This window comes from Miniopterus schreibersii (genome assembly GCF_964146895.1).
Source record: "Miniopterus schreibersii genome assembly, chromosome: 19".
Classification (NCBI taxonomy): Eukaryota; Metazoa; Chordata; class Mammalia; order Chiroptera; family Miniopteridae; genus Miniopterus; species Miniopterus schreibersii.
Window position 1 is genome coordinate 23,217,591 of NC_138119.1, and position 487,510 is coordinate 23,705,100.

Below are 487,510 nucleotides of genomic sequence, written 5' to 3' on the forward strand. Positions count from 1 at the left end.
TAAACCCACAGCAACTGTGTAGGCCCTAAAATGCCTCTAAACAGTAAGAAACGAAGAACCCAATGGAAACATGGGCGGAAGACCTGAATTGACAGCACCAAACAAGATATGCAGACGGCAAATAAGCATATAAAAAGATGTCTCGTGTCCTGTGTCATCAGGGAAACGCGAGTTAATGCAACAATGAGAAACCACTACATACCGATTAGAATGCCCAGCTTCTGGAACGCTGGTAACACCCAGTGCCAAGAAGGTCGTGGAACAACAGGAATTCTCATTCGTTGCTGGTGGGACCGCAAGATGGTGCGGCCACTTTGAAAGACGGCCTAAGAGTTTCTCACAGAATTAAACCTACTCTTACCCCTGCTCCAGCTATCGCACTCCTTTGTATTTACCCAAAGGCTCTGGGGACTGTGTCCACACAAAAACCTGCATGTGGGTGTTTATAGCAGCTTTGTTTGTAATTGCCAAGTGACTAAGATGTCCTTCAGTACGTGAACGAATAAACTGAGGTTCATCACACAGTGGACTATTGTTCGGCGCTAAAAAGAAAGAGCAATGAAGCCATGGCATGGAAGAAACTTAAATGCATGTGACTAACTGAAAAAAGCCGGTCTGAAAAGGCGACGTACATTTGATTCCAACTATATGACATTCTAGAATAGGCAAAACTAGTGACAGTAAAAAGATCAGTGGTTGCCAGGGGAAGGGAAGAATAGGAGAAGCCTAGAGGATTTTTAGGGCAGTGAAATTACTCTATATGATACTATAATAATGGATCCATGTCATTATACATTTGCCTAAACCAGTGATTTTCAGCCTTTTGCATCTCACGGCACACTAAACTAATTACTAAACTTCTGTGTCACTCCAAAAAATATATTTTTTGACCATATGACCAAAAAAGGTGTAATTTTAATTCATTTACACCAGACAGCTATTGTGTTGGCTGTTGTCATTTTTTAGTTTGACAATCCAGGGGAAAAGAGGTCAGTGCCTCTGACTAAATCGTCAGGTACTGCATGTTTTAAAAAATTGTTCCGGCACACGGGTTGAAAATCGCTGGTCTAAACTCATGGCAACCTCCAGAGGCACTGAACAGGTTTTCCCTCAGAACCTCCAGAAGGAGCCAACCCTGCTCACACCTTGATTTCAGACTTCTAGTCTCCAGGACTGTGAGACAATACATTTCTGTTGTTTTATGCCACCCATGTTGTGGTTATTTGTTATGGCAACTCTGGGAAACTTACAGACCTGGCGAATTTTGGCATTATTGATCCGGACCTGTGTTTAAAGTTTTGTGTTCAGTCATCCCTTCCTTGTGCTCTGTGATAGGACATGTCTTTTTAGCAGGCATGAGAACCGGGACTGTGGGGCTACTTCTCCTGGCCTCTCCCCACAGGAAGACTGCAGTCTTTCTTAGGCACTTGCTTTTTGGTTTCCCTGGCACATGATTCCCCTGGCACATGATTCCCATGGATTCTCTTGAGCAGTTCCTACTGTGGTGCCTCTGTGGGAGTGACCTCAAGCATAGACCGGAACTGAGAAGAGATTTTAGAAAACAATTCTTGGCTTCTTTAGCTGAGCTAATTTTAATTTATAATTTTCATGTCAGGGGGATCACTAGGAAATTTTTTTTAAGGCATTTCAAACAATCTCTTGACAGTGTCATTTTATGTTGATGGAGTAATTTGTTCCTTTAGAAAGAGCTATTTCTTGAGTAATTATTTTGGGTACTATGTGACAGGCTCAGACTATTTTAAGACTCTATGGCCGTGTCTCATGCTAGCATTTACCTTGAAGACAATGCCTATGGCAGGTGTTGCCGTGACTCAACCTATCCCAGCAGTTTCTGCGTTGTTCATGTCTTCAGCAGAGAACAGCATATGACAAGGATGGCTTGGAAGATTGGCTGCCAGTGTGATTCTTATGTAACACAGGCATGAAAAATTGGCCTTGTCCTTAGGAAGCATATTTTCACTCAGACTAGATGTTTTAGTGACAGTCCAGGAAATTCACTAGAGGTGAGGAACTGTGTGATAGCCAAGCATTACGTTTGATAGTTTTATATACATCTTCCAATTTGAAGCTGCCTCACTTAAGCTAACATGGGTTTATATAAAGTTACCTTTCTTTATGATTTCTAAAATGCAGAATTAACAATCTATATATTAATTTGCATGAAAAGAAGTAAAGAGACATGAGATATTTAAATTTATTTTAAAACATTTAGGAAAACCCTTCCAAAATTTACAAAACACAGTGCAATTTCAGGGTGATGACAAATGAATTAAAATAACATTTAAATCTTCCAACTTCCATCTTTTCCCCACCTCCACCTAAAGTGACGAACATTAAGAGTCTGTTGTGTATCCCATGTTACTTTTTGGTGACTTGGTTATAATTTCATATTTTCCACAGAGTCTTAGTTTCAAGCCCATAGCTAATATCTGTGTGCCAAAGTTTTTCAATGCTTAAGAGATGGAAGTGCTGTTTTAGTAATATTGCCTTTTGAATATCCAAAGCTCTACAAAGACAAGAGTGAAGTATCTGTTGCCTATTGTGGGCAACAAGGGTGTGAATGTTCAGATATAAAGATAATTATCTCCATTTTATGTATGAAGAATTGGGATTCAGGTAGGCTCAACTACTTGCTCCCAAATATATAAAAACAGCAGCAAAACAGGAAGATTGCTCTGTTCCAAAGGCCCATTGGTTTCACATCAAGAGTTTGAGAAACTGCTTTCAGAAATATTTGGACAAAATCATAGAGTGTAATGCAATCTTATTAATTAATGCATCTTATTTATTTTGGCCTGTATACAATTTAATTACCTTGCTAACTATTAGCTACAAACTTTTTAGCTCCTTAGTGGTTTTTAAAATGTGACAAAAACCTTAAGCCAAAGATCCCAGAGCAAAACACACTGTTTTCTCCTGATAATGACGTTTTCCAGATGTGTTCCCCCCCCCCCCCCCCCCCCCCGCTGTCAGCGTGTGATAAAACGCTCATGTTTATAACTTGACCTAAGCCTTATCTGGGTCTTGTGTGGCAGAAATATGTGTTTCACTAAATTAACCACAGATCCCAAAGCAAAAAGAGAAGCCAAGCTGATCACTAGAGTTTGTATTTTGTCATAACTTGCAGGTGGACAAAGACAACAGAAATCAGCTTCACAGAATTTTTCCATTTTCCCCTGTTCAGCTTCTGAGATGGCAGCTGCTGGTTTCAGTTTGTGTGGGGAGTTCGTCTTTCAGGACCATCAAGAATTTTAGTGGCTATGAAAAGAGAACCCTGAAGGCAAAATTTATTGATTCATGACTGCACTCGTATGAAACACTAGTGGAATTTTGAATGGCAGGAAACATAGGAATAAAGTTTCTTACACTCGAAAAATGAGAATTGGTGTCTAATGAGAATAATAATATCCAATACGAGTATGGTACTTTGCAGTTCAGAAAGTACTTTCATTTAATTTCTCCACTAATCCCAGAAGGTGGCTGAGCTGTTGATTTACAGTGGCTCTCAGCCTGTACACATAGCTTTGTTTCCCCTGGGCTCTCCCCGTTCTCACTCCTGACAGTGTTGTTTTTCCTCCCCTTTACCTACCACTGCTCACAGCCCTCCTTCCCCCTCCCCCCCTTCACTCTTTCCCATTGATTCTCTCCTCTTGGCTATAAGTGTGAACTCTGTTTTTACACCATGGCACAAATGACAGATGTTGTTCACATGCCAGTACCTCTTATGGGACTGTCTACATCACTGGCCTTAATTCCCTCTTTGCTCTCTTAGTAACACGTATTAGAAAGCAGGCGAATGAGAGTGATTATTAAAGAGATCACCTTGAATCACTTATAATTTCTGGGAAAAAGCAATTTGTGAACTTGAGAACTTGAACTTTTATTAGTGACAGATGACTGGTGACACACCTCCCAATTGATTGGCACACATTAGTGCGTCAGGACAACATGACTAGGAAATGATTGTTGAATTAATTTCAATGTAACATGAGTAATATTATAGTTACTGTACTTCCTGGATAATTTTGAACAAAAACATTTTTTTATCACCCCAAAGACTCACTGATTTATTCACCTATTTATATTCTAAATAGGTAAAATTCTTATTCTGCAACCACACTGGATTGGAAGATTCCTGTTCTTAAATTCTTAGAATTGAGCAATGAGAAAAATCACTTGCTGGGTCTTAAAGTACAGCTTCTAAGGGAACTGAGATATCATTCAGGTACAGTCGGCGGGAAGGCGTGTTCCTGGAGCTGGAAAGAATGAGCGAAGTGGAATGCCACCCGTATTTTTGAATTGCTCTGGGAAGTTCCTCTGTCTTGAAGCTTGAGAGATACCTGTGAATTAGAGCAGCTTAAGTCCTGACGTATTACATTCTTTTGTCACAGTGGCTTTTAAGTAACTTTAAATTTCACAACCTCAGTAAGTATAAGATCTGAATGGAAAGAAAATACAATGTTCTCTAGAGATTTACAGCAAGTACATTCTTTTGGTTTATTTTTATCATAACTTGAAGTAAAACTTTAGTCATGATGAACTATTAAATCCACTTTTTCTTTCATATTTAAGACTCGGGGACCAAAATTTAACCTGAAAATTTACATTGACCAGCTCATATTTACTAATACGACCTTTTCACCTCCAGCTGTCTCTACTTCTATTTTTAACTTATGTCAGTAAAAGTATGGAACAGCCTTCCCTTAGCAAACACACCACTTACCTTATCAACACTAGATTAGAAGAGTAGTAAAAGGCAGGAACCAAGTCTTCTTCCGTTCCTCAAGTTCTTTGTGTACAATTCATGTGTAATAAATAATTTGTAAGTTTTTGCGCTTCAGTTAGTAACACACTGATAGGAAATACAGATTTTTTAAAGAAAAGTAATTCATTATCCTGTTAACCAGAGATCATTACTATCCACATAGGTTAGCATAAACCAGAGAGGTTGGCCAACTTTTCTGCCAACAGAGCAACAGTAAATTTTGGAGGCTGCTCCGGCCTTGTGTTCTATGTAGCAGCCACTCAGCTCTGCTGTTGTGGTATGTAGGCAATAGACTAGACAATCCATAAATGATGTGTGTGGTTGTGTTCCAATAAAACTTTATTTACAAAATCAGGTTGGATTGGGCCTGCAGGCTATAGTGTGCTGACCCCCGTATAAACTATCCTTTAAGCCCCTATATATGTAATGTACATAATAATGTCCATGTATAGTATATAAAGTATGTAGTTTAATATGTATAGTGGTTTTAAAAAGTGACATTATAAAGAGACTATTAGATAGCCTTTCAATGGGATATTGGAGCCTCTGGGGGTTATCTGTACTATAGGCCATGGATCCTCAGTCACTCAACAGGGGACAAAAGTTGGTTCTTTAAGAGTGGGGAAAAAAATGTTAAGCTGTTACAGTGGTTTGTGGCTCTCCAAAGTTCAACAAGATTTTTTTTTTTTTTAATATATCTTTATTGATTTCAGAGAGAGGAAAGGAGAGGGAGAGAGAGAGATAGAAACATCAATGATGAGAGTCATTGATCAGCAGCCTCCTGCACGTCCCCGACTGGGGATCGAGCCTGCAACCCGGGCATGTGGCCTGACCGGGAATCGAACCCCGATCTCCCGGATCCTAGGTCAACGTTCAACCGCTGAGCCATGCCCGGCTGGGCAACAAGATTTGATTCATTAATATTTAATTTGGGATAGGGAGAGGATTAGGTAAAAATGTCTAAAAACTCTTCTTTGGAAGGTAAGAATGAAAAAAATTGATAAAACACTGCTATAGGGATATGAACCTTTGCTTTGATTTGGCGATTTTTGAACTCTGTAGTTTGTAGATAACTAAAAAATCATTGCAAATGCAAATTCTTATTTACTTGTAAAATACCTCTGTGGAGAGCTAGCTCCCAGGCTCCATACCGCCCCTCCCCCAGTACCAGGAAAAAGCCAGTTTTGTTTCCATTTGTAAATTTATTTGATTCATGTAAATTTGTGGTCTTTAATTTCTCCTTTGAATAGGTTGAAACACTTGCCTGGTTCCCTCATTTAATAATTAATAATGAGTTAAATAAAAATATTTGACAAGTGTTTATTTTATATCTGTATGAAAATCATGGTTTTACCATTTCAAAAAATATAATGAAACATTTTTCCATTGGTTTGTAACAGCCCCTTTTTAATATCAAAAATATTGCCATATCATCATATTTTAAAGGTTATAAATATCCTATTAAATAAATATATCATTTAAAAATTTATCTTTTATTGTTGGAAAACAATGAATAATTTTTATGAATAAGCATAGATTTCTCTCTTAAAAACAGAACATGGAAAGTCCTAAATTATGTCAAAAGCTTGTTACGTAATTTTTTTGGCATAGTGCTTGTTTGCTTTCAGTTCCATGTTGACTTTTTTGAGGACATGGGTCAGTGGACATAAAGGCCGGTGGTATTTTCACTGGCCTGCTTGTTGACAGAAGGCTGCAAGTGTTGCTGTTCTGAATCTGAGATCGTTCGGGGGAAGCACTGTGCCCTGGCCTTGTCAGAGGTACACACGAGGTGTAGGACACCCAGGAGGCTGTGGCACTTAGCTTGGCTCAAAGCACCTGGTCAGGATTCTGGTTTGGCTTGCAGTTTATTTCAGGAACATGGAACGGCCACTGTTTGTCGAGCTTTACATTGCTTGCCACTGCCTCCCACGCTTCTCTCTACCCTCTTAGAGCACTGACTCTGCTTCTAGCCCCTATATACATGTTGTATATTCTTTAAAAAGTTTCTTCTTTAGATTTGCTTCCAGAAGCCACAAAAAGGATTCCAACAATGACAATGTCCTTGGGAGGTGTGGGTAACACATAATCGGACATTTACATTTGTGTGTTTTCTTATGGTGACTTTGCCTCACACATTTGTTGTATCAAATATCTCCTGATAGGAGAACCGGGGGGGAAAAAAAAAGATTTGACCTCATAAAACAGAATCCAAACATTTGTGGATCTCAGTAACCACACTACCTAACATATTAAAAAGTAAAAATAGATATATTCAGTAAATATTAAATGTACTCGAACTGGTAAGACTAGAACTCAGTCATTACATGAGAAAAGGCATGAGTTTATTTATTCAACAGAAGGTATGGCATTCCTTATACATAATGTGTGGGGGGAAAACTAATATTTATTAGGTTCCTGGAATATGCCAGTTATTTTACATTGAATCCCCATGAAGTAGTTTTAAACCTAAAACTATTAAAAATAGTTGGATGGATTGGGATTTTTTTAAATTAAATTTATTGGGGTGACATTGGGTAATTTGATCATGTAGGTTTCAGGTGTGGGTTCCTGTTACAAGATCTGTATATCACACTGTGTGCCCACCATCCAAAGTCACATCTTCTCCCGTCACCATATATTTTTAGAGAGCTTGCTATTGAGATGAAAATTCTCTTTGGCTCTCACAAGGCTTTTGGGACTTCCTTACGTATTTTTTTATTTTAATTTTTCAATTGAAGTTTACATTCAATATTATTTTATATTACTGTCAGTTGTACAGCATAGTGGTTAGACAACCACATACTTTACAAAGTGTTCCCCCTGGTATTTCCAGTACCCACCTGGCAGCATACATAGTTATTATAATATTATTTACTATATTCCCTATGCTGTACTTTACATCCCATGACTGTTTTGTAACTGCCAATCTGGACTTCTCAATCCCTTCCCCTCTTTCACCCAGTCCCCCATTCTCCCTCCCCACTGGCAACCATTAGTTTGTTCCCTGTATCTATGAGTCTGTTTCAATTTTATTTTGTTCTTTAGATTCCACATGTAAGTGAAATCATATGGTATTTGTCTTGCTCTGTCTGACTTCCTTCACTTAGCATCATGCCCTCTAGGTCCATCCATGCCATTGCAAATAGTAAGATCTCATTTTTTTTTTATGGCAGGTGTGACCCATTACACTTTTCTTGGGCTTTTGCTCTAAGTTCTCTCTGCCACTGAGCAGTGATTGAGCTTCAGAGTCACATGCTGAGTCTTGACAAAAATGCTCTCCTTGACCAAACTCTGATTAGGTTCCTTTAAGCCCTCTAGGCCTTGCCCTTGGTGTTGGTCCTCGTTGGGCCTGCATCACCCAGTCGTAGCAAGAATCTTGCTAAGTCAGTTTAGAGAGAACCCTTACCTAGATATCTGATCATCCTCGAAATCTGAGAAAATTCCTCATCCCCCAGCATCCCCAAGGGGATATCTGATTACCCTGGCCTGCCTTCAGCAAGAATTCTGTGAAGTTTGTTTTTGAGAAAAACCTGCCCTTATCCCTTTAAATTATGTAAGTAATCTTAGTAATTTTCTTTCCACTGACCCCAACCCTTGACTATAAATCGCCACTTGTCCATGTTCTTTTTATTTAGAATTGAGCCCATTCTAAACTGAAATTTCTTTGCCTCTATTGCAATTGTTTCTGAATAAAATCTTGTCTTACCACTTTACTACTTATTTAGCTCTGGTTTCCCTTCAACAGTCTTAGGTTTAAAACTTTCTGCCACAGTTGTCTCCCCTAAACCATCTGACTTATACTTCGTTGGTGCAGAATTCTGTAAATTAAGATGGTGTGGACATTAGTGACAGAATCACATAGACCTGTTCTGAACCCTGGTTCTGCTGTCTGCTAGGTGAGTGACATTTTGCAGAATACTTTACCCCACTGTTCCTCAATTTTCTCATTCAAAAAATGGGCATAACAGTACTACCTAAGGAGATTATGAGGAATCAATGAAATAACACTTGTAAAACTGCTTAGGACATAATAAATATTGTTATCATTTTGGAGGGGATGCCCAATGAAAAGAAATGTTGGACTGTTTTACAGCAAGATGAACTGCTATTTACTTTTTTTTTTATACTCACCCAAGGATATTTTTTCCATTGCTTTTTCAGAGAGAGTAGAAGAGAGAGAGAGAAACATTGAAATGAGAGAGACACATTGATTGGTTGCCTCCTGCATGCACCTTGATCGGGGCCGAGAATCGACCCTGCAACTGAGGTATGTGTCCTTGGTTGGAATCGAACCTGGGACCCTTCAGTTCTTGGGCCGACACTCTAACCACTGAACCAAACTGGCTAGGCTGAACTGCTATTTAAAAGTGTTTCTGGTGTTGGACATATCAGGTCTGCTTGGACCAGACCTTTTCCTGGGGGAAAAAACACTTACTGGTTCTTCTCAGAAATGTAAATGCACAATTAGCAACCATACCTGTTTATGGAGTAATATGAAAATGCTTACATTGTAATCAATAAAAAAAATATTCAATTGAATATAAAATAAAATTAAATACTTATGATTTATGCTCTAAGAAAGATATAAAGATGAAAAAAACACATGAAATACAGAGTCATTCTAGTGGTGAAATAGAATTTTTTTTGACCAATGACCACCCCCTCTGTGCTCTGTGTATATGGTGGTTGCTGGTTAGTGTACGTGTAGGGTGGGAAGAATGAAAGCATATTTCCATGAAGTGCCAAGAGACCTTTAGGAATAAAAAGGACTGAGTCTGGCCCAAGTGGCTTAGTTGGTTTAGAGTCATCCTATTGTATGTTCGATTGCCGGTCACATGCCTGGTTGCAGGTTGGATCCCCAGACAACCAATTGATGTTTCTTTCTTTCTCTCTCTCTCTCCCCCCCCTTCCCTCTCTCTAAGCATGTCCTCGAGTGAGGATTAAAAAAAAGATTGAGATCTTCAACTCTTCCCATTTGAGGCTCACTATTGTAAGAGCATAGTTGGCCTCATGGATTGTGGGGTTGCCAGCTGAAGTCATTGATCAGGAAAGGAGACCAGATTTCTCCCACCCAGGAAGGAAGTCACTGTGAAAAAGGGGAGACTCCAGCCTTGCGACACATGTCAAAAATAAGGGCCAAGTGGTGAACAGGGAAGGCTGGTTCAGAGTTGCTCATCTAATGCTCACAGAAACTCTGCAAGGTAGGGCCTAGTGTTTATCCCTGTTTTCCTGCTACAAAATTTAGGCTTAGAGAGGTTAAGAAATGCGCCCAAAGTAGGAGTGCTAGGAGGTGACTAAGAGCTAGGACTTGAACCCCACCTGTCTCTAGGATCCTTGCATCTCACCACTACACTCTACCTACTATCTGAGATCTTTTTATGACTTTTTCTCCTCCTTAGGACAAAATAAAGAAATGCAAGTCAGGCTGAAGGATTAGAAGAAATACTTCAGTGGGAAAGGTACTGGTAATTAGACGAAGAGAACCTAAAAGGGCTATGAGGTTTCCTGCCCTCTCCCCGGAGGCTGATGATTATGTGATGTAATCCACATTCTTGCATTACTTCTGGAAATAATGAAAAGCAAGAATTTTCAAGATAATTGCCTAAGATTAAAGGCCATTCTCTTGTCATGTATAGCTGTGCCTTTTTCTTCTTGCAAACTTGATCTTTCCAGCTTAATGATCTCATCTGTAAAATAAGAGGGTTGTGCTAAGCCATTGTTAGGGTTCTTTTCATGCTCTAATGTTTGTGAGTCCAGGAATTTATAAGCTTTTTTCTGGCATTTAACCTTTGGCCTTGGACTCTTTCTCACTGTGATCAAAACTAATCAACCCAACTTAAAGTTTATGTGACCAGTGAGGACAAAGGACTTAAGGAAGGTTATGAAGCAGGGATTATGGCAGCAGAAGGTTTTATATAATAAACTCGTATATTAAATGGAGTTTAAAGGAAAGAATTCAGGATCTCAGAAACCCTTGGGTAAAGCAAAAAATGGCTGAAACTCAGGCAAGACTTTTAGACAAATACCATATGATTTTACTTATGTGTGAAATCTAAAGAGCAAAATAAACCAACAAACAAAATATAAACTAGACTCATAGATACAGAGATCAAACTGATGATTGTCAGAGGGGAGGGGAGTTGGGGAGCTAAGTGAAAAAGGTGAGGGGATTAGAAGTACAAATTGGTAGTTACAAAATAGCCCTGGGCATGTAAACTACAGCATAGGGAATATAGTCAATAATATTGTAATAACCAGGTACAGTGCCAGGTGGGTACTTGAAATATTGGGGGGGGGGGCACTTTATAAAGTACATGATTGTCTAACCACTATACTGTACACTTGAAACTAATACAAATAATATTGAATGTAAACTGTAATTGAAAAATATTTTTAAAAAATACACAGTGAGGTTCTGGATGTATATAATGAAAGAGTGGAGCTAAATGCTTGCCTGATTAAAGAAATGAAAAATTAGACGTATTCATGATGGTTGAATTGTGAAATGACAATCAGACTCAAAAAAATAAAAATAAAAACCAAAAAGAAAAGACTTTCAGAGGATTACACAGAGACATGGGTAAGATCTGGTGTTGTCCGGATGCTAGCAGGCTGTAATTAGATTGTCCAGTATGAGTTAGAGGAAAGGACTGGCCATCACGGGGTATGTGTAATGGGATGGCTGTCTGGCTCCCCCATCACAGGGCCTCAGCCTCACTGTCTCTGAGCTGATGTAGCTGCTGACACCATCACCAATAGCTCTTCTGTCAAGTACACAAGCTTTCTTAGTCTTAGTTCAGGTGAACCAAAGAACAGACACTAGTAAGAGAAAATGAAAAAGAAAAAGAAAATCACAAAAATGGAGATGTGAGCCAGCTTTACAGAATGTCAGCTTCCGATTCTCGCCTGAGGCTGACCCCTCCCTTCCCTTCCTTGCGTCTTCCTTCTCATGGTCCTTCTTTTGCTCATCCCTTCACTTCTTTCTTCTGCCTTTCTCTCCAGTTCCTTTTCCTCACCTCTTTGTTCTTTCTTCCCACTCCTCTGGCACTTCCTGAACACCATGTTTAAGAGTCTGGCCCTGGCCGGTGTGGCTCAGTTGGTGGGGCTTGGTCCTGTGCACCAGAGGGTTGCCGGTCCCGAGACACGCCTGGACTGAGGGCTCGGTCCCCAGTAGGGGTTGTGCAGGAGGCGGCTGATCCATGTTTCACTCTCACGCTGATGTTTCTCTTTCTCCTTCTCGCTTCCTCTCTAAAAATCAATTTAAAAATCTTAAAAAAACCCAAAGATCCGTGCTGGGCCCCGTGGCCAACGTGAGATAAAGAAGGCACGGTTCCAGCTTCAAAGAAGACACGGTTCCAGCTTCTTAGGTTGCTCTCAGGCAGCCAGGGAGACAGATGCAGGTAAGAATGTGGAGACCAAACCTGAAAGACAATCCTCTGGGGCTCCTTTTTCTCACCCGCACCCTGTCTGTGCAGCCCCACCCCCAAATCTGCTGATGTTCTGTGATCCTACTTCTCCCTTCTAAGTTCCCCCTAAGGATCAGAGGCCTAATGGCAATGATTTTCCCTAAACTGGGGGGAAATTTTTTTTTTTAAGGTTCTATGTCGTAAGCAAATTCTAGATATATGCTCACTCTCTAGTTGGGGCTTTTTTCTCTTATTATTAAGGCAGATTCACAGAGGGTTAAAAAAAATGAGTTTTAATATTTGCTCTTTTTATTGAGTAATGGTATTTCCAGGATTTTATTGAGTGCTTACCATGTGCTAGGTACTTATATGTTATCGCCAATCGTCTGTTATCACTCCCCTACCATAATTCATCCATGAGATCACAGAGAGGTTAAGTGACTAGTCACAGTTAAAACAGCTAGAGGTAGACTTAAACATAAGCCTGTCTGACTCAAAAACCCAAGCTCCTCTCACTACCTCTGTGCTTTAATGACAAAGGGCAGCTTCCATAGAGTCTTTTTACTTTTCTCCAGAGAAGTTCTACTTCCAAGTGGCCTTTGTTTTAGTTTTATTTCTGAAACTTCCTTGTAAGGTAAAGCAGGTGTTTAAGCTAGGCTACTCCCTTTGAGACATTTGGACCCCTCCTAGATTATATAATGAGTGTCTTATTGGCTTTTGTTATCAGTTATAAACTCTACTATGAAATTCAGTTTAAAAATTTCAGAATTAGAAAAGTCCAAGTGGCATACTTTTTAAAAGTTAAGGCTTTTTCCTCTTAAAAACTGATTAATGGTTATTTATAAAAACACATGTAGTTTTATATGTATTAATGTTCACTGTACAAAACACGTATGGGCTTACAAGCATTAACAAAAGCTAGACAATTTGTAAGTGCTCTTACTGGATGGTATTGTAGAGAAATTTATTGTATGTTCACTAGACTTATAGAAGCTCCCAGGAAAAAAAAAATCTCACAATACCGTAAAGTTTAAAAATAATATTGTGAATTTGACAGCCAATTTAGTTCAAAAGACTGTAAGAGACGCCTAATGTATTGTTAATTTGTTATATCTCAGCATTGATTATATCGTTCTTGCTGCAGTACTGTTAACTTGCCATGAGACTATTATGCCAATGTGCTTCTGTTGTTATAATCACTGATAGGGGAAATTTTAGCATTGAATTGAGATGAATTTTATAGATTGTGAGATTAACTTGTGCTCATTCTATCATAATGGAATTTGTATTGAATTTTTGAACTGATGTGGGTCATGTCCATATTACAATAGTATTTCATCCATGTCTATAGGGTACACAGATTGGTGGTGATGTTTAAACAGTTTTTCCTTTGCTCTCCCTGGGTGTCAGCTCTTTCATCTGTAGATTATAGTACATCAGAAGAGTTCCTGGCAGGTAGCTAACATTTAATGTGGGTTACTGTTATAAATTATGGACCCTATTTTAAGCTTGGGTAAATTATTAGTAATGTTGCCCCTAGCAACTGTGCGTAAAGCTAAGCCCACCAGTGGTCAGAGATATTAAACCTGAGTAAATGTGGACCTCTAGTCCCTTACCTGATCCAGTTTACAATCCACAAGGGAGGACTTTAGTTTACCTAATCTGGAAAAATTGAGGAGAGGACACAAGATAGAACTTCTAATTCCGTGGTGTTTATAATAAGTAGTTAGCTCTTAAGAATTAAATGAATCAAAGTGATTTACAATAAAGTATTTTAAAGGTCTAGACCTTAAAATTTTTCTTCAATTCCAAAGCATCATTCTGTTACACTGTTTACCCCAGAGCATGTAAGAATCTCTACAAATAAACAAAAAAAGCAAATACAAGTTCCAAGCAGAATTTGCACTAATTCCACTACTTTCCAGGAGTTCCTAGCCTGTAGGTTGGTCTTTTTGCCCTTTCTCTCAGTTCCTGAGATGAAGGACAAAGGCCGAATGAGAAAGAAATGATGAGAAATACTGAATAACTTAGGTATTAAAACCCTCCCTTTCTTTGGGGTTCAACCTCTATTAAACTGCTTCTGAATTCTTAGGATACCTTGAATTTGAGACACTTTCCCAGGTCGGGGAGTTCATATTTCGCATAGAAAGCTTCTTTCCTTCATCCAAGCACCTTGAAGACATCTCTCTGGAGGTGTAGAGAGATGCTTTTGGTTATCACTGTTGACTAGGAGCTGTTCTTGGCTTTTACTGGTAATGTTCAGGATGCTCTCATACCACAGATCATTGTCTGGCCTCAAATGCCAATAGTGCCTCCAGTTAAGAAACGTTTCCACTTCCTGTCTCCGGTCCTGCCTGCAGTTAAAGTTGTAAACTCTGGGAGAGAAGGGATGTGGCGGACTTTGTTCATTGCTAACCTCATGTAGTGAGTCCTAAGTAAATGTTTATTGAATGACATGTCACTTAGAAAGGTTTGTGGACAGTAAAATAGATACAATAAACACCTGTGAGCAAAGTTCAATTTCCTTAGGCCTTAAATGTCATTCCCTGGTGTTGGGATCCTGAATATACTTGTTTTTTAAGTGAAGTCTCGGTTACATCTTTGTGGATGTCAGCTTTGAGTCTGTTCTTTTTGAGGTTACTTGCCCTGTGTGCCACAGTTTACTGTGAATATGGGTGTGAACATAGCCTCACAGGGCTGTGGGTTTGATATTATTTTGTGTATTTGTATTTAGGGGAAGTTAAAATATAATATCTACTCTTTTGGTAACAGTTTAACACCAAATTTATAAAGATATGAATTTGAAAATATGGTTTCCTAGATTTCCTGGAAAAGAGGAAATCTTATAATTAAGCTCCTTTCCTTCTGTTTTCAGCCTGTAAAGTGTGATATTCAGGGTTAAAAAGGGGGTAAAAACAGTTTGTGAGGCTTCGGGTGGATGTAATTCTTCCTTTCAGTGAGATTTTCTTTTATTTTTTTCTGAAAAGCATATTGGCTATACATAGGTGTCTATGTTTCCTAAATATACACAAAAACTTATCAATTATCAGTAATACTGTTTTTAAATGTAAGTTGTTTTTTATCAAAACTACATTAAAAGACTCTCTTCGATATTTCAAAGAAAAATTTCATGTTTACTTTGTCTTTTCTTTTTTCTCAATGTTAATTTTCATACCTTATGAAAATTACTCTCTTGATTAGCATTTAAAGTCTGTTCTCTGCAGATGTCTTAGTTTTACATTCCTATTTACTCATACCATCAAGGAACAACTTTTTTTTTAATCATTAGCTTTGTCACAGAACAAATATTTACAAATTATTTTTCTGATAACAGCCATTATTCATCTCACATCCTTCTGTGTTTATAGTATATTCACTCTTTGAGTATTTAACCTTCCTTCATGATTCCACAGAACAACTTCTTTTTCCCCCCAGACACCTAATCAGTATTTTCTGCCACAACAGCCTATATTTTTGTGGCATAAAATCAGACACTTTTTTTTTATACTAGAAGGAGATTTTAACAGAGGGAACTGATGGGCTCTGTGGACCTATCTTCAAGGCTGGGTTCAGAGTAGCTGTATTTGTCATGGTCCCTCATCAATTCTAGCTTCCAATGTCATCTTTAAATGTAATACCAAGTCTCTTGGAAATTACTGGTGGCCAAATAAAGAAAGCCACTCCTCCTACAGAAGCACCACCTTCCTGAGAGAGACTCTTATTATTTTTAGACTGGTGTTTGTCTGGTTAAGGCGCTTTCGCCAGGGCACACAGAAACTAATGTCAGAATCTGTCCTAAGCATTTCTTGATAGGTAGAATCATTTCCTTTTAGTAAATATTTGGATGTTCTGGAGTGAGCGCATTCGTCTATGCTTTATTTTTGAGTTGGGGACAGGTGAGGAGTGTTGGATATCTGGGTGGTTGGGTTGTTCTGTTCTTCCCTATCCTTTGAAACCACCTTTTGGAAATAAAGCTCAATTAGGGAGAGGATTTGGAGAATGAAGGTATATTCAGAGTGTGATTTCTGTTTTAACCAGAAAAACCGTTTTCAAGGCAGAACTTGTGGTGGGAAAACAGAGGATGATTCTGAGAAATGGCCATGGGAGAGCCTTGAGTTGGAAGATGTTCTCGCCAAGATGGCCATTGGCATACCTGGGCAACTCTTGATGAAGGATTTTTGTGATTTAACAAAAATCAGCTCCTTTTGCTTTTCTGCCTGGGTACACAGCTCAAGCACATTTGCCAGCCTTTTTTGTAGCCTTTTGTCTGAGACCTTGCCAGTGACATGTGAGCAGAACCAATTCACACCATTTCTTGGCTTCTGGCAGCAACGATTTCAATCTCTGCCTCTGCCTTTGTGGCCTTCTTTCTCCTTTCTGTCTTGTGTCAAATCTCCCTCTGCCTTTCTCTCATAAGGACACTTGTGGTTTAGGACCAACTTGTATCCACTAAAATGCTCTTGTCTTGAAACCCTTGATTTAATTACAACTGCAAAGCCCCTTTTCCAAATGAGATCATACTTTGGGGGATTTCTGTTCAAACCACTGCACGTGGCTTAGAACAATTCCTAATCTGCATCAAGCACTCGGGAAATACTAGTTCTTCTTCTACCTAAAAGAGGGCCTGCTCTTTTGTAACTGCCTCCTCGTTAGTGCCTTTATGCACATAAGCTTGAAACCTCCTGTCTTCCTGACTCCTGTCAAATGCTTGTCTGGGAAGTTTATTGAGTCTACTCTCTTTCTCTGTGCCTACTCTCAGTTCTTTAGCTCAAGTCCTCATCAGGACTGGAGCTATTCTTTCCTCTAGTTGTTTGTATTTCCAATTTGTACTCTGCATTACCCCTTGATAGGTTTTTCCAATGTACACTCCCTGTTTAAAAATTCTAATGAATTTCTGTTGCACCTAATGGTAGTAGTGACAGTCAAAACTAATGTTTATATCATTCCCATTTCATTGATGGGGAGACCAAGGTTCAGAAAAGATTAAACAGTGTATCAAAGACCATAGAGCTTTGTAGTTAGCAGGGACTGATATCAAGCCCTGGTCTTCTGAATCCATGCTCTGAAGTCCAGAGAGTAACTTGTCATTTGGAGCCTTCCTTTTTCATGTATATTCCTGATGTTCCTTGACATTCAGCCATCATTCCACCATAACTCACCAAGCTCTGCAGAGATTCTATACCCTTACATTTTAATTGTTTCTACAAGGAAAGGTTATCCCTTTATTTCTCTTGACCCTCCCATTTTATGTATTTTTGATGACTCCAAAACAATCACTCTGCTAAGAGTCCATAGATCCCATGAAGAATTAGATGTTCACTTCGCAAGTTCTCATGGCACTTTACATAGATTTCCATTACTGCACTTACCACATCATCTTGTTACTGTTTACACATCTTTCTGGGCCAACCATCTTATTAATTTGAATATCCCTTAGGCTCAGTGCCTAGCTCAGCAGAGATGATCAATACATATTTGTTGAAATAGTTCAACTAAGGTTACAGAACTCAAAGAAATTGGTCTTTTAGCTTGTTAAAAAATCAGCTATTTAAAAAAATTAAGAAATGTATTTTTAAGCTGGAAGAGGGGGCTCTGAGTGGGATAATGGGAATCTTGAAATCCTCTCTGTAATAACTCCTTTTTGTAGTCAGATTAGCTTGTCCCCATTTCTTCAGTTACTGTGCCTATTTCTAACTCTGTGCCTTTACTTAAGCTTTCTCCTCCCACATATGTTCTCCTCACTACCCTGCATTTTCCCAAATCCTACCCATCATCAAGGCTAAGTCCTATCTCCTCCATGAAGGGACCTTCTCAACCCACCATACCCACCTCTAACTCTACTGTCCCAAGCGTCACCTGGACAGTTTACAGACTTTAGTGATATTGTCTGTAGACCTTGCCTATGAAGGAATTAAATGTTTACCTGGTAATAAGTAAGTTTACATACATTATTCTTTTTTTAATCTTTAAAAAATTAAAGTGTGAGCCCGACTGGGCATGGCTCAGCAGTTGAGCATTGACCTAGGATCCAGAAGATTGCGGTTTGATTCCCGGTCAGGGCACATTCCCCAGTTGCGGGCTCGATTCCCAGCAGGGGACGTGCAGGAGGCAGACTCTCTTTCATCATCGATGTTTCAACTCTCTTCCTCCTTCTCCCTTCCTCTCTCGTAAATCAATAAAGATATATTTAAAATATAAAAATTAAAAAATTAAAAGATAAAATGTGATGATAAGGGAAATTTGTTTCAGAGAAGTACACTGACGTTTACAAAAATGAAGCTTTTGACAGGCAAATATTAGAGCCCAGGAGTTGTTCTGCAATATTAAGTTCTTCCTACTTTTATGGTAATAGAACTGTTAGGTGAGCAAACTCCTGCTTGGAATGAAGACTACATTTTTCATGCTCCCTTGCAGCTATTTGGCCTTGTGACTAAGTTCTGGACCATGAGATGCAGGTGGAATTGTTGTGTGATAGCTTCAGGGAGCCTTTATTTTAAGAGACAGCATTTAGGCACACTGTGCTTTCTTCTTCATCTTTGCGTTCTGGGGCATGAATGCTACCATCTTGGAAGGTGAAGTAAAACACTGATAGAAGATGCCTAGAGCTTCTGCTGGAAATTGACAGTTGCCAGATTTAGCAAGTAAAAATACAGGATGCCCAATATACAATGAATGGGATGTACTTTTACTGAAATACTGTTGGATGTTTATCTGAAATTTGAATTCAATTTGGGGTCCTGTATTTTACCTGGTAACCCTGCCTGGTTGCCTATCACCATGGGATGCTATACCAGCTATAGGACGTCTGCCAGGGCTTTTCTGTGTGAGGAAACTAAAGCACCAAAGCAGAAAGAGAAGGCTAACTTTCATCTTCTCAAATCTCATGCTTTAAAATTCTCATTACAACCTGGCCTGGCGTGGCTCAGCGGTTGAGCGTCGACCTAGGATCCAGGCGATCGGGGTTCGATTCCCGGTCAGGGCACATGCCCGGGTTGCGGGCTCGATCAATGACTCTCTAATCATTGATGTTTCTATCTCTCTCTCCCTCTCCTTTTCTCTCTCTGAAATCAATAAAGATATATTTTTAAAAAAAAATTTAAAAAAAAATTCTCATTACAATGTCCTCTTGGTAAGATGATTGATTATACATCTTCTAAGTTCTTGAGGATCACCAATAACTACAATATTTTACATTTTGTAAACTTCTTTGCATTTCCTAAATAACTTTCATGTTTGGTCTTATTTAATACTCACAATGACCTAATTTTTTAATTTTGTAGATGAGGTTTAGTGATTTGCCTAAGTTCATGTAGCTGGTAATAAGTGAGTGTGGCATGTTTATTGCAGCATTAGTCAGGATAGCCAAGACATGAAGGCAATCTAAATGTCTATTGATGGATGAATGGTTGAAGAAAATGTAGTTTATACATACTATAGTGGGATATTATTCAGCCTTAAAAAGAAGGAAATCCTGCCATTTGCAAAAACATAGGTGAACCTGGAAGACAGTATATTAAATGAAGTAAGCCGATCACAGATGGACTACATGGGTAAAAGTAGGTTTACAGTTGTGAGTAGTAGAAACACAGAGGTTTTTTTTATATTATTACTTATTAATTAGTGTATTATTTTCCATGTGAACAACTGTAAACCTACTTTTACCCCACCCTGCATGAAAAATCTAAAATAGTCAAACTCTTAGAAGCAGAGAGTGAAATGGGGGTTTCCAGGAGCTGCGAAGACAGGGAAACAGGTATTAGCCACAGGGTACAAAGTTTTGGTTATAAAAGATGAGGAAGTCCTAGAGACAGACTGTACAGCATGATGACTACAGTTAATATTACCAGATTATATAGTTAAAATTTTACTAAAAGGATAGATAATAAATAGGTGTTCTTATCACATACCCACAAAACCAATAAATAAGAGGACAGGAGGAAACTTTGAGAGGTGATGGATAGGTTTATGCATAGCTGGTGATGGCTTCATTGATTTTATCTCTAAACTCATCAAGTTGTATATGTTAAATATACATAGCTTTTTATATGTCAGTCATACCTCAATAAAGTATTGTTGTTTTTTACCTCACACTAAGGTAATGATTGGCAAAGACATTGATACTCGACTTTTTAAAAAATTTATTTTTATTTCAGAGAAGGGAAGGGAGAGGGAGAGGAAAAAACATCAATGACGAGAGAGAGTCATTGAGAAAGAGGAGCTGATTTTTGTTAAGAACACAGCTAGCTGTCTTTATCACAATCACCAAAAAACTCTTTCTTTGGAGACCACAATTTCTTGATATGTTGATATGCAGGAGGCAGCTGATCAATGACTCGCTCATCATTGATGTTTCTATCTCTCTCTCCCTCTCCCTTCTTCTCTCTGAAATCAATAAAGACATATTTTTTTAAAATGTAAACTTACAAAACAAATTTATATCAATAAAATATTTCTTTCATCTGTTCTAGATATATTGGGGTTGCATAGAAAATGTATCTTTTTAAGGGTTCCATTGCTTAACAAATTAGAAACAGTGATATCTAGAGCCTTCCAGCTCTAACGTGTATAATGTTTTCTATTTTTATATGCCATTGAAAGGAAGACTAGCTCTTGAATGCATGTAAGTGGCGCAATGCAAATTACTTAAGTTGTTTTCCTTAGTAGAAGAGTGAAGTCGCACTAGAGAAACTGTTGCACAATGTGCTTTCCCAACTTGTCTTAAATCGTTTATTTTAGAAAATCCTAGACTCTTGAACTCCCCAGAGGTGCCTACCGGCTGATAATCTATGCTAATCATTTCCACAGTCTATTTGAGGTTTTGCAATTAAAACCTACTTTTGCTTGTTCATAACCAAGCTCATCCCTCTTGCATTAACTATAACGTCAAGTCAGGGGTCTGTTTAATTAAAGAGCCACAGGCCTGCCTAAGAGAAGCACTGATTCTTTTCTCCCTGGGATTTCTTCTTGATTAGCTTTGGACATCTGCTTTGGTACTTATAGGCTCCCCTGCTGCCCCTTTAATGGAGAAGCCCCCTGCCTACCTCACTCAGGGGCTGCCTTGGGCCTGATATATGTAGCCAGGCAATTCAGCCATAAATTAGATGTTGCTGAGAGTGGAGGTGCTGTGGCTTTTGTTTTCAGGGTTGCAGTTTAAGGCGAAGATCATAGTTCCGGTTCCCATGACTGCTGGCAGCAGCCACAGGGTTACTAAGGCAACAGCCACAGACCAGAGTGTGATGGGAGAACTCAGGTGACCACACCCACCTTGAACCTGTGAAGCCATCTTGAGCTGTGCCTCCACTCGGGAATCCCTGCGTAGGGCCTGGCTTCTAGATCTGTCACTGCCCTCTACTGGATCAGCACAGGTGTCCTAGATGCAGAGTGGGGACTTCTGATGAACAGCTAGCCTTACTTACAGAACTGAGCTCTGAGGAAGTGGAGACCACAAAACTTAATCGTCATCCCATCTGCATGCAATTCACCAGTGACCCTGGTTTGCTTGGCTTGACACTTGCTTGTACTGGAACTAGTCGCATCTGAAAGATCTGCTTGATGTGGGCTCTACTTCACTTGGTGTACTTGCAAAAATGACCATTTTTGGTTGGAAAGCAGATGCATTTAGATCAGAGACAGAGAAGGCAAAATGGTTTCAGGATGGTATAATGGGCCTTGGTGATTCCGCAGTGGTGTTTTTGTTCAGGGCTGATGTGTACGTCAAAGCAGGCCCAGGAAAGTCCCTTGAAAATTTCCCTTCGAAATGACCATTATTTCTATCACTGTTCGTCTTTAATGTGCAGAACATTGAGGAGCTGGAACAGTGACACGCACTCAGAAGCCTGTTTGCTTTAACCACCAAGTGTGTCCTTTATATCCCCTGGTCACTCCTCATGTTAGTCTTTTCATAATTTCTTATATTTCATCCTGTTTTCAATCTTTTTTTTTTTTTACCCACATCCCTATTTTATTTTTCATCCAACCCACTGCAAAAGAATGATAAACATTGAATGACACGGGAAAAAATTAAAAAAAAAAATCTTTATTGATGTCAGAGAGAGGAAGGGAGAGAGAGAAACATCAATGATGAGAGAGTCATTGATCGACTGCCTCCTGAACACTCCCTACCGGGGATGGAGCCCGCAACCCAGGCATGTGCCCTGACTGGGAATTGAACCACGATCTCCTGGATCCTAGGTTGATGCTCAACCGCTGAGCCATGCTGGCTGGGCAGGAAAAAAAAAATTAAAGCTATGACATACATGCTCTAAATACTAATTGGGGAAAACAGAAAATTCAGTTTTTTAAAAAAAAAAGAAAAGAAAATTAAACTATCCTCTGTGTGCCTCTAGATCCATCCTTCCCCACCCTGCTGAGTGCCTGGGGGGCTGACCTGCACCCAAAGGCCCCCTGCCTTCTGACTTCCCCTGGAGTTTTGCTGGTGTGAGTGAGGTTGGGCTATTTATTTCCCTGCGCGGTTGCTGCCATCTGGCTGTGTTCCTTGACCGAAGGGCACAGTCCTGTCAAGCAGCCCTCTCAACATAGTTCTCTCCCTACAGGTTCAGGAAATCATTCCCTATCCCAACTCCTACTGGCCTAGGCTGGGAAAGGGGTCTATCCTGGGCACCTATATCTTCACCTATACCTTCACCTATATCTTGCTCATAGTCCCTTAATGTACTCTCCTCAAATTAGTTAGTTGAAGAGTTTCACCTCTTTTCTGCTGAAACCCTGGGTAGTGCAATTCTAATTATTACCCAGAGATAAGCATTTTGGTGTATTTTCTTAGCTACCTTTATTTATGATCCTATGTGTGGGCAACAGATTTAGCCTAATTCTGTGTATGCACGTTTATATCTTATTTTTCCCACTTATAATTACTTATGAGAGTGATCCCCTCTTAGTAAAATCTTTCATACCCCAAAGATGATTTTTATTGGCTACATTTTACTCCACTGTATGGGTATAACTTGTATTTATTTTAGGATTCAAGAACAGCTTTGTGATCTCTCGCCTTTTCATCCCTTCAAACTTAGCTGCTCCCTATTTCTTATGTGTTTATTTCACAGCTTCACTTTGCAAGATAGAAGATTTGACTGGGTCCGTCTGTCACCACCCCTTTAGGGGCACAGCTATTGGGGACAATCTTAAGCCAAGTCTCCTCATGGACAATTAAGCCCCTTTATGTTCAGCCTTCACTCACCTCAGTTGGGCAAGTGATTTCTCTAAGATTTCAGCCTAGTGAACTGTAGGGCTGAACTTAAACCCATGGCTGCTGTCCCTAAACCCAGGGCTTCTCCACTCTAATACTTTGTGTTTACTGATTTGTAAAATTCAAACTCTACCTCGCACCATGGAAACCACAGCTCTAAGTTAAGGAGGAATGTGCATTTAAAAAATGTGTGGTTCTAAAGAAACGAGCTATCGAGCCATGAAGAGGTATGGAGGAAAACTTTATTGCATATTTCAAAGTGAAAGAAGGAAATCTTCCTGATTGGAAGACCGAAGAGTCTACATATTGTATGATTTCAGCTATGTGACGTTCTGGGAAAAGGCAAAACTGTACAGACAGAAAAAAGATCAATGGTTGCTAGGGGTGAGAGGGACAAACAGAGCACAGGAGAAGCTCAGGGCAGTGAAACTATCCTGTATGATACTACAGCGGTGGATGCATTTCATTATCCATTTGCCCAAATCCATAGAATGCGCAACAAGAATAAACTATAATATAAACTGAGGGTTTTTCATGACAGTGATGTGCCAGTGCAGGTTCATCAATGGTAGCAAATGCAATGGTAGCAATGTTGTGAGTAGTGGGGGAGATTGTCCATGGGGGCAGTGTGTGTGTGTGTGGGGGGGGTGAGTAGGAGATATCTGGAAACTCTCTTTATTTTCTCTAAAAACCTAAAACTACTCTAAAAAGTCAACTCTATTTTTTAAAAAAGTGTGGTTCCTTTTTAATGGGAATAGTATTAATTTTTAGTAGCAACAGATTTGTCCCGTCTGACTCTGGTTTTCCTTGAAGAAAAATGATCAGCTTCTCTCTTTTATCACAAATGTCTGCAATAAATTGACAGTCCCTTCTCTGGGGCTTTCTCACTGGAAGCCCATTTTCCTATTGTTTTGTTAAAGCAGCATCCGCATTGGTCTCCTACATTTGGGTGGCGTGGACACATAATCAGTGATAAACTATATAGCTCTGAGGATGTTTTGCTGCCAAAGAGTGCCGCACCCGAGCCTTGAAGCGAAGATATAAGAGATCATTTTCCTTTAAAGCCCTGGAGATTTAGAGGAATAAACTCAAAGCTTAGCTTGAGACGTTCAAAATCCTAAAATCAATCCAGGCATCCATCATGCATGACAGAATGATTACATTACCTCCAGAAATAGACACACAGTTGTATGTGTGCTGCATCCACTTACTCTGGCTCTCAGTTCCAGTGCACACTATGTAGATCTTTTCTTCATTATATCAAACAAGTACAGAAACTAAGGGTCAGAGCTTTGAAATCCCTATGTGTTCCTTTATTTTTGTTTAAGAAGTATAAAGAAATAGTCTCCCCTAGAAACGCTCTTAGTGAATATATGTGGTTAGGGTTGCCCTGCTGGTTGTTCAAAAACTGACAACTGAGACCGGAAGGTGAGCGAGAGTCTTTATGTTCGCACATTGTCTGAGTTTGGGTGATGTGAGAGATGCATAGATGACCAGTGACTAAGTTGTGATGTGTGAGTCCTGTTGTGTAGACTGACCTTTCATACCTCCAGAGTCTCTTTCTTGGTCACCCGGAGTTAAGGCAAGGATGTTTTAGAACTTGGGTCACCTCCTGGTTTGTCACCTCAGAGTTTCATTTCCTCCTTTGTTTTCTGAGATAGACCCATAGGCAGCTCTTGTTATTTACACACAAGGGTGAGGGGAGAGATGTAGAGGAGATAACATTGGGTCACCCCAAAATCATTCATTTGGGGTCTAGAATTCATTGTTTATATTGAGATAGCAAATACACTTTCTTAATCTCATTTCCTTTGAGTCAATTTAAAAAAATTATATTACTTGAACATAACTGGTAAAAGGCAGCAGGGGCATTTCTGAGACAGGCAGGGTGACGGAAAGAGAGTGAGACTTACATTTTCTTTGAATTTTGCCACATTACTCATATGCGAAGGCAACTTAGTTCTGTGATATTTGCTCACAATGCTGTCTTTTAAAAAGATATACACTAGATAAGGAACAAAATAAATAAGATTCTGGTTCTGCCATCAGTTTACTAAGGTACAGTGTGGGCTGGGAGTAGAGTGACCAGTTGTCCCCATTCACCTGGGACTGAGAGTTTTAGTTTTAAAGCCAGGATGAGCCTGGCCGGCGTGGCTCAGCAGTTGAGCATCGAGCTGTGATCCAGCAGATCAAGGTTCGATGCCTGGGTTGTGGGCTCCATCCCCAGCGGGGGGCATGTAAAGGCAGACAATCAGTGACTTTCTCTCATCATTGATGTTTCTCTCTCTTTCTTCCTCACTCTGAAATCAATAAAGACGTATTTTTAAAAAATAAATAAATAAAGCCAGGATGAGTTGTTCACTTTAGCTCAGGGAAGTAGCTGAGGACGGGGGAGGGTGGGTTCTCCTGGTGGCCTGGGCCAGGTATGTATTACGAAATGTAGAACCTGGGGGACAGTGAGCAGAATTTGTGGGTCAGGGAAAGGGCCAGAGCAGAGTGAAGCAGAGAAGCTAAAGTTAACGGCCAGCTCAGAGTGTTAAGGGAGTAAGGCTGTGTCCTTGTGTAGAGCCGAATGAAATCAGAACAAGCTAGGCCTGTCCTAGGTGGATAGTGAGCAGTGGTTTCCCAGAAATTCCAGAAGAGCTTGGCTGCTATAGGTTCTGTCTGCGGCAGGGGTAGGCCCGGGCATTTACAGGAAGCCAGCACTTTGCTTCAGGGGAGTCGGCCGTTTCCATCCTGTGCAGAAGAGAAAGTAAACATTTCATCTTAATAATGAGCTCTAACTTCTTATTTTCATTTTTTTAAAAAGTACTGAATGTTTTATTTTATGACTGTACAGAATTGGGTGGTACTGCATGACACTCCAAAATGCATTCCCTAAATGTTGCCCTCCCGTGGATGAGGTGGTCTGACTGCTCGTAGAGGCTCAGATTCCCGTCTGGACCTGAATGGGTGGGATTCTTGTCCAACCCCAGTGTGATTGGTATGCTTGCCTCTCTCCATCGGTGGGCAGGAGGGGTGGTGCCCTGAGCTCATGGTACTTTTACTCAGTGTACAACATTAACTTATTTTAAAAAACATAAAAAACTGGGAATAGTGGGAATATTTGAATACAGAGAAAATAGAGGCAAAGAAAAAATCATGGATCCAGGAGTGACTCCAGAAAATGCATACTGAGAGGTTCTATATGATGGCTGGAAAAGGGGCCACAAGTTGGTTCTGTGCCTGGAGAGAGACATGGTCTATTACACGAGTCACTGTCATAGATAAGAGCAGGCCATTGACAGGAGAGAAGCACAGTGCTGCTCTGTACAAGGCAAGAGGGCAGTTTTTTCAGTGGGTCTTCTTTAGGTGGATGCTTTGAAATATAACGATTAACATCAATAGTATCTTGAGAGGCATTTCATAGAAGTGTTCCTCAGAATGTTCCTCAAATAAAGGCTAATGTAGCTCCACAGCTCAATTAAAAAAAACACCCTATCTTAAATTTTTTTACAGAACAAAGTGAAATATAGTTGTTTACATTTCCAAGCAAAAGTATATAAAAGTAATCAAAAGGTAGAAAGAACTCAGTGAAACAGCCTAAATGTGAAGATCTCTACTGGCCTTGGTCAATTCAAGGGTAGATTTTAGAGGATTCCGAGAATGTCTGGATTTGCTATCCTTCAGACAGTTCTCCATAATGATGTTTCCCAAGCAGGCATTTGAAGTATTGAAAGCAATGAATTTGATGAGATTCTGCCTGACAAATACTTCCTGGAATCCATCTCCTATGCGACCAGTTATGTTCTAGAGCCCTTCAGGCAGAATTCCTCAGGCAGAGGTTGGGAATTCAAACATGGGCGAGTGGATGAGTGCATGAGTGTGGCTTTTTACTGGGCGTGGGCCAGAGCTTTAAAGTAAAGCTCCGTCTTCTCCACCTGCCATTGAAACTGTCAGGTAACCCAGACCTCCAATCCAACTTCTCTTTTCTTAATTAAACTTCCAAGCCCATATTTTTGTACAGTTATAAAGCTTAATGAACACATGTGAACACAAATATGATTGTTTATATAATTTATTTAATCCAATTACTCTGATTCCAGCCAGTCTGAAGACAATCTGAAATTAATAAAGGTTTGCGGAGGAGTAAACTGTGTTTTTTATTACATCCTGTCCCTTACAGATTTCAGAAGGAGAAGTGGACAGTATAAGAGTTAGATGCTCTTGTTAGTAATTTTATTTTGGGATGCTTAGCACATTGTATACAGTCTCCTATTGATTTTAATGGCTTTATAATCCATACAAGCTGTATATTTCCATGTTATTGGTGAAAAATTGATATTTTGGAAGATATTTTTATTTGAGGTAGAGATCCTTTGAATCTTATAAGTTATGAGATATCTTCTTTACATTCCAACTTTTCAGTAATTGTTTTATTGATATTCCATATTTCCTGTCTAATATTGTCAGCAGACATACTCTCAGGAGTCCTTTTGACCCAATTTCTGTTGTTCTGTTGATAGCCTTAAAACTCGCCTCTTTCCTTTTACAGAATTAGCATCTGGCACCCATTTATGAATTAATAACACCTAAATGCCACTTTCCATGTTGAGCAATATTTTTGACTTCTTTGGCATTTCTAGCTAATCTTTTTTTTAATTGTGTCATTGGGGTAGTCACTTATTTTGGATCTTAAATATCAAGCTTTCAGCATTTGTCACAAGGCTGAACTCCAACCCTTGAAAATGATTATTAGTGTTTAACACTTTACAACTATTTGGAGAGTTTATCACCTGTTCTGCTTCCCGCTGGTTCTATAAATTCAGATATTTGGTTCCTGACTGCATCAAAGTATGTTGAAGTATTGTAGCAACTAAACAAACCATGCAACGAGGAAGAGGTTCTAGCAGTTTGCTTGTGGTTATAGTTGTCAAGGAAACCATTTCCTTATAGAATGTTTAACAATAGCCCTGTTTTGTTTCTCTCTTCTTCTTTTTTAATGCCATAAAAACAAAGCTTGTCTAGTAGCATGGAGAAGAAAGTGCACAATGAAATGAGCCATTGGCCAACTAGAAGTTACGAGAACGCACTAGATGCAAAATGCTAGATATCAACTGATGTGTTATTTTCTAATACAGAAATGAAACTCTGAGCACGATAGTATGCTAAGAATGTGGCAGGATGGGGAGGGAGTAAAATTTCCTTGTTGAAGCAAGTTCAAGTTCCCACTAAGTGTACATTTGTAGGGCAATTGTTGCACTAAACAAACAGCCAGCCTCATCTTTCCATACACAGACGCCTGGGATGGAATTTTAAACGGATCTGATAACACAATCAGTGGGAGGTTTGCATGTATTGCCCCACGATAGACTCGACTTCCGAAGGCTCTCGGGGCTGCAGGAAATGGAAGGTCTGTTTGGGGGGTTTGTCTAGTTTATTCTAGGTTTCGCTTTAAGAGAGAAAGTGTGAGTTCTGGTGCACAGAGAGAAAGGATCCTAAAACGCTGATCATGGATAAAATCCGTTTTCTTTTAGCTCTTTCTCAAGGTCTATACATGTAGAACAATACCCCAAGAAAGGAAAGATGATGTTGGTTTGGACACTGTAACTTAAAAAAAAAAATTATCTTTATTGTTGACCCCCCCACTCTGCTCCCACCCCCTCCCCAGGCCTTCCCCACAGTATTGTCTGTCCAAGGGCTATGCATATATGCATATAAATTAATTGGTAAGTCTTCCCCCCTCCCCCTTCCCTCTGAAATGCATCAATCTGTTGCATGCTTCAGTGTCTCTGGATCTTTCTTGTCCGTCCTTTTATTTTGTTCTTTAGGTTCCACATGTAAGTGAGATCATGTGACACTTGTCCTTCTCTGCCTGGCTTATTTCACTTATCATAATGCTCTCCAGGTCCCTCCATGCTGTCCCAAAGGGTACAAGATCCTTCTTTTTTTACAAGTGCATGATGTGACTTTTGATTTTGGAAATTTGGGTTTCCACTTCTAAGTGTGACTATAAAATGTGAGACGAGGAAGAGCAAGTGACACTCAAGCCCGTGTCAGCAGCCTGGACGCACCTGAGCCATGTGATGCTATTGCCTCACGGGCAAGGGAGGAACAGATGAAGTCCAAAGCATGGGAGTGGAGTCACGAGGGACACCCTCAGGTGACTTTCCAAAAGCATTTAACTATTTTATTTTAATTTAATTTTTCTTTTCTTTTCTTTGAAGAGAGATCATTTTTCTTGGGACTTGGTAAGGTTGTCCTCTGTGCATCGTTTTCCCACTAAGGGCAAGTGGAGATACAACAGACAGCACCCAGGGCAGAGAACAGTCTTCCAAGCTTTGGAAACAGCCTACATGAAGGAATGAAGCGAATTTACACCGCATCCTGGGTAAACTGTAAAGAGTGGGCTAAAGATGGGACACAGCATGACACCTTCCAAAGTAAACACGTTCAAATGCTGTTCCTTCAGCTTAGGATTGTTTGTGACAGATTGTGCCAGGGCTTCTAGCTGAGGGCAGTAACTGGCATGTGACTACAGTACATGATGGGGTATTATAAATATTCACGTTAGGAGGTTATATAAAATGAGAGGTGTAAGCATGATTATACGAAGGTAATTCTTTTTGCTCACTTCAGTGTTTTGAATTAGCCTTAATCCTCAGCAAGATGAACCACTTTACCCACCGACAACTGATTTGGAAACATAGCACATCTAGCTTCCTAATCTGTGGGAGAGAGCAAATAACACTAACGGAAATATGTGAACGTTACTTCTGAGTGCCAGGCACCTAAGTGGCATACAATTCACCAGTTATATTATTAGTCACCTGGTAATTTTAGGAAAGTCACTTAACTCCTCTGGGACTAAGTTTCCTATATTTGCGAAAGCATTTGACTTTTAAAAATGGCCTGTATTCTGATTGTATTTTCTAGCTAGTTACCGGTTCACCAAAAGTGTGTTCTGTGTCCGTGATACAAAGTGTGCTTACTTTCTCAATTATTCCATTGCTGCCGTGTAACGACTGGGGTGGAGTGGGGTGGGGAGGCATGAGAAAACCAAAAACAACATGTGTTCAACTCTTTCCAACTCATTTAAAATTTCCAATTAGTCTAACAGGCATTTGCTTTGGTTACCACTCTCCAGCTCTTGAAATTCTCTGTCCTGGTGCCTGTCCTATTTGGTGTCCCTCTTCCACCTTTCTCTTTTCAATCAGAATTGAATCCTGCTCTTATTTCTTGCTCTTCCTCAAACTCAGCATCTCTAGTGGTTTCTGAATTCACAGGCACAGGAGTGCTCTGGAGAAAAAAATTACCTTCAAAGTCTGTGTTCATGGAGGGCTTAAATACAAAACTTACTTAGACCTTTTGGGCTCAAGATCAAATAGAGTTTTTTCCTTAGTAGTTCATCCCAGAGTTGGATAATAAAGAATTGCATGTTTTAGACAATGTAATAAGGCCAACTCCAGGTTATTAAAAAATATATATTTGGGCATGGTAATCTCAAACTTAAAATATGTCAAGTATATAATGAAAATGAGGCAGAACATCCAAGTCAGGCATGAATAATCAGCTCTCTAAACTTATTCAATGCTCTCTGCCAACTCTGATTATGTGGGAGTTGCTATTCTTCTGTTTTTTAGATTCTCTGGGGGTCTCCTAAGGTCACGTTCGGTCGTAGGATTCAGGTTTCTATGCTTAAACCAGAGGCCAAATTGCAGGCTGCTACTTCTAAAGATAGGGAAGAAACACCCCCAGGCCCCTGTATCATGAGACCCTGGTATATATGCCAGCTCTACCTTGGGTCAGATTAAGTGGCAGCTAAACTGCCTGGCTTTGGAAATCTTCCGGAAAGCACCACTTGACCTTGGTCTGAAAATCTCCTCTAGAGTATTCCATGCAGAGACTGTTGTCTCCAGAAGACCATTGTTAAAACAGTCCAGGCAGGGCCAGGACTGGTCACCGTTACGTAACATATATTGAGCACCTGGCTCAGGGCCTGTATGCGTTTGCCAATGAAGGGATATTTCTTGTGCGAGAAGAGAGGTCATGATTTAGTTTATCCACATAGCTAAATTAATGCAAATAGACCATGGTTGTGACCAAGAATATGGCTTAAAGAAGACCTGGAGAATATTGTACTAAGGGAAATAAGCCAGGCAGAGAGAGACAAACATCACATGATCTCACTTATATGTGGAATCTACTGAACAAAACAAACTGAGGAACAACATAGATCCAGAGACATAGAAGCACGGAACAGACTGAGGGATCTCAGAGGGAAGGCAGGGGTGGGCGGGTGGGGAAAGAGATTAACCAAAGGACTTATATGCCTAAATGTATAACCCATGGACACAGACAGTGGTGTGGTGAAGGCCTGGGGGGGGGGGTGCGGGGTAGAAGGTGTTAATGGGGGAAAAAGGGGACACTTGTACTTCTTTCAACAATTAAGATAAATTTTTTTTTTAAAAAAAGAAAGACATTCATGAAAGGCGATTGGTAATGAAAGGAGGGAACCGTGCCTCGCATCTGGGTAAAGATGCTGAGAATTCCACTAGAAATACCAAATAGGTTCTTTGGAGTGATGGGCATAGGCATATGCGTTCCCCCCCACCCCCCAAATTCCACAGGAAATTTAGACACAGCCACAGTTGGGAATTATTCCAACAAAAGAAAGTTTTCTAGAATGGGCTTGAATTTAATGCTTTCGGGATACGTGGAGAGACAGTAGATGCTTATGAAATGCTGATTGATTGAATGAATAAGTAAGTTAGGGACTAAGTGGAAGCTGAGTCCTTCATTACAGTTACAGCCTTGCTGTCCCCATCGCATCCAAGCCCAGACCTCAGCTGGAAACTGCAGGATAAGAAGGCGGGTTGATTAGCAATGAGGAGATGAGCAAAAGATGATGACTGAGAGAGCTACTTGGGATGCTTTGGGTTCTATCTGGCCTCCCCCTGTTCCCAAAAAAAGAGACAGATTGACATCCCGTCTCCTCCAGCTGGCTTACAGCCATGTGCACGATTGAAGGTAATTTATGGCTCCTTCCCAGGCTCAGCCTCAGAGCAGGAAAGCTGACATTAAAATGGCTCATGTGACAGAAATGTGGCCTTGCAGAACCCCCAGAGGAGCTCCAGATCAGATCAGCTGTCATTCATTCTTCAAAAGTTGGCTATAGCTCCCTCCTCTACTTGGAACAGTCTAGCCCTCCGTCGTTAGGGCAGACTGAGGGTTCATGAATAAAGTTTTAGCATCAAACTTGGTACACACCTGTTACTGTAATTTCAGCCTGTAAGAGGCAGTGTCTCGAGGGCCGAATCCACCTCCTCGTCTGCAGTACCCCCTTTAGAATGTGCGTCCTCTGTCGTTCGTGGGCTGCGCCCCTCCTTCAGTGCAGACCTGTGGCTGGTGCTCAGTGGGTGCGCCCTTGTGCATTCAGCAGGAAACTCCGACTATAAGTCTGCACTGGGGTCAGTCTCCAAGGAAGGACTGGCAACCCTGAAGCTTGGGTCAGAGGTTGAGCATCAACCCCTGAACCAGGAGATCTCAATTCCATACCCAGTCAGGGCACATGCCAGGGTTGCTGGCTCGATCTCTCCAGTAGGGGGCGTGCAGGAGGCAGCTGATCAATGACTCTCATCATTGATGTTTCTCTCTCTCTCTCCCTCTCCCTTCCTCTTTCTGAAATCAATAGAAAAATATATATATATATATTTTTTTTTTTTTTAAAAAAAGAAACACTCACAGAAGGGAAAACATGAGATCTATGCCATTCAGCTAAGCATGGCAGTAAGCGCTTTTCCGCACAAATTCCTCGCGACATGATAGTATTATCCCCACTTTACACATGAGAAAACTGAGGTTTTAAGATGTTGAAAAATTTGCTTAAATTTACATACAGTAATGTAGGGGAGTGGTCAGGAATAGAGGCTGGAGGTAGAGAAGTGATAGGAAAGGCCCCCAAAAAGAGGACTTGAATCTTAGTTATAAAGCAAGAGGAACAGAGATGTGGAAAGGAAAGAGAGAGAGGTTCAGTGAGTATACTGTTGTTTTTTGGCCAACCCCTGTTCACCTGGAGGCTGATAATCATTTGAAATTTTGATCAGTTACCTGTACACTCGTTGCTGGTGTAGTCTTTTCTCTACATAGCATCGCCCCAGGAGCCCAACAGGGGAAATTCCTTGGGCAGAGCTGGCTAAGGTCTAGTAGCCAGATCAAGCACATTTAAAATTGGATCTGACCAGGGGACAAGACATTCTCTACTGCTGGTGCCAAGTAAACGTGGCCCAGTCTGGATAGAGCTGTTTCCTGCCCCAGCCCTTCCCTCTTACGTGCTCACCAGGCAAGGGTCATGCATGTTCCAGGAACCATATGTTGGTGTCATCCCCAGCCTGTCATTGCCCTGTGCCTCCTGCTTCTCGCTGACAGCAAGCTGTACCCTGAGTCACATCATATCACGTGATACAGTCAGAAAAATATTCTGCTTGACAAATGTTCCTGCAACACTCACTCAGCAGGCTCAGCTATAGATAAAATAAATGTGGCAGGCCCGGCCGGGTGTGGCTCAGTGGTTAAAGCATCGACCTAGGATCTAGGCGATCAGGGTTCGATCCCGGTCAGGGCACATGCCCGGGTTGCAGGCTGCAGCCGATCAGTGACTCTCTCATCATTGATGTTTCTCTCTCTCTCTCTCCCTTCCTCTCTCTGAAATCAATAAAGATATATTTTAAAAAGGAAGTCTATTGGATTTAGCAAAGTGGAGGTCAGCGGAGTAATAATGTTGGATTACATATTGGAATAGGTTGACGAATCAGTATTGAATGAGGAAATGGGTTCAGCAAGTTCTGAGTCATTAGTTAATAAGGTTCACTGTGATTAGAGAGCAGAGGAATGAGGCAGAATTTCTTATGTAGGCGGGAATGATCCAGTAGAAACTGAGATATTTATCAACATTAAATTTTTAAAAAAATAGATGGTAAATGATGAAGAACTGTATTTGTTATTATAGAGAAAGGTCGAAACATACTGCTGAGTGAAAAAGGGGGATATAAAAAGCAACATATAGTGTATAATTCCAATTTTGTAAAACCATATACATATATCAGTATTTATTTCATTCAATTCATTTATATATATATCAATATCTGGGAGTGTTTTTAACAGAATATCAAAACAGAACTGTTTACTGGAAATGTAACAATATGAAACAGTGAAACTAAAGATAATAAAGAAAACAAAACCATACAAGAATAAGTAATATTTTCTTTTCCAAGGTAGGAAAATTTCCTCATTTGCAAAGGAATAACTATCAAAATCAAGGTGGCTTACAAGGAGAGAAATCCAGCTCAGGTTATTTGGTTGTGAGCCCATAAAAGACCATGATAATCTTGAACTTTCTACTATTTCTAAGTGAAGTGAAAAAAAAAAAAAAAATCAGCCTGAATCCAAGCGTCTTTTGACCCTTTCTTACACTTTCCTGTTTTTCATAAGCCCTCCAATGATACCTGCCCCCATCTATGCTTTGTTATTAGTACCAGCTCCATTCACTGACCCATTTTTGTAAGTGACTTCTTTTGGCCCTGGCTTTGAACATTTTGTCGGTTGAATCCTGCATCCTTCCCTTTATTCTGGGCTTTATCCAGAGAATGCTGAGTTCCAGCTCAGAGTCAGTTCTGGAACATAGATTTCCTGCCTGGCTCTGCAGGACAGAGGCTACTCTGCCAGGTTTTTGTGGCTCTGTTCCACTCTGTTTGCAGTGGCCCGTGGTAGGCATCGTGTACCGATGCTCTCCGATGCAGTCTGCCTCTTGCCCCAGTTCACCTTGGCTTACATCCCTATGTTCCAGCATCCTTTGTGATTGTCTGTTTTGGATCAGAAGTGCTTTATAAGAAATTGGTAACTGCTTATTTTGGGCTGCTCGGAAAAGAGTCTTAAAAGTATCAATCCTAAAAAAAAAATTACATCTTATAATTTTTCCAATAGTTTTCTCTGTTTTGAAAGTCATGTGAAAGTGAAGGAGTTGAAGGACATTTCCTTGGGCTGTTTGCTCTGCCTGAGGGGCCCCCCTCTCCCCTCTCCTTATCTACTTGCAGCCCTGCCTTCAAGGTCCAGCTGAAATCCCAGGCCTTCTGTGAAGCCCGCCTTAGGGATCTGCCCTTCTGTCTGGTCACACGGAATGTCTTCACTAGTTCTTTCCAACTTAACCTGTGCTGCCTGTCTGTTAAGTCTAAGCTTTGCCTTCCCAATGAGACTATCAGCTTTGTCCCTTCCCTCACACATTTATTCCAAGTATAGGCCCTGGAGCCAGTGCCTGGAATCCTGGCTCCGTCATTGGCTGTATGATCTTGTTCGAGACACTTACCATCTCTATGCTCCTCCTCTATTCAATGGTATAATAGTATCTATATGTTAAGGTCGTTAGGAGGGTTAAAGGAAGTAATACACGTAACATGTTTAATGCAGTGCCTGGTACTAAGCTAGTCAACACTTGTTATCGTTTGCATGCATATTGTCATTTAACTCCACTGCAGTGGAAAGAACTGGCGAAACAGTTACAGAGCACGCAGTATTTTACAGAAATGGTTTCTGCCACTTATGTTCTAGCCCTTAATTGCGAACCGCTTGGTTATTTATTTTACTACTGCTCTTTTAAGAAGTGCAGGGTGCTATGGGTATGTCTGACTTCCCCTGGAGGCTCTGGGAAGATTCCTCTGAGGATGTGGTCCCTGAATTTAGATCTGGAAAAGAAATAGGTGTGAACCAGATGAATGTCAGGAAGAAGGGTGTCCTGTCCACTGTCAGTTCCTGCCTTGCCCCCCGCCCCCCAGCTGCCAGGACAGGCTCCAGCCACCGAAGACCCTGAACTGGGATTAGCAGGGTGGAAAACCATAATCTTACTTGTTTTTATTAGGGCCTTTCTTAAATGTATGTATAGCTCACATTTATTTCAATGTTTAGAAGTGTCCAATGTTTAGAAGGGTCCTTATTGAGAAGCTGTTGATGTTTTTTTCTGACTAGAAATATACCCTAGGAACTTAACCCCTGTCTGCATCAATTAGCCTATGCTAAAACTGGTTTCATCATATGCTATTTTGCTTAAAGTCGTAGTTTCCAAGAACCTAGCCATGATGTTAAGTGAGGACTTACTGTACTACGTAGCTCTCTCGCTATCAAAATTCTCTTAGAAAAGAAAGCACCAGGCCCAAAATGGAGTCACTTGTGCCAAGCACCATACCAGCAAACTAAGACTTAATGCCTAACCCAGTTGCAGTTTTAACCTACCCCCAGGAATGGGATCCTAACTGGTCAGTCTAGAATTTCCTGGTCAGCACTAGTGAGGTGATCCTAGAAGATCCCTTCTGTCTCCCAAAGACAGAGACCTTGCCTGAGACAATATATTCTGTTAGAAAACTTCCTTGTGCCACCTCCTTTCTGCCTTTAAAAGCCTCTCCTTTCTACAGCTCTTGGGAGTTCCTTTCTATTTGCTAAACGGGATGCTGCCCAATTCATGAATCTTTGAAAAAAGCCAATTTGATCTTCAAATTTAATCACTTGAAATTTTTTTTAAAAGTTATTTTATGTGCCCAGTGTCTTACTTTCTCCTAAACGGGGAAATCATCCTTTTGATTCACAAGGGTGCTGTTGATGAAGAGAAAAGAGATGTGTTCCTTCCAGGCAGCTGTACACCTAACTTGACTATCACATTTCCCCCCTCAACTATACAAAGACTTTCTAGCTTGACCCAGCTTACAGGAAACTACTCTGAGCTTCTTTTTTTCTTTTCATGACAAATTGCTTAGTTGAGTGCCTGTAAAATGAAATCAATTCCATAACCACCCTCATACCTAAGATCTAATGTTTTATTTCTGGTCTTACTGAGACCATATGCTTTATGTTAACAATCTAAGTAATATAAGAATGGAACCTTTAAAACCACAATGAGATTCTTTCAGAGAGCCAGCAAAACATACAAAGTAGTCTTGAAACAAGCTCAAATATTGGTGAAAATAATACCTACAGTGTAATAGTACTTTTTGTGACTAGATTAGGCAGTCCCTCCCAATAGCCCTTGGTAGGCAGAGTTAATCTTCAAAGTTAAATCTTAGGAGGCAGGAAAATCTGCATAGGAGCCAGGGAAATTCCTGGGACTGAAAGAATCTAGAACCTGCCCTATCCCTTTTGAGTTTCAATGTTATTCGAACAGCTTTGGTTGACAGAGTTGAGGCTAACTGAAGTCTGCTGGCAGAAAGGACTACCAGCTTTCCTAAGAAATGTGCAAAAAATTGTGGTGTCCCAATTTTAATATGTGCTGGTTTTCCTAAGAAATGTGCAAAAAATTGTGGTGTCCCAATTTTAATATGTGCTGGTGGCACATAGCCATAAAATGTGGATATGGTAGAGGCTATCTTGGTCAAGTCAGAAACATGCTTGGGGTCATGTTTTAGACACAGTGACTGAATATTTTAACATAAACTAAAAGAACTACTGCGAGGACCAGCAAAGAAATCAGTACAAGTGGACAAGCATCCATTGGACACGCAGAGCTCAGCGCCTAAGTGAGGTGGCTGCTTCTGAGCACACGAGTGGTTTTGTGAGACGTCCTATTTCTGTCCACTTGACATTTGGCAGTAGGACTGATCACTTAGGGCTGAGTAGGTAAACTTAAGTAGGTAAACTGAACAAGTAAACTTGTATCATTCAGAGCAAGTAGTGGTCCCTAAAGGTAAATACTGGACTCCCTGCTAATGAAGTAATTAGTTGGTATTATAAAGGAGACATACTCATCTTTACATTCATTCCAAGCTTAATAAAGAGATCAGATATATTGTGAGGGGTAAGTGAAAAAATATATAATGACTCCCTGTTTGTGGCTTGAGAAACCACTGTGAGATGGTCTGATTCCTAAAATGACAGAAGAGGTAAACAAGAGTCTAATTTAGGAGGAAGATGAATTTATCTTGGGATATGCTCGGTGTGAGAGCCCCTGAGCCATCTGGATGGATATGCCTGGTAGGCATCTGAGAATACAAATCAGCAGGTCAAGACAGATACATGGCTGGCAGAAGTGGAAGTGGAAATCGCCAGCGGTGGAAGCCAAGGAAACAAACAAGATCACTGAGGCAGAACACGGGCTGAGAAGAGACGAGCTCTTGATCGAGGATCGAATCACAGAGAACACCAAAGCATGAGGTAACAGGAGAGAATCCTGGGGGAAAAAGTGAGAAAGAATGGTAAAGACGGATGGAAGAATTGTGGTGGAAAAAGAGTGAACCATGTTATAATCTGTTATTTCAGGAAAATAGCTTAAGCAGCTGTGGTGGACACAATGCGGTGCTCAGCAATCCTTTTTTCATATTTCACCCCTCCTGGATACCAGGAAGACAGCATTTTCCAGTCCCCCCACTGCATCTAGGTGGGACTATGGGACTGATCACTGGCCAATGGGACTGAACACTGGCCAGTGGAAAGGAGGTGGAGGGGTAAGTAGTGCACGTTCAAGCCAGCCCCCTAAGGCATTGCAGATGATCTGTGTGCACCCTCCCTTTCCCATTCATGTGACTCCATGGAGAGTCACACAGGAGAGCCTCCCGATCAGAAATAACTATGTTGGACTTTGCTTGAGTGAGAGACATTTATCATGCTAACCTACTGAGATGTTGAGGTTATTTATTATCGCAGTTAACATATTTTGATTGATACAATGATTTAAAAACACTTTTAAATGGGGATATGTCCTTTGAAGTTATACTTTTGGTGTGGCTGACACACTTTACAAGCACAGCCATCCCAGCAATATGCATCTTTCTTATGTGCCATCTTCTGAAGCAAAGATGTAAGTTTCAGGGTCATTGGAATGGCATCAAATCTTAAATTTATGTTTAAAATAGACTAATAATAGATGGAGGAATAAAAGGTTAGTACACGCATACACTCAATTGGTGGTGTCCTGATTATATCATAGCCTGCCAAGGACACCCACAAGCTTTCCTCAACCACCCCCCCTTGGGGCCATCTGAACCCTTATAGGGCCTAACAACTAAAACCCCTCGTGTCAAGGGCTCATGACATTTGCATGTGATTTCTTCAAATGGAATGTCCAAGCAGTGGTTTACTAGCATAATGGAAGTTTCCTGATCCCAGGATCATGAACCAAATACAATATAATATGTACCTGAGTGGAGAAAGTAACAGACATACAAGGAGCTTCTTCCAAGTCAGTCTTCTGGGCTAATAGAAAAGGCCTCAATGGCGGCCTGAGGATTTATGGGCTCTTCAGGATATCATATCAAAGAAAATAAATTCAACCACAAAAAGAATTTAGGCCACAAGAGTAATAACTTTGGGGTTGCAACCCAAAGTATAAAACGGGTCCATACTAATATATCCTCAGAATTTGACACCAAATACTGTCCTTTTGGCTTTCATTCCCTCTGTCCCAGATACAATTGGGAAAACAGGAGAATCAGAATGAAACAAACTTGTGTTTCGGACAAATAGTCAATCGATAACCTTTCTGGAAGAAAACTTTGAAGGCTGTTGATTATAAGGAAGAGCAAACAGGGGAACAGTGATGTGCAATTCTTTCGACAGATGTCTTAAGGTGGCTCCTGAGCCCAGATTCTCCGTCCAGACAAGGCCACCATTTGAGCTTCATTGCACAGTGTTTAATCTCTGTCCTTGAAGTTCACAAATTAACTTGCTCTGTGATTTCCTCCCTGTGACAGCCCCTGGCTGTGTTTTTACTGCTTTAACAGCTACTGGCAGGCAGCTTGTCTCCCACGTTCACTACAAAGTAAACAGGAATTTGGTCCCAGGGTAACTGGCTGCTCTCCAGCCTAAGAATGCAAGTTATTCATGAGCACTGTGGGCTTGCTTCTGTTTAGCAGACAGTTTTCACTAGGGAGCCGGAGGACAAATAGAACTGTGAAGGCTTTAACTCATGAGGATTACTCCTTTCAAATGTGTGATAGCCTATGGTTTCTTCTTCTCAGCTATTTGCTAACCTTCTCCCACCTCTTCCACCGTCTTTCATTTCATGGCGATTAGCGGAAATTTACCAAGGAAGCGGCCATAAAATTAATTACACCTTCCCTTCAGAGGTGTAACTGGCTCAGTAAACACACATGGGGGTGCTGTTATTTTGGAGGAAGAATATGTTTACAAACTTTAAATATTAAATCTTCAGGAGAACGTGGGGGTAAATGCCAAATGAATCTGTGAGGCGCTGGATTAATGATAATTCAGAGCAAACATTAAGAAAACAATGGAGAAAAAGATGGTTTTAAGGATAGAAGAGTATGTACTTCAAAACTAGAGAACTAGAATCTTAGCTTTAAAGGCTATATTTAAACTTTACCAAAAATTAAGAGATCTAAATAAAATTTAAAAAGGCAAAAATAGTCAACTATTTGTTATGGTTGGGAGAAAGTCAAGGTAAGGATTCTAGGCTCTTCTAAGACAGGGCACCTGAAAGACTTTATTATCTTACCTGAAAGGTTCATGTGTTAACACTGGACACCATGCTTTCTAAATTCTACCATGAATGACACCACCACAAGACTCTATGATATTATAGTCTTGAAGTGTATTTAGCAGAGACACGAACGATTGTTTGAGATTTGAGAAAATGAAAAAAATTATTAATTCCATCGGTTCACTCATATCCTTACAATGACTGGTCAAAATACATTATGTGCCCTGATTTATTTAAATATTCATGAATGAAAACTTGAAGGGAAAGATGTTGCCTTTTTGGAATATGATGTATAATTCCTTCACATTTCAGTTTCCAGTGAGTGGTACAATTTCTCTCTCTTTCTTGAGTTAACCTTTGGCTTGACACTTGCCATTTGCGAGGAACCTTCTGAGATAGACACATGGAGATTTGCAAAGGTCTGTATTTAATAGATGTCTGAGGTATAATATTAGTTAACTTCGGCATCCCACCTGCAGCTTTTAAACTCAGTGCATTTCATAGATCAAACACATGCATTGCACTCTAAAGTTAAATGATGCCCGATTTTTGCCCTCGACGACTCTTCATTCCAGTGAAGAATCTGGACACACATGAACATTGGTGATAAAGTCCAGATAAGTGCAATAAAGAGACGTGGGAAACTGCCATGGAAATACGGATGAAAAAGCGATTCATCCTTTCAGGAGATTGGTGAAGACAAACTTTGGAGAGAAGGTGATATCTGAGCAGGGTCTTAAAGCATGTGCTGGAGAAGGTAGATGGGGGGAGTGGGAAAGCCCTTGGGCAGAGGGCCTTGTGGACAGAGGGGTGTGGTGTGAAGACACGTGCTACTTCTGGGCAGTGGTGAGAGGAGAATGGCTGGAGCAAGAGGTCCTCTGTGACAAGGACATCTGTGTACAAGTGATGCAGCTTTGGCTTCCTTCTGTAAGTAGGAGTCCTCAGAGAAAATAGCACAGCCAGATCCAGGTGTCATTTGGCATTTTATATGTGAGAAATTCAAGCATTTGCTAAATGCTTGTAAACCAATCCAAACATAGGAATGAATGCATATACCCATTTGTACAATTGGATAACAGATTATCACAAGCCAATTATTCCTTAGAGATTGAGGACATTCTTAGTAACTGAAACTCTCTGCCTCAGGACTTGCGAAGAGCAGGATAAAACTAAACAGGTTCAGAATGTGTTTCACCAGTACCAGCTTGAGCAAGATTAAACATTTCAATGGTCAGATTGTCTCTCTTCAGAGAAGCTGCAGTGGCCTCAGAAAACCCAGGTGGGAGTTTTAGGGTCTTGTTGCAGCTACCAAGCCAGATGAACACTCTTGGGCAAGCCACTGATTTCTTGGAGTCTCCTCTGCTTTATCTATAAAATGAGGAGCATAATTATACCCACTTATCTCAGAGGCTTATGAAATTAATTAAATGAGCTAATATAAGCAAGAAATTTTGGAAACCATGAAGTATCATAAAAAGTATGGGGTTATGCTGATAGTCTCAAGAGTCAAAGTCCAACTGGTTATAATACCAATAATGATAATTATTTACTGAGTTTTTTTTTGTGTGCCAGCACTATTCTCATTTCTTTACATAAGTTATCTCATTTAATCCTCGCAGCAATCCTCTAAAAAAGGTTTTTATAGAGAAGGAAACTGAGTGTGGCAAGGTTAAGAATTCATGACCGATAGACCCATGCTTTCCCGACTGCAAGTCGAGGCTCTTACCCACTATGTCTCCATCTTTGCGAAATTCTTGCTTCTTGCTTTAAAGTTTAGAAAACCAACAAGTGGTCGGCAGCACGTGAGAATTACAAAGTTACTAGACTAAAGTTTATTAGTGTTCCTTCTCTCTGTCAGAGCTAGGGACCTAGACACAGAATGTGATTCCTTGCCTTCATGCCATATGAGAACAAGATCTATTATTGTCAACTACAAATATAATATGCTGTGAGTTTTTGTTGGCAAAATATGACTCAAGGCAGAATTTTATGTGGAAGTCATGTTCTCTGGGAGGCAAAAACCGTACAGTCTTTCAAATTATGTTCTCTACGATTTGTCTTTTAAAAACAACGTTGTTCAAGAGTAATGGATACAGTGGGATAAATGGTGATGGAAGGAAACTTGACTTGGGGTGGTGAACACAATACAACATACACTTGATGCATTATAGAATTTTATGCCTGAAACCCATATAATTTTATTAACAAATGTCACCCCAATATGTTCAATATAAAAAGAAGAATGGAGCACAGAAAACCTGAGTGCTGGTTCCTAGTCCCCTCTTTCCATGTCTAAGGATCCATCTTCCCTTGAAGAATAAAAGAGGACAGTGTGTCACTTCCAGGCCCATGAGATACTGAGGAAACTAGAAAAGGTGCAGCTGTTTTTCCACAATGTTGCTGAGCATTCAAAGGGGTTATATAGATTTTTTTTTTTTTACTCCAGGAGTTTTAAAAAGGGGGTGGAATATAATTAACTGTATATTAGATATATTAGAGACCCTGGCTTGGTGTAATTATTCGCGGGGTTAAATCGAACCCAACATCTGTTATTTGTTGATGCCAGCCTTGGCGCATCTCTTGGGCATAATCTCAGTGGCTTGTATTCCATCTTTCTCTAAATGGGCTTGATGTTCTAGCAGTGACCCTGGGGACTGGAGCAGATTCAGGTCCCAACCAGCCATGGTTCCTGCTGCTAGGCAGCAGATGGCAGAATTGAGCTTGGCCTTTGCGACTCTTCTCACCTGTCTTTATTGGTCAAGTTGAAGTACTCTCAAGCTACTCCTTAAAAAAAGCTATATTTTTTTCATCAAAAGTAATTTTCCTTGACTCTCTTACTTTGTTGGAATCTCACATATTGCATACCGTTTAATGCTTTAAAAAAAAATGCCTATTGTAATTCTAGCACATTTCTCTCTCACGCTTGGAGGTTATATACTCAAGAAGGACACCACCCTCATTTCTATATTTTTTTCTTCTGTCCAACTTCACTAAAATTGTCTATTAACCTAACTCCCTTCTCTTAGTAAATCTAAACATCAACACTAGATTATTTTCTCCATGTCCTTCAAATCACTCAGACAACTCTACCAGTCTTAGGACTATAACAAAAACTCCTGCCTCCACAGTGCGTGCGAATAAAGTGTGCTCTATCAAAGGAGGAAGGAGCTATTTTGACATAAATGTGGGTTTTGAGGAAGCTGGTGTTTTAAAGAACCTACAACTTGAAGCCAAGGAGAGACCCTCAGCACAAACTATAGGAACTGAGTGAGGAAGAACAAATGGAACTTTGTGAAGACAAGTGTCTGGAAGCAGGATATTGTGGTCCAGGGTGAGAGTTCAAAAGAAAATGGCTGGGAGCTATATACCTCCCTGCACCCCCGCAAAACAAGAAGTAGCTGAAAGAATGCCTCACCGAGAACTTCTTGAGATCACAAGTTCTGCTGGGCTTAATAATCAATGTACGTTCTAGGGAGACTGTATAACTGGACACTTACGACTGCAGCAATTAGTAGGACAGAAGACTCTTAAATTGGTTTAGGGGTAAAATAATGGGTAGAAATAAATTGCAAAAGATGGACCCTGAGTCAAACTAAAATAGTCAATCGGTTTACTTACCTGTAGTCATATCTTGTATTTCTTCACCCCAGTACAAAATAGGAGCTTTGCAATTTATCTGCTTGATGAAACATTTAATGGGAGAATCCATGTAGGAAGGGTCTTTGAGAAAACCAAAAGGTGGGAGGCACAACTATCGAGGTGGGAATAGCTGAAGAACTAGAGAACCTTAGTTATGGGACTGCTCAGGACCTATTTCTTCATAAAACTTCATATGATTGTTGTGTGTTGGTTTGATATGATTTCAGATCCACTCCTTTATGACAGAAATGAAGTTGCTTTTCAGAGTAAAGTTGTTTTGCTGGAGGAGTGGGGTGAGCTGTGTCAGGATGTCATCATCTCATTTGTTGCTGATAAACACTCAGTAGCTCAGCTGCCGAGGGGCACCAGTGGGGCTTTTGGATAAGAACACCTGAGGAAGCAGCTCTGGCAAGGGGATATTTAGACTGTAAATACCCAGAGTTTGTGAGGACAATTTGAGAGTGTTCAGTTTGGACAAGGCTACCATTTTCTGATCTAAATAGTTCTCTGAAGATCTTCCAATTTTTAAAAAATATGTTTTTATTGATTTCAGAGAGAGAGGAAGAGGGAGGGATAGAGAGATAGAAGCATCAATGAGAGAGAAACATCAATCGGCTGCCTCTCGCACGTCCCCTACTGGGGATCAAGCCACAACCCCACACATGTGCCCTGGCCAGGGCTTGAACCAATGACCTCTTGGTTCCTGGGTCAACACTCAACCACTGAGCCACACCAGCTGGGCACTTTTTTGCCTTCCTTTATTCTTTCCACTTTCTCTCCCTCCCCCCTCTCTCTTTCCTTTTTTTCTGTCTCTTTCTAACTCAAAGAAAGGAAAAAAGAGAAGAAAGGTTGTGAGGAAGAGAATGCTGGGTTCACGAACACTGTTTTAAATGCCATGTCTTGGTATCAGTTTCCGTGTTAATTGACTCATTTGGCAAGGGAATAACAGTCATTTTCCTAAACCTAAATTTAACAGACACCTGATAACTCTGTACTTGCTGACAGGAACCAAAGTAAACAAGAGTTGCTCACAGCTCTGTTGTTATTTCTACCCTACTGGGTCCATTTGGATACAGAGACAGAAAGAATGTGACTTGACTGGAAAAGAATCTGTTCCTGAAAGAGAAGTTAATCTATGTTCTGTGACTTTTAATCCTCTGGACAAAGCCTTTAAAATGATTTGGGAAAAATACTATAAAAGGAAAAAAAATTACCCGAAGTTAAGTTGTCAACCATTATTTATCTTAGAGACAGAAGAATCGGGACAGCCATGCTTTCTTGGAGCCCCACAATGGAGCTCCAACAGTCAGTCCAGAGGTTCTCAGTCTTCACTACACATGGGAATTACCTGGAGAGCTTTAAAAAGATACGGAATCAGTTCAAGGGAAGGCCCAGGGAGTAAATTTTTCAGAGCTTTGCAGGTGATTCCAAATTGGGAATCACTTGCGGTTGGAGTAAAGGTAATTTATTAAGAAATGTTACAAAATGAGATTTGAGAGGAACTTTGCATATTAAGTTAAGAAATCTGTATTTATCCTTCAGAAAATGGGCAGCCATTGAGGGTACTTTAGGCAGCAAAGAGGCTTAATTTTGTTAGTTTTTGGTGAGCCTTAATTTTGTCACCCTTTTTGTCCTATGGATAATAGATTGGCATTGGGAGCATTGGGGAGCAGGCTTCCGGGGTTGCCCTCATTTTCCATGACCCTGGGATTTGAATTTTTGCTCTCATTTCTTCAATCACTTTTAAATTTTTTATTTTGTCTTCTCCATTCTCTTTTAAACCCAGAATCAAAGCCCCTCATTCTGACTTCAGGGACTTTTCCCTGATGCTGCACAGCCGCTCTGGGGAACCCTCCACATTTTTACTATTTCTTCTCCAGTTTCACTTTTACAAATGTCATTTTTATTACCCAAGTAAAACATGATGAAGGCTTTTGTTATTAATATTTTCAAGTGTTGCCTTAAAGGTTTGAAAATGACTGTGCCCTGAGGGTGAAGGGAATTTGAGGCTCTCGTTCTTAGGCGCTAAACCCTAGTCCTCACTGGACATTTCCATTCTCCATGTCACCCTGTTAGCTCATTCTATTTTCTTCCTTTACTGGCTCAATCAAGTCTAAAATTTTCAACTACCTGCCAGTAGGCCTTTCCACCAGCATCCACATAACTAGATGCTCTTCTTTTTAGTTACTTTTAATCTAGGCTGCAGGGAGCCATCTTTTCCTCTACTGCACATTGCATTACAAAATACAGATCTGTAAGTGATGCCGAGAGTAGCTCCCCATAGAGAGGAGGCCCTTGGTAATGGTCAGGGCTACCATTTAATGAGGAGAGGCTGTGTCACAAACATGATGCCTGCACCATCTCTAACCCTCACGACAGCCTTGCAAGGGAGGTGTTATTATTTCCATTTGCATTAGTTATCTATTGCTGTGTAACAAAAGCCCCCAAAACTTAATAGCTTAAAACAACATATGCTTATTTAAACCAGAGTTTCTGTGGGTCAGAAGTGCAGGCATGGCGTAGCTGGCTCCTCTGCTTCAGGGTCTCTCACAAGACTGTACTCAAGGGATTCGCTGATGCTGCAGTAATGTCAAGAATCACGTAGAGGAGGGTGCACTTCTAAGCTTCCAATTAAATGTGCTCCCACCTCATTGGCGGTTGGTAGGCCTCAGATTTTCACTGGCTATTGGTCAGAGACAGAGAGACAGAGAAAGAGAATATGGGAATTGTATCTTTAACCTAACCTTGCAAGTGATTATCTTTTGCCATAGTCTATATTCTATTCATTAAAAGCAATCCACTAGCTCTAACCAACCCATAAGGGAAGGAGACTACACAAGGGCATGAATGCCAGTAGGCCATCACTGGGGGCTATCTTAGAGGCTACTTGCCACACTGTTGTACAGAAGAAATGAAAAGAGACACAGATAAGTTAATGAATGGTGAGGCTGGGATTCAAGCCCAAGTCTATCTGATCCAGAACCCACATTCTTTCCACTGCATTTTGAAGCCTCATGATGTTCAACAAATGACTCTTGCTGAAGATGATTCCAACATTGCAAACTGATGCTATAAAATAAAACCAGGTATTTTTCATACTCATAGACTAAACTATTTATCTTAGACATTCATTTAACAATGGCTTATGTTGAAGAAATGTCTAGTTAGATCATCAATATATAGAAAATTCTGAGCAACAAGGCAGAGAGTGCAACCTAAGAGCAGTGGGCTATGCCATGTACGAAAGACATATCTAATTGTTGCTGCAGAATTATAGAAAGGTTGGTGTGGCTGCTATCCAGATAAATGGTAAATATAGTCAAAGAGTTATTGACCCAAGTATTCAAGTATCTAATATTTCCACAGATTCCTGCTTGGTTGAGAAACAAGACTCCAAGGCCTAAAATTATTTTATTTCTATTTTCTTCTGTTCCATTTTTAAGTACTATTCATTGTGCATTTCCTGTACCCCAAGTGTTGAGACAACTAATAAAAGTCACTCTTGCATGATTCTTCTTTCCTTTTTGTCTTTGTTAGATTCACTCAGGTAGACAAAAGGTCAATTTAAAAAGCTTTTGTGTACTGGCCACCAGAGGGAATAGGAATGGCAGGCAGCCTAATCACCACGCCTCCTCTGCCCCTATTTTCTGTCCCTGTGCCCTCCTGCCACTCCACTCCCAGAGACTCTGGAGGGGCTGAGCTACAGCAGCTGCCATGCTCTTCTTCCTAGAAATATTTATGGCTTGAACTCCAGAAGTTCAAAGACCTTAAATCCTAACTCTAAAGGTTATTCCTCACGTCATAAAGCTAGTCCATGGCTGCAGATTTATAAGGACCGGCTATAAGGACTTGTTGAAATAAAGTGGACATGGCATTATTTGATGTCAACTAGAGGGTCATTGTCATGTCAATCTGGGCATTTTGTTGTGCCTTAGATTCTGGGGATGAGAATCGTAATAGATCAGTGTGCTGTATTTCACATACTTTCTTTGAACTCTCTTTTTGAACACAAAGGAAAAAAAGGGGGAGGGGTTACAGTTTTAAAATGAACAATATCTTTCTCTATAAGCAAAAATGCTTGGGAAAATATGGTATTTAGAATGTGTGGATTCTGCCTTCTTGAAGCTTCTTTGGGTTCATTACAGGTCACAGAATATAATTCACTCCTCATGAAACCCGGAGAACAGCTCGGTCCTCATAGTAACCCCTCAAAGATATCTTCTCACTGGCAAAGCAAAGCAACTGCTCTTCTCATTTCCACGGAATGGTTTCTAGATTATAGAAATTGAAGAAAGGGCAATGATTTCATGCTAATCTATTTGAATCTCATCTGGAAGAGACATGCTTATGTGTAAGTGAAGAGATAAATTAGTGTCTTTTTCCAGTCAGTGCCCAAGTACACGAGCCCTTTGTTAGCAATAAAAACCAGGGAAACAAGATCACCACAGTCAGCTTGACGGCAGGTAACCAGCCCTGAGGAATTTGGCCTTCTCTGAATTTTCCTTTCACATAACTGCTTTTAAAAGCACCCCAGCAACTGTGCAAATGAATTGCCAGTGCCTTTCTTTCTTGGGCAAGAATGACTGCTGATTCACGTGGCAGTCATGAATAGGAAGGGATCAGTAAGCATACTTACCTCCCATGAGGGCACTTTACCAAAGAGCTCTACAGATCTTGATGAAGTTGGGTCCAAAGAAGATATTTTCTTTCTCTGCTCAGTGACACAGTCATTGGTATATGAGAACACAGTCAGCTGATGGGCAATAGAGCTTGAACAATTCTCAGTGTTGGCCCTAATATAATTTATGTCACCAGAAGTCCAGAATGCCTCTACTGACCAGAGTTCTTAGAATTCATAAGCCACGCTGTCTGATCTGTCCATCTAGAAGGCACACATACATGTCTGCTGATGAGCGAAATAGACTAGATTAGTAGTCTATTTGATCAGTAGTGAAACCCAACTGGACTCAGCAGGGTTCTTAGTTATGGGTACAGAAGTGAACCTTGGATGATTTAGGCAGAAAAGAGATCTGAAAGATACTGGGCAGCTCAACATCTCCAGGAAGGCTGGAGATCCAGGATTCGAAAGGGGTTGGGAGCAGGGGTTGCTGGCCAGCAGACAACATCACATTTCCTAAACTGTCTTGTGAGGTTGCTGCTGCAACTATTGCTGGCCTCTGGGCCCTCTGGGGTATATGATGCTGGTGGCCCCACTCCCCTTGGACACTGGATTTTATTTGGGGCTTCCTCTGCTGCCAACCGGGTGGAACTTCTACTTATCAATGTCATGATATACCAATTTGAAATGCAATTGGGGGTTGGGATTGCCAGGGCCTTGAGGAAGTGAGTATCTAGCTTTATACTGAGAGACAGTCTTTAGATGATTGGAGACAAAACACTGATAAATATCTGTCCACTGTATCAGGTGTCTTTTGTTAGAGTTCGCCAGAGAATATTAAGGTCCACTCCATAGTTTTATAATAGTTCATTCAGCAACACTTATTGAGGAACTAGAGGGTCCTGAGCATAAAACCTTGAATTAGGTAATGTCTATCCTTTAGGATTTCAAAGGTAGTCAGACCTGTACAGAGGTAAGTTATAATAAAATAGAAAGAATGTGATAACAGTGTTGTAGTCCATTTGAGCTGCTATAATAGAATACCATAGGCTGGGTGGCTTATATAACAGACGTTTATTTCTCACAGTTCTGAAGGCTGGGAAGTCCAAGGTGCCTACAGTTTCAGTGCCTGGGGAGGGCCCACTTCCAGGTTCATAGACTTAATCTTTTCATCTTGTGTCCTCAGCTGGCAAGAGCATAGAGAGAAGCGAGTTTACCTGTCTCTTCTTATAAGGGCACTAATCCCATTCTTGAGGGCTCCACCCTCATGACCTAATCATTGCCCCCAAATTACCTCCTAATATCATCACATTGAGGGTTAGGATTTAATATATAAATTTGGGGGTTTACATTCAGTCTATAGCACACTGATACAAGCAAATGCCTCAAGAAAAGAAATTTATCCTTAATCTAGTAAATAGACTATATCCTTCCTATTACCCAGGAAATTAAACAATTCTAGAATAATTTTTCAAGTTAAAGTATAGTTATTTGTCTGCTTGGAGGTAGTTTAGAAATTCTCCTGACAGAGAAAACAAAACTAGAGGAACAAATTGTGTTGTCTCCTTATTGAAAATAAACTGCCTGTCTCCAGTAGAATAAACTTCACTACTTTCCTTTCTCTTCTTGTCCAATGACCATTTAAAAGAAACACAAGCTACTGGCTTGTGACTGAATTTTACTTGGCTTAAAAACATTTCAAAATTGGACTTAATGAGAATATCATTATGAAGTTCAATAATAAATAAAGGTTGAAAGCAACTTTAATTTTTTTTTTCTGTCCAAAAATATATCCATAATAAAGTTTTCATCAGTTGTGGTCTTTGCTCAGACATACTTATGAGGAACGATTTAGAAATAAGATCAGACATGTTTCTAATACACTGAAATAAAAACCATTTTATTTACTCAGGACTGACCCACAGGAAGATTGTGAAGGGAAGCTTGTTTTCAGCGCCACTGCCACCCACCCACCTGCCTCCCCCTGAAAACGCCCTTTTCTCCCACCAGGTGCCACTCCCAAGTGCCCTGTGTCCCGGGCCGACCACAACGACCCCCGACAGCTCCAGGGGTCCCTCCCCTGTGCCGTGTTTGCGGCTGTTGCTACCATTGCTTTTATTTAACCAATTCCATACTTTCTCTCTTGAGTTGGGGTTAAGGCGACATTTAGCCGAACTGGTAAATATATTGATTTTGTACTGAATGGAAGGGGGGGCAAGAAAAGAGCTTCCTAAAGAAATTATGCTGAATGCTTTTACTTTTGCCTTCTGATAATAATAGTGACTATGCGCTGAACATTTTTGACAGGCTGTGGGGCCCTGACCTCTTACACTGACCTCGAGGGAAAAGTGTCCTCATTGGTGCTCCCACCGTACAGATTCATGAACATTATATGACTTCCTTAAAATCGCACAGATGTTGCTGAGTTTTAAATCTAGATCAGCATGATCCCAAAGCAATGTATTTCCTTTAAGGGGTCATTTCATTTCTGATAACTTCTGTGCTTTTCCTCGAATTCAAGATCATTCATCATAAAAAACTCTCTACGTGTCTGTATAGCCTTTTTTTCTCTCCTTTTCCAGTCTTCCCCTTTCCTTCACTCTTCTGTCAGTAGGTCTCTTTCCATTCACTTGCTTCTCTCACTTTCTAATTCCTTCCCTTGCTGTTTGTAACGGTAAGTGATGAGCCAAACTTGAAGCAGCCATTCGCAGATCAGTTTAGTTTTTGTAAACAGACAGCGGCCCACATGTCCTGGACGCAAACGAAACGAAACAAAACAACAAAAATGTTGGCCTATGCCATAAATCCTAAGGAGACAGGCTGTGTCTCAGTTGACTAGGTAACCACAGTGAATTGTCACAAACTGGGTGGCTTCAAACAGCAGAGATTCATTCTCTCACGGTTCCGGAGGCCCGGGGTTTGAAATCAAGGTGTCATCGCTGCTTGGCCTTTTGGCTCAGACGCAGTGAACTCAGGGTGTCAGCGAGGCCGTGCTCCCCCTGAGGGCTCCGGGGAAGACTCCTTCCTTGTTTCCAGCTTCTGGTGGCTGCCAGCAATGCTTGGCATTCCTTGGCTTATACACGCATCATGTCAGCCTCTGCCTCCCTGGTCACGCGGCCCTGTGTGCCTGTCTCTGTGTCTCTTCTCTTCTTATAAGGACATAGGTCATATTGGATTAAGGACCACCCTCCTCCAGTAGGACCTCATTTTAACTATTTATATCTGCAATTACACCTGTTTTCAAGGAAGTCCTGAGGTTCTGTAGGTTAGGACTTCACTGTGCCTTTTTGGGGGACACACAATTTAACCTGTAACAGGCTGCTAACATTAAAGTTAACAATTTTTTTATTATCCTGAGGCGTTTGAATTTGTGCTGCCCTTTGAAAAAATACACGTGAAAAATAGCCATAGATGCAATTATATTCATATTGGAAAAAAGTAAGACAGCCCTTGAAAAATTATTTCATTAGCATCTACTTGTGCCTGCAGGTAGGTACTGTGGAGAAAGATACAAGAGAAATAAAGACCCATCAACATCACCTGGGAACTGGTACGAAATGCAGGTGATCAGAATTCACCCAAACCGAAAGAATCAGAATCTGCACTTTAGCACCCCCACCTCCCACCCCTAGCTGCACAAAGATTAGAAGCACAGAGGCACTGACTCCTGGAAAGTGCTTCTCCAACTCTGTTGCACCTCAGAATCCCCTCAGGTCTCCAGAAAAATCCTGACACCCAGGATGCACCCCATACCAATTTAATAGGAATTTCTGGGACTGGGATCTAGACAACAGCGTTAAAAACAGAAGCAAACCCATGTGATTCCAATGTAGAGCCATAACATTGCTTCTTGACCCTCCACCCTCCTACAGATCACCTGGAGCTCTTGCTAAAAATGCAGATTCTGATTTATTGGGTCCGGGGCAGAGCCTGAAAATCTGCATTCCTGGCCAGTTCCCAGGTGATGTTCATGTCTCTGGCATCCTCTGCAATGTTTAGCTCCAGGCACACGTAGATGCTAATTAAATAAATAATTCTTTTTGGGAAAGGCAAAATTGTCCAATTATAGAATCAGTAAATATTTCAGATATGGAGGAAGAAATAGTGTTCAGCAATGTTTAATTTGTCAGTACTTCAAAGGGATGTTTCTTTCCTCAAACTTGAAGACGGCAGAAACACTTCAAACAAGATGTCTTTTGTTTTCTCAGGATTCTCTACAAGAAAATAGACTCAATAAAAGATAACAGCTTGGGTTGTTTTCCTGTTCCTCTTACAAAGGTGCTTCAAGTTTCATGATTAGGTTCCCTGGGTACAACACTCGGGGCCGGTTCCCAGAGTGTATTAAGTTCCTGTGGACTGATTATTTCATTACAACCCATGTGCACAGACCAATGGTTTGCTAAACAATAGCTCACCCAACACTGTTTATTAGGTTCATGCCAATAACGCATGGTTTTCTGTTTCATAGGAAATACATCCCAGACTTGTCCGAGAGATGCTATTTGGGTAAGAACTACATGCTTTCTCAGTCCCAGATCAATGTTCAAAGTATCTGACTTGATTAAAAACAATACTTCTTTAAAGCAGAATCCATTGCTAATGGTCTCAGGCACTGGCATGAGATCTTTGTTCTGAGACCTTCTAGAAGTAAGAGTAGGAAACTATAAAGCTCCCTGTAGATGTGACTCATTCTTCCCTAGCTCTCACTGCTCCAGACCTTCATGTCTCTTCTTGTTTGTTGCTAGCTTCTTTATTTTTAAAGGTGCTTCTTACTGCTACCTAAATCAGGGATTGGATGATTCATATAGTTTTATGAGAGATTCAAGCTAGAGACAAAAATCGCCTACTCAGCCCTGTGTGTTCAAATTCAGTTCATGCTTAGCCCTCTGTTAGATGCTCCCCCCGCCCAGCCCTCCCTGCAGCCCTCAGGCATTCCTCCAAATTATTCCGTTGGCTGGGCATTGGCATCTGGTATTCTGTCTGTTCTAGGTACTGAGCCCTGTGATGAGTAAAACACACCATTCCCTGAAACCTTCTCAGTTTTCCCTTTTGCTGAGCTCCCCATGTACTTTCAGTGAGTGCAAAGCCGTATAGGATTAAGTTGCTGTCTAATTTTTTTCTTGTGAGTTATTTTTGACTTGCTAAGTAGATCAAAGGCTTGTTGAAGATTTTACCTTGATACTATTCACAGAGAAAATGCATAGTTGGATTGCTGAAGAGGCTCCAGAAAATGAGAGGGGGCACTTGTCCTAACTTTTAGGGTCGTTGGAGGGCTCATCAGAGGAGACCATGGGTGAGGAGGGCAAGTAGGAGGCCGCCCGGTGGAGAGTAGATGTGAGGAAAAGGGTGGTGGAGTGCAGGACCCTCTGCCCTATGCAAGAGGTGGTATCTGCAAAGAGAAGAGAAAGCCTGGCATGTCCAAAAAGCTGCACAGTTAGTTGACTTACCAAGCATACAGAAATCAGGTCGAACTGAAAAAGGAAATATACCACGGAGAATATTGAAGACCCAATACAAAGGAGCATGAATAAGTGTCTAATTTTGTGCTGTAGACACAAAGTTCTATAAAGTAAAATTCTACCCATTTCCTACATCACAAAATTATTTATGATGCCCAAATGTCAATTTTCTTGTCTCCGAATACATTTTCTTTCTTTTTTTTAAATATGTCTTTATAGATTTCAGAGAGAGGAAGGGAGAAGTAGAGAGAGAGATAGAAACGTCAATGATGAGAGTCATTGATCGGCTGCCTCCTGCACGCCCCTCACTGGGGATTGAGCCCACGACCCGGGCATGTGCACTGACTAGGAATTGAATCGTGATCTCCTGGCTCCTAGGTCGGTGCTCAGCCACTGAGCCATGCCAGGCAGTGATGTATTGAAATAACAATAATCTTATCTTCATCTACATCATCTTCAATTTGGGTCTCAGAAATATTTTTTTATTTTAAAAATATCTTTTTTTTTTTTTTACTTAAAAACTCCTGTTCTTAACCACCAATATCTCCAAGGATGTGTGTGCTGGTGAAATACAGTAATGTGAGTACATTTAAAATAGAATCTCTCCACATGCCTCCAAGCTTTGCGAGCTTCTCTTTTAGGAACATTTTGCACGAAGAATGCATTTAGTGCTGCAGCTTAGCAAAGTGTTAGCTTGTCCATGAGAGAGCGAATAGCGCTTATTTCCTTGTGGACAAAACCTATAAGAACAGGACAGCGGTGGGGGTGTTGAGCTGTTTCCGAGTCTCCTGCGCCCCTTCCTGCCAGAATTCTCCCAGTCCTCACAGTGGCAATCAAGGATTTGAGGCATGCCCTCAATCCAAGCCCCAGCCAGCAACAGGTCCTGGCTCTTCTCATTTGAAACTGATAAGCAATCCCTTTTCACCACTAGTTGACAAGCCTGCTGGTACCAAAAATGGTTTTGCTTAACTATAGTCAGCCTTGAAATTGATGAAATGGCCCCCTCCGGTGGTTAGGGCAGCTGCTATATTCTTCTTTCCCAAGAAGCTTCCTTAAAGGTAGGAGACCTAGAATGAACTTTAGTGGGCTCCTTTGGAGGAGAGTCCGCTGTCCCCTAATATTTACTGGGTTGGTAAAAACTGTTCAAACTAGACCACAGTGACAATAGCACAACCACATGGTATTGTTCGAGAAATCCCCGGTTTGAATGACTTGGCTGGAGTTCCTTATATCCCTTACAAGGGGCAGCTCATGAAATAAGTTTTTCAGGGGTATACATTAAACAAAACCACCCTAAAATATTAGACTAATTTAATTCTGTTTAGTCTCTGTCCTGTAGAAGGGCGAGATGAAAATGGAGGCGTGCGCTCTATCAGAAGATAAAAAAATGCAGGCTCCTTGAAGCCTCTGCACATTTGGCCTAAATGCTCCTGGCTTGTTTTTAAATCAGCTGATGTGAATGACAAGTTATAAATAATCAGGCAACCTGAGTGTCCTGCACGAGAGAGAGAGATGACCTTTATATCCACTGAACATCTGTTCCAGTGTTCTCTAGGGCAAGCCACCTGAAATTAAAAAGAAAAGAGCTTATTATGGATGTTAAGAATAATTCATCTTTTAAAGTCCCTTAAATTTCCTAGGACTTCAAAGTGTTTCTACAGTTATTAAAATGATTCTTTTAAATAGGGATTCAATTTAATATAGTAAAAATAAACTTACTATATTTCCCCCCAAAACCTAGTTCTAACTCATTTCACAGCATCAAACGTGATACCTGGGAAACACACTACAACCTTTATCTTCTTCTCTTTCCCCAACCAACCAGTTACCATATTATCCACCCCTTTGACACCTCTGGTACTTATCTTTTCCATGCTATTCTCACTCTTTGTTCAGGCATTCACCATCTCTTACCTAAACTATTACAAAAGGTTCCATTTTCAACTCAACCTAAATTTGCAGCCAGAGTTACTTTTCCAAAAGGCAAGTCAAATAACGTCCGTCTCCTTTTAACGCCCTCAAGGGTTTCTATTTCATAAGCATAAATTTAAATTCCTTAGTGTATCGTACAAAATCCTTCACATCTGTCTAATGACCACCTCTTTATCAGTTATCTATTTCCACAATAATGCTGTGTGACAAACATCCCCAAAATCTCAGAGACATACTTAGGAAACATTCATTGCTCTCTTATCTGGAGTGGTCCCCCAGGTGGCTCTCTTGAACCTGGCTGGAGTTGCTCTTGTGTCTAGGAGTTGGCTGGCCTTGCCTGGTCTAGGGTGGACTTAGCTGGAATAACTGGGACAGCTTGGCTCAGACCATGTCTCCCTTGTCCTCCAGCAGACCAGCCTGGGCATGGTTTAGGGGATGACAGAGGTGCAAGAGAAAACATAAGCAAGAAACATACAAGGTTCCTTGAGGCCTAGGTTCAGAATAGGCTATCATGTCTGCTGAACTTTACTGGCCAAAGGAAATCATAAGGCTGGCCCTGATTCAGGCCTTAGGAAACAGATTCTGCTGATTTAGTGAGAACTTTAAAGTCATTGGCTTGAATTTGGAGGTTGAAGGAAAGTGGGGTGGTAGAACTGGAGCCTTCATGGCACCCCCCAGCTTTAGCTTCACTGGTGTACACTTCTCTACTCCAGCTGTTCCATAAGAATGGATGGCAGTCTCCTAAGTATGTCCAGCTCTTTGCACTTCTGTTTGGTTTAGCTCCTCGCTACACCATCTGCTCAGGTTTCCCCCCTCCTGCCCCCAGGACTGGCCACAAAGCACACCAGCTTGTCTTTCATGATCCGGCTCTTTCCTGACCTCTTCACCCTGCCTCCTCCGTGAACTCTGTCTAGCCTTAATTTAGGCCTACATAAGACCTTAACTGTTCTTTGTCCTCAATTTTTTATATGCTTGTTTCCCCCTGGAGACTATAAACCTATTCAAAGCAGAGACCCTTCTTAATTACTTTTTTACCCTTAGAGACTAGCATAGCCCTTGTCAAATACTAAGTACTTTATAACTCTTGGCTGAATAGATGTTTAGGAATGAAGCAAGTGTTAGAAGTGTGATTTACAAAATCTATTCCCTTGTCTTCAGCTCCACTGAATTGCTAAAAAGAAGTAGCTCATGAAGGTGATTGGTTTGGGAAATAATTTTTTGGTAAACATTTAAAAGACAACTTTTTTTGAAATAGTACATTTTTTAAAAAGAGGGGAGAGATGGGAGGGAAAAGACATTTCCAGCCCCTCTTCTCTTAAAAGTCACCCCAAGCAAGGAAAATAAAGAAGAGCATACATAACATTTTGAAGGAATGAGGTGACATTTCTGACCCCAGAGACAGATAGAGGTCCGAGCAATGACAGATAACCCATCACAGAGGAGAGAGGTGAACCCAGTTGTCTGGGGTAGGGGTGTGTGTGTATGTGTGTGTGTACACAAAAGTTATTATAGACGGTCTCCAGGAACCATGGAAGGTAAGGGCAGGCTGGGTGCAGGGCGTTGTTGGAAAGTGTGGATAAGGAACTTGAAGGACTCCCTGCTCCCTGTCTTCACCCATCACAGTCAGATACGTCCCTTTCCCTCAAGGGGGCTGTTGTTCCCTGAAGGAGAAACTGAGCCAGGGAGGCTCAGGACCTGAGGCTGCAGAAGACAAATAAGAGTGCAGTGCTAAGCCAAACACAGGGGAGTGGTGAAAGTTTGCACGCTGGATGGCAGCCCTCTCCCCCTCATCCAACTCCAGAAGGGCAGCCAGGCTCATTTTTCTTTAGACAAGCTGACAATCCTCCACCGGAGAACCTACCCTTCCCCAGAGCAAACATCTTCACGTACAAACACTTGGGCCCCCTGGCAAACAGTTGGATTGATTCTCTTACAACACTCCTGCCCTCTAGCCTAGAGCTCTGCAAGGCCCTGGCTTGTGCGCACAGCAGGGGAGGCGCCCAGAGGGAGACCCTTAGGGAAGCCCTTACTCAGAGTGTGCCCACAACCCTCATTGCACTTGCACAGCTCTGAATGTATGGGTGCCCCTTAAATCTGGTGTCCCAGGCATTCTGCTTGCCCTACCGACTCCTGGCCCTGGCGCCCAGGCAACTCTATTATGCTCCTGTGTTAAGAGTGGACAGATATTTAAAGAAAGCTTCCATTATCCAAGGGAGACCCCGTGACAAAGAAGAAAGAAACTCAGGGAGTGGAGATAATGCAAAGTGAAGGAGAAAACTTCAAGGGAATGATAATTTTGACATCCTTGGAGAAAAAAGAAACGTTACATCTGTTAGAAAACAAAAAAGAAAGAAAGAAAACACCAAACAAGGCATGATGAAAAGAGAAAAATTAAGAGAACATAAAAGCGATCTTGGAAATTAAAATGGGATGACAAAAATTAAAAATTCAGTAGAAAGCTTGGAAGATAATATTGAGGCATATCTTGGAAACAAGACAAAAAGAAAAAAAGACAGAAGAACTTTAAGGAGACAATAGGAAACAAATAAGATCTGAATCAATCCAGAATATCCAATATCTGATCAATAAGGATTCCGAATGGGAAAAGGAAATTATTAAAAGTATAAAAGAGTGCAGATGCCCAGGGTTTATCGCTTCAGAACTCCGATTCAGAGAGGTCAGTGGGTTGAATGAATGCCTGAGTTTCACACCTTTCCTCCAGCTTCTCTGAAGCACCAAGTATGGACCACAGACAAAGCGAAATTCCCTAACTGATGAACCTTTATGAGCAGTGGTTTGATTTGAAAATGTGAGGCTGACTGTGGGAAGGAGCTGTAAGGATGGGGATCGCTGTGCTGAAAACCTATTTTGAGAGTGGAAACAGCTCGGCGCTGGTGCTCAGTGATCGCAGGAAGTGGAGACAATGCAGCTGCTAAGCGAGTCCCTTAAATATTGACACGGCGGATCCTAGTGTGGCTTGTTTAGGAGGAAGCGGGAGAGGAAGTGAAAATAGACCAAAGCAAACATTTGCTCAAGATAAATGAAGAGAAATACATCCTTTCTGGGCTCCTCCACCCCTGTGGAAACAAGGCCATAGGCTTCTGACAAGTGTTTTCTCACGTTCCTATTGTTACGGTCTTGACTTAGGACATTCTCATGACTTTTACGGGTGCTTGCCTGTCTGACCAAATGCTAGATAAGTATTTTGTGTTTACCCTGTCACAACTCTTCAGGAATAGCAGGTTATTGCTCTCCTTCATCAGAGACTGGAAAGTGCCCGGCTGGTGTGGCTCAGCAGTTGAGCAATGACCTTGTGACCCAGGAGATCTTGGTTCGATTCCCAGTCAGGGCACATGCCCGGGTTGTGGGCTCGATCCTTAGTAGGGGGTGGTGGTGCGGGAGGCAGCTAATAATGACTCTCATCATTGATGTTTCTATCTCTCTCCCCCTCTCTCTGACATCAATAAAGATATATTTAATTTTTAAAAAAGAAAAGAAACTGTAAAGTATTCGGCAGTGGACTCTTTCCTAAGATTATGTTTAAAATACAATTTCAGCGGGTCCCATGTTAAAGATTATGGGACTATGTATAGACGAATACAAAGTTAATGGGAGAAATTGCAACAACCCCTTAGGTAATTCAGAACAGATACCATATTTCTGAAGTTCTAGATAACTGAGGCAAAAGTCAGCATATTCTGATGTAGTTGGATGCTCGCTTTAGTTCTCGACTGTGCCTTCCTTCTATGTGTAGTGTGGGCAGCTGTGGAGTTAAAAATCCCTGCAAAGAAATCTCAAAATAAAACAATGAAGAGAGTACAGAAAAGAAGGGTTTTTTGGTCTCTCTTTTAATGAGAAAAATATGCTATAACAATCAGCTCACTCAAGCTATATGCAATGTTAAGCAAAGATATAGAGCCTTTTAGTAATGTTTTATGGTTTGAGGATTGTTACTTGTTACAGCTGAACGTCTCTATCTGAATATGGCTTCTTAAATCAAACCTGAATTACTATTATGTTTTTTAAAATAATGGGAGTTATTTGAGATGGACAGATAGACTCATGATTTCATCGCCTCATCTTTTATGTCCACTCAGCTTGCTGACAAACAAATTGAATGAAACTTTAAACAGTGGAAGAATTAGAAAATGCCTCGTGCTCAGTGGCTAACTGGAATAACTTTATAAAGCAGCAATTGTATTTCACCACTGTGTTCACTGTTGACTCAGGTTGTCACGGTCTCGGGGAGGGATTAATGTTATTTTCACAAAGCCAGGCCTGCATGTCAGGCAGTCAGCTTTTGTTATGAGATGAGCTGTAGGGGATTCAGCAGCTTTATGGGCCTAATAGCCATAAAGTGAGTTGGCTGACAAAGGTGGAAAGTAAAAAGGCCTAGAGGGCATTGCTAGCCTTTGAATAATAGGCATGCCTATCACTGGGTTTTTAGAAGCAGTAGGTGGTCAGGAGTCACTGCCTTAAACTTGCTCACTTTTAAGTACATAGGGAGGTATTTTGGTAAAATACATGACTGTATTGCAAAATAATTATTCATCCATTATAGCGATTCCAACAATACTGCTTTGGACGTAAGATATATCAATATTGCTTATAGCCAAAATTAATACTACAGCCATTATTTTTCCACTACACGGCTTTGGTTTTTCCCTTCCTTTTAATTTACACTCTCTGTAAAATCAAAGTCTCTTCCTAAGATGGCATGATTACACAGAGCATGAGGCCTCTCTCTCTCTCTTTTTAACAGGAAGTACTTTGAACTTGTTGGATGATGACATGTCAGCAGTTATTTTTGATGAACTTCCCAAGAATACAAAATAGCTTTGAATTAAAATTCTTTCATAATTTTTATTTAATATTCATTCTTTGGAACTGTAGTCAGCCTGGAGAAAGAAAATCTTCACTCTAATAATCTTTCATCTTTCTAACTTAATTGGTATACATTTGCTATTTGCATATCTCCAAGGGGATGACCATACTTGACCTTGGAAAAAGGACACGGGGATTAGATACCTTGATGGAGGGTTTAGAGAAGGTGCTGGTTATTATTTCATGCTAATAGCTGAATAGCTTACAATCAGAGAATTCCTGTTCCCTCTGATTTTCTAGAAGAACTGCTCAATTTAGCAAAACTGGCATAGTCTTCCAGTTGTACCTCTTCTCTTGTTAGCTGTTAAGTTGTATTTGGATTTTCATGGCTAAACAAGAGAAGGATTTCCAGTGGCAAGAAGGTAAGTGATGAACACACTTTCTTAGTTCAATGAAAATAAAGGAGTTTTAAAAAACGAAAATCAAACTAGCTAAGAGGACATAGGATCTGAGGAAACTAAGGTCTCAGACACAAAGAAAATTTCCATCTTTTAAAAAATTCCACAGACTTCCTTTTATGCTAAGCTCTTGAGTTAAGAAAAAAGGCAAAATGCAATGCGGTCACCTGAAAAAAGAAACCTGTTTGGAAATGTTTGAGGAGATATGTGGAGATCTATCCTTCAATCTATGTACTAGTTTGGAATTTTAATACAAAGTATATATTCCTCGGTGTGCAGTTTGGAAGGGAGGGTGTGCAGTGGACTGGAATTTTCTTAGCACAGCCTTGGGCTTCGAGGATTAGACCTGTACTTTTGTCCCAGCTCTCCCCCAATGAGTTTGTCACCATGTACAAATCATGTCACCATGTACAAATCATGTCAACTGAGTGGCCTTGGCTTCCTCATCTGCAAAGTGATAGGACTGTATTGACTATTTCACTAATCTTTAAGGCCATTTTCACCTTATTATTTAAAAATTCTATGATTTTTATGGCTAGTTTTTCCTCAATACTATTTTTCTGATCACACCTCCTTTGAGATCAAGTATTTTTGCACTTAAAATAGTACATGGTATCCTTTCAACAGATAAGGCTTTATTGCATCTTCATTTTTAATAATCCTGGAAATTTGAGGAATTGAGTATTACAAGACCCTCACTAAAACTTGAACTGAGGCTTCCTAACATTTGCTCTTGGGAAAGTTTTATCATGAAAGTGTTTTTGTGATGAAGTTTCAGGCAACAAGGTTAAAGTCCCTAGAGAATCACAGAACTGAGAAGGAGCGAAATAACTTCAACCCACCGCCGTCAATCCTGGTAAACACCTTATACTTCCAGAAATTCTCACAAGCTGTGTCACAGACACAGACCTTGATCTCATTATCATTCCAGGAAAAAACAAACGAAACGTGCACGAAATAACTCGGGGACTTAATGGGGACTCCTGAGATAGCGCTTGCGTTAGGGAAGCTCAAGTGTGAAAAGACAATGAGGATTTCCTTCCGTTTGGCAGGACAAACCAGTTTATAGGTGAAAACCATTGACTGGGAAGAGAAAACAAGCCTCCTTGACCTTGGTCGAACTTCCTCGCCGCCAGGAGAATCTAGCTGACAGATTCCCAGCGACACAGGCGAGGACCCAGGGGCCCAGCGCACACAGCTCAGCGCGGGCCTCGTGCACACGGCCGCGTTGCAAGGCCCGGGTGGGAAGATGATACGTGCTTCAAAGCATCGAGTGGCCCCGCTGTCCCTTGGGCTTCTTCCTCTATTACATAACGTCCTACCAAGGCTTCAGCAAGAGCCCAGCTAGTATTTATGTAGCTGTGAATAGTACTCGCTCCGCTGGCGAAATGAAATGATGGTTAGTCAGTTTTTACTATGCCTGCGGTGCGGATCGAAGGCTTACACGGCCAAATGAAAGTCACAGTCGATTGTTTCCACATCAGCTTTCGCTCTGATTTTCCCCAAAAGGATCCAGCTTGATTCTCAGTTTCAGTCCCATTCTCTTCCTTGGTTTTTATAGGATTTGAAAACTTCTTTATATTCTAGGAGAGTCAAGAGGAAGTAGAGGGGAAATATGGTGGTAGGAAAAGATAATCTATAAACTGGACAACCAGGAGAGAAGTTTATAAGAATAATTGGTTTTAAAAAGTACTCCTGCCCAGCTGGTATGGCTCAGTGGTCAGGCCATGAGCCAAGAGGTTCCTGGTTTGATTCCCGGTCAGGGCTCATGCCCGGGTTGCGGGATCGATCCCCAGTAGGGGGCGTGCAGAAGGCAGCTGATCGATGTTTCCCTCTCATTGATGTTCCTCTCTATCCTTCTCCCTTCCTTTCTCTCTAAAATCAATAAAAACATATTTTTTAAAAAAGTTCTCCCCACGGATCAGACTAATTAAATCAATATTAAAAGCAGGACAGTCAAATTCATTAAGTTACTCAACAAATGTTTATTGACTGCTGAGTGCTTGCTACAGCCCGGAGGGGAACTCGTGTCTAAGACTTTCTCCCTCCTTTCTGAACAGGTTCAACCCCTCCCCTGCCTGCCCTTTGGGCCCAACACCCAGAAGAGAACTCTGTCACCCTCACTCTAGGTGCTGCCACCTCTCCACATCTTCCTAGGCTGGTGTCCTGAGTCCCCTGGCTCTTCCTATCAGTTCACCAACTGTGCTCCTGGCCCTGCTTTGGGTTCCATTCTTGTCATCCACCATTTCCTTAAATTTGATGACTAGGTTAGGAAGCCCTAAAATGTATTCTCCTTAAAACCCTGTTTTTCCCTTCTGTAACATTCTCTCACTTGCAAAGGATCTCCCCTACCATGAATTCCATGGCACCCTGGCTGCTGTGGACTGAATTATTTCCCAAAATTCATATGCTGAAGCTCTAACCCCTGCAAGATGGTATTTGAGGTGAGGCCTTTGGGAGGTAAATAGGTTTAGATGCGGTCATGAGGGTAGGGCCCTCATGATGGGACTAGTACTTAAAAAAAAAAAAAAAAAAAGACTCTCTCTCTCTCTGTCCCTCCACCTGTGCACACTGAGGAAAGGCCATGGGAGGGCACAGCGAGAAGTGGCATCTATAGCTCAGGAGAAGGCTCTCACCAGATACCAGCCCTGCTAGCTCCTTGATCTTGGACTTCCAGGCTCTGAGACTGTGAGAAATAAATTCCTGTTGTTTAAGCCACCCAGTCTATGGCAGCCCGAGCTAAGACACTGGCACTGTGCTTGGCACACTTTAAGCTCTTGAGGTCTATTTATTGGATACATTAATGAGTACTTTAGAGCCTCCTTGAACCCTTCCACCATTTTCTTGGGTCCTGAGCCTTAGACTTGGTTACCTTTTACTCTCACCCACAGACTCATTCACATCCTCCCAGCTCTGGAATCCCAGCTGAAACAAGGCCCTTACCTGGGAGAGGTGATCAGGCCTCTACTGTCCCAATAGTTTACCATTCACTTGGCACGTGAACAGAACACCTCGGACCGAGTGCCCTCCCTTGGCTCTGTGAACAGCTTCAGGTTCCCTGTGTACCATAACTCTTCAGGTGAGGGTGAGCCTCTGGGCCACCAATGTTCATGGCAATGGTTCTGGACCCTCTTCCTTTGGCTGACCTGCCCTCCTCTCTGTCCCTCCCTCCATTTCCCACGTCTCAGCAGAGTCTTCCAGGTACCATTTTCATCTGGCCCCCTGATTCTAGGCCCTGTTTCTCATCTCTGATTCCTGCTATATGGCTCCCCCTTGTGGATGTTGGCTCCGGTTTGCCCCATCACAGTTGGCTCTGATTCTGAACAGAATGGGCTCTGATACAGAGGAGGGGATCAGATAATGATAATATAACATAATAATACACTATAATAGAATTATGACTGAGGTACATGAGATGGTAGGAAGGCCTAAGTCTATCTGGGAGAGTCAGGTTGGGCTATACAGAATCGTGAATTGTGAAGGAAAATGCAAGTTTTTCAGGCAGAGGAAAAGATAGAGCATAGGCCCAACGCCTATGGGTAATCAGGTGGACAGAGCTAGGAGAAAGGCAGAGTCCACAACAGAGTTCAGGCCAGGTTTCTGGTATCAGCCACTGGGTGTCATCCCCCATATTAAAGAACATTGAAAGTCAGGAATAAGCAGGGATTTTTCTTGGTTTAATAAAATATTTCTTCATAGATAATGAAAATTACTGTGAATTAATAGACTTAAATATTTTATACACATATTTGAATATTCATAAATATTATTGACATTCAGATAATTGGTCAAAATAATATTTTGGATGACATTAAAGGAGTTTCTCTAAAATCTTTTATCAGGATATAACTTTTGGCTTTAGTACATTCTTAGAATAACAATCATATTTAGGGTTAATAATAACCATATAACAATAACCCTATTCTTCTATAACATAGGTTTTTGTATTTGACATTCAATAAGAACATGTTCAGCTTCTATGGGGTGCTCCTACGATGGTGACGATCATAAGTTGGCCTTATTTAGTACAGGTGTCCCAGAGAATTTGCAATAGTGACCCTGGGTTCTGTCTTGTTATACACTGTGGGTTGTTGGTAGCTCTTGCAAAGTATATTTTATCTTAGAATTAGATTGAACTGAATGTGTTGAAAGGTATCTGTAGCTGCCAGTCTGTGCCGTCATTGAGCAACATCTTCACAGGCTCCGCAATATGGACACACCTCAAGCACTCAAAGTTAAGTTTTTACAACAGAACATTTTGGGTGATGGTAGCTGATGTGATTGAACCAAAGTAGGGGCTATATCATGCATTGCTAAGCAGGGAGATGAAAACTTTTGAAAAACCTTTGGGAGAACTCACATACTACCCATTTCTTAATGTCATTGTGAAAGATCCCAAAATATCCTCTGATGAATGGCTACAAGGAGAATTTCCTTAGATTTAGAATTAGCACAAACTTGAATTATTTCAATGTGATCTGGTCTCAAAACAACCTTTTTGTAACTCAGCTGACATTTAAAAGATCTTTTTCAAACCAATGTTCAAAGAAACAGATGGGGAAAGTACTGAATTCAGAGTTTAAAAAGCTTGCACGTTGCAATAAAATAAAAAACAGCATGACTTTCTCTGCTTGCCTTCCACTGCCCCCGAAGTCCTTTTAAACCTTGAAAAGATATCAATTTCAAACTATTATTGGTTGCCTATTAGATTCGTGTTACTTCGAGACACAGTTCATAAAGAAAGGGTAAGTTCTGAAATAGACCAATCAGAAGCCTTGTCCACGTGCTTAGCAATGCTGACAATTAAGTAGATATTCAAGTGAATTTATAAGATTTTAACACGACCACTGATTTCAGCTCTCATGGAGTTTCGCAGTTTCACAGACACAGATGACAGAAAGTCACTTGTACAAGGTTAGTGGCCACGTGGACCCTGGAACCTCACTCTTCCATCTCTCAGGGCAATGCTTTCTTTCTCTTTTCTATGTTATGCCTCCACATGCTTTTCTTTGTTTTTGAAATGAGTACTCAAAATATGTACCGATTTGTTAGTTTTCAGAGGGTCATATGATGGAGGCACTTGCAAGATTTGAAAAGGAACCTGGATTTTATCCTAGAGGTGATGGGGAGTTACCAGTGGTCATATTTATATTGTGGGAAGCTTTTGTGGCAAACCTCGCTGTTTTTTGCTTATATAATTTATGTCATCTCTCAAGCTCTTCATCTCCTCATTTTTACATTATCTAGTTATATAAATGATAGATTTGCTCACTATGTCATGTGGAAGTCGGTTCGGAGGTTTACATTTAGGTTTTAGACATATTGCAGCATATGTTTATACTTACGGCTTTGAAGTCCTTTCTTCCACTAGAAAGGAAATAAATTGCAGAATGGTCTATAGCTTCTGGCAAGTATACTATTTCAACTGCTTTTTTTTTTTTTTTTGGAGCAAAGATCTTTTTTCTTGAGTCTGGTGCAAATTATGAATCCTAACACTGGATTTATTTTTATAGAAAGCCCAATTTATCTTAGAAACTACTGTGAACAGCAGTGAAAGCTAAGGTCAGAAAATGATGTGTAGTGTGTCATGGGCAAGCACTCCATCTTCCCAATTTCCAGTGAGATTTTGTATCATCTGTTGAATACTTTAATGTTGTTACTGAGGATAATGAAGAGTTGTGGTCAAGCGTTTACCAGACTATCCTGAGGCAACCAAGAGGTTTCACAAAGACCCTGTAAGTTAACAATAGGGTATATCAACCTTCCTCCATCTTTTCACTCTGGGTTGTGTTCAAATTGGCAAGCTCTAGGGAAAGATAATCTTATTAATTAATCCTCAACAGCTCATTTCCCTTGATCAAATTCATGTAAATCTGAAACTCCTAGAGCTACCTAGAATGAAGCAGGCACTGGGCTGAGTATTGCATGTACACTCTCTTCATAGACATACATATACTATTCAAGGTATAGGACAAAGAGAATTCTGTAGCAAATATCAACCATCTGCATTCAGGTTCATGATTGGGGCATCACAGCGGAAGGAGTCTCCACCTGGCACTGTTGGCATTTGGACAGCTCAATCCTTTGTTGTGCGGGAGGCCCCCAAAAGTCAAGATGTGTAGCCTGCTGACCACCAAGTACCCAACAGCACCCACCAGTCAACGATGTGCCTGCCCCTTCTAGATTTTCAAATGCCCCCTAGAGGGCTGGTTCCATCCCATGTGGAGATGAGATGATAACCATCTTCCCTCTGCTCAAACCTCACTCTACAAAAAATTCCAGGGGAAAGATCTCAACGTTTTTGTCCAAGGCAAAATTCCTAACCAACCTACCTGACTGACCTGATGAATGGAGCTCTGCAGACTGCTGCCGGGGTGAGGAAGGCTGAGGGTTAGGTGGAATCCACCCCCTTTCCTCCCGTGAACCTGAGGCACAGCAATGCACCCATCTCAGCTGTAACATAGCTGCCGTAGAGCAGTGCGTCCTAAACATGAGTGTGCTACAAACCACTGGAAGTGTTTCTTACAGTGGAGATTTTGATCCACTAGGTTTGAGTCAGGGCCCAGAACCCGCCTTTACAGAATGACTCCAGACAAATGTGATTCGAGTGGCCACCTGTCCACTTTTTCTGTATAGGCTCCCATAGAAGATTTCAACTCCAGGAAAACTCTTACAGACTGACTGGCAATAAACTCCCTTTAACAACAGCATGTAGGAGATGGAAATATACATTGAGGGCAATATTAGAGGAAGAGAAAGCAGCAGTCTTGTCTTAGGTGTGTCTGTTGACAGTGGGTCAGGCCTGAGACTTAACCTAAAGAGAGAGGAAATAAACAGCCTGGTCCCTGGGAGGGGCCACAGTTTATGAGATCTCTGTACCTTGAGCAGAGAAAAACCATGTAGAAAAACATGGGAATGGCCTCAGCACACAAATGGTGTCAACAGCAGGGTAGAGAAATGCAGCAGTAAGAGACAGAATAAAGAACGTTAGAATGAGCTTTCAGATGGCAAATAAAGAAATGGGAATTAAGGGTAGGTTTCAAGAAAGAATCAGGGATCTTATGAGGAATTTTTATTTTGAAGGAGAAAGATTGTTCTCTGAACTATATCAATCTCTTTTTATTTAATAAAAATCCAAAAGAAACCCAAACCATATGTATCTCTACTAAAGTTTCTCCTTCGCTTAAACCTCAGAGATTATTGCCTGCATAGGAACTGTATTTTTTCCTAGTAGTGTGTGTAATTTTAAAAATAATAACAACCATGTATAGAGCACCATGTACCAGACACTTTACATATGACGTCCTATCTTGTTTTCAGAGATAGCCAAGATTACTCTCCTCCACTTCCCAGGTAAGGAAAACACAGTTCAGGGAGGTTAAGGAATTTGCCCAAACTCATGGCTCTGGACAGATCCAGATTCAGATCCCAAGTATGGCTCATTCTGAATCCTGTGCTCCTAATTTTTTTAAATTAGGAGCTCCCTTTCTCTTTAAAATGATACTTTAATATTTGCTAAGGCTTAACATGTGCCCACATTTTCACAGGTAAAAACGGAGCAGTGCTTCTCCAAGTGTGATCTTCAGATCAGCAGAAGCAGCATTACTTGGTAAGCTGCTAGAAATTCAACTTCTCTGTCCCTACCCCAGACTTACTGAATCAGAAACTGGGGTGGGAGTGGGCTGGGCCCAGCTATTGCATTTAACAAACCCTCCTAGTGATTCAGAGGCACACAGTTTGAGAACCGCTGCCTGGAGCAGCCCTTCTTGCTCGCTAAGCTCCTAATGCTCTTCCTTCCAGAGGCCAGTCCTGCAGTGTCCCCACCCTCTCAGGTTCCCCAGCGACCCACCAGTGCCTGGTGACCTGAAAGTCTTCTGCAGATCTTGTTTTGGTTTAAAATGCTGGCACCTCAGTTTACCCTGGTTAAGGAAACAGGCAGCATTTGAACGAAATGTAACCCTGTTTAACCTGGGCACAAAGGTCACTGTGCTTTTCGGTGAACATTTTCATGTCTCTCCCCTTCTGCTTTCGTCCAGAACAGGAAGCGGAAGTTCTCAACTACCAGGAAGCCCGCTCCTGGTATTTCCGGACGTGCTGAGCCCAGAAAGGAGCGGAAGAGACAAATCCTTCTTGTTAGAGCCCCAATCAGAGCTCCAATCAAGGTGCACAGGATCAAAGATCTCCTGCGTCCAGCTCGGTGTCCCCAACTTTGATGCTTGTACAAATAAACAGCTGGACTCTGCTCTACCAGCTGGAACACACACGCAGGTGACTGAGACAAAGAGATAAGTTGGGCCTGGGAACGAGGGAAATTTCCGCCTCACAGCTGGAGGCGACAATACTTGAGCTTATCACTGCCTTCCTTTTTAATTTTCTAAGGTATAGATAAAAACCTTTAATAAATTGGAGGTTGATGGTCTTAGAAACTGAGTAAACTGGGAGGAAAACAATTTCCACAAATCAATTCTTTGCAGAAGAGCTTGAAGGAGTTACCCTGCCAAGAATTTTAGTTATGGTTCAATCTAGTTATTTTAATCAATGTCGGTTCTCTGCTCCCTAAAATAAGTGAAGGCATATGGAAGTAGGAGAAAAACACATAAAAGACCATGTCATATTTTCTATTTACTATTTAGCTTAGATTTTTCTCTTTCAATTGCTTTTTGTTTGTTTCTAGAAGGAAGGATTCACACTATAGGAAACCAAAGAAAATCTAGATTATTTTTAAAATAGAGAAACTTTAGATGAGTAAGCCTGGAGGGTAATTTGTGAATCAAACAAGTCCATTTGGTGTATAATTGGGGAAACTAATAAAGCCCACTCATGTAAAAAGGAGGTGAGGGTTTTGTGCTTCACTAGGCCCCCCCTTGGCAGGTCAGTCCCACTACCATATACAAGTGGAATTAAATGTTCAGGGGTATTTTAGTCCTACTCATGGCTTAGAGTCCTCAGAACCACTTGCCTGGCACTACTCTCTGTCAGGTTAAAGGGAATTAGTTATTTAATGTGAGCCATAAAAAATCTGGACTAAAATAATTACAGTTAGTCTCTGTTAAATGTACTCAGGATTGCCCGGCCGAGCATAGCTCAGCAGTTGAGCATCAACCTAGGATCTAGGAGGTCACGGTTTGATTCTCAGTCAGGGCACATGCCCAGGTTGTGGGCTGGATCCCCAGTCGGGGGCGTGCAGGAGGCAGCCGATCAATGACTCTCTCATCATTGATGTTTCTGTCTCTCTCTCCCTCTCCCTTCCTCTCTCTGAAATCAATAAAGATATATTTTTTTAAATGTACTCATGATCAAGTAATATAACAATAATCTTCTACTTTAGACCTAAAGCTTGTAATTTCTAATATAATCGATGCCTCTATTATATTAGCAATTTCTAATATAATTGCTGCCTGGCAATGTGCTGCTTAGAGCTTCCATACATACTTGCAGCCATGCCTATTTCTAGCTTATCTAAAAGGCCACTGATACACAAGCCCTGCGTTTTCCTCTATCTTAAAATAAGTCCATTTCCGACACAACCTGAGAACACGTACAACTCCAACCTTAAGTCAGAAGTTCTGGATTCTGAGTTGAGTTCAGCTGTGAAACTAATCTTTGCTTTAGATCTCCACCTTGTGGTTAGATGTTTAAAAGGTAAATTCCTCTGGATTTTATTATCCTGGATTATAGGTTGTTTTTAAAAGGAAGTCAGGATGGACATTGTCTGAAAATACCTTAGTAGAGATGACATTGTCTAAAAACAACTGACGGTTGGATGTTTAGACATTTATAATTCAGATTTAGCTTTCTCCCGCATGAGTTTTCTCTCCAGGCACTCATTGGCCACTTTTTGTTCATCTACCTTGAGAAATTAGTTTTGGGTTCCTGAAGGATTGAAGAGACTTTCAGAGACCCTCTTTGAGTTAGCGCTGGTGTAGAAGGAGCCAGTAAGGGGAATCTCATTAGTAGCATCTGCCCACGCCTTGGGGAAACTCCAATGGGTGACACAAAAGTGTTGGAGAGCTTACAATCTCAACACTGGGGAGAAATGTGAGAGAGTTCACCATGTGGTTTAACGTTGTCTAAGAAAGCAGACAGGCGACAGCTAGAACATTCTGTGATTTCGTTTTCTGAGTTCCCTCAGGACCATATAGAAAAGCTGTACGGCACCTGTGGGTGTACAGGGGCCCCCTGTGCAGCTTCAAAGACCAGCACGTAGTTCCAGCTCAAAGTCCCTGAGGGTGGGCCTGATGCGCTGGGATCAAGACCAGAGCTCTTTGAATTTACAAGAGACTGGATTTATGTATTTGGTTAACAAAACCACAATATTTTATTATACTCACTTGTTTACATAGCATCCTGCGCTTGTCTTTTTTTCTTCTTTTTTTCACACTCCAGCAGCAAATGGCGACTTCACCTTAAAACCATACTCCAAATCTGACAACTTCTTGTCACTTCCATTGTTCAAGGTGGGTCCTCTCAGAATGTAAGTCAGGTTCCCATCACGCCTCTGCTTAAAAACCTTCCAGGACTCTCCTCTTACTCAGAGAAAAAGCCCAAGTTCTAACAGTGGCCTTCAAGGCTCACTCTACCTGGCCCATGTTATCCCTCCAGCCTCCTGTCCCCTGACTGTCACTCACCCTCCGTCTGCCGCAGCCAGACAGCCTTCTTGGTGGGCTTGGTGCAGAAAAGCCTTTGAGTTACTGCTCTCCTTCCAGACACCCCCACGGCGAGCTTCCTCGCCTTTCAGGGGTACTCAAAATTTATGTCTTTTCTAGCCACCCTATTTAAAACTGCAATACACCCATTCTTGCTCCACTGATTTATTTCCTTTTCTTAGCCCTATTCCACACCTTATACGTTTTACTTATTTATCTCATGTACAGTACTCCCCCCCCCATCTGTGGTTTCAGTTTCCGAGGTTTCAGTTACCTGCGGTCAATCCCAGTCTGAAAATATTAAATAGAAAATCCCTGGACTAAACAATTCATAAGATTTTTATTGTGCTCTGAGTATCGTGGTGAAACCTTGTGCGGTTCTGCTCCGTCACACCTGCGACTGGAATCACCCTTCGTCCAGGGTATCCATGCGTGAGCTGCTTGCCCGTTGGACACCTAGTAGCCGTCTCAGTGATCAGATTGGTCATCGGGGAGAGAGAGAGTGACCACGTTTGCATAACTTTTAGTACAGTATACTGTTATAATTGTTCTATTTTATTATTAGTTATTGTAGTTCATCTCTTACTGTGCCTAATTAATGAAACTTTATCCTAGGTATGTATATGAGGGGAAGAGCACAGAGCATAGTGGGTTTGGTACACTCCGAGGTTTCAGGCACCCACGGGGGGTCTTGGGATGTATCTCCTGCAGATAAGGAGGGGGTTCGACTGTATTATCCATCTCCTCTACTAGACCGTAAGCCCCGTGAGTAGGGGTTTTGCTTGTTTTGTCCACTCTTGCGTTCCTCGTGCTCATGACAGTGCCTGGATCAAGTTTAAGTGACTTGCCCAAAGTCACACAGCTTGCGAGCATCAGAGCCAGGACTCGTGCCCTCAGAGCCCATTTGCAGGGCCAATAAATGGAAAATATAGGCTTGATCTGGCTACCCTGGCAGTAGGTGGATAATGGGAACTCATGCTGGAGGAGAGATCTGGTCTGAGTCCTCATTTTATAGAGGCCAAGTGACATGTCCCAGTGTCCCAAACCAGGCACTAGTGATTGGCCAGAGCTCTGATTGGAACCAACCCCGGACACTCGCTCCTTTGGTGTCTTCTCCACTCTGCTTCCTTGGACTAAACGTGTTGGCCGCAGGAGGTGGTCCTTTCTCCTTACATCAATTAAACTGAGGCTATGGACATTCTCTGGCAATTCCTTTCCTCATGTTACTTTAGGAATATCTTATCCCCCCTCCCCCCCCCGCACCCCAGTGTTTTTATTGATTTCAGAGAGAGGAAGGGAGAGGGAAAGAGAGAGAGAAACATCAATGATGAAAATCATGGATCAGCTGCCTCCTGCACGCCCCCTACTGGGGGTCGAGCCCAAAGTGGAGGCGTGTGCCCTGACCGGGAACTGGATCTTCACCTCCTGGTCCGTGGGTCAATGCTCAACCCCTGAGCCACAGCAGTCAGGCAGGAATATCTTATTTTATGTAATGTGTTATCTTGAAAGTTGCCTGTAAGTCATGGAATGGGACTGGATGGAACCTCAGGACTCAGTTGGCCAACTCTATCATTGTTGGGTAAGGAAATCCTATCCAAGAGGGATGAATGGGTTTCTAAGGTCACCCACCACCTGTGGTACCAAAGCCGTGTTCATTCTGCCACTCTGCTCTAAGTATTTGTCTTGAAAAAGAGATAGAAGGATAAGGGAAGGAAGACAAGGGAAAGTTTCAAGCCCTAGGGGGTTTTGCTCCTAAGAGGTCTTATTATGAATTGTTTTGTTCAGTGGAAAATCCTTGAATGAAGGGAGTAATTTTCTCATTTATATCTTTTCTGGTTTTCCTATTTTCAATTTACTGGATTCATCATATACCTCAGCTTTTCGTCCATGGAAGCATGGATCATTAGACTGGGAATTAGCCACAGAATTTAAAATTCAGGTCTGAAATTGTCCACACCTCCCCCCACCTCCCAAACCTTGGGTATGTGAACCGACGATCATTCACATGGCTCAAAGTAGTCACGAATTCAGCGGAAATGTGGCTCCGAGTTTTGCCAAATGGTCTCTGTGACGATGAGGATTACATATTAACAAGGTGCAAAACAGCTTAACCCAACAAGCCCGCTCCTTCAGAGCTCAGCCTTGCTTTGTCTCCCGTTGGCAGCAACACTGGAATGAAACTGTATTTCACATGTGTGATGCTAGCCAGACATTGTTAGCATGTGGTAACATGAGCCTTATCTCTCAGATCATTAATAAAGATTGGAATAAGCAAAGAAAGGGAAGCCAATAGCAATTGTTACGGCGATTCCGAACTCATTGCGAATACGCTTGTAGAAGAGGCCTTAGAACTTCTGCCAGCTGATCGTGCAGCAGCGAGGAGCAGCTGCGCTTCATTATGCCAATGGCCCGGGTGCAAGAATGCCCCCTCGGAGGAAACCCGCAGAGAAACCCCGAATTGCTTCAGCAGATGCCTCGGGAAGTGATAATTCACATTGCCAAATAATTTTTCATTTTGTAAAAAAATCGTGATAATTATTTTCCTCGGAGCTTTCTCAGGGATCCTCGCATAGAATGTTTAGAAAAATGAAAACCATGACTCACATGCAAATATAAAATGAACACATGTCAAAAATTGTATTCACTCCTGTCTTAATGAGGGAGTTGGGAGATGTTAAGACTGGTTCAAAGAACATTTGAAGACTTAGGTACTTAGAGGCAATTGAATAATAATTTTAAAAGTTAGGATAAGATTGCTGGGCCAGATACCCCAAACTGGTTAATGTCCTACGGGGAAATAACCATAACCTTTGGGATTATCTGTTCCACAAATTAGACATTATTTGAATCTCCACTGGACAAAATCTGTAAGTTTCACGGTAACATCACTAAGTCTGGAACCTTTAATCAGCAGTAAATAGTACATGAAACAGTGACATTCCCTAGATAGTCCTTGGGTCGGCCTTCAGCCCATATGATTCTGACAGGGCTTGCCATGTAATTCCCCCCCCCCCCTTTTTCCAATTTTGAGTACTTTGCCTTAACAAGACATTTAAGCCAAATCCTCAATTGTTGACTCCAAAGCTTGTGCTTTATATAGGTAACTCTATACTCTGCCGCTTCTCACCGTAGCGCAATAGGGGTAAGAATCTTAACATTTTGCACCTTTAATTTTAGACACAAATATTGACTCTCAATACTTATCTCAGTATAAAACCTGGAGCTGATATTCAGTGGAGATCTACTGGTTGATAGTCACTGAGCAAGTGCCTCGCCCTTGCTATCTTATCGGATCATTCTAATAACTCCATGAGGGGGTGCAAAAAAGCACCCTGAGCCCTGGCCAGGTGGCTCGGTTGGTTGGAGCATTGTCCTGTAGTTTGATTCTGGGGCAGGGTGTTTATGGGAGGCAACCCATCGATGTCTCTCTCTCTCTCTCTCCCCCCCCCTCTACCTTCCTCTCTCTCTCTCTAGGATCAATAAAAACATATTCTCAAGTGAGGATTTAAAAAAGCACCCTCAGTTTACAGTTTAAGTCCAAACACAATGATATTTAACAAAATCACTATTTGTTCTCATTTAAGAATCTCCAAGCGTCTTGTTGCATAGTATCTATAGAATAATCTCTTTCCCTCTCAGGGTTTATAATTCAAGAGCGACTGTGTAAATGTGAGAGCATATTGACATTTATAAAACTTTGCAAATATTGAACAGGAACATAGATTAGACAGAGATGTAAGTCATGTACTGTTAGCAGCTTTCCTGGTACATTTCATAGAGAAAATGTATCATCGGTACCTTCTAACTTTTGGAAAATCATGAGCTCTGTTAACGTGGTGCAGAGACGAGTTCAGTAATTTAGACTTTCTGACTCTTGGTCCACAATTTAGAAAGTGGAATTTTATTCTCTGATATTCTTTTTAAATCTTTCTTTCTTTTTTTCTTTCTTCTTTTTAAAATCTCTTCGTACAAGATTTCTTGGCAGGACACAAGACTTGAGAAGCACAAATTTGTCATAATAGCCACATTTTATTTTCTATTAAGGCAGTTACAATGGTTCTCCTGGTTTCAAGAGGAGGGTACACAGGCTTCATCACTGAATTATTAGAGTGTCAATAGCACTATCTTCGTAGCCATCTGCCAGGGATATCCTTGTGGCCTCTGCCAGAGGTGGAAATAAGTAGTAGTAAGTTAAGTTAAGGTTCTTATTGGTACTTATTGGAAGTTAAGCTTATTTTCTTTTGGGTGGTGGGTTCATGGGATCTTGCTACATTATTAAAAATACACAACTAAACAATCAAACATGAAAGGTAAGAACATTAAGAATTTTTGTGGTTCAGTGAGGAGAATGTATCTTAAACCAAGTTTTATGATTCTTATACTTGGGTACCCTTGAGGCCCAATAAATAAAAACAAACCTGAAGGTTACTACTTATTTTCTTCAACTTGGATGCCCCAACTTTCTTCAACGTTCCTCCTCTGATGAGCCTTTAAAGCCTCTTAACATGCTCTTCTCAACGGTCTCCAGTTAGTAAGCATTTCTCTTAAAGTGTCACCCCAGAGGGCAAAGATGGATTCTGTCTAATGCAGGATACGGTGGACTGTTTGCTCTTATGGTGGGTGTAGAATATTTCTATTAAAACTAAAATTTCCATTGACTTATTAGTACCCATCTCACATCATTGGCTCATACTGAGTGTTGGACAATTGAAACCTTTATTTTTTCATTTCATACCATACCGTATTTTTCAGACCATTGAGTCCAGATTCTGTCATATTAAATTTTAGATTTGTTTTCATGAATCTAATGATAGTAATTTTCATTTGTCTTTGTTAAAATTTTAAATAGATGTCTTTCAGCCCATCTTTAAGATATTTGCGATAAGGTAGAATCTCAGTTCGTTTATATAGTGTATTAACTGTCCTCACCAATTTTTTTAACAGTTGCAAATCTGATTAGAATGCTGATTATGTCTTTATCCAAGTTGATCAAAACAGGGCAAAGAATAGGATCCTGGCAAGTTTGGCCTGGTGTGATTTGTTTTTAGTGAATCAAGGCTCTCTTTCTTTCTAAGGGGGTCACAATCCATCTACACACAGTCAGTCTTCACTTAACATTGTAGATATGTTCTGCGACTTAAAGCAAAACGACATATACCAAAACCAACTTACCATAGGTTAATTGACATAAACAAGAGAGTTGAGTTCCTACAGCATCTCAATGATGTTATAAGAAAACAACGGTGAACGAAACGACCTTGTTTGAAAACCTGCTGTATTTCTCATTTCAAGAAAAGGTAGATGTTATATTTGCCAGTCTATGGTTTTCAGAATCTATCTGAATTGATTATATTCATTCATTCATTCATTCATTCATTCATTCATTCATTCATGTTACAGACCCTGCTCTAGGTGCTGGCAACAGAAAAATAAATAGGATTTAGCCTTTTACTTCAACAATGTTATACTTTTGTGTCTCCTGCTCCCCACGCCCGTGAAGGTCAGGCTTTGCTTATCTTTGGCCTTCTGGCGCACCTCCATCGTTTCCCTAGAAGCGCTGACAGTGGGATCCGATTTATGAATGTGATATTGAGAAGGTAAGGACAGGGTGAGCGGACAGGAAATTGCCACCTTCCTCAGGCAAGTGTTTGTGGAGGGGATGGAATTTCAGGAAGCCTTCAACACTTGAGGGATCTTGTTTAAATCTTGGCTGGATCTTGTTAGATTTGAATGTTGTTAGATTTGTCAGATTTTGATATATAGGAATATAGTAGAACTCAGAACTAATTATTAACTTATCCTGAGCCACAAAGCAAACGTGAAATTTTTTACTGCTGTTGGTATAAACCTTAGGACGTGAGAACTAGCATGCCTCTCACACTCAAACTCGTTTTCTTTTTGAAAAGTGAACCCTATTAAATTTCTCCCTTGAAGTTTTATTTTGATAATCTGGTGCTCTACAGGTTCAGAGAAACCTCTTAGTAATAAAATATAGAAATGACCCCTGAAAGTATAGTCTTTATTTTGATATTCTGTATGTGCACATATCCTAGGCTAAAACAAAGCTTCTGGGAACAGTGCCTCAGGCATTGAAGAAACAGTGTTTACAAATTTTATTGTAGAACCAACTTTTCTTCTTCAAAGCACCAACTTCTAACGGCCTAGCTGTACTCCGTTACAGTGCTAATAAATAAATCTATAGGGGTAAGAAAGTGAGATTTTACCAGAAGTGAGCCAAGAGTACCTCCCCCCAAAGCAAGTCCTAGAACTGTCATTTCGTGGCTGACATGGACCTCATGTTACCATTCCGTTAATCTTTTCAACCAAAATTTGCCCGTTATGGGGGTGTGTGTGTGTGTGTGTGTGTGTGTGTGTGCGCATTTTGCCGCTGTTTTCTTGTTTCCCCCTTTCCTTTTACCCCCCGATTTCTGTCTTCTTTCAGAGGGAGAAAATGATAAAGATTTTCTCGGGTCCTTTCTTTAGTCTTGTTGGTTCTCTGGCCAAATTGAAGGTGGCGAGAAACACTGGGTGTGGGATGACTTTAGTGACGGAGTTTTTCTTGGGGCTTCTTAAAGCCAATCCAGTCGTTGAGGGGTTTTTAAGCGAAAAGAAACAGAAGTAACAGAAAGAAGGTGGAAATGGTGGGGCCGGAGACATCGCTGCCATGCGTTCAAGGACATTTCTGCAGCTACTATGTGAGTTAGTCCTGGACTGACCCCCCCCCCCGACTTTGTGAAGGGGCAGGGGAATCGGGGGTGGAGGCCCAGGCCTGGAGGGATGTTGGAGAAAGAGCAGGGAAGGATCGAGGGGGCTCAGGATGCCCTGTGTAATTAGGAGCCCAGGGGTAGGAACTTAATGAGGTTCCTTATTAAATTCTGAGCATGAAGGCAATTTCGAGGGTACCGTTGATGATCTTGGCCAGGGCCAGGTCACACTCGGGTGCTGGGCATAGTAAGGAAAACTCAGAACTTCTGCGATTCTTTCTATGACATGACCGAGAAGAAAGATGAGCTTTGTCCTGGCTGCTTCGCTTGTCCAATGAGCAGATAGGAAAAGCAGTGAATATTGGCAAACTCCAATCCATTGATTTGTAAATTATTATTTTTTAAAGTTAGGTCTGTACTTCCTTTTCTTGGACACAGCATAAACTTATAAACTTGAAAGACGACCTTTGCCCCCCAGAAAGCCTCTTCCAGAAGTTGTTACAAACATACTTATTGTTAGTATGTTAATGAAGGTAGAAGGTGGCAGTAAAGTTTCTATTTTATAACCTACTCTTTTCAAGTGATTCATTATTTATTTCCTGTTAACAAAGATGCTATTTGTATTTAACTTTCCTTTCCCATGTTTTATTCCAATTCTATTTAATCTTCAGCTTACCCCCTGAAGTTTCCCATTGTTGATTGAACTTTTTAAGACAAGCAACAGTTATTACTTTATTTCCACTGAAAATGAACATACAGAAGGGTTTGTATTTACAGCTAATCTTCTTTACACATTTTGCTGCTGTTTCCTTGTTTCTGAATAATGGATCCATTTGAGAATATGTTGAAAGAATAAGCCTTGTCTGCATAAAAATGCACATGCCCAATGTCGCACACAATTTCAAAGGGATAAAATTCCCTTAAAGGTACCAGGATCCACCCCAGCTTAGTACATTTATCTGGGATGCGGAGCAGCGGCAGGGTGAGAATGAATCATGTTGTTAAGATCTAGACTCGGAGACAGATCCGGCACAGGAACAGAGGCGAGCAGGTGTCGCACATCTCGGTACAGCATCTTCCTGGATGGCGCGGGAGCTCCTCTCCTTAAAATACGATGGGAACAGCTGGCCACCAGCTCACACTGGCAGCACAGCAAGAACGTGGATACATGCATCACAGAAGAAGGCTCCCAGGCGCGGCTGTTTCTAATGGAGACTCCGAGTATGTAGCCCTCACGGACGAGGGCTTCAGCTTTTCCATTCTACTTACACTTTCTCTAGCATCTTTAATGTTCAAAATAGACGGAGAGCTCCCCCGAATTGTTTAAAAAATACCACCGAGGGCATCTAGGCTTTGTAACATGCCAAACAGCTCACCACATGTCTCCTGGTGGGTCCCTGAGGAAGCAAGAAAAGCATGAGCTCCACCACGATGACTTGGTTACCTCCTGGAACGAGCGGACAGCCGTCCCCTTGGCAGGGGAGAGGCTTGGTGCCGGGGTGCATGCCCAGAGTGGACGACAGGGAGCACCGGCGAGCACAGAACGGCCGCCCCTGAGCAGGCTCAGCCGCAGGGCCTCCCAGGTGGCTCAGGAGTGGTCTCGGCCCGAGTCAGAACGTAGGGCTTCTGGTTTCAGTCCCCCTCTTTGGCAGCCCCCCTTTTTTTCTCCCCTGAGTTTCCTTATATTTAAAATGGGGGCTAATGTGAAACGGAAGGGAGAGAGTACGGATTAAAGTGTTTTGAAATCTGCGGATCAAATCCTTAATCTCATGGAAGGTGTAATAATGTCTCTACTTCTACTTGACCTGGAAACGACAGTAAGTAAAGTAAATTTTCCCAGTGCTTTTTCTACCGTAGGTAACCTCTTTTGAAGTCAGTAGAAGCGGGAAAGCAGGCAAAACATGGGAGCTTATATGTACATATTCTCATTCCTGGCGAGGGAAAGAAAGGTTTGGCGATTTAAGCAGATAGCATAAGTACGGCACATTCTCTCTCTTGTCGTCTCCAAGTGGATCCGAGCTGAATTTGTTGCCTAATACTGATGAACAAGAAAGAGGTTAAGTCATTTACCTGAAAGGAAAGGGGAGAGAGTGAAATTTTTGAGTGTTTATTATATGCCCGATACTTCACCTATCTTCCCTCCTCTAGTCCCTCCAGCGCCGTCCGAAGGGAGTGTGATGTTCCTGAGACTGAGGCGGCTTTCCTGCTGCACAGCTGGGTGTCCAAGCTGGGACGCAGGGTCCAGCCCGTCCAGCTCCGGACATGGGAGCTTCCTACATCCCACATCCCACCCCACTGGAAGCCTTTCAGCTGAGAAATAGGCCTAATTTGCTTAAACACGGTAAGTGGAAGAGACTGATTCACTTATCTATTCAATGAAGCTCTCCTTAAATGCGTGTTCTAAAGGAGGCGCTGTGCTAAGTACCAGAAATACAAAGATGAAATAAAAGTGTTAGTTTGCAGCCAAAGCTTCTACATTTACAAAAAAAAGAAGAAAAACCCGGAGTGCTGTCCTGTACACCAAAAAGGTCGGGGGTTCGATCTCAGTCAGGGCATGTACAGGAGGCAAACGATCGATGTTTCTCTCTCACATTGATGTCCCTCTCTCTCTCTCTCTCTCTAAAATAAGTAAACATATCCTCGGGTAAGGATACAAAAAAGAGAAAGGGAAACCCATTAATGAATGTTGGAAGCAACTCCCAAGCACGATTCAAATATTTTTAACTAACAAGGAGTTTTCATTTTATAAGGCCTCTCAATCTATTAACGTGGGATTGTCTAAAACTGAGAATTTGCACAACTGTGATGAGACCGTCACATGCCCAGATCTCATGCCACATCTGAAGTTTTAACTAGAGCGAGTTCATTCACCTCAGTGGAGGAAAGAGAGGCATAATTCTCCGTTATTTGGGGTGACATAGGCTGGCGCTCTGCTCTGACACAGTGTCTTCCTTCACACAATGTAGATAGAGCTACTTTTTAAAGTATTTATTTTGGTTGGTGCTGACTGTGCTTATCATCATTGTCTAGACATTTTGGACTTTGTGGCAAAAGGAATTCCAGGTATTACTTGTAAGAAGCAAGCTCCAGTCTCTTAATGTCAAAATGTATCTCCAAAGACTAAAGAATATGGTAAAATGGCAAAACACACACAATGATGTGTACTTAAGGAACCTGCCAGCAGGGGGCAATATTAGTTTTCACACTTTCTAATACCTCAACTGATCCTAAACCATTAAGTATAAAATAGCCATTTAGTAAAAATCTTAGGCTTTTTTTTTTCTTTCTTCTTCTTCTTCTTCTAGGCAAATAAGACTAGTAACATATTAGGAGCAAAGATCAGGCATAATGCTGATTAGTTAAATTTCAACATCTCTGATAAGAAATAAGATTATTTATTAAATTGCCATGAGAACTCTTGATATTTGCTGGTTGTAACGCAGCTGGAGAGTTACCATCTCTTTATGGTTTCCCCCTAGGTTCTAGCATATAGAAGGTTGTCAATGACTGTTCATTGAATGACTTAAGAGTAAATAAATGCTGATCAAATGTACACATGCTTGGGCTGGGGTGGAGGCTGAGGGTAACCTGCAATCTTCTCACACTTTCCTTTATTGAAAATGGAATCATTTTCTCATGGTTTGTCCGATTGCTTTGAATAGCACCTTGGAAAGTTGTTTCTGTTATTCTGGAAATTTCAGGGCAACTTTAAATCAATGTGCTTAATCATCATAGTGTTACATTAGGAGAAAACAAATACTATTGCTGAATTTTCCAAAGGAGGGTTCTGAGGTTTACTTAATATTAGTAAAGACATTTGGCTAGACTGTATTTATGAAGAGAAAGATTAGGGAAATTAAAATATCGTTCATCAGCACTGGGCTAGCTGGTGGCTTGATTGGTTGGAGCGTGGTCCTGTACACCAAAAGGGTTGTGGGTTCAATTCCAGGTTGGGGCACATGCCTGAGCTGCAGGTTTGAACCCCAGTCAGGGTGCATCCAGGAGGCAACCGATCAATGTTTCTCTCTCTCCCTTCCTCTCTAAAATCAATTATGTGTGTGTATATATATAAATATATACATATATACATATATATATATATACACATATATATATATAAAACATACATACACATTTGATCAATTGCTGGTAAGATTAAATGAACCACTTGACAGAACTAAAGTCAGAAAGACAAACTAATTTTTTTTAGGCTGAATTCAGTTGAGAGATTTAATACAAATTGTGAGTCAAGCATGTCTGCTGGATATCTGTGCATCTTATTTTGTCCATTTTGGTGTACAGGTATTTTATTATTATTATTTTGTTTCATACATAGGATGGTAGCAGCAGTGTTGGTATTTGAATTAGCTGACATAATGCCCAATTGTTTTTTAACATCTGCTAAATACGGTTCTAATTTCGTACTCTCAGTTTCAGCATAGAGCTAAATATTTAGTATTAAGGAATGCCCTTTGGGGATGACTGAATGAGTTTTCTTGCTTCCAACAGTTCATGCGCATTTGTGTTTAGAAAATCAACTTTAAGGCACAAACTAAGGGCCCAGTGGGAAAAAAGCCTTTTTCTGTGCACTCCTGACATTTCATTCTTTGGCCAATCTATAAGTCACAGCAGAAGAAATTTGTGGAGATGCTTTAAATGTAGTACAGGAAATCCTCTGTGGACAGACCTGGGTTTAGCTGCAATGTGAGTGTGAGGCTTTTGCTGAAATTTGTGCATCAAATCTCAGCAAAGTTCTCCCACCAGAGTCACTTATAGTAGAACTTGCTTTGCCTCCGCTCATGTTCTTTTCCTGGGTCAATACAGGTCAAGTTTCATAAGAAAACCCCACACCTGATCTATCATCAATAAGACGTCCTGTTTTAGCAATTTTTCCAAGGAAGGGTTCGGGTTTTTGCTGACTAGGCACACTCTTGCCCCAAACTGACGAATGGCTGCAAGGCAATAAGCTGGTATTGGGCTGGAGTTTGTCCCGAATATAGTCAAACAGAGTGATAACCGTGCTAATGAGTCTGGTTCTATTAGCAAGCTGTTCTGATTGAGTACAGCCCTTGTAATTTTTTATAGATGGGTGTTGTTTTTTTAACAAATAATCATGAATCTCTTCCATCCTTAGTGTTTCAGTGACTAACACTGTACTTTATAAGCCTTGCTTGAGTGGCAGTGATTTGCCACATGGCAATGAGCAACAGCAGTCTTATTGCTTCAGGGGACATCTCAGTGTTTATTTATGCAATATATGCCTTTTGTCTGACTTCCAATAGGCCCAACAGAATTCCTTTCAGATGTTCTGTCTTTTAAGGGTAAGACATTATTCTGTTGGTAAAGTGCAGTCATGCATCACCAGGAATTATGTAATCCCTTTATTGTATGAATGACAAATGACTAATAAATATTATTTGTATTTCTTGATGCTATCATAGTCATCCCTCATTAAAAATGGTTTGGGGGCTACTTTTGCTATATGTTTATCTTATTTTATAAATAACCTCTTTATTTTACAATGTAGATCTCTAAGAAAGATGTAAAGATGGAACAGAAAGTTCCCATTATAGCCCATACCCGTTTCTCCTGTTGTTAACGTCTTTCATTGGTATGGCGCATTTGTTACAACTAGTGGACCAATGTTAACTAAATATTAACTAACCTTCACCATTCTTTCTTCATATTTGCTCAGTTTTTACCTAATGCTCCTCCCTGTTCCAGAATCCCATCCGGGATACCACATTGCACTTTAGGCCATTAGAAAGGAAGCCTGAGCGCTAAGTGTGCTCATTGCTATTGGAGTGTCATTGCCTCTAGGCTCGCTCAGCTGACAGAGCAGTGAAATACGGGGGTGTCTGTTAACCGCATATATACACATCTCAGTAAGTATTTTTATATGTATCCATCTGTATCTGAAGTAACTCAAACTTGAATTCATTCTTTTTGGCATGTGCTTGTTCTTTATTTCTCAGCGGAGGTCAGATGGATGTTGAGTTCCATGGGTTAAGGGAAAGGCGTGTGCTCTGTTGTGAGCCTCACCCAGCTTGGCTCCTATTACCTCCTGGTGGCGAAACCCAGTCATGATGTCCTTTTTATTTTCTTTTTTAAAATATGATTTTATTGATTTTAGAGAGAGAGGATTTTAGAGGGATCGAGAGATAGAAACATTGATGAGAGAGAAACATCAATCTGCTGCCTCCTGCACGCCCCCTACTGGGGATCGAGCCGGAATCCTGGGCTTGTGCTCTGCTCCAGAATGTAATCGGTGACTTCTTTGTTCAAGGCTCAGTCCTCAACCACTGCACCACACTGGCCGGGCATCATGTCCTTTTATGCATTCAAACACTTCTCATTTGTCTAGTATTTCTGGAGGCTGGGAAGTCCAAGATCAAGGTGCTGGCTGGCCAACTGGGTGCCTGGGGAGGGGTCACTCCCTGGTTCTCATGTCCTGAGATGGTGAAGAGCTAGAAACTTCATTCTGACATTTCCAAATCTAATCTATCTGTGGTGACAGTTTCAAGCTAGTCTTCTTTCTGCTTAAAATTTTTCAAAATCATCTTGATTTTTAACTGAATATTAAAAAAAAATATTTAGTGTAGGCTGGAAATAAAAAGAAAAGATTGATGTTCATGATATATTCCCTTATTTCTTCAAAGGAACCTGGAATTATTTATTGTATTTTTCATTGATGTGATTTAAATAGGACTAAGGTATTAAAAAGTAGAGGCAGAAAGCATAAATCCAGTTTATTATCATTGAGGCCAACACTTTTCCCCTTTTATTAACTAATACAGAAAAAAAAAAAATGTGGAAAGTTGTGACCAGCTGTAGTTCTTCGGAAAACAGGAAAAAAAAAGAAGAAAGGAGATTAAATTATATTAGAAGAAATATTAAGGGAAAATATTCTAATAAAGGGAGTTACTGAATGTTGGAATGTAAGATAAGAAATTAGAAAGTTTTCCTCTTCTTTGAAATTAGGACAGATTCCCAGCTGTCTAGAATGTAGGTGTTTTCTGATTTTCAAAGCGCTTTCCTTCCATGAAATCTGGGACTTTTTACCCAAAATCAATGCCTTGGCCTAGGAAAATCCCTATTTTAAGACAGGGGTGGGAGGTCTGCAAAAAAAGAAGAAACATTTCACCCTCAAAAAAACCCCACACACACCACAAAATTAACCTTAGAATAAAGGTGAAAACAGAAAACAGGTTATATCTACCACCAGAACTGTACTCTCAAACCTTTGCATACTCTCCACGATCAAGTAAATCCATCTGAGGACGTTGGTCTTTCCCTTTCCCATCGCCCTTCATGACGAACAGAAACTGGTCACAGGCTCTGATGGGTGCTTCCTTCCAATAAACAGATGAGCGGCTAGGTAGTCATAGCCTCATACTATTCCCCTTTTTTAGAACCACTTTTTTTTTAAAGCTACTTTTTGCTAAAATGTACTTACTTCTACAACCCTTTGATTATCTGGAGGTGAGTAAAGATAAGTTTCGCATAAACAAGATGGTCTAAGCAAGTATTTTGGCCTTAACTTTCTCTACAGACTATATATTATCCTAGAAATGGCATATTCAGGAGATTAAAGAAATTATTTTGCATGGTGGCAATAAAGTGTATTGGAAAGAGTCCTGAAAGACCCGCGTTTTACCCCTAGGTGTACCACGTACTACCAGTCTTGGGCAAATTGCTTGATATTCTGAATTTACTTTGCTTGTCTCTGACGTGGTTATAGAAGCACTTATCTTCAAGCTTACTATGAATATTAAATATAGTGAACATGAGTTCACTTATGTGCAAAGGCCGTGGTTAAAGTACTCATTAGATGGCAGTTGTTATTACTGCTATCATTATTATTAATAATCATGAATTCAGCAATTCATTAAAGAAATGTTATTGAATTCCTACTGGGTGTTGGGTACCAGGTGTTTATAGAAATGACTCAGGCTTAGCCCTTATTTGCAAGGAATTCATGGCATCATGGGGAAAATATAAAATGGGCTTGAATTGGTAAGGGAGGGAGAAAGCTCAGAAATAGGCTTAGGGGCGGGAAAAGCTCATTCAAGGCCAGAGAATGCTTCGTCGGTAATTCACAAAGCAAAAGAACCAAGACTGTAATATTATTTGTTTTTCCGGAAAAGGTCAACATAGTATGTGTATCATATTAATGATGAAGTTTGAAATATACTGTCAAGGAGTTATGTATGTCAACATTTCATTATGACAATTTTAAATTTAATGTAAAATAATAGGGGAAATATGGACTAGAAGTGAAATGAGGAGAATCTAAAGGATGAGCTATGAGGCCCAGGACAGATGGCCTGACCTGCTGGTGTGAATTTCATCTTCAGTTTCCTTTTCTGTAAACTGCAGATCACTACGTTAACTGCCTCATAGCTTTGGAATAAGGTTTAATGGTGATTAAAGGTGTTATTGTATGTAAAACACTTAAAATGGTCCTGCGACGTAGTAAATACTCAATAAATATTAGGCTAATACATCTGATAAGATGGAAGAGTGGCAATTATAGGGCCAAAATACACTTCCAGCCCTACTTGAAAATGTCACGAGTTCTTGGACAAGTCACTCCCTGGGCTCAGTTTTCTCTCTGTAAAACGAAGGCCCTGGAGTAGAAAAAAAAGATACCTCAAATCCTTTCTGGCTTTCGAATTGGGATAAAGGAGCGGAAAAGACTGGGTGTGTGAATGTTGTCTGGGCCCTGACATTACGGGGACAGCTGCTACTGTGAGAGAGGCTGGAGGTTTGAGAGGCCATCTCGAGAGGGGTCATTGAGGATAAAGTTTAATTTCTTCAACATATTTTTAGAAGGTGAAGCTGAGACATTCTTAGTTCAAATTCCTCTTGTCCATTAAGTGTTCAGTTAACCTTTTTTTAAAAAATCTTTTTTGTTGAAAGTATTATAGATGTCCCCTTTTTTCTCCATTGACCCTCTCTTCCCCACTCCCCTCCCCAGGCCTTCACCTCACTGTTGTCTGTGTCCATGGGTTATGAGTATATGCATATAAGTTCTTTGGTTGATCTCTTCCCTCCCTCCCTCCCTCTGAAAAATGTCAGTCTGTTGCATGCTTCCATGTCTCTGGATCTATTTTGTTTGTCAGTTTTTTTTGTTCATTAGATTCCATATATAAGTGAAATTATGTGATACTTGTCTTTCTCTGACTGGCTTATTCCACTTAGCATAACACCCTCCAGGTCCCTCCATGCTGTCCCAAAGGGTAAGAGATCAATAAATCACCAAACAAGTGCTGGCAAAGATGTGGAGAAAAAGAAAACCTTGTGTACTGTTGGTGGGAATGCAGGCTGGTACGACCACTACGGAAAACAGTGTGGGGCTTCCTAAAAAAATTAGAAATGGAACTGTCATTTGACCCAGTGATCCCACTTCTAGGTATATATCCTAAGAAGCCTGAGACACCAATCAGAAAGAATATATGCTCCCCTGTGTTCATAGTGGCACTATTTACAACGGCTAAGATCTGGAAACAGCCCAAGTGCCCATCAGTAGATGAGTGGATGAAAAAGCTGTGGGACATTTACACAGCTAAGCTTTGAAAACTTTCCCTCAAGTAGTGGGGACAGCTTATAGGTCTTTGGGTCTTTATTTTGGGGAGTGAGTGGATAGCGGAGGTCCTTCTACAGAAGATCACAGTTGAAACACACACCAGAATCATGAGTCCTAGAAAACTAGGACAGCAGCTGAGCCAGAAGGGAGACTCCCTTTGGACAAGGTACCAGACACATGTGGCCTGCGTCCTCCCTGTGGTGCAGTGAGCTGCTCCCTTCCCACAGCAGCAGGCTTCTTGTTCCATTAGACACAGGGAGTTTTGCCTGTATAAGGAGTAGAAAACTAGGCCCCCCCATGCTTTCCCCCTTTTTGGCTGTCCCCCTTGCTGACCACAGGCTCCATGGCTTCATTAAAAAATGTAAAAGCAGAGTGTTACATTCCCCAAAGTATGCCATGGCATAGTTATTCTGTGCTTTCTTCTCTTGACATTAGTACCAAAGAGAGTAAGAATGTAAACATCTGTTTTATATAAGCCAATTCCAGACTTATAACCTGATTAGTCTAAGAGAATATTTGATGTGATTAATTTTCCAGTTACAACATGATGGTTTTCCATCCTTTTATTGCCTTCTTCAGGGAGACAAGAGAAAAAAAAAGGATAACTATTTTTTTTTTTTTTTTTTAGTTTCATAGCAGTGCCAAGTATAACCATTATGGTTGGTGCAAAAGTACTCTACATTTAATTCAGTTGTAATAGCAAGTTCCTTACCCTGTAGAAATGTGCTAAAGAAAACATAAAATAATCCCGGGCCTCACTGCATAGAGAACCAGACATTTGGGGAGGGGTCCTTGGGGATAACATCAAACCATCTAGTGGTTTGCAGGAGGCAGTTACAACAAGGCAGCGACTGTACACACTACCTGACAGCAGTCGCCTTCAGAAGCCTGGTTAAGTCAGTGTGCTTCTGGCCCAGGCTTTGTCAGGCCTACTCTGATGAATGCGTCCAATGAGGCGATCCCTTGAAACACAACCCGTGAGCAGTTTTATCTTCTCCAGGGCAGGTAGACAACTTTCAAGGGAGAAAACTGGGTTGGAGAGAGGATTTTAATATTAATTTTGCTATAAATGCGCCGGAGTATTTTTAAAAAAAATATTACCTTTTAGTCCTGACAGGTAGCTCAGTTGGTTGGAACGTGGTCCTGATGCACCAAGGTTGCGGGTTCCATCCGGGGTCAGGGCACGTGCAAGAATCAACCGAGTGCGTAGACAGGTGGACCAACAAATTGCTCTCTCTCTTTCTCTCTCTCTCTCTCTCAAATCAATCTATAGAATATATATATTTAAAAATACTACCTTTTCATATACCGCCCCCCAAATATGACATGAATGCCGAGAATGTACGTACAGAGATAGCTGGGAGCTAATTTGGCGACGGCATGACACCGCAAAGGTCCACAGCCCACTGCATGCCACTGCAGCGTCTGCCTCTGTGTGTGAATCTCCAGGAGGAGCTAATCCCTTCTCCACTCTAAACCCCTCACCTCCTAGGAGCTCCTAGAACTTCGGGGGAGGGCGGGTTAGGGTAGCTCAAGGATAGGTGTCAGGTTCCATTAAATTACAAAGTTCTTTTACCTTTTTCTCTTGCTCCCGACTCTGTCCCCAGAGCCTTTGCAGGGTGTTTTACGCTAGTGCTTATTTGAGCTACCTATGTAGATCTTTTCATAAAAAGCAACTGGAAATTACCACCTAATTTTGATATTACACTCACAGGCTCTCCTTGTATTATCCATGGCTGTGTCTTCATAACTTAGAGCCGAGGGAAGCACTGCAAAGCAGCGAAGAGCCTGCATTTGGGAGTCACCCTGCCCAGGTTCAAGTCCCGGTTCAACTGCTCAGTAATACTGATTTTAGGCAAATTGTTTGAACTAAGTTTCAGTTTCCTTAAATGAAGGATGTCCTTAATATTATTACTGCAGCCTACTTTTATTCAGTCCCTTTTCCCAAATTGTTTCCCTTATTCCATTTCCCCTCGTTGTCGGAGTGATTTTGTTGAAGTATAACTCTAATATTTTTGCCCTTCAGCTTAAATTCCTTCAGTGTCTTTAGGATATGATCCAAGCTCCAGCCAGCTTCATGCCGGTGCAGCCTGACAGTGTCTTGCCTTACACGTCTCCTGTGTATCTCCTGTCTCTGTCATGGGCTTTTCTGTGGATGCCTCAGAGCAGGATGCCAAGGCATCCAGATTAGCACCCATGAATGTGGGACCCAAAGGTGTGAGGTTGTTTAAGCTCCACAGGGTAAGCCTTTGACCAATGAAGATAGGAGCTGATGGGTAGGTACTTTTCCCTTTCACCCTACCTACTCCCCTTTCTCCTTCCCAGTTTTGAGACACCCAAAATAAGGGTTTCAGTCAGTTCTGTGGGACCCAGTAACTTGTGGTTTATAGGAGGGGTCAACTTGAAAATGGACCCTTGTACTGGCTCTCCATTCTTCCAGTTTCATTTCCTCTATCCCTGGTGCCTACAGCTGGGACTCGTACCCCAGACTTTCATCTCAGGCTTCCTGGGGAACTTTGGCTAAGACCATCGGAGAATGTTACAGCTGAAATGAATTCTAGAAATTGTTCAGTATAATCTTCTTGTGAGTGACAGAACTGAAACAATTAGTGGATAAAGCAAGATTAGATTTGCAGATGAGCGCTCCTTCCAGCCTCGTGGAGACTGTTTTTAATAACAAAAGCAGGAAAAAGGTTAGGATATACTGTTATTTCTGGGCAATACTCTGGTTTAAGCATCACTGTCTTCTTTGCCCAACCCTTCCTGCCCCCATCCTGGGCGTGCCCTCTTCCTAACCCAATCAGCTTCTCCCAATTTACATCCTTGGTGTCCCTGGCTGGCTGCCTGCCAAAATGTACTTTCACAGACTCATTTATATTAAAGTGTAAATAAGATTTTTATCCAAGGGGCTATCTTGTTCCCAGAGATCTGCACTTCAACAGAGATCAGAGATCAAATTTTACTGAAAAGGCGTAGAAGAGCCCATATATATGTTTCTTCCATCCTCCAGTCATGCAGTCTTCAGTTAGCTACACGAGACTAAAGGGGAGAAACACACTGAGGTTACAGAAAACAAACACGCATCTCTACATGAATGCCTTTGAGACATTAAATAAGCCTTTTCTTTGTCACCCATCTTTCCTTAACACAGTGCCCTGTGGACCTTAAACATGTTCTTAAGTGCTACCACCCACTTAAATTTCAGGATGTTAGTGAAGCTACAAAAGACCTTCTATAAACCAAGAAATAAAACAGCCTGTCTATTCATCTGTCTCTTCCAAAGCACTGTGTCCCCTGTGCATATGCACATAGGCTCAAACTTTCAAAGCTGTATTCTAAAATAAATACAATGGTATTGAAAATACTTAACTTTTATTAAGTACTTGCCGCATTGCCAGGCACTGGGCCAAATGAGTTAAAAACATTCTTTCTTTTTTTAAAAATATATCTTTATTGACTTCAGAGAGAGGAAGGGAGAGGGAGAGAGATAGAAACATCAGTGATGAGAGAGTTGTCATTGATCGGCTGCCTCCTGCATGACTCCAACTGGGGATCCAGCCCAAAACCCGGGCATGTGCCCTGACAGGGAATCGAACCATGATCTCCTGAATCCCAGGCAGACGTTCAACCGCTGAGCCACACACAGCTGGGCAAAAGCGTTCTTTCATTTTATTCTTGAGACCATGGTTGCAGAGAGATGGATAACAAATGAAGTGAGCCCTATGAGTCCTATAATTGCCTCAGTTTACTACCTCCAGAGACTTCTTAGGTCAAGGTGTATGGTTATGCAAATGAGGAGGAGCCTAGAGGCCGGCTGAGCTGAGGAGATGGAGCTGAAAGTACAGGGAGACCCAGACAGCTGGAGTTTGCAGGAGAGAATACCTGAAGATGCTATGTAGACAGAAAACTCCAGAGTATATTCAGCTGAAGACTGACCCACATATGCAAGTGAGGAAACTACCCAAAGCCCAAGAAAAAAATACTTGAAAGGATTAAAGGTGACGGTAGTTCTATACTCACACGAGGGTGGGGATAGGTCTGTCCCCACCAACCAGACTAAAAAACCTCATGATTCACAGAGTATTGGGTAGAGAACACAGAAGGCTTTTTTCTCAGCAGTGGGGAATACTTTGTCCTAGACGGAATACTTCTTTGGTCTAATCTAACAAGTCTTAAAAGTAAGTCCCCAAAAGATCAAATTGTTTCCAAATACTTAACTTTGTCCCAGAACGAAACTCAAGAATATTTATAGGAATACAAAAATACCTGTATCTAGTACTGCGCAAGGTAAAATTCACAATGTCTGGTATCCAATTAAAGATGACGAGGCCTGGAAGGAAGCAGAAAAATAGAACCCATAAGAAGGTTCAATTGAAAGTGACACAGAACTGACAGAGATGTTAGGATTACCAATCAATGGCATTAAATCAGTTGTTATATTCTTACACTTAAAATGAGACCTGGGAGATATAAAAGATTCAAATCCAACTTCTAGAGAAAAGTATATTGTTTGAGATGAAGACTACAGTGAATAAGAGAACTGACATGATAGACAGTGGAGAAGAAAAGATTAGTGAACTTGAAATAGTTACGGAAACTATCAAAATGAAATACAACGAGAAAAGAAAATAACAATTAAAAAAAATTAACAGAGCATCAGTGAGTCAGAATCATTTCAAGTGGACTCTTATATGTGAACCGCGGTCCCCAAAGGAAAGAAGGTAAAAATATTTGAGGAAATAAAGGCCAAAAATTTCCAGATTTGATGAAAAACATACACTCAACTACAAGAAGCTTGACAATCTCTAAGTACAAAAAATATGAAGGAAACCACACCAAGGCACATATAATCAGATTGCTCAAAAACAGTGACAATAAGAAAATTCTTAAGCACATATAGAAGAAAAATATCTGGCTCATCTAGAGGAACCCATACAAATACATAGCGATTTCTCACTGGAGACAATGCAAGCAAGAAGACAGTGGAGTAGCATCTTTAAAGCACAGAAAGAAAAATAAAAACTTGTTTACCTAGAATCCTCCACCCAACAAAAAAAGTATCTTTCAAAAGCAAAGGTGAAATAAAGACTTTTTTAAACACACAAAAGTGAAAGAATTTATCACCAGCAGAACTGCACTACAGGAAATACTAGAGAAAGTCCTTCAGGGGGAAGGAACATGATACCAGCTGGAATCTAGAGCTACATGAAAGAATGAACAAACAGCACCAGGAGTGGTAAGTACATGGGTAAATATAGTAATTTTTTCTTATTAAATATATCTCTTTAAAAGCTAATTGACTATTTAAACAAAAAGTAACATCAATGTAGTGTGGGGTTTAAAATGCAGTAATATAAAATAGATGACAATAGCAAAAAAGATCAGGAGAGGAGTAATGAAAGTGTACAGTTCTGAGGTTTTTATAGTATACATGAAATGGTGTACTATTACTTGAAGGAAGAGTGTGATAAATCAAAGATGTTTACTGTAAACCCTAAAGCAACCACTAAAATAACAGTTATAGCTAATAAGCTAGCAATGGAAATAAATGGAATCACAAAAAATATTCAATAAATCTAAACAAAGGCAGAAAAATGGAAAAAAGAATAAAGAACAGATGGGACACATAGAAAACAAACAAAGATGATAGATTTAATCATATGCATAATCACATTGAATATAAATGGTCTAAACAGCCCAATTAAAAGGCAGGGATTGTTTGATTGCATATAAAAAGCAAGGAAGGCCCAATTGTATGATGACTACAAGAAACACATTTTAAATATAAAACACAAATCTGTTTAAAGTGACAGGACGGAAAATGATAGGAGAGCTGGAATGGCTATATTGTTATCAGACAGTGTATTTCAAAGCAAATAGTACTATCAGTGATAAAGATGGTAACTTTATAATGATAAAGGGGTCAATTAATCAAGAGGACATGATAATCCTAAATGTTCAGGGCTTCACAATGCCTGAAGCAAAAACTCACCGCAAGGAAAAACAGATAAATGCACACTTATAGTCAGAAATTTCAGTACTGTTTTCAATTACCTATAGGACAAGTAGGAAGAAACCAGAAACCAGTAAACATGTAGATTTCAATAACACCATCGAACAACCTGACCTAATTGACATTTACAGAACATTCCACCCAATACCAAACATTCTTTTTAATGCATATGGAACGTTTTCTAAGGTGGATCATTTAATTCTTATTAGATAGGTACTATCACTGTTCCCATTTACACCTGAATCAATGAAGGTGGAAGGTACTGTTATTAAGTGTTACATCTGGGCTTGGAACCCAGGCTCTCTGACCCAGAACTCTGCACCACCAGGCTCTGCCACCTCCCTTGAACACCTGGAATGGCTCAGGTCTCAGCGAAAACTCGAGGACTTAGAAGGCAATCCCTTTTCAATAAACAAAGGAGCAGGCTACTCAGATAGCACTCTCTAAATACTACTTGGAAAAAGAAGGCCATCCCCCTCTCCTCTCATATTCCCGCTCAGCCCAAAGGGCCCGACTGCTTCCTTTAGGTGACATGACTTATAGGTATCATAAACTCAGGTCTGAAAGAGAAGACAGTTGCTGACTATAAAAGGCTCTGGGGAGGCTCTTCCCCAGGCTGCCTCGGTGGGATGGGTGGTCTCACACACACTGCAGCCGGATCAGGACGCCCTCTGCCACGCATTCAATGCCAGGATCCAGACAATTCCTTCCCCTGGAAGGAAATACATTTTTACTAAAAAGCAGCAAAGAATCCTTAGCTGATGGTTGACTTTTCTTTGCCCACCTTATCTCTGTTATTAGTATTATCATGTATATAATAATTACAAAACGGAAAAACTTGGTCATGTTTTCCAGGGCGAGGTTTCCTTCCTTATCAGCAGCAAGAAAATGCTGCGGACGGGAACAGCCCCTTGAATGGGTTTTTGGCTGAGACTTGGCACCCGGCAGCTCTAGGGGAGGAAATGTGAAATGGGGATATTATTCTGTCTGCCTCGCCATGCTAAGGGGAGGGGGGCGATTAAAACTGCGCAGCAAACGCGAATCTTGATACTGAAATTTAAAAATCAGTTTTCTCTTTAATAACCTCCCACCTTCCCCCCCCCCCCCCCCCCCCAGCGCCGCATCCTTTCCACCTGGGCTTCCATCCTGTCTCCGGCCCAGCTTCCTCCCCCTCTCCCGTCTTTCCCAGCCACAGGCAGCGACACCCCAGCTCCTGCGCTCCCGCGTTTCCTTCCACGGCTCTTTCCCCGCTCCCCTCGCCTTCCTTCCGCCCCGCGCTCGCCTTCCCGCTCCGCGTCTCCAAAGTCCCCGCGGAGATCAAAGAGCGGCGGTGGCTGCAGCCCCGCCGGAGACGTTTCCAGCTCCCCCTTCTGGCCGGGCGGAGGGGGCGGGAGGCTGGGCTGGGGCGCCCGGGCTCCTGGGGGGGGTGGCGGGTGGAAATGATGGAAGAGGGGTCTGAAGCGGCGTCGTACGCGGCAGAAGCAGACGCAGCCCCTTTGTGCTCGTTAGCGCGGGCGACCTTGGGCCCGGGTCCGTGCCGCCCGCCCCCGACCGGCCATTGTTCCCCCCGGGGGCAGGCAGGTCGGGAGCAGCGCCGGTGGGACGGCGCGCACGCCGGGCGCGCTTCCCTGGAACTGGATTGACCCCCGGATCGGCGCGGAGGCAGGGGGCGGGGGGGGGGGCTCCAGAGCCGCGGCGGGGGGGCTGCACCGGCCAATCAGGAGGCGAGGCCGAGCCAGGCTCCCCTCGCGGCTGCCGAGCGAGCGGCCGGCAGTGGAAAGTTGGGCGGCGCGGCGGGCGGCGCGGCGCGGAGCGGCGGCGAGGGCAGCGGGACTCGCGGGCGGGGGGCGCGCGCCGCAGGGCTCAGCGCGGCCCCGGGGTCGGGTCGGGTCGGGCCGGGCGCGCCGCCCGCACTCGGCCACACGCCGCCCGGGCCGCGGGCAGAGAGCGCCCGGGAGGAAGCGGCGTCCGGACAAAAGCTGCCGCCTCTCCGCCGCTCAGCCCCTGCGGCGGGGCTTCGGGTCGGTGCCCGTCCCCGCCGAGTCTCCGCTGCAAACTTTCGGCCGGTTCCAAGAGACTTCCAGAGTCTAATGAGTTGCTCGGGGAGGCGACCCTCTGCGTGCTGTTGAGGAGGGCTGAGCCCCGCGCCTGGACGCTCAGAAAGGGGAGGGGGGAGAGAAAAGAAAAGAAAATGAGCTCCCGGGACACGGTGCGCGCCGCGTTCCTGCTCGCCCTGCTGCGCGCCTGCCTAGCCCAGGCTGCGAGCCCGCAGCCCGAGGTCCGCGCCGAGGACACCCCCGAGGGCGCCTCCACCTTGGCTTTTGTGTTCGACGTGACGGGGTCCATGTACGATGACTTAGTGCAGGTGATCGAAGGGGCTTCCAAAATTTTGGAGACGTCTTTGAAAAGACCGAAGAGACCTCTTTACAACTTCGCGCTGGTGCCCTTCCACGACCCAGGTAAGGGGGGTGTTTGTTCTTTGTTGTTCCCCGTGACCCCGTCGCGTCTCGGGCTGTGGACTGGTTTCAGGGCTGGGGAGCCGCGAAGCCTTGTTTTAGATACATGTGTAGCCGAAAATAGTTGTAAACAAAGAGTCGCTGGTGGGCTTCTGGGGTGACTGAGACCTGCCAGGGTCTCAGCCCTGGAGCGGAGGGATGATGGCTTGTTGTTCTGGGGGGGCTCGTTCGCTGGTCCCCGCACCTGGAGGTGTGGACTTAGGAAAACCAGAATCCAAGGTCATGAGCAACGACGTCCCAGTGAGCGTTCATTGACTTGAATTTTAGAGCCAAAGGGTGTTTAATCATAAAGGCAGATTGGGACGGAGGCTCTCAGCAGGAGCCCTCAGGAGCTAGCATCCAGGTCGAGAGCACGCGCGGGACAGCTCATGTGGGACGCGGGGGGGAGGCCTGGGTGCGACAGGGAATCTTGTCGGAATCACTGCCAGTGGCACGGAAGAGGTCAGAATGCGAGAAACCATTCATTGCTTCGCAGAATCTGGTCCCCTTTGCACCAGGGCATCATTAGCGAGGCTCACAGATGGGTGTAAACAGCCTGTCCGTGGCTCACGCAGTAGAAAGGCATGTAATTTGGTATGTCAGGGCTCTTTAGAGGTAGTCGAAGCAAAAGGACTTTTTATTATTTATTTATTTATTTATTTATTTATTTATTTATTTTGCCCTAAAGCTATGAATGTTTCAGCTGCTCCACTGTAATATGACCCCATTTCCTTTTTTTTTTCTTCCCTTTTTTCTCCAGTGTCTCTTTAAAGTGGCACCTTTCTGTGAGGCCCCTAGGAGCCTTCATGGTCGTTGGTGAGGGGTGGCCTTGCCCAGGGGAGCCCCGGGGCTTGCTCTCTAACATCCACCTAAGTTTCATTAGCACAAGTTGCTGCCCAGTTGAAGAAGTAAAGCAGTGGTTTCTTACAAGTCCCCCACATTGTTCCGGCTTTGAAATGCTCTCTTTTTGCTAGAAGACCTTGATACAACCTGTTCACGGTGAGAGCTTGATACTGAGAATTTCAGATTCTTTCTTTTGTGCATTTGACAAACATGTCAGTTCAAAGTATTGCGAGGTATTAAATGTGGTAGGTGTCAGCTATTTTAAAAAAAAGTTGGCTAGGGAGAAATTTGGAGGAGAGGGAGAACTTTCTAGGATTTGTTTTTCATACTCTTCTGGGACATGTATATAGATATATGAAATACACATTGGTGAAATATTCTTTATATTTGAATGAAGAAATGAAATAGTCATTTACTGTGTTGACGCTCTTAGTAAGATGCCTCATATCTTATAATGTTTCAGTTTATTAAATGTGAAGATGTCAGTGTTGATGCAGTTCAAGACTTGTTATTTTGGAATAGCCTAAATGTGTTTCTTCTGTAAGAGTAAATCTGAAGTTGGCTAAAAGATAAAGTAAAAATTGTTTTCTCTAATTAACACCACAATTTGCTCTTCTCAAAAAGACTCTTATGAAATGATGTTGCTGCAGACAGAACACAGAAGTTGCCTCAAGTCATAAATGGAAACTGGATCATCATGATATTTTGATGTGATATGAAAATTATTGGAATGAATTGCATTGTGGTATGCCGCATTCCAATTGTTACCAAATGGGAAAGTTTGCTGTGGTTGACTTTCTTATAGTTTAGCAATCATGTTTCAAAGTGGGGGAAACTTGGCATGCTAATAAGAGATGACTAATAAATTAGAACTTTTAGCATTAATACACAAAAATGATTAAATTGGCCCCATAAAATTAATTGTAAGTATAATTCAGCAAAACTATTAATTCTGTCTCCACTGTGATTAAAGTAGAGAGAGGTGGCCAAGTGTTTCTGATATCTAAGAGTATTTAAAGTATTTTTGAAGATAGAGGGAGATAGAAGTTAGAACATACTAATAAGCTTTAGTTTACTAATTCATTTTGGTGGATCATAATAATATCTTGGTGTGCCATTTTCTCTCTCACACTCTCTGAGTGTGTGTGTGTAATCATTAAATGTTTTTGATTTCCTATTACTTCTGATTGGTGATCAGCTTGGAATGACAGAAAGAGCCTTGCGTGGGGATTGGCTGTTTCCCTGAGTGATACTGGAAAAGTCGGTGTATCTTTTTGAATGTTTCCTCAACTATAAAATGAGGGAATTGGACTTGAACATCTCTAAGGTCGCTTCTAACTGTGACATTTTATGACTGATTATTTTACATGTGGTTGCTTTTCATCGTTTCTAACATATTCCTACGGTGGAGTGATACAACTGACATGGAAAGAAGTAACGTGTTATTTAATATAATAATTACATTAATTATAATCATAATTACTAATTCTATTAATGACCTTGACTACAGCTTTTCAAAGCCCTTTAATATCTGCTACTTCATTTAGCTGGATGAAATGATGGAGAAGATCTGGGATAGAGTCTCAGGCATTTGACAGAGACCTTTAGGCATTTTCAGGTGACTGCTTTGGACCTCTGCATTACAGTTTGGGGTGTGTTTGCAGATGGGGGTAAAAATTAAAACACATGGAAAACATAGCCGTACAAGAGGAAGAAGCCTAACAACTTGATAAGAAAGTGATGAAATCATTCATAAAATGTGCACATAGGAAGCCAGTCTTGGAGGACCAACAAATAACACACCTGTGGTGGGAAGAAGCATCAGAGAGGACCAGGGACATGGAGCGTCCATGCCAGCTTTTTGATGCTATTATGCTTAAAATGGTTTTTTTACTTCTATAATCACATTTAATGCATTAATTTTTAACGGCTTTATTGAGATATAATTTCCATACCTTATAAACATTCATATTCACAGATATATACAACCATCACCACAATTTTGGAACTTTTTTTTAAAAAAATATATCTTTATTGACTTCAGAGAGAGGAAGGTAGGGGGAGAGAGAGAGATAGAAACATCAATGATGAGAGAGTCATTGATCGGCTGCCTCCTGCACATCCCCCACTGGGGATCGAGCCTGCAACCCGGGCATGTGCTCTGACTGGGAATCAAACCACAATCTCCTGGATCATAGGGTGATGCTCAGCTGCTGAGCCACGCCCGGCCGGGCTGCAACATTTTTATGAGCTCAAAGAGAAACCTCATGCCTTTTATTATTTATTTATTTATTTTAATTTTTCTTTATTGTTGAAAGTATTACAGATGTTCCCTTTCCCCCCCTTTGATCCCCTCCACCCCACATTCACCCCACCCCCAGGCCTTCCCCATACCAATGTCTGTGTCCATAGGTTATGCCTATAAGCATATAAGTTCTTTGATTAATCTCCCCCCACCCACTCCTCCACCCCCCACCTTCCCTCTGAGATCCCTCAGTCTGTTCCATGCTAAAGAGGACATACAGATGGCCAAGAGACATGAAAAAATGCTCAAAGTCACTAATCATCAGAGAGATGCAAATTAAAACCACAGTGAGGTATCAGTTCACATCTGCCAAAACGGCTCCATCAACAAATTAACAAACAGCAGGTGCTGGCGAGGGTGTGGAGAAGAGGGAACCCTGGTGCACTGCTGGTGGGGATGCAGACTGGTGCAGCCACCATGGAAAACAGTATGGAGTTTCCTCAAAAAATTAAAAATGGAACTGCCATTTGACCTAGTAATCTCACTTCTAGGAATATATCCTAAGAATCCTGAAACACTAATCAGAAAGAACTTATGCTCCCCTATGTTCATAGCAGCGCAACTTACAGTAGCTAAGATCTGGAAACAGCCCAAGTGCCCATCAGGAGATGAGTGGATGAAAAAGCTGTGGGACACTCACACCATGGAATACTATGCAGCTGTAAAAAAGAAGGATCTCTTATCCTTTGGCACAGCATAGAGGGAACTGGAGAGTATTATGCAAGTGAAATAAGCCAGGCACTAATTTACTTTCTGTCTCTATAGATTTTCCCGTTCTGGACTTTTATATGAATGGAGTCACATAACATATGTTCTTTTATGACTGGCTTCTTTTACTTTATATAATGTTTTCAAGGGTCACTCATGGTGTTGCACGAGGATAGCTGACAGGTGCCAGGAGACTCAACTTTGAGATTAGAGGGTTGAAACTCTCTCCCACTCCTGACCTCTGGGGAGGAGAGAGGAGCTAGAGGTCAAATCAGTTGCCTGTTGCCAGTGATTTAATCAGTCATGGCTATGTGATGAAGCCTTCATAAAAACCCGAAAGGACAGTCTTCAGAGAGCTTCGGGTTGGGGAACACATGGAGCTGCGGGGAGAGTGGTGAGCACTGAGAGCATGGGAGCTCCGTGTCCTGTTCCCCATACCTCACTCTGTGTATCTCTTCCATCTGGCTATTCCTGATGTTGAAGCAGAAACATCCAAACCTGTAGAGAATTAGTTTACTTGAGCCAAACTGATGACAATTGGCAGGAAGCAAAATCTCAATGAATTGAGACAATGCTCCAGAGAATGGCAGTTTTGCAGCTTTATTTATACATTAGATTCAGAGGGAATCTGTAAGGAGGGTGACATGAAATCCATTGGTGGTAGATTAAGGGGGTGGGAGAAAGCAAACAGGGGAACCTCTGGGATTGGAAAAAATGTAAATCAGAAACACGTGTTTCTCTTACTTTGGTGGGTGTAGGGTAGTTAATAATTAACATTTACAGCCACAAAGAGATGGTTTGCTGGAAACAAGATAACAGTGAGGGGTTCTGCTGAAGGTTGTGCCCTGAGGGATCTGGAAAAGATTACTCTGACATTTCAAAGGTGTGTTATCGTAGATCCAAAAAGACGGTAGGCAGGCTCACTTAAGTTAAAGATTCACCTTTGTCAGGGAACTTACAGGCCTAGGACAGAACTACCCACTATGACCCACTTCTAGTTAGGAACATCTATGTTCGGAACATCCTATGTAGTTACTTTCTGTCTCTGAATTCGTAGGGCCTTTCATGCAGGCCTCCCCTGAACTTGTCAGGTTTCGTATGTGGCCCCTTTTTCATGCAGACTGAGTTATGTCTTTTTATAATGAAACTGGTAATCTAATGAGTAAATAGGTTTTCTGAGTTTTTTGAGCTGCTCTAGCAAATTAATTGAACCCAAGGAGGGGGTTGTGGGAACCTCTGATTTATTGGTGGTTGGTCAGGAGCACAAGAAACAACTTGGGCTTGTGATTGAAGTCTCAAGTTGGGGAGAGGGTGCAGTCTTGTAGAACTAAACCCTTTAACCTGCAGAATCTGATGCTCTTTCTGGGTAGACAAACATCAGAATCCAGTTGAACTGAGTTTAATTCTCAGACCTTGAAAACCTATAGAAATTGAAGTTTATATGAACTAAATTTGAAGTTTATATGAACTAAACTTCAAATTGAAATGTCAGTTTCAGTATGTGTAGGAAAAAGATCCAAGAAGATGAGCCTCCCTTTGCCTCTGGCCCATCCTGTGTGAAGAGTGCTTTTCATGAGGAAAAGGGTTGCCTTTTTAAATCCAAGAGAAACTAAACTAAAGTAGAATTTAAGAGTGAGAGATTTTGGTTGGCAATGATTACTTCGTTTCCTAGCATGAGAAAGTATTTTAACTTGAGAGTGGATCCCACATCACTGGATGTTTTCTGAGGACATGGAGAAGCGTTTTGCTATCCACAGTGAAAACTTTCTCCCGAAGTATGAGGACCACATTTTGATAAGTCAAGTATGTTACATGTGCTAGAAATGTTACTAGTTAACAGAATCCTCTCTGACTCCCACTGTTTTGTTTGTTAAGTTGAGGAACAGTGTTCAATTGAGTGCTGGTAAATCAGAATTTGCTTTGGCTTATGGCGTGTCTCTGGTCAGACATACAATAACCATTCTCTGTGGGCTTGATAACTCTGCTTCCCTGCTTTTCTCTGTGATGAGACATTAAGCAATTTGGACAGGACTCATTTATGTTACAGGCCTGGCACATAGTACATACTCCAGACACGTTTCATGACTAAATGCTGGAAACAAGAACTGAGGATTTCTCTGGGTATTTTAATCTTGCCTTGCATGTCTGTGATTTTACTTTTTAAATCATAACAGGAGAATAAAACTAAACAACATAATAATTTGCTAAGTAGACCTTTTTGGTGATGTATGTCTCCCATCCAAGCTTGAAGTGAGATGAAATGATCATTGTGACCCAGGTGATGACAGAGTCTTGGGTAGTCACTGAATGTTTGTATAGCAGGTAAATTGGGGGGGAATTTCTATGCAGTCGGGAGCGTCTCAGTTGTATGCTGTAAGACAGTCTGCCTACTTTCCAGTTTTAATTGGGCTGGTGGAAGGAGTGGCACTACAGTGGTACCTGGATTTTCGAATGTGATCCATCCTGGAAGCCCGTTTGAGTTCTGAAACGTTCGAATACCGAGGGGTCCACCGCCGACAGCGAGGCCTCAGGATCTTGCCCTCAGGAGGCCATGTGGCATGTTCGATTTCCGGGGCGTGTTCGAAAACCGAAGCGTTTCCTTTTGGTTTACGGCATTCAGAAACTGAAATGTCCACCCACAGAGATGTTTGAAAACCCAGGTGCCACTGTATGAAGAAACTGATTTCTAAAGAGCGCCGTGCAAACAAAGATCCACAGCATAGGTGGATCTCACGAGCCTACAGGTATTCTCAGCCTTGGTTTGGTTTTGTTTTTCTGATAAACCCCGTGAGGATCCCCATCTCTATGGAGAATGGGAAAAATTTTAAACTGATGTTGAGCGCGTTGAGCATGTTATACAATTTTTTTTCTCGTGATGAGAACTTTGAAGGCCTACTCTCTTAGCAACTTTCAAATATGCACTTCAGTACTGAGTATAGTCACCATGCTGCACATCGCATCACCATGACTTATTTATTTTATAATTGGAAGTTTGTCCCTCTTGACCTCCTTCATTTCACCCACCCCCTACTCTCTACCTCTTGCAACCACAGAGGTATATGTTCTCTGTATCTGTGAGCTCAGTTTTTTTCTTAGATTCCACATACAGTATTTGTATTTCTCTGTCTGGCTTATTTAATGCCCAAGGTCCATTCATATTGTCACAAATGGCAAGATTTCTTTCTCTTTTATGGCTGAATAATATTCCAGTGTGTGTGTGTGTGCAGGTGTGTATATATATATTCATCCATTGATGGACACTTAGGTTGTTTCCGCATTTTTTGGGGTACATATAAATTTTCATGGTAGTGTTTTTGTTTTCTTCAGGTAAATACTCAGAAGTGGAATTGATGGATTATATGGTACTTCTATTTTTAACTTTTTGAGGAACCTCCACAGTTTCCCATAGTGGCTACACCAATTTACATCTCCACTAATAGTACACAAGGGTTCCCTTTCTTCCACATTCTCTCCAACACTTGTTATTTCTTGTCTTTTTGATAATAGCCATTCTAACAGGTGTGAGGTGTCTCCTTGTGATTTCGATTTACCTTTCCCTGATGATTAGTGATGTTGAGCACGTTTTCATGTACCCGTTGGCCAACTGTATTCTTCTTTGGAAAGATATTTCTTCAGATCCTCTGCCCATTTTTTTTTAATTGAATGATTTGGGTGTTGTTGTTTTTTTTGTGTGCCAACTTTGATCAGAGTATTAGTTCATTCTGCACTTAAATAACCAGTCCACCCATAAGCAGCATTCCAACTGTAGCGATAGACTGTTTATCTTTATAAATATGTAATGATGTCATTACATATTTGGATCATACTATTAACTCTCCTAGTTTTGGTTGCATGCTCACCAAAGAGACGCTTGATAATTTAACCTCAAACACTTTCCTTATAGGGAGAGAACGCTCTTGTCAGACTGGCACATACATCAGACTTATCAGACAGTTATATTCCTGATTGGTAACTCATATTTTGGCACACCAGTTTTATACATCAGTCTCTATTGTTTAAAATACTCTGACAGTGTCAAGTTAAAGTTTCTGAGTCTGTAAGTCTGAGAGCCAGACCTTAGTTGATGGTGAATTTATCAAAGTCAATGTCTTTCTGAGTGGATCTGTTTGGGTGGCCTGTCTCTCTCCAGGTATCATCCCCTCAGCATTTCCGACTGTCAGTGTTAGTGCGAATAGTGCCAAGTAGCTGTTCTGTCCACTTGAAACTTATATTGATGACAGCTGAAGCCATCAGAATAAGTGAGATTATCCAAGGACAGTATGTAGACTGAGAGAAGAAGGAAGATAGAAGTATGGAGAACATAAGCACTTAAAAGACAGTGAGAAGGGCCGTTCATAAAGGATTCTGGGAAGGAAAGTCCAGGTTAGTAGGAAGAGAAACAGGCATAAGCAGTGTGTGGAAATCTAAAAAGTTGTTAGAGTTAAGCAGGGGATGTTATCAACTCTATCCATGTGTAAGATTACTGAAAATAAAAGCTAAACTAAAAAGCTAAAATGCAGTTTTATCGGGATTGTGAGGCCTGAGTGCTGAAGTGATGGATAAGAAAATTGTGGTTAAAAGCATAGGCTCTAAAGTCTGATGCCTGGGTTGGAAGCCTGGCTGCACCAGTTACTTGTCCCACGATCTTAACTTCTTTGTGCTTCAGTTTCAGTAACTGGGGATAATATCTACTCAACAAAGTTGATGTGAGGATTGAAACGATAGATGTCCAAAATTTAGCACATTCCCCTGAACACAGTAAATTCTCAATAAATATTAGTTTTTGGGACTTAGAGTTGAGAAAGAACATTTGAAGATGGGAGAGAGGAGAGAATGTTTAATTCCGGAAGAGTCAATGAATAGAAGAGATAGAAGATGCCAAGGAGAGAAGAGGTAATTTATGAAGCCAGGGCTTTGAGGAAGCAAGAGGAGATGGGATGCAAAGTAGAGGGATTGGTCGTTGGCAGGAGAAGACCTTTGGTTGATTTGTGATAGGAGAGAAGCAGACCATAGACAGCATGCATGGTCATGGATAAGGGGTAGGTTGGGATGCAGGATGATGGGGGACTTCCTGTCTGATGGACTCTTTTTTTCTGAAAGACACAGAAAGGAGAGTCATTTGATGAGAGGAGGGAGGAGTAGAAGGGCAAGTAAAGAGTTTTGAAGGTAGAAGGCGACTATGGACACAGATGGTTTCCCAGGATGAGCTGGGGTTCAGAAGATGGATTTGTAATGCTCGAACACTGCCTTGCTATGCGATTTTCTCCATCATCTCTCAGCAGCCTGGGCATAACTGTTGAGGTTGACCACTGATTTGATCTGGGACTGGGATTTGGTAGAGCAAGTGTGACTAAAGCAATAGGATATGGTTGAGAGGATACTTACGAGAGAGAGAATGAAGTGGCGCATCATAGAGTCCAATGTGGATGTATTGGACTGACACGAGCTGAGCATTTTCATGTGAAGGATGCTCTGACAGGAAGTTTAGATTATTGGTAAGAATAGCCAGAGTGATTGATCACAGAATTTAGCTTGAGTAGAAAAGAAGGTTAAACCGGAATGACGATTGTGGGGTTGAGATCAGGGCACTTGAGTCTGCAGGGTTGAATGTGGATGTTAAAGTAACCCAGAGCTTAGAATGGTGAGAAAGACAGTGAGCCAGGCATCAAATTTTTATTTCATAAGAATTGTTGAGAAGTCTCCAGGTGGCAGTTAACTGTGATGGGGAGAGTTACAGGGTGTCGTAGGTGGCATGCACCTCAAGATGGCAGGTGTTTTGTCTGAAGGTAGAGAAATGATGGAGGGGATAAAATGCTGACCCATCTCCTGACCCTGGTGTATCTGGGTGTTGGAGAGTGAGCAGATCTCACGGGGGAGCACTGTAGGATGAGGGGCGGTGCCGTCAGTGGGGAGCCCTGTGTCAGCTCAAGGGGGCGGTAGATCTCCTGTGGAAAGATGGTTTGGCAGGTCACAGCATTTGCGAGGGCATTGGATGGAGAAAAGAATGGTCAGCAGGGAGGAAAGAGAGAGGATGAAAGAGAAAAGGGAGTGGTTTGCATTTGGGGGAGTGACCACAGATGGTGGTGGGTGGGAGATGCTGGTACAGAGTCTAACTGAGGCTTGGGTATTAAGTGGAAGACACCAGATCAAGCCCTGGGAGAGTTGGAGTCTGATGACGTTAGCTGTTGGCAACCGTGAGGGCAGAGGCTCTTGAGAAAATCTCATCTCACATGTTGTCTTGACACAGGCTTAGTAGCATAAGTTTTATTTCTAGTAATAACAGCTACCACTTTATTTTGTGAGTCACTACTATGGACCAGACACTAAACTTGATGCATGTTGTGCGTTATGCCATTTAAGGCTCACGAAAGTCTTAAGTGGTGGGTGTTATCTTTATTTTACATAGGAAGCAACTAAGACTTATATGAATTCTCACAAAATGTGCACAATTTTCTGAAAAAGAATAGCTTTCTGCACATAATTTTTTGCCCCTTCCTGGGTTTTGAGACGTGTGAGGATGGAGGAGCTGTGCCCAAGAAGGCATGGCAAAGGGACCTCTGTGTGTGTCGCTAGGTCTGCCATAACCAAGCACCCCAAATGGGGTGGCTCAAACAACAGAAATTTATTGTCTCAGTTCTGGAAGTTAGAAGCCTGAAACCAAGATGTTGGCAGATTCCTTCTGCAGGCGTGAGGGAGAATCTGTCCCATGCCTCTCTCCTGGCTTCTGGTGGTTTGCGGGCAATCTTTGGTGTTCCTTGGCCTGCAGATGCTCCGTTCGCTGCCTTCCCGTGCCCAGGGCGGTCTCTCTGTACACTGTGTCAAATTTCCCTTTTTTATAAGGACACCAGTCATATTGGATTATCGGCCCGCCCTACTCAAGTATGACCTCATCTTAACTAACTACATCTGCGACAATCTTATTTCCAAATAAGTTCACATTTTGAGGTGCTGGGAGATAAGGACTTTAATGTATGAATTTTGGGCAGACACACTTCAACCCATACCGAGAGCACTCAGTAATTAACATTTAAAAACCAAAACTCTATTACTCTTTTACCAGAGAGACTCGGTTTATTCTATAAATTTCTGATAAAAATGTTTACATTCGAGAGATGATGAACTCTAAGCTCTAATCTCCTTGTGGATAGGAACGGGATCCTTGGTGGTAATGATGGAGAGAGGCATTAATAGGTTTGGGATGCTATTTCAGTCTTCGAAATAATTTGCACTTAAAAAAAAAATCTGTGAATTTTACTTTTAAAGCATTTAATTCTTTAGAGTGTTTACTCTCAGAACATTTAATAAAGCTTTATTGGATTTTTTTGGAGATGTTGAGATATTTATTTAATTTTGAAATGGGGAAAATCCTATAGGAGCTAGGAATTCTGGGAATTAGGTGTGGGTTCCAAAATATTTTGAGTTTGTATACCTCTAGGTTTTGTTTGTTTTTTTTCTTGGAAACTTCAAACATACTAATTGGAGCAGTTTTTCTGTGAAAGCTAATCTCTGAAAGCTAACCTTTAAGCACTGTTTTATAGTGGGGTGGGGGTGGGCGGGGGGTGTGTGGATTGGGGGGACGGGGGAGGGAGGAATTCCTTGAAGTTCCCAGACTGGAAGGCACTCTTATGGCCTCCGGAAATGCTTCAGGGCCACTCTGAGTTGCTCTTGTCAAGATCTGGCTGTGGGAGGCTGGGTAAATGAGACTGATGGGTGATGCGAAAGAGAGAAATACTTGAGATGGGTCTTGCTCTTGGATGTTATTTGCACCAAGTAGAAAGGTGAGAAAATACATCATTTCATTAAGCTGTAGAGAACACAACTCCAAAAGGATATACTTATCTGGAATGTCAGTTTTTGAGATTCAAAGTGAAATCTGTTTTGCTTTTTGGTTAGTTCATTATTCCCACTTCAAAGCCCTTTGCCAGAGCACACAAAAAAACCTCACTTTTATTGTTTCATGCTCCCCAGAGGGTCTTCCCTGCTCTTCTTAGGTGGACGTGTTCACCACCCCTTGGATCAGATGGTTACACTTCTGCCTGGAAGTTTTCTCTGGAGCCACACCCCGTGTTGGAATGTCTCCCTGTGTGCCAGACATTTTCTCTTCTATAATTAAAAAGATTTGTTAAAATTTCACCTCTTCCAAGGAATTTTCCTGGAGTATTGGAAAAGTGTCACTTAATATTGAGATTCCCCTTTTATAATTATCGTACCTTTTATGGACTTAACCAGTGCCTTTATAACTTCACTCCTCTTTTTTTCCTTCTGTATTGTAACAGAAATGAACAGTTGTTTGATTTATCTTGACAAAGTAAGATTTAATAGAGTCAGGATGACATAGGTTTTGAGTGAATTGACTCTAATAACAAAAGGACCAACATTTGATTATTATTAGTCAGCTGCTAAGTTCCCAAAGCTTTAGTTCCCTTAACATTAAAGTGAAAAGAACGGTCATACTTCTTTTGTAGAGTTGTGAGCATTAGAGGAGAAAAAGCATGCAAAACATTTGGTACAAAGCCTGACACAAAGGAAGGACCCGAGAGGATTTTATAAGGAAAATAGCACTTGACATAGAGTCAGAACACCTGGGTGCTGGCTCTATAACTGGGCAGGTCACTTGATTTAGAGCCTCAGTTTCTTTCTGTCTGAAATAAAGATATAATCACTGGTGTGCTGATCAGTGTTCAACCACTGCCCTGGGGGTGGGGGTGGGGTGAGGTCCTTACTTGTAGCATTTGGCCCATTTCCATGGTGTAAATACTCCCCCACTGCCAATTTCAAACTACCAAAATGTTATCACTGGATGTGGAGCTAAGAATAGATGTGTGTAACTGTCCATTCCTGATTCCACAAAGGGGGGTATTTATGCTTAAGTGAGATGATATTTGTGAAAGGACTTAGTGTAATAGGCATTCACTAGTGTTAGTTTAATTTTGCTTGGAAAAGTCCTTTAGATGGGAAAATTAGTTAGGGCAGAATTAGTTTTATGATGGAAAAAGCAGATTGAGCATTTTCTTCTCCATGACAGTTTGAGAAATTTCAACAGTAAATACCCAGAGAGGCTGGGCAGGTACCACTAATGCAGAAGTGGAACAGGAGGACCCCACTGCTGCTTTACATATCTGCTGGGGCATGCAAGAGATAGCTCACATTTACCAGCACCCCTCCCCGCCTCACATGCATTTTCCCCAGTGTTCCCCATCTCAGCGAAGGTGCTACATTTTCCTTTGGCTTAAAGCAATAAAAATTTATCATCACATATTTCTGGAGGTACAAGTCAGAAATGGGTCTCACTGAACTAAAACAAGATGTGCATTCCTTTTGGAAACTCTAGGAAAGAACCCATGTCTGGGCCTTTTCTGATTTTAGAGGCTGCCTGCATTCCATGACCTCCTGTCTCCCTCTTCAAAGCCTGCAGCGGGCCAGCCAAGTCTTTGTCCCGCTGCATGACTGACAGTGACATTTCAGTCTCAACGTGGCTTCTTCTTCATATCGTTAGTTATAAGGCTTCTGTTCAGCTAGTCTTCACATGGTTCTCCAGGCTGATTGTTCTATAATTTAGTTGTAATTTTGATGTGGTCCTGGGAGGAGGCGAGCACAGCGTTTAACTCAGGGTGCTACCATTTTCTCACAGTTGTTCCAGACAACACCCTTGGAGTCATCTCTTTCACACCCCACATCTAATCTCTCTGTAAATTCTTTTGGTCCTACCTTTAAGATTTTTAATTTGACCAGTACTCTCCCCTTCTACCCCTGATCTTGTAGCCCGAGAGTCACTTTAACTGGTCTTCCTGCTACTCTCCCCAGAGCTCCCAGAGGATTCTTTTAAAATGAATTGCAGGTCACATGATTCCCAGCTCCCCTTTCTGACCTCCTTTTAGCATATTGGGCTCTTTATTGATTCTTACAAGCCAGTCACACACCCTCTCTAGAGCCATTGCTCTTGCTGTCCTTTCCCAGATCCTTGCATGGCTTATATCATGACTGATGTGGCTGTTGGCTCAAAATCACCTATTCACAGAGGACTTCCTTGGCCAAAGTCTGAGATAGCTCCTCCCATGACTGTCCTATTATCCTGCTTTATTTCTATTTTTATCGGCTTAGCACTGCTTGACATTCGACACGATGTGAGCCCATTCATTGAAGCTCTATCCCCTCCACTCAGTATAAACTCCAAGAGGGCAGAGACTTAATTCTCATGACTGTTTCCCAGAGCCTCACATAGAAGGGTCCCTGGCATGTAGGAGGCACTCAACAAATAGATATTTAATGAAAGAACAAATTTTTATAAATGTTCTGTAAGTACTTGAAAAATTCTCTAATGGTTGAGTGCTGAGTTCTACATATGTTCATAATGACAAGCTTGTTAATTATGTTATTCAGATACTCTTTTTATCATTTATTGCCCAATTGATCCAGCAGTTTTTGAATAAATTATGTTAACATTTTCTACTGTGTTTGTGCTTTTGTTCATTTCTTCTTGTAACTCCAGTCAGTTTTTGCTTTAAGGACATGTTGGGTACATACTGGCTCAGGATTGTTTTATGTTCATAGTGATTTATCTTTAGCTTAAATAAAGATAGAATGATTCAGTAGGAAGTAATTTTTAAAAAATTATGTATAGCACTGTCATTCTTGATTAGTGGTTTAGTTAAGTGTAGAATTATGTACCTAACTTAGCCCATTGAGGATCTTATTTTTTTGTTTCTTGACTTCTTTTGTGTTGATAAGTCTTCTGTCAGTTTAATTGTCATTCCGTTTTAGGTAAGCCATCTTTTCTTTTCTGGTTATTTTAAGATGATCTCTTTTGCTTTTCTGTTTCTGAAGTTTCTTATTTAGTGCCTAAGCATGGACTTGAATTTGTTTTTCCTATTTGCCTCCCCAGCCTGAGGACCTAAGTTTGTATTCCATTCTGGATAATTCACATCTTTCAAATATTTTCTCTCTTCTTTCTGTAATGTCCCCTTCAAAAAATCCTATTGAGTGTAATTTGAATCTCCTTCTGTCCTCCAAGGCTCTTTATCTTCCCTATTTCCCATTTCTTCTCTTTGCTGCTCTTTGGGTGATTTCCTCAAATCTTTCATGCCATTGTTGGCAAGTCTAATCTACTCTTATGTCATCCATTGAGCTTTCAAGTTCAATAACCATAGTTTTCTATTTTCAGAAGTTTCATATGGTTCTATTTCAAATCTGCCTATTTTGTATCGTATGTTCTTAAATATTATAGCCTCTTTAATATTATTGTATTATTTTTACCTCATAGAGTGGTGCAAATTCTCCCAACTGTTTGGTCTGCCGAATCTCTCATTGTGCTTTGTTTTTTTGTGTGGCTGCTTAATGTTCACTGTGAATGCATCTTCAGCAGGGAGTCTGGGGTACCCACACTGTGTACTACTGGTATGTCTATAGACGGGTGTTGCATTTGCTTTTGTTGGGGCCTTAAAATTCGCTTGTGGGCTAATTTTTTGGCTTTAAATTCCTGCACCATACATTTAATACAACTCCCACTAACCCTTATATGTTTCTGGCTTAGTGTTTCAACTTCTCTTAGAAGATTTATTTCCCACAGTAGAGACCTGGATAGATGGCAGGTCTCTTGCCAGTTTTCTGGCTTAGTGTGAGGAATTTTTCCTGATCCCCATTTCACTGATAGGGCTTGGCTTTAAACAGGGTACTCTATTGTACTTCTCTGATCCAAAAAGGCTGATACCACGAAAACTGTACTCACATGGACATTAGCATCTTAGCAGCCAAACTCTGTATCAGGATCTGACGCCCTCTTCTGCTGCCGTGGTGACAACTGGTTTACTTCTGGTTTCAGTTCCCTTTTTATTTTAGGTAGATGGGAGGTTTCCCTTTATTTGTTATCATCAGAGCTTGGCTATTTTTTAAAAAGGAAATTTAATTTTTATCCAGCATTTCTGTTTTGTAGAGGGAGTATCTTCCATGTCAACTTAGTCTGCCATGTTTCTGAAAGGTCACCTCTCATATCTTTACACTTTTCCTTGCCTCAATGTTTTTTCCCCACGTCTAAATTTCTACCATTTTAAAAGAAGGTTTTCTTCATATTAATATATTGCCTTCAAAGAAAACCTTCTGTTATTTAAGAGTATAGTTCTTTAGTTTCCAATATGTGTTTTTTCCTATTAAAAATTATTGAGACATTTTTGTGAACTAGTTTGCCAATTATTATTTTCTAAATACTTTGAGGGTGTTTAGAAAACATGAGTTTTCTCTGCTTATTGGATATATGACTCTTTACATATACTTTAGCTAAACCTATTAACTATACTGTTTAGAGAGGCACTGTAACATAGAGGTTAAGAGCACAAGCCATCCTGGCTCTGCTGCTTACTAGCTCTGTGAACTTGGGCATAACCTCTCTATCCTCAGTTTCTTCATCTGTAAAATGTAGATGATAATAATAGTACCTTCTCATGGAGTTGTTTTCAGGATTAAATTATTTAATATTTAAGTTTTTAGATGAACAAGATGGCGGCGTAGGTAACAGCTGCACCTGCCCCGCTGCCTTCCACAGCCACATCAAAATTACAACTAAAATATAGAACCACCGTCACTCAGAGCCTCCTGAGATCTGGCTGAACAGAAGCCCCACAACCAGGGAACTGAAGGAGCATCGAGACCGGTAGGAGGGGCTGGGACGCCGGCAGGTTGGGGCTGAATCGGAGACTTGGCCGCGGGCCCACACCCGGCGCCTCATGTTAAACCTGGGAGGGAATCTCGGCGGTGGAGGTTTCCCCGATGAGCGAGGGGTCCCAGCCCACATTAGGCCCCCAGCCCAGGGCTCCAGGGCCGGGAAGAGAAGTCCCCACAACTCCAGGCTGTGAAACCAGCGGGGACTGTGGCTGAGGGTCATGGAGGCTGCGGGAGCCCCAGCAGCTCCTCTTAAGGGGCCCGCGCACGGACTCACTCGGACGCGCCCTCTGAGCCCAGCGCCGGGCAGCAGCCTGAAAGGACCTGGGACACTTGGGGAGGAATTAACTTGCCTGGAATCAGGGCGAGAGGTGGAGGGGCGGCTTCCTCCCAGGCAGAAGGGCTGGCGGAGGCCATGGCTCCTGTGGCGAGTCCTCCCCGCACACAGCCGGCAGGCAGGCGCCATATCTGAATCGCCAGCACCTGACTCACACCTTTGGCCCCGCCCCATGACTCCAGGAGGCCCCGCCCCTCGCCACCTGCAGGCTCATCCAGGCCATTTCCAGGGGCTTTTTTATGCAAGTGGCCTCTTGAGCCTCATGCTTAGGACTCTCCTAAAATCTCTCAAACAATCAGCAGCCGGCCTCAGCATGCCCCATACGTCTTGATAAGTGGCCCCAGGCCTGGCGCTAGTGGCAGCCTGCTCTGGTTCATAGCTTGGCCTCTGCTGGACACCTCCAAGCCCAGCACAAGTAGCAGCCAACTATGGTTTGCTGTGTAGCTCATGCTGGGTGGCCCTGGGCAAGGCACAGGCAGAGGCTGACTTTGCACCTCCTGGGATGCCCCAGAGACAGTGCATCTTGTGGTCAGACTCCACCACACTGGATTACAACCCTACCACATCCACGAGTGACACACTCAAGGGGCGCACTTGGTGACACCAAAGCTCCACTGAAGTAAATCCTGATCCATAGTAATGTCTCCAGCACAGAAGCTCTCTGGCTGTAGTTGCAGCTGGTCCTCACAGCTGATTGGTCTGGGGGTCAGTTCCTCCCAGGGATGCCAACAGCAACCAAGGCTCAACTACAACAGGACAGTGCACACAGCCCACACAGGGGAGCACCCAGAAGGCCCAGCTCAGGTGACTGGGGAGGCTGAGCCACTGGACCCTACAGGACACCTACTATACAAAGCCACTCTACAAATTCCAGGAGACATAGCAGCTCTACCTAATACATAGAAACAAATACCTGGAAGCAGCCAAAATGCGGAGGCAAAGAAACATGTCACAAAGGAAAGAACAGAAAAAATCTCTAGAAGAGGAACTAAATGAAATAGATCCAAGCAAGCTAACAGATAGAGAGTTCAGAATTTTGTTTATAAGGATGTTTAAGCAGACTACTAGGGAAATAACTGAGAAAATCGATAACATAATAAAGTACCAATTTGAAATGAAGGCTACCAGGAACTGAAATGAAGAATAATTTACAGGGAATCAACAGTGGAGTGGAGGACACTGAGAATCCAATCAGCAATTTGGAACATGAGGAAGCAAAAAACACCCAACCAGAAGAGCCAAAAGAAAAAAGAATCCAGAAATATGAAGATAGTATAAGGAGCCTTTGGGACAACTTCAGGTGGTCCAACATTTGAATTATTGGGGTGCCAGAAGGGGAAGAAAGAGCAAGAAATTGAAAACCTATTTGAAAAAAAAAATGACAGAAAACTTCCCCTACCTTGGAAAAGAAATAGACTTATAAGTCCAGGAAGCACAGAGAGTCCCAAATAAGCGGGACCCAAAGAGGCCCACAGCAAGACACATCATAATTAAAATGCCAAAGGTTAAAGACAAAGAGAAAATCTTAAAAGCAGCAAGAGAAAAGCAGTTAGTTACCCAGAAGGGAGCACCCATATGACTATCAGCTGATTTCTCAACTGAAACCTTGCGGGCCAGAAGGGAGTGGCAAGAAATATTCAAAGTGATGAAAAGGAAGAACCTACAACCAAGATTATTCTACCCAGCAAAGCTATCATTTAGAACTGAAGGTCAGATAAAGAGCTTCTCAGACAAGGAAAACCTAAAGGAGTTCATCACCACCAGAACAGTATTACATGAAATGTTGAAGGGTCTTCTTTAAGAAGAGGCTAATGAACAAAAGAATCTGACAAACTAAATAGATCCAGGGACATTGACACATGACACAGACTATCATATTTCAGTGGGAAGAGGGAAGGGGGGTGGAGGGTGGGAAGAGATTAACCAAAGAAGTTATATACATATATACATAATCCATGGACACAGATAATAACAGGGTGAAGGCCTGGGGAGGGGGCGGAAGCGAGGTGGAGGTGGTCAATGGGGAAAAAAATGGGACACATGTAATGCTTTCAACAATAAAGATAAATTAAAAAATAAAGTTTTTAGAGTAGTGTCTCGCACATATTAAGTGCCACGGAATACGTCTAAAATGCTGTTGTTCAAATCTATCTCTAATATTTTTATTTCCTTGCTTTATCCATTTGTGATGGAGGTATATTGAAGTTATTCACTCTGTGTTTTTCTCCCTGTACTTTCATCAGTCAGTCTTTACTCTTTGTGGTAAAGCTATAATGTTGTGAGCATATAGAATTATTGTAATATTTACTTGGTGGATTTATCCATTTTGTTATTACACTGTGGTAGCTTTTTAAATCCAGGGCCTCTCCTTGGTCTAGGTGCCTTGGTGGAGATTAGAAAAAGCCATATCCTGTGGGTCAAGCAGCTTGGCCTATGGCCAGCTGAGGTGGTTGTCCCTGGTGGCTTAGAGATGTGTAGGCCAAACAGCATCACAACTGGCCAAAGCTTGTCTGGAAGGCTGCCTTTCACTGGATTTCCACTGGAGGGTGATGCTGAGCCTCAGGGCACAGTGGCAGGGAAGGCTGCAGAACTCATCCTTAGCCACTGTGAGATCATGTGCTGCTTGGACATACTTGCATGAGGCTGGGAAACCTAGAACAAAAAGCCTCAGTATTGCCTCATCAGCTGGCTGAGGGGATCCCAGCTGCTTTAACAGCCACCCCTGGAGTTCAGGAATGGGCTGAGGAGTGTAGCAGGCCAGGGTGGCCATGCCTGATGACAATCAGAGGAGACTGGAGCCCCATTGTTGGGGCTGACGGTGTTCCAGGGAGAGAGGAATGGGAGTGAAGGGGCTACTCATGAACAGAGTAAAGGAGAACCAAAGTTCTTAACACGTTGCAGCTACCTCAGAAAGCACGGTTTCTTTTAGAATATCAAATCCATGGGCTGGACAGAAAACACTCACCAATGAAGGTTTGGCAGTGGGTGTCAGTAGGACAGCGGGTTTGGGTGGGGGAGCCTGGAGAGAGATGTGAAGCCAAGATTTTTACGGGGCATCCATGGTAAAAATCTTGGGCTAATGGTGGGATTCTGGGAGAAGAGACAGTTGTTAAAGGCTGTAGCTAAGTCAGCTTTTTATTAGTCAAACTGTGAGACTTCAGGTTTCCCGTGCAGACCTTTTCTGCCCTTGTGTCTTTACTCTCACCTTTAGCTCCAAGCAGATACTAGGTCAAAAAAGCACTCAGGTTTTGATTCAGATGGACCTGGATTTGAAGCTATTCTCTCCTAGTCATGGGACCTTGGGCAATTTAGTTAACATATTTCCTCCTTAATTTACCTCAGTATAAAACAAGGGAAGGGGTGATGGTAATATTTACCTGTGCAATTACTGTGAGGATTCAATGAAATAATCTATATAAAGTAGCTATGCATAGCAAATGACCAATAACTATGAATTCTTTTTCGCTTTCCTCACTTTCAGTTGCCCGTTTTCTACCAGCATTCTAAATGGTCAAGCCAAACAATTTTACACACACACACACACACACACACACACACGCACACACGTCTGGATCTGCCCCTTTCTCTCGGTTGCCAGCATTATCAACCAATCAACCACTTACCATCATCTCTCTTAACTTCTGCAATAAGTTTTTACCTGGTCGTCATGCTTCAGAATACAGTAGCCGTGGGAATCTTTTCAAAATGGAAATAAATCCCTTTAGAAACCTTTCAACAGCTTCCCGTAGATTCTGAACTAAATGGTAAATTCCTTCAAGTCATGTATGAGTTCCTATGTATTCTGGACCCTGAGCACCTCTCTCCTCTTCTCCTACCCTTCCCTTTTCCAACTTATTCCAGCTTTTCGACCAATGCTCTCTTACACTCAGCTCATTCTCATTTCAAGGCCTTTGCACGTCTCTCTGCCAAAAATGTTTTCAGTTATCAACTCAAATGTCTCAAAAACTTCAGAGAGATCTTTCTTGGCCGCTTTATCTGAAGTTGCCTCCTTCTGTCCCAAATTGTTTGCTGTCAGATTACCCTATTTTAATGTCTTCAGAAAAAAATTTCATTGTCTAAAGTGATTGTTCCTGGATCCTTAAATAGTATCTGGTATATGGGAAAAATGCCAAAATATATTTGCTTCATTCAAGAATGAATGGGTGAATATTATTTTCTTCATAAAGCCTTTCAGAATCCATCCAATGATGGAAATTTTTTCCTCCTTGGAGCCCCTGTTGTATTTTTTTTTGCATTTCTTATTATACTGAACACATTGTTCCTTGCATTTTTGTTATGAATATTATCATGTGTACTCTGCTAGACTATAGAGTGCTGCAGACACATTTGGAGGGCAAGCATTCAATAAAATTACCCTTATTTAAAGTCGTGATAGAAGTGGCAGTGCTGAAAATGGCCTTAGCCTGGCTCATGACCACTTCTCAACTCTCCTTGACAGTTGTGGCATTTGGACAGTAACGAGGCTCGTTGGAAGATGTACGTCTTCTCCAGGACTGCTCTCCACATGCCCATGCCCCTGTCTGAGCCTTGTTAGGTTTGTAAAATCAATTCATTCCTCATTCGTTTATACACAGCATCTCAAGCAGACCACCAGCTTGTGGCTTTATTTCTTTTTATTCTTTTGATCTTATAGCCATTACAATTCCCATGTTTGATGACATTGGTGATGTAACAAACCTTTCCATTGTCTTTCTTCTCCCCCTCCACTTATTTTTTCTTTTCTTTTTTTTTTTTTAAATATCTTTATTGATTACAGAGAGAAGAAGGGGGAGAGAGAGAGAGAGAGAAACATCAATGATGAGAGAGCCATTGATCAGCTGCCTCCTACACGCCCCCAACTGGGGATCGAGCCCGCAACCCGGGCATGTGCCCTGACGGGGAATCGAACCTCGATCTCCTGGATCCTAGGTCGATGCTCAACCACTGAGCCACACCCGGCCAGGCCACTTATATATTTCTTCTTCCTTTCCTCCTCTTCCTACTTCTTTTTTAAAAATTAATTTTTGACTCAGTAGCTAGGTAGCCAGAGTTTGTTAGTCATCTCATGCATTTTTTAAAAATCCATATAACAGACCTGTGAAGTAGCTGTTATTTTACAGCCGCTTTGTAGATGAACATCAGAGAAATTAAATACCTGCCAAGACCGACCTCTACAGGTGGTACAGGTGAGATTCCAACCCGGGGATTCCTGCTTCCAAAGTCTTAACTCCAGACTAACTCCACACCGTTGCTCGGATCTGTATTAATGACAAAGCAGAACAGAAACTTTACCGAAGGCCATGGTTGGAGATTTAGGAGCACAAATTACATCTATTCCTGACAGCCTGCGGCTATACTAGAAGAAGTATGCGGACATGTAAACAACTTCACTGGAACCTGTTTTTTGTGTTGTCTATGATTGTAAACACTTGAGAATGTTGTCCTTTCCCCTCATTTCCTTTTTGCCACATGAACATATTTTCACTCTTTTCACCCCAGCAGTAATGTGATGCACTGTACAGTTGAGGAGGATTGTGGAAGGATCAGCTCTATGGCTGTTGAACTTTGCTTCCCTCCTTGCCTTTTCTGGAATGTTTCCTGGTATGTCAAGACCAGGGCATTATAATGAATTGGGCATTACCTTTCCATTTGACTATATCCTGACCTAAAAATAAGGATCATAAGGAGAGAAAGTCCTTTTGGATATGTTCTATTTATATTTAGGGGAGATTTAATAGAATAATACATGTCTTCCAAAAGGGATGATTTCAGCAGCTATTCTCCAAGGTCACGATGGCACCATTTCTGTTGTTGAGCAAAATTGGATAACTGTGCTTTTACTTCAAATGCTAAGTATTATTTTAACCTAAATTTAAATCCACTAACTTGTGACCTTTTAAAGGCACAGAATATGATGTATTTGTCTTCATGCAGGACTTCAGTGCATGTTTTTGAATGGACAGATAAAATAAGGTTGTTTTAGTATCCTTGAAGTGGACTTGTATATAACCTACCAGTATCATCCCATAATTTTGTTAGTATAAAACACTTCCTCTTAGATGTCATGGACAATGGGATGGAGTTATAAATATGGAAGATGTTTAGACATTACAATTAATAATTCACAGAAGAGTAAAGTGATACTGAATGTATTGAATCAAGTCATTAACGGGACCACTTGTAATTGTACCATAATAATGAGAGGGTAACAAACAGTAGAATTCCAGTTGATGTTAAGAACAGATAATCCTTCTCTTTTCTAGAGCTGCCTAGTTGGGGAACAAAGTCATATTTTGGGGTGTTTTGTCATCCATTTCCTTGATTACTGGTGGCGATAGGATATAGACTAAATGTGAGAAAATGCTTGTCTAGAGGGTAACCCAGAGCAGGGTATTTCTTTTGTACAGTTAGGGTACAAAGATCTATAAACAGTCTAGGAAACAAACGAAGTCCAAACACCCAGCAAGTCTAAGAATCTAGTACTTTAGTTCAGGAGTCAAATCATCACATTATATACAGTATTCGAAGAGCTGACTCAAGTCTGAAAGACTCAGTGCTCAGTGGAACTCAGTGTGAGAGGTATCAAGGAATAATTCTGGAGCAGTTGAACCCCTGTAGTTGTGAGTGGAGGACATGGACTTGTAGGGGTACAATTCCCTAAATCGGACAGTTGGATTCCTGGCTTGGAGGCAGACTCATTGTCTGACAATAATTCACTTATACAGTGACTCATGAAAAGTTTATTGAGTGCCTTTTCTATGCCTTATATAGTATTTGGTGCTCAGAATGCAGCAGTTAATGAGCCAGGTAAGATCCTTTCCCTTACAGAGCTATAATGTTTGGAGGGTCATGGTAAGAAAATAAGAATTATAGCCCAGCCGGTGTTGCTCAGTGGTCGAGCGTTGTCCCATGCACTGAGTTCTCTGGTTCGATTCCCGGTTAGAGCTCACGCCCAGGTTTCCGGCTCTATCCCCAGTAGGGGATGTGCAGGAGGCAGCCAGTTAGTGTTTCTATCTCTTCCTCTCCCTTTCTCTCTTTCTCTCAAATTATAAAAACATATTTTTAAAAAAGAAAATAAGAATTATAATAATTATAACTAAAAATCATTATAATATAAAATAATCATAGGATGTGGGAAATCTAAATTTTGCAGAAATAATAGTAATAGCTAGTGCTTATTGAATAGTCACTATGCATCAGGCTCTGTACTTGTGTTTTACATGCATTAGTGTATTTAATCCTCACAACTTGATAAAGTAAGTGTTACTATTATTTATATTTCATGTATGAGGAAGTGGAGGCCCAGAAAGGTGAACTTTTCCTACTCAGGGCCTTACAACTAGTAAATGATAGCTCTAAGATTTGAAATTCAAGATTTATGTCTAGATTCCAAGCTTTTAGTCATTACACTTCCACTTCCCTGCTGCCTGTTAATTTCTCTGGTCTTCAGTGGGAGGTGGGTGTGGGGCTGCGACAGGGAGCCCAGAAACCTTTCCCCAAGCAGGGGCATTGCAACAAGACCTGGTTGAAGGGATGGGAGGTGTAGGTGGAGAGAACGGTGGGTTGTGTCCAGCAGTGGGGAAGGGAGAGAGGCAAAGCATGTTCAAGGGCGCAAGGCAAGAAGGAGATGGTGAAGTTGGGGAGCAGTGGGACAATCAGGATGGGGTGGTGGAGGTGTTTTATTGGCAGGTGGGTGTACTTCGACATGAAGTTAGTAGGTTCATGGGGAGAGGCTTTTGACTGTAGACGCATAGAAACTAAATAAGAACGTGACCAGGAGGATGAGATGCTCGGGTGAATGGAGTCTTAGGAGTGAGATGCTTGATTATTAGTAAGATCGTAAGTCCCATATAATTAATCTCTAAAAATACTAAATTTAAGTATTTTAGCCCTAGAGAAGGAATAGTGATAAATAAAAAGTCATGTCTTAAAACGGAATCCATCATTGAAGTTGGCCATGTACGGGGATAATTTCCTGGCCTGTTACCCCGTTTGGACAGGCTTGCCGCAGGCTCCAGCCTTTCCAGTTGTAGGCGACCAGAAAGAATTTCCCACGTAGAACGCTCTTGAGTGATTTGTCATTTAGGGAAAAAAGAGGGAAGAGTATCTTACTTAGAACAGTGATCTCCTATGTTTTTAAGGGAAGACTTAAACTCTATTCTGCATTTTCATTCTGTCTGAAAAGGAATAACTGACATTATTATTTTTTTTAAAGGGGGTTCCCTTGACTTTAGATGTCTCTGTACTTTTTAAAACTGCAACAGTGTGTTTTAATGAAGTTCTGGTTTCATCAGGAGATGATGTGCAGATGACTCACATTTACAGATGCCTGAGTATACATGGCATTTCTGAGTGCATGTCTAATGCGTACTTGAACTTGAGTGAAGTTGCTCATGTTTTGCTTCAACGCTGATGTAATTAAAGCGAATGAAATTTGTGCTTATGTCTTTTTAGGTTAGTCCCGAAACTTTAGTTTTCATAGTCATGGCTCCTCATAAATAAGAAAAGTGGGAAAACTAGAAGTTGCCGTGTTATCAGTCTATCAGTGATGAGCCGGAGAAGGAAATTTCACCCCTCCTAGGGGTAAAGTCAGGCAGAGAGGCTAACAAGACAGGACAGATAGATTGCGGCAGTATTGGCCATCAGCATAACATACGTAATTAAGTGAATCCATTTTAACACGGGCCCTGGTGATAAAAGTGTCAACGATATCCTAAAAGAAAATCACCCCAGGAGCCTGAATAGAAAGCTTTTAGTGTAGAAGGGAGTTAGAGGTTGGTTGAGACCACAAGATTCGAGATGTTTTACTACCGAGGCTGTTTATGCAAAACTTTTTAGACTTTTAAAGCAGTTTCTGTTCTTTCCTCTAACGTTATTGTCCACCTCTTTGTTGTCCTCAAATGACAGAAGTTTCTCCCTTGGTTCACTTATTTATCACGTTTATTTACACTCACAGTTGTCGTGCCCCTAGGGTTAAGGAACAGGGCTGGGGGCATGAGAAGAACAGGGATCTGTCCTCTGGGTGAGGTTGCCTGGAAAAGGGCAGCATTGAGTCTGGGAGTCCCTAGGCCCCCAAACCCAGGGACACTGGTAAATTGATCATGCCTGGAGAGAGTCCATTTTCTGCAACAAAATGTGAAGGAGAGCTGATACCAGATATAGTATCAGACACCCGAGAACTAGCACTGGGGCAGCTAGAGACAGGCTGACAATCACAGAGATGCATTTAGGCCTAAGGGAAAATTCCAAGGGTGAAGTATGGGGTCAAGAGCTGGCCGGAACTACTGAGAAACAAAGGCAGATTCCAAAACTGAGGATTCAGTTGCTGAAAGGATCCGCTTGAAGGAGGATCAGAATAATTAAGCTAAAGGTAGAGGCACAAAAAAGATTTTGTCTACAATGATATCCTTTATGGGTGCTCCCTCCTCCCGTTGCTGAAATCTGGCCCTTTATATTAATTAACTTTTGGAGTAAGCTCATGGTATCTGTTCCAGGAACTTTACAGTGTCTCCTCCTAAATGTCTAGTAAAAATAAAGAGCTATAGCACATTTTAATGAAGATTCTGTTGTCTATTTTATATTGTAGAAGAAAAGGAAAGAAACTTATGCTTCTTAAAAATGGATACTCTTTTGAGTGCTCACATGCGTTATCTCACTTAACTCTCACAATTTTGGCTTGAGGTAGGTTCTCTGTATCCTTATATTACGGATGAGAAAGGTAAGGCTCCAAGAGAGATTATGTAATTTATCTTAAGTCGCTCACACGCATGTTCTAAGTTTTATGAGCTATAGTATTTGTAACATTTTTATTGTATAATTTAAAGTTCAAGTGATATGACAGTGTCCCATAATTGAGGAATACCTGTATAAAAGTGATTGTGCAAGCTGTTTAATCAGGACAGGAAGAGAAAATATATTCTAGGACCTGGGAGATGGATGTTAACCCTGTGATGGGGCCCATGAGAATAAAGGTCTGTCCAGTTTCCTGAATGGGGGACAGATGTATACAGTTAAGAATAGTTCACAACTCTCTTGCCTCTTGAATCAGCTGATGGACTCCCATAAAATGAATTCAGGAAAGATTAAGTATGTACCAACATGTAGTGTTAATGGACATGTTGAGAGGAGAAACCTACATTATATTCGACTTCCTTGCATGGTGAAGTGGAGGGTTGGTCAGGGAGGCAAAAAAAGATGTGTGTGTAATGTTTCAACATTACAAATAGGTTCAGTAAAGATTTTGGTAAACTCCTAGATGATGGAGCCATAACCAGTATTTCTGTACGAAGTTAGGGCTGTAGTGGTTGGTATTTCAAGATGGTGTTTTTCAAGCAAGTACCACTTTGAATATAGAATTATTATCTGGTGTGATTTTTAGAAAGAGCTGGGTCCAGCCCTTCCCGTCTCCATGAGGCCCCTCCTCTCTTCTCGTGGTTTGGATTGTTCAGTTACTCCTGGGGTCCTGCTCACCCGTATCTTTATAACTACCCTCACTTATTTGCGGTAGCTTGAAGTACATTTATTACTTGTAATTAAAAGATATAATTAAAAGAAACACTTCAAACACCTGGAATATGTTTGCTTTAATGAGGCTTGTTAAACTCAGGGAAGGTTCTATTCCTGGAAGCATCAGGGCCTAGGATACTCAGACCCTGAATCCTGCCACTGAAAACAGCGAAAAAAGCTGGGATGAACACATATGTAATCTTAAGAGCACCAGAAAGCCAAAAAAAATAGTAAGGAATCAACTGGTCAAAATCTCAGAAGAAGATGAGAACCCTGAAAGGTCAGTGGAGTACGGAAGCCGCTTCTGCTTGAGGACACTGGCCAGGTGTTATGATGGGCTGCAGAACCCCATCACGGAGCCCAGGGCTCACCCATGGTAGGGAGTCTAAGAGGAGACGTTTTCCCTGTGGAAAGCTGTTTTTCCAAGGGCTACACTCTCAGGATAAGGGTGAACCAGAAGCCAGTACTCCCTGCCCACCCACTCCAGGAACCTGTTAGTGCTGAGTAGAAGAGGGCACGAAACCCAGACCAAAATGAAATAAATCATTGAGAAGGTGTGGCCAAATACTGATGTTCTCAAGGATACGCAGCTTAGGTCCACCTCACCTTAGGCTGTTCAAAGAATGGTTGGTGTGAATTTGGTTTCAGGTGGCCCTGAACCTGTAGTGCCCGGGTGTGTGCCTAGTAGAAGCAATGAAAACCCTAGGCCTCCAGGAATTCCCACAAATAGTTCCATGAGTAAAATGGGAAAATCAACTGAAAAATTTAACCAAGCACACAAAGGAGCCAGGCACCAAGGACAAGAACCAGCAGAAACAACCAACTGCCAAAACAGACCTGCAGAAATGTAAGGGTTTAGAATTGTCAGATTATAAAACACAGTTTTTTGGTTAAAAGAAATTAGATGAGCTTGAAAATATTTTAAGGGAATAGGAAATGAAAATCCTAGCAGATTTGAGAAAAATGGAATTTAGAGGAATAAAAAAATAGTAAAAGAAATTAAACCAAGGGACTGATAACAAAAGATACACTATTTTCTCTTTGAATAACTTTCTATATTTTTTGATAAGAGTAGATGTTTTGAGCTATGTTTTATGTAGTTAACTTTTGGTTTAAATTTATTTAATAAATAAAGGACATGCTTGGATTAATATTTAAATTGTAAGTTGTCGATATATAAAGATATTTAAAATGCATTGAACTTATATTAATCTGTATTTCAGTTTCCACATCCAACTGAAATATAGATATAGATATTGACATAGATGTATGAGGGAGCTCTCCAGTCAATTAATCAGTGACCTAATTCTGGTCTCAATTGTCTGAATGTATCATGAACACCTGTGGATTTTGAGACTAAATATATCAGTTCAATGGCATCAGTTCTCCATTTTATTTATCAACTTTAATTAAAGTGTTAAAAGAGTTTAAGTAACATTGGAAGAAATGCAAAAATATGATAATAGTGTCAATTTTCTGAGAGTGCAAGTGGAAAGTTTCTGGGTTCCACTATCATGCAACTGATTCATCAGTAACACAATCTGTGTTCTCCAGAGAATAATTTCAATTTTCAGGACTGGGAAAACTCATAACTGAGGCTTAGTGTGTGGAAAGGATAGAACCACTGTTTTCTAACTGTGACTAAATGTAGCTGCAAATGATGGATATGTAATATCCAATTCTTCCCTCGAGATGCTAATTATTCTTTAAAAATGTAGTAATGAGGCAAAACATACTGTGTGCCAGCAGGCATAACAGATCATATTTCATATCATTCATTTAAATCAGAGCATTAATTTTCATTACAAGATAGAGTCAGTGATAGAAACGGAGGCAAACTCTGGGGAAAGTAACGTTTAGCAAGTACAGACAATGAGCCACACAATAGTTGGCTCTTGAAATGCTGATCTCATTTACTTGCAGCCAGACTTGTTGAAAGATGGCTATCAGAAGAAAAACAAAAATCCCCTCCATGGCGCAATATTTATGTTAATATCCTTTAGCAAGGAAAAAACATGAAGTTCAAGTTAAATGCCGTAAGAGATAATTCTTTTGAATGCACATGAAGCCAGGGGGGAGGGGACATAGTTTCTACTCCTGTATTATTAGTCCTCAACATCCATTTACCGAACACCCATTATGTGAAAATATAAAGGGAGAAGTAAACTTTGTCCAGAAAGCTTACAGTATGTGTAACCAAGAGCCAGGGATGAAGCTCATAGGTGAGAGTAGGTTGGCATCTTACCTTTAAAGAGTATTTTCATGTTTTGATTTGCCTTCTTGCTCTGTCCTCTATCTGCTTCTGTTGTAGAATAGAAGGCCAGCTGGAAAAGGTAAGAAATTTTAGATGAAGGGCTGATTTGTTCGACAGAAAAGCACATGTACAAATGAGTAGGTAGGTTAAAGTGGCTTAGTCCATTGTCACAACCTCTGAGACAAGAAAAATCAGGAAAGTAGGTAGGTCAACCCTGAGAATCAGTGCTCGAGGGAATGGTGGAATCAAAAGAGTTCACATTCTTTTTTTTAAATAAAATATATCTTTATTGATTTCAGAGAGAGAAAGGGAGAGGGGTAGAGAAAGTTGAAACATCAATGATGAGAGAGTCATTGATCGGCTGCCTCCTGCAGGACCCCGCCTGGGGATTGAGCCCACAACCCAGGCATGTGCCCTGATGGAGAATCGAATCGCAGTCTCCTGGATCCTAGGTTGATGCTCAACTGTTGAGCCACGCCTGGCCAGGCAAGAGTTCACATTCTTATGCCACATCTGCCTTTTGAATGTCAAATGAACGAACAACCCAACTTAAGGATTTTGGTCTTAGTTCTACAAGTTGACACAAAATTTAGTATATCTAAGTCTTTAAGAAATTGGAGCATTGGTCACATCCTCTCAGAGTGAGGGTAGCCAACATGGTTTAGTGGGAAAAGCATAAGCTCTGGAAGCAGAAAGACATGAAGACATAAATTAACCTAATTTCTCATAGAAAAGATGAAAGGAGATATGGTTTGCAAAATACCTGGCATGTAGCCGATTATAATCCTAAAAGGAATAGAGAAAGATTTGTTCTTATATTCTATGACAACCATATGAATTAGTATAATCTTAAAAATTTGATCTTTGAGGGGAAGTCTACGCACTTCCTTTGTTATTATGTGGTTAAGAACATCCTTTCCAAATACTTTGGGAATGAGGAGGATATTTTCATTGCACTATAAGAATTTTTATTATATTCTTAAGTGAAAATATAGTCTAGTTGATGAGAAATATTTAGCCTATCATGTAAGAGGAAAAGTAGCAAGGTAGAGAAGAAGAGGACTGTTGTTAAGAAATGTGTATGGTCAGCTGTATTAGGTAGCTTTTGCTGCGTAACAAATTATCCCAAAGCTTAGTGGTTTAAAAAAAACAAACATTTAATAAAGTTCACAGTTCTCTGGGCCAAAAATTTTGGCTGAGCTCAGGGTATTTCTTCTGGTGTTGGCTGGCCTTATTGATGCTTCCGTGATAAGCTGCTTAGTCAGTTTTTGCAAACTGCTACAGCAGGGAAGTAAGTTCTAGTTGATTTTGTGATGAGAACAAAAGAACTTGAGAAGGAACTGCAAGTGGATGGTTTTCACCAAGTCCAACAATTTTCTCAACAGAAGGGCTTAGAAAGGCCTAGAAGGGTGATGTAGAACTTTATGGGCACCCTGTTTAGAGAGAATACTGAAGAGAGGAGCACATAGGGATTTAATTTTTTCAGAGAGAATATATATTTGTTATTCTGCAGAAAAAAGAAATTAGCATTAGAGAAAAAAAGAAATTACTTTGCTTGAATCTTTAAATTAGATAAGATGTTGGAGATAGTTGGGTAATTGTGATATAGAGAAATCTGGTGGACTGATTAAAAGTTAAAAAAGAAGAGTAAGGGAACACATAAAGAAAAAGAAATGCAGATTCTATCCAAAAATATACATATGACGTATAGCTAGCTATGTTTTTTTTTTTTGTTTTTTTTTACTATAGACATGCAGTGCTTTTGTTTTATAAGGCAGTGAGCTCTCTTTTAGACGACCTAAATGCAAACAGGAATTTCTGAGAGATCTGATCTTTTTGCACTTTTAAACAGGATGGGGTGGGGAAGAAAAAGTCTTTTCTCGTCAGCCCTGTGAACTGCCTCTAGTTCTGCAGTGTGGGAATGTGCTTTGCCCTCTTCATAATTTATACTCTTTATATGCCTGTCACTAATATTTAGTGGCAACCACTACAGAGCAATCACTTAGCAATTCTCATTCTAGTCCAACTGATCAACCAGGAAGTGAAAATAAAAATGACATTTCAGTGCAGGACCTTAATAAACTAGATTGCTAGTTAAAGGCAGTAGGATCACGCTACAGCCAGCTGAGCTTAGGACATCTTACTAATTTTGCCTCTTTTTTGGTGCCTGTAGTAGTTTTATGTTGTTACAGAATGGAATTGTTCCTGGCAAATGGGGTTACATAGGAATCTAAGAGACAGAGGGGACAGGGCCACATTAGAACATTGTTATGCAAATCTCACTTTGGATAGAAGATTTAGCAATGTGTTATTGGAACACTAATTATAGCCTTTTAAATAGAGTTACAAGATTGGTTTTATGTTTACACAAAAAGAGGAAGCCTGTGGAACTACAGGTTCAGAGTCCTGACTCACTTGAGCCATGGCCAACAGGCTAACACAGGTAAAGTCCCCTACAAAGAATGGGAGGGGTTAGCAGGGTTTGGCAGCCAATCACAGGTGTTCTTCCCCATGACAGACAGTGAGGTGTCCAGACTGGGACTTCCATGAGGATGCCAGAAGCTGCTAATTTTAATTTTTTTTTTTTAGTGAAACCTCATAAACAACTGTCAGCTAATCTGTAGTCTTTGGAACAATGCTGATGAAGCGTATGACTGCAGTTCTGAGTTGAATTCTAAGCTTCCCGGACTTTCCAAGAAGTGAGGTGGAACCGGACCAGTTCCTCCATCAGGCTAGCAGACCTTCCTCGGTGGCAGTCCACCCAGACACTGGCCTTTCCAGGGGGCGGCTGTGCTCAGAGGCACATGTCCATGGATGAAATATAAAGTTTAGAAATTGCTTACGCTTCCGCATAGCCATTCTCTTTTTGGGGTATATTTAGGTAGAGTCTTTCCACATACGATTTTTAAAACTAATACAATTATCAGGCGTCATAAACATCTCTGCATGTTTTCACATAGATGTCATACAGTCTTTAGAGCTAATTGCATTGAGTGGAAAATTTGTAATTAATTGGTCTTCTACACTGGGTTTGTAGGTCACTTGAAAAATATTGTTTATAAAGAAAGCTGTAGAAACATCTTTGTGCTTACATGTTCCCTCTTCTGGGTTTTTTATTCTTTGCCTGGCAAAGATTCCCAAAATGGAATGTCTGCGACAGAGGGAGCACACATCTTTGGGACTCAGCACATCTTGTCACATTGCTTCCCCAATATATAGGCCCTTATTGGTTCTGTTCTTGGCATTTATCCTCTAGTCAGGCATCCTGTGACCAAGGGACGTGACATCAGACTCAAAGTGATTATGCCTCTGTTGGTGTCTCTCCCAGAATGTCTCCTTTACCCTGGTCCTTTGTTTGTTCAGTTTCTACTTTGGTTTGGCTTAAGAAACCAAAACAACCACCCAACTTCCTTCTTCTTCTAGAAATTCCTCAGACCTAGTCGCTTTGCTATTTGGCCTTTTTTGGGGTACAAGGACACTCTTACTCTAGCCCCTGTTCTCAGAGACCCACCCATTCGCTGTTCATCATTGGGGTGATGTGTGAGGAGGGATTTGGGTAATCTCCAGGAATTCATATGTAGCAGCCTCTTTGCATCATACAGAGAATTGGAAATGATCATCCCTCTTAACATTTTAATGATTTCACTGTATTTTTATTTGTCACACCAGTTTTCACTTTTTTGACTTGTTATTTGACTATTAAACAAGTATTTATTAACATTTTATGTGGGATGTACATTTTTCAGAATATTTGGCTTATTGTTAGAGGTAAATACGTTTAGCTAACCAATTGGACCTTAATCCTTGAGACTTCTTATAATTTTTGGCAAATACATTGAAATCAGTTTAATTCATTTCCTTCATTTCATTAGCCCTTTATTTAGAGCTCTCTTGTTATGCTCTGAGCACTGTGCCTGAAACTACTGATATAGATAGAGATACTACCTCACTTTTAGTGGCCTATGAGCTAGCTGGGCAGACTGCATAAAACTATAATATGATGTTTTAAGTGCTTCAATTAGAACTATCTTTCTTATAAGTACTATGGGGATACAGATGCTAGAGTAATTAATTTTCTCATGGGGAAAATAGAAGTCCCCCAAAAAGAAATAAAGAAATAATGCATGAGAAGTGTCAAGGACTTGAAGGATGAGGAATTGAGTGGAGAGGTCATCCCAGGCAGAAGGACTAACACACACAAGTCACTTATGTATCACATGGCATGTCTGGCTTTAGAAACAATAAATAATCTGAAGTGGTAAAGATTAAGATAAGCAGAGGGGCTAGAGGTGAACTTGTAGCAGTGGGCAAAGAATACATCATTAAGGAGCCTGTCTGATAGGCTGAAGATTTCAGTTCACTTTTGTGTGTAATGAGAAGTCATCAAATTATTTTAAGTTGGGGGGGGGGGGCGTGATTTGACTTGTTTTGGTCTTTAAAAGATAACTCTCAAAACTTTAGGAAAGCCCAGGAGGCAGGAAACATAGTAAGGAGGCAACCACTGAGATACTCAGGTGAGAATGGAAATGGAGAGAACACAATATGCTTTATCATCACTATTGATAGGAACTGTTGACAGTTGGACCTGGGTAATAAAGGAGGTATCGAGATGACTCCAGGGTTCTTAGTTTGGGCCATTGGGTATCTACACAGTGACATGTTAATGAACATTGGGAATTCAGGGGGAAGATATATTTTGGAGGAGAGAAGTAGAAAACAAGTTTATTTTTGGACATTGTAGTGGTGACTATTGGCTGCCTGGTCAACATTCATTTTCTGTCTTCTTTCTTAAGAGTAGATAACCCTTATTTTTGTTCCTAAGGCTATTTTATGGTTATTCTAAGCCAGCAGTTCTCAATCAAGGGTGATTTAGCCTCCCAGGGGGTTTTTGGAGACATTTTTGGTTGTCACAGTGGAGAATGCTACTGGCATGTAGTGGATAGAGGCCAAGCATGCTGCTAAACACTATAGTGCATAGCATAGCACTGTACAGAATTATCCAGTCCTGTCAATAGTTCCAAGGTTGAGAAACCCTGGTCTAAGCTAAGTATGGTGAACTCATTCTGTTTGCCAGTTATTGGTATAGGAAATAAGTGCAGACCTCATTCAGTGGGACTTCTATAAAGTTTTTCTCTTAAGGAAGTGAAACACTTCCTTTAAGGGTAATGTTATGTTTGAAAATGACACCTAGAATTGTTACATCCATCTTGCCATTAGCTTGAGGATGAAGCCAACGTGCAGTGGAGGGCAGAGCCAAGAAAAATGCAAAGAAAAGGATCCAGAGCCTTGAGATACATTTCAACAGTGCCCATAGCCTGCTCTACCTCTTGTTACATGGGGCTGTAAATTGACTTATGGCCTAAGATAGGTAAGTAGAAGTTCCTGTTACTTATTACCAAAAGCATCCTGATTCTGCTATGTTGAGTTGCTTGTGGATGATTCATAATGGTAGTGTTAAGTAAAGTGTTGAAAGTGTGATATTGGAGCTTAGCAGAAAGGTTAAGACTGGAGTTACAGCTGTGAAAGATTTCGTACAGAGGTGATAGGCGCAGTCATGGAACTGATAATCTAAACCAAGCAGGGCTTGGAGAGAAAGAAGAAAAGGCAATGAAAGTAACATCTTCGAGTACAGCTCTTAAATTGTAAAAGACTTGCTGAAAGGAGATGGAAAAGCTAAGCGCTGAATCTAGCGAGAGAGATGGTGGGATAGAGACAACTTGCCGTCTGTTGAAAAGTTGTGCTTTTTGTTCCATGCTAGGGAACAATCACTGGTATGCAGATGCTCAACCAGAGCTCCTTTCCCACACTCCTTTAACCTCAAGAAAGTCTAATGGAAGAGAACTTGTTTGTTATGAAAAGTTTGGGAGAGTTTTGAGCATATATCCCAAACAGGAGGGAAAAGAAAAGCTCTGGAGTAGAAGAGAAAAATTGATTAAAAAAGTGGAAACTGTGATTGGTAGCTTTGGAAGCTATGTGAAGAGCTGCATTTGAATTCACTGAAGGAGGTATAGCTTTGGAAAAGAAACCATGCAGATAGTAGTTTGTCTACTAACAGGAGGGAAAGTGGGACGAATGGATACAGTCTCCATGAAGAGGGCAGATGAGGGAGTTCTTGGCTTAAGTCTTCTATTTTTTTCTGATAGTTGTCTGCTAAGAATGATGCTGGCAGGAATGTTGCTGAAATAATTGAACATCACATTGTCAGTAGAAACACATTTAGATAAATTCTGAAACTTAGAGTGTTGGAGAATACATTAGGAGCTATGAATGGTTAGAATGGATTATTAGCCATCAATTAATATTTCAGGGATGAAGCTTGTGGGGTAGGGGTGGGGCTGGAATGCTTATTTAAAACGAGAACGGGAGAAAGTGTAATTGAAGGCAGTAGATCACTTCTTGGATGTCCTCTGTTTCATAATCACATTCCGAAATAGAGATGGAATGACCAAATTTCTTTACCTTGTAGGTAAAGAATCTGACCTTCAGAGAGGCCAAGGGTAGATACTCAGGGTCAGGTAGCTTTCAGTGACTGAACTGAGGTTATAACTTGGATATTTTTGTTCTCAGCTGAATGTGCTCTTTCCGGAGCCGTTCTGCAGTAGACAAAAGAAAGATACTTGACAAAGACTTCATGAAAAGTACAAGAAAGGGAACGAGTGAGTTTCTTCAATTAAACAAATACGACAAATGCCTCAGTTGCCCTGGGGAATTATCTGGAAAACATTTTTCTACCTACCATATTCTTGAAGTTCTAGAAAGCTAGTCCCATCTACAGAGGCTGGCTCCCAGGGCCTGGGAGGCGCATGCTTTGCAGGAAATCTGGATGAAAGCCAGGTGAGGCATTGTTTAGGAGTCAAGTAACAGGGTGGCAGAAAGTCACTGGAGGGAAACAAAAGGGGATTTGATGTAACTAATTGTTTGTGAATGTAGCCTGAAGCATGCGAATTGGGGGAGACCTCCACAGTCCACTGGCTGAGTATGTGCTTTCTAATCAAGAGGTTAGTGTTCATGTGAGTCCTGTTTCTCTTTTGAAAAGGGCTTATTCATTGGGGGAGTTATTGGGAACATGTGTTTATTAGGCAGGGATGCTGAAAGCTTTAACGTTGAAAGAGGTCAGCCGTGTTCCCCAACCTCTGCTGTACACTGGGGTGATCCCCACAATGCCGCTAATAGGAGCTCCGTGTATGGACAAGCTGTGTTTCACCCTCAGGTTTTATTGACTGTTTTCTATGTTGCAGTGTAGTGCTGCGAAGTCTGGGTTTGTTTTTTAAGTGACCCAGTTTATGGCTCAGAGCATATGGTTTACTAGGTGATAAGCCATTGGTATTTTCTGCTAATATTTGTTATTGGGTCTAGTTTATTGTTTTCATATTTAAATGCTTTGTAAACTCACTCGAGTTTTCTTCTTCAAGTTGTTTATGAACCATTAAATTGTCTCTGTTGTGTATTTAATAATTGGGGAGCGGAGCTGTCTTTCTGCATTTTAATGAGATAGTTTGTTTTTAGGGCCACGTGTTTTCTTCACTCTGCGTGGAATGTCAGTTGTCATTGAATTTTCCCACAAGTGAGCAGCTGAACAACATTCCCTTCAGGTGGTCATCACCATTCCGTATCAACAGTAATTGTATAGGTTTGTCTGTCTGTCTTTCTTCTTTTTCCCCCCTTTCTTTGCTTTCTTTCTCACTCAGTGAAAATAGCCATACTGTAATGTAGAATATATTAATGTGAGTAAATAGAAATCTCTGTTTTGATCAGTTACATTGCCATGACTTTACTTTTTCTGTAATTAAAAAAATCGCCCCAAGGATGAAGCTCACTTCCTTAGGTCTCTGCTGGGGGTAATTTGTTTAGAAAGCTTTGTAAAATAAATAGGATTATTATGAGCGTGGGGAAAATATATAAGGTTTTAGCACACACAGATGCTTCACTTAATCTGGGACATAGAAAGCGAGATGACATAAAAATTCATAATACAAATGGCACGTATTCTGGCTGCCTATTTAGGATGCTTGCTTTCCTTTGATCTCGCTTTTTGTAAGACTGTACAGATTTTATTTCAATAGTTGCAGCTTTCATTTGGTGAACTCCACTTTGTTGTATTATTGTTCATTGTTAAAAATAGGGTCAGCATTGCCTTTCAAAGTATGGTTCGCTCATAGCCAATTAAAAAATAGGCAAGGGAGAGGGCAGTCATGCTGCATGTCTTACTCTCCCACTTCACTGTGCAGGGGTGAAAGTGGAGTCAGTAGATTAATACAGGAAAATACTTATTATTACAGCCTTATTTTGCATAATTTTCAGTACTTTGGGGCTGCTATAAGTTCCAGTGCCTTTTCCCATCCTTTATTTCTGCTCTTTCTGGTTAGTTGTCTGGTAGATAAAGACATAGAGGGTGGGAAGGAAGAGTACAGATGTAGGTCTCTGGCTGTCTCTTTCCTTCTGCCTCTGTTCAAAGGCATCGTCAGTACAGAGCCCGTCATCTGCTGACATCTCTATCAGGTGTTTACTGGTTGCATGCAATGACTCACTCTCCGTAATCTTACACTTGTGTTATGAAACATTTTGCGATTTCAGATGTTTGACCACGTTAAAGTACGACTATCAGAATCCCAGTCTAAACAATTCTGGTGCACCATGCTGTTTCTTTACATTTTATTCATGTTAGATGCAGGCAGCTCCATCACCCTCTAATTGTGATGTGGTCTTGATGAATTCTCCTTGCCTTGACCCTACTTGAGGCCTGTTTGTTGTGTCCCTAACTGCTCTTCAAGCACTGGGTATATTGGGTCTTCAGTAGGCTTTTCTTTGACCTGACAGCATGGGGTAGGGAAGAGTGGCTGCCAAGGTGATTTCTGTATTTGCCTAAAGACCATTGAAAACACCTGAGCTAAGGTTTCCTCTGCCTATTTGGGGGGACTTTCTTATTCCTGTGGGTTTCAGAACTTTTCCCGGATTTAAAGTGACTCCCAGAAAGTTCACCGCTTTCCAAGATAGTTGGCCGTAGGTGTTCACTTGCCCTGATTTCTTCCAGGAGCCCTTACTCCTTTCAGTGTGTGAGGGGACAACTCTAGGCTTTGGCCATAGCCTATGGGTTCACAGAGGTGTGGGGGCTTCCATAGGGACCCTCTGTGTTTTTCTCTCTGAAGTGTATCCCATTTCCTCAGAAAATCATTTTCCTTTTTTCCTTTTGCCAAATCCTTCTTTATGGCTGGAGAGTCAGTGGGTTGGTTTTGATAGTTCTGTTTTCTCACCTCAGATTTCTTTGTAGGCAGGAAAAATGAGTTGGACATTCAATGAAACTTTCTGAACCTGTGACACACTGTAGTGGTAGGGAGGCCTTATCTTTGTGTGTGTTTGAGGTAGGCGGACTTCCAAGTTTTTTTACTGGGGTATCCACTTATCCTACCCCTTCAGCTGCATCTTTTATTCACTTATTTTGTATTTTTAAAAATTAATCATAGTATAATTTATACACAGTAAAATATGCAATTCTTCAGTGTATGGTTTGATGGGTCTGACCATGTAAACCATAGAGCAATCAAGATAGAGAACACTTCCATGTCCTTCTCTGCCATTGCTCCCGCTATGTAGCAACCATTTTTCTAATTGCCGTCATCATGGATTAGCTTTGCGTGTAAATGGAATCATGGAGTATGTACTCATTTATGTTTCACTTCTTTTACCAATTCAATATTTTGCATATATAATTCATTTTTCATTATTAAATATTCAGTTATATCTGAATATCTGTTTATCTATCCCTCTGTTGATAGGCTTTTTGGGTTGCTTCTGGTTTTTGGCTATTAAGATTATTCTTGTACAAGTCCTTTTGTGGGCACATATTTTCATGTCTCTCGAATAAAAAGCTGAAATACAGTTGCTGGGTCATAGATTGATATACGTTGCTCAGGCTGCTTAAAAAACGAATTGGGGATATTAGTGGAAAACATGGGGATGTGGTCCATTCATCTCTCCTCCTTACTGCTCTGGTGTATGTAACGTGGTTTGGGATGGCTGAGCCACTTTCTAGAATCTTCGCCTTCTCTCTCCTTTGGCCACGTTTCTTAAAAACAAAGTGCCATTAGGATTGTGCCTCTTAGTTTATCTTATTGCTATGCTATATTTCCTGGTCAGTTTTAATGTTTTTTTGTTTGTTTTTTTTTTTCATTTGTTAGGTTTGTGGGAAGGACGACTCTGTGATCTGGCTTCAAACTGCTAATTTTCCTTGGAAGTACCAATTTATAGCAGGAAAAAATTGAAAATCATTCAACTAATTTAGAGTCCCTTTCCATATTTCTCAAAGCAGATATAACTTTAAAAACTAAATTTGGCTTTATTCTGCCATCTTGCCTCAGAAGTCCAATATTTCTGTTTTGAAGGCCAGATAGGGAGAATTTTCCTGCAGCCTGGTAATCGCAACACTATCATGCTGTGGCTGATGGGAGACTCCCTGTCCTTCAAAATCAAACATGTCATTGACATGAACAAATCCTAGGGTGATTCTGAGAAAGATTCATCTTCTTTAGTTGGATGTTTTAAAAGTACATGAGTCATTCTCCTCACTTATGGGATTTTAAGTGGTGATGTTATGAATATACTTGACTTTAAAACAGCACCGCCTACTGGATAGAGATCTGTTATATAAACTGGGTGATGACTTGGTTCCTAATCTTGTCTTCATTTATCAGCTATTTTTGGCAAGTCATTTTTTTCTGTGATCGAAGCCCTCAATCAGTAAAAAGCTGAATGTGTATCTCGGAAAATTCCATGCAGATTAACACAAAGATACTTGTAAGACGTTTTGAGATATTTTAGAAAAGAGCGCATTGTGATTTTATAGCATCACAGAGATGTTGTTATTTATCTGGCTCCAAGGAGGCCTCTTTTAGTTTCCAAATTGAAGGCCCAGAAGTCAGTTTCCCTAACATGAGGTTTTCCATGGAAATGCAGAAAACAGTGTTTGGAACTTGCATTTATGCAGTACATGTTCTTCATGTTCTCTCTACATGCCCATTACTTTGTATTTAGCCTGTTGTTTTTCCCCATTACTGTCGTGTATTTCTTTGTAGGGTGCTCACTATTTGGCCACTAGGAAATGATCCCAATTTTGTTGTAGGATGAAAATGCGCATAGGCAAAAGGAGGCTGGGCTTTGTATTAAAAATGGCATCTTGGCTCTCTTTGCCTCATCTGAGGTTCTTTTGCATCTTGGCTTTCTTTGACTTCCTTGGATATCTGTTCTATGGCGCAGTCTGGTTCCAGCAGTCACAGTGTATCACTGTGCAAACCTTTGCTAGCTGCAAATACCCTCTTCAAAATGTATTTAACCGCAGATTTCAATCTGCAAATTATTAATGTTAAAACTATTTCAAGAAGGACACATTTCCAGATACCAAGCCAATATGAAGCTTTTACGTAAATCAAATATGGCAGAACCAAATTAAAACGATTGCATTTTCCCCAGTCTCCAGGTTTGGGCTATAGCGATTGCCTAATTTCCCATCGCGGTTAGCATCATCATATCCCACACTATATGTCACGCCTGTTGCATTTGCCAACATCCCTTCAAGCTTGTTAAAAGTTCAATATGGGATGAAGGGACATGCTTTTTTGACTTGCCTCTGGCAACATGAGATGACTCTGCTTTTCAATGTCTTCTCTTTTTCTTCTATTTTAATGTAATTTTACAGTTAAAATATGTTCTTTTTTTGAATTTGAACCTATGAGGTGAATGTGTGCACGTGTGTGTGTGGTAGAGTGGGAGAGCGAAAAGGGCAATGAACATTATGTTATACATAAGTTTTCTTGATGAAAAATTAGCCTAAAAGGCAGATACCTTCAGGGGTATCCCTTTGATCTGAGATGAGAAGAATTAGATGAAGAGGGGGCCCGAAGGTGGGAGAGAATGTCCTTCTCAGAAGCTGCTTTCAGCTCTATCCTGGTCTCCCACTAGGGGCTGGGAGAGTGGGAATCCGCCGGCCTGTGCCACACAGGATCAGAGTCCAGAGAGACTGGCAGGAGCACACCCAGTGGCCAGGGATGCCCTGTAGCTAAAGTGTATGGTATGCTACCATCACAGATTCAATTGTCATGTGGTCTGAGAGCTCCCAGGAGAGTGTGCAGGGGAGGGTGTCACCCCTGTGGGACCAAGGAAGACAGAAAAGCATAAAAATCCTGAGCGCTTCCATTGACATTTTCCAGCTCTCCTTGGCAAGGCCTTGTTCGCTGTTACTGAAATCCTCAATCACCAAAACGCTGGGATATAGTTTATCTCTGTATCTCAGGGTAGAAGGAAAAATGCTGGAGAAGAGAAGGAAACGGATCCATTGTGCTTACATGTATTTTCTACGAAGTGGTGTTTATTTGTTTGTTTATTATTTGTGGTGTTTATTAATCCTACGAAGTGGTGTTTGTTTGTTAGTTTATTAATACCATATTAGAGGTAATAAGGTAAAGCTCTAAGAGGTCAGGTAACTTATCAAAGGCCAAGCAACAGGTAGGTGGTAACTAGAACTCAGGCCTAAGTGTTTGGATTCAGAGCGTACGTTCGGATTGATTTATACTAAACCTTTCACTCCCACTCACCCCCAAATACTGATATCCAAAGTAGTAGGTCTGTGTATGGTAAAAATCGCCTTAGCTTGCTCTCTCCTACAGGCCATGACCCAGTGAATTAAATTAATTTTAGGCCAGTGGTTTGATGGGTTTGGAATGTGCGATATTGCCTTCTATTTTGATTTTTGCTTTTGAAAGACTTCAAGGATTATTGGCAGTTTTGACATTTCTCTAATGCCAGCTCCACAGACAGAAAGTGAACACAGCTTCATCTATGCATTCATTAAAGTGCTGTTATAAATACTTAATTCAACACATCTGTACATACATGTGTAAGGCATTGTGCTCAGCCTTTGCCTCCCCTCGCTCTTTCTCAAAAAAAAAAAAAAAAATCCAAAAAAGCAAACCACCTCAAAAACAACCCACTCCAATGAGAGATAGTGCGCATTAATCAGAAAACATGATGGTTTCTTTTTATTTTTGTGGACCATGTAAAACCCAAGGAAACTGAGATAGAAAAGATTCACTGTTGACAGAGAAATGCCCACTTCAGCTTTTAAATAACAGACTTTTACCCTACGCTAGAGGTTTGCTTGGAGTCTTGCCATATTGTTTCAATTAGCCCCGTAGCCTAGAGGGAGCTTTTGCAGGAAACCATTGTAATTTTCATCCCTAGACACTGGTATTTTCATGAGCTGAAGTTAAGCGTCCCAAGGGATAATGGAATATCACTCAGACATTTCCTGAGCGCTCTGGAGCTGGACGTGGGCATGCCCACGCCTCCCCTCTGAAGAACAGAGCTTTTGTTTCACTTTGTGACCAAATGGTGTTGCCCCAAATGCACTGTTTTTAATAGAGATTAAAAAGAATTATATTCAGAAACGTTCAGGTAATTTATTCAGTAAAAATGCTCCATACTTAGTTTGAAGGAATTGTAGGAACTCAATTATTTTTATTTGCCTTTTAATACCTGTGTAATAAAGCAACAAATTCGAAATCTTTGGTGAACCCAAGGCTTTCTGATAAATTATGAACTAAAGCTTCATAGCCATTTCGAGATAGAGAAGTAAAAACACTTTGACTACACTTGCTTTTTATTAGAAATTCCCAAAGACTTTTAAGTTATTTTTATAGAATTAAAATTCACATACGGTATTTGTCACGACCTTTTCACCACTGATACCTATCAAGCAATAAAAGGCAGTCGTAAACCGTGGTACCTTATTGGATATTAATGGGACCTGACGGACATTTATTTTATGTCCTAGCTTTGGTGGCTGGGTGAATGGGTTTTCTGCTGGTCAAGAAAAGAAAACAAGGGCATGTGAGAAAATCGTAAACTGGTTGAGTCTTGTTAAAATTGGCTTGTGGGCCACTCACTAGTCATCACAGAGACACTGGCAAATGACTCCAGGGAGGCTTAGCAGGACCTGGTCTGCAGACCTCAGCATAGCTCAGGGAACATCTTACTACGCTATAATCAGAATGCCTGATTGTGTTCATTACAAAGCATGGCATGTACCTTGGTTACTTTGTGATTTTGTGCAACAGAAATATCAGTGTAAATTTTACCTAAATGATGCCACAGATTATGGTAACCATCTGAAGAATGACATATGACACGGCTATTTTCTCTGCCACGTTTCTGGGTGGAGATCACTTCCGTGGTTGTGGCCCTGTGATTACACTGGAAGTTCCTTATGATCTGTAATTTCAGTGACTCGGCCCCTGGCTATTGTGCGAGGCAACTTTATTTACTATCTCTTAGCTCCTGTGGGCTCAGGCAGGGGCCCTCTGCCCCAGGGTCACAGATAATCTCTGAGTTAACTGCTCACTGGTGTCGTCATTAACTGCTCCCCCACCCCATCTCTATAGACTCTACCTGCATTTTTCTGTTGAAAAGATTTTCAGTACTTGAGTATTTGTCAGATCCTTTCTTCCTAGAAGAATAACTTGTGGTTCCATTCCTCCAAGGCTGTCGTCTGCAGTCAGTTGTAATTGGCGCTTATAGTTTCTCCTATCATTTGTGAAACACACACACAGTCCCCATACCCCAGATAGTCTCCTGATCAAAACGAAAACAGTAAGAGCAAATCTTGCTGCTACAACCTCACAACTCCTTCAGACTGCTGCTTTGCTATCATGAGATTTTAATATGCGTTGCCCAATTTATTGAAAGCACATTTTAAACCTACTCGGAATTTCCACATCCTAATCACCCCTTCCTGTATTCCTTGTAATGGACCCACTACTGTTCTCCAGCGGTTGCCAGCAACATGCCTGTTGCCAGAGCAAACAGCGACAGGCGAGTGTCATTCCCCTTCCCTTTTCTGTGGACTGTGATGCTACTCGCCACCCAGCCCTTGCCAAAGCCGCGTCCTTCTGCTCGGTTTTCGTACCACGGCTTTATCCTGACTTGCGGAAAGAACAAAGCTTTGCCATCAGATGGACTTGGTGGGAACCTTGGGCGTGGTGTGATTCTTGCTGTCTGCGTGTGGGCACCTTTTCTAACCACTGGACCTCCAGATCAGGAGGCACAGAAGGAAGAGGGAGAGAGGAAGATCCTTTGATGCCACCCAGCCTGGAGCAGTGCCTTTTAACTTGGCACTGGGGGTGGGACAATTCTTCCTTGTGAGGAACTCGTCCACACATTGCAGGATGTTGGCATTCCTGACCTCCATGCACTAATCGCTGGTTGCAATCCCCCTCCCATTGTGCCAACCCCAAAATGCCCCCTTCCCCCCACATGTCCTCCAGAGGTGGCACTGCGCTGGGTTGAGGGGAAATGGGAGATTGTGGTTAACATTTCCTGTGAGTGTCCTTAGCATCTCCTACTGGCCCTTATTTTTTTTCTTTCATGACACTAGTGTGGTATGTAAGTGCCAGCATCATTGATTTATTTCTATTACCCCTGTTGCAAAATGTGCACCTCCCATAGTATCAATATTCTGTTTCCAAACTTACTTCTTCTTTACTTCCATGCCTCTTTCTTTGTTGTGGAAGTGTCATGCCTGAGAAGCTCCTACTCATCTGTGGATTCCACCAAGACCTAAGCTCCTTGACCCCTCAATAGGAGCTGCCTCCTGTGAGCTTCCTTCCCACCTGCAGAGCGTTTATTACATAGAAATCAGTGTTTCTATGTCTCCCTCTTGCAGTAACTCAAGGACAGAGACCCTGTCTTGTTTAGCTTATTATAGTGTCTGGCACATAGTAGGCCTTCCATAAATATTTGTTCTTATGCAAATTGATGGTTGCCAGAAGGGAGGGGCGTGGGGCAGGTATGAGTCAAAAAGGCGAAGGGAATAAGTGGTAGAAAAAATATACTTGCTGCTATGCGAATAAATCCCAAAAGAAGGAAAGTGTAGTGAGATTCAGAAGCATTTTTAGGTAGAAAGGAAGTACCAAGAGCTTATGTTAACTGGTCATGAACGTTGTAAAGTGAGGTGGGTTATGTTAAAAACGTGAGGTGCGGAGGGAAATTTCATTGTCTTTATCCTGACAGTGAGAGTGAGTCCACAGAGAATCAGTGGACTATGAGCTTAGAAAGAATGTCTTTGTTGTAAGGGTAATTTTTTGTTCAAGTCATTTTCTAAAACCCGGAGCAAGATTGAAAAAAATGTCAAGTCGAAATCTGAAACATGAGGAATTGCGATTATTCAGAAAGGCTTCTAAAGATTACAAATGGGCAAGAAGGAAGGGTTGGGATCCCTCAAAACAAAAGCAAATTAGTAAAAAAAAGCAGTGAGCTGTGCCTCTTTAATGCAGAGACGAAATGAATTTTGACAAATTTCATCATTTCTGAAACCCTTTTCTTGATCATTGAGGATATTTAAAAGATGAACCTTTATTTTGAAATTTAGCTCTTTCTGGTTGCCAGACTATATTCTCAAAATTCTATTCCATTTACTCTTATAAGCATGTCTTCAATTCTTCGTACATTTACTTTACTCAAGCTAGTAAAAGTTGGCACAGCCAGTTTGTATAGAAGCCTTTTTTTCCTTAGCTTATAGAAAAATATTTGGTGCTATTCATTGGGCATAAGCCCATCTGCTGGTATTTTTCTGGCCTTCAATCGTCTCTTTATTAGTGCTTTATAAGCATTTTATGTGGTTCAAGAGACAGGATACTGGTTTGGTTTCCTACTAGTGTTCTAATTTGGTTCATAAACACTGTTCTGTAGCTAATAAACCAAACCATTGGCCAAGGGTCTTTGTAGTTTTCTTGTTCTGTAGTCAAGAAGTCAGAAAAGAGATCTTTGCCTTAGGGTTTTATAGTTCACTGTTAATATAACCTCTTGTTGGGAGATGAAAATTTAGTTAATGCTTAAAACCAGATGAATTCCTTTTTTTTAATGCCGGTTTTGTTTTTGTTTTTTACTGATTTTATTCAGTAGTATTTGAACTGTTAACTGCCTGAGAGTATATTTATGTCTTTGTAGAAGAAAAAAACTGGAGTACTCAGGACTAAGTTACTCAGCCTTGGTTTAAATATTCAAATTGAATGATGTAATTTTTAACACATCATGAGTGAGCAGGAGAGTTCTAAGTAGCTTAGGCAAACCCATGTAAATCCTGAGCTTGCAACAGGTAAATTTGCTGTGTTTTGCTCTGGAATCTGTTTCACTTGGGTGTAGGCCAAGGTAAGAGTGAAGGGTATTGATAGGTAGGTGGATTAATTTAATAAACATTTAACTGAATAAATGTTTGTTGAATAAACATTAAAATGCTTACTGTGTTCTAGGAGATGAGGAAATAGACATAAAAAAATAGCTATGATTAAAAACTCAAATGCCATGTAATGGAAGGGTAGAAGTCATTCTAGAAGGACAACTCTGAAGGTGGTATGGCTTGTTGCCCCTTGCATCGTTCTGACACTTCTTCCACTGTTGTATCTCCTTCTCGGACTCTGACCCTCTTGCCTCCCTCTTGTAAGAGCTCCTATGATAACCTTGGGCCTACCTGAATAATCCAGGATGATCTCCCCATGTCTAGGTCCTTAATCACACTTGCAGATTCCCTTAGTAACATATTTTCAGGTTCGGGGGGTTAAGATGTGGACATGTTTGGTGGGGGCATTTTTTTGGTCTATCACAGGTATCAAAAATAAAAGAGTCTAGATTGTTAAGAATTATTTTAACTAACATTTTAAATGCTGATTAATGTCAGAAAAGATTGACATCAAATATTGAAATTTTTTAAACGGGATGGGAAAATATTTTAAGAAATCACCTAGGTTTTAGAAGGTTATTTTTCAAATAATATGGGCCTCTAAGAAGATTCTTAAATAATCCACCCGGAGGGTTAAAGGTTGCATTCCCCTTCCCTCCCCTTGGTTGAGAATCACTGCCTGTAATGAGAGAGACTACTAATTGGCGTGTCTTGTGCAGATGAACCATCTGCAGACCTAAAAAGATGGTTCAGAACCAGTGAGTTCAATTTTTGTCAAGACTATCAGAAGGTTGAGCCATTAACTGTGTTTAGATAAGGAAATCCCAATGCATTCCAAATGCTAATAATTTCTCACTTTAATGGCATTAACGTTCCACCACCAATGCTGTTATTTGATATCTGTAGAACTTCTTGATAAGTAGACAGTTCTGGGAAATGTTGTGATTCGCCTCAATTATCCAGGATTTTGTATTATTTGATACGTCCTCTTGCCATTTCTAGTTTCTTCCTTTAAAAGGAGCAAACTTTTTTTAAACCTTGTTGAAAACAGCAGGGGTGTTCTAATAACCCTGTAATGTGGCCACATTCTCAGGGCCAGATTATCTCTTTAGCTATGTCTTACTGAATGTATGTAGAACATTAATTTTTTTAAAAAAATGTCATAATAACATTTCCCCAACATGACTTTTGTAAGGAAAATGAAAGCAATGCCACTATATTTAGAGCAGGAATTCTTAGATCAGAACCTTAACTTTTAGGATATTAATATCAGTCCTGAAATTGTTTCCATTCCCGATGAAGATCCACTGTCTATTTCTGGAAACAGCTAGAAGTATTGGCTTTTTATTGAATGTGTGTGTATATTGTATCAGAAAGAAAAAAGTCCACCTTAATGAGTGTTCTCCATTAGACTTTACCAAAAGGTCCCACAAGTGAGTGTCGGATAGTAATAGGATTTTAAAGGTAGGAGAGGTCGTAGTTGAGCTTGTGAAGTATCTTTCCCATAGTAATTGGCCACTAGCTGACAGAAGCTATAGTGCCTTTGACTTACTTATAACTTTCTGTTGCCAATGCAAATATTTCGGTTTCCTTGCTGTCCAAGAAATGCACATATTTATCTTATTACTTCATATAGTCACTGAATCCTAAAAAAATAGTCATTTTAACATCTTTTCCCAAGAGAAACCTTTCCCCTCCCCAAGGATCTGCATGTTGAGTTGGTTGTGTTACAAATCATCAGTTTCTGACTGTTGAAATGACCGTGTGGTAACATAATAAATTTGTTGCCCTCATACCAGAGACACAACTCAAGAAATCATGGTGAGCGTTTGGGTGCCAGATTCTACTTTGTAGTTCCTCACAGGGTTGTCTTGAGTGCAGAGATGTCTCCTCATTGCTTATAGTTCTCAGAAAATGATGTGATTTCTGTTTACATCGATAGGTCATAAAGAGGAGCATGTCTAGCATATGAAAAATAAGAATTTTCTCACCCTTTTAATTCTAGAAAACAGCTATTTAAAGAACCAGGGTCTTGGAGTTTCCCTTTTAAACCGTAACACTGACTTCTTCTGCTTATAGGTTTTAAAAGCTACACTGTGTAGCTTCAGTGAGGATCAAGGACTGTGTCTGTCTTTGTTTCTGTTGCACCCCAAGTCTAGCACATAGTAGGTACTCCCTAAATATCTGTTGACTGATAAAATGAATAATGTTAGTGGTACGTGCTATAGTTTTATCACCTTATTTTTAACTACGTGTTGAAAATCACCTAGTTACCTGTTTAGTCTTTAACTTTTACAAGCTTCTGTAAGTATGATTAATTACGTATTATATTATATTTATCATATCATATCATATCATATCATATATCATATCATCATATTATTATCAGGTTGTTTTAAAGATTTGTAATAAACACCTAATACATAGTAGATACTTATTACATAGTAGGAAATTTTGTTATAAATGGAATAATTACAACTTTAATTATATCATGTTTATATTGTTTTGCAAATGAATTAGATCTTTCAGTAAAACTTTCCATGCCTCAAAGTATTTGAATTAACCACATCCAATCTATGAATTGTCTTACTATTTATGAATTGTTTATCTTAAAGAGAAAATAAGTGCCTGCTATTGAAGATGTTAGGCCAAATGTGAGACACTGATACCTGATAACATCTCTTATGTTTTACTTTTGTGGAAAATAAAGCTTTTAAAAATATATAGATTTATATGACAGCTGAGAAAAGCTATATTGCACAAAGCAAAAGATGAGCTGCTTTGGGCACATTTAAAAATAAAACAAAACAACTACACCAAAACAAATAAGCACATTAGCGTAGCACATGTTATAGTACCAAGTACACAGGAGACACTTTGTTTTCAGTTGAATTGAGTAGAAAAGCAGCCCCTCCTGAATGAAAATCATATACTGCAGACCTTTCCTGGTTAGTTTGGTGAGTACTCGTCCCCCCTTATGAATGGGGGATATGTTCCAAGACCCCCAGCAGATGCCTGAAGCCACATATTGTACTGAACCCTGTATATACTATGTTTTTTTCTATACATACATATCTATGATAAAGTTTAATTTATAAATCAGCCAATTTCATAGGCAGAAGATTTGTTCTTATATAGATCTTAGCAACCTCAGCGTACAAAAGTTTTTCCTTATTAATTGGAGAACTTTTCCCTTTTCCCTTAAAGGAACCACTTTAGGGCTTCTCTTGGGCATATCTGAATTGCCAACATCACTACTATTATGCTTTGGGTCCATTCTTAAGTAAAATAAGGATTACATGAGCACAGGCACTGTGATACCGAGAAAGTTGATCTGGTAACCTAGACACTACCTGCTGACTAACAGGAGGGTAGGTAGTGTATGGGGCCTGGCTCTGCTGGATGAGCCACATCCCCACGAGGGACAGAGTGGGATGGCGTGAGATTTCATTACCCGACTCAGAATGGCGTGCAATTGAAACCTCACGAACTGTTTATTTGTGGAATTTCCCATTTAATATTTTCGGACAGTGGTTGACTATGGGTAACTGAAACCATGGAAAGCAAAACTGCGGATAAGCAGGTGGGGGGGCTACTGTAATTCAGAATGATTCATATGAGTGCTGAGCGCTAAAACAGAAAAAAGTCATTCTAAGATACTATCTTTTGCGTGCTGAGAAAAATAAGTGTTCTGGGAAAACAACCACCCAAATGGCTGGATACAGTTTTCTTCCGTTCTTGCTTGAGATCTCTAATAACCGCAGGTTATTCTGGTGGTTCAGTGCTCTGAAGGCCTAGCTTGGTCATTTACTCTTTCATTCAACAAATATTACTTCCACAACGTGTGAGGCGCTCGTTTGGCGCTGGGATGGTTGAAAACCAATAACAGATGCAGTCCCTTCCCCCTCTGGCTAACAATCTTCTGGAATGACAGAAATTGATTAAATAGATTAAACAGTTGAAAATGTAAAATGCAACTTAGAGAGTATGACATAGCTGAGGGAGTCAGGCAAGGCAAAAATCCACGCCAAGGAGGAATAGGCGTTAACCAGAGAAAAGGGTGGAGGGAGGGACCCTCTGCGGTAAGGACACAAAGGAAAGCCCTATGGGATGAGAGTGGCCAAGGTGAGTAAGAGAAACTAAAGGGTAGGGAGACAGTTAGGGCTCGCTGGAGGAAAAGGTAGAAGCCAGGCCATGCAAACAGGAGCGTCATTAGTCCCAGTTTAGTTTCTATTTTATCCTAAGAGCAGTAAGTCCCACTGGAAAGGTTGTTAGATCATATAACCAGATTTATGTCTCAGAAAAATCACTTTGGCTCCCTGGGGAGAATGGGTTAGAAAGGAGTTCACAGTGAATGATGGAAGAACTGTTGGGGAGCTCTATCCATACATGTCTAGGTCCCCTAAGAGAGAAAAGTAGTAGAACGAGGACTGAGGCTGTGGTTGAGGAGACAGGGAACAGTGGAAAGATTCAAGAGCTATTTAGTGGGTAAAATGGTTAGGGCTTGGTGATGGTTTAGGTCATGGAGGAGTGAGTCTGGGGGGACTGAGTAATGATAACTCCTGAGTGTTTGTATTGTGCAAAGAGGTGGGAGACGGTGGAAGAAAACCAGATTGGCGGGGAGAGAGAAAATGATAAGTTTTTCTTTCATATATTGAACTAAATGTAACTTAGAGTCATTTTAGTAAAAATGTAGACTGGAGATGTACATTGGTGAGTCACCCATCACATAGGTGTTAACTGGAGTTATTGGCATGAATGAGGTCCGCTAGGGAAAGGGTAGGTAAGATGGTCTAGAAATGAGCCTGTAGGAATGGCAGACTCTTTCTTGGGCAGGGAAGGAAGAATGAATGAGTTTGCAATGGAGAGACCTAGAATCAGTGATAAAAGAAGGCGGGGAAGGGAGAAGATCAGGAGTGTTCTGTCAAGGTCACCAAGGAAAGAAGGTGTTTCAAGAGAGAAGAAATAGCTCCAAATGCTGCCGAGAGATCTGGCAAGATGCGGGCGAGAAGTGCTTGATTGAGTGTGACACAGGTGACTTCACCCAGAGTTGTTTTTTTAGTGAAGTGCTGGAGGGCGAAGCCCCATTGCACTCAGGTTGAGGCCTCAGAGGGAGGTGAGGAAATGCTGAGCGCAGGCAAGTATTTTGACAAGTTTGTCTGTGGAGAGGGAGACAGAGAGAGACTGTGGCAGTGGGGTCACAATAAGAACAGGGAGGTGGTTCTTTTGTTTTTGTTGAAATTGGAGAAATTGGAAAGGTTTAAAAGCTAATGGGAAAGAGCAAGGGCTGAGATAGATGCAGTAGAGAGATCCAGTAGTCCAGGTAATGTTTGGAATTAGGTTTCTGCTTTTTGGTTTTAGAATCTGGTTGCTTATTTGCAACGACCTGTAAGAAGAGGAATGTCAGGATTCTCTGTGAACTTGCTGGACCCCCTCAAAAGTACCTTGACACAGGAAAGATTGTCGTCTTTATTAAATTGCCTCCAGGAAACTTAGCAGGACCAAGAGAACACAAAGGAAATTACTTTGGGGAGTAAAAATGGTAAGATAAGAAAGAAAAGGAAAGATAACTTCCTCTAAAGTTACTCTAACCTTCATAAACACCTTCAAATACATATATTCTTTGACATTTTTATAACTATGAAATAGTCTCCTTACAAACACTCACCATGGTAACTTAAGTCTATAGAAACAAAGATGAATCTGTGGAATTCAGGCAACATCTGGTCATTTAAGCTGAAAGATCCATTATTTTTGTCAATAGCCCCTTTTCCCCCAGTCAGTTTTACCTTCCAAAAGGATTTGTTGTTGGGGGGAAAAAAGGAGTTGAAAAGCAAATTTCTAATATCACATGTTCTCCCAACATTTAAAGAATGAGACACAGAAAGGGTGAGGTAGGAAAAGTACCTTTGAATAGTTGGTACCTGCTTAGGAAAAAGAGGGAAGTAGAATTAAGTAGAATTCTAGTTGTTTGAAAGTTTTCGTATACTTCAGACACTGCTTTTTATGGCATTTCCCCCCCATTTATGTTAAAACTTTCCTGTCCTCTCCTATAATGCCTACTAACTAGATGTGTAAACAGGAGAGCCCACACTCCTGTTTTGTCATCTGTATAACAAAGGGGTAGGAAGAGATGACATCCAAGTTCCCTTCATGATTCATGAGTCCAGGACTCAGCAAACTAGCCTTTGCTCCTTGGGTATCATATAATTGTCCTCACATTGAGTCTCCTTGCATCCTTCAGTTATCTGTTAAAAAAATTAAGTTCTTTGTCTTTATTTCTGAAATAGCCCTCTTGCTTCCCCAGATGTGTGAATTGGTACAGAAAAGAGAGAAAGTGTGTATCCGTTTCTGCCCCACACCTCCTAAATCAGCTGGGTCATAAAGAGTTTGCAAATCAGTGGTGCTTTTTTACATTTATTTGAAAATTTAGAGAAATGGCTAATGAGTGCACACCATATACTCTCTGCTTTCAAAGTAAATTTGTAGTGATCAAAGTATGATTGTGTTCACTCCAAAAATAACACTAATCACTACACGCAGAGTACTACAAAAATAGCGCCAACAGATCCTTATTTGGTATAAGTTTTGCTCCCTGAAGTATTGAGTGCTTTGGAAATGGTAACCGCGGTCATCATGATTTTGTGTTTATTGAGTTGTTGTCTGTCTGCTTGACGGTCTTCAGCAGTACTCATTCCCTGAACTCATATGTCTAGATCTTTTTCTGCTGAATATCTTGAGTGCCTCACTGACTCACTCAAAAGAAAGCCTGATTTCCCTCAAACTTACGGTACAACTTCACCTCCTGCAGGATCTCAGGAGTGTCCGGGGTCCCCGCAACTCAAAATCCTTATGAAATTTTTGTTGGACTTGTGGGAGGTTACAAACACTTTTATGACTCTCAACTCAGAGCTTTCGTGTGCGGGGAGATGGGTTCTTTTAGCACCAGGTGGAGCCCCCCCCCCACTTCAGCTCGTGGTCATTCTTCATCTGTTGTTGCTCACCTTTAGGACACTGCTGAAATGTGTCCTTGACTTGACCCGATTCTGTGGAAATTCTTATTTGTGCCTTGTTTCCTGTCCTGACCGCAGCGGTTTCTTTCATGGTCTTCCTAAGTCCTTGCGCTTTCAGCTTCAGGGGGCACTAGGCCCTAGAATACTGCGGGGGCCTGCTCTTGGAAAGGACGCGCGGTGTGTTGAAGTAATGTCTGCTGACCTAGTGTTTTGTTTTTTAAACTATACTATTTCCCTGTTGAGTTGTTATGATTGTTTGGTTAGGAAATGGATGAGAGTAGCATTTGGAAGGAGTGGTACAGCTGACAGATCTTGTTGGAAACTGCATTCGGAATCATTTCAGTTAGATTTTCAGTACAGAAAAATGATCATGATGGCAGAGTTTCCTGAAATTTATGGTAGACTTTTATTTAAGGTTCACTTACCTAGCCTTAGACTGGGAGGGTGAGACAAGGTTGTGGCCCGGCCGGGTGTGGTTCAGCGGTTGAGCATGAACCTAGGATCCAGGAGATTGAGGTTTGATTCCTGGTCAGGGCACATGCCTGGGATGTGGGTTCAACCCCCAGTAGGGGGCGTGCAGGAGGCAGCCGATCAATGACTCTCATCATTGATGTTTCTCTCTCTCTTTCCCTCTCCCTTCCTCTCTCTGAAATCAATAAAAAAAAAATATATTTTAAAGAAGGTTGTAAAATATTATCATCTTTCTCTTATTCTAAAGACATTAAAATGCCTTTCACAGTTATAATTATAGTAGGACTTGTAGTGTTTTGTATGATATTTCCAAATTAATTTTAAAGTAATAATCCAACCCCCAGATATGCATATGAAGTGTACAATGGACAGTTTTGCCCTTCCCCATTCACAGTTCTCAAGTGGAGGGACTGAATTCAGACATCTTACTTCTGGAAGTAGGAAATATTTCATTGTTACCTAATAACACTTAGGGAGAAAGGTCAATTTTTGTGTGTGTGAAATGAAAGTACTTGACTGTCAAAATGTGACACTTCTTAACTTTAATAAGAATTATGGTTGACTTTGTCACAACTCATTTTTTATTTTTTTGATTTATCTTTATTGTTGAAAGTATTACAGATATCTCCTTAAAAAGGAGCATGTGTATTTTATCTCCCTCAAAAAATATCTTTAGGGAATCTTCTTATTTTTGTGAAAATATTGTTTTAACCATCTGATCTTTTTGTGAATTTATTCTGGGAAAACGAATTTGCTATAGCATATGTGCTTCTGGTTCTCTCTCTCTCTCTCTCTCTCTCTCTCTCTCGTGTCTGTCTGTCTGTCTCTGTCTCTCCTCAATCTCTGTCTCTGTCTCTTCAGCACATATGTCTAGTAATCATCCGCAGGGTACAAAGGTACTTCTGAAGACTGTGTTGGCAGCACAGCACGTGAGCTCTACATGCCTTCTGAAATGCTCCAGTGTCTGTAGAGCCAATGCTTGAGTTGATCCTGGTGCAGACAAAACACGTGCTCTAATCATTACCATTTGGTGCCACATTCATGATTGTGGCATGGCTCCTGGAAAAGGAAAATTTTAAAAATAAAAAAAGTGCAGCTAACAAAAGAGGACTCAGATGTTTTTATTCCTGGGGAAGACATTCTCCATTGCAGAAGAATCTTTCTAGCTGAAGAAATGAAAGCTGGCTGGAGTGAATCTCAGCATGCACAAACTTGACACAGTGATAATCATAGGTAACTTTTATTGAGAGCTGGCCACATACTAATTGTCACTGTTCTAAGTGCTTTTCATTTATTAACTCACTTAAATGTGTAATAATGCTACAAAGTAATTCTGTTATTTGGTAGATGAGGAAACTGGCACTAAAAGAACAGCTAAAAAGAGATAGAAATGGGATTTGAACACTGTCTGACTCGAGGGCCCACATTCTTATACCAGTTGGCTTTACTGCCTCTGATACCTTGGGGGGCTTTACCCAGATTTACCTTGTACATGTTGTTGAGGTCCAACAGGATTTTCATCCAGCAATATTTACCAAGTATCTCTCATGCATGTTAGCATTGCTTCTGGCTTCATTTACCTTCACCAACGGTCTTGCTTCTGAGAAAGCCTTTTTATTTTTCATTTAAATGTAACCCGCTATAAAGGTTTGTATTGGTGTAATGTTATGAATACCTACGTAAAATGCCCACTGTGTTTTGGGTATGTTTAACTTTATTTGAGGTGGCTTAATGTAGGCAATATATTGAGAGGGTTGAATTAAGTCTTACGATGGGAGGCCTCCCATTCTCATTTCCTCTCTTGCAAATTTTTTTAACATTTCTTCAGTGAAACAGTTGGAGTTTTTCCTCACCGACTGAAAAAAAATTATGCATTTGACTTTGAAATAACTTTAACTTCACTAGATTTTATGATTACAATAGTAATTAGTAAAAGGATGGATGTTTAAGGTTTGAGATTCTTGTATGTTGAAGATTGTAAAATAAGTGAAAAACAGATTTTCTGTTAAATAAAGTCCCTGTCGCAACAAAGAATATTCACAGACCAGAATGTGATAAATTTTAAGACTTCAGGGTGATTGTTTCCTGAAAAGATTGCATAGTCCTTGCGAAATAAAGTTATGTTTTGGTAACAACGAGTCAATATTCAGACTTTTTTCTTTTAAATCCGGCCACTCCTTTACCCAAGATTTGCATGTAATTTTTTGGCTCTATTTAGTTGTTATACATTCTACATAGTTCACAAACAAGAAAAAATATTGCCTTGCAGAAGATGGATAAATATGATAAAGGCAAGCAAACCAGCACGTTAACACATGCATTCACATGCAAACACGCACAAACACATCTATACACAGGCACACAAGCTCACGTACATTCACATACTTATGCACACTCACACAAACTTACACACATGCTTATGCACACTCATGTACGTACACGCACTAACCTGCAAATAAAAACATACATGTGCACACACTCATACATACACACTCAACAGATACACTCATCATATGAACAAATGCTAATACACACATGTATTTGAAAATAGGCTTACTTTGGGCCAAAGGCTGTTTTTGCATAACTGTTTTTGTTTTGTTTTGTTTTGGTGGGTTGTTTTTTTTGGTGTTGGGATTCAAGAACTCCTTTAAAATAAGCTTTCCAACATTATTTATAATTTCTGAGACTGAGCCTTGCATTCCTATCTTTAGTATCACTTCCTTCATGTTTATGAATTTTATATCTTTACGTTGGATTCTTTCTGCAAAAATTCTTTTATGACAGGAAGACTTCTTTCCCCCCCTTGTAGTCTCAAAGACTACATTAAGTGGTATAACTTTACTAGTTTTCTAAAAAGTAAATATCTTGGAAACACTATTATGTTCAGCAAAACAAGTGACAGAAACTTTCTCCTTTGGAAACATTTAAGGCATGGAACTTTCTGATTTAATTTTTGGATGTAGATAGACAATTCTGGTTTGTATTGACATTTCCAAATAATTATAAAAATAATTCATTGAAAAATCCCTTAAAACCCAGCCCATTATCTCTGGTTTGTCTTTGTTATTGTGTATGTAAGGGCTACTTACTAACTTTTTGAATGGGGTGTGATACTTCCCACAAGATATTTTTTGGGGGAATAAACTGCATTTCATATTACATTTCAATCTTTGCAACTTGATAATCCACACAAAATAAGGTAACCCTTCAGAGTGCATCTATTCCTCAGGCACCCGAGTGATGCAAGAGGTTAACGGTTCCATTGTTCTGGGAAGATCAGTGTTTCTTCCTTTGGATGTTAATGATGTGATGGCATCCAACATGGATCCTTGGGCAACTCTTACAAGAGTCAAAAGTATTCAGAAGGGAAATAGCACTAGGCAGTACGTCATGGATTTGCTCTTTGGAATGGATAGCTATTAATTTATACCAGATCACTTCTTCAAGGTTACTTTACCCACCCTCTTCTGTGATCCAGAGCCAAAGGATTCAAGTGGGTAATTACCTTTTGTCAAATTATATTTTGACCTACCTTATGATAGCATTTGGTATAGAATTTTCCTCCCAAAGGACATATAAGCACTTTATTAACATCTCTTTCATTCCTAACATATGTCGAAGATTAAAATAGAGGCCAAGTCTTTTCCTTCACCATAGTAAAAACCCCATTTTACAGACAGGGCTGGAGACGAAGGCCATTTTCTGGAAACAGACTTTGGCTGTTTTCCCCAAGAATTTTAATTTTGAAATGCTCTCTTTTAACAATCTCAGAAAGATTATTAGTAAGAATCTTTGAGCTACTCATGATTAACAAAATATGTTCTGTATTCTGTTAGCAATTATACGTAATTATATATACATATACACACGTGATTGTATATAAATATGTACTAGGCATTCCTAGGCACTGTATATAAAATAGTTTCAAGCATTCCTGAAATGCCAACTATGCATGTTGTGTTCGGTCCTGGGATGAAGTTGGGAAGTTAATGTTGATCAAAAGGTGATCCTTGCCCTTAATACAGTCAAGTAGGATCTTAACATACTTTCTGATATATGGATGTTGGATCTGCCAGGTATGAAGTGTTCCAAAAGTATTTAGATTTCATCTACGCTTACCAGATTTAGTAAATTACATTTAGTCATTAATCACCACTTTACAAGGCTTAAGATAGGTTCTGAAGCAATTTAAACTCCTAGCACTACCCACTAGAAGCTTCAGAATGTTCGTTGTAGAATGTAGGCTACTTTCTTCTCTTTGTTATCAGTTTTTATTTTGTATTCTGGAATCCCTTTGGCCCGACTTATTTACGTCTTATCTAGTGAGGAGATTGAAGGTGAGGAAATAAACTCTTCAAGAGGCAAGCTCATCACTGAAGCTCTTTTCAGGGGTTACTGGTTGATTGCAAAGCAGTCTTTTGACACTTTGGTTCTATCACTACAAAGTACACGAGAGTCAGACTCATGTGAGCCTCCATCACATTATTAAGTGGAATGAGGGGGAAAACGTATTCTGCAGTTAAATTATTCAACCTGGTCCTCTTTCATGTATTAATTTTTTTCAATGATCAATAAGCTTATAGTATTTCAGTAGGGCAACTGCATTATAATTGAATTTAGGAAGTTATCCTTAATGGTTGGGAGAATTCTGCATTTGCACACAGAGTTAGGGAGGAGATGGAAGTGAAACTTTTCAAATATACACAGTGAACATTTTCAGTCTAAAAGGAAAGAAGATTATTTGGCCTAATAAAAAGATTCAGAGGCATCACAGTAATTACTGAAATATAAGAACACCTGCGCCAGTGTTTTGTTTTTTTACATTTAAAAAAATTATTTCTTTCAATTACAGCTTACATTCAATATTATTTTGTATTAGTTTCAGGTGTATAGCACAGTGGTTGGACAACCATATTATTGTTGAATATTTTTTCCTATTGACACTGAGTACTTAAATATAGGTAGTTTTGCATATTATGTAAAAATGGACCAAATGCTGTATGTAGTAAAATGAAATATTTTATCCCATTATCTGTTTATGGACAACTTTAAATATGTTCCTAAAGAGCGACAGTTGAATAAATACTAACTCTGTGTGTGTGTACGTGCACACATGACATGGGAAGACCCTGAATTCGTCCCATAATTATTAAAATTTATAAAGTACGTGGAAAAAAGAAAAGTTGTACAAAGAAATATTGATCAGAAAACATCGACTGTATAAGCTCATTCACACTCAATTTGGTAAAGTCCATTTTTCAAAGTTCAGTTGGGTGGTGGTTTAAGAAAAAAATTATTCAGACATTTCAACATTGTTTGCTTATGGAAAACATTTGTAATTCTGCTAGCAAAGAACAGTGTCAAAAATCTAAACGTTTTCCCTCAACATCTGCATTTGCTTATTAAAAAACACCCCACACCCCCAATCTCTCAAACAAGTTAAGTTTGTCACGGAATGTTTTTCAAGTGTCATGAAGTACAATCTCAACTATTTCATGAATCTATGAGTTTTAGTCTTATTTGTTTATTTCATTTCCACATGACCTTACGTTTAAGGCTTAAGATAGCCCGGCCGGTGGGACTCAGTTGAGCGTCATCTCATGCACCAGGAGGTCGCTGGTTCGATTCCCGGCCAGGGCACATGCCCGGGTTTTGGGCTCAGTCCCCAGTAGGGGGATGCAGGAGGCGGCCCATCAGTGTTTCTACCTTTCTTTCTTTCTCTCTCTGTAATCAATTAAAACACTTTTTTTTTTTTTTTTTTAAAAAAAAGACTTAAGATAGGTGTGATATAATAAGATTTTGAAAAAATGCTTGAAGAAAAAGTCATTTTAGGGTCTGAATCCAAGGGACATAGTAGATTAGATTCTCCTAACATGCTTCACAAAGAAGTGTGTCCCCCCCCACACAAATGCTTCATCAACTGAATTTCATATATTTGGGGGGGGGGGCATTAGGCTACTTGAAACAGGGAAATAGGATTTTGATACAAGTGTGTGAAGGTCTGTTGGTATAACTGCTTTTCTCGTAAGTCTGATTTTTAACCTTAGGAGACTAAAAAGAAAGAAAAGGCAACATGATCTCTCTCTTTCTCTGAAAGAAATAAATGTGTATAAAGTACAGATGCATAGACCTTCACTGGAGTATTTTAACTAAAACATTGAAAGAAAATGCCAAACGTACTGAACTATGAGATATTCCTCCTTGACATTGTTTTTTGCATAGTTTTCTTTTTAATACTTGTTGATTGCTTCAGCTAGGGAGATGAACTAGTTTCTAGGGCATTTCCTTAAGAATTTTAATGTAGAAAACGAGACAGATTTGATCATGTTTTCAAAGGTCATTTATTTTCAATTTAAGGCAGATCCTGTGAATCTGAGCCCTAGAAGTCTCAGCTTTTAGTAACCCCATCAGCTACTCTCTAGATGGTATATAGTTTTTCAGATGGTCAACTTAAAAAATTTACAGCTGCTTAATAGTGTATTGTTATTTTTAATGCACGATTTAAGCATTGATAACAAGGAAAGAAAGGGCATGAATGATTGGTGGGTGGGGTGATTGCTGTCATGCCCTGTCTCCATTATTTCCCTGATTTCCTCTCAATCAGTATTTTTCTACTGAAATAATAATTTTAGTATTATATTTGAAATGTCTGACAAAAACATAATACACACACACACATGCTCAAATCAGTGGAAATCACATATAGAAGAGACTGGATCATATTATAAGAACTAATTGACATGGAAAAATGAGTATAATTTTGGCTTACTGGTACTATTTCTTTTTTTTCTTTTTTTTTTAAAGGTGTGTTGCCATATGCAGCTCCAAGAGAAATTAAAGTGATTTCTTACCTGAAATACCTTTCAGTTTTTCACATTCTCTGATTATTTATTGGTTGCACAACATACAATATTTGAGATCTAAGGAGTGAAGATTATAATTATGATTTGCTTCCCATTACAAAACACACTTCATGAATATTTAAAGGTAAATATTTTGTGCAGATATTAGGCTTTGGATGCAGTTTATATGTTTGTATATAAAGTAAGAATAATTTAATAATTGAAGGAAAGTGTTGAACAACCCCCCCCCCCACATACATATTTCTTCATTGATAAGCACCATACTGACTGAGATGGGAATGAATCCTAACTCCTTTTTAATGTAAGAGAGAAAATATATAGCATAAAGTTTCCCAATTTTCAGTACTATACTTTTACAGAAATTAATGAGTTTTCTCTACACAGTGCACATGGGCATACTTTTCACATGCTTTCCTCATGAAAGTATTTCCCGATTTCCTCACTGCATCTGATTAATGTGATAGTGACAACCTGAGTAAGGACTTGTTTAATTTTTCTCCCTCCATACACGGTAAAGTCCATATCTGCTTTGCTCTATTCTACTTCCAAGAGCTTAACATAGGACTTGGCTTATAATATGTAGGTGCTCAATTAATGTTTGTGAATGAATGAATCAACAGATGTATACTTAATTGTATAAAGTTTGTTCATTTATTAAAAGTGAAACATGGGTTCATGGGAACAGGGCAAATTAAATTTAATTACTAAAGTTTTATTTTACTGCCTAGTTAAAATGTGAAAATATAATCCAGAATAGAAACTTAGTACAATATCAATAATTTCTATTTAATTTTACTTTTGGACACACTTTAAGCAAAATCATATCCTAATTACTCTGGTAAGATATACTCTTATAGGAGGCTTTAGGTCAAGTTTTTTGTTTGTTTGTTTGTTTTAGACTTTATTTTTAATTTGAAGTCAGTTTTGGATAAATAAATTTAGCAAGACCAGCCAACAAAAGGTTTTTAACATAGATCTAGATGCCAGTAGGTGGCGCTGTATTCCAGTGCTGAATAACAAATGGACTCTTCCAGAGGGTTGACTCCATGTGGTAGAACCAAAATTCTGGTCAATCATTTTATAGTGAATTTTCTATACCCTGGTATATATTACACATCTTAAATTCTGCATACATGTAAAATAACCATAATTTAGAATTTAATAGGGAACTTTTTTTACCCTTTTACATTACTTTTGGATTTGAATTATGAATTTGCTGTCATGTAAGTAGTTATAATTTTGCTATATTACATTTAATTTATCTTTAATGTATATGAACAAAACACACACACATCAGGGACTGAAATGGGAGTCACTGCAAAATCAAGTTTAGATTCACCATGAAGAAAGATGAAGAAATGACAAGTGGCTGAACAGGAGACGGAGTTTACTCCAAAGTGGCAGAAACTAGTGGAATTTTGTGTATTTAGTTCCCGGAAGCATGTTTGCTGCGTATCACGTCCCTGCAGATGGCATTTTGCTAGTCACTGCTGAAGATGCTGCATATTTTGTTCTGAGTAATGAAGTAGAATCCGAAAAAGTGAAACTGCAGTTTTAGATGTGAACAGTTGTTTAATCCCCAATCTGCACATGGGCGAGGCCTTCCCATGCGAGTCTTTTCTTCCCTTAACCAGTAATCGTGTAAGCTGCTCTTTTCAATTGTTGGTAGGTCTCTGACTTAAATGTTTTATTCTCTTGCCTTTTAAATAGATGATATTTTTTCTGGAACATCTATGTACTATAAAATGGAAAATTAGTGCTAGACACGGGCATGGGGAAATAGTTATAGTTCCCAATATATACGGATTTTCATAGTACAATAAATTTTAATAGACAATTGAAGTAGAGTTCTTCTGAGAAATTACCGCCAGTCCTACCTGGGTGCAGTTGATGATGAACATCTTTCATGCTGCCTTTCTCACCGAAACAATCATTTAATCAAACTATGTTCTGTGTTTCTTGATCAATCACGGTAGAAGCCATGCATTTTAAATAAAGGAATTGCTGCTCGTTTAATATATTTTCGTGTTTGTTCACATACAACCACATCTTTTTCTAAATACTCACAACCATTTTGGATATTTTCTTGAATTTACAATTAGGTTTACCTGTCCATATATGCTTTCCAGTATTTGCCACTCTTGCCCTCTTCTTTGAAAATAACATTTTTTCTCTTTGTCACTTTCTGTTACATTTTCTCTTTCAGGAACTAAAACATAATTTAGTCCAGCATTGGAGAAAATATCTCAGTCAAACTGATTTGTTTTCCTCCTCTTGTCTTTTCAGTCATTTTGTACCTGTATCTCTGACTGCAGTAGCTTTTTCTGTAAATCCCTATGATCTTTCTTCTTACATATTTTCCTTTAAAAAAAATGCTCTTCTTTTGTTGTTGGCAAAGAATTGGAGAAAGAAGCAATCTTCTCAGAAATTGCCCCAAATATTTAAAAAAATACAAGAGAAATCTAAAACAAGTCAAGGCATTACATTGAAGCAATGAGGCGGTCACAGTGGAGTAGTCACTGAAACAGTTGAATGTGATAAACCCCAACCGAGATGCTGAAGTATAGTTTTTATCCCCCGTTTACTAACACTGCATTGTGCCATGAAACCTGTGCATCGTGACCTCTTAAAGGTCCAGTGAGGCACAGGAGAGAGAAAAACCCAGAGAAGGGGCAGAAAGATAAAGGAAGTAGCAGGAAGGAATGAAAGCACAGTGAAGTATGGTAAGGGGGCCAGTGGGGTGCGGGGGCTGCTGCCAGGGGGCTTGCAAATATGCGTATGCTCTTTGCCTTTGGGGACTGTCAGCAGGGGAAGGAGTTGCTATAATGTCTGAGGCTGCTTAGGTCTTACTCTCCAAGACACACGGTTGGTTTGGGGCATGGATCCCAAACGAGAGCAGCCGCCTCTCATCTCACCCAGACCGCCTCCCAGGAGCATTGTTTTTGTTGCACACGGATGACTCAAGCCGGGCCGTGCCGGTTGGCAGTGCATTTTGCCGAATTCATTTCACAGCCCAAGGCGTTCTTCATCTGTGTCCTTTAAACTGGGATTTAAAATGATGGAGCCGAGACAGCCCCAAATAATGGATAATTCTTGGTTTGTAGAACAGACTGACCATCGGCAGGTCCAGATCAAACTAGTTAGAAGAGAAAGGTTTGGTTTCCAGGGGCTTCAGTGTTGGAGGGAATCCCTCTCTTTCTCTGAAATGGACATTGTTGCCTTTGGTTCAAAGAAGGCTATAAGTAGTAAATTCTAAAATATGGTCTGAGAAATATATTTAAGCATGTCGGTGGTGTTCTTTGCAGTTTTAGGATTTAGGGGATTAATAGGATTAAAATCAAGCTGAAGGCCATTAGTCACATGCATTTGAGTCATCAAAGAACACTGTGTGGGAAACAGGATTGATGAAATATGGAACATTTTAATGCTGTGCAGCATATTTTCTGGTTGTGAAGCACTTGTAATAAACTGCCAGTGAAGTGGACCTTCTGCTGCCTTGATCTGTGTGAAGATACTGCTCAGGTGGATATTAGCACACTGATTTTTATGTATAAACTTTTTTTACATAGACATTTCCTTTGCCAGTTCTGATCATCAAATTTTTAACCTTTAAAATCAAACACCCTGCCCAGCTGGGTGTGGCTCAGCGGTTGAGCGTTGACCTAGGATCCAGGAGATCGAGGTTCGATTCCTGGTCATGCCCGGATTGTGGGCTCGGTCCCCAGTCGGGGGCCTGCAGGAGGCAGCCAATCAGTGACTCGCTCATCATTGATGTTTCTACCTCTCGCTCCCTCTCCCTTCCTCTCTCTGAAATCAATAAAGATATACTTAAAAAAAATCAAACACCCTTATTGATAAAAATAGAGAGTATGTAACTATAATGATATGTGTATTACCTCATAAATCACGTGCATGTACTGTTGTTCTAACAAATTATGTTAACTTAAAGCCAGAAAATTATAAGGGGCTGAGATAAATAAATATGAGCAGATATTTCCTGCATACAAATGTCCATATGCACCCTTTTGAGATGTGTGTGCCTCACTGTAGAGACCACCGATGTGAAGGATTTGCTTTTTCTGGCAGAATTTAACTAAAGACATCTACAGTGAGGGGAATTCTGAAGTTAGCTCCAAGTTTTTTCTCCCTTTCTAAATTTATAGAAGCTGTATGTCATTAGGTTTTGACATATGTTTGACCTAAGGGAAATGGATTTTCTTATGGGTAGAAGGGTTCAGGAGACTTGTTCAGTCAGTATTCATAAAAACTAATGGATAACCAAGTTTAAGGGTAGTTCACTGTAACCCCTACTGAGTTGCAGACAACACTGGACAATTTGTTTCCTCAGTATTGATGCATATAACTCTCGCAACCCAACCAACTCTCTAGAATATAATTGACTTACCAGCTGTGTGAGAGCCTGATGACAGTTATACTCTGTGTATGTGTGTGTGTGACAACTACATTTCAGCCCTGCCTGGCTCAGCTTTATTGGCTTTGCTGAGCGCTAAGGGGCCAATCTGACCATATCTTAACATTTTGAGCTCAAGAATAGTCTTAGCGGCAGGGTCTGAGCATGGTCCCCTTGTGCTTGGCCAACTTGGGGGCCTCAGGAAAGCCAGGAAGGCTAGGCATTGGGGAAGTAGCTGGGCAGGCAGAGTAGGTTCTGGAAGGATGAGAGATAGTGGGCCTGCTCTGGGATGTGAAACTATTACCTGCTGATCACTTTGCTGTAAATTAAGCTTTCTATTCTGCATGCAGCCGGGAAACCAGGAGCCCCAAACATGTCAAAGCTGGGTGTTCTAGCTCTTGTCTGCCTGGTCAACATTCTCTTATTAACCTGCAGGACTCAACAGTGTCCACTGTAAATGAAATCAAACCCTTCCTCACACATTTACATTAATGTAGTTGACCGAGTCCATTAGAATATCCAGGAGTGCTTTCTTGCAGCCAATAAGTGTTTTTAGTTAACGGATCGGGGTTTTTTTTTGCTTGTTTTTTTAAATGTTTGGCTAGAATCAGAAATTAGTCTGTTGTTGAATCGGTTTCAGTGAGATTCAGTGGCATATTGGTTGCCCAACAGGAGTTAATGCATCCAAAATAAATAACATTTTAGCTAAAGATATGGACTTCTTCATTGAGGATTTCATAATTTTAAAAATGGGTAATGTTTTTCTTTACAGAAAACATCCATGTAGTGGACAGGAAATACCCTGTTTGACAGCGAGTACTTCAGATGCAGGATTTTTTTGTTTGTTTGCTTGTGAGAGCAACTTATGTTCCTTGTTGAAAACTTGGAAACCATATACAAGTATAAAGAAAAAAATCAGCAAAATTCTAACAGTCTCACTATTAAAATTTAGTGTATTTCTTTTGTCTCCTTTATTTCCCTCCCCTTCATTTACTGGTCTTTCTTCTCTTTTTGTTTCAAATGGAGGTTGTATGGGATATTTGGTTTTATATTTCATTTTTTTCACCCTACCCATACATCCTGAATATTTCCACCAGCAAATTAACCTTATTCCAAAACAGCATTTAAAATATTACATATGGACCATTGTTTATTTCATTATCTTCTATTGGACATTAAAGGAATTTTTCCCCTTGAAAGAGAATATTTGATTAGGTATTATAATTTCTTAGGAACAATGTATTCTTGACATGAGACATGTCATTTTATGGAAAAAGGCAGTTCCCTTCTTTCCCTCGATCCACAGCATATCTAAGATATGATAGAGTAGGCGGCATATTAAAAAATGCTCTTAGAAATTTAAGGAAAATTGTCAATGATGTTTAATGGTAATTTCATAGCTCTACACATTCGTAGGTATTTTTTGTTGTTCTTTGGCCTTAATTGACCACAAGTTTGATGTTGCCTCAATTTACTACAGATTTCTGGCAAAGGTGCTTATGTTTGATTGAAGTTAGTCATGAACTTCCCAGGCGCCATCTCTTGGTTTTGTGGTTTTAGCGGAATCCAAGTCAGGTCCATTGAGTAGTTCATGACTGGAAGCCAGAAGATAGAACGGAGGTAAAATATCCTGTTCTGGAAAAACAAACCACCCGAAGGACCTGCGTGTCTTTCCTGATTTCTTTTTATTTCTAAATTAAGGACTAAAATGTAAACAAGAAGCAGCATTTTCAATCTAATTAAAACAATCCAGACTTCTACAAAGAAGTAATTGAATTACCAAGGTTCATAGTGCAGCCAAGTGTGTTATTATATTTTTATTGCTTTACTACTATGCTACTATTTTTATTTTTTTCTTCCAAACATATCTGAACACTTTGGAACTGACAGCAAGTAGGTCTTTTTGGTTTGGTTGCTTGTTTTAATCACCATCAGCAACATTTTATGGGGGAAATGCCAGCATATCTTTGATAGAAATGGGATTAGATGTACAAATATTCTGTCCTCACTGTGAGATTTTAAAGATGACAATATCATCAATTTGCGTGTCCTGCATGCTGGGCTTTATGCTTCAGTTGGCTTAATTCACTCAACAACTCTGGGAAGGTTTGTTAAATAACTCGTTATAGCTAGTAAGCAGCAAAGCCAGAACTGGCATTCATGTTTGTTTCCTTCCATAGCCGACGTTTTTCTGACTTTTTATTCCATCAGAGCAATAGATATGTTTTCTTAAAAGACAAACAAGCCTAAAATGGTACAGAAAACTGTCTGAGTCTGTTCTGAATTTAACTCTTACTTCGTTATGTGGCCAAAGATAGAGGAAGAAATAAGGGGAGGGTTGATAGAACTGTAGGCTGATGTATCCTTGAGAAAATCTGTGAGTAGAGTTTTATTACTGTTGTTCTGTGATATCTTAACGCAACAGAAGGGAGAACAGGAATTGTTCCTAACGTTACTCAGCTTCCATAGATACTTACTGAGCACCTACTATGTCTTAGAAAATATGCTGACTGTTTACACAGGTATTAGTCGCACAGACACACTTAGGAGGGGTATTTCCAAATTTATTTTATATACAAAGGCACTGACCCTTAGAACGTTAAGCAACTTGTCCCTAAGAATATAGAACTGGCATAAAAACACAGGCCTTGCCTTGAAATGCGGTGTTCTTCTATTGTGTCTTTCTTTAGTGCCATTGTTAGAGGATATCCATTAAAATTTTTTCATAAAACTTTATTTTAAAATAGGCAGGATTTGTGTCGTGCTTACTTTGTTTTGAATGGCAAGAGAAGCGTGGTAGCAATTGCTGATTTCTATCTGTAACTGCGTTTGAGATATTGGATGTCTGGAGTTTTGCTACATGTAGCAAGTTTAAAATGTTCATGAAATTATTCTATCGATTCTGCCCCAAAATGAAGCATTTTAATCTTACTCTTAAATGGTCTGTCGCTTGAATTCTCGCCTGTTTATTATTTATGGTATATTTATTCAGCGTTTGCATTTTAGGTAGGGGGTGTGTCAACATTCTTAATCTTTGTCAAATCTACTGGCAGGCACATTTATCCTAGTGTTTGGTCAGTTGCTTAGGGGACAAAACCAAACAGCATATTGGTTGTGTTATGTTGGGCTTTGTGGTTTTACAGTTTAGGAAGTCCAGTCCTTGTTCAATATCATGCAACCATTTCTGTTCTAAAATTTTTTCTACTATATGTAACCAGTGGTTTAAAAAAGTATTTGGAGGAGACTAAAGAAATTTAGATTCCAAAACGAGGCAAGGATGCCAGAATCTAATCAATCAGGAATTCCTTTGTTTCTACAACAATTAAACATTTAAAAATTACCTCTGGTGAATGGGAACTGATTTGAATGTGGTTTGGAGGAAGGAATGTGGGCTTTAGAGTCAGATAGATCCAGGTTGAAGTCTGGGCTCTGCTATTAATTTGTCAAATGGAGATAATAATACCTAACTTGCGGGGCTGCTCTGAGGAGTGCACAATAAAATCAATGCACGGTGCCAGACGAAAAGCAGACGGCTATTATTATTTCCTAGTACTTCCAACTGAACTCCTAAACATATAAAACATGTGGATTTTGAGAACGTTCAACTGTTAAGACTAAAAATTAAAGAATTTAGGAGATGACCTTGAGTTGAATGCGATAGCTTCAAGCCACATTATCCCATACTCTTCCTATAAATTATCCAAAACAACAAGGTAATGAGAAACCAAAATGTAAACAACCATTTCTGGTGAAAGTGAGAGAGTGCTAAAACCCCAGATACCCCTCTCCCCCCAGAAAGGAATTTCTGCCCACAGCTGTGGCAATGGACAGGAGTGGAGACAGAATGCAGCCGCTGAGCTAAGGGAGGGCTGCTTTTGAAGGTGGAGAGACTCACTGAGGGGCGGCATCTGAACTCCATTTTTATAACAGGACAAATTGGTTGCACCGGTAGAGGGCAGACTTTCTCAGACCCAGTGTGGTTCTCAGCAGTGAAGAGAGGGGCTAACCACCCAAAACACAGCCCAGGTCTTACCAGCATGGTGGTTAGACAATCATATACTTTACAAAGTGGCCCTCCTGATACTTCCAGTACCCACATGGCACTGCACACAGTTACCACAATAGTATGGACTGTATTCCCTATGTTGTACTTTATATTAATTTGCACTTCTTAATCTCTTCACCTTTTTCACCCAGTCCCCTAACCTCCCTCCCCTCTGGCAATTGTCAGTCTTTTCTCTGTGTCTATGAGTCTGTTTCTATTTTGTTTGTTCATTAATTTTGCTCTTTAGATTCCACATATAAGTGAAATCATATGGTATTTGTCTTTTTATATCTGACTTATTTCACTTTGCATAATACCCTCTAGGTTCATCCATGCCATTGCAAATGGTAAGATTTCATTCTTTTTTATGGCTGAATAATATTCCATTGTATATATGTGCCACAACTTCTTTATCCACTTGTCTATTGATGGCCACTTGGGTTGCTTCCCTATCTTGGCTATTATAAATAACACTGCAGTAGTATTGAATCTGAACTGTAGTTGAAAAAAGATTTAAACTATAAAGAGCCACATTTATTCTTTATAAGTATAAACAAAAAATGTAGGCTTTAATTTTTATAATTGAAAAGAAAAACCTTGGCTTCAAAATAATGTATTAATAAATGTATCATCAAGCTATTTATATGATTATATTATGTTAAACTTGGGGTTATATTTGCCGAACCTGTGATCCCCATTTTTCCCCAAATATTAAAGGAGCAAAACAGAAACAAACACACAAAACCCCCACAAACCATACTTTCAGCAAATGGCCATTCTCTGTTGCAGTGGAGGAGAAAACAGTGAGTTAAGAAAACCATAGCAGTTGCTGTGTCCATTGGCTGTATCCTTTGTTTGTTAATGTACAAACAAAGTCATTTATCATGAGAAAAAGTGCTGTTATCCTGGAACATGTCCTTGGATGCTTCCCCACATGGACCTCCAGCAAACAGCTGGTACAGAAGAAAAGTACCAGTTTCAATACTGTGATACAAAAAAACAACAACTCAAGACCTTTAAAAAAAAAAAGAATCATAAGGAAAAAATGAGGACATGAAGGGGAAAAACCAAAAGTTAGGCAAAGAAAACTTATGAGAAAAAAGGAAACAATGTGATCACAAAAGAGACAGAAACGGTTATTGAACATTGTGCCATAAATTTAAGAACAAAGCAAAATAGAACCTTAAAGAAATAAATGTCTCTATGAAGAATTAGTATGAATAAAAAATACAAGAACTCAGAAAAGAGTTGGTAGGTGAACAGCGGAGAGGCTCACAAAAGAAATAGAAGAGAAAAATGAAACCACAGAAATAAAAGTGAAATTGGCAGGAAAACAAGAAAGATTAAACACTGCTGAAAACATAGCGAAGATCTAAAGGATGGATGTGAGGAAAGTGAACAAAATGAAACAAATTTTAAGAGTTCTAAAGGATTAGAGAGAGAGTAGTGGCTATTGAAAGCAGGCAAAGGAAATCAAGCATGCACATCACTGCAGTCACTAATAGGGGACATGGGAATCGTGACAGAACAAATATTTAAAGATATAAATTAAGTGAAGTTCCATAAATTAAAGGGCTTGAGTTGACATGTTGAAAAAGTATACCAGATCCAGTGGAAATTGCCCCAGAGTCATCAGTTAGAAATTGCCCCAGAGCCCCAAGTTAGATTGCTTAACACCTGAGATACTGAAAGAATCCTTTGAATGGCCAAGAAAGAAGTCACTTGTAGAAGAAAAAGATTAATGTGACCTCATTGAACTCTCAGGACAACTCTGAGGTGTAGGTTATGATAATTATCCCTATGTTATAGATGAGGAAACTGTGTCTTTGAGATTAAGGAACTTGACAAAAATGAAAAAACATAACACTAATACATGGCAGTGCCGTGATTCTAACCCAGGTAGTTTTGATTACCATGCCTGAGCTCTTAACTGAAACCGTAGATTTGCCTCTTAGGTCAAACATTTAGTGAATGTAGGCCATGTGAGTGAACAATTCCACAGCAAATGCTGCTCTTGATCTCTGCTCGGCAGCTCTGCCGGTGGAGTCTGGAGCAGCACCGATCTGAGAACTATTAGGCAGTGTGCTTGGGAACTTCACTTGGACATAACTCCCTTTCAGTGTCTCTGCTAATTGTTATTAATGGATGCCTGTAAAACACATGTTAATTATTGCGTTTTGGTCTGAGTACAGATCGTACAACAGAGAAACAGCCCCTGCCTTTGGGAGTGCAGGTTTGAAAGGGAAGGCTCGATATGATCAGTTAACTGGAATGTTCTTCAGAGTGAAGCAGAGAAGCCTGGGAACTTGGAGCAGAGATATTGAAACCCAGTGGTGATAAGAGAGAACTGATCACTGTGATACCAGAGAAATGCAGAATGTCTCTTGTTGCTTGTCTATAGTTTGGGGAAAGTGTTGGATATGTGCCACAGCTTCTTGGTATCTGTGGGACACACATGCCTCTCCTTGAAGTGCAGCTGTGCTTTGAGGAGAGAGGGAGTGGGATGGCTCCTATGTGCAGGCTTTTCCATGACCAGGTATGGGTATAACGTGGTCTTGGGTTAAAAATACCTTTGGAGAAGGTTGACACCGGAACAAAGTAATTAACTTCATTGACCTTGAATAGACTATGGTAACTTCCAAATCTGGGATACTTTTCATCACTAACTAGAGAAAATAGACATCAATAATAACCAGAAGGGAACCCAAATGTGACTGTGGTTGAATTTCAGTGTTATGAGTCTGGAGTGTTTTATTTCATTCAATCCAAAGGAATTCTTTGTATGTTCAGTAAAGACTAACTGTAGGAAGATGACATTGCCAAAGTTGTGCACTTAAAAGGAAATGAAAGCTTGAAGTGAGAGGGTTGAAAAAGAATAGCATATCCAGATAATGACTGTTTTGATTAGCTTCTAAATACTTAAAATATTTCACCTCACAGCATTAACAGATGATTCCTCAAGTCAGTGATTTCCTTGTTGTCTTGCCTAATGTGCAGAAATACTTTTGTGCCTTTTCCTAGTGGCCGTTGTAAAGCAATTAAGAACCACACGCAGCCAAAATTCAGCCAAAATTCATGAGCACAATCTCAAGCTTGTGTGTGATCAAGTGAAATTCCTCTCTTCTTAAAGTATAAGTACAGTGATTTCAAAAATTTGAAGAAGGAAGTACTCTCTCTAGTCTGCCTATTCTAAATATTAATTTTTAATCTGGCGTGACCTTTAAGAATTTGTTCTTACGCATATTTGTCTTTGTAGATAGTTACAACAAAGTGTATACTCAATTCTGCTTTGCCTTTTTATTTAATATTGTTTGATAAACTTTTATTTCTGTTTCTTTGCTGCCCAATGTTATTTAGAGAATCATATGTTTTTAATCATATCTTTATTTTGACATTATTTATATACTAGTAATGTCAATGTCTCTTTATTCTCTGTGAATTATCACAAAGAAGGAAATGACTTGATCGCAACATAATTTTAGGACTCACACTTGTAATACACATAACTGGTAAATTCACAAAAGTGGTAGCCACTTACAGTCTTGCCAACAGTACAAATATTCCAGGTTTATTATGATCCTGATTTGAGTGATAATCTTTAAGATTTTGTGTTCTTTCTTATAAGGTACTTCAGATTTGCTGTATTCTGCATCTCTTTCATTCTAACTAAAGATGGACATTTGCTCCTGGCCTCGTTTCTTTGCTGTTGCTCTTTCAATGAGTTTTCCTTTCGCCTAGTAATCGGTAATTTTTTTTTTTTTTTGTATAAATGGAATGATCTCTTTAGGTAGTGTAGATTTTCATCTGTTTTAATTGATGACATAAATATTGTCCAACCTGGCTTTATTTTTTTTATATTTTAATTTTCATTTGATTTTTTCTATCTTAAGATCCGTCAGTATTTTCCCGTATACTTTCTCTATTACATTGAAAAGGAGAGTGTTATTTTTTTATATATCTGATACATACTCTAATTTAGGTTCAGTTAAAATAACTGTAATGATTATATTGAACCATTTAATCCTTTTGGAGCTTATTTGATTAAATACTGTAAAAGATGAAGTTAAATGTCTTTTTAAATAAATAATCCTGTTTCATATACCTTGCCTTCAGATACTAGTCTTTCTATAGATTATTCATTCTTTTCTAGTTATTACGTATTTATTTGCATGCCAGCTCTTCTATCCTCTTAGTTACGGGTGCTTGTAATGTCCTTCTCTGTCTTGTCAGTTTTCATTGATAAAATTGCCTGTGTGCTGTTCAAAATAAATTTAAGAATATTGTTACTAAATATTCTGAAACACACACAAGCAAAAAAGAATTCTTTTTGAGATTTGTAATATATGATATCCATAAATTAACTTGCCTGAGTACACATACTTTAATATTTAGCTTCCTTTATATAACCATGCTTTGTTTATTAAAAATATTTTATGTTTTTCAATAAGCAGTACTATGTAATTCAGTGTCATGGTAAACCTGGGCCTTCACACCATTGCTGGGGTTATAGTGAATGGTTCCTTTTCAACCTTCCTAAACCTGGTAGGCGCATGTATGTCTTTGGACAGCTGGAGGCTCCGTGTGGCATCACACATGAAATATGAACTGTGTAATTTGGGTGAATCCCTATGAGTTAAATGCTCTGATATTTGCATTTAGAATTGGCATCACACAAAATAAAGATGGATGCTAAAATTCACGCTGATCGTTTAAGCCACAGGGTTGCAAGGGGGACAAGGTCCCCTGGGCATGCTGCCTGCGAGGGAGCGCCCGTGGGCACCAGGATGCCTGTGGGCAAGTGCAGAGCCAGGGTGGCCCCGAGGTCCCGCTCGGGTGCAGCTGAGCTCAGCTTCTGGCCAGGTGAGCCGCCTGCCACCCCTACTGCCAAGCGTGGGACCAAAGCCCTGTGCGCCGCTGGAAGGGAACCTGGGGGAGCTGAGCCAGACATTTCCTCTTCCCATGGCCCCGCTGCCTTAACCTTGGCAGACAGGCTCCCCCAGGGATCTTTAAACATCAGTGCTGGGGTGTGCTTGGTGTCTGGACTGGGAGATGCGGAAAGGCTTGCTCCGGCTGGGGCCTGAGACTTGGCCTCTGGCCTTGGCCAGTCACCTCAGCCAGCCCCACCCTCCCATCCAGGTCCCTGCCAGGGCCAGGGCGGATGGGGGATGGTGACAGCCAGCAGAAGCAGCCAAGGGGCAGCTGGGTAGGACCTGGGTTATCTGAGGGTAGGAGAACAGGTGGCTGAGAACCTGTCCCCAGAAAGTGCTGAGAGGCAGGACCACACGTGAGCCACGGCTCCAAGCTCAGAGTCTAGTGCCTGTTCCATCGTCCCGTGGACCTTCACTTGCAGAACACAAATATAAGATAAAATTATTTCAGGACAGTGACTGAGAAGCATTAAACCCCAGGGTGAGGGCCCTTTTGGGGGGGGCCCTGTACTACTGCAGTGGTCATAAGTCTGTGCAGCCCGCCCCTTGATTTGTAAGACACACCCAGATATGTCTGACTGTTTCAGTGCACTTGCTGGCTTGTGCTTCTCCTGCCAGCTTGAACCAGCCTTAACGATATACTGCCTGGGTGTTGAATGAATGGATGCAAGTGTTTAGGGAAAACCATACACATATTATCACATATATATAGACACATAAAAGCATCTATTATAGTTTTAGCAATATTTCTAATTCTCATATTTTTGCAAATAAAGTGTTTATTTCCTAAATACGGTTTTGGATCATGGAATTATATTTTCCGTGAAAGCATGATCAAAGGACTGCATACATTTGTTTAGCTGTGGAAACAATCAGGGCTGAAGTTAAGTCTATTCTCCTAACATGTGGAAATTTCAACAATATTAAGGATTCTTTCCTAAGGACTTGCAAACATATTTTTTCTTCTTCGACATTTTACGTCTCCTTTCCTAATTTTTCTTTTCTTTATCCCTCACTGATATCTAGATATATTATTTGGAAGACCATTAAAGAATTGTCTAAGAGAACAAATAAAACTTTGAAATGAATTCTGATATGTCTTCTTAAAATTTAAAACACCTGTTTCTATAAAAATATCATTATTTAAATTTAAAAATGTTCTTGTACACAGTATTAATTTTCCTCTTGTTTGTTCTCAAGGTACCTTGATCACATTGGAAAGATTGTTAATTAAATTTTATTAAATAGCATGACTTAAAATACTATGTTTTCTTACCTCTCTGAGTATACCTTATCAATGCACAGATATATTTTGATGTTAAAAATGCCATTTTGTTTTTAAGATTACAGGTAAAACTGAAAGTCTGAACTTCTTTGGCCATTAAAAATCCCACGGCTGTTTTTGCAAGAGTGCTGGCTGCAGCCCTGGCCAAAGTCCAGTCTAAGCAATAACATCCTACTCAGTGTACCTCAAAGTCCTGTGTCAATTATTAAGGCATTCTCCTTTGCTTCCTGTTCTAAACAACTGTGTAACATTGCTGAATTCGTGTTCATGATTTTTCTATATCCTGTTCAGCAGTCCAAGTGAAATGACTTGCATTCATTATACATATATCATCTGCAATCTTGTTAAGTGCATATGTTTCAGGTTATCATACAACTCATTGTTAAATGAATAATCTCTTTGGATGGTGGAGCAGAATGCTATTTAATCACTATTAGCCAACAGGCTATGCATGAATTCATCATTGACCTGGATTTTATAAAACACACCAAATTCATCACTTCACGTCAAAACAATCATTAAGAGCCTTTAAGTGGTCTTGAAAATTACCTGTTTAATGTGAGTAGGAATGCACTCAATTAAACGAGTCCTGAAATATAGTTGGCGTCAGCCCAGCTCCAAGTCAGGAAACAGTTCTGTTTTTGTGGATTAGATGCAGATCATTTAAAAATGGTGCTGGACAGCAGCGTTATAATTGAATGAAGATAGAGAAATCTGGAAGAGTATATTGCAGATTAAATTGAAACCAGTAAAAGTAAATATAGTTATTTATCTGATTTTCTGTAGCACCTCAAAGCAGGAAATAGGATTTTTCCATTTTCATTTAGAGAACGTTAATGATTTGAATATGTATCTTTATACTAACAACTTTGCGAATAGAAAACATCATAATTGACTTGTGTTAAATTAATTGACTGGGAGTAGAAGTTTTAGGGAGTGGAACTTGCTGAGATTTAGCTCATTGAAGGGATTTTTGAGCAGGCCATGTCCCAATGTCTGGAACTGTTTTGCTCTGATGTCACCCTCTGTTAACCTGGTGTTTCTTCAAATCCCAACTCAAACCTCATCTCTTCCTTGATGCCTTTACGATGTGCTTCCTGAGAGCTCAGGGGGGTCTCTATCCGCTCGGGACACTGAGAAATCTTGCTGCCCCTCCACCTCTGTATCACCTGGCTGTTCCCAGAGGCTAGATTAGATTTTTAAACTTTTCATTGCTTGGTATTTTTTTAAGATTTCAAACTATATTTAAATTTCCATCATGGCAGGCCTGGTGATTTATATATTTCTTTGCTTCTATGTTTTATAAATATTGATTATAAACTAATCAATAATGCAGCTTAGAGAGTTCTCATTTTAACTTCTCACATATTTATGTGTAACTATAAATACACGGTGTCCCAGCAACATGTATACACGCTTTGAATAATAATTAATTTCAGTGGGTTAAATCTGAAAAGAAAGAAACATCAATTGAACTATCAATTGTTAAGTGTGTACACATGTTTTTGGGATACCCTGTGTAAGGTTAAGAACTATATATACACGTATGTTTTAAAAAACAAAGACAGTTTGAACACTGTTATCAAATCATTCACATGCTGTGTTTAGACCCCAAGAAGCAGCAATCAATCTTCCTCATATTATCAAGGAACCACTCTGAGTGAAGAAGAAACACTGTAAGGAGCAGAAGCCTGTTCGTGGAAAGGAAAAAGGAAATGAGCAACTGGATATCGATCTTGCCAAGTGAAGCAGTGAAAGAAAATACGACCTTGTGAATTTCTTTCCATTATTTTCTCAAATACAATCCAGCAGCAACTCAGATTACAAGAACAATGGCTGAGATGCTGGAAAAAAAATCCAAGCATCTGATAAATCGCTAGGAAACGGGCAATAACAAAATTAATGAAAAGAGGAAAGACTTCCTTAGAGTTTCATTAATAACAAAATTAATGAAAAGAGGAAAGACTTCCTTAGTTTCAGATGTTTTTTAAAAATCAAACGTGGTCTTCCGAAGAGAGACACATTTCTCCTATTTGTAATAATACACGTTACCTTAAGGATTCTTTTGTTTTTAAAGATTCACTGTATGTGGAAAATTGTCTGTTGATTACCTACATCAATTCCTTGATTCAAGTCAAGAACAAAACGTTTTGGTTAGCAGAGGAAACGGAAAAGCTTTGGTTGGCTGATCAGTGTAACGCTGACCATGTAGCATGATCTTCCGTAGTAGCCCATGGAGGCTCCATGGTGTAATGAAAGAAAGAAAGGGTCTGGGTTTAACCTTCATTCTTTCTTTTTCTTGCCTCCCTACTTTCCATCTTGAAACATTTATTGAGAATCTACTGTAGGTACATTGAGACCATTCATCTCCTTTTACTGACAGTCAGGTGAGGGAGACACAAAAGCAGTGGCAGTCATTGTCACAGTGTCATGTGGTAGATGCTGCTGTGTCCCAGGCACAGGGCACTGGGTGGCCTTGGCTTATCACCTGACCTCCAATTGTTCATGTAATTGTATCTGTTCTGCCTTTTTCATGAGGTTGTTGTGAGGCTCAGAGGGAGTCACTCTATGTCACCAAGCATTGTGAATTGTAAAAATACTTGTAAAGATAGATACTTACAGGGAATAACAGTAATTTGATAGAATATGGGATTACCTAGTAAACTTGGTATATAGCATTTAAAAAGAAATTAGCCTTATAAAGGATTTGTTTTCTTTCATTTGAAATCCTGCATTTTCATCTCCTTCTGGAAATCTCCCTTGGTTGTTTCTAAAAGCACAAATAAAACACGTTCTCTATATGAATTTGTGCTCCCACACTTCCTTTTCCATACTTATGTTTCTGCACTTGCTGCATTGTACTGTGATTGCATATTTGCAGTTTTATCTTCTCCACCAGACCGTCAGGACTTGAGGGCAAGGTTCATGTTTGTTTAGCCTTGTTACCAGGGACAACCACATCAACCACATATACTAGATGCTCAATATGTGTTTGTTAAATGGATTGTAGAAGGAATTTTCCAGTGAGGTTTCTCTGTGTGTTTAATTATAGTATCTACTAGGCAAGGGGGAGAGATATATTGGTCTATTAAAGATGATGCCTAGGCATGTGACAGTAAAGAATTCTGGATGTTGTGTGCATCAAATTAGGTGTCTGGACCATGGCCTGTCCTGCCCGTGGTCCAGAGGAAAGGAGAAAGTTAGTGGTGATGTGATCGGTGACAGAATGGAGATCTTGGGAGACAGGAAATGTTAGAGAGCCGCGCAGTTTACTCCGTGTAGAAATGTTTTCAGATATCTTAACCTCTTTCCTTACTGCCAAAGGTTTTCAGTTCCATCTTCTCTGGGCCTCTTATTTTCTTGAAGGTAGAAAAGGGGATTGAACCAAATGATCTTTAATGCCTCTTCTAGCTTGATGATTCTCTTTGGAGATGGACAGTTGTTTTATTATTTTTTTGGTGGCTTTTCTTTGGAAACAGTTGGGTACCATTAATTGAACGAGGTGGAGAGGATCTCTGCATTCCGTTAAATGTTAACGCACCTTCATTCTTCCCGTGTATTTATTATACAAATACTATCAAAACAACATTAAAGCAAATTAGAGAAAAGGCAAAACATTCAAGGGGATAGGGCTTAACTGGGGCTTTACAGAACAAGAGGTGGATGGGCAGATGAAAGGCGGTGGGGGTGGCCCCGGGGGTGGCGAGGAAGCACAGTAGCTCCATGCCAGGTCAAGGGTGCTGGTGAATTTGGAGGGTTGGATTGATAGAAGAGAGGGCCTGGAACGCCTCGGAGACTTCTCACTTAACTCTGAGCAACGGAGGACCATGTTCAGGCAGGAAGAGAAGACAAAGTTGTACCTGCTGAATGTCATCAAAGGCTTGGCAGGGGATGAAACCAGCATGAGCAGAAAGGAAGAGAGAAGGAAACTGCTCATGACGGGACTGGCACAGGCTCCACCAAGAGAAGGGAAAGCCTGGGATGGAGGCGAGTCCTGAAGGGAGGAGGGCCGGTTCTGCCAAATAGTCGTATCATTCAGTTCCAGAAGAGTTGGAAAGGATGCTTACAGCTGGAAGGATATGGCAGTTCCACAAGTCTTTACCTCTCCTGAGTATTTCTCATAACTGATAAAAGATTTATCTCAGCTGTCCATGTGGCTTGCAAAAATGTTTATTAATGAGCTGCAGCAGAGATTTCCTATCTTTTTTGAACACAGGTGGATATTGGAGTCTCTGGAAAACTAAATGAAGGCTAATCGGTTCTCTTATTTTAATAGCATTTCTTGGTCTCCACCCTTGAAGAACAGGCATATATCCAGGGCTCTTTTTAAAAATCGTTATTAAAGGGAATGTTGTTGCATGTATGCACTTTTCATTGATCCGTGATGGCTTTTCTCTAGCATTTTTTTGCATACCTTCCTGCTGCTTGAGTTTTGAGCTCTAGAATTATTTCAGTATTAAGCCATGTAGGAACATAGAAGCTTGGCCTGACAATCCTGCTGACAATTTATATGTCAGTGTGACTGCCTGGCATGTTCTGCGCTGTTTGGCATTCCTTTGCAAAGTATGCCTTTGTTTAGTCTTCAGGGAGTAGGCTTCGCCGATTTTCCATATACTTGGGACGTGACTTTTACACAGCTCATGACTGCTCCGCTCTGTATGGAATGTAGATGTTTGCATTTTCACAGTTTCTCCCATTGCCTCTCCATTCCTTTTGCATACTGCGAGGTGTCTAATCTGTGGTGAAGAATGGAGATCATTTTTTCATGTAGTTTCTAAAAACAATTACGTGGGTTATGGTGGACAAATTGTGCTTCTTTTCCAATTTGCTTCTTTTGTTTCTAAAATCCTAGTCTGTTTTTGTATCACATTGAGCTCATTATAGAAGGCCTGGCTAATTAATGCTTCTCCTTTGAAGTCACAAAACCCTTTTCTAGCAGTGTTCCTTTGAAGCTAAAAAATGTCTTGTAAAAACTAAATGTTAAGTATTTTTTATGATTTTGTGCTGTAGTTGCATATTACAATTTTGAATGCTGCCTATATATTCATTAGATGTAATAGGAACTTTTTTTTATCTACCCCGGGAATTTAAGATGGTATTGTCTGCACATATGATACTCAGATGAATTTTAATATTATTATTTTGATATATAGGTGTTTTCTGGGGAAAGTCTTTAACACCTGTAAGGGCCACTTTCCCCTTGTCTATTTTAAAGGTTGATTTTTCGTCTTTAAAAGAGGTGAAAGTGTTTCCAATAGACATGCTATATCCTAAAAACAAATATTGAAAACTCACCCCACATTGGTATCTGGGATCATTCTCTTCACCTGACTTTGCTCCTGGTTTTCCAGTGAGTGCCATGGCTCCCACCCGTTTCTCTTGGAAGCAGCGATGTTTGCAATACATCAGGGCAGTTATGAGAGGGGCAGCGACCCCAGAAATAACCATGGTGGTCAAAGCCAGCTCAGGAGAATGGTGGTAACAATGGACATCAACCCCAGCCATGGGAAAGAAAGTGACAGGGACAATATCCTGAACTTTTAATGTTCTCATATCTTTACTTCTGCAAGATCTTAAAAACCCTGTGGAATAGGTATTGAAGGCCATTTGTTCTTTTTGTCTGTTTGTTTAGTGTTCACCTGTTCATTTGAAGTGAATTCGGACTTCCAGAAAAGCTGCAGCCACATTTACAATTTATAGTTGAAAAAACAGAATCATAAGATGAATAAGTGATTCATTTAGAGTCCAATAACATAGTAGGTGTTCAATAAATACTGACCTGTGAAAGTAAAAAGGGACTGAAACTGGAATCCCCTCTTTGTCTTGTGACATTTTTGACTACTCAGTTGTATTTTGCAAGGCTAAAAACCTACTCTTTTAGGTATGCATAATTTACAGCAAATTATAAGTTATTCTTTGGTAAGTATAAATTAAGAAATAGTCTGTCTTTTTGCAGATTATTTTGTAGTAAAAAATAACCATGTAGTGCACAGTGAGAAGACATTTGCAAACACAGAGCATTAAATCTTTTATGCTGTTGATTGCTATTTATTTATCTATGTCATTTTTATCTTCACAGAAATTGGCCCAGTGACAATTACCACAGATCCCAAGAAATTTCAGTATGAACTGAGAGAACTATATGTTCAGGTGAGTGCTTACTTTCATTTTTATTTCTTTTTTAGGGAAAGGAAAATAATGAACTTCTAGCTGGTTTTCCTTATTTTTATATCTGAAAGAAGTTATTATCAATGTTTCTATTCCAAAACAACTTCTTTTTCTCACTTGAGTCTTGAATGAATTGAACAATGGATCAGGGAGATTGGGTTCAAAGTATCACCATTCATTCATGCATTGTCAGTGGCTGCTTTCATGCAGCAAAGGCTGAATTGAGTAGTTGTGACAGAATGTTTGGCCCACATAGTCTTATGTGACCTTGTACAGAAGTAGTTTACTGACCCCTGCGCTTGATGAATCTCTTCACTGAGAATCATAAGGAACAGTTAATTATTTTTCTTATTTTATTGAGAGAGAGACAGACAGACATCGATTTGTTGTTCCTTTTATTTATGCATTCATTGGTTGCTTTTTGTATGTGCAAATTCAGAGTCCAAATTAGACTTTGAAGTTTAATACCTTGGTTTCACTGTTGGGTGAATGACTTAAGAACTGTTATGGTATGAGCATAATTAGGGCATATACGGAAAAGCCCAAAGTTTGGTATTCCAAATAAATATTCAGTCATGATCCTTGTCTTGTGCATATCTCTAGTTTAAAATTATATACTAAGTTGAGCCCAGCCGGGCATGGCTCAGCGGTTGAGCGTTGACCTGGGATCCAGGCAATCAGGGTTCGATTCCCGGTCAGGGCACATGCCCGGGTCGTGGGCTCGATCAATGACTCTCTCATCATTGATGTTTCTCTCTCTCTCTCTCCCCCTCTCCTTTCCTCTCTCTGAAATCAATAAAGATATATTTAAAAAAATAAAAATAAAATTATATACTAAATTGAATTATATTTCATAAGTATCTAAATAGATTTTATATAGTCATCCCTTGACTATTTTTCTCTTTTACTAAATTTATTCTGATAATTATCTTCACTAATATACTTCCATTTCTTTTCTCTTATACAATGTTATTCTTTCTCAGTCATTATCTTGATAATTACAGTTTACTTTACTGTCCCTCAATACAGCCAGTTCTTTGCCACTTTGGATGTCTAGATTCTCTGGAAAAAAATAAAATCTTTACATAAAAATGTCTATCCTATACATGGATCGTGGGAATTAGAAATTGTGCTGTGCCCTGGCCTGTGTGGCTCAGTTGGTTAGGCATCATCCAGTGAACCAAAAGGCCACCGGTTCAATTCCCGGTCAGGACACATGCCCAGGTTGCAGGCTCAATCCCCACCCAGTAAGGGGAGAGCAGGAGCCAGCCAGTCAATGTTTCTATCTCTCCCTTCCTCTCTCTCTAAAAAAAAATCAATAAAAACCATATATAAAAAAAGAAATTATATTGCCCTGTTGTGTACATTTTTATGGCGCCCTGTTCTGCCACGTGCTCCTGAGGCACTCGCCATGTAGCTCTTATTGAGCATCTGATCCACCCAGGGGATGAATTAGTGCCTGCAGCAGAGTGGACTTCATTGGCTGTGGAATAAATGAATGCCATAGGGAGGTGGCTTTACTTGATGGTATAAAAAAACGCCTTAAAAACCTAATCATCAGGACCTGGAGAATATTATGCTAAGCAAAATAAGCCAGTCTGACAAGGGCAAATATCACATGATCTCATTTATATGTGGAATCTAAGGAACAAAGCAAATTGACAAACAAGGTAGGACCACAGACGTGGAAGCATGAAACAGGCTGACAGATCTCTGAGGGAAGGTGGGAAGGAGGGCGGGAAGAGATTAACCACAGAACTTAAAAGCATATATGCACAGCCCATGGACACAGACAGCAGACAGGGGAAGAACTGGGGAGAAAATGGGGGACATCTGTAATACTTTCAACAATAAAATAAAATTTTAAAAAATCCCCCCAAACCTAATCATCCCTTTTTATTTTATTTATTTATTTTTTAAATCCTCACCCGAGGATATGTTTTTGTTGATTTTAGAGAGAGGAAGGGAGAGAGAAACATCGATGTGAGAGAGAAACATCGATCAGTTGCCCCCTGTACACGCCCCGATGGGGGATCGAACCGCAACCTGGGTATGTGCCCTGATCTGGAACCGAACCCACAACTTTTTGGTGTACGGGACGACACTCCAACCAACTGAGCCACCCGGCCAGGGCAGGTCGCCACTTTTTATTACAGAGAGATTCAGAAGGGCCAAGTATGCAGATTTCTAGCTGACAGAATATTAGGAAGGGATTTACTGTATTCTTTTTTTTGCCTCTGCAAGAATACAGCTGGGCTACATTCTTGGATGTCTGGCCAGAATAAAAATACCTATATTCTTATTGAAACCTGGCACGGATATATCCTGACTTCCTGCCTCTCCCCTTCTTTTGTTCAGAAGGATTTTCAGGGAGTACCCATATCCTTCTTGTTTCATTGGTCTCGTGAAGGACCCCGATTCCTGACTCATGCTCCATTGATTCCTTCCCCAGTGCACCACCCGCTTGTGAAACTGAACCTGATACACTCTACGGGGTCATATAATGACTCTGTTCAAGAAAATAATCTTTCTGTGTTTTTCCCTTGGAATGAAAGCCGGTGTCCATTTCTCTGGAGGTTTCCTCTGGACTGGCTGCATCTTAGGGATTCATTTTGCACTGTCTTGGGAGCCAGAAGAATGCCTGATTAGAGCAGCCAGCCAGGGAAGACATCAGTATTTACTTTTAACCTTTATTCAACATTGGGCACTGTTCTAGGCAGTGAGGATACCACGGAAGTGTTTTTCCTTTCAAAGTTTCCAGTGAATTATTCTGTTTTAAATCAATGGCAAACATTTCATTAAGTAGGGGTCGAATATGGAAAGACTCTAGGCTACATCATCACTTACCACCTAACCTAAAGAGTATATTTTGTTTTCTGTGTTTGCTTAGAGAATATGTTATTTCATAATTCAGTCTGAGAAACGAAATTTTACAATACTAAATTTTGTTTTGTGTGTAATTTCCAGACCATTTTTCATTTCCCCTTCTCCCATTGTTAATAAATCCCCCTAAATCACTGATATCGAGAGCAAAAAGGATTGCCTTCCTATTAAAGCTAACTTGGATTTTTTAAAAAAAGGGAGCCTTTGAAAATATTTTTTCACATTTGTAATAGTTTCGAAAACCAGAAAAGTAAATTCAGTTTGAAGTAAATTTAAATAACCGCTCATTAATATTTCACTAGACTTGGCTATTTTTTTATAGAGATATGGAATCGAGGAAAAGCAATTTAAAATTTTCCAAGAAACACTCAGCAAAAAAAAAAAAAATCACTAAATTTAAATCATTAAATTTATAACATTAATTTTATTTGGCTTTATCCCTTCTAGAATACAGATAAGTTGCTTGAAAAGCAACTGAGCTTTCTCTCCGGGGGAAAGAGGGGAAGAAAAATGACAGCAAATGGTATTCAGATCGCACAGAGCTTTGGGAATTAATATCCTTGTGGATATGCAGTGTGAGGCCCTGCCCTGGGCCACATTCTTTATAAGACACTCTAAAGCTAGTTGGTTTTTAGAAAATGGTGCTGGCAGTGACATGCTTTCAAGCCTTTTATTCAAATGTTTAACAAGAGGCATATTAGTCAAACATTTGAAGTGTAAAAAAGGGTATTACTATAATAAATGGAATTACAGTTCTTTTCTATAGATAGCTGATCCCCCAAACTGAGAAGCTTCCCATGTAATTTAGTTTTCCTTTGGGAAGGATTTTAATAAAACTGACCTTTAAAAGGGCAGGAATAGGAGCGAAAATACATAGAAGAGCATCGTCACAGAGCAACAAGAGAGAGTCAGAAGATGGTAAAGGCATGGTCCAGTTATTGTCTGTTTAACAGCGGCAGGGGACTAAATAAGCAGACTGAGGTTGGCAGTTAGTTTTGCGGTACTGTACGAACACTAGATGTCAGAATTAAGTGTCCCAGGAGCATATGAAAAACCGTGGCCAGGTAGATAAAGGCTGTTCAAAGGAGATGGTCAGAGAATGGTGATTTTAGAAAAACGATTCCTGATGCCAGCTTGGCATACACACTTTATCTACTTTTCAGTATATGCTACTAGGGAAAAGTGTGCTTTTATTTCTAGATTTATAGAGAAGTCTTCTATATGAATTAAAAAAAAATTAAATTGAGGTATAAACCCCCCAAAAATAAGGAAGCAAAAAGAAAAAAAAATTGACTATAAAAATAAAGGGAAAGAGAGTATATGTCAGTAGAGATACATATAAAATATAGAGCAATAAAATATTGATCATTTTTGTCAAGGCCTAAAATAACATAAGCAGTAAAAATATATTTTATTGAATAAAAAGAATCACAACATTACAATCTCCTTCAACTACCCAATAACAGATGTGCCTCAGAGCCTGTGAAATCCGTCTGTGAGCCATGGAGCAGAAAGGAAGGGAGATTTTAGTGGGCAGGTTAAGTAGCACCGAGAAAAGGTAAAGGCCACAGCAGGGGGGAGATGGGGAGACAGAAAGCCTGTCCAGAGGCAGGACGAGCGGCATGAATGCCTCGTTCTTGAATAAGCAAATGGTGGTTGGCTACAAGGGCCTCTTTAGATCCTGCCTTGCCCCTCTCCTGGCTGGTTCTCCCTGAGCTCTTTAGGAGGGACCAGGAATCCGTCCCAACCAGGGACCAGGGCAATGTCTTAATTTGATGGGAAAAAAGAAGCGCACAATAAAAAGGTACAGAAGCCTTGAAGGAGAGAGGAAGGAATTCTCTAAGAAGTAGGGAAGGGGAGAAGTACTGAGGGGGAGGCTGAGGCTACCAAAATATCATTTTTGCCCTGAGTTAACCCTGCTTACTGACACCTGCCTTCTGGTCATTAGACCCTGTACGCGGTGATCTTGTTATACTTGGCTGCTTCCATGCCCCTTTCCTCTTCAAAGGGCCATGGTCCATTATAATTCATGTGACCTTATGAAGCTTTTGAAATGTTTCAAAGTATGAAGGCACATCACTTTCTGATTTATTTATCAAGAAATTAAGTGCCAGGAACATAGTGTATCTTTGTGATTATTTGAATGGAAGTGAACTGAGTCTCCTCTTGAGACCACACATGAAAAAAGTTCCAACAGATTGGAAGATCAGTTGTTGAAGAGTTAGACCCTTGCCACTGACAGGTGGTCACCCGAAAGCCTGGATATGGCTGTAATTGTTGACCTTTGATGTGTCTGGAATCGAGGTCAGCGGTTCTTTGATCGGGACTCCGCCTTCTTCAAACTGGTGAAGGACCGCATGGTGGGCCACCTGGGATGAGACATCTCCTTTCATTGTGATTACGGAGATTTAAAGTTTGGGCTCGGATTGTCTCTCGGCGCATCCCTGCCCTGTTTTCTACAAGTGATGCAGCCCAGCACATGTCACCGACTGTAGAATTCTGCAGTTCTGATTTATTTTATACTTGCTTGGACCCAACTTTAAATCAGAGTCAGTGTAATCAGATGGTCTCCACATGTCTTCTTGGTCATAGACTCGCACAGCTGTATTTCAAGAACAAGGCCTGAGGGTTGTAAACTTTTTGTTGCTTGCAACTGGGTGTCATTCCTAAATTTTACAGGTAAAGGGCAAATTATGCACATAAGACATTTCAAGCAGTGGGTATTCCATGTGAAAGGAATACAGTGTGACTTTGAGACTAGGCTCTGCTCAGTAGGTTGTACTCATGTTGGAATGAGGGTAAGTATTGCAATGGTGGTAAGAATTCTTTTGGGCAGAGGCATGAACCTACCAATGACTCTCATCATTGATGTTTCTCTCTCTCTCCCTCTCCCTTCCTCTCTCTGAAATCAATAAAGATAAATTTAAAGGAAAAAAAAGAGATAAAACTTTATCTCTTCCATTTGAGTATTTAAGCAGATAGTATTATTAACAAAAATGGGAAAGACATGATTGGAGGAAATACATAATGATTTCCATTTTAGATGTATTGAATTGTAGAGACCCATAAAACATCTAAGAGCAGATGTGTAACAAGTAATGGAAAATAGAAAATTGGAATGTGGGTGATAACTACAGTCTGAGGATATGAGTGCACAAAATTTCGAAAGCAGTATTATCTGTTAAACTAAATACCATGGAAATTCATATACGTAATTGAGGATAGAAGATAAGTCCTGCAAAAATAGAAGGGGCTGCTAACTCAGTAAGATTCCTGGGAGTCTGTAGTGATATCTTCGCAAAAATGAAGATAGGTCACTACAGCATCCAGCACCCTACTACCATTAAGAAAGTGACATGATACTTAATGGGTTTCCCAAATTTAGAAGCATTTTATAACAGTCGGTGCTCTTGTCCAGCTCACTTGCAAATGGCAATGAAAGGCTGCAAGTTTTGAGTGGGATCCAATGCAAGAAAAGATTCTCCAGCTCCTCCAGGCTGCAGTATAAACAATTCCAATGCTTGGTTCTTATGACACTGACTAGATCTATGATGCTCAAGATATCTGTGTCAGAGTCTGAGACTGTTTGGAGCCTGGGGAGCACCCCAAATAGAATCTCCAGAGTTTGAAGATAAAACCATATCCCTTCCATCAAGTATTATTTATTGTTAATCCTTACCCGAGGATATTTTTTTCCATTGATTTTTAGAGAAAGTGGAAGGGGGCGGTGGGGAGAGAGAAAGAGAAACATCAAAAGAGAGACACATTCATTGGCTGCCTCCTTCACGTGCCTTGACCAGGCTGGGGATCAAACCTGCGACCCAGGAATGTGCCTTTGACCAGGAATTGAACCAGTGACCCTCCGTGCTCAGGCTGATACTCTAACTGCTGAGCCACACTGGCCAGGGCTCATGGAGTATTTATTTTATTTTAGAGAAAGAGCTCTTATTGGATTCTGGCGGGCTGGGGAAGCCCAAAGCTCCCCATTATCCCAAGCTGCCTTGCTTTTTATTGGATTGTCTGTTCTAGACTATGAGTTCCTGTAGAACAGTACTTTAGCTTATTCATTTTTGTGTGTCTAAACCCTAGCAAGGGCAGTTATTAATTGCTCAAAACAGATTGGTAGAAAGTCCATTCCCTGGGCCCTGTAGTTATTGACATTTATGCTAAGGAAATTATCAGATGCGACAAGAAGTCCTCTTAGAGTGAGGATTGTTTTTTGTTTAGAAAGATTTATAGAGCCTGTTCAAGTAGAAAATAAAACTCAGAGATCATGTGTTAGTGGGAAAAATGAAGCAGAGTGAAAGGAATGACACAGAGGGTGTATTTTATATACGGTGGTCTTGGAAGGCTTCTCTGATAGGTAGCATTTGAGCAAAAACTTGGGGTATGGGAGATATACCAGTATGTTTGTTTGCTGGTAGGAATGATGCAGTAAAGAGGGATTGTTTGGTGATGAAGTAGAGAGAGGAGACAGCCACAGGGGCCATGTCCTTTCTTAGACACAGGTGAGTAGTCAGCCTTACCAGTGAGCACAAATGTTTCCTTCACAGGAAGGCAGAGCATGTGGCTACTATTGCAGGCAGGTTCGTAGGTATCGTAGCAGGAGTTTATGAAAGTTCTCTTCTGATTGCTTTCATTTCCCCAGTAAAATAGAAGCAAGGCCATCAAATAAGAGTGAGAAGATAGCCCCGCCGGGCGTGGCTCAGTGGTTGAGCATTGACCTAGGATCCAGGAGATCACGGTTCAATCCTCAGTCGGGGGCATACAGGAGGCAGCCGATCAGTGACAACTCTCTCATCATTGATGTTTCTCTCTCTCCCTCTCCCTTCATCTCTCTGAAATCAATAAAGATATATTTTTTAAAAAAAGTGAGAAGATGTAAGAAAAGAAGAGATATATGAAATAGTCATGAAAGAGAATGGGAGCGTGAATCAACATTTAATTAAAAACATAACAGATGAGATTGGGTGTGTTCAGGGTGGTGTGGCTTTAGACGTGCTAAGCAAAATAAGTCAGACAGAAAAAGTCAAGAACCACATGGTTTTACTAATAGGTGGGATATAAAGCTGAAAGCAACAAAGGAACAAACAAGACAAACAAGCAAAAACTCATAGACACAGACAGCAGTATGGTGGTTACCCAAAGGGAGAGGGTGGGGGCATGAAGGGCGTCAGATACATATATGGTGACGGAAGAATGTTTGACTTTGGGTGGTAAACGCACAATGCAATATGTAGGTGATGTATCATAGAATTGTACATTTAAACTTACAGTTTTATTAACCAATGTCACCTCAACAAGTTCAAGAAAAAAATAAAACTATGTAACAATTTCTATTATTTTGTATATTTTGGGTGAATTTTTAATTTATTCATAGGTACAGTTTTTTATCACCTTCACATCGCTGTATATCTTTTCCATTTTCTCGTAACCAAAGTGGTTAATCCCGTGGCTAACTCTCAGAAAATCAAAGTGAAGAGAGCTCGTTCAATTCTAGAGCTCCTAAAGCCACCTGTCATAATCAGACCATCCCTTTCTTTTCTGTTTCTGAAATAATTGCATTTTTTTCCTCTCGACTTCTCAACAGGGTGGTGGTGATTGCCCGGAAATGAGTATTGGAGCTATAAAAATTGCCTTGGAAATTTCTCTTCCTGGTTCTTTCATCTATGTTTTCACTGATGCACGGTCCAAGGATTATCGGCTCACTCATGAGGTGCTGCAGCTTATCCAACAGAAACAGTCACAGGTGAGTGGGAAGCAACCCCTGAACGATCCATCTGAACACAGTTGAAAGGAGTACAGCATGTGAGAGCTCGCATCTCCTCTTTGACTATGCTATGTGTGGCCAATGTCAATAATTATGACTATTAATCCATATATGTGTATTCCAATATGTATGTGTCATTTAATGTAAACATGTAAGTGGGTATGTGACATTTGTACATTGCATATGAATGCCTTGTCGTTTTTATACAGAGAAGAAATGATTTGGGTATTAATTAAGGTGCTTGTTATCATTGTGTCCTTATAACTGAGAAAACCATAAGCCTTGCAAAATAAGGCCTATATTTAAATTGTCATCCCCTATGTGGAATCTTGTCAGAGCAGAGTTACTCATTGTATCAGTTAGCTATTGCTGTGTAACAAGCATTTCTGACTCTCAGTAGCTTAAAACTAAAGCATTTATTTCTCACATGTTAAGAGGACTTAGATGAGCTTGGCTAGGTTTACTCACTTGTATGTCTGGGGATAGTTTGAGTTTCGCTTATGTAGGCCTATCTCTGTGGTAACTTGACTCTGCCTCACAGGCTTCTCAGTTTCTTATCTATGACCAGTAAGCAAGCTGATATCAGGATGTTCTTCTCATGGTCAAAGCAGAAACACTAGAGATCAAGTGGAAATACTCAAGGCTTCTTGAGTGTAGGCTCAGAACTGATAGAATGTTCCTTTTGCCTGATAGTATGGGCCAAAGCAAGTCACATGCCTAAGTTTTGATTCAGAGATGACAATATAAGCTTCATCTGCTTAGTAAGAAGAACTTTAAAACCTTTTGCCAAGTGCATGGATATAGGGAGGAATATATAAATATATATTATACATATTCCACTTGCCTAGTTGTATGTGAACACATAATAGGTGCTCAATAAATGTATATTGATTTCTGAAAACCCTTTAAATTGTTTTCTTTTTAAAAAAATCAAAGGTGGTATTTGTGCTCACTGGAGATTGTGATGACAGGAGCCATATTGGATACAAAGTCTATGAAGAAATTGCCTCCACCAGTTCTGGTCAAGTCTTCCACCTGGACAAAAAGCAAGTCAACGAGGTGAGTTTCGTAATGCGGGTCTATTTTTATTACAAGCTACTTTACCAACATCAGCTAGGCCAACCTAATCATGACAGCTTTGATTTCAAAAACAACTTAAACAAAAAGGTTTTATTTTCCTAGGCCACAGGTCAATAAAGGCATTAAACCAATGCAGAGAAGTATAGATTTATCTAGTGTTAATTTCTAGATTGTCTTACGCTGTACTGACAACTTATTTAGACTTAAGCATAAATGTATTTAGAATTTATTTGGTGGGATTCGAACACTTTTGTAGTTCTTGTTGCTTCGTAAGGTCAATTCATATTTCTGATGCACAGTTTTTGGATAACTGGCCAAACGAGGCTTGTTTGTATACTGAAGTAGAAAGTTATTGAGCAAAATTCTAAAGAACTTTGATCTCTAAAATGAAAAGTAAAAACTGTAAGTACTATATAGTTTTCTAAAAACTTTTTGGTAATAAAATCTATAACTTACCTACTATGAAAATCTTGGTATTTTCTAAAAAAAGTGTTTGAGATATGTCTAATTGTCCCAATTCTTTTTTTCCCTCTTTTGTCACCTTTCCTTGGCTTCACTGTGATAAAAAAAAAAAAAAAGTGTTTATTTGTCTCCCACTTAAGTTTCTAGGAACATGCCACTGTAAAGATAAGGTTTTACGTAGGCATAATTCACATTTGGTTGATATGGTCACTGTATCTACACACGTTCTGTTAATTTCATGATAGACTCCTTTGTGTCTGGAATGAAATGGCTCAGTAATACTCTTATAACTAAAGAGTTTTCTTATCACATTATGATGGAACTAACAGGACATTGAAGATTTCCAGAATAAACAATCTAGCAAAAATATTTTTTACCAACAGACAATATACAAACCTGGAAGGTTACTTGAGTCTAAAAATTTTTTTTTCTCGGGAAAAACAGCCTCAGAGAGGGTTATGGGCTTGAGTCCATAATGCGTCCACTGTAGGGATCAGAAATGCCTGGGCAGGATCTGGTCACTACAGCGGGGAGCCCTGGGCCGTTATTTGTATGAACATTTGCATGAGTATTTGGGAGCCTGGGAAGAAAGAGTTGGGGAAGAGCACAGGACTCTCTCAGGAACTGGGTTTCCTGTCCCATCCCACAGACTGTGATTGACCCTCATGAGGGAAAAGCCACTGGATGTAGTTGTTTTTCATCTGAAATTGTGCGAGACCCTGCGGCACAATTTATGAGCACAAAGTAGGGCGTTAGTGAGAAAGGGCATTATTCTTTCCTGCATCAGTGAGGACCCCACCCGCTCAGGGTGTTGTTAGGCTCTTAGTTGGAGGTGGCAGTGGAGTTCAGCACAGACAGATGGGATGTTGGTGCCAGCGGAGGATGCCACACCCAGTGGACGTGGTGGCTCTCAGCAGAGGTACTGGGGAAGAGAAGCAGTGTAAAGAGACATGGCCAGCACCCAGGGCATTTGGAAGAATAGTTGTTTGAATCTGTTTGTGAGCAGTCAAGCGCAGTTGGGTGATTCCCAGTACCAGTTGGGTGCAACTTTAAGGGGATAACCATAGGCTTCATTAGGGCCCCATAGCTAGAAAATAACATGGCACGCCCTGTGAATATAACTCCACTTATATCCATATACCCAGGGAGATTGGCTTACACAAAATTGAAAATATTGTTGTTGCCTTAAACAGAGAAAATAAGCCCTACAGAGGTACTTTATTAAATAAGTGGCCCGGTGCATAATTTTTGTAGTCCTAATCATTTTTAACAACCTCCAAATAGTTTACAAGAATAACAGTTTATAAAAATGTGTATATTGCATAACATTTTATAGATATAGGTATATATAAGAGAAATTTAACCCACTGGTTTGTTAATAGTCTCTCTCCCAGATCATTAACTGGTATTCTGATCTTTAAATTTAGGTTAGGCAGAACAGGACTTGAGAGAAGCATTGCTAAAATTGCCCATTTTTATAAAATGGAGTTTGATGCCGATAGGGATGGGCCTTTAATTTATCTGTCAGTCATGGCCATTTCAACCCTCTCACCGACTGGTTCAGGAAAGATTATCTCCTCTACTTCGGCCCACTGAGACTCAAGGGGAATTTAGCTGAGGGTGTCTTGGACAAGTTCTCTTCTTCCAGATATTGTCCTACATAAATGTGAATCTCAGATCTGTTGCTGTGTCTTCATCTATGTCAGACGTGAAACAAATACAAGGGGGCATAGAGAGCTAAGAAAATCCAAAACCTTTGGATAACTCAGCATTTTAACCCATCCTACTGCTAAGTCTCCAGAATGGAGGAAATGATCTTTTTGCTTAAGTCAGTTAGAGTATTCAGTTGCCTGAAGGTAAATGCATCCTTAACTGATAAAAATTCTGTATTTTTGTGTGACATGATCTCTCTAGGCCCCAGTTTCCTTGTTTGTAAAATGGGAGTAATAGAATTATCCATTTCAGAGAGTTCTTCTAAGATTAAGTGAGATAACACATGTAAATATTCCACCCGAGGACTGGTGCAGGGCAGGTGCCTAATGTTTTTTAACTAGAATTATTACAATCTTTGTAATGTTGTTATTTTGCTTTCAAATGGAGAAACTGGGCCAATGTGTTTGTTAGAAACCAGATGGCTAGCTGGTACTGGGAAATAAATTTGAGTGGGAGCGTGTGGGAAGAGGCTGGAGAGATGGTTTCTTTTTTCTTGTGTGCGAGGAAAAGATACTGCAGAGGGGTTCCTGGAACTGTATATAAGTCAGTCTGTTTCTTGCAGAAAGCCACTGTGGTGGAAGATTTTGCTAACGAAAAGCAGAGTGACAGTGTTAAAATTGGATTTACAAAACCTTTCGTGTATAATGTAGCCATTTGTCTTTCCTCATTGTTCCAAACATTCCTATTATATAAACATTATAAACTCTAGGGAAACTAGATGCTATAGAGATACCTGTACATTTAATAGACACAGAATTTAAGGGAAGCTATACACATCCTTAAGTTCTTTCATTGTACTCCAGAGCAATTTTTCATAATGCTGGAGAGTATTATGCTTTTCCTTAACCTAGTTCATCAACTTTCTGACCTAGTGAGGTCTATTTTTGTATCAACTCTCTTGAGCTAGCTTAAAGTTTTTTTCCATGAGTTTTTTTTCTCTCTTCTACATGATTAAGTAGAGGATCTAGGTATCTTTCATCTCTGTTTAACATAAAGGGGAAACCAAAGTAAAGAAATTGGTTGGCCAAGCGTGAGTAGCCTGTAAATCTTTGTAGAGTATTACGTTTTAGAAACACAAGTTAAGACACACCCCAAGGATGCACTGAAACAATTCGCCTCTGAAGATGAAAACGGAACTAGACAGTCTTACTCCCCCATCTCTTCGTAAACTGGGCGATTGTCAGTGGATCCGACTGATGCTTCCTTTGGTATAAGAGAGGTCCAAGTTTGGAATCTCAGAGTTGCTCACAGATGTTATATTCTTGGGAATGGAAGCAAAGATCCGCTGCAGGCTGCTTCTTCATCTCTTCTCATTTCCTGGTGCCTTCCATTTCCCCCAGTCTAACGGAAAGGGGGAAGGCCAGGGAGCCTTGTCGAGGGATTCCGTAAAGGTCAGCACAGAGCCAGGGCATAGAGCCGACGGAGGGTAGAAAACACACCTGGAGAGACAAAATGAAGATATCCAACACAAGCAGTATTGTGTTGAAGTGAAGACCCCAGCCTCCGGGGCTCGGGCTCACATTCCAGCCACATGGCCTTAGACAGGTGGTTACTTGTCTTTCTGCTTCAGTTTCCTCATCTGTAAAATGGGGACAGTGATAGCACCTACTTCATATGGCTGTTGTGTTTAGCACATATCAATAACTATGAACCGCTGTTATTTTTATTTAGTGATAGGTGCTAGTCAGAATATTCCAGCCACATCTTTAGAATTTTCCCTGAAAACAAAGAAATATATATTAGTTTCCCTCTGTGATGAGATGCCCAAAGGCAGCATGCTGTCGGGGGAGACGCTGGGGCTTTAGCATCAGGGAGACCTGGGTTTGAATGACCTCTTTGTCATTTGCTGGCTGAACAGCTTTACTCCACTTTATTTAACTTCTCTGAGGCTATTTATTTATGTGAACAAAGGCGTATGAATTAACTCATAGGACTGTTGTGAATATTGACTAGAATAAAGAATATGTGTAGTAAGCCCTGTAGAGTCCCAGGAGAATGGAAATCACCCAGCCTGGAGCCTCTTAGGACAGGATGTCTCATCTCCCAGAGAGGACACAGATAGTTCTGCTTCGATTGCAGGTCCTATGAAAGGCTCAGAAGGAGACGGGTATTTTGATGAGCCCCCCACCCCTCTAGAAATAAATACCGAAGGGAGAATGGACTCAGAACTACTAAAGACTTTGTAAGAGTCTCAAACTTTTACAGTTTCCCATTTTCACATCACAATAAAACCACTAAGAAGGTAAAGAGTTTTAACTGCTTATTCTGAGATGGTAATAACATCAATAATAATCATAGTTGTATAGGTCACCCTTACAGAATGCTTATTATATTTCAGGCACCAGGCTGAGTGTAGTCCTTTAATTCTCACAGGCCTGTGGGCAATAGATACATTTTCAAACAATAAACTAAGTATATATATTTTTCTAAACAATTGAAACATAATGTACACGTGGCTTCATTTAACCATATTACTGACCTATAAAGCACTAATAATAATGACAACATAGTAAGATAATATGCACTCTCTGGAAAATAAGCCCCACTCCCCTGCGAGTCCTGGAGTGTGCATGTGTAGGTGCAGCGAAGGAGAGGAGAGGAAAGGAGGCAGAGTCCCTGGGGGCCCTGGGTCAAGGAGGAGGGAGGTGACCGGGCCTGAGAAGCATCCTGGAGCTGAGCAAAGACAGGTGGTGCATGGAGCTCTTCTGGAGGAAGACAGAGCAGACAAGCCTCTCTTCCGTTTGCAACAGGAGCGGAGGCTATAAGATAAAGAAAACATCTTTCTTTTCTTCCACTAGGGAATGCCAGTGGGAAAGGGAGAGGTGAATTCGCTAGATATTTCAGAGGAAGTAGCTAAAACCCAGGGATTGCAGCCAATCCGTGAAAAATACTGACAGCCTAGCAGCAGAAGGCCTCATGCATTAGGTTACTGGATGTATTTCTCTTGCTCGCTTTAGACTCATTTTCACTGGGGTCAGTACTGATATGAGAAAAACGATAAACTTTGCTGGAGCATGAATTCGGCACAGTCCCCTCCTGCTGCTTTGGCTGACAGCCACTTGGGACTAGAACTCGGACCGAGAGTGTTCTGCCCACGGGCCTCACGTCGAGCCTCTGAAGCCCGGGGTTTGAACAGCGAATGCTCTGAAACGGGCGACCTGCCGTTTTGTTTTCACTCCATTCTGAGTTGCGCTCCAGACGTTATTTCGAAAACATAACCTTAGCCCTGACCTTGAAAGTTAGTAGAAACCGGTGTTTCCTCTGAAATGTGAAAACGTACCCGAGACAGTTCTGACATCGGGGAACGCTGCAGGAAGTGTGTGAGAACCGTGTGTAAATGTTTCCACTCACCCTCCTTTGAAGTCACCTAATGAAATGCTGCAAGTGAAGCCCAGAGCTCAGAGCTCGGACTTTAAAACATTCGGGGATGCCTGTACATCCCCAAACACACCCATAAAGGAGCACTTCCCCTAGATCCAGGGGACCGCTTGCTTCCTGTGCTGCTGGGCCGAGAGCGACATGCTGTCCTCCTGGGTCCACCGTGGGAACTCGGGCTCCAGCCGCAGGTTCCTTATCACGCCCAGGCACCTGGAAGCGCTTTATAGGTCACCCATGTGGTTAAACGAAGCCACGTGTACTTCAGGTTTCCATTTGCTGAGAAAAAGCAAAACAGAACGTAATTGACTGTTCAGAAAATTATTTGCTGCTCCTAGGTCTCTGAGTATGGGGACAGTTTTTCAAAATGACATTTATAGTGTACAGAGTACGTAATATTCCATGCAAGAGTAGAAAAAGATGTTTCTTCTCAATAGAACCCCGATACTAAGAGTCAGGCAGAGCCCTGTGTTCTGTGAAATGTGGATGAGTGGGGAATGCGTCGTTTAAAAAGAGAAACTTCGAAAGCATGAGCATGTCCACCTTCCATTTCGTGGTGTCCTGTGTTGGCTCCAGGGACTGTTGGAAGCCGAAGTCACCAACTGTGGCAGAACATTCTGGGAGGGCAGTAGGAGTCATACCTACAAAACTCACTGCTTGTGACAATATAAGTTTCCATATGAAAGTTGCTGTCCCACAGTCCCTCATAAGACTATCGTAATATGTGACCCCTGGTATCACTTATCTATAAATTTCAGAAAACAGATGGACACTACTCACTAAAGCATCTTCCTAAGATAGGAAGAATGCAGAGGGGAAGGAGAAAGAAGCTTATCGAAATGACTGAAAGAGTATTTCTCAAAAGAAGAGAAAAATGTTATTTAAGAGCATATGTTAGCCAATAGGTTACATGCATTCAACAGGATGAAAACAAATAGTAAAAGAAATAAACCTGTTTACTTAGCTGACTCTATTTTGATTAGAAGCTGATTTTGAGTATGAGATATCTGCTTTAACCGAGCCAATCAGTTCCTTGCAAAGTTAACTCTGGGTTTGCAAGGTTCTTACCTCTAAAAAAGTTATAGTGTCAACCTCAAAGTCTTTGAAAAATTCAATCAAACTGGCAGTGGCTTGAAAGAGATGATCTGTGCCCCCCATTGAGAGAGCTGGTCTTTATTTTTACTGGAATGTGATGGAAACTAAAGATTTGAATTGAGAGAAAGATGCCCCAGTGCTTGATTGTTAAAACTGAAACAGCTGGTTTACCACTGAAGTCACTGCCCATGATCTCTTGAAGAGTAACCCACCTTGGGAACCACAAAGGAACACAAGAAAACATGAAGACCATCTTCAGTGTTGAAACAAATAAAATCCTACTGAGCCATTTTCACAGAGCATTGCCTATTTGGATACTCCCTTTCATATTTTATATCTTCAAATTTTAAAGATTCTTTTTAAGGTATTTTTTGTTTGTTTAGAGAAAGCATATATCTGTGGTCAGTTAATAAGCATCTCTCGCTCTCCACACACACACACAGACACACACACACCAGAGAGTATTTGATCTCATAAGAATTCAGAAAGAACAAGAGAACTAACCCATTTAAAAGGTTAGGTTATATACTTAGTTTCAAAAAATATTGTATTGGTATTTTGCAAAGATTTTAAATCATTGTTAAGAAAGCAATCACATTTTAATAATCTAATCTAGGAATTATTAGGGACACATACAGTAAGAATTACTTTGTGAAATCGAAGTGAGATCATGTGTTCAAAGTATTTTGAAAAGGTCTAATTTTGAATTGTGGGAGGAAATAATTTTTCAGTCTTAGTTTCTTCTTTCCCAAAAGGTTCTTGAATATCTAGGCTAGTTGGTCAATCTGCCCAAAAGATTTGTGTACCCAAGATACCAAAGGCCAGTCTTTTGTCTATAACAAAAGGGGGCAAGCAGAAAAGGTCTGGTCACTCCCTCTTTTCTCCAGATAAAGAGGTGCCTACTGCTAGTATTTTCTTTTAATAATGATAATTTACTAATTTAACCCAAAGTAATTGGCTGTTGTTAATCCCTAGACATATAAGAGTTTATGTAATTTTCTAATTTTCTTTCTTAATTACCTACCCAGGAGTCCTATTATATAATTACTATTCATGTGGAAGAAAAAGTCGTAACTGTTGTACTACACACAGTCGATAAATATTATTTTGAAGTTGGAAGAAAAGATTTGGCTAGTACCTTTGCCAGAAATAATTGTGTCAGTTAAAAGTAGCTTAATACCTTTGGAGAAAACATGTAAATTTGCTTTTTGAAAAAAAGTTTAAAGGATTTCATACATAAAGAATGAGGAAAAGTCAAGGCCTTATTTTCAGTGTTTCTGTGTGATAGGAGCCAGCAGTCAACTTCAAACATAGTAGGCTTGTCTAATGAAGTGGTAAGCAGTTTCATGAAGATATGAGTGGCAAATCCTGTGCAAAAGCCAGATATCTATCATGATTTATCTCTATTTGCACTTGGTTCAATGTAAATAAAAACATTCCTCAAGGACAGTGTAACTTTTGCTTATCCTGCCATAGCAAAGAGGAGATGAAAGAGTTAAGAGTCAAAGTAGGGTAAGTTTTATTTAAGAAATTTCCTTATGACCAAAGATAAATAAATGGAAACGGAATCCATGCTTCATATATTTTCCAGGTTCCCTTAAACATTCCTAGAATGAACCAACAGTAATAGTTATAAAAGCAAAACCTTATGCGAGATGGTATGAGCTACTTTTGAGAGCTCCCTTGTAACATTTTGGTTATGATTTGGCTTTGTGACAAAGATTACAAATGGCTTTTCTCTTTCTTGCTACAGGCCCCAGAAGAAACATGTACTTTAAGGTCATTTATTACGTAATTTAAACAGTTTTGGTGTGAGTGAATAGATATAGAGAAAGTAAAAAAACACACCCAACTTTCAAAACTCTTAATTATAATTTTAAATAGGCACAAATAATTTATTTATTTTAAGAATATCATTGTTGGGTTGTTTTATCACCTTCTTAAATGATAAACTTAAAAAAAAAGATATGATATGGTTAAACCATTTAAAATTTGAATATTAAAATCATCTGTAAGTAGGAAGAAAATCATCAGGAATTAGTGAGCTTTATTTGTGAAAATTTGTCCACTGTTCATTCAAATAATATTTATTAGATTAACAAGTTAACTCAATAATATAATAGTGAATAAAATAAATATAAACAAATTAATAAAAACAAGTAATATCATTACTTCAAATAATGTTTATTAAAATTATATGTCTGGTAAGGTTGAAGTTTTAAAAATAGATTACTTTATTTACATATATATGTGTAGTTCTAGAAAGAAAATGGAAAAGTCATACCAAATATGTTGATGGTAATCTCTAAATAATGCAATTATAGGTTGTTTGACATTTTTTTGTTCTTTGTGTTTTCTTGATTTATAAAATAAGTATTATTTTTAAAATAAATAAAAACAATGAAGGTGTTTTCTAAAAAAAGAAAATTCCAAGCACATCCCACATACTTACGGAATGAGTTTATAAGCAAGGCTTTATGCTGTGAGCTCTGGGGATGCAGGGATGAATCAATCACACATAGACCCAATATCTGAGGATGTCAGATTTTGGAATCTAGGTAGAGAGAGATCCAACCTCTCCTATCCATAATCAAAATAAAACCCCAAACTTTACCTTCTAAATTTTGCTTCATCCTCAAGTATTGGGCTTCCAAGTTCTCAGCTGGGAACTCTGTAACAAAAGATAGATTAACAAGAGAAACAAACAAAAGTTTGTTAACATGTATGCCTCATGTGTACATGGGAGATACCCAGGAAAAATTAGTAACTCTCGGAGATGGCTTGGAACTCAGGCTTCAGTAATCCCATCTTCAGCTAAAGATGAATGAAAGGTGTGGAGAGGCCAGTTTTGGGGAAGACGACCAGGAAAAGGGTAGGATTTCTTATGTGGATTTAAGTCAGAGCCTAATCCTGTCGGCTGTTCCTTAATCAGCTCAAATTAAGCCTTATGCCAGAAAGGCATATTTTATGGTAATATATTCTGTCATCCTTCAGAAGCTCTTTCAGATACTTGCTTAATTTCTTTGAATCGGCCTGTCCTTTCAAAGGACATTGTCTTCTTTCTGCAGTCACACATTCAGCTTTCAGATTGTTCTTGCCGCTAAATATACTTTCCCCTCCGCTTTGGGATTTTTGGTTTTCTTGATAGGATAACCAAGACTAAAGGTGGTGGTTTTAGAAAAATACATATCTAGAGGTATCAGAGCTATTAGAAATTTGTCACACAGATTTACTTTTAAGAGGCAATTGATACATGAAAGCAGGACTTTTTTGTAGTGATATCTAAGTTGGCATAGTCTGTTGGAGTGGAGAAAGGTAGTGGATCAGCTAGGAATGTGTAACACTTTACTCCTTTTTAATGAAATATACTGTGTTATGCAATGAATTTAAGTAATAAAATCATGAATAGGGAAAGATCACACAAAAGGACCAATTTGATATGCTAATAAATTAAGTTTCTTATTTTCTCTAAATAAATAATTTGTCTTGAATTTCAGTGATTTTCTAGTAATAGGAATGTCAGAAGAATAGGTAGCCTTATCCAAGATTCCTGGGTTTTTGGTTGTTGTTGTGTTTGTTTGTTTTTAAGCGTCTTCAATTTTTATTAGAAATATAGATAAGACGCAGTGTTGAATACATAATTTTAGAATTTTAGATAAATATCATTTATTCAGCCTGCAGTATCAAACAGAATAAAGTTTATTTTCAGATGAGTTTCCTAAGCAAACATAATAAGAATAGCCAATTTTAAAAAAATAAAAACCAATTTGTACTTTTCCCCCCAAATTTGCCCTGAATATTTTTTGCAGCTTCAAAAATATTTGGATAAGCCTTTTAGTATTTTTTTATTTCACTCACTCCTTATACTTTCTCTTTTAGATGGGTTCTGGAAGTCGAAGTTCAGACTTTCACAAGAGAACTGTTCTTTCAGAAATTTCTAGCTTAAACAGATGTGGAAAAGACTGGGGCCCTAATGGAAAACCATTCATTAAATATATGAATGCCTGTCAGACCCAATAATTTTTTTTTTTTTTTTGAGAAGTTTAAACTTATTTTTTGTTTTGGACTAGTACTTAAGTGTTATTTTAAAGGGCACATAAACTTACTTGGCTAGCTGTATGAACCATGAGGACTTTCCATATATGCATTGATTTATGCAACTATGGAAGGAAGCAAAGCTTACTCCCGCCTGGAGGGACCCTATGAGCTGATCGTCACTGCATAAACTCTAACGGAGCGCTCCCAGTTTATTATTATTCTCTGAGCAAATTAATATACTTTCCTTGTGCCATTATTACAGAAATGAATCAGTTTTTTTTAAATTATGAAATTTTTATTTCATAATAAATATAAAAAATTAATCAATAAATACAAAATAATTTCAATAAATTTTGTGCTATTTTAATTAATCTGAATCAGTTTTTTTTAGTTATAATGTTATGCTTTGATTACTCAGCTAAATGGTTTTAAACTGTGCTTCAGGAAACAACCTGAGTGTCCATCAGTGGGTGAATGGATAAAGAAAATATGGCATCATACATACGTACATACATTCAGTGGAATATTATTCAGCCATAAAAGAATGGAATCTTGCCTGGCCAGCATGGCTCAGTGGTTGAGCATTGACCTATGATTCAGGTGATCGAGGTTCAATTCCTGCTCAGGGCACATGGGACCCACTGAGAATGTATTTAAAAAATAATCTTAGGAAAGACTCCACTGCTGAATACTTCTTTCCAGTTTCTTTTTTCTAAATCTTAGTTATAGAGCAGTAGGAGCTAAGCCTATACCACAAGAGACCTAATTTAGAGGACTGAATATAAGAATGTAGTCGAATCATGCCGGTGAGTTAGAAAAAGCAAGTATTTGGGGAAACTGGGCACAACTTAAAAATAAAAAGGTGGCTTTTAACATAGCTCACAATAAAAGACTTACTATTCACGTATGGGGCATAATTTCAGAAACTGATGGAATCAGATTATCCAGTTCTCTATTTCAACCGTGTCTAAAACTCCGAAGAGAGATGGCGATAAAGGTGGTTTAATGATTTTAAAAGCGATGTAATCATGATATTTATGTCTATATGCCTTTATGTAAGCGAACTACAGTTATTCCTGTTCTTTCCGATATTTTTTTCTTTGCATATTATCTTCACATTTATGAAGTCATTCAATAATGTATCTTCATTCATAAGAAGGACTAACCTTTTCTAATATACTGAATCCATAAAACCATCAGTAACTTTGCTTCCTCTGGAATTCAAGTTTTTCAGGTGGTTGTGAATGAATAGATAATTTTATTTCCCAATGCCAGACGCACTGTCCCCTTAATTATATCTACTTGGAGGAAAGGAGGGACAATAGCCAGTCTTCTATCCTGCAATCGATAAAACTTCCAAGAAAAAAATTGATTCCAATTTTCTCTTTGCAGGTAATACTGTGTTTTCATAGCACTACAGCTTAAGGGAATGATTCCCTATCGTGCATGTGATGCCAAGTCTAATTTAAAAGTCGTCTCCTTATAGCTTTGTAGGCATTCTAGAAGGATTTACCAACTGGAAATCTACCTTTTGAAGTTAAGGAGGTGTGTAAATGCTTATTACGTACCTGAGATTCTGTCTAAAGATAGATGACGATCATTTGCATAACTCAGTGATGAAGACCACAAAGACTTTGCCCCATTTCATTAAACAAAGCATTTTACTAAACATTCTAGGCCTTGATGTTGGTATAGAGATTATAAGCCCTGGAGGCTCTGTGTTCTGCCTATTCTATTGGAAGAAAACTAGCTAGAGGGTAAAAAGGAATAGAGATAGGTGGAGGTGAGAGAAACCCAATTACTTACATGTTCAATGGCTTATAGTCATTCATGACCTAAATGAAGTAAACATCCAACGTACATAGGTTAGTAGGTAAATACACAAGATATTCTTTAGGTGTTTTAGAAACTTGAGGATAAAGCTTGAATGATTCTTTTTGGAAAAGAAGATTCGTATTTCTCATTATAACTTTTTATTCATCTCTTATTTATTTCTCATAACTGTTTTATTCATTATATCTGTTTTATTCATCTCTTTTACTTGCACAAAATATATTTATAGATCAAGCGCATGTTCAAATTTCCAATCTTAAGTCAAATGTTTCATAAAAAAGAAAAGCATGTACATAGTTTCTTTTTAGGAAGTTGTACTCACCATAACATCAAGTTTAGTTTTACATATGGAATGCATCATGAAGATAAATTGTGGAAATTTTTATTTAATGCACTTTCAGATGTCAGCACTCCAGCCCAGGTCTTCATCACCTCACACCTGTGTCACTGCAATAATGTCTTCTTTCCCTACTTCTAGTTTTTCCAACCCAGCCCAGTAAGATAAATTTCCTCAAACATCACTTCAATCATGTCTGGTCCCTGTTCTAAAATCGACCCTTACTGCCAATTGAATGGTATCCAAATTGTTTTTGTTGGAATTCCAACCCCTCCGTAATCTGGCCTCACCTTGCCATCCAGATATCTCCGGTTATTTCCCAATACTCCATTCCCCTCTCTAATTAGTCTGTCTCCTCTCTGTCTCCACAGTGCTGAGCACTTTGCTGCCTCTGCACTTCTGCTTCTGAAGCTTCCTTAACCTGGAATAACCTCACCTCCCAGCTTTTAACTTCTTTACTCTCCACCTTTCAAGGACCATCGTTTGTCCCACCAATACAGGAATCCTTCATGGGGTACGCCTGCCCTGTGGACCCTTTCCTAGCCTGACCACCCACAGGACTTACTGTCTATTACGCACGTGTCTCACCCATTCTAAGAGGCATTTAAAAAAATAAAAACAATATATTTTAAATGGAATTTATTTTACAATCAGTGGCATGAAGGGTTTTTTCATTTCTAACTGGCATATAAAATAAGAGTTCATCTTAGGATTTGTGGTAGCCTAAGAGTTGGACAATCAGTGTATTATATTATTGCTGATTATTTCCCATTGTTTTCCCGTGTGTCTGGCAGGTTGCCCAGCATTATTAAAATTTTTACAACCATGGACATCTTTATTTTTTTTCCTGTCTTTTGAATACCCTATAGTTCTAAGTATATAGTTGGGCTTCTTAAATTTAATTAGTGAAATTTTATTGTAATTAAATGTAATAAATATCATGAGTATGCTTGGTTACAAAGTGCTTTTATGAATTACTGTTAATTTTTTCTTTTATCTTAAACTTTTCATTAAAGTACATACGTACAGAAAGTGCACATAAAAATGCAGCTTAATACTTTTTTCATAAACTCAGTACACCCAGGGTAACCAACACCAAGATCAAGAAACAATACACTACCAGGATCCCAGAAACCCTTCTTCAGGCCATCTTCCAGTCGTGAGGGTAACCGTTATACTGGCCTTGAAAAGTATATATTAGTTTGGCAAGTTAGGTTCTTTATTCTAGGACATGTCATTTGTTGTACATATGTATTAATTTATCCTGATTAAATATCTAGGGGCAAGAATGCTGGGTCACAGAGTAGGGTAAAGTCACCTTCAGGAGATGCCACCTAACTGTCTCCCAAATTCAATTCAGTTATGCTTTCAGCAGCATTATGTAAGAATCTTGACTGTTCATATCTTCAGCAACGCTTGGTGTTCTCTGTCTTTTCCATTTTAACCCTTATGGTGGATGCGTACGGTATTGTTACTATTTTTTTTGTGTGCAGATAAAAAAATGCTTTCAGCGTATTTTTTGGATTTTTCCCTCAGCAATGTGACAGTTATTGAATATGAGCATGATAGGTTGAACTATAGGGATTCTCATAAAAATAGTTACTGAAGCTGTTACAGTACTCATTTTGGATATCTGCCTGACTGTAGTTCAATGCCTGCATGACTAATAAACACCGTATTTTGGGCCATTTCTGGTGATGGGAGATGGAGACTATATAACTCACATTTTGTTCATTACCTCTTCGGATTAATATTATTTGTTATTTTTTTGTTTGCTAGTGCCTCTGATTAAAGCAGCATTATTTAGTGGGCAGATAAAGTTAAAATTAAACATTTGAGCCCCACTGCTGGTACAACTGTTATCTGTTGTGAATATATGTTGCACATGAAAGCCGTGGTTTGAAATCTGTGTACTTAATCTATTTCTCATTGATTTTTCATATGTTCTAAGATATTTTATGTGCTTGAAGTATTATATAATTAGCCTATAATTCTATTTCTCTACCCTACGATTGCTGAGAGAAACAGTGTGGTCACTTTTCTTGCCAATATTCTTTCCTACTCATGTTCAGGCCAAGACATTTGGTTTCTTACTGAGTCATAGAGCTATATTTTTTAAATTGCTCTAAAATCAAAGATGCTGACTTCAGTGTATTTAAATGCAGAATTCTGCTGTACAGAATTGTGTGGCTAATTACCGTAAAAATTAATTATGGCTCAGAAATGAGAGAGGTGTACTCCCTCCATCACAGCGATCCATTTATAGAACTAGGCCTTAGGAAGCAGCCAAGGGAACAGTGCAATAGTTTTGTGAAACCATGATGAATTTCCACCTTTTTCTTTTGTGGTCTGGAAACTTGAAGTGCTGAGTTCCATCAGCCTGTGATGGATTGGATATTAAGAGCCTCTTACTGAATGAGCATGGATAGGGCTTTTTTTACATAGTCACTGGGTAAAGAGTATCTAATTTTGGGATCTGCCTCTTCCTCTGGTATGCTGGACACTGATTAGTTCATTACCTATAAATTGCTGCATTTGATTTGTCTCCTAACTCCAACCTAAAGCACCTTATAACAATCTTATTAAATAATCTAAAATTCTGCTTCAAGACAGGAAGTCTGTCTGATTTCTTTAATATGTGGAAATGTCTGCTAGATGGATGAAAACATAGTAAGTGTTCATATATATGTACTTAAATAAAAAGGTAGAAAACTATATGTGAAATATAATCCTAATTATGTAAATAAGTCTATGTGTATCACACACACACACACACACACACACACACAAATGCACAAATACGGAAAGAAATACCAAAACATTGAAGAGCGATTATTTGCAGGTAGTGCAATAGTGGGTGTTATTTATTTTCTTCTTATGTGATTGTCCCTTTTCCACTTTTTTTTTTTAGATAGCATCTGTTACTGTTATGAGAAAATGTTTTAATGTAAAATTTGAAAATAAAGATGTAATATGAAGTTGTTTATCTAATTTATATTAGATACAGAAACAGCAGGACCCTTAGAACTGATCCCTCCAAACCTCTCGGTCAAACATCTTCTCAGTGTTACACTGATACAGAAACTAGCATTCTTCTCGTTGGTCCAATACATAAACGAGCGTGATACTCATGAACAGAGCAGACCTGTGGTCATTCTGTTGTAGTGTAGGAATCCAAAACTGAGGAGTTTACTTACTATTTGAACTTACAGGGACACTATAACTTGAGCTTTTTCTTATAGAGTCATTTGTAACTGGTATACCATTTTGTCTTAGTAGCAAATTTCAATTATACTTCCGTTTTGTTTTAGTTTTCCGTATTTTTCTTAGTAGTTGAAGTATTGGTTTTCCAACGTGCTGCCTCTTGAACTTGGTTTCCCCCTGTATTTCTGGTCATAATTAAAACAGCACCAGCATTCTTGTTTCTCAAGCTGGAGATCTGAGAGTCATTCCAGACTCCCCCCCCCCCCCCCATGTCTCACATTCAGTCGCTCCCTGGGTAATGCTGAATCTAAGGACACCTCTGGCACCTGCCCCCTCCTCTTCCTTCCCACTCTCCCTGGTTCTTGGTTAATTTTTTGCCTAGTCTGTTTGAACTGCCCCACTGCTGATGCTTCCCCGACCCCCCCCCCACACTCTCCCTGGTGACCCATCCAAATGTAAAGCCATTGGGCTGCTGTGTTTCTGACCCCTGTCTGTGGCCCCTCATCTCCAGCTGAGGTTGGACACCGAGCGTGGCGAGTGAGGACATGAGAGCCCATGAGGTGTCCCCGGCCCTCGCCCTGCGCCCCGCCAGGAAGCGGGCGTGTGGCTGGCAGATCCCCCACCGTGTGGCCCACCTCCGTGCCCGGGGACCTGCCACTCTTTCCTTCCCAAGGGCTCCCCCTCCTCTTGTCTGCTGACTCCCGAGTTTCCCCTGAATCCCGCCTCAGGCCTGGAGGCCGCCTTTCCAGATGGGCCCGCAGTTGGCCTGTCTCTGCGCCCTCGCGCCCGAAGCACCCTTTTATTCTGCTCCTCCATGAGCCCTGCTCTTGTTCACTTACATGTTGGTTTTCTCCACGAGACCACGAAGCCCCCCCATTTTGATATTGCACCGCTTCCCCCCCCCCCACAGAGTGCGTGCATTCGCTTTCCCCTGTGTGGGTGCTGGATGTTACAGAGCACCCCTTCACCCACCCTGCCTGCCCTTCCAGTTGGTGCCTCATAGTGGGAAAAGCGGGCAGAAGTTGTTCAGTGGCATCACAGCAATACCTTAGACGGCAAAACCGAAGGGAGATCTGGAGAAGAGCCTCCTGCCTCTCACCTTATTTCATATTCACCGCCCACCCAGGCATTGGCAGTGAGGCCGGAGGGTGGTGGCCCTCCGGCCACATAGGGGACTTCCAGCGATGGGTGTGATACAGAGAACAGAGCATGCAGGAGACTGGGGTGTGAAAAACTAGTCAGACAAAGGCAAAACCACTAGAGGAACCTGGGGCAAAAGTAAGATACTTAAACTGTGATTGGTTAAGATTGCAGTCTTCTTCAACTCTGACTTCCTTTCTGACCTATGTGTCTTTGTGTCCAGTGACACCAGGGTGATTTAGGCTATTTTTTTTTTTTTTTAGATCCATAGCTATAGCTATACTACAAACACTGAGTATGTCAGTGTATGAAGTTGAAAGTTTTAAAGCCTACCAGATAGGAATAAATTTTTTTTGGATAGAAGATATTAGAGAAAAGACTGAATTATCTTTCTCGTCTCTAGATAGAAAATATTACACTTTTGTGTGTGTGTCATGGGAGTAGTTATTCAAAGAGTATGCAGCCAAAAACACAGGGGAAAGAGCGTCGTGGACCCTTGTCAGTCAACAATAACACAGTTGTTACTCATTTCTAGATTTTGTGGGGTTTGCAGTATTTGTCAGCTTTTAATGATTTGAAATGTATGTGAACAATTATGTTTCGTGTAGATAACTATTTTTGTATCTACTTTTATAGTGTAAGCTTGCTCTCTTTTCCTAAAGGGGGCCCCCAAATTGTATGAGCCTTCGGCCCACGGAACCCAGGTCTGTCCCTGAATAGAAGATCTATCTGGGGGAACATTGATGTTTTATTACCTTTTGCTGAGGCATCTCCCCATTGCTCTTCAGGCAGACACCCTGCTTAAAAAAAGCATGAATTTACTAGGGGGCGAGTCAGAGACGATCTGTTATCCTAGATTACGACAGCAAATGCCAAGCGCACGTGTGCTGTAGTTTTTCGAAACTGGCCTTGTAAACAGTTATAGGCAGGAAACATACCTTTCGTCCATGTGTCTGTCATACCCAACCCAGGCTTTTGGTAAAACGACTGTACTTAAATGTTTATGGACTTAATACCACGTCCCTTTTCTGGCCATAAATCACTTCCATTCTCTCTTCAGTTGTTAATAAACTGTGAACGTTAGCTCTGAAATAAATATAAACAGACCTTAATAGGCTATGAGTTGGATGTTTTTTCTTTTTCTGCCTCCTTGCCCCCCGCCCCCCGTTGGAAATGTCTCCTTCCTGCCTCCCTACCACCTTTACTTTGCAATCTTGTCTTTTTTCAGTCGATTACCTGTTGGAACACTGATGGGCCTGTTTTTCTCTGACGTATTCCAGTGCTTCCATTTATTTCCCAAATGTGGATCCTTGCTTTACTTTTTCTCTTTTCCCCTTAGGACCTCCTAAGATTGTACAGTTGTTTCCAACTACCATCTCTGCAGTGCTGATTTAGTTGTGGGAGCTAATAAAACTTTACTGCCATTTAAAAGGGTGACTGAAGATGTCTGGCAAGTGCTGAATATTCACCTATGTTATTGCTCACGTTACCAGTAAAACCCAGCCCGTTACACATCGAAGGGTCCTTTCTAAAGATGAGAGGGAATCTGGAAAGAGTTAGTGTGACTAAGGTTTTTGTGCACGGTGCCAGATTTTAAAAGCTGTATAATGTTGAAGTTTTACCACCTCTATAAAGCGTTTCCCAGTAATGTTAGTCCACATGGATGGCTCCCCTCTTGACGGCCTGAAGCACACATGGTTACTAGCATTTATGCCTTGTGGAGCCTCTGAAACAACTGGACCTTTACAACCCTCTAGTTTATCTCCTCATTGAATGCACTTAAAGCTCTATTATGTGACATTCGAATGCACGCTTCCCAAAGCTTCTTGTTGTTGAATATATTAGTTCTTAGGAGGCTATGTGGAAATATGGAAAATATGATGAGATCTTGAAAGCTTCACTGTAAAATCAACACATAATCACAGCAGAGATATACAAAAGGCTCCTTTTAGTGACTGAAGGGCCTGGGGGTAGGCAAAACTTGCCTGTAACTTGACTACATGTTAAAATATTTAAACAAGCGTCAATCAGAGTGGGTGCAAATCAACATGGAAGCCTAGAGACAGTTAAGTCATTAAGGGGAGTGTTTGTAGTGCCTACCCAGGCACTGTCTAAAAGTGGGGGAGCCTCACCAGCTGAGTTAGGAGTCCGTTTGGTGCTATATGAGTCTGATTAGTGAAGAAAAGAATTGTAGATTCTTTTCCATGAGATTTTCCATCTCATCGATAAGAAAACTTCTGTTGTGAGATTAATCAACCAAATGCTATGAAGTGTTTAACGCATGGAAATCACTTCCTCTGTCTTGTTTCCAAACTCAACAAGCACTGGACAGTACGGTGGATTTGCATTTAAAGTGTAGGGGGACCATCTTAAACCAGGACATAGTTTGAACATTGTATATAGTCAAGGTTATGCTTAAAATCTGTTGAATCACTTTAAATTACCAAGACCTAGGTAGGCCCTTAGAATAGCTCAGAATCTAATATATTTATTTTCCTTTCCTTTCCTCCTTTCCTTCCCCCTCCCCTTCTCTTTTTCTCTCTCTTTTTTCCTTTCCCTGGGCCAGTTGGAGTCTAAGATTTCTTTCAAAGCTAGGCGTGAAGGGTAATGGGTACCTAAAGAACTTCACCCTATATTATAATCTCACAGTGTTTGAGAGCAAGAGATCTGGAGTCCTGTGCCTTTTTTTGAATCTTATACTTACTCACAATGTCTTAGTTACTTGCTTTAAAAAGTAAGTACTTACAGCTTATGGAAAAAATTAAATGAGGTCAGACCTCAGAGGGGAGGGGCGTGGGGGGAAGGAAACAGATTAATCAAAGGACACATATACATATATGCATAGCCCATGGACGCGGACTAGTGTGGTGAAGGGCTGGGGAGGGGTGGGGGCGGGGAGGAGGGGAGCAAAAGGGGACGGGGATGGGGGACATCTGTAATACTGTCAACAATAAATTTTTAAAAATTAAATGAGGTAAAGTTTGTAAAGTTCTTTGCCTGGGTGCTATTTATGTAGTAGCTATCAAACCACCACCCAGTTATGTTTTGGGTTCCAGAATAAGTCTACCTCTAGAAGCCGGTGGAGAAGCCATGTGGTCATAAATGTGACCCTCCTCCTTGTGAATGTGCGACTTGACATTGTCAGTTTGGGGGTTCAATGTAAGTGTGTTTGCCCCAAAGAAATAACTTCCTTACCCCAAATTCATTTAATCTCTGTTGAAATGAGGTTCCTGAATTTAAGAGCCAGATTTTAGACCCTAGGAAATTCTTCTTGGGAATTAAATCTATATTTTGAGGTATTTTGGAGAGATCTTGCTAATTTTAGTTAGGTGTATGCTGCAGGAGACTAATAGGATTTTTGCATGTCAAGCATAAACCATATCCTCTTGTATATTAGCTCACTTCCAGTAAAATGGGCGTTGTTGGGGGCAGATCAGGACACATAAATACTTCTCTTAGTTATTATAAATTAAAACTTGTTTTAGTACTGGGGAATACTTTGGTTTCATAGTTTCTTATCTTAATTACATATTTAATGACTATAAACAAATACTTGGAAAGAGCCTGAAATGCAGAATTCCTTTCCAGTGTGAATTATTTCATGCTTTAATTTATCTATTTTAAGATGTTCAAATACTTTTAGAAATTAGCAGTATGAAAGACTTTTCTAGAGAAGAGATGGTAGCTCTGTAAAGTTGTTTTTAAAATGCCCTTTTTATATAGTTTTGAGACTCTGGCCAAATCCTGTGTACTGTACATTTATATCAAGATCTTCATAGTATACAGTTGGCCCTCCATATCCGCAGGTTCCATATCTGCAGATTTGAGCAAAAAGGGTTACGTGGTTGCTAACAATGTAGTTAGGCCTACTTTGGTTATTTCTGTACTAAACATGTACAGACTTTTTCCCCCCTTGTCATTATTCTTTAAACAATAATGTATAACAACTACTTACATAGCATTTACATTGTATTAGGTATTACAAGTAACCTAGAGATGATTTAAAATATACAGGAGGATATGCATAGGTTATAAGCAAATACTATGTCATTTTATTTTATTTTAAACTTTATTTTTATTGATTTCAGAGAGCGGAAGAGAGCAAGAGAGAGAAATATCTGTGTGAGAGAGAAATATTGATCAGTTGCCTCCCATATGTGCCCCAACCGGGGATCAAACCCGCAACCTGGGTATGCGCCCTGACCAGGAATCAAACCCACAGGCTTTCTGTGTATGGGATGACGCTGCAGCCAACTGAGCCATACCCACCAGGTCATACTATGCCATTTTATACAAGGGACTTGAGTGTGGAGACTTGGATTTTGGTAGCTGGGAGACAGTCCTGGAACCAATGTCCTGTTGATACCAAGGGACATTGTATATTCAAATAAAAAAGCTCACTTGGATAGTGCTCAAGTACCTCCTTAATTAGGTGTTGTTTTCTTTGTTACTCATAAAGAGCCTTGAGTGCAGATTGGACTTTTTCCTGTTTTCATTGTAGCCAGGAGTGAGAGCAGGTAGTTTATGTATGTAGGCATAAATGCGTGTATACGTGTTTGTACAGATGTATGTGAATGTATGTATTTATGCACTAATTTCATAATTCCTTTTTCTAGTGTAACCAGGAAGAGGTTTTTTTCCTTTTAAAATTGTTATTATTTTTATTGTTGACACTATGACAGATATCCCCCAGTTGCCTCCTGCACTTTGCCCACCTCCACCCAGCTCCCACCAACTAGGAAGAGTTTTAATGGGACAATTGGATTCCCTGAGATTTTTTAAATTCTAAAATAGGTATTTAGTAGAGGGGAAAAAAGCATTAAATAAACAAACTGAAAAATACCCCAAGGAAACAAAACAGGATTCAATTAAATACATAAATGAAAAAGTTAACCTTTATTTTTATTTTTTTTTATGTTTTTCCAGCTTTATTGGGGTATAATGGACAAAGAATTGTAAGATATTTAAAGTTTACATTGTGATGATTTGATATATGTACGTATTAAGAAAGGATTCCCTTCATCTAGTTAGTGATTACATCATCACCTCACATGTTTATCTTTTAAAAAATTATTATTATTTTAGGTGAGAACATGTCAGTTCTACTCTCAGCAAATTTCAGTCATACAATACAGTGTTATCAGCATGGTATCACTTATACATGGAATCTAATAGTATTATTTTTGGTGATAACATTTATGTTCTACTCTCTTAGCAAATTTGTACAATGTGTACAAATTTGTACTATACTGTGTTGTCAGCATGGTATCACTTATACATGGAACTTAAAAAAAAAAGTCAAACTCATAGAAATAGAGTAAAATGGTGGTTGCCAAGGGCTAGGAGGTGAGGGAAATAGGGAGAGGTTGATAAAAGAGTATTAACTTTCAGCTATAAGATGAATGAGGTCTGAGGATCTAATGTACAAAAGACAATCTTTTATATTTTTATTTTTTAAAATAATAATTATTTTTTAGCAAGCTGAATTTCCTCAATCATTTGTAACACATTGACATGGTGACACGTAAGAAATTTTTGGAGATAAGTTAATGAAATACACTTTGACACTTTAAAATAGCTAGCAGGAGTGATTTCACCCTTCAGAAATGTCTGAAGATTGCTTTTATTTTCTCAGCTGCTGCACACTGGGGAACTTTCATCACGTGGAAGGTGTGGTAGTTTATACAAGTTTTAGGTGTTCATAGAGTTGAAGTTGAGGGTCACTTTTGCTGTCAGTCCTCTGGAGTGTCTGCATTGAACCCAAGTTTCCTAATGCTTTTCCAATTTCTAAGCCTTCCTGCAACCCATTTTCTCCATATGAACTGGGTAAAATTGTAGTTCCACCTAAAAACACACCTCATGACATAACTTTCTTATTTCATGGTCTATACAATGAATGACCAACCACACTTGTTTATGAGCACTTACTGTTAGAATAGCTCATTCTGCAATTTTCCAAATTAAGTAGGCATAAGGTTCACAAAGAGTAATACAAATGGAAATTATCAGTGGATGATCTCAGGAGACCTCAAAGTGTGACCGTCTTTGGTGGATTTGCTATGATTTGCAGGCTATGAAACTGGTTTTGTCAGCGCTCTTAAGAATGGACCCATCCTCGGGAATAGACTCTTATAAAAACCGGAGTCATAGCAGTGCTGTCTAAAATCAGAATAAGTGAGACAGAGAAAGACACATTCTGTGTGATCTCACTTATATGTGAATCTAAAACAAAAATAAAAACTGAACTCAGATACAGAGAATAGATAAGTGGTTGCCGGAGACTTGGGGTGGATGAAATGGGTGAAGGGGCTCAAAACGTACCAATTTCTAGCTATAAAACAAATAAGTCCTGGGGATGTAATGTATAGCGTGGTGACTAGAGTCAATACTACTGTACGGTATGTTTGAAAGCTGCTGAGAGAAGAAATCAAGTTCTCATCAGAAGAAAAAAGTTGTGATTATGTGTGGTGATGGATGTTAACTAGACTTACTGTGGTTATCACTTTGCAATATGAACAAATATTGAATCATTATGTTATATACCTGATACTAATACAATGTTATATGTCAATTACATCTTAATAAAAAAAAGGAAAAATATTCTTCTAAGCAAAGTTTCTTTCAAATTCTGTTCTTGAAGATGTATACAAAGATTGACTTCACTTTCATTTCTACTTAATACTATTCTATTTCATGATACATAATAATGTATGCTGCTTTTTTGGTTTAAAACAGTATTTGCATCTCAGTCCAGAGTGGAATGTACATAGCAGCTTATTTTTAAGTATTGATTACGATTGACAATGTGAAATATATTTAAACTAAGAGAGAGTCTCAGGAACACAGGAGTTTATGTAAAAAATAACCATTGAGCCACAAGTGTCCTGGTTAGATGTTTAAAAAATACAAGAACTCTTTCAGCTATCAGTTTCCTCATCTATAAAATAAAGAAGCTGGATTAGGTGGTCTCAAAGGCCCTTTGAAATATAGACTGCTACAAATCAATAGAGAACCATTTTTATATTAAAACTCTTAATGTACAATTAATGGTTCCTTAGTGATTTGAAACAGCTTTTGTGTTAGTACAAATGCACCAGTGCAAAGCCTCTTACACTATTCTTCCTTTATTCCATTTGTCATTATAATCGACGACCGTTTCCAATCTCCTGAGAACGTTTCTCATGGTTAGATAATTTAAGGTGTTTTTTTTTTTCTTCTTATATGTGGCAACAGGAGAGGCCAGGAACCTCACTTAATGGTGATTCTCTAGTTTACAGTGATCTAGTTTTATTCAGATGTTGGCAAGATCTGTATTTTCTAATAAAATGGGTTGCAACTGTTTCCAATTTGATTTTTTCTTAAGTGGATGAAAAAGTGATTTGAGACTCCCGACAGAAGTCTGTTCTGTATCTTTCCCAACTAGTAATAGTATGGTACATGATAATCCCGTTGTGAAAGCCTCATAAATGTTGATGAATTGGAAACCGTATTAAGAGCAAATCAAAGCCTGCTTATAGTCCGTACCATTTGAACATACTTGCCTTGTGAAAATGCAACTAAATTAGAAAGTCTTCCATTTTCATAAGAATGCCTAGACTTAGTGATTTCCATGCATAGAGAGTAGACAGTAGGATAGACTTCTGGTGATGATATTTGATAACTTCTCTCCCTTGGGTTTGAAAGAAAGATATATTTGAGATGCATTGTACTTAAAAAAAAATGTTTTTATTGATTTCAGAGAGAGGAAGGGAGAGGGAGAGGGAGAGAGAAACATCAATGATGAGAGAGTCATTGATCGGCTGCCTCGTGCAGGCCCCCACTGGGGATCGAGCCCGCAACCCGGGCATGTGCCCTGACCGGGAATCGAACCCTGACCTCCTGGTTCATAGGTCAGCACTCAACCTCGGAGCCACACTGGCCTGGCGAGATGTATTATGCTTTTAAAGAAGGGTGCATAGACATTGATTTTACTTCCATTTCTACTTAATGCGATTGCATTTCATTGTTAAAGTTGAGATACTCTACAATTCTTGTTTTCTGATTTTTTTCCTCCTTTTCAATTGAGAATTATTTATGGCCACATTATGTGTCTTGCCCTTGAAACAAATATTCTGTCCATGTATTCAGTTTCGCTTTCCTTTGCTCTCTTAAGTCTCTACATCGGACATTATCCTCAAAGTTATTTATTATCAATCAAATTTATCAAATGCTTTCTCAGACAAGTCAGTCGTTGCCATTTCCTTGAGTTAAGAAGCCACCTTCTATGTTTAAGACATAAAAATGTCAGCGGTCTGATTATTGAAATATGTGTCCTATTTATGGTCAAATTTTAGTTACAGTCTGATTTCTGTAGCTAGTGTATGTATTTGATGAGCAGAATGAGCCATACAGCTTAGTTCAAGCATGATATATCACTCAGAATTCCGTTTTTCAAAATATGGCATCTGCTTCTTTAGACCATTATGTTGATATATGCTTTATTTCATATGTAAAATTCCAGGAGCTGTATAAGGTTAAAACTTGAGGAAATATATCATTTGATTTATGGGATAATTACTATAATGCATAGATTTGTTTTTTTCTGTTCAGTTCATCTCTGATACCTCTACAAGTTTTCTTTGTAAAATACCACTTTCATTGTTTCTGCTTAAGCCCTTCCATAATTTTTCACAGGGTCTTTGGAATAAAATCTACACGTCACACAGCTTGACTTTGTGACCGTAAATAGTCTGTCCCTGACACAAGCTTCCAAGCTCATCTTCTGCTTCCCCCTTTTCTGAGCACTTAACTGTAGCCAGTTGGGGTCAGTCGTGTTCCCAACAGTGTTTGGAGTACTTTTGTTTCCCTGTCTTTTCCCAGGTCCTCAGTTCAACCTAGAATGACTTGACCTCTCTTTTTCATTTACAGAAATCTAATCGGACTTTCATGGATGAATATTTTCACTTTGCCTGTCAAGCTGTTGTTGAGATATTTAATTAGGGGACAGGAGGGAATTTAATTGGAAAGGGAAGAAAACGTGACTGTCTACTATGTGACAAGTACTGTGCTGGGCACTGTACATATGTTATTTCAACAAGGGGTCCCTGTGTCATGAATTCCCATACCATTCTTTTAGTTATGAGAACATCATTATTATCAGCATTGCGACCACCTTCATGGACATTAGTGTATCTCCCACCTTTATCATGGGTAAAGCATGCCACTTGGTGATGAGTATTCACAGATGAAGGAGACGTGGTTCTTGATCCTGGAGGAAAGGCAGGAAGATTCATTAAAAATAATGTGTAACGTGCAAAGAATTCAGTAAATACTACTAGTTCAGAAAAGTAGAGTTGTTAGCAAACACTAAAATTTTGCTCATGAATACTTAGTACCGAAAGAGCGCCTTGAGCAATGAACATTTGTTTTATGAGTGAACAGAACTGTCTCACATTATCACTTATATGATAATATGTCTTAGTCACTTTCCTGATCCTTGAGGACAGATAAAAAGGGGATACTTTTTATAGAGAGTGAAGTTATTGCACAGTATTTGCTGTTTGATTAATTGATTTGTGACTACCGCTATTGAAATTTTAAAGAAGTTTTTGTTTATTTTGAATAGCTTGACTGTAGCTTAATATCCAGCTCTGTTCAGTGTTTTATGCGTAATTCTAATAAAAATTGTTCACAATAATATATTGTCTTGAAGGATATATGGACCAGACAAAGATCTGAGGTAGACTAAAGATTGTCATGATTTAGAATTAATTGTGGTAAGTTCGGCTAAGCAGCCACCTGCCTGCTCAGATATACACTCTTTGTTAAATGGGGAATTGTATTTGCTGCAGACATGTCTATGAACTGAAAGTTTTCCCTTGTTCACAGTGAGGCATTAACTCCCTTTTAGAACCCAATTTCTTAACATATTCCAAAAGACTACTTTTCAAGAGTACACTGCTTAAATTGGCTCTAACCTGAAGTATTTTTCTGTTTTTTAAAAATACATTGGTTACTTTTTCTATTACCTTTGGTATTTATTTCATCATAAAAATGCATAGTTTGCTGGCATTGCCATTGTTTTTGAGTAATATACTATAATATGTTACAATATATAATATATAATTACAATATATTATGTTATAATAATTTATATACCTAATAGGTTGAAATTGGATTTGATAATTTGCTAATTATTCTTTATAAATTGGATTTTGAAAGAAATCTAGAAAGAAAAGGTGGAGAGAAAAGAGACCTCTTGGGGAATATAAAACAGACTGTAATATCTCTGCATGTTTCACTGAACCGGTTTTGGACACTATAATCTCATTTTGAATATATTATTCCAAGACCAAGAACTTGAAATTTGACTAGTGTTCAACTAGTAATTATTCTGAATCTACTACAATAACTGGATGTAGGAAAAGCTTTGTCTTCGCTCTCATGGAAATAAACCTCACACCAGTGTAGGAAGTGCCTGAGTGACTAACCAAAGCCAACCTCTGCACCTGGAAGCCACAGTGGTATAAAATGGTAATGTTTCTGATATCACTCACACTTCTCTTTTTCTCTGATAGGTGTTAAAATGGGTAGAGGAAGCAGTGCAGGCCTCCAAAGTTCACCTCTTATCTACAGATCATTTGGAACAGGCTGTAAACACATGGAAAATTCCTTTTGATCCCAGCCTGAAAGAGGTTACTGTGTCCCTGAGTGGCCCTTCTCCAGTGATTGAAATTCGCAATCCCTTAGGTGAGATATACCAACATCATATAATAAAATACAAAAGCTGTGAAATGTTTTGCACACTTACATATGTTAACGCTAGCTTTATGAATAAATTCAAAAATGACTAGAGAAGATGTATAAAAATAAAACCAATGTTTTTTAGTCATAAGTATTGAATTAACATGAGATTTTAAAAATTAAAACTCCTAATAATTTAAACAGATGGGAGTTAGTAACTTAGTTGTACTAAATTACCCAAAAGGAAAAATATGTAAGTTGAACCTGAAATTATATTTTCCTAATTTATGAAGAAATAGTTCAGTATTTTGCTATTTTTAAATGAATCACATGAAGAAAACTTTTAAAGCAACTATCTAATTTTTAAAAAGTATATCTTTATTGATTTCAGAGAGAGGAAGGGAGAGAGAGAGTTGAAACGTCAATGATGAGACCAGTTGCCTCCTATACGTCCCTGACTGGGGATTGAGCCTGCAACCCAGGCATGTGCCCTGACCAGGAATCGAACCGTGATCTTCGGTCGATGATCAGCTGCTGAGCCATGCCCGACAGGGCTGTCTAATTTTTTATTTTTACTGATTACCTTCTTGATAAAGTTTAAATTTTCAGATGACAGTTGTTAAAAAATAAATTTATAATTTTATTAGAATAATGTGCTAATTTACTTTGCTTCTATATGTTAAAACCCCAAGATTTGGCCTGATTCCATTTCTGGTCAAATATTACAATAAGACTTACATTGACAAGTAATCTAGTGAAAACAGAAACCTTATTTTTTCTAATATTTGCACTTAGAAATATTCTTTACCTCTTGGTGTTTGCAGAACATTTTTATTTCCATTATGGCTTTAGTATATGATACATCCTTTTTTATCTGTGAGTATTTATAAATGTGGAAGGAGTAACCAGCTTTCTTACTTTATTTAATTTGAGTCTTAGAAAATAACTAATACTTAGAAAATAACTAATAACTAAGAAAGCAGCATATGAAATTGTCCTCAAAGGCCTTGTTCACACTAGCAACCAAATTTGAAATTTACAAAACAAGCAAAATCTCTTTTTTCAAGACTTCTACAGGTTTGGCCTTATAAATAGATTTGTCTGGCGATGTAGCATCCCACCTGTAATAGCATCCATGCTGCCCCGGAAAGACTTGTGTTTTCCACTACCTGAATACTTAAAAGTGCCTCTACTCAATGCATTATGTTTCTACTACTTTTAAAAGTCATTGATGTTGTCATTGATATTTGAAAAGTCATTTTTAATTATTATAAAGCTTTTGATACAAATACAGAATTCATATACTTGACTTGTTCATATAACTGCAGGAGGAGTCCATAGGAGAGCCAAAAGTAAAGTGAGTAACTAAACGATGGCTTAATTCCAAATTTGCTTTTTTCTCTCTAAATTCCAGCTATAAGATACTTCAGATAAATCTCAAGTCAGTAGGGGATGGTATTATGCTACTTCATTACCCTGCCTCCTTTAATTATTCCTCTGACAATAGAAGCCTTCTCCTGTGCTTTGTGGAACCAGTTAAAGTTTTCCACTTTGTGCGAAGATATGCCCAGCCTCTCATGTTGTAATACCTTGAGTGATCTCCAAAAAGACATTTATTCTGTTTCCTATTTTGTCATCTATTCCACCTAAATGTCTCTAGCGCCTGCACATAACTTTTCAGTAGCCATAATAATTGTTATCTAAGATGGCTTTGGAAATACGGTCATAGACTGCCGGTTGTTATTCTCATCTTAAGATCAAATCAGCATAGCACATGGGAATCAGTTACTTCAGTCTCAATGCCCAGAAACCCTAAAATTAAGTGCTTTTTAGATATAACTGAAACAGTGTTTTGAACTATAGAAACGCATGTCCATTAGGCAATTTATACTGGAAATGTATACAGCTAATATACACAGCTGAAAGAAAGGTTATGCTTGTTACCTTTATGTCTGTCTTTCAGGAAAGCTGATCAAAAAGGGATTTGGCCTGAATGAGCTATTGAATATCCATAACTCTGCCAAGGTGGTGAACGTGAAAGAGCCAGAGGCTGGAATGTGGACAGTGAAGGTACTGTTATTTGACAGAGTCTGTTTATTGTTTTTTCTTAATGTTGGCATGTTCTCTAAAGTGTGTACAATAGTTGACTTATATCTTCTCTTGCAGTCATGGAGAGTGCTTTTACTAAGAAGCAATATACACACTGCACTCACAGGCCTCTTGGTCACATGAATTTGATGGTGTTCAGTCTGATGACCATAAAAGGCATCAGTGCCCCACAGATACACTTAAAATTCTCCGATGATTTTCCGGTCATTAAATCTGTAGATTGATTGTATCATCTACCTCCTGCCTCTAAAGCAATCAGAGATGGAGGTAGCAGAGGGGTGTAGGCTCTGGCATGGAAGGCCTGGGTTTGAATCTCAACACCACTTAAAAGCTGTATTGCCTGGCATTCCTCCTGTGTGACATAGCGATGTCAAGAATAGCCTTTTATTTTATTAAATTGTGCTGAGAATTACGTTAAGATGATGCAAATAAAATGCTTAGCATAGTTCCTGTTATAAAGGTAGCACTCAAGTGCTGTTGGCTATGGTTACTTGGTGGGCCTCCATCCATTGTTTAACGCAGAGTGGTATTTATTTCCTAGGATTACATTAAGTAGTATATATTCACTGTAAGAAAGCATTGTATTTTGGCAATATGGAGGAAAGAACATACACCCGAAATTCAGGATACCATAAATCTGGGATCCAGTTCTACTGCAAATTGTGTGTGTGTGTGACGCTCTGTGGTAGACGTTCTGAGTGCCTTGCCCGTATTTCTCAGACTTTTCCGTGTGCTCTGGTCTACTTCCAACTGCAGTGTCTGCATGTCTGTGTCTGAGAGGTGTTTTTCCAGAACAAGAAAAGGCTGTTCTGCTGGAGAATTAACTCCCCCAGGAACAGCTTTGAGCCCGCTGGGATAAGCCCCGGTTGTGCAAGGGGAAGCAGGATTAACAGCACCCTTAGTCGTCTGCGTCTCTCTCCCTGGGTCACTTCACTTCTTCTATCAGCATCCTTTGCACCTCCCAAATAAACGACTTGACCTAGAGTCCTTCTGGGACAGCTCAAATGAAGATACCCCATGCAGCATTTCTTCTTTTGCGGCCTTGGCTACCCTACATAAAACATGGGATTCAGGGGTTCATGATTCAAATTATAGTGTTGCTGCGAAAGTGTGTGCAGGTGTGTTATACCATACACATTGGAAGGGCCCGTTCTGCATTCCAGTTTCTTTTTTTTTTTTTTTTTTTTAAAGAATACTTGAAATTTCCATTGTAACTCCATTCAAGTCCTAGAATATCAGTTCTTTATCCTCAGAATGCTGAGCCTTTGTAAGGAAAGTAGAAACTGTAATACTGATTTTTTTATTTTTATTTTTTGAGGCGGATAATATGGAAGGAGGGTATAGGTAAGGCGGCAATGTGAAATAATAAAATCTGGGAATTTCTTACTGAATGGACCAGAAATGGTCCCATATTCCTGTTTTATTCACCCGGTTCTTTGCACATAGTAGTTGCTCAGTATTTATTGAGTCCATTAGGTTGGCAACGGTGAAGAGTTTTGCTGCTGTATTTAAAATAAATGTGGCCAAATTTGATGTGACAGTCATTTTGACCAACTTGCCCCAAATATGACTAGTGTTGAGTGTGACTTTCTGAGACCACAGTAGGAAAGAGAACAAGAAGTTCTGAATCTGGTTTTTAAGTCCAACCTAAGCCAGCAATGTCCTGAGCTGGCTTGTCTACCAAAGTAATTCACTGTCGCTTTCTGAATTAAACATTAAGGTGTTGATTACTAGCAGCTTATTGTGAGGCATTTGAACACATTTAGGTGATTTGGATCGCGACCTATGGTATTTCCTCTGGTATAATTCTTGCCTAGAAGAGGGCTATGGCATGTCTGTCTTATCTTGTGACTGCCACACCTACTCATAGTCATCCATTCAATAAACATTTGCTGAGCGTCGGCTCTTGGCGGTGTTCCTGATACTTCATGGGGGCTAAGCACATTTTAATTGATAATTAGAACAGAGAAGCACTGCGGATTAGTCTGTGAGTGAGAAGGGAAGACGGTAAGGTGATGAGATGATGGGAACTCTGTTTAGACAGGTCTCTAAGCTCAGGCTCCTGTAATTAAGGAAACAATAAGAGGACAGTATGTATTATCATATTATCTTAAATTTATATCTAGTCTTCACCAAAAAGAGCCTGTGGTTCTGGTGTTACACCGTTTCTAGAGTACAATTAGTGGTAGCTAAACAAAGGATAAGTGTTTCAGTGCAACTTAATAAACGTCATTTGCTCCTGTGTGAAATACCAAAATGATGTACCAGTTTAATGCAAAGGAAATTGAGTTGAACCTACTGACATAAATATTGGTGCTGACTTTGGATCTCCCTTTTGGATGGTGAATGAGTGGTAATGTTTTACATGTGTGCTTCCTCAAGAAGAGAAATGCCTGAGTTTAGATAGTGCTGCATATCTCCAGTGCTGTCTCCTGTCTGGAAGATGTCTGCTCTATCGGTAGAATTAATCATGGCTTTTTGAATGCTTCACATAACAGCTTTTATCCCAAATACTGAGAACAATCTGCCTAGTATTTGACCTTAGCATGGTAGTCAAGGACCAGCCGATGGAGCCTCGCTCAGTCTTTCTGGTTCTCAATTGCTTGCGTTGACACTCTAGCAAATAAAGTGCTGTTCTTTTACCCTCTCTTCTACCACATTACTGTTCCATTCCTGGAATCCCCCGTCCTTTCAGTCTGACTTACAGCCAATCCCCTAAAGCTCGAATGGCAGTACTATCATCAAGCCTTGTCCGATTTCTTCTGCCTAAAATGCTCTCTTACCCTCTGCTTTCTGCAGTTTTTCTGCACCTCCCTTTTGGATTATTCTCACCCTCATTTCATACTTATTTCTGTACGGATTTCCTATTCCTATTTTACTATAGACCAGATTTTGTCACTAATGGACTAGCATGTGTCAGCACCTGGGAAAGAACTATACCAATATTCATGAATAAAAATTAATACATGATATCCAAGGAGGCAGTCCAAAGGGTTGACTTAGCCTGTAGTTGATGTACTGGCACAAAACGCTTCCTTTTTTCCTTGGTTTGAAATGCGATGAGAGTGGCGTTCTTTGTTCTGTGGTTTCCCTCTGAAATGACTTTTCTGCAACTTATGGGGACACTTTTACTAGAGACAGTGAGTCAACTTATCTGTATAGTTTGTATAAATGACTCAAGTGTTTTTGGGTTGTCTCTGATCTAGGTTATAAAAAGCATGTTAAAAAAAGAGGTAACTGAAAAGAATGTGCAGTTTTACTACAAATAAAAGAGAAGGTTGTTTTATGTCCTTAAATTCTCATTTGTGGAGAAGCTGCAAATCCTGGATCTTATTGCTGAGAAGCAATATACATTTTCCATTCAGGGAGTTATATCTATATATAGAGTATTTGAACATAACCACAGAGCTCTCAGGCCAAATTTTGTCTTTTGGTCGTAAAGGGAAACTCCCAGCAAAGATATTAAGTAGTTGTCAGCACACTTTGGATTTAGGTGGTACAAACTGTTTCTATTAGTCTAGGATTATCAGTGTGATCAAATAACTTAACACATCCCCTGGGGGATCTTTCCATTAAGTAAATTTGGATAAACTGTCCTTAGATAATCTCCCAAGGAGAGAAGGGAGTGTACCCAACCACACGATTATATTGAGATTTGGAGACTAGTAGAAATATTTTGGTTTTAGATAGCTGTGTTGGTTGCCAGAGCCTACCAATGCATTTTCTAAGGATAAAGATATTTTAGAAACCATACTGAAGTGGCATAAGCTTGTTTAGGAATCATAATTAAATAAGCCTCTAGGCTACAAAGGACCACACAAGAAGAATATTGTGCTGGCCTCCAGTTATTCTCACCTGGTGACTCTTTTGAATAAGCCTGAAGACTACCCCAGGTGTGGCATTTAAATGGATTAGGTGCCGCATTAATTCAGTGTTTTGGGTCAATGGAATGTTTTATAGATTTTTTTCCTGGAAAATTTCCCAGTTGTTTTGGTCTGCCAACATCAGAGTGTCAACCAAATGGAATGTTTCCTTTTTTAATAAAAGGATATCTGCACACTTGTGTGTATATAAATTGTGTATGTGTGTGTACATATATTGAAATAGTTTATTCTGTGCTTTGGGTATATTTATCTCCTTCTATCACATTTCTCTGAACATACAGTGACTAATAAAATGATAGTATTTAAATCTAGCTGGCAGTATTGTATCTTTGTGTCTGGGACAGTGCCTAGCCCCAGTAAATTCTCATTAAATATTTTATTGAAACCATCATATTCTTTAATTTGTAAAGAATGGTATGTCATTTAAGAATAAATGCTTTGAAAAGAGCTTTAATTCAAGATTCACTACTTAATATATAAAGTTGATTTTTAGAGAGAGAGGAAAGGAGAGGAAGAGAGAGATAGAAACATCGATGAGAGAGAAACATCATCAATCAATTGCTTCCTGTATGCCCCCTACTGGGGATGGAGCCTGCAACCCGAGCATGTGACCTGGCCTGGAATCGAACAGGTGACCTCTTATTTCATGGGTCAATGCTCAACCACTGAGCCGCATCAGCTGGGCTCTAGTAATCACATTTTAATTCAATTATAAAAGGGCAGACTTCACATTTAGTACTAGGAAGAATTATCACTATATCAATATAAGAAAGTTAATTCTCTCCAGTGGTCTAGGTCCTGTGGGGGTTGACATGACATTTTACTTCACACAGTCACTCTGGAACCCAAAGTGATGGAGGAACCACCATTATTTAGAAAAGGCAGTTTCTTCAGTTACTGTAATGGGGGAAAAGACTGGAGAATGTTTCTTTGAGTTAAAACAAAAAAAAGAGAGAAGGAATTTGTGTTATTTCTGGGATGAGACAGACATCTCTGTGAGTGACAGACTCACTTCATGCCATTTATATCACATTGGCCAGAAATATTATCATGGCCTAATATGCTGAAGCTCTGAAGCTGGCTCATTGTGGCTCATGGAGAGTCAATCATGCACTTTCCCTTCCCATCTCTGTGCTCAATGACATCATGTTGAGAGCTTGAAATCAGCCATGGTGGTAGCGTTTACACCACAGAAACTGGAAAACGCCCAAAATTAGGGTTTTCTTTTTTCAAAGAGCATTTTAGCAACACTCCACTAACCTGACCCCTCCTAAATGAAAGTGTGTTTAGAAATGTGGAATGACAAATGAATAGTTGGGGCTATTATTGTCTTCTCTGCCATAGGGTCCAAATCAACCCAGAGATTATGCTATCTTAAAATGTGGTGCATAGACTTAGATACTATAGAAAGAGAGTATTGAATTTGGAATAATTGCAATTTAACATGCTGTATAAACCTAACAAGTAATCACTTCTTTGAGCCTCAGTTTCTTTATGGTGCTCTAAAATACTCTTTGGGTATAATAGGATTTTAGGAGATAATGTGTGAACATGCTTAACATAATGCTTCTAGAAAAAAATTCAAAGAATTTTGATGAATCTGACATTAGCTGCTCCCAGGAGAGAATCTAAGGAAAAGCAACATTAGGCATTTGGATGACTTTTAATATTTATTAAACCCGCATCTATTAAGTGCCTATTGAGTAATATTTTGTAGGTGGTGACTATGACATAGCTATTGCCACAAGGGACTTTCAATATAGAGAGGCATTTAATAGCCCTTCATCCTGAAACTCAGAAGTAGACCCGTCTACAACAGAGCTGACCAAGAGGATATCCGAGGAGAAACTAATGTTTCCTGGAGCTCTCCATGGTGCTTGCTCCATGGGGCTTCAGCCTCTCCTGATCCTTCCTTCACTCCAATTCAGAAACCTAGACTCCGGTCCACTCTGCTGCTTTTCTCGTACTTCTTTGTGAATCAAGGTTCCCTATTTACAGTTTTAATTGCCCGTCGGTATCTACTACAACCTCATATTTACCTCTGTTTTGCTTACATTGCGGCAGCCTGTGTAATTCTCACTCAGGCCCTTCACCTTTCCACGCTTGACCGTGACATTCTGTCTCAGAGTAGTAATGTGGCTCATTGTGAACTTTTAAAAATCATGTGAATAAATATATTGTTTGAAATACAACTCTCAGAATTTATAACCCATACAAGCCCTGTCCAGTGTCTAGTTTCTAGAAAATTTCCTGTTATGCTTGGAGCCATGAGGCTGCTCTTAGATTTCCCTCTTCTTAAAAAAACACTAGAGAAGCCATGAGGTTAGGCTGGCTCTGTGCAGGAGTGATACCTCAAGAAATTCTGTGGAAGAGAGATGCTTTGTGGAGCCAAATTCTAATTTTAGAATAGCCTGCAGGTTAAATCTACATGATATAAAAACCAAATAGAAAAAAACCCAAACATTAAATCAGTACTTTTGGTTTTACTAAATTTATTGCATATACAGAAAAATGCTACTAAGATGGCTAAAATCATTTGGGAGAGAAGAGAGGGGGAAGAAGTACGCAGTCGACTCAATTAGAGAATCAGCCAAATGCCCCTTGCCCCCCAGGGCCTTCTTGCCATCCAGCCCTGCCCCAGCCCTGCCGTGTCCCTAACAGGTTAGGTTCCGAGGCCTTTCCCCGACGCTCCTGGAGTCTCCTGAACGCCGGTTTCCTTACGGTGTCCTTGCCTCCTAGTCATCTGTGTGTTGATTCTAACCTTTTGTCCTTGGCAAAGCTCAGCCCCTCCAAAAATGTCACAGGAAACCCACCAACAGCCATCCTTTTGTGAGTGTAGGAGATTCTCCTGCAGATCTGGGGACACGCCTTGAAGTGCCTTTTTCCTTTCTGCTCTCTCCCTGTCCCTCATCGCTGTCCCCCCATTTTGGCTCTGCTTCTCCCCCGGATTGCTCAGAGTTTTGTGTTTCTTCTGTTATGTGGAGCACATCAGCACATTTCAGCCTCAACGGACACCAGTGCAGCCGAATCCACGGAGATAACCGCGAGCCGTGCGTGCGTTGCTGCACTGCGGAGGTCGGCTTCTGGAGCCCCCTGAATTCATGCCCCGCTCTGCCCCTGCTGTATCTGTGACTCTGAGCAAGTCACCTAACCTGTCTCATCTATGACATGAGGGAAATAATGGTACTGTCTCACAGGGGCTTCTTTGAAGATTAAAAGCGATGATTTATGTAAAAGAACGCATTTTGTGTATGTGAAAACTTCTCTTTCCTGTTTTCATTTACTGGTTTGTCTTACCATCGTTAAACCTAAAACTTGTATGTTCCTATTACAGTAAAATTTGAAAAAGGGAGCTGAGCTAAGAAACAGAGTAAAATAATACTTTGCTTAAAAAGGAAAGACTAAAATAATAAGGTATTGGTGGTTTTCACCAAGAAATTTAATGTGATGTTTTGTCTTCCTAGAATATTGTCCTAATGTTGTTGCAATATTTTAAGAGAATGGGCGAAGAATGACAGTTGTGTGCGTGAATATCAGCGGTCATTTTAAACTAAATTAGTGGGTTTTTCTTTTTAATATGTTTTTAAAACATCATTTTGGTTTATTTGTGATGTCCTTTGCTCCCATTATCCTGACTAATACAGAGCTGGATAGAGTTGTGCATAAAAATGGGCTTGCTTGGAAATATCTTTTATTTACCAACCCTTCAAATTCTTTGCAGACATTCCCACTGTTTACAATATAATACAGAAACATGAAGTTAACAAAAATTTTGAACTTATTACTCTTCATGTTTTTAGCATTGCTCAGAGAATAGTCATCATATGTTCTTATTTCCACATATGTTGTTGGTGTGCTATTTTTCAGGATCAAAATTAATTTATTTTACAATAATTTTATAAAGATTTTGAGGGGCTCCCTCTTCGTCAGCTCAGTTTTATTTTAAGGTGTTATTTAGCAACAGAGGATGGCTTATTTTCAAACACTTGGGTAATCTCTAATTTTCTCACTTAGATATTAAGCACCACTTCTTTTCCATGTGAACTCTTGTCAGTTGGTGTGTGCACAGAACGCTCAGCGGACAATTAGCACTTAAGAGGCGTCGCTCGACAAATTGTGGCTTATTTTTCATAGCCTCAACAGCTGTTTTATCACAGGGGACTTTCTGAGTATCAAGGCAACTAACAGTGATATATGATGCCGGTGAATAAATGGGAATCAGCTCATCATAATACGGAACATTTGTCTGTCCTCACATGAAATCAGTAACCAATAGTGTCTTCAATGAAGCTGTACATTATCTAAAGCCGCTGAAATTAGTAGAAAGGTGTTTTTTTAATAATCCTAAAGGAAATCCTCGATTTAAAATGGGATCATGATTCTTAGGTTCCTTTTTTGTGTCTATTATATAGAACTCATAACACTTCTTCCTTGAAAAGTAATGGACTAAGTGGCACTGTTGAGACCCCTACATTGACACACACAGTCCTTTGGAGCCCTTCTGAAACTGAGCCACGGTCATTAATTAGCAGCATCGTTCATGCTAAGAGTACCACAGCACTTTTCATGAAGATGTGTTTTTCTTTCTCCTGACTTTCATTTGCCTTTCCTTCGAGCTCTGGTAGGTCTGCTCAGTGAGGAATAAATCTGGTAGCAACAGGGCTATGTCTCTCCCCCTTTCCCCTCCTCATGGCCAAATAAGAAGCCCCAGTGACTCAGGGACTACTGTGTAGCTAGCATTCTGTCCTTGCTGATACCCGAATATGTGTTGAAACTCTGGTAATTGTTTGGTGCCCTGTGTTGCCCTGGGGAGGCTTTTCTCTCACCCCCATATTCTGCTCTTGCTGAAATGCAGCTATCATGTAGTTACCCATATGGGGGTGATAATGGTGATACCCCTCTGGTAGAACTGCAAATAAGCCGATATATTTAAAGCATCTGGGCAGAGAGTGTGACCAGTAAATGGTAGTGTTGTTATTTTACCCCATGGCCCTAATCCAAATTATTTAGTACTTACCCACCCGTGAGTCACTTTAGTATTTAGTATCATTCACCAGTTACTCCAGGCACCATCCCCATTAGGAAGTTTTAGCTGAACTGTCCGCTTCTATGCTCCTTTTATGTATTTCTGTGTACATGGCATGTATTTCTATCACTACATCGTATTAAAGATTTCTGTTTATCCATCTGTCCCCCTCCCTGGCCATGAGCTCTCCTTCCCTGGCCACGTACTCGCCTGTGTGTGTGAAGCAGCGGGTGCTTGGCTGGGACGCTGCTGAGCTGAGTGTGAGGTCAGCTTGTTGTGAATGTATCTTTCAGAGGCACCGAGAGAGGAAATATCTTTCTTAATCGAACCTGAATGGTGTTTAGGGGAGAAGATATAGCCCTTCATTCATTTCCTCGGTATTTGCTGAGCATCTACCATGGTTCGCACACTGAACAAAACTAAGATCCGTGTCCTCATAGAGCTTTTACAGATTTACTTCAGGTTCACTCACTGGTGACTGTAAACACCTGAATCTTTCACCATTGGGCATGCAGTGCATTACTGAATTGTATTTCAGCACAGTCCCCTGGCATATGTATCAGAAAACATGCATTTAAGATGGAGAATCATAGTTCTGAATACTCAGATCAGAGCCACGGCTGATGGACATCGATCTTAATAAGCACCCTGCAGTTTCCAATACTGGTGTTCAGTGTGACCAGCACCCTGGATCGGCTGCTCATGGGGTTTGTCATTGATTGTTTTCAGACTTCCAGCAGCGGACGACACTCTGTTCGCATCACCGGCCTCAGTACTATTGATTTCCGAGCTGGCTTTTCCCGAAAGCCCACCCTGGACTTCAAAAAAACAGTCAGCAGACCAGTGCAAGGTTTGTATGTGTGTGTTGCTTAAACTGGAATAATAGAAATCCAAGTGAAAGTATTTCTCAGAATGTCTGTGATTTTATGATTCTGCATGAGTCGATAAAATTGGGAAACATCACATCTTTAAACATGATTGCGCTCTCGGCCTGGTCACTTTTTCGGCATATAGTCCCAAGACCAGTGGTACTGAAATCTCTCAGGGAGATGGTAAGAGATTAAGATTCCTGGGCCCTGCCCCAGCTCTCCTGCATCAGACCACAGGAGGCAGGGCCTAGGAATATGTACCTCCAGGAGTACCCCAGTTGATGGCTATACTTACTAAACTTTGAAAACTGCTGACCTAGAACTAGAGTCTTTCTCTTATTAATATCTATAAATTATCTTGTCAAGGTGAAAAGGTAGATTGCGTGTTTATAAATATGGCTAAAAAATGAAAGATATTATATATCAGTATATGTTCAAAGGTGAAATTGATGATTTTTAAAGTTTGTTCTTCCTCTTATTTTACTCATGCATGATTTTTATAGTTTTAGAGCTATAAAAAAAGGCTCAATCCTACTGCGACTCTTCAGATTTCTTTTTGTGGTTGTTCATTTATTTTTATTGCTGCAGTTACTGGAAAGACACAAATAGTGAACTTTAAAAATGTAAATGTAATCAAATATCATATAACAATATTCACAATTCTAATTTTTCTGTGTATAAACATAACTAATAGACTACAAAATAACCGCTTAGGATTTCCTAAGTATCTCTGGTCATTAATAAACTGTCTTTTATGTAGAAAAGATTCTACAACTGGGCCACAGACTGTAGGGCAGTTCATAGTATTTATACTTACGGTGCTTGCAACCTGTTAGTATATGCAAAAACTTGATATCAAACCTCAGTTGCATGTTACTTGTAAACAATAACAAAGTCTTTCTCTTGTAGGAATACCAACCTATGTGCTTCTGAACACTTCTGGAATTTCCGTCCCAGCTAGAGTAGATCGTCTTGAACTTCTGAGTATCTCAGGCAATTCTCTTAAGACTATTCCTGTTAAATATTACCCAGATCGGAAACCTTATGGCATATGGAATATTTCTGACTTTATACCACCAAAGGAAGCTTTCTTTCTCAGAGTAGCTGGTTATGATAAGGACGATTATCTCTTCCAGAGAGTGTCAAGTGTTTCCTTCTCTAGCATCATCCCAGGTGAGACATTGTTTCATTCAACACTGGAGTATTGATAGCTTAAGGTGTGTGTGTGTTGGGGGGGGGAATGTGGTCCTGTAGGTAAAGAATAGACTAGAAAGTTAAAAATAATATCCTCACATTGTTACTGGGTTAGCGAATTGATGAGCATTTACACACAGTTTAGATAACTTTTAACTTTTCTTCACTGTGAAATCCAGAGTTTCATGTTGAGTCTCACTGATGGTGGTTCTGAAAATTTTGATTATGTCAATCAATGTAAGAAGTCAAACTGGGAAACTCAGGTGCTCTTATTGTCCCTACAAAACCTGGCACATGTGTTTAATGTTTGAATAATCCATCTAAATGGGCTAAATGTTTATGTACAATTGTCGGAAACCTTCTACTATGTTAGCCCTAGTTCACTCTAAACAACTGGTGATGATTCTGCCTTCATTTGGTAAGTTGGTTGGTTAGTTAATTAGTAAACTACTTATATGTTTGCTATTATCTAGAGGTGAGATCACAGCTTAAAGACTATTTGGAGACAACAGGTAGCTTTAAAGTTGGTCTGTACTTGAGCTGTTTCTTAAGGCTGATGGCTGAACTCTGATCAAAACTTTAGAATTGTAGACAAAGACATAGGATTGTTTCTAATATTATGCTGTTGGATGGAGGAGCAGCATTTACCATTTATACATAAGGCTGTGATTTGGGAAATTCAGGAACAACTCTATAGCTATTGTTTAAAATTGTAAAATGATGGGAACAGATCCAACATCAATGCTTCCTCATTACAATATTCAAAGTTAGTTGTCTCAGCTCCTAAATTGAATACTTTAAAATCTATTGGATTCTTAAAAATAATTTTGCCATTCTTTTTAGAAAAATAATTACCCCATAAATTCAATTTGAAGATGTGGGTTCTTTTCATATGTTTACATTTTTGAAATCAAAATGTTTTCTACAATTGGTGATATATTGTAACTAATTTGGTAGCTTTTTATCCTATCTTGGTAGTATAAAAAGTAATGTCACATCTTAAAATCAATAGAGTCTTAGATTCAGTGAATACTTGAGTACAGGGTTCATGAAGACATTGAAATGAATAAGCTTTGAACAAAGAAAGATAATGAAAGTGATTTAGATTAATTGGGATACAGAAGACTTACTGGAAGAATTTAAGTATGAAGCTTTTGAACAAGAAGTGCTCAATATCTTTACAACCTTCTCGCCCATGCTCTTTTCCCCCAGATGCTCCCAAAGTCACAATGCCTAAGAAGACCCCAGGATACTACCTGCAGCCCGGTCGAATTCCCTGCTCTGTTGAAAGTCTTTTGCCCTTTACCTTGAGCTTTGTCAGAAACGGAATCATACTTGGAGTAGACCAATATTTAAAGTGGGTACATGTTTATATTAATAATTGATAGCATTAAACATCTAAATGCAAATAATACTTATTTGCAGAAAATACTTACTTTAATGTGTTTTTAATTGAAAATTCTCATACATTTGCTCTTTGGTCTTGGAATATAGCAATGAACAAAACAGACACAGCTCTGGTCCTTGAGGAGCTTGTATGTGATGGAGGAAGAGAGAAAAATGATAAATACGTTAATATAATAAATGCTAGAATCCATTCAATAGTTGACTTAAGCTCTATAGAATCTGAGTTTTATACAATTTGAGGGTTCCTTGTAAGTCAAAGAATACAAAATTATGAATACAAAGGTAGGTACCGAACCTTGGAAGGATCCTTGCGAAGGAGAGGCCCTGGAGCTTCAGCTTTATTGGCTTCTGGGCGGACGTGTCTCCGAATCTAATTGGAAGTTTAGGGTGAGTGAATCTGATCAGCGTTAAGGTACAGTGGAGAACAGTTCATCGGGACGAGTGATGCTGACAGGTCAGGTGCATGTGGTCTTGGTCAAGTTGCAATTTTAAAATTCAGGATAAGGGGCATTTGTGCCAAGACCTGAACATGGTGAGAGAGCTGGATGCACATGCCCGAAAGCTGGAGTGAGCAGGGCATGTGGGGAGGAAAGAGCCCAGTGAGCCAGGAGGAGGGAGGCAGATGTCAGGGAAAAGTGGTGTGTGCTGGGGGGCGGGGGTGGCAGGTGGAGCACAGACCTGTGTGGCCACTGCATATAGCGGTGGCCCAAAGTAGGTTCACAGTCGTGAGTACTCGAAACGGAGTTTATTCTTGTATTCTTGTTTATTAATTATTGTGTTATTTTCCATACTAACAACTGGAAACCTACTTTTGCCCCACCCTGTATAACAGGGGAGTGTACCAGAAGGCATGGACTGTCTTTGTGAAGATGGGTAACTTTTTTAGACAAAAATTAAGTAGGCCTTGAAAACTAGAGGGTGATTTCTGGAAAATGGTGTTGGTTTTTTTTAACTTACTATGAAACCAACTACATTTTGGAAAAAACTCTAAGAATTATTTTATAAAACTTTTATACTGTTAATTCAATATTACTATAAATAACTTCCATAAGATGTTAAATATTTGACAGTCTTAGTTTATACAGTCTCTTTATGGGGTGGTCATTATAAGTCAAAACTAGGGCAGAAATGTTCCTTATAAATTTAGAAACTTTTCCATTATTTAAAGATTGAACTGCATTATTTCCTGCCACTCTTTTTTCCTCACATAGTCTATCTTGATGATTTACTTAGCTACATATTTAATAACCATAAATCAAACATAACTGACCAGGATATAAAACGATGAAGCTACATAACTGACTGATGAAATCAAACCATTCTGCTTCATGTTTAAATAGTAACATTTTTCAAAGACACAGGATTCTTTATAAACATTAATTCCATGCAGTTTCTGGGAGGTAAGCCACAAGAATTCTTGCTCTCATTTTTCCAGCTTTGTGATGCAGAGATGTAACATGCCTGTGCTGACATATAGTAGAGCTATTTGGATGTGAGAGGCTAAAGACAGAATTAGGCATGGGTGATGATGGATTGATACCCTAACCCTGGTTCTCTCGCATATCTGAACTAGATTTCCTAATAACGTGAGATGGGACTGAATCCTTGTTACGTGAATCACTGTGGTCACTAGGGGATGGAAGATAATTAGTTTGCATTAATGGCAGAACACATTTTTGTTAGACGTGTTCTTTCCCCGAATCCCAAGGCCGTCCCTGCAAAACTTTTTACTGTGGCCATATCGTCTTAGTGTCAACCAAGAAGGCTACATGAAAGGGAAAATTATTTTCATGACCTATTTCATAAATAAGAGAGGAACTAGGATGACTGTAAAGAATAGCCTTCAAGCAGTTTGTACGCTGGTTATGTGCCTTGGAGCAAATTACTTGTCCTTTTCTGGATCTCAACTTGCTCTTTTTTAAAATGAGGGAGTTGGGACTAGAAGAATTGTCACTTTCTGTTCAAAATTTCCACGTGTAATGTTTTTGATGAATCTTAATATATGTTCAGCTCTGAAGTGGGCCCCGCAGAGGACACAGAAGACGTATGTATTTTAAGTGTCTGCCTTTCTGGAACTCACCAGCGCCTCTAGGCAATGAGATAACGTTGGGCATGGTTTGCTGCTGGTTAGCATTCAGGATACAGCTCCGGTGGTCAGTACAGCATAGTCAGGTCATATTCCGTTTTCTCCTGACTGTGACAACAAGGACCACTGGCACCTAGTACTACACAATTCAAAGGAAACGACCTTAACCGAATAGTCTCAGTTACTAAGGTATAGGGAACAAAGGTATTGTTTAGTTTCTGACGTTTCTGATAATGTTCTCTTACCAACTCTAGGTTAGTGCTGAATATGTGCTGAGTGCTCAGATATTCCTTCGTGGTTGTTTGTTGATGAGTATGGTTGGTTTGGATGGCAGGAGTTATTACTGTGGGGCATTATTACTCAGTTTTTTACTTCAGTGGAAGGTGTCTTGACCCTGCAGTGAGATTTTCATCTCATCTGTATCTTGACCGTTTCAAAAGGTTATAAAAAGCTATGGATGATTGTAAGAAAAACATTACAAAAACATTTATGCATCGCAGTCATATTTTAAAACAAAATAATGCCTGTTTTATGGATTATTAGAAGATTTTAAATAAGGATTGAGCTTCTATTACTCAGACATTTCCAAAAAAATAGATACAATGAGATATAATTTGAACAGTGTTAAAGAACAAACTATAAATATTTACTAAATGAATGAATACACAGTATAGCCAAGGGATTTTTTTTTTTTTTTTTACTTAAGTGACAAGTTTGACTATAAAACATATTTTTTTCTTTTTTAAATGCATACATAGATTGCATACGGAACTTCTATATGAGAAAGTTAAACAGTATTTATCTTTTTGGAATCAAAAAGTCTGTTTTCTACCTTCAGACTGGTTGAATTGCTTTGTCTAAGAGCCTCACTGAACACAACCGAAAACTGGAAGTAATAAGGAAGGAGAGAGGATTTAAGCAGTATTTCTCTAACAGACCTTTATCTTATATTTTGACAAAGCCAGAAAATATTTCCTTAAAGAAATTTATAATCTCCATAACTTATTGTCTTTGGTGTGTCTCTGTTCAAAGTAGAGAAGCTTAACTTTCTAATTAAAATAAAGAAGTTGTGCAATTTTAAGCTAGAAAGAACTCTGAAGCTTACTTAATCAACTTATTTTCTTGATCATGTTCTTTTGAAAGAAGACTTCAGAACAGATAGTGGAATCACTGCTTTCAACTGGGTCTTGTTGTTATAGTAACTAAAACTGTTTCTGTTTTCTTACCCCAGAGAATCTGCCAGTGTGAACTGGGATATCGAAAAGGTCACCTTGTCTGACGAAGGCCCCTATGAGTGTGTCGCTGTCAGCACTGCAGGGACCGGACGGGCCCAGACATTTTTTGACGTGTCAGGTGATTATCACCGATGGCTTTGCAGTTACCTGGGTGTTCACGTGGCTGTGGAAGCAGAGTGTTTGCTTCTCCTGCCTCACCACGCGTTAGCTGTATGACCTTCCTCGGGCCAGTTCCTTAAGGACTCAGTGTCTTGGCTTCTCTGTTAGAAAATGAGGATAATAGCTCTGGCCGGTGTGGCTCAGTTGGCTGGGCATCATCCCGTGCACTGAAAGGCTGCTGCTTCTTGGTCAGGGCACATGCTCGGGTTGCGGGTTCGATCCCAGGTGGGGGGCGTGCAGGAGGAGGCCGATCTGATGTTTCTCTCTCACATCAATGTTTCTCTCTCCCTCTCTCTCCCCCTCTCTCTAAAAATCAATTAAAAAATCTTTAAAAAAATAAAAATAATACAATGAGGATCATAACAGTAACCGTATCTCATGGAGAAACTGTGAGGATTAAATTAGATAGTAGATGGAATGCACTTAAAAAAGAGCCTTGCACGTAGAAACGTACTAGACATTAGCTATTGTTATTATTTTGTTATTGTTTATGTTGTTGTTGTTATTGTAGAGGCTTAATAAATTATTTTTGTAATGGCCATATAGCATTTTTCTCTGAAAAAAATAAAATTTAAGGAAAGGAAGGGATCTGTTCTGATAAAGGTTGAACTTTCTCTTTCTTTCTCCCATATTCATAATGAGCAGAGTGCTTGCATGAGTGGATCCTGACATCAAAATTGAAGATAATAGTGAAAGTGATCGCATTCAAGAAACACCGCACCTCAGCGGCAATACTGGTGTTAAGAGAGGCAGAAGACACGCTCTTTATTTTATACTCAGATAGCGTGTTTCCTGGGAATAAATGGGAGGCAAGACTCAGATTATTTTACCTGGTAGATTATCTTTTAGTGAAAAAAAAAATTTTTCTCTCTCTAATCTCCCAGGATTCTTAGGAAACAAAAAACTACCAGAATTTAAGCCCCTCATTCAGCACATATTTAGAATTTATTGCATTGTTTTGACTGAATTTTTTTCCGTCTGCCTTGTAGACTAGTGTTGCTGAGTGTTTAATAGTAAGTCTATTCTGACCTAAGTGTGGCCCCTGAGTGTCTAGCAATGTCTGTACCTGCTGTTAGCATTGGTGTGTGTTTTCTTGGTCTTCAGGACAAAAGAAGCTTTATAATTGCAAGACAGAGCTGAAGACTGTGATTTATGGTTGTTATCAATACGTCCAAGCTGAGCTTTAAAGCAGAGGCGTGCAAGCATGCTCTTCTTGCAGTAAATTATTCGTATTCTCTTATTCTTAGAAAAATAAAGTTTGTCCTCTGGAACAATTTAGCAAGTTGACATGCACCATAAAGTATTCGTGTTTTTTCATCTCCAGTAATTATGCAAAGCGTTGGAATCCTGTCAACATTCCTCAGCTTCTGGGAAAACAAACACTTGAGCACTAAAGTTGTTTTCCCAGCAATACTCGTGAAGGGAAGGACAACAGGGAAAGGTTTGAGTGAGCTGGTTCAGACATCTCGCATAAATAACGGGGAAGCGCCAGTAAGAACTTATGAACTGACTGTGAAGAATTTGGCTCTCTGGTGTCAGCAACTTCTGTATGTGTGTTCTACACAGGCCCTGCTAGCGAGAATCCGTGCCAGCCGAGCAGTGGTATCACTCGGAAATTGGACTGTGCCTAAGCCAATTTTCAGGAATTAAGTCCCACTTAGTCAGTTATGAAAGAAGGAGGCAGAAGCGTTGGTGGTAACGGCAGTGACTCTAACAGCAGAAGTAACAAGCAGGAGCCCCTTTAGACTTGGAAGAGAGGCCACTTCTTTCTGGCCTGACTTTTGCTTAACCTGCCAGCCTCAAATCCGCACCCACTTCTGAATCTCCCCCAGTCCAGGCTGAGGTCCCAGCACAGCCACCCTACTTTGCAGTCTTCAGAAAGGTTTGGATAGAATTAAACACATGCACACAAATAGCCACTCCCGGATCTTTGGTGGATCTTGTTAGAATCATAGATCACACCCTCCTGTATGTTAGAATCATAGAACCTCAGCACTAGAAGGGGTCTTTACAATTACCAAATTCATTCATCTCATTTTTCAGATTGGCAAACACTGTGTGTAAATTGGCTTATCTAAGATCACATAAGTAGTTAGGGGTAGAACTAAGTAGCTTATGTTTGCCGAGTTTAGCAAATAAAAACCTAAGATGCCCAGTTAAATTTGAATTTTACGTAAATGTTTCCCAAATATTTCATCAGACCTAGTTATAGTTAAACATTATTTGATATTTATTCTAAGTTCACACTTTACAAAGCATCCTGTATTTTGTCTGTCCAACTTAACCGGACTCTAGTTCAGAGCCTCCTAACATTGCCATGTACTCTTTCCACTTGATTCACCAGCTGTTTTCAGAAGAGATTTTAAAAACATAGCAGAATGATAAAAATATGTTTATTTTTTACAATTAAAAATAGCATATGTTCCTCTAAAAATGTTTGGGAAACAGGGATAAATAAAGGAAAATCTGGAATATATATGCATTTCTTTCACTCAGAGATAACCACTGTGGTTTTGGCATATTGCTTCCAGGTTTTATTCTAGGCTTATGATATTCATCTGTACTTATATACCATTTTAAATAAAGAAGGATAGTTTGAATATCTGATACTCTTTTATAGTTAAACTAAAACAGACATGCGGGTTTCCAGCCAGCGTAGCTCACCACAGATTTTATTGCTGTATTATTACTCAATAATGGCTTGCTACAGCAGGTCATTGAAAGCATTTGGGCAAAGTGAGCTGTAGAGGGGCATTTAGATTTATTCTAAAACCTAAACCGAGCACTAAGTGATGCTAGAAATGTTGGTTCAACAGTTAATTAATAATTGGCTTTTGACCACATCTGAAATGTGCACGCGTTAGTCAATGCCTTTGTGTACGTGGCTCTGTGTATACAATTTTATTAAAGGTCTCTCCCCACTGTTAGCTTGACATCCTTAAATACAAATGTTTTCCATCCCTGCTGGGGGAACATTTGTCTTACTCTGCTGTTGTAGCATTGTATCCTCTTAATGAGATTGTAACTCCCGCCCCCACACACTTAAAGCTGATACTGCCTTATCTTTGCCATATCTACCATATTTTATGTGCTATTTTCTTTAAAACACTAAATAAATATTTTAAATTAAATCTATTGGGGTGATATTGGTTAATAAAATTATAGAGGTTTCAAGTGTGCAATTCTGTGATACATAAATGTTTTTAAATTTAAAAAAATCTTAAATTCGACTTTCCTCAAAACTCAAATCAAGATTGACTTATTGCACAATCCTAAATCACCCTAGTCATGTCCTTTTGCCATGCCGCTTTTTATAATTTATAGATTTAGGCTTGAATATACTTTGGTATGTAAATATGCTCTAGTTTTTAAAGCATCTTTCAGCCTTTCTTAAGATGATCGACATGTATTAATGAATAAGTTGTGTTGTGCTGCATCTTTTCTCCTAGATATTGAAAACATATTCATTACATTTTTTTAACCCTCACCTGAGGACATGCTTATTGATTTTAGAGAGAAGGGGAGGGAGAGTGAGAGAGGGGGAGAGAGATATTGAGAGATCAAGAGAGAGAGAGAGACATCAATCTATTTCCTTCTCGTGCGCACCCCAACTGGGGATTGAACCCACAACCCAGGTATGTACCCTGACCAGGAATCGAACCCTCAGCGTTTCTGTGTACTGGACGATGCTCCAACCAACCGAGTCACACTGGCCAGGGAGACTCATTAAATTTTGGAACCACATCTCTAAGTGTGCACATTGGGGACTCTTGATTTGAATCTTTCTATTTTGCACAGAGCCCCCTCCAGTCATCCAAGTGCCCAGTAATGTTACTGTCGCTCCTGGAGAAAGAGCAGCTTTGACATGTCTCGTCATCAGTGCGGTGGATTACAATCTAACCTGGCAGAGGAACGACAGGGACGTCAGGCTGGCAGACCCAGCAAGAATGCGGATCTTGGCTAACCTCTCCCTGGAGCTCAGGACCGTGAAATCCACTGATGCTGGGGAGTATCGTTGTCTGGTTTCCAACGAAGGGGGATCATCAGCCGCTTCAGTTTTCCTCACAGTGCAAGGTACTGTGCCCATGCTAACTTCTCAGTTACAGTGTCCTTCCCTCTCCTCCTTTGATCTCTGCTCCCTTAAGTTGGCTACCTGAGAGTGACAGTCTCTACCCAGACAATTACAGTTCGAATGATAGAGGGCTTGTGGATCTGGAGCGGTCGGTCGAAAGCCGACTAACGTGGAAACTAAACCATCACTAATAAGTACGTGGCATTAAAGCTAACACAACTTATCCTAGTAGTTGAAGACTTTTATTTCAAGAGAATATAAATAGAAATTGTCTCTGGATGATTTAATCGTTTTAAATTCTCCAATCCATTTCGTGGATCTAAAAGAAAATCTAATTGTTTTAATAACTTGTTCAAAAAATTTCTTCCCAATTTGAGTATAGTAGTGTCATATCTAACTAATGTACTTGTATTGTTTTAATTAAGTTTTAAGGTGTTTCTCATCTTGGTTCAATTTTATTGAAACTTTAGCAGAGTTGTTTTTACCTTATTTATTTTACACACACACACACACACACACACACACACACACACACACACAGAATGCTTATTGAAAACAAACTAATTGTAAGCCAAACTTGAATTATGTCTACATAGACTAAATGTTCTGATACCCGAAAACAAGTGTATTAACAATGGTTTAATGGCTACTAAATATGTATATTACTCAGGACCAACAAATTAAGATCAGAGACATTCCAAAGTATCTCTTTCAGTAAGATCATATTTGGCTTCTAAATGTCTATAGACCAGCTGACAGTCTTAATGTAATGTGCAAATTACTGTTGGCAGATTTTCACTGTTAGGCTGAAAGTTTTGGTTGCTGCCTCAGCAGAATATTTAATTTCAAATCCTTGATGTGGGAAACCGATTACATCAGAATTGGGTCTGGCTCTTTGGTTATGGTTTTAGAAACAAATTTATATCATGCCTGAAGTAACACTCTCAGATGATTTCTTAACAAGATTATCTAAGAAACTAACCAGTCAGTTTCAAGGCTAGCTCTCAGAATGTTATTAATGGCAGAAAAGTGAAACTACCTAGAGAATTAATAAAATGGTTGACCTCTGATTCTAGTTTTCTCACTGGTAGTTGAGTTATGTTCTGCAGTTTGAGTGTGTGCCTTTTGTTGGTTGATTTGGTGAAACCTCTAGGGGAAGATTGCTTTGTAAATGGTTCACTACATTTCCACATGGTAAACTGCCTAGATAATTTGAGTCAATCCAAGTAGAAGAGTTACCAGAATTTTGAAACAATTTTTACTAAACTGATTGTTTCAGATACAATAAATGCTAATGGACTTTGGAAATTTAATCTTGGTTCTTTACCTGAAGTCCTTGAGAATGGGATTATAAAAATAAAATCAGAGCCTTCCTTCTTTACACAGGTTAATGTTTTAGTTTGTTAATATTCTCTTTAGTGAATTAGAGCAGTGATTTTCAGACTTTCATGGATAAAGAATTATCCAAGGAACTTATTTTTATTAAAAAAAATTTTTTTTAAGTATATCTTTATTGATTTCAGAGAGAGGAAAGGAGAGGGAGAGAGAGAGAGATAGAAACATCAATGATGAGAGAATCACTGATCGGCTGCCTCCTGCACACCCCCGACTGGGGATCGAGCCCACAACCCAGGCATGTGCCCTGACCAGGAATTGAACCCCGATCTCTTGGATCCTAGGCCGACGTTAAACCTCTGAGCCACACCTGGCCGGGCCAAGGAACTTATTTTTAAGAAACAAATTTCTAACCCTATGTTCAGAGATTCTAATTCCATAGGCCTGGTGTGAGGCTTGGGAGTCTGCATTTATAGCAGGCCTCTCAGGTGGATTCATGGATAACACTCTCTGAAAATAGCATTTGAATCTATTCTGTAGAATGAATTCTGTGATCTAGAAATGTATATATTTAAAGGAAGCCCTTGATTCTCTTCTCTTTGGTAAAACAGAGTAATTATTATCAAATGATTTAAGTAAGTGTTGAGGTAAGATGTTACTTAATATACAAAACATAAATATAAAAACGTGGCATTACATGATTACTGGTTAGTCTGTATAATCTCTAGTGGTATAAATCTGTGTAGAGGCATTATTTTATGGCCTGTCTAGTTGGCCTTGAATTTGTGGGATCAATTTGGATAAAAAAGGATGTTTTGAGAATATAATAAAAATATATTCCAGAACAGATGACACTGTTTAATAAAAAAATAAGAGACTCTAGCTAGTTGTAGCTGTCTGAATATATTATTGTATATACCTAGGGTTATAATTCAGAAAATGGAACTTCACTCTAAGGTTTATAGGTATATAGCATGTATGGGTATACATAAACAACTGAAAGTAAAGAAATAGTCAAAGATATAATTGAAGAAAATTGCCCTAGGGAGGAATAAAAATGTATCCTGGGTGAGCAAATCAAGCAAAGTCAATGAAAGGAGAACTGCATCTAGATATATCCTGGCTGAAAATTTAAATTCCTAGTATGAAAGGAAGAAACTCCACAAGAATATAGACTAAACCAATATGATGTAGAAAGAGGGATAAAGTTAAACTGGTGTCAGACTTCTCAGATATTCTAAAGGCTAGAAGATAATTACAGGGGATACTTGTCATATTTTGATCTTAGGATATGAATACTTTCCCTAATTTTGGAGGAATTCTTTATTATCTTTGTGGGAAGCAGAAAATAAATGAGATCAGAGAATTCCCTTCCCTCATCCCTTGGCAGGTCACATGACCTAGTCAGCCACCCAGATGCTCCCAGTGGGCCTTTGACTTTGCTAAAACTGTGGACACTAAAAAGACTTCAGTTTTGGCAGCATTATGGGATTTTGAGCCCAACAGCAGAAGAAACAAATGTCCCAAAAAAATGGCCTTTTTTCTGTTATTCTAACAAACTATTTCTTTAGCATTATATTGGCCTTGTTCTCAGATACCTAGCCTCTTTTGGTTTCTACCTGATATCCACTCTCCTTTTGATTCTGTAGTTCAAAAAATATGGTTCCAGTGAATTTATTCTCTGCTTAAGTTAGCCAGTACTGGTGTCTGTTGTTTGCAATTGAAAATCTTAACTGGCAGAGTAATGGAAAAGACACATGTAGTTTTGAAAGAAAACGTTGGGATCCAAGAATTTATAAGATCCAGTTAAATTACCTTTTCTATGAAAAGCCATCAAAAGAACATTCTCAAATTTTCAAGGATTTAGGAAAAATACCCAACATATAACCTTCTTAAAATGATTTATTGAAAATGCTAGTTAAATACCTTAAATAGATTTTTTTTTTTTCTAGAAAAAGAAAAGGTATAAAAATTGGAGAGGCTATGGTACAAAGAACTGGTGAAATTCTCTCAGTGACTACTAGGCTCTCCGTTTCTGAGAGTAGAAATGCTCATCTCAGAAACGATGGCTGTTTGAAGCAGTCACACTCAGGGGCATGTGAGCATGTGAATGGGTTGATCCTGCAGGTACCTGTCATGTGGGTAAAGAATCTCTGGAAATCTCAGCATTGTGAGTAATGATAACTTGGAGAAATCACTGCTTGATTTTAATTCCCGGCCCCCCCTTGTCTCCTTCCTTTTCTGGTAAACAGTTAGATTGCAGCAGTGTGGTGAGCACTTTGACTCAAGCTCTGGTAGAGGAGCTGCTAAGGAGCAGTCTAGAGGAGAGAGAATAAATATGTTACCGAAGCAATCATGCAGAGAAAATATAAGATAACTGGACCGTAGCTCTTTTAAGGCAGGACCCAGTGGTTTTTTTGGTGCCTGGCATTGTATTTAGCGCACAGCGTTACACGAATGCATGTGTGATGGGAGTGAGAAGCCGAGTGCTCAGATAAGGGAACTTCTGCTGAGTGTAAAACTCTACTTACGCCGTAGCACATGCTAAAATGTTATTTGATTCAAACTCCCCCTAAGCGTCAAGTCATGTTGATTTGAGTTATTATGTTATAAATTAATTACCCAACTAAAAAAGAAATCCTGTTTCTGTAGATTAGATATGCATAATACAGGACAGAACATACTAACTTGCTCTTTTTATGTGTGAGGAAGGGGGTGCAACATTTGACTATTATGAATGAAACTGTACTAGAGCTAATACTAAATGGTGGGGATACTTATTGCTGCATCTGCAGAAAGGTGTAATATGTTAGGAGCGGTTGGTGACTAAGGTTCAAAACTGATCATGATGATGATAGTATCTTCACTTATGCTGTTTCCCACAGCGCTATCTAAATACTGTGATGTCATAGTTACACCTTTTCCCCCTAATAATGAAACAAATGCTGAAACACAGGAAGCCCCTCCACCAGAAGCGCATTGCTAGGAAGAGTCAGAACTGCTCTCTTGTTTGTTAACTTGTTTGTACATTTTTCCATTCATCCCCGTAGCCACCAAAGATGTAAGCATCAGGCATTAAGCTCCTTGCTGACCATATAAATGAAAAGAAAACAATATTCTTCCCTTTGTACGCCCGTAGTACCAGAAAGAGAATAGCTAAGTGAAATGAATGAATGCTTACAACGCCGTGTGCTAAGAACTACACCATGGTACTCCAGGAGCCTTTAATTCTGTCTCAAGGGATGGGTAGAGATTGAGAAGGAGCCAAGAGGTGGTGCCCGGACTGTGAGTCAACATTTGCCTGGAGAAAGTCAGGAAAAAGCCTTTCTGGGTGGAGAAAACTGCACGTGCAAAGCCATGGCAGAAAGAGCACACAGAACCGTGCGCTTGCTGAGAGCAGAGGGCCCCGTGAATGCAGTTGTGGCCTTTTCAGATTGGCTCTTTCACTTAGTCATATGCATTTAAGGTTCCTCCATGTCTTTTCATAGTTTGATAGCTCATTTCTTTTTAGCCCTGGATAATATTCCTTTTTCTGATTTACATAACCAACTTTGGATAGTCAAAAGAAATCCTTTCCATGATTGAGTCTGCAGCAGGAGATACACGTACATATATGTAAAGCTTTAATAGCATCCTTCCAGTAGGCCACGAAGTAATAATGCTAATTATGACTTGCCACTTTTTTCTAAGTCAGATGAGATTTAGTCTTCCTCTTTTATTTGGAAATTCTGTGATTTTGGAAAATTGTTATAAATAGACCTAGTAAAAAAAGGCAATGCAAGAGTCAATGCTAATCAGCATCCAGTTGAAGATTTTCTAAGCAAAAAGAATAAAATTTTAAAAATTCTATCCTGGTTATCAGTTATATTTATTGTCTTAATCTGTTTTGGTTAATCACCCAAAGAAGCTCCTGAATTCATGATATTTTTTGTTGTTGTTAAGGAAAGAAAAAATATTAAATGGAAACAATATTAATGTGTAAACATTGTGTGCTAGGAATTACTTAAAGTGGACATCAAGGCAGCAAACATTTTGTACATATACATATCCTTGTGTCTTATAGGAAAATAAGAACTATAAATTTTTAAGAAATTTTGATGCATATTTGCCATTAAGATTTTGTCATTAAAATAGAACCTAGCCTAAATTTTTTATTGTATACCTCTGAAATTTTTACCCTTCCCTGACTAACTGAATTTCATAACCATACTGTTGTTTGGGTATGAATTTTTTGCAAATCCAGCAAATAACTCTGTCAAGATGTAGTCCTTGCCTTGTGTTTTATTGCCAATGCACCACCTACTGGTAACTCAATGAATTAGTGACCTTCTTTCTGAGATTTAATAGACCTTCTCTCTAGTCCAGCACTGCCCAGTAGGACTTTCTATAATGAAGGAAATCTGTGTATCTTGTACATATGTGCTGTCCCAGGTGGTGGCTACTAGCTATATGTGGCAACTGAGTACTGAAATATGGCTAGTGCACCTAAAGAATTTATATTGAAATTTGATGTAGTTTTAGATAATTTAAAATTGCATTTAAATAGACGTGTCCAGTGGATACCATATTGGGCGGCACAACTCTAGTCTGTTCTGGAGAAAGAAGAAAGGCAGAAATAGCAAGAGCAGAAGTTTTAGGACACTTATTGCAACTTCCATGTAGATTAACCACTATGAAAATTCATTTGGATTATTGCCATTTAGTAATAATTTTACTGCTTTGAAAAGGTTGTAGCCAGGTCTTCATATTTCTATTGATGAGATGATTTGGAAATGTTGCATTTGATTCCATATCTTTGGGATTTCAGTGGCCCTTGTCTCTTTTCCCAGGCAATTGATCTCTGTTCTTGTTTGTTTAGTTGATTGGTTGGTTTTTGGTTTTCATCATTTGCTCTTTGGAAGGAATCTCTGGCCACTTGTATGAACTCTCTAGTAGGCATGGGAAAACTTAAAAAATGTTAAAATATATTCCATTGCCATTTCTACTCATTGAAAATTAAGGAAAAGTTAAGTGAGTAAGCACATTTATTCAGTGTAAATCATTCCTAGTGAAATTTTGTTACTGTTATTGTGCAAGCTTCATGCTTAAAAGTTAGTTAATACCAGCACTAGGAGGAGTTACCTCCCTAATCAGAAATGAAGTAATATACTTGTGAACAGTGTGAATATGTTTTAAATAAATGGATTGAGCTAAATCAGCAGGTACACCTCTGACAGGATAGGACATAGCTACTAATTACAATTCTCAGCAGGCTCAATAATACTCATCAGTGATTTTCAACCTGTGTGCCCCCATAAATTTTAAAACATTCAATACCTGACTATTAGGGGCACTGACCTCTTTTCCCTCAGGTTGTCAAATAAAAAAAATGACAACAGCCAACACAACAATAAATCACCTCCTTTCTGAATATTGTTGGTCTCTTTGTTCTGTTTTCCTATCGAATTATTATTTTTGTCACACACTTTTGCTCTTAATCATGATCAATTTCGTGTGTTTAGTTCCCCCCCCCCCAATTGTATTTTATATACTGTGAGATACTTTTCTTAATCATAGTGCCTTGTACGGAAGGAAAAAACACACAAGTTCACTCAATAGGTGTGTTTTCTATAATTGCCGAACGAAAGCCAAAGTAACAGTAACAGAAGATCTGAGTCACTAACCTAATTTTTCATGTTCCCATGTTAACTTCCATGGCTTATGGGAATGATATCACCAATTTTAGATTTCATTATGTAAGTACTTTCTTTTCCACGTGTTGCACATGTAAGCATATAACTGCTTACATTTAAACCCATATTTCATAACAAAATCTGATAATTACCTCATGACAAATTTATAGAGAAGTCATTTTCAAAGTATTGTTTAATTAGTTCACCCTAATTTAAAAATTATGTCATGTTAGTGAGTTTTGCAAAATCTTATGAAACAGTCTAAAGCAATTTATCACTTTTAAGGTGACACCATAGCTGCCAAATTTCCAAAGGAGTTAAAGTTAGATTAAGTGGGGTACTATTTACTTACAAGGTATGAGTTTAAGGTTTTGTTTCAAAGAGACTGTTTTTTAAAATTATCTGAGGACAGGAAAAAATTTCCTGTAGATTTTATTAGCTGTTCCATAAGGAGGGTTTTTGAAGAAAGAAGAACACAGGCAATTTTTCCAGGTTAAATTTGAGCATATTCAGTATATAACGACATTTCTGCACAATCTCATGCTGCCACATGGAGATCAAAGGGCCAAAGCCTCCTTTTCTCCTTCATATTACGTCTGTATGAACATTAGGTGTATTAATTTGTCTTCCGTGGTGTCAGGAAAGGCAGGCTGTCTGTCGTTAATTAGTCCATGTCACCAGAGAGAACACTGCAATGGAAAGGAAATATTTCTCAAGATGATTGATGAAGTAAGTCCCTAATGACCAGAATTACTTCACTAACTATGAAATTGACATTATCATAACCATATGCTCATTACATCATCATAACTCTTTTTAATATGTGCAAGGTGACATAGGTATGAGTGTGCTTTTTGGCATCAGTAAAATGTGCAAAAACTAAATTTATCTATTTATATTGGAATTTCTTATAAATTTTGAGTATCTAGAAACATCTCAAATTTCAGAATCAAATAAGGTATAGTAAGTATTTTTTATTAGTAGGATATATAATCTAAATAGAATATGCACGTGTGAGGACTGTGATCAATTTTCATTTGTGAATGTCTATATATTATACATGGAAATATGTATTTCAAACACTACAGCACTTATCATTTTTGTCATACTTTATCATATAATGGGATATTAATAATAGCACAAATTACATAGTGCTTACTGTGTGCCAAGAGTTGTTCTAAGTGTTTCATGTGTATTAATTTAGCTAATCCACAGTAATAGTGAGTGAAGTACTATTATTGTTCCTACTGAGGTATGGACCAGATACCATGGATTATTTAACCAATTTGAGCCTTAGTTTCTTTAACTGTAAAATATCAGTAGCACTTCATAAGGTTATCGTGGAAGATAAATGATGGGTCTAGCATAAGATACAAGGCACTTAGTCACTTTTTCCCATCTTCCTGTTTCAATGAACTGACTACAAGGCACTTAGTCACATACAAGGCACTTAGTCACTTTTTCCCATCTTCCTGTTTCAATGAACTGACTACTAGAAAGAGATTTAGTCCCTAAGTATACATAGAGATACATGTTTCCGTATCCGGTATTCTGTGCGATCCTTGTGATCATAAAGTGTCGGAAACATTGTGGGTACTCAATAAATGTTTGTTGTGTGCAAGAAGGAAAACACAAAGGAATCTGCCCAAGTTCTCCAAATGCACCAGTGGCCAAAAAGATTTTAAATTGTTGCGTAGGTAATTCAGTGCATTATCATTATCTTATTAATTTGTTGATTATAATTAAATCACCTTAAAGAAAAAGTACTTAGGCCTTCCTTTTGAGGATTTCCTACCAGGATCATAGCAGCGACAAATCAGATCCCGATGACTACTAACCAGAAATACAGGGTGGGGCAAAAGTAGGTTTACAGTTGTGAGTACTCAAAACAGAGTTTATTCTTGTATTATTGTTTATTAATTATTGTATTATTTTTCATATGAACAACTGTAAACCTACTTTTGCCTCACCCTGTGTGTCTCCTGCATGTGAATCTGATATTGAAGATCCAAGAATTAGGCAAGATTTTATCTTCTCCAGTTTTTGTAGGAAGAGCATGGGCTGTTTTCATAGGCACTTATAATTCATTTTGCCAACTCACCGCGAATAGTGTGTTAAGACACCTAAGTCTTAAAGTAGTGTTTATTATTTCTTTTAAGTATCATAATATATGTTTAACTTTTAAAAATAATTGGGGAGAAATTATAAAAACATGCATATTTTGCTTTTGTCATGATTAAAATATAAAGAATGAATTAATGCCTTAATACCTTATTGCATGCCATGTTCCTATTGTTCTATCAGATGAAAAGCAAATTGTTGTTTATGATGATGGTTTGATGGCTGACGGTGGTGGTGGTGATGATGATGATGGTGTTGATAATGGTGATGAATGCAGTGGTGAAAAGAGACTGAAAACCAACTGGGAATGGATTACTTCTCTCCAAAGCCAAAAATTGGACTCTGGACTTTGATAGAGTTGAACCATGGTTATTTAATTCCTTGTTTTTGCTCCATTCAGACTTCACTAAAACAAGGGGAGCTTTATCCTAGGGATTAAAAAAAAAAAGCTACTGAAATAATTATGTGAAGTTTATTACATCCTTATATAAACTAATCAAGCAAAGGCTGAATCATTCTGACCATCTTCATTCAACTATTACTTGGTGGAAATCCAATGTTGCTTCCCTGTTTGTTCGTGTCCTTTCTGATTTTCTTATCATCAGCAGGAATATTCTTTCCAGGGCAATGGTGAATTTCTCACCTTCTGTGGGATGATGTCATCCCATCTGTATGCTGCACACAGACTTATTTCATGACCCTGAGCAACACCCTATATCCAGGCTTTATTTGAGAAATGACCTCTTAGCTCTCTGCATCCTGGTTTGGGTAACTGACATTTATTTTCACTTTGATATCTGAACTACAGAGCATACCAGTGGGATTCTTGCTGGGAGAGATGCCAGGTCCATTCTGGCAGACTCCATCGGAAGGCACTGTGTTTAGACAGAAATCTCGAGAGCTGCTGAATCTTTGCAGCAATCCTATGTCAAGACATGAGAAATATTTTATTTTGAGGAAGATGGGACTGAGTAGGTGTGGGTATTGAGTAAATTCCAAAGAGAAAGTAGTATTCATTTCCCGTCCCCCCCATCCCCTAAAGACTGTCTCTAACACCCCTCCAGCATGTGCAGTCGTCCAGCATTTCAGAATTGATGGACTCCAGATGGAATTCCAGTTTGAACTTACTGGCCATGGCCAGTCTGCCCTTGACCTCACACATTTCTTTAGTCCTATGTTGACCAAGAAGAACCCATGGAATAATGAGACTATCAACCAGGTCCAGAGGCTGGGAAAACCCTTAGAACATTAACTTCAAAGGCCGTCATTTGAAAAACACAATGTAAACAGAAAAAAAAAGGGGCATAATTGTAAGCTGCTAGGAATTAAGCAAAAATTAAGTTTGTTCAGTTGTATAGCTGCCCAGTCTAGCAGTACCACTATATCTCTTTCAAATGTATGGAGATTCCACAGACTAAATTTTTCTTAGTGAAACTAAGCCACAATTCGCAGACAAATTTATAGTGAAGATATGTCATAAATATATCCAGATCTAATGAACTGAATTTTTCAAATTCCTTTATAGTAGAAACCCAATTAAATGGGAAGCTGACACCATGCATATCTGTTTGGCTTGTCAGTGTATCCCTTATAAGTTAGCACAGAGCTTGGAACATAATAATTGTGCAAAAAGAATCACGTTATTGAATTTATTTATTTATTTTTGTCGATACTCATGACCTCTATTTCAGACTGTGAAAATGAATTTATTTTTATTTATCTTACTGAGTATAGGATATTTACACTAAAAAAAATTATCTAATACTTTTTGATGGTCTTTTCTTTGAAAATTAGGTCTTACTAGAAATATAGATGTAGATGTGTAATTGATTAGACCAGCTATATCAACATCCCAGTTACCCCAGATAATTTTTGTATCCTTTTTGAGAATGAATTTCTAATTTAATATTTTATTTTCAAAAATCTTTTTTTTTTCTACCGTAAGAGTGGAATACAATTGGAACTTTGAATAATTAATATTTTTTGTTAAGCTGAGGTTCTGTGAATCTATGAACATGGGGCAGATGATCAATATAGCAGGTTCCTGAGAAGCTGGCGGGCATAAACATTCTCAGAGCCAAGTTAGGGCTTGATGGCCCCATATTCCATCTACAGTTTTAAGTGTCTGTTATTTACAAGTCACTGCATAGCATGCAAAGGATGTTAAGTACTGTAGGATATAATGAAATATGGAATAATATGAAGGACTTAGTCTCTACCTCAACAAGTTTATAATCTAATAAATAAAAAAAGAGCATTTCAAACAAAGCAGTCAATAGTCAGGATATGTGGTGGTCCCAAACCTGTGTTCAGTATATAGAAAGAGGTAAAAAGACCCCATCTAGGGTCTTTGCCTGAAAACAGGTTTGTACTGAAATTCCAGATTAACAGACCAAAGCCAGTGGTTAGCTGGTGGGAGTAAGTAGCCAAGAGCCACAGGGTAACTACTGGAGACAGAAACATGACATCGGGGTCATACTGATTTTCCTCTCAATGAGAATTTACTTCTGCTGCTTTCATTACCTTCAGTTTCCCTCCTGCACTGATGGGGCAGGTCCCTGATGGAATCACCCAGAGGGCCCCTTCATAGTCTCCACCATGGCCACAGTCATCTGCCTACTACACCACCGTGGCTGGATGGTGGAGAACCATGAGCATCGCCAGCTGGTTCACCCAGTCCTTTGAGTATATACCTACCTCCACTTTGAGATAAAGGGCTTCTGGAAGCTGGAGTTGGGCCACCCCTGTGTTGTCATTTCTAACCACCAGAGTGTCCTAGACGTGATGGACCTCATGGAGGCCCTTCCCAAGCACTGTGTACAAATGGCCAAGAGGGAGCTGGTCTTCATGGGGCCTGTGAGCTTGATAATGTACCTCAGAGGCACCTTCTTCATCAACCGCAGCACTCCAGGACCACTGTGACCATGATGGACCACATGGGCAAGAGCAGGGTCAGGAAGAACCTCAAACTGTGGGTTTACCCCAAGAGCATGTGGAACAGCAATGGGGACCTGCCACCTTTCAAGAAAGGTGTCTTCTACCTGGCTATCCAGATCCAAGTGTCCCTCTTCCCTGTGGCACACTACACCTTTTACAACCCAAGATGAAGCTCTTTACCTCAGGAACAGCCCAGGTGGAGGTGCTGGATGCCATCCCCACCAATGGCCTCACAGTGGCTGACATTCATGGACACCTGCTACCAGGCCATGAGGACCACCTTCTTCCACATGTCCAAGACACCCCAGGAGAACAGGGCCACTGCAGGGCCTGGTGTTCAGCCTCCCCTTTGGCCAAAGCCTGGGGCTGGGGCAAGACCTGGCTAGTGAATGGATAGAATGACCATCTCCCTCCACCTCCCAGATGCCAAATATTACTGTCTCCCCTGGCTTTCATTCAGGCCCCTTCCAGTCACTAGCCTTGGATCCAGGCCCCTGATATCCTTCAAAGGAAAGTCAGCTGGACCCTCCCTAATCTCTAAGGGCATCCTCATGCCTTCAAGATCCAGGAACAGGAGCAGGCTTTGGGGCTCCAGATGGGCTGAGCTGCTAGGCCTTGGAAAGAATGGCCAGAGGTAAGGCCTTCTGCCCTCTTGCCCCAGGCCTGTGGGGTGCAGAGGCAGGCCCCAGGGCCCTGGCCACAGCCTGCATTAGGCCTGTCCAACCTCGGCCTCAGAGAGTCAGAAAGCAGGGTCTGCCCCTCCTGCTGGCCTTGGGGAGCAAGTCTGCCGAATCAGTACTACACTCAGTTGATTGTTAATTTTTATTAATGAACTCTTGGAAGTGCAAAAAAAAAAAAAAAGCGGAGGAGGTGTGCTGGTGAGAAGCTTACCAGTCTGCTAACAGAGGAAGCTCCTAAAATCAAGGGAAGTTGGCATTTCACTCTATAAGTTTCTTTTTATTTGCAGAATCTCCCAGAGTCACTGTGATGCCCAAGAACCAATCTTTCACAGGAGGATCTGAGGTCTCCATCATGTGCTCTGCAACAGGTTATCCCAAACCAAAGATCGCCTGGACTGTTAATGATATGTTTATCGTGGGGTCACACAGGTACTGGGTTTGTATCATGTTCTTTGTTTTTACTGAGTGAGAAGGGTGAATGAAATTTCTCTGGGCAAAACTAATCTGACCAAATCCTTAAGGTTAAGGGAAGACTGACCAAAATTCACAGCTTTAGATTTTTCTAAATAGGCCAGGAGATGCCCATAAAATAATCAAGGATGGATGTATAGAATTTGAGGTTCTGAGTTCTTGACTTCGAAAGCTGGCATCAAGTTCTTTCCAATACTCTGTGTTCAAAATAACACCGTGACACTTGGTTTGCCTTGAATATTTGAAATGAGGGTAATGAACTTAAGGTGTGGTCCTGGGATTTAACAGGAGAGAGTGGAGGCCAAGGACAGAACAGTAGCTCTAACTGGAGTGTGTGCAGACATCCTTCATAATCCCTGCTCACTTTTGCCATACTCCATTGAAATGTTTTTTTTTTTCCTACTGGATGCTTTTGAAAGACACTGAATCCTCTCATGCTCCAAGAGCGTAATGAACATGTGGAACATAAACAGGGAAGCTTCCAGCTATTGGGCTTCCGTTACTCTGGGTTTGGCATGCGGAGCAGGGCTCAGGTGTGAGCCAGATTCTATTCCTAGACTCATCAGTGACTCACTGTGTGACATGAGGCCTTGCATCTCCCGTGCTTTCATTTTGAGGAACTGTTTAGTATAGCAGTTCTCACAGAACACGATTTCTGGGTGTAAATTCCACTTCCTCCGTCTACTAAATCCAACTTTGAGTGAGTTATAGAACCTCTTTGCCCATCTGTAAAACAGAGATAATAGTAGTATCTAACTCATTGGGTCATTTGAAGATTTAAAACATTAATACATATACAGCTCTTAGAGCAATCCCTGGTTCATAGAAGTACTGGATACATAGAATCGATTATTATCATTATTATTATTACATTTCTGCTTGTAAAATGATGATATTTAATCATTTCTGCAGTCAATATAAAAAATATAACTCTAAAGTATTTGAAGATATTTGGAAGAAAGATTTCTTGATACTATTATTAGGGTATTTTAGATTTTCTTTTCTTTTGTCTATAGGTATAGGATGACCTCAGAAGGTACCTTATTTATCAAAAATGCAGTTCCCAAAGATGCAGGGATCTATGGTTGCCTGGCAAGTAATTCAGCAGGAATGGATAAACAGACTTCTACCCTCAGATACATCGGCAAGTATAATCAATTTAAGAGGCAATTAAAATAGGATGCGTGTCATGTAAAAATACTTCGCTGAAAATTAATATTATGAATGAGTTATACACAGTCTTATAATTTATTATTCATTTCCACACATTGATGAAAGCAAATATTGTGACTAATTGAAGTTAAAAGTCAGGGAGTGATACCTTCCTTAGCAGAAATCAAGGAAGCTTCCAGCATGTGGAAGAGTTCCAGGTTGCCCACAGAGTTCTGTCCTTCTAAGGTTACCTGTTCTCTGCAATATTTCACTTGCTAGTTAATAAGTCCACTATATTTTCTAGTTCACCTCAACTTCTATTTGCTATTTTCCACTTACATTAAAAACTGTTTCTAACATTTCTGTCCTAATTAAATGTTTATAATATTTCTGTCATTTATCTTGTCTGGATATTATTTTCACTTTTCATCTTCAGCCTTCCTCTCCAAACTCAAACATTTCTTGAAGATGCACTTTATGACAATTATTCTATAATATAATATTCCATAATGAAATTGAATAAAATATATTCTAATATACAATGTAATCTAATAGTCTAATATATAAGGTTGCACATTCCAATAATATATAATATAGAATAGAATTTTTTAAAAAAATATGTCTTTATTGATTTCAGAGAGAGGAAGGGAGAGGGAGAGAGAGATAGAAACATCAACAATGAGAGAGTCATTGATCGGCTGCCTCCTGCATGCCCTCTCCTGGGGATCGAGCCCGCAACCCGGGCCTGTGCCCTGACCGGGAATCAAACCGAGATCTCCTGGATCCTAGGTCGATGCTCAACCGCTGAGCCACGCCTGGCCGGGCTAGAGTATTTTCTTTAATTTGGTCTTCCTTAAACAAACAAAGGACAATGGCATACATGTTCAGTGTTAGTTTGTAAAACTGAATAATTAAGGGCTAGCAATCTTCCCTTTCGTTCATTCTTATTTGCCATTCATAATACGGTAGTGAAACAGGCAGCGGGGAGGAAGGGGTGTAAAGATCCATAGTAAAGACCGAGAGTTATAATTGGTGTGGATAGACGAGGGAGGTAACAAAAGTATCATAAATATTGCGCCTGAAAGCTGGGAAAGAAGTGGTCTTGCTTATAGAAATGGCCAAGGCGCTCGGCAAATAAGTTGAGAAGGGAAGAGGCCTCAGATGTAGATCATTAAAAATGTTCACAGAACACCCAAAATGTAGAAAGGAGGTAGAAACAGATTCTGCATTGCAGAAATGAATTTTGGTTCATTTTCAAAGAAGCCAGACTCTTGGACCCATTTATTTAACTTACTTATCACCCGGAATATGTAAAATGTGGAGTGTAAAATTTTTAAATGTATGTTACCCAGAGCCCTTACCTTTCAAGAGCTTGCATAATGGGAGTGGGTATACTTACAGAACTATAGTAAGACAGACAGATAAGTAATACAATGGAAGTTAGGCCAGAGGGAAGATTAATTTCTATGGGGAATTTGCAAAGATTTCTCAAAAGACAGCATTTCAGCTCAGTCTAGAAGAAGGAGTGGGATTTAAAGAGTTGGGGCAAAGGGCATTTCAGGCCCAGGAAACAGTTTTAGCAAAAGCAGGATGAGACTGGAGCGTGCTTTGGACACCACTGAGGCTCATGCCTCATGATAAGAAAGGGACTGCAAGGCTCCATGACTGGTTATGATATTTGAAAGCCAAACCGGGGATTTGTGAAAACCTGAAGGTTTTCTAGTAGAAGAGAAACATGACCTCTCAACATGACCTCTGAGAGGCTGTCTCTTGGCTTTGTTTAAATTGACCTCAGTGGAAGTTAGAAAGTCCTAAAATGTCCAGTTAAGGGAAAAGTGTGTGAGTGAACTGAAGCATTAGGCAAAGGGATGAACCAGACAGAGCTAAGGAAAGGAGCTTGGAGAATGTCTACAGTTCTCACCAAGGGGAACAACAGAGTCAAAACTGAGAGACTACTCTTTATAGATGCAAATTTTAGCCTTAGCCTACAGCTATCTCTCTGCAGTTAAACATGACTATCCTTAAATCCACATAGAAAATATTCTAGCACATTCCTTTGCAGTTGTATTATCCTCAAGTCCTACTGTAGCTTGGCTACATCATCTTTCTTTTGCTATATTTTTATTACTATTATCCCTCTTTCTGCTCCTTTCGTATTGTTTCTATAAGATGTGTTCAGCTTTCCAAAATTTTTCTTTCCTTATATACTTTTTTTCCCCCCATAAAGGTTATTCCATTAATTTTCTAAATTTCTTGGACTCTGTTTTATCAGAATTATTTTTCCTGATATCCTTTTTTGGCCTTAATAAATGATCTTTTCAGCACACGCATCTATGTGCCGTGCTTCTCAGAGTTTCTTTCTGTTCATAAACACTGAAAGAGCCACAAGCACATAAATAATGGTAAACTTTTTTCTGGGTTCTTTTAGTAAACATAGACAAGGTGCGCGGGGCTTTGTGCTAGACGTTAACTCTGTATGTGTTTGTTGTCTTCAGAAGCCCCCAAGTTGATGGTCGTTCAGAGTGAGCTCTTGGTTGCCCTTGGGGACACAACAGTGATGGAATGTAAGACCTCCGGTGTTCCTCCACCTCACGTCAAATGGTTCAAAGGTACATTTCTTAAGTCTGTTCACGTCTGGACTTAGTTTTGTTTCCTCTTTTTTTTAAAAAAATGACTTGTTAAACATTTGTTTTGGTGTGGGACTTAGCAGCCCCATCAGATGTGTTTACGATCACACTAGAGGCACTCATTTGAAATTCTGAACTCGGAGCTTCAGGACTTGACATCTGGTGTGGATTACAGGACCGTGAAAATCAAGGCAGGGAAAGTTCGCCCGTGCTAATCCAGCTGAACATTCTCCGTGTTAGTTTAGGATTGTTTCCTGCAGAACATCGTCCAAGAGGACTCAGTTCACGTTGAAAATAGCTTCACAGATTTCGGTTCACTTTCCCTAAAGATAATGGCTCTCACTAGATTCTCAAGGACACTTTCTATAAAGTGCTCAAATAAAGACATGCTGAAGCTTGGAATGGAATGACATTTGCAGTTGAACTTACATTGAGTATAGAAAGTGTCTTCCTATATTTGTAACATAGAGATTGCACCCCTGTGATTCTAGAATAAAATAGCAGTCGTGTACTGCTTGTCCTTAGTGGGCCCTGGTCCAGGCTCAGATGCTGACAGAATATATCTGTGTAAAACATTCTGCTTCTGTTTCTGTCTCAGCTCTTCCAATTCATGAGAAAGAAAAATTCCCACAAACACCCTAACAGGGAGGTTGCTAGGATTATTGAGATACTGTTTTCAAAATACTTTTTAATCTTCAGATGAAAAATGCTAAATAGCATAAAGCACTATTGTTATGATTCTGTTTGTTAAATCACAGACATTTCCATGGTGACGGGTTGATGTCATAATCACAAAATTATTAATTCACCTCGGGTTCAAATGCTCGGGGAACATGAGGTGAAAAAGAAAGGCTTTGTGTAGCAAACAAACACTTTTAAATAACACGAATAAAAAACAGGCTCGGAAACTAGGGGATGATACCATTTTCGTGGGTTTCCATGTTAAATGATTTTTAGTCTTCGTGTTTTTCTGATAAGAAACCATTTCTGGTTTTGCTTCTTAGGTTGATTTCAGTTCCATAAACTAATGTTACTTATTTAAAATACCTAAATCTTCGAATTATAAAGGAAATAGAAATCGTTTCAAGTTCACATCATAATTAAATAGATCCAAAAATATGCTATAGAGGCAGTACTTTTTTATATGTCAGTCAGTGGTGTATAATAAAATAAAAAGTTTTAAAGTAACGGAGCCTGCTGATTTCTCTGCCTGTATAGAACAGAACAGTTGCAAAGAAAGTCTTTTACTCTCTCAAACTGAGGCTACTTCCCTGAATAACAGCCTTCTTGCCGGTCTTGGTCCCCACATGGCTTGGAAGCTAACGGAGGATTAGGGAGTCACACAGCTACCACATGGAAGATTCTAGAATTGACTACCTATTAGTTTCTTCTCTCAACCATAGATGTGGGAACTTAATGGGCCCAATAAATAATATCCCATTTCTCTGTCTAAGTTGTGAGCCAGCAGAGTTGGAACATGTGCATTAAATGCTGACAGACCGTATGGGAGGCCAGTGTTCATTGCCAATATGCAGAGTGGCCCTGCACCCGAGGACCGGCCAGCTTGCTGTTACGCTTACTCATAGCACAGTCTGCAGCGTCAGGAGCAAGACTAGAGGACAGGCTCTTCTGCATGCAGATGGCTCCAAAAAGAAAGGGGGGAGGCCACCCGGCCTTTTCTCTGCCACCTCTGCAGGGGGTGAGACGTCGGGAAGCTTAGGAAAATCCTTGTGATGGAAACTCCCGGGGTGAAGGAGAGCAGTTCCCATAATCATAAGAAGACGTTTTCTTCATACCCTTTTTCCAGACAATGCTAATTGAATAAAGTTGGTGGTTGGCTATTTGGTTGGTTGGTTAGTTATAAGAATACTTCACAGAAGATCTTCCTTCTTGGTACATTTGTAAGCGAGCAGTAAGTACAGTTTTGTTAACTGCAGGCATTCTGTTGTACAGCAGGCCTCAGGAACTTACTCGTCTTGTGTTCCATTCAGACCCTCAGAGAAATTCCATAAGTACAAATGGCCAGCAAAACTTTAGATTTTTCATATTTAGATATGAGCAACACAAAGTGGGTTCCAAGGAGAAATAGGGACACTGTTAAAGTGTTATATAAAGGATATTTCTGCTAAAATATTAACTAAATTTAATGTTTAGATTATTTAGGTTTAATAAACAAACAAATTTAAAGAAATTTTAAAAACTTAAATAAATTTATTTATTTAGATCAATGGTTCTTAAAGTCTAGTTAGTCAGGAATCCCTGCAGGTTCGCCACAATATTTTGAAGGGAATCCATGAGATCAAAATTATTTTCCTAGTAATACTCAGATGTTATTTGTCTTTTTCACACTCATTGTCCTCACAACTCATAGGGGAGTTTTGGGAGGCTCCGCGACATGTGACATCCAGAAGCAAATCTGAACACTCAGTTTTCTTTTCTTTTTATTTTTTATTTGTTAACCCTCATTGGTTGCCCGACTGGGCCAAGATCGAATCCACAACCCAGGTATGTGCTCCTGACTGGGAATCAAACCCGAGGCCCTTTGGTCGGAGGGCTGACACTCTAATTGCTGAGCCAAACTGGCCGGGGCTCAGCTCTTTTTTATTAAGCTAGCAGTTATTCCAGAGATTTGTAAAAATGTGAAACAATGCCACTTTTCTCACTAAATTTCTCTTGTTTAGGGAGATATTATTTTTTCATAAAATATGTTCATTATGTAAAATGTCATGAGTTTATGGTTTAAAATAAATTCATACATTTAAAAGTTTTTCAGTTTCATTTTCTAAAACACTAAGTACAAGTAAATGTAATAAAATACAAGTAAATATAAAAAACACTTTGTAAAGTACCCAATAATTTTTAAGACAAACATGGAGACATTTTTGAGAACCACTTAATTTCCATAAACTATTTTAAAAGATTTTATGCCAAGAATAATGATTTCTCTGTTAGTCTTTACATCACAGAGGCCAGAATTGAGTTTAAACTGCAGCAAAGAGACCCCTCCTCAATGGTAATATTAAATCCTAGAGTAGATTGTCAGGAAAATTTATATATATTACTATGTATAACGTTCTTCTAATCTCATATTAAAACTAAACTCATTTCATTTTCATCTTAAAGTTTTGTATTTCTCTGTGGCTCCTCAGTAATTCAATGATTAATTTTTTCAGGAGAAATCAAGAAAGGAGAGATTCTTACAATGTGATCAAAACGCAAACTTAAACCGGTGTTTTCCACTTTGTATTTTGTTTCATTACTGCTGTTCTTCAAACATTGTTATTTGGGGGGAGGGGGGTGACTAGCAAAAATGTTTTTATTTCCTCCTGTTATGTTCTCTGACATACACAGAAGAAATAAGGGAGAAGCAAATTCCAAAAATCTAAATGCATTTTAGTCCAAATATTTTAATTCCTGATGAACAGCTAGGTCACATTGCAGCCTCCCTTAGTGGGAAGAAAGTTTAGGTCACCATCATCTGCTTTTATTTATGAAAATTTCCCAGAGGCACATAGACACGCCTTTAGTTGCTTCTCCTTCTCGTGTGGTATGTAGTAGCAAGTTTAAAGGGATGATTGGGGTTTTAAATATTGTAATGTTGAAAATACTTTATTTTTGGCACTGGCGGCTGCTAATGTCATTTTTTGTGTTTTTAAATTTATGGCTCCTTTGACCTCTTCTCCTCCCAAAATTATAAAAACAAAAAGAGAATTGTCTCTTTGTTTCCCTGAGTCTAGTGATTGGTGTTTTTCATAATGTCCCAGAGAACGGCTAGCTCTGGGGTTTTCTTTGTCCATTAGAAGCTAAGGGAGTTACTTCTATGGACCTCAGGCCCAGGGCACATGGCTAGGCTACCATGTGACATTTTGGAGAATAGCTTTTCAGGCTTGACATCTGGGCATGTCCCTAAAATCCCCTGGAAGTTTTCAGGACTTCCACAGAGAGTTTGATAAGACCCTTTACAAAACCAGATTAAAGATAGAGACACGAAGCTGGCATTAAATATCCAGCGCTGGGCATTTTTGAATGATACTGGTCATTCTGGTTAATTACATTCTTAAGAAAGGAGAGAGCCTGGAGGAGGGGAGGCCTAGTGAGGGGCTAACCTAACTTATAGATTTGTCGAGGCATTGCCTACCTTCAAATAGAAAGGGCTCTCAGGGGACTTGGGGTGCTGCGGGCCAACAGCAGACACACATGACTCAGAGATAACTAAGCTTTCTTGGGCCGTCCTACCCTCACACTGGCGTCAAACTCAGTAAGTAGTTCCATTCCCCATACATTTAGTCTCTAACTGCTTCTTCCAAAAAACTCACAACTCCAACTTAAAGAACTTTGATGAATAATACAGATTGAGTAGAGGTAACCTGGGAGATTTATATGACATCTCCCCTTTGGTCATTGTCAGGCATTTCTCATCCATTCTTCTGCTAACAAGCTCCCCCCCCCCCCCCCTTAGCTCTCTGGTTCCTTTTTCCTCAGACATCCTCAGGGTCCTTTCAGGCAGTTACACACCATCTAACTAATAGCATGTAGCAAATCAAAATGTGGTCATTCATCAAGCAAACTAAGAACACCTATGGTCTCCCAAGCATTTCCTGGGTGACTGGAATTCATCCTGCCACAGAGATAGTAGAAATCTCTTTTCAACCTTCATCTCCCCATTCCCCATTCCCTTCTCACTTCACACAGCCGTGGTGACAGCCGGTATCCTTTCCAGGTTCCCCAGTGTAGCTTCAAAGGCTTCGTTCTTATTTAGGTTACCTATGCAGTAGGAAATACTTGTACATAATTCATGTAGGACCAGATTTTTGGCCATAGGTTAGCCCATAGAATTATATAGACTAATCAGCTCAGTGCCAAGAAACACTTCATTCTTTCATTGCAAAAACGTTGTTTAAGTGTCTACATTGTGCCAGACACTTGTATTTAAAAATTTTACAATCAGTTTTCCTTAGAAGCTTTGAAATCAGACCAATAGCAAACTGTAATTACTTCAGTGTTTAATGTTCTCTCCTTTGTTTTGACTTAGGGGACCTTGAGCTGAGGCCCTCAACTTTTCTCATTATTGATCCTTTCTTGGGACTGTTGAAGATTCCAGAAACTCAGGACCTCGATGCTGGTGATTATACATGTGTAGCTGTCAATGACGCTGGAAGAGCAACTGGCAAGATAACTCTGGATGTTGGCTGTAAGCATCCCCGGTCTGATAGACACATTTATTTTAAAACTGATCTGCTGTTTTTTTCTGTGTTCATAACTTTGAAACAATTGGCTGGAAGTATTTTTCAGAAAGGCAAAATTAGAGTTAGCATTTAAGGTTATTACTATAATAATGGTAGTTAGCATTTACCAAGTGCTTTCTGTGGGCTATGCACTGTGCTAAGAACTTGTATATGTGCTATCTCCTTAAATGTTCATAACAATTTTAAGGGGAAGATACTATAACTATCTGCATTATCTAAAAAGGAAATAGAGGTTTAAATAAGCTAAGCAACTTGACCAGGGTTACAGAGCTATGGAGGGGCAGAGCCTGAATGTTTGAACCCAGGTTGTCTGACTTCAGACTGTAGACTTACTTGGTATATCATCTATTGCCAAATATTTTCCAATCCAGAATCATTCATTCTGACACCAAATTTCTAAGTAATAACATCTGGAGGCCATAAATTAGACCTTGGCCGTAGATGTAATTTGGAGATGTTGATGACAGCAAAGGTAGCAGATGGTGCTTTTACTTTTTTAAAAAATTCACCAGCAATGACTCCTCTGTGTATGAAATAAAGTACTAACTACAAATAAACGTCAATCACAATGTGAAGGATACAGCACGCACATGACAGGTATGGTCGGATTACTCAAGAAGTTCGGTTCTCCCTCCTTTGTCTCTCCATATCACGTTTCTTGGGGCGGGGGGGGGGAGTTCTACACAGTATGGTAACACTTGAAATGAAACAGAGCTTGCTTTTATGAAAAAGAACCTGGCAGCTTCATTTTAAGAGATAATTCAAACTTTTGCATCACTTAAACTTATAAAACATGACATTCGTTAAGTTTTACTTCCATTTATGTATGATTTCCTTCCTTCCTTCCTTCCTTCCTTCCTTCCTTCCTTCCTTCCTTCCTTCCTTCCTTCCTTCCTTCCTTCCTTCCTTCCTTCCTTCCTTCCTTCCTTCTTTATTGATTTCAGAAGAAGGGAGAGAGACAGAGAGAGAGAAACATCAATGATGAGAGAGTCATTGATCGGCTGCCTCCTGCACCCCCCTGACTGGGGATGGAACCTGCAACCCAGGCACATGCCCTAATCGGGTATTGAACTGCAACCTCCTGGATCCTAGGTCATTGCTCAACCACTGAGCCATGCCTGGCTGGGCATATGTATGATGATTTTCATGCCAAAGCTGTTTTTATTTTTTTAAGCAAAAGTTAGGAACTGTAAAGAAAATGCATTTTTTAGGATAAAATAACATAAAACATTGTAATTCTACTCTCTAAGTCTTTAAGTAAAAATCATGACCCTCTAAGCTTAATATTTTGTTTCATATAAACTAAAATGTTTTCCTCCTGGGATCTTTTGTGGCCCCCTTTGTCCCTAGGTTGTCTGGTGGACGCTCTGCCTTCTTGGTGTTTATGCTCTTGGAGTAGAATCAACAAAGCTGGAAATGTCCACAAAGACCACTGCAGGGTCTGCCTAGGACATAGCAAGATGTGTTGCAACCATGAAGGAACTCTGTGGTCATTAAGAGAAGTGCTTTAGAAATGAGATTAGAATCCTGGGTGGAGAGTATTGAATCTATCAGCAGAGTGTGAAACACAAGTAACGCTTAGAATGTAAGGTCCAGCCCTGGCGGTGTGGCTCAGTTGGTTGTGTGTCATCATGTGCACCAAAGGTTCTATTCCCGTCAGGACACATGCCCAGGTTGCAGGCTCGATCCCCATTAGGGGCCGGGCGTGCAGGAGGCAGCCAGTCCATGGGTGTCCCACTGTCACGTTGATGTTTCTCTTTCTCTTTCCCTTCCTCTCTCTCTCAAAAAATCAATAATAATTTTTTTTGAAAAGAAAAGAAATGTAAGGTCCAAAAGAAGAAGGTCAGTAAGTACAGATTCTTGTTGTCAAGGAATCTGCATAGTGCCTTTCGGTTCTCAACCTACATGCTTCTCCCTCCTGGCGCGCAACGTCCTTGAGAGTTACCTGGCTCTAGAGGGAGAGGGAAGGAGCCTCAGTAATCGTTCCCAGCCAAAAAGGGAACGACACTCTCATTCCTCCTCCAAGATAGAAAAATAAACACCGAACACATGTTCCTTTGCTTACTTACTGCCTTCTTGATAATCTTTTTAGCTTCTGGAGTTTCCAGGTTCTCTCTTGTGACTAGCGATAAACCATATAAGGATTAAGGCTGTCTGTGCTGGAGTGACTTGCATTGGATTAGGAAACGTCCTTTCTTCCTTAAATGGAATTTTGTTTTATCTTCACTTATATTCAAGCTGATCTTTTCTAAAACAAGGCCTTTCTCAACTATTATTCCAGAAACTGCTCTGATTTTTGAAACCATTAACATAAACTCAGTTGTTTACTCACTGTAACCTTGACCATTGTTAACAATTGTCAAGTAATATTACAGTCAGTGCCTCGTGTTTCTGTCATGCCTTAATTATTCCCTCATTCACCGTCGAAGTCCTGATCCTTGTAGCTTACGAAGTTTGATAATCCACATAACACTACTGTTCCATGTCCTAGGAGATACAGGATGTAACTGCCAGGATCTGTACAAATTACAGTTGTGGGGATGGTTGTGGTTATCACTATTAGGTTTAAAAGCAAGCAAACAAAAAACCCCAAACTTTTCCCAGAATGTTACGTAGTGGTTAAGAGGATGGGCAGTGGAGAGAAACTGGTTTTCCGCATGGCATTTAATAGGACCTACCTGATGTAGGTTGTAAAGATGAAATGAGACAGCATTGCCCATATGCATTTAGCATGTCATTGGTTACTGCTGTTCTTTGAAGCTGCTTAACGGGACATGGAGCAATAGGTGAATATTAACTTCACAAACCGATTGGTCATTTTGATTCTTTGAGTCTTGGAAAATAATATAGAAATGCATATATAATAGTGGCATAGTATTGAAAATTAAGCATTGGGCTCTTAATATGAAAGTCATTGTTTGTTTCCACTAATTTTTTTTAAAGTCTTAAGACAAGTTAAGTACTGCTATTAGTAGTGCATAAAATTATTCATATGCGTTCCAGAACTATTGGGCATAAATCTAAGTAGATTATGACTTAAGAAGAAAAACATGCTTTTTATCCATATCATGTTAACTGGATTTGCAGATTGTTTTTGTGGGCTTATTACTTCACATCAACTATACTCAATCAAACATTTTTATTTTATGTTATTATAAAAAGACTTTAATGTAATTTTTGAGTTGTAGCTTCTTGCAGTGAGTCTCTTTCTTTATATTTCTCATTATGATGGCTTTAAGTTGTGGACATTTCAGGTCAACGGGGAAAGTTACCAGTGCTTTTCATCCGTTTGAAAAAGAGGCAGTGGGTTGTGAAGTCATTTGGAAGAAAAGAAGATTGGCCACATCAAACAAAAAGTTGGCCTGGCAATGATTTTATTTGCAGCATTCCACACCACACGGGGTTTGAGTTGTAGACGGTGGTTTCATGTTTTGTGGTTTGGTAGAAACAAAACAGTGTGTTCAGCCATGTTCGGAAAGAAAAATCTCTGTTTGACTAATTTAATGCAAGAGTAGCCTTAACGGAGATTAATTATCACTAAAGGAACAAGAATCATTTTATGGAATAAGTTTTAGAGCAAGACGGTCATTCTGTTTATAACTTTGATATTTTCACAGGAATGTGTACTGATAGGTACAGAAATACCTCTTAGTAAATGACAAAGCTCTGTGTGCATTAACCCTGAGCAGTTGTCAAGGTACCTATACACAAATATTTAGGGGATCACAGAGGATTCAACGTAATTCTGACAGACTATCTGCAGTGGCCAAAATTGAAATGAACAATTACAGACACTCCAGAACTGTGGTTTAATAAATTAACTCTACAATATTTATGATCAGTGATTATTACTATTTGGGTGATGACTACTTGTTAAGTGATTACTTAACATTCTCTCTTTTAACAACACAAAATAAGAAATGTTGTTATCCCCTTTTGTTCATGGGGAAATTTAGACTGGGGGAGGTAAAATCATCTTCCAAGTTTACAGACTTAAATAGTGGAACTGCCATTTGAAACCACCGAGTGGGCTGTAACTTCTCTAAGCAGCACAGCCTCCTCTGTACAAGCTCAGTATCTTGTACTATAATCACTTCTGCACCCTTCCCCCCCAGTCTCTTAATCTGTTTACCATCCACCCAATATAATTCACTTGGAGTCCGAATTGGCCACACTCGGGAGTAGGAAGTATTTAGGAGGCTGCTTGGCCTGAGGTCGGAGTTGTTTAATGTTTGAGGTTCATGTCATGGATGCTGTCTTGGCTGCTTACCCAGCCTGGGCCTGGTACTTTCATTTGCCTTGTTTTCTGCTACCAATCCCTTACTCTCTGACCGAGAGCTTGTCTTGTACCTGACACTGTTCCCGAAGCTCCTTCTCCCCAGATGACTTCTCCTGTCTTTAATTGAGTTTTATGGGCACGACTTGAGTTTCACTTACTCATTTATATTCCAGTTTGTTCTTGGCATTCTTAGTTCTGAAAATTCTCGTTTGTCTTCATTTGCACTCATGGCTCTGTTCTATTGTGTCAGTAAGCTTGGTTCCCTCCCAAGTACTTGGTTGATCCCAGGCTTCTACATATCCTTTGCTCTTCTGGAATTTATTTTCTGTCCCATCTCCACATTCACCTACCCCCACTCCGAGCCTAACACATCCTGAGACTGTTCCATTTAACTTCTGTTTTTCAGAAAAGCAACCAGCTCTGGAGTAAATGACTACTATCTCTCCAGAGAAAAGTAACTAGGCCTTGTCCACCTAGAATGAGCAAACAATGAGTTATTTTAGAAACTATTTAAAAAGTATGTTTATTTTGCCTATTAGTTTCGTAAGCCAAATTCTCTTGTAGATGGATTAAGAAAAATCTAAACCGATACACTACTTCTTTTTAAAAACACATTGCTGCCCGGCTGGGCATGGCTCAGTGTCTGAGCATCCACCTGGGATCCAGGAGATCACGGTTCGATTCCCAGTCAGGGCACATGCCCGGGTTCCCAGGTTCCCGGCTCGATCCCCAACAAGGGGCGTACAGGAGGCAGCCGATCCATGACTCTTTCATCATTGATGTTTCTGTCTCTCTCTCCCTCTCCCTTCCTCTCTCTGAAATCAATAAAGATATATTAAAACAAACAAACAAACAAATAAAAAACACATTGCTCAATTGTGGTATTTAACAACTTTATTTTATTTAGGTTTTGTAAAGAAATAGGGTTTCTAAAATTGCCATTTTTGGGAAAAATGCAAGTTAAAATGCACCGGATCAAGGTGGTTATCATCATCATATGCACACACATGGACACACACAGTTCTTGGTAAAGCGTTTTAATATTGATTGAATCACTGACAAAAATCTGGCAGCCATGTATAGTGCACAAAGTACTGTGTTCGTTGCTTTGAAAGGTAAAAATATGGTTGCAAAAATGAACCCTCTAGGGAAAAATCAAACATATAGTCCAATAAAAGGGTGAATATGGCCGTTGCCATGAGAGTGGGTTCTCTGAAACCTCAAGAGGGAAGAAATCATACTCATTTGGATGGTAAGAAATGGCACTGAGGAGGGGCCTTTTGAACTGGGTTAAATAACTGTCAGTATTTCAAGAGGCAAGATGAACAGCAGACATTGCGTGTGAAAGGGATGGCCCCTGGGGAAGGTCAGTCCCTGTTCAGAGAAGGGTCCTGAGAATAGGGTTTGTGTAGGGACCTCATGGGAGATGAGGCTGTGAAGTTATGGGAGGTTCTTTATCCCAGGCCAATGAAGAACTAATGCTGCTCGGAAGACACGTGTACATCTGAGTCTCTGAATTCCCAGAAGGAAAGATATGATCTCTGTACCCATTTTTACTAGCCCAATAAACAGCTGAACTGTGGGCAGTTTTAAGAACCAGTAGAAAAGGGGAGGCTGATTGAATGACAAAGCCTCGTGACTCTGAAGTTGGATCAACCTGGTTTTCAATCCTAGCTCCAGTGCTCAACTCCATGTGACACTTAGCAAGTTAACTATCTGTGCCTCAGTTTCTTCACCTATAAATTAGAGTAATAATTAATGGAAATCAAGTAACACCCGTCCCTGGCTCTGTGAGTAAAAGTAGTTGTAATTCCTTTTATTTAATCTTGACATTATAAAGGAGAAGAACCTCTCCTTGATACGCCCTCCTAGAGTCCTGCATGATCAGGTTTCCTGAGTTACCTCCAGTAGTATCACAGTATTGTATATATTTCTCCTTGCCTGGTGCCTCAGACATCATTACTCATAAGTTCTGGAGGACATACTGAGAGCCTCATCTATTTGGGCTTGATGACAGCATCGTCCCTGTCTTACATTCTGGTGGTTTCCAAGGTGTCCCTGACATATTTCCAATTCTTGCTCCAGGCTTCTGTGGTTACCTGAATTTTGTGGATAATTATAGTCTTATTATCTATAATTTTATAATTTCTGAATCCCCACTTAACTCTAAGATTTTAAGCACTCATTTTTTTTAATCAAATACCATAATCTGTTACTTTAATTTGTATTATTAATTCTCAAGGTTAAATGTCTTTAACCCAAAAATACGAAAAAATGAAGCATTGACAAGTAAGGATGTGATATAGAATGGATTTAATTTGGGATTAGATACCTTCAGCTTGTTGTGTAATGATCTGTTGAAGAATGAACTCTGCTATAAATTAAGTTCATTTAAAATTTTGACTAAAAGTAAGTTTTGGAAAGGGTAAAAAATATTTCATTACAAGGCAAACTTATTTATAAGAAAGCTTAAAGGTTTGAGCAGTGTATGACATAAACTAAAATTGAAAACAGATTTCTAAAATGAAAGGTTCTATTTAAAATAATTTTGATTTAAATTTTCACTGTTCATCATCACTTGAAACAGATAGTTGAAGTTTTTTGGGCCTCTTCAGTGAAAAAAGGGAAAAGAAATGTCTGCTATTTCAATGGCAGACAGGATACTAAAATGGTAAATTTATAATATATGAAAAATGGTTTGATTCACATTTGATCTGTTGATAGTTTAATAATTTTCTATTTAATGTATACCTATGTACTATGCCAATGACCTTTGTTGCTGTTGTTGCTGTTTTAAATACCTTCTAGCACCTCCAGTTTTCATACAAGAACCTGCTGATGTGTCTATGGAAATTGGTTCGAATGTGACATTACCTTGCTACGTCCAGGGCTACCCAGAACCAAAGATTAAATGGCAAAGATTAGACAACATGCCCATCTTCTCAAGACCCTTTTCAGTGAGTTCCATCAGCCAGCTAAGAACAGGAGCTCTGTTTATTTCAAGTAGGTTAAAGGAAATATATTTTTATTCAAGTATGTAGATGTATCTACATATAGACTATACATTCATGTTTTATGCATAGGCGTTGCTATGTTTGAAATAGTGAGTTAATCTTGCCATCACATTTGGTGTTTGTTGCATGTTACTTTAAACCAGTATTGGACTCTTACATTTAGGAATTGTCATAAATGAATCTATCTGGAGCAAAAGATTAAAATAAAATATCAAGTACTCCATCATCCAAAAAATTCATCTGTGAACTATTAAGCATTCTGATATTTATAAACACTTTGTACTTTCTAAAATAATGTTCAGAATATTTGGATAGTGGCCCCAGAGGAGTAACAACATTTAGATAATGAATTGGTTTTTTAAAAAGTAATTGCATGTTTGGAGTATTCTGTATCAAGCCTCCAACAACTGATTCCCAGGTTTAGTAACAATATTAAATGTACATTTGCCACTTAAACTTTCAAATACAAGTACAACTGTCTAATTGCAAGTGTTTAAGTGTTCAGCTCTGGACTAGGCTCTGTGGTGAAGGCAGAAGTCAAGTATAAGCTCCCTAAGGTAGGCATTTTACAATCCACAATCTGAGTGGATGGCCCCAGAAGTACCTACTGGGAAATATGGGTTGGATTGGGTCACATTGTGCAGGACCTCAAATGTGCAGGCAAATAAATGCATTTAATGAGATTGCAAAGAGAGCCCCTCGATATTCATCGGCAGGAAAAGGCAGGTGAAAATACTATTTCAGAACAACTCCTCTGCAGGACGGGTAGAGATGAGAGGGAGGGAAGAATGGGGAGGCCCACATAGTTATACAGGTAGGGTGATGGTGGGTTGAGAAGCATCCCAGAGGGAAACAATTAGACCTGTAAACAAATCAATTAGAGGAGGTGAAAGAAAAGGAAGAATAAGTGAGGGCAATGTATTGACCAATGATTTCCCAGTTGTCCAAATTAAATCATCTAGAAGGAAACTAGTGATTAGAAACTTAGTTCTCAGTAGTATGCTGTATTTTTGCACAAATCAGTCCAAGAGTTGATAATATAAAAAATATCTTGCTTAGAAGCAATGTATGACGTATTAGCAGGTGATCTGCTGGATTTTCCTTTGCAAATGAAGGTTTGCTATTGTTGAGAGTGGCCACTGCCTGAGGTTCCCAGATGCCGTTCTGCAGTTAATATGCTTACGGTTAACAGAGTAGGAGGACCTTTGTCCCTGCTCTGTATCTGAAAGGGTGTGGATCTATTCATAATGGAAAGATTCCTTTTTCTCTGTCAGCATCTTATCAACAGATTAAGCTGTGCTTATTTTAGTCATGGTATTTGCAAAGATGATGATCATTCCTCTATTTAAAATCTTCGCTTGCCTCCCCTATTGCTCACAAGTCAAAACCACTCTCTCTATAAGGCACCAGGCTACCTGTTCAGGTTCAGTCTCCTGTCTCCACACAACCTATAACCCGGTGGTCCTCACCTAGTCCCCCAACACCCTTTTTAACTAAACTTATTTTATAGTATTTTTATTATCCTGAAAAGTTCCATATATTATTTGATCTGTCTACATAATAAAAATCACTTTAGTACCCAAAATGTAGCACAGAGGAAAATAAAGGAACGTAATTTATTAGAATGATAGGTGTTTCAGATTACTCTGTGAATACGCTGGTAACATTTACTCAATAGCCATACGCATTTATGCACATCGCCATGAATTTGACAGCTCAACTGTAGACTGATATAGGAGTATGGGATTGATGACTAAGAAACTCCAAGCTGGTCAAGTGATTTTCTAAAATGGTGGATAATTCTTGCTAAAGTACTTTCTTCCTTCCGCTTACACAGAATTGGGTTGTAGGCTCATGCTATAATTATAAACAAAGCCTTCAAATCCATGAGTTTCCTGTTGGACCTTCAGAAGTCTTGCTGGACTTGGGATAATTGTTGTTCCTTTTGTGAATCTACTCCAAGCATCAGTTCCCTAGTTTTTGAGCACTAAATGCCAGAAGACCGACTAAAAAAAAAATCTCCCCTGCAAACTTCCAGAATGCCCCCAGGGAGGTGGCTTAGCTTCCCATTCTTTGAACGGACCATGATTTTTCAAGTCAAGCTTTTGCCTTTGCAGCCCATTGGGTTTGGACTGCCCTCCCTCTACTCTACCTGCAGTTTAAGGTACAACTGAGATGTTACCACCTATGTTAAATTAAGCCTTCCTTACCTCCTCCACATGCCATCATCAGTCACTCCCCTCTCTGCTCCTACAGCTCATTGTTTGAAACTCATATGATAGGATTTATCGCACTGGGTGTGAGTGTTGGCTGCTGTGTCTGTCTCCTCCCCTAGAATGGGAACTACCAGAAGGCAGTGTCATAGTATCCACCCATAGCTCTCAGCACTATGCCCAGCACATAATTAATGCTCCAGAGATGGTGTTGAGTGAGTAAATGATCTCTTATTTTTAGACTTATGGGCAAGTGATAAAGGAACCTATATCTGTGAAGCTGAAAACCAGTTTGGAAAGATCCAGTCCCAGACAACAATAACAGTGACAGGACTTGGTAAGATCGACTCACTGCTTAGACACCACACTCTTCGAAACCATCAGACTTCTTTTACTACGTCATCTCTTGCCTGTACTACTTTTATTTCTTAGACAAACAGGTAAATAGCTGATTGCTAGGTTAACCTTCCCTCCCCACCCTATTTCATAGTTCATAGGATGTTAGAACTGAAAATAATCTTAGACGTCATTTGCACCAAGCCTCTCATCTTCCATTTAAAGAAATGAAGGTCAATTTAAATAAATTGATTTAAGTCTAAATATGAAAACACATCCACATGCACACACATATTAGAGTAGTGGAGTTCTTGTTTGTTTACCTTTTTACATTTATTATTTTAGTTCACATGGAATTATTTGTGTATGATATGAAGCAAGAATATAATATAGTGGGCTTCCAAGTAGTAAGACATTCATTTCAATATATTCTATTGAATATTATCTTCCCACTGATTGAAATGCCCATTTGGTCACATGCTAAATTTGTATCCCTACATTTATTCCTTGGAACTTTATGCGCAAACTCTACATTGTTTGAATTATTATAGCATTTGGTGTGATTTTTTAACCTGTCAGTGCATAGTTCTCATCCATACACTTCCATAAAATTTTCTTTATGAATCTCCCTTTTTTCATCTACATGTACTTGAGTTTGCCAAGTAGACTTTCTCATGGATTTGCTTTGATTTATGTCAGATTTATTCACTGATTTCTAGAAAAGGACATCTTCACAATACTTCTTTACCATTCCATCTCAGGGAGTTCTCCTCATTTTACAGTCTCCTTCCTGATCTCATCCCTTCTCTAATAAGTTTTTCCCTTTTCCAAATAGTTCTCTTCATGATTTTCAGAAGGAAACCTTACCTTTTGCAACAGCATGGATCGACCTGGAGAGTATTATGCTAAGTGAAATGTCAGACAGAGAAAGACAAATAACATATGATTCTACATATATGTGGATTCTTATGGACATAATAAACAACAAACAAAATAGAAGCAGATTAGTATTTCCTGAAGATGGTTCTGATGATTCCTCTTTTCTGTTTATAGATGCTTTCGGGCACTGTCCACCTGTCTGTTGAAAACATTGTGAATTTCTTGGCTTGACCTTTCTCACCTCCCACGCCGTAGCTGAATTCTTTTACTTTCTCTGTCTCTGTGCTATTACCTGTCCTCTTGCCATTCTCCAGGCTTAGAAGGGGCTTTTATCTGTATTTTCCAATTCATACCCATTTACATTTAAAAATCTTATTCCTGAAAAATCATTAAAAAAAATATCATAAGTAGGCATGTTGGCCTACAAAAGAGTTGCCTTCCTTTGGGTGAAAAGGAGTTGTTAGTGCCTGTGCTTTCTCTCTCTCAGTTGCTCCACTCATTGGAATCAGCCCTTCAGTGACCAGTGTAATCGAAGGACAGCAGCTGACTTTGCCTTGTGCTCTATTGGCTGGAAATCCCATTCCAGAGCGTCGGTGGATTAAGAATTCAGCCATGGTAAGAACATTTTTTTATTATTTTAGAATCATTATTTTATTTTATTTTACTTTATTTTATTATTTTTTCCATCACCATTTATCCCCTCTCTGCCCTATCCCACCTCTACCCACCCCCTTCTCCTGTAAGAACATTTTAAATTCGCACATTCACATTCCTAATTTTCTTGAGTAAGAGGTAATGTAGTCCAACCACTGAAATTTCAATTTGATAAATATACAAAAATATATTTTGTAAGCGCACCAAAACTTTTCTTCAGTATTAACATGTTTGTGCAGTTCATATGACTTTGGAATTAATAAGATGGAGAAATAATCAATAGTGTAATTTTTATAATTTTGCATTAAATTTAATATAATAAACTCTTCAGATTACATAAAAACTGAAAAAGTATGAAGTTTTCCATAGCATTTAAATATTTTTATATACTTCTTTGCAAGATGTAATGAAATCTTAATATTCATAAAAATTCTTCCATTTTATATATTAATCTTTATTATTAACTTCAAATGTTATGTCTTTTATTGTGACCTATTTTAAAATGTGGATCTAGTGTGTGTTGCTGTTTTTCAGTGTATGACTTTTAATTCTGAAAGGATATGAAAGATTTTCTTATTTCTGTGCAGTTTTTCTGTAACCATGCTATCTATGGCAATAAATTTTTACCTAGTTCACAGCATTTTTTTTCTCCATTTTCCAGAGCAGTTGGACTCACTCTCTTCTTGAAGTACTAATAAGGAGTGAATTGAGTCCATGGACTAAGTTGTAAAATTGTTCATATTTGCATACAAACCTGAGAAAAAGGTGTACACCTATCAATAAAAAATGCCCTTATAACATAGGATGATACTATTTGAGAACTAAGGCTTCCTGTGATTAAACGAAGTGCATAAATGCTACAGTGAGAGGTGATCATTCTGGCAACAGAAAATATTGCCAGCCTTCTGTGACACATTTTCCCCTCTAATATTTGTATCTGTCACTGAAAAGGGTGGGTGTTGAGAGCAAGTCCATTCTGTCAGCTTGAATAAGTGTCTACTGGCCAAAATAAAAATGTCAAATGGCTCGCAAATGAAGGATTTCCTGCAAAAGAACAAATTAATCCAAAAGTAAAAATTACCAAGGAAATCTGGGTGCTGAGTACTAATAAAAGTTACAGAAACAAGAAGCAAGTGGCGTCTCTGTTTCTTTCCTTTTTCCAGCATGTGCGCTACTCTCCCCGATGTTAGTTGGTATCATCTTTGGTGGTATATCAGGATGACATACAATTGGTACTACCCTTGGTAGCATTTTTGCTCAGAATTCTTCACTTAAGGATGTTAAAATATTTTGTTATTTTATAAGACATCTAATAACCCAGTTGAAAGAAAGCAGATTCAGTTTTGGCTTTGGCCACATGGCCTTTTTAATTAAATGACTTTTTTTTCTTTAAGTTGGTCCAAAATCCTTACATCACCGTACGCAGTGATGGGAGTCTCCACATTGAAAGAGTCCGCCTTCAGGATGGAGGTGAATACACTTGTGTGGCCAGTAATGTTGCTGGAACCATTAACAAAACGACCACTGTGGATGTGCATGGTAAGAGACACACCCATTGTCATTCCTTCCAAACCGCATTCAAAGCTAAGTCAAAGGACTCCGTTCCTCTAGTTACAAGAAGTAGATGTCTTTCCTAATTGTCATTCTTAACAAAAAGCATTATTTCTTGAACAATATTTACATGGTTCAGGCTGTTTACAGACTTTCCTTTCCTGTATACACAGAAAGGCATTATTGGGATTTGCCTTGCTGAGTCTGGCCCAGGGCTTTTGTGAGTCGTTTCTTAATTGATAAAAGTGGACTCAGTTCTCAAAGAGTTATGTTTAAAAATACATTTTAATTTCAGGCAAGCTGAATTTATTATACAATCCAAATTGCCTTTTCTTTTTGGATTGCGAAATAAGCATGTCCTTACTAATGACCCCTTTGTGTGTTCGCTAGAAATGACCTCAACTTTTCTAAAGGTCACCAAACAATCTTGTTTGCATGTTAAATAACTTAAGAGTCACAAGGAAGAAAATCCAGAAGCTATCTGTTTCCATTCCTGACTAACAGTTACCAACCTTCTACATCACGATAAATAAGTGACAGCTTCATAGTCTAAACTTTTTTGTATATTCCCTTTAAAGACTTTGCAACATTGCTTTTTTTTAAAGTGTGGCATTACAAAATAGTTCTGTGTACAGAGATGAAAGTAGCACAGAACATTTATTTTTAGTAGATAATTCAGTCTTTTATTAAGACATGAATTGGAGAATCCAGTAATTTCCAAATTCCGCTTGGTCTATTGAAATTTTCAGTGGATGTGGACCATCTTCTTTTAAAATGGTCATCATTTAAAAAAATTATTTTAAGTAATTTATTTAACTACAATTGACATTCAATATTACATTAATTTCAGGTATACAGCAATAGTTAGACATCTATAGACCCTCTTTTTTAAAATATGTGTTTCTCATTGTAAATAGCCCCTTCCACCTCTCTCAATCTTATACCAATTTCCACCACTATCATATGAGATATTCTTGAAGAAATATTATTTTGAAGAAATACAGATGTAACACTAAATTAGTTATGGTCTAAATAAACATATATATATATATATAGAGAGAGAGAAAATTGAATATAGTTGTGTTGAACTGTTTTTGAAGATCAGTTCATACATTTCCTGGAAAGTGTTTATGGACTGGTTTAAGAATCCAGTGTAGAGGTACATTCATGTCATCTCCCTTTGGCTTCTATTAACAGTGTAGAATATGGTGATGAGAAGGATTCTGAGGCACCTTTTCCCTTGGGTGAAAGAGTGACACAGTTAGTTGTGATGTATGTCAGATCAGGAGAGTAGGGAGAAGACAGATAAACCAATGATGTAATTTATTATGATGCAATAAATTTTAACAATTAAAAGTTAAAAGGCCATATTAGTCCAAAATGAGTAACTGATTTAGTCAATAAGGTTAAAGAAACATCAGCTCAGCCTTTCGACATGAACTAAACCAAGCATCCACTTAACCCACAGATTTGTCTTTGAGTTGGACTTGATGCAACATCCCAGGTTCTGTATTAAGAATTGCCACTCTTTCATCACTTTTAAGAATACTCACTAAAGACTCTCAATCAGTTCTTAAAAGAATGAATTAATGAATGCAAATATAAATGCAAATTAAAATGACAAATACACCATTTGCTTGTCATGTTGATTTACATAGATTGACAATCTGGAAAGAAACAGCTCTTCCATACTCAGATGACATCAGATTTGAAAACCGTTGCCTGAATTTGCTACTTTTCTTTATAGCTGTCAAACTCAATATGAATTTGAGAGTATGGCTTATTCCATGTGGCCGCAAAATGACAGCATAGTTGAAAGTTGACTAATCCATGATGATCCTGGAATTTCCATTTCTTGCTTTAGAGAGTAGCCTGACATTCTTGTTTAAGGCTGGGGATTTGCTGCCAATTCTTTAGGAATAAATTATCTAAAGAATAAACCCAGCCCTAGGAAAATATGAGTATGTAGCAAAGCTGATTTAAGCCTTCCAAGGAAGTTTTTGCATTGAGGTCTCTGGTATCTCTTGATCTGATAAACTTCTACTCCAGAGTAGCTATGATAATTCTAGAGAAATTCGACTTAAACGCAGGTGACTTAGTGAGAGTTTGAGCTCTAGTTTCATCTTTCCAGGGGAAGGAAAGGAAATGCCTGCTATTATTGGGTTTTTTTATTGTGTTTCTTGCACGATGTTAGGAACTTTCACGTATGGAAGATTTTAAAATCAAATTTATTACTTTGAGAACATTGAGTATTGGTCATTTTTGTGTACAAGTTGGTTATGACTGATGGAGATGTACACAGAATGGAATGGTGAACTTTCTGCCTTTTCCATTTGCTTCTACTCACATCTTAAATCTTCAGTTGCTTTCTAAAAAATCAAAAGGTGTGTTGTTCTTAACAATCTTGACTTAGAATCGTTTATTTTAGTCTTTTAAATGAAAACTCTTAAGGCCTTTCAAATTTTACTGTTGAATTCCTATTAAGTAAATAAGTCATTTTTTCCAGGTTAAATGTAGTAGCTCGCTAAGTGATTCTTGTGTACAGACAGGCATTTAATGTGTAGCGTTTAAACAGCCCATTTCTCTGCAGATAGGCTTATGTCAGCTCACTGCAGCTTAATGGGTAATAGTGATGAAAGATAGGTCTTCAATGTAGAACACCTAGGATGTAGTTTTATCTATCAGTTTTTCATGGAAAAATTGGTTTTCCTCAGTCCTCTTATTTTTGTTAGAAAAGTCAACGTATTACACATAATTTATTACTTGGTTTTAAACTTTTATTAAATTCTTCAGATCATAACTATTGCATTTGTTTGGTCTATTACATTCACTCCTTTGCAAATTACCCTACATTTCTATCAGAAAATGTCAAGTCTTCACTACTTTTTTTTTTTTTTGAGTCTTCACTACTTTTTACAAATACTCATCATATCCTAAAAATGTTTAACTTTAAAGCTATGGGCCTGAATGGAAGGACAGATGCTCAGATTCTGAATATTCCTTTTTTCAGTTCTTCCAACCATTCAGCATGGACAGCAGATCCTCAGTACAATTGAAGGCATCCCAGTAACTCTGCCCTGCAAAGCGAGTGGCATTCCCAAACCGTCTATCACCTGGTCCAAGGTAAACGGCACATCGAGTGATGTGTGTTAATGTTACGTGTTCTAACAATGTTTAACTGTTGTTAGTCGTACATGGAACTTGCGACTGTATCATAAAACCTTGTGAAAAAGGAAAACCCATGCAGCCACACACCACTTGGAGGGGACCTTAACATGTCCTTATTGCAGTCACCTACCTGGTGCTTGAGTGGTACTCACAACACAACAGGAAACACTAAATAAAACACCTTCTGCATGCCCTGGAACTTTCTAAGCACTTTCCATGTGGCCACAGGTCTCTTTTTGCTCCTTGCCACATCCCCTAAGCCCTTTGATTTCAGCGCATCTCTGGGCAGCTCAGGGCACTCTGCTGGGGTCACACTTCATGCAGGCGCCTCTCTGGTGTTTGGGCTCAGGGCTTTGTCCAAAGCCCACAAGTCCACTCAGCCTGCTAAGAGGTGTCCAGGAAGTGCAAGGAGACTAACTCCTCTCTGGGGCAGGTGTCCTACATAAATACCTCGTTTCTCATCCCTCAGAAGAGTCCTTCTGAAGTGCATCCGCACAGTTTCTCGGAGGGTCCCCAGCATATTGAAGCTTCTCAGCCCAGCCACAGAGGAAACCAGAGCAGCGAAGCCCTTTATTAGCCTTCCTCTCTCTGTGCCTCACTCAAGCCTCTAGGGGTCACATCCCACATAACCTTGCTGCCCCCAAATCTTTGTCCCAGACTCTGCTCTAGCAGGAAGCCAAAATAAGACACATATGTGAACCCGTATATTCCCCCTCTGTACCCCTGTCATGAAGTTGTACGGCTTTTACTTGTATCCTTGCAATGAGGAAAAACCCATTTCCTGAGGAAGTCCTTTTCATCTTTGAACAGCCACGAACATGGCATATTTTCTGTAAATTAATTCCAACCTGGCAGATATAAAGTAATATAAAATAATGGCACGATAATGAAATGTGGTGTTTTGTATAGTTACTAGCTACAACAAAGTATTTTGTCAGACCATCTAATGTTATCCATCTAAAATACCCCACTCTGAAAGATAGAGAAGTTGGTGTTGACCTCAGTAAAATAAAGTTAATATTTCTGCATCTGGACACAAACGTACAATGGTGAAGCTGATCCCCAAACTGCACAGAGTCTGGTACTGAGAAGTTAAGGGCATTTTTTTAGGAAACTATAAAAATGAAATCTTCTTTCCATGCTGGCCTTTGTGCTGTGATCAAGCCCAGAGGTTCAGAATTTGGGCTCCAGAGCCTGACTGCTGGGGTCAGTGCCAGCTCTCCCATCGCCTGCGACTCCACACTGCCCCCTAGCTGTAAAATGGTTGTGGTAGTTCCTACTCCTAAGATGTGAGCGTGAACTAGTTAATTGATGAGAGGTGCTCAAAACAGTGCCTGGCTTAGCATAAGCCCTGCACCATCCATTGCTGTTGGCATTATCCCTCCATTTTCCAGCAGGTCTGGAAGGAAGGGGGCATAGTTTGGTATGAAGAACGATCACCTTTGCTTTATTTGTTTAATCTTTCTTGCAAATACCTTTCTTCAAATCGGCGTGTTTTTTTGAATCTGGTATTTTTTTCCTCTTGGAGAATTTTTTTCTTCCCCTTCCAGACATTAAGTCACTCTTTATTATCTTAAAAACACTTTGCTCTCGGTCCTGTTTTGCAGAAAGGCGAGCTCATTTCCACCAGCAATGCTAAGTTTTCCGCAGGGGCTGACGGGAGTCTGTATGTGGTGTCACCCGGGGGCGAGGAGAGCGGGGAGTATGTCTGCACCGCCACCAATGCCGCCGGCTACGCCAAAAGGAAAGTGCAGCTGACGGTCTATGGTGAGAGTTTGCCGAGGAATGTTTTTCTTCTATACTGTCTCTGGGCCAAAACTCACAAGTCTGTCCCGAATAATGTTACCAGAAGGCTATCCCCACAAAGTGAACTGCTCCCCCAGGTTTATATTTCTTACTGCCAACCAACATCTCCTCTATTTAGATTCTGATTTAAAGGGCGAGTAATTGTGCAGCCTTTTGGAAACATTTTGTGGTTTTGTCCCAAGGAGTATGCTCATTGCACCCAGCCCTCTTCAGAAGCACAGGTTAGTTAACTCCCGGCGAAGCCAGACCTCAGCTGTGACTTGGTTAGCACTCTGCCTGCAGGGTCCCTTTTTCAGATGGCAGACTCTGAAAGGACATCTCAGCTGACCTCTCTGTGGTCTCATAAGGAAGAGCTAAAAAGGGAAACTTTCGAGTCATTTTCCTTTCAGCTCTGACAAGCCATATATTTATGGAAAGTTTTAGATATGCCCCTATACCTTGGGATAAACAGCATCTTTTTCTAAATGATTTAAGAGTGTTTGTAGTCCACATTTGATTGTAAATTAAATGTTTTCAATGTACTATTTCCCTCCTAAAACATGCATTTATTTTAGTAAGGCCCAGAGTGTTTGGAGAGCAAAGAGGACTGTCCCAGGATAAGCCCGTGGAGATCTCTGTCCTTGCTGGGGAGGAGGTGACCCTTCCATGTGAAGTGAAGAGCTCGCCCCCACCCATAATTACATGGGCCAAGCAAAGCCAGCTCATCTCACCATTCTCTCCAAGGTAGGATACCTGGGACGAATTGCAACCCACGGAAACAATATCTCAGGGTAGAAGGTTGCACCTATCCCTCTTTTCAGTTGTTTCAAAAAATAACTTTGTACATTTGAGCCTATAGAAAATAGATGTGCTTTCTAAATCACTCTTTGGTATCAGAAATGCTAACACTCAGCTTTGATATAATTTTTCACAGGTGCATCCTATAAGTGGTTATCAAAATGGAGCATATTTGTGCAGAGATTCAAGACAGCACGAAGTGCCTATTTTACATAGATTCCATTAATCCCACAAGGGAATAAAACACAGTAGATAGTCTGGTGTCTAGGATTTGATTTTCGTTGGAATGGTTTTGTAAAAATCTTCACTATTAAACCCTTGTACAAATAAAGGCCCCCTTAGGGAATATATTTGATAAGCTAAGTGACATGGTAGGCAGAATGCGGGAGCCTTTAAGAGCACAACCTTTGTTGCCATGCGGGCATGGCTTTACGTTTACCTCTGCCACCTAAAGCTTGCCTGTGACTTCTGGCAGTTTTTCCACTGGACTTCTCTGAACCTCAGATTTATTTATAAAATCAGGCTAATGCTTACCTGAAGGTAATGTATATTCCACACTTCTTGTCTCTAGTTCTCCAGAAATGGTAGCAATTACTATTTTAACTCCATATTACGCAGTTTTCCGGTGACTTGTCTTTTTCTTGTTGAATGTACACATTTGGTCTTTGTTCTTAATAACATTCCTTTGTTTGTTGTCTGTGTTGAAATTATCTTCTCTCAGTCCACTGTGAAGCTTTTAACTTTACTTATGTATGGTGTCTGCTTGTACAGAATTTAAAATTTTTATGCAGTTCAATGTATTCATCTATTGTTATTGAGATTTGTACTTTGTGAAGATCATAAGCATGGCCTACAGAGTTATTCCAATATTTTAAGTTTTGCTTATCACATTTTGGACTTTGATTCATATGAATTTTTGTGTTGTGCATTATATTGGGTAGTACTCTAATTTTACTTATTTATTTTCCCATGTGGAGAGCCAGTTACCCAACACCACCCAACACCACTTTTGAATAGTCAGTCCTTTCCTTGCTTTTTGTAATATCACCTCTGATATTGCATATTACTTGTTGAGTTCTCATATGTGCTTAGTTCTTTTGGGGGGAAATCTCTGTCTTTTACTGTTTATTCATTTGCCTGTCTCTGTGCCAATAGCACACTTTATTTATCTTAACTTTATAAGAAATCTTGATATTAAGTAGGTCTGTTTGCCCCCCCACCCCAAAGCTATTTTTAATACAATTAATGTAATAAAGTTTTTATATGTAGGTCTGGTTCATCCAACCAACTACATGTAGTTCTATAGTAGAAATATATTCAGTACATGTTTGAGAATTACACATGTACTTCCTTTTGCCTTGATTTTAACACACTAAATTTTTAAATAAAACTTTGTAGAAAAGCAATAAAGTATTCAAACATATCAAAATTTACTAAAATATACATTTGCTTTGTATACCTGCAACTTGATAAACCAGAGATGTATAGTTATTTGATGATTGCAGACCGTTAGGTTATTTTTAAAGGAAAAATAAATTGATTTTGTATTTGCAAGAACATCATACAGAATACACAAGATAATTATAAAACTAAGCTGACTTTTAAGGTGTATAAAAAGATATTACAGCTGGGAAAATGGTTTCAAAACCTGCTTGCAGAATAGTAATTCCACGAGGCGTAGGGAGTATTTCAATTCCCATGTTCTGTTGTCGATTATGTGTTTCTTTCTTTTAGACACACGTTCCTCCCTTCTGGCTCAATGAAGATCACTGAGGCCCGAGTTTCAGACAGTGGGATGTATCTCTGCGTTGCCACAAACATTGCTGGGAACGTGACTCAGTCCGTTAAATTAAGTGTTCACGGTGAGTTTAGAAATGAAGGCATCGAAGTCACTGGCCTCAGGGACTTCCATCATCCCAGTTTCTTTAATAGATAACCTCCAAATTGTATACAGAGTAATTAGAGAAAAGTTTTCTAAAATCCGAGATGTGATTTTCTTTCATTGACTCTGAAAAGTTTATCTGCCGTCTGTAAACAACTCTCCCCTTTCCCTCAAATGAACAGTATTAAATCTTTGGATCTCAGTTTTATTAGATGTCCACAGTGACTTATGACTATTTTTGATACACAGTAATAAAAATATGTTTAGACTGGTGGCTTTTTGTAGAAATGAATGTGAGTTCTCAAGAAGAATTTAATAGTAGTTAAATGGCCATTTTTACTATTAAAAGAACTCAGCAACTGAAAATATTCTGCTTCCTAGGATTTTTTAACTACTTTAAAACTCTTTAATTAGTCAGCTTTCTTCCCTCAGTTTATCGTAGTCTGTTCAGGTATTCATTCAACCAATGCAAACTTAGCGAGTACATGCTCTAAGCCAGGCCTTGGGTAGGTGCCAAGCATTCAAATAGAAGAAATTTTCTGATAGCATTGACCTGATTTCACTCTCAGATTAATCACTACAATAGCATCCTGGTGGTCATGGGGTTTGAAATCCCATGAGAGTTCTCCATTTGCTAGTCCTAGGGCACTAGGCATATTGCCTTACCTCTCTTATCTTTCATTTTCTCCTTCATGAAATAATGGCAATAATACTATCAAACTTATAAGGTGGTTGTTAGTGACGACCTGTAGAAAGTATTGGTTAAATATTAAGTTTAAAAGAAAGGACAGATAAATGGTTTTATTTAGGGGGAATAAGGTCTATAAATTCTAATTATATCCTTATGAGTCACTTTGATTCTATAGCACATACAGCATGCATGCAGAACCCAATAATACATGCCAGTGTTCTGATACATTATCCCATTTAAATTCCTAAAGGAAGGTAGGTAAAGAGAAATAATAGAGAATTTATCTTGCTTTTCTTCTCTGAAACTAGCAGAGGCTTTTATGGGAACCTTTTCTTACTGTCTGGCCAAAGCTTCCACAAAGAAAACAAAACCTAAGAGTATATGGAGAGAGGTGCTTTTTGGTTTAGTCTCTTATATTATAAAAATGATCTGGATTGCCTTTTAAGAAGGTTTTAAACTTTAAGTTGTTTACAAATGAAAGGAAATCTAACATTTTTAAGTGCTTGCTCTTCCTCAGATTTAGAATGAGGTGTTTTCTGTTTATTACGTGCCATAGTCCTTGCAGTGTGCTGGTGTTGAAGAGCTTATTTTGCCTGGATTATGAAACAAACAGGCCTCAGGAAATTGACTGACTTGCCTTAGAACACAGAGTTAGTAAGTGGCCTGAGCCTGGGTCCAAATCCTGAGATTATTCCACTTTGTCACGCTTCTTCTTGGTAAGGAGCGCTCATTTAAGGTGAGAAAAGGAAGGACATTTTAAAAAATTGGATTATTGATATTCAGTTGTTGTTTCCAGTTCCTCCAAAGATACAGCGTGGCCCTAAACTTCTGAAAGTCCAAGTTGGTCAAAGAGTGGACCTTCCCTGCAATGCTCAAGGGACGCCTCTTCCTGTGATCACCTGGTTTAGAGGTGGAAGCGCCGTGCTGGTGGATGGGGTCCAGCTTGTTAGTCATCCCGGTGGAACATTAAGCATCACCCAAGCCACGCTCTCGGATGCCGGAGCCTACACGTGCGTCGCTGCTAACATAGCGGGCAGCGATGAAACAGAGGTCACACTCCACGTCCAAGGTGATTCGGGGCCTGGGAGGTGTAGGTACGGCGGGGTGGGGAGTGGGAGAGAACCCCTGGAGTCTACACACAAAGTCTATAGTCTTGGATGGTCTGGGATCACTTTCAGAAGATGTCTGTGTAACCTTTATGACTCTTTACTTTGAAAGGAGAACCATTCCAGAAAGAAAGGAAACCATACTATTACTAAACCTGCCTCCATTTTTGTATGTTTACCTTTGAAAATGAAATTGCCATGAACGATGTAGATGATGGAATCAGTCCTAGGTCACTGATTTGGGAGAAACTGTGGGCAGAGCGAGTTGGAGTAGGATTTCACCTCATACTAGTAGGGTGCTCTCAATATCGATCCCTAGAAAATCTAGTTCCACCGTTCGCTGTAATGATGTTGGCCTTGTTTAGAGGGTTTAAAGATCAATAATTGTTCCTCCAAGCTACAAATATTTATCAAGCTCCTACCAGGTGTCTGTCATGTTTTTGGCAGTGAGGAGGAAGCAGTGACAAAGGCAAAACACCTGCTTTTATGAGCTGTTCTACTGTGAGTAAGCAGAGAGCAAACAAATAAACAAAAATACAGATCGTGAGGAGTGCTGGGTGGAAAATTAAGATAGGGTCATGCTCCCAGCATTTGGCTACTTTAGGTTGGATTGTCAGGCAGGACTCCGATGAGGAGGTGATATTTAGGGTAAGATCTTGTTGACTGTGAGGGACCAGCCATGTGGAAATCAGGGGGAAGGACATTCCTGGTCCCGGAGAATACCAGTATGAAGGCAAGAAGGAAAGATAAGTAGGTGTTGGACTTAGCTTGGTACTTAGTACTTTGTCCCTGGCACTTTGCAGTTCTTTTTGGATGTGTGGCTAGGACATTATTGAAGAGCTTCCCTGGCTCATTCATCCACTCAGCAAAGTTTGAGTGCTTATGTTTATGGTTTAATGGGAGAGATGGACATTATAAAATAATCTCATAATTACAAACTGGTTAGTGCCTTCATGAAATGGTAGAAATATCTGTCTGAGTTTTTAACACAAAGCTAAATCAAAGAAGCCTTCCTTAGGATGGGGGCATGCCAGTTGAGATGTGAAGAATGGACAGAGGTGTGTTAGGTGACACGCAGGGTGTGGTGGGATGGAATGGGGAGAACTGTTAGGAGAAGAGCATAGAGTGTGGAAGGAGGGAATGTGACATTTTGGATACACTGGGGTAGATAAATAGCTCAGTCAATAAAAGCCACATGGCTGCATTCCAGACTGAATGCTGAGTGGCATGTGATAAAGCTGGACACATAATCATGAACCAGATTATCCAAGATCTGGGAACCCAGACTAGGTTTTCAGACTTTAAGTGTAATGAAAAGGCTTAGAGACCTTGTTATTGGGAAAGTGATGTGTCAGACTCAAGATTTTAAAAGATCACTCTCTGAGGAGAGAATGATTTAGCTGGAGAAGGTGAGAGGAAAAGTAGTTCAGGCAAAAGATGATGGTAGTTGGACTGTGGGAAAGAATAGAATGGACTAAAAAATAATTAGGAGAGGAAATCAACAGGAAATGGTGACATTATATGTGGGGAGTGAAGGACGTGGAATGACTCCCAAATTTATTCATGAAGTCAATGGATAGTGAGGCTGTTCAGAGACTTCAGATGCATGGAGGGTTCCCTGAAGAAAGAATAGGTGTGAAATTTATCCTACAGACAAAATGAATAAAAGTACCAACTTTAATCAGGTGAGCCACACGGTGAGACTTGTGGCTCAGAGAGAGTATTCTGAGGGGTCTGAGGAATATGAATCCCAGTGGGCACGTGCATGAGGAAAGGACCCGAATAAGGAGCCTATTGAAATGGTTCTTAAGGGTTTGAAATAAATAGTGACATTAAGGATAGCGGGGGAGTCGCAGGTATGGGAACATGTGGCTTTATGTGACTGATTGGATGTGGAGGTCGGGAGTAAGGGAGAAAGGCACAAACACTGGCTGGAGCCTGGTGCCGTCACTGCAGGAATAAAGGAAACAGGGCAGCATTGTAGGAGGCATTAAATAATGAATTTTTGTGGGAACATTTGGAGTTTCAGATCTCTGGGCCACATCTAAGTAAAAATGTCCGGCAGTTAGAAGAAATACAAATTGTATCTGAAAGAGGAATCAGGAAAGACATCAACTCACCAATGTAGATGGTTTGATGATACTTCAGGAGAGTTTGATGTTGCCCAAGGAAAGCCTATGATAATGCATCCATTTTTCTTATAGAACCACCTACCCTGGAAGATCTGGAACCTCCATATAACACTCCATTCCAAGAAAGAGTGGCCAATCAGCGCATTGCATTTCCATGTCCTGCAAAAGGTTTGTAACACTCAGACATGTGGGCATCGGTGTAATACTGTTATATTGTTCCTTCTACACTGAACCCGGAACGTCCATTCATAAAACTCCACTTGTGAGTCCTTGTTATAATACTTGAGCATAATAGAAACTAATCCCTCTTTCAAATAACAGCTCTTTGAATAAGTGTTTTTCCCTCTCAGGTATTTTATTTCCTTCAATGGAGAGACCTTCGAGTCTTCAAGACTTGCCTCGTCTAGTATGTCTTCCACTTAGTTCACGCTCTTTCCCTTAACTTCTCAGTTCATTCTGTTTTGACAAGATTTCTGTTTAAAATGTGGCGTCTAGGGCTATTCAAAATATTCCACATTTCTCTCACCCAGTTAGAAATATAAATTAGGACTATCCCCTTGTTTGTTCTGAATACTTCTCTTTTAAAAAACCCCTTTTCTTAGATTTACCCTCTACTGGTAATTTCAGAGCCAGGTTATAACTTGGTTCTGCCAGGCTTGTTTCAGCTCCTCTCCTTGAATTTCTGGGTTTTCTAATTACCATGTGTCCTGGCAGGAGATTGTTATTTTCTCTCCTTGGGGCATGTGGGAGAGGCACTCACTCTTAACCTTCCTCTGGGTGCTCAGCAGGTGGTTAAGAACCTCCTCTAGTTCACCTATGCATTCATCTGCAGTGACTCAGAAGGGTTCCAAGCAGTTCTGGCAAAGTCCAAGCAGTTTTCTTTTCAGGACCTTAATGTAGGGCCTTCGATGCACTGGGACTATTAGTGCCCTGCATGTGCCTCTTAGCAGTTGTCCTGGAGGCAGCAGCCGTGGAAGGGCCTCATGTCTGCCTCCTCCTGTAGCAAGATTTTGCATCTCTCAAAAGTAGCTCTCCAGTGATTGTTTCTACCAGCATTAAAAGATAACTTTCACAAGCTTTTCAGATAGCAAAAGAATTATCAGTAAATATTCCCAGAGCCACTGGGTGGGGGGAGGCAAAGCCTGGAGAGGGAACCTTCAGAGAAGGGGTTAGGTTCAGGTGGGTACTGTGGGCACTCACTGCTGCTGGACCCCGGACAGTGGTCACTGCTGCTCCTTGCTCTCCACTTGGGTCTGATTCCTGAGCTGGCTTGGACTCCCCCTTTCCACTTTGAAATACCACCTCTGCCCTGTTCCCCGTTTTCACCTGGGACATAATGCGTGAGTTTATTTAAACGAGCTCCATGCTTTTGTGTTATCTTTTGCAATGCCTTTCATTTTGTCCATGGTTGTGCTACCATTTATAAATTAAAGATAATGCAGCTTATTTCTTCGCTTGCTAATTTATTTTTTTCATTTCTTGACTCAACAAATATTAATTGAGAAGTCTGATTGAAATCCATAATGGAAAGAGTGGGATGTAAAGAAATGAGGAAATAATTATATCTCTTTTTCCTTGACAACATAGACTACTGCAGTCCATCAATTTTACCTTCTCTTCCTGATCAGTCCGTGTTTTATTAGCACAATGAAATAGGCCTCTTTTTGTTTTATTTTTCTCATAAATATAACTTTCACAGTCACTGTTATAATTCCTCTACTCAATTTGAGTTGAGCCTTACTGACACATTATGTGTCTATTTCCTGACATTCTTTTGTACTTGTCTTTGATTATATGACTATTCTTTAATATTTTATTATCTTGAATATAAAATTATTAACAATGTATTATATAATTATTAATTTTACTAAATGTGCTTTCTTTCTATCGTTAGAGGGATTAAGTAAATTTTAAAGTACTTACAATACGGCCTGACACACGGCTTGCTAAATAAATACATTCCTAGGACAAAGTTAATGTCTCTTCCCAGTATGTCCTTTTTGGCTCTACTATGCCCCTTAGGATGGTTTCATCACCTTTATTCACAAGCCCATCACTCTGTTGGTCATATATAAACCAATCCAGAATATTAATTCTGCTCACTGGTTTCTCAACTTTCTTTTCAGGAAAAAAAAGTCAAGATTTATTCTGTTGTCCTAGGTTTAATAATATGAGATCTTCAGAAGATATTTCTCACTTCTACTCTATCAGGCCTATTTAAAATGTGAATTATAAAGTGTTATTTTATTACATCACTTATGCAGTCTATTTGGTTGGGCAGTCTTCGTGGTTATTCCTGTGATAGTATCTTATTTTCTCTCTTCCTTTATTTTCATTCAAAAACTCCTCATATACCTAGTTAGTCTATTTGATTAATATAGCTTTTCCGACTAAGCACCATGAACTCACCCAGGAAAATGCTTTGCTTTGCTAACTATCATCTGAATGTCTGGATTAAAATAACTTTGATAAAACTCTACACTAGAGATCTTAGGTCCCTTAAGACTAAAGAGGAATTAGAGGTGCTAAATACCATAATCTCTTCAAAATTCCACGCCAGAAGAAATGTCTTGAAAGTAGCAGACTACATTAGGGTACAAATTATAGTTGTAACAGAAATTTTATTTCTTCTCAGTATACCTGATATTTACTAGTGATTTCTAATTTGTTGTAAAATACCACAAGGCTTTAATTCCCTTTTTAGGTACTCCCAGACCAACCATCAAATGGTTACGGAATGGCAGAGAGCTGACAGGCAGAGAGCCTGGGGTTTCTATCTTGGACGATGGCACGTTGTTGGTTATTGCTGCCGTTACACCATATGACAATGGGGAGTACATCTGTGTGGCAGTCAATGAAGCTGGGACCACGGAAAAAAAATATAACCTCAAAGTCCATGGTAAATACAAATGAAAATGCTAAAATCACATAATTGAATCTGTGACATTTTCAAATTATATGTAAGTTATTCTCAGTGTAGTAGTATTTAATATTAATGTGAATAGAAATGTTATTAAACAAAACTGGTGACCTGATTGTATTTATTGAGTGATTTGATTAAAATTTCATGTAATTTTTTATTGCAACTTTATTATTTTAAAAAATTTTTAATTGAATTTATTGTGGTGACATTGGTTAATACAGTTATATAGGTTTCAGGTGTACAATTCTACAACACATCATCTATATATGGTCTTGTGTGTTCACCACCCCAAGTCAAGCCTCCTTCCATCACCACTTATCCCTGCTTTACCTGCCCCCTTCCCTCTGGTAATCACCATAGTGTTATCTGTGTCTGTGAGGCTTGTTTCTGCTTTGCTTAATCCCTTCACCTATATCATTCAAAATTCAAATGGTAGAAAGAGATACTTAGTCAAAATTTTCATGACCCTGAGCTGACTAATCCTCCCAAGGGCCAAAGAAAGTTGTTAGCTTTATATGTACGTGGGTGTATGTCCCCAGAGATATTTATACATATGCAAAGAAATATGAATATTTCCTCCTCATTACTCTGCACCTTGTCTGTATGACTAAAAAATCTATCTTTGGGATTAGTTCAATATTCCTAACCCTTATTTATACTTACGTAGTATTCCACTTTATGGCTATGCCATTATTTACTTAACCTTCCTCTATTAATGATGACCATTTAGGTTATTACCAGTTTATTTCCTGTTATAAGTAACACTTCAATGAAACTCTTGTATTTTTGTCATTTTGTCAAAGCTATGTACCTTTTAAAATGTGATGGATATCGGCTTCCGTAGACCCTGGGCAATATTCACTTCTGTCAGGACAGTAGTGAGGCCCATGTGACTTCATTAAGACCCTAGCAATTTGTATTTTAAGTGATATGTGGAATAAATAGGTTTTCCCTTAAATTTATCCTAAAGTGTATCCTCAGTTCAAAACGCTGAAATAATAAAGTAAAAATTCAGTAAGGACTACTTACAAATATATATTGACTGAGACTCTTCATTTTCTATTAAGGCACATGCCTAAATATGACCAGCCTTGCTAACTGTCAGATAGACCAGAATTTGCTTTCTAAAGGCCTGTGCAGAGAAACTTTATAAATGATATTTATTATAAAATTACCTGGCCATGACTCCTCTCTTTTTGCAGTTCCTCCAGTAATTAAAGATAAAGAAAAGGTGACAAACGTGTCCGTGTTGGTGAATCAGCTGACCAACCTCTTCTGTGAAGTCGAAGGTATTCCATCTCCCATCATTATGTGGTACAAAGATGATGTCCAGGTAAGAGGAGATTCCAGATATGCCTCATTTCTTGCCTCTGAAGTGAATCGTTCAGATGTGACTTTCTTCTTAAAAATAATACAAGAACTTTACTTGGATTTTTGGTTATGCATTCTCATTAGGATTGGAAATAACACTGAGCATTTTGGCCCTTAAAGGTGACTGAGAGCAGCACCATTCAGATTGTGAACAACGGGAAGATACTGAAGCTCTTCAAAGCCACTCCAAAGGATGCGGGACGATACTCCTGCAAGGCAATTAATGTTGCAGGCACCTCTCAGAAGTATTTTAACATCGATGTGCTAGGTAAGCAAAACAGTCCTTTAAAAACACCACAGATCAGCTGCATTTGTTGCATAGGATAGAGCTGACTGAAGGAGTAAAGAGAAGAATAAATGGGTAGGATGAATATCTTATGTCTCTATCATTATTTTCATCATTAATATTTGTTGAACAGAACCATAGTGTCTGGAAATTTCAAAGGTATTATTACTTATCAGAGAAGTCTGTGGGTATTTGGTACCATCTTATACATAAAATAGTAAATTATAATCCCTGTCAATTTCTCCAGCTAGGTGGGCAGGAAATCCTATGGGAAGTAACTGCGTAGGACGAGGCAGAGTAAAACCCACTCATGCTGTCGACATCTCCTGCAGCTACTTGATTGCACTTGAACTTGGGTGGTAGAAAATGCACCTTCCCCTGCATTCTAATTAATTTTTGTAACTAAATCACCTCAGCTCTGAGTCTAATTAAGGGGGGAGAATTCTGGGATAGAAAACATTTTTAATTGTTTAACAGTAATCATAAATCTAAAATTTTATAATTTTAGTGTGTGAAATTATATTTACCAACTTGAGTTTACATAGTGATAAAACGACTTCCTCTTTTTTCCCATATTTTGCTCATCAAAATGGGCATGTGATTTGTAAGTCTGGGGTGGAAGTAGGTCTAGGAATGATGCTGCATTAAAATTACCATATAAAACTGTTATAACAGAAAATTAATCTCTCTCATTAGTCTACTCAAAGCCTGAAGTACTTTGCATTTCCTGTACCAAAATTACCATCATTATATTTAAGTATAGGCTATAAAAACTGAGTCATCTTTTCTGTCACCGGTCTCATTGGCATCATTTCTCTTGGCACATTCATTTGCTTTCAATGCTACCTGTGTGCTGAGGACTCCCAGACTTTTATCTCCAGCTCAGCTTTCTTCTCTGGTATGGTAAACCGAATGTTCTCAATGAATGTCTGTTGTGGTCAACATTTGTAAGCTGAATTAATACCGTATAATAGCCCCCTAACTGCTCCCCTTCATCTATCTTTGCCACGGGAATCCACTCTCCATTCAGTAGCCTGCGTGGTCTTAAAATGCAAATCTGATCACACCCCTCCTCTCCTGAAACCCTGTGGTGCCTGGAGATGAAACCCTTCATTTCCCTGAGGATGAAGACCAGACAGCTATAGTATATAGTCAACACTATACTCATATCCAATTTTAGTGCAGGAGCCCTGAAAAAGAGACAAAGGTAGTATGTTTCAAGCAAGACTATGGTGTAACACGCAGAATTTCAACATTCCTCGATTGACCTTGGTTATGTCATTGATTATCTGAAATGTAGAGCAGTAGTAAATCGTATCATATGAGATTCACTACTCACTTATATTCTGAACTCCTCTTGTACATGGGTTTAATACTCCTCAAAATGAGTTCTCTACTGCCAAGAATTGTCCTGCTATCAAGTCTCTCATGAATGTATTCCTACCCTTGAATTTAACATTTGGTTCCATAGATGTGGTATGAAAAGGGATTATTCTGTGATATGTTTAACAGTAAGATCTTGTTGAAATACTGGGGAAATCATTGGTTATCTGATCTTCCCCCTGCTCTTTTTGCAAAGTTACAGATTTTCATGATAATATGTCTTTGTTCAAGTCCCACCCACCATAATAGGTGCCAACTCCCCCAGTGAAGTCTCAGTTGTCCTCAACCACGACACCAGCCTTGAATGCCAGGTCAAGGGCACTCCCTTCCCAGTGATTGACTGGTTCAAAGATGGCAAGTGAGTATCTTTTCTGTATTTGTTACAAGGATCCAAGCGATAGGAAATAGATATGTAAACACATGTGGATTTTCTCTCTCTTCATTATTTTACCTCACGGAATATTACTGAATGAACATGACAGAAAAAACAGTATTGCTCAAAGTGGTGTCAAAGTCTTATACATAATACCTTTCATGCTTATGACTTACAAGGCTCTTTATAATCGCTGGGGGTTTTATTTGAGAAACATAGAGGAACTTAAGTCTGTTATGCACTAAATAGCCTGTCCACAAGATAAGAATGAAAAATGGAAAATGTAACATCTAAATGCAGAGGCTAATTTTGCTTTCATGTGGAATTGTTTGAATTATGTAAAAAGCAAATTTGTTTATGACAGTGAGGCGAATACTTAAGCTAGTTCTCTGTACAGGCAGAAAGGAACAACCATGGAAGAGTAGTCAGATGTTTCTTAGACTTCAAGTTCAAGGGCTGCTGAGGGTTGTCCACACTGATGTAACTGCGTGGTTTGTCTTGCTCCTGAGAGTTCATTTCTCACGGCATGGTCACAGTTCATGTACTAGTGTAGTTTCTGACAGCAGGTGTCTAAGACCTAAGTAGCCAAGGGTAAAAATTTGCAGTGTATGATATAAAGGACTGTACGCAAACTTTTTAAAGATCAAGAAGCCAAACAACAGTGTAGAAAAATGTATGGAGGGGTATGAACAGCCAATTAAAAATATATTAGGTAAGCAATAAATGTATTAAAAGGTGCTCACCCTCAATAACTTGGAGAACGTAAACAAAAATCATACAGTTTTATTATTCACAAGTCAGATTGGCAAAAATAAAAAAGTAACATTTGAAAAATATCAAGTGTTGGCTAGAGTGTGGGAAATTAGGATCTAGTATCCTGCTGGAGAGAATGGAAATTGGTGCTATGAAAGGCAGTCGGTTGATATTTATTAAAATGTGGATGCTCCTGTGCTGTCATGGGGCACTTACACTTCCAGCATCTAGGAGCAGGAAGCGGTCCTGGGTGCCCACAGGAAGGCCTTTGTGATACATTCCCTGCAACGCTGTGACTGCAGAAAAGCAAAAACTGCCCAAAGCACCACACTAGGAAAATGGGTAGATAACCCATGGCATGGTCATATTAGGAAACACGGTGCAGCAATTAAAAAGAGGAAGATCACACTATATGTACCAAAACTATCTGCATAGCTATTGTCCAGTGAAAAACAACAAGAACACAATACCCTTTATGTATAAAAAAACGTTAGATTCCTTTAGAAACACATCGATGGGGGAAGATGTTTAGAAAAAGGTGAGACTGATAATGGTGAGAAGTCTTGAGATAAGCCTCACATGAGGGGGAATAAACCAAGGAGGCCTTTTCTTATTATAATGCTTACTTTTTTGCTTGTTTAAATTATTATGTTACTTGCATAATTAACAATCAGTAAAAGTTTTAAAGTTACTTGAATTTGAATAACTGTATCAAGCATTCACTTCCTTAAACAGTTAAAATGCATTGAACTAAGGTATTTTATTTTTTATTCTAGCTTTGGAGAACTTTATACAGAATGTCATACCAAGAAACAGTAAAAATGCTACTGTAGAAAATTAAATGTGTTTCCATTTAATCTTGAAGTCTGACTAGTGGCTTATTAATATAGCAATGCTTCTAACTATTTATCATGTGGTTAACTCACTGCAACTTTTAAAAAACTAGCTATGAATATTCCTAAAAGAAGATCAATGGATTTTAAAGGGATGACTCTTGGGATAGCATAGACTTTAATAACCATGATGTTTCGAGTATTAAATAAAGCTGCTGCCAGTTATATAAAAGTGAGCATTTCATTGTAGTCAGTAAGTGATTCTCTATAGTAGAAAAAACTTCCTAGATAACTGTTTATGAGCTGCTTTTGTCATAAATATCTTTCAGTATTTATGATTATAAAACCATTCATATTTACTATAATATCTACTTTTTAGAAAAGTTGGCGTGGTCATTGCCTTTAGTAAGTAATAACCATTCATTCTAGCCTGAATACTTTTCCAGATATTATAGTGATAATTGGTTTAAAAATAATATTGGTTGACCTGAAGCTCCTATACTCTTTAGTTCTTCTTTTCTAAATGATGGTAGAAATTTTGGCTGTGCAAACCCAAAATAAAAGCAAAACAAAACAAAAACACAACGACCAGAAGAAAAAGAGGAGGGGATGAGTGAATGAAGCAGATAATGACACTGCCCGTTTTCTATTAATATTATTCAACAATGTAAGTTTGAAATGAAGAAACTTTTCATCTTAAAGCGATAATTATCTCACTTTCATTAGAAAAGTAGTTTAATAATTTCAATGTTCTGAGTAGGAGTACTAATCACATCGTATTTTTATTTTTTTTAAATTTATGCTAAAAATTTCAGCTTTGATTTTTAACCTTATATGACATAATGATTTTTGTTGTGATTAGGAAGAGAGGAAACATAGGAAAATGGAAATGGACTCATGGAATAAAATTGTATTTTTTCTAGGCCTTTATTTTTGGGAGATCCTAATATTGAACTTCTAGACAGAGGACAAGTGTTGCATTTAAAGAACACACGAAGAAGTGACAAGGGGCGCTACCAGTGTGCTGTGTCTAATGCAGCAGGCAAGCAAGCCAAGGATATAAAGCTGACTGTCCATAGTAAGTGGGATTTCTTATGCTTTTTATTGGTATCAGTTCTCAGTATAAATTGAAAAGCAGGTTTTACTCTAATGTTAACTTTTCTTTTATTCAGACTGAATAATTTGGAATTCTACCTCCTTTAGAAGAAAGTCTGTCTTTATGTGTTTTAGGCTAGAATGTTGTATCCAATTTTAATGCATTTTACCAGTAAGTATGGATTTTTTCAAGTGGTCTAGTGGTTTTTGTATGACCTCACTTAAGAGGTCACGTATTTCATAATTGGTTAGTATATACATAAACCAAATGTTTATATCCTTAAAGGGATTAAAAAAAGACCCTCTAAAAAGAGCAAAGATGCATGACATAGAATGAAGCTGATGGTATACAAACAACTCAATTACTCTTTTCACTTCATCTTGGCCTTTATCCTGACCACATTGTAATATTTTAAATGCCTTATGTTTGTGGTGTTATTTGCTATTTTCTTCTGGCTGAGTCCCCATCAGAGATATGTAGCCCTCATTTCACTAAAATTTTCGGTATCCCCTGAGGAATACTGTCAAAGTCATTTTACTTTTTACTCACAGAGCCGTAAGGAAGGCATCTGAACTTTATGTGGCAGGTATGAAGCATTAAACAATAGAAAATAAAAGAAGTCAGTAGGTCAGCCATGCTTATTGTGGGTCTACTCACTGCACTAGTTTCTGTGTTTCCATAGTGAATGACACACGGGACCTTCCCACCTAAAGCAGTGACTCTCTGTCGCGTTGCACGCAAAGGCAGAAATGCACATGGTGCCTGAATAAGGGGGAAAATGGAGTAAGAGAAGAGTGAAAAATAAGAGATGGGAAAAATAAAGATGGGGATGGGGGGAACGTGAAAGAAGAAAGGAACTAAAAGAGTGTTTAATAAAGTGGAACCTCGGTTCTCGAACTTAATTCGTACCGAAGGCTGTTCAAGAAACCATTTGTTCGAAAACCGAATCATGTTTCCCCCCCCCCATTAGAAATTATGTCAATTGAATTAATCCATTCAGAACCCCCAAACGATTCCCTGTTTTAACCTTTCTCAAAATATAAATTAAGTTTTCATGAGTCCATATGGATATAAATATATGATTGGATAAATAAATAACTTGGAGAGGAGAGACGAATCTCCCATTTAGAAAATCCCAAATAAATTATATAGGTATTCCCCTCTCAAGGACGTAGAATATCACTTCCTACCCCATAGGTATGAGCTGGGGAGAGGGATTCTCTTCCAAAGAAAAGGGGAAAGGGGGCAACTCTACACTGGAAAAAACAGCCCTGACCTGCTTGTCAAGGTTTCCACCGTCAGGAATAAATGTGCTGATAGTATGTCCCCTGGACCGAGAATGGGACTTTTCCTCTGTGATCCGTCTCCCAAAAACCCATGACAGTCTAACCATAAGAAAAAACATTTCACAATAGCCTATTCTAAAATTTGAAAGTATAATAAAATAATGTGAAGGCACTAAACTTAGGCACATGCCATTTGGTTTCTTTTAAACTGTTGCAATTATAGCACAATCCTGGAGCGAGCACGTTCAGAGTATGCAGCAGTTTTGAGCCACTTGGGTTGTTTTTCCAACAGCAGAGTCCTCAGGTGTGAGAAGCCAGGCATGTGGCTGCTGAATTGTGGAAGATACACATGCAGCCAATTAGATGAGTAAAGTCCAGTGAATGAAGTCTTGGCAATTCAAAAAAAACAAAAAAAGCAAAGAAAACAAAACAAAACTAAGAAGCAAAAGTTGAAGACTGCCCAGCTATTGCCAGCAGCTGGTTCAGAAAGGACTTTAGACCTTTATTATTTCTTGGGGACAGAGCATGAAGTTGTACCACACCTGACATTTTTGCTCCCTTGGCCTGATTTCAAACATTTTTATATCTACTTTAAGTGGCGTTTTGTTTTGTTTTGCTTGTTCGTTAAATGTAACGTTCTTAGTCCTGTAATATGATCTATTGGACTTGAATGAACCCCTGAAACTAAGGCTGTGACTTTCTGCTTTATCTGAAACCCATAAGGAGGGTGATAAAAAATAGACAAAACAGGCAATTAACTCTCAGTAGATAAATCACGGACTTCCTCGATGTCTTTATATTTACTTTGAATGCATTATTTAAACATCTGTAGCATTTAAGATTCTGTGCAGATGGGAAAGCTTAGAAAACTTGTTTCTGTCCTGAAATCCTTTGTAGTTCCACCCAGTATTAAAGGAGGGAATGTCACCACGGAAATATCAGCTTTGATCAACAGCATGATTAAGCTGGAGTGTGAAACTCGGGGACTTCCAGTGCCAGCTGTGACGTGGTATAAGGATGGCCAGCCGATCATATCCAGCTCGCAAGCACTTTATATTGATAAAGGGCAGTTTCTTCATATCCCTCGAGCACAGGTCTCTGATTCAGCCACGTATACGTGTCATGTGAGCAATGTTGCTGGAACTGCTGAAAAGTCCTTCCACGTGGACGTTTATGGTAAGGAATAAATAGGTGCTGTAATCATCCTTTATCTATGGTTTCTAATATGCCAACTTCCAGTTTCTTCACTAATAAAGTCCTGTTGGATCTGCTCATTTTCAATATGCCTGGGTAGGAATTAGAAGAATTCGTCCCATGATTTGGAAAAATATTTGTAAAATCTACCATGAGCAGGAAGCGGTCCGTTCATTGGGCCAACCACTTGCCCGTGGCTCTTGGGGCTACCATACCACTTGTTTTTTATGCAGAAGGTAAATTCGTCATTAGGACTAAGATCATTCCCCACTATTTGGCCCTTCGTAAGCCAGACACAGTAGAGAGTGTCCCACGATATTTAGAATAGTCGTAGATGAACTGAACCAAGCAATTCTTTCCTTAGCTGTCTACGTGGAGATGGGCATTTAGAATTCCTCTTCCATTAGGATTCAAAGAAGTGCCTGAAATATTACTTTTTTCTCGTAGTTCCTCCAGTGATTGAAGGTGACTCGGCTGTACCTCTGCATAAGCAAGTGGTCCTTGCTCACTCACTGACGCTGGAGTGCAAAGCTGGCGGCAACCCTCCGCCAGTCCTCACCTGGTTAAAGGACAGTGTCCCCGTGAAAGCCAGCGACAATATCCGCATAGAAGCTGGTGGGAAGAAACTAGAAATCACCAGTGCCCTGGAAGTCGATCGGGGCCAGTATGTGTGTGTGGCTACCAGTGTGGCAGGAGAAAAGGAAATAAAATATGACGTTGATGTCTTAGGTACGTAAGGATGCCACTATCTATCTGGATTCTCAGATTCATAGCCAAACCTGACTTGTTTATTAAAGTTTTTTTTTTTTTTTCGGTCATGCAGTAATAAAATAATCTTGGAGAAGGTTTAGCTTTCTGTTCATCTCTGGACTGCACATTACTGAGTGGTGGGTTTGTCACCAGAGTCCCAAGATCTAAAATCTCACATAAATCTTCCACTGATTTTGATAGAATACTTTGTAAGTGCATAGGTGCATTTTACATCTATGACAACATCTGACTGCAGTGAGGGAAAACATGGTCTTCTGTCCTGAGCACCATGCTAGACAGCAGGAAACTTTGTCTCTGGGTCTTCAGAGGTCATCTTGGAACCCCAAATCTGACTTCTTTATAAATTGAAGGCTTTTGAACAGAGGCCCAATTATTGAGGTTCCCTTGTATTATTATGATGAAAATAAGCAACATATAATATGAATCAACTTTATATTCAGGTGGCATCAGTAACACCATAGGGCTAGATAATTGAGGAAAATCCAGATGGTGTATTTTTTCTGGTAAACATTTCACTGCATGTTGCGTCTCTGTTGTTTTCCAGTGCCGCCAGCTGTAGAAGGAGGAGAGGAAACATCTTACTTCATAGTGATGGTTAATAACTTACTGGAGCTGGATTGTCAAGTGACAGGATCTCCCCCACCAACTATCATGTAAGGGTTTTGGTATGTCTATTAAATACCTCCCACTTCTTTTTTGAGTGTTTTAGAGCTATCTTGAAAGAGATCCTGTGTCACTAAACAGTGGTTGTATAGGATTACGATCTTTATATTTCTCTTTTAAAAGACACACGCTATAGACAAGGTGGCTTTTAATTGATACTTACAGGGTCCTTAAATCTGCTCAATTAGAGAAATTCCATTGATGCTCTTAGAAATTACAGTTTCAGTTTATAGAAACAGACTATTAAGCAGTATCTGTTAACTCTTCCCAGGGCCCTGAAATGTTTAATAAACAACTAAGTAAAAAGAAATGTACCAGACATATCAGGGAAATAGTTAACATGCATATATGTTTACCAATTCTTTTTTCTCATTTTTTCCTTCACAAAGCATATCTTAAATGCTTATCTTTCATTTCTGAAGTGCTATAGGATATGCAATTAAGGAACCGTCAACTAAGGGAATAAAATACGTTGACATATGATTATAAAACTGTATGGAAAGCGATAACTTATAAGAAAGGAAAAAATATAATGCTCTAAAATTTCAGGGTTTTATTTTACAGATATTTTAGGATTGTGTTCATTTTGCTAGTTAGTATTATTTAAATGTTTCAAGGGAATAATATTTAGGAACATTTGCCTGCTTTTGTAACTTAACGTTAATAGATGAATGACGAATTCAACACATAGTTACTGGGTTCCAACAATATGCCAACTTCTGTGTTAGACCGGGGTTCTTTTTTTTCCTTTCCCCATGTACAGTTTATTTTATAAAGTGATAAAATAGGAAATTATGCAAATGCATAATTGAGAATTTATATATGTATATGTATAAAAATGTAATATATAAATAAATTTAGTTCCTCCAAGACACACACACACACACACGCACACACCCATACACACACACACATATGAAGATATACATATATATTCCAGGAACTTAATTATTTAAAATATATATCCATACTGCTTTTTGACTTGTTTCTATAGGTGGCTGAAGGATGGCCAGCTAATCGATGAAAGGGATGGATTCAAGATTTTACTAAATGGCCGCAAACTGGTCATTGCCCAGGCCCAAGTGTCAGATACAGGCCTTTATCGGTGTGTGGCAACCAACACTGCTGGAGACCACAGGAAGGAGTTTGAAGTGACTGTTCATGGTAGGCTGAAGAAGGGCAAGAGCATTACATTTAAAATTAATTTTTGTGTTGTTTCATTATCTAATTATCAAATTGTAGCTCTGGATAAATCTTGAGGTGTGGAAGTAATGTAAAGAATGTGAATGTGTGCCTTGGCCCACGTGGCTCAGTTGGTCAGGCATCGTCCCATGCACTGAAAGGCTGCTGGTTCGATCCCTGGTCAGGGCTCATGCCTGAGTTGCAGGCTCAATCCTTGGTAGGAGGCATGCAGGAGGCAGCCAGTCGATGTTTTGCTCTCATATTGCTGTTTCTCTCTCCCTCTCCCTTCCTCTCTCTCTAAAAACCACTTTTTAAAAAATGTGAATTTGCCCTCAGTTGGCTGGAGCTTCATCCCGTATACCACCTAAAGGTTGCAGGTTCGATCCCTGGTTGGTTGTGTATGGGAGGCAACCAATCTATATTTTTCTCTCACATTGATGTTTCTCCCCCCCCACTCCTCTCTCTCTAAAATCAATGAAAACATATCTTTAAGTGAGGATTAAAAAAAGAAAGAATGTGAATTTGAATTAAATAAAGGTAGATTTTAAGTCACTTTATTAACACAGGGACTTACCCAAGAGATACCACGTGAATGAGCGTAGACAGAAGTTAAATGGCAGGAAGTGTGTTCTGCATAGAATGCCAGGGTCTGAGGAAGTAGACCAAGTAAGATAAAAGAGGTAGGCAGAAAATTCCAAGTAAAAGGGTTATGTCAGCATGGGAGAGTTTAGCCAAAACAGGAGGGAGTGTGAATAGAGTCATTTCCAGAAATGGAAGCTGAGGATGTTATGCAGGATCCAGGGCACGCACGTGCATTCACAAAACTGGCACAATCGTGTTAAAACCATTAAGGCGGCGACAGAAGCAGCTTTCTGCCAGGTTATTATGTGTCTCTCCTGCCAGCAGAGCTTGGGAAGGAGGGACTGGAACGAGAAACGGGAGAGCCATTTGGAAGCCACCGCAGAGGTTTCTATGAATGTCAGGTTCATTTTCCCCTCTGTCTATGCAGACTTTTCCCCCCGCTTTTTCAGTCCTGTGATGGAATATAGCCGTCCTGTTTCTCAGTCTTAGTTCCAGTTTCCGGGGGAGGGGGTCTGGCAGGGCCAGCTTAAATCAAGTGACCGTCCTGGGTTCAATCAGCCTGGCTGGGGCAGAGTCACGCACTATAAATCTGGGTACTGGAACCTCACCTGATTGACTGAGAGAGTTCGTGGGAAGGGAGGGTCATAATAGACTGGGAAGACACGCCAAAAGGTGGAAACCAAACATGGGATTGCAGCTGCTGCAAATATATTTTACTCAGTTTTTGGAGAATTAGAGAGTTATAATTAAGAAATAAGTACTCCCTAAAATATAAATTAAGTCCATGGGATAAAATTATTTCACCCTTTGTTTACATTTTTAAAGTTTCAGGTGGTTTTGCACACAGATTTTTAAGTGTCTGACCCCACTGATTATGGTTTTTGTTTCCTCCCTTCCTTTCTTCCTTCCTATTTTCTTCTTCTTTTTTTTAAATCTAGTTCCTCCAACAATCAAATCCTCAGGCCTTTCTGAGAGAGCTGTAGTGAAATACAAGCCAGTCACCTTACAGTGCATAGCCAATGGCATTCCCAATCCATCCCTCACATGGTTGAAAGATGGCCAGCCTGTGAACACTGCCCAAGGAAACTTCAAAGTAAGTATAACTACTAGTGAGCCCCAAATGAGAAGGCTACATAGATCTTCCTGTAGTACCACATACTTCTTTCCTAATTATAGATTTTCCTGTTGTATTTTGCAGAAAATTTATTAAAACAATATGTGTTTTCCTTAGCTTTTTTTTAGAATTTAACTTAATGCTTTCATATGAAGAATGGAATTAGTTAAAGACTAATAACCTTAACAATGATATCAGTTTTTAACCTATCAGTGGGTACTCTTATTATTTTGATTGATGGCTGTCTTAACTATTGAAAAAATGGTGTTTTGTGGATGAAAAATGTTCATCAATACCAAGAGTATCCCCAATATGTTCATCATAAACTAAGATTAAGGTAAAGTCACATCTATATAAACCTAGCTGAAATTTCTTGAAAAACGTACTTTAACCAGTTTATAAACTTCAGGAGGGCAGAGATTCAATCTCTGAATAAATTCACTTCTGTATCCTTCATCCTGAATATAGTCCCTGACATAACTGTATCTCAGTACATATTTGTTAAATTGATAGATACATAGATTTCAAACCCAGGTAATTTAAAAGATGCATTTAAAATCCAGATTAATAGATATTGCTACTAGGTTCAAGTTAATTGATTAATGTGCGCATGAACTTCACTTGTAGTAAGTTTTCAACAAGGAGGGATGTGCTGAGTTCTTGTCTCAGTACAAACGGTGGATATTTGTTCATTTATCACTCCCATTCCAAATCCAGTGGAACGAGTCTTACACTTTGGCGAGTGAAAGATTCAGCATGTAGCCTTCACACACAGTGCAGGTAAACAACTGTTTACTGGAAATAGATATTTACCACATAATCATAAATAGTATAATTGCAAAGTGTACTGAGTAATTTTAAGAGAAAATAAAGAGAGGTATGACAACGGAAAATGAGGGAAGCCTTTAAGTATGAGAGTAATTTGTGGAGAAAGCCTTTGAGCAGAGATCTGAAGAATACGTAGGAGTTAACTGGGTGAATTAATGGAAGAGAAATGGAAGGGTGTTTCAGAAATGGAAGGGTGTGCTCACAGGCAAACAACTAAAGGAAAGGAGACGATGACACCTCCTGAGGACCTGAAGCAACCAGTGGAGTGAGGAACAGAGAGCAGAGATGGGGTGGTATTACGGAGGACCAGAGGGCAGGTAGGAGGCATTTAAGTAATATTAATATTATTTCCACTTCAAAGCAATGGGAGCTCTTTGAAGGGTTTTAAGAGAGGAGAGACATGATCAGGTTTGCATTTTAAGTAGTTACCCAGGCTCCTTTTGGAGAATGAGTTGAAGGATCAAGAGTAGATATGTGGCCCGGTGGGCATGGCTCCGCGGTTGAGCATCAACCTGAGACCCAGGAGATCTCGGTTCAATTTCTGGTCAGGGCACATGCCCAGGTTTCGGGCTTGACCCCCAGCAGGGGGAGTGCAGGAGGCAGCCGATCAATGACTCTCTCATCATTGATGTTTCTGTCTCTCTCCCCCTCTCCCTTCCTGTCTCTGAAATCAATAAAGATATTAAAAAAAAAAAAAGTAGATATGTGGAAATCAATTAGGATTTATTTGTGTAGGAGAGAGAAAAGATAGAAATTTAGATTCACATCTTGGCCGTAGAGATGAGGGTACATATTAGATTTGAGAGTTATTTATTGGGTATATCATTAGGGTTCAGTGATAGATTGCTTATGAAAGGTGAGAGAGAGGGAAGCACCAAGGAAAACTCATAGGAACCTAACCTACACAAATGCATAGACTGTCATGACATTCAGTGAGATAAGAGACTCTGGAGGACAAGTTTGAGGGGGGGAAAACTGTGATTTGAGTTTTAGACTTTGGGGGTTGAGATGACTTTGAAATAAAGTAATGAAAATGTGAGGTAGACCATTGAATATGTGGTCCTGGAACTCAAAGGAGAGCTCTGGCTGGAGATGCTGACACAGAAATGATATTTGAAACTGCGGTCACGGTTGAGTTTATTTAATGAGAGAATAAAGGGTAAGAAATAGGAGAGAGAACTGACCCAGTTCAGAGGCATAAGAAATTATGGATGTAAAGGCCACGTGCAACAGTCCAGAAGTGAATATAGACATGTGAATGTGCTGCTTAACATGTTTAGTACATATGGCTGGAGAAATGGGGGAGTTTACGTGGGAGCTTATGGAGGTCCCACTTGGGGTCAGAATGTGGTATGCCTGGAGGGCTGTGATGAGCTGGGGTTTCATTCTGGGCAAAGTAGGGAGCCATGAACGAGCTTTGAGGGAGGACTGGTAAAAGGATCAAATTTTCATTGTGGACAAATTATTCTGGCAACGGTATGCAAGATAGATGAACAGTTTGGGAGGTTGGAGACACTGGAATATAAATTAAGCTATTATAATCCCACAGTGGCTGTGAGAATGGAAAATCGGGGATCTGAGAAACATGGAGTAGTATAATTAATAGGAGAGTCATAGTGGGCTCCAAAACCCAGCCAACTGGGAGAGAGAGCGGGTGCCATTAAACAAGATTGGAAACATGCAGTGGGAAGTCGGGTTAGAGACACAGGAAACGGTCCTAAGCTTTGTTTTGGACATGCTAAGTGCTGTGTGCTAACCTGTCCAGCAGATAGCTGGAACCACAAGTGCTGAGCTCAGGAGAGAAGTGGAGGCCAATGCTGTAAATTTAGGTGTCTGCACAGGATTGTTCACTGAAGCCAAGGGTTTGGCTGAAGACGGTCAGAAAATTAAGTTTCCTCTTTATGGGACAGGAGGAGGAAGCAGATTCTGTCAAGTCAACTGAGGAAGTCAGAGAATGAGAACAGGGAAAATGCTGTGTCTTGTCATCAATACCCAGAAAGTAGAGTGACTCAAGGAAAAGGTGGTCAGTCAGCAACGCCAAGTGCTCTAGATGATGAGAGGACAGTGTGAGCTCCCTACATGGGCATCTGGGTATTGTCATTGGAAGTCGCTGGTAGCCTCTGAGAAACAGTTTCAAACAGTAACCACTGAATCACTGCTTCCAAAATGATGGAGGACAGTTGCACTGAGTTTAAGAGGGAAGTTAGGAAAAACAGGAAAAAATTTATCTGCATTTTCATGACTTACACTTTATAATTTTTATTGTTTTTTCTGGCCCCCATGACCATTTAATCAAAAAAGATTGTTGTTTTAAAACTATTTATGAAGTGTTATATAAATGTGACCATGTTTTCTCGAATAGCTTAAATTTTAATCACATAACTCATAGTGCTAAAGTCTTTTATTCAGTGGAGTTTTATGACTCTACCAGCAGGCTGGCCTAAGGTTATTTTGTGTTTTCCAATGAATAAGAAAAGCCTTTTAATCAAATGAGTCTCTTTTCTTGTGCATGATGAAGTGATCTGGCTCTAATCGTTTAAGAGAAAATTGAGACACTGGCATAAAAATATAATTAGATGTTACAAAGTTAAGTGAGTTTGTCTATCTCCACAAAGGTTTTCAAGTCCAAGGGTAAAGTACCAAATGCTGCCATGCTTTCTGCTCCCAATTAGATACAGTCTTCTGGTCGCGTTCTACAAATTGCCAAAACCCTGATGGAAGATGCTGGCAAGTACACATGTGTGGCCACCAATGCGGCTGGGGAAGCACAGCAGCACATTCAACTGCATGTGCACGGTAATGCCATTCCCATGTCTTAACAAAAGAATATTTCTTTGCCTTTTCTTTTTTAAACACAGTGGGGCTCATTTTTATTGAATTACACTGTAAAAAAAACCACAAGTGTTTATTTTAGTCTGTATTAAAAAACTTAGTGTAGTTTTTTTTTTTTTTTTACATTATTGTAATTATAATTGCTTGTATTAAGATCTTTAGTTTTCAGGTTGACAAATAGGATATGCCAGGGCTGATAAATAAACACACTACCCTGTGGTTGAAAGTATTTGAATTCTGTTGGTAACTTTCTGCAGACAACTTTTGTTGAAAAGGCAGAAGTTGCAAGGTTGTTCATAGGATGTTCTGTGATCTCCTTGCCTGTAAGAGGGATTTTGTGAGTAGAAGCTAGCCTTGAGGCAGGATCTTCTCTCATGGTGGCTGTGGTATGGCTCATGAATAGTACAGCTTCAGAGTAAACCTGAAAGACTACTGACCTTGAATGTAAGACTTTGATCTCTGGAGGGTCATCAGAAAGAGCCAAGAAATATAGACTTGGACTTGCCTAAATCATCCAAGGATATTTGCAGAGAGCTATTCAAGATCTCTACCAAACATTGTTCATTTTCTCTAATATCTAATTGCTGTTAAATCATTCATTCATTCACTTCACATTTACTAAACAATTTAACCTAAAAGAATGACCCAGCACCTACTTTAATTCCAGGTACATAGTAGGCAGTTGGTAAATATTTAATAAACGAAAGAGTAAATAGTAAGTAAAAAAATTAGAACATTGAATTCTTCTAATCTATTTCTTTACATGTTTTATTTTATTTTAAAAGATCCAAATCATCAGTTCCCTAAATGTTTCCAATAAACCAATTTATTCTTCCCCCGGTTTCCCAAAGATGAACACCTAAGCTATGGATGTTATACACACAAACCATGTTCCTGAAGGAGGACCTTTAAAGACCAGCGTCTGATTGTAACCATCTTGGAATTGGCTCACCATGCTTGAGGCTTTGGTGACAGGCTAACCCTACTCTCCCTTAAATTGCCTTGAATTTACCTTGTTCCTCGTAAGGCCTAATCTCTCTCCCTAGTGCTCGTTGGCAGCCGTCTCCAGCAGACTCAGACCTCCACTTCCATCTAAGAGTATGTTGGGGTGAACTTGCCCTATTTTCCCCATTTTTCTAGCCTGAGGCTCCATTTCTCCTCCTTGTATAGGCTGTTGATCTTCTCTGTTCCAACATTTCACTCCTTATCTGGTCTCCATTGGCTAAGAGGAAGCAGTTAAGTGGGATAGCTTGTTACGGTGGCGTCATCTCATGCACTGGGGTCCAGCTCACTTTGGTGTAAATTCTGTGCTAACCATGATCTAAGTAACCTTGAACAAACCATTTATTTTCTATGACTACCTGACTTGTGGCATGCTTTTGAAGATTAGAGGTGTTAGGTATAAAATATCTCCCACTTCTACTCTCTCAGTTTATCAAAAAGAAAGATGTTTTTGTACTCAAGAATGACTTTAAAAATACTTAAATGATGACTCTGTAGTGAAGAACAGAGTGTATGTCTCCAGAACCAGGAAGAACTGAACTTTATTGTTTGGGGTACCCAAACTTTAATGTTCGTAAAGATCGTACATATTGCATGTTAAAGATACAGCTTCCTGGGCCCAGCCCCAGATCTTCTGAAACAGTATCTCTGGTGCAAGTGGTCTGTGTGATGTTACTTGGAGCAACATTGGCCCAAACCCTGAAGACTGGCCTAGAGTCTCCCTAGTGTAGTCAAGAATGACTGATAACCAAAGTCCGGGAAAGAAAGCAAGCATCCCATCAAATCCAGAGCAATAACAGAATAGAAAAAAGAGTCAATGCCTAGGAAAACATAAGTCTATAAACCTAGGGTCTGATTATGGTAACAAAATGTCTGTTAGCAGGAGATGGAATTAGGGTACACACAGTTACATGGAAAATCATCAGGGAGTGGCAGACCAAGCTTGAAGACGTGGGTCAATGTGAGAAGAAAGAAACAGAAGGTGAGTCATTGTAAGGATTTATTAAAAACCACCAAGTCAGATGAAGAATATAAAACCATCTTCTTGATGTGAATCACAAATAGAATAGAGATAAGGTACAGTACCAGCTAAAAATGTTTCATTCAATACCATCTTGACTTGTCTGGATCACAGCCCATCAGCCTGAATGAGGAATCAATAATAAAGTGAGCTTTTAATTTAATACTTATTGTGATCAATCTTGAGAAAGTAGTTGGCTAAGTAAATGTGACAGGAATCTGGACGGAAAGCTGGAATGTCATCTCGGCACTCATGACAGCAATATTGTGCTGAATACAAATGACCCTAAATCTGATCTGTCTTCTTCAGATCTGTCACTTGTATTATGAACTTCAGCGAGAATTGGAGATACTAAAGAAGGGTAGGAATTTCTAAGGGATTAGTTGATGACAGATCTCAAAAAGATCTCAGAGGTTAAAATGACAAGTTAATCTGATGTGGGAAACCACGTAAGAACAGGGTGGAGAAGAGGGGCTTAAAGACACCATGCATTGAAATAATAGATGTATTAATGGCTTTCTTCAATTACTGTACATATGGCAATTCAGTTTCGTAATAAAGTTAATCAATCTTAGATGTCAGTAATAGAAGCTTATGGTATGAAAAAGGAGAATTGATTCTATTATACTCTTCCTCCTGGAATGCTTCCAAAGTAATATATCTAATTCTGTTACTGTATATTAAAAGGGATATTGAAAAATCTGTAAGGAAGCAGATAGCCTTTAATTTAGTTCATTTATTAATCTATTTAAGCAATTCTATAGTTGCCTTTTCAGTTGGGGTTTGCCTTTATCCTAACCTTTATTTGGGAGGTAACACATTCAGCAAAAGAGCATTTATGACAAATGTCATCCAAAAGTGTTCAGTCCTAACAAACTCAGCCTCCCAGTTGTTTAATATCTTTCTTATAAAAAAGATCGTAGACGCTTCTGTTCTTCTCAAGCATGGAAAAAAGTCTTTCTAAAAGGTGAAGTAAGGGTGCATGGCCTCCTGGACTGGAAGACCAAGACATGATCATGAGAAAAGGGACGTTCTCATGACCCCCTGGGTTTTTCAGGAGCGTTCTCTGCAGTACAGAAGGCAGCGACTCTCAGTAGGTGGTCCTTTTGTTCATCAAGGTTTCCTAATTTTGGAAGTTCTAATTCTCTAGACCAAACTGTGAAATTCTATCTAACCCTCAGGTATTTGCCAAGTAAGACAGATGTTTCCACACACAAACGATAATATGGGGTCTAATGGCTCAAGCATTTATTTCATCTGCACTTAATTATTTCCTAGGAAAAATCAGCCGTGGTAAAACACCCAGAAGTCTAATGTTGTGGATAAAAGCATGGGCTTTGAATTGGGTTCATAGACTGCCAAGTGATATCTGTAGAACAGTGCTTTTCGATGTTAAATGTTTGAGAGTTCAGTTTCCTCATCTGTAAAATTGGATGACAGTTGTCATAAAGGCTCATTTGCTGAATGTGTTACCCCAAAAATAAAGGTTGGGATAAAAACAAATCCTAACTGAAAAGGCAACTATAGAATTGCTTAAGTAAATTAATAAATGAACTAAATTAAAGGATAGCTGCTTCCTTATAGATTTTTCAATATTCCTTTTAATATACAGTAACAGAATTAATGAAAATGCCATAATCAGGGAGGTTGGTGAAGATTAAATGAAAGACTATGCATGAAAAGCTCAGCCTGGCGTTTGGTTCCTATTCGTCATCTGTAAATGGTAGCCGAACCACTGTTTGGGCCAAACACATATTTGGCTTTTTGCCCCTCTCACCGCACCAACGTTTTAACAAATATATCTAAAGCCCTTTACTGTTGGCCAGGAACAGTCTGGGAGCTGTATTAGTTGTCTGGTGAAAACATTAATGGAGCACCCCTTCATTTAATTTTATTATTTTAAAGTATTTGCTTGGCTAACATCTGCTAACACCCACTTAAAAAAGGTTTCTCTATCGTTTCTGTGTTTTACTTACTAACTCACTTGTGGCCTCAAAGAGACTTGGGAATATTGTAGGGGGAACATTTTTTTTCTTAATGCGTCACTTTAGTTCAGGACTCTACTGTTCTGTTTTTTCAGTGTAGATGAATTTATTACTCTATCGTAATTTTGGTGGTTAAGGAGGGTTAACTCATCCATATTACTTTTAGATCAGTTATGTATTAATTCAAATTTAACCAAGACTTGAAAAAGTCAATTCATGCCTTTGAGTGATTGAAATAATAGGCAGAATCTAGCCTCCGATGTGTCCAGAAGAAGGTACTGTGGTTTTGGCGTGATACGGTTTTGGAAGAAGGAAGATAGTGGAAAAAACCAACAATGTGAATGGAATTCAACCTCCTGCTTGGAGAATGCAGACATTTTCTCATTTGTAACATAACATAATGTTACCTTACTAATGCTTCTGTCTAGAAAAGTGTTCCACTGAATTCAAATTGCAAGACTATCCTTTTAAACCCTCCAAGGGAATAATTGAATTTATATTTGTATTTACATTTTACCTAAAAATGTCCCAGCACCATGTGTTGAGAAGACTATTTTTCCCCCTGCTGAATGGACTTGGCACTCTTTTTGGAAATTATTTGACTTTAAATGTAAGTGTTTATTTCTGTAATCTCAAATCTGTCCTATTGCTTAAATGTCTATAGTTATGCCTGTACTACACTGTTTTTTTTATTCATTTCCCCCCCAGCTTTATTGAGGCATAATTGTCAAATAAAATTATACATATTTAAAGTGTGATGATTTGATATATGTATGCTTTGTGAAATGATTACTACAGTCAGATTCCTTAACACATCCCTCACCTCAGGTAGTTACCTCTGTGTGTGTGTGTGTGTGTGTGTGTGTGTGGTGAAACACTTAAGATCTGCTCTCTGCCCGTATTATTGCCATGCTGTTCATGAGATCCTCAGAGTTTATTCATTTTATAAATGAAGGCTTGTACCCTTTGACCAGCATCTCTCCATTTCCCCCATCCCTCAGCCCCTGGTAACCACCATTCTACCTGTCTCCATGAGTTTAACTTTTCCACATATGTGACATCATATAGTATTTGTCTTTCTCTGTCTGGCTCATTTCACTTAACATAATGTCCTATAGGTTCATCCATGTTGTGTGAAGTGGCAGGATTTCCTTCTTTTTCATAGCTGAATCATATTCCTCTGTGTGTGTGTGTGTGTGTGTGTGTGTGTGTGTGTGTGTGTGTGTGAGACATCTTTTATCCATTCATGTGTTGATGGGACACTTGGGTTATTTCTATATCTTGGCTATTGTGAATAATGCTGAAATGCACACGGGAGTGCAGATATCTCTTTGAGATACTGATTTTATTTCCTTCCGATATATACCCAGAAGTATGATTGCTGGAGCATATGGTCGTAATTTTCATTTTTTGAGGAACCTGTATAATGTTTTTCATAGTTGCTGTATCAATTCACATTCCAATAACAGCGCACAGGGGTTCTCTTTTCTCCACATCCTTGTTGACACTTGTTATCTCTTGTATTTTTACCATGGCCATCCTAACAGGTGTTGGGTGATACCTCATTGTGATTTTGATTTGCATCTTCCTGATAATAAGCGATGTTGGGCACCTTTGCATGTACCTGTTGGCCATTTATATGTCTTCTTTGAAAAAATGTCTATTCAGATTCTTTGGCGATTACTTAATCAGATTATTTGATATTTTGCGATTGAGTTGTGCAAGTTTTTTATATATTTTGGATATGAACCCCTTATCAGATCGGATGTATGGTTTGCAAATTTTTTCTCCCATTTCGTAGGTTGATTTTTCATTCTGTTGACGGTTTCCCTTCCATGCAGAAGCCTTTTAGTTTGATGTAGTCCCACTTGCTTAGTTCGCTTTTGTTGTTTGTGCTTTTGGTGTCATACCCCAAAAATCCTTGCCAAGACCAATGTTAAGGGCTTTGTCCCTATGTTTTCTCTTAGGAGCTCTGTGGTTTTAGGTCTTAAATTTAAGTCTTGAATTCACTTTGAAAGTGCCACACTGTCCTGATTAAGCTGATTGATTTTCATGTTAAACCAACCCTGCCTTCCTGGGATAAGTCTTTCTTATTCATGGTGCGTAATCTGTTTTATGTGCTGCTAGGTTCACCTTACTGGTACTTTGCTGACTATTTTTGTGCATGTCTTCATAAGGCACATTGGTCTGTAGTGTCTTTTTATTGGCAGTCTCTGTCTGGTTTTGTTATCATGGTAAAACTATCCTCTTAGAATTATTTGAGAAGTGTTTCCTCTCTGCTATATTTTGAAAGTGTTCTTGAAGGGTTCATGTTAATTCTTTTTAAATGTTTGGTAGAATTCACCAGTCAAGTCATGTGTGCCTGGCGTTTCCTTTGTGGGAAGTTCTTGATTACTAATCCAGAGATCTGAAAAAGTTGATTTTGACAATTATAGTGCTTGTGTGTGTGTGTGTGTGTGTGTGTGTGTGTGTGTGTGTGTTTAATGGAGGAGTGGATTTTTGGAGTCCTTACTCCGCCGTTCTTGCTGACATCTAATCTTTTTTCTTTAAGTCCTCTAGTGGAGTGAGAAATGACCAACCCACTCCATAGCTCTCTCCTTTCTTGTTCCCACCATATTGTTTTTTGGGGGCAGCTGCGTGGTCTGCCAAGGCCTTCAGTGATCACTTCAGCCCAGAAGGCTTTAAGTGAGTATTTAAATAACTGTTTTTGAAGGAATGTGCCATAGACTAATTATTTTTTCTTTCCAGTTGAAAAAAGTCAGATAGCCATTTCTAAAGGCCTTTGCCCTTAAATGCTATATCATAAATCAGAATTCAGTAGAGAAAAAAGAAACATTCTAACCATTTTAAACCAAAAACAAGGGAAGGGGAGGGGAGGGTTAATCCATTGAATTGGATGGATAGAAAAGAACTACAGGTGTGAAAGAGGAGTGGGTTCTGAGCTTTGTCTTTAGGAATAACTTCCAGAAAAACAGAGATCTGATCCAGACAGACACCTACTTCTGAGGACAGACTTTATTTTAAACTTGTGAAAAGCCAGCTTTGAATTTCATTACCTTTTTTGTTGTTTTTCTTGTTTTCTTTGGGGTTGTCTTCTGCTTTGAGGATTAATGTTTGTTTATTCCTGGCTTCTTCTGGTTTATCTAATTGGTCTTTTCCTAGAATCTGAGTTGAATGCTTAGGACATTTATTTTCATTATTAATTAGTTTTTAATATATTAATTAGGGCTGTAAAATTTTCTTTGAGTATTCTACTGGTTGGTGACATTCCATAGATTTTAATTTTAATCAATCTCATTTTTATTTTTACTTTTTATAATTTTATACTTTATTTTGATTTTCTCTTTAATGACTTTTTTCTTCATGTAGAAAGCTTTATATCTTTATTTTTTATTTCTAGACATTTTATTATAGTTTTGTTGTGGTGTAAATGCTTTATTGACATTTTATGGCCTAATATATAGTTTATTTTGAAAATATTCTATGGGCATTTGAAAAGAATATATGTTCTTTGTTAACTGTAAATACACATGCATACATACATACATACATCTGGGTGGGTAATCTTATTTTTCAAGTTCTTTATAACTACATTTCACTACATAGTCCATTTCTGAAAAAGATGTACTAAAATATACTACTTTTAGATCTTTCACATCATCTCTGCTTTCTAACAATTTTTCTTTGTTAGTCAGTGCGTAGAGCATTGTCACTATAATGGATTCTTCATAAATTGTAACAGTTTAATCACTAGAAAGCATGCTGCCCTAGTGTTCAATGATTTTTGCTTTGTATACCAGTTTGTCAGAAATTGATGGCACCTTGTTGTCTTGGTATACCTTTGTTGGGCTCTTTATTGTGAACTTTTTTGTCGGTTTTTAAATCTGTTTTTTTAATCCACTTTCACTTTAAAAATCCGTGTCAACCCTCAGTGTTACTATAACCCTTTGCCTGTTGAACAAGAAAATGAACTCATATTTATGTTCTTGATTTAAATATTTAATTTTATTTTTGCCATCTTATTTAGGCTTAATCATTTTATTGTTCCCCTTCTTTCCTCCTTTTCTGGTTTTGCTAAACTAGTAGATTAATTGCTTGATTGTATATGAGGTGGGGGTGAGGGGCTCAAGTGCATCGAATGAGCTAAATTTAGCAAATCTTTAAAATGTAGCTTGGTTAACTTCAAATATGAACTTCTCTCTACAGCATTTTTCTCTATAAAACAAGGCCTCTAGTTTACTTGTCCCTTTTTCATCCCGGCATCTCTTACACACCCTTTGGGTGTTGCTGTTCCAGGTCATCATTCCTTTTACACCGGGCCTCTCAGACTTCCTGAACGGCCACATTTAATAATAGAGAAGTATTTTCTATGCTTATTTCAAGTTAAAAGGTAGTCTTCTGTTTTATGTTACCGACAATTTAATTGTAACTTTTATATCAAAAGAAAAACCTGGTATAAATAAGAATATGATTTGAATTTCTCTGAAGCGGTTTAAAAAGAGTACTATTCAAAGATAAGGTCAGTTAGTTTCAGGAAATGTTGATTTCTCCTTCACTGCAAGAGTTCCAATGCCATCGATTTCTTCTTGGTGAAGGCACTTCATCATTGGGCTGATCAAATCTATTGGGATAAAAACAAGTTCTCTTTAACATTTTTCACTACTCAGCTAATCTACAGTTCTAAGGATTTTCCTACCTGAGCACAGAGAAATGCTTGATCTAGAAAACCTATTAAGATCCTTTTTCCATCTTGTTCTTAAATTCTACTTAACAGTATGCTTTAGTTTTATTCCAAATTTATACATATATGTGTGTGTATATAATACATATACATTATATATATGGAAGAAATTGTAATTCCCACTGAGCAAACAATTCCACTTAAACTGTCCTACTTATGTGAATTGGTGACCTGCCTGGCCTTCTTGCAGAGCCACCCAGCCTGGAGGGTGCAGGGAAGATGCTGAATGAGACCGTGGTGGTGAACAACCCTGCACAACTGGAGTGTAAGGCCGCTGGAAATCCCTTGCCTGGTATGCCTCCTTGTGGACTCTGTAATTTATCAACATTTTAAGATTTCTGGGAAAAGCTAAATCTGTTTGTGAGCATAATACAGTAATTACTAATAAAGGAGAGATTATAGATACATTTCAAGGGTAAAAGGATATCATTGGGTAGATGGTATTTTCAAATTTTCACTGCTTTCAGTGAATAATTAATTGTCTTGTCCTTACTGTGGCCACAAAACACACAATGGCATTTCATATACATTTATGTTGAAAAATTATATTTTTATCTAGTCTATATTGGTTATCTTTATACATCAAATCATTTGATGAGACTATTACTTCGTTAATTCTCATCACTGGTAAGTTATTCCTACGAATCAATAATAATACACATTTTTGAGGCTAATAGTGGATATATGTTTGATTTTGATTAGATGTGAAGAGAATGTTTTTGTAGAAGAGAGGAATATGTACAACAAAATGGAAATAGAACCAGTTAAAATTTTGCTACCAAACAATACTGATACATTAGAGAGAAAGTAAATATTTTTTATAAATTCATTTCAGGACTCTTTTGCTGGTTTGACTACTCATGCTCTTGTTAAGGTTACTTCCTCGTAAAACTCAACTCTACAGAGAAATTTAAACAGATTAAACTGAAATGATAGCTCAAGAATAAAGCAATTGCTACTATTTTAGTTAAGGTCCAGTTTAGTGTATGTGTTGAGCTTTTACAAGAAAAAAAAATTAAATAGATGGGCTTCTCTCCTCTTCCCCTTGCAGTTATTACATGGTACAAAGATAACCGTCCGCTCTCAGGTTCCACCAGTGTGACTTTCTTGAACAGAGGACAGATCATTGATATCGAAAGTGCCCAGATCGCAGATGCTGGCATCTATAAATGTGTGGCCATCAACTCAGCTGGAGCTACAGAATTATACTACAGCCTTCAGGTCCATGGTTAGTGCTGCTTCTCCTAGATTTACCCTGGGGTAAAGAAACATTCAAAATGACTAAGTCCTTCTATAAAATTCTAGTGTAAATATTTAACGGAGTATGTTAGTATCGTCTTTACAGAAGAGTACAGTGTTCTAAAGCTGATAAACGTTTTTATTTCCTGATTCTTATTAAAATGCTCTATTTTCACTTGATGTTGAGCTTGTTAGCTTTACATAAATTGTTGAAATAGGTATCAACCAATCATATCAGCCATGACAATAGCCCTATTTGTAAATACAGTACTGTCTATCAGAATCATATTTTTAAACAAATGTGTCCAACTTACTATCTCTATTAATGCTTTTAAGAAGAGTTGGTAGTTAACACACTAGAGTGGATACTGTGGTGGGACACCAATCACACACACACACATATACACACAAGCCTGGAAACCAAGAAATAAAAATATACTCTGGTGTCAAAGACTGGATTTCCTAAACAAAGTAACGAAACCTTATTTCCCTCATCTGTAAAATGGAGAAATTGATCAGTGCCCTACTTACCTCACTAGGTAGATGTGATTAGAATCCCAAATAAGAAAGGGAAAGAACTTACCAAAAAATATATACCCAAAACCCGCAATGTAAAAACACTACTGTGGACATTACATATAGTTTTCATTATTTTGAGGTGAAATCTTTCATGATGTTAACACATCTTATTTTCTTTATTTTTTATTCCTTTTCAGTGCCCCCATCCATTTCTGGCAGCAGTAATGTGGTGGCGGTGGTGGTGAATAACCTGGTGAGGCTAGAATGTGAAGCCAGAGGCATCCCTGCCCCAAGTCTGACCTGGTTGAAAGATGGGAGCCCTGTGTCTGGTTTTGCTAATGGGATACAGGTACTCTGTCATTCCTTCGGTGAAATCTACTACCCGATTATTCAATACAGGAAGTACAGATAGGTAAAGCTATTAAAGAGATTTGGCGAACAAGGATTCACAAATGTTATCCAAAACCATAGACATATACATTCATAAATACCATGGACACACAATTGGGATTTCTGAACAATTCGTTAAAAACTCAGTATATCTAAGAGTTCCCTTGTATCATATGTAGTGCTCTATTTTAGATACTTTCTACCTCCCCCCTTCCATTCCCTGATACTTCCACAAGAGATACTTTACACAAATAAATGTTCATCAACACCAATAAACAGGAATTTCCTGGTAGAATTTATATTTAAATGTGTGGAAATAATAATGAATCAGAAAACCATATAGAGTATATTTTCTTCTACAAAGTCATCAAATAAAAAAGTAAGACACCATAAAGGCAACATTATAAGAAATAGAGTCTGAAAAAAATGTATGCTTTATACTGATTCAGAATTTAAAATACCCAAACATGTATATCTCATTTAAAGTGTAGTTTAATTTTACTTCGTTTAGCAGAGAACATAGTTCTCCTACCATTCTACATCTTCAGCTTTTCTTAAAATTCCAATGCTTGCAGAATTTGGGATCATAAAAGTTGTAGAGTTAAGGTCAATATTTTAGAGGTACAACTAGATCATTGGGATAAAAAAAAAAAAGCAATGAATGTGACTCATTAATTTATTTGGCTGCTACTTTGCTATTAATTTTAACTTCTTACTTGTTTTCCCAGGGAGAAATTAGAAGGAGAATTAGCTCCTCTTATTCCCACCTCTGCTCCTATTTCTCCCCTGGTGGCTTCCTCTTTCTCTGTAGTAAGCGTGGGTGAAATTCGACCTTCCCTTGATGCTGTGGAGACAGACTTGTTTTCAGTGGTTATTACCACATTGGGTTCTGGCCTCTGAGTTTTCCTCCACAGAGAAGATGAGATGGGGATTAAGTGATGCTTACACACTTTAAAATATCCAAGTGGAAATCCTTCTAGAGACCAATGTCCATTGATTAACCTCAGAAAATAAGAGAAAAGGTCTGTTTACATCTGTTCTTCTCAGGGGGCGTGTTGGCTATTTAGCTTTCTTGTCTTTGAAAGGTTCTGTCTGGGGGCCGCATCCTGGCTTTGACCAGCGCCCAGATCGGTGATACCGGGAGATACACCTGCGTGGCAGTGAATGCTGCTGGGGAGAAGCAAAGGGACATAGACCTCAGAGTGTATGGTGAGACATTTTATCGATGATTTCTGCTCTGATATAGCTGTGTTTAAGCCCTAAGATCGTTGAGGACAGGTAAGGGAAGTTTTTGACAGTAAAGAGCTATGAACAATAGAAATGATATTACAAGATTAAGTCAAATCAGATTCTCCCTTTCTACTCTATATTTAACTAATTTTCCTTTTTTAAGGTGTGAGAAATTAAAGTGCATACATTAATCACGTAGGGTGTGGGTTCTATGGTGTACCCCGAGGAACGTGACTACGGAGAGCAGCTTTGTAATTGGGAAGATGTAATCTCCTCCCTAAAGCAAGCATCTGTTCAAGAAGCTCTGTTGAGCTATTTTGCTCCAAGCCTTGGTTTTATTGCTTTTTAATTACATTTATCATCAGCATACACTTACAGTCAGCATTTTGTAGTCAATACTATGTCTATGAATTAAAGGCTATTTGAGAAGAAAAAGTTAAACTAAACATAAACTTAGACAAAATTTAAGTTTTGGGTGTGTTTTTTAATCTTTGCTGCAGCTATAAGGTACAAAAGGGAGTGTCTGAAGCTAATGGCCCCCAGAACAAAGTTGGGGCCCATTGGACCCCATTCATAGATTACACTTGCTGTCCCACATTCTGGTGTACCTTTGAGTTTAGAACTCCTTCAAGCTTTTTCTCAGGGCCTTGGTTCATGGAATAATGAATTTGTTTCTTCTGTAGCCCCTCAAAATATCTGTTTAGTGTTGGCATTTTCTTCTAAGTCCCACCTCACTTCCAAATAATTCACTCCTATTCAAATATATTACTTTTTTTTTTAACCTCTGGGCCATGTGGGTTGACTCCTCTTTTTAAGTTTGCCAAAAACAAATGGCAGTTATCACAAATAATTTCAATAAGTTATAATTTTATAATAAAGAGGCCACTTGTTGCAACATGGATACCATGTATGTCTCATTAAGCTGAAAAACCCCAGGAGACGACTAAAGGCCTCTCTGTGCATCTCTTTCCTGTTTCTTCTGCATTTGACATGGGTTTATGTCACACCTCCAGTTTTGCTGGCGCGCTCTTTCTGAGGGAGAAAACGGGTCTGAAATACTCACCCCTAGGGACTCCAACTCCTTCCTTTCATGGGCCACTTTTATGCTTAATGGAGACCTGGAATGTGCCAATCTCAAATATCTTTAGAGAATGGTTCATCAATCAAAGTATGTGACAGAATAGCTCCTTCAGTCATCAGCAAGCAGATAGAGGGGTGACATTGGTATTTACTGGGTTTCAGTCAGCAGTGAAAATTGGGATTGGCTCCTTCCGTTTCTGCATGTTAAGGAGTTGATGTTTTCTAGGACTTACAGAGATGTGCGTCGCTATTATGAATAATTGGCTAAGATACTTCCACACCACCCTTTTAGTCTGAAAAAAACAGATCTTTCATTTGTTGTAAAATTCAGATGGCTAGCTAGAAAGTGCGTATGTTTGAGAATGTGTGTGTGTTTGGCATTTGAAATATATATACGTGGCAAGCTACTGTAAAATTAAAACAGGTTTTCAATCTGAAATTACTTTCCAATCTACGTTCCACTGTTAGTATTATTTCTATACATTATATTCCTGTCTTTGTAGTAGTAACCTTGGCCATCTAGTGTCTAATTGCAGCCTAAAGAATGTGTATCCCCAAAGGTAAATTTCCTTCAGATTTACGTTGCAGAATGTGAGGATGGTAAGAGGAGTAGAGAGTGAATGAAGTACTTTTCCCTACAATTACGAGGGTAGTTCATTAACATTTTTCCTCCTGGTATAAATTCAGAGTATGTTCTACCACATTCTGAGGTGCCCAAACAAAAGTTGAATTTTTAAATGATCTGGATTCCTGTGGTATCTTTTCTTTAAACTTAAGCTCAGAGAACTTTCTTAGAGATCACACATCCCCCAGTGTCTCAACAAGTATAACCCCTATGGCAATTCTAATTTTGATAATTAAATTTAACAAGTATAATGCGTAGGATGAGAAACAGGCACAACACACCCCTTCCAAAGCAACATAACCACAAAGCAAATTAGGGAGAACATCTAAGAAAGCTGAGGATCTGAAGGGTAAAAGCTTTTCTCTTCTCAGACTAAACAAAAAGCTGAAAATGAAAGACAGGTTAGAAAAAATAAATGTGCTTTGGTAATATATATCCTTGGCTGTAATTAGATTTGCTTTATGTTCTTTAAGAAACAAATACTCTATTGTTTTTGCATTTTTCCTCTCAATTTTAAAATTCTGGTATCCTTTTGAACTTGATTTAACTCACTTAGCTGTAAAGAAAAGTAACTGAAAGAAAAATATTTGGAAATAAATTAGCATTCTGCTTTCTTGAATTATTTCCGGCCTTTAATCCTACAAGGAACCATCAAGAATTCATGCTTTTTTGTAAATTCCACAAATAATCTAACAAAAACATATTTTCATGCAGTTATAGTACTTTTTAACCACTGAGACCAGACTACCTGAAATTATTTCCAAGCTGTGAAATCAGCTATTCTATTTAGTGCTTTTTGTGCTGGGACTAGTGAGTGTATCTGTTTTCATAATATCTTAGGAAATGGCACTAATTGTGCTGATTTTGCCAACATTATAGCAGTTTTAATCTGAAACCGGACTAGTTGTGTATCTTTTATCTAATGTGTCCCATATTGAAAACAATCCCACTGTTTTCCATTCCCCATAGCTTACTTTAAGCTCATCGAGAGCCAGATGTCTGCGTGTGCTATTAAATTTAACAGGAGGGGCATCATCTCTACACACATGCTCCACTGGTCTGTTCCGGTCGGGGTGCATGGCAGGTCTTCCTTCAGCATCAATTCCTTTGGCTTTAGCACAAGTCCTGCATCCAGAAACAGCACATGAAAGTGCTCTTAGTCCATTGCATATGCCTTTCCCTCTGTAGTAGGTAGGCATGGTAGCAGAGAAACCTGCTGGTTGCAGAAACACACTGTTACTGGTTAAAGTCAATTGCATATTTGCCATTTTTGCCACATGCTGCAGTATGGAGCCTGAGCTAGTAGACTATACTAACATTCCTCAGCACGAAAATTTTATTTCTATCAAGGCGTTTGCAAAGTTTTTTAGGAGTCGTTTCAATGAAACTTATCCTTTCCTATAAGACAAAACAACAAAAACTAGAAATAAGGTAAATTTCCCATAATCCTAAATAGTTACAGAATTTCTTGAGAAATGGCTGGGGAAATTACCCTCTGTGAGTTTTGCAGTGGCCTTTTTATAGCAACAGGCTTGATTTCATCATTCGTTTGTGTGTTTGAATTATTATAAATACAGGCCTGAAAGAGTCCTTCAGAGGTTACAGAGCCCACCCTCCCATTCTTGGCAGGGCTGTACCTAAACCGTCTAAGACAAATGACTGTTTACTTTATTTTTTAATACACCCAAAGGAAGGAGATTCCTTAAACTTCTCCAAGAACACATTTCAGCATCTGACAAGCCTTCGAGCCAGGGAATTCAAATCTTAATCTCATTAACATTTCAACTCATTTCCTCTTTTTATGTAATTGTGAGTGTGTTGTACAGCTGGTCACTGATTTAGTTTGTTCTTTATTGTGCCATTTATTCCACATGGTTTTTATTCCTTAGAAAGTTGACAAGGTACCGTGGAAAACCACAAAGAGCTCTAAACTACAAGTCAGAAGACTCCTGGCTTTCCCACCCATTAGGTTATTTCAGATAAGCTGATATCTGTCACCTACTTGGTTTTGCACGTGGTGACTGGATGGGACTGGATTCTCTCTTTCACCTCTATACCTCTATGTGTTTATTTTGCCTCTGTTACAATGAAATTTTTTTTTCTTTTGCAAAAAATATAAATAAATATCAAAAATGCATTTGCTGTAATTCATTGTTATTTCTAAAATATTTCATGAATGATTTATTCCTCTGAAAATCTTAAGTAGTAATAGCGAGTTCAAGATGTTTCTTCCATGGGCACTTGGTGAGAGTTCCAGTTCTAAAACCTTTTTCCCCCCTGTATTTTATTCTATTTTTACCATCACCACTTATCCCCCCAGCCCTCCTCCACTTCCACCCATCCCTTTCCCTCCCTCCCTCCGTCCCTCCCTACCTCCCGCCCGCAGTCACCACAGTGTCCACGTCCATGAGTACTTTTGCTTTCTTTTAAGAAGAGATAGTGAAAACTATTTTTCTTCAGCAGCACGTTATGAGTGATTTATTAACACATGATTCTAAAACAAATGATGCAGAGAGGTTTATTAGAATGATCACAACCTTACATCTTAAAAGAACCGGTCGAGTTTCCCAGTATATATCCTGATGATTAATAATCATGAGCAGTGTGCTGGCCTGTTTGATCCTGAGCAAAACCCCATCCTTCACTTAGTTCCACCAAACATCGTGGGGGAAGAACAGAACGTCTCTGCCCTCATCGGCCAGGCTGTGGAGCTGCTGTGTCAAAGCGACGCTGTCCCCTCGCCCACTCTGACTTGGTTAAAAGACGGCCGCCCCTTGCTGAAGAAACCAGGCCTCAAGATTTCTGAGAATGGAAGTGTGTTAAAGGTGAGGCCATCACTTTATTTATTTCTTCTTATATTGCTCCTGAGCTCATGGCTTCGGCATGACCGCTATGAAACTTGCCTGTCTCTACAAATGTTCTATTAATTTCATATTATAAAATTCTAGGAACCCTTTCATTAAGGGGGTTTGTAATATTTTTTAAATTTGGGGCTAAGTAAGATTTAAAGTTTAATTTCTATCCATATTTGTAGCCAGAAGCCATCCAAAAATGCTTCTAGGAAAATATTATAGGAATATTGTAGGACAGCCTCAGCCACAGCCATTCAATCAATCAGCAAAGACCCGTTCTAGGTGCTCTGGGTAGGGAATCCAGAAAGTATAAGATGCATTTCCTGCCCTCGGTGTCTTCTAATGTCACCAAAATACCGGAAAACTTGACTGAGCGTTCAGTCAAAAATGCACTAAGTGCTGTAAGCCTGAGTTAATGGCCAAGTGGATACATTTTGGGAGGTAGCAAAAGATGAGGCTGCGGTTGCCTGGAATGGTCTTGGAAGGCTACTTGCATTTTTATGGGGCAAAAGGCCTGATTAAGGAAAGCTAGTGTGGCTGAAACAGAGAATTTAACAGAGCAAATATTTGGAAATAATTCTGGCATGGTTGACTTGAGTAAAAAGAACTAACATTTGAAGCCAGCTTAAGGAATTAGGATTCAGGAATGTTTGTAAAATCTGCATCATAACCCTATCGAAAAATTGAAAGAATGGCTCAGTAACGTGCCCACGGTTACTAAGTGGCTGAAATGGGCTGTGAATGCAGGAGCATAGCTTCAGAATCCATGCTGTGAACTACTGTACCTTCCAGCCTCTTGGTAAAAGAGGGTGATTAGTGGCAAGTAAAGAGAGTGTTGAGCAGTGGTTGATGGGTGTCAGCACAGAGGAAGCTGAGAAGCTTACGCAGAACAGAAGCATGGGGCAGAGCGGGAGGGAGTGTGAAAGCGCATTAGAGGCAAGAGGGTAGAGACCTTGTTCATTGTGATCCTGAAATAATGGAGCTGTTGAGCAAGGAAAGGCCAGAATCACTGAGGGAGGAAAGTAGGATGTCAATTAAGCTTTATAGAAAGAAAGGAGCAGCAGCAAAAAGCACAGCCCCTGCTCAGAGGCAGAGCCCAGAGTTCTAGACGGCAGCCAGTGGAATTCGCAAACCTTAACTCTCACTGCATGATACGAGGAAACGACAATACGGATACAAGCCCCAGCACTGGTAGGGGAGAGCTCTGCGTGGTTCAAACTCTCAGAAAGTTTCACTGAGCATAGCAGTTTATTTCTTCAGAGCAGAGATCCCAAGGGGTTGGGAAGCCCAGAGAGAGGTGATGGCTGGTGAAGCAGCCCTGACATTCATTGAATCCCTACCATGAGGGTCGGCCAGGCACCCTGGAGTGTGCAGGTCCCAGTGAGGGGTACAGAGAGACCTCCTGGAAATGAAAGCTCGTAGTGCACCCCCAATATACTAAATACTTTCATTGATTTAACTCCAGTGATTCAACTCTTTTGAATGATTTAATAATTGACTGCAAAGTTATTTGGCAATCGATATCACACTGTTTGTTGTAATCTCTTGTGTTATCTTCTGTTAGTATTTATACTTTGTTTATTATTAAAATTTTTTATTTTCGCATGCTTTATATTCTCAACCAGATTGTAAATTCAAGTCAGAAACCATGTATCACACTAAACTTCTTTGTATTTTCTATGTGTAGTACCTGGTACAGTGTTCTCAATAACTGCTGAATGGTCAGTGAATAGATGATGAATGAGTATTGATGCATGTTGCAGATAAATACATGGAAAATATTTACTGATATTCAGTTATCTACCAAGCACCAAATTGGTTACTAGGAGATTGAGTCTAACTGAGTATAATATTTGGCTTAAACAAGCTTACAAGCCCCATATGGGAGAAGAGATGTAGTAGATCAATAAAAGGGTGTTATTTTACTGAACAATATCCTAGATGTATAAAGATTGTATATTTTAAAGCCTTAAATAACTTATTCAGAAATTGTGGGGTTTTTTGCTATTTTATCTGAAATATATTTAAAAGACCTTTCTAGATCTTCAGTGACTAATATTAATGAGATTAAAATAAGGTTTGACATAGAAATTGTTGAATCTTGATAAGCGCTAGATGTGGATAATGGGTGTATAACCATGATACAAATAAAAAATAAGAGGTCACAAATAACATTAACAGAAAAGCCCCATTACTTATAAAATAGAAACTGGTCTTAAAGCCTGATTTTGTTTTCAGATTGAAGACGCTCAGGTTCAAGACACTGGTCGTTACACTTGTGAGGCAACGAATGTTGCTGGGAAAACTGAGAAAAATTATAATGTTAATATTTGGGGTAAGTGTGATCAGTTCCTGCAAAGCAAATGATGCAGCATGCGGTTTAACCTTTTATTCTGTGTTTCAACTCTTAAAATGACATCCACATACCTAAAATTGATCATAATACATAGATGGACATGAATCAATATGCTTAGATGATTCTAAACTGCCCTGAATATCAGCTCATATAAATTCAAGAGCAACTATAGATAGACTCTTAGAACCTAAGTGTATTAGACATAAACTACAAAGTGTACTTTATAAATTCCTCTAATAGAGGAAAACAGAATACAGTAGATGTAAGAATGAATGGGAAGAAAATGTTAAGATATCAAGGATAGATTCACTAAAAAATATTACACTTTGCTTCTGTGTTCTAGGCACTGTGCCTAGAGAGGTTATTGAGAAAAGACAATACCACTGTTTGGATAGAACTTATGTTCTGCTGGTCTAGGAATAGCTTTCAATAGCGAATTTGAATTTTGTAAGAACTATTGTAGGAAGTTTTATAAGAAAACATATCAGGGGCTCGTGATATCTACTTGGGTTGTTAAGGATGAGTAGGCATTCGCTCTGACAGAGAATGGAAGCATTACAAACCTGAAGAATACTGCCTGCATTCAGTTCCCCAAACATCATTCAGTATGGAGCCTAGGGTGGTGCAGAGGAGAGTGAGAAGATGTTATGTAGGAAAGGTTGAATGGGGCATGTTGAAGAGGGTCTCTAAAATGAATTTTAAAAGTATGGATTGGTTTTAAAGGTGATATGATGGCATTAAAGAGATTTAAAGGAGGCATGAGGTGTTCAGATCTGTACTCTAGGAAGAAAGAAGCAGATGAATTCTAGAAGTATTTAAGGAATTGAGTTACTAGGATTAATTGGTAAGTGGAGAGATGTAGAAACGAGGAGTCAAGGATGGATGTCAGTATGGGTTGGCCATCTGGACTGTGTGGACAGTAGTGTCCTTCCCTCAGAGAGGGAACAAAGATGACTGAGTTTGTTTCCAGGCAAGCCAACTTTGACAGCGCCTCTAGGAAGGCATCCAAGTTGAGATGTTAAGTAGTCAGAGGGGGTCTGCATTACAGGTACAGGTTTGCAAGTATTTGTATTAATGGAAGCCGTGGGAGTAGAAGAGGGTAGAGTTTAGGTTGGCGATCATGAATTTATAGTGGTGGCAATTCATGTCATTGTCACTTTCTTCTGTAGAACTTTCCATCTGTTGGTATTGGTGATGACTATAAGATTCATCTAGGGTAATATAGTGTTACCAACTGGAAAGGTTACAAAGCAGTTGAGGATATTGGCAAAGGAGTAGTTGAAATTATGGGTCATGAAATCTAAGCTGAATAGAGAAGTCAGTTAACAAAAGAGTAGGCAGCGAGATACGGAGACTTCTGAGAGGTGAAAGGACTTGAGATTCAACTGGGTTGATGAATTGAGAATTGGGGAAAAGTATATGAAAGAGCTCTAAGGATGGAGTAGTTGTCAGAGAGTCGCCTAAAGTTATAAATTTATAAGAGAATGTTCTAGATGATGAAAAAGCCTTGGATGGAGAAAGGGATGAGCAGATCAATGAACTGAGTAGCCGGGGTGCTTAGTTCCTACAGGAGGATGGCAGGTCTTCATGCGAAGAGGAGGGGTAGAAACAATGGAGAGATGTAAGCTGGTGGCCTGAGCCTCAAGAGCATAGGGCTGTCATGGGGGCGGTTGAGCAATGACTGGAAGCTGCTTTGGGAGGCGAGGAGGATTCTCCCACAGCTGCACTCGCACGGCCATCTGCCACCTGATAATCCTGCGGCCAGAGCAGTGGCCGAGGGGAGAGTCCGGCCAGCACGTGCAGACTCGGCCCCTGAGACAATCTCGGGTAGTCAGGATTCACTTCTCAAGCTCCAAGGAGAAGCTGGAGTCCAGTGGGAGGCAGGCTGTGCAATCTAGTACAGATAACAGGTGTGTTTCTGAGATCAAATCCCTTGCCTCCCTTCTTTACTGTGTGTTATATGCCTGTTGTTTTCCAGTTCTGTTCAGCCTCTGAGATATCAAAGCTGGGTAGGTGCAGCGACTGGGCTAGGTTTATACTTGGTAAGTGACTTAGCTTTTTGGTGCAAGATGTCTAAATATCTATAACAAATTAGCTTCTATTTATGCCACTCTCAATAGTTTGATAATTAAGTTTCTATCTGTGAAAATGGGAAGTCTGCTGTTAGGTATGTAGGGTTCGTCTTACCGTGGTCTTTTAATGTGGTGTGGATATGTCAACCTCAGGTGCTAATTATTTTCTTTGTCAGTTGAATGCAACCTTTTTTTTAAAACACGTAAAGTATTAGGGAACTTTTGTATTAAATGAGTGTGAAAATAGTATTTTGTATTTCTCTTTTTTTTATCTTTCAGTGCCACCAAATATATATGGTTCTGATGAACCTGCTCAGCTTACAGTCATTGAAGGGAGTCTCATCAGCCTACTGTGTGAATCGAGTGGCATCCCACCCCCAAATCTCACTTGGAAGAAGAAAGGTCAGTTTTCATCCTGTAACATTTATAAAATTAAATATAATTTAGATGAATTTACATTTTATCTTACAAATATGTTAATTTATTAACAAACTTTCCAAGGGTTTGCATACTAAAATACCAGGTAGCATAATAAATACTCAATGCACAATGTGATACTTCTGCACTGTCCAGCTGAAAAGCTTCGCTGCCCCTCAGGAAGAAAAATCACATTGTTCTTTAGTCAGGGTAGCTGTAATGATCAAGAATCCACCATTCAAAGAATTCTGATTTTTCCTTAAAGCAAACATTTTCGCTATGTTTGTGACAGTTTTGTAATGTGTGTTGAGATTCATTTCTGCAGCCGGACAAGATTTTCAATTTATTCATCGACCGATATTTATGTGCATCCGTTAAGTATCAGACAGATCCTCTAAATGTTTAGCTGACCTTAAAAATCATTTTTGTTTTCCTGTTTCAATATTTAATTTTGCTTGCGTTTCTAAGGATGTTTTCTTTCAAGTGCAATATTGGTTGAAAATTTACCAAAATGTTGCCGCTTTTCTTGGTAAACGTTTCCCCCTTCCTCCTTCCTCTGTTCCCCATCCTGCTCTTATCCCTGTGCTAATTCTCATTCCTCCTTTCCCGGGTGGGGTTACTTTACAGTGTCACCTGCCTTTTAGGAGCTTGAGCTGGAAGTCAGCGAATAAGTATATACACTTATCAGGAGATGCACGCACAGTGCTTAGTTCCGTTGCTTCATTCATGTCCTGCCATTTGGTTCCTCTGTAGGCTCCCCGGTGCTGGCTGACTCTGCGGGCCGGGTCAGAGCTTTGTCTGGAGGCAGACAGTTGCAGATCGCAGTTGCTGAAAAATCCGATGCAGGGCTTTATACGTGTGTGGCATCGAATGTTGCTGGAACGACACAGAAAGACTACAATCTGCAAGTGTATAGTAAGTCATTGATTAGCCAGGCCTTGGCACAGTTGTCTTTTAAGTATTCCCATCTTTCCCTTTTACCTTTTCTTCATAACTTTGAGATACATTCCAAGTTATATGGTTGTAATATACCTGTCGTAAAGCCCACAAATTTAAATTGTGCTGACACAATCAGAGATCAGTTGCTTATTTGTGGCTGTTATTTATTCAGCAGTTCAGCTGCCCACTCTGTATCAGCTTGGTGGTGGCGGGCACGTGAATGTGGCTGTAATTTGTTGGGGGCAGGATAATGGACGTATGAGATGAGGAGGGATGACACTGTACCATAGAGTATATGTATAATATGTAGAAATATATCATTTTAAAGAATAATTTGTATAAGATTTTAAAGTGCTTAAAATATGTAATTATCTCATTTAATCTTTACCTGAGTTGTGATATGAGGCAAAACTATTGCCATTTTGCGTTAATGAAAACATAAGCCCCAAGACGATTCAATGAGCAGCTGAAGTCCCGTGCTTTGTAATGTGGTAGGAATGGCACTAGAACACAGGATTGCTAACACCGGCCCACACACATATGTATTAGAGTTGGTCAAATTTTCTTCCTTGGAATCAGTATCCATTAGGTGAATTCAGCTGCACAGTTACAGAGTAACTGGTGATCAGTGCCTTAAACAAGTAGAGGTTTATTTTGGCACATAATGAGAGGCCTGAGGTTGGTCAGCACCTAAACAAATGAAAAAAATCAGAACTAAAAGTTACAACTTTTAGAACAGAAATTCAGAGGATCCCCAGAGATTACCACAGTAATTGTATGCCATAAGATTGGACAACCTAAAAGAAATCGACAAATTCCTAGAAACATAGGATCTTTCAAGATTGAATCATAAAAAAGTGGAAAATGTGAATAGATGGATTACTAGTAATGAGACTGAATCAGTAATAAAAAACTCCCAACAAACAAAAGTGTTCTAACTCAAGAGGACCATCTGGTGAGTTCACTGGTGAATTTTACCATTTAAAGATTTAAATACCTTTCCTTCTCAAACTTTTCCAAAACATTTAAGTGGAAGCAGTGATACCAAACCCATATAAGGGCCCACACACACAAAAATTTATAGACCAATATCTTTAATGAACATAGATGCAAAAATCTTTAATACTAATTTGAAAAGATATGTACACCCCTGTGTTTATTGCAGTATTGCTTATAATAGCCAAGATATGGAAACAACCTAAGTGTCCATCAATGGATGAATGGATAAAGAAGATATGGTACATGTATACAATGGAATACTACTCAGCCATGAAAAAGAGTGAAATCTTACCATTATTACATAGATGGATCTTGAGGTTATTTTGTGAAGTGAAATAAATCAGATGGAGGAAGAGAAATATTGTATGATTTCACTAATATGTGAAACCTAAAAAACTAAAAAGGAAGAAAACAAACAAAAGTAAACAAAAACAAACTCGTAGATACAGAGCACAGATTGGTGGTTACCGAAGGGGAAGGTGCTGGGGGGGGGGGGTGTGTGAAATGGGTGAAGGGGATCAATTTTATGGTGAAAGATGGTATCTAGATTTTTTTATGGTGATCACTTTGTAGTGCATACAGATGCAAATTATAGTGTTGTACACTTGAAACTTATATAGTGTTATATACCAATTATACCTCAGTAAAAAAAAAAAGTTATGTGTTTCCTTTTTATCAGGAGAGCTAAATGTCCCCAGAATCCATAGCTCCCACCCCCTGCCAGCAGACCTTTATTTAGATTTTATTGGCCTGAATAGATTCAGTGGCCACTCGAGTTTTCAGAGGAGACTGAGAAATAGTTTCAGCTTTTCCAACTCCTGTAGCAGAAAGTGGAAGGAAGAAAGGAATTGGTAATAGATGTTGGCTTGTGAGCTAGGCTACCATATCTATTTTAAAATTAATACTACAAAAACTTCTGCAAATGATAAGCTCAGATAGTTGTATAACTTCTCAGAAGCAGGGAAAGTAGCAAGCACAACATTATTTTTTTTACTGTGTTATTAGGTTTATGTTAGATATGAACCCATTTAGAAACAATGGAGAATTCTGCCTCTCAGTGTAGCTGTGCCACCTCTGTTAATCTTAGGCCTTCCTCTAGCAGTTAATCTTTTGACATAAAAAATGAATTTAAAATCAACAAACAATAAGTGTTGATGAGGGTGTGGAGAAAAGAGAATGCTCCTTTACTTTTGGTGGGAATGCAGATTGGTGCAGCCACTGTGGAAAGCAGTATGGAGGTTCCCCCAAAAATGAAAGTGGAACTGCCTTATGACCCAACAATTCCATTCTCCATATATATCCAAAGAAACTCAAAACACTAATTCAAAAGAATATATGCACCCCTATGTTCAACGTTATTTATAATAGCCAAGCTATGGAAGCAACCCAGGTGGCCATCAATAGACGAGTGGATAAAGAAGATGTGGTGCATATGTACAATGGAATATTAGTCAGCCATAAAAAAGAATGAAATTTTACCATTTGCAACACCATGGATGGACCTAGAGGATATTATTCTAAGTGAAATAGTCAGACAAAGAAAGACAAATAGCATATGCTTTCACGTTTATGTGGAATCTAAAGAACAAAATAAAGAAACAGACAAAATAGAAACAGACTCAAAGATACAGAGAACAGGTGGAGGTTGCCAGAGAGGAGGGGCATTGGGGGGCTGGGTGAAAAAGGTGAAAAGATTAAGAACTATGCACTGGTAGTCACAAAGTAGTCATGGGGATATAAAGTACAGCATAAGGAATGTAATCAATAATATTGTAATAACTGTGTATGGTGCCAAGTGGGTACTTGAAATATTGGGGGGACACTTTGCAAAGTATATGATTGTCTAACCACTATGCTATACACTGGAAACTAATACAAAATAATACTGAATGTAAACTATAATTGAAAAATAAAATTTATAAAGGATTAGAGGTTGCTAAGGCTCTGGGGGAGGGAGGGATAAATAGGCAGAGCCCAGAGGATTTTTAGGGCAGTGAACTATTCTGAATAATGTAATAACGGTGGATATATGTCATCATACATTTGTCAAAATCCATAGAATGTACAACCCCAAGAGTGAATTGTAGTGTAAACTATAGACCTTGAGAAACCATGATATATCAATGTACATTCATCAGTTTAAACACATGTGCCACCGTGGTCCATGATGTCGATATTTGGGGAAGCTGTGTTGGGGCAGAGTATATGGGGACTCTGTATTTTCTGCACAGTTTTGCTATAAACCTAAAACTGCTCTAAAAAGATAAAATCTATGTTTGTAAAAAAAAAATGAATTTAACTTTGGCTGGTGAAAATTTCTATATAAAACTTAAAAATTTTTCCTATTTTATCTTTGCTGTCTTTTTTTAAATCCAGTTCGACCAACCATATCCAACAGCGGCAGCCACCCCACCGAAGTTATTGTGACTCGAGGAAAGAGTATTTCCCTGGAGTGCGAGGTGCAGGGTGTCCCTCAGCCCACAGTGACCTGGATGAAAGATGGGCGCCCCTTGACCAAGGGAAGGGGAATGGAAATACTGGATGAAGGTCGCACCCTTCAGCTGAAGAATATTCATGTCTCTGACACAGGCCGTTATGTGTGTGTTGCTATAAACGTGGCAGGAATGACTGACAGAAAATATGACTTAAGTGTACATAGTAAGTATAAAGGAGCTCCGTACGTCTGTTCGCTGGCTGATATAATCTACAGGATCCTGGGTGGGAGATACAGGCCTTGAGTGTTGAGTCTTTTCTGTATAGATGTTATTTCCCACATCTGCACCACTTCTCTAGATCCATTTCATCACTTATCCGGCTGACCTCCCATTTCTCACTTTAATGAATAAGCATGTATTAGATATTCTTTTAGGAAAGCACATAGTGAGATAGATAATGGTCATTTTCAAGTGCTTTGGGTTCAGTGATATCCCAACTGGTATTCTTTGACTTTCTGTTTTCCGAATTAGCTATCTTGGCTCGTGTAAACCTAGGCTCCTTGGAGCTTACTGACTCAGCATCAGTTGGTCATGAGTTCTACTGAAGTCAGCTTTAATGTTCTAATTAATGAGTCATAAATGTCCTTAGGAAGAGACCAGACACATCTGTTCTCAGGGATACTTATATAACTTGAATTGCACATTTTGGATCCGTAGACACAATGGTAAATTTAATAGACACAGTCTTACAACTCAAATCCAGTTAGGACTCACACAAAGTCCAGTATTAATGTCCTATAGTTTGCTGCTTAATGGGTGAGCCAAAGCCAATGAAATCGGAATGTGGAAGAGAAAAGGAATCAATCTTAAGTATCTTTTTATGAAGTTACTTTTAATATGTAGGATTAGGATAATTTGCTAGAAAATCCTGCCTATAAGGCCATGAATCCATATTTATCAGAAAAGATGAGTGATTCATAGAAAATCGCTCACCTCCATTCGAGTAATAACATCAAAGTCATTTATTGCTATTAGTGGAGGAGTAACACTTTTACTTCAGAGAATGTCATGCTAAAATACTACTACTACTACCACGACTGTCCTTGACGTGGTACATATTTTGTTTATCGTTGACCAGAAAATGGAAGTCATATTATTAACAATAAACTGTTGAGGATTGGGTGTTTCATACATACCAGCTACCTGCCTTTCCATCTCCTGTTTGTTTTGCTTTGTCTTGCAGCCCCGCCAAGCATCATAGGAAACCACGGGACACCTGAAAATATCAGTGTGGTGGAAAAAAACTCAGTGTCCCTGACTTGTGAAGCTTCAGGAATCCCTTTGCCTTCAATTACCTGGCTTAAAGATGGGTGGCCCATCAGCCTTAGCAGTTCCGTGAGAATTCTCTCAGGTATGAGAAGGTCTCCTATTCTCATAATCTGGTTATCTTCACGTGGCCATAGTTTCTCCTTAATTTTCTCGTTTCTTCCTGTCTTACCTTTCTTTCTGATATAGCTGCTCACTATAATACCCATTGATCATATTAAGAAAAAAAAATATCTAGAAGGACATCAGAAGTTATTGGAAAAGGGGAAAATCTCCAAATTACCTCTAGATGGTTTTACAAAAGAAATCTTGGCGCTTGCTTATTACTTAAATTATGGTGATGTCAGAGCAGTCACGCTACAGTGAGTACCAACCAATTTGAAACGTGAAGAATGGAAAGAAATACTAAAATTGAAACCAGAATCTAGAGAGATTCATTTTGTGTAGGATGCCCCCATAAGCAAGTATTTCACCTTGTTCACGACTCTAATCTGAGTGAGTTTTATATTTATGAGAGAGACTAGTTTACTGTGAGCTAAGACTTTATTATTGTAAAGAAGATATTCAGCTTATTCTTCATCTAATTAGGTAGGAAAATCTACCGGCTTCTCCTTTATGGGTCCGTGTAAGTGTGCAGAGAGGTGTCTTGGGGCATGCCACGGGGATCTGCACTCGGCCCCTTTCTGTAATGACTTGGATACACACTAAGAAGATACTCTTGCCAAGTCTGTGGTTAATAAAAAGCTTGGATACTTAGAAAAATACCTAATGTGTTGAATGGAGACATCCGAATTCAAACGCACCTCATGAACTTTGGAGTTTAACCTAACAAAATGAAAGTTAAATAAACTCCTGCGCTGAAGTTCAAAAGCCAATGATGAAAACTTGGGTGATTCTTCAGATGAAAAGCTTTCTGAATTGTGTTTTTCATTCATTGTGCATTGACCATGTATTGTGGTTATCAAGAAAATAAATGCAATGTTTTGCCACATTAACAAAATATGTTTTCACTGGTAAGAAAAGTAAGAGACCACTTGTACTCTGGATTTAACTCACTTATTAGGAAAACTAGGAGGATCTATTGACAATATTTTTTTAAGGAAGGTAACCATGATAGTCAGTGATTACAAAATAATTTATGTCTGATCTTATTGAACCTGGAAAAATAAACCCTATGCAACCTTACGCTCACATAGTGAAAACCGAAATTAATTTAAATAGTTGAAGAGCCTTGATATAGAAGAAGATTATGTTGGTTCTGTCTAGTTCCAGAGGTAGAAAATCGTGCCAATGTAAGGAAGCTTCTAGGGACAAATTTGGGTTTGAATAGAAAGAACTTTAAAAATGTATATTGTTTAAAGTCAAGATTAGCTGTTTTAATAGGTAGTGAGCTCCCTGCCCCTAAATTGGTTCAAAAATTAAATTCCCACTTTTGAAGGCTTATGCAGAAAAGATTCTTTTCTAGTGTTTGAATTACGTCTAAATATCCTAAGGTTCCTCAGTTTCTTCAAGATCTTACTCTATAAATGATAGGGGCTTGATGAGGAATATACATTGCTAGTAACCTCATTTATTGCCTATAATACTCACCTTATGACCTCAGGCAAGTTACTTGACTTTGCTCACTTGAGTTTCTTTACTGGAAAAGTGAAGGTATTAATAGAATTGTCCTCTTAGAATTTTTGGAAAGATGAAATGAGTCATTGTATGTAAAGCAGTGAACACAGGGCCTGCTCATAGGGTAAGCATCCAGCACGTGTTTTTGTTATTACCACAGACGACCTGGTGAAAAGTGTGTGCACTCCCTGACCTGGGAGCCGGTCCTATGTCCTCAGTATGATGCTTTCATTGTCATGGACTCCCAGGCCCTGCTGGTATTGGGAAACAATAATAGCCAAGGTTTTATTAAAATTTGGTTACCCAAAACCTGAACACATTATCTTTGTGTCTTGAAATTATTCTCATATTTTTTCCTGTTTTTCCCTAATTCCCAATTGCTTAAAAAGTAAGAATTCTCACTAACTATAATCACTACATCAGAACTCCTAGAGATGAAGAAGGCAGGACAGAGCGATGTCCTCTGGCTTGTAGATGCACAGGAGTGGTGGTGGGGTGTTCTTTCGTTTTGTTCTGCTTGACCAGCAGCTGGCGATCCCTGAGTGAACACAGTAAAAGTATTTCACCTCGTGGCTCTGCCAAAGGAGTCATTCAGTTTTACGGCCTGACATGTGTGCTGTGCAGTAGATGAATGAAAATCAGATGAATGGCACATGACTCGCTTGGTCCTGCGTCCGCTGCACACTTCAGTTTCATTAAGATTCGTTCTCCTGAGACTTCAAGCACAGCTTTTCTGAAAGCAGGGCTTCGGGGAAGTCTCTATTATTGCTACGACGTTATGTGCCAAGAAGAGATAACTGCTATAAAAATTTAATAGGTACAAGAAACGTCTCTGTATAAGTATAACTAACTGTCAGACCCATTCCCTCCCCCCCTCCACTGGATTAAGTGAGAGACCAGGAGAAAAAGAGAAATCATGAGACTCATGAGGTTGAGGTTTGCCGAGCCAGCAATGACTCATAAAAGTTGGACTGTTTTAATATCTCTCAACTGGAACTGCAGTATGGTTACACTAATCTGAAGTAGCAGCCAGTGCTTGAATCTTTTCCTAATGAATACAAGTCTTTGACATGTTTAGATAATTTCTTTATTCAACTTTGCTTATGTAAATTCCGTTGGGGGAAAAAAAGACCCAATTCAGGTAATCAGCTTTGTTTGTCTAAATAAGATACTAAGTTGACCTTTCAGCGGTTTGAGGATGGGAAGGTTGCTTATTGGAAAACTCAGTGACATCCTGTGTGTTTAAGAAACCAGAAAGGAAATGGAAACTCCTGGCAAATTTAGATTCGGGTGAATATTTACATTAAAAATTCCATGTTTAATCATTTTGATTTTTTTCATTTAGATTCAGGGTGCTAAGCAAAAATATACCAGCTAGAAAATTATTACAAAATGTATGGAATGGTGTGCATTTTTTACCTAGACTGCTCCTTCGGTAGTTTCAAGAACTCGAGCCCCTCAGGCGTCTCTTGGTCTCCTCGCAGACTTAGCTTCGGCCTGGTCCCCTCGCAGACTTAGCTTCGGCCTGGTCTGCTGGCTCCTCCCTCTTCTTTTGCCCTCAATGGCGTTTCCCTCCAAATCACACCCTTCAGCATGTCAGAGTTTCATTCTCAGTCTAAATATATTTCTGGGGTGAAGAATCTTTCTTCATCGCATAGCAGTTCAAAATACAAAAACAAAAGCAGGTTGGCACTAGTGAATGAGGTGACCCCTGCCCCCCACGTAAATTTTGATATAAATAATTCTAGGATTCCACGAAGCTCAGTTGAAAACTGGTGGCCAGGCTTCATGGTCTCAGCCATCCCTTACGTATTATTGTTACCCATATCTGGGTTGCTGGTGCACTGTCCTTTCTAACATTCCCATTTTATGTATTCAGTGGCCAACTGGGAGTTGTTTCTCTAAACATCCTGTCACAGTTGTCTTTCTAAAGCACAGATCATCAGGTCATGACCTTTTTTTTGTTTATACGCTTCTCTAGCCTTCAATGACCACGAAGCCTAGATTCCTTAGCATTGCTTTCAAGGGCTCGCAGAATCTGGCCACACTCCATCGAGACTCATCTGTCACCATTTTCTCCACCTGCCCCGCTTCAGGTGCCACCCCTCACATCTGCTGTAGACCCTGCCTACAGTGAAGCCTCTCAGCTCCCCTGTGGATTGAAGTACACTTACCTTGTAAGGTTGTGCTCAGTCATCACCTTTGTGACACTCCATTTCTTGCTTGCTGTCACTTAGCATTATATTTAGTTTTTTATCCATCGATCCAGAAAATTCTTCTGAATTACCTATTTTGTTTCACATAGGCTTAAAACGTGATTTTTAAAAAAAATTGTCATCAGTTCATTTAAAGACCTTCGAAGCATATTGGTTAAGTTTAACCTATATTGAACATCCCTTGGACCGCTGGTCAAGTGTCAGGTTTCTTTTTGTGTCACCTGGCGGTTTGCTTCTCTAGGCGGGAGGACCCTGCGGTTGATGCAGACCAGAATGGAAGACGCCGGCCAGTATGCCTGTGTCGTAAGGAATGCCGCTGGTGAAGAGAGAAAACTCTTCGGGCTTTCAGTGTTAGGTATTTATATAATTTGCACTCTCTAGGAAAAAATCTAACTGGCTCAAATGCCTTCTAGAATCAGAGTCAAAATTTACCTACAGCTTGATCTCACATTTATGTATTCTTTGGCCTCTGGACTGTCACTGTTGACAAGAATTCAGTGTTAGGATGATTTGGAGGTAATCAGTTGCACTAAATGGGTAAAATTTCATGTTGTTTGTTCACAGTTGTTCAACAATATGCTAAGACTCTCCGTTAACTTGTTTAATGTGAGTGCTGCTTACAGTTAAAGTGGGAAAAATAAAGGACTAATAAATGTTCTTATCCACTGATTTGTTGACATTTTAATCTAGACTTTATGATTTACATTACAATAAAATTCATTATATAATTGAATTCATGACATATCACTTTATAATATATCTTAAAATTAGAATTGATCAAAATAATATGACATAATTCTAATAATGAGAATTTGGGGTTATGCTGTAAAGGTTATAACTTAATGAAAATATAAACCTAAATGTCTCTAAAATAACATTCCAGGGGTTAGAATTGTTACTGTTTCTATTTGGGTTTTTGTGTTGTTTTTTCAGTACCACCTCGCATTGTGGGTGAGAACACGTTGGAAGATGTGAAGGTAAAAGAGAAGCAGAGCGTTACACTGACTTGTGAAGTGACAGGTAAGGGACTCAGCCCTCCCGCTTCTACTGTTCCCCCCTCACTGATTAGTCGTCGTTGCCACCACATACCTTAATTAGCTGATAAATATTCAAGCTGCTGTAACGCGTCTGAAAGTGAATTCTAGTCCAGTATAGCTGGTAGAAATGTGGGGGGAAAACTCTCAGATTCTGGGGAGATAAAAAGGAAATTCCTTCATGGAAGGAAGGCGGGGAGGGAGGAAGAGAGGAAGGAAAGAAAAAGGAAGGACATTCTGGCCTTTTCTTTCAATTCAATAAATTAATCTTTTGTAATCTGCTATTTGAATGTAGGGCTTCTCTGCCCCACCCCCCACCTCCTCTTATTTTTTCTTCACTGTTGGTGAAGGTTGTGCCTTCCTTTTCATTTTCTGTTCTCTTAAATTTCACTTCAAGTAAATAACTAGTAGTTTTGGTGGAAGGATGGCATTATTGATAGTGGGGATTACCCCAAAACAAAGTGTCACCTTTTGTTAACATGTTTAATTTCCATGTTTTTATTTGTGAATTTTCCAGCTTTCCTCCTGTTGTTGATTTCTAGTGTCAGCTACCATGGTCAGAAAAGATACTTGGTATGGTTTCAATCATCTGAAATTTGCCAAGACTTGTTTTTTTGGTCTAACATCTGATCTATCCTAGGAAATGTTCCATTGCCCTTGAGAAGAATGAGTATTCTGCTGTTGTTGGATGGAATGTTCTGTGTATCTCTGTTAGGTCTATGGTGTTTTTTCAGATCCTCTGTTTTGTTACTGATTCATTCTCAGACTAATCCACTATTCATCGTGGAGAGTGGGGTATTAAAGTCCCAAACTATTATTGTACTGCTGTTTATTTTTACTTTTAGTTCTGTTAGTATTTGCTTTTTATATTTAGGTGCTCTGATATTGGGTGCATGGATATTTACTATTATATCTTCTTGATGGATTGACCCCTTTTTTGTTGTATAATAACCTTCTTTGATTTTTTTGACCATTTTTAGCTTAAAGTTTATATTGTCTGATATAAATATAGCTACCCTTGCTTTCTTTTGATTACCGTTTTCTTGAAATATCTTTATATATCTGTTGACTCTCAGTCATATTTGTCTTTAAAGCTAAAGTGAGTTTCTCGTAGGCAGCATATTGTTACATGTGTTTTTTTATCCATTCAGCCATTCTGCCTTTTGATTAAAGATTTTAATCCATTTACATTTAAAGTAATTATTGATAAGCAGGGACTTACTATTGCCATTTTGTTAATTGTTTTGTGATCCTGTGTTCCTTCTTATCTTGCTCTTATTTTGTGATTTGATGACTTTGGAAAGTTCACAGATTCTTTCTCCTGCTTGATCAAGTCTGTTGTTGAAGCTCTCTTAAATTCTCCCATTCAGTCATTCTATTCTTCAGCTCTGGGATTTGTTAAAATAAATATAAAATATATTTACCTATAGAGTATAAATATTAAAGGAATGATTATTATATATCTCTATTTTCTTATCTATATAGCTATGCGGGAATTCTGTTATAAACTCAAAATATCTGTTTATTGAATTATTTAATTAAAGGTTTCCCTTTTTATAGTTATCTCTCAAAATTATGGAAATATTTAAAAATTTAATATGAATGCAAAGGTATTTGTGAGTAATAATTTTAATAAAAATACATACTCCATTCTTTTTAAGTGTATCTTGTCTTTTTAAGTGTATGAAAATATTTCATTATAGTAGTATATAAATTTAAACATGAAGACTAATTTTGAATTATTTCACTTATAGATAAAAATTAATCTTCATTGGAAAATTATTTTTAATCTTTGTACATTTTTTAATTGTAGCATGATTATAAAACATAAATTAGGTTATGTCTGACATTTATTTTGGAATGAATGGTTACTGCATTGTTTTCGAAGTGGGATGTTTAAAAAGGCAAATGAGTGAGATGCCTTCTTTCAGTTATTACTCGTAGGCATGTGATTATAGCCAGCTCTCAGAAATGGCTTTTTGTTACAGGGAATCCAGTTCCAGAAATTACATGGCACAAAGATGGGCAACTCCTCCAAGAAGATGACACCCATCACAGTATGTCTGGTGGCCGTTTTCTTCAAATTACCAATGCCCAAGTGTCACACACTGGCAGATATACATGTTTGGCTTCTAACACAGCTGGTGACAAGAGCAAAAGTTTCAGCCTTAACGTGTTGGGTAGGTAAAGCATTGCTTCAGAGGTTGAAGCATCAGGCATGACTATAAGCTAAATTCCCTTCTTTTTCTGTTTACTTACTATTTCTACCATTGAATTTCATTACTTAAGGAGGACCAGTGCTTGTGGACATTTGCTGTTTTTTGTGTGTTTTTTTTAAATATATCTTCCTAGTTACTTACCTATTTCTGGTCATTCTCCCTCATTCATTGAAGACTGAGGGATCTGCATCGAAGCTTTCTTTTCTACCAACATCATAGAATTGAGAGTGCTGAGCGTGTGTGTCTGCAGCTTCCAGGCTGCCCAGCCTTAATTCAGTGTCTCTACCCTTTCTTCACCCAGGCGATGAGCTACCCTTATTCTCGGTTACTGCTTACACATGTGCCCTTGACCCTGTACTTTCTACCTTCTTTGATGTGTCAGCCATTCCAGTCACCCTCCTTAGCTACGACTTCACCTTCTACTGTGTCCATCACTTCATAGTGTAACCACTCCCTGCTCACAGTTCTTACCCCACTAAAAACAGGCTTCTGCCCACACCGTGATTCACACTGCTATGGCAACGACTACCCTGCGGCTAGATCCAACAATTATTTTTCAGTCCTTCCCTTCATGGTTTGGACGTTATTTATCACTTTGCCCGTGACAGTGTTCTTCTCTGCTTATCCTTGCTCACCTTTGGGTGCTCCCTTTCTCTGCCCTTTATGGACTCTTATGTAACCTCTCTCTTACACAGGAAGTCCCCATATCTTTGTCCTTACTTCACTGCTCATTGTACTCCAGGTATTCTCTCCAAGTAATAAACTTAATTCCGAGAGGTTTAATTATCCTATAGACTGGTGACTTTTTAATCCATACCTGCAATCCAGATCTTTCTCCCAAGGTTTGGATATCTATATACAATGGCTTATTGGACATTTCTACCTGGAATTCTCATGGGCACTAAAAATTCAAGATATTCAGAACTGAACAAAAGGTCTTTTCCTCCTAACTGAGCAAATCTTTCCATAGTTTCCATTTAGGTTGCTTTACTGCAGTTTATCTAGACTCCCAAGCAAGCAAACCAGAAAATATCTTTGACTTTGGTTTCCCATAACCCCGAAATTCTATCAAGTCCCACCAGTTGACTTCCTAAATACTTCTTTAGTTGCTCCCTCCTCTTTATGCTTCCTTTAAATGCTCTAATTCCATCCCTCATTGTCTTTTATGAAAGAGATGTACCTGTCTCGGTTACCCTTGCTTCCAGTATCGACCCCCTTGGATCCATCCTCTATATATTTCCTGCTTATCACTCATTGTTTATACTCCTCTGCTCCCAGTATGTTCCCTCTTCCTACTAATCTCCCTTCTTTCACCCTTTAACTACCACTAATTCTTTAAGGCTCACTTTGAAATCTCCTTTAGAGGGCCTTCCTCGAGGGGAGTCCTCACACCTCACACCCTGGATTGGATTAAATGCTATGCCTCCATATATCCTGAACCAAAATTCCCATTCTTGCCCTTATCACACTGTGTATGATTCCTTTTAAATGCCCTCTTTTCTGTTACTCTGTGAGCCTTTTGAGGTTCTCAATGCTTTTGTGTAGAATACCAAGAGTAATCAATTGTTTTCTGAAATATTAGGGAATTGAATTACATAAGTAAGTACAATGGAAATTTAGAAGTGCACAGAGAGAGAAATTTCTAAACACATTTCTTCCTTTAAATCTTTTTTAGTATCTCCTACTATTGCTGGTGTCGATGGTGATGGCAGCCCTGAAGACGTCATTGTTATCCTGAACAGCCCCACATCTTTGGTCTGCGAAGCTTATTCCTATCCTCCAGCGACCATCACCTGGTTTAAGGATGGGACTCCTCTAGAATCCAACCGAAATATTCGGATTCTTCCAGGTAATGAGTTTACTTCAGGTGCCCGAGGTGCTGCTGGTGCCATCTACTGTTGTAGGAAAGCAGAACCATTGGGGTTTTTTATAGAAGTATTGATGTTCTTGGTTGTGTTACAGTCCATGATATTTTAATTTATAAAATTATTTGTATATATAATGTAATATAAGGTACTCGAAATTACTTTTTGAAAGACTAATAAAATATCTAAATAAAAGGGCACATAAATAAATACTACAATGTAATGAATTGCTAAAATATATTATGTGGAATGACAAAAAAAGTAGAAATTTATTTCTTGTTGAATTGAAACTTGAAGGTTAGTATTTAGATTGAGTTTATTTATTCCTAATTAATACCTGGCAATATGTATGAAAATAGAAAGAATTAAAAAGTATGATCACTGGCTTTGAGAAATTTGCAGTCCTATGTGGAGGAGAGATAAAACGTGTGAAAGTTAATTAACAACATGAATGCATGAGTAATCGTGGGTTATGAATAGTCATGGGGCATGATTAATGGAATAGTCACAAGTTTTGTAGGAATTCAGAAGACAGAATGGCTGTTGTGGGCTGAAGTGGTTAGGAAATGCTTTGTTGTGGTCAGAACTTGAACCAGACCTTAAAGAAAGTTATAGAAACTCTGTTGGTTGGAATTGAGTTAGTAGAGATTTCAGATCCATCGAGATGACTAAAGTGGGAAAGGTATAAAGTGAAAATGATCTATTTATGTATAAGTAATAACAATTAGACTCCTCCCCTCCCAATTGAGTGGAGACAGGGTGTATATGTGTGTTATGTGTGTCTGTTACACAGAGGGGCAGGTAGAAGACAAGGTCAGGGAGGAATGTAGGAGTCAGGAAGGGGTGTTGGAGTCATGTTTTGAATGCCTGGATTAAAGAGTTTTGACTTTATACTTTAATCAATTGAGGACCATTGAAGATTTTTAAGGAGAAATGTACCATAATAAAAGCTGTGTTTTAGCAAGACCAATCTCTACTGATAGGCCAGGTAGACGAGAGGAAGGAGATGACTAAGGCAGAGACCTATTTATGAAGAGAGAGAAATAGGGACCTTAGCTAGAATATGTGCAGAGGCATGAGAGGGTCAGAATGAACACGAGATGGTCATGCAGTGCCCATCTATTTTGTAGTTTATCTTTGTGTTAAATATCTATTACAGAATTGGCATATAGAAGAAGAAATATATTAATTGTAAGAATTAAAACCTTGGTAGTTTGTGCATGCTCTGCTGCCCTGTGATTTCAGAGATTCTTTGGTGTTCCATGATTTTTCAGGAGGTAGGACTCTGCAGATCCTAAATGCACAGGAGGACAATGCTGGAAGGTACTCGTGTGTAGCCACGAACGAGGCAGGGGAAATGATAAAGCACTACGAAGTGAAAGTCTACAGTAAGTTCTGAAAGAACACTGTGTTTTATATTTTCCCCAAGTTGTCTAACTTGTTCAATTCTGTCTTTTGTTATGGGTCTGTAATTATTTATACTGATTATTAAAGTTTGTTGTTTATGCAGCTTGCTTTGTTAAGGTGGATGTTGAATTAAGCTTTGTGCCCATGACCTCAATTACTTAAAGATAGAAAGAACCCACTCAATCTACTCACTAACATCTCATTGGAGAATTTGTCATGGCACTTCCTTAAGTTTCTCTGTTTTTCCTTCTGAATTACCCTCTGGGCTAAGTTATAGTACTTTCATGCATAAAACTGTTGTTTGAATACATATGCTCCAATCAACAGTCTAGGATGGGTTCATCAGTGTCTTTGAGCTGATCCACTATAGACTGACCTATAAATAAAAAGCAAAGCTAACACCAGCTAGTGCCAATATTTCAAGATTTTGTTTGTGTTTCTACAAAGGAAGAATATCTTTCTGGTTGTCTTTAGTTCTTTGAGTAGATCTCTTTAATAACCGATAAAATATATTTTATGGGTTGTGCTCAGACTGTGTCTGGGGACCTGGAACAAATGACACTAACTGTTCTGGGAAGAACTTTAGCCTCGTTGTTAGTATTTTAATGACAAAGGAAGAATGATATTTTCCTTCATAATCTGTATCTGAGCACTACCCTTTCATAAGATGGTAACTTGGGTTCTTGATGAAAGGGGAGCATAGAAAATGCCTCAGTTATTTCCTTGTTTTCTTGTAAAGTGATCCTCAGTATGGTTTTCATGGAATTCCATGTATTTGAAAGAACCGATGTTTAACTGTTTTATATTTGTTTTTATGCAGTTCCACCCGTAATCAATAAAGGGGACCTCCTGGGACCAGGTCTTTCCCCTAAAGAAGTAAAGATCAAAGTAAACACCACCCTGACCTTGGAATGTGAAGCCTATGCTATCCCTTCTGCCTCTCTCAGCTGGTACAAGGATGGACAGGCCAGTCACAAGATTTTTCATTTGCTGATGGTTTCTTAAAGATTAAAATGGTCAATTAAATAATAACAATAATAGGAGTAGTAGTAAAAACAGACACAAGTAACTCAGAGAATCAGTGTGACCTTAAAACCAGCACAGTCTCATGCTCTCAGAATATAAAACTGCAAAAACACTTGAACTGTGTTCAACAATATTAGTATTAGTCCATCATTGAAAAGGATTGTTTTTGTGTACATTAGCAGTTGTCCATGAAAATTCAGCCACCTTCCCACTGGGGAACGGTTTTTGTGTTCTTTGGTTTTGCAGAGTAAATAAACTTTGTGGAGAAGAAACACAAAAACAGTGCCAAACCAGCTTATGATAGGCATAACATGGGCGCTAAGCTTAATCAGAACTTTCTGTAAGCACCTTTAACTCTTTTACCAAAGGTAACGTTTTCAACATTCCAGGATGAAGGGGGGAAAAGCTAAATGTGATGATTAAGTCCCCAACCCATTTAACTGGAGGCAATGAGAAACTTTCAAGAAAAAAGACATCTTTCAGTTATGTGATCTGACTCAGACCACACACTCTCATTTCTCATTCAACTTACTTCCTTCTATGCCTGTTTTAAAGAAGTACGTTGGTGTCTTAAACCAAAATAGATTCTTTTTAGCTGCTATTAATACTGCTTAATACAGATGTGACAAGGCTAAGCTGCTCTTTGTCTTGTTTTACACATAATCAACCAAATGGCCAGTTAAATCCAGTTGTAGCAGTTCAGGTCGGAGTCATGATTTAAGACGCAAAAAGATATAGCTTTATTTTTTCAGATCACAGATGGATTTTGCAATACTGGCAACTAAAAAAAATCATCTCTTATAAAATAAGCAAGTTTCATCTGGAAACCATTACAAAGGGAAAAATACGGAACTCCCACCATGTTCTGTTTACAGTTTCTTTCCTGACTGCAAGCACACTTCATGGTACAACATTAAATCTATACGAGTTTACTCGGAAATAATTCCTTTCTCCTGGAAATCTTATTTTATTTCTAATTGTACCTAAAGACTTGTCATTCATTGTAGTTACTACACATGTATACACACACACACACACACAAACACATGCACACATAACAGTTGGATAATGACTGGAAATGCACTAAGAATGAGGCAGTTTTTAAAATTTTATAATGAAATCATTAAAGCCCAGTTTCAAATCCAGACTCTGAAATTGATCCAGTTGTGATCATTTAAGCTGCTACATTTTTAGGGTTTGGGATTGGGTTTTTTAGGGTTAGGGTTTGAATGTGTAAAAAAAAACAAAACCTTGTATTTTTTGTTTGCTTGTTTGTTTGTTTGTTTTCCCCAACCTTTCTTCTGTTATTTCATTCCTCAGACAAACACCACCACTGGAGCAAAAGGTGTTTTTGTAGAAAGCAGCAAAAAATAGTGCCAATGTTAGACCCAATAAGTTTTGATACAGCCTTTGAGTTCTGTCTATTCATGCACCGAAGTTTTTGTTAAGCACAGAAATGTTAAATTATGCATTTTTATACAAGTGGTATAATGCTACTAATGATTTGTTGCATCCTGCATTATATATTGAGCATATCATACTCTTGGGCAAGCCTTGTTTTAGGTGTGGGTGGTACAGCTATGAAGGAAAAAAGAGAAACATCTCTGTTCATATGAAGTTTGGAGAGACAAAAACTAAACAAACATACCAGTGAACCATACAGTGTGCCAGATGAGGTAGACATTATGGAGGAAATTCAGGAAAGAAGAAGAAAAGTGAGAAAAATATATGTCTCATTTATACAGGGAAGGCCTCGCTGATGAGGATATATATGAGCAGAAACTCAAAGAAAGTGAAGGAGGCAAACATTAGATATCTGTGGGGGAAATATACTAAAGTAGAGAGAATCCCAGGGGCAAAGGCCCTGAGCATTTTGGCTGGAGGGCAGTGATCCACGAGAACACTGAAGATGTGAGCGGAAGATTAATGGAGAGCCAGGTTACACTGCCTGGTAGACCAGTTGGCCTTTATTCTGGAGGGAAGCCACTGGAGATTTTTAAATATAAGAGTGATGTGTTCTGATTTAAGGCTTTAAAAGGATTACATTGCTTCTGTATTGGGAGAACAAAGAGATAGTCTAGACTCCAATTTATTGTAGTGGTCCAGAGGAGAGTTGGTGGTTTCTTGTATGACGGTGGTAGTGGGATGTGAGTGCAAGAGATGGTCCAAGGTTTTGCATGAGATCACATTAGGACAGTGAGCTTAGACAGAAAGAGGAGAGGTCCACGGTTCAAGCCCTGGGAACGCCTTCACATAGAGGGAAAAGTCTATCAAAATGATGACTGTGTAGCTATTGAAATCACCAAGAATTATGAGAAAAGTATCATTAGAAGAAATGGCCTTGATTCAGGAGCTAAAATCTTCAAGGAATAAGAGAGAATGCAGTGTCAATGAGAATACGTAGGAGATGAGAAATGTCCTATTAAGTGTAGGTAATGTTATCAATGAAACATCATAATATAAATATCTGTAAGTTAATAACCCATTAAATACAGTAATAGTTTCGATAAAATGTCATAATATAAATATCTGTTGGTTAAAATTTTTATTTATGAAGTAATGATATTTCTAAATGAACAACAGCGATTTTTAGATTAAATCAGATTATGTTAATACCCTCAATCTTTAATTAAAAAACTCTAGCATTTTTGAAAAAATATAATAAAAGATATGCTTTTTAATACATTGTGGGGTCAACTGAAAATATTGTTTTCCTAATTGGATATGGTACCTCTAACATTTTTTATCATAAAAATATATAAATGTACCACCCTGAAATACCTGGAACAGATGTAAACTATATGAGCTATAATTTTCAATAAATGTGTGATTACTCAGTAACAGAGTACAGTAAATTAATAAAATTACTCCTGTCCTGAGTATGTCACATAAAATTTAAGTCTATTTATTTTGGTTTTTTAAAAAGTCAACAGTTGCACACTGCTTAGATGTGAGTGGTGCTTTATTTTATTTATTTTTTAAATATATCTTTATTGATTTCAAAGAGAGGAAGGGAGAGGGAGAGAGAGAGATAGAAACATCAACGATGAGAGAGTCATTGACTGGCTGCCTCCTGCACGACCCTTACTGGGGATCGAGCCCCCAACCTGGGCATGTGCCCTGACCGGGAATCGAACTGTGATCTCCTGGACCATAGGTCGATGCTCAACCACTGAGCCATGCCCAGCCGGGCTAATTCTGTTTATTTTGAATCATAAAAATTATCAGCTGCATGGTCTCTTAGAGGATTTATTAGCATACTTAATGCTAACATTAATTATAATTGAATCACAGCCTCTTAAGTCAGATGATCATGTTAATATTGCTGCCAATGGACACACACTTCAAATAAAGGAAGCTCAAATATCAGACACTGGACGATACACTTGTGTGGCATCTAATATTGCAGGTGAAGATGAGCTGGATTTTGATGTGAATATACAAGGTAATACTAATACGCTTATTGTATATCATTTAAATTATATGATATGTCAAAGCAGTGAAAAACAGATTTGACTTGGTTTATTTCAGATAGTTCTTTTTCTGTTGACAATGATATAAATTCATTATTGAAAACTTGGACACCAGAAATTAACTAAGAAGAAAAGAATCCCATTATTCAGGATTACTTGAGTTATTTTTATGCATTTCCTTTTGATATTTTTTCTTCTGTTATATTTTGTAAATGTAAACTGCATTTACAAATTAGGATCACATGATACATACTTATCTGCTACATTAACTTTCCCCCAATGTTATGTCATGAAGCTTTATTTTTTAATTTTTTAATAATTTTTGTTAATCCTTACCTGAGGATATTTTTCCATTGATTTTTACAGAGGGAGGGAGGGATGGGGGAGATAGAGAAACATCCATGTAAGAGACACATCGACTGGTTGCCTCCCTCAGGTGCCCAGACCAGGGCCGGGGATCGAGCCTGCAACCCAGGTACCTGCCCTTGGCGGGAATCAAACCCGAGACCCTTTGTGCGCTGGCCTACGAGCTAACCACTGAGAAACACCACCAGGGTGCTTTCTTTTCTTTTTTTTTTATAGCACTTATATGGAAAGAAAAAGGAAGTACAGTATTTAAAATACTCAGGCTTGAGGTAGAATGATGATTTTAGGCTTCTAAAACCTTTGTGACTAAAACAAAAATCAAACAAACAAAAATACTTTGTACTTGGGTAAGTTACCTAAATATTTTAAACCCCAGTTTCCTTGCTCTTAAAATTAATGTTTTGTAGAATTATGGTGACTATTAAGATAAAGTATGTAAAACTCTTAGAAAAATGCTTAAGATATGACACCTGGTATTGTTGATATTACTCTCAAAGTGATCTTTTATATATATATATATCTTTATTGATTTCAGAGAGAGGAAGGAGAGGGAGAGAGAGACAGAAACATCAATGATGAGAGAGTCATTGATTGAGCCCGCAACCGGGCATGTGCCCTGACCGGGAATCGAACCCCCATCGCCTGGATCCTAGGTCGGCGCTCAACCCCTGAGCCACGCCCGGGTGGGCTCAATGTGATCTTTAATAACTATATCTGTTTTATCACTTGAGTATCCAAGTATTTATTTAACCCGATTCCTGTTGTGAATGTCTGGGTTGTTTCCAAGTTTTCACTCCTCATATGTAATGCTTCACTGGGCAGTTTCTACATAAAACTTTTGGACATCTATGATTTTTTTCATAAGTTACTAATAGTGGAAATTTCAGGTCAAGCATTATGCACATTTTTAATGTTCTTGATGTACAGGCAAATTGCCTTCCGGAAAGTTTCTACTTGTTCCCCAGAAAAGTTTGAGAACATCCTATTATTTTAGTTAATGGACTTATTAATCTTGATATCCTAACTTCTTTAGCTTTCTTTAGTAAGACAAATTATTGGAAAATGCTCTCGACCGAGCCATTATTTTTTAATGGCTCTTCAAAATATGTTTTTCCTGCTATGATTATATTCCTTAGCCAGGCTCATTGTACTGGGTCCTTGCTGAGAGCAGGCGGCTTTAAGACGGAAGGAGAGCAGGGGGTGAGCACAGCTTCCTGAGCCCCACAGCTCTGCCCTCCACAGTGAGAACCAGCCCAGCTTCTGTCTGCTACTTTTCTGGCTAACGGCTAGAGTTGGTAGATGGATAAATACTTGAAGATATTTTCACATTGTCTCACTTATGACATCTACATATCACGCCTGTGAGGACACAGCCAAGATCTTCGTTTAATGGATTGACACTGGCATTCATATGTATCCAAAATTCCATGTCTTTCCTCCCTAGTTCCTCCAAGTTTTCAGAAGCTCTGGGAAATAGGAAACATGCTGGATACCGGCAGGAGTGGCGAAGCCAAGGATGTGATCATCAACAATCCTATTTCTCTTTACTGCGAGACAAACGCTGCTCCTCCGCCTACGCTGACGTGGTACAAGGACGGCCGTCCTCTGACTTCGAGTGACAGAGTGTTGATTTTACCAGGTAAAGATTGCTATGAACAGGGGGAAAGCCTTAATCTCTGCCAGATGTGTTTCTTCTCATTTATGAGGACCAGTAGAGTTGATTGACTTTCTGGCTATGTAATTTAACTGACACAGGCTGCCAAATGTCACAGCTACCCCTGCAGCTTCAAGCTAGGAGAGTCTAGGTCGAGAATTTGGCATAGGACAGAACCCCTTAGTGAATCTTCAGATCTGCTGCAGGATCATTCTGTCCACTTAAGGACGTCCTTTGGCTTCCCTGTGCCTCTTTTTTTCTAATAGTGCGATGAAATAATCACTTTGGTGGCTATACCTTATTAACGATAAATTCTAAAATATATTTGTGAAGAGTTATACTCAGTTTATTAAATGCATTTATCATAAATCAATGGTAAAGATTATTAGTTTCAAATATTTTAGTTATTACCTGGTTTATTGATGGAAAGGAGATGTTTAAATTGTGGAATAGTAATATTTTCAAGACTTCTATTCACTTTCAGCAAACATTCAAATTGTATACTGTATGTAAATTTCATCTTCACTAAATGAAAGAATATCTTGAAAAAAATGGACACTAAATGGAAATGACAAATAAATGTAATATGTGATCCTAATTGGATCTGGGTTTGGGAACAAAAAGCTATAAAAGACAATATTATTATAATAATGACATTTGACTATGGGCTATGAATTCAATAGTGCTTTCGTATTGATTTTAAATTTTCTGATTTTGAGTACCATACTATAGTTACATAAGGAATTTTCCTTGTTTTTATGATATATAGATCTATGAGTATTTAGGAGTAAAAGCACACCATGGGTCCAACTTCCAACTTACTCTCAAATGGTTCACAAAAAGATTATATATATACATAATATATGTAATATATGTGACAGATCATATGTATATACAACAAAGATAAAACAGTAAAATATAAATAATTGATAAACATAGGTAAAAATTTTTATACAATTGAAACTTTTCTCTATGTTTGAAATTATATCAACATTAAAAATTAATACACAGTTATTATTTCAAGATTATATGTATAATGGTGTTCTGTCTGCCTTTTGCATCCTTGGCTATTATTTTTCTCAAGCCACTACTTGCATGCAACAGTGTAAACTTCTTTATAGGTGTTCAAACTGTAAAAGCAAGAACTTACTTCATAGTAACATTTCACATGGAACATGGTGAGGGGCATAGAGCAATGCTCCTACCTCAAGGAAAATCCACACGAGCTTTTCATTTCTCAGGAGTTCTGACTCATATATTGGACCACTTTTCAATAAGGCAGCGTTTGTTATAAAAGTGATATGTGGGATTAAAACTGGACCAGTGGAACCTCAGAAGAAATGTAAGGAAGTCATTAGACCTGAAAAATGGTATCTGTTTATAACCAGTATTCACACTAAGATGTACAGAAGTAAACACATTAGGATATCTTTTCAGGTGGGAGAGTGCTGCAGATTCCCCGGGCGAGAGTAGAAGATGCGGGGAGGTACACGTGTGTCGCTGTGAATGAAGCTGGAGAAGATTCCCTTCAGTATGATGTCCGTGTCCTCTGTGAGTTTGTTTTCTTCTGTTTATCACACATTCTTTCGCTCAGAAATATTTTTGAGGAGCTAATGTTTGCAAGATGTTGCACTAAGCATCCTAAAGACTATAAAGATAATCAGAAACCGATAGTTCTTTCATTGTCTTATGCAAATTGAGAGCACCTTACTTAGGACTCCTGAATTATCAAACTGGTTTAAACCAAAAAAAGAGAGACGGGGAGAGAGAGAGAGAGAGAGAGAATTCATTGACTCATAAATCAGTGGGGAACGTGGTGGGCGGTCAGGGGTTGAAGGCGGAGCTAACTGGGCTCAGTCGTTGCCTTCTGGAGCCACCCTCAGTAACCTGGGGGCGAAGGTAGAAAAATAGATGATGTGGCCTAAGGGAGGAGGGGGAGCCTGTGGGGACATGCTCAAGATAACAGGATGCACATTTTGCAAGCACTGAGGGGTGAGAGAGCATAGAATGTGCAGTAGTCAGGCCATCTCTGAAATGACTCACGATGAGATCTGGGCAGGGCAAGAGGAAAAATGAGCTTAGAGGGAGGCGAGTAGGTTGGTGGTAACTAAGAGCAGCTTACGGAGGAACCCTGAAAAGAGATGGAAGAGAAAAGCACGAGTTGCTTATTTGACAGATATCTATTGATTGCTCACTGTGTGCCAGGCAGTGTACTAGACACTGAGGATACAGTGAACACAGTAAACATCAGTCCTTCATCAGGGAGCTTATAAACTTGCAGAGGGAAGAAGTGTTGTTATTGAATAGTCCAAGGTATGAGCGCCAGTGATTAGCTGAAGTGGAGTAGAGGTGAAACTAATTAGGATGGGTTGGGTCATCGACATAGACTTTAAAGTCTGCAAGATAGTGATAAGAAAATAGAAAAGGAATGAAAAGATAATTAAAATCATTGCTAACATCATCAAGAACCGTGAAGGAGCATCCTAGACCATGTGGCTTAATTTGACCTAAGTTTGGAAAGAGTTTATTTAGTTTAAGACAGGATAGGATCTGATTAAAAAAAAAAAAAGAAAGGTAGTGTAGTTTGGGAAAGACTGCGATTCCATCAAGTTGAAATTGAATTTGGGAATTCAGTTGTCAACTGTAGAGTTCCATGCTTCAGGCTGTTCTTAATAAAGAGGCAGTTGGAAAACACTGGAGATTAGTTTAGAGAGGTGGGAACCAAGCAGGAAAAATGAACTGGCCCCAAAATTCTGTCTCAGTTAGGGATGTTCCACAATTTGATGCTCACCCCCTGAGTACCACTAAGAACAGTTGTGAGTGGTGTAAGCCAGTCAGCTGGAGGGGCAGGTGAGAGAAAATCATTCCGGTGGAGACCTCTACAGGCCAGACCTTCGACCTAGACTGTGCCTCCCAGTAACTACCAGTGGTTCAGTACTAGGCAAAAGTTGAGGAAAACATTGAATCTTTAATGTTTTAAACATTTCATTTGATCACTTTTCATGGTGTGGGGTTAGTGATAACATTTAATCTAAAATTCAGGTTTTTTATTTACTGATCTTCAGTTCAAGTTATATATTTCATGTTATTTAAAGTAGAGTAAAAGTCACATAACGTTGAAAGTGAAAATAAGCATTCACAGAAACATTGAAATTCTATTATGTGCCTCATAGCATTGATCATTTCCTCTACCGACTTTCAGTTTATTTTTTTAATTCAATTTTATTTTTTTAATTGAATCCATTGGGGTGACATCAGTCAATAAAATTATATAGGTCTCAGGTGCACAACTAAATGGGAATGAAACTGTAGCAGGGGTTAGTCCAGGGCAGGTAAAGAGAGGGAAGAAAATCAACCCAAATTCACGTAATTTTTATCTCTGCTAATTTTTAAGTGTAAACTGATCCTTGTGGATCATGATTCTTCACGTTTTGCTCCTCTGTTACCCCACCGTTTTTGAAATGGTCAGAAAAGTAGGATTGTTTAGAAAAGGCCTCGTTTCCTGTTCCTGTCCTTTTTTTGCATCGCTTGTTAGTGCCGCCGGTCATCAAGGGAGCGCACGGCGACCTGCCGGAGGAGGTGACGGTGCTGGTGAGCAAGGGCGCGCTGCTGGAGTGCCTGTCCGGCGGCAGCCCGGTGCCAAGGAACTCCTGGCACAAGGATGGGCAGCCCTTGCTGGAAGATGAACAGCATAAGTTTCTGTCTAATGGAAGAATCCTGCAGGTAAAAGTAAAAAATCGGATTTTAAAAATAGCTGTTTGACTTTGTATTTCATAATTGTCTTTATGGCTTTAAAAAAAAATTCTTATTATTTAGAAATAGGCTTGTCAAAATAACTAAACAAGAAGGATATAAAATAAAATGTTTGTTCCTCATTTTATTTACCCTATGAGAGCTGACCGTGATGAACAGTTGCGTGTGAATTCTTCTAGAAATTGTCTGTATATGCTACACACATACACACACCCTGAAGTTTAATACAATGTGGCCTTTGTGATAAAAACCACATCTAAGCAAATTATTACAATCCTTTCCATTGCATATCTCTGATGGTAAAATTGTGGCTGGTATAAGTAATTACCTGTTGATTAAAATTTGGTCACTATTGGCAAAGAATTAATATAATAATGGAAACCACATAAATACCCAGAATTGTTGTTCACTGATGGGCATGTCTATACTTTTTAAAGTGTCCTAAAAGGTATTTGGGCACTTGTAGAAATAACACCAATTCTTTTGTTAGGTTACAACTCATTAAATTATTTCTTGAACATGTAAATGATAGTCTCTAGGCCCAAAAATCTAAGCATAACTATCAGTATATCTAACACAGGACGTATCTCATGGAGTTCTTTATCTAAAAAAAAATAAAAGGTGAGTCAGGTTTACTGCCTGTAAATAATTTTGAATTCTCAATGTATCTTCTAAAATCCTATTTCTATTTGATGAGCATACAACCTCTACCGAAATACTTAAATGTTTCTGTGTCTAGGGCCAAAAGATACATAGATGGATAGCACTTTTTGCTAAATAAAATAAGCTATCACTGCTATATTAGCTAACCATTGCTATGCAAAACCGCTCCAAAACAAGGACCTAAAACAATAAGCATTTGTTCAGCTCACAGTTCTTCCGCTTGGCCGGGGGATTCTTCTGGTCTCAGCTGGGCTTACCCAAGTGTCTGCCTGCTGTGGGTAGGACAAGTGGTCTGGGGACCTTGGCTGGGCTCTTGTCCATATCACCCGGGGCCTCAGTTGCACTAATGAGGCTGATTCTTCCCCATATGATCCCAAACCCTTGAGCAGGTTAGCCCTGGCTTCCTCCCATGGTGGTGGCAGGGTTCCAAAAGTGAAAAAAAATTAGCAGTGCCTTTTGAGGCCTAGGTTTGAGATGACACACTGTCACTTCCATCACGTTCTATGGGTCAAGGCCAGATACAAGGCCAACACAAATTCCACCTTTACCTCGGAATTGGGGGAGCTTCAAAGTCACATTGCTTGGGGTGTAGGTGGGGAAGTGGGAGAATAATTTGGGACACTTATAGTCAGTATACCACAGGGATGTATAAAATTGCCTTTTCTGATTGGAAATGTTTATAAATAAATATTTACTTGATTGACCTGATTAATAAAAGCCAACACCAATGCTAACATGTATACATTTTCTTATGTCCATCTGGTATTAACTAGGAAGTATATGTATTATTTATTCTCCAAATGATGACAAGTGGCTTTAATAAAAAAAATTCAGTTGGAATTTCTTTATTTTTCCCTCAGATTCTAAATACTCAAATAACAGATATTGGCAGGTATGTGTGTATTGCTGAGAACACAGCTGGAAGTGCCAAGAAATATTTTAACCTCAATGTTCACGGTAAGAGCTCAGTTCCAAAAAACATCTGTTAGAGTATGCTCGAAAAAGCAGGAAAACTGTGTTTTAGATTATGTAGGCTTTTTTTTGTATTTTTAACTTGAAACAATGTGTGGGGCCTGCATTCATACACTCTCCTCCCTTTCTCCCCACCACAGCTAGTAGGATTTATAAAGTACAAAGTACAGATCTTCTAGGGAGTCTGTTTTTATATTATTTCAGTCCCTCAGGAGAAAAATAGTGACTCCTACATATTTGAAAGTTAAAAAAAAAAAATCAAAATCTGAAATCCCAAAGATTACACATTTTTATGAAGTTAGAACTAAATGTAGGTCTTTACTCATAAAAATCCATTCACTAGTCCTGACTGAAACCAGTTTCCATCATCAAGGGTAGAATTCATGTTGAGCTACACCCTCTAGTACCTGATATACTCCCTGGAAAATAAGTTATTTTGAGGAGTGAAATAATTCCAAAGACCACCAGCACACCGAATTCATTCATCACACTTTAAGTTTTCAATATATGATAGTAACTCCATAAATACTAATATATTTTGGGGGGGGGGGGCCTAAAAAAGCAGTTGTCTGTCTTCCACGAGAGAGTAGTTTTGTTCTTGTGACACAGCAGCTTTCAGAATATTAAATTGGAAATGGTGAACAATCGTTATAAAAGATTTCCTGTCCATGTGTGATGGACATGAAATCCAGCTTGTGTTGCATAAATTCCAGCTTGTGTTGGAGATCGCTGAGATTTGAAATCTCACGAAGAATTCCCCCCCCCCCCGAAAGGACTTTGAGTTAGCAACTTAGATCTTCTTTTCGGGTGTGACGTGGAGCAGGTATTGATGTCTAGCAGTGTTTGGTGTTTGTGTAGCCGATATTTGAAACACTTTCATCTTTGCATTCCCAGTAGTTAGCACAGTGAGCAATATACAATAGGTGCTTCGTAAATATCTTCAGGGTTCTTTCAATGAATAAATCTAACCAAACAGAAACAAATGTGTCACGCATTCCCAGGAAGAATGAATTAATTAAACAACTGTAGCTGTTGTGAAAGCACACATTCTAATTTACCCAAGTGCAATAGGATAAATGTTTAAAATAAAAATGTTCATTATTCTTTCTGCTTCACCATGGCAGAATTAGTTTTCCCTCCTCTGTGTGATCAAGAGCATTGTATAAACACCGTTATCCTACTTAAGCAATTACGTATGTTGCCTTGTGCTATCTTTGTATGTCTATAATCTCAGTTCTGTCCATAACCTTATTATAAAACCTGTAGACAAGTGGTCATTTCTTATGGACGCTGGTCTCCCTAACATTAGAATGCTGTCTATAGTTGCCATAGTTGCTAAATAAATATTTGTTGTTTCTTTATTATACTTTGTTTATATTAACTAATATGCCTCTTCTTTTTTAAAAAAAAAAAAATATGTTCTTACTGGTTTTAGAGAGAGAGGAAGGGCGAGGGCGAGAGAGAGAGAAACATTGATGAGCAAGAAGCATCGATCGGCTGCCTCCTGCACGCCCCCTACTGGGGATGGAGCCCCCAACCTGGGCATGTGCCCGGACCAGGAGTCAAACAGGTGACCTCTCGGTGCATGGGAGACGCCCAACCAACTGACCCACATGGGCCAGGGCCTCGATTGCCAAAGGGAAGCCGTAAGTGCTTCCTTTAAGTGAAAAGATTTAAAAAACAGTATATATATGGTTCAATGCCATCCTTGGTTTCAGGCATCCACTGGGGGTCTTGGAAGGCAGCTCCTGCGGATAAAGGGGGACTGCTCTATGTTGTGGCTTCTTTCTGGAAGACACACCCATCTCCTGTCTCCCACTGAGTTTACTCCTGGTCGTATTTCAAGCATCTTCTTTTCCTTTTTGCTTTTTATTGAATTTGCTGTGGTGACATTGGTTCACAGAATGATACAGGTTTCAGGTGCACAGTTCCACAACCTATCATCTGTACTTCAGGTGTCTTCTTAAATGTCACGCCCTCCTCCTGATCCCCAAACTGTCACCCTGCTCTTCAGATTGATGCTCCTTGAGCTTGTAATTACTAGCGCGGGCTGAGAATCAGGGCCCTCAGCCAGCCTGCTCAGCTGCCAGGCCAGGAGCTAGCGGCGAACTCTCGGGCTTCCTCGCTGCAGTTCGAGGGGAGGAACTGTGTCTAGCACGTGAGGCCATGCAGAAAGTCCGTGCGTTATTAATCTTACTCTCTTGTACTCCACTTTTCCTCTGCACTACTTTTGCTTGTGGAATTCTTTTCTGTATTTATTTACTTATTTATTTATGGTTTTGAACAAATCACAGTATTGTTTATTTCTTAAATTTTCTGCTCATATTTAAAGTCATCGAGTTACATTGCTGAAATAGCCTATAAATTTGATAGATATCCCCTAAAATTAGATTTCTACTTTATTAAATGCAGGAAAATAAAAATTTTAAATAGGGATGTAATAGTAAAAACAAGAATATTCACCCGGGTGGGCGTGGCTCAGTGGTTGAGCATTGACTTAGGATCCTCGAGATCAAGGTTCGATTCCTGGTCAGGCCACATGCCTGGGTTGGGGGCTTGATCCCCAATCGGGAGTGTGCAGGAGGCAGCCGATCAATGACTCTCATCACTGATGTTTCAATAAAGATACATATTTAAATAAGTAAATAAATAAAAATAAATAAAAACAAGAATATTCAAACGTATTAAAAAGTACTGTTGGCTACATTGACAAAACCATCTTAGGAACTGCCAACTACATCTTCCAGTAAAATGCAGAAGAATTCTGTCTTTGAAAATTCTGGCACTCTCTTTCAACTGGGAGAAACAAGACTGGTCGCCGTAGGTTTGATGAAGGCATTGGGGAATCCTAAGAGGGAAGACAGCTGGGTCACTAACAGTGTCGTTCACGCGGGGCGTTCGCGGAGTACAGTGGCTGGGCTTATGTTAACAAATTGGAAGGTATTACTGGTAATATCAGATCTCTCATTTAATACATTTTCTCTTATAGTTCCTCCAAGCATCATTGGCCCGAACCCTGAGAACCTCACTGTCGTGATGAACAGCTTCATCTCTTTGACCTGTGAGGTCTCTGGTTTCCCACCCCCTGATCTCAGCTGGCTCAAGAACGAGCAGCCTCTCAAGCCAAACACAAACGCGCTCATTGTGCCCGGTAAGGAACTCGGTCCTCCTGCAAGGGGGGCAGAGCGCTCTGATTTTTCTTTACTGTAAATACAGGTGGCGTTTCAGCTCAGTCTCTTTCCAAACTCTTGTCTTGCGCCATTTATTTGCTCACATTAAATGCCTCTCTTTACCTAATAGGGCCATTAGGATAAGATTGCATAGACTTTCACGATTTTAGTGGGAACGTACAGTAACAGGGTCTACATCAAGAAATTATGAAATTTAGGAGCAGAACTGCTTAGTAATTCCATGGGGGTGGGGGTGATGGGCTAGTAAATAGTGCTTTCACTGGATAAATTCACTGGTTGGTTGTAATCAATCCTAAGGCTCCTTGCTGACAGATAAACAGACCAACAGACAGACAAACACGTCTGAACTGCGGGAGATTTAAGTCCAGAAAATACTTGTTACCATGTTTGACTATAGTACAGTTACTCTTTGCTCGCTGGGACCTATACCAAACAGTTCTCTGCATGTTTGGTTAATAGAGAGGAAAAAAATTACGAGTTTTCCATTTTTTATAAAGAAGTAGAATTGGTCATAAAGGAAGAATGAAAGAAAACAGATTCAATTCTTTCATCTTATATATAAATTTACTTCTCACAGGATATCTTGTCATTTATCCTGTTGATAAAGTAGTTATTAGAACAACCTCTGTACCCCTCTTCACTTTCCATTATATTTGCCCACAGGTGGTCGAACTCTGCAGATTATCCGGGCCAAGGAATCCGATGGGGGTCAGTACACGTGTATAGCTATCAACCAAGCTGGCGAAAGCAAGAAGAAAGTCTCCCTGACCGTTTACGGTTTGTTTGCACTCTCCTCATAAAATTCTTTCATTTTTAAACTGGGATGAAACATTCTCTATCTGCGCACCTTGATGAAAAAAAACCAATCCTTCTGTTCTTGTTTCTTCCCCTCAGTGCCCCCAAGCATTAAAGATCATGGCAGTGACTCTCTTTCTGTAGTTAACGTAAGAGAGGGGACCTCAGTGTCATTGGAGTGTGAGTCCAACGCTGTCCCACCTCCAGTCGTCACGTGGTATAAGAATGGGCGGATGATAACAGAGTCGACTCACGTGGAGATCTTAGCAGATGGACAAATGCTGCACATCCAGAAAGCCGAGGTGCATCTTTTACTCTTGTTTGCGTGTCGTGACTCTTCGGTGGGTTCGTGGAAGAGAGAACCGAGAGTTGCATGTTCCCTTTTCTACAGTTCGTTGTACAATAACATCGTCAATGCCATTGACCTTACTTTCATTAAAAAGCAGGATTGCAGAAAGCAATTAGAAGTGGGGCGTTGGAGCGTAAAGATGACTGATGATTTAATCTGCGCTGGCACAGTGTGATTGGTCATCTGTACCTTAATGGAGCACATACAATAGTATCTTTTTCTTTTAGGTATCTGACACAGGCCAGTATGTATGTAGAGCTATAAATGTAGCAGGACGGGATGATAGAAATTTCCACCTCAATGTATATGGTGAGCATCTGCCTCTAATACAACTCTTTTTCCCCCAGATATGCCAATGAAAGAAAGCGTCCTGAGCTAGCTTAATGAGGGCACGTGATTTTCTTCTGTCTTGTTGCAGTGCCGCCCAGCATCGAAGGACCTGAAAGAGAAGTGGTCGTTGAGATAATCAGCAATCCTGTGACCTTAACCTGCGATGCCACTGGAATCCCGCCTCCCACCCTAGCATGGCTGAAGGACCACAAGCCCATAGGTAACATAGTTCTGCATTTTTTTTTAATTTTTTTTTTTGGTGGTTTTCTTTGGCTCTGAATGCACTAGATTTATAAACATTTTTTGGCCAGCCGGTGTGGCTCAGTGGTTGAGCATCAACCCAGGAACCAAGAGGTCACCAGTTCGATTCCTGGTCAGGGCACATGCCCGGGTTGTGGGCTCCATCCCCAGTAGGGTGCGTGCAGGAGGCAGCCGGTGGATGCTGCTGCTGCTGTTTCTCTCATCAATGTTTCTATCTCGATATCCCTCTCTCCCTCTCTCTCTAAAAATCAATAAAAACATATATTTTTAAAATAAAAATAAATGAGCACATTTTCATATTATGCTCATAGAGATGTTTAGTTCAGAAAGCCTAATATACTGAAGTATACACTTACACAATAGACTATTAAATTACTTATTTTATAAACAGGATTTTCTTTGCGTTTCGAGAAGGCTCTCATTTAATATAAAAGCACAAAGGGAGGAACTTTTTGAAATTTCTTTTCAATCACAGTTGACACAATATTATATTAGTTTCAGGTGCACAACAGTGATTAGACATTTATATACCTCAGGAAGTGATTGCCCCAGTAAATCTAGTACCCATCTGACACCATGCATAGTTCTTACAATATTACTGACTCTATGCCCGAGGCTGTACTTTGTATCTCCGTGACTATGTTTATAACTGACAATTTGTACTTCTTAGTCCCTTCACCTCTCTCACACATCCCCAATCCCCCTCCCATTAAGAAATCTATTTATCACAAGAAGCAAGACAGTTTTATGCTGAATTTTAGAGGTTAAAATCAAAGCTTTACTTTGTTTTGTTTTGCTTTGTTTCTACCTCTAGAAAATTCTGACTCACTCGAAGTTCATATTTTGTCTGGAGGTAGCAAACTCCAAATTGCTCGGTCTCAGCATTCAGATAGCGGAAACTATACGTGCATTGCATCAAATATGGAAGGAAAAGCAGAGAAAAATTACATTCTTTCAATTCAAGGTATGTGATTTATCTTCAATATCTTCAGTTTATTCTTTCTGTAGCCCCAAAGAAGTCTACAATTAAAGAGATGATTTGTAATTGATTCAAAGTGTCTTTAGAGCAACAAAAAATATTAACAGTTCTCTGCCCTGCATTAGCCAGTAGATTTGATTTTCATGGAAATTGGCCTAGATGTGAAAAAAAGAATAGTGAAATTTGATAATCTTTATTTTTGGTATGTTTACCAAAATTCTTACTGAATTATACTTATTTATTTACAACTGGCATAATTTATTTTGATGCTAAGCCCATAGGTCTGTTCTTATTTATATATATAAGTAATATTTAATTCATGAAGAGGTTGCATTATGTTTTAACTACAGGTAGGGAGGGGATTGGGTAAATTTCAAGTAATGCTGAATCTTATGCTATTTCGGGTTGAGAATAAGAAACATTAATTCATCCAATAAATATTTACTAAACCCTACTGTATTGTAACATAGTACTGAGCAATGCAAGGACAACTTATATCTTTTTGATTTTCGGTAAACCTCTAATTGGTACTTTTGTTCCAATAGTTTATTGAAATGAAAATATAATTGGAAACTAAGTCGAAATGCTTGCTTTTTCCAATGTTAATATAGTTATTTTGAAACTAATGTTTCATAAATTATAAATGTGCATTATTATCGATCTGTTGTGTGCTCTGCTAAAGGTAACTACAACAAACGAAATTAAAGAGGAAGTAAAATATGTTTATGGGCATCAGTGTTTTCTTGGATTAGTAATACTTTGAGATTTCAGCAACAAAAGGGAGAAATAGCTACTCAGGGATTCAGTGTCAGAAATTACATGTTTCATTATGTTTAATGCACTGATAATAATAGTTGTTAATCATGAGGGTATGTGATGAAATCAAACATTTTATCAGATGCTTTACTAGGACTAGCCTATATATACAGGGCCTATGCAGTGCTTGTCATATATTAGACACTCATTACAGGATATTTCTTTTTAACATTCTTATTGACCTGACTTCTTTCTTACCGTCAATTCTGTAAATTTGGTATAATTATTATCATCTCTGGATGACTGAAATGAGATTTGGAGAGAGTGTGCAGTGGTGTGCTGGTAAATGCTTAAGAATTGACTCTTCAGATAAAAAGGTCCTGAATTTTAGTCAATAATTTGCAAGTTTCCGTGGTGTAAATATCCCCACCATGGCTCATTTCAAACTACCAAGGTGATGTTACTGAACATGGAGTAGGAAAGACGTGCAGAATTGACTGTTGTGAACTGACGTGAGCCGTCCCAGCAGAGCACTATGAGTATATGGAAGAGGAATTCAGATGTGTTTCTGTTTGATACCATTGTCAGTATTTTTTATTACACATTATTTCTCAATTGAATCATTAAAGTAAAAACCAAATGAGAACAGAAACTCTTGGATCTTGAAAGCTCCAATAAGCCTATCCATTATTCAGAATAAATAATATTTAAAATGCATGAGCGGAAAGAAATAACCTAATAGATACTTTTCTCAGACCTTTATGCCAAGATTGTATAAAACAGATTCTCTTGAGTTGTGGTAATTCTCATCTATTGAGAATTTAGTCCAAGAGTGATTCTATTTAGCCAGAAAGTGTGTCCATGAGGTAGGCTTGTCACCAGTCCCTATGACTAAATAATTATATCAACTTACAGATATACCAGGAATATTGAAGTGATTGCTTTAGCTGTTCCTTATTTTTAAATAATTCATGAGGATGATACTAGTTTTATCTTGAACCACAATCTAGGAAGAATAAATAATAAAAATGACATACTGCTCTGTGATTCTGTTGTGTGCATTAGAATTTATATCATCGTGCCTTGCTAATGGACACTTTTATTTCTCCAAAGTTCCTCCGAGCGTTGCTGGAGCTGAAATTCCAAGTGAAGTCAGTGTCCTTCTAGGGGAAAATGTTGAGCTGGCCTGCAGTGCAAATGGCATTCCCGCCCCAGTCATTCAGTGGCTTAGAGATGGAAGACCCCTAGCTAGCAGAGAAATGGAAGGAAACCGGTATGTTTAAAAAGAGTCTTCACATTTCACATGAATAATTAATGCCAAATTTCATCTCCTTGGAGTATGAGTATCACTGTATTCAGAGAGAGAGAAATATAACATTTTGGAGCGTTGCACACACAGTTTCTTCCTGGAAAATCACTCAGGAGTGTGTGTGTGTGTGTGTGCGTGTGTGTGTGATCTTCATTCATCAACTCCAAGCTGCAAAATACCCTCAGACATTCATTCCTACAGATGGTAGTTAACTGCTGCTGGTTTTATTCCTCTCATCTCAGGATGTTTACCCTAAAGCCCGCGTCATAGGATAGTTCTTTCTTGCTAATGTCACACCAGTTTTGTCCTACAGAAGAATCATCAATAAGCTTAGATATGATTTCGTGTCCTGAGATCAGCAAACCACCAAATGCTCCGTATTTCTTGGCTCATTTTGAGAAAAGATACAATATCATCATAACCCACTTAATTCTTTGTAGTGATTTGTCCAGATCCCTTTTTCAGCTGACACTTTTTATTCGTGCCCCAAACCATGTAGGGATGGAAAAACCACGTGACAAGGGCCTCCTGCTCTTTCAACAGCAAATAACCTTTGGAAGAACAATCCAGAATTCCACTCTCTACTAGATTACTTTATCACAAAGCCTTATTATGTTCAAAACCAGAGTAATTATAATTCCTTGAAGAGTTATATATACCTAAGTAGGCATTAATGAAATATATTGCAATCTTTGTCATTTTGAACCAATAGTTTAAATGTAACAGTTTGGAGTGTATTTTCTGGTTAATGAATTGAACATACATAATTTAAAGAAAGATAGTTGTTGTTTTTCAAGTTATTTTATATTAAAATTCAGATGTTTGTTCCCTTTACCAGATGAGGTAAATTGCCTAATATCTTAGAGCAACATTTCAAGTTTCACTTCTCTGGCGTGGACATTTCTGAAAGTTAACAAATATTTAATTATTTTTCTTAAATCAGCTGCTATCAACACTATTCCAAGCCAAGTATTAGATAGCTGGTGGGACCTAAAGATCTTATATAAGATAATATTTGTACCTAGGAATTTACAATCTATCATTTATTTTATGTGAAGAACCTAACTGTACTTATTCTTATATCCACTTTAGTGATTATTTGTTCACTGCTCCACAATATGTATAGGTTTGTAAATAGAACAATTCATCAATCAAATAAAGTAAGTTTTCCCAAGTCAACTAAGTAATTGGTCATGGCAACTTGCTTTTTTTTGTTCATTCATATGGTTAGACTAATGGAATTTTAAAATTCACATTTTGAAAAAGAAAAAGTACACTAGACCCGAAAAATAATATTATAATTCTCAATAATCATATTTAATAACACTATATGTTAGAAATAGACTATTTACTTTTGACCCTGGGAGAAACTAATAAAATCACTATTGTAGGAGTAACTATAGATAGCAATTTAATCTCTTTCTAAAACACTGGAAGTTTTGTTTGATAATGTATGATCTGTGAAGAGAGTCAGTAATGCAATGATCCTAAATCGGTATCTTTGATAATCTAACTATATAGTTATTATTTACCATTATATAGTTCAAAGGAAAAGCTTTAGCAACTTGTAGAAAAATTTTTGCAAAATATATCCATCCATAATCCTGAGCTGGTGTCACAGTTTAAATAAAATACTCTATTCTGCTTCTTTTCATTGAGTATTACTCAGCTGTTTATAGCTAGATTTTTAATATATGCTTTCTTTAATTTGTCATTGTAACATGTTTGTTTTCATACCAGAATTTTTATAATTTTTATTTAATTCAAACCTTATATTGACAACTGAGGATAAAATATTCTGACTGTGAGGGGGAAAAAGCAAAGCAGGCCTTTGCCAATGGTCTGGATAGAGAAGGTGCTAACCTGGTTTTGTTCATTTTCGTTTTCTCATAAGGAGGCAGCGGATATGTGAGCCCTGTGACTGCAGAATTTTAGTTGGTTGCCTGAAATCTCCATCTCTTTGACCAGCTCTGACTTTTCAGGCTTCCATGGAGTTAGCAAAAAGCATTTGAACCATTATATCCAAGGGAAAGATATATTTTATGGTCTGTTTTTTAAAAGAGCACCATAATCTGGGCTGAGCCTTCCAGACTTTAGCTCGACACAAAGCATCTCTGTGCCTCTTTTATGACCCCTTCTCCAGGGTGACTGCAAATGGCAGCACATTAGTCATCCACGGGGCTCTCCCGTCCGACGTGGGGAAATACTCGTGTGTCGCTACCAATCCCGCCGGAGAAGACGACCGCATTTTCAACTTAAATGTTTACGGTAAATACGACATTCCACCCTCCTTTGCCTGTGCTGCTTCAGGAGTCTCTCAGTAAAATAGGAAGGTCCGGCAGTAGGTGTCCGAAGCATTTGATTTTAAAATAGGATGTCATCGAGGTTTCCTTGTGGGATACAGAACAGAAATGGGGGCATTTGTGGAGATGACTTGAACTTGTAATATGCACCCACCCCCTTCTCTCTCCCCTAGTGCCACCTGCAATTAGGGGTAATAAAGAAGAAGCGGAGAGACTGACAGCCTTGGTGGATACTTCAATAAACATTGAGTGCAGGGCCACGGGGACGCCTCCACCCCAGATAAACTGGCTGAAGAACGGCCTTCCCCTGCCTCTGACCTCGCACACCCGGCTGCTGTCAGGAGGGCAGGTTATCAGGTCAGCGTTACTGTATGTGATTTGCTCTTTGCTAGACGGATAAAGTCACTGTGATTGTAGACTTGAACTTATCTAAACAGTGTTTAAGAAATATTTTTTCCTAAGTTTTTACTGTGGTATGTTTTCTTTTTTAGCATCTCTTTAGAAGAGGGGGGAAAACAAATAGAAAATTGCAATGGCTTTTTATTCTTAGTTAAGTGCTCATGTGTCAGTAAATGGTATAAAATAGGTCTTTTATAAAGAGACGTATCTATCACATATGTATTTCCAAGAACAGCTCTTTCAGCTCAAATGTATATGGCAAAATGATAGGAAGATGCCTGCTACAGTCATGTGATTTTCACATTAATATCATTCTCTACTAGAGTATATTTGAAAAGTATTCACCTCAAATTATGTCATATTTTCAGTGGCCCACTGTCAGTGTCTCATCAGCTTTGTAGAATAAATTGCCTTTGAGGCATCTGTGTTTCATGATGGATGGTTCTATTCTTGATGCCTAAAATTTCCCAGCGTAAATCACTTTCCATAACCTATGTTTAAACCCTAAGTATTTCATTTGTGTGTGTTGAATGAGATCAGGTTATGAAATTTTGTGTCAAATTGTCTTCCAGGATTGTGAGAGCTCAGGTGTCTGATGTTGCTGTGTACACGTGTGTGGCCTCCAACAGAGCTGGGGTGGATAATAAACATTATAGTCTTCAAGTTTTAGGTATGTCACAGATAAACCCTAGGGCTGTGCCATGGGTCTAGGATTAAGCAACAAGCTCATATTTAGATGTCGCCATATCAGAGAAGGTTGGTCAGATAGGGTCCTGCTAACTGAGAAAAGACATTTTCTCCCAAGGGCTTCATGTTTATTAGAGCATACTGTCTGTCTGCCAACATGCTCTTCTAACCTGGAATTTCACATGAAATCAAATCTAAATTTTTAAAAACAACATTTCAGTCCAGACATAAGACCAGTCTTTTCATACAAATAGAAAGTTAAGACTGATTTCTGATATTATTCACAGTGGCCCATTTAGAGTATTGAAAATATGAATTGATGTGTGCATATACAGGGTGTCCTCCCAAAAATGTATGCACACTTTGAGTAATTATTAATTCCAATGGGTTAAATCTGAAAAGAAAGAAACATCAATTGAGCTATCATATGTACAGGGTGTATGCAATTTTGGGGATACTCTATATATCTCTCTGTGTGTATGTGGAGATAGAGAACTTACAACATTTCATTTCTGAAATGTTAAGGTTTCTGGGTGATATTTCTCCATCCCTAAGAACATCTCAGAATAGTTAACTAACTAATAGAGCCTGCAAATGACTGATGTTGGATTATATAAAATTTACTCTAGAATATAATATTATTTTATTTATTACACAGAAAGTAGTTGAAAGTATACTTCTGGAATTTATCATATGTATTATAACAAATTAAAGAGACAAACCTCAGCAGTTAAAAAATGGCCAAAATGTAAACACATTGGAACAGTGTATATTTTAAAGGAAACAGTCCTGAGGTTTCATCGCTAATGCTTTGGAAGATTAATAATTAGCCTACTTAACATATGTTTTTATGGTGAAGTCATCGATTACATTATGTGCTATTTTAAATTCTATCTTTTTACAGATCATAGAAACATTAAAAAACTAATTGAACCCTTCAGTTTTTCTAAATCTAAATTGATCTCAAATTAAAATAGATATATAAAATATGCTCTTTTTCTTTTATGTATATAGTGCCACCAAATCTGGACAATGCAATGGGAACAGAGGAAATCACAATTGTCAGGGGCAGTTCTACCTCCATGACATGCCTCACGGATGGAACCCCAACTCCCAGGATGTCGTGGCTGAGGGATGGCCAGCCTCTGGGGCTTGACACCCATCTGACAGTCAGCACTCAAGGGATGGTCCTTCAGCTCATCAAAGCAGAGACTGAAGACTCGGGGAGGTACACCTGCATTGCCTCCAACGAAGCTGGAGAAGTCAGCAAGCACTTTATCCTGAAGGTGCTGGGTACGTAAACAGTCAATATTGGGAAGGAAGAGACAAGAAAGACTTAGTAAAAAAGAGTAATTCTTAGAATCATTTGCTATGGGACAAAGTTTGTAAAAACTTCATTGTACGTCATATTCCTGTTTCATAATTCACCTAGGACAGCTATTTTCAACCTTTCTCATCTCATGGCACATGAACTAATTACTAAAATTCTGTGGCACACCAAAAAAATATACTATATTTTTGCAGATCTGACAAAAATAGGTATAATTGTGATTCATTCACACTGGATGGCTGTTGTCATTTTTTTATTTGACAGTCCAGAGGAAAAGAGGTCAGTGACCCTGGCTAAATAGTCAAGTACTGCATGTTTTAAAAATTCTTACGGCACAGCAGTTGAAAATCGCTGACATAGGATTATTCTTATCTGAAGCGTGTTAAATTTAAATTACTGTTTTTTATCTGTCTAAAAAGATGTGAACTACTACTTGTGAATTATTACTCCAAGAACTAAAAGCACATCTGATAACAGCAATTTAATGAAAAAGTATAATATTTTTGCTCATGTATGTTATTCCAAACAGCCTTTAAATGATCCAGTGTGTCGATTATAGTCATAATCCTCATTTCACATTACCTAGTTCCACTTACTCTTGTATGCATTAACATAAATATTTAAGATGTGTGTTCCAGTGTTCTACGTGCAAACAAAATAGTATAAAGACAAAACACATCTTTTCCTTGAAGTCAAAAATTTTTGACTTAGGAAGAGAAGTGAAGATGAGTGAAAGGAGCTATTTCAATAAGCAATACTTTCATGGAGGTTTTTTTTTTCCTTCAGTATTGTGTAAGTAAAAACCTCAGTCTCTTTACATAGAACAGAATGCACCCCTCAGGGCAATGAACAGGAAGAATGTTGGCAAGGGTCTAGCCAAAAAAGCCAGCATATGATTTTGGATGCCCTGTAATCTTTCTCATAGTACCTATTATAATTTAATTACTTGTGTGTCTTTAACAGTCTGCTTTATCCTTAGTTAAATGCTATGACTGGCAGTACCCATCTTATTGCTGCATTCACAGTGCACTTGACGTGACAAGATGTTTATTTGTTGGATTGAATTGAATGGAATTAGATACTTGTCAGCTGGATTAAAGGGCGTTTTAACAGTAGAGGGAGGCAAGACAATATCTAAATAAACACAGAGAGATACTGTGGTGTAGATGAGTGTTCCATAGAATGAAGGGTGGTAGTGGAGGCAGGACTCCAGGGTATTGAGAGACAAAGACAGAAGAAAGTGTGTGTCTGTGAGGAGGGGTGGCATGTCCTGTGCATCAGTTCACAGAACATGAGGAATAACAGGAGGTGACATAAATGGGATTTGTATCTCAATTATTGACTTATTAAGTATTCATTATTGACTATATGTTATGTGCCAGGCATGTTGTAGTCCTTATGTAACAAATAATTATTGAACAACTGCTGTGTGACCTATGGAGTGACGGCTACTTGAATGCATCATTGAATAAAAAAGAAGTGCTCTCAGGTTCCTACATCTGGGGGAACACTTGAACCAGTAAATACTTTGGCGTGTGATGCGGATCGCGTGGCTAAAATAACATTCTGTGGGATGGTAAGGTTCAGAGGAGATCTCCTCAAGGATCCCTTTGCGCCTTCAAGGGCAAGGCGTAGAGGTGAGAGAGGAAAGTGAAAGTGATAGAGCTTGAGTTGTCCGTCTGTACTCACGTTGCTGAGTGTGAAAGGAAGAATAGCAAGAGGCAAGACTGGAAACCTGCAGACCGTGAAGAGCTTGGGGAACATTTTGGGGAAGTTGGACCTCTTTACAAAGGCAGGAAAGAAACTCAAGCAGGGATGTGTTACAACTAGATTTCATCTCGCAGAAATTCATTCTGATGACAGTGAAGAATGAATTGAAGAGCCTCTTGTATTCATACAGGCCTGAAAACGCAGGGCCCTGGCCCAGGACGGGGCCGTGAGTGGGGGGAGAGAGAAGGAAACCCCCCCTCTAGGAATTCAGGAACTCAGAAACAGAATCACAGTGCATTTCTGGATGTAAGAGGCGAAGGAGAAAAAATAGCACTAATATTGTTAGCGTCGTTTACAAAGAACAGCCTTCCCAGCTGAAGGGTTTATAAGGATATTTTTCTTAGAGCAGATTTGAAAACTGGCTCAGCAGAAAGATGAAATGTTTCTGCATTTCAGCAGCTGTTGAAAGCTAATTCCATTAAAACCCGAAAAACTCTACACTTGACCCAGTGCTACACTCAGAATTTGAGTGTAAATGTGCTCATTTGGGGAACTGCTGTTCTCAACTTAATTCTATCCACATGGTGGGAGGTGTCGTGAGGTATTACTGGTTCTGGAAAGTCCAGTTTGGCAAGAAGACCGAAAGAGAGGGAGGAAATCCTACAAAATAAAGCTGAGGGGTTTTGACAGGGTCCAGGCTGTGAAGGGCTGTGTCAGCCACTCTAAAAAATTGTGGTTCTTATCCTCGAACAGTGGAAAACCATTCAAGGTTCTCCTAACTGGGATGCCATGAGCAGAGTTACAGTTTGAAAAGACCACTCTTAACTGCAAAGAAGAGAGTGACTCAGAGCCGGAGACCAGTGTGTTAATTAGGAATTGTGTTTGGGAATATCATAGCGTCTAAAAATATGGCAGCTGAAACAAAGAACTTTCGTTTCTCTTGCCGAGCGAGATGTGTGGAGGGAGACGGTAGTCGCATTGGGTCACCAGTTCAGATACTTACAGTTCCCTTGGCCTTCACACCATAGTTGTTCAGTGGTCAGGCATTGTCTGCTCCGCGCGCCCCTGGAGTCACTAGATGCAGCAATAAAGCAGGAAAAATTAGAAGGGCAAAGAGTTGGCCCTTTAGGGACTTTCTTAGATGTCCCATGAAACCCCTTCCACTTGTATCTCACGGGTCAGAAGACTCACACGCCACTCCATCTACTCTCTACGAAAGGGGCACAGCCCCAGCAAAAGGGGAGTCTGGTAATGAGAAAGAAAGAAGCAAGCAATGGGGTAGGCACCTGCAGCCGGGAAGGGGGAGTTATGAGTCCAAGCAAATGGTTTTTCACTCGGATTGGTGATGGAGGCGAGAGGAAAACAAGGTGTAATCTAGAAATAGTTGTAGGTAGATGTGTCAGGACTCAGGTGTGGGCTTGAACACAGGCGAAGAAGGTATCGAGGGTGACTCCTAGTTTCTGGCTCGTGTGACTAAGTGGTCGATGGGTCTGTCACAGAAATGCAGGGAAAGGACCAGGTATTGAGGTAGAAGGCAGCAGGTTGGGGCTGGGTACGTGTTGGGTTTGAAGTAGTTTCCAAAGGTCCCACTGAAGATGTTTATCCAATAATTGGGTTTATGGGTCTAGAGTTCAGAAGAGAGACCTAGGCTGGAAATAAAGTTGTGGAGTTGTCAGTGTGTGGACAACTCCTGCACTGCCCGAAGTGCAAGACACCTGGACAAGACCCAGGGTGCAATAGTTCACAATCACTTAACACGAGTGTGCTCTGGTGACTGGGCCTTCAGCCGGTCGGGAACATGTTGTTGTTATTGTTGTTGTGGTTTTAAATCTAGTGACTATAACCTCTTGAGGATAAAGGCCACGCCTGACTAATCTTTTTATCCACAGCGACTGACACATAGTAAATAAACAAGTGGGAGGAATAAAGAATTGACCGTAGTCAAAAAAAGAATCAGATGCGTGCTTGATCGATACAGACAACATGTTATGGAAATTAAAAGGGATAGAGATTTTATAGTTTGTTGAGAGAGTCAAGAAAGGGTTTATAGTTTTTACAAGCGAACTTAACGACATTCATGTGACCTTGGTTGTACTTGAATATGCTCAGTTAGGAGATGGGACTATTGGAGACTGTTCCACTGGAAGGAATATCGTGAGCAAAGTCAGAATGAGAAAGCGCTGGACATGTTGAGGGACAAGTAGTCTGATTTAAAATCTGGGTTACATTAAAGGTAGATAATGTTGTAAGGATAGATTAAACCATATTATGAAAGTCTTGGAAGCTGTAGTGTAGAGCTTATATTTAATTCAGTAAGCAACATGCAGACACAAATCTTTTAAGCAAGATATATTGAATCAATCTAAAATACACATAAGGAAATGTATTTTGCCTGACTTCTTAATTATAATCTAAAAATCAATACAGATTTAATATATTCTCTTTTTTCCAGAAAGGAAAATGAAGACCATAGGTAGAAATTTTTAGGAGGCAGGTTTTAATAATACTAATACCAACAGTTGTAGTAGACATTGTTGTAGTAATAACTTTTTAAAAAAACTTTAATTATAAAATAAAACAGATTCAGAAAACACAAAAGAAGCGTACATTGTTTATAGATTATCTCATTGAATCCTCACAACAGTCCTATAGTTAAATTATAGTACCATCCTTATTTTGAGATTTGTCTAAATGCACTAACCTAATAATTTTTGGAGCCCGGATTCAAACTCAAGCTATTTGACTCCAGATCCTTTGCTGTGAGCCTCTGTTCTAAACTATGTGCCTGATTAAAAAATAAAAAGACAGCTAATATTTGGAGCTGTCCAACAGCTATTTTGGCTGCCTTGTGAAACAGTAAGCTGGAAATGTTCATAGAACACTTGAACGATCATTATAAAGAAAGTCTGTTTCAGAGAGATTCCTGAACTTAGGAAGAGTGAACTGAGAAACCTTGCTGCTCCTTTCAAGTGTCGAGATTCCTTAACATCCCCTTGAGAATGATAATTTAGAAGTATAAATAACAAAGAAGGAAAATATTTCTGTCCACACATAACAAATGTGTTTTATGCAGAAAATGTAACTTTTTTCTTTTGCTGAGTGGTTGTTTTCTCTTAAAGTTCTGCATGGAAGAGATGATAGCAACATTCCATAGCATTTGCCTGTTGCTTTTGTAGAAACAGTAGATATTTAAAAGGTACAAAAACACACTATTAAGTACCTCTCTTTGAAAAATGGTACAAGATGGGTTTAGTTTTTATTATTTTCAAATTTCCAGTTAGGTCAGACTGCTCTAATGATCTGAACCCCAATTACTGAGGTATAACTACCTCATAATGGCTTGTTACTTTGTGATCTGTTATAGCCATGATCCATTCCTTTTAAAATATTGCCATTTTAAAAATGGTAATAACATCTAATAATTATTTAGATATCGTGTTCTAACCAATTTAAATCATATGAACCATAGATTGGAGTCAAGTTTTCTTTTAAAGTTTTTCTAATCAGCAGTATTTTATCAAACAGCAAGTTTAGTTTGTTGTTTCTCATTTCCTTTAAATAGAACCACCTCATATCAATGGATCTGAAGAACCTATAGAGGTATCAGTGATTGTTAACAATCCACTTGAACTTACCTGCATTGCTTCTGGAATCCCAGCTCCCAAAATCACCTGGATGAAAGATGGACGGCCCCTTCTCCAGACAGATCAGGTACAAACTCTTGGAGGAGGAGAGATTCTTCGAATATCTAGTAGTCAGGTAAGTTCAGTTCATGCAATTATTTTATCCTAGGTTCAGCTTCTCCCTTGCTGATATGTGAGACATGTTGGAAAAAATTGTATCTTTGAATTCAAATATATCACAGCTCTCAGTAACGTTAGCAACGGTGGATTGGTCCTACACATATGCATGACTGGGTAGACACTTACAGGGTGACATGACTAAAAAGAAGTGGAAGTATCATATTAAGCTCAGAAGAAAGCAAGATATCTGCACATTAACTTTTACAAATTCTCACAGTGCTATAACTGATAAAATATCTTTTGTGCCATGTAGCACTTTATGGAACCAGCAAAAAGCGACAACATACATACATATATGAAGCCTCAAAGAGCACTTTTGATCTTCAGAATGAACTACCAGGCCTGAAAATCTGAAGAGACACATTTAAAAAAAAAAAGAACAATTCAGTAAAATTGACTGTTCTTTTAGGTTGTATTTAAGGAAACTAATCAGAAATGTGAATATATGAAAGAGAAATATTTCTTGGTATCTTAGTGTCACAGTCTTCTGTTCTCACAAAGGCAAGCCTTATATTCCAGATATTATCCACCTGTGCCCCGGTGCCCTCATCTGTAAACTGAGGGTAAAAATAATAATAATACCAAACTCATACACTTGGGGGTCTGGAGATAATCTAACATGATGTACTTAGACCATGCCACAGCCATGTAGTGATTCTAAACTAGAGTGAGATGGAATTATTGTCGCTGCTGCTAATATTGTTATAATCATCATTTCTTTAAAGAATAGAATAACATTAATTAATCATATTTTGTTTGCATTGTCACTGAGGAAAGAGGAAGGAAAGAGCTGGTAAAAGAGCGCTAAGGATTATAAATTGCGTCTTTATATGTCTTGGTCCCCATACTACAAATCCACAAACAAACCCCTAGAGATTGAGCACTTATCTGCCAAGGACTTATCATTGCTCAGCGATGAGGCGGGTCTCCTCCTGGGTTTGGTTCCAAAGCCTAGCTGGTGGAGCTCAGCACAGTTCTCACTTCCAACACCAAGAACACGCCTTCTGTTCCCCTCTTCCATCCGTCAGACATGGCAATAACCCAGAGAAAACTCCTTTCAAACTAGCAAACCACTTGAATGTTACCATTTCAACAGACCGAAAAGGAAGGCAAAGAATTTTGTAACATAAAGAATAGCATGAATACAGGAAAGCATGCGGAATATAAATCATAAATTTACAAAGGACTCATAAATGTAAAGGAATCATGATAAATACAGCTGAAGAGGGAGATTCAGGCCACATTGCAGTGGGTCTTGAATATGAGAATGAAAAGTTAGGTTATAACCAAACAAGACAGAGGTGCCATAGATTGTTAAATGGTGACCCACGTATTCTAGCTGTTGTGGAAAATACCAGCATAACCCATAAGACATTTCACAGCTTTCAAGAAATTTTCAGTGGTCTAGGAGAAATAAAACTACAGTTATGATGAAATTAGGAAAAGACATTATAAGAAAACCATTAAAAACATTATAGAAGTGAAGATTTTAATATTATCAAGTATAAAGACTGCTCTTGGTTCCTCCACACCTCTGTTTTCATAACATTTTGTACACATTTCTGTTAAAGCACTTACTAAATTATGCTTTACTTGTTTGAACTTTGTCTTTTCATGTATGTGTCATTAACATATAGATTGCCTGGCACATAATGGATGTTTTGCAATTCCAAAATGTGTGGTAGAGACAAGAGTTTCCTCAAACATCTTTCATCAAACATTCGTCTGTGATTCATTCCAAAGGGGGAAGAATTATATGACCAAATAGACTTGGAAAACTATGAACTGTACCTCTCCCTCCTTTGTGTGCCATAACAGTTGTCAACAACTTGGCAAAATCTTACTCTAAAAAAATCTGATCAACTATAATTTTCAAACACCCTATTAACAGAACACATTTTAGAAAATGTAGCTACAAATAATGGCTTTTGATATCCTGAAGGGCATAAGTTGTCAGGAAATATTTCTTGGAGGAGGCAATATTTAAGAGTAGCCATGAATGATGGGTTCAAGTTTGGCTAAGTCAGGACAAGGGGAGGGGAAAGTATCATTTGGGAATAAATTGAGTTGGTAGAGAAGAATTGACTTTTAGAGGCTTTGAAAATATGATGAGAAATTCAGAAATGATTCTCTAGGTAGTAGCACATCATTTTAAATTCTTAATTGAAGGACTGTGTGAGTGCCATTCTTCTAAAGTTGTGTTTAAGTATTTTTCCAAAAATACTAGTCTTAACGTACTGGTCTTAAATTTTTTCAAAGGAGTTTCTGCAGCCTACCAAAAAGTTTTTCCATAATCTATAAAGTCAGTTTTGAATGTAAGAATTTTAAAATTTCCAATATACGAGGAATGTTCAAGTAGTAAAATAAATGAAAACAAGATTTTCCTACTTTTCCAAAATAACATTTTTTCACAGTAGTAAGATCATCTATTTTCCAGAGTTATACTTTATACATGCATCAGCATGGGCCGTTTCTACACAACATCAAACATGTGAATGAAGACTAACACTTCCAGTGGAAACTATGCATGAGGTTTTTGAAAGAAATGTTCTGGCTTTAGTGAGAAAATAATAGATTTTGCTGTCACTCTGACCCTGTTTGCAGCCAAATTACATAATGTAGCCCTTTCGTTTCCTCATGTATGTCAAAGGTGGATTCAAAATGTGTCATTCATGTGCTTTATTTAAATAACCTGATATTTATTCATTTACTTAATTTTCTTCAGGAAGACTCCAATTGAACTTTTCAGTCTGAAATTCAGACTCACAAATACTTATTCAGTTAACGTTGAGCATCTAGCCTGTCATGTATGGCACTAGGTTCCTATACGTACCTGCCTTTCCTGAGACCATTCAATATACCTAATATGCAATTATCCTGAGATAAAGTACTGAAACCCTATTAAAACATAGATTTACATAGACTAGAGGTACCAAGCAATGCTCTATATCTGAGTGCTATCAGAAATCTTAAGACAGTTCATTAAATCTTAATTATTATGCCATCTTAATGTAAAGCTGCTTGGTGTGAGATTTTCAAATTCATTCTAGTGGATATTTATTCTCATCACCAAAACCAACACGGTAACACTGTGTAATTTACTTATCTGGATTTTTTAGGTGGAAGATACAGGAAGATACACATGCCTGGCATCCAGCCCTGCAGGAGATGATGACAAAGAATATTTAGTGAGAGTGCACGGTAAATTTGGCAAAGTGCTCGGCAGTCCATCAGACCCTAATACTCAATTAGAGGCCATATTTTATGGAACCTGGGGCAACTCCACAGCATATCATATGTTTATGCGTTAGGAAATATGTGTTTTGCAAATCCGATGCTTATATTTGACTGATCAAATGCTTTTAAGGAATAGTTCAGTGGATTTTGTTACTTGTTTTGTTCCTGCATAAATAATCCATATATATTGATTTAAAATAATAGAATATAAATTATGATAAAAAGAAAATTTTTTAAATTCATCATCTTACCACACAAAGATAGGACTATTCTGCATATTAATATTTTGTCACAGAAATGTGGTCATACAGCATATAGTAGTTAATCTATTTTTTAATCTCACTTAATGGAATGGTAAATATGTTTTCATGTCAAAAAATATTTTTTATAACATTATTTTTTTGGTAATTGTGTGCTATTCCAGTTAACCTATAGGCCATCATTTGTTTAATCCATTCCGTATGTTTGGATACTAAGGCTCTTTCTTTATTTTCACCAATATAAGCAACACTATTATAAACATCCTTGTACATACATGTACAGGGATGGTGTATTTCCTTAATTATTTTATTTTGATAAATTTCTTGCTTGTTTACACAGATACGCACACACACACATGCACATGCACACACACTTAAGGCCAAATTACCTTCTTAAAAAGTTTGAACAGTTACACTCTGGCAGAGAAATGGGAATCTCTCCTGATGGAGAGGAACATGTTAAAAACTAAGCACAGTTTTTTCTCATTCTCACAGCCTAAATGCCTAGGCGGTGTAAGCTATAGGGCTGGCGTAATATAGGAGGGTCCTCCTCTGCCCACCTGCCCTACATACAAATTAGACCTACCACTATTGACATGTAAATTGTGTATTATATATAACATAGTTACATTAAAAAGATACATTTCTGCAAATAAAGAAAAAAATATATATTTATACATATTACAATAGACCCTGATTTAGTGGTTTTAAAATCTGATATTCAGGAAAAATCATTACCAAGTGTGTTCCTGGGCATGGAATCCCCTATTTGTGCCTTAGTTTTTTCAACTGTTAAATGGTGATATTAATGTGGTTTATTACTTATCCCAATCATGCGACTGAGGAAGGATTTCATTACTTAATGTATGTAAAAGTATTGAATAAGTAAAAACACATGCCACTATTTATAATAATTTGTACCATAAATTGAATGAGTAATGTTTTAACTATATGCCTTTTATTTCATATAGCAGAAGCAATATTTGTTGATTACCTATTAGAATTCAGATTGTTTTACGTCTCGTTTATTGAAAGCTTTCAGTGTATTTTTTTCCTCACACCCAGTGCCCCCTAATATTGCTGGAACTGATGGGTCTCAAGATTTCACTGTGCTACGGAACAGACAAGTGACATTGGAATGCAAATCGGATGCAGTGCCCCCACCTGTAATCACTTGGCTCAAAAATGGAGAACAGTTACAAGTAAGTCTTGTAACTTCAAGAGATTCATTTTGAGGAAAAAAAAAATCGGCTGTGGAGTGTTTGCTAGGTAGACAAAACCAAACAAACATCAGGCTACTAGTGATTTAACACTGCAGGGGTGGGCCTAAGGCCTCTGACTTTTCCTGCATGGTCTTGTCTCCCGTGTGCTCATTTCACTCTAGACCGTTAGGTATTCATATAGAGACTGATGGCATTGATGATGATGAAGTTGAGGCTAATCCCAGATATGACCAAGTTATGTGAGTACTAGGACAGACTTGAGTTCGCCAGTTACAAAAAATGTAAGATGAGCTCAGTTTTAGCTATTTTGAGTTTGGATTGCCTATATGTTATCCAAGTGGAGATTCTTAAAAAGCATTAAGGAATATGGGTCCAAATTTCATTAAAAAGGTTTTGATTTGGTAGTCTTCACGGTAGAGCTTCTTATTGAAGCCTTAAGGTTGCATGAGGTTGACCAGAAAGCTTACAGGGTAACATGCCCAGTGACTGAGACTAAAACCTGAGGCTATACCAACAATTACAGGGTGAGCGAAGGAAGAAGAGAAAGTGAGTGGGACAGGGAAGGAGGATTCCGAGAGACAGGGTGAAACCTAGGAGACACCGGTGTACTGAAAGTCAAGGAAAGAGAGAGATTAACAGAGGCCGCATTAGGATACAAATTAAGTTGTGTCCCTTGGCTTTGAGAATACACAGAAGTGACTAAAGATCTTAACAATGGTTCTTCAGTAGCGTGGTCAAAGTAGAGGACAGGTTATGATTGTTGGGGGAGTTAAAGAACAAGAAGAACTGGAAATAATCATGGACTATTCTTGAAATCGTGTAGAAAAGATTTATATATTTTTATTTACTGAGAGAAAGTGATTGAAGATGTAGGAGAGAGAAAGAGAAGTTTAAAAGACAAAGTGAAAGGCACGGGACCCTGATCGCAGGAGAAGAGATTATCCTTGGTCTGATGGGTTGACCTTTTTTCACAGAAAATATCAATCTTTGATGGTACCTGAATTTTTTAACAATGATGAGCATCAGGCATTTTCATTTATACAAAATTATTTGTTTATATTAATTGGACTTAATAGCAGAGGTTAAATTTAATTATCTCTATGTTTTCATAATTCTTGATTCCATGCCTGGACATAAAATAAATGCTTAACAAATATTTGTAAACTAAAATAATTTATTTACTTATTTTTAAAATGTTAGGGGATAATTGTTTTCTATAAGTTACCCAAAGTTAATTTTCGAGTCAAGAAGCTTTCAGTTGTGAGTAAGAGACTGAAACCAACTTAAAAAGTTTTTAAAGTTATTTATTAGCATCAGTATATGAACTCAGGCTTTAGACATCACTAGATCCAGAGGCTCTAATCATGTCTTCAAGCATCTATGTCCTTTCTCCGAATCTCCACTCTGCTTGCTTTGTCTTAGAGTCAACGCAGGCTGTCCCCACGTGCCACCAGCCTCATGTCATCCTCACTACCAGTGATTCTAGTGAAGAAAGCATGCCTTATTGCCCAGCACCTAGAGCAGAGTCCTGCGGTGGGCTCTGATGGGCCCACATTGAGTAGCCTGCCCATCCTTGAGTGGATCATTTTGGCCAGGACAACTGGGACATTTATTATGTCCTTGCCTTAACCACACTCATAGAAATAATTCTCATGGGTGTGTTTTTTTAAATATATCTTTATTGTTGAAAATATTACAGGTGTCTGCTCCCGCCCCCATTGACCCCCTCCACCCTGCTCCAACCCCCTCCCGGTCCTTCACTGCACTATTTTCTGTGTCCATGGGTTATGCATATATGCGTATCCTCATGGGGTTTTGATACCAAGGTAATGGTGGGGGAAGCAGACAAAGGGTACTGAAAGACAGGTGCTCTACAGTTTACTATAGTGACTTTTGATGTTATAAGGTAATATTTTATTTCCTTTTCCTGACATTTTAATGATTAATTTTATTTGCTGAATCCAGGCAACACCTCGAGTACGAATCCTATCTGGAGGAAGATACTTGCAAATTAATAATGCAGATCTGGGTGATACAGCCAATTATACCTGTGTTGCCAGCAACATTGCAGGGAAGACTACAAGAGAATTTATTCTCACTGTAAATGGTAAGAAAAACTCATCATTGTTTCACAATTTAAAAATTTAACCAAAAACATTCAAGTAGATGATAACCTTTTTGTTTTTTATGAATCTATTAAACTGATTTTTGTGATTATCTTATTTCTCTAGAAAAAGACAACCTGTAGTATTTGTGTTGTGGTCATTTTCAAACTAACTCAAATTCAAAAAAAAAAAAAAATAGTTAAAGATATATTACTGTCTTAGAGGATAATATATGCTCAGTTGTCATCAGCATATCCTGGTGTTTTGTGTCATTCAGATCAGAGCCATTAAGGAAGTTAATATATTAAATCTCCAAATGACAAGTGACCCATTATTTAGTTCACCTTTATTGATGTTGGTGTTTCAGTATACATGTTCTAGACAGAGACTGCAGAACTATATAGTTCTAAAATTATAGAACTATAATTTTATCAGATATAAAATCTAAACACTAAACATTGCCAAATTTCAGGAAGATAATACAGACTTTGCCCACAAACAATCCCTTTGGATTTTTAATATATGAAACCTTACAGGATATTGGGTGAACCACACAACTAATATCTCTACTGCTAAAATTAAAATTCAGGTTTTCTATTCCCATATGCATTCAATGATTAATAAAATACATGCTCTGAGACTTGCATGATTAATCACAGATGTGCTTTTTGTTAGAACAGCCCACTTTCTGTTCTTTATTTAAAGTGAAGTGGTGCCAGTGTTAACATTCTCTGACCATTATTTGGCCAAAGAGAAATAAGAAATATCATCTTTAATTTGCATCAGACTAGAGCTGATTTTTATTCAAGCCTCTCTTATAGAAAGCCAGATTTCACACACCATACCAGGGATTTAAAATCCCCTTCCCCCATCTACTCTTTAGTTTTAAACACAAAGTATCTTGAATAATATTTTAGCAATAAAACCCCGATTCTATTTATACTGATCTGAATTAGCTGTGGGCAAAGTTATCCATCTAACTCAAAGCTCACCTTGTATTACCACTTCAAAGTCTTAATTCAGGCTGTGGTATTAACATAAATGAAGTTTTCCATATGCATCTCTCCTGCAGTTCCTCCAAGCATAAAGAGTGGCCCCCAGAGTCTTGTCATTCACTTAAATAAGTCAACTGTATTGGAATGCTTTGCCGAAGGCCTGCCGGCCCCGAGGATCACATGGAGAAAGGATGGAGCTGTTCTCTCTGGGAATCATGCAAGGTAACAGTCTGGGAAGGGGTGAAAGCTGTAAGAACTGAAATATAAGTCCTTAACTATTTTTCCAGTGCATTATTTTGATCTTGTTATATTAGAATTAATCTCTTCACCTTCTTATGAGAATCAGAATACAGTATTCTAAAAGCGTAACTTCTAAGACTTACATCCAAAACATGATGATAATTCTTCAAAGATCACAAACCCATCTGCTGTGCACCTTTGCAGAATAGCCCTTTATTCCGCCAGGATATTGTAAATTTCTGAAGCAGGGAAAGGACTGGAAATGGATCTAACTAAGCCTTTAAAAGTGCTCTCAGTCAAAATGTGGATAATCGGAAAAGGCTGACTCAAGGGACTCCGCTGTGATCTTTCTTGTAGATATTCCATCTTGGAAAATGGATTCCTTCACATCCAGTCAGCACATGTCACCGATGCTGGGCGGTATTTGTGTATGGCGACCAATGTTGCTGGAACAGACCGCAGACGGATAGATTTACAAGTCCATGGTAAATACACTCCTGTGAACAACATCCAACCTTTGGGTCCCATGTTCTTTGATAGCCTAAACCCGTAAGATTGTCAAGACCTTGATATCCAAGACTAGTCACATGTATTACACTATATTATGAACAGGCAAGACCCATATTTTCCCCTCATTGTGAACAGCACCATCGCAGCACTATTTAAATTCACAGAACCATGCTGTTTACCTAACTATGAGGCACATTACCGATGGTTAAATTCACTTGGGCAAAAATACTTGAGAAGGCATAGTACTTGCTGAGTGTGTTTCTCTCTTATTTGGTGACTATTTTAGTTCCTCCATCCATTGCTCTGGGTCCTACCAACATCACTGTAACAGTAAATGTTCAAACTACTCTGGCTTGTGAGGCTGCTGGAATCCCAAAACCATCCATCAGTTGGAGAAAAAACGGGCACCTTCTCAATGTGGATCAGAATCAGAATTCCTACAGGTAAGAAATAGTTTCATTGAAAAACCCCACCTACTATTTAGAAAAATAGTTTAAAAATAATACTTTAACTCTAGCAGTGAAGACAACAAATAATATATTTAAAGCATGAGGAATTAGGTCTACAGGATTAAATTTCTGCTCTGCTTTTTTTTTTTTAAGCACCTTTTGGAATTTTATAAAGACAAAAGATGATATCATCATTTGGTACAAAAGAAACACTATTCTGTAAAAACAATTCAAGCTTAGTTGTAGAATAAAACTCAAATTTTATACCTTGAAACACAACCTAAGTATTTGGCAGCCTGTGTGGGAAGAAAAAGCAGCATTTTCTCCAATTTTTTGGCATTTCTCTGGCTCTACCACCGTACTTCATAATATGGCAGTGAATGATTTTTAAGGGTTAACCTTTAAGTGATTAAAAGAACTTCTGATGCTTTAGATGAGCATAACTTATTGTATCTCAATTAAGTTAATAGATAGTAATCTTGTCAAAAGATTTGCAGTAGTACCTAAAAGAAATGTTCTCTTTGAAATGATCTGCTTTGACAAAAATCAATTCTAATACATCAGGAAATATGAAGCTAAGAGTGTTTCACCTGAAATGCGATTGCTTCCCTCTCTTTCTCACCCTTTGAATCTTTTTGCATTGGAGTTTAGTGACTTGAAGGTACACACTATGTGAAAAATGTACAATGCCCTTGAATTTAAAAACATGTCAAACATGTCCCATTCAATCAGATTATTTCTATTCTATTAGTGCACAGTTTGAAGTAAGAAAATAGATATTCTTATTTAGATTTACTTTAAATAATGTATGTGTAGTTAACTAAACCTCCTAAACATTCCATGTGATCCATATCACTTCAGTTTTTAATTCATTGGGAGGAAAAGACATTAATATATGTACTGTGCATCTCCAAGGTATCCAATACATGTAAGGAGATATGTGAAATGGGTAATTACTAATGACCCATCCGTCAATGGAAATAACCAAATACCAACCTGCGAAGTTATTGCTGAAATTTAGAGATAATTTTTGTGAAGCATTTGACATGGTGCCAGGAATGTAGTCAATGCTCAGTAAACAGTGGCTGTCATCAGTGTGCTCAGTGCACTGCATTCACGTAGGAGGGCATGGTTGATCGTGATCATGGTTGCTCGTGGCTGATTTTTCAAAAATGCAAGATCCCCCCTTCAGGCAATCCTTGTACCCACTGCTGCCTGTAAATGTCAAGGCTGAGGCCCTATCAATGAACTGCCATGTAAACTTAAAGTCTGATACCCGAAGTATCAGAAATGATGCTCATTTTAACAGGAAAGAGTTCCATTTCCCTCAATTCACAACATGGGACCATATTGAACCAACTGGAAACACTTATGTAAACTGATATGTAGTATCTCATTGTTTTAAATTCTTTCTTCCAGGCTCCTTTCTTCTGGTTCACTAGTAATTATTTCCCCTTCTGTGGATGACACTGCCACTTACGAGTGCACTGTGACCAACGATGCAGGAGAGGACAAGAGAACCGTGGATCTCACTGTCCAAGGTAGAACTGGCTTAGTGTCTGGATTGAAGGTTGGACTGACGTCATTCATCATTCCAGCCTCCCAAGAGGGCTTCCTTTTCCCTTTAATGAACATTTGCTTTCACTGTGGAAAGAGAAAGGTGTGTGATAACTCTTTGGAAATCTGTGAGCATTGGAAACATGGCATTTTCTTTTTTTGTGTTGTTGTTTTAGTTCCACCTTCCATAGCTGATGAGCCGACCGACTTCCTAGTAACCAAACACTCCCCAGCAGTAATTACCTGCACTGCTTCAGGGGTTCCATTTCCCTCCATTCACTGGATGAAAAATGGTATAAGACTGCTTCCCAGAGGAGATGGCTACAGAATTATTCAGTCCTCAGGTAAGACCAAGTTTAGCGATTGCACATCTGTTGATTGGACTAAGGGTGAATGGATGGCCTCACCAGACATTTTTGCACCAAAATTAAAAAAATGAAATACATATGAATTTCTGTGCTTAGGCAGCTGGGGGGGAAATGCAATTGGCATGAGAAGAGAGGAAAGAAGTCTGCAAACAAAGTAATAATATCTAAGGCTGATCTGAATAAGCATGATCCACTGGAATTTTGTGGGCATATTTACTAAATCTAAGGTTTAACAAATTCACTGGTTGGCTTTGAGTGGACAGCATTTCTTTCATTGGCTAAATAGGATGTCGATTTATTTAACAAACATTTAGTGCCTAAAACAGACTATATACTCCACTAAGTTTCAGATGGTATAAAACTAAGACAGGGTTCTTGCTTTCAATTTATAATTTAGCAGGTAAGGCTGGGTGATAAGTGCTGTGATGAGTAATTTTTGAGGGTGGTAGCCATCATTTATAGAAGTTAAGTATTGAAAATCTATAGAATTGAAGAGAGGAAAAATAATTCACCCATATGAAAGTATAGGTGATGCACATTGATGTTTCTGAAAACTCACCCTGCATTGGGGAGGGCACTGGAGATACACTAAAGCAACAACTAGCATCCAGGGGCTTTATGAGTGTGTGCATATTATTCTGAAAGAATTTTTTTATTTCTTCAATAAAAGGGAAATAATAGAAGATTTGCTCTTGGGGTGGAACTTGGCTTTCAAGGCAAAGTATTTTTTGCCTTCTCAGAAACCTGTATAAGTTGATAGTAATTAAAATCATAAAATATACATTAATTACCCATCAGCACAAAGTATTGTGCAAAGAAAACAGTTTGGAACTTTCTCATAATGTTAAACAGTTACCATATCACCCAGCAACTCCATTCCTAGGTATCTACTCAGAGAAATGAAAACATATGTCCACAGAAAGACCTGTTTGCAAATGTTCAAACAGCATAATTCTCTATAGCCAAAAAGTAGAAACAATTCAGTTGCCCATCAGGTGGTGAATGGATAAAGAAAATGTGGATAATCCATACAGTGGAATTCTATGTAGCAATAAAATGGAACAAAAATATTGACACATGTTAGAACAGATGAAACCCGAAAACTATGCTTACCGTGACATGTCAGACACGAAAGGCTTCCGTATGATTTCATCTGTATGAAATATTCTATAAAGGGAAATATGTAGACAGAAAGCAAATTAGTGATTGCCTAGGGCTGGTGTTGAGAGTGAAGTGAGGAGTGACTGTAAATGGGATAAGATTTCTTTTTAGGGAAATGGAAATATTCTAAAATTAGATTATGATAGTTGCATAACTGTAAATAGACTAAAATTTCTGAATTGCAAATCTAAATGGGTGAATTTTATGATATGTAAATTTTGCTTCAATAAAGCTGTTAATAATGATTTTAAAAGTTCTTTGCTAGGCACCTCAGAGGTTACAAGTATTAATATAAGCCAGCACCACTGTGCTATGGGGATGAAAACACAGAAATCAGAGAGATACAGTTCATCGAACCAGAAAAATGGGTACACCGTGTGCAAAAACTTTTTTCTTTTTAGGAGCAATTGAAATATTTGCCAGTGAATTGAACCATGCTGGGAGATACACTTGTGTCGCCAGGAATGCGGCCGGTTCTGCACATCGACACGTGACCCTTCACGTCCAGGGTATGGAGGACTCTTGACTCATTAAAAGCTTGATGTTGGTTTTTAGTTTTGTTTTATCATGTTTATTCTTGAAAGGTGGTGCTGTCTAGAGCTGTGAACCACAGAAATATGCTGAGGATAAGAAAGCCTGGTAGATAGTCTTCAGTAGCCTAAAGAGAACGCACAGTGCTGGCCAGTTTGGCTCAGTGGTTAGAGCATCGGCCTGGGGACAGAAGGGGTCTCAGGTTCGACTCCCAGTCAAGGCCACGTACCTCAGTTGCAGGATCAACAAATCGATGTGTCTCTCTTATGTCAATATTTCTTTCTCTCTCGCTCTCGCTCTCTCTCCCCCCCCTCCCTTCCACTCTCTAAAAATCAGTGGAAAAAATAAAAATAAGAAAGAAGACCCACAGACAACAAACCCCACAGAAGAACTCTCGAATCACTTCTCTCCCTAAATTTGTATAATCTATTCCTGTTTCTGGTCTTCTAATAGAAACTGGCTGTAGTAGCAAGACTCAAAAAAATGTAATGTGGCCAATATTCACTTTTCCCTGGGACAGTCAAATCACTCCAGTTTTGGAATTATGAGTCTGGGCATGTTTAACCTCATGGCTACTGTAGACTTTTCTGCCACTACCGAGTGTCATTGCTGATTTCCATTGATTGGTCCTTCTAGAGCCTCCTGTCATTCAGCCTCAGCCAAGTGAACTAGACGTCATCCTGAACAATCCCATTTTGTTACCGTGTGAAGCAACAGGGACACCCAGTCCTTTCATTACTTGGCAAAAAGAAGGCATCAATGTCATCACTTCAGGTATCTACACTGTTTTTATCAAGAAAAACCATGGCTCTAGGGTGTTCTCTAATTCAGAAGTCGGTATGATTTTTTTTCACAGAAATAAAAATTCTTCTCACTCTGCTTCTATTACTGTGATGTAGGCAAAAGCCACACAGTTCTTCCCAGGGGCGGCCTGCAGATCTCCAGAGCCGACAGAGGGGATGCCGGCACTTACATGTGTGTGGCTCAGAACCCGGCGGGCACAGCCTTGGGCAGAATCAAGTTGAATGTTCAAGGTATGCAAGTAACAGCTCTCTGTATCTTTATGCAAAGGTGCTTGTCGCAATGAATACTAAAATTCATAGAGCTAAAGTCGTTCTCAGCACTTTTAGTTTATATCATGTATGACCCTTATTGAGGAAGAAAATTTAGTGTGTTGGGAGGGTTTTTTTACATTGAAGAAGAAAACTGAGGCATCGCATCATATTTTGATCTTCTGTGAACCTCCGTTTGGTCCTCTGTTTCATTGTAGCACATATTTAAGGTGATTTTTAAAACTATTTTCTCCATAATACTACTATGGATATACTATGAAACACTAGGTTGCAATATCCACCTAAGAAAACAAATCATGATCGCTGTTAAACCAACTTGACGGGATAAAACTGTTCTCAAGACACAATGGGGTTTTTTCACATTTCACTGATATTTCCTTGGTATAATTTTCACACCTTATATGCATGGCTTTTGTGAATAAGAAAATGCACTAAAAATAGGTTCTGAGCAGCTGAATTTGCGTTAGCTGATTTTGAATTTCCTCGTGGTGCGATTTTCCTGTGATGAATTAATGACTATAGTAGAGCTCACTTACCTGCAGATTGTAAATCTAATTTCTTTGTATTTTTCAACAAATACTTACTGGGATAATCAGTGGAAATACATTGAACATCACAGACACAACCGTTCCCTTACAGTATGAAGAAGGAAAAAACTAAACTACCAAATAAATAAAATAATTCTAAATTCTGATATATGCTATGTGGAGGTGAAAGCAGATGGCTGAGATTGAGAATAAAGGGGACGTGTGGGGACCTCTTCAGCCATTCAAGTAGCTTCTCTGAGGGGGTCCCCTATAAGCTGAGACTTGACCGATGAGCTAGGGTAACCTGTAAAGGTGTCCGAGTGTCTGAGGCAAAGAGGACAGCATGTGCCAGGGCCCGAGGCAGGAAAGGGTAAGAGAAGCAGCGTGCCAGTGTGGCTAGACGGTGATGAGCGAGGGGGGGCTGGCGACTGTGCGCCGAGGGCCGAAGGGCCACAGGAAGGTGAGATCTCATAGTCTACGCAGCGGGAAGCCTTTAGCCAAGACTCTGATTTGGTTGTAGGACGACCTCTTTTGCTGCTGTGTAGATAATGGCTTAGAGAAAAGGCCCGACTAGAGCTGGAAGAACCATTCGGGCCATCTTGGCAGGGTATTGTGGTCTGGCCAGGAGTGGGGGCCGGCGTGTGGGTTGCAAGGGTTAATGAAAAAAGTGATGGGTTGGCAATGCTTTTGGAGATGTAATCGCTAGGACTGCTGATAAATCAGATTTGGGAGGTTAGGAAAACAGAAGAATTAGTGTTGTTTCCTGGGCCTTGGGCTTGAGCTGGTGAGTGAGGATAGTGCCACGGGGAGTGCAAGGGAGAACCATGATTTCTGTGTAATCCTGTTAAACATGGGAAACTATTAGAGATCCTAGTGGAGATGTCAAATAGAGAGTTGACTGTTTATGAATTCAAGGCTCATGGGAGAAGTATAGTCAAAGGTATAAATTAGGGAAGTACTCAGTGTATTTTAACTCACAAGAGTGGTTGAGAACTTGGATAGAAAGGAGCTAAGGACAAAGCCCCGGGACGCTGCATTGTGTAGGGAGCTCCGAGAAAGGAGAGGACACTGGAAAAAATTAAAAGGAGAGGGCAGCGGTGTCGAAGTACTAGACGGAGGCTAGGAGAGATTCAAGAAGTGAGTGGACAGCTTTGCTGGGTGCAGGTGAGGTCATGGAAGGTAAGGACCGAGAAATGCTCATTGGTTTTGGCAATATAGAGGTCATGGGAAAGAGCAGTTCCAGATTTGAGCGGTTTTTTTTGTTTTGTTTTCACCAATGGAATAAAATTATTGATATGAGCAATTGTGGGACAAAGACACATTAAACAATAGCATTTCAACATCCTAAAAGCAACCAGAGATGATTGTGGGCTCTAGATTCGTGCAAAATCCTGAATACAACTTCTCCTTGCAGATACAGCATGTAATTTGCAAGCACAAATCCAACCAAATAATTTTGGTTGGTAAAAATAATTTTAGCATGCTTATTCCTATTTTTTCACAACTTGGCGATTTTTTTTATTCATCACTCGGAGTGTGCAGCCTAAGATTTGGTCTCTACATAATTGACCATTTCTCCACAGCCTTGGAGATGTAGCAGATAGTTCTGGGTCCCTGGGTCTGGCCATGCACAGGGCTTTACTTGGAAGAGTGGAGTTCTTAGAGATCTCTTGTTTTGGATTTCATTTCTTCATCAGCATGTGGTAACAATGAATATCGCTGGCCTTGTTTCTCAAGCTTTTTTGAATCCGTGGTGGATGATTCAGAGGATTTTTTTTTTTTTCATACGCACACTTAAAGTGGCATTTTTACCATCATGGTTGTCTCTGCAACTTGTCACTGTCTCTGGACTTGAAGGCAGCAGAGTCATCCTCTCTTTCCTTTCTCTTTGCTTATGGTTGGCTGTTCCCTCATACTTATTTAATATGTCTAAATCAGTAGAATATCCAGGCCAATATGTACGTGGTAATCAACCTATTCTAAACAATAGGAAGAAAAATCCTTATCATAAGCCCTTCCATTGTTTTCTGAAGAAGTGGGAAGATTTTGAGCTATACAATTATTTTCCATGATCCATTCATTTATTTATTCATTCATTCAAATACTGCATTAAAGTTGGCCACTGGATGTGACACGCCATGCTGAGCACTGTAGGAATGCATGAGTAGAGACCCAGTGAAAAAATTTCCAAACTTTGAAGGGGTCTGTTTTGAAAGTTTAAGTAGCTGAAATGAATCACATAATACATGTATGTTAAAGGAAGTGCCTCTGGCAACACAGCTTAAATTTTCTGGAAATGCAATCCCTCAGGAATGTATGTTTATATCCTATTTAAAGCTGATTATTATTTACATTTGTTAACTACATCAGAGAATAATTTTCTGAAATGAGGTCAATGAACACAAACTGCAGTGATCCTTTGCTGATACCCTGAAATCAGGGTTGTGTTTCTTTCTTATCTACGTGACTTCCCTTTGCTAGGGCAATATCAAAGTCTATAAGTGGTCCATTCATGCTTTTAAGATGAGACGTGAACTTCATATCTTTCAGTTCCCCCAGTCATCAGCCCCCATCCGAAGGAATATATCATTGCTGTGGATAAGCCCTTCACGTTACCGTGTGAGGCGGACGGCCTCCCGCCGCCTGACATCACATGGCACAAGGACGGCCACCCGGTTGTGGCTTCAGTCCGCCGGCGCCTCATCAGCTCGGGGGCCCTGCACATAGCCTTTGCCCGGCCGGAGGACGCCGGCCAGTACACGTGCACGGCGGCTAACGCGGCAGGGGCCAGCAGCGCCGGCACCAGGCTCACCGTCCACGGTAGGTGCTGTCCCCTAAACTGGTTCACCCTGCTGCAGACATGGCAACGAGAAGAGGCCACGAAGAAGACATCCGATGGAAATCAAAACCGTGCGAAGCCAGGAGTTCAGAATGTGTGTCTGGTGCAAGTACACTTGCCCCTCAAATCTGTTTTGTATAGGTATTATTTATTTGTGTGCGAGAAAGAGATATTTTATTAATATAGCCAGGATAATTAATGTGTTAGCAATAATCCCCTCGTATTGTGATTCTTGAGATCTGTACTTTGGCTTATGAGAAGGCCGTTTTTCTTGGCGACTCTTCTGCTTTCCTTCTCAAGTTGAAAGTCATCTTGGCTCCACACTGATCACCATGACCTACATTATAAATCCCGTATGAACCTACTGAGTATTGGAGATCTACTGGAGTCATTATTTTAAAGTAGCAAAATATTTACACGTATATTTTTGTAACAGAAAAAATTACCATTTTTTTCCCTTTGTACTCAATTACAAATTACCTAAAGACCAGTATTGAAATATTTTAGTTGTTAATATATATCGTAAGACTAAAGATAGAATAACTATTCATATCAGTGGTAGGAAACAACAAGCAAATCAAACTGTTCCTAACTACTATTTTCAGTACTATTATTAGTACTAGTAATATTAATATTAGTAATAGTGCTGTTAGTCTCGTTTTAATGATGAGTTTCTGCTTTTCTTTGAAAATTTGTGAAAGCTATTTTTTATTTTTCAGCTGTATTTGAATTTCCTACAGCTTCATAGGTAACAGTAAAAGTTCAAGTGAAACCACTTTTAATTGATAAATGAATAATTTAGCCAAAATAAGAAAATCACCGTTTATGAGTTTTCTAAATTTCTTTTCCTGATTTATACCTGTTTTCAGTGAATATACTTGAACTAATCAATACACATTAATCCCTTAGTAAATAAGGAATGAATATAATACATCAACAATACTCCTTTTCTAGTATTTGTAGAAAATTTACCAAAATTGACCAGATACCAAACAGCAAAGAAATCGTTAAGATTTAAAAATACATTCACAATTCCTACCCACAATGCAATATAGCTAGACACGTGTAATGAACCTTTAATGCCAAAAACCCCAACCCCAGGCTAATTAAAAAATAGCATTCTAGCCAGCAAGTAGGTCGAAGAATATGTTTTTATTTTTAGGTTTTTTAGAAAATAATAAAAATAAGAACACTAGAAATCAAAATGTATGGTGTGTGGCCAAAACTAAACTCAAATATAAAGGCATAGCCTTAAATTTTTCATTTCAAAAAAGAATGAATTGAATTAAGTGTAGTAATGTGGGAACTCTGTAACAACCAACAAAAGAAATAACAACTCCAAGGAAACCAGCATAAAAGAGATAATAAAAACACAGCACAATTTAATTAAAAAAAAAAATTGAGTATGATGCACCATTAAGCAAAATAGGTTATGTTTTTCATGTTATCTGTAATGATTATGCATATGCTCAATCATATGCTTATATATTTACTCAGATAATTATCGAAAGGATGAAAAATTGGAGTTTACACAATAGCTTTATTTTTGCTGACACCAACTGTTGTCCTGTCCCTTTTTAAAGGGTGTTAAAGTTGATTTCTTTCTCACTGATACATTTGAATAATTCCAAAGTTTATTGTTTTAGGAGGGGAGGTATTTTTACGTTTTGAGCCAACTATTCTTAAAACTTTCAAGATTTTTCCTTTAGAATATCTTAGTTCTACATCCACTAAGGAATTTTTTAGCACACCAAAACATTCCTCTTATCTTTATTGCCTATATTGTAGTTCAAAAAAATTGAGGCACAGGAAATATTTGGTATCATAATGCACGGTGATTAAACCACTGTAAAATTTCCCTTTGTGACTATATAAAATCTGAATTGTCTTGACCTGGTTTTACTTGCATTTGTTGTAAGACATATGAAATACTGCAATAATTTTTTTTTCTTTAGCACTTTATGGTATTCAGTATGGGATAGTGTTTTATAGTGTTTAAACTAGTAACTTTCATTAGTTCGTTCTCATAATACGTCTGTGATACAAATCCAGTAGTTATACAACCATAGAAGCATTCCTGTTTTTTGTTGGTTTGTTTTACTTTGCTGCAAAAAGAGACGAAACTCAACTAAGAAAAGTCAGGAAGTCAAATAAAATGTTGAGATTTTCAGCGCTGTTCTAAGTCATTTGCTCTGAAACTGATTGTAAAATACTCAATAAGTTCAAACTCATTACAATTCAGCTAGCATCAAAAATATTGATTACTTTTATAGTAACAAATTAGTATCTTAATAGATTTTTTTTAGTATTTCTAGGAAATTTCAAAAGACTCTTTTGTGTGTTAATTTTCAATGTAAATAAAGATATTATTGAACTCAATACCCTGAATAACCGTCTATTTTAAACTCTTCGTAGTGCCACCCAAAATTCGAAGTACGGAAGCATACTACACGGTCACTGAGAATTCACAAGCTGTTCTTCCATGTGTGGCGGATGGAATCCCCACGCCAGCAATTAACTGGAAAAAAGACGACGTTCTTTTAGCTAACTTGTTAGGAAAATACACTGTTGAACCCTATGGAGAACTCATTCTGGAAAATGTTGTGGTAAGTATAATAGACATGAATAGATACACTGAGCCAGACTGTTGATTTATCTTCTCACTTTTAATATCTTTACTTGGAGATATGTTTTTTAATAAGAAAAGAAAAATACTCTTATAAATTCAGTTTACAAAATTAATTTTACACTTACTTTATGTCCCAGGCCTGAGGCTAGTATTGAACCGAGAGTAGGAACTCGTAAATGGCCTCCTTCTAAAATTGTTCCTTTATTTTTATTAAAACCTGTTTCTCAGAAAGAATTCTAAGTGTCTTCGTTATAGTCCGTACTTATAACTGTGTATGGGAATGATTGAAAGAATGGAGATGTAAGAGAGTCTGATGTCTTATTGAGCAAATACAAAAAGCAGTTTTTTGGTTCTTTCTAGGTTTTAAATAACCCTTTCTAACTGACAAGGAAACTAAAGTCTTGGAGATCTATGCATGCTGAGGTCTTTTAATATTCTTAGGTGGTACCTCACCAGTCTGCAGAGCTGTAGCTACCAGAAGCATCTCAGTTTCTCAGTGGCCGTCCCCTTGGAGAGAAATATGTGTCTATACGTACCACATACCTAAAAAATTGTCATGTGTTTTGAGAGTATCATTCTTAGCACCAAATAGTAAACATAATTAAAATGTGAATCAATTTCAGAGCTTCTGAGCATATCTTACTCCTCCTCGTTACCCTTTAAAATGCCTAAATTTCATAACTAAATCTTGGTGGACTTAATTTGAACAGATTAAAAGGATAAAGTTGATCCCATTCATTTTATGGTATAATCTTGGCTGTTTAATAGACTCTAGAATCTAAAGTTTTCTGAGCTCTCATGACTATAAAACACCAGAGTTCTGTAAGGAATGGGCTTTTGTTTAAACGCTTATACATGATAAATTATGTTATGCTGAAAGCTAGACAGGTGGGTCAGACTACAAGATGGAAATTTAAACCGTCTTTACATAAGAATGCTCCTTTGGGGACCAGGCTATGCAAGTTTGTGTTTTATGTAATATGATGTGAGGTTAAGTAATTTTAAGCACTGCGGTTTTTCTTTCTTTAAGCCGGAGGATTCTGGCACCTATACCTGTGTTGCAAACAATGCTGTGGGTGAAGACACACACACTGTCAGCCTCACCGTGCAGGTTCTCCCCACGTTTACTGAACTCCCTGGAGATGTGTCATTAAATAAAGGCGAACAGCTACGATTAAGCTGCAGAGCCACTGGTATTCCACTGCCCAAGTTAACATGGACCTTCAATAACAATATTATCCCAGGTTGGTAATTTAATTCTTCAGAAGAGAGTAAATACAGCCATAAAGAACTCTAACCCAGTCTTCATTTCCTTTAGCCGTGGGAACCGGTGGAAAGTTACATGAAGAACTGATTGCTCTGCATTCTCTAAAATGTGTGTCTTTGCCTGGGTTTTACCCTATACCTAGTAAAGTATGTTCTTGTCATTCTTTTGAAAGGATAAGTTGGTCCTGGGGCCATATGTTGCAGGGTCTAAGTAGGTTTTTTAACCTAAAAATAATGTCTGCCCCTGGGGAAGACTGTATTGCAGATACTGGCACCGAAATGTATCCCCACTGAAACTCCTTCGGCATTGATAAAGGGAGTAAGGTGGCTGCTGTCAGAGTCCTGAAGATTCACCCAATTTTACAGAGAGCTCTGCTGCTCACTGTATGCATTAACCTCTATTATAGTGTAGATCGATTACGTAGAAATTTCTGATCAATATGTGAACTACATGTTGAGGTAGTTAGTGCCTGGAACCCAGGAGCTGAGGGGACAAGTATTTCCTTACTTATTAGACTTTGTCATCCGCATAAAGACATTACAGTAATGAGAACTTGCCCAAAATTGAGTTCTGAAATCCTACACTATTAGCATTTAATAAATATCTTGTTAGAAATGTAGTAATACTCTTGAGTGTTTTGTGTTATACATATTTATGTTAATAACTGGAATACACCAACTATATTATTTTAATAATAATAATAGTATATGTCACTAAGGGAAAATAATGTGCAGAAATATCTAAGTACTGTTTTCTGAAGGTATAGTACTGGTTTAGCTATTTAAATGTTAAAGCTTAATTTTTCACTTAGCATTCAGCAGTATGAAATTTTAAAAGATACTTTGAATGGGGAAAGCATGCACGATCAATATATACCTAACATAATTAGATATTGGCTGGTCTAATCAGAATCTTGTTCGGTATCCTTTGTCTTAGGATTAACCTTATAGTGTATTCCAAATATTACAACTACCTTTGTAAGTATTTATACCATCACCATTTATGGAGAAGTTTAAATTATTACAAATTTAATCATATTGTCATCACCTACCTGGCATATATTTTCTTGACATCCCCTCTGACCTACCATGCCAGTTGAATTATGACTGAAAAGGTTTTCATGTTTTTGATGTAAATTGTTTGGGAGGAAATGTGGTGGTGAGATAAATTAAATGGGAAATGTCATATTTCTGAATGAAAGATATTCAGATTTAGGCCACACTTTTGAGACGAAGGGTGTACTTTTAATCTAAAATAATTTTTTTAAATGTTTGTTTTCATTCCCTCTTCCTGTTCCTTCTGCTGTTTTTCATTCTTCAAACAAGCATCTATAGACAGCAAATAGCTCAGAGGAAGGGATCTGTGGAAAAAGCCCTCTTTCCCGAGGTCAGGATGAGACCTCTGGTTCAATTGCTGACCAACCCATAAATCTAACCTGCAAAATACTGAGCTGTTGTGATTATTTTCCTAGGTTACTGAGAAGCATTTGTGTTGTTTCCTAACTTGTTTCCCTCAGCCCACTTTGACAGTGTCAACGGACACAGTGAACTTGTTATTGAAAGGGTTTCAAAAGAGGATTCGGGCACTTACGTGTGCACTGCAGAGAACAGCATCGGTTTTGTGAAGGCAATTGGATTTGTTTATGTGAAAGGTAGGCAAAAGTGCTCTATTTTTTATTCATAATCTATTTATAATAAATGGTTGGTATTTTGCTTCCTTGTTATGTAGTAATACACCATAACTTCAGTTTATTAATCCATTTAGCCCTAATTCACGGATGTGCAAATTCATGAGAAATAGAATTGTATGAACATTCAACTCAAAGTAAGTGAGCAGTAAGTAAGGAGATGACTTGGCACAAAGTTAATCGTCTGCTTACGTTCTTGAAACTGATGAGATTAGTTGATTAGCATGAGCAGTTGATTTTGGAAAATTCATGGGGTTTGAAAGTGGTTGTGCCCTTCACTAAATAACCTTTCTACATAGGTCAAAATCCCAAAGAAATGACCAGAGCTTCCTCTTGCTTACACATGTCCTGTGTTTTTCCCCAGAACCTCCAGTCTTCAAAGGTGATTACCCTTCTAACTGGATCGAACCGCTTGGCGGAAATGCAATTCTGAACTGTGAGGTGAAAGGGGATCCTGCCCCAACCATCCAGTGGAGCAGAAAGGGGGTGGATATTGAAATTAACCACAGAATCCGGCAACTTGGCAATGGCTCCCTGGCCATTTACGGCACTGTAGTAAGTCACTCAGGAATTGCCACAACGAAGGCCTTTCTATAGGTGCCATGGATGGGAAGAGCTTCTCTTGCATTCTCATTTAAATCATAACATCTGAATCAATGGGTTCTTATAAAAAACTGAAACAATGGTTCAAATCAATTCTTTTTAGCCCTTTTGAAGAAGTACAAGCAATAAAATAATTTTTCTGCTTTGTTCCCGATCATTGCCCTGTTATTTAGCATCAGTAGAACAGGAAATTGAAAAATCACAAACATGACTACAAGTAAATTATAGGGCAGTTTTCATCACTAAGCCGATAACTATACATCAGGCTTTCCAAAAACTTCTGTAATTTGGAAAATGAGGGGTGCCCTAAGTTATTCTGATTTGGGGGTCACATGAATGAGATATCTTATCTAAAAATTTCTCAGTTAGACTACATATGGGTAATTTGTTGAATTAGTTGAAATAATCATTAAAATATACTATCTAATCACTTATTCCAATGGACCACTCTCAGTCTTTTATTCTCGTTGGTTTGATTTCAACATTAGATTTAGTTGATTACCCTTAAGTTTTGAGATGATATCTACCTGTAGCTGCTGAACACTAATGAGTCTCAGGTTTCTTCATTACCCATCTCCCCTCTTTTGTCTACACAAATATTACCACTTCTCTAGTTGTTGGTCCTTCTCCTACCAACGTTAATACTAATACAACATTTTTTTCGCCATCCAGTTTCAGATTATTAAATATCTATCCCCAACCCTGAAAGTCTTCCGACTTCTACTTACATTTCCCTGCTAGAAGCTTCTATTTCGAGAATACGCTGGCAGCCCCAGCTGGACATCTAAATCAGCGTCTGTCTTCCTTCTCCCACGCTCCTCTGTTTCCTGCAATTCAGTTTCCCTTTATTGGCGTCATGTTTCTATTAACAAGACCAGAATTCTCCTATTCATAAGACCTTTGGCGAAATCTGTGACTTACTAGTTGCCAAATCTAAACTCATACAGTGCTTATTTTTATATCACATACATATAAATTGGGGAATTGCATTCTGTGAGTTAGCTTTTCACTTTCTCTCCTAAATGTCAAACTCTCGAGATAGAGGCTAAGCTTAATTTTTTTTTATTACCTAATCTCCATTAGAAAGGACTCGATATTTATTAATTTGTCCTGATTATTTTAATGCTTTTTAAATTACTATAAGAATAGCATCAGCATTTTCCTTTAGTAAGGTAATTTTGAATAGATGGTTATTAAAAAATGCTATTTTTGCCTTGGTTTCTTAGTAATTATGATGTTAGAGAGCAATAATAGGCTGTTTTGAAAAAATTTAGCCGGGGAAATTTTTTCTTCTTTTTTTAACCTGTTTATGAGGTTAAACACATGTAGGTTTTCTCTTTCCATTAAAACGCCTTCTCACAAAGGAAATTCCATGTAAACTCTGCTCCGTAAGCTCACGTTGTCGTAAACACTCTCTTCCCTAGAACGAGGATGCCGGCGACTACACGTGTGTAGCTGCGAATGAAGCTGGGGTGGTGCAGCGCAGCATGAGCCTGACTCTGCAGAGTAAGCCGCCGAATTAAATTCTAACTAAACACCTGGTTTTAGCAATGTTGCCCAATAAAGAATGTTCCGTTTCCTTAACGTTATAGCAGGTGCATCAATGGTAGCTTTCAGAGTGTGTCTACTTTAGTGTTCTCTGCTGCTGGAGCAGTTGTCACTGAGCACAAGACTCAACATGGTCTCAGTTATTGAGCATGAGACTCAGGAAGACCCAGTTTGGCGCAGATATTTTTCCCTGTTTGAGCTAACTCATGCAGTTCAGTTGCTTCACTGCAGAACTTTCTGTTTATCCGTTTGCAGTACTTTCCGTTGACTATTCTTAGAGTTCACCACAGTTCTTGTAAAGTGCTAACAAAGGTGCCATTCTATGCACTTTAGAAATACGTATTAAAAATAAAGACTAGTGGAAACAAATTCAAGAGTGTTCCAGATCGATGGCTGTGTCCATGAAATAGCTGTGTGATCTGGGCAGGGTTGCCGTGCCCATCGTGAAGCCCCTCAGTGTAAGCCCTCGGCAGACAGAGCTTTCATAATTAGAGAAACAGGAGGGACTGCAGTGGCCCGTTGAACAGTCTCCAGAACCACGTCAGGGCTCGCCTGAGGACATCACTGACCTGAGACTTAGGCCAACCAACTTACTTGGTGAATAAGCTCAGTATTTAAGGGGGTGAATTTACGTTTTCTTTATTCTCTATTGAGAGATGCTATTGACTGGTATTTACTAACAGCTATTTGCCAAACCAATTCTCTGCAAGACTTTAACACTGAATAGGTATTTTTACAATATCCAAGACAGTGTTATTCCTCCAGCTTTATCGAGGTATAGTTGACAAAATTGTAAAGATTTAGAGTGTACAGTGTGATGATTTGATATGCGTATGTGTTGTGACATGATTACCACAATGAAGTTAATTAACACATCCATCACCTTACCCAGTTACTGTTTGTTTTGGTTTATTTTTTGGTGAGAACACTAATGATCTATGTGCTTAGCAAATTTCAAGTATACAATGCAGTATTATTAACTATTGTCACCATGCTATACATTAGCTCCTCAGAACTTACACATCTTATGACTGAAAGTTTGTATACTTTGACCAGCATCTTCCCATTTTTTCCCACCCTCCAGCCCCTGGCAACCACTAAGCTACTGTTTGTTTCTATGAGTTTAACTTTCTTTTTATTTTTAGGATTCCACATATAACTGATACCATATGTGCTTTGTCTCTCTCTGTCTGGTTTCCTTCCTTTTTTAGGGCTGAATAGTACACACACAATACACACACACACCATTTTCTTTATCCACTCTTCCATCGACAGACACTTAGGTTGTTTCCATATCTTGCTAAGTACATATTTATCAAATGATAACCTTGTGGGATTCTTTTAGAAAAATAGTAGAGTTCAGTGGTCCAATAAGTCTGAGGGGAAAAAAAGATTAAACTAAGTTCATTCATTCAGTAGGTAAAGAGCACGTGCTATGTGCCAAGCCCTACTTAGGTGTATCAAGTTTCTTTACTGCACATCTTTCCAAAAATGTTAATATGCTGATGTGAGTTTTAACTCAACAAGAGGAAGATCTAAAGTGCCACATTTCCCAAATAAATGTTATTTCTGTGAAAACTTCTCCCTTTTTTGTCTGGGTGAATATAGGTAGAACATCACATGATGAATCTCTTCTGGAAGGGTGTTCCACTGACCCGGTTTAAGACAGGCTGCATTAGATTAGCTCATTTACAATTACTGACAGCAAACTCGTTTAAATAAATGAGTCATATAAAAGAAGCCAGAAATATAATTTGTTTAAAATTAAGATTAAAGAACCAGAAACAATGTCTTCATTTAGATAAAATGATCATGTTTAACTGATCATTATGTGACCGGCAGAGTTAAGTCAACCTTGAAAGCAGTACATAAGGAATTTTATTGTTGGATTAATTCACAGCCTTGTCTGCAATTGGAAATGTTCAAATATGGTATCTAAATTAAGATTCTGAGTTTTATTTGACACTTTCTTTGACCATAATAACATGAGCAGATGAGCTCATTTAGTTATTTAGTGGGAGCGATTAAGCTGAAGTGTTTACTTTATTAAGCAAGTTTATTGAATACATAATGTAATCTGAACACTGGGAGAGAAATAAAAGCTCCAGCACTGAATGTTCCTAGAGCAAGGTTAATGTAAATATCAATAGGAAGGCAGATTTGATGTGCATTTCTATAAATGATGCATTAATGACTCTCACTGAGATTCAAACTTCATATGAAAAGACAGCACCTTTACATGAAATACTAGCATATTACTATCACAATAAAACACATTTTATTTCTATTTTTTTGTTTCATGTTCTGTGATTTTAGATACAGTTCTCGGTCTAAAATATGCAGCCACCACCCTGAATTCTCTGATATTCATTTCCTCTCATTGTGCAAATCATCCTACCTTTTAATTCAGTCCCACGAAAACACTGCTTTCATCCCATCATGTTCCTTCAAGAATATACTCGCTCTCCTTTGCTTACCTATTTAAATGCATATCCTTCTGATTTTCTTTGAAGGTTTTAACCAAACATTTAAAACCTTGTATGCCAGAGGATGAATCATCCTTTCAAAGCTAAATCCATCTCCATGCTATTTTCTTCTCTCCAATAGGCTCCTGTTTCTTATATATAATCTTAGCAATTTTTGAAAATGCAGTCAAGCTTCTTATCCCCCATGAAGTCCTTCATGTTCTTTCTTGACACTGTAGACTTGTAAAAAGATAAATATTCTATCAGCAGCTATGAACAACTTCTCTTACATTCTCTCCAAATACTTCACTTGAGCAGGTATCATCTACTGGAGAAACCATTAACCCCCCCCCCCCTTCTTGAAACTCCTTCCTTTGGTTGCCAGGATACCATTTTCTCTGATTTTCTTCCTACCTCACTGACCAGTTCTTAGTACCACTGATGGCTTTGTCTTGTGTCCATCTCTTAAATAATAATGTTGCAGTAGTTTCTGTCTTTGGCCCTCTTCCTCTCATTTTAAACTCACTTGTGAAGAAATCTCATCTCACTCATGAAAGACTCACAGATCTGTAGCTCTAGCCCATATCTTTATTCTGAACTCCAGAAGGGAATATTCACTTTCCATCTAGACATTTCTACAGCAATGTCCTGCAGATACCTCAAGCTCGACAGTTCTAAATGGATGCAAATCATCATTCCTTACTCCCAACAAATCTGTTCTTCCTCCCATGTTCTATCAAATTGTCCAACATACACTATATTGCCCAAGTCAAAACCCTGTAGTCATTCATTCCTCCCTTTACTTCATACAATTCAATGAGAAAGTTTAATCGTTCCTACTTTCTTAATAATTCTTGAATGTCTTCTTTTTCTCTCCATTTCCAGTGACATGTTTTCATGTGATTTATTAAGGTACTGTTGCTGATGTTCCCATATTGCCACACGTTTACCTACTCTACTAAATTGTCTTCTACCTATCCTATTACTTAATTCTATAGGTATATTATAATACAACTAAATAGTTACTTGTCTGTCTTATCAGTGGACTATGAGCTCCTTTAGATCAGGAAAAGCTGTATCTGTTATTTCTATACATCTAGCACAAAACCTGGGAAATAGTAGGCTCTCAATATATGCTTATTGAATTAATGAATAGTGACCAGTAATAAAAGAATAAGTTAGTAATGACTCTTTACCACTCAAATTATATAAGGGAAAGAAGTGAATGGTCACCATGTAAAAAAACAGCAATGATAACAATAATACTTACACTCTTTTGTGCTTTCCCCATCAAAGAGCTGTGCTTACATCATCTTAGTAGAGTCTAACAAGAATCCTCTGAATTAGGCAACATTTTTAAGGACACAAAGACTCAGAGAAGGTAGTAAGGAGCAGAAGCAGAACTTGAATTCAGAAAATGTGACTACAGATCCCATGCTCTAGGCTAATCTGCTTAGGGATTTAAAATTTTTGACATTTACTAAGTAAAACAGAGCTATGAAAAGTCTATCAATAGAAATTATAACCTTAGTAGTTGAGAAGCTACAGTGTTTCATAAACTAATTAACCTAATTTTTTAAATTATGTTATATAATATTGATTAAAATGTTAATATTACTCCACCAAAACTAAGAAACATTATGTGCTTTTTTTCCCATAGGTCCTCCTATTATCACTCTTGAGCCAATAGCAACTATAATTAATGCTGGTGGCAAAGTCGTATTGAATTGTCAGGCCACTGGAGAGCCTCATCCAGCCATTACATGGTCTCGTCAAGGGCACGCTATCCCCTGGGATGACCGAGTGAACGTGTTGTCCAACAACTCGTTATATATCTCTGCTGCTCAGAAAGAAGATACATCTGAATATGAATGTGTTGCTCGAAATTTGATGGGTTCTGTCCTTGTCAGAGTACCAGTCACAGTCCAAGGTGAGTGTGATCGGACAGATACTCATATTAAACAGCACCCGGAGCAACTCAGATCATAAAAATTATTGAGTGTCTTAATCCAAGTCTCCTTTACCCTTAAAATACTTCTAGATTATGGAGCTAGGACAAAAATCTCATCATAATCTGCAGACTGAAGGTACTAAATACAGATTAGAGCTGAAAAGTACCAAGTTAATAGTTTAAATTCCCAAACTGCATTTTTGGTTGAATAATAGTCAGTGTATATTTTGTGTGTGTGTTTTGCTTTTTTTTAAAACAAGAAATCAATGTGTGTATTTTGCTTTAAAAAAAAAAAAAAAAGACATATTCAAAAGGTAGAAAACACATAAACTTCTTGCCTGTGTACTTTTTCAGTAGCCGTGTCCGAGTGAGTCAGGATTAGAGCTGGGCAGAGACTTGAGTTAACTGAAGTTCTCTCACACTTAGATTTTAATTTTACCATAGAAGAGCTTCCATAAGCATTTCTCAGCAGTTCCAGATTTAGCTATAGACCCAGTGCACATCTTCATGAAATCGAACTTGCAATTTTTGTGTTTACTAAAACAGAGACAAAGTAGAATGTTTTCTTTGCAGTTCATGGTGGGTTTTCCCAGTGGTCTGCCTGGAGGGCCTGCAGTGTCACCTGTGGAAGAGGCATCCAAAAGAGAAGTCGCCTGTGCAATAACCCCCTCCCAGCCAACGGTGGGAAGCCTTGCCAAGGGTCGGATTCAGAAATGCGTAACTGTCAACATAAGCTGTGTCCAGGTACAGCTCTGTTCACAGATAGGCATGTGTTCATTTCTGTTCCCTATGGGCTGCCCCAGTGTTAGTACTTTCTTCATTATTCAATTTATTGGGTTGACATTGGTTAATAAAATTAGACAGGTTTCAGGTATTCAATTCTACGGTATGTCGTCTGTATATTGTATTGTGTGTTCACCACCTCCAGTCAGGCCTCCTTTTGTCACCATGTGTCACCCCTTCACCTTCTTTTTTCCCCATCACTTTTTATCCCGTCTTTGCCCCAGGTTTAGTAGTTTCAGTCGAAGTGCCCCTGATGGTGTAATGTCTCACTTTCGTGCAGTGGATGGTAGCTGGTCAGAGTGGAGCCCTTGGGAAGAATGCACGAGGACCTGTGGGCGTGGCAACCGAACCCGGACCAGAACTTGCAGTAATCCACCCGCTCAGCACGGCGGGCGGCCTTGTGAAGGGAGCGCTGTGGAAATGATCATGTGCAACGTTAGGCCTTGCCCAGGTGAGAATCTGCCCATGAGCAAGACTCTGCTGTTTTTAGCTCCTATTGGGCCTGTAATGACCTTTTCTTCTTCCTTCTGAAAAGATGTTATGGCCTCTACCTTGCAATATATTCATTCTCCATGTTCTTAGTTCTGTCTCATGGATAAACTTGTGGAGGTAGAGCATGAATCGATGTTAAGTAAAATACCTGATTTAATTGAACATGATTAAAGGCTGCAGACTGTGGTGCGTTTTTAATCATGTAGAGAAAACATAAGTAATTACAGAGTCATAAAATTTTAGAGGTGATGACCTTTGGGAATACCTAATGCAGTCATTCATTTTCAGGTGAGAGAAATAAAGCCTAGAGAGGTTAAAAGGTTTCCCAGACACACACAATTAATGAGGGCAAAAATAATAATAGTTACCATTGACTAAATACCTATCCTGTGCCAGGAGCCATGCTACATGCTTTATATACATGCTATTTTGGACTTTGTGAAACAACCCTACAACATAGGTAATCGGGGGCTCTTTGAGATTAAAGTGACAGAAATCAAACTTACATATGCTTAAGTAAAAATTCTACTTTCAGGTATGATTGAATCCAAAGATTTGGCCAATGTTTTACCAGCATGTTTTCCATCTCTCATCTCTGCTTTCCTCTCTTGGCTTCAGTCTCCTTTAAACTCTTTCCATGTGGTGGAAAAAATGACTGCTGGCAGCTACTGACTCCCAGGGGCCTTATAGTCTAAGGCCTCAGAGACAAAGAGTTCCTCTCTCTCACAATTCATATCAGCCTCTGGGAAAGGACCCTTGTTTGATTTTGTTTGGATCCCATGTTCACCTGTGACCTTGAGTCTAGGAGAACGACACTTGGATAGCCAGCTTGGGCTACTTGCCCGCAGTGGGTTAAGAAGGCCAGGGCTTCTTGTTTGACAGCCTGAAAGAAATCATATGGAATAGAGGAGTGGCTGTTCACTCATTCATTCATTCATTCACTCATTTATTCACCCCCAAAAATATTCATTGAGCACCCATTCTGTGCTCAAGGCACTATTCTAATTGCTCAAACTAGAATGACAAACAGATAATATCCTTCAAATATTAACAAGCATAGAGAACAGACTCACATAGTTGAAGTGATAGAGCATAAGTAGGAGAGACACCTTAGCTGGGGCGGTCAACAAAAGGGATATTGACAAACCAAAATGGAATAGTTACCCAGTTCACTGGGTATTGCATCCTGTTGTACAGACGAGGGAACTAAGATTCAGAGAATATGTGGTAGTTAACTCACTGAGGTTACATAGCTAGTAAAAGGTAAATCAAGGATTTGGACCCAGGTCCGTCTGATGATTCCCAAGCTTATTCAGTTAAATCCTGGGCATCTTGATTTGCAGTTCAAAACTTCCATTACATTATAAAAATAAAATGCTGTCATGAAATCTTAAAGAAAATAAAGCAAAAGCCAAAATTGAGGGTTTTTTTTCACCTTGAAGAATTAGAAAGCTAATTATAATAGAATGTGACAAAATAAAAAGAGCCAGAAATACCTGATTGCAGCAATCTTTGTACAGGTTGTTAACTGTGATATCTGTATAATGAAGAACTAAATGATTTTTATAAATGTCCTTGATTCCTGAACACTTCCTTGCTTTCTGGTGCAAATTGATATTTTAGTTTTATCAAGTATCTTTTGGAAAATCGTTGAGAACTGTGAAGAATGTCCGTACTAGCTCCGAGCTCACATGTATGTAGTCCCTACTGCGTGTGCTATACTGATCCCAGCATTTTCATCTACAAACTCATTATTCCTCACCCTGACCCTAAAAAGGCAGGTTCTTTTATTATCTGGATATGGCAGATTATAAACTAAGCACACGGGCGCCCAGTAACTTGTCCAGGACTGCACGGTTAGTAGTGGGCCGAGCGGTCCATTCAGGCCCGAGGCCCATGGTCCAGAGTCCCTGCAAGGACCATGCTCTGTTGTCTTCCCAGAATCAGAATTGCAATATAGTGTAACAACAAATTTATCTATTACATTTTGCATTTTTCCTATATACCAACTCCTCCACGGTTGTCTTTGCTATTATTTAGACACCATGGCATTTTATGCCTTCTCTGGTTTATATTATTATTCCTTCTTTTTATCATTCCATTCATATAAAAGAAACATTTCAGCTCCACCCTATTTTATGTCATGAAGTTCACTTCTGGTTAAGGTTTTCTGTATTGATTTAAAAAATAAAGATCTTCGGTCAAAAACCTCTATTTACATGTAGTAGAAACTACAGAAATAATACATGAATAAACGTTACCCAGTTAGAATCCTCCAGTAAAAGTGCATCTATGCTGTAAGGCTTTATATTGAAAGAGCTCTTGTTAACCAACAGCCTTGAAAATGGAACATATGAAAATAATTGGAATAGCAGAATTTTTAAAATCTCATAGTCCATGTATAAGGACTATGCGCATTAGCCATCTGAATTAATAAAGAAATAGTTTTGAATAATACCTGCCAGATATTTAAATAAATTTGTGTGGCTGTGTTTGCCTGTGTCTACAAAGTACAGGAATATGCAGTCAACTCAATTAGAAAACATTTAATGAAAAGAAAATGCAAAGTGTCTTTTTGAAAATCGTTGAGAACTTTGAGTAAAGAATGGCCGTACTAGCTCATAGCTCACACGTACGTAGCTGTGTTTAAAAATTTTTCTAAACAGAGCAACCAACTGATAATTTCATTATGTGGTTTTCAACTTAGTCTTTTGGTGTCTAATAGGTTGTTAAGAGAATAGTTAGATGCAGACGAAGGCCTTGTTTTGGTTCATATCTCCGTTAAACTGGGTGACCACAAAAACATATGTTAGGAGCCCCGTATTTAGAGATTACCCTCAAAACAAATGTATGGCCTGATACTGACTTATACAGGAGAGAAACCATAACCATGACTTAGTAAGAAACAAGGTTGCTCTAGTCTTGTGGTTCGATGGTGTAATATGTTAGTTACCAAATGGAAGGCCTTGGACACTCCTTGGAAAATACTGGTCAGATTTTTTTGTTAGGTTTCAGAAGCAGGTGAGTGTGTAATTCAGAACTTTTCATTCATGAACATTATGTAATGGAGAAATTTTGTTTTCAAAGAGTTACAACTGTGCAAATCATCATGTTGTTGAAAGAGCCAAGTACATTTTTAAACAGAGCTGAATTGGGCTTAAAGACGTGCTCTTGCAACCTGGGGTCCAAGTTATCACTGTGGAAACATTTGTATTGTCCATAACCGCATCTGGATCTGCTTTATAGCCTTGTTCCTAAGCTTTCAGTTCCTCCCACTTTCCCCAGAGCGCAGGCAAATGCTTATCTATCTGGGATTTTAAAACTCAGATTGTGTTTACATATGGTAGCTTGATTAAATTTTATTTTAATAGAATAGCCCCTTTGGATAGTGTTAAGCATTTATTTTGGCATTAGTTAACCTTCTGAATTTTCCTATAGACGCGAATTTCCATGAAAATCTAACCAGAAGGAGAAAGGAAGAACATCACTCACGTTTTATTTGGTTCCATTTTAATTATTTTCAATTCTGGGCTAATTTCACTCATTACTGAGTTAATTTGCTTCTCTGATTTTTTCAACAAACATGGTTCTGTGACTTGAAACTCTGTCTCTTGGGATATTTGTAGTTCATGGAGCATGGAGCACGTGGCAGCCATGGAGTGTGTGCAGCAGAAGCTGTGGCCAGGGCACCCAGACAAGAACGAGACTGTGCAATAACCCACCACCATCGTTTGGCGGCTCCTACTGTGATGGAGCAGAAACACAGATGCACGTTTGCCATGAAAGACACTGTCCAGGTAAGAGAAATACAGTATTTATACCCTCCATAAATTAACACCTGCCTCTTATGTAGGTGGTAGAATCAGTGTCAGTAAGAACATCACTCAACCTAGTAATACCCACCCAGTGTTTAACCTGCTCATTGTTAAGTAATGACAAAGTACATTTGTTTTTCCTTAATCCAGTGGATGGCAAGTGGGCCAGCTGGGCCAGTTGGAGCGCCTGCACTGTGTCCTGTGGAGGAGGGGCCAGACAGAGAACAAGGGACTGCTCTGACCCTGTTCCACAGCATGGAGGAAGCAAATGTGAGGGGAGCGATGTCCAGAGCGATTTCTGCAATAGTGACCCTTGTCCAAGTGAGTGTTGGAAATAGTGAGTCAAAATTATACTTTCTTAAAGTTCCGTTACGGCTTTAAGTCCTTAAAGTTATAATATTCTGTTACTCGATTCATCTGCCTTTGATTTAGGACGTCAAAATGTCGCATGGTTCTGTGTGTCTGTATAAGACCACAGAAGTAATTGATTCGTATGGGCAGGGGCTGTGTCCTATTTCATTTACTCTGTGGGACCCGCTGCAGAGCACAAGGACGGCGGCACCCTGACCGGCTAACTTTTAATAATGATGATTCCTTTATGGAGGCAGGCAGGCAGTTCTCTGCCTTAATTCAGGGTCCAAGCTAGATTTTTAGACCCGAGCAGCATCTGAATCCACTGTATCTTCAGTGTGATAGCCTTGACTCACTGAGAACCGACACCTTGTCTCATTCGTATCCTTCAGCTCCTGGAATATTATAAGACTCGATAAATGTGTGTTAAATGGAATTGTACGGTCACTGGGTTGTATGCCCAGTTTCTGGTCAAAACAACCGGCTGATCCATCTACCTTTGGAAGTTGCCTATTTATAGACTTGAATGTTTACGTTCCTGGGGAGAGTCTTTCCAGACTTTTTGAATGAATGTCACTGTTTCGCACTTCTGTGGCTCTGTGTTTGTAGCTCATGGTAACTGGAGCCCTTGGAGTGGCTGGGGAACCTGCAGTCGGTCGTGCAGTGGAGGCCAGATGCGGCGTTACCGCACGTGTGATAACCCTCGGCCCTCCCACGGAGGAAGAGCGTGTGGGGGGCCAGACTCCCAGATCCAGAGATGCAACACTGACGTGTGTCCTGGTGAGTCCCCGACTCCTGGCAGTGGAACAAGCGAAGCATTCCGTTTAGTGTTCATTGTAGCAGCGCCATCGTTTTAGATCCTAAAATGAAAGTTGTGTAGGCGGGACCGCTCTAAATGTAAATTTTAAGACCGATTTGTTAATAGTGACCATTCCGTTCTTGTTCACAGTGGATGGGAGTTGGGGAAGCTGGCAGAGCTGGGGCCTGTGTTCTGCTTCTTGTGGAGGGGGTGAAAAGACTCGAAAACGGCTGTGCAACAACCCAGAGCCTTCTAACCGTGGGCGCCCCTGTCCAGGAGACGCCACTCAGGTATCCAGGTGCAATACACAGGCTTGCCCAGGTGAGCAACTCAGATTTGGGCAGAACTATGGCTGGCACATTTACAGCCTTTCTGCAGATTAAAAAAGGGTGTCACTCTGAGCCCATAAATTACAAAACAGTGCCATCTCTGGGAGGAAGAATTAGGGAAAAAAGTACTTCCCTCCTTTAGCTGGTCCCCCTGAACCCCGAAACCCATGGCTGGATTTGAGCTTCTGCTTGCCCCTTTCCAGGGTCCCTTGTAAAAGGATATGGTCCGCACAGCCGTTGCAGTCCTGGGTGTGAGGGGTAAACGGGCGTGGGAAAGTGGGGAAGGCCTGGCTGAGACTCCAGGCTAAAGAATGAGGGTAGAGCAGAAACTAAGCATCTAACAGGAATACAGTATTGAAAGCTGTTATTTCACAGATGTAAATGAGAACATGAGTGTGGAAAGTAATATAGAGGCCAATTCAGTTTGAAGACAAATAGGAGGAGGAGCTCAGTTCATCTACCATAACTCAAATCATGGAAGGAGCAGGAAGCTTAGGAACAAGGCTATATAACAGATCCAGATGTTCGAATTGTAAAAATTTAGAAGGAACGAAGTCAGAATTCTAGAACTCATGGACCTTGAAAAGAGTTTGCTGGTGTCCTAAGAAATGGTAGGTAGTCCTAAAGGTACTTGTCTCAGGGGATAGACTTTCTAAGGGCTAGAAGCCGACCAGAAAGGACAGTTTGACATTGTTGAAGTGTTGAGATACGACTGGACTTTCCAAAGCTTTAAGGTTGCTTTAGAAATAAAATGTCCCTGGAAATCAAAAAAGCCCATTGGCAGAGTGAGAGAGAGAGGTTATATGAAAAGATTTATAGGCTCTAGACAAGCTAAAGGGCAAGTGTCTTATCAGTCAACTGCTCAACGTATCTTCTCAACGTATCAACTGATTCCCAAGGATTCGGAGGCTCTCCTAACACGTAGGGGTGGTGATAGGTCCCATTTCAGTGAAGGCATTTTGTAGCTTAGCCTCTGGTGGCACCAGGGCCCCGGCGGCAGAAGGAAGTCCAAATATACAGTTTGGATTACAGTGTCTGACAGAACGTTTCAAGCGTCCCAACTAGGTATCCAGACGAGACGTCTGTTGAGCACTGGGGCTCAAGTTCTCCTGCGAGCCTGGAGAACCAAGGTGACGATGGGAGGCCATGCTCCTTAGCAGGGACCCAGAGAACTAAGTGAATTAGTGATCCTTCTACCCCTCTCCTCCCCTGCCTAGGAATAAAGATAAAAACCCAAACGGCCTCCCAGGTTCTGATGGGACCTGCTGTCTACTTTGCCGCATCCTCTTGCAGCGTGGTTCCCAGCGCGCTCTAAGCTCTCACTTTTGGTTTCTCCAGGGTAGCAGGTGACCACCTCCCACGCGTGCCGTTTTCTCTACCTGGAAAGCCCTTCTTCTTTGGTTTAGTTAAGACATCTGCTTTTCTTAAATCTCCACTGAAGTTTTACTTCCTTTTCACACTTGACCAAGTAGTAAATCTTACATATTAGTACATTTCAATTTTACATTTTTTATGGAATTCTAATTAATGTCTCTCTCCCCTATTCAGACATAAGCTCTATGAAGACAGGTCTCATGTATTTTTTTTCTCTTTCTTATTACTGATGTATCCTCAGGCCTTCATGACCAAATGAATGTGGTCCAGGACACCAAGGCTGAATCGAGGTGAAGGAGATGTTTTCTCTCGCCAGTAAAGGAAGGCAGATTAAAATGGTGAAATACTATAGGGATTGATTTTTCTGAGAGTGAATATAATTGTATTTCTCCCTCGTAGATAATGCCAGAGAACAATATCTGAAACACCTAGTGATTGTTTTAAAATACATTCGATTAAAAGGCATGGAATAATGAATATTTATGAATTTCACCATCAGCTTCTTCGCAGTATGTTTCTGCCTCTTATCAAAGCATGCAGTTCATTTAAGAAATAGTCGTTAGCCACCTGTTCTGTGTTAGTAACCAGTAATTTTGTTGAACAATGGAAAGAAGGCATAAAATTACTATTGAGGTGCTTTTTAAAAAACTTATAATTGTTTTTCAATCTGATTGTCTTGGTATAAATTTTGCAGCACTGTGAAAAGTACAATATTCTTCAAATTTTTGTCGTTAAGTTTTTTTAAATATATATGTAATACGAAGACCTTGATAAGCCCAAGATCTGAAACCCAAGACTGAACAATAAAAACCTCTTAGATGTGTCACGTTTATGTTAACGGTGACCTGTCGCAAGGCTTAGGAACTATTTTTTGCTGGTGATTCCTCCTGTCCCTTTGTTTTGATGAAGGAGGCAAACACATAAAAGAACATGGGTTTTGATGTCAGTCACGTCTGTGTTCAGATCCTATTCCACCACCTCCTACCTGTAACGATGATTTCTCTGAACTTTATTTTCCTAGTCTGCCAACTGTGGCTACTTAAAATAAACTATCTTATGGGATTCTTGATAGGATTAAAAGAGTTAACATATATTAAGTGCTTGCTATAGTGCATGACACGCTCAATAAACTCATATTATCATCATTTCATTACCATCAACAAACACGCACTTTATTTTGGCTTTGGGACTGGGCGCTGATTGTGTTCTTTGGATTGTGAAATACTGTCATGATGTGCATAGATTGGAAGGATCCTAGATTTATGTGGGATGATGAGTGCTACATTAGAGTAGAATGTTTTGAAAGCTTATTTATTACGCTCTTAAATTCGGATGTCATATGGTCTTTTCAAAGAAAAGAGAGAAGATTTGTAGCATCTTTGAAAATTGGCCTTCTTTTCTCCCATGTAATGTTGATGAAATTATTCCCTTATCCAGGAATGTTTTTCCTTCCCCCAATAGGTGGGCCCCAGCGAGCCAGAGGAAGTGTTATTGGAAATATTAATGATGTTGAATTTGGAATTGCTTTCCTTAATGCCACAGTAACAGATAGCCCTACTTCTGATACTAAAATAATACATGCCAAAATTACCAATGTGCCTCGCAGACTTGGTAAGTTTCTTTGCTTATAAAAGTAATTAATAAGCCGCTTTTTAAAAATGCATATGGTAGTCTTCATCTCATTATTTCCAGTTAAAATTTCTAGAGGATGTTACTACCAAATGATCAGCATAGTAATTTTATCCCAGTGGTCAGCTCTTAAAGATACATGAGATACTGGTATTTATTTTATTGTTATTCAAGATTATTTAGGAATTGTCCTTATAATACGCCATAAAGACAGTAATAACAGTGAACTATAAATATTTTGCTTTGTCACTTTATTTATTCTTTTTTATCTAGGTCCAGCAATGAGAAAGATAGTTTCTATTTTAAATCCCATTTATTGGACAACAGCAAAGGAAATTGGAGAAGCAGTTAATGGCTTCACCCTCACCAATGCAGTCTTCAAGAGAGAAACCCAAGTGGAATTTGCAACTGGTTGGTGCCAGCTCAACTTAGTATTTTCTCTTACTGTAAAAATGTGATTGCCTTAAAAATTGGTAGTTAAATAAAATACATTATATGTTTCCACAGAGAATAATTTTAAAGTTTTTGAGGCAATCATATCATAAACAATATAAAAGCAATTTTGTATTTCCCTGTAAATTTTTACTCACACAGGTCTCTAAGAGGCCATGTGTTTTCAAACAGTGTGTCGATTTTTATACCCCAAAACTTCTTCATTGTATTTTCCGTATCTTTTCACCTGAAATCCTTAGAAAAAAGTTTTCAAGGCCAAACAGAACAGCAAAATGGGTCATTGCTATTAATGTCAGACTTCTTGGTCTGCGAACCTGAGATTCAATTAGAATACCTTGTAGGCATTCTTTATCAAAAGATGGGAGTAAGGACAAGCAAATCTAAACGCTTTTTGCTCTAGCCTTAGTGTTAATGAATATGCATTAGCTGTTCATGGCTCTTTCCGAGTGCCCATGGTCCATTTCAAGCCTCACCAAAGGTGGTCAAGTGGCAGTGATCTTTAAGGAAGAAGGACTGAAGGAGGGCTCAGCTTTAATCATCCCAGAAGCGGGTCTGTCACAACCATCCACTTACTAAGATGCACCTTCGCCTGAAACATCAGAAAGAGCAAAGCTCTGTGGACAGACTTGTGGTTCTTTGCCAGCTCGCCTGGTGAAGCTGGCTGTCCCTCTCACAAGCAGCCCATTTTGGTGGCACTGCTTTGCTGTTGCTGGGATTTTAACGAGTGGGATCCTTCACATAATCAAGTCTACCTTTAATCTGGGGGCCGAATGCTAATTTCATCCTCCTGTTATCTATGCTCATTGAAGCTTTTGGTAAAATAGCAGAGCTGCCCCGAATGTGAGTCAGTCTGCTGCGCGCTTGCACGCACCTGAGGCGGTGGTTCTGCTGCTAAATGCACATTGTAATCCCCAGGGGAGATCTTGCGCATGACGCACATCGCTCGGGGCCTGGATTCCGACGGTGCTCTGCTGCTCGACGTCGTCGTGAGCGGCTACGTGCTGCAGCTCCCTGCCCCCGCCGAGCTGACCCTGAAGGTAAGCCGTCTCTCTGTCTGTCAGGCAGCTGGGAGCTGACCCTGAAGGTAAGCCGTCTGTCTGTCTGTCTGTCGGGCAGCTCGGAGCTGACCCTGAAGGTAAGCCGTCTGTCTGTCTGTCGGGCAGCTCGGAGCTGACCCTGAAGGTAAGCCGTCTGTCTGTCTGTCTGTCAGGCAGCTTGGAGCTGACCCTGAAGGTAAGCAGTCTGTCTGTCTGTCTGTCGGGCAGCTCGCCTTCGCTGTGCAGTGACACAGTGGCAGGAGCAGGAGCCAGAGCCGCGTAGAAAGGGCCCGGAGAGCGTGCACCGTTCCCTTGCTTGCTTTGGGGGGTGAGTGTCTATAGCGCTGAGGTCAGAAGTGGCTCCCCCGGCCTTGCTTACATTCGCCAGAACGTGGGAGCGACCGGCGTGTCCAGAGGCAGGTGGCTGGGTGACGACAGTGTGACACTTATGTCCATAGCTCTGCACGTGTGCATCTTGACAGCGTGTGCAAAGGGAAGTGAGTTGGTGCAAAAGCACAAAACCCATACGATTTCACTTGCATGTGGGCTGGAACGCAAAAGATAGCACCGAAGAGTCGCGGGTTCGATTCTGGTCAAGGGCATGCACCTGGGTTGCGGGTTTGATTCCTGACCCCAGTCGGTGACCGTGAGGGAGGCACTCACACTGATGTCTCTCTCTCTCTCTGCCCCTTCCTTTCTCCTTTCCACTCTCTCGAAAACAATGAAAAAAAATGTCTTCAGGTGAGAATTAGCAAACAGAAAAACAGGAGATAAACAGAAGCAAACTCACAGACAGACAGCAGGACGGCGGTTACCAGAGGGGAGCAGAGTGCAGGAGGGAGAGGGGGCAAAGGGGACCAAATATATGGTAATGAGGAGACTAGGTTGCAGGTGGCAGCCTGCAGTAGGGAACACGGATGTCCAATTATAATCCTACACGCCTGACAGTTATATCATGTTATTAGCCAGTGCACCCCAATACATTGAACCAAAAGAAATCTTCAGGGGCAAGGCTTTCCAAACTTTTAGTGGTCTATTATTCTGCTTAGCAGGACCAAGATCACCGCTATGTTGGTTTAAGCCATTTGTTTAGTTTTCGGCAAAAACAGTGGCAACTCTTGCGTAAAAGTTTTTGTATAGCATCCATAAAAGTTTCTGAAATTAAAGAATAAGCAATCGCCCTTTCACATCTTTTCTTGACTCTTGACCTACACCTTTGGTTCCCTCATGAAACTAATTTATAACAATAAAATCATGAAACTAATGTAATCATAAGAGGTTCACATTTTATTTCCTGAACTCTACTGTACAGTTACAATTTTATTTAGAACTAAAATAGTTGAGCCTCTAAGCCTCCCCCCCCCATTCTGCATCTCATAACACCCTCAAGGAAAAAAAATATATAGGATGAGTCCTGCTGATCCTCAAATCCGTATTGTCCTCCGTAGGATTACACAGAGGACTACGTTCAGACAGGTCCTGGGCAGCTGTATGCCTACTCAACCCGGCTGTTCACCGTCGATGGCATCGGCGTCCCCTACACGTGGAACCACACCGTTTCCTACGATCAGGCTCGGGGAAGAATGCCCTTCTTGGTAGAAACACTTCGTGCATCCTCTGTGGAATCTGACTACAACCAGTTAGAGGAGACATTGGGCTTTAAAATTCATGCTTCAATTTCCAAAGGTAATTTGGTTAAGGGGAAGCCCAAATCTTTCTAAAAGGTTAAAGAATTGCATTGATGCCCTTCGAAATAAGGGTATAAGGCGTAGACCAAGCGCGATGACATCAGGCTTTTCCCGTGTGTTGTCTGTGTTTTCTGGTGGTAAAACCATTCCAGGGAGAGTTCTTGTTTTACTAATATGATGCTTCCTCTAGCATAATGGAGTTGTTCTATCCTATGTGCAGAGAGGTTTAAAAATACTGTCAGAATGTTTTTCCTTTGGGTAATAAAACCCGTTTGTTCTTGTTCAGAATTGTATATTTTGTCAAGGAATTTTTCAGAATTCCTGAAATGGACTGTCAGGTATGTATTAACCTAAACTAGTCCCCCCAAAAAGTCTCCATATTTTAAAAGCAGAGCAACAATAATCAGGATTCCAGCTCTCATTTCTTGTTCCTGCAAGTTATAATTTTTGAACGGCTTTCCATTTTCCAAGCATAGTTCTAAAACCCATGATCTCAGCAGTCTCCCTTTGCTCTGTGGTTCTTTGATGTGTCTGTACCCTGGGATTTCCTTTTCAGTCATAAGAGGCACCGCAACAATTAGCATTTCATATTCCATGGGGTATTGGTGGTAGGAAATACTTGCATGTAGTTATGTTGACACTGTTTGACTTTAACTTTGAACATTAGGCTCCCATGAGAACACTTAAAATGATTCATACTGGCCTTGTGAATGTGTGTGTTTTGCTGTGTGCTTGCTTTCCTAAAATAGATCCAAGTAGATTTAAACAGCATCATATTGTTTTATCATGCTCAGAAGATACACTAAAATTTTATTTTTACCACTTACTCTTGTTTTTATCAGTTACCCATGTGACTAGTTTCTTCATTCATAACTGCTGCATTAAATTCGAGATTATTGTAATCTAGGAGTTTGTGTTCATATTAGATTCATTGAAGCCTTATAGTCAGTGGAGCCCATAGCCCTCTACCTCCCCCACCCACATGTCACCACCAACACCTCATTCTACTGTTGACATGCGTGATCAGGTCACCAAAGGAAAGAGCCTCTGGAATGGTTATATTTTCTCTTCCTCGATAATGCCTCCTTTTCAAATCTAATCTGTTTCTATTTTTTCTAGTACTCCAGATAATTTTTAAAAAGTTATCTTGAGCCCAGCCAGCGTGGCTCAGCGGTTGAGCATCGACCTAGGATCCAGGAGATCGAGGTTCGATTCCGGGTCAGGGCACATGCGCGGGTTGCGGGCTCGATCCCCAGTAGGGGGCGCGCAGGAGGCAGCCGATCAATGACTCTCTCATCATTGATGTTTCTCTCTCTCCCTCTCCCTTCCTCTCTCAATAAAGACATATTTTTTTTTTAAATAATAATAATTTGGAACAAGACTTTGGATAAAAAATGGATTTATGCCATCTGGGACTAGAGGAATTAAGATGATTTTTGAAAAGTTATGTATAGTTTCTACCCAGTTGTATAAATCCTTTAAGCCTGAAACAGCTGGGAGGTCTTTTTGGTACCTGTAGAGGTATTTTGGGGGGGGGTTGGGTCCCAATATATGACATTTAAAACCCCTTGCTATCCTTAAATACTATGATTGTATACATTACAGCTGATATGTGTGCCCATTTGCTTGGCATTGTTGCTGAGAATTGAGTTGTGTACCTGAAATTTCTTCTTAAGTGACCAAAGTGACCACCAGGGGGCAGGCTTGCATTCTTGGTTACTTGACCAGAAGGTTCTTTCTCTGCTGTGTTGGGTCTAGACAACAGTTATGGTTACAGTGCAATTAGAATCACCTAGAGAGTTTGATGAAAGTTCAGATTTAGAAGCACAAAGATTTTGGTTTAGCTAGACTAAGGTAGACCCTGGGAGTTTGTACTTTTTAAAAAATATATCGTTACTGATTTCAGAGAGAGGAAGGGGGAAAGAGATAGAGACATCAATGATGAGAGAGCCATCACTGATCAGCTGCCTCCTGCATGCCCCAAAGGGGGATCGAGCTTGCAACCTGGGCATGTGCCCCGACCGGGAATCGAACCTCGGTCTCCTGAATTTAGGTCAATGCTCAGCCACTGAGCAGTGCCTGGCCAGGCGGGAGTTTGTATTTTTAACAACCCCGAAGTGATTCTAATATGGGGTCTGCACACTGGCATTTGGAAACTACTGGTCAAGACAACACAGTATACATCAGTATAATTTTTAAAAATTGATCTTTAAAATCAAATGGATTCCTTTTTAAAATATAATTATAAAATATATTTAATTTTACAAGTTAAACAAAAAATATCAGAAACAATAGAGGAAAAGATAAGTAAATTTAACTACAAATAAATTTTTAAAACTTTTTCATGGGAGAAAAATACAAAATTGAGAAAGTAAGATATACACCAAGAAAAAATATTTGCATTACATATGAACAACTATGATTAACCTTAGTATATACAAGGTTTTTAACAATTAGTACGAAAAAGGCAAACACCCCAATAGAAAAGCACATAAAGGCTACGAACAGGAAATGCTCAAAGGAAAAACCAGTAATGACAAAATGAATTTGAAAAATTGTTTCACGTCATCAGTAAGCAAAGAAATGCACATTGAAACAGGGAAGTACCATTTTTCAGTTATGGCTCAGACAATAAATACGATACAGTCGGTATTGGAGCAGCACAGGGAATGCACCCCCCACACTGCCAGCAGAGGTGGTGACTTTGCTTAACATTCTGGAAAGCAGGATGTACCAGTGGCCTTTCAAATCTTCCCATCTTTTTAGTTATCTCATTCTGCCCTAAGAAAACCACAAAAATGGCCAATAATAAATGTCCTGGAAGTAAGAGGTAAATATGTACATGATGGCACAGCTATGTGATAAACTCGTAAGCAGTCATTAAAATAATTTTAGAGGAATATTTAGCTCACTTATTCATTTGAAAATGTTTGTTGAGCGCCTGCTGTGAACCGGGCACTGTTCTAGGTATTGACCGAGTAGCTATGACAAGGGACAAAGGAGATTGTACACGACGTAATAATGATTGAAAAGTGGCACATACACAGTGTGATCCCCGCCTGGGTTGCCCACACCACGGTGCATATAAGAAAAACTTTATATGGGTGAAAACACAGATTCCGAGGCTTTTCCCTGGCAATGCTGACTGAGATCGGACCGAGAGATCTGTATTTTTAAGAAGCTCTCCAAGAGATTGTCTGATCAGTAAAGTGCGGCCGTTACTCTGTAGAGTGGAAGATTCTAACTTACTTTTTGAAGGGTATGCTCATAAAAGTTACTAGAGGGAGAGGCATCAAAATGTTGGCAGTAGTTTGTTTAAAGTGACAAGTTTACAGGGAATTTTACACTTTCCACAGTTTCTACAATGAATCTCTAATACAAACAAATATTTTGCGTTGTCCCCTTAATATGGCAGGGTGAAAATCATAACTAATGTAATTCAAAATAACATACTTTATAACCTAAAGAATAAATAAAAGGAAAACAGTTTATACCAAAATATGTCGTTCAGTGTAAAAACCTTTAGACATTACTACAATGTAAGATAAGACAGAAGTGTTCATATGGCTGAGCCTATAATATGTAGAGCCCCAGTGTGATATTTAAAAATATATATATATTGAGTAATTCTTGGTTATGTTCTGAATAAAACAATGTAAAGTCAAACAATTTATATTACAGTAGCATTCTTAGAAAATTTATTGTATATTTTAATCACACAAAACACTGTTTACTATGTGGAAGATGGTTTCTAGCCTTAGATAATTAAAACCAGTTCTCTCACTTCCATGAAACTCTTTCAGAGCAAGGGGCAGATCTCCATCTTGCATCAATATACCACACACTGCAGCATTTTAAAACCTGCCCTGGGGTCTGCCCTTCTCTCCAAATTGTAATAGGTCCCCCTATCATTGTGAAAATCAAAGTATCTCCCAAAAAGCTGCCCAAATGCCACCTAAAAGGACAATATCTCCCCCATTCAGAACCAAAAATCAAAAGCTACCCTCAGGTACTAACTTACTGTGTTTATATGACACAGGTTTTTCCAAAAGTACATTCACAACACAGTGCCCTACACAACATACTGGCTGGATTAAAGAATATACAACTAAGTGAACAGGTAAAACTGAAGCATGCATTAGAATCACCACCTGGGTTGTGTTCTTGATTTCCGTGGTTGAAAGTCAAACCAATTTGCATCTAACTTCTTGCTCCAGTTATATTAGGTCTTTGGCTTTAGGCAACTTGCATAACCTCGGTCTCTAATTCTTCATCAGAAAATTGGTTATAAGAGTAGAGGAGTTGTGAGGTTTAAATGAAATAAAGCACATGAGACTCACAGTGCTGCCTGACAACACAGTCACCATGCAATAATCACTTAGCACTATGCTCAAGATGTTTCTATTCCACCCATCCTATTTCTGTTCCCTTGCAGCTGCAGCAAGACTTGGGTGCTCTCAGGGTCATGTTTACAGTCACGGTAGAAATGGATCATGAACCTCTGCTTTCTCTTTAAGGTTTTAAGCAATCAGGTTGCATAGAAATAGCAACTAGGACTCTAGTTTTCCAGTCAAGAAAATATTTTCGTTGGAGTAGTGTTTCTTACACCCTCTAAATACATAAACAATTTGGAACAGTTGCATGTCCTCAGCAGGGCTCAAGCAATATTGTACTCAGAGACTCTCCAAAGTAGGATGAATCTGAAAAATTAACTAATGCCCAGATTCCCTCTATGAAGAGCTCCTAAAACAATAATAAAAATAATCACAAACCTGGCTGGTGTGGCTCAGCGGTTGAACATCAACCTAGGATCCGGGAGATCGAGGTTCAATTCCTAGTCAGGGCACATGCCTGGGTTGTGGGCTTGATCCCCAGTAGGGAGCGTGCAGGAGGGAGCTGATCAATGACTCTCTCATCATTGATGTTTCTATCTCTCCCTCTCCCTTCCTCTCTAAAATCAATAAAAACATTTTAAAAATAATAATAATAATAATCACAGTTTCTTGCATTTAGAAAGGAAAGAAAATCTAAGATTATTTCTAAAAGGTTGAATATGAGCTGAATATACAATATGAATACAATAAAATTTCCCTTAAGAGAAATTTATTAGACTTAACGATTGACTTTTATGCTGTGTACATATTCATTATTTTGGTAACTTGAAAAATGAGTTTCATTTAAGTTTATTCAGGTCACTAATGTTTGAAAAATATTTGCTAAACTGCTTAAAACAGTCAAGACTCTGTTACTTTCTAAGGAAAGAGATTCCCTAACTAACCTGTTTATTTTTGTTAGTATGTTTTTTTCTGTCACTAACTTTAATCCTGTTCTATCGCAGTATTCCCATTTCCCTTTGCTTTTACTACATGGAAAAGGAGAACTCTTGGTCACACGGAGGGGACTTTGACTCTGGAGCCCCACATTACAAAGGAAAGAGATCCACAGAAGGAGAGGGTTTCTTCATTAGAGTTTCTGTTTTTCATGAAATTATTTCCAGCAGCTTGAAAATAGCTTCCTCACTTCTGGAACAAACAGTAATGGCTGGAAGAAGAGGACTTCTCCTTGGTTATTCGTAGTATACACATTGATTTGGGGTCTTTTTTCATTGTCACTGAATAATTTTATTTAACTTTCTTTTGATTAATATAAACAACTTAAACAGAAAATCTGTTTCCAGTGGCTGCTTGCCAATAGTCTCTGAGCTATGATTCATTTAGTTCTTGGTTGAGAAACAGGAGTTTTCCATTCCTGCTTGTTTTCACCTCAGTGCACTTGATGTGCTGTGTGTTCCATCCTTGGCGCACCTTCCCAGGGAAGATTGTGCTGGAAACAAACAAGTGCTATCATTCCAACAAGCCAGTTAATTTTGCTTTTTTTCTCTATGGTAGGAGATCGCAGTAATCAGTGTCCCTCCGGGTTTGCCTTAGACTCAGTTGGACCCTTTTGTGCTGGTAAGTATAGGAATAAATAATGCATTTTTATTTATATTAAAATGCTAATAATGGATACCATTAAATGGACATTTATCGCCACTTTGCTAGAAATTTAATCATAGTATTATAAATGTCCCTTTTTACAGCTGAAGACATTGAGATGGAAAGGAGTGCCTAAGGTCACTCCACTTTCCAACAGCAGAGCTGGGTTTGAATTTTAGATACAAAGTCTGTGCTCTTTCCATTTGGCCACAATCAGGTGTGTCAGGGATCAATATGAAGTGAGGAGGTGGAGTGAGCACAGGGACAAAACACTGGATGCTGTGGCCTCTTAATTGCCATGGATGTGAAACAGCAGTAATTCAACTCTAGATCACCTAACCCTAGAATTGCTCAGTCATAGGGCAAGGTGGGACCTCGGGCCAAAGCCTGATGACTAAACCAGCCTTGTCTCAGCCAAGTACCAGCACAACAGCCACGGATAAGTAAAGGGCAGAGTGAATGGCTCCAGGAGCTCACGTTTGCATGCACCGTGCCCTCCTTCCACTGATAGCAGTGCCATGTAGTGTGTTGGTTAAAAGGGGGTCTTTAGAAATTATATCACCCAAGTTTTCAAATTTCATCTCCACCGATAATGACCTGTGTAACCTTGGGCAGTTTGCTTAACGTCTTTGCACCTCCGTTTTATCATGCAAATGAGGCCAGTCATAAAAATGCTTGTCTCCTAGGACCCTTGTGAGCAATGGGTTCAGGTAGGTAAAAAGAGGTTGTATCCAGTAAGTGATTGTTATATCTTAGCTATCATCATCACTGTTCTAGAATCAACCTAAACATCTGTTCACTATCAAAGATAATTTGGGGACTCAGGATTAATTTTTTTTCAGCATTTCCATCTTATAGAGTATTTTCTGTTACACGTGACTCAATTCATTGGCCCCTTTAAACGCTGACTTTGATAACTCCTAGAAAGTAGAGGGTTCGTGTGCTAATCGGGCCCTTTCTTTCCTCTTTCAGATGAAGATGAGTGTGCCACGGGGAAGCCCTGCTCCCATATCTGCCACAATGCTGTGGGGACCTATTACTGCTCCTGCCCTAAAGGCCTCACCATCGCTGCTGATGGAAGAACTTGTCAAGGTCTTTGTTCACAAACCTAAGTCTAATGGATGTATTTCAGCAAAACTCATGACAGTCCCAACCTAGGGAAAGTGTGGCAGACCAACTCTCTTCTTTTCACTCTTTCTGCCCCACCTTGGCAACAGACAGAGATCTTCATTTGGTCGAGAAAGGAAGAGGGAATATTGCTCACACAGCGCCTTCGTATGGGGCCCTTCCTTTGGGTGCCTGTAGTGACTCTCTCATGCCCCACAACACGATCAGGAGAGGCCTCATGACTATTATGCACATCTTACGTTGATAAAACTAAGGAAGCAGTTATAAGGAATTTAAATTGCACAATCCTGATAGCACTTTGGGAACATTAACCCAAAAAAGCACATTTTTCTGTCAGACACTAGGTGTGCTTCAGAGTTAGAATTGTGTAAGAATCTAGTTTTATAATTAAAAAATGAAGAAAAACAGAAAGGATTTCACCCTCTCTGCCCAAGGAGGTCCCCTTCTAAATGCAAAAGAGAGAGAGAGTAGGGGAACAGGAGGGGAGAGGAACTACTTTTATGGAGTGTCCGGTATGAATTGAGCCCCTTATATACGTTATTTCCTTTACTTTTTAAAGCAACACTGAGAGACAGATATTATTATTCTCATTTTACAGATGAGAAAACTGTGATCTCAGAAAGGAGAAGTAACTTTTTAAAAACCCCTAATTTATAGGTGATCTAGTGGATGGGTTGGTCTGTGGAGATATCACACTGCCGCTGTGAGCTTGTCAGCCATTTAACCCACCTGAAATGACTCAACCAAAAAAAAAAATCAACATTCTTGCTCTTGTATGTTTTTCGAGTGCTGTTGATTGCTTTCCCTATTCCCATTTCGCAGCAGGCTCTTAGCTTGGTTTCTTCAACTCACCTTGGTTGCATCTCTGACTTTGTTGCAGATATTGACGAGTGTGCTTTGGGCGGACACTCTTGCCATGCTGGCCAGGACTGTGACAATACCATCGGATCCTATCGCTGTGTGGTCCGCTGCGGAATTGGCTTTCGAAGAACCTCTGATGGGCTGAGTTGTCAAGGTATAAAAGTGGAGGCCCTTGCTTTATCTCTTTATACGAAGAATGAAGACACCCTGACTTCTGAATCATTTAAAGTAAACTCTTTTCTAGATTGAGCTTCTCCATGAGGTCTCTGGATGTAATATTCCATGGCTCTTTCAAATGTTTGCAGCACAGTGGTTTTCAATAATAACATTTGCCTGTTATATTTGAGAGAGGAAATTACACTGGATGATCTAATAGAATCTACTTTATTAAACTCCAGTGCATGAAACTACAAGGATATTTATTGCAGGACTTTTTTTAAAAGATTTTATTTTTAGGTTCACAGCAAAATTGAGTGAAAGGTAGAGATCTGCCCCATACACCCTCTGCCCCAACTCATGCATGGCCTCCCCCACAGTTTACATCCTGCACCAGAGCGGTCTATTTTTTACCAAGGACTAACCTACGTGGATACATCATTATCACCCAAAGTCCATAGTTTACATGGGGATTCACTCTTGGTGTACATTCCATGGGTTTGGACAAATGAATAATGACATGTGTCCTCCACTATGGTATCCTAAACTATAGAATAGTTTTCCTGCCCTAAAAATCATCTGTGTTCCACCTGCTCACCCCTTCTTTTCCCAAACCTCTGGAAACCACTGATACTCTTATTGTCCCCACAGTTTGGCATTTTCCAGAATGTCATATAGTATGTCGCCTTTTTAGGTTGACTTTTTCACTTAGAAATATGCATTTACGTTTCCTCCATGTCTTTTCATGGGGTGATAGCTCATTTCTTTTTCATGCTGAATATTTCATTTGTGAATGTACCATAGTATTCACCCACTTACCTACTGAAGGACATCCTGGTTGCTTCCAAGTTTAGGCAATTATGTATTAATGACGCTACCAGAATTTTTCATAGAAGCAGAAACCGTGGCTACAAAACTGAATGCTTATCAATAATAGAAAAAATAAATTAATTACGGAAAGTCCTCAAGACAAACCATTGTGCAGCTGTTATAAAGAGGAGAATGGAGCTCAGCTATTTGCCTGAAAGGAATTTCCATAAGGTGCTGTTGCGTGAGGACACCAGGGTGTAGGAAAGTATATGTAACTTGTGTAGAAAAGATTATGTGACTAGAAAACAAACAGTAACAAAGAGAAAGGAAATGGATCTATATATTTAGGTAGAGCTATGTATGTGTACCTAGAAGAGACGTGTTATTTACACTAGATTGTTAATACAGGTTGGTTTTGGTGGGCAGGGGAGTAAGAAGGGGTAAGAGGGGCCAAGCAAAAGAGAAGAAAGTGTATGAAAACTTTTTTAAAGTAGATGATCGCATTTGTGAATTTACAGTAACGTGCAGATTTTGAAAGATTAAATGAGACATTCTCAAATAGAAAGCAAGTCCAAAATAAGACATTGGCAATCTCGGGTTTGGGAAGGGAAGGTGTCTGTAGGGTTATGGGAAAGATGACTGTGAGTAGGAAGGACTTTAAAATACACGAGAGTAGGGAATTATCGATGGACCACAGTCCTCATCTCGGGAGGTGGGCTGCAGAGCTCAGAAGCTCAAATAGGGGGACTTTTCGTCGGTGGGAGGAGAGATCTCTTCTCCTTTGGGCCTGGAAGGAAGGAGAGAGGAGAAGGTACAGAAACCAGGGAGTTGCATGAGTTTGGGGAGATCACCCTGCGCTTCTTCGTTGCAGTGTGACCCGGGTAGCGTTTGGGAAGACCGGCGAGGGCAGCAGACAAGGGGAAATGCTAAGGTTGCTGCAGTCGCTCTGCACAAGGTGATGAGGTCCTGCCCCTGACTGACAGCAGCAGAAGTGAGGGGAAAGGTCAGCTGCACATGGACTGCAGGAGACCTTGGCTCCCATTCCCTTTTTCCTATCTTTGTCTCCCGGCCTGTCGGCAGCATCCAGGGCTGGAACTCCCTGGAAACAGGAGTGGGAGCCAGATGGTGAAGCACTCAAGCAGAGGTGTGCGTGTCGACATAGTTGAGTCACTAGCAAATGTCTACCTTTGAGGAGTGTTGAAGAGAGAGACTCTTTCCAGCAATTAAGTCTATCAATCATCTAGCAGATTATACGAGAGCAATTGTACTGAATTCATTTTAGGGAAGATCTTAAGCGGGATCATTATCAAAGATTATTAAAATGTTAAACATTCGGGGTAAATCAATCCAAGTTTCCTAACAGAGTATAATGAAAGCTTTGTTTTATTTGACAGATATCAATGAATGCCAAGAATCCAGTCCCTGCCACCACCGCTGTTTCAATGCCATAGGAAGTTTTCACTGCGGCTGTGAGCCCGGGTATCTGCTCAAAGGCAGAAAATGCATGGGTGAGAAAGGCCTTTGGATTCAAGAGCAGAACATCTTTGTAACTTCTGAACGGTGTCTGACCTGTTCCGTATGCTGTGCCCGAGTCTGATTTAGAGATAGGACACCTACCACACATCACGTATATAATCCATGTGAAAACAAAATAGAAGCAAATGCTGTGCTTTACCAGTTACATAACCATTTTTTAAACATTTCCCCTATTATATTTACCAATTTTTTTCACAGAAATACAATACAGGGTGGGGCAAAATAGGTTTACAGTTGTCCATATGAAAAATAACACAATAATTAATAAATAATAATACAAGGATATACTGTCTTTCACAAACTCACAACAGTAAACCTACTTTTGCCCTCCCATATATAATGTATGCATATATAAAGTTATATAACATATATAATTTTTGTTTTTCTTGGAGAAAGAAGTGGGTTCCAGTTCTGTGACATGTTTTTTATTTTTATTACTGTTTTAAAATTAAGTTTGTTGCATACCTTGTTGGATTGAAACACTTGAACTTTACACGATGATTATGCAATCAGCGTCTATATTAGTGGATAATATCCTTACAATCCAAAAGTACAGTTTCTATGGAAACGTTGATGCAGTCACCTTCTCAGTCTGCATGCCCTTTGTTCTCCTGTGAAGATGTGAACGAATGTCGCCAGAACGTGTGCAGACCAGACCAGCACTGCGAGAACACCCGCGGGGGTTACAAGTGCATTGATCTCTGTTCCAGTGGAATGACCAAGGCGGAGAACGGAACCTGCATTGGTGAGTGGCTGGCTAGTTCCATGACTGAGATACATTTACCATTGACAGGCCACGTAAGGCATCCATTTCAAAACTAATGATGAGAGAAAGTTTAATCTAACAAGGAAATACTTCTTTTTCCATAGGTTGTGTGGTTTGTTTTTATTTCCAACTTCTAGTGTGGTTGACTTCTGGGGCTCTGGGGTCATGGCCATACCAGGAAATGGAAGCTCACCATGAAGACATATGACCATTTTGAGCTCCCATTAGTTACACATTTGGTTTGCATAGTTTAATATCCACATAAATTAATAGTCTCTATTTCTAATATGAAGTTTAACATATATGTTTAGAATTTCATAGGAGGGTTAAGAAAAAATTATTTGTAGAATTTATTGAAAGTTCAAAATATAATTATTGTAGAACTAAATATTCCTTAAATGTCAAATCAGTGACCAGACAGTAAAGTAAATTATATTTCTAAGTTTATTCTTTACATGCCTGTTCTGTACCAGACTGTCATAGTTAGCAGAACTATGAACTGCATGATTTACAAAAATTAAAAAGATAGTATTGCTGCTCTTATATTTTTACAACCTACTGGAATAGATTAGCCAGCTCCACATCCTTCACCAAAAGAAAGAAACAAACTATAATACAAGACAGAATGAAACACCACAGAAGAGGTAAAATAAAATTGTACGAGGATACTTGAACAAGTGACCATATGTAGTGGGAGTGACGATCAGAGGTGTCATGGAAGTGATCACATTTAAATATAGCCTTGAATAGGATGTTACCAGGTGGAGGTGGTAGAAAAAGGAAAGAAAGCCCTGTTCAAGGGGGAAGAGCTGGACTTCGAGATAACATGTTAAAATTCATCCTTTCTTCTTGACAGCTGTCTTTCCTTCAATGAACCTTAAGATGACACAGAAATTTGAGTTTAAGTTTCTCATTTTAAAAACAGGGCTTTATTTAAAATTATGAAATATTTATTAATAAAGTTATAATGTGTCTTGGATTTGTTTCAAAATAATATGAGTAGAGGGAGGGCATAGATGAAGCAATACTGCCTTCAGTTGATACTTGTTGAAGTAAATGGATGTTTAGTATATTACTTTAAAAAAACTGGGGAGTTGGACTCTTTTCAGCTCAATGGATATAGATGAATATGATGAATATTTTTCTGAACACCTAAGAATAGTAACCAACTCAGAGCATATAGGCAGTTATGTGCAATTATAAATATTTTTTAAGACCATTGACTCTGTAATTATGTATAAGGTTAATTAGAAATGAGATGAGCTGAAAGATCAGAAGACTGTTTAAGATGGTACAGCAAAAATATAGCTCAGTGGAAAAGAGAAGTGGGGACATGTGTATTTGATTAAAGGAAGTAGAATTACCCAATCTTGGAAGCTGAGGGAATAAGTTGCAGATAACTCTGGCATTTGCACCCTGGTTGACTGGGGAGAAAGAATACTGTGACCATAAATAAGGAAGTAATGATAAGACACTGGGGACGTGTTGACTTTGGAGAACTGGGAAAAGAGGGAGATGGAGATGACCGGCCAGCAGCTAGGCGTGTAGGACTGTAGAAAAGAAGCATTGTAGTACTAAACATACAGCACTGTAGTACTAAACATATAGCACTATAGTACTAAATATGCAATAATGTAGTACTAAATATACATCAACAAGCTTACCAGAGTCACTAATATAAATGGCCAAAGGAGGAGGGAGTATTGAGAAGGGGGGAAAAAAAAACAAAGCTGAGAATAGACCTCTTTCCATAGTAAGGAGTAAGAGGAAGAAAGTAATCAGTTAATAAGTGGCAGAGTGAGGACTTGAACCCAGGTTTTCTGACTCCAGGTCTCAACCATATGGTGAGAAATACAACCTTTGGCAAGTCTAAAGAATGTTCACTTTAAATATTAGGTTTTGAAAGAGGAAATGTTACTACTTTTTATTGCCTTCGTGTCTGTAGATATTGATGAGTGTAAAGATGGGACCCATCAGTGCAGATATAACCAGATATGTGAGAATACAAGAGGCAGCTATCGTTGTGTATGTCCAAGAGGTTACCGGTCTCAAGGAGTGGGAAGACCATGTATGGGTAAGTTAAGAGGAACTCTTATTGAGTAATGAAGTTACTCCTGTAGTTACTGAGCCTTCTATCCTCAGATGCTTTCTTGCTACAATTAGATTTGTAACTTGGTTTAAGTAATTCATAACATAATTTGAATAACAGTTGACCTTTAAACAATAAGGATTTGAACTTCACGGGTACACTTATATGCAGATTTTTTTCAATAAATATACACCCAGCCCTCTGTATCCCTGGGTTTTGCCTCTGCGGATTCAGCCAACTATGGATTGAAAATGGTGTTTTCAATCTGCAGCTGGTAATTCATGAGGCGGAGAGCTAAATGCACTGGTCTATGCCATTTTGTCTAAGGAACTTGAGCATCCATGGATTTTGGTATCCACAAGGTCCCAGTACCAGTCTCCCTGCAGATACTGAGGGATGACTGAGTTTGGGAGGAATCAAAAGTTATACACAGATTTTTGACTGTATGGAGATTGGCATCCCTAACCACCTCGTTGTTCAAGGGTCACCTGTACTTCTTGGAGACTTCATATTGAGTTCAATTTACTCTAACTTCAAGTGATAATAATAACCACTACAGAGTGCTTACTGCATACTATACACATCAAACTGAAGTTCTGATGTAATTGCCATGACAACTTAATTGTGAAGATTATCTCATTGATTATCTCTCTATGCACATGACATACATGTTTGCATAGATATATTGAATTTGAATATGAAGTATACTTGTATGTAATATGAAGGTTTAGGCATGAGGGATTAAAATGTGGACACAGAATTTAAGCAAATTGCTAATTATTACTTTATTTACCATTTATTTAGTGCTTACTGGATGTCATTCCCTGCACTAAGAATATCTCATTTAATACTCCCAATTGCCTGTTTGTTTCCATTTTAGTTATAATTGAATATAAATTAAGATAAGTAACAAATATCTGAGAAAAGGTAACCATATGCTTTTTATTAAATTAATACATTTATAATAAAGAAACTGACCTGTCAAATTCTATTTCTCATCAGAATACTTAAGTGCAGCAAAAAACTGTGTGAGCTTTTAAATATTGACTTCTGTTTTGCATGCTGTGCTTTTAAAATTGGTTGCCTTTGTTGCCTACTTAACAATTACTTGTAGCAAATTCTCCCATAAAGACTTAGTTCTGGCTTTATACAGTACATAGCATAGTACTTTGCACATAGCAAATGCTCAAAGTAATACCATTACTAGAATAAATAAATACTAATACTTTTTAGTAACAGAAATACATGTTATTTCTGTGTTCTCTTTAGATATTGTAATTTATACATAATTTAACATCTTGATCAATCATAACAGAGACCTAGCAGAATGAAATGTGTTTATTTGTTCAGTAATTTGACCAGAAGTTGAATATTAGGCACTTGACTGGGCAATAAGTCAATGAAGAAGGCAGGGCCATTGCCTTAAAGAGACTAAAAATGTTAATTTAGGCTTTTGGCTACTGAAATAATTTTTAAAGCAAAATTTACTACTTTTATTTTACTTTTTCATGGTTTTTTTTCATGCCACTGTGGTAATGAATTAAAAAATGTGATTTTGATCTCTGGTTTTTATACACTTATCCAATTGACAGGAAAAGTTGACCTAGGAATAGAAAAAAAAGTAACTTTTTAAAATTGTATGGACTTTATGAGTTTATATCTTAATAAGAAATTATTCTATCTTCATGTCCTTTTTAATTTTTTGTAAAATGTGTGATTGGTTTGATTGTTAATTAATAATTATTGATTCAAAATATACAAAAGAAAATAAACATGTTTGTAGTTGTACTAATATCCCAGCATCTGAAACTTATAAATGTATGAAAAATTAGAGGCACTAGTGGTCAATACTATAACTAAGTGCAAACTAGTAATGTGACTGTTCCACCAAGAGAATTAAGATCTAGATTAGCTTCGAACTCTAGTTTTTCTTGCTTCAAGACCACATTTTTTCCATATGACCTTTTATGTTTCTACTGTGCATGTGAAGCAATCTCTAGGGAGAATCATAAAATCTTTCCATATATTCATAACTGAATGGTTAAAGCTTTCTCAAAAGTTCACAAGTTGAGAAATTACTGTATTCCTGACTTTGGAGGGTAACGATGTCTTAAGTTTGTTTCACAGACTGATTCTTTATTCCTGTGTTTTGTGTGTATATGTGTCTTTTTTTTTCTCTCTTTTATGTATCATGGCACACGAGCAGACATTAATGAGTGTGAACAAATGCCTAAGCCTTGTGCATATCAGTGCTTCAACACCCCCGGCAGCTTCAAGTGTATCTGTCCACCAGGACAACATTTATTAGGGGACGGGAAATCTTGCGCTGGATTGGAGAGGCTGCCAAATTATGGCACTCAGTACAGTAGCTATAACCATGCTCGGTTCTCCCCCGTGAGAAACAACTATCAACCTCAACAGCATTACAGACAGTACTCACATCTCTACAGCTCCTACTCAGAGTATAGAAACAGCAGAACATCTCTCTCCAGGACTAGAAGGACTTTTAGGAAAACTTGCCCTGAAGGCTCTGAGGCAAACCATGACACATGTGTAGGTAAATGTCAGCCGTATTGCATTTCCTTTCTGTGGGCTCACGATGGGCCAGTCTGAGCATATGTACAGCACCTGTGGTCGTTTGGGTGCCGTGAACCACATCTGATCTCAAATCTGGGATGACTCAGAGTTGCAAGACATTTACTCTGGCACCAAAAACTCTTACAATTTCGATTCAAGTAAATAATGTATTTACATGTGTGCATTTTAGTAATCTACTGTTTTATATTGACAGTCCTTTGGTCACCTGCAAGTGTTCCTAAATTTAATGCTATAAAGAAATAAATTTCAGTGGCATCCAAAATACGGTTTTAAAAAAGAGAATATGCATGCTGTCACACATAATATAATACCATCGTTATGGCTGTATCTGAGTGATGCCAAAGCAGTGGTTAAAAGTGAAACTTCCAGCTACTCAGTTGACTGTTTGTTCTATATGACAACCAACACTGTGTTGACTGCTATCCCACACTCGCCAGAGAATTTTTCAGTTCGATTATTTTGTATAGAAGTCCCCGAAAAGGTCATGTGAGCCAGGACAAATTGCTTCCATCACTCTAAAGTATGTGCTTTCCAATGTCTTTATCTAAACTCATAAGTCTGAATTTTAATTTGTTTGCAAAAGGGAAGTGTAATTTCCAGCTCAAAAATTGAAACCTTGCTTTCCGTTAAGTTGCAAGTATTACCATCTGTCCTTCATTTAAATCAGTTGTCTGTGAGCGTTCAGTTCGCATGCACCAAGAGGAATTAGCCAACAGGAATTAGCCCCACTATTTGTTAGAGGAAGAAAGAAAGCTAAGTGGAGAGGGAAGAGGGGCAGGAGAGGAGGGAAGAAATTGCTTAAATGTAAGAGACCTCTGTTTACATTTAAGAGACCTCTACGCCTATCTGATTTTCTTGTATTTTTCTTAAGTGTTCTACACTTTGCTTGTTCTCTCCTAAATATGCTTTCTGTTCAACATTTCTCTTAAACATTTTTAAAATTTCATCTGACTTACCTTTTTACCTCTCCAGGCCTTTCCCTGCATCAACATCTTCTCAGATAGACTTCCTTGGTCCCTCTTGGGTGGACCAGCTACTCACATCACCTGTTCTCAGCTGGACCCTCAAACCCTCTGGGTACTTCAACTTGAACATTTCTTTTTAGGTTCATATTTTCCCGGGACTTCCCTCTCTAGATGTCTAATGTACCTGAAGCGTAATAGGACATAGCGTCTTTTTCCTGTGATCAGCTTCCTAGATCAGTGGACAGGCCTAGTTTCTTTTAACTCCTTAAACTTCAGACATTAATGCATTCATTAACAACTCTCTGCATTTCTTCTCACATGGTAAAGCACTACTCAGTTACTAAATCTGAGGACTCCACTCTCCTTACTAGTATGTCAAACTCCACTCCCAACCTGCTCCAAACTGTTCTATTCGCAATTGTCCATGCCCACAATTTTGACAGAACTCTTTGTTAGTTAAAACCTTTCCCTGTTCTTTTATTGACAGAATTAGCATTTCACATTTTGTCTTTCAAAATTTCTTCCAAATAGTTTCTGTATCCTATTATCACCCCACTCTTCACCTTTGTTTTAGACAAGTTCTTCTCTTCTACCTTTTTCTTCTGCCCCAAAAGTCTTTGTCTACACCCTGATAAAAGAATTAAACTACACCCCCTCCCACACACCGTATGCTGTCTAGCTGACTTCTCAGTCATCTGAAAGCCCAAGTCATTTTAAGAAAGCGTTCCTCATTGATGACCCAGTTCTGTTCCTTCATCACTCCCTACGCCCTGTAGTCTCGTCATGGTCTTATATATGTTTTCTGTGTCTTTGTGTTTATGTCACACTGATGATATGTTTACAGGAATTCATCTTCCCCAAACCATCTCCTGTTTGAGGCAGCTACTGTTTCAGAGTGAGGACCAGTCTTGGAGAATTTAAAATAAACTTCTATAACTAGTCAATTACTGGATATTTAAGTTTTATTTCGGGCCAATTGATAGGCTTGGACATTTGGAAATAGTTCGTAAAGTATGGGGAGTATTTTATAGTGTTGGTGCTAATAAAGAAATTTACACCAAGATTGCAGACAGCTTTGGAATTAGGAGATGAGCAACTTGCAATAAACAGATGCCTTTAATTAACCATCTGGGATAGATAATTTACAAAAGATTCAGATTAACATTATGGGATCATTAGACTTGGGCTAAAATTTAACTTTTCAAGGACTTGATTGCAAAGCTTCACAGGAAAAAGGGAGACTGCAGAGCTTCTGAATACAGGAATCACTTTAGAATTCACACTCTGGGACATGTGATATTGACTGTCTGGAGTCCATCATCACTTTCACTTCTGTTGTTATTTTAGGTAAAAGCAGTTACCTTTTTATAGTTTAGAAAATGTTTCCACATATATTACTATATATGAACCTTCCAAACACCTATAAACTAGGGAGGTTGTATCGGAGACTCCTTTTGGCAGAAAAATTAACAGATATTGAGAAGTTAAGTAATCTGCCCAAGGTGATGCAGCAATTATATATATTTACAGGGTGTCCCAAAAAATGTATACATGCTTTGAATAATTATAAAGGCAGTGTTTAATAAATAATTTTATTTTCAAAATTGAGCTATCAGTTGTTAAAGTGTGTATCCATTTTGGGGGACACCCTGTATTAGTTGTATATATATGTACATATATATATGTAGTCCCCAAAAATGTATACACATTTAAACAGCTGATTCTATTACATTTTGAAAATAAACACTGCCTTTATAATTATTCAAAGTGTGTGTATACATTTTTGGGACACTGTATATATACACACACACGTATATACGTATAAAGTACTAATGACAACTACATATATATATATATTTATATATATACTTTACAAGTTTATGAAGTTTGATGAATATTCACAAAAATAAACACACCTCCACTGGATAATATCTGTGTGTGGAAAAGCTATGCATGAGTGTTGGGGGAGGGTGCAAGGAGAGAAAGGGGGAGAGGCAGCTGAAGTTTAAATAAAATAAAAACGAATATTCTCTTAGGTAAATTCTCCTAGTCTGTCAAGAGTTCGTGCTTTGGTGGTTTAGGATCTTGTACAAACCTGTTTTGTCTGTCATTCCAGTCTTACTTAACTAATACAGAAATTGGCCATTTGGGGGTTTCAGCTTATAAGTGTTTATACACAGAAAAGATGTTCACATTTTGTAAAATAGTCCAGTTTATATTGGACTCCACTGAAAACAGACCCTGATATAAAACAGCTCTGAGCATTTTTAAACAGATGAGTATTAAATCTCCAAGAAGTGTTTTGAGTGTGTACCAACAGCTTGGTTATTGTTGGTTCCGTCACAGTTCCCCTTTGTTTTGCGTGGTCAGCCACTCTGCTTTCTTTCTCCACAGATATTGATGAATGTGCCAACCGAGACACATGCCAACATGAGTGTAAAAATACCTTTGGAAGCTATCAGTGCATCTGCCCACCTGGCTATCGACTCATGCTCAATGGAAAGACGTGTCAAGGTGAGACAGCTGGTCTGCAAAGCCCCTCAGCCAGATGTTTAAGGGTTATGTTATGTCCAACTCTCATGTTCTTCTCTTCTTAATTATTCCAGTTTTCTTTTTAATTGCCCTTGTCACTCATTCAGTGTAGAACATTTTTCAGCTTTCAGCTGAGCTTCAGAGAGTGGAAAATAACGTGAAGAAATCAGAAACAGGTGTTATTTGAAACGTTTGCAATTTAAATGGGTTGCATATATTTGTGGTTTTAAAAAAGACTTGAGAGAAAACAATTACGCCCTTTAAAGAAGTCTGTACCCAAAAGACTAACTTGGAGTCTTTATAGCTTTAGAAAAGTGAGGCATTTACAAGGAACAAAAGACTACTTTTCATTCACATGTGCATTTTGAAGCTTTATACGTTAGTCTAGAAATATCAGTACTGAAAGGAAACTAGAGTGAATTTGACATTGAACAACGACAGAGACTCTAGTCAAAAGTGGAAGTCACCAGGCTGCAAATGGAAAACAAAACACACACCCAATCATGACTTGCCCAAGAAGGGAAGAGAAACTAAAACAATCTTTATGCTAATTTTAAGCACCACTAGTCTAATTCTGAAAATGTAAAAACACTATATTGGCATTGCATTTGAAAAGAGCGTTCGAAGCTATCCAGGTTTTCAAAGTCACCCATAATATTTGTCAAGAATCGGAGTTGCTCTACACTTTCCATAAGATAAATGTTGCAAGTATGTTTACCCTAAATTATATTTAATGTATTCAGAAGCACTTGGTTCAGTGCATTCATATGTTCTAAAGCTATTTATAGAGAAGTTTTTCACCTCATCTTGGTATCTTTTTCTTGTAGCAATCATGTTTATGTTATAAAATGACTATAATTTCTATCCTAATAATTTTCTTACAATGCTACATAAGAACCAGGCATCACCACAATGTCAGTTAGCAGAAGACAGCACAATCTCTCCATCTTTCTTGGCTTTTTTTTTCCAAATATGTTTTTATTGATTTTTTTTTTTTAGAGAGAGAGAGGAAGGGAGAGGGTTAGAGAGATAGAAACATCGATGAGAGAGAAACATTGATGGGCTGCCTCCTGCACGACCCCCACTGGTGATTGAGCCCGCAACCCGGGCATGTGCCCTCGCCAGGAATCAAACCCATCACCTCTGGGTTCATGCTCAACCACTGAGCCACACCTGCTGGGCCTGGCTTCTTTTTTTAAGGCCATTTGGTAGAAAGATGAGCAGAGAGTTGAGTGAATGCCCGTATGGTGCTTAATCCTGAGGAAAGACGAATAGACCCAAGACAAAGGAGAGTCCCCTTCCCAGAAGCTCGAATACTTAAGAAAGCTTTTCTGTGGGAAGTGTTGCATTATTATGAAGCTAAGGACAAACACTTTGTATATTAGATCCTGACATTTCCTTATAGATTCCTATTTAGCTAATGAAAATACACAGTAAGGTAGCTGTTCTTATGCATACAGACGCATGTTCAGATTCTGGCCTCTCTGCCACCGTTTCCGTGGGCCCTGGAGCCCACAGGCCTGCGTGTTTCTGCATGAGTTCACTGTAAAAATCACAGCTAAAATGAAATGTGGAGGATGGGTGTGAAGGGAATGTGTTTTGATGAGAGAAAAGAAGATAAGGCTAATTGAATTTCTTTCACATGTCCCTAGGGGGCCATCTCATTCTGTCAAGGAGATGAAGCACTTCTGGCAGATAAAATCATAATTAGAAATTGGTTCACAGAGACGATAGGCAAAGACTTCACTGAAATAAAAATTTGTTTCGCAGTGTGTTCCATCCCTGTGGGAAAACTAGTTCTAATAGAAAACTAGTAACGGGAAGCACGTTGTCATCACATCTAAGTGAAAAGTCAAGTGAGTGATGCACTCCTTCTCATTCTAGCCCAGTAGCTTTTATTTTGTGCAAACTATTAACTTTAAAGTAAATAATTACATTTTCTGTCATTGCCTCAGAAAACGGAATATATCTAGAGCCAATCTAAAATGCTAATTTATGAGACAGAAATGTAAGTAGTAAATAATTCAGAAATAAAATTTAACATTTACTGTCCATGATTAATATACAGTAGTCCCCCTTATCTGTGGTTTTGCTTTCTACTGTATCAGTTACCCAGGTCGGCCATGGTCGAAAAAATTAAATGAAAAATTCCAGAAATAAACAATTCATAAGTTTTAAATTGAGCACCATTTTTAATAGCCTGAGGAAACCTCAGGCCATCCCATTCTGTACTGCTCAGGGCATGACCCATCCCTGGCTGCTACCCACCCATTCATCACTTAGTTATCAGAGAGAGAGAGAAAGAGAGAGACCACATCCCCATAACTTTTATTACAGTATATTATCATAATTGTTCTGTTTTATTATTTGTTACTCTCTTACTGTGTCTGATTTATAAATTAATCTTCCTCATAGGTATATATGTTAGGAAAAAACATAGTATATATAGGGTTGGAACTATACACAGTTTCAGGCATCTTCTGAGATGTTTGTATGACTACTATCTCTTGGAATTTCTTCTCTCCTTTCTCTTTTTTAATAGCATTATTTCAAGTTATTTAAGAGTCCAGAAAAGAACTTCACAACTTTAACCCAAGTCCAATATAAAGACCATTATCCAGATTCCAAGTCACTTACCACTGTGAAATGACATAATAGTTACACATGCCCATTGGTCTTGGCACCAGTTCCATGATAGAAATGCACTTAACCTTCAGGACCTACCTCATCAGAGAACTGGTTTGGGTCCAATTAATTATATTTGTTCCCTCCTATACATCACATTATATTTCTTTATGCCATAAATCTAAAATTAATCGAAGTTCAGCCTTCAGGCAAAGACTGGCCAGTTGTTATCATGAGGGTATCAAGAATAAAAGATTATAGGAGAGGATTGTGGGTTCATCTTTAGGGGTCAGGTCTGAGCAACTGGAGTAAAAACAGTGTCTGATTTGAGAGATAGTTTAATCTACAAAAGTACTTTCCTTGCATGATGATTTTATGTTATATTTTCTCATATGTTACAAGTACCTATGTGCAGCCAATTGACTTAGACTTATTCTAAAGTAAGTAGTCTTCAAATTGTTGGCTTGTCTATTCCAAAAAGAAATTTGAAAACCTTATTCTTAGTTCATACTTTTTTTAAAAGACGTCTAAAGATTATTATTGTGTTTAAGTAGTTGCAATGGATGTGAATCCTGGCAGTGTTGTTTAATAGGCACATGCTTTAAATATCACTTTATTAAAACTTTGGCGCTGCGGATTTAACTCACTCAGTTAATGGAGGATGACCACTATATAATTTAAAAGTCTGGGCTCATTGTTAAACCAACCAGATTAACAGTCAGAAAAAGTCTATGATCATTTTCCTATTTAAGTAAAAGTGTTAGTACGTGCTCCCATGACAACCAGCTCACTTCTGAAATCTAATTTAAAAAATAGAGAGAGCTAAGACCCTTGATTTGTAGCCATGATGAAATAAGGCCTGTCACCATTAATATGTTCTCACCCTTGAAGCATTTTATACCCAGCTGTCATAAAGAGACTAGGGATTAGAGGAAACCTTTCTTTTGTAAAGCAGAATGGAGAATTTCAGGCCCCAGGAAGTTTTCAGGTGGATTGCTTTTAGCAAGAATTTATGAAAAATGAAGATATGGATGAAAATTGACTCCCTGAAATATTTGCCTGCTCTCATACTGCTAGAAAGCTTTCATGCACCACCAGAAGAATGCAAATCCCACAGCCTGAAAGTATTGCTCTAAAATGTGGTTCTTAATTTTGGGATCTTAAAATCCCTTGAAAATTTTGTAGAACCCTATAGACCCTTGTTCCCGAAAATTCATCTCTCTCTCTCTTGAAAACACACACCCACACCCACACACTCTCATTCACAGATCTCCTGATGCTCAGATATAGAGCCCAAGTTAAGAGTCAAGGCTTAAAAACGCTCATTTTCAGATAGCTCATAAAAAGTTTCCTTTAGCTCCATCTTTATGTCTGAATTTTAGCGTTTTTAGTGTGTTTCAATTTAACAGCTTTGTGTAGAAAATGACAAAGTAAAGAGCATTTCTTCTGCATGTGTCTCCATCATCCCAGGGAGAGCTATTGCCCTAGGGAGAGCATCTCGTTGCCATAACAACTGTGGATGAATTCTGCACAGTTCCGATTTGATCAAACTTGGATCATGGCTCTTGGGTCATTTCACTTGACCCTGTTTTCTCTGTATTTTGTCTCTGTCCGCAGGTCAGACTGACTTGTACGGTCTCCTCTGAATTTTTTACTTGACTCCTCTATTTCCCACTGCCTACCTCCTACTCAGCAATTTGAACTTATAAAACAAAATGCTGGGGAAGGCTCACTCAGGGTTCACAAATGTCCTTGAAATATCTAGCTTGTTTTTAGTGAACTGAAAGTATTATTTGCTTTACAAAACTCAAATGCACCCTATATTCCAAACATAGAAAACACCAGAGAGATCTTAATAGCTTCCCGTCTACTTTTATAGTGCTTATTTTTCTGTGTCCTTTCACATATGTTAAAAAACACACCAACAAATCTTATCCTCAGAGCAATCTGGGAAATAGCACAGCAGGTGTCAGGACCCCCACTTTGTGGCTGAGGAATCTTAGGTTCAGCAACCAAGTTCATTCCTGGGGAGAAGACTAACCCTGGACGTGCCGGTCGGATGTCCCCACCGCCCGCTCCGATGGCCCGTTCTGACCTGCGTCGCTCACTCTGCATGTCCCTTGTGCTGTTGCTAGATGTTGATGAGTGCCTGGAGCAGAATGTGCGCTGTGGGCCCAGTCGCATGTGCTTCAACATGAGGGGGAGCTACCAGTGCCTCGACACCCCTTGTCCGCCCGACTACCAACGGGATCCTGTCTCAGGGTAAGGCTTGCCTTCTCTTCGCAGACATGCTCTTGAAAACCCTTCTTCCTCCCTCCCCTTGACCACAAACCCCGTCTGTAATCATGTTTAACTCACAGGGAGTCATAACCCAACGGGATATGGGGTAACGGGCAAGAAATGAAGTCATCCCGCAGCCCCCGCTGCGGCCTAAGCTCCCAGTGCGGGCTGCCAAGGCTTCCCGGAGCCGTCTCCACCGCGTGTAATCCGCTCTGCGATGGAACGTCTAGCATTCTGCCTCGGCAGTGAGCATTTTATGGGCGTCTGCCTTTCTGTGAAGTTTTCTAGCGTCTGTCTGTGTTGGCTCAAGAGTCTTCAGGTCTCTGGGCGCTGCGAGCATTCCAAGAAGGACCTTGGCTGTCACTGTGGTGACTCACGGTGACTTCATGAGAGAGTGGAGAGGAGCAGGCGTGAGTCAGTAGTCTGCCCGACCATCCATCCCCTGCTGTCTGAATAAACGATTCCTCTGGTTTCTCCCTCCCCTTACAGAAATGTTCTGCACTGGTCAGGTCCCGAGTTACTGGGGGCCTGGAACACACGGATGATGGTCCTCAAGGGTAAGACCTGCTAGGGAGAAGGGGCTCTGAAGCCCAATGGCATTGGAGCTCACGCTCTGCCTTTCCTGTCAGCAGTGACTGCCCCCTTCCTGCACCAAGGTCAAGTGTGGCCTGCCCAGCATCCACCAGAAAGCTCTTCATAACCGGTCTCGGGGGAATAAGAAAGGGAGGGAGAAAATTAAAAATAAGATTTATGAAACTTCTACGAATGCTGTGATTGAAGAATCTATACGTATCTTCAGAAAATGATCCTTTGTGCATTTTTTTTTTTTAAGTTTACTCTTTGTTACCAACGATTTCAGCAGAGAGTTGAAAAGTCATGATGACTCCAAAACAGCTAAGTTGGGCTCATGAAAGAGAAATTACAATTAGAGGAATTACAATTAGGCTAGAAAGTTTCTAATCTAAAATAACGCGGAAGACAAATACGAAAGGAAAGCGCCCCCCCCCCACCTCGGGAACCCTAATTAACCTTTTATTATTTTCAAAAAATAAATGAAATGATATCAATATCTATTTCAGCTTTCAAACAGTGTTAAGATAGATGTTAAAATTTTTTAAAGCCTGTGTTCCTCTCTTTAAGAGGCACTGTTTCCAGCAGATGCTTCCATTTCTGCAACTGAGTTTTTAAAGTTACTCTGTGGTACTCATCCCTTCTTCCGTGGCTCAAAAGCTTCTGCCTTTCATGGAGCTGAGAGACGGCTGCTTGACTCTAGACCAGCCTGCTGTCACAGCCATGTGGCATCTGGTTAGAGTTAGCGACGCAGAGCATGGGGCAAGCCTTTCTGCTCTTGCATGCGGCCTGCCTCCTGCCTCGGATGCCTGAGAGTTGTCATGGATCACCGTCACCTGCATCTTGTCTTCTCCTGCTTCCAAGCCAGAAAACTAGATGCACTTATGTGTTTTCTTGTCCTCAGGTTCTGCCTCAAGAACTGTCCACCCAATGATCTGGAATGTGCCTCGAGCCCATATGCCTTGGAATACAAACTCGTGTCCCTCCCCTTTGGAATAGCCGCCAGTCAGGATTTAATCCGGCTGGTCGCCTACACGCAGGACGGAGTGATGCATCCCAGGACGACGTTTCTCATGGTAGATGAGGAACAGACCGTTCCCTTCGCCTTAAGGGTTGAACACTTGAAAGGAGTGGTGTACACAACGCGACCGCTGCGAGAGCCAGAGACCTACCGCATGCGGGTCCGGGCCCGGTCCTACAGCGCCAACGGGACCCTTGAGTACCAGACCACGTTCATAGTGTACATCGCCGTGTCTGCCTATCCGTACTGAGCAGCTCGCCGAAGCCAGGCCCACGTATTTAAACTGCATTAATCCTGGGGATCCAGTTCGCTTCCAGATCACCGTCTCCTGAATGGTTGCAATCTTGGCAACTTGAAAATGGTGCTAATGCTCTGTTTTGCGTGTCTTCCTTGGTACTGCTGAGGTATTTTCATGATCCCACCATGGTCCCATCCTTTCGTTAAGGTCTAGAAAAGCCCCTTGTTTTCTTTATTTATTACACTGGAACAGTTACCCTCCAAGGATTATTCTGAACATCTAACAGGACACATCGGTGATGTTTTATGGTAGCATAGTAGCTAAGATCATTTTCCTTAAAAAAAAAAAAAAAAACCAACAAAATAACTATAATAATAATCCAAAGTCAAGTAGATTTTTGAGCGTTTGGCCATTTTTAAAGTAATAAAACTGGTTGCTGTGTTTTTTGAGCAAAGCTTAAGTAACTTATGAAGATGCTTTTTTTAAGAGAAGTATTGATATTTTATTATAGGACTTATACACCTCTTTTCACTTTAAGGAAAAAAAGAAACACCACTCATTTTAAAAATATAGTACAGCTTCTAGAAGGTTATGTTGATCCCAAATGGTGCACGCCTTGATTGAACACCCAAAATAAGGATATTCCTTTCAGCGATTTTGTAAAATCAGTTGAACCACTTATGATAATAGAAAAAAATATTACTTTGTCCTCAGATAATTGTTGATGTCATGGATCTTTGTTCTAATATTTTGATATAACCTGCCATTCAGTTAGCTCCTTAACTTTCACATTCCAGAATTGTTTTTACTTATCGATTGGAAACAATTTTTTAAAATATCCATGGGACCGTTTTCTTCGTTTTTCTTGAAAAATCTCATATGTTAAATCAGCATAAATGTTAAACGTCAATACACTGTACATGGTGGTAACCAACTCTGGAAGCAATTGCCAAGATGTATTCTATTTTTATGAAGTGTACATATATTACCTTAGTGTGTATTTTCTATGTAATATCTTGATGAACTCTTTTATAAGATTATTTTATAAAATAATACAATGTTACAGGAAAACCAGCTTAAATAAAATTTTCACATCTTTTTTCTTAATTTTTTTGAAGACCTAAAATTTGTTTCCTTACAGCTATACCAAGTATTCAAGTGTATAGTCACATGTGATGCATATCATGATTTAATCATCACAACAGTTCTTGAGATAGGTAGTACTGTATTGTTATACACATTTTATAGGTCAAGAATCTGTGACTCAGATAACTTATGCAACTTCCTTAAAATAGCACAGCTAATTAGTGGCAGAAATGTCATGCTTTCTACCTCTTATGACTCCACATCAAATGTTATCTCCATTGCATGTCAGTTTTCTCACCTAAATAGTTTCTTTATATCTTATCTCAGGTAAATTCATCTCCTACCTATGATAGGTAATAAAGTAGTGAAAGCCTAATCATGGCCTGTGCTTGAAGGATTTTTACTAGAATCACATTATTCAAAGAAACCTGGAAAAATCATCTCGTTTACAGCCTTCCAGTCAGGCAGGGTATTGTTTAAATCAGTGTTTGACAAAGAATATTCTGGAGAACATGAGTTCAGTTAAGATACTTTGAGTCAACGGGCTCCATGGTCAAACAAGTTTGGAAACACTGTAGAATATGTCTTCTTATTAAACATTTACTGGGACCACTGACATTAAAGGATCTTAGCACTTCAGTCCTAAATAGTTTTCATTTGTTCAAGTCAAAATTTTCCCCAATATATCGTAACATTTCACTGAACACTTGGAGAAATGCTGGTTTAATATAGCCAAGACATCTGCATGACTCCTCAGTGCGTGGGAAGGACGCTCATAGCCTACTTGGGTAAACAGTTCCAGCACATGACCCTGATTATCGAGCTTTCTAAAATTAAGCCACATTAATTTTTCTCATCTCGTCTGTCCAGCGTTCTGCAAACACAGAGTGACCAGCCATGAGCTACTGCACAGTCATTGGTAGCAGTAGACTTCTGGTTACTTATACTATTTGATTTGGAAATTCCTGTGTGGAGCCAGAAGAGCCAGTCAAAATCTTGACTTGAATCAAGTACCTTGGGCAGAATTATCTCGAAATGCCTTGTAATCATCCTCGTGGTTGAGCAGAGATGGGCCATGATACCAGTTCTCAAACCTGATCGTGCCCTTAGGATGACAGGACAGGGTGTTGAAGGCCTCGGCAGCTTCAAGCAGCGCTGTGAGGAGCACGCCTGTATCTTGGGTGTGAGCACTGCAGTCCTCGGAGCCTGCAGATTCCAGAGACCTCGCAGAGGGTGACTAGCAGAAAGGGGAACATCTCCACAGGGAGGACGCCAAAGGGGAAAATGAGAAATCTAATACGTAATATTAGACTCAAATAGGTACAATCCCTTACACGTCAGATGAAGTCTACCTACAAGGCGGGATAAGTAATTAACCGGATGTTAATATAAGAAGGAGTGTCATCTGCACTGGTGGTCAGCAAACTTTTTTTGTAAAGGGAAAGATAGTGACTATTGTAGCCAGAGATGATATGTATATGTGTGTTCCCTGTGTTCTGTTGAGATTTGCTTTTCTCCTTAAGACTTATGTCCGTTTATGCCCATAGATTGTGTGTGTGTGTGTGTGTGCATATGAGGGGGAGGGTGTCATTTGACTCAAGAAGAAGCCCTGTGTTCTAACCACCCTAAGAATGTTTCTAATGATAATAGTGCACTTTGATCCGGTGGGACAATTGCTTGCTTGCTTTCCAGGCGTCCTCGCTGCCCCATGATTTTCTGGTGCTAGGAGGCTGCCCTTGTGTGCTGGTGTTCAGGCTCCCAGGGCACCTGATTTCCCGCTTATAATCCACACAAGCTGATGTCCTGATGTTTCTAGTTTCCTCCACCTCCGAGTCAGACAGCAGGATAGAGACCACTCATTGGCTCTGGCCCTGGCTCCTGAATAAAGCAGTTCCATGTGTGGAGGTGGTGCCTGACATGTCCCGTTAGCCACGGCTTATTCCAACTCTGTAGGGACACTGAAAGAATGTATCAACAGACTTGCCCAGGTATCTAAAACACATTTTCAAAATGTCAAGTGACCCTTGATGACCAGTGTGCTGATTAGCTGCAGCGTTCCAGGGGTCCTTGGAGGGGACAAGCTGAGGCCAAGTTTTCAGTGTGTAATCACCGCACCACTGAGTCAGAAAGCTCCCTGCCAAGCTGGAGCAGCGGTAGGACATGTAACTGGTCAGGATGATTGTAGTTTTCCAATCACCATCCTCTGCCAAGGTTCTGTTTCCAATTCTCCACTCTCAGAGGAGCAGCCTGGGAATTTGGAAGTTCTTCACAGTGGTTTCAGGATGAGCTCCTCCCTCGCATTTCTACCACCTCAACCCTCGTGCTGGCCATGTTACGTCTCAGCTGCATCTGCTTGTTTCCATCTTAGTTGTTCCATCTTTCACATCAGCCTGTACCCAGTAGCAGAATTACCTTCTGCTAGGATTGATCTCTGTCTTTCTTGGAACCTTCAGTCATAGTTGCGAGTGATGTAGAGATGATATTAAGCCAGTAACCAAGCCCCTCAACCAACTGTTGGCCACCCGATAAGTTTGCACAGAGAGATACAAAAAGTTAAGACAAAAATATAGGCTCCTCTTGAGCTAGGACACCTTCTGCTTACACTATGAGTAGGACCAAAGTCCTCACCAAAATCAGACTAAGGGATATTTTTTTGTTTCATTTTCCTGGGACTTTCTAGGGAAGGTGTGCTTCCCATAGTTGCATGGGAGATGGACTGTAGAATTCAAGAGAGATTGTGAATCTCATTGAAAAGAAATGTGAAGCTCAAAGAAATAAGCACACCAGATAAGAAGCCCAAGCTTTTAACCCTTCTATTCATTCCATTAAATGTGCCATTCTTGCCTGGCTGGTGTGGTTCAGTGGTTGAGTGTCAACCTATGAACCAGGAGGTCATGGTTTGATTCCTGGTCGGGGCACATGCCCAGGTTTCAGGCTCGATCCCCAGTAGGGGGCATGCAGGAGGCAGCTGATCAATGACTGTCTCATCATTGATGTTTCTATCTCTCCTCTCTTCCTTTCCCTGAAATCAAGAAAGATATATTTTAAAAAAAAAACTTATTCCTAGGTGGGGTTTTTTTTATGCAATTGTCAATGGGATTGTTTTCTTAGTTTCCCTTTCTGATAGTTCATTATTGTATAAAAATGCAACTGATCTGGGTATTTATTTTGTATCCTGCTAATTGACTGAATTCATTTATCAGTTCTCGTCATTTTTTGGCGGAATCTTTAGGTTTCTCTATATACAGTATCATGTCATCTGCAAATAATGACTATTGGTTTTTGGTTTTTGTTGTTTTTAACAGTCTTTAGTTAGTTATTAAAGGGAAGAAAGCAAGCAAAGTGAGAAATTGTTAAGCATGGTTATTTGGGGACACTGAGCCTGTTTGCTTCACTAGGAAGCTACAGCTTTACACCCCAAGGAAGTGCAGCATTGCCCCTCCAAGGGGATTAACACCCCTTCCTTCTCCCCACTCCTGTATGGTCAGTGTGTGGTGCGGAGGAGGTAAGAACACGCAATAAAGTCAAAATGGGGCAGGGGGAGGTACTTAGCCATAGAGGCCTGTCACTGTAACCTGGGGAAAATATTATCAGCTAGGGGGTGGGCCCCCTCAGAAGCCTGCTGAAAACAGGGTTGGACTTTTTCCATGGCAGGACAGCGAGCTGTGGGATATTGGAAACCCAGGGGCAGGGGAAGACTTCCTGAGTAAATCTTGCCACGAGATCACAATCTCCTGTGCGTGGGTCCTTGGAATTCTTCACAATCCCATGGAAGAGCTTCATTTCAGCCAACAACAGTTCTGCTTCTTTCCTTCCAATTTAGGTGCCTTTTATGTTTTCTTCCTGTCTGATGGCTGTGGCTAGGACTTCCAGTGCTATGTCGAATGAGAGTGGTGAAAGCGGGCATCCCTGCCTTGTTCTAGATCTTAAGGGAAACACTTTTAGTTTTTCGCATTGATACGATGTTGGCTGTGTGTTTGTCATATAGGACCTCTATTACATTAAGGTATGTTTCCTCTAGTCCCATTTTGCTGAGAAAGGCACCTGATTTTTTAAAAAGTCACTTTGGAGCAAAAAAGGATAGGTAATTACTATTATTAATATTTGGGGGGTAAATTAATCAAAAAAATTTTTTTTGTCAGATACACACAAAATATATTTTTTTGGTATGCCACAGAATTTTAGTAATTAGTTCATGTGTCCCATGAGATGAAAAAGGCTGAAAATTGCTGTTCTAAGTCCATACCAATGCATTTGTCAATACTGTGTCTCCTGCATTTAGCACAGTACTTGGCATATAGTAGGACTGAATGAATGTTTGATAAGTGTATGGGTGACTTTCATATGCCTAATACGTTTGTGGTCAATGTGGTGAGCCTTATTGATTTGCCTGGCTTTAGGTAGAGGGAAAAACCCTCTATATTGAGTATTAACTTAAAGACACTTGAAAGGTGCTCAAACACTCTTCCTGATGGCATCCTTGTCTCCAAAATCAAAGGTCCTGAAGTTATGGTTAATGGGATTAAAACTGGCAATGTTCTGCCATTCTATACCATATCCATTTAATTCCTATGTGTGGATTGTTGTATTAGGACTTTTTAAAGAGTTAACACTTCAGTGGAACAGACTGAAGAGCTCGTAGTTACAGAATAAGACCAAATGAAAAATTTACTGAGAGGAGCAGAAGCGTGGTTACTAAATGATCTGCTGTTTTGATGTCAAGAAGACAAATATGAGATTAAAGGAACCGGGCAGTGCATGGAAACATCTGGATGGCAAATGAAAAATTCTGTCAATTTTCCCAGATGTTTGTTCTACCCAGAGCTTCACTCCTCGGTATCTGAAAGCATTCAGAAGAGTGCTTTCTCCTGAACTTCTCTTGTGTGGTCAGGCACAGTCAAGCTGCTCATAGTCTTGACTCCTGGTAAGTTCAAAGCCTGAAAAACAATACTAGTGCCAAATGATGATAGCTGCCAACAGGGCAGGACGGTGTGTGTGTCCTATGGCATTTCCAGGAGGTGGTCAGTAGCAGTAGAAGCAGTAGTAAAAAGATGTGTGATGACACATACGTGCCTTACATACATCTTTGTGTTTATCACCAAGGGCGAGGCAGAGCTGGAAATCGATCTGTGACAGGTAGAATTTCCTCATCATAAACTCCACAAAGGCATCCTAGCCTTTTGGTATAGAAAAACTCGGTGAAAACAATGTACTCTGTGTCAAAGACTCACTGTTGTGAGTTAGCATGCAAAAAGTCCTGTCTGCCCGGTTGGGAAAGAACAGGATGCTTCACAGACATGGCTTTCATCTAGTCCTCCTTGGAAAACTAACCTTATGTGGCATCTTTGGGAACTTAAGGGGCATTCTTTAGGTGACTTGAATATTCACTACAGGAGAGAGTGCAAAGAGATCAAGTGTAATTGCTACCTACAAATTATTTAGTACCTATAATTAAATGCCTATGAACAGGACTGCTCTCGTGCATACATGCCAGACTTCTTCCCCATAGTACAATACTGCATGACAAGTGATACGACAAGGAAAGGCTAAGCACAGGATAAAATTAAGAAACATGTAGGGCTGTTAAACCAGGATTAAGGGGTCCCCAAAGAATATAACAGCTAAAATCTGAACCATAATAAAATTAGCTCACCCTGAACCACACACAGCTTTCCATGCTTTACATATATTGCCTAAATTAGATAATGAAGACTTTAACAATTCCTTGAGGTAGGTACTGTAATTTTTGCCTAGCTTATAGTGAAGAAAAAGAGGCATAAAAAGTGAGGTAATATGGGTAGTAAGTGGCAGGGACATGATGTAAAATCAGGTTATATTGGTTCTTAACCTCTGTGCTCCATTGTGCAATAGATGGCCAGGAGTTACCCAGGGGGCAAAGCAGAAGTCAGAGGATATTGGCCACAGAGAGCCCACAGTGAGTGAGTAGTTCAGTGTGGCTTAAAAGCTGAGGAATTAAGCAGATGCCAAAATATGAAGGGTCCTGTAAATCTTTTTAAGGAGTTTTTACTTTCTTTCCAGAGTCATAGGAAACAGAATTTGTCTTTGAGAGACCCAGAAGGGCTAGATTCAGTGAGGCCAACCCTGGGAAGCTGGTCCTCATTCCAAACTGAAGAACATTAGAGGAAATTTAGGAATAGATTGTTTTCTAGTTTGCTATAAAGTTCACTTATTTTCCATAAAGTGAGTAAATGCTCATAGTCTAGGCGGTGAAGTCAAGTGAGTTTTAGTCTGATGCTCTTCAACGAGAATGTTCCTCACAGTTAGCAAGGAGTCCAGGAAGCCTGAGGTAGACTTATTGTCACAAGAAAACCAGAACTGTCTGTCTCAGAAATGGGATTCCCTCACAAATTAGAGCTTTATCAACCATTGCTTCTCTAGCAAAAGCCTGAATCTGGCCATTAAAAGGCAAACAGGGTCCTTGCTACAGCTGATTCATAGGTTTCTTCACGATAATTCTCATTCCTGGTCTGAGATCAAAGGTACCAACAGTTGTGGAAGAGCTGTAGAAGGAAATAGAGCACTTGGCAGATTTGGGAAGCCATTACTATCGACAGACAAAATTCCTAAGTATTTATTGTCACGTGAGATTCAAGGCAAGAATCATATTTATTAAATTGACATTATCAAGCTAAGTGGTGTTCTATCTTGTTTGAAATTTTTAATTTCACTTCGAAATAAACTACAACTCAAATTACCTGATTGCACTCAGAAAGATAGATAGATAGATGATAGATGATGATAGATAGATGATAGATAGATAGATAGATAGATAGATAGATAGATAGATGATAGATAGATAGATAGATAGATGATAGATAGATGATAGATAGATAGATAGATGATAGATAGATAGATAGATAGATAGATAGATAGATAGATAGATAGATAGATAGATAGATGATAGATGATAGATTGATAGATGATAGATAGATAGATGATAGATGATAGATTGATAGATGATAGATAGATGATAGATAGATAGATAGATAGATGATAGATAGATAGATAGATAGATAGATAGATAGATAGATAGATAGATGATAGATAGATAGATAGATAGATAGATGATAGATAGATAGATAGATGATAGATAGATAGATAGATAGATAGATGATAGATGATAGATAGATAGATAGATAGATAGATAGATAGATAGATAGATAGATAGATAGATAGATAGATAGATAGATAGATTAACGGCCCTATCTATCCACTCAGCTTCCAGCCTTCAGGGTATTATTGGTCCACAGACTAAAGGTAAAACATGGAGACACTTTAATTTTTCTCACACCTCAGGAGCTTCATTCCCATAAACTGACTTTTGAATACCAATTGCTACATCTGGATCCCGAACAAATGAAGCTGAGCTTTCTTAGCCTCCATTTAGAACAGGCACACGCATCTGTCCTCAATTGACACACACCCAGCTAAAACGTTGCAGCCTTGGTTGGCTTTTTGTCATTGCTCTCTTGACAGCAAAATAACTATCATCTGGTCTAGCGGGATCAAAGGGGGACATGCATTTGATGTAGGGCTCTTCCTTTACAGCGTAGCACTTTGTTATTATTACCTCTTTGGCATGTGGAACGGAGATGAAAAATAGGCATCCTTTGATATGCAACAAAAACAATGGCCAGACCTACAGACTGAACTTGACTGTTTGCCTGGTGGGCTCTTTCAAACTGCTGCTTCCACAGTTCCTCCATTCTTTGGAGGGTAGGTTTGAGGAAAAACCTTAAAGCGTGAGCCAAAAACAACAGGAGAGAGATGTTAATACATTTGCTCCAATCGAGAAACGAGGAAGGACCACAGTTTAGCTGCAGGTCCCCGTGTGCCAAACAGTAGGGCTTGTTTGAGGCTGTCCTAATCCCCACCCCTAATCAAAGACCTCTGTCTGAGAAACGTTGGCTACCCCAGTATGTTCACACATATTCGTACTTCCCAAGCTCGGAGATCTAGAGGTCACTTTACACAAGAAGACACTGAGTTCCAGAAAGGATGGATGGTAAGGGTAAGCTCAAACCAAGTGGTTTAGTTTTCCTGCTATGGTGAGATGCCACTCAATGGAGCATTTTCCAATCTTTTCGTTTTGGTTATATTTATACATTTTACATTGTACCTTGGTCACCTGAGTATAGATAATGGAAATAATCCTAAGGAAAAGAAATAGGAGAAAGAGTTTGGAGGTGGTAGCTGTTATGGGTGTGAACATGCGGTATAGCAATAAGTAATAGTTTATAGATTATGAAACAGAATAAGATAATGGAAGAATTTTAAGAAGAATAAAGAGAATGCTTTTTGTGGGTTCAATTTTATCTCCTATTTATCAATTTAAAAAATATATCTTAAAGTCCCAAGGCCTACTGTGAAAATGACTTGATTTGGAAAGAAGGTCTTTATAGGTGGAATAAAATTAAAATGAGATCACTAGAGTGGGCTGTAATATAACATGACTAGTGTCCTTATAAGAAAAGGAAAGTGTCATGTGAAGAGACAGACACACAGGGAGAATGCCAAGTGATGACAGAGGCAGAGACTGGAGTGATACAGCCGCAAGCCAGCCAACGTCAAGGATTGACAGCCACCACCAGGAGCTAGGAAGAGGCGGGAAGAATTCTCCCCTCCAGGTTTCAGAAGGAGTGTGGCCCTGTGAACACTTTGACTTTGGACTTCAAGCCTCCCGATCTGAGAGAATAAATTTCTGTTGTTTTGAGCCATCCAATTTGTGAGAAATTAATACAAGGCTTATGAGGAGGAGACTGAACCTGAGATCATCCAACTATATACCCTTATGTGAAGTAGAATTAAGGAGATTCACCTTCGTGCACACAAAGCCTACCATGTTCAGAATCTTCTTTATCCTTTTGAAAATCAAAACAATCTTTGCTTATGTTAAGCTTTCCAACACCTCTCCACTTCTTCACAGTGGTATGGAGGTTTGTGAAGCCAACTTGATTTCATTTACCAGTTCTCTCAATAGTTCAGGATTTTTTAACCTGTTAAGCGAGTGTCAACCCATCTTTACATGGTAGTTTCATCTTTCTGTCTTCTTCAACCTGAAGTTCAATCTTGTCAACAGAGCTGAAACCAACTCAATTCAGAGAAGTTCCATTTCCCCCTGTTAGCCATAGTGGACTTGAGTTAGTTTTCTGCCTAACACACAACTGTCAGCCTGTTTGGTGGGGTATTTTGCATTGTGTATAAGATTGCTGGTACAAGGGACCTCATCCAGTTCCTCCCTCCAACAACCAAAGTAAAGAGGACTCACCTCTTGCCATCCCCCCGCATGGGACTTTGCATAAGGTACAAATGGCACAAAGCAACCCAAAAACAAAGGAATGCCTGAATTATTCGAGACAACTTTGTATTTATACTTTGTCAACTGCTACATCCTGGTCATGTTGTTCTGCCAAGAGGTAATCATGATATTTCCTCTTTCTTGCTTATGATTTTTCTTCAGCATAAATAGCTGTTTCCTGTACGTACTTTTCAATTACATCTTTGCTTGTCATCTAAGAATGACTTCTGGAAGTGGAATTACTGGGCAATGATGACTCCTGAGGTTTCTGAAACATATCTCCACATCGAGCTGAGCACAGGTTGTACCAATTTACACTCCCAGGTGCGGAAACCTTGATTTTTGTCAACTTCATCATATATTTTTATTCATATAAATATAAAAACTGTCTACACTTTATTGTAAACTTACCTATTTATAAATCTACCTATAAATAGACAAGGATAACACTGAAGCCAATGTTTGACCTTAACTCTAATTTTTATTAGAGTTCCCTTTTAGAAACTTGTGTTTTGCCCTGGCTGGGTGGCTCAGTTGGTTGGAGTGTCATCCAGAACATCAAAAGGTTGCCAGTTCCATTCCTGGTCAGGGCACATACCTAGGTTGTGGGTTTGATCCCCCATCGGGGTGCATACGGAGGCAACCAATCAGTGTTTCTCGTTCACGTCGATGTTTCTCTCTCTCTCTCCTGACCTCTCTCTCTAAAATCAATTTTTAAAAAGCTTGTGTTTTTTATTTTCCAGTGTACCCTCACACCTGCACAACAAGTAAAAGATAGTTATGTGTATAACAAAAATTTAAATAAATTAATGTGAATTAATGTCTGAATGAGAGACCAGTTTGAGGAATGGAAATCAATGACATTGCAGAGAACATTATTAATGTTTGGTTTTTTTCAAAATAGAAATGTCCTTAGGAGGTAATAGGACAAACAACTCAAATAGAAAAGAATACACTATCAAGATTTTTCCAAATATTATTTTATTTATTCTTTAATCTTTACTTTTGAACAAGTGATTTATTAACCAAGTACAAACAAAACCACAAACCACAGATACAGAAGTGAAAAGTAAATCTCCTTTCCATTCTTATGACTGAATCTCCTCCTTTCCTTCCAAGAAGCAGATACTGTTACAGCCAAACAACATTTTTAAATGATATTAATTCACTCAGAGGTATTCGCCGAATTCCATCAATCAGTGAGCACCATTCCTACAGATAAAAGCATGCTTTGCAAAGCATTCCACAGTCTCTCTTTCTACCGTTGGATGTAGGTACAGGCTGGAGGGCTCCATGGTGATGGGTGACATCTGGAGATCAACATCACTTTCCACATCACCCTGGGGGGGAAAGCAGCCATCTGTGGAGTTGGCCTTGCCTTCCCAAAGAGGGCCTGAGAGCACATTTGTGTGTCCTAAGGGTGACATCCACTGGTGTCCAATCATAACTGCATGTGCCAGGCCTTCTAAGATCTGCAAACAAAAAATCCTTAACTTAAACATTACGCCAGGCATGGTGATTCTCAGTCATTAATTATGCAATACCCATAATTTTCCAAACATAATGTCCGGGTTACCTATTTTGAAACTCAGAAGAAAGAAAAAATATAATAACCACCAAGTCAACATGCTGCATCAATAAAACATGTATCTCTAGACATTGATTCACTTGTATCACAAATAATATTGAGCATGAACTACATGCCAGTTACTGAACTAGGAACAATGATAACAAAGACACAGCCACATCTGTGTACTTGTTTGGACTTATATTATTTCATGTAGCCCTCATAACAATTTCAGAATAAGCAGAATTTTACATATAGGAAACCCAAGGCTCAGAGAGGTTAAGTGACCTGCCCACAGCTACACAATAAATGTCTGAATCCATTTGGGCTTGATTCCAAAATCCAAGCTTCCAACACCTCCCGATGCAATCCATCAGCTTAGTTCATAGGTTACCGGCCAATGCATATTGATTTTTTTAGGTTTTCTAGCTGTATCTTATGTTTTTTTAAGGATATCTCTATCACAGATTCAGTAGAGAATTTCTATTCCTATAGAATTATTCTCCCATAAAACTACTATCAGACATAGTAAAATTATAAACAAAGAAGGAAGTTAAAGTCATCAAAGTTGGCAAATCATTCCTGACAGTTCACCTATTAGCAGACTTGTTGTATCCATATAGGTCCTTAGTTTATAACTCCTTGTGAGCTAACCTTTCTTAGAGAAAGAAACTCTGGCTTACACACTCTTGGTCACCAAAACAAATTCCAAATTTGTTATGGTTTGATCAGAGAAGCAAAACCACTAGGAAGGTGTATCTGTAAAAGATTATGGTAGAAATTTGACCCCACATGATGGTGGGAGCTGATTAAAAAGTTTACTTTCTGCTGTTATTTCCACATCTCTTGCTGGGCTGAGGTCAGCAGGGCAGACAGTTGGGAAGGAAAGGTGGTTGTGAAGCAGCGAGGGAGAGCAATGACAAATTGGAACCCATAGCACAAGCTGGAATCCGTGTTGGTCTCTTACAGGCTGCAAGCATCCAACTTGGATGATGCAGGTAACCTGCAGGAGGAGCTGGAACTCCACCATGGAGCTAACCATGCACTTGGCCAGAGTAGAAGCTGAAGGACAAGTGTGGTGAGGGCTGGAGATGTCCAGCTGCTGCCCCATGCCGACAAGATGAGCCCGCAGATCCAGGACCACCTGTGTCACCTGCATGGATCGTCTGAGTGTAAAAATAATATGACTGCTGCTTATTTCCAGCTTCCAAATGAAGTGTAAAATGTCTCTTAGGATCCACACTAACCTGGAACTATGCCTTGAAAGATATTCTGGGAAACATGGCTTAGATATGTTGACTCAAGTCAAGGCAAAATACAATACACAAGCAGAGTTGTTCCGCACGGTTTTATTTAAATGGGGAGATTTCTCTCTCTAAATAGTTGCTACTGAGGCCAATCTTTGGCTTATTTCGCTAAACTATGATGTCATTTCCAATCTAATGGCCAGATAATAACTAAGAAAATTCCTCCCAGTCATGAGGAATAAACAGCATGAACGCTTTGTTTAACCTAATAAAGGTATCTTATAGGAAATAAGGGAAATGGACATAAAGCTATGTGCATTCTGAGAAAACCCAAAACTCTTCAATAATTACAATATCCACCTGAATTTCTTCTATGTCATCATCCTCAGGAAACTAATATCACTCTAGCTACAGCAGTAGACCAATCCTGAAGGCCTAGGCTTTTTTAATACAACCATTGATGACATGAGATTCCGCCTGCTCATGACTTTATGAAGCTGGAATCTGAGACTACACTCTCCAATTATATGTAGCATGATTCTCTCTGCACAGTGGCTGCCCACCGGGCTTCTCACCCACTCCTCCTGGGCATTACTAAAGTAACAATCACAGCAAATAATCCTGGAGGCTCCACAAGTTCTTCAAGGAGATACTCCTCAGCAGGGTCTCACTCAGGACAGGAAGAGTGGAATATATTCTGGCCATTACAATACATTCTTTCACATTCAACCATTTCTAAAATCTCTTCACAGATTTTGATTTTGATTGATTAATTAAAAGCAGCTTAATTCTTATAAAAATAATGTTAATTCATGCATGGCTTAAGTGTAGTTTTAGTATAGAATTAAATTACCAGCTACAGTCTCCTGGTCTCTTGATAGACTTAATTAAAAATCTCACTTTACCTGATCTTTCTATTATACTCAATTTATAATGTCAGCTTTCAGAATAAAACACATGACAGACTTGAAAAATAGACTGTCTCCATTTGCAAATATGTGACTGTTTAAGGTAACCAGATATCCTACCTTTCAGTAATCTATACTTAAGTGGGTGGGAGACTTATGAGTAGCCAAGAAAAAGTTCTGGTAAATCTCATCACATACATTGAAATCTGCCAGATGCTGGTAAATTTTCATGATTTAATTAGATTGATGACATAGTTGCAAACTCCAAGTTGAGACACTCTGGATATTCGACCTGTGAGCAAATCATGATTGCTTTGGAATCTGGCAAAATTACTTTGGGAACATGAGTATAGAATCTGTGAGACTAAATAAATCAATATTTTGTGTTTCCCATTCGAAATCATTACCAGTGAGAAATATGAATTCTTAAAAATAAAGTTGTTGTATAGCATAAAGAATGTTTAGTATGAAGGGATTATTAAATATCAGAATGGCGATCATGAAAATACAAGGCATTGCTGTAATTCCAAAAGAAATTTTCATGCAACAAGTCCATTGCTTGCATAACAAATAAATACAGCAACCTTGCCTGGCTGGCGTGGCTCAGCGGTTGAGCATTGATTTAGGATCCAGGAGATCACAGTTCGATTCCTGGTCAGGGCACATGCCCGGGTTGTGGGCTTGATCCCCCAGTCAGGGGCGTGCAGAAGGCAGCCGATCAGCAACTCTGATCATTAATGTCTTGTGCTCTCTCTCCCTCTCCCTCTCTCTGAATTCAATAAAAGTATATTTTAAAAAATAATAAATAAATACAGCAGCCTTCCAATTGAAATTATAAAAATAAAAAAATAAACCTTATTGCATGAATAATGCCAAAGCATCAATCAAAACTTATACTTACATATCAGGCATTAAAAATTCAAGGACTCAGACAATAATAAAGGCCTTAAATAAATGGGCACCCAATCCCGTACATCAGGAGATCTGAGAGAAGAGCCCAGAAAAAATGATATTATGGGAGACTCCACACCAAGAAGAGTCAAAGCATGTATGTTGTAGCTTTTCTTGTGGATTCTTTAACTGATGGGTGTCTTAGTCTCCCCCTGGGAGGTTGAGTACAAAATTGTTCACACACAGCACAGATTTGTGAACAAATAGGGCTTTATGGTTTTTCTCTGCTGAGAAAGATCTGTACCAACAGGACCTCACTCTGTGGCACACAGTTTGTGTTCTTGATAGAGGAAGGGAAACTCGTATTTATTAAGTGCCTTATGATATCACCACACATAGTTGCAATTTCTTTTCTTGTAACGAGAACTTTTAAGATCTTAGCCTTCCATATGTTATCTTATTATATCCTCATCTCAGCATCCCAAGCAGAGTGTTATTAAGTCACAATTGAGAGAGCTAAAGATTTGGGAAGTTCAGTCACTTATCTAGGGTGACGCTGTTCGTGAGCGACAGGGCTGGAACCAAAGCCCCGATGGGCCTGACTTACCCACGTTGGGCGGCTCCTGGTACCGATAGATGCTCAAGTTCCAATTTGCAGACCCTCCCTGCCAGCAACTCACGCAGCTGCCTGCAAAGGAGAACTGACAGTCGAGAATGGAAAAGAAATCACTGAGTTTGTTTCAAATGCTCCACGTATTTCTGTTAAGTCATTTGCAGCTAAAGAATCCTAGCATTTGCCAAACTAGGAGAACTCTGCACCTGGTTCCCTTTCTTGGGATTATTCAACAGAAAGAAAATGATTTCAGAAACCTTCGACCAATAAAATGCTCAAGGATGACTCTGAACCCCACTGCCTGCTGATGTTCTGTCACAAGGGGGAACCTTGGCGCCAGTAGGACTCGGCTGGGTAACCAGGCCGGGTTTGCTTCTCTGTAATAGCTTGTTATTTGACAAAGCGGATGTCGGGGAGCCCGGGGAAGATGAAAATCTCCGGGATTTGGGTGTGTTCGGAAAAACATATTTGCAGCAGAGCGAGATGGTCTCAGTTGATGTCATTGGGTTGGGTCTGACCAGGGGCAAATGCCTCTCCCTGGCTCACTAGTGGTTTGGGATTTCCAACCCCCGAATGCCTCAGAACAGCGAGATCCTGGTGGAAAAAAGAAGAAAGCTTCCCTGGAGCTTCCCTGTGCAAAGAACAAAAGAGGGACACTGAGGAGAGCCAGGAATTCACGCCTCCTCCGGAAGACACTGCAATGTGCTGCGGCATTTAGAATATAGTAGCTCAGAATAATCTTCTTATGAAACAAATATTAAGCACATGGGGGAAGAAGGGGGTGGGCTACAAAAGGAATGGAAAACAAGATGCTGGACTCTTCTAGAAGGGGACATGATTATCCTTGTTAAGTAAGTGCTACTACATGGCTGTTCTCATGTAGCTGAAGGAAATTTATACACCACTGGCAGGACTTTCCTCCATGGAAAATGTCCCGAATTGGCACTTCTTAGCTCCTTTGTACGGCTTTTAAAACATGTGTGAACCCTGAAAACAGCAGCATCGTCCTCCCCCGAAGCCCACCTCTCCATGGTAGACGACCCAGGCCCAGTGTCCTGCCCAGCGGAGGAGCCCCCAGCCGGGACAGCCAGGCGCTGCTGGTGGAAGTTCTCTCGGTTCCCAGTTTCCCTGCAGGGGTGAGGGGGTGGAAATTTGGGCTTTGGTAGACCAGGCTATGTGACTGTAGCGGAGTCACTTTGGCAGAAGACACAAGGCGATCCAGAATGAGTCTCAAAGTGGAAGGTGCGGGGAAGAAAAACATTCTATACACCCACGAGGCTGTTCACAAATGTTGGATCTGGAACCCAGGGATAAAGACACACTCCCATGCGACAGCTGCTCCTAGAGGTGCCAGGATGGGGCCCTTTTCCTTAAATACTTGGGAAAATTCAATCTCTAGTGTCATGACCCTCTCTCCATACTGGATCTGAATACTAACTATTGATATAGCTCTTATCAATAATTTTACTTAGACACTTTACCCACACAACCACCTCCCTGAACACATCACCCCAGGAGAACTGGTCAGCATTAGATCTAATGTTTGCTACCTCTCAGAGTTGAACCATCCATTTAAAAAATAAAAAAATTCTCAAAATAGGAGAGGTTTAATTCCATCTTATCCCTTGATTTCTGGCACCCTGCCCCCTCCAGAAACCTTCCCAGGGTCCTATTTTTCACAAGAACTTTGCTGTTAAATGAATCTCAAATACAGGGATGGTCAATAACTTTACCCATTTCTTGAAAGGTGTGTATATTTTAATGGGGATTCTATAAAGGAATGAACCTCCTTCATGACCCACAGATTTTTGACTTTCCAAGCAGCCCTCATGGCGCCACATTCTGCAGGCTCCTCTAGGAGTCTTGTTGTTTAGCAAAAGACATCACAGGGCACAAGCTCACATCTAATTTTTAAATTATCTTCCTCTGCAGTAAGAAAGTACAAGATGTTCTTTGATGTGAAATCCGCTAGATGACTCTAGAGATTAGGGAGGGGATAGAAGGGAAACGGAATTTTCACAAAACAAGCCACTAAAATTCAAGCCATGTAGCTAAGAAAAAACGTGTCTAAAGGAAGCCTTCTCCGTCCAAGTCCCTGCCCTAAATAGTCGATAAAATCCTGTTTACCTTCCCTGTGCTTCATGAAAGAAAAAGAGGCATAAATCCCCCAAAAATGAGTCAGCAAAGCAACCAAGTGTGGACCAGGGGGCTGATCTTTCCCTTGACATTCACTTCGCTCCATGACTAGGTGGCTTCGGGCTTTGTCATCATCCTTTAAGAGGTTAATTATATGTGTCTCTGAGATGTAGCCCTAAAAGAAAAACATCCCCTAAAGTTAACGCCAAAGACACTAAGAGTTTTCACCACCACCACCACCCCAGCCTCTGATTTATTTAATATCGTTAAGGCTTCAATTATCCCATAAAAGCCCAAGAACATTGGCTTTCCTCTAGGCCTCTTCTGAGACCTCAAGAGGTCCACTGGGCCCCCTCCAGAGTGTTCTCTATCTCAAATGTTCTGCCACGTGTTTTTGTTGCGGGTGGCTGAGTATGTGGTGACCACTACTTAATCAGGGCAAGATTTAACCTCTTAAAAGAAGATACGGCTCATGATTTCACTCATATATGGAATCTGCAAAAAACAACAACAAGCAAAACAGAAACAGACTCATTGATACAGAGAGCATTTTGATGGTTGCCAGTGGGGAGGAAGCTTGGGGAGATGGGTGAAAAGGGGGAAGGGATTAAGAAGTACAGATTGGTAGTTACAAATAGTCACGGGGATGTAAAACACAGCATGGGGAATACAGTCAATAATATTGTAATGACCGTGTATGGTGTCAGATGGGTACATCACTCATCATAATTTCAACCAAATATGAACTTCCTTCAGACACATTTTTATAATCACCTACTTTTGTTTCATTTTTTATAGTTATTTTCTTTGCTTTGTGCATTCTTTCTATTTTATATTTCATCAGTGAGAGAGGTATATTTTAAGCCCCTTGTATAATTTTATTTTATATGTGTCAGAATGATGACAATGAAACTACCGTCTCCAGGAGGGATTCTCCTCAACATTGGCACAAGTTGAAGTAGCTTTATGTCATAAAGTGAATGAATAGCAATAGGAAATTGTTACTACATATGATATAAAACACAGTCCTTGCTCTTGATATACAGTGTGATATAGTGCTTACTCTGAGACAGGCACTATTCTAAGTGCTCTACATGTAGGAACTCATTTAATCCTCAAAACAATCCTGTGGAAGGCATTATAATGATTTCTACAGATGAGGGGTTGGAAGCAAAGAGGGGTTAAATAACCCTCCCCAGTCACCAGCTAATAAGCATCAGAGCTAGTTTTTAAGCACAAACAACCTAACAGAGATCCATTTTCCCAACCACTACACGGAGCTGCCTATTATTGCTCACAGCCAATGTAATAGCCAACATAGAAAACCAGAAGGATATATAGATAAATTAGAATTAATATGGAGGGCTATCAAAGTTTCCAAATATATATCAATAGGTAAAAATTCATCATAATTCTATGCACCAGTAATAATGAGAATGTTTTCTTAAATCTGTACATGTGCTTGACAGTGTTCCTCTGTGGGGGCCATGTGACGGGCTCTCCCAGCCAGTGTCTCCTGGGCCTGCTCCATGATCAGTGTCACTTGGTGTCTTGTTGAAACTAGGGTCCCAGACTAGAGATTTCGAAGCAGGAGGCTTCTGGGCAGGATCTGCAGTGGTTCTCAGGATCAGGTAAGCTGAAATACCATACTAGGGGAAGGCTCTTCCGAGAGGGCAGAATCTCTAAAGCTGTGCTTCTGGAGTGTGGTTTTTGACCCAGCAGCATCACAGCACTTGGGAACTTGTTAGATACTCAAATTCTCCACCTACCCAGACCTGCTGAATCAGAAACTCCCTAATGTTTTTTTATTAATTCATTCAATAAATATGCATTTAGTATCTGCTCTGTCTAGACACTGAGGATTTATGAGCAGGACTGACACTCTCCCTGCTCCCTCAGAGCTTACATTCAGGGAGAGGAGACAGAAAATAAACAAGACAAAAAGCCCCGTGATTTGGATGTGGGGTGTGACGAGAGGGTAAAGATGGCCTGAGCGACCACGAATACGGTGTCACTTACTGAGGGAGGGAGAAAGTAAGTGCACTGAGAGGGTGTTGATCCCGGAGGACACTGAAATACGCATACGAAGGAAAGGTGTAGTTGGACGGACACTTGGCTGAAAACACTGAAAAATTGTTCAAGTCCCCATTTGTCTCCAAGTCATGGAAAAAGGAAAACCTTTGTTTTTATTATGAAAATTTCAGTCTGAGTTAAGCACTGTTTATCGGGGGGGGGGGGGGGGGGGAGGGGGGGGCTGGGAATTGAAAATTAAAGGATTTTCAGATTCTAGGGCTCCTTTCAGGTCTCAGCTTGCCTGAGAGGCTGAGAGAATTAGGTGTGGGAGCTTCCGAGAGGCATTTTACAGGATTCTTTGATCAAATTCAGTTCATGATCGGCCCAGATTTTTACGGGGGCGCCAAGCCTGCTCTGATCACAGATGTTTTAACATCACACAAAACTCACGCTTTTGTCAGTTACCAGTAGATTCGTATAATGTTATTAAATGGCAACTTATCGTGGCTTTTATAAAGCATCAGAAGTTAAATTACTGTTGCACCCTCACACACCTGAGGAGCAACCTGCACCCCTTGATTTCATATAGACAAAATTTTCAGTATCGTTCACGTGACAACCAAAGTCATTGGAAGGTCTCTACGATTTCAAACCTCCCCTCCCTGTCCCCATCCCCTGGTCTGCGGGGGCTATTCTATTGCTGCTCCCCTTTCACAGCACATTTTAGGGGATCCCCCACCTAATGTCCCTCCCTGGCCCCTGTTCCCCCGACGGTTAGGCACTGCCATCTCCATGGCTCTCTCTGCTCTTCCCTGGCTCATGCCTGCATTGAACTTGTTTACTTACCCGCATCGATCATTGATCACCAAAGGCCCACGCGCTGTGCTAGGGGCTGGGCAACAGGGGGGTCAAGCAAGAGTCCTGATCCCAAAGCCCTGGAGGAAACGGAGCTTTTACAGTTCGTGCTCACTGGTTTTTAATTGCGTGAATAAGTTAATTAATTTGGAGACTAGATGGAGGCCTTGTTATCACAAGGTTGGTCATTAAAAACATATTAACTTTGGGGATTATAATAGCTTCCGTGATTAGTTCAGCAAAGCATCGAGAAGCCTCTACAAGGTGAGAAAATTTCCGTTGGTCCTTTGACTTAGAATCTTAAAGAAATTAAAACACTTTTAATTAAAAGAAATAAAAAGCAGTCAGAATATGAGCTTTTCAAAGCACTGAAGCAGTCCTTCCTTTGGGCCTTAACTGCAGGTGGAGCAACAGGAGGTTTACAGTTGTTCGCCTGTAATTATTAATAAATAATAATACAAGAATAAACTGTTTCATGGACCCACAACTTTTGCCATATCCTGTATGTTTTGTTTTGTTTTCACCTCTACCTTTTACTGTTGAGAGAATTACAGATGTCTCCCCTTTTTCCCCCCATTGACGCCCTCCTGCTCACTCCTGCCCAGTCCTCAGGCCTTCACTGCACTATTGTCTGTGTCCTTCTGTCTCCGAAGATTGTTATGAGGTTCAGTTGAGCCATCATGGGTGTGGAAGTTCATAAAAACTTGAAATTCACTAGAGAAATGTATTCTGTTGGAAGTGAAATTCTGTCACTGCTATCTGGGGTAGGCAGAATAAAGGCCCCCAAGGATGCACAAATCCTGATTCCCAGAGCCTGTGAGCATGTTACCTTACATGGCAACAAATCCTTTACCAATTGATTAAGAACCGTGAGAGAGAGAGAATCCAGGCGATGGCAAAGATCCTCTCCTTGATCGAACTCTAGCCAGGCTCTTTGGAGCCCTCTTCTTGACTGGACCTCTACCATGGGCTATAAAGATTTGAATGAACACTAACATAGTTTCTAACAGCCCAAGGGCTCATCCCTAGGATGAACCTAGACCCCCTTAGAGTGTCTGCTGGAGAAAGCTCAAGCCTGCTAGAAGAATTTACTGTTTGTTCCAGCCAACCCCTGAAGACAGGGCCCCTGTCTCCCAGTCTCTGTGGGAGGGCAGGAGTCACTTCCATAAACCAGTTAACAAACCCAGGTTGGTTTTGCATGGACCGGTCTCCACTTCCTGCTTTATATAATTTTTAATGTCCCTGACTCTGCTAAGGTCATCCCCCCGTTCTTCCTCCCTAGTCTCTCATCCTGTGAGAGGCACCTCTCGCAGACACCAGAGAGGTGTTACCAGGCAGCCCCCTGACTCGGTGGGAGAGGGCTGTCCCCAACCTCGATTCCTGTCTTCTCATATAAATGAATTTATTCGACAGACATTGATTGCATTATGATGAAGTCAGTTTTATTAAAGCATGTACCTTTCTTAAAGAAGCTAGGCAAGCAAATCTCTACATCTGGCTGGTGAAGCACAGGTGGGCTCTCAGCTAATCTGAAGAGCAAGTTGGGTGGGGGTCCGAGGTGTTATATACAGTCCTGTCTATAGGTCTCAAAACTCTTCTGCTGAATATTTTGGTACAGATTAATTCTCAAGGTCCCTTTTTATTTTGTTGTGGCCTTCCCAGAATTCATGAGAAGCACCTGGCGATTTTATCTTACCAAGCCTAGAGACTGCTGGGTTTTCTGTTTAGGGAGTAAAACTGCCCGTTTTCCTTTCCCCTCCCTCCCTCCTTTCCTGCATTCTCTCCTTAGGGAGGCTTTTAACCATTTGTTCTCAAGTGTCCTTGGCTTGGGGAAGATAATGGCTTTTTATTTACAAGCCAGCTGCAGATTGCTGACATAATTTGGCCTTGTTTTAATTTTCCTGTCTCAGTTTCCCTGTTCCGCTTGCCTTGAAATTTGCCTAGCTTCTTATTTTCCTGTAACAGTCCTCCCTTTAAAATGCCCAGTCACTCCACAAATCGGAATGGGGCTCCGTTCTTTTTCCTACTGTCAGTAGTCACCGGATAAAATCAGTTTTCACTGCTTTAACTTATGTGTGACTGCACTGATTTTTGACAGGCCCAATATAAAAATCACAAGGGTCCTTGTAAGAGGGAGGGAGGAAGATCTGAAATGAGAAGATGCAACAACAGAATCAGAGGTAGTGAGGCAACCGTGAGCCCAGGAATATAGGCAGCCTCTGCGGACTGGAAGGGGCAGGTGAGAAGAGCCTCAAGAAGGAATGCAGCCCTGCTGACACCTTGATTTTAGTCCAACCAGACCCTTTCCAGACTTCTGACCTTCAAAACTATAAAATAATAAATTTGTGCTTTTTTAAGCCACTAAGTTTGTGGTAACTTATTGCAACAGCAATAGGAAACTAACTATACCATCCATGCTGCTTAATGAGCCCAACAGAAGTGTGTTAATGTCACATAACAGCTAAAGATAGTATTTAGTCATCGGCATGGACTTTGGTGACCATGGACGGTCATGAACTTGTGACACACTGACATCATGACATCAACACATTTTTAAGAAATATATCTTCATGTAATTTAAAACCAAACATCGGCCTTTGGGAACATGTAGCACACACTAAATACCAGAGCCCTTGCAAAAGCCCGAGGAGAATTTCTTGCCAAGCATTTAAGTGTTAAATCATGATCATTTCTCTCAACACTTTTAACAGGGCTGATTCATTTTTACTGAAATTGTTTCATTGCTTAATTTCTAACAGAAAATTTTGAGTTATAGCATAATGTACTCTTAATGAGCTCTGCTCATAAGGGCAATATAATAAAATGATATACTGTAGACCCAACACCAGCTTCTGATGAAACCTTCCAGGGTTGCTTGTGGTTCGCTTGGTGTGCTTTCCTATCAAAGGGGAAGACTGATGGACTACCGTCCCAGGAACAGTGTAAGGAGACGAGGTGGACAAGATCGGCAACTCCACGTTACCTCTAGGCTGCAGGCCAGCTGTGATTTCTATTTGGTAATGCATCTTCCCTCTCTAGAGTTTAGAGGGACTGAAGACACTTGTATTTTATTGTTTGTTTGTTTTTAATCCTGAGAGGCAAAAATACAATCAATGCACTGCTACCGAGTTAGCCCCTTTGAGTGTCCTATTTGAGACCCAGACGTGGTAGTCATTAGGTTGTTTTATTTGCTTGCAGCAAATAAAGGAGACTGTGGGTTCACATCCAAAGCTCTGTCTCCCCAAAGGGTAGGTTAACCATATACACTATTTGGCCAATTACATGTTGATTTCTTCTTTGAAGTTGGCTAAACTTACCCGGTTGGGTTCCATCAAGCTCATCCGGTTAAGGTTGCATCTGCAAAAGTGTGCTGCAGCTTAACATTTAGCAAGAATAGAATTTAGTAAGAAATGCCCAGACCTTGAGACCCTTGTCCTAACACCACCATCGGTTCCTTTTGTGTTTTCTAACTTACTGATTTGATAAATTTCCATAGTTAATATTATTCAGAATAAGTATCTCAGGTCTAAGTTTGCCCAGCCCTTAAGATGGTCATTAACATTCCCCATTAATCTCATATTTCTCTAAAACTCTTACGTGTGTATTTTATAATCCCTAATAATACCTCTGGCCTTTCACAAAGCAATTTCCCCAAGATATACTTAATACGGATTGTGCCAAATTCTATTCTGCTGTATTTTTGCCTGTCACAACCAGAAGATAACTTATTTTCAGGACTCTTCCTGATCTTCGCCTTCGTTCAGGGATACTTAAGTATTCAAACCTATTGAACACTGCAGCAGGAGAAGTGGAAATTACATTTTTCTGGGAACTCCTCTGTTGCCACCGTTAATTCATGCTAAGAAATGGTAGAAATGGTTTCAGATTAGAGAGAGTTCATCTTTGAGACATGGGGGTCCTGTGGCTCCAACTGGGCATTTCCCTTCAAGTTATAAACTTCCTTTAGCTTAGTTTAAATTTAAATTAACTTCAACAGGAAAGTGGGTAAAGAAAAATATTATGTTTCAGCTGTAAGTTTGGAAGGGAGTTTGTTGTGTCCCTCGGCAATTTTGTAATGGCAAAATTGCATTGACTGCAAACAACCCTTCTTTCAACAGATGTGCATGATACACATGGTTTAGGAAAAGGAAACCAATTACGGTCTGAGGTCCATTTGTAATGAAGTAATGTCTCCAAAATGACCGTGGACACTCAACCTCCTTTGGTGGCAAGTCTTGCAAAAGCAACAGCTAAATGAATGGATTTCTGACTTCAATTTGTGGAGGTTTATAACCGGTGCTTCCTCTCATGAGTGCCTTAATGTTTATTAATTGAGGGCTGCATTCTAAGTTAATTAACAAGAACCCAATAGGAGAAAAACTTAGAACTGGCCAACTTCATCGTGAAGCTTTGAGATGTAACAAGTCTCTAGAAGTTAAATTTCTTAAAACCGACGCTGTCTTTAAAGAAAAGCAAACCGCTCTCTTAGAGAGTCAAATTAATTTGGTTGTCTGTGATGTTTTGGGACAGTGAGGCACTGGACAACAGCTTATTCTTACTAAGAAAGGGTTTGAAAATATGTCATACCTAGACTGCTAATTTTATGCAGGAACTTTAAGGATAATAAATGTAATTAATTTTTTTAAATGTGTGGTATACATGTATGTTTCTAGGAATGGCAGACCAACCTTTGTTTGCTTCTAAAGTTTCACCAATAAGCATAATTGCTTTAGTCTTTATTATATATACTTTTTCAAGTTAAGGTAAATTTCTTCTCTCCCTTGTTTGAGGTGTGTGTGTGTATGTATTGTGAATAGGTGTTAGATTTTATCAAATGATTTTCAACATCTATTAAGGTATCAAATGGTCTTCCCCACTTAATCTATTAATAAATTATAATAATTATTTTTCTAATGTAGAACTATCCTAACATTTCTGAGAAAAATCTATCTAGGCCATAAAGTATTATTCATTTAGTTTACTGTAGTATTCAACTTACTAATGTTTTACTTATATTTGTGCTCAATAATAAAATTGACTTAAAATTTTCTATTGCAATTCCTGTCCAGTTTTGGTACAGGGTTTATCCTGGATTCATAAAATGAATTGAGTAGCTTTCTATCTTTACCTAGATTCTGGGACATTTGTATAAATGGGATGTGTTTGTTGAAGGTGGGCAAAGCTTACCCATAATACTGCAGAGATCCAGGGTCTTTTAGAGTTAGATTTTTACTACCATATAAGTTTCTTATATGAATCTTGGTCTATTCAGGTTTTTTACTTGAAGAGGTGATGTTAGTAATTTATATTTTATAAAACAGTTGGCATAATGTATAGTATTCTCATAATTTAAAAAAATCTATTTAGCATCTGAAGTAACTCTTATTTTTCTTTCTTGATGTTGCTTATTTGTAGATTCCCTTTTTATTTCATGATCTTGACACTCTCGTCTACCTTTTTTATCTTAATATTAGGTTTGATTTTATTGAACAGCTTTTTTTATTTCTTTAGTTTCATTTTCAATTTCATTAATTTCGTCTCCCCTCCACCCCCCAGCCCTGCCTACTTTCTTTGGATTTATTTTGTTTTACTTTACTAATTTCAATTCAGTTAGTTTCTTGAATTGAAAGATTACTTGATTGCCCGGCCAGTGTGGCTCACTCAGTTGGTTGAGCATCTTCCCGTGCACCCGGAGAGTGCCGGTTCTATTCCTGGTCAGGGCACGTGCCGGGTTTCAGGCTTGATCTTCAGTAGGCAGCCAGTCTATGTTTTTAAAACTTAATTTAAAAAAAAAAATTACTTGATTTAATTTTGGTTTGTTTTCAAATAAATGCATTACACTAAGTCTTTTCTCTAAACACTATTTTAACTACATTCCACAGGTCTTACTTGCTTTCATTTGTTCATTCAGCAAATATTCATTGAGCACCTAGTGTTCCAAGGACTGTTCTGACTGCTGAAAGACAACGGTGAGTGAAGCAGATTGCTAGTTCTTTCTCTCATAGAACTTAGAGTCAACTCTTATTTTAAATGGACTGAATAGAAAATGCCCCCTACAGAGATAAAGTTAGACAAAAATGAGGAAAAAAGTCCTCTTTTTTAAAAAAATTTGGAAGGAAATCACAGTTAGCACAGAGAACAGGAAGTGCAAAGGCCCTGAGGTAGAAACTTGCTTGACTTGCTTGTAGCAGAAGCAGGAGGCTGGAGTGGAAGCCGCACAGCCGGTGAGGAGGAAAATGGGAGAAAAGGAAAGCCGATGGGACCTGGAAGGCTGTGCTTAAGACTCTTAGGCTTTATTCCAGTTGTGATACGACACCAATGGAAGGTTGGAGCTGGGAAGCGACATGATCTCCCTCATGTTTTTAAAGTCTCTCTCTGGCTGCTCTGTGAGTAATGGGCTGGAGTGAACAAGAATCTTTCAGTCCTGAGGTGTTTCGAATTTACACCGTGGATTTTCTTAACCTCAAAGTCATTGAGCAGCGAGTTTCTATTTTCCAAATTTATCTTTTTTTTTTTTTTTAATTTGACAAATTTCAATATGTATTGCATTGAGGGGAGAGAATATACCGCCTATATTTCCAGGTTTATTTTATATTATTGAGATTGTTCAAATTATTTAATGAGGCTCCGAAACTTTTCATTCAAATCACAATGTCTTTCATATGCTTTGTCTTCGTGACTAGTAGATCCTGTAGAAAGGGTATAAAGTTCTCCCTCGGCGACAATCAACGTTTCATTAAATTACTGTTAGTTGTACGTTAACATGTTTTGAGGTGACACTGTGACATGTAACAGCCCGAGGCCTCTTTTTTGGTAGAGTTTGCCATTTCCCACCAAGATTTTCTCTCCTTGGCCCCCCTTTTTTTTGGCCTTAGGTAACGTTTCATTTACACGGTTAACCTGCCATCTGGTGGCTGTTTGCTTGGCATTTATTCCCCCCTCTCCTTTTCCATACGGATCGTGTCTGTGCCCGTTTCTGATGATGCCTCGGCCCGTGGGCGGTGGGAAGAGTATCTGGAAAGGGCCACGCGGTTGGGAAGGATCTGGAAACGTGTGGCGGGGATACGCTCAGAACACTAGCGCACGACCACAGAACCGACAGGGAGCATACGAGCTACCTTCAAATATCAGAAGGTCCTGTGAACGGTTATTGGGACCTAAAATTTGAGAACTAAAAATGCTATTGTCTTCTTCCGAGCTCTTCGTTCCATAGGCCAGAGAAGTTGTCTCAGGGAGATTAAAGCTGAGTTAGTCTTGTTCTTTGTAGCTATAGGAAAGTGGTCTTAGTGCCCCATAAATAAGAAGTTTCTAGTAATTAGAGTGCTTTAAAAATGGGCTCTCACAGGTTGAATGGTGCTCCCTAAAATGATAGGTGAGAAACCGGCCCGGAACATGCATGGTGCCAAAGAACTATGGATATACGTGATCTATGAATGTCCAGGGACTCATGTTGGGGGGGTTGATCTCAAAAAGTCACATACTAGCCCTAGCAGGATTGGCTCAGTGGTTAGAGTGTTGGCCTGCGGACTGAAGGGTCCCGGGTTCGATTCCAGCCAAGGGCACGTACCTCGGTTGCAGGCTCCATCAGGGCGCATGTGGAGGCAACCAATGGATGAGTCTCTCTCACATCGATGCTTCTCTCTCTCTCCCTCCCCGCTCCGCTCTCTCTGAAAAACAATGGAAACTTCAGGTGAGGATTACAGAAAAAAAAGGAGTCACATACTATAGGATTTCATAGCCATAACATTCATGAAATGACAAAATTATAGAGATGAAAACCTCGTGGTTGCCAGAGGTTAGGGGAAATGGGGGGGGGGGGTGACTATGAAAGAGAAGCACCGGGGAGGCCCTGGGGTGATGGAATAGTCTGTATCTTTGTGTTGGTGGTTACACAAATCAACACACGTGAGCCAATGGCACAGAACACACATGAGGAAAATGTCAATTACCTAATTTTGGTATTGTGCTATGTTAATAATTACTATAATTTTATTTATATAAAGCACTATTGTACTATAGTTACATAGAGTTGAATAAAATGTGACCACAGGGGCAAACTAGATGTAGGGTACACAGCCTTCCCTGTATAACCTTTACAACTTCCTCTGAACTCGTAATTATTTCAAAAGAAGTGATGACGAATTTGACAGCCATTTGGTTTGGAGGGGCTTTGCTTAGTCATGTTTTCTAATGATGCAGCATCGCCTTCTGGGACATCTGGTTGAAATTTGAATGAATTACCACTAGATGACACCATAGGTTGCGTAGCCAAGCCATCGCAGCATTCTCCGAGGGTTTGAAGTTCATTTAAACCTCTATTGTTTTCAAAGAAATATTTTAGAATAAAAAGATGAACTTTAGAGTCAGACAAAATTGGACTCTTTGTTGATCTTAAATTTTACTTTTAATTATATCTTAAACCTCATAGATTTTTTTTTTTTTAATTTGGGGTCCAGTTACAAAAAGCGTTTAGTTTAAAAAAAAAAAAAAAGCACACGTGTAAGGATTTCCTTGGAGGTGTTAAACTTACTTTGTGGCCAGGATTAAAGATGAGGGACGGTGGAAACATCACTGAAGAACTCAGAGGTGTGAATCCTGTGTGAAGCTGCAAAGCAGCTTTAGATGAAAGGTATCTGCTCGAGCCTTCCCTAGTTGTTACAAACATCTAGGGGCGCTTTTAATCCCAGTCACCCCACACCCTCTTTTTTCTTGAAGGTGCACCTGTTTCCCCTGGTCTTGGAGTTGAAGAGCCTTGTGAGGTGACAAATATATTCCAACCTCAGAACCTTTGTTCTTGTTACCCTTTCCTGGAAAAATCTCTTCCCCCGTGTCCATAGCGTCCTGGCTCTTACTTTACATAAGTCTCTAAAATGTCACCTACGCAGGGATGTCTTCCCTGAGGCACCCTATCAGGCACAGCACACCCCTCCCCAGGCCCCGTATTTCTCTAGCCATGTTCTCTGTCCCCTCGCCCCCGGTACTTATATCACATTATGGTATTTTTTCCCCAAGGTAGGAACTTAGTTTATTTTATTCACTCCTCCCATCCACCCAGATCAGTGCAAACACTTGTTTGTGAGATAAATGGGCAATTAAGAGAGATACATAGCTGTGCATATAGTACGTGCTCAATAAATCCTAATTTCTAGGGCTCCTGGGTCTTCTATGTTGCTAGTAAACCTGTTCCTGGTATCGTCTTCTGACATCTAAAAGTCTATAAGCAAAACATGGCTGTTTGAAGCTCTTAACAGCTTAGTATTTAAAACTCGATGGTTTTCCAAGGGATTTTTAATTTTATTTTTTCCATCAGCGTCCAGCCCCTCTATGCCCTCTCCCACCTCCACCCACCCCCCGCAGTCTCCACGCTGTTGACCGTGTCCCTGAGCTCTCAGGGCTGCCTGCCTGCTCTCTATCTATGAGTCTGTCCCTATTTTGCTTGGTAGTTCAATGAATTTTTATAATGAAGTCATATATTTTTTAAATAGCATATTTTTACAGGGCCAAAATATCAGAACACAGGGTAATTACTAGCCAGTGAAACTTGTATATTTATAAAAGAGTTATAACTTTAATTAAATTTTTATATTAGTTTTACTTTCTGCCAGTAAAAACCAAAACATTTGGGTCTGCATTTTCTTATAAAAAGCTAAAAAGCGTTTCTTCATAAAAATAGGTATAAATCAGCAGTAATATTATTTTCTTCTCATGTAAGCAGTATTACAACAATGATACTTCATAATATCAAAATAATAATTTAGTAACCCATGGACACAGAAAACAGCATGGGGAAGGCCTGGGGATGTGGCGGATGCGAGGTGGAGGGGACCAATAGGGGGAAAAGGGGAACATCTGTAATACTTTCAACAATAAAGATAAATTTTTTAAAAATTTAAAAAATAAGAAGAAGTAATAATTTAGTGCTCATGTTTAATCGCTAGCCTCATCAGCACTTTCTTACTGTATGTTGAGAAAATTATATCTTCAGTCATACAATTTTGTTATCTCCTTAAGTCAAGTCATATGTACACCGAGAAGGTGAATTAACTAAAAATAAATAAATAAACAAATAAATAAATAATAAATAAATAAGAGCATGATTGATATTCAAAGCAAAACATTATTCACAATTCTACAATTCCAAAAAGTTCTGAAAATCCAAAGTTTTCTCTAACCTATAAAACTGTAGAGAAACACTCCTGGAATGGCCAAATAAGCAGCTCTGAAAACCAGCTCCACTCTAACAGCGATGGCAGTGCTGGCAAAAACAGATTTTTTCAGGACTCTGAAGGAGGACCCCAGGCTTGCGGTGACACACGGAGCGTTTAGGGGGAGCGGCCACAACTCAACGGGAAATTCACAAGCGGCCCAACTTTAAAAAGGGCAAACTATTTGAATAGCTCTCCAAAAGAGATATAGAAAAATATGTACGGGAAAAGCTGTTGGGACATCATTAGCCATCGGAAAGTGCAAATTAGGATCCCGGTGAAATAGCACTTCGCAGGCCCGGAGCCGGCTGCAACATAAAAGATAGAACCAGTGCGGGCCAGGAGGGGACGTGGAGCCTCCCCCCCTGCTGCTGGGGCTGTAAAGCGGTGCAAACATTTGGGAAACAGTTTTTCACTTCCTCAGAAACCTTAACCGGGGTCAACACATGACCTGGCAACTCTATGCTTAGATGAGTCCTCACATCTTCTCACACGAAACTTGTCCCTGATGGTCCACACTAGCATTACTCATAATAACAAAAAAGGGGACGGCCTCAATGTCCATCATCTGGTGAATGGGTAAACAAAATGACATGTCCATACGGTGAAATATTATTCAGCAACGAAAAGGAAAGAGGTACTGATATTGAGAGATGCTAAAACACGGATGACCCTGGGAAACGTTATGCTAAGTTAAAGAAGGCCAGCACAAAAAAACACATAATGGATATCTGTATATATATAATTCTGATTATATGAAGCATCCGGAATAGGCGAATCCATCGAGACAGAAAGTGGATTAGCGATTGCCAGGAGCAAAGGCAGGGAGAAATGTGGTGTGATGAAAATATTCTAAACTTAGATAGTGGTGATGGTTGTACACTTTAAAATGGTGAATTTCATGGTATGTGAATTATATCTCAATAGCCTGTTTTAAAGAGTAAAAGAAAAAATCTGACTTAAACTCATTTGATAGCAAAATTGTTCTCTGTCTTTATGCCATGAGCGTGAGTATACATTTCCTGCAGAAACATTAATGCATTTCTTTATCAGGCACTGTCCTGGACCCTGCTAGAGGGGTTACGTATCACAAAATGTGATACCTGTTTACCATTCTGAAGTGCAAGGAAATTGGAATCTTAAGTCTGAAACACGTCTGGTTCCAGGGGTATTTGAATAACAGATATGAACCTGGATTATTATTGATAATCACTCACATAATAATAAATACTGAGCTTCAATTTTGCTTCCTCTCTTGCAGCCCAAGCCCAGGGTGAACAGATGCATGTTCAGTGAAAAGGCTAGTGTGGGGTTCTGTGGCCTGAAAGCCCTCTCAGCCTCTTAGAGGAGAAAGGGAATATCTACGGTCTCTGCAGGTCTGAAGGTGGTTTGTAAACTCGGTTTGGTATTTAATTCACAGGATTCACAGTTCTCAGAGTTCTTTATTGATACGTCTACCGTCTCCCACCTTCAGTTATGGCCACAACGAAATGTTACCACCTCCAAGAGGTGCTCAGTTCTTTTTCTTTTTTTTTCTAAACACTTTTTATAATGGAACCAAAAAGTTAAAAGAAAAACAAAAATAAACAAAGCCAAACAAACACACACCTGGACAATGTGTCCTTTCTGATGTAAAAATCACCATCATCAGTAAGAAGACTAAGATTTCTCTTAATGAATCACTGGTGGGGTGAAACCTGAACCAATGAAATACTGTAAGTCAATGTTCCTTTCCTATTAGAAACACAGGCACTGTCATATACACATCAACACTAACAAAACAGCATGTGGGTCCCTGGTAATTCTTAACGGATTATGAGTAGTTCTTGGTCTACAGTTTTAAAAATACTAGATTGAGGTTTAATGACAAATACAAAAATTCCAACAAAAGGAGGCCTATTTTTTTAGTTTGCCCCTTGTTGGGAATTGACAGATATAAAGGACCCCTGAAAATATACTTAAACCAAAGTGCTTTGGGTACCACATACCTAGGCCAGTGGTCCCCAAAGTGGTCTCTGGAACAGCAGTGTCAGCATCACCTGCACAGTTGTTAGAAGTGCAGATTCTTGGGCCTGCCACAGACCTACTGAGTCAGAAACTCCAGTCAGGCTGTGACACCATTGTTTTAGCAAGGCCTCCACATGCTTCTGGTGCATGCTAAACTTTGAGAACTTCTGGCCTGTGCAGATGTCCCACATATCCCAAATACATTTGGAAAATGCTTTATATAACATTCCCCCTTAACAAAGTCATGCTGCACATTAACTGCATATTAAAGGCTCTGAGCAGGCCTGCAGTAAAGGAAACATGAAAGCATAGGAACTCAGAAGGACGAAAGCAAGGGCATTACAGTGTGTTCAGGGGCAGTTGGCCGCTTTCCTGGAGATACAACTTCAGTGTGTAGAGACCAAATCTGTTTTTCCTTTAAGCAGAGCAATAAAAATTATTTTTTTAATGATGATTTCTGTTCTCTTTTTGCCTTGCTAGACCTCTATTGGTCTCTATGTAGGGCACATCTGTGCCTAGAATGAGGTATGGTAAACGGCTCTGGTCCCCAGAGGGACCACACATGGCTTGGCAGCCTCTCTCCCTGGGAGCAGCTTGGTTTTAGCCTGCCATTTTCCATAAAAGAAAAGCAGGGATGTGAGCCCAACCAGGGACAAGTTGCAAAAACTCAGAAGCTGTCACAGATGGGGTTCATTAGAAATATTCTAAAAGGCCAAAGGAAGCCAAGAGTAGAACATTCTCTCTCTTGTTCTCTCTCATTCTTTGTGTGATATTCTTTCTTTGTTGCAGTACAGCAAATTCATCCTTTGCCTCTTAAACATCTGTTTTAAATTAAGAAAACGATTTTTAAAAACATACATTTTTTTAAAATTGATTTTAAAGAGAGAGGAAGGAAGAGAGAGAGAGAAACATTGATGTGAGAGAGAAATGTCGATCATCTGCCTCCCCACTCACCCCAACTGGGGAATCGAACCCACAACCTGGGTATGTATCCTGACCAGAAATCAAACTGGTGACCTTTTGGTGCACAGGACAACACTCAACCCACTGAGCCACACAGGCCAGGGCAAGGAGCTTGGAAGTCACCACTCCATCCTAACAACAAGTAAAAAGCTAAACAGACTGAAAAGTCAGTAATTCTTGGGTCTGTAAGAGAAGCGAGGCCATAGAGCAAACCATGACCCCCAAACTGGAAAGACCGGCAGGTGAATTCAGAGAATCTCAACTTATTAGAGCAGAAACCCAGGAGCTGAAACCTCCATGGAAAACACTGTCAAGGTACAAACACCAGAACTGTAATTGAAGAATTGCTGGAGGCTCAGATTGGACAAGATTTAGAGTTAAAAACTACAAGGGGACCCAGTCCTAGATGAGCCCCCATATTTTCGTGAGCTTTACTTCGGGCTTCCAGCAAAGGGAAGGGAAAAGGGAGCATTTTGAAATACACCAGAATACTCCATTCTTTTTAAAAAATATATATTTTTATTGATTTTAGAGAGAGATGAAAGGAGAGGGAGAGAGAGAAACATTGATGTGAGAAACATTGATCGGCTGCCTCCTGCGCACCCCCTAATGGGGATCGAGCCCACAACAGGGGCATATGCCCTGATCAGAAATTGAACTGACCACCTCTGGGTGCCTGGGACAACGCTCCACCACTGAGCCACACAGGCCAGAGCGAGCACTCTGTTTTTAACAAGGCCTGTCCTCAGGGGAAACTAGTTACCCAGAGCCTAACCTGCTGGGGCCTTATCAGAGGCTAACTGACCCAGGGGAAGGGAAATGCCCAAGTCCAGCCCACTCTAACCATCCTGTCCCATATAACTCTGTGTGTGTGTGGGGGGGGGGGTTAAAGAAACACTTGTGAGGTTCACTGTCCAGAGGCAAAGGCTCACTAAAAGAGAGACCTAATCACAGGATTACTGAGTGCTTCCCGCCCCCCACCTCTTACCATCTCATAACTAAAGGCCTATTTACGCAGTTCCTTTTACCAAGTACGTCATGCCTGGCTACAAGCAAAACTTAAATATATAATAGAAGTAAAAAACAAAACAAAACAAAACAAACTGCTTGAAGATACAGAGCAAGCAGAATCAAATATGGCAGGGATGTTGGACTCATCAGACCAGAAATTTAACACAAGTGTGATTAATATGTGAAGGGTGCTAATAGATAAAGTAGACAGCCTACAAGAATAGATGGACAATGTAAGCAGAGAAATGAAAATCCTAAGATAGAATCGAAAAGAAATGTCAGAGATCAAAATTACTGTAACGAAAATGAAGACCACCTTTGATGGGTTCGTTGGTAGACTGGACATGCTGAGGAAAGAATCTTTGAGCTTGAGGATGTCTCAATAGAAATATCCAAAATTGAAAAGCAGAGAGAACAAAGACTGAAAAATATATATAACAGAATCGTCAACAACCGTGGGGCAACTACAAAAGATAAAACATACCTGTAATGGGAATACCAGAAGAAAGAAATAGAAGAAATACTTGAATTAATAATAATTGAGAATTATGCCCAAATTAATGTCAGATACCAAACTGCAGATTAAGTAAATTCAGAGAACACCAAACAGGAAAAATGCCCAAAACCCCACACCACCCCTAGGGATATTGTTGTTGTGTGTTTTTTTAAAAAAAAGCCTCAAGGAAGCCAGAATGGGGGAAATTCCTACCTATAGAGCAACAAAGATAAGAATTTTATCTGCCTTCTCAGAAACCATGCAAACAGGAGAGTGGAATAAAAGTGTGTTTTAGTGTTAAAAGAAAAAAATGTAACAGACTGTGGAATGATGAAATGTAAGCTGCCCACCGTAATATTTTGAGGTTTCCGCAATGGTGAAGTTCGGGGTCAATTCTGAGTGACCTGGCTGAAAAGGCACATTGCCACTTACAGACAGGCGAGGAGAGTTTCCGCTCCGGCTCTTTATACCAGGTGCCACAGGCACTTCATAAAATCACTCTCCAGAGGTGGGACTGTTTTTCAATTTTATCTCCAGGGTATGCTCTACTTTACTGGAAGAAAAATCAATTCATATTTTACCAGTTTTGTAAGATTACTGTCTTAGTAAGGCTATGCTAACTGCTATTTTCAAAGAAAATAACCCTGGCTGGTGTGGCTCAGTTGGTTGGAGCGTCATCCCAGACACCAAAAGGTTGGGGGTTCAATTCCCAGTCAGGGCGCATGGCTGGTTGGGGGCTCAATCCCCAGTTGGGGGTGTGCAGGAGGCGGCTGATTGATATTTCTCTCTCACATCAATATTCCTTTCTCTCCCTCCCTCTCCAGTTCTTTCTCTCTAAAATCAATTTTAAAAACATATTTAAAAAAGAAATTATTAAAAAGACAAGAGTGATAATGAAAGGTAACTTTCCCGAATGTTCACTATGTAGCTAGTATTATTCCAAGTGCTTTTTAGGCACTAGCCCACACGGATTACTACAACATCCTTCTAAAACAGGTATTATTGGCACAGAGAGGTTAAATAATTTACCAAGTTCACACAGCTAGAGATTGGCAGAACCAAGATCTGAGTAACTTTATTACAGTAATTTTCATATAATATTCTTCCTATCTACAGGGGCAGTTTTCAACAGCTTTTCAAAATTTACAGTAGATCACCAATGAGATTATGAATTCACATTGCTCTTAGTTCACAGTATAAATGAACAGAACAAACACCTCATCTATCTTACCTCATCTATGTGTTATTTTGTTTATTATTGCCAAATATGCCCACATATTAGCTATCATGTAGTATACTTAGATTTATAAAAATTTATAAAGTGTCCTATTATATCTGGATTTGCATTCCAATTTTTACATGCCTGTCCCTATTTTATGATTATGTAAGTTAACAGTCCAAATCGTAGGAAACCTACCCAGGTCTGCTCCTAATTCCCTGATTAATGATGAATTGGTCAGAACCTCTACATGGTTCCTTTCCCCAAAGTTTAAAATCAAGGTGTGAATTTGCTTATTAAATTCACGCAGGCAAAGTATTTATGATAAAGGTTGACACTGTAATTGCAGTTCTGGGTTTCCATGTTTTTAAAATATATATCATTTTCTTTTCTTTAATTAGGTGTTTGTTAATGTCTAAAAAAGCAAGTTAAGGGGGGAAAATCCAGGTTACCTGTGAGAAAAAAATAGTCTCATTCTGACCTGGGACAGAAGTTTATGATCTGATGCTCGACTTGATAGATTTTAATGAGTTTAAGAGCCCCTTCTGTGAACCTCACCTCTTGTCTCTCAGCCCTGGGAGAAACCTAATAAACTTTTACCGTGAGCCCCTCAAAGAGTAATGATCGTAGACTACACTACTTTATTTTCTTACCTAATCTAACTATAAGAATATAAGGTTTCTATTTTCCTATTGAATGTCTCTATCAGGAGATAAAACATTCAATTGATTTCTCAGAGAACTTTTCCCTTGTAGCAAGCCTGAAATAAAAGTTTGACTCTCTATAATGATTTTTGTCTGAGAAATTGGTTTAGAAAGTTTGAATAGGACTTTGTGATTTTTATTAAAATTCAAAGTTAACTGAGACAGAGGTAGCCAGTAAGTCTTTATCAGCCTTATTGTTGAATTGACTCATTTCTGTTTCAAAGGCTAGCTTTTGGTGGCTTTGGTAGGAGGCCGTAGCCTCAGGATACTGATGCCCAAGGGGATGAGAGGGGCACCTCTAAAGGGGAGAAAGTATTAGATTAGAAAGTCAGCATAATTAAAAAGCCAAGAGAGCCCTGGCCAGTTTGGCTCAGTGGCTCTAGCGTCGGCCTGTGGCCTGAAGGTCCCGGCATGTGGGAGGCGACCAGTCGATGTGTCTCTCTCACATCGATGTTTCTCTCTCTTTCTGCCTCTCTCTCTCCCTCCCTTCCACCTTCTCTGAAAAGCAATGGAAAAATATCCTCAGGTGAGGGTTCAAAAACAAACAGACAAAAATGTCAAGAGAGACCCAGAGACAGTTTGTGCTAAAGGACAGTCCCTCTCCAGCTCTGTGACTGTGAACCCGAAAAGCCAAGTGTGAGTTAGTCCAGTAAGACCTCGATACAACGGACTAATTCGGGTGAGGGGGTGTCTGTTAAAGTGGAAAGTCCACTATATAGTAAAGTAGGTTTTCCGACTGAATATGTTAAAAAATTGACATATTCGTTATTTTACCTCTTTTTACTTATGTAGACTCATTTGTGTAATTAAAATTGAGTATGCATGAAAAGTTTAAACTTCTCACAGAAACGTTTTCTATATGTATTACTGTAATTTTAAATGTATACCTAGTAGGTCTAACACCTGCGCTCGGAATGACTGGAATAGAGTTGTCTCATCTATCTTGAAACCATAAAATTTATGTTTTTGAAAAATACATACATATATTTTAAAATATAAGAAAACTCATGGGTGGCATAAAAAATGTATTAACTAAAACATGATCCTTTGAGGAACTGTTCAAATAGACTTTCCTCAAAAAGTACAAAGATAAAAAAGAAAAGATGCCATGCCTGACTTCCTAGTTCTCCAAGCAGCCCTTTCTTCTGCTGAGAAAGCCTGTAATCTATATTTCTTTTTTCTTTTTTTAAAATATATCTTTATTGATTTCAGAGAGAGGAAGGGAGAGGAAGAGAGAGAGAAAAACATCAATGATGAGAGAGTCATCGATGGGCTGCCTCCTGCACACCCCCTGCTGGGGATCGAGCCCGAAACCCGGGCCTGTGCCCTGACCGGGAATTGAACCCCAATCGCCTGGATGCTAGGTCGATGCTCAACCACTGAGCCATACCCGGCTGGGCTGGAATCTGTATTTCCAAGGTGAGGTGGGGGATGGGGGTGGGGGAAGTGGGGGGGGGGTCCCTTCAAATGTCCACCAGATGGCGCTCCGCCTAGTCAGGTCTCAGGGAGTCCTCTTGGGACCTTCCCTTGCTCAGCTCTGTCCCATTGGTATCACAAGTTACTACCAGGTCTAAAATGTCTATTCACGATTGTTGTTCCTGGATGATCAGAATGACTGGGTTGTCCCCCACCTGCCACCCTGGAGGGCAATTACCTTCTGAGATCCAGGATTCAGATTCGTGACTCATCCTTTATTGCCTGAAATTCCCGACACCGATTATTACTTATTTTATGTTCTACAATTCCCTGCTGGTACTTTCTCACTAATGCTAGCAGTTCTGGACTTGGCTGCTTTTAGGCAAAATACACTTTCCTACTGAGATTTTTCTGAAATTTCTCTCATGATTTCCCCCCTATAGCTTCTATACTCCCCCTACCTGTGTTTTTGTAAGATTCAGTCAATAGCAGGGCATACGCTGGTCTGTCTGTCCCATCTGTCAGACTCCTAGGGTGAGCCCATCAGCTGTCACAGAAACCTCAGCAACAGCTGCAAATAATCAGCACTAGCAACTTCTAAAAGAAATCTTCTGAAGGAGTGAATGATTTTGGTGTGTTGCCAATGGCAGGATGCCTGGACTAGCGATTAGGTCACCCACTGAGTCTTTGAATCATAGGTTTGCTTCCTGTAAGAGACTTTAAAAAGTTGGAGACGAACCCAACTTTCCTTGATGCAATAAAACAGAAAAAGAGCCCTGGCCGGGTGGTTCAGTGGGTTGGAGCATCGTCTCATACACCAAAATGTTGCGGGTTTGATCCCCAGTCGGGGCTTGTGCAGGAGGCAACCGATCCATGTTTCTCTCTCTCACACCCCCTTCTCTCTCTAAAATCAATAAAAAATATCCTTGGGTGAGAATTTTTAAAAAACAACAACAAAAATAAACATAAAAGGAGTGTTCAGGTGAAATTCCAAGAGTGAAGGAAGAGGAATTGTAGCTCAAAGTGTTGGGGGCTACAGGAGCTGCACCAGGTGTTAGAATGGCGGGGGGGGGGAGGGGGGGCATACTGGACCCAGGTTCAGCAACCTCGGTACTTGAGTTCCATCTGGGAAAGAATTCCGGGTCCAAGACTCAAACTATGTGAGAACATTTATTTAGAAAATCACAGAGATAGAAGGAGTAATTTGTAGAAGGAATGGGCTTAGGAAACAAGTTGGAGAGGCCAAGGAAGGGCCCTTGGAGCTCAGAGGTGAGGAAGGTCAAGGTGACACACCTGGGGTGATGGGAGGGGGGGGGCTCAGGCCTGCTTCCAGGAGGGAGAGCGCTGGGTCCTCTCTGTCCTAAGGGTGTTAAGGGTGGAGATTTTAGGGGAGGTCCCAGGGGAAGATCTCAATAGAATATTCAGCAGCTTTCCAGGTGTGTCCTTTCAGGGTCAAGGTCTCCACTGATTGATTAGTCAGCTCTAAGGCAGGGGCTCATGATCCAATGCAGCTGGTCTCAAGGTCAGCCTTGGCTTTGCTTGTCTGGTTTTGCTGCTTTTCTGGGCCTGGAGCTGAAATATAACTGTGGCCTTGATATTATCTCTAGGGAGGAAAAGTCAGGGGGTCCAAACTACATGAACAGCTATATGCTAGGGGAGGAAAGGTCACCCTGGGGATGAGGTCCTACCCTACAATTGAGGAAGGTCACCAGGGTACCTGGGATTTGCATCCTGGTGACCTTCTGGACCTGGCCCATCGTCCTTGCTCTGCTCATGTCTGTCTAGCCGCCTACCACAAAACCAGAAGATATAAAGTGGCCTATTACCCCAAAGTTGCTGTAGTTTGTTGACCAAGTTCTCACTATCCCTTCCCTTCAGTGAGTCACTGGGGCTGTCAGCCTTCATTCCGGTTTATAACAGGGCATCACTTATAAGAATCACCATCAAGGAAGGAGGAACTGGCCACAATCCACAAATAACAGCCACCTTTCCCTTTCCTTTTTTATATTTCAAAACTTTCCCTTGCTGTTAGAATTATGTTCTTTATATCATGATTAACTACTGTTCAATTCGATGATAGGACAACATGTAAACAAAAACCCACACTGTTCTCTCTCCAGTCCTTAGATACCTCAACCCAGGACTTTCAAATCGCTGCCTGGGACAGACCAAGGATCAGCCCAGCCAGGACTCTGTGCCTCACAGAGGCCCCTGGGGAAAGGGCAGGGCTCTGCCCCGCAGTCTTCCACGTAGTCTCCCAGGTCTGGGAGATGTTTCCTCAAACACTTTGATGACCTCTAACTTAACCTACTGCAGCTATTCGTGCTTTCAGCACATACCCCTCCTCATGATTATGAGCCTCTGAAAGCGAGTCTGATGAGGACCTGCCTTTTCCTAACATGTTACATGTTAGAAGGCATCTCATTACTCAGTGTCCTTGGAGGTAAAGTATGAGAGTAACCCATACGTAGCTTCTGGTTTTGCTCTGTGCCAACTGTGACTCTTTCTCTCTTCATCTATCATCTATCTATCTATCTATCTATCTATCTATCTATCTATCTATCTATCATCTATCTATCTATCTATATCTATCATCATCTATCTATCTATCTATCTATCTATCTATCTATCTATCTATCATCTATCATCTATCTATCATCTATCAATATCTATCATCTATTATCTATCATCTATCTATCATCTATCTATCTATCTATCTATCTATCTATCTATCTATCATCATCTATCTATCATCATCTGTCTCTAAAAGAACCTACTTAAATCCAATGATATCAAAAGCTTTTGCGGAAGTTGTGGGATTTATTAAAGATTGTGTAAGGAGCAGGGAGAGGAGTTGGCTGCATTGCACAGCACAGAGCATATGACTTAGTAAATATCCACTAGTCAGTTGCTGTTTATCTCAGTTCCCCCTTCAGCCCCACTCTCCTCCCATTGGAGATCCCTTCCTTTCTCCCCGGCTTCCTCCCAACCCAGCCCTCTCTTTCTCTGCTTGCTTCTACCTTTCTTTATTACGCAGAGTGCCCGAGTGCCTTTGCTGAGGACCTATTAAAAATCTTATATCAACAAGAGGGTGTAGCTCAGGGAGGCAAGACAGAGGTGAAAAATGGGCTGTTGTTTTAAAAATTAATTATTCCAGATTATTACATTATACAATACATAGTTTCTTTACTTTACTGTGTTAAACTAATTTTTAGATCCAAAAACAGGCCCACAAAATAGTTCACTTGGTTTCTCAAAAGTTTTAAGCAATCTCAATTTTAGTTTTACTGGCATTCATGTATGACTACTTTTTCCCCCTCTGGCATTCCTACCTGCCTTCTACCAGATAGAAGATAGACGGTCGGTGCAAGATGTCATCAATTTACATCAAAACTTATCTTTTTTGGCCTTTCACGTCTTCTCACCACATTCCACAGCCCTCGGTCTCAAGAAGCATGGAAGAGATAAAGTGTGTCGGGAAAGAAATTAGTTTTTGGCTATGTTCCTCAGTTTCTCAACTGTACCTTCTGTGTTTATCTGCTAACTTTCATCTAGCAATGTTTTAAGGAAAGGAAAGGGAGGGGAAAAAAGAAGAACCAAAGCAGGTAGCTGTTTCTGCTTCAATGCAATGGAGAGCTGATTGTAACCCTCCTGAGTTCTGGGATCATTCAGTGGAAGGTTCCTTCAGAAGGCACTTGTTTCCTGGCATAGTTCCTTATCTTACTGTTTTCCAACCATCTGTTAAGTCTCAGTTTCTACATATACAGGCTATCAGGGGAGAAAATAAACAAGGATTGTGCGTCTAAGTACCAATTCATTTCCATGGTTGGGCTGGGAAAAAGAAGTTTTTAAATGCTTGTCAAACTGATGACCATCTTACGGTTTCATTAAATTCAACTTGGTATCTCATCAAACGCTTCATAAGTACAAGTCCTTTGCTAGGTGCTGGGATACAAATGTGTATGATGAATTTACAATCTAGACAGTAAGATTCTTTGACAATAGTTATTGAGTCATAAAGATGTTCCCACTCTTCGTAATTTATTTTAAAAGGTAAAATTCAACACAAACTGCATGGGGGTGGGAAAAGGAGTTTATTGCAGCATTAATCATAAGCAAAGGACTGGAAGCAACTTGCCTAGAGGTCAGTCAGAGAACATTGCTAAGTAAGAACTGAAATAAATATCATCATTTAAAATAATAATATCGAAGACGAAATAGAAAGATTAACCCTAAGGTTATACCACTTATATTTACTAAATTCAATTTCACGATGAAGGCATGCTTAATCTCATTTTTATAGTTCATCAGACAGATTTAAGGACATACATACCCTAAGAACTATGGTATATAGGGTCAGGGAGTTTATAGAAATTAGGACAAGGAGAAGCTAATTCTTTTTTTATATATAATATTTTTAAATTGATTTCAGAGAGAGGACTGGAGAGAGAGAGAAATGGAGGGAGAGAAACATTGATGTGAAAGAGAAATATTGATCGGCTGCCTGCCACGCCCCCCCCCCCGACTGGGGATCAAAGCCACAGCCTGGGTATGTGCCCTGACTGGGAATCGAACCACCACCTTTTGGTGAATGGCACAATGCTCCAGCCACTGAGTCAAACCAGCCAGAGCAAGGCTAATACTTTCAAACACACTAGAATTGTACACGGACCACTGGGAGGAGAATTCATAACACATATAATTTTTCTTTAGTAACCAAAATTTAAATTTATGCGGCTGAAGCTCTAGATGTCTCTAAGACTGTCTTTGTACCTCCAAAAGCCTCTTCTGTGCAGTGCCCCCAAGTTTTCTTTAGTAAAAGAAAAAAGCTAAATGCATATTTTTATTACAAAATAGCCAAAAAAATAGTCTTACAATAGAGAAATAGTTCAATAAAATTGAACTATGGTACCTTAACTACATGGAGTATTATATAAGAATTAATATGACAATTATGAAAAAGCATAAACATGTTTGCTAATTCAGTAAGTAAAAAATTAAAAATATAAATTATTATTGATCTTGAATATATTTATAACAATTTTAATTGCATAAAGACAAAATCTGCAAAAGAATATGTAAGAATGTAAATAGTTGTGTCAGTGTGGTAAAATTATAGGTGAATGCTTTTCTTTTATCAATTAAAATATTTTTACAATAAAATAAAAAGGAAAATTAGACGCTTAGAGTTACTTGTCATATTCTGCTGAATTCATCATGACAGCCTATCCGTCTGTGAAGGAGGAAGACACATCTGTCTTTTAAACTAAAAAATGCTTTAAAGATCCAAATTAATTCAGTATTAGAATGTGGAATATAATATCAGGAGAAGCCTAGTTCTATAATTTTCAGGCAAGTATAGGCTGGCAATTAGCTTCATAGGAAAAGCTGCTGAAATTCTGATGCTCAGCTTCCTTATTTATAAAGAGAATCATTTTTAAAAACTTACTTTGCCATTTTGCTTTGTTTTTATTTCTGTTGGTTTTTCATTTATGTCAATAAGTGCCTGGTACCTGCTTGGTACTCAGTGAATGTGGATGGCTGGTGGGAGCGCTGTGCCAAGCCTCGTAGGGCGGGGGCATGACTGTGACCTTGAGTTTGTGTCCACAAAGGTCATGGCTCTTCACTAAACCACTTCAAGGAGGACTTGAGAAGACAGAGGCCTGGCCTCCATTAGTGCCCCTTTGTGCAAAGGGCAGAATACAAATAAAAGGACAATTAAATAACCATTTGTCTCATCTCCTTTCTCCATCCCTTCACTCTTGAGGTCTGATCGACACGTACCAAGAACCCAGGGGCTTGTAAATACAAAGATCTCCTTTCCAGGCCAAGGGGGAAGCAGAACAGGTGCTAATAGCAGCAGTGACATTTGTCCATTAATTCATTCAACCAACACCTATTGAGCCCCAGAGGTGTAAAGATCTGATGTCTAGTTTCATAAGGGATCAGCAAAAAGGACCCAGAGAGGGAGAAATGTTGAGTTTTATGTTAAGCTTCTGATTGGGTTTTCTTTATCAAGCTTAGTAAAGGCTTTATTGGGGCAATTCATTGCAAATGTCCTGCTGACAGAAATGAGCTGTCAATCCTTTTCACAGAAGTTAGCTACTACTGCAGGGAAGGAGATTTCACAAGCCCAAACTGCATTATACTCAATATCTTCAAAGAGTCTGGTGTTCCTGCTTCGGAATGACTCAATCGAATGTTCTCAATGTGTCTCTTGAGAGACTTCTCTCCTGTCCCACCTATCTGTGGTCCTTTTACCACACCCAAACTTTGCTCCCACTCTCCGAATTTCCCAATTCTCAAGTATTTGTCACACTGTGTTATTATAGCACCCAATCTCACTTTCACTCACTTAAATAGTTATGTGGAAATTACTCATGTTGTTGACTACTGGAAAATAAATTTGTAATGATTTTTGTCTGAGTTGTGACATAGTATGTGTCCTTGCCATCTGGAATCCAAGGGATATAGACGGGAATGATCACAAAGCTTATTGATAAGAGCTAGAAAACAGAGTTATGACGGCAAGGTGGCCATTAGAAGAAAGACCTTAAACTTAAGTTGAATTCAACAAGCAGACAGAGAATTAGCAATCGTGTGCAAAAGGAAACTATGCTAGCTGTGAGAAAGACTATAAGATGAATTAGATGTAATCATACTGGAACCTTAGGAAGCTTATGACCTAGTAAGACAGATTGATATTGATAATTGTAAAATGCCATTTTAGAAATACAGATAAAGTCATGGTGGGAGCACAAAGACAGGAGTTACTAATCCTGGATATTATGGCACATGGGCCATAGAATTGGTTAAAGTCATGGGCTTTGTAGTCAGACAGACCTGGGTTAAAATACTAACTTTACCACTTACTAGCTTTTTAGTTTGTTTTGGTTTTTTATTTTGAGCAAGTTACTTAACCTTTCTATGTCTCAGAGACCTCAAAGGTAAAATGGGTTTAATAATAATAATTTCAAAAGATCACTGTGAGGTTTAATAAAGTCATGTACATGCACCATGTGACAAGCAAATGCTCAACACATTACCTATTGTTATTAGGTTATAAAATGGTCCACTAGAGGCCCTGGGCAGGTTTAGAGCATCTTCCCGATACACCAAAGTTGCAGGTTCGATCCCCAGTCAGGGCACTTACAAGAAGCAACCAATGAACGCATGAGTGAGTGGTCAACACATAGAAGTTTCTCTCTCTCTCTCAAATCAATCAATAAAAATAAATAAATAAAATGGTCCACTAGAAAAAGCCTATATTAGGATGGTTACAAGGTCATTTTTTACTTCTACAGTTTAGTTCCATGCAGCAAGAAGATGCCAGATTATTGAGCTAACGAGCACATAGGTGAGAAGCATGAAAAAGAGAAGCTGTGTCATTGTGTCTGCTCTCATGACCTTTGTCTTCTTTCCCTGTCCCCAGCCATGGAGCTTTCAGACTCCAGGTTACATGTCAGCCCTCCATGAAGAATTCCCCAGGTGGAGTTGGCAGGCCCTCATTCAGGTTTCCATAGCAATTTGTATACAGCGCTAGAATCATAGTCACAACCACAATCATAATACCTATAATTTATTGAGCACCTGTCACTAACATTTAATATAATTCTCTCTTATCTTCGATACGTCTCGGCCGTGCCAAATTATAACAGGAATTATCATTCCCGCTTTGCAGATAAGGTAACTGAGGACTGGGTAAGTCAAAGGAAAAGTATTAACCCACCAGGCAGAACATTTCAAAGCTGAGATTTGAACAGTGGTCCAACTGATGCCAAAGACCAATTCTAGCTGTTTCCCACATTGCCTCCTGTTTTTCACAGGTGATTTGAATTAGTGATTTAAATGTTTGGCTCCCTGACTGGACAAAAAAATCTTAGAGACCAGAGACACTACTTGGCAT

At 39.4% G+C, this 487,510-nt stretch overlaps 1 protein-coding gene and 1 pseudogene across 2 annotated transcripts; both read left to right on the forward strand.

The window, feature by feature from the left end:
* The first annotated feature begins 96,615 nt into the window (after window positions 1–96,615).
* Window positions 96,616–441,314, forward strand: HMCN1 (hemicentin 1). The gene is made up of 107 exons (XM_081121757.1): window positions 96,616–97,191; window positions 179,148–179,218; window positions 187,710–187,868; window positions 188,826–188,948; window positions 216,723–216,894; window positions 218,852–218,958; window positions 228,637–228,757; window positions 229,686–229,949; window positions 231,183–231,327; window positions 234,695–234,816; window positions 238,656–238,931; window positions 251,962–252,103; window positions 253,162–253,289; window positions 255,793–255,906; window positions 260,957–261,115; window positions 268,258–268,452; window positions 270,918–271,013; window positions 272,379–272,506; window positions 273,940–274,084; window positions 277,107–277,219; window positions 278,872–279,031; window positions 279,625–279,793; window positions 281,582–281,709; window positions 283,217–283,489; window positions 285,731–285,826; window positions 288,363–288,557; window positions 289,784–289,914; window positions 290,073–290,220; window positions 291,853–291,979; window positions 294,504–294,658; window positions 296,860–297,138; window positions 297,604–297,885; window positions 298,472–298,580; window positions 299,585–299,754; window positions 301,293–301,447; window positions 304,969–305,092; window positions 314,068–314,169; window positions 314,929–315,105; window positions 315,833–315,984; window positions 317,111–317,234; window positions 321,610–321,785; window positions 324,051–324,147; window positions 326,520–326,642; window positions 327,411–327,572; window positions 330,972–331,253; window positions 332,274–332,441; window positions 336,431–336,544; window positions 337,123–337,209; window positions 339,212–339,403; window positions 341,118–341,291; window positions 342,582–342,695; window positions 343,535–343,680; window positions 347,035–347,185; window positions 349,024–349,218; window positions 350,671–350,784; window positions 352,769–352,956; window positions 354,510–354,606; window positions 357,611–357,772; window positions 358,476–358,589; window positions 358,707–358,909; window positions 359,184–359,265; window positions 359,375–359,506; window positions 360,362–360,511; window positions 362,396–362,555; window positions 364,735–364,859; window positions 365,068–365,251; window positions 365,866–365,963; window positions 366,995–367,273; window positions 372,583–372,779; window positions 375,943–376,024; window positions 377,386–377,522; window positions 379,509–379,650; window positions 380,721–380,865; window positions 381,241–381,368; window positions 381,680–381,836; window positions 383,262–383,383; window positions 383,576–383,743; window positions 385,330–385,437; window positions 386,096–386,233; window positions 386,359–386,493; window positions 389,610–389,879; window positions 392,314–392,504; window positions 393,558–393,771; window positions 395,311–395,445; window positions 395,846–396,036; window positions 397,509–397,590; window positions 401,758–402,027; window positions 402,622–402,792; window positions 403,112–403,282; window positions 406,950–407,120; window positions 407,289–407,459; window positions 408,099–408,269; window positions 408,439–408,609; window positions 411,453–411,602; window positions 411,894–412,031; window positions 412,989–413,110; window positions 414,559–414,796; window positions 420,687–420,749; window positions 421,746–421,865; window positions 422,782–422,916; window positions 425,123–425,236; window positions 425,884–426,009; window positions 427,976–428,104; window positions 430,326–430,676; window positions 434,077–434,196; window positions 438,975–439,101; window positions 440,594–441,314. Exons 1-107 carry the CDS (start codon window positions 96,924–96,926, stop codon window positions 440,958–440,960), a joined length of 16,911 nt encoding a protein of 5,636 aa, XP_080977883.1. The 5' UTR covers window positions 96,616–96,923; the 3' UTR covers window positions 440,961–441,314.
* On the forward strand, window positions 250,656–251,380 carry LOC308549304 (1-acyl-sn-glycerol-3-phosphate acyltransferase beta pseudogene; annotated as a pseudogene). Its single transcript has one exon. The product of its transcript is annotated as a 1-acyl-sn-glycerol-3-phosphate acyltransferase beta pseudogene (transcript).
* Window positions 441,315–487,510: the final 46,196 nt, after the last annotated feature.

Excerpts from the sequence above, each read along its gene's own strand:
- HMCN1 (XM_081121757.1), top strand. The coding sequence starts at position 96,924 with ATGAGCTCCCGGGACACGGTGCGCGCCGCGTTCCTGCTCGCCCTGCTG. Across the intron at positions 301,448-304,968 it reads CTGCCCAAGGAAACTTCAAA|ATACAGTCTTCTGGTCGCGT; the intron begins GTAAGTATAACT and ends GCTCCCAATTAG. Across the intron at positions 305,093-314,067 it reads CATTCAACTGCATGTGCACG|AGCCACCCAGCCTGGAGGGT; the intron begins GTAATGCCATTC and ends GCCTTCTTGCAG.